Below are 576716 nucleotides of genomic sequence, written 5' to 3'. Positions count from 1 at the left end.
GGTTTCGTCTCACGAAGCCTAGTCAGACGTGCAGGGTGGTTTGCGGACATAGAGACGCACGGAAGCGACCATATCCCCACGTACATCAAGATCAGAGGATTGACCGCTTCCAAAATACGGGATACGATAAAAAGAGCGGACTGGCCTAAATTTCAGTCTATTATGGAAGAACACTGCGACACCAATCCATCTTTCGACTTAGAAGAGGCAATCAAGAGCGTGGTGCAAGGCACTATGCGTACTCTAACATGCTCCTCGAAACTTAATGATTTTGATGTGGAACTAGAACGACTTCGAGCAATCCGACGACGTGCTGAACGAAGATACCAACGTACGAAAACAATGGACGATCTACGGACCGCCAGGCGCACGCAAAAGAAGATACAGCGCCGGTTAGACAAGCTCGAATAGCAACGTTGGGCTGCCTTCTGTGAGTCGCTAGATCCACGCAAGCCTTTATCGCAACTATGGAGAACGGTGCGCGGACTGCGGACACTTCCCGTACAGCGATTCTCATTCACGGCTCTTGCCCTCTCTCAAGAGAGATCGGAGATTGACGTGGCAGAGGATTTCTGCGCCAGATTATCCGGCCAACTCACAGCTACCAACATTCCATCGCCTTCGAGCAGCTGTCCGCCACCACGTGATCACCGGTTGGATCTACCATCCTCGATCCACGAACTTAAGGCAGAATTAGCTTTGTGTAGCCGCACATCAGCGCCAGGACCTGACGGAATTTCCTACCGAGCTCTGTGTCACCTGGGGGAGCGAGCGAGAGGAGTTCTTCTTGAGGTGTACAATTAATCTTGGAGAAATGGCACGCTACCAACAACCTGGAAGACAAGTCGCCTTGTTCCACTGCTGAAGCCTGGCAAGTCGCCGTTGGAGCTCTCATCATATCGCCCGATCGCTTTGGCGAGCTGTGTGGGCAAAGTAATGGAGAGGATGGTCCTAGGACGCCTGGAGTTGTATTTGGAGTATCACAACACCTACCCAGATGCCATGGCGGGCTTCCGACGCGGTCGATCATCGATCGATAACGTCGTCGACCTGGTGACCTACATTCAACATGAGAAATGCCGTAAGCGTCTCTGCGCATCCTTATTCCTCGACGTTAAAGGGGCGTATGACAACGTTAAGCATGAAGCCATCGTCTCTGCTCTCGCAGAGGTAGGAGTGGGTGGTCGGATGTTTCAATGGATACGGAGCTATCTATCCATGTGATCCTTCTTTGTAAGCACCGAGGAAGGCCATACTTCTCTACATTCTAGCTACCGCGGCGTCCCCCAGGGCGGTGTACTTAGCCCCGTGTTATTTAATCTAACACTAATTGCTCTCCTTGAGCATGTGCCAACCACAGTCAGGCTATCAATGTACGCGGATGACATCTGCATATGGACATCTGCAGTAACACGCCAACAGGTGCGAGCGAGAATTCAGAGAGCCGCCACACAAACTGCTATCTACCTCCGTAATCGAGGCCTGGAAATTTCCTCCGAGAAATGCGCACTAGTGCCATTTACGCGCAAACCCATGGCAAACTACAGTGTAATGATAAATGGCCAAATAATACGACGGGTCCGATCGTACAAGTTTCTAGGTGTCATAATCGACAGGGACTTGTCATGGAGCCCACACATATCATACGTGAAAAAACGGTTGACAGGCATCTGCCACCTGTTCAAGTTTTTCGCTGGCAAGACCTGGGGAATGTCGCCTAGTGCCATGTTACAACTGTACAGGGTGCTTTTTCTAGGATTTCTGCGATACAGCTTGCCAGCAATAAACAACACAGGCAAAATGAATCTACGCACAATACAAAGTCTTCAGGGTCAAGTGCTCCGGATCTGTCTAGGCCTGCCTCAGAGTGCTTCAACAGTGGCTACGATAGCAATCGCTAGAGACCACCTTGTCAAGACCTACATTGAAATTGAAGTACTCAGGACCCATATAAGGCATCTAGCCAGGACTCCTCGTCACCATTTAGCCTCTCTACCAGCGGACAGGCCACACACATCTTTCAGCCAAACGATAACTGCATATGATGAATCATTGCCAGCTTGTTTCACTCCGGCTGCGAGACCTTCGATCCCTCCATGGTGCCTCGCTCAGCCAAAAATCAACCTCGCAATACCTGGTATCTCGAAAAAAGCTGATCTGTCATCACCAGTCCTTAGACAGCTCACGCTACCATATTTGTACGAGAACTACCGTGACTCTACGCATATTTATACTGATGGATCTGTCCTTCCAAGCAGCTCCGCGGCGGCAATCGTCATACCAGCGAAAGCTACAACAATCAAATTTAAGACGACCCACGCGACAACATCGACGGCAGCAGAGCTCGCAGCGCTCTTTACTGCCCTTCATCACATTGGTGATGAACCGCCACACAAATGGACTGCGATTCGAAGGCGGCACTGCAGTCTCTGCTGTCACCTTTACGACGCGGACCCCACGAACAACTAATATTCCATATTACAGAGACGTTACATCATATAAGTGATGCAGGCCATGAAATAACCTTCCAGTGGCTTCCAAGTCACTGCGGCATTATCGGCAATGAACGGGCGGATCACGCTGCCCGCTCAGCCCATACTGAGGAGCGCCACGTCCCAATTCCTGTTTCTAGAACTGACGCGGCACGGAAGCTCCGCCTACTTGCTCGGCAGTGCACCGCGTCGCAATGGAATGAGCCACATTTAAGAAATACGCGACTGTACTCACTTGATCCAACATTAAGTCTTCGAGCGCCATCACAGCTTCGCCGTAGAGACGCCACGCTTTTATATCGACTTTGGTTGGGCGTTGCCTTTACTAAAGCCTATGCCTTCCGCATAGGGATGACCGACACCCCAACCTGTGATCACTGCGGCCATGAAGAATCAATTGGCCATATTTTGTGCGCCTACCCGCAGTACAGTCCACAGAGGGCATGCCTTAGCCACGAACTTGACCAACTGGACGACGAACCGCTATCCGAAAAAAGAATTCTACATCGAAAGGACCTACCTTCACAGAAGAAGGCCGTGCAAGCGCTTTTGCGCTTCTTGCGATCTACCGGCCTGCGTGAACGACTTTAACTGGAACGCCTTTTGTCTGTGTGTCTCCATGTGTGCGCGTTCCTTCTTTTATTTTTTTTGTTTATTTTTTTCGTTTTCCTCTTTGTCATCTTTCTAACCCCTATACCCCATCCACAGTGTAGGGTAGCAAACCGGAGACTCATATCTGGTTAACCTCCCTGCCTTTCCTCTTCATTCTCTCTCTCTCTCTCTCTGCGGCACGTTTCTAAGGCAACACCGCATTCACTAGAGGCGCTTTTGTCTCGCTTTCAACCATCGAACTCATGGCGGAGTCTCCCTCTCACACTCTGGAGACCCTGGTTCGATTCCCACCCCGCCCATCTTGCAAGTTGTTTTTATTTATGAATTGCCTCACGGCCAACGCCACCGACGACACCGGCTTTTCTGCGATACGAACTCCTTAACGCTATCGCGTTAATAACAAATATAGTCGCTAGAGTCGAGGAAGAACTTGACAAATGGCCAAGTAAAGAGTGGGATATAGTGAACTTCTACGTGTAATAACGACAGAAATACGGAAAGAGAAACAACATGTTCGTTGGAACGTAAAAAAGAAACCGAAAAGTTGGTGGAACAGGGAGATACGAGAAGCGATCGCCGATCGACGGAAAGCATCCCAAGAGCACAGGCATGGAAGGAAGGCACAGTTACCACAGGAGGAAGTAGCAAGTAAAAGGGAAATATACCGTGAGAAAAAGTGTATGGTTCAAATACTGGTACAAGCAAAGAGAAAAGGTGAAAGTGAATGATGGTTGTCTGGAATACGTGATCGATCTGGTCGGTCTGGAGCAGCCGCCGAAATCCTCGAGCGAGCGCTCGGGTTGCACAAATCCGAATCGGCCAGCGGAGCGCAAAAACTTTCCGCGGAGGATCCCATAGGAAGTCTGCGTACGCGTGATACATACCGCTTCCGGAAACCATGCCCGACTTTCGCTCTGCACGTTTCCACGGCAACTGAAGTCGCCGCGCTCGGGCGTAATTTGACCGCGGCAGGGCCCCGAACACACTCAAGTTCAACAAATGGTCACAGAGGGCGAAAAAATCGACCGCGTGACGCTGCTAAAAAACTGCCATAGTACACCAATTAAAAAGGTTCCCCCGTGAGCGCATTATCTCCCGCTAGAGGCGCCGCAGTAAGCGCAATTTCTGAGCATGCGCTTGCTGCGGTAAATCTAGGGAAACTATGGAGCATGTTTTATTAGAATGTAAGACCGTCTACCCAGCGGTCGATTTAGGCACCACTGGCCTCCTTGAAGCCCTTGGGTTCAGCGAGAGCAGTGGAAAAGTAAACATGTCCGCAATAGGCATTAGTGGGAGGAGCTTGGAGGATCGGTGGAATACAAGTAGGGAAACGACAAAAAAAAAAAAACACGGAAGCGCACAAAAGCACAGTTCGCAATAGGGGATCAGAAAATTTGGTTGTAGGAGTGCAGTGTTTTTTTTTATTATTGTTTAACCTAGGTAGGACATAAAGCAGTATAATAGCAAGCTTGCTGACGCAACCCACCGCCCCGTTCCAAAGGGGACGCTCATAACATCCATCCATTTTAACCTAGAAATTTTCTTCAACAATAAACGAAACGTTTTTATTACATGACAAAGAGTACAAAAATATCATTGCTAATTTTACATTGTGCTCTTTATTACCAACTTTGTAGTTTTTTGCCATTTTAAACGCAAAATAGCGTTCAGCATCATCGACCTCCCACGTGACCTCTGGCCTGGATTTAAAATTTTGACCGGTATGTGCGCGTGACCGGCAGTTACGGATTCTTTGGTTCGTACATCGGTTGGTTAACTTGTGATAAAACCACTTTATTGCATTTCGATATCTCGCGTTATTTAACTTGGGGTGTAAGCCCAAAACCTAGGTTTCAGTCAACAGCCACGTGGAACACGTCTGCATCGAAATTGGAGCCGGATCCTGCTGTGACTAGGGATGGCAATACCGGTGAGTCGTTTAACATAGCTGCTTTAATAGCTATGTAATATATTCGTCTCGTTAACTTACAGGCGGAGGCAAGTTAACGAACTAGATGCTACATTACATATGGACAGTCAGGAACCTCCGTTGCTGTTTCCGAAATAAACTTTTAGTTGCGAGGCCATCATTATACACGCATTCACAAAAGAAAAAGCGATGTTGGAATGCGCGTCACATTTTTCATGTCGTTGTAGCCTTAGCCATGGGTGTTTGAGAAGCCTTATCAATATTTTTTTCCGAGTCCGCCGGCAACTTCTTTCGTCCCCAGAACCGAATAACACTTTAATAAACTGAAGCTAAAGTGCTGAATTTAATGTATTAAACAGTTGCACGCATGATAATTCATCCATATTCCGTACCTGTTGGTTCCAAATGTTCTTGCTGTCCACTTTGGTTTACCTCAGGACATTTATTTTTGCAGTATTGAAGTAGAGCAGTAGATTCGCAAGGCTCTACACCACGAAGAAGCCATTCCAGGATTACTTGGACGAAAGATCAAATTTAGAGAGAGAGAGCGAGAGAGAGAGAGAGTAAAACATCTTTATTAATAATATTTCAATGACGTGTGGGAGGAACCCTCAGTCCAGGGTCCCTAAGATGATTCCGGCGATGTGTCGAGCCCGTTGTATCACAGCTCGGAGGACCTCGGGAGGTCCGTTGCGGAGGGCATCGTCCCACAGCTCTTTGTTGCGTAGGGGGTAAAGGAGAGTTGGCAAGGGAGGAAAGAGGTTTGCAGTGCACTCAATCGTGACGTGGAAGATTGTAGGCGAGCTGCCACAGCCAGGGCAACAATCTGCATAACAGTGTAGGTAGAATTTATTGAGAGAGACAAGATTTGGAAAAGTTGCGGTTTGTAACTGGTGTAATGACACTGCTTCCTCCCGCGAGAAGGGTGCGACGAATGCGTGTATAATGACGGAGTATGTCTTTGTAACGGAGCAAGGGATCCCCCCACTCTGAACTAGTCGCCTCACCACGCCGAGTCGCCCGAAGGCAAATTTCTCGGGCAACCGCATGTGCGCGTTCGTTACCCGGCAGCGAGGTATGACCAGGGGTCCATAGTAAGTGGATGCGGGGAGATGTGGTTGGTGTATATTGCGGGATCTGTTTGAGAATTTGGTGCGCTGCTCTCGGGATGCCATGTCCTGATAGGAACGCCCGGCATGCCTGTTGCGAGTCCGTCAATATATACACTTCCTCAGGGACACGGATGGCGTATCGAGTTGCAACAGCAACACCGAGAATTTCTCCGTAAGCGGAATTTGTTCCGCGCATTGCAGCAGAGTCTCTCAGGGACTCGGTGCTATCCAAAACTACCGAGGTATAGCCCTCTTTAGTGCGTGATGTGTCCGTGTATAAACTATGTGTTTCCGGGATGTTTGAAAGCATGCGGCGAATGTATCGTACACGGGCTTTGCGCCGCCCTTTGTCATGCTCGGGGTGCATATTATGTGGCAATGGATGAATACTTAGTGCTTGGCGTATCGCTGACAAGATCGTTGGATGGGTTTCAGACTCAAGGGGTGGGACAGAGTACCCTAGCCGTGTGAGAAGACGGCGGCCAGTAAGAGTGAGTAGGAGGCGCTGGCGATGGCTGACCCAATGTGCCTCTCGCAGCTCGCCTAGTGTGTTATGTGTCCCTAAGTTAAGGAGACGGCGTGTGGAAGTATAATTCGGGAGGTCATGGGCCAGCTTCGTCGCTTTGCGAATTATTGCGTCTATGCGAAGTTGTTGCATTAGGGTCAACCGCTGAAATGAGAGATGGTATGTAAGGCGGCTGATCACGCACGCCTCCACCAAGCGCAGCAGGTCCTCTTCTCGAAGGCCCGAGCGCCTGTTGGAGACCCTCCGGATCATGGCCAGAATTTACTCAATCTGGTCTGGATAGAAGGGAAACAGTGTAGTTTGACCTGCAATCCGCTTGGACGTGTAGGCCCAGGATACGAGCACGATTAACCTGTGGTATCGGTGTGCCATCCACGTGCACAGTGATAGGGGGAGTAGAGGAACGGCTCCGGGGGCGAATGATTATGAGCTCCGACTTTTCCTGAGCACATCTTAAGCCGCATTTTCTCGCGTACTCGGAAACTGTATCGACTGCTTGCTGCGGTCGGTCCTGGATGGCTCCGTCGGAACCCCGTGTCGACCAGACAGTCATGTCGTCCGCATATATAGCGTGGGCGACATCAGGGATCTGGTCGAGTAGCCGGGGGAGCCCTGCGAGCGCGATATTGAATAGAGTAGGGGAAAGAACTGAGCCCTGGGGTGTCCCACGTCCTACAAGGCGAATCGTACCGGATCGATGCGGTCCCATTCCTACAGTGGCTGTGCGATCTCGAAGAAATGCGCAGATATAGTTCTACATACGAATTCCACAGTGTGAATGTGCAACATAGCGAAGGACGAGGTCATGTTCAGCATTATCGAATGCCCCTTTTAGTTCTAAGGCGGTGAGTGCTCTCGTTTGAGAGGACGACAGAGGTCCTATGACTTCCTCCCGCAACTCTAAAAGCACATCTTAGGGAGACAGATGAGCCCGATATCCGAATTGAGAGTTACAAAAGAATGATTTTTCTTCGAGGAAGGGCTGCAGACGCGGAAAGAGTACATGCTTCATGAGCTTACCAATGCAGGATGTTAGGAAGATGGGTCGTAAGTTTTCAACCTTAACGAGCTTGCCCGGGTTGGGGATCAGTGTGATGTCGGCGTGTCGCCATGCTTGGGTAAGCATGCCCTTGCGCGAGCAATCATTGAAGATATGGGGGAGGTGGTTGATATCCGCGTCACTGAGGTTACGAAGGGTGGCGAATCGGATGTGGTCGGCTCCCGGTGCCGTGTTGCGGCGTAGGTCTTGTAGGATCACCCGCGCCGTACAAAAAAATTATTGAGAAGACATTGAAATATTGTTGGTCAATGTTGAGTTTTTTATTGAGCAATTATTGAGAGTTTGTTGGAGAATTGTTGGGGTGAGTGTTGACGACTCTTGAATATTGGCCACTGAAATTTAATTGAAACACCATTGGGTGCCTCAATGTTGAATAATCGTTAAGTTACCATTGAAAGTCCATTGTGCTTAGACGGCCCGTTGTGTTCGTTTTGTTGAATGGTTGTTGAATTACCATTGATTCTGCGTTGAACGGACGTTGTGGTAGTTCTGTTGACCTGTTGTTGAGTTATTATTGCCACAGCATTGAAAAAGCACATTGTGGCACAGTTGAGATGCCATTGAGATTTCAGAAGTCGCCATTGAAATATGATTGGCGTTTCGTTGGGCTAATGTATTTTTATTCATATATTGAAATTGCTTTGCTGTTCACACTTGCATGCCCCGGTGCCTGCTCATAATTTTCCCAAACACAAACAAAATCAAGGGAGAAACCGATCAACTTAAAGTACCTTTATTTACACTAAAGATGCGTGCACGTGAAACATTATTACAGTACATAAGGCACCACTACATCGAACCTGGAGACATAGGCTAGTACCTACAGAACTCTAGCAGTGTAAATACATCTGAAAAAAGAACCATACATATGAATCCAATCAAAACGATCATTGTGCTCTTCACTTTCGACTTAAGTTTATGACTAGAAGGCAAAGCGACTAAAAAGGCAGCGCTTAAGCATACCCTTGTAACAACCAACTTTGAACACATGAACACTTGAAGCTGCTTGCATGTGAATACACAAGACATCTGAATATGTTACATTAAAATGTTGCGCACACTAACACATCACAGGAAGAGCTACGGATGACTGTGAGACGGCAAAATAAAAAACTTGAAACAAATGACTTCGCGTAAATATATACAAGCTTTAGCACACGTCTTTCACCGCGATTAAAATTTAATGAAGTGCCAAAGTAGACTTGCCTGAGCTTTCGAGATATATATTTTCATGTTGCCCAATTATTTTATAAAATAACATCACTCAACTTGGCTATTATTTGACGAGACATCATTTAGAAAGTTGTCGGGCATGGTGAACACCTTAATCATGTTTCTGACAAGCCCCCCCCCCCCCAGGATTGCTTTCTTCAGAAATAAACTTGTAAAGCTTTTGTGTAATGAAAGCAGCTTATCTCCTTGGCACAAGTCAAGAACCAACAGTACACCATTTGATTATGTTAATTTGGGGTACAGAAGAGTTTGTTGGTGTCATTTCCTCAGTTTAGTGAGCTCATTTTCAGGCAATTTTTCTGGATTGCACAAAGCTAATTAAAGCACTTTTTGGGGCCTTTTTCCCTATACCCAGCAACTAAGTGGTACCCCAGTCAATAAAGAGATAAGGAAAGGCTAATACCTTGAACGATAAGAGAAAAAATAAGTATTTAGCACAGAAAATTGGTAGTAACACACAGCTAACACAATTCCAAACAGCCAAATAAATGGTCACCTGCACTTTCAGTATCAAGCACCGCAGAAATAGTCAAAGAATGAGAAAAGGTTCCAATGACTCGACAGGCAGATTGGTGAGACAGTGAAAAACGCAAATAAATGCATATAAGAAACACCAATTACCTCAATTTCGCAGGTTATTAAAATAGCACCAGAATTTTGCTGCATAAAATACATAAAGGTTGCATAAAAATTGGTACAAAGCAGTAACTGAAAGATGGAGGGAGCTACAGCACCCATGTTGAAAAAAATTACAAGGAAGATGATATATATGCATATTTAAGCTCACAATTTTTGCTCCAACATATAGAAAAAGAACGCATGCACTTAGAGCATAAAAATGTTCATGTGCCTGGAGAATGCAGCGCAGTACAAAGAAGCGTCATGAGAACCGAAAAGTAGATCTTACTACGAATTTGCCACCTACAATCAGGCGTGTGCCATGTCATGCCTTGAATGGATGAAATTCATAAATCTTACACACAAAGGAAGTTATCATCACTCTTATTGGCTTCTTCAGGGGACTCCTTGAAGTTGAACTAGAAAAATGTACTCAGTGCCAAAACAAAGAGAAGATAAGAACCTATAGCGTTCTTCCTGAAATAAACAGCGCAAATAACTTCATATATCAATTCTATGGGCACTTCGCCAATCCGGTATACATTTATATTTGACAACCACCCAGAGACGAGAAGGATGAATTAAGGTAGAAACACACATGAACGCTGACTCAACTAGAAGTTTATTCGTGAAGACGTAGATTTTAAACACACTGGCCAACTTCACAAAGAAAAAGCCATGGATGCGCAGCAGAAACAGCCCGGCACAACAAAAAAGGACCGAAATACGTCCTGTAGAATAAACATGTGCGTCAAAAACTAACAAAAACATGAAAACTGAAAAGTTTGTCCTGTAAGTGATATTAACGAGAAGTACTGCAGCAACTCTTTCCCACTAAGGGTCACAGAAATCTTGCTTATGAATATTTTTTCATGATCAATAAATAATGCTTCCATAAGTCCTCTTGTGTTCTGCTCTTTGTGATGAAACAATCGTTCTTTCTGCTCTATACCGCAACACCAGAGGAGTTCCAGAAAAAATATTTATTGATCACAAACGAAACAAATGCATAACCAAGTTATCTGTTGCCCTTAGTGGGAAAAAGTTGCAGTTCTCAAAAGAGTATTTCTCGTTGGGTAGTATCACTTATCGGAAAAACCTTTCGCTTTTTCGAAAGATTTGTCCGATAGTTCTCGTTTTTCACGCACGTATATTCTACATGACATGGCTTTTTGATATTTCTTTTCTTGTCGCACGTGGCTGGTTCTACAACGCATGGACGGATTTTTACCTTTGCCAAGTTGACCAGTGTGTTTAATACCTTTGTCATCAAAAGCAACCTTTTAGTAGAGCTTGCGCTCGTGTGTGCTCCTACCTATTTCGTCGTCCGTCATCCGCCTCTGTTCGTGCTGCTGTTTACAGTACGCACGTATCACTTGGTTAGGCTGGTAAACATTCTCACAAACAAAAGTAAATGCCTCCCCTCAAAAAGTAGCCCATCCTTTACTACTAAACGCCAGAGCAAATCGAAAGTAAGCCTTAACAGCGTCCATGCGGCAGCTAGTACACCGCAGTGCAGCACTAAAAATAGTTGAAAATTCCACTTGATGGAGAGTGGCAACAGAGATGCGAGCTTGCTAGTGAATCAGCCACATATAAACGGGTGTCTCTTGCACGACGCCAAGGTGCTTTTGGCGTAGAACACTTCAGCACCTGGGAATTTGCTGCATACGTAACCTGTTAGAAGGGAATGCGGACAGAAAATGAGATTACGCGGACTAAGAATCTGCCACACACTGCAAATAACTACGCACGAAATAGAAGTACACACTATACTGGCAAGTAAAAATTTGCGACTCTTTACGAGTGCCGTCGAGAAAAGGAAGAAATGGGTTGCTACGGTAAATGTTAGCTAAAACACGCACAGCGATGTTTCACAGTGAGGAAAATATTTCCGGCTCTCTTGCAGAACCAAAGACCACGCGACAGTGCATAGCCGATACCAGGGGTGCGATCTTGTACGCGTTCCAACATAGAACGGACCGCCTCCGTTCTAAACGTCACGAAATAGGCGGTCCGCAGTGTACGCGAGTACGAGAAGAAGCAAACAGCCAATGAGCGAAGTGGAAGCCTGCGTCACGTTTTTGACGTCTGCTTGGGGACCGTATAATATATCGAGAAGCGTTTGCAACATGTTGAGAAATATTTTGCTATTATGAGTGAGTAGCAAAATGTGTTGGTGTTGCTTTTCAAAGATTCAATTTGGAATACAAAACGACTGAAACAAAATATTGCGGTTAATGTCTTCAAATGGCGCTAGGTGGTGTCGCAGTTTTGCGAAACGTTTAGTGATGGCGCTAGCGATCACCCCGTTTCAAGCACACGGCGCGAATTTGGAAGCGGTTGGTTCAGTCGTTCAGTTGAAGCCATGGCGCTAAACGTGGAAGCACCTGTGAAGGGGCCGCGCGTGTCGGAGGCACAGAAGGAGACGGTGGTCGCCTTCATGCAACAGCATCCCCAGCTGGCTATAAGATCCAGCGAGCTGGGGCCGCGCTTCACTGCTGGCGACCGCCGACGGCTTTGTCAGCAGCTGGCCGACGCTCTGAACACGCAAGGCCCCGTCGCGAAAACCACTGAGCAGTGGCAATAGTGGTGGCGAAAGCAAGTGTTTGAGGCCCGCCGCAACGCTGCTGCAATTGCCGAAGAACAAAGGTGAGTGACCGTCCAATGGTCTGGGCGATTTGTCCTTCGACATTGGCGTGTATTTTCAGAAGCACAGGAAGGGGGCGGCTACATGGTTTTCATGGCAGAGTCCTGCAGCTGACCTGGACGGTCCGCCTCCCACGGCGTGACCGACCTACCCTACCAAGAGGTAAGCACATTGCCCCCGTAATATCATGGGTTCCTGAACGGTGCCGGTTTAGAGTTTGCCATTATCTGTAAGTGGTACCTTTAGCGGAACGCGACACCGTTGGTGAACAGGAAAATAGCGTAGGAGAGAATGGAAAAGCAAGTAGGTTAATCAACCAGAATCTCAGTTGGCTGCGCTTTCGGGAAAAGGGGGGTTAAGTGATTCACACAGAATTAAAATGCCTTCACGGAAGTGCACGAGGACGGTAACACATGGGATCATTAAGCACTCAATAATTGCACAATATTTTCGCAAATTAGTACGAAAACTTGTAACATAGGCATTGTGACGAATAGCCACGCTTATGACACTTTCCAGCAGGCTGACGTCCCCACCTCCGCCATGGAAGTAGTTGTCCAAGGTACAGACGAGGCTGCGGGCGTGAGAAGCACGGCGACACGTAAGCATCAGAGGAATGAGTGTTTTAATTGTCGCCAAGTGTGTGTGCAGTTCGTAAACTTTTAATGTGTTTACTCTACAGCGGCAGAGGATCAACCGCGCGGCGCGTCGCCTACCGAAAGGGTGGCCGCTGCACCTGGTGAGTTATTGATCCTCAAGCTGCTAAATAAGATGAGCTCTTGTATTTTATTGAACTGGCCCAATAAGCCATAACATGGCCATAGCCACTTTTATTCGTACCATAAAATGCAGTGCAACTGCAGAAAATGCTGTATGCTTTCAGTGTTGCAGCGCCCTGTTCGGCCACCACGTCGACAGCGACCGCGAGGGGTGGATACCTTGACGACGATGTCGTCGCAGTGCGCCCGCAGCCTGGAACAGGGCGACGAGATGCTGCAGGTTGGTAGGTCCTTTGATGTCATTTCACATGAAGGACATAAATATTCTTTATGCTTTGTTATAAGTAAATCATGAATCTGAAAAACAAATCAGCTTGGGATGTAAACAAGAAGTATGCGTTGTATAGAGGGCTCGGTAACGTGTCTTGCCAACGATCAGCCGCCGGACGAAAGGTTGGTTAGCCCTGAAAAGGGCTGTTTGGTGGTGAGAGATGCATTAGAGTAGATGACGGAAGAGCAGTTCCAGCAGGTCTTTGTCTGTCCAAACGAAGAGGGTATAGCTTGTACGCGACGCTTGACTGCCAAAGGATGCCATGAGGCCAGTGGCTCTTCAGCAGAGAGGGAATCGTTGTGCACGTTGCAATTCTTCACAACAGCAGCTTCCAGCCGTGAGCTGGTTGCGAGTAATCAGCAACTGATGCGAACAGTTCCACCATGATTATTCATCCCAGGTGCTGCGCAGAAACGAGGCCTGCACCACCCGCCTCGCTGTCGCGGCAGAGCGGACGGCAGCAGCTCAGGAGGGGATCCTGGAGCAGGTGCGCGCCATAGTGCAAGACATCGCTGCGCACCTGCAGCAAGAGAGAAATTAACTTATTTTATTTATTTGTTTCACCAGTTCCATTTGTTTTGTTTATTTATTGTTTGAGTTTCCTCTGCGTAATAGAGGAGGATTTTTTGGTTGAGAGGTGCAATGCGTGCACCCATTTTTGTTCTGTGGTATTTGCCTCTTTCAATTTATGCTTATCCAGCTGCAATGCCAGCGTGTTTTTTTTATTTACACATTTCGAAGGCGCCTAGTCATTCACACTGGAATCGTTACAAATAGTTGTCGATTTCTGTGTATGGGTTTTGTACTGCAATATATATATTGCTTCACTGTGTTGTACCTTACTGCACTCATTATGAAGCGTTACCGCATAGTGTTTGCACTGTGATATTTTCATTTCGGTACAGTGAGGCTAAGGTGCAACGACTACAATGTCGTCTTTTTTTCAGAGCACCAAACTAGTCACTCTTTAAGTTGCATAGATTCACAAATGAAAATGATCATCATCATTGCACCACACCAGTGATTGGTTTCCTCTGGTCTTCGTTCCAAGGGAGTCATTGCAAGAATAACTTTCACGCGTGACACTTTCTGGGTGCTGTGAGATTGTAGAGCCAATTATTCATGTTTTATGTAACATGTTTCATCACAGCTGGCAAGTGCACTCACCTTTTTACAATTATGATTCACCTGTTGTTTAGCATCGCACTACAATTCCTGCTGAGAAATGAATGCTTCTAGTCACTGACTCATAACACTGACAAGGGAACGGACATACCTGGGATAGTCATACTTTCTTGCAAGGTCACGTAAATGTAACTGCAAGTTTTACGTGCCGTGGAGAAAACGAATTGTGTGATGCTGATGTTGCAATGTTGTCACATGCTTTGCTACCTGAAGCATGTTGTAATACAAGGTTTGTGATGTACTTATCATAGAGTGTGATAAAGTTGACCTATCTATTTTTTCGCTTTTACGTTAATTTACATCTACCCATTTGGACATGACGTGAAGAGTGTAATGCTGTCACTACACTCGGCGTTACATTTTGTTTGTGTTTGAATCCGCATTCATTACGCTTTACTTGCTTGCCTCGCCTGCGTATTCATGCTTGCACAGAAGTTTTGATACACCTAGCACAAGAGATGGCTAGCAAGCATATTGCCTCGCTCCTACCAATGTACACTGAGCGTCCGAATGCACAGGATGCAGCGGTTGCGTTCATTCTGGAGTGTTTTATGAAAATTTTTCGCACCTTTTGCTGATGGTGACCATGAGTACAGAGTGCCAATCTTATGTATTGCTTCCATCAAGTCTGTCATGACTATGACGGGTCAAGGAATGTTTTTATTTCATATTTCATGTGATATTTAAAGGAAGACTGCACTTTCATGTTGCTACTGCGTTTCATGTTCCACTAGGAAAGAAGTACTTTGTGCCAATTTCCCATTACTGTAACCACCAACCATGGCAAAACAAACACATGTTTGGACATGAGTAGAAAGTAAGAACTGCTGCATCTACAGAATGCGCACAACACATACAAGCTGTTGTAGCGTCGTATTTCTAATGTTACACGAGGAAAGAAGCACTTTGTGATGTGCATATTGCATAAAACAATGCTAGCTTAGGAGCAGCAGCGAATGCAGTTCTTCACAGATGAAGGGGCATGAAGCATTGCCTTGCGACTGCTTCACGAGTACTACTGTTAAGTGGCAGCCTTGGAGACTCTTGCATAGTGACGAGGGTACAATTGTTTCCGCGGCTGTGGCATTCTATTTAAAGGATTCTTTGTATAAGTGTACTTCATCATCATCATCATCATCTTGGTTACGCCCACTACAGGGCAAAGGCCTCTCCCATACTTCTCTAACTACCCCGGTCATGTAGTCCCTGCAAACATCTTAATCTCATCCGCCCACCTAACTTTCTGCCGCCCCCTGCTACGCTTCCCTCCCCTTGGAATCCATTCCGTAATTCTTAATGACCATCGGTTATCTTCCCTCCTCATTACGTGTCCTGTCCATGCCCATTTGTTTTTCTTGATTTCAACTAAGATATCATTAACTCGCGTTTGTTCCCTCACCCAATCTTCTCTTATCCCTTAACGTTACACCCATCATTCTTCTTTCAATAGCTCGTTGCGTCGTCCTCAATTTAAGTAGAACCCTTTTCGTAAGCCTCCAGGTTTCTGCCCCGTACGTGAGTACTGGTAAGACACAGCTGTTATACACTTTTCTCTTAAGGGATAATGGCAACCTGCTGTTCATGATCAGAGAATGCCTGCCAAACGCGCCCCAGCCCATTCTAATTCTTCTGATTATTTCAGTCTCGTGATCCGGATCCGCAGTCACTACCTGTCCTAAGTAGATGTATTCCCTTACCACTTCCAGTGCCTCACTACCCATCGTAAACTGCTGTTCTCTGCAGAGACTGTTAAACATTACTTTAGTTTTCTGCAGCTCAATTTTAAGACCCACCCTTCTGCTTTGCCTCTCCAGGTCAGTGAGCATGCATTGCAGTTGGTCCCCTGAGTTACTACGCAAGGCAATATCATCAGCGAATCGCAAGTTACTAAGGTATTCTCCATTAACTCTTATCCCCAATTCTTCCCAATCCAGGTCTCTGAATACCTCTTGTAAACATGCTGTGAATAGCATTGGAGAGATCGTATCTCCCTGCCTGACGCCTTTCTTTATTGAGATTTTGTTGCTTTCTTTATGGAGGACTACGGTGGCTGTGGAGCCGCTATAGATATCTTTCAGTATTTTTACATACGGCTCGTCTACACCCTGATTCCGTAATGCCTCCATGACTGCTGAAGTTTCGACTGAATCAAACGCTTTCTCGTAATCAATGAAAGCTATATATAAAGGTTGGTTCAATTCCGCACATTTTTCTATCACCTGATTGATAGTGTGAATATGGTCTATTGTTGAGTAGCCTTTACGGAATCCTGCCTGGTCCTTTGGTTGACGGAACTCTAAGGTGTTCCTGATTCTATTTGCAATTACCTTAGTAAATACTTTGTAGGCAACGGACATAAAGCTGATCGGTCTATAATTTTTCAAGTCATTGGCGAAACGAAGTGTACTTCGTTTGTGTTTAAATTATCATAATCTGTCGGATGTGTGGATTTGGAACATTGACCATCCGTATGGAGGTGCACTTGTTGTGTATACAAATTTTTTCATGTATTTTCCGCTGTACAAACACAGCCCTGTAATAGCCTAACGGCACTGGACTTTGTATAAATAAATTATGTATTATGAACACTCACCATTCCTGTGTCCTTCAGAAAAGTTTGACAACGGCGCTGCGCTGCTGCCTTCCTCTGAGGAACGCGTCGTGTGGTGCCAGCACCTGGATGTCTCCTGGCTCCTCTGGCTCCTCAGCTGGTGGCACTTCCCCACCATAATCGTCCAATGTCCAGTCGCCCGCGTCCAAGGCAATGTTATGGAGAGCAACGCATGCATAAATGATTCGCGCTGCTCTATCGGGGCTGTATAGGAGTGTCCGAAAGCGCTGCAAGCAGCGGAACTTTCTTTTCAACACCCCGATACACCTCTCCACAACATTGCGCATGGATGCGTGCTCCTGGTTGTAGTGGCCTTCAGAGGTGGTGCCGGCATGGCTGCCAGGTACTGGAACAAGCAGCCATGGCTCGAGAGGATATCCTGAGTCTCCTATTACAGAAAGTGACAGCTGAGTGCTCTGCCCTAGTTAGGGGTGCGCATTACAAATACTAACCAAGCAGATACTCGCCAGGCTGCAGTTGTGCGGCTAGGCGTGCACGCAGTGGGTTATGCTGCCACACCCAAGAGTCGTGCCACGAACCAGGGAACCGGGGGTCCACAACAAGAATGCGAAGTTCCGCGTTGCACACCTGCAATGGGGAGCAATACAAAATAGCGCCGCAGATATGCTCGAAAACCGTTTTGCCATTCATATGCACAAAATAATACACGTACGCTGGTACAAGTAGCAGACTGTTTCAGCCAGAGGCGTGCACATGGTCTTGCAACTGGGGGGGGGGGGGGCAATGCGCCACCCGCCCCCTTGTGTGGACGCCTATGGTTCGCACTAATTGATAGCTAAATGAAAACGCGAGGCCCGATATTGCGCAAGAACCCCCATACGAGCCAAAGCCAGCCCATGCAATGGTTGTAAGTACTTCCGTGTTCAAAATGCTTCCATCGTGTCTTCCCTACAATGTATCCATTTCTGCTACGACTGCTGCCCATTTAAAACATAATTTTGGAACGGCAGACTGATTATGCACAACACATGGCACTCATAATTACTTCCGACATGTCAGATTTCAACGAGCTCGTAGACATCTCCACGCATGTCCTCTTTTAATCATTACATTACTTGTTATGCTAGCTTGGGCATTAAACTGAACAATTGCAACTATGGGCGAGTAAAAATGGCAACCACAGTTTGAAGTAAAACATTCCAACGGTACTTACGACCATGACGTTTAGGGCGTAATAACCCTTTCTCGACATGAAGCTCGCCGTGTCAGCCGGGCTGAGTCCCTCTGACATCATAATGGCGATCAATGTCCCTTCGACGCACGCTAGCACGCCTGGAATGGCGCCGCGTCGCGCAAACGCCGCCTTTGCCTCATCCTTGGCAGCCGGTGTTAATGGAAACTCCACCAACTTTCTCCGGGCAGACACGGAAATGATGGCCTCCGTCACCTCGTGAATCGTGCTGCTCACGGCCGACTGTGCCATCCCTACGTGTTCCTCGCGACCAACGCTCCTCTGGAAGGTTCCGGTGCCGAAGAATCGCAGCGCGCACAACACCTTCCTTTCTGTGGAAAGGGCACTGGCTCGCCGGCATCCAATGATAGGGTCAAGCTCGTCGCACAAGCTATGCACTGTTCGTTTGGACAGACAAAAATACTGCCGGAACTCTTCTTCCGTCAACTCTTCAAATGCATCATCTACCTCGGGTCGTCGTCTCTGCGCGACTGCAGCAGCCGCACAGGCGACACCAAAAGGCACGGCAGAGAAAAACGCCATGTTCTCCAACTGTTGGGAGCGCGGAATCGGATTGAACCGGATACGAAAGATGCTAATTGTCCCAAGCACTTACGTTCTAACCCAATCCAAGCCGTCTGGTAGCCGTTCTAATCCGTTCTATCGCTCCGGACGGACTCTCCGTTCTTTCCGTGGCGTTCGTCCGTTAGCAGACGACACGGAATGATTATGAGCAGCAAGACGTCACGGCTCACGTGACAATTGACGTCATGGCATTCGTCGCGGTTCAAATTGACCAATCGTGTGCGGCTCGATGGAACGGACCGCCTCCGTTCTATTTTGGAACGCGTACAAGATCGCACCCCAGCAGATATTGAATCTTTGGGTAGAAGTCCAGTAGAAGGAATGACCTAAACATACGCCGAGAGCGATGTGAGCGTGAGCGTGCCTGTACGAGTAAGAACATGTACCGCTTCTTTGAAGCTAGCCGCTCCGGCGTGGCTCCGAGCATCCCGCGCGATTTGTGTGCGGAACGTCGCGTACACGCCCTTGCGCGTTTTGCGCGGTAGCGTCCGCGCAGTGAGCTAGCTTCATGCACGCGTCATTCTTCATTCACCGCGCAAACGGTGCTCGAGTGCGACGCCTAGCTCGAGGCGACGACGCGCCGATTCGCGCTCCTTTCGCTTCTGAAAACAACGCACATTCGGATCGGTCCAACTCAAAGAGGCAGCAGAGAACGGTGGAATGTTTCGGTTATCGCTTATTAAAATTGTACAGTACGCCTTCAACGGCAACCCGCCGCGCTAGATAAAGATGCTTACTGCGGTAGTTTTGGCGGTGATAGGCGATAAGGTGAGCCCGTCGGCGGCTCTGTTCTTTGCCCACGTAGTCACCACACCTCTGTTCATTTGCTCTGTGTATCCGTGTACAGTCACCGCGCGGAAGCTGTGACTAATCGGTTGGCCGTTCTCCGCAAATCCCAGAGAGGCGAAATATATTTCGCGATGCGCCGCATCATTAGCCGCAACCTAAATCAAGGTGCGCTTAACGGCTACGGCACAAAAGGTGATCACACTAACCGTATGGTATACGATGAGGCACTACGGAAAAAAAATAACTCTGATGTTCCACGTGCCCAACCAACGATCTGATTATGAGGCACGTCGTAGTTGGGGACTCCGTATTAATTTTGACTTCCTGGCAATTTTTACGTGCATACAATGCACAATGCACGAGCGTTTTTGCATTCCGCTCCTTTGGAATGCGGCCGCTGCAGGGATCGTATCCACGACCTCGAGCCCCAAATTGCCACGGAGGCCGCCATAGTTACGAAATTCGTAAGCGTGAAGTGCAACACTGCCTTCCGGTACGAGTGTGGTACAAGCGTAGCAGACCTGCACAACTGCTGCACAATTATTTGTCGCGGTTCTCCTAAGCTCCGTAGTGCCTGCCTAAATACCTTGAAAGGCAGCGCGCCTCTCACGTATCGGAACGCGATAACAAGCGCTTAGACGGCATACGTGAGCCCCCATGAAAGATGACGTGGCCACTGTACAAAACTATCACTGCGCAGAGAAGCCAATCCTGATGTTCCAATTGTGTTCTCTCATACAAATGAAGGAAACGTTATTAGACAGGAACAAATGGAGCAATGCAATTTTACGCACATGGCCGCCGCTGCCTCTTCGCTAACCATTGTTGCAAACGAAGTGACGGCGGCAGCGAGAGTTAGTATCGCGCGCATTTGCTCCGGGGCATGCGGTTTGCTTGAAGGAAGTTAACGGTGTGCTTAACATGTCACGCTCGTCAATGTCAAAATAGAAAAGAAGGCTACATGCTCAAGAAAACGAGATTACTTACCTATATTCAGAAGTGCGGCTGCGACAGATTCGGGGTGCCTTCTCTCCAACAGGCATCATGGCCTTTGCCGCGCAACTCATCAAAACCGTCAGGCTCGCACATCAGTAGAAGACTAGTAGCTGGGTGAGCCAACCACTTCAACGGATAAACGTCCCACTTATCGTCCTTAAAGCATTTCACTAAAATGTGCGTCATGATGTCCGAAAAGAAAATACTTTCATCAAAAAGCACGAGGCGTGAACCACCGCACAACTGCAACCGAATAACTGAGTCCGAAAGCCGTTCACAGCTTCACTATCATATTGAGTTATAAAAACCTTTCAAACACAAAATAACGGCACTTAAGAACCGCTAATTAATTAGCAATAATTTTTCATCAACTAAATTTCATAAATTTTTAAGAACTACCTAATTTGTAGCGTAAACAATAAAAACTACGACCGAAAAATGCGACTACGAAACTAGCGGTAACCGTGTGTACTGTTGCAAAAGTGTGCGCAAAACGAAACTCGGTTGCACCCGCTTGCGCGCACACATACACACCCGAACGCTACCGTAACGTTTGTGGCGCCACCTAGAAATAAAGATTACTACTAGTTTTGCTATATTTACAAAAAATAAAGCTTCTAAAATAGTTTGTAGCACCTTTGCAGATGACGAGGTGACAAGTAAGGTACGATAGGAGTCCGTTACCTGTATTTCTTTCATTTCCCTTTGGTGTTCTTAACTGAACATACGAGACCTGCAGGCTTGGGACATGAGAGGACGACAGTTCGGCGAGGCTCAAATAAATCGCGTGCTTCTGGCAAGGCGAGAAACGGGAGCAGCCGCAGATACAGCGATTACCTGTGATACTGTGGCGGCTGTTGCTGAATGCGAAGCTCTTTGAAGTCAATGGTTATAGGGGCTGCGCGCTGCGATCTCAAAGCGCGTTCATTCTTTGATCTCTAGTACCACGGACATTGGATGAAAAACTATATTTGCTTTACGGACAGAGGATACGTCGCAGGAAATTCGAAGACCTCACCCGTGTATGTTTGTAGCGTGTGCGCGCTTGCATCCTACGGTTCCCACAGTGCGTCCGATGCTCGAAGGTAGCGTCGTCGCCTGTCGGCACCTGTCTTATCGCCGGCCGCGCTGCCGCCGTGTCTCCTTTTGGGGAACTCCACATGCGCGTAGTCACCGTGTTTGCAAGGGAATGTCGCATTCTTCTGCTGCCAGAAACGTGCTCATTTCGGACCGTACCAATGGTTATGTCATCTAGTGTATGTTAAAACGACGATGGCATTTGTACACCGGCGAAGAAATATATCGTTATGAACTTGGGCGATCATGAATCTAGTCTAACGTTGCAGTTTTTACGTAGCGAAATTGGCTACGAAAGTGAGGCGGTCCCGGAATTAGGCGCTTCAAAGCGCCAGCACCAGGGAGTGGCACGCGGCGCACACGCCAAGCATTTCAGAGCTTACTGGCTTTCGAATGAGAGGAGTATGCGCGCGCTCGTGGCCTATTGGTTAGAGTACCGGGCTCGACGGCCGACGTTCGATTCCACCCCATCGGTCACACATAATTTTCTTTTCATTAAAGCGAGGCGAAAGAAGAACCTACCTGCAACATAGTGACAGGAATGAGGTTGGAACGCATCGCAAAATATGTTTGGAATGTCTTCATATGCGAGTCCTAATTATTGTATACTGGACTCATCTGCTACACAACAGAAAAAAACTAGAAAAATCAACACAAATTACCCAATAAATTGTTTATTGAGAACACTCAACGGTAATATTGTTGTGCAAAGGTTGAGTGAACTCAATTGCTCTTGAAAATTTGTTGAAGTCCGTTGTTTCAACAATTGCCCAACAATATATCAATGGTTAATCAACAGTCATTTTTTACGGGGCATATATGCGCACCTCGTCAGATGTGATGTCTGCATCGAGCAATTCGTTCGCCTCGCCTACATAAGGATAGTCAGGGTACTGCGGCGGCGGGCCTGTGTGTATGAAATGCTTCTCTAGCTCTCTGAGGAGTGTCGAGACATCGTCCCTGTACTCGTGCATTAGGATGTGCAGCTGTTGAAATGTTTTTCCCTTTGTTGTGGTGGGATCTGTGAGTGAGCGAAGAATCGACCACGTTTTTGCTGTGCTCAATGTGCCTGAGAGGCGATCGAAAAATCCTCACCAGTTATTCCTCGTAAGGATCTCTGCATACTCCTGAGATTCCCGTGTAATTTGATCTATACGTTTCCTAAGTTTGCGGTTGAGGCGTTGTCGTTTCCATCGTCGTGTCAACCCTCTGCGGGCGTTACAAAGGTGAAGTAAATGTAGGTCTATGTCTGGTGTCTCGGTTGTCGTGCGCAGTGTACTCGTGGTGGCCTCTAGATCTTGCGCGAAAGTGTCAAGCCAGCGCCCGTACCCTTGGCGCTCAAGTGGGTCCTGGCGACGTTCCCTGAATTTCGCCCAATCCGTTATACCCACATTTCGCTCGGGCCTACGCGCACCCCGTAGTGACAAGGTGGTCGCTACAATGTAGTGGTCACTACCAAGGTGCTCCTCTAAAGGCCCGTGCCTCAACCACTGGACCAGTATTGCGCACGAAGGTAAGCTCAGGGCAGGTGTCACGAGATACGCTGTTGCCTATCCGAGTGGGGTGCTCTGGGTCGGTAAGCAGTGTGTATCTCATGTTACAGATGGCATTCCCTAAGCGGGTCTCTTTAGCCTGCGATTTAACGTAACCCCATGCAGTATGCGGAGCGTTAAAGTCGCCGGCCACCACACAAACCCGTCCAAACCTACTAAATTCTGTTAGCAGGTGCTGAAAACAGTGCGTTCGCGAACGAGGGGAACTGTATACATTGAGTATAAACAGACTCTCGCTGCGTTTACCTTGCGTAATTATTTCCAATATTTGGTGAGGAATGTCAATGTTAGCGGTATGCATGCGACATGTAACATGTTTCGAAACTAAGGCTCCCACAAGAGGAGAGACATCCGAGAGCGTGCTGTAGCCGGATAAAGAAGGGGTGCAATTGACTTTGTAAGAGGATGACATCGGGAGGGTTCGTGGATGTGGCGATATACTGCTGTAGGGAACCTCGTTTTCGGCGGAATCCCCTACAATTCCACTGCCACACCACTAGTTGCTCCGCGTTACGCGGCGCCATCATCATCGCGAGAGGAAGCAGGCGGTCGTGTATAGGGATGCGGGCGCCGGGTGCCCACATTTGAAGGTTGCGGCCGAGAGCCTTGGCCGGAAAGCGCGCTTTCGTTGTTACCGCTAAGCTCAGGAACTTGCATGCGTGCGAAAGTGCACTCTATACATGATTTCACTTGCTCCGTCATCCCTATTTGAAGGGCCTCCATTTGGAGTTGTATACCGTCCAGAGCCGCCTGCATACTAGTGCTCATGTCTGCCACCAGCGCGTCCATTTGTTTTTGCAGGCGCTCACAGCGCGCCTCCATGCCACGACGTAGGCGGGCTATTTCTATTAGAAGATCGGGATTTGATAACGAATTGGTAATAGGGGAAGGGGTAGGGAAAGATTTACGGGGCGGAGCGAGCTGTGCGGGACCCTCCGCCCGACCTACCTCCCGAGGCGCCCCCATTGCTGTTTTCTTCTCCGGGGTCCGCTGCACCCCTGAAGGGATCAGGGTCACCTTGGCTGGGGCTTTGGTCTGCAGGGCCTTCTTGTAGGGTTGTTGGGAAGGTGGGCAAGGAGGGCGCTTCTCTGGGAGGCGCACCGATGCCTCGCGGGATCGGGACCGAGACTTGGAGCGGGTCCGGAACTTGCGACGGGATCTCGAACGGGTCTCCGACCGGTCTTGTCTGGTCTCCTTCGTTGGGGCGCGCGACGTTCGGGTCTGCGCCGTATCTGTGGTAGTGGTCGGGTCGCTGGAGGGTTGGAGTTCATGCTGCTCTTAGCTTTCTGCACCCAAGCTTTGTTCAGTGCCTGCCTAGCACGCCGCGGGCAGTTTGGATCCGCTGTAGGGTGGGTCACGTCACAGGATCTGCAGTGTGGGGTGCACGGATGTGACCGGGTGGGGTTGTCAGTCCCGCACGTCGCGCAAATGACCACGTGCGGCGTAGGACAGTAATCAGCCCAATGGCCGAGCTTGTAACATACCTTGCAGACCAGTTGGCGGGGTCGATGGGGGTAGCAGCGGAGTTCTGCACCATAGAAACGCACGTAGCGAGGCACTTTAAGTCCTTCAAATGTTACCGACGCAACGTTGGTTTGACTCATCATTCGTGCTGGAAGTATTTGAGTTCCAGGAGCCAAAAGCTCATCCACTAGCTTGGAAGACGGTGTACCGGGCAAAAGACCAGGAACAATTCCCTTGCATGAGTTGTCTGGGGCCGCAAAATATGTTGTGATGGGATAGACCCGCTGACCAAGGTTCAGCTCCCTCACTTTGTACAATGCGTCGGCTACGTGTGACTGGGGTGTGCTGATGATTGCCAAGTTCTGCTGAGGTCGCAGTTGGAATATGATGTCCTGACGATCGTCGGTGGTCAAGCCGGCTGCACTCCATAAAGCACTGGCGAGTTCTGGGCGCGTCCACTTATCGAGGCAAAGTCCTCCGTGAGGCCGCAGAATAATCTTTTCATCGTGCAAAGGAAGTTGAGGCAGGTTCTGATTCCTACTGCGCTTGCGTACGGTAGGCTGGGAGGCGTCCGGAATGCCCAAGATGTCCTCGGAGTGTTGCGTCTTAGCGTGCGTTTGACGGATGCGTCGCTTATGTATGACTGTCTTCCAACAGCCACCGGTGTCGTCATTAGTTTTGTCGTCGTAAGTGTTCGGGGTAGCATCCTCCTCCATCCTTTCCCCGGAGTGTCTACCTCTCGTTGTTGGGAGGGAAAATTGGCGACGATGGGGATCGGCGGCCACTCCCGCGGTATCCACCTCGGGCGTCTTCGTTGTTGTCGAGGAACGCGCGGCGGCGTTCTCCGTCGCCGATTGCGTCTTCTGCTCGTTGGAAAATGACGTTGCGTTTGATAAATGATCCATCGAAACAGAGCGGTGAATTGGCCGAAGGCCGTTTGCACGCCCGTTTACAACATGGGCCTCGGAAGAACTGGTGGCTTGGCGCTCTTGGTTCATGGTGTAGAAAACACGCCAAGGCAGCTATGGCCCCAACAGGGGTAGCCGCGTTGGAACTGGTTCAGAGCTGTAGAGGCGCGAGTAGCGACAAAAAATCCCGGGAAGAAAAGGCGGTCGGTGGGAAACGGTGAGAAAGCCGCTTCCCATATGACTCCCGGCGAAAGTGGCCCGGGCAAGGACGGTCAAGGGCGGTCGGTGAAGGTCGCGTGGTCTCGGTGGTTGCGGAGCACGCCAACACGTCCGTTCACTTCGGCCGACTGATTGGAATTCAGTGCCAAAGTACTGCAGTCAGCGCCTGTCGACGGCCGCACCTGTGAACTTTGCACCGTGGCTCTCGAGGCACGCTTCGCCGTAAATGCCTCAAATTTAGAACTGAGGTTAAACAGCGCGAAAAATACGAGGACACAACTACCAACTAGCCCTCATGAAGATCTTACTAATGCAGAGATCAAGGCTACGGACGGCTGTGTCAAGAGTGAAAAGAGCCTCCACCATCATTCCACCAGCGCGGATATTGGCCGAGTCATAGGTACCTCAACAACGAAAATTTTGTGTCTTCAGATGTACCTGCAACCACTGAACAAGCCACAAATGACGCTGGCCAAGAGTGTTCCGTCAGCTTACCCTTCCTTAGTGAGCTTCCTGGCCTTGTCAATTCGTGTCATGTATCATTTTGTTTCAATGAATGCAAGCTTTTTCATTCCACATTTTTGTTAGAGATCATTCCTCTTCCTTATCCAAACATTAAAGGTCAACCGATTCCTTGCTCATATTTAATACCAATCACTGTCTAGATGCAAACATATCTGTATCAGTATTTTCTAGTGTACGTTGCCATGTGCAATTCCTCTCTTAAAAAAGCTTATGCGGCATTGGCCTGTGTCTTGCATTACCCTTTACACTGTGTCATATGTAGCATTTAACTTTTCTTGATGTTTCTGGCTTTCAGTGCTTGCAAGGTAGAGTGGCTTCTTTCTTGAATGCAAGCTTTCTCATTCTCATATTTAATTCCTAGTCTCATTCACGATTGCTATTATTGCTCGACAGCACGTGTTTTTGCGCAAGCTACATTGAAGTGATTGATTGCAGAATCTGGTTTCCCTGCTGTCCGACTTGGTACTTGTCACCGTGTTACGTTTCTCGTATGTGGGAGCCTGGTCAGTTGCGTTGGGAAACAGTCTCTCAAGGCAAGCACCTGCTCCTACAGCCCGCACAGTGACATATACTGCGAATTTACACGCACCGTAGTTGCTGCTCCCCATTGCGTCCTTTCCTGCTGCTGCCGTGCGCAAATTTTGCTTGTGGCCTTTGTCTGCCATGATTTGGCGTCAACGGAGACTCTCATGCATTATCAAGTGGTTCTAAGTGTATGAAGTTGATATCTACATGTGTGGAAAGGCCTGCAAAAGTGGTTGCAAAATGGCGATGCCCACAAAACCCACCCTGCCCATATTTAGAGAATGTGGGGCACCAAGTGTGAGTTACGCATTAGTGGCATGCGAAAGAACAAAAAGAAATCTGCAGGTTGGAAAGGAGGTGAGGCTAAAATGCCGGGCACTCCATGTCGCCGTGTTCGCTGCGGCAGCAGATGCTTGCGTCACCCGATTGCTTCGCAATGCAAGTTGCTCATCTTCAACGGCGACTGTCGGCGCAAACACGTGGGACACACTGTCCAATCTGCTTGCGCTGCTGGTTGTTGGTTGTTACCACTACCATGTGTGACGAATGCAAGCACTATGCCTACAGTCGGACGGTTGACTGTGCCGCAAGCGACCCGTGTGCGTGTATGCTCACTGTTGTAATGTGAATCGTAGCCAATGTATAGTGTATAGTGCCAATGTATAAATTGAGCGTTATGTTAGGTTAATGCTGAAGTGATTTGGTTGCAGAGCATTGTTTCAATGCTGCCCCACTTGGTCATGGTTGCCGTGTTACATTTCTCGGATGTGGCGGCCTGGTCAGTTGCAATGGGCAACGGCCTCTCGTGGTAAGCACCTGCTCCTCCAGTCCGCACAGCGACACACTCCCTGTTTACATGTACTATGATTGGTGCTCCCTGTTTGTCCTTTCTTGCTGCAGCCGTGGGTAAAGTGTGCTTATGACCTTCTTTGGCCGCGATTTGGCGTGAAGGGAGACTATCATACTTGATTACATGGTTTGAAGTGTATGAAGTTGATATCCACATGGGTAGAAAGGCCTACAAAAGTGGCTGCAAAATGGCGATTCCCACAAAACAGACCATGTCCATAGTGAGAGCAGGTAGGGCACCAAATGTGAGCGAAACATAAGCGGGCACCGAAAGAACAAAAAAAATTACCGACGATTACGTTACTTCCTAATGCGAAATGTGAGCGCAGCAAATAAGCTGTTTCACCTTTTGGATAGATTGAGGCAAAGAAATCGAGCAACACATGTATGCGCTATCACATAATTTTTTTTTTATTTTTCACACGTATTCCTTTAACAAAGACTCCACTAACAGTTCTTGACAGTCATGAAGGAAGCTTTGTGGTCGGAGAAATAGACTGATATATGTTCGACTTGGTACACCAATGCTTGATTCTCAAAGACGAGATCTATACAAGTGCCTCGCGAGGTTGTCACAGCCGTGGGGGAAGCAGAGGCTAAGCGCCGCCGCCGAGAAGACCCTGCCGTTCGCGCCGCCGAAGCGGAGGCTCATCGCCGCCGTCGAGAGCAACCAGCAGTAAGCGAGGCTGAAGCAGAAGCTCATCGCCGCCGCCGAGAAGACCCTGCAGTTCGCGCCGCCGAAGCGGAGGCTCATCGCCGCCGTCGAGAGCAACCAGCAGTAAGCGGAAGCGGAGGGGGGCGGCGTGTACACCCAGCGGCAAACGATGGGGGCAGAAGCGCGCGCAGCAAGCGGACAACACGATAAAGGGAGGAGGGAAGAGATAGCAGCGACTGACTGATGCCGCTGACGGCGATAGTGAGTCAACCCCAGCTATCCGCCACACAAGAACAGGGGGGGGGACCCTTTCCTCCTCTTTCTGCATGGCGGCGACGGTGTTCTATGCAGTCACGTTATCTTGACTCTCTAGCGGCGTCAGCGGCATCCAGCGGTATCAGTCGGTCGCTGCTAGCGCTGGGGGGAAGAGGGGGGCGGAGCTGGTTACGAGGCCTACGCCGACGACGACGCCGACGACGACGCGAAACCCAGGAACGGACGCCAAAGAGCTGCGCTCTAAAAGAAACGTGCAGGTAGGAAAGGAGGTAACGCTGAAATGCCGGGCACTCCACGTCGCTGTGTTGGCTATTGGAGCAGGTACCTGCGTCACCCGATTGATTCGCAGTGCAAGTTACGGCGACTGTTAATGCAAACAGGTGGGGCACTGTCCAATCTGATTGCGCTGCTGTTTGTCACTCGTTACTAGACTGCCATGTGCGACGTAGGCAAGTACTGTGCCTGAAGTCGGATAGCTGAATGTGCTGTAAGCGACCTGTAGTGCGTGAAATGCACACAGTTGTCATGTGTGTCTTAACCAATGTAGTGTATTGTCTGAACCTTATGCGGTGATTGAATGCCGAGTCTGATTTGATAATTTGAAGTAGTAACTTAGCGCGACTACAAACACGGGGACAAGAAAGACGGACAAGGACAAGCGCTTCTCCTTGTCCGTCTTCCTTCTCTCCGTGTTTTTAGTCGCTAAGTTACTGCTTCAAATATGGACGACCAACTAGCCCAACAATCAACTCTTCTAGAGTTCATACCTCATTTGATAATGGTCGCTGTGTTGTGTTTCTTGGATTTAGCGACCTAGTCAGCTGCATCGGCAACAGTCTCTCGAGGTAACCATCTGTTCCTGCAGTCCACACAGCGACAAAGACTCCCAATTTACATGCACCGTAATTGGTGATCTCCCCGTTCGACCTTTCCTGCTGCAGCCGTGGGCAAATTATGCTTGTGGGCCTTCACCGGCCGCGATGTGGCGTGAACGGAAACCAGCACACGTGATTACATGGTGATTACATGACGCTGATAGCCACATGGGTGGAAAGGCCTACAAAAGTGGCTGCAAAATGGTGATGCCCATATTGAGACTGTGGGGCACCAAGTATAAGTTACACATTAGCAACCCCCGAAAGAACAAACAGAAACGTGCAGGTTGAAAAGGAGGTAACGCTAAAATGCCGGGTAGTCCATGTCGCTGCAAGGCTGTGGCAGCAGATGCCTTGCGTCACCCGATTGCTTCGCAATGCAAGTTACGGCAACTGTCGATGCAAACAGGTGGGGCACTGCCAATTTGCTTGCGCTGCAGATTGTCGCTCTTTACCAGACCACCATGTGCGACGACGAAAGTGAGCAGTTTACGAGCTCGCGTTAATGGTTTCAGCCCATCTCGACATGCAAATTTTATTTCTGCTGTTGTACGAGAAGGTGCACTGCTTTTCTTCTGCCAATAAAGTCTCACGTCCTGTTCACTCACTTGTGGCTTGTTTGTATGAGTGCCAGTAGAGGCTCTTTAGTCTCCTGCAATTAAAACGCGGCAGCTGAGGCATGCCGCAAAGCCAGCAAGGCGAGCACGGAGCTGTGTACCCTGTGTACACCACCGGTAAAAAGCGGCCATATTAGATATTGCACTAAACAAATGCACTTCACCTGGATCGGATTGGATTAAATTTAGTGGCCTCGCCCTTTGTAACGGGTGGGCATCGCCGTGAAAAAGTAGTGATGCCCTGGCCTTGGTAGGTAACACTCAGGTACATGCACACATAAGTACAGTCACACATGCATTCACACACACTATCAATGTTAATCAATATCAATGTTTGGCCGTAAATGTGCGCGAGCTATGGCCCACTAGATCCGCTTGGTCCGCTTTCTGTTTAAGTAGCGCCATCCCACGAAACACAGAACCTTTTAAAAACTTCTTGAAACGGCTACAAACGGCTATAGACGTCTTGGTCTATGATAAGACTGAAAATAGAAGTTCTTCTAAACATAACCTCAGCACTTGGAATATGCTAGTATATATTCTATCTGCGGGAAAAACCACTACTGGTGTCACTAGAGTCTGTTTTGGTAAACGCATTCAGAATGTCTAACTCAAGAACTTTTCTAGATCTTTTTGTCTAAAAGTGCATAAAATGCCAAACGACGTGTTAAATGTGCGGTTACCGTCAGCCGTCGGCGTTAGCGAATAAAAGACGCCACAGACAAATCGAACTCGTTGGAAGCAACATAAGTCCCCAATTGGCTTTAATATTAAATAATTTCACACCAGAACTTCAACAATCAAGGGCGTGTTATTGTTTTCCACACGGGGCGCGCACACGACGCCTGGAAACCATTCTCTGCTCGCGCAGCAGGTATTTACAGCAGCAGGAGCGAAACGCCGGTTTTGCACAGCGGTTTCGCAGAGCCACCGCGCTGCGATAACTTCGGCGGCACAATCCAAATTTGTCGGACATCTCATTCTGTGCTGGAAACACTGGGAGGCAAGCAGTTTGAAAAAACGGCCACTGCTGCCCGCTATGTCTCGGTCGTGGGTTCGTTATCCAGTTGTGCGTCATTCTAATCCTTTCTGTACATTTATACTGGATATTAACTGGAGTCATTTAGCTGTGCTGATGCTGTGTGCCGTGTGTTTTGCATCAGTGCTTCGTGACATCGGCTGTATTGCGTGTTTTCGTCGATGGCTTACTACCACAATGGCGGGATCTGCATTCGCCGCCTTCGTGTCTCGGTGCGTCTTTGTACGTCGCACGTTCGGATAACACTTTTTCCGGTAAGTGAAATACATTACGCTTCGTTTTTCGTCAACAATGTGAATATATTTAGGTGTTGCCCGCGACAATTCTTGATACATGGGCTCTTCTGCCCTGCGAGTTTTCGTCATTACTTTTATGCGAGGGTTCTGCTTGTGTTCAGCCGTTCAGCACTACCGCGCTCCACGACTTCCGCAACAACAGTCAGAACTTTGCCCTGCTTGTTAGCCTGTGGTTAACGTAGCACGAGCCAACCGAAAGGAGTGCATTCGAAGACGACGCGCTGGCTGTAATGCTGAACCAGACTGAACTCGCCTTATTTTGTGTCCTTTTGTTCTTACGTGTGCGCGCGTGTGTGTCAGTGACTATGCAGTTTGTAGCGTTCCCACTTTATAGCAAAACAAAACATATAACTGCAATGTTTACTTCATCTATACAATTCCAAATTAAATCGTCTGCTGATGTACAAATTTCACTTGTTTTGTTCTAAATAAGCAGCAAAACCTTTAACCTAGTAGGTGCTTCATCTGGGAGTGAAATCACGACAGCTTGGCATTTATTAATGAATGACTGTGACTGGGTCACCTTATTTGTAATTGCAAGTCTGCCTTTCAACTGACTTGATGCTATCTTATTTTGTCCCTTTCACTCTATAGACGGCTGGACATCCTTCTTGTACCTTGGCGCTAGCTGGATGACGGGACCTCATCATGATCAGTGTAAGCCAATGTACTGTACCCTCTCTGGTCCTCCCAGTGCTTTTTATATGGGTTAAGGCCAGGGAGCGCTTCGTGGTAAAATAGCTAGTTGGTGTCTCACAAACGGCCATTTTTTTGCACTGGTCCATTATAAGCTGCCACTTTTATAACCAATTTCTCAGTGCCAGTGTGCATGCACAGTTCTACTAATAATTAGTTTCCCTAAGCCTTACAAAATTTACCTGTAGGTAGTCATTGCTACGTAAGAACTCACAAATTAACTCTGCTATGTCATATAAGTATTCCATACATGAGTAAAAATTTTCTGCAACAGTGTACATTACACCTTGCTTCCCTAATGCACAAATGTATTCAAGCCAGTTTTTGATTAGTTTGCTATTCTAAATGTTTTCTGTGTGATTTAGTCTCGTTACTGGAACTTAATGTACAGCATCAGCAAGCAGTCTAATTTAAGATTTATGTGTGCTGTAAAAGGTGTGCTTTGCCGCTAGAATTAATAAAACATGGGCCAAGGCTTCCATACCAGGACAAACTTCAATTTCGCTGTACCACCATCAGCACTTGGCTGGCGCTTGCAAAATGAATCACATCAAGTAGCTTGTGCCAGACTGTTTAACCTTATTGTGAGGAGATCACAAAGTGATCCGTGGATGCGCCTGCGTCTGAGATATAGATTGCGCTGCAACATACGTGCGTGCAGAACAGGCATGATGCTGAGGGTTCCAGCAGTTTGCAGAGGTGCTTTTAAAATTTTGTCATAACTGCAATTTTACCTGTGCTGTTTTTATCACCTATTTCAATAATATCATTGGAGGTGTTATCAGAATTTATCCATCTATTTGCCCTGGCCCATTAGCCTGCCACATTTGCCTTTTCACTAGGTGGGCAATTATTCTGCATGGACCATTACTTGAATACACCTTTTTGTGTGCAGTGACTTCTCAGCTGCAAGTCAGCATAGATGCTCAGAATTACCTGAGGCTATAGATACACTGATGAATTTGCCACCTATACGAATCACTTTGCACTTTCTCACGCAAACAGCATGTTAACACTTCCAAGTCAGTGGGCAATTTTATCGTTTGATCACATCAGGAGATACTTTCAACTTTGTATGACGCATCATCCAAGGTGTTGCGTCATTTGTGTGACGTATTGCCCGAAGCCAATTAGGGTCACATGAAAATATATCAACAAAAGTGATTGATCCAGCTAGGAGTGTTGCTTTGGAACACTACTTTATCACCAGTCCTCCTTTGCATGCTACCTGCTTACTCTGTACTGTGTCATGTTTAAGTTTGAAAGAAAGGCAACAGCTAGGCAGCGCAAAATGCCAAACTTGCTTTTAGTTCAACAATATAAAACGCTATTTAACTTTTTAATTAAATTAGTACATCATTTACCTGCAGAGTGAATTACTGTTTTAAACTGATTATATTTTGCAGGAAGCTTCTCCGACTTGTTTGACAGGTTGATAAATGGATTTTTAGCCACAAAACACCATACAATAAATTAAAGGCTGACTTTCACTCTGCTATGCAACCTGATGACTATATGCCAGGAACAAGGTCTCTGAATTGTGGCACTGGCTAACACTCACAGCGTTCTACTAGGACACATAAATACCCAAGAAAGTGGATGGGAAAACGACGCCGCTGTAGCTCAATTGGTAGAGCATAGCACGCGAAATGCGAAGGTTGTGGGTTCAGTTCCCACCTGCGGCAAGGTGTTTTTTCATCCACTTTAATTTCCCTTAATTTATCGTTTCTTTATTTCATTTATTAAGCACAAGTAATTTCCCCTATGTTGTCCTTGGTGTCCGTGTTTCTTGGCGTCTTATGATAGGAAATATACTAGTCATTTTAAGCATCATCGCATACATACCTTAAGATACCCGTAATTTAAGAGAAAGTAGTGCTTAAATTTATTTTTAATGTGAGCCAAACTTCTTACTTAGCACATATTGCTAATTGAAGTTCCAATTTCAACATTCCCATTTCCTGCCTTGCCCTTTTTTTCCTGTTCTGTGCCGGTATTGCTTTCCTATGTCTACAAGAACCATCACGCGTGGCCTGTGACAGCAAGCTTTTGTGGGCAGCCAGTGCTTTCCTACGAAGGCTGGCCTACTCTGGCAGCGGCGGCAACCATCTTCAAGATTTATCGATGATCACCTTTGCTGCTATTTGTCACTCTTGTTAATTACACTTTCTGCATCTTTTCTAATTTATTAGGTAATAAAGTATGAGTATGTGACATGATGTGAAGTTGATGCCTTGCTGCATTTTCGCTTGCAATCACCTTTTATGCATGAAAAGCTCATCATACAGTTTATGAAAAAAATAACAGCATATTATGATTTATCTTTCAGTTCTTGTAACATGCAACATACAAGGAATTCACTAATGGATGGTATGCCGAAAAACTCACCATTATTTCTGCGTGATGCTGTGCAAGCATGTGGCGTTACCTTACAAAAGGCACCCAGAAAGTAAGTTACAATTTACTTTTAAATGAAGCATGGACATCAGAAAAAATATATTTATATTGCTAGTTAGAGTGGTTCGCAGAGTGTTTTTCCAGATGTGTACTATCCTTTATTTATTAACTCATTGCAGCACAGTGTTCTGTTTCGTATACTGGTGTAAGGCTATTGTGCCCCCTGTAGCTGAAACCAGGATGTAATTTTTGCCTGAACTGAACTGCAGCATCACTGACAAAATTTTTCTTTGCTAGAAACTATCTCAATTTGGTGGAGACCCAGCAGGGCGAAGTTTTGTCAATAATGACGTGTTTCACGCAGAGATGTTCTTGTTTAGGTCAATGAGTGAACATTGGAATTATATCAGCATACAATACAAATCTTGTTTTATTTGCAAAATAATTCTGACAGGTGGCATTCAATTGATTGGTCTAATTAAAAAGCACAAATTGACCAATGAGGCTGTGCTACACTATTCCCATGGTTCACATCTAGAAAAACTACCTCTGCAACACTCTATCCGACAATATAAACTTTTTTTTTCGGATGTCCATGCCTCGTTTAAAATAAATGTAACTGTGGGCAAATGTCATGTTACTGTAACAGCTGCCGCAAAAATTTGAGGGAATGTCTAATAAAAGTCTTCAGTTGTTCTTGTCAAGCTGTCCATTAGCCAACTTTTAGCGTAACGTTAGTAGGGCTTACTGAAGTACTTCTAGACGTCCATGGCTAGAAAATGTCTTGATCAAGACAGTTACTAGGCTTTTGAATTAGCCGTTCAAGACATCTTTTAGACATCAAATAGCTGCTTGCGTGTTTCGTTGGATCTGTCGGGTTCCGCGCTAAGTTCCATGCGCTGCCGCTTCTTATTTTCGTACCACTGTCGAAGGTATAGTTTCCCTTCTCTAAAGTTGGTTCTTTATTCTATGGCGACAGTCGCAGAGTCTGTCATTGCCATGTCACGCCCGCAAGGATTGCGCATGGACAACGTGCATAGAAGGCTTCGTACAGCATCTTCGTCACCTGGTAATCGCTGTCGTCCAAGCTCTCATCGCTAAACGCGAGATCTGCAGCAGCATCGAACGCGGCCATTTTGCGAAGCAACACAAGTTAGTGCGTACCAACTGGGTGCCGATTTCGCTTGAAGACGGAAGTGACGCGAGCTATTTCCGCCCGAATCCGCGCCTCGGTGACGGAGCAAGAGAGAGCGATACGGCGTGGAACGGCTTGATCCGAAACGACGAGCGGAAAGCACGAACCCGCTCCAGATCGACCAGTGAAATCCGGATTCGTTGCCACGGAGCAAGAAATCCTGCCCCGAATGAACAGTAAAAACGCCTTAATTTTCTTCGAGTGACACAACTGCTCTGTGTTTGTCTTGGTGCATGATAGTTTGGGAACACTGTATAATTCACTAAGTAGCCGAATTGATGCTAAGCTGCATTCACTCGAAATCAGAATCAATAGCAGTCATGGGCAGGAGCGCTTATACGTGGACTCATAGAAAAAGAAAAAAAGAAAGACAGAGAGGCTGCAGTTCCGCCAGAAAACCGAAGCGGTACTGATAGCCAAGTATGTGACAATTACACGAAGAAAGATTACACCACCGAGAGGACTCAGGCTGTGAAATTGAACTGTCTCCTACTATGAGGTCTTGTATATACTGATATAGCACCGTCACTTCAGCGTTCAATTTTCCGAGGTTACACAAGGCTTCTTCAAATGCAACAAATTATATATATTGTCGCAGCACTGCGCGACTGAGGCAGAGGGAGAAGAAGTAGAGTGTGCGCGCGCGATCTCGAGGTACTCTGCGCCGGCTGTGCCTGGCCTGTAGCTTCCATCTCGGACCTCGTTTCACCCTGTAAATAAACATCATTCGTAACATCTTTGGTGGAGGTGTTGGGTAAATCTTGGACGATCCTGGACGACCCAGCTCTACCAACTGTCCGACGGAGTAGGCGCTTGGCCGGTTTACGACCACAAGCAGCGGACATGGCCGATTCCGGAGAAGGCAATGATGACCCCACCTGCGGCAGACCAGACACCAATCACGCAGGTCAGGCTGGCTACTGGACACCGCTGCGAGAGCCACCCACCTTTTCAGGGAAGGCGAACGAAGGCATCGACGACTGGCTTAAACACTACAACAGCGTGAGTTGCCACAACCACTGGAGCACTACAAAGCAGCTCGATAACGTGTTTTTTTTCTCGCTGGAACCTCTGGTTAGAAAACCACGAAAACGTTCTCACAAACTGGGATAATTTTGTAGAAGAATTCACCAAGTGCTTCGGGGACCCGATCTCTAAGAAAAAGAAGGCTGCGCAGACGCTTTCCAGACGAGCTCAATTACCTGGCGAAACGTGTACAACGTACATAGAGGCTGTTCTGAAATTATGCGGAATCGTCAGCGCTACCATGACCGACGAAGACAAAGTAGGACATCTGCTTAAAGGAATCGCTGAAGATGTTTATAATTTTCTTATAACGAAGGAAGATCTTAGTACTCCGTCTGATCTGAAGAAACACTGCTGGGCGTTTGAAGCGCTGAAAATGAGAAGGATTGGGCCAAAGTTTGGACGCTTGGACAATGTTGCTACTATTGCAAGTGTGTCCGTCCCAACCCACGACGACATCTCATCGGTGATTCGGCAAGTGGTTAAAGAAAAGCTTGAACGCCTTAAAGTTGTTGACGACGCTCATGTGTGCCATCGGTGTGCATTTGATCATCGCTCTCGTCTACCACCGGCCACCTGGGCACCTCAGAGTTACCGAGAACCTCGCAGGATCTATGCTAATCGTACGGAGAGCAACAACTTGCCACCGCAACCGACAAGTCTGGGACGCCGACAAGATGCACCACAACGATTTGTTCCGCGGGCTCTTCCCTCCTACAACCAGCCTCAGAGTACGTTTCCACCCATAACACCCATGTCACCGGTGTCATCCGCGACAAGCCGCGACTCCCGCATTTGCTACAGCTGCGGTGTGCCTGGACACACTGCTAGGTATTGCCACCGCCGCCAGCAGCGCGCTCCGCAGTTTAATTCCTACACATCCCGCGTGCCAGCTGACGAGCCCTGGCCGTATCCCAGTTCCTTCCAGCGGCTGCAGTGGCTGCAGGACCGAAGTGACTCCCCGGTTTCTGATCGCAGCCTCACACCACCACCGACACGACAACGACGCTCTACATCACCTTGTCGTCGCTCGTTATCACCGCCACCACTGGGAAACTATCTGGTCCGACCGACGGGGGTGAGGCCGCACTATGTTCATCTTCATCAAGACCCCCTTGTGTAAAATTGTTTAAAAACAAAGTGTGTGATTTAGTTGACAATGTGAGTGCTTTTGATTTAGTTGACACCGGGGCGGCAGTTTCTGTTATGAGCCTGTCCTTCAAAAATCGTCTTGGACAAAAAGTTATGTTTTCTTGGGTTCGGAACGTTACCTTTCGTGAAGTTGGCGGGGAAATGTTACGCCCACTTGTGGTCTGTTCTGTTTCAGCTACGATAGGGGATGACATTTCGAAGTGAATTTACTGTGCTTGCACGTGCAACGCATGCCATTATTTTAGGAATTGATTTCTTGCGTGAGCGGGGGGCAACTTTGGATTGTGGAAGTGGCGCCATTTCTCTTCGCCGCGATGCGCGAACTTCAATGACAGATAGCACCTGTGATGCCGCCGACGTTCTCTTCGTGTCACAAGATGTGTGTTTGCCCCCTCAGACTGCAATGTTTGTACCTGTCAATACTTCTCGCCCTCGTACAGGTTCTTGTTGTGGTTTAGCCGAGCCCGATTATAACAACGCGCTCAAGAAAAGTGTGATAGTCCCTCGCTCCCTCATTGTCACCACTGATGGTTGTAATCGTTTGTGGACAGCGAACGTTTTAACCCAATTCATAACATTGCCGCGAGAAATTAAACTGGCAAGTTTTGATGAACAAGCGATTGTCAGCGTCAGAACGGTCGAAATGTCAACTGCCGGAAAGAAATCCAACCCCGATTCCAACCATGATAATTCTGCTGACTTCAAGCGCATGATTAACAAGTTGCTGTCTTCCAGTGAGCAGTGTCTGCTGGAAGCTGTGCTCGCTCGCTACGCCACAGTGTTTGATCTTGCTCAAGGCCAACGAGCGTTCCATACACCACCGGCGTCTCGTATGCAACACCGCATCCATACAGGGCAAGCAACGCCAATTCGTAAGAAGCTCTACCGCGTTTCAGCTTCAGAGACAAAAATCATCGCCGAGCAGGTCGAAGAAATGTTACAGAAAGGAGTAATCCAGGAATCATGTAGCCCTTGGGCTGCTCCTGTGATCAGTTTTCTTGACTGATCCTGTGATTAGTCAAGAAAAAAGACAACTCATGGAGATTCTGTGTGGACTATCGCCGCCTAAACACCGTCACAAAGAAAGACGTGTACCCCCTACCACGAATAGATGACGCTGTCGACTGCCTCCTCTCCGCGTCGTATTTCTCTTCTGTTGATTTACGGTCAGGATATTGGCAAATTTCCATGCACCCCTCAGACAAGGAGAATACAGCCTTCGTGGCACCTAACGGTCTCTTTGAGCTCAACGTTATGCCCTTTGGCTTATGCAACGCTCCAGCGATATTCGAGTGATTTGTGGATACCGTGCTCCGCGGACTCAAATGGGAAATTTTCATGTGCTATCTAGACGACGTCATTATCTACGGCCGGACATTTCACGAGCACAATCAGCGCCTGTCGATCGTTCTTGACTGTATCCAGCAAGCTGGCCTTATTTTAAACTCGAAGAAATGTCATTTCGGTCAGCGTCAAGCCCTCCTACTAGGCTTTCTGGTCGACAAAGACGGCATACGACCAGACCCTGAAAAGATAGCAGTGGTTCGCGACTTCCAACAGCCACAAACGGTGAAAGATCTGCGAAACTTACGCGGCCTTTGCTCATATTTCCGGTGCTTTATCAAGAATTTCGCACAGCTTGCCTGTACCCTCACGTCTCTCCTTCACAAAGACACCCCATACTTGTGGACTGCTGTCTGCGAGTCGGCGTTTCAACAGCTGAAATTTTTGTTGGCTTCTGGACCGGTACTGCGGCATTTTGATCCGGAGGCGTCAACTGAGCTGCATACTGACGCCAGCGGTGCGGGTGTTGGCGCTGTGCTTGTTCAGCTCTGCAGTGGCCGTGAGCATGTCATTGCCTACGCTAGTCGGACACTTACAAATGCGGAGCCAAACTACCCCGTCACTGAACTCGAGTGCCTAACAGTCTTCTTCGCCATTCAGAAGTTCCGTCCGTATCTACATGGCCGCGCATTCACGATAGTGACTGACCATCATTCATTCTGTTGGCTGGTTGGGCTGCGTGACCCGTCTGTCCGGTTGGCCCGCTGGGCTTTGCGCCTTCAAGAGTACAGCTTTTCCGTTAACTGCAAGGGCGGGCGCTGTCACACGGTTGCTGATTGCCTATCCCGTCTCCCTTCGCCTCACACTAAAGCTGAGGATGATGACTTCGATGACTACCTAGTTTCCATCTCTTCCGACTTTCCAGACCTGCGTACCTTCGAGAGCGAGCAACGTTGCGACCCTACCTTGAAATCTCTACGGGCAGCTGCACGTGAGCCAGCAGGGACAACACAGTTTACTTTTCGTATTGGTTTGCTGTACAAAAAAATTACTCGGCTGATGGCCCCCCATTGCTTCTAGTTGTGCCCGAAAACCTGCGCCCTGCTGCCCTTCGTTCCATGCATGACGATATCACGTCCGGGCACTACACCGACTTAGATTTTTCTGGCCCAAGCTCTAGAAAACAACGAAACAGTATGTCCCCAGCTGTACTGTTTGCCAGCGCCACAAGCAAACGACGACGGCCCCAGCTGGCTATTTACAACCAGTTAGGCCACCGACGTTACCTTTCGAAAAAGTCAGCATCGACTTGCTTGGCCCGCTCCCAAAGACGTCTGCTGGCTACCGCTGGATTATAGTCTGCGTTGATTACCTTACTCGCTACACGGAAACGGCGGCACTTCCATCCGCCACTGCAGCAGATGTATCTTCATTTTTGTTGCATCACGTCATACTCCGTCACGGCGCTCCCCGTGTTGTCATCAATGACCGTGGACGGCAATTCACAGCCGGCGTCGTTGAAGAACTTTTACGGCTTTGTGGTTTTGCATATCGTCATTCCACTCCTTACCACCCGCAAACCAATGGCCTCACGGAGCGGCCGAATCGAACCCTTACCAGCATGTTATCAATGTATGTCGCTGCTGACCACAAGAATTGGGTCGCTGTCTTACCTTTTGTAACGTACGCGTACAATAGTGCCAAGCACGAAGTTACTGGATACGCGCCGTTCTTTTTGCTGCACGCACGCGCTCCCCAGAGCTTTCTGGACACTATTCTACCTTTATCGTGCCAGGAAGATCCTTGCAAGATCCTTGAAGACCTGTGCGGATGTGGAATTTTCGGCTCCCGCTTCCGTACACGTTTTCGGACTGATTTATGTGATTCCTAGCAACGAAATGTGCACTATTCGACGCACTTTCTTCTAAGGAACACGCCGATGTCCGATTTTTCTTCCGGTCAGTGAACTCTTTTCAATTTCCGAGACTTTTTAGTTCAGACCACGCTGCGGCTCAGCTAGCCCTACCCGACTAGGCCTATCGCCGGGGGCGAGGAGCGAGCAGGCCCAGGCCTCGCTCGTACGCGTGCGCGGCAGGATGCCCGCTATGGAGACCGTCGTGGAGGGAGAGGACATCTCCCAAGAAGAAGTGAATCGCCCAGGCTGGACGACGGCTATGGGCGAAACAAGAAGGCCAAACCGGGACCGACCATTCCCGACCGAGGCAACGAGGGACGAGCAGAGACGAAGGGCGGCCGCCGCACGGCTGGCCCGCAGAGCGCGATCAAGCGCCTCGCCGCCGCATCGAGGCTCCCCCGGCTACCGAGGGACCACATTCGCATCATAGTGAGGCCGAGGGACGGCCTCGACGTGAAAAAAGTGAGTCAGATTCGCCTGGCGCAAGCGCTAGCAATGGCGGCCTCACTCCCGCCGAATCAGACCGAGGAAGACATCGTTTGTCCGAACGCAACCCAGAACATTCTCGTCGTGTCCACGCCGACTGAGAAGAACGCCAACGCATACGCCGGAATTCACAAGCTTCACCTAAGAGAAGGCGCATACAATGTGGCCGCATACATTGCGGCGCCGGACAACACGTGCAAGGGGGTCATCAGAGGACTGGACCCCGAAATCAACGAGGCCCAGCTTCAGGCCATGATCGTGAACCAAAGAAATCCCAAGGCCTTGGAAGCCAAGCGGATCAAAAGCACCTCGACGGTGGTAGTGCTCTTCGACGGCATGAAAGTGCCGAACTATATCATGTGTGGCGTAAGCCTAAAAAAAATTGGAGGACGCTTAAGCTTCGCCTTCAAGAGTGGAACGCGACAGCGTTCCCATCGACCCGCCAAGGGGTGTAAGACAATGCGCTAGGGCGCAGGGATCACTTACGAGGCGCCCCGCATCGGACTTTGCGGCCACCTATCACAGGGAGAGCGTCGAGCAACGCAGCGTTCGGCGCGGCAACGAAACGTGCGCCGGAGCAAACGGAACGAACCAAAGAACTCGGTGTCTCGGAGGGGGAAACGATCTACGCCAGCCAAACGTCGTGATCGGCACGGGCAGAGAGATAGATAGATAGTGATCTAAAGAAAGGAACGGCGCTTGATTCTGCAACCCGCGTGGGAGCACGGCGAAGCGTCGTCAGGGGAGAGGGAGTCGGAGCCGCGACGCGCCTGGCACCGGTCCGCGCACAGCCCCAATGCTAAAGCCCCTGAATCTCCCAAAGTAGCGCCATTCGCTTCCCTCCTCCTCCGCTCGGCGCGGCCTCGACGGTGGCGCCGCCGGTGGTGGGCCTGCCGTAGCAGACGACGGCTAACACGCTACGGGAGGAAATCCGCAGAAAAGTTCGTTCGAGCCCTGAGGAGCAGTTTTTTCAATCGAGATCTTTCTTCGTCAGTCGGTAACTGGCCTTTAGAATTTCGTGTTGGAATTGCGGAAGAAATAGAGAAAAGGACCATTATTCAAGGCGTATTTAAGACGTAAAGCGCGCGACGTTGAGAGTTCGTGTTGCTGAAACACGACGCAAGCTCGCTGTGTACTCAAACACGCGCGTAATTACCAAAGTTTCAGGTGTTGACAGCGTGAAAGTATGTGTACGTGGTTTCGTAGGTTCATTTACGCACCTGCGGGATACTTTTGCTCGGCCGGTGCGTGAGAGATTGCTGACCGCACACAGCCGGAATGGCTGTGTGCGGCTGTGTGAACAAGTACTGCTCCAGGAGGACACATGTAATGGCTAACGGAGGCCTCTGAAGAGCACGTGACATTACAATAATGCAGGCGTCGCAGGGAGTGTTCACATGCAAAATTGGCTGTCCGCGATCTTATACCCCCTTGGCATGCACAGGCTACGGCGAGCCCCAGCCAGCCCTGCTTCTAGCTTTGGTGTTCCCGTTGCCGCTTTTGTGTCCTGGAGGCGCCATCAGTAATACGAAGGAATGACAAGGTGTTGGCTGTCCGCGATCTTATACCCCCTTGGCATGCACAGGCTACGGCGAGCCCCATCCAGCCCTGCTTCTAGCTTTGGTGTTCCCGTTGCCGCTTTGGTGCCCTGGAGGCGCCGTCAATAATACGAAAGAATGGCAAGGTGTTACAACTAGTAAATAAAATTTATTGAAGAAATACAATCGCGCCGAGGCACCAACTTCTAAAGCAGCGCTAGCGCGCCCGCGCGAGTATTATGAAACGCCATCGAGGAATTTATCGACCCACGTACGACTCTACGATCAAAGTGCACGTTAAACATCCCCAGGCGAGCTAGATAAAGTTATCCGGAGCCATCCACTACGACCTGCATCCTAGCTTTAGTCGCTTCGGAACGTTAAAAACGTTAATCACCACAAACCAAATCAATACATGCGGGCGTACATTTGAAGCTAAAAGACTGCATCGTAAGTCATACTGAGCCTTGCAAAAGCGTCGAGAATGTGCTAACTTCTGGTGGAGCTCAAAACACACCTTCAATAAAGTCGCTTTTATGTCACAGGCCAGCTGCAGATGCGTGCATTTCACCGCAAGACGAAACTACATGAAGCAAAGAGAGCACATTCGAAAAAAAAAGTCAGACAACGCGCTAAAAACCACGCAGAGCATGAACACACACTTTTTCGAAATCGAAGGCGTGATCTAGGCTCGAAATAAGAGGTTGTGAGTAGCCGTGGCCCTTACTTCACTAAGCCGTGCGTTCTTTGCCACTTCCTCGAAGTCAGCCCACCTGATCCTGCGAATCCACACTTCTTTTTGCGTTGCGCCCACCGGACGGCAAAGCAAAAAGCTTTTTGCCCTCGCTGTGTCTGTTGCGGCAACCGAAGGCGCAGCAGCATGGCATCGCAATTAAGTTCTCGGCCCTACACATTATATTACGCTAACGCACTCCGTCAGTCCGCCTGCCGTACTTTCGTTGCGCAGGCCCAACAATGGAGGTCGGCGCGCGCTGGAAAGTAAAAAATATACAAAAGCGCGGCGCCTGCTCCGCGCTGGAAAGAAAAAATATACAAAAGCGCGGCGCCTGCTTCCACGTGACACAGATTGGCCAATGGGGGAGCGGAGGAGGCCGGGGCGACAGGAAGCGTGGAGGAGGACGCGCCAGGGTGAGCGGGGTGGCGGAAAGATCTAAGAATGGCGCTACTTTTGAAAAATTGAGGGGCTTTACCCAATGCGCGCATGGCGCGCCACCTGTCGGGGCAGCGCCGTACATTGAGAGGAGGGGGTCTTCTGTGTTTGCCGGAAGATGGCTCTGCGTGTGCGGTAAACGCAGAAGAAATGTAGCGGAAACTTACTTCGCTACTCGTGTAAATGCGACTTCTGTAAGTTACATGCTCATAATTACCGATATACACCGCAGTATAACTTTCTACGGCACGTTTTTAAGGCAACACCGCGTTCACTAGAAGCGCGTTTGTACCGCTTTCAAGCGTCGAACTCGATTCGTGGGTTCGATTGCCACCCAGCCCATCTTGGAAGTTGCTTTTTATTTATGAAGTGCCTGCCGTGATTTATCGCTCACGGCCAATGCCGCGGACGCCGACACCGACGCCGACGACACCGGCTTTTCTGCGACACGAGCTCCTTAACGCTATCGCGTTAATACGCTGCACGCTATACAAGCGGCAAAACGACGTGTGCTACGGGTGCGGTGACTTGGGCCACAGAGTCGACGTGTGTCCAAATCCTCACAAGAAGAGGTGCCGCGGCTGCAGAGTCAACGACCCGGCTGAAGACCACCAGTGCTCGCCCAAGTGCGCCCTCTGCGGGGGCCAACACCCGACGGCGGACAACAAGTGCAAGCAACGATACCAAATCCCTTACGTCGTGCGGCGCAGGAGGCGCCGACGCAGAAATGCCAAGAAATCGCGGCTGCAAAGCCAGCCGCAACAGGTGGAAGGTAGATCACGCGATTCCAGCGTGGCAAGCGCCCCCAGACGGGGACGTTCGACAACGCCGACACTACGACAGCGCAGCCGATCGAGAGGCCGTTCCCTCTCCAGGGGGCGCTCCCGCTCCCAAGTGCGCATTCAAGAGGAGCCGACCTGGGCGGACCGGGCCAGGCCAAAGCCGCAACCGAAATCACAAGCAAAGGTAACGCAGGTAGCATTGCCAAAGCATAACAAGGAAGACCCTAGAATAGCTCAGCTAGCGGAAGAAAATGTGCGCCTCAAAGAGGAGAATAAGAAAATGAGGGCGGATTTCGAATCGTTTCGGAAACAATTAAGGTTCCACTTCTCAGCTAGCCGAACAACAGCAGCAGCAGGTGGCGCAAAGTACACCTACCCCGCAAGGGGAGCAGTCGGTTCGCTCGGTCAAACGCAGGGCCCCTCCCCTGACGGAGGAAGGCAACCTGGCGGAACACGAGTCCAGCAGCATCCTATTGGGAATTAAGCAGTCGATTAGCTCTTTGCAGCTAATGGTCCAGCAACTAGCGGAAAGCATAGTAGCGCTAGCGGCAAGAGTGACGCGCATCGAAGCACACATGGCGCCTGCAGGTGCTAAACAAATCCAAGGTATCAATCATGGCGAACAACCCAACTAGAGAGCTGGTCGTGTGGCAGTGGAATTGCGCTACCATCAAAAAGCGCAAGGCTCCGCTGCTACAGTTCGTTGCCTCACACGCGGACAAACCGCACGTCATAATCTTACAAGAAACTTTGGGTAGCGAGGCGACCTTGCCCGGCTACCGGGTCGCCTCGTCGAAATTCGAACAGGGTAAGCGCGGAGTGGCAACGCTCGTCGCGAACAAATGCCCTTTCCAGGAACGAGATTTCAAATTAGGCAACGCGAAAGCGGAGGTAACCGCGATCGAAATCATACCAAACAGTTGGCTGAAAAACAGCGTATTCGTAGTGAACGTGTACAGCCCGCCGTCTGACCGCAGACAATCGTTCACGTCGATAATAACGAAGGCGGCCTCAATGGCCAGGCGGGCCCCGCTAATAGTGGCAGGAGATTTTAACGCGCCCCACGGAGCCTGGGGTTATGCAAGGTCAATGCCTAAGGGAGAACGGCTATTGGAGGCAGTCACTATGTGCTCGCTAGAGCTGGTGACCGACCCCCGCCATCCGACTCGACTAGGCACGTCGGTGGCGCGGGACACGACGCCCGACCTGACCTTCGTCAAGAACGTGCGAGGGGCCGCGTGGCGCAACCTGCACGAGAACCTCGGCAGCGACCACTGCATACTGGCGGTGACGATCCCCGTCAAGGCGACACCACCGAGAGAATTTAAGGTCACCGACTGGGACGCCTTCCGCAAAATAAGGAAGGAAGACAAAAGCGAATATGCGGACCTAGACAGCCTTTTTAGAAGGCTCAAAGAGGACGTTAGCACCGCGACGAGGGTTGTCCAAACTGAACTGAACGTGGAGAGGATGGACGCGAGATTGGCACACCTATTAGAGGCAAAGAATTCCATCACGGCCAGGTGGAAAACGCAAAGACTAAATCGCAGACTGCGAAAGAAAGTAGCGGCACTAAACCGGGAAATCGAAGCGCACTCGATCGAGCTTTCCAAGCAACAGTGGAACGTGGTGTGCGCGTCGGTAGACGGACAAATGAGAACCGGGCGCAAATGGAACCTCCTAAAGAAACTGTTAGACGACACGCAATCCAAAGGCAATCAGAGATTGGCAATTGATAGGATTTTACACAAACAAAAGGAGCAGGGCAAAACGGAGAGCGAGGTCCTAAAGGAGCTGGCGGAGACGTATCTGCCACTGGGCCCGTCAGGCGATGGCGACTATCCACAATACGCCGGCACAGAGGTCGAAGAACTCGACGCGCCCTTCACGAAATCGGAAATTTGGGATGCCTTACAAGGCCTCAACGGACGCTCCGCGACGGGCCCTGACGGGGTCTCGAATAAACTGTTAAGAAACCTAGACGCAAAGTCGGTCGAGAAGCTCACCGAAGAAATCAACAGAGTGTGGGAAACGGGACAAGTACCAGAGGTCTGGAAAGAGGCCTCGGTCATACTAATACAGAAACCCGGTAAACCACTGCGGCGGAGAACATGCGGCCAATATCGCTGACCTCGTGCGCAGGCAAGACGGCGGAACATGCCATACATAACCGAGTATCGCGGTACATAGAGAGAGAGGGCCTCTTCCCACATAACATGGTGGGCTTCAGACCGGGCCTCTCCACACAGGACGTAATGTTACAACTCAAAAAGCACATAATCGACGGCATAACCAGAGACACCAGGGGCATACTGGCCTTGGACCTAACGAAAGCGTTCGACACGGTGAAACACAGATTTCTAAAGGAAACGATCTCGGTGATGGGGCTCGGCCGGAAATTCCACTCTTACATAGGCTCCTTCCTCAGATACAGGAAAGCGACGATCAAAATAGGCCAGGCCACGTCCGATTGGTACACGCTGGGTGCGAGGGGCACCCCACAAGGGGCGGTGCTCTCCCCGCTATTATTCAATCTAGCATTGAAAGGGCTCTCGGACTGGCTGACGAGAGTGACCAACGTCAATCACGCCCTGTACGCAGACGACATTACGGTGTGGTGCCCGGGAGGGTCCGACGCAGAAGTCGAGCGGGCTCTTCAAGAGGCGCTGGACTCAACGGAAGAGTACCTGAAGGAAACGGGACTCCGTCTGTCACCCAGCAAATCGGAACTGTTGCTCTACAGGCCCTCGAAACAAGGCATGAGGAATTTGACGCCGATCGATCAAATACCAATCACATTACACACGAGTGACGGCCAGCCGATCCCCAGAGTGGACACTATAAGAATTCTGGGGCTGCTAATTGAGGCTAAAGGCGGTAACACGCAAACGGTCATGAGACTCACGTCCAAAACGGAGAACATGCTCCGGCTGATCCTCAGGGTGACCAACCGCAGGGGAGGGCTCAGCGAGAGCAATCTCATCAGACTTTACCACGCCTTCCTCATGAGTCTCGTAAATTACGTAGCCTCGGCGCTAAAATGGACCAAGAGAGACGCGGCCAAGATAGACAGACTGATGCGCAAGAGCATCAAGAGGGTGCTGGGTCTTCCGATCAGCACAAGCACGGAGCGGCTCGATCGGCTAGGGGTCCACAATTCGCTAGCAGAAATCATCGAAGCACAGACCAAGGCACAGGTCGTGCGGCTGTCGACCACCAGGGCCGGCAAACGCATCCTAGAAGAAGCAGGGATAAATGCAAAGGCAGAGTGCAACGCACGCAGCGTCGCGCTCAGCGCGGCGGTCAGGGGCACTTTCAAGGTAGAACCGCTTCCGAGAAACGTCCACCCGCAATTCAACGAGGGGCGCCGAAAGGCGAGGGCCCGAGCACTGCTGAAATCGACCGCCAGCTGTCCAGGACTGGCGGCATTTGTAGACGCGGCCCAGTACGGGCGCAGCGACCGGTACGCGGCCGTCTCGATACGCTGGGATGGTACGATCATTAACGCAGAATCGGTCAAGGGGGTAACGTCCGAGGTGGCCGAACAGGTGGCAATAGCCATGGCAATGAGGGACCCCGAACGTCCTTACGTATACACAGATTCGCGATCGGCGGCCAGAGCATTCGCCTCGGGCTCGATATCGCGGAAAGCGGCGGCCGTCCTCGGCACTGAGGGAGCCGCGGGTCATCACATCCTCAAATGGTTTCCAGCCCACATGGGGGCCGACGTGCACCCCGACTTTCCCAACGCCAACGAGCTGGCACACGGACACGCGCGAGGACTCACGCACCGAGGCGATCGTGGCGAGCGAAGTGACGGGGAGGGAGGGGAGCACCGAGACCCGCTGCTCACCTTCAACGAAATAACAACGCATTATCAGCTGTCGAGGAGGACCTTCCCGCTCCCCCACGCTAAACTTACTAGACCACAGTCATCTATATTCAGAATGCTGCAAACAAGGTCGTTCCCCTCGAGAGGCAGAATGAGCCTTTATTCACCGGACGTAGAGCCGCAATGTCCGGATTGCGGCGAATCGTACTGCTCGCTATTGCACATGCTTTGGCAATGCTCCTCATTAAGCGGCACCGTGTTCAGCAAAGAAGAAGACTGGATGGACGCCATGCGAAGCGACGACCACCAGACCCAGCTCCGGGCCGTCCAGAGGGCTCACGAAAGGGCGGACGCTCACGGGCTTCCCCTCCCAACGTGGGTGCGGCCCGCGACCCCTGCCGACCACTAAACCAAGAGTGGGTGGGAAGGGGTTCCTCAGGACCCAATAAAGTTCTTTCCTCCTCCTCCCCCTCACGTTGGGGGGGGGGACGATGCAGTTGCGGTAACGGCAGCGAAAGATGGCTCCTTCCCCCACTCTAAATAATTCCTCATCACCAACATTGCATCAAAAGCTGAAGAAGGATTAGCAGACGCTATCCACAAATTATCGAGGTAAGCAGACGCAGCCGGAAAGCGCTCGTACTCTGTCTATGGCCTGCTTTCTTCTCGCGTGCCCGGGCCGTTGCCTTTCCTCCCTTTCGAAAGACGTCTTGTTTCCTGTTGTCCCACGAGCCGGCCGAGTGGCTTCTGAAACTCTTCGCTGTGTCGAAGCATGCGAACATAGCCCTTGCAATGCTAGTCATTAGTATTTACAGCGCTAGGGCGCCAGAATACCGATGCCATAAATAGCTGAGATTTCCGGTCTGTGCGGCCCGCGGAAGAAGCGCAGATGGCAGCGCTGCCGGACATGGAGTCACGTGATATAATGCGGATTGTCTCACGCAGCAATTGTGCAGAATTATGTCTGATTCCTACGTCTACGTGCGTATGTGCTTCTAGCTCACTTGGTGTGGGATGGGCTGTGAGAGAAACTTGAGAAGGATACTATTTATATCATCTAGTACAGGTCGATGCCCGTATGATGCACTTAGCACTTATGTGCGTCCCACAATTACCATATTACACAGAAGCCATCCTCGTTTCATCTGCTCCCATTGCCTACGCAACTCATTCATGAACAATTCAACATGCGAACACATGAAGAAACGCAAGCAGTATTTGGATAGTACTACTTGCGTGTCACTGTATTCTCTGCAGATAAAAAGAGGAGTAAAAGAACGCATTATGATAGAACTGATAAGCGTGATATAATGAAATAATGAATATACATGTGTGCGTACATAAAAGATCTGTATTATATGGGTTTGTTCAAACGTTGTCCACTTTGTTAAATTGATGTCCACTTATCTCATTGTTTACCCAAATATACTGTAGTCGATTACTCGAAAAAGAAAGTGAGCAATGTGGGGGTTCGATCAGTTTGCGAGTGCGATGATTACGCGGGTAAATACAATATATCTCTGTACACGAGAAGACCACCTACTGGAAATTACGTGTTTCAAAACTTCACTGGGCGTCGAAACACGTGGCATTCGGTTTGTTACGCATGGCTTGAAATGCTGCAGGTCACGCAGCCATCCGCACTTTAGGCTGCAGTTCGGGAAATAAAGGCTCGCTCGTTCTTTGCTGCTAATCCTAATGTTCAACCGGCGCCACGTAGAATGGAGCAAACAGTACTTTGCGAAACACATCGCACCTCACCGCATGGGGAAAGCAAGTTTCCAGACATCGCCGTGCTAGCCTGGGAACTACCAGGAGGTGACGGCAAGTTCTGTGTGCCCTTTAAAAACGCTTCCACGGTGACCCGTGAACGACAGTGAGAACCCAGGCATTTCCTGGCATCTTACTTTATGTGCAGTTCCCCTGTTCACAATAGCGCAATAGCTGAACCTGCTGACTAGCTGGCATGGAGTCATTGTGTACCCTGCACGGCGCGTTCTTTCTCACTTTCTTTCTTTCAACCGTTTTCTTTTTGCCAGCGAAGCTGTTAGGACCACGTTGAATGCCTGGTTGCAGCTATATGTGCTTGAGGGAATGTGGGGTAGACGCATAGACCGATAAATATTGTTGACTTGCGTTGAAAAGAAAGATATTCATTCATAAACCTTTATTGTTTAGCCCAAATTTATTAGGGCCCATATAAAGTTCTCTTTGCTTTAAATGCAATATCTCTTCGCAGAAACCTTGTATAACATTTCATTTAAAGGCACAGCAAACTTCATTTCCTTATGTTGAAGAGTTTGGCCGGAAACGCCTTTCAACGAAGGCTAGTACAGCTAGAACACCGTTTCTTGCTCTCACTGTTTTGATTGCCGTCAGGTAACCCTTCATGCTAGCCGATGATATCAGGTGTCATTAGAAAGCGCAGAAAGTGAGCTTTCTAGTACATTATAATTCACGTCCGTCCAAGCAGTGCAGAAATTACAGTGCGTCTGCAAACAATGGCTAAAATGCGAAGCGCGTGCCAACGGAGTGGGACTGCAACCTCAGTCTGCGTATGAGATACGCTGATGCAACCTGAAATATAGGACTAGCGCTCTTTTTCCGGGACAAATCTAGTGCTTATTAGCAGACCTCGGCCCCTTCTTGTTTCCACGTTGAACTTGGCATCCTGCAGTGCTTCCAGCGTCGAGATTATCTGCTCGTAGCTCCTTCCTGCTGCTCGCACTGCCTCGTAGTGAGCACTCCACCTCGTCTGGCTGAGATTTTTTACTGTCAGTACCACGCCAGCATCCTTCAGTAGTTTTCACCGTCGAGGCGAGCTCAAAAAAAACTTGTACATAGCTTCCGAAGTTTTCAATGACGCTTTAAAATGAATGCACGCCGCAAAGGTTCAGGGAATGATTCGCGCAGGGCCCAAATAGCGCCTTTGAATTTACTTGTTTGATCCTGGCCTGCACGCGATCGTGAACCCCGGCCATCACTGCTGCGTTGTCGTACCCTTGACTGCGACAAAAGCTTATGTCCAATCCGTCATCTTCGAGTTGTTTCAGAATACTTTTTGTAATCCCAGCAGCAGTTTTTCCTTCTATTGGAAGAAAAGCCTAACAATGATTCTTTTACTGCAACTTCGCCGTCATTAATGCACACGTACCTTATTACCTGACACATTTGGTCCACATGCGGAACGTCTGGTGTGTTATCGAACAGAATGCCAAAATATTTAGCCTCGTTGATTTTTTTACAATTTCACTCCTCACGTGTCTGCCCAAGAGTTTGATAAACTCATTCTGCGTCTGAGGCGACAGGTATGAGGTCCCCCGTCCACCGGAAGGGATGGCAGCCTTAACTTTTGCGAAATGTTCCTTCAAAATCGTGTCGTAATTCGAAAGAAATTCCACCAGTTCAAGAAAATTGCCTCTGTTGTCCGACTCCATGTATTATCTGTGCCCGCGGAGAGGAAGGTTAATTTTCGCCAGAAATAAGACTACGTCCAGAAGGCGTTGCAGTATGTCTCTCCAACGTCTTCTCTCCGCCTCCTTCTCTCGTTGAAAGGCCGCGTCCAGTGTTCGGTCATGCTTGAGACTGACGTCCATTGTCCTCCATCGCTCGTAGCAGGACATGTGCGACTCCGACGACTCGTGTTCCGCTACCCTAGGGTTCAACTTCCACCAGCAGTTGAATCCGAAGACGAAGCAGGCATCTGCAGCTTTTCCTGCACCGAAGAGTTTGCAGCAGAAATTGTAAATTGAATTTGTTGACTTTGAGTACACCATCCAGGTTCTCAGAACTCGGCTGCCATCTGCGGATGTTTTGTAGAACCAAGACTTCGTTAAACGCCTGCTGAACGTTTTACTGCGCCCTAATTCTCTCGTTACACCGGGGAATGGGCAGTCTTTGTTCTGTTCCGGCTCACTTCCCTACGCACTAAACTTACTCTGACGTCGTCTGGGATGGGTATGGGCCACGTACCTATGTCAGAGTACATGTCATCTTTAAGTACGTCTGTCGTATTTCTGTAGTTCGATAGTGCGTGAGCTTTAGTGACTTTAGATGACCTCACAGGGTCCCGCCTTCTTGTAGTGAGCTGGGCTGCACGTATTGTGGCTCTTGTCTGACCATCTTTACTTGGCTATCATCGAGAATGCGGGTTTCAGAAGCATCGACTGATGTACTGGATCCACCCGTGTGCATAAATGTACTGGCTTCGAAATTTTGAGATGCGCCCTCAAGCTGCTGTGTTCCTGCACCTCTGCATGCGTCTGAGTCCAACGAATCAACCGGTCTGTCCACAAACAGCTAGTGCGCGTCAGGAGACATAGATGTACTGGGTTGCAAGCAATCTTCGTTTTGTTGCTCCCCTTCTTCGCATGGGCATATTCTCGCACTAACCTCTTCGGCGTGATTCGTGGGCAGACGCAACGAAGTCCTCACATATTTGTGAATTGACCCAGCCATTGATTGAAGAGTCCTGTCTCGTTCCATTTTGGTTTTCCTTTGATGAGCCCCGCTGGGTCGGCGCTTTTCCGTTTTTATCCTAAAGAACAAAGGAAGAACATTTATACCTCATCTGTGACAGCCGTGCGACAAACTCCCTGAAAAACACGCTTAAATAAAGAGGCAGGTCGAACATGCTTAAAGCGCAGTATTAAGCCCAGAAGAGCTAGTAGTTCGCAATACTAACAAGGCGGATTCACAAGCGATTAAACAGGTTACAACAAGCGATTAAATTAGGTTACAACAAAACTAAACACAACGATCAAGTATATACAAAATTGCGCTCTGCTAGCAAAGCTTATGACAATAAAGTTATCTGTAACCAACTAACCAGTTCACATAGGTCAAGCGTATATTCGCCGGGCACCGGAGGAAGTCCGTCGTCACCAAGGTTGTAGTCTTCTGCGAATCCGGAGATGTTCTTCGTTGACCGACGCCGTTAATTTGCGCTGTGAAAAACACAAGCCCTTGGGGTCTAGACTTGACGACGAGCCTAAAACTTTAACGTGCTCTCCTAGATGCGCAATGCGATGGAGATTCCACTCTTCACGGAGACCGAAGAGTCGCGAGATGGGCAGCGTGACCAACGGAATAAATGTCTCAAACTAGCACGAAAGCAGCGGGCGGGCGTGTCACGGAATCACGCTGTGCTTGCGCGATTACCGCAGTGAATTGCATCATGCGCCTGCTGCGGCGAAGCGGTCGGTGAACAAGAAAAAAAACTTTTCTGAAACTTTCGAGGGTAGCAAGGAAAGCGCGAAACATAACGGCAGGTTTCGCAGCGGCTTCTCGGAGCGAGTGGGAGAGGGGAAGTAAAAGCGAGCCGAACATCGCGGCGCCCGCGACTACAGCCTGTCGAGTCATACGCCGCCATACTCTTCGGCTGCACCGAGTCTGAAGACGATCCAGAGAATCCCATTCGCGACTTTTGACGGCCGCACTTATGCAACGTCGCTCTCAACGAACGCTTCGCCGTAAACGCGAGCGCCGGGTGCGCTCGATGAACGCCCTCTTGCAGCTGTCTTTGTTCGTCTTCGCTGCGCGTTCTTAACCGAAGAGGCACCCAAGAGCCTAACGCCTTACAACGGCTGACTGTATGTCTAGCGACGCCTGCTCCCAGCACACCTCATCACACCTCATCAAACGTTCCGCTAAGGCGAATAGTTTAGCTACGATCTTGCGAATTGAATTTTTTAGCCCGCACATTCGTGCAATTATTTCGTAGGGTGTTGATAGAGCTGCAGCCGACAATTCTGCGGCGCAACGCATCGGGTACATCAGCTCAGGCTACTGGATACCGGAGCATTGTTCGCCATTTGCGCCCAGTCAAGCCGGCGGAAAGAGGGGTGTCTTCAGACGTATATGACAACCCCCCCCCTCTGTCCCCTTGCACCCGAGGCCCACGACCCCCCCCCCCCTCCGCCGTTGCTACGCCGCTGTACATGAGCTCTCTTCAATGTTAGCTTATTATTTGGCAGTCAGGCACTGTACAGACAGAGTTCTTGTCGCAACAAAATTTATGAATTGATTATTAGTTAATTCCAAAGTATTCCTTAAACGTGTAAGGCTTTGAAGGGGCTTAGAAAACTATCCTTATTTTCAGGCTCACCACAGCAGCCTGCTGAAAGCTACATATTATGTTTGCAGTTGAATACTCAAAATTCATTTCCCTGCAGGGTGAAGGGTCAGAAACATGCCAAAAGCGGAAACAGGATACTGATAAAAGATGTTTGTGGTAGCTTACATAACTGCAGTGGTGGATGAAGAAGATACAGTGTCCACGAGGTAAGGCTTGAAAGACGACTGAAAATTACGTAATCAAGCAAGTGTACTTACTATATACACACATTGTCAGCGTCGAGAACTTCTTTTCTCTTTTTTGTGCTAGCCAACTATAGTGAACAGTCACTTCCTGGGTCATGAACGCTTCAAGAATGCGCTGTGTAGACAAACTAACATTTCTCGCTTGTAACGCAGTGGGTTCCCACATCTGTAGTTTACAAGGTTTTTATCATTAAATGGAATTCCAACAGTTCAGATTACACTAAGCAATTTTCATAGCTAGTGAATTTTCAAGCGACCCACTGACTAAAGGTGACTTTCAGGATGCAGTGTAAGGTTAAGTAAAACATGATTGAAGATTTTAAAGAAGCATAACAAATCATAAACAAGATCCGCATTTTGTACCCAACAGCATGCAACAAGTTTCTAGCGTCGTACCATGCTTTTCACAGACGCTTTATAGCCCAGATATCAGTGCTTAATATTTCACAAAGAAGTGTAATGCAATTGCAAATCACAGGCAAAGTAGTTTTGTTTTATTTCATTCATCCACTTAAGCCCCATAATAGTGCTGTAACAAACCTTAACGTCCTTGCTATACCCCCCTCAGACCCACTTTCCATAACCGTGGACAACTTTCATCCTTCTCATAATTAAACAGGAAGAGATAGACTAATATTTGAGGATAACGGAAAGCTGAGTGCAGGTGGCAGCATGTCTCAAGTGTATAATACCTTTCTTGCATCCATTATTCCAAAAGATTGATACTTCGTACATGATGTACTGCTGCACCATCAACGACAAAAATTATTACTGGGCAGTGCATTTTCAGTGCTGCTACGCGAAGTGAAACCCATGATGAAAACAAACACAGGATGCTTTAATCTCAACAAACTCTACAAATGGGCTCATTGTCCACGCACATAGAGGTGCTGATATGAGTAATTTCCACACCATCTGTTCAGGACGTAACCCTTTCTATGTTTGTAAGAGACCGATTGACACAAATACTGACTTTGAAAGGTATTGTGTCGTTAGTATTTTGTTGGGTATTAGGAATATAAAAGTACACTGTTCACGCAGACTCATGCATTTCCTTGAACTCAACAATATACTTGATCCCTATCAGTGTGGCTTCAGAGAAGGCCGGTCAACAACAGATCATCTTGTACGTATTGAAGGATATATCCGCGATGCATTTGTACATAAACAGTTTTTCTTATCAATATTCCTCGATATGGAAAAGGCGTATGACACAACATGGCGTTACGGGATCTTGCCAGACTTGTCGGGAATGGCCATCTGTGAGAATGTGCTGAAAATAATTGAAAGCTATTTGTTGAATCGTATCTTCCGCGTGAATTGCCGCGCTCTTTTACACAACAAACAGGTGTACTCCAGGGAGGCGTGCTTAGTTGTACGCTCTTTATCGTGAAGATGAACACGCTTCGTGCTTCATTACCGCCTGCCATTTTTTATTCTGTCTACGTGGACGACATTCAAATCGGCTTCAAATCCTGTAACCTCGCAGTATGCGAGAGACAGACACAGCAGGGCTTGAACTAGGTGTCCAAGTGGGCAGATAAAAACGGATATAAAATCAACCCCCACAACAGTTCTTGTGTTCTTTTTACTAGAAAAAGAGGCCTGGTTCCATATTCTTGTGTTCAACTGTGTGGACATCAAATACCTATCAACAAAGAACATGAATTTCTAGGTATTATACTTGACTCCAAGCTTACTTTCATTCCGCACATTAAATATCTTAAAGAAAAATGTCTAAGGACAATGAACTTACTTAACATTCTATCCCACGCAACATGGGGTAGCGACACGAAGTGTCTGATGAATATTAATAAGAGCCTAATTCGGTCACGTTTGGACTATGATGCTGTCGTATATAACTCTGCCACTCCGAGCACACTAAAGATTCTAGATCCTGTCCACCATCTAGGTAACCGCGTAGCCACTGGCGCTTTCAGGACAAGCCCCGTTGAAAGCTTATACGCGGAATCAAATGAATGGTCGTTCCATTTGCAGAGCACTTAATCAGACCCACATATTTCCTGAAAATACACACCAATCATCAACATCCGTGTTTTAACACTGTTAACGATATGACGTGTGCTGCACTTTTTCCCTAATCATCCCTCTGTAAGACAGCCTTTCTCGCTGCGTGTGAGGGAGCTTAGAAATGAAATGCATGTCCCACTCCTCGAGCTTCGCTTAATGCATCCAAACAAGCTGTTACCACCTTGGGAGTAGCAGGTGGTAGAATGTGAAATATCCTTTCTAGAAGTAACAAAACACGCCCCCAGAGATCGAAATCCGAATGCATTTCCTAAAACTCCAGCACAAGCACTCCTGCGCAGAGTTCTACAGAGACCCTTCGAAGTCAAATTCCGCGGTGTCCTATGCAGCCGTCGGCCCATCCTTCTCGGAGTCCGATGTACTCCATCCGGAAACAAGTATCTTTACGGCCGAGCCTACGCATTGCTGTCTGCTGTGAAGCATATAAGAAAAGCAAAAGTTCAAAAAGCAGCGATATACACAAACTCCCTAAGCGTCGTGAAGGCCTTGATTTCACTCGATCTATTGTTACGAACGGCCTGCAAGGGTACCGACCTACAAGATATTCCCAGCCAGCCGCAGCGATGGGGGTGGCAATATTCTTTGAACCAGACCTTGGAACGCGCCCGGCCCGCTGCGATGACTCGTTCTAGAAAACAACAATACGCTGCGTCCCCAAGCCAGCGCCGTCGCTATGACTAAACGTCGGTCGTCGGCGTTCGTGGATTCGCCGTGGCCGCCACTGGTTAGAAGCGGTGGAAATCCGGGGAGCTCCTGGAAGATATTTTGCGCTGCCGTCTCACGCAACTTAGAAGTCATGGAAAGACGCGGCGGCCATTGTCTGCTGGGTCAACATTGGGATGGAGAGGCGCCTGCTCGGGGCAAGCACCGTGTCTCCGAGAACCCACTCATCTCGGCGTGGTCAGTGAAACCTTTGCGGAAGTGTGTGTAATCATCCCCGTGAAGGAGGGTCGGCTACGATGACTTTGAACGCTCTGAGTTTGTAGCAGCTTGAACGGCCGTTTTTCCCTCTCCTAGGGATCTAGGGAGGACAGAGTGTTTATAAGCAGCTGTTCTGCGGCTGCTGAGGGTGCATTCCTCTTGCAGTCATGTTAGACTGATGAACTGTAACGTTCTCATGTAAATACCGTAAATAAACCCATATTCCTCGCTCTCGATAACAAGTCTCTCCCTTCAACAACATCCTCAGCGTGGATGGGTTGGACAACGGCATGGGCCAGCTACCATCTATTTCATGCCCGACTCCAAACATTACACTATAGACACAAAAATCCAGTATTTAATTAACTCTATTCCGTCTTTTGTAAAGCGTACATATCTAACCAGCATATCATATGCTGGGTGCCTGGCCATAGGAGCATCGAGGGTAACGTTCTGGCGGACGAAATGGCCACGTCAATCGCATCGCAAGCTGTTAACCCTACCGCTGATGTGTGTGTCACAGACCTGAGGCCTTCCTTACGAAAGAAACTGCAAAACCACTGGCGGTGCATGTGGGACGCGGAAACAAATAATAAGCCCCACGCCAGTTGGGATTCTGGCCCTCTACAACAAAATCGCGCCGAAGAGATGTCCTATTCTGTCGTATCAGAATAGGGCACACATTTGGCACCCATAACTTTCTAATCACCGGAAATGACCCTCCAACCTGTGGTAGATGCGGGGAGAGGCTGACCGTCCTCCACGTCCTCCAATAGTGTTGGGAAGCAGAATCTGAGAGTTGGAGACATTTTTTCTTAGCATACCGGCAGCACACTCTTCTTCATCCTGTAATGTTTCTCGGTCCAGAACCGCTTTTTATTACAAACACAGTCCTAGGTTTCCTCAGAAATCTTGTCTTACATGTTATTAGTCCCATACATTCGTAGCGCTTCCTCTCTTCAGAGGATGCCGCTGTGATAGTCGTACTGCATAGCACCTGCCTCTAGGCTCTTGTGTTTCAAGGGCTCTGGTGAGACAGTTGTGCTGTAGCAAATTTTTGCATCGTACATGTTCTGTATATCATATCATTCTTCCGCAATGCAGTGTAAGGCTCATAGTACTCGTCATTAGTCATCGCCATAATCTTATTGCACGTAGATGTTACGCACTTTACAGCGACTATTTTTAGGCCCCTTTACAGCCACGTCACATGAACTTCACAGAATTCATCATTCCACCGCGAAATCACTAACGCTGTCTTGGCGTTCTTTGGACATACCTGGCCCTTGCGCCACTAAACGACATTCATTCATTCATTCATTGATTCATTCATTGATTCATTCATTCATTCATTCATTCATTCATTCATTCAATTTTTGTTGATGCTGTGGTCTCCAAACACTTGCTCGCAACTGTACATTTCGCTGATTTAGTGGTGGTCAACACTTTCGTTTCTTCGTAGAACTATGAACTGAAGTGCACATAAAACCTGCTCATATGTACTTCAAGCATCGATACTTGCTTATTTCGTGCGCAGAAAGCTGGAATTGTTTAGCGTGAGATATTTCAGTCAGCTTCACGCTTATCAAATTTGCGCATAACTGTTTCTATAGAGACAAAAACCTATCAGTACTCCACGAAAATTCTCACCAACTTTGACTTCATCGCAGCCTTTCCTGAGACGTCTTGATCAAACAGCTCGAAATTAGTGATGTCGTAGAATGGTTTTTCTGACAAATCTGCTTCAGGCTGAAGTTGTAAGTCGCAAAGCTTCGCTTTTATAAAGTCTAGTAGGCTGTCCAGGTGGTCGACATTTAAGATTACTGTTTCTAGAGGCCTGGTGATGTGCTTGATGCCTGAAATTCATGAAGAAAATGTTTGAGGATACCCTGGCATAACAGTTAATATTCGTGCAGTTAGGTTTAGTTTGGCTTGTATAATGTGATGCACTCTTTTATTCACAAACAATAACTAGATTCTCAGAGACAGTGTCAAAATCGGAGTTGAATGAAATGGAACTTAGCACAGTACAACCACCCATCCTTCATCCTTGCAAAGCCCACAAGAGTGGGTGTTTTGCTATTACGTGAGTTTTACTGATACAATTGAATTTATGAAGCTTCTCTATAGTTCCTTCGTTATGTTGAGTTCATTTGCTGAGCACTGGGAACCCAGAAACATTGCTCTTCCAAGCAGTATGTCCACTTTTAGCCAAATCCCGCACAGTGGTGGCACCACATCTACAAACTATATGAACACACCAGTGTGAATAGGTAGAACAGGTAAGGTCTTTTCATAAGGAAATCCGATTAAGTTATCGAAACCATTTTCCTTACTGAAACGCACCAAATCTTTGAATCAGCAATTGCCACAAAATGGAGGGTACTTAAGCTTCGCCTTCAAGAGTAGAACGCGATAGCGTTCCCGTCGACCCGCCAAGGGGCGTATAAGACAATGCGCTATGGCGCAGCGATCACTTATGAGGTGCCCTGCATCGGACTTTGCGCCGCCCCCCAATCACGCAGTGAGCGCCGAGCAACGCAGCGTTCGGCGCGGCAACGAAACGTGCGCCTGAGCAAGCGGAACGAACCAAAGAACTCGGTGTCTCGGAGGGAGAAATTATCTACGCGAGCCAAACGTCGTGATCGACACGGAAAGCCGAGCCGCGACGCGCCATGAAGGCCGACGCCATCATGGGGCTGGCGCCTTGATGGGATCGTCCTCTATTTCGCTTGGGAGCACCACGCAGACGCATGACTCCTTGGAAGCAGCTCGGCACACATCGCAAGGGACGCTTTCCCACCAGACGCGCTACGGCGCAGCGATCACGTCAGAGGCGTCCCGCATCGGACGCTGCACCTAGGAATCGCGCTGTGAGAGAGAGAGAGCGGAAAGCGGAGCCACGTCGCCAAAACACGAGGGTGCGAGTGACGAGTGAAGTTGGAAGGCGAGAGAGCGAGAAAACTTATTAAGCGCATGGGTAGTGGGGCATCCTCGCACCGGTCCCCGCACGGCCCGAAGGGGACAAGCGGGTGAGTGGCACGCCACGTGTCGGAGCAGCGCCGCACATTGCGAGGAGGGGGTCTTCTGTGTTTGCCGCAAGATAGCTCTGCGTGTGTGCAGAGCGCAGAAGAAATGTAGCGGAAACGTACTTCGCTATCGTGTAACTGCGACTTCTGTAAGTTACATGCTCATAATTACTTATATACACCGCAGTATAACTTTCTACGGCACGTTTCTAAGGCAACACCGCATTCATTAGAGGCGCTTTTGTGCCTCTTTGAAGCATCGAACTCGTAGCTGAGTGGTAGCGTCTCCGTCTCACACTCCGGAGACCGTGGTTCGATTCCCACCCAGCCCATCTTGCAAGTTGTTTTTTATTCATTAAGTGCCTCCCGGGATTTATCGCTCACGGCCAACGCCACTGACGCCGACGGCACCGTCTTTTCTGCGACACGAGCTCCTTAACGCTGTCACGTTAATGCTAAATATAATGGCAACATGTTACGTAAAAAGAGCTGGTACTGTATTCTTGAAATGGCAGTGCCATTCATGTTCTGTGTTTACATCATGAAGAACAGAAGAGAGGCTCTAATCTTACAACGGTGTCACAGGGACACTTCTGATCATGCGTGAGCCCGATCCTGATAGAAATTATTAATCACAATTGGCCCCCTCCCGCAAGATTGCAGAAAGGAGCCAATCATTACCGATAATTTTGGTCTCAATTAGGCTTGATCACGATTGAAAGTGGGCCGTGTAATGCTATTAGTGCACAGAATACGGTACAAAATAGCTGTGATTATTGCAGAGCTCCTCTGGCCAAAGTGAACCAAAAGGGAACAAACTTAAGTTTGAGCATCGGGTGCACATTGCGAGTTTATCGCATCAAACGAAAAGATATTGACCTTCATACGCTCGTCAAGAAGCAGCAGTCAACAAGTTAACAGAGTACCAAAATGGTACTCTAGCTCGGAGAAACATTATTCTGAGCCCCAAAGAGCAAATGGCTACATTGAGCGGAAGCTTTAGCTTGGGGGGGCTCTTATCCAAACACATGGATAAACACATGGAGAAATCATTTTTCTCGGCAACCACTGTGCCAAGTTTGATTAGGTTAGCTCCAATCGAAAGAAAGAACATATCATCTAGTGACAGTTGCTTCGAAATTTTTTATTTATGTCGTCAATTCTTAAAATAAAAAATGGCAAAAATCGCAAATTCTCAGAAGGCGAAACTATCATGTTTACAACTGTGTAACTCAGCAATAAAAATATCAGTTCTATCAATTGCACCTAATAGTCTATGTAACACAGACAATATTGATATATTACACATGGCTCTCACAAAAAATGATTAATATGCAAGTGGAGCTTTTGAAAAATCTTTGTAAACAACGAACGAATGCACGCAAGATATAAATTGACTTGTCAAATTTTCTGCGTCAGATAATTCAACGCATGCAGTTTACAGGACTCTGATATCTGTCCTTGGTGCAGAGCAACAAATTTGTAAACATCGTGCTTCTATTTCTAACGCTTACAAATTTTAAAAAAAATTGTTTTAAATGTATCGATCCCTAAATCGAAATTCTGCTTCTAATAGTCAATATAATTTTACTTTCCCTCTATTACGCAACAAATTTCATTAAAGTCAGTTTAGGGGTTATTTCAGAAAAGCATTTATACGTTTCACAGGTATATGAACAGGCCGCATTGGAATTCGGCCTAAACCAAAGCTTCACTTGCCCATAAATAACAACTTCCACTGCACTTTTAGCAGGATGCTACAGCAAAATATTAAGTCAAGTTAGATGTCACTATTAGGCTTCTATAAAAAAGAAATTTATAATTTGTAGCGAGAAAATTAAATAATGAAAATAAATAATGACAATTACAATCACGCCAATAGTTGCGGACTAATGCACCTATCATGCAACGTCAGCACTGGCCGACTTGTCGAGAGCAGACTAGGTTATGCAAAGGATAATGTGTGTCAACTCGTCCATTTTGACGCAAGTAAATCAAATTGAAAAAGAGCCGCAGGAAATAGGGCAGCAATTTTCTACACAAGGCGATATAGTGAAATATAAAAAACAATGATCGAACATCTCCAGAAATAATACATTGATGAAACTCAATACGTCCCTTAGCGTTTGTGCAAGGCCTTTCTAGAGGTTTTATCTTGACTACTCTTGACACACAGCACAAAAACAAAAAAATATGGATACAGACTGTAGACCAGAACGTGAGAGGTGCTATCCACAACCCCGTGACACGAAGGAACCTCAACACAAATACAATATAGAGATGCTATGCGTTCAGGAGACACACCTAAAACGAATACAAAGAAACTTCCCCAGGCAATACACTATATTCCGGACAGACCACGACGCCACACTCGCTTCGTCGGGCGGAGTAGCATTCATACAGGAAAAAGGTGTTGCTTGTAAGCAGTTACTTCTCCAAACTCCTGTTGCGGTAGTTGCAGTCTGAGCGGTGCTCTTTCAGATGTTGGTCGTCGTGTGTTCACTATACAGCCTCTTTAATTGTCAAATTTCCCAAACAGATTTTGTAAGCTTCATCGCTAAACTACCTGAACCATACATTATTGTTGGAGATCGAAATCCACATCGAGCATATAGCACACTGTCGTTACCTTGTCACAATATTTGCTCAAACTTCACTCTAATCATGAGCATCCGTGTTCTAATACTGTTAAGGATATGACATATGCTACACTTTTTCATAATCACCCCTCTGTAAGATAGCCTTTCTCAGTGCGTGTGAGGGAGCTTAGCGATAAAATTGGTGTCCCACTCCTTCAACATCCCTTAATACCCTCAAACAAGCTGTTATCACCTTGGCAGTAGCAGGTGGTAGATTGCAATATATTGTCACGTGGTAGTGACGGTGAAGAAAGCAGCAATACGGTGGAATACAAAACTACCTTTTATTGGGCGAACCTGTGCCCACAAAACAAGCTACACTTATAGCACAACGAAAGCGGCGAACACAGTCGGCGATCGTCGAAAATCTGATCTGCGGGTCAAGCGCGTCGGCTTTTATAGAGCAGTCGTCGAATGTTCCTGACTAATCGTTCGCACCCGCGTGCCTTCCACAAAGTTCTACACCATTCGCGTCAGGTGATGAAATCAGATAACATAAGTCTCGGCGACAACAGACAGCGGATAGAAGCATCGATAACTTTCCAGAACCTTCGGATATATGCAGGCGCGTCCCACGCTGTGCGATTACATTTGTTAGGCGGCGAAACGTGGTTTCCCGATAAAGATAAGTACACGTGTCAATGCCCCCCTCATAAAAAGCATCGTCCCGATGCTACAAATATAAGAGAGCGAAACACAACAGGACACTTATTAAACATAAGCAACAAAACAACGAAAAGAAACAAAGTCCAAAGGTCAGTTACGCGAAGCCCCAAAGTTCATTAACGCAGGTAGTACGGCTTGAGTCGCACAACGTGGACTATTTCAGGTCGTGAGCGGCGCCGCTGTGATAGCGAAATGCCGTCTAGCACGACCTCATAGTCCAGTGCGCCAATACGTCGCATGGTCTTGTACGGTCCGAAATAGCGACGCAAAAGCTTCTCACTCAGTCCTCGTCGGCGTATAGGGGTCCAAACCCAAACACGGTCACCGGGCTGGTACTCGACGAAGCGTCGTCGGAGGTTGTAGTGTCGGCTGTCGGTCCTCTACTGGTTTTTGATTCGCAGGCGGGCGAGCTGTCGGGCTTCTTCGGCGCGCTGGAGATAGGTAGCGACGTCAAGATTTTCCTCGTCAGTGACGTGCGGCAGCATGGCGTCCGAGCGTCGTCGTCGGGTTCCTGCCGTAAACCAGCTTAAATGGCGTGATCTGTGTTGTTTCTTGCACCGCCGTGTTGTAAGCGAATGTTACGTACGGCAGGACCGCATCCCACGTCTTGTGCTCGACGTCGACGTACATTGCTAGCATGTCGGCGAGGGTCTTGTTCAGGCGCTCCGTGAGACCATCCGTCTGCGGATGGTAGGCAGTTGTCCTCTTGTGACTTGTCTGGCTGTATTGCAGAATGGCGTGCGTGAGCTCTGCTGTAAAAGCCGTTCCTCTGTCGGTGATCAGGACTTCTGGAGCACCATGTCGCAGCAGGATGTTCTCGACGAAAAATTTCGGTCACTTCGGCTGCGCTGCCTTTCGGTAGAGCTTTAGTTTCAGCGAAGCGGGTGAGATAGTCCGTCGCCACGACAATCCACTTATTTCCGTATGTTGATGTCGGAAATGGTCCTAACAAGTCCATCCCGATCTGCTGAAAAGGTCGGTAAGGAGGCTGGATCGGCTGTAGTAAGCCCGCTGGCCTTGTCGGTGGTGTCTTGCGTCGCTGACAGTCTCGGCATGTCTTGATGTAACGGGCGACATTGACGGTTAGGTGCGGCCAGTAATACCTTTCTTGTATCCTCGATAGCGTCCGGGAGAAACCGAGGTGCCCAGCGGTCGGATCGTCATGTAGGGCGTGCAGTACTTCTGGACGCAGCGCCGACGGAACAACAAGAAGGTAGTTGGCGCGGACTGGTGAAAAGTTCTTCTTCACGAGTAGGTTGTTTTGAAGCGTGAACGAAGATAATCCACGCTTAAATGCCCTAGGGACAACGTCGGTGTGCCCTTCCGAAGACTCGACTAGGGCTTTTAGCTCCGGGTCCCCTCGTTGTTGTTCGGCGAAGTCTTCCGCGCTTATTATGCCAAGGAAGGCGTCGTCATCCTCATCATCTTGCGGCGGCGGGTCAATGGGGGCGCGTGATAGGCAATCGGCATCTGAGTGTTTTCGTCCTGACTTGTATGTTACAGTGATGTCGTTCTTGTAGTCTGAAGCTCCACCGTGCCAGCCGTCCTGAAGGGTCCTTTAATTTAGCTAGCCAACACAACGCGTGATGGTCGTTGACCACTTTGAATGGCCTGCCATAGAGGTAAGGCCGAAATTTTGCTGTAGCTCAGACGATGGCGAGGCATTCCTTTTCGGTTGTAGAATAATTGCCTTTCGCTTTTGACAACGACCGGCTAGCGTAAGCTATCACGTGTTCATGTCCACCTTTTCTCTGGACTAGGACGGCACCGAGGCCTAGGCTACTGGCGTCAGTGTGTATTTCGGTATGGGCGTGCTCGTCGAAGTGCGCAAGTACGGGCGGCGACTGCATGCGTCGTTTGAGTTCTTGAAATGCGTCGGCCTGCGGCGTTTCCCACTTGAACTCGAGGTCACATTTAGTTAGCTGTGTCAGCGGCTCAGTAATGCGTGAAAAGTCCTTGACAAAATGCCTGTAGTAGGCACACATGCCAAGGTATCTACGCATTTCCTTCTTGTCGACGGGCTGCGGGAACATTGCAATGGCAGCTGTCTTCTGCGGGTCGGGGCGGACTCCAGACTTGCTGATGACGTGGCCTAGGAACAGAAGCTCATCGTAAGCGAAGCGGCACTTTTCTGGCTTCAGGTTAAGCCCTGATTATTTGATGGCCTCTAGTACTGTTGCAAGCCGCCTAAGGTGATCGTCGAAATTTCCGGCGAATACAACGACGTCATCCAAGTAAACGAGACAGGTCTGCCACTTCAATCCTGTTAAAACCATGTCCATCACACGCTGGAACGTTGCAGGCGCCGAGCACAGTCCAAATGGCATAACCTTGAACTCGTAGAGGCCGTCTGGGGTGATGAAGGCGGTCTTTTCGCGATCTCTTTCGTCGACTTCTATTTGCCAATAGCCAGACTTGAGGTCCATCGACGAGAAGTATTTAGTGTTGCAGAGCCGATCCAATGCGTTGTCTATCCGTGGGAGGGGGTATACGTCCTTCTTCGTGATCTTGTTCAGACGACGATAATCGACGCAGAAACGTAGGGTTGCGTCCTTTTTCTTCACCAGGACAACAGGGGATGCTCAGGGGCTTTTCGACGGCTGGACGACGTCGTCACGCAGCATTTCGTCGACTTGTTCTCTTATAGCTTCACGTTCTCGCGGCGAAACTCGGTAAGGGCTCTGGCGGAGTGGTCGAGTGCACTCCTCGCGATTATGCGATGCTTGGCGACTGGGGTTTGTTGAATCCTCGATGACGTCAAAAAGCAGCCTTTGTATTGTCGGAGCAGACTTCTGAGCTGCTGCCGCTTAATCCCGGGGAGACTTGGATTAATGTCGTAGTCTGTTTCGCGAACCATGGTCGTCGGGGCAGATGCGGCGGAATCCGAGAGCACAAACGCGTTACTGGTTTCCAGAATTTCCTCGATGTACGCGATCGTCGTGCCCTTGTTGATGTGCTTGAACTCCCGGCTGAAGTTTGTCAGCAACACATCAACGCGTGCCTTCCACAAAGTTCTACACTATTCGCGTCAGGTGATGAAATCAGATAACATAAGGTTCGACGACAACAGACAGCGGATAGAAGCATCGATAACTTTCCAGAAAGTTCGGATACATGCAGGCGCGTCCCACGCTGTGCGATTACATTTGTTAGGCGGCGAAACGTGGTTGCCCAATAAAGATAAGTACACGTGTCAATATCTTTTCTACAAGTTAGAAAGAACGCTCCAGAGCTCGGAATCCAAATGCAATTCATAGAACAAAAGTCCAAACACTCTTACACAGAGTTGTGCACAGATGCTTCAAAGTCACATGCTTGGCTATCTATGGAACCGTCGGTTCATCCTCCAATTTTCAATTTATTTCAATGAGAATGGCGTAAGGCCCGAACAAAAAGTGGAAATTTTTCGACTTGACTGAGATTCGGGCCCCTGTTGAAGGCATACAGCAAGAAAAAGAATCAGTCAAACACAATACTCTTTCAAAGAAAACGAGAAAGAAGTGAATCTAGCACATGCACCTTTTTTTGTACTGTGCATACTTTAAAAGCTACACAAGTAGCAAACGAGAAAAATATACCACAAAAACACTTTATATATATATATATATATATATATATATATATATATATATATATATATATATATATATATATATATATTATAAAGGAGATTTATTGGGGTTCTTAGCGACCACCGTTTCTAGCATGCACCGAGCAGTTCCCGAGCACGAGCCTCTGCCGCGCGCTTGATGATGCCGATGCTGCTGACTCTGTCCGCACGTTGGTTATCTTCCTTTGAATGGCCCCGCGGAAATAAAGGAGCCATGCTGGCGACTTAGTTTTCTGGAAGGACGGTAGAATGGTGATACGGCTTGAGACGCTGAACGTGAACGACTTCGCGGTTACGACGTCGCATGTCGGACGGCGGCGTTAGCGGCTCAACCAGGTAATTAACGGGTGATGTTCTCCCGAGAACGCGGTATGGCCCGTCGCACTTCGGAAGGAGTTTTGAAGCGAACCCATGCGTGCGGTGTGGCACTAACAACCAGACGAGAGCGCCCGGAAGAAAAGTGGGACTAGAGTTCTGGGCATCGTGAACGGCTTTTTGGAGGTTCTGGTCGTCCGAGGTGAATCGGCGGGCAAGCTGGCGACATTCCTCTGCTTGTCTGGCGGCTTCCGCGATCGGCAAGCATTCGGATGGGTCCGGCCGGTAGGGCATAATGGTGTCAATTGTGTGCGAAGGATGACGGCCGTAAAGAATGTAAAAGGGTGAGAATCCGGTAATGGCGTGAGTCGCGGTGTTGTAGGCGTAGGTGACAAACGGAAGAACTAGGTCCCAATTAGAGTGATGAGGTGAGACGTACATGGCGAGCATGTCACCAAGAGTTCGATTAAAGCGTTCCGTGGTACCGTTAGTCTGTGGGTGATAAGCAGTGCATTTACGGTGAACAATAGCGCATTCAGCAAGCAGTTGTTCGATGACTTCAGATAAGAAGGCGCGGCCCCTGTCGCTTAAAAGTTCACGTGGACCTCCATGACGAAGGAAAAAACGGCGAAGTATGAAACTGGCGACCTCCTGCGCTGTAGCATTTGGTAGAGCAGCAGTCTCCGCGTAACGGGTTAAGTGGTCTACCGCAACGATTATCCACCTGTTGCCGGTAGGAGTCAACGGAAGTGGCCCGTAGAGGTCTATGCCCACGCGATCAAAGGGTCGGGATGGGCATTGTAAAGGCTGGAGTTCACCGGCGGAGTTTTGCGGTGGCGCTTTGCGGCGTTGGCACTCATGACAAGAGCGGACGAACTTTCGAACGAAATTGTACATTTCCCGCCAGTAATAGCGGTGTCGAAGTATTTCGTAGGTCTTGAAGACTTCCGCGTGGCCACACTGAGGTTCGACGTGGAACGAGGAGCAGAGCTCTGATTGCAAGATTCTCGGAATGACGAGTAACCAGGTGCGTCCCTCTGGGGCATAGTTGCGTCGATATAGTAGCTGGTCTCGAATCGGAAAATGAGGAACTTGGCACCGAAGCCTACGTGACGCCGGAGCTTTCGACGTATCCGAGAGAAGGTCGAGCAGAGATGCAGTCCAGGGATCATTACGCTGTGAAGCAGCGATAGCGTCAACGTCCAGAGAGGATGATGTGCACTCGCAGGGGGAGTCGTGACTGGCCGTCGGGGGAAGCGGTGACCGGGATAGCGCGTCAGCGTCGGCGTGCTTTCGCCCGGAACGGTACACCATGCGGATGTCATATTCTTGGATTCGCAATGCCCAGCGGGCAAGGTGGCCCGATGGATCTTTGAGCGTCGACAGCCAAAATAGTGCGTGGTGGTCGGTCACTACGTCAAACGATCGGCCGTATAAATATGGGCGAAACTTGCCAAGCGCCCACACAATGGCCAAACACTCATTTTCTGTAACGCTGTAATTGGTCTCCGCCTTGGTTAACGTGCGACTCGCGTATGCGATGACGTATTCTGTGTGGCCAGCTTGACACTGTGCAGACACAGGGCCAAGGCCTACACCGCTTGCATCGGTATGGATTTCGGTTAGCGCTTGAGGCTCAAAATGCCGAAGGATGGGTGGCGTCGTGAGAAGACGGCGCAAGGTTGTGAATGCGTCGTCACACGCTGGAGACCACGATAATGATCTCTAGCGCCACCAAGGAGCTGCGTGAGAGGCGATATAATTGACGCAAAGTTTCGAACGAATCGCCGTAAGTAAGAGCAGAGGTCGATAATACTACGTAGCTCTTTCATAGTGGTAGGTTTTGGGAACGCAGTAACAGCACGTAGCTTCTCGGGATCCGGGCGAATGCCCTCCTTTGACACGACATGGCCTAAAATTGCGAGCTGACGAACAGCAAATCGACACTTCTTCAGGTTAAGTTGCAACCCGGCGTTGGTCAAGCAAGTGAGTACGTGCTGGAGGCGGAGTAGGTGCGTTGCAAAATCACGGGCGAGCACCACAGTGTCGTCAAGATATCAAAGACAAATTTTCCATTTGAGGCCACGCGGAACATTATCCATCATTCTTTCGAACGTAGCAGGTGCATTGCAAAGTCCGAAAGGCATGACGGTGAATTCATACAAGCCGTCTCGTGTAACGAAGGCAGTTTTGGGGCGATCGGCCTCTGCTATCGGTACCTGCCAGTAGCCTCACCGCAAATCGAGCGAAGAAAAGAACTCGGCTCCTTGCAAACAATCCAGGGCATCATCGATGCGTGGTAATGGGTAGACGTCCTTCAGCGCGATCTTGTTCAACCGTCGAAAATCAACACAGAAGTGGACGGAACCGTCTTTCTTTGTGACAAGGACCACGGGAGAGGCCCATGGGCTCTGTGAAAGTTGAATGATGCCTCGACGGAGCATGTCATCGACCTGGTCTGCAATGACGCGACGTTCCGTAGCGGACACGCGATATGGTGTTTGTCGCAGGAGTGAGTGAGTGCCAGTGTCGATGTAATGCTCGACTGGCGATGCACGGCCAAGAGATCTTTGCGCAACGTGGAAAGAAAGGCGGAAGTGCTGAAGGATTGCGACAAGTTGAGATCGCTGCGAAGGCGTCAGATCTTCGGCGATTAATGAGCTGAACACACCAGTCCATGCTGAATTGGGTACGGAGAGGGCACTCAGTTCAGACGGCAGTAGAAGGCAATTCGTCGAGGAAGGAGACAATTCGTGTTGAATCGACCGACTCGACGTAACCAAGGCATTCGCGGCAGAGCAGTGATAGCGGCGATGAAAGATGATTGCAAATGGGCATCGTGCTCACACCGGCGGCAAGGTCAAGAGCTGCAAAGGGCAAAGGAAGCGCTTTTCGGGTAACAAAGTGATGAGAGGGCATGAAGAAGACCGTCCCATCGGATATGGTACTACAGAAGACTGGTACGAATGCTGAAGAGCACGGGGGGATACATGTGTCTTCTTTCACGACAATTTTAGTTGTAGGATGAGCATTGATTGGTTCGAGGTCACCAAGTTGGAAAAGTTCATTCTCAGCCCGAGCGCAATTGATGGTGGCATTGTGGCGTGAGAGAAAATCCCATCCTAGAATAACGGCGTGGGAGCACGATGAAAGAACTATGAATTCAATCGTGTACAAAACGTCCTGTATGGTCACACGGGCAGTACAAGCAGCGGTAGGGCAAATGGGTTGAGCACTCGCCGTTCGGAGCGACAATCCAGACAGAGACGTGGTCACTTTACGAAGCGAACGGCAAAACCTGGCATCCATAACTGAAATAGCAGCACCGGTATCGACGAGGGCGATTGCAGCGAGATTTTCGATAAACACATCAATGACATTGGCAGGTAAAAAACGAGAAGAAGGGTGTTAACCGAGGGGCCCGATTTTTATGAGTTATATCATGAGAGGCCAACAAACACTGACACCAAGGACAACATAGGGGAAATTACTTGTGCTTAATAAGTGGAATGAAGAAACGATAAATTAGTGGAAATTAAAATGGATGGAAAAACAACTTGCCGCAGGTGGGAACCGAACCCACAACCTTCGCATTTCGCGTTGTGTGTTCGGTTCCCACCTGCGGCAAGTTGTTTCTCCATCCACTTTAATTTCCACTAATTTATCGTTTCTTCATTCCATTTATTAAACACAAGTAATTTCCCCTATGTTGTCCTTGCTGTCAGTGTTTGTTGGCCTGTCGTGAGATTGGCAGGTAAAGGAGGAGGACTTCGGCTGTCGACACTTGCGCAGTTCTTGCCTCAGGAACTGCGACGATATATATATATATATATATATATATATATATATATATATATATATATATATATATATATATATATATATATATATATATATATATATGTGTGTGTGTGTGTGTGTGTGTACAGCCAACCTTATACTGAAACAAAGAGAAAAAAGAAGAATACACTTAATAACGGTGAACATAACATAATGTCACGATGAATTGTTCTCATTGCACCAATGCAGATCAGTTGTACAAACCGGACTTTGAGAGCTTACTAATATCAATGTCATGTCAACAAAAAGTTTAGCAAAACTGGAAGCGTATCTCGAACGCTCTGCTCAGCATATTCTACCAAAAGGCGCTTCCCGACAACAAGTGTTACACGTGGCGTGCACCGGTGTCCAGGTTTCTAATTCTGCCAGAAAAAGTAGTATCTAATTATTATTCTGTAAGCTTTGTTTTCAGATTAGCCAGAAGTTTTCAAGTTTACTAGACGTTTGCAATTTAGTTAGTGGTTTCCAGATTTGCTAGAGGTTTGCTGATTCGCTAGAGGCTTGCAGATTCGCTAGAGGTTTTCAGATTCGCTGCAGGTTTTCAGATTCGCTAGATATTTTCAGATTCGCTAGAGGTTTTCAGATTCGCTAGAGCTTTGCAGGTTTGCTAGAGGTTTTCAGATTTGCTAGAGCTTTGCAGATTCGCTTGAGGCTTGTAGATTTCCTAGTGGTTTTCAAAGTTGCTTGATGTTTTCAGACTCGCTTGAAATTTTCAGACTCGCTTGAAATTTTCAGACTCGCTTGAAGTTTTCAGACTCGAATGAAGTTTTTAGACTCGCATGAAGTTTTCAGACTCGCATGAGATTTTTAGCCTCGCTTGATGTTTTCAGACTCGCTTGATGTTTTCACATTAGCTTGAAGTTTTCACACTAGCTTGAAGTTTTCATACTAACTGGACGTTTTCAAACTCGCTGGACGTTTACTGACTGCAATTCGCAATTCGTAGAACTGCAGTCCAAGCACTCTTGCACAGAGTTGTACACAGACGCTTTAAAGCCACATGCTTGGCTATCTATGGAACCGTCGGTTCATCCTTCAATTTTCAATTTATTTCAATGAGAATGGAGGAAGTCCCGAACACGAAGTGGAAATGTTTCTACTTGACTGATATTCGGGCCCCTGTAGAAAGGATACAGCAAGCAAAAAAAAATAGCCAAACATAATATTCTTTCAAAGAAAATGAGAAAAAGAGAATCTAGCACATGCACCTTTTTGTACTGCACATACTTTAAAAGCTACACAAGTAGCAAACGAGAAAAATATACCACAAAAACACTTTATATATATATATATATATATATATATATATATATATATATATATATATACAACCTTATACTGAAGCAAAGAGAAAGGAGAATACACTTAATAACGGTGAACGTAACATAATGTCATGAGGAATTCTTCTCATTCTACCGATGCAGACCAGTTGTACAAATCAGACTTTGAGAGATTACTAATATCAATGCCTTGCCGACAAAAAAAAGTTTAGCAAAACTGGAAGCGTATGGCGAACGCTCTGCTCAGCATATTCTACCAAAAGGCGCTTCCCGACAACAAGTGTTACGCGTGGCATGCACAGGTGTCCAGATTTATATTTCTGCCAGAAAAAGTAGTATCTCCTTATTATCTCGTAAGCTTTGTTTTGAGATTTTCTATAAGGTTTCAAGTTTACTAGAAGTTCGCGGATTTGCTAGTGGTTTGCAGATTTGCTAGTGGTTTGCAGATTTGCCAGAGGTTTGCAGATTTTATAGAGGTTTGCAGATTCGCTAGAGGTTTTCAGATTCGCTAGAGCTTTGCAGATTCGCTAGAGCGTTGCAGATTTGCTAGAGGTTGGCAGATTCGCTAGATGTTTTCAGATTCGCTGGAGGGTTGCACATTGGCAAGAGGTTTGCAGATTTGCTAGAGGTTTGCAGATTTTCCCGAGGTTTTCAGATTTTCTAGAAGCTTGCAGATTTTTGGAGGTTTTCAGATTTGCTTGCGGACTGCAGATTCGCTTGAGGATTGCACATTCGCTTGGGGATTGCAGATTCGCTTGAGGATGGCGGATTCGCTTGAGGCTTGCAGATTTCCAAGAAGTTTTCAAAGTTGCTTGAAGTTTGTAGATTCGCTAGGAGTATGCAGATTCGCTAGGAGTATGCAGATGCGCTAGAAGTTTGTAGATTGCCTGGAAGTTTGTAGATTCGCTAGAAGTTTTCAGGCTCGCAGGCAGTTTTCAGGCTCCCTGCAACTTTTCAGACTCGCTGGAAGTTTTCAGACTGCAATTCGCCATTCTTAGAACTACAGTCCAAGCACTCTTGCACAGAGTTGTACACAGGCGCTTCAAAGTCACATGCTTTGGTATCTATGCAGCCGTCAGTTCATCCTTCAATTTTCACTTTATTTCCATGAGAATTCAGCAAGGCCCGAACAAAAAGTAGAAGTGTTTCCACTTGATAGAGAATCGGGCCCCTGTAAAAGGCATAGAGCAAGTAAAAGAATTAGTCAAACATAATAGTCTTTCAACGAAAATTCGAAAACGGTGAATCTAGCACATGCACCTTTTTGTACCGTGCATACTTTAAAAGCTGCACAAGCAACAAACGAGAAAAATAGCACAAAACACACTTCATATATATATATATATATATATATATATATATATATATACGCAGACAACCTTATACTGAAACATAGAGAAAGAAGAAGAATACACTTAATAACGGTGAACATAACATAATGTCATGATGAATTGTTCTCATTGTACCAATGCAGATCAGTTGTACAAATCGCACTTTGAGAGATTACTGATATCAATGTCATTTCGACAAAAAAGTTTAGCAAAACAGGAAGCGTATCTCTAATGCTCTGCTCAGCATATTCTACCAAAATGCGCTTGCCGAAAACAACTGTTACGCGTGGCACGCACCGGTGTCCAGGTTTATAATTCTTCCAGAAAAAGTAGTATCTACTTATTATTCTGTAAGCTTTGTTTTGAGATTCGCTCTAAGTTTTCAAGTTTACTAGAAGTTTGCAGATTAGCTAGTGGTTTGCAGATTTGCTAGAGGTTTGCAGATTCGCTAGAGGTTTGCAGATTCGCTAGGGGTTTTCAGATTCGCTGGAGGTTTTCAGATTCGCTAGAGGTTTTCAGATTCGCTGGAGCTTTGCAGATTTGCGAGAGGTTTGCAGATTTGCTAGAGGTTTGAAAATTCGCTAGAGGTTTGCGGTTTCGCTAGAGGTTTTCAGATTCGCTAGAGGTTTGCACATTTGCTAGAGGTTTGCCGATTTGCTTTTGCAGATTTGCTAGAGGTTTGTAGATTCGCTTGAGGATTGCAGATTTGCTAGCGATTTGCAGATTCGCTTTCCCGCAGGGGCGTCTGCGTCAGCAGGCGTTTGGTGTGTTGCGACACCATGTGCCCGAGCACACGATGGGTGGACCCTCCCATGTGTAGCCGTGCGTGGCTTAGCCGTGTTCGGGGGGGTAAGGGTGATCCTTGGGGTTGAGCCGATGCTCGGTGTTCGAACCTTTAAGGCCCCCGGCGGAGGCAACTCTTTCCTCTCTGCTTCACGTAGACAGCACTCCCGGACTGACCCACCCGGGGGAAGTCGGCAGTCGCCTTTTCCTGTCCCCCTCCTCAGTCTACTTCTTTCCTATCTTCTTTCTTTTACTGTCCTATCATCTCTTCCGTCACATTCTTATTTTTCTAGGCGGCTTGGGTTAACCTTGTGTACGTGCCATCCCTTGGGTACAATACGTTAGGTTATAGTGGCAATTTACGGTTGGCGCCTGCATCCTTACGTGTTAGGTACTGTCGTGTCCCCAAGTTGGGCTCCGTGGTGAGTGGCCGCCATTGCTGTCGAAAAGAAACCGAAGTACTATGGGAACAGCCGCATTTCCCCGCATACTTGATCGTCACACTCAAAAGAGGGGACGCACCGATGAGCTAAGCACATGCTTCAACGGAACCAAACAGACCTATCCGAAATAACTTGTGCACAGTGAGAACTCTGAAAAACAGGCCAGATCCATCTCACCATTCGTAGTTACAAAATCATTTACCGAAGCCTTAGGGTCAGGTTATAAATTGACGAAAGTGGCTAGCGGAAACCTTCTTCTCGAGATCCCTCAGAAACATCAGTACGAGAAGCTAGGCTGTCTTGTGACATTTGGTAACATAATAGTTTCTGTTACACCACATCGATCAATGAATAGCTCACGTGGAGTCGTGTCAGAGGCAGATCTCCAGGCATTGACAGAAGCTGAACTCCTGGAGGGGTGGAAAGATCAAAATGTAACCAATGTAAAGCGTACTATCCTTAGACGCGACAACAAAGAAATTCCCGCAAAACACCTTGTCTTAATTTTTGCATCTAGCGTTCTGCCGGAAACCATTGAAACAAGAATCATTAGGCTAACTTTCCGACCATATATTCCAAGCCCTCGACGGTGTTTCCAATTCCAAAGGTTCGGCCATGGCTCGCAGAGCTGTCGTGGTAAATAACCTTCGCAAAGTGTGGAGTCCAGGGCCACGCCTCCGACAACTGTAGTAGCACTCTCACTGTGTAAACTGCAGTGGTCACCATCCAGCCTACTCACGCTCCTGTCCGAGCTGGAAGAAAGAAAAAGACAATCACCCTCAAAGTCACAGAAAATATTTCGCTTAGCGAAGTGTGACGAAGAAGATCAGCAGGCTAAAGCCCCGTTGCCATCGCGTGGCTCATACCCAGTTCGCTGTCTGGCTGCGCCCTACCTGTTGTTGCCGCGTTGGTCACTGCTTCTCTACGACCCGAATAAATCTCCTTTACAATTGGTGGAGGTGCCAGGTACAACAGGAATTATGGAACTTCGCAACCGGACACTGCAGCCTGTCTTCATTATGCCGGAAGAAGGACCACCGCAACCACAACCCGCTGTCCCGGTGACTACCGTGGTCTGCTCCGGCCCGTTGCGTCAACGCGACCCACCCATCTTCAGCGGTACCGAAAACCATGACGTTGAAGACTGGCTCGCTGACTACGACCGGGTGAGCATACACAGCTGGGACGACACCAAAAAACTTAATTACGTGTCGCTTTATTTGAGCGGTGTCGCCAGCGCGTGGCACCGCAACCATGAACGTGATCTCACGACGTGGACGGCCTTTAAAACTAACGTGACGGAGGTATTCGGGCGCCCCACCGTTCGCAAGCTTCGCGCCGAGCAACGTTTGCGTGGTCGTGCGCAAGAGTGTGTGGACACATTTCCCAGTTACGTAGAAGAGGCCGACCTCTGTAACCGCGTTCACGTCACAATGGCTGATTCTGAGAAGATCCGCCATATCTTAAAAGGCATTGAAGACGACGCTTTCGAGATGCTGTTGGTGAAAAATCCGGCGACAGTCTCTGAACTCGTCAGTCTCTGTCAAAGCTTCGACGAACTCCGCAAACAACGCATAGCCACCCGCCAATCTCCTCCTCAGGTGACTTCAATGTCGAGCTTGGCTGTTGCCCCGGATAATACGCCGCTGCTGCTACAGATCAAGGAGTTCGTCCTTGAAGAGGTGGCTCGTCAGCTTTATTTCATTCCACTTACACACGGCCAGTCGAGTTCTCCGTTGGCGCCCACTCTTCAATCTGTCATCAAGGAGCAGGTAGCCGACCACATTTCGCCTTCTCTCCAGCAGGCTCTGATTGCCGCTCCCCTGACCTACGCCGAAGTCGCTACGAGGCCTGCACCACAGACCTGCGGTCCCCTTCGCCCGCCTTTGCGCCCGCCCGTATCCGCTCCACTCCGGCCACTGGTGCAGTATGCAGGACCTCAAGACCATTAGCGCACGGAAGACAATCGTCCGATTTGTTTTTATTGTGGCCGTGCTGGACACGTAGCACGTCACTGTCGCCTGCTTGCACCGAACGTTCCCAGCAATTTGCGTCAATATACGCCACGTTTCCAACAACGCCGCAACTATTCGGACACCTTTGAATCTCTTCCTGCCGTCGAGACTGCTTTCTTCACTCGCCGTTCACCTTCTCCTCGCCGCCGCTCCCTTTCCCCCATGCACCGCCCTGCACCAGGAAAACTAAAAATCGCAGTTCCGGAGGCGAGGACTGCGGTGTCTGCGAAATGTATGAGGCCTCACACTGCCCGAAAAACGTTATTGAAGTCGTAATAGAAGGAACATTGACGTTAGCGCTTGTCGACACCGGCGCTGCACTTTCAGCGATAGATGCCCGTATTTGCCGCAAGATAGGAAAAATGACGACGCCGCTTTCTGGAATGTCCCTTCGGACTGCCAACGCGCAGCATGTCGAGCCATCCGGCGCCTGCACCGCTCGTGTCGTCATTCAGCGGGTCTTCTATATCATAGAATTCATCGTGTTGCCATCATGCTCACACGACGTCATATGAGGTTGGGACTTTCTATCCACACGTTATGCGATCATTGACTGCATCCGCGCCGAAATCGAGCTGTTTCAGTTTTGGGGCGATATTATCACTGACCGCAGGGACCCTTGTCGCAAAATCGCCGTTTCTGAAGATATTGTTATACCTGCTTGGTCTTCCGCTCTTGTCAGTATCTCTTATGACTCTGGATGACGGCGCAGTACTCTTCGCTCCGTCTGAGCTCTTAGTTCACCGCCGTTCACTACCACTACCGTTCGCCGTCCTCGAGTTCAAAACTGGCGCCTCTCTCATGTGCGTGACAAACCCATCGGCCGAACCAATTACTTTACGGCGCCGTGAAAGCCTTGGCAGAGGAGAGCCATGGCCTCATCTTCATATTTGACACGACGGACGACTCCACTTATGTTGCCGCTTTCGAGGCGTCGCCTCCTCAGTCACTGCCGCGTTCTTTGACGCCAGCTATTGCCAGTGACCTTACGACGACGCAGCACGATGAACTTCTTCACTTGCTTGAAGGCTTCTCTTCTTCTTTTGACTGCCAAGCAACATCACTCGGCCGCACAACGACTGTCTCGCACACTATCGACATTGAGAGCCATGCACTCATTCGGCAGCGTCCCTACCGAGTATCGGCGACCGAAAGACGTGTTATCAATGACCAGGTGAACAATATGCTGAAACGCGGTGTCATTCAGCCTTCTAGTAGTCCCTGGGCATCACCAGTCGTCCTAGTTTAAAACGACGGCACCATACGATTTTGCTTTGATTATCGAAGGCTTAACAAGAATACCCGAAAGGATATCCGTTGCCACGTATCGACGACGCCCTTGACTGTTTGCAAGGAGCGGAGTTTTTTTCCTCCGTAGATCTTCGCTGTGGCTACTGGCAGGTGCCCATGGCTGACGCTGACTGTTCTAAAACCGCGTTTGTAACACCAGATGGCTTGTATGAATTCACTGTTTTGCCATTCGGTCTGTGCAACGCGCCCGCCACCTTTGAACGCATGATGGGAGGCATCCTGCGCGGCCTGTAGTGGCATACTTGTCGCTGCCACCTCGACGACGTTGTCGTCTTTTCCCCTGATTTTCCGACCCATCTTCGCCATTTACATCAAGTTTTGACCTGTCACCGGAATGCTGGTCTCCAGCTTAACTTAAAGAAGTGCCTATTTGCAGCTGGAAAACTGACTATATTAGGCCATGTTGTATCCAAACACAGCATTCTTCCTAATCCTCCTAAACTTGGCGCCGTATCCGAATTCCCGATGCCGACTAACTTAAAAGCACTACGCAGCTTCATTGGCCTATGCTCCTATTTTCGACGTTTCGTTCGCAATTTGGCTACTGTGATAGCACCACTAAACCAACTCCTACAAGGCGACAATTAACTTTCTACTTGGTCAAAAGCCTCCGATGATGCCTTTACGACTCTTCGCCGCCTACTCACGTCTCCGCCGATCTTGCGCCATTTTGATCCACCGACGCCAGTGGTGTCGGCCATGGTGCCGTGCTCGCACAACGTAAGGAGACTAATAAGGAGCCCTCGCAAAACCTGAAGCCAATTACTCAGTAACAGAAAAAGAGTGCCTGGCTATCATATGGGCTTTTCGAAAATTTCGCCCATATCTCTACGGTCTACCCTTTGACGTGGTGACGGATCATCACGCTCTCTGCTGGTTCTTTAACTTCAAAGACCCATCGGGCCTCCTCGCTCGGTGGGCCCTCCGAATCCAGGAATATGATGTTGATGTCCTTGTCGTCTATCACTCTGGACGCAGACACTCTGACGCCGATGCCCTCTCGCGCTTCCCAGTTACTTCAGACAGCAGTACTTCTACCTACAGACATGATATCTCACCACTTGACAACCTGGACATGGCCTCGGAGCAACGAAAATACCCCTGGGTCGTCATGATATTACACTTTTTGTCAAATCCTCCAGCAGCTTCGGCACCTCAAGCGTTACGCTGACAGGCACTGCATTTCACCATCCGCGACGGACTTATAGGGCCCGTACATGGTCAGTCCGCCCGTCCGTTCCGCCCTCGTCCGCCCGCGTGCGGACGCCCAAAAGGCGGAGGGTGTCGCAAAATTCGATGCACGCTCAATCCGCACGAGCGGAACGCACGCGCACTCCTATTGGGCGACGCGGCCTGTTGACAGCTGGCAACCGTTCGGCGGAGCAAAAGTGTTCAAGGTTGGCAACGACCTTTGACAGCAGACGACACTGGCATATTTTTGTGGATGCAAGTTCAAGTTTGACGTAATAGTTCTGGGTAATTTTCCCCCTTATTAAGTTCAAGTTAGAGAACGAAATACGAATAGCCGTGGCTGAGACATCAATGCGTGTCTTCTGCTACGAATCCGAACATACACTGCCTAGCTGCACCGAGCATTTGCGCTACAATCCAATGGAACGCGCAACTATGAGGCAGAATCCTGATTTAATCGTGCATAATTAACATCGACCACAAAGCTTTTCCAAGCATGTGTATCTAGGAACGAAATAGCTTTTTTCGAAACAGTAGCAAAGCTTCTCCGCAGTCAGGGAACGCCACAGCCTCAAATCGAAAGGTGCTGCGACTATTTCTCCATACGGCTGCCACATTAATCGCTTGCATAGCGCTGCTTGGTTGTTCGCATATTGCGGGCTCCGAAAAATTTATCGGTCTGCTGTAGGCAGGCTTTGAGCCTGCCCAACAAATTACGAATTATGTACACTTGCGTAAGTAGCGAAGTTTCTGAAAGGCGCCGATTACGAATACCAAATATTTTTTCATTTCGAAACACATAAATACAAAGTTAAAATCATATGTTTTGGTGTTAAGAAGCCAGTAATTATTTGCAGATACTAAATACTCGTGCTTGCAGTACCAATCACAACTGAAGAGCATTAGAATAAGAAATTAGAGCGTTTTGCATTTAGTCATTTCTATTTATTTATTTATTTCATGAAAGGTCCCTTGTTGAGACATTACATGAGGTAGTGGGTGTTTACTGGCAAACAAAAATAATACGTTACGATGGGATGTTTTCGAGAAGCCGCTTGAACTCACCTTACGTTCCGTGTAAATGACAGTAGAATGAAACAAGGCACAGCATGTCACCACATACAATTAGGAGGAGCCAACAAGTGTTGTATTGCACCACTAAAATATTGCTTTGATTGTGATGCAGACAGAGTGATCACTCGTAAAATAACTTCCTTTGCTAATTGTGACAACACACTTGCACAACACAACCAAACCCAGGATATTCAGAACCACCACAGCTACTGTGCATGACTTGTGTTTAGGTGGGGCCTATAGTGCATTTAAGAGCTCTGTTCTTCTCTGTATGCTAATAAAACATCCCAAGTACTTTGGACATCAGGCCTTTCTGGATTTTGCATTGCAGGAGGTATTGCACTACATATTTGAGCTCGCCTAATGCACATGACATGCATACCTTTGCAGTGGTAACATGTGTGAACTTTATTCAGTACGCTACAAAGAACTGCTATTGCACTATTACTTCAAAATGCAGTGTTAAGGCCCATTTATAAATTGCTTTCTTGTGGTATGGGTGCACTGAACAGACATGTTTATGAAACAAAAAGAAAATGCAGACTAAACCACCAATGTACCAATATACTTCCTGTCAGACACAATAATTTCTTGCTCACAAATAATGAGTGCTCCAAGAAAAAGATGAAATTATGGGGTTTTATGTGCGAAAACCAGGATATGAATATGAGGTACACCATAGTGGGGGACTGAAAATTGGGGCCACCTGGGGTTTAGCATGCCCCTAAATGTAAGTACGCGGGTGTTTTCGCATTTTGCCCCCATCAAAATGCAGCCGCTGTGGCTGGCAGTCGATCCCGTAGCCTCATGCTTAGCAGCCCAACACCACAACCACCAAGCAATCACGGCGGGTAACTGCTCCTCAGGTTGTGCAATCTGTGTGGCTGTATCAAAGCACCGATGTAACACATGTGTTTCAGTGGGGTCTAACTACCGCACAGAAGTTGTGGTGCAGCACTTCCTAATGGCAACATGTGTTGCAGCTGGGATACAAAGAGTTGAGCCTTTGTATGCGATGAGCATATGGTAAGTGGAAACTTTGTTTCCACTTGTAAAAATTTTTGAGTATGTTCTAAATGACATGAGCCAATGTTGTAATGCTATTTTAATTTTTAAAATAGCTGTACACGTTTGTGTACATCAAGTACACCATGATATAACAGTCATCGGGGTATGTTTGAAAGGCACCTTCAGCATCTGCACTTCAAACCGCAGCCATGTCGTAGCCATTGTAGGTGAAACAGCAGTAGTCAACGCGAAATTGACTGCCACTTTAGCAGTTTGCATGCAAACACACATTCATGTGGTGGCATTGCTTATTTTGGTTACCTGGCCGAGGCAAGTAATGCGAATAGGAGAACAATTATCAAACATCATTAGCTTAGTTAGGCCCAAAATACTCAGTCGGGTAACTATTAATAGCAGTAGTCGAGGGCACGCTTGAAAGGCACCATTAGCAGTCTGCACGTCAAAACGCAGTCAATTCATCGCCACTGTTGGTAAAACGGCAGCAATCAACGCGAAAATGACAGCCACTGTTGGCAGCTTGCATGCAAACACGCATTCATGTGGTAGCATCGTTTATTTTGGTTACCTGGCCCAGGCAAGTAATGCGAATAAGAGAACAATCATCAAACATCATTAGCTTAGTTAGGCCCAAAAAACCTCATTCGGGTAGGTATTCATAGTAGTAGTCGAGGGCACCCTTGAAAGGCACCATTAGCAGTCTGCACGTCAAAGCGCAGTCAAGTCGTCGCCACTGTTGGTGAAACGGCAGCACTCAATGCGAAAATGACAGCCACTGTTGGCAGCTTGCATGCAAACACACATTCATGTGGTCGCATTGTTTATTTTGGTTACCTGGCCGAGGCAAGTAATGCGAATAGGAGAACAATTATCAAACATCGTTAGCTTAGTTAGGCCCAAAATACTCAGTCGGGTAACTATTAATAGCAGTAGTCGAGGGCACGCTTGAAAGGCACCATTAGCAGTCTGCACGTCAAAGCGCAGTCAAGTCGTCGCCACTGTTGGTAAAACGGCAGCAATCAACGCAAAAATGACAGCCACCGTTGGCAGCTTGCATGCAAACACGCATTCATGTGGTAGCATCGTTTATTTTGGTTACCTGGCCCAGGCAAGTAATGCGAATAAGAGAACAATTATCAAACATCGTTAGCTTAGTTAGGCCCAAAAAACCTCATTCGGGTAGGTATTCGTAGTAGTAGTCGAGGGCACCCTTGAAAGGCACCATTAGCAGTCTGCACGTCAAAGCGCAGTCAAGTCGTCGCCACTGTTGGTGAAACGGCAGCACTCAATGCGAAAATGACAGCCACTGTTGGCAGCTTGCATGCAAACACACATTCATGTGGTCGCATTGTTTATTTTGGTTACCTGGCCGAGGCAAGTAATGCGAATAGGAGAACAATTATCAAACATCGTTAGCTTAGTTAGGCCCAAAATACTCAGTCGGGTAACTATTAATAGCAGTAGTCGAGGGCACGCTTGAAAGGCACCATTAGCAGTCTGCACGTCAAAGCGCAGTCAATTCATCGCCACTGTTGGTAAAACGGCAGCAATCAACGCGAAAATGACAGCCACTGTTGGCAGCTTGCATGCAAACACGCATTCATGTGGTAGCATCGTTTATTTTGGTTACCTGGCCCAGGCAAGTAATGCGAATAAGAGAACAATTATCAAACATCGTTAGCTTAGTTAGGCCCAAAAAACCTCATTCGGGTAGGTATTCATAGCAGTAGTCGAGGACACCCTTGAAAGGCACCATTAGCAGTCTGCACGTCAAAGCGCAGTCAAGTCGTCGCCACTGTTGGTGAAACGGCAGCAGTCAACGCGAGAATGACAGCCACTGTTGGCAGCTTGCATGCAAACACGCATTCATGTGGTGGCATTGTTTATTTTGGTTACCTGGCCGAGGCAAGTAATGCGAATAAGAGAACAATTATCAAACATCATTAGCTTAGTTAGGCCCAAAAAACCTCATTCGGGTAGGTATTCGTAGTAGTAGTCGAGGGCACCCTTGAAAGGCACCATTAGCAGTCTGCACGTCAAAGCGCAGTCAAGTCGTCGCCACTGTTGGTGAAACGGCAGCACTCAATGCGAAAATGACAGCCACTGTTGGCAGCTTGCATGCAAACACACATTCATGTGGTCGCATTGTTTATTTTGGTTACCTGGCCGAGGCAAGTAATGCGAATAGGAGAACAATTATCAAACATCGTTAGCTTAGTTAGGCCCAAAATACTCAGTCGGGTAACTATTAATAGCAGTAGTCGAGGGCACGCTTGAAAGGCACCATTAGCAGTCTGCACGTCAAAGCGCAGTCAATTCATCGCCACTGTTGGTAAAACGGCAGCAATCAACGCGAAAATGACAGCCACTGTTGGCAGCTTGCATGCAAACACGCATTCATGTGGTAGCATCGTTTATTTTGGTTACCTGGCCCAGGCAAGTAATGCGAATAAGAGAACAATTATCAAACATCGTTAGCTTAGTTAGGCCCAAAAAACCTCATTCGGGTAGGTATTCATAGCAGTAGTCGAGGACACCCTTGAAAGGCACCATTAGCAGTCTGCACGTCAAAGCGCAGTCAAGTCGTCGCCACTGTTGGTGAAACGGCAGCAGTCAACGCGAAAATGACAGCCACCGTTGGCAGCTTGCATGCAAACACGCATTCATGTGGTAGCATCGTTTATTTTGGTTACCTGGCCGAGGCAAGTAATGCGAATAGGAGAACAATTATCAAACATCGTTAGCTTAGTTAGGCCCAAAATACTCAGTCGGGTAACTATTAATAGCAGTAGTCGAGGGCACGCTTGAAAGGCACCATTAGCAGTCTGCACGTCAAAGCGCAGTCAATTCATCGCCACTGTTGGTAAAACGGCAGCAATCAACGCGAAAATGACAGCCACTGTTGGCAGCTTGCATGCAAACACGCATTCATGTGGTAGCATCGTTTATTTTGGTTACCTGGCCCAGGCAAGTAATGCGAATAAGAGAACAATTATCAAACATCGTTAGCTTAGTTAGGCCCAAAAAACCTCATTCGGGTAGGTATTCATAGCAGTAGTCGAGGACACCCTTGAAAGGCACCATTAGCAGTCTGCACGTCAAAGCGCAGTCAAGTCGTCGCCACTGTTGGTGAAACGGCAGCAGTCAACGCGAAAATGACAGCCACTGTTGGCAGCTTGCATGCAAACACGCATTCATGTGGTGGCATTGTTTATTTTGGTTACCTGGCCGAGGCAAGTAATGCGAATAAGAGAACAATCATCAAACATCATTAGCTTAGTTAGGCCCAAAAAACCTCATTCGGGTAGGTATTCATAGTAGTAGTCGAGGGCACCCTTGAAAGGCACCATTAGCAGTCTGCACGTCAAAGCGCAGTCAAGTCGTCGCCACTGTTGGTGAAACGGCAGCACTCAATGCGAAAATGACAGCCACTGTTGGCAGCTTGCATGCAAACACACATTCATGTGGTCGCATTGTTTATTTTGGTTACCTGGCCGAGGCAAGTAATGCGAATAGGAGAACAATTATCAAACATCGTTAGCTTAGTTAGGCCCAAAATACTCAGTCGGGTAACTATTAATAGCAGTAGTCGAGGGCACGCTTGAAAGGCACCATTAGCAGTCTGCACGTCAAAGCGCAGTCAATTCATCGCCACTGTTGGTAAAACGGCAGCAATCAACGCGAAAATGACAGCCACTGTTGGCAGCTTGCATGCAAACACGCATTCATGTGGTAGCATCGTTTATTTTGGTTACCTGGCCCAGGCAAGTAATGCGAATAAGAGAACAATTATCAAAAATCGTTAGCTTAGTTAGGCCCAAAAAACCTCATTCGGGTAGGTATTCGTAGTAGTAGTCGAGGGCACCCTTGAAAGGCACCATTAGCAGTCTGCACGTCAAAGCGCAGTCAAGTCGTCGCCACTGTTGGTGAAACGGCAGCACTCAATGCGAAAATGACAGCCACTGTTGGCAGCTTGCATGCAAACACACATTCATGTGGTCGCATTGTTTATTTTGGTTACCTGGCCGAGGCAAGTAATGCGAATAGGAGAACAATTATCAAACATCGTTAGCTTAGTTAGGCCCAAAATACTCAGTCGGGTAACTATTAATAGCAGTAGTCGAGGGCACGCTTGAAAGGCACCATTAGCAGTCTGCACGTCAAAGCGCAGTCAAGTCGTCGCCACTGTTGGTAAAACGGCAGCAATCAACGCAAAAATGACAGCCACCGTTGGCAGCTTGCATGCAAACACGCATTCATGTGGTAGCATCGTTTATTTTGGTTACCTGGCCCAGGCAAGTAATGCGAATAAGAGAACAATTATCAAACATCGTTAGCTTAGTTACGCCCAAAAAACCTCATTCGGGTAGGTATTCGTAGTAGTAGTCGAGGGCACCCTTGAAAGGCACCATTAGCAGTCTGCACGTCAAAGCGCAGTCAAGTCGTCGCCACTGTTGGTGAAACGGCAGCACTCAATGCGAAAATGACAGCCACTGTTGGCAGCTTGCATGCAAACACACATTCATGTGGTCGCATTGTTTATTTTGGTTACCTGGCCGAGGCAAGTAATGCGAATAGGAGAACAATTATCAAACATCGTTAGCTTAGTTAGGCCCAAAATACTCAGTCGGGTAACTATTAATAGCAGTAGTCGAGGGCACGCTTGAAAGGCACCATTAGCAGTCTGCACGTCAAAGCGCAGTCAATTCATCGCCACTGTTGGTAAAACGGCAGCAATCAACGCGAAAATGACAGCCACTGTTGGCAGCTTGCATGCAAACACGCATTCATGTGGTAGCATCGTTTATTTTGGTTACCTGGCCCAGGCAAGTAATGCGAATAAGAGAACAATTATCAAACATCGTTAGCTTAGTTAGGCCCAAAAAACCTCATTCGGGTAGGTATTCGTAGTAGTAGTCGAGGGCACCCTTGAAAGGCACCATTAGCAGTCTGCACGTCAAAGCGCAGTCAAGTCGTCGCCACTGTTGGTGAAACGGCAGCACTCAATGCGAAAATGACAGCCACTGTTGGCAGCTTGCATGCAAACACACATTCATGTGGTCGCATTGTTTATTTTGGTTACCTGGCCGAGGCAAGTAATGCGAATAGGAGAACAATTATCAAACATCGTTAGCTTAGTTAGGCCCAAAATACTCAGTCGGGTAACTATTAATAGCAGTAGCCGAGGGCACGCTTGAAAGGCACCATTAGCAGTCTGCACGTCAAAGCGCAGTCAATTCATCGCCACTGTTGGTAAAACGGCAGCAATCAACGCGAAAATGACAGCCACTGTTGGCAGCTTGCATGCAAACACGCATTCATGTGGTAGCATCGTTTATTTTGGTTACCTGGCCCAGGCAAGTAATGCGAATAAGAGAACAATTATCAAACATCGTTAGCTTAGTTAGGCCCAAAAAACCTCATTCGGGTAGGTATTCATAGCAGTAGTCGAGGACACCCTTGAAAGGCACCATTAGCAGTCTGCACGTCAAAGCGCAGTCAAGTCGTCGCCACTGTTGGTGAAACGGCAGCAGTCAACGCGAAAATGACAGCCACTGTTGGCAGCTTGCATGCAAACACGCATTCATGTGGTGGCATTGTTTATTTTGGTTACCTGGCCGAGGCAAGTAATGCGAATAAGAGAACAATTATCAAACATCATTAGCTTAGTTAGGCCCAAAAAACCTCATTCGGGTAGGTATTCATAGTAGTAGTCGAGGGCACCCTTGAAAGGCACCATTAGCAGTCTGCACGTCCCAAAAAACCTCATTCGGGTAGGTATTCATAGTAGTAGTCGAGGGCACCCTTGAAAGGCACCATTAGCAGTCTGCACGTCAAAGCGCAGTCAAGTCGTCGCCACTGTTGGTGAAACGGCAGCACTCAATGCGAAAATGACAGCCACTGTTGGCAGCTTGCATGCAAACACACATTCATGTGGTCGCATTGTTTATTTTGGTTACCTGGCCGAGGCAAGTAATGCGAATAAGAGAACAATTATCAAACATCATTAGCTTAGTTAGGCCCAAAAAACCTCATTCGGGTAGGTATTCATAGTAGTAGTCGAGGGCACCCTTGAAAGGCACCATTAGCAGTCTGCACGTCAAAGCGCAGTCAAGTCGTCGCCACTGTTGGTAAAACGGCAGCAATCAACGCGAAAATGACAGCCACTGTTGGCAGCTTGCATGCAAACACGCATTCATGTGGTAGCATCGTTTATTTTGGTTACCTGGCCCAGGCAAGTAATGCGAATAAGAGAACAATTATCAAACATCATTAGCTTAGTTAGGCCCAAAAAACCTCATTCGGGTAGGTATTCATAGTAGTAGTCGAGGGCACCCTTGAAAGGCACCATTAGCAGTCTGCACGTCAAAGCGCAGTCAATTCATCGCCACTGTTGGTAAAACGGCAGCAATCAACGCGAAAATGACAGCCACTGTTGGCAGCTTGCATGCAAACACGCATTCATGTGGTAGCATCGTTTATTTTGGTTACCTGGCCCAGGCAAGTAATGCGAATAAGAGAACAATTATCAAACATCATTAGCTTAGTTAGGCCCAAAAAACCTCATTCGGGTAGGTATTCATAGCAGTAGTCGAGGACACCCTTGAAAGGCACCATTAGCAGTCTGCACGTCAAAGCGCAGTCAAGTCGTCGCCACTGTTGGTGAAACGGCAGCAGTCAACGCGAAAATGACAGCCACTGTTGGCAGCTTGCATGCAAACACACATTCATGTGGTGGCATTGTTTATTTTGGTTACCTGGCCGAGGCAAGTAATGCGAATAGCTGAACAATTATCAAACATCATTAGCTTAGTTAGGCCCAAAATACTCAGTCGGGTAACTATTAATAGCAGTAGTCGAGGGCACGCTTGAAAGGCACCATTAGCAGTCTGCACGTCAAAGCGCAGTCAATTCATCGCCACTGTTGGTAAAACGGCAGCAATCAACGCGAAAATGACAGCCACTGTTGGCAGCTTGCATGCAAACACGCATTCATGTGGTGGCATCGTTTATTTTGGTTACCTGGCCGAGGCAAGTGATGCGAATAAGAGAACAATTATCAAACATCATTAGCTTAGTTAGGCCCAAAAAACCTCATTCGGGTAGGTATTCATAGCAGTAGTCGAGGACACCCTTGAAAGGCACCATTAGCAGTCTGCACGTCAAAGCGCAGTCAATTCATCGCCACTGTTGGTAAAACGGCAGCAATCAACGCGAAAATGACAGCCACTGTTGGCAGCTTGCATGCAAACACGCATTCATGTGGTAGCATCGTTTATTTTGGTTACCTGGCCCAGGCAAGTAATGCGAATAAGAGAACAATTATCAAACATCATTAGCTTAGTTAGGCCCAAAAAACCTCATTCGGGTAGGTATTCATAGCAGTAGTCGAGGACACCCTTGAAAGGCACCATTAGCAGTCTGCACGTCAAAGCGCAGTCAAGTCGTCGCCACTGTTGGTGAAACGGCAGCAGTCAACGCGAAAATGACAGCCACTGTTGGCAGCTTGCATGCAAACACACATTCATGTGGTGGCATTGTTTATTTTGGTTACCTGGCCGAGGCAAGTAATGCGAATAGCTGAACAATTATCAAACATCATTAGCTTAGTTAGGCCCAAAATACTCAGTCGGGTAACTATTAATAGCAGTAGTCGAGGGCACGCTTGAAAGGCACCATTAGCAGTCTGCACGTCAAAGCGCAGTCAATTCATCGCCACTGTTGGTAAAACGGCAGCAATCAACGCGAAAATGACAGCCACTGTTGGCAGCTTGCATGCAAACACGCATTCATGTGGTGGCATCGTTTATTTTGGTTACCTGGCCGAGGCAAGTGATGCGAATAAGAGAACAATTATCAAACATCATTAGCTTAGTTAGGCCCAAAAAACCTCATTCGGGTAGGTATTCATAGCAGTAGTCGAGGACACCCTTGAAAGGCACCATTAGCAGTCTGCACGTCAAAGCGCAGTCAAGTCGTCGCCACTGTTGGTGAAACGGCAGCAGTCAACGCGAAAATGACAGCCACTGTTGGCAGCTTGCATGCAAACACACATTCATGTGGTGGCATTGTTTATTTTGGTTACCTGGCCGAGGCAAGTAATGCGAATAGCTGAACAATTATCAAACATCATTAGCTTAGTTAGGCCCAAAATACTCAGTTGGGTAACTATTAATAGCAGTAGTCGAGGGCACGCTTGAAAGGCACCATTAGCAGTCTGCACGTCAAATCACAGTCATGTCGCAGCCATTGTTGTATTTGTTTATCTGACGGCAAGCAACACCAATGTAAGCACAATTATTCACCCTGAATAGCTTTGCCAGCATTGTTTGTACTAAAATATGCTGAGTGAAGTTGAATGCGTTTTATTGAGGCAATTATTTAATTCACAAGCCATCGGCATAGCGATCGACGGCCAGGTTCAGACAATGACATTTGTGAAGTAATAAATGGTGAAAGTTGCAAAAGCTATCAGTGCACTGCTTTGCTGGGCTCCATTTACTGAAAAATGTCTTTGCAACGACGAAAGCATCAGACAGGAAATGACACCCCACTGCACAATGTTATTCGTGTTGAAATTTTTTGCCATCATATGTGATGGGCAGCGAAACCATCCGTTTACTAAGACTGATTGCATGAAAAATGCAACAGAATAGCAAGGTGTAGTTCCACAATATGGCACCCTTTCATACGCACTTCTGGCTAGCTGCCACATGCACTGACGCATAAACATGAACAGAGGTATGAGGCTAAGTTGCTGTGCAACCCCCCATGACGCTTTTAAGAAAATTTATCTCTAAACCTTTCTGTTTTCATAGGTGATCAAAATCTGTTTTGAGCAAGTTGGTTAATCACATTGCAGCAACAACACAAGAAGCAAGGACAGAAAACACAGCGAGTAGGCAGATTGAGAAGACGAGGTAGACCAGTGAGAAAGGTTTTAATGAGATGGAAGAGGCCAGCCCTGCCGTGTACATGAGTTAGTGCTTTGAATGAGATTGGTTAATGAAAATGTGCAGTGACTTTGCTGAAAGAAAACTAGCAAAAGCAAATGCTAATATAATATAAAAGGACAGAAATAATGGTAAGCGCAAACACGCATGGAAGCAGGCACATATTCACACACAAACGCGAGAACTAAGAAAAACTCCAATAAAAAGAAATGTGGGAAATAGAAAAAGAATTGACAAATGCAAGAAAACATACATTTACAAACAGACGCGGGTAGAGGTATTATAGGAGCCGGTTCACAAGCTGCTGTACCTACCTTCTCATATGTTTTCTTTTTTAACCGTTCTCTTAACACTGTCTTGGGAATTTTTAATTGCATTCATGACATTAGTGCTCTCAGGCGCGTCCACATTTCACGACAGCGCTGAACGTCTTGACGTATGCAATTATAACGTTGTTCCTTAATTTCCCCCCACCGATAGAAGCATCTTTAACCGTGCAGTAACAACTTTTGAAACAAACGATAGATGTACGAAGCAGAAAGGGCCGGTGTGATAGGGCTTCTCTATCGCGCTACTACATAAGAAAACGCAATCGGCAACACTTATGCTCAGCTCACTTCTGAGCACACGAACATTGCGTAGTACGACCACTTCTACACCCAGTAACGCTGCAACACATCGCACATATATATCACGATTTGTAGCTTGCAAACGCACTTCATAACAGCAAGAGCACAGCTCGAACGTCGCGGTCACCACGGCGCATCGCAGCCGCCAAAACGGCTCACACGCAGTATTGGCCTCGAGCTCCACCACTGGAAAAGCTGGCGCCACCGTCGGCGTGACGTACTAGGAGGGATCACGTGGACATAGCGGCCGCGTCGGCTGCTTCGGGCGCGCCGAAGCCACGGAGGCCGAAGCGAGCTGAAAACGAGTTTAAATTCACTCGTACGCTACGGTTTTCATTTAGTGGCGAAATTTTCCCGCTTCGAATGTCTCCTTTACAACGCTTGAAAGCACTACAATAGGTAGTGGCTGCCTTTGAAGGCGCGCGGCATGGTAGGCTACTGCTCGGTGCCGCAGGGCCGGACGCACGTAACGGAGGCCGGTGTCAGCCTTATTCACACGTAGCCACAGGACAAGAAGCTGTGTGAAGCTTGGCTCGCGAAACATAAAACCGGGAAACAGTCATCGGCTACAACTCGGGTATGCAGCAAGCACAGACGCGAGGAAGATTTCTGCTACGGCGCCCGGTCTGCGATGTTCTGAAAACGCGCACTGAAACGCACGCCCGAGTCCGCTGCCCGACTAATGTCATGACGGTTTGGTCTATGAACTTGTCGATACTATAGATACTGGCAAGTTCAATGTAGTGGAAAGGCAGCGGTAAGAAGCACATTTAAAGAAAGCATGGCATATGGTCATGTTTATGTTATGAATTAATGCACTCGATTACAAAAAAGGAGCAGCGGGATATTACACGCTGAGAACGCCGATAAACATACTGTGCGACGCAACCCGAGAAATAGTATCGAAAGGTCAAAGAATTTAGAGGAAAAAAAGATTGAATCGTCGCGACGGCACATCGAAGGCGTCGAAGTCTCTACAATGAGATTATTTTTGAACAGCTCTCATAGCGCCAACGCAACAATGGTTGCTTGTATACTGTCAAATGCTCATATTCTGCGGCCTAAAGCTCATGGCACGGTGCGAAAACGCGCGCGCGGAGAAAGCGAAACAGTGCGCGGACAAGCATGCAGATGCGCAGTCGGTCGCTGCGAATCTGCGCGATCGCTGCATTGAGGCTTCATTCTATTACGCTCCATTTAATTATACAAACACTATAAGAACATATTTCACATAGTTTTATCTCAGCGTTTACCTACCTTTCACGCAAGAAGCCGGTTCGGGAGACTCCATCGCGGCGACCGTGCGCAGTGGCGTTCACTGTACGTATTCGGTAAAGAGATAGCGGCTGTAAACGATTGTGTGCTTTCAGTTTGCCCAAGATTATTATTTAGACAGCAAGAAACTTCTCTCGTTTCGAAAGTACTTACAGAAATGTCCGGGAGAGCTCGCGCGTGGCGTTTTCAGGGAGCGCTGACAGCAAAACCTATGAGGAGCGCGCCACGTGATCCCTCATACTACGCCAGCGAGGCGCTTCCGATAGAGGGCGACTCCGTAACTCCTCGCCGCCAATAGCACACGCAGAACGGCAGCGATAACGAGGCGATAAAAACTTATCGCTACTAATCGTATCATTACTTCTGAAAGTTGCAAAGGGCTGGCGTTCACCACTCCGCGGCAACGATCCGCATACACAGAGCAGAAACCAAACGTGTACGCTGGGTGCGCCAACGGACGCTACTTATTTCGCCGCCACGCCTTGAACGTGTGTGCTGTTCAGAATGCACGTGTATGTGATGGAGTTCTCGTCTGCGACGCACACGCGAAGAATGGCACAAGAAATCACGAAGTCGACGGCTTCAAATATTTCGTCCGACGCTCTCGTAAACACAACACACACATCCTGCACTGCGTCTGTTTCTGTTGGCGATCGCACGCACTGATGAGGTCTGGAAGGGTACACCGGCTTGCTGTTTTCGATGACTATCTCCGTGGGTGCCAGATAACTCTAGTAAAAATCACAAAAAGGAGAAAAGAATAGACTGTTTCTGACGCGGCTGTAGCTTAGGCCTTGCGTCCCCGCTTCGCTTCGCTTCGAGCACGCGCCATGTTTGCTGTGACGACAGCCGAACCATCCGGCTCGGACCAGCCAATGAGAGACGAGCCGGCGTGCGGAGGGGAAAGTTGCGTCCGCTCCTCGCTCACCAGTAGAGAGCAATCCGCACGCGGCCGGACGAGGGCGGAACGGACGGGCGGATCGACCATGTACGGGCCCTTAGGGCCCGTACATGGTCACATGCAACACATACAACACATACGGCTGCAGAACAGAATGTGGCAGCCTAGAGTCGCATTTTCACCGGAACGCGCAAACTTGAAATCACATCTGCAAAAATATGCCAGTGCCGTCTGCTGTCAAAGGTCGTTGCCAACCTTGAACACCTTTGCTCCGCCGAACGGTTGCCAGCTGTCAACAGGCCGCGTCGCCCAATAGGAGTGCGCGTGCGATCCGCTCGTGCGGATTGAGCGTGCATCGAATTTTGCGACACCCTCCGCCTTTTGGGCGTCCGCACGCGGGCGGACGAGGGCGGAACGGACGGGCGGACTGACCATGTACGGGCCCTTATACCGCCGAAACTACCGCAACGACGACCGCACATGGCTCTTAGTAGTGCCCCGCTACCTTCGTCAAGATTTACGCTCCGCTTTTCACTCTGACTCGCAGTGTGGTCACGGCGGAGGGTCGAAAACCTACACACGGCTTCGCCTACGTTATTATTGGCGAGAGATGTACAACTTCGTCCACAAATACGTACGCTCCTGCATCGCCTGTTGCATCATCGGGCGGTGTTGCCATCGTAATTCATAAAAGCATAGCGTGTCAACGTTTACAGCTACAAACGCCCCTTGAACAGTGGCGGTTCAAGTTGTTTTCCCAAACACTCATCACTATTTGCTCGCTTTATTTACCCCCACATTACCAATTAAACAAACATGAATTTCCGTCCTTTATAGATGAACTGTCAGAACCTTATGTTGTTCTTGGCGATTTCAATACACACAGCTGCCTGTGGGGCGACTCTCGTATAGATGCGCGAAGTCGTCTTGTTTAACAGTTCCTTTTTTCTTCTGGTGCGTGTCTGCTGAATAAGAAGGAACCCACGTATTACTGCCTTGCAAACAGAACCTTTTCTTCAATTGATCTGAGCATACGTCCCCGGTCTATACTGCCTGAACTTGAATGGGAAGTTACCAGCAATCCTTAGGGAGCGACCACTTCCCCATAGTGCTAAGAACATCTAAAGAAAACGAATATCCACCACAGGCTCCTAGGTGGAAAGTTGATACAGCCGATTGGGAGAAATTCCGTACTATTACGAGCATCTCATGGGCTGACATATCAGTAAAGTTTCGTTCGTTCTCTGTTGTCCTCGCTTCTCCGTTGGAACTTGAAGCTTCTCGGACGATGATCGGCAGTTGTTGATCAAATGCAGATAGGAAGCGATGGAGATCAGATGTACAAGAAATATTTATAGTTCAACTTTTCTATATACATGGCAGGTAAAACAAATACATTAAAAACTTGAACAATTGAGAAACAGAGTCTCACTCTTCGACTGTCTCAATGACTGTTAGAGCCCAGACCCGTCTTAACGTACATAGTACGGAGGCTCACTGATCTATCAGCAATTCTGATTTCAGCCAAGTCTAACGTACATGGTACGGAGCCTCACTGATCTGTAAATCAGTAATCCTGATTTCAGCCAAGTCTGAGGGACAGTATGTCATCCCGATTTTTATAGCACAAATATGCGAAGAAAACAAGGCGGTAGGGCCGTTGGCCCGTCCCACAAGTTCAGTTGCCAGTCAGAGTAAACCGTTTGTTAAGACACAACTCAAGGGGATGGGCTTACTCTTAAAAATAAACATATTGGAAAACAAAGCTCTTTTCCTTCCCTAAAACACCGTTGCCCGCTCATTTCTACGTAGTCAGTGACGGCCTCAGAAAAAGACGCCAGGTTCGTACAAGTTATTGCTAGGCCGCCTCAAAGCCCGACGGCGTCTCTAGGCCGCAAACGTCTCGGAAGTAGGGGCATCGACACCTCGTACTGCAGCTGCACTCAAGGTTTGTCCGCGTGGGAGACTGATGACTGTCCTTGTCCTTCAAACTTATTGTCTACAAGACAAAGTTCTCCGAGTGCGTGTTTACAAGACGCCGCCGTCCGAATACACTCCACACGTGCGCACCGCATCTCTACAGCGTACACTGTAAGCTGGCCTTCGACACCACACAGGCAATCGCACCCAACATCCAAGGCTGCCGATTGCCTTCCGTACGCGTAGAAGAATAGATCCCTGCTCCGTATATGTGGCACGTGGTCAAGGTTCCTAAGCCCTTCTTAACCTCGGCGGCGCCTCCAATTAGTCAGGTACTCGGGAGCCAGAACCACAATACCGCGTACAGCGGTCCCCTTGAAGGCTGGTTTGTGTGGACTCGTGTGACCGTCGGCGGACTGCCAACACCGTGCGCACAATACCGACTTCCCGGTATCGGCACTCGCCCTCCTGGCTCCTGCCGCGACGCGTCACCCAACACCGCGCGGTCCCTGTGACCCCTCATAACACGGAAACGGTTGCCCCGCTGACATGGGGGGGAACTGAACCCCCTCTCTATGCACAACGCACGTGGGCGATTCGCGACATTTAAGAACACGAACAATCAGAGCGACCTTACAATATCTTTGCTAGGAATTGATGCTGCTGTTGAGTATTTTAGTCTTCATAATAGATGCCGTATCTAAATGGATACCTGAAGGAAGTGGTTTGGCATGCAAACGACGTGTATCGTGGTGAAACGACGAATGTAGGATCGCTCGTAGGAAACAGAACAAAGCGTGGGGTTTGTTACGCGTTTCTGCCGCTGCAGAGAATCTTATTAACTTTAAGAAAGTAGTCTCAAGGCAGGAGAACGCGCCGACAGGCCAGAAGAGAGAGTTGGCAGAATTTTTTATCGTGTATCAACTCGTATGCAGATGAGGCCAAAGTCTAGCACAGGGTTAATAGGATAAGAGGGCGACAAACATATTCACTCTCTTTGGTAAACATACAGGGACGTACTCTGCAAGATCAGGCAGACTCACTTGGGGAGCACTTTGAGAGCGCGTCAAGTTCAACACATTATTCACATTCCTTTCTCAAATACAAATAAATAGAAGAATGTAAACCATTCATCAGAAAATGTCGACAGAATGAACCGTACAACCGTCTTTTTAGTATTGCTGCGTTGAGAGCTGCCTTGAGCGCATGCAAGAGAAATCAGACTGAATCATGTACGAAATGATCAAAAACTTACACAATGACACGTAAGTTATACTACTCGCACTTTTCAACACTATTTGGCTGTAGGATACCTTCCAACCGCATGGAAAGAAGCCATTGTGGTCGCTATTTTGAAACAAGGCAAAGACCCTTCCTCTGTGGCAAGTTATCGCCCGATAGCCCTCACAACTTGCCTTTGTAAGGTATTTGAAAAAAAAATGATTAATCGGCGACTCATCCATTTCCTTGAAGTGAGCAAAATGCTTGATCCCTATCACTGCGGCTTCACAGAAGGGCGCTCCACAACCAATCACCTTGTGCGTATTGAAGGAAATATCCGTGACGCATTTGTACATAAACAGTCTCGATAGACTCGATAGAAGAATATAGATAGAAGAATATATAGAATTCCTCGATAGAAGAATATAGATAAAAAAGGCGTACGACACAGCGTGGCGCTAAGGAATCTTGAGAGACTTTTTAGAAATGGGCATTCATGGTAATATGCTAAACCTAATAGAAAGCTATTTGTCCAATCGTACCTTCCTGGTAAAAGTCGGCAATGTACTGTCACGTCCTTTTCCACAAGAAACTGGTGTACCCCAGGGAGGCGTGCTCAGCTGCACACTCTTTATTGTTAGGATGACAACACTTCCTGCTACATTACCCCAGGCCATTTTTTTTTGTTCCATCGACGTGGACGACATTCAAATGGGTTTCAAATCCTGTAACCTCGCAGAGTGCGAGAGACAGGTACAGCATGGCTTGAACAAACTGTCAAAGTGCGCTGAGAAAAATGGATTTAAAATGAATCCTCACAAAAATCATTGTGTACTTTTTACAAGAAAGAGAGGCCTTGTCCCGCATCCTTGCTTAGAGCAGTGTGGACAACAAATACCTGTTAACAAAGAGCACAAATTTAGTGGTATTATACTTGAGTATAGGCTCACTTTCACTCCACATATTAAATACCTTTAAGGAAACGTCTAAGGGCAATGAAATTATTGAAACTTCGATGCCAGACTACATGGGGTAGTGACAGAAATTGCTTAATGAATCTTTACAAGAGCCTGATTTGGTCCCGATTGTATTATGGTGCGGTAGTATATAACTCTGCCGCCCCGAGCACGCTAACGATGCTAGATCCTGTCCACCATCTAAGTATCAGCTTAGCCACTGACGCCTTCAGAACAAGCCCGACTGATAGCTTATATGCCGAATCAAATGAGTGGTCACCCCACTTACAGAGAACATATATCAGTCTCACATATTTTCTAAGAATGCACTCTGATCATCAGCATCCATGTTTTAATACTGTTAACGATGCAACATATGCTACGCTCTTTCGTAATCGTCCCTCTTTAAGACAGACATTTTTCACTGAGCGCGAGGGAGCTTAGCATTGAAATGGATGTCCCACTCCTCGAGGATCGCTAATGCATCCAACCAAGCTGTTACCCCCTTGGGAGTGCCAGGTTGTCGAATGTGACGTATCCTTTCTAAAAGTTACAAAGCACGCTCCAGAGGTCGAAATCCGAATGCATTTCCTAGAACTTCAGTATAAGCACTCGCTCACAGAGTTCTACACAGACGCGTCCAAGTCACATGCCGGGGTATCCTACTCAGCCGTCAGTCCATCCTTCTCGGAATCCGATGTACTGCATCCGGAAACAAGTATCGTTACGGCCAAAGCCTACGCAAAACTGTCGGCTGTGATGTGTATAAGGAAATCAAAACTCCAAAAAGCAGTTTGTATATATATATACAGACTCCCTAAGCGTCGTGAAGGCTTTGATGTCACTCTATAAGCACAAAAATCCAGTCCTTACCGAACTCTATTCCTACCTGTGCAAAGCTTAAATTAAATTATGGTGTTTTACGTGCCAAAACCACTTTCTGATTATGAGGCACGCCGTAGTGGAGGATTCCGAAAATTTCGACCACCTGGGGTTCTTCAACGTGCACCTAAATCTAAGTACTCGGGTGTTTTCGCATTTCGCCCCGATCTAAATGTGGCCGCCGTGGCCGGGATACCTCTGCAAAGCTTATCTAATCAGTATATCATTATATGCTGGGTGCCTGGCCATAGGGGCATCGAGGGCAACGTTCTGGCGGATGAGATGGCCACGTCGATTGCATCGCATGCTGTCAATTCTACCGCTGATCTCCCTGTCACAGATCTGAAGCCTTTCATGCGAAAGAAACTTCGAAACCAATGGCAACGCATGTGGTACGCAGAGACAAATATTAAGCTGCGCGTGATAAAGCCACAGTTAGGTTTTTCTTTAAATTATGGAGTTTTACGTGCCAAAACCACTTTCTGATTATGAGGCACGCTGTAGTGGAGGGCTTCGGAAATTTTGACCACCTGGGGTTCTTTAACGTGCACCTAAATCTAAGTGCAGGGGTGTTTTTGCATTTCGCCCCCATCGAAATGCGGCCGCCGCGGCCGGGATTTGATCCCGCGACCTCGTGCTCAGCAGCCCAACACCAAGTTAGGTTTTTGGCCTCCCTCAACAAAATCACGGCGAACAGATGCCATATATATCTGAGAATAGGACACACATTTGGCACTCAATTTTCTACTCACTGGAAATGAACCTCCGACCTGTAATAGATGTGGTAAAAGCCTGACCGTCCTAGACGTTCTGTTGGAGTGTCGGGAGTCCGAATCTGAAAGAAAGAAACATTTCCCACTGGCATACCGCTATTCTGTCTTGCTTCACTCCATTATGTTTCTTGGCGGCCGCCCATAGTGGACTCACAGGGAACGAGGTCGCAACGAGGTCGCCCGAGGACATCGGGCCCCAGCGCAGACAGACTGTCCAAAAAGCGAGACCTAACCACAGACAGAGAAATTGTAGAACACTATAGAATGGGCAGGAGAAGCCTCCCTCAACCCCCCCCCCCCCCCATAGATCTCTGACAAAGAAGGAAGAAGTAATCTGGCGAAAACTGCAGACGGGTACCTTCCCAAACCCGTATATCCTACACAAATAGCATCCTCAGGTGCACTCTCCCAAATGCAAAAACTGTGAAGGCATAGTGACCATAATCATATGCTCTGGGCTTGCCCAGCGCTAGACGGTCTACATGGGAACAAAGAGTCATGGGAATCCTCCCTCCGTAGCCAGGAAGAATGAGCCCAAAAACAAGTCATCGGTCAAGCCCAGGCCGCCGCCGGAAGCCAACTAATTCCGGCCGACGTCTGTAGACCGTGATAGGGGGAGCTGCGTCTTACCCCGATCACCCATACTCTGACGGGTGCAAATAAAGTGCTTTCTCTCTCTCTGGCCAAGAACCGCTCTTTACCACTAGAGCAGTCCTCGGTTTTTTGAATGATGTTATCCTGCATGTTATAAGCCCATTACATTCGTAACGCATCCTCCTTGCAGAGGATGCAACTGTGATAATATTTTAAACAGCACATGCCTCCATGCAGTAGTGCTCTAGACAATTTAAGCATCTGACATAGTTTGTACATTGTAACATTCTTTCGCAATGGATTTCAATGATCATAGTACACGTCATTTGTTATCGACATAATCTCTTAATACAGATAGATCTTACGCACTTTAAAGCGACTATTTTTAAGGCCCCTTTGCAGCCACGTCACATCAACTTCATAGAACTCATTACTACACTGCGAACTCATCACCACGAACCTGGCGCTCTTTGGCCATACCTGGCCCTTGCGCCAAAAAACACCATAGATTCATTCATTGCAGATTCGCTTGAGGATGGCGGATTCACTTGAGGCTTGCAGATTGTTAGATACGGGCCCTTTTCCTGGCATCCTTCGAGTTCACCAGACCACATCGAGTCGCCGTCGCACGTAATTAAGGTGCGCAGAACCTCATCTACCACGTTCCCGAGGCGCAGCACCTTTTCCTAGCATCGTTCGAGTTCACCAGCCACATCGAATAGCCGTCACACATAATTAAGGTGCGCAGAAGCGCATATACCACGTTGCCGAGGCGCAGCACGTCCCGACAAGTTGGTGACCCCCACCGACCTCGTGCGCCGCACGTGGAGCCATTGTCCCACTGCTTGACTCTTCCCGAAAGTGCAACGGGAGCCTGGCACGGTTCCAGGTAACCTGGGTCCCGAGCAAAGCTGCTTTGCAGCTCGGAAAGGTTGCTCAAAAACAACCCGTCTCCCCCTGCTGAGCGCTTGCAAAGGCGGAGGGAACGCCGGCTGTAATGTTGAATTCCAATGGCGGAGTCGGAGCAGCCGACGGACTCCGCGAGCGAGCACTCGACTCTGGCGCAGAGCAACGCCTCCAGATCCGCGAGTGGAACACAACCTGCGCCGCCGGAGCAAGGCGGAAGCGGAAGTTCTATCACAGTTACCCATGATACCTTGCGTGTTGTCATTTCCTTCCGCTGTTTGCTCCCAGCACCGCCCATCGCTACTAGCACCGCCGCACCGGTCACTTGCCTCTTCAGCGCCGTTCACCTGATGTTCTTTTAAAAGTGCGGAATGTATGTCTCGCCAAGAGCGCAGCAGCTTTTGCTTCCTCGCGAGTCGTGACCGGTGGCGCCTCTCATCAGACAAACGTGGTAAAGGAAATACGCCACGCAGAGTTCCGGTCCACTCCGCCGATTTTGGCGGAGCATCTTTTTCTGCTCCACGGAGTGACTCCCGCTCTGAATCCCCTCCGACTCTCTCATTGGAACACCTTACTCCCGCCCTCACTCTGCCATTGGAACAAACTTGCTCTGAAAGGAGCAGAAAAACTTGCTCTGACTCCGCCATTGGAATTCAACATAAGTCACCGTGAAGCCCTCGGAGCCGCTCCATCTGCCGATTGTGACGGCAGTTGCAGCCTTGGAGGCAATACCGGTGGCAAGTAATCCCTCGGACAGAGAAGCCTATGGAGCGAACCCCCTGAGGCGAATGTGACTGCACTTCCACGGGCGACTACCATTTGCCGAAAATGACATCTGAACGAGCTCGACGATTGGCCGAAAATGACGACACCTGAGCGGGCTCGACGATTGGCCAAACATAACGTGACCCCGAGACACCGAAGGGGTTAAAAGCCAGAGAGAGGGAGCAGAGAGAAGCATTCCTTCATCTCTTTCGGGCTTCTTGCCACGGGCCGCAGCGTCCGACTTGCTGCCGGCCATCAATGACTTTATTGCTGTTAATGACTTCATGTTTTTTACTGTAAATAAACCTCTAGTTTTCATCTCAAATTCCTCCACAACGTCGGCCAACTCCCCCACTCAACAGGAAGATCCAATAACTGGGGGATGGCGGTGAGAGTGTTCTCCAGATCCAACAACTGGAGGACAGCGGTGGAATTGTCCTCCAGATCCACAAGATTCGCTTGAGGCTTGCAGATTTGCTAGAGGTTTTCAGAGTTGCTTGAAGTTTCCAGATTCGCTGGGAGTACTCAGATTCGCTGGGAGTATGCAGACTCGCTGAAAGTTTTTAGATTCGCTCGAGATTTTCAGATTCGCTTGAAGTTTTCAGACTCGCTTGAAGTTTTCAGACTAGCTGGACGTTTTCAGACTAGATGGACGTTTTCAGACTAGATGGACGTTTTCAGACTAGATGGACGTTTTCAGACTAGATGGACGTTTTCAGACTCGCTTGACGTTTCCAGACTGCAATTCGCAGAACTACAATCCAAGCACCCTTGCAGAGAGTTGTACACAGACGCTTCAAACTCACACGCTTGGGTATCTATTGAGCCATCGGTTTATCCTTCAATATAAAATTTATTTCCATGAGAATGGAGGAAGGCCCGAAAAAAAGTCGAAATGCTTCGACTTGACAGAGATTCGGGATCCTGTATAAGACATACAGCAAGGAAAAGAATTAGTCAAACATGTCACGATCCACCCCGGGTCGTGAACAAGGGAGGGCTTGTGGCACCCTCCGATAGACAGACGCTCCGCAGCGTGGTGGTGCTGAACGATGACTGACCGGCGAGCAGCCGTGCTCGTCGGTGTTTATTGTGATGCTGTGACCAATGTTGCCTGCCGAGCTTTAGCAGGCCACCGAGCTTGGCGGGCGAACCAAGATTATGCCCGAGGGGGCGTCACATACTTGCTACACCCCCTTACCCCAGTTTGTTTGTTAAATGAAAAACAAACGTCTATGTTCACAATATGACGCTCTGCCTCCACCCTAGCTGGGTCGACGGTGCCTGCTATCCAGGCAAGTAACGGTCCGGTGGCCTCCACCGTCGAGTACTCCGCCTGGGCGCCGATGTTGACGGGTCGGGGGTGGCAACGCCGGGTGCTGCCTGGGCCAGCCTTGCTCCATCCGGAGGGTTCGTAGTAGTCGGCCTTGCGAGTGGTGCCGGGCTCGACACCGATCCAACGGGTGCCGCACCACTGGCAACGGTTGCCGCCTCCGAGGTGGGTGGTACTCTGCTAGGAGCAACTGGTGCTGCCGCTAGTCCTCCTGCGGGCTGGAACTCAGAAGTGGCAGTCGAGGGTGCTGGCCAGGTCCCGAGGCGAGGCCTGACATGGTCGGCGTGTCTGTGCCACATGGCCCCGTCAGGCATGCGCACGAGCAGCGATGAGGCGCTGGCAGGAGACACCACCTGTCCGGCAGACCAGGGTGGGCCAGGACGGAAGTTCCTGGCGAAAACTGGAGCTCCCGACTCTGGCAAAGGTCCGGGACGGCACCCTTGGTCAACAGCCAGCTTCTGCTTCAGCGTGTCTGATTGGGCCTCGCGCAGCTTGCGCTTGCTGAGGGAGACCTCGCTCTTGAGCTGCCTGTTGCGGCTCTGCAGGCTCATTATAATGTGCCGCATCTCCCGGTTGATTGGCTGAGCCTGCTCGCTGGACACCGACGACGCCTCGAACTCAATGCGTAGATTCTCGTACTCTCGACGAATCTGCGCGATGTTGTCCTCGAGGCGGATAACCTGCGAGCGAAGCTTCTTCTGGACAACCTGCTCCTCGCTTTCCATCTGCTCAATGTGGCGAAGGTGTGAGTTTTTGGCTGTCGACAGCAAGGAGCGACACTCGTCCAGCTGAGTCTTGAGTTGCATGCTCTCGTTGTACAGCACGGAGAACTGGCTCTGTAGGCACTTGTACTCGGCCTTCCTCACCACCAGGCTCTCGGGCAGCGACCGCAGCTCTAGCCGCAGCCGCTCCACCGTCTTCAGGGCCTCCTTGTGGTCATGTTGAAGTTGCTCCAGCAGCCGTGCCGATGCCAGCTCCCGCTGTTCCTCGAGCTGGCTCTGCAGGTCCTCCAAGCGCAGGGAGGCTGCTCCGCCACCACCGCCAGAGCCCCCAAAATCCACATGTAGGCGGGACCAGGGTCTCTGTGGGAATGGCCAGGGGGTGCTTTCCACATTACGCGAGGCTCGCTGATGCTCCTGGCAGATTTGGCAGCTCTGCACCACATGCAGGCTGGCTTACGGGTACTCTGGCAGACGAATGCCCAGTGCATGAATTCAGTTTCGGCCCAGCAGCGTCGGCGACGACCCCTTCGTTAAGTAAAGGGGAAGGGTTGCCTCCCTGTCGCCAAAGCGAACGCTGACCTGTGCCTGACCCTGGACCTGGGAGACTTGCCCGGAGGAGCGCGCAGCATCACGCCCGAAGCCTCGACTGACACGCCGGGGAAAGCACGCTTGAAGAGCTTCCCGGCCATTACAGACACGCTGGCCCCTGTGTCCAGCTCCATGGAAATGGGGTGCCCGCAGATTTCGATGGTCAGCATGTATGGCGGCACAGACGACGGTACAAAGCCTGTGTGCCACATGTCGAAAATCAGCGGGTCCTCGGTCGCGACGTGGAGCCTGGCCGCGGAAGAACTTGAGCCTGCTGCCACACGCCTCCGCCGTATACGCTTGCGACGGCTACCCTGGCCGTGGGCTTGTCTGGTACCTGGGCTTGAATCAGGCTGCTGCTGCTGCTGTTCGTCCTCCCCCTCGGCAAACACGTTCCAGGTGCCCAGTTTTCCCGCACGTAAAGCATTGTGCTCGAGAAAACTGGCACTGTGAGGGGGAGCTCTTTCTCGCGAACTCGTTGACCGCCGCTTCCGCCGACGGTGAGCCAGTCGCACGGAAAAGCTCGCCGGCGTCCTTGGCGGCAGCTTCCATTGCCAGAGCTGCCTTCACGGCGTCGTCCAGCGACGGGTCGGGAAGCTCCAGGAGTCACGTCTGCATGGCAGGGTTGTTAATTCCGCAGACGAAATGGTCCGGGAGCAGCGAGTCCAGTTGGTCCCCGAAAGCGCAGGCACTCGCTAACACTCGTAGCGCAGCAACGAATTGTCCGAGGGTCTCTCCTTCCCGGCGGCTCCGGTTGTTGAAGCGGAAGCGCTCCATAAGTGTGGACGGTGCTGGGTTAAAATGCGAGCGCAGCATGGCAAGCAGCTCACCCAGCGTCTTAACGTGCGGCGTGGCTGGCTTGAGAAGGTCGAGCAAGAGGCTGAAGACGCGGGTCCCGCAGCTGGCCAAGAAAATGTCCCGCTGTTTGGCCTTGGGTGTGTCGTTTGCCCTGAAGAACACGTGGGGTTGCTCCTCGTAAATTTGCCAGGCGGACCCACCTCCCTTGAACGGCTCGAGCCTTCCGTATAGCGGCATGGCGACAGCAACGGGGGGCGGTGTTTCGGCGCTCGCGGCGGCGTGGAACGCTCCGTGGGTACTCGTCGCCATCCTCGACAGTGTCACGAGGGTCCCATCTTCGTCGCCGGTGTCACGATCCACCGAGGGTCGTGAACAAGGGCGGGCTTGTGGCACCCTCCGATAGACAGACGCTCAGCAGCGTGGTGGTGCTGAACGATGACTGACCGGCGAGCAGCCGTGCTCGTCGGTGTTTATTGTGATGTGGTGACCAATGTTGGCTGCCGAGCTTTAGCAGGCCACCGAGCTTGGCGGGCGAACCAACATTATGCCCGAGGGGGCGTCACATACTTGCTACAAAACATAATACTCTTTCAAAGAAAGTGCGAAAAAGGTGAATCCATCACATGCACTGTTTTTGTACCATGCATACTTTAAAAGCTACACAAGTAGCAAACGAAAAACAATTGCACAAGAACACACTTTATATATATATATATATATATATATATATATATATATATATATATATATATATATATAAACGAGAAGAAAGAGGGTTAACCGAGGGGCCCGATTTTATTAGTTATATCATAAGAAGCCAACAAACACTGACACCAAGGACAACATAGGGGAAATTACTCGTGCTTAATATAGGAAATAATGAAACGATAAATTAATGGAAGTTAAAGTGGATAAAAAAACAACTTGCCGCAGGTGGGAACCGAACCCACAACCTTCGCATTTCGCGTGCGATGCTCTACCAATTGAGCTACCGCGGCGCTGTTTCCCCATCCACTTTCTTGGGTATTATTGTGTCCTAGTAGAACCCTGGGAGTGTTAGCAAGCGCCACCACTCACAGACCTTGGCGGCGGACGTATGAGCATGTTAACCAAAGCCACTACTGGGGCCCTACCATCATGCCTGCCAATGTCATCTTTCACCTGGATGGGACACCGCGTGTCTGGTTTCACACCCATGAGGTCGAGCTCTCCAGCTGGGAAATCTTCAGAGAGAGGCTTCAAGACCGATTCGGCAACCCGTCAGGTCGCCAACAGGCTCCGCGAAAAAAGCTTGCCACCCGTGTCCAGTCGTCGACCGAATCGTATGTCTCCTACATACAGGATGTGTTCGCGCTTTGCCGCAATTTCGACGAGTACATGACCCAGGTTGACAAGGTTCGCCGTGACATTGAAGCGGCGAGTCCGGCCCCCCTTCATCCACGACCCCTTGACGGTACCTTTAACCAAGCGGCTCCCACTATTTCCGTGATTCAAGCACTTGTACGGCAAGAAATTGCAAACCTTGGCATCCCTACCACCTGCTCTGTCTCCCGACCTGATTCGGCACCCATCCCCATGTCCACAACCTGTAATGACCAAGATTTCGCTCCAAGACCACGCAATCCTGCTGAATGGCGAACCCCAAACGACAAACCGATCTGCTTCCGCTGCCACCGCGTTGGTCAGGTATCCCGCCGCTGCCACACCACCTGGATGCCGCCGTACTGGAGCTCATTCCCTGCTCCTCGCCCATATACCGACGCTCGCCGTTATTCACCTCGCCGTCTGTACCCTACTTCTGATGCCCCTGACAGCCGCTCCTCCGTGCGATCGCCGTCGCCTCAACGCCGTCGCTACCCATCACCCCAACCTCGCCGCTTTTCCTCGCCAGACCAACGGACAGAAAATTAGGCCATGCAGCTCTTGGAGGTAGTGCTGCATCACGTTCGTCCTGTCCAAATCCTCCGTTGGCGTTCCTCACCAACACGAACCTAATTGAAGTAGACGTCGATGGTGTTCCGTTGAGGGCATTAATTGGGACCGGAGACCAGAGAAGTTCTTACGCCTGCCATCACTCGAGCCGTACGCGTCGCCAGTGCCGCCACTGTTGCCGTCAGGGGTGTGTACACTGCTCGCATAGGAATTCCTGGCCGCCAAGTTCCAGTCCTGTTCACCGTGCTGACCAGTTGCCCTAATGACCTATTCTTCGGGCTCGACTTTCTGACGACGCATTCTGCCCTCGTCGACTGTTCCACCGGTACGCTGTGTCTCGAGCGTCCTCTTCTTTCAGACACTCGCCCCGAACAACCTAACACCCTCTACACTAATGCGTTTGTTCGCTTACCTTCAAAAGCCTTAACCTTCGTCGAATTGGCCTCAACGGCAACCGTGCCTGATAGCGACTATGTCGTCGCACCCATTCGTGATGTCCTCCTGGCGCGCGAGATCTCTGTGCCACACTCCGTCGTAACCCTTGCCGCTAATCGGATGTGTCTCCGCATTATTAATTTTGGCTTGACGAAGCTAGTGTTGCCTGTAGGCATAGCGGTGGCCACGGTCCGGTCAGTGACAGACGACCACGTTACTGCTTTTGGAGCCGACGCGTCTCCAGATCCTCCTGATTACCGGCAGGATACCTTGAACCTCGACGGCACATTACGTCCCATGGTTGCTACGGACCTCGCACCTGGCCAAGCAGCCGCCCTATCGTCTTTTGCTTTCCCACCGCGACATATTTGACACTACCAATCGACCACTTAGTCAGACGTTCCTTGTTAGGCATCCGGTCAACACTGGTGATGCTGTTCCAATTTACCGCCGACTGTATCGCGCGTCCACGGAAGAGCGGCAAGTTATTCAACAGGAAGTAAACAAGATTCTCGCCAGAGGCATTGTTCTGCCCTCGTCGAGTCCTTGGCCGTCGCCGGTCATGCTCGTCAAAAAGACAGATGGCACTGGCGTTTCTGCGTTGATTACCGCCAGCTAAACCGTGTTACTAAAAAGGAAGTTCACCCTTTACCACAAATCGACGATGCTCTTGATTGTCTTCACGGTGCCAAATACTTCTCGTCCATCGACCTTCGATCTGGTTATTGGCAGATTTCCGTCGATGAGCAAGACCAAGAAAAGACCGCTTTCATCACTCCAGATGGCCTCTACCAATTAAGGTTATACCGTTCGGTTTATGCAATGACCCCGCCACGTTCGAATCTATGATGGACTCTCTGCTTCAAGGTTTCAAATGGACAATTGGCATTTGTTACCTCGACGACGTCCTTGCGTTTCTCCTACATTTGAGACGCACCTTGAGCTAGTCGCAGCTATCCTTGACGTCTTCCGCAGGGCTGGGCTCTAATTAAGCTCATCGAAATGCCACTTCGGGCGCCGAAAAATTACAATGCTAGGCCGTCTCGTAGATGCTTCCGGAGTACAACCCGACCCGTAGATGGTTTGAGCAGTAACGGCAATTCCTGTACCTCAGTCTGTCAAAGACGTCCGGAGTGTTGTGGGGCTCTGTTCTTATTGCAGACGGTTCGTGAAAGATTTCGCAGCAATCGCTCGACCACTCATTGAACTTCTGAAGAAAGACGTGCCTTTTACGTGGGGTTCCCGTCAGGCTGCTGCATTTTCACGACTTATCACGATTCTCACCAATCCACCGGTCTTGGCCTACTTTGACCCGTCCGCACCTACAAAGGTTCTAACCGATGCCAGTGGTTATGGGATCGGAGCCGTCTTATCGCAACGCCAACACGGACACGATCGCGTTATAGCCTACGCTAGCCGGCTCCTGACAACTGCAGAGCGCAACTATTCGATTACCGAGCGCGAATGTCTTGCTCCAGTCTCGGCTATTTCAAAGTTCCACCCATACCTATATGACAAGCCCTTCTCAGTAATCACAGACCCTCATGCGCTCTGTTGGCTTTCGTCACTCAAGGATCCCACTGGCCGGCCCGGTCGTTGGGCCCTCTGACTACAAGAATATTCCTACACAGTGACTTACAAGTCGGGACGTCAGCACCATGATGCAGATTGCCTATCTCGCTACCCATTCGAAGACGCGACCTCTACGTCTGATACTGAAACCGACGCCTGTGTTCTCTCTGTTTTTCCACTGCTCCGTGTCGCCGACGATCAGCGCCTTGACCCGTCCTTGCGTATCATCATTGAAAGCCTGGAATCGTCTCTTGCCGACAGCTCCCTTCGCTTATTCACACAAACCGGTTAAGCTAAACTGGCTAACCTCTCTACCTTTCCTTCTCCACTTTTCCCTCCTCCTCCCTCAAGATGGTGTACTCTACCGCCACAACGTTCACCCCGACGGTCCTACATTACCTCTTGTGATCCCTACACACCTTCGCTCGGCTGTTCTCCACGAACTTCACGACCTCCTCACTGCCGGTCACCTGGTTGTGTCACGTACCACGACCGGATCCGCCGACGCTTCTTTTGGCCAGGGCTTGCACGTTCCGTTTGAAGATGCGTAGCGGCGTGTGAGAAATGTCAGCGACGCAAGACACCATCGACGCTCCCTGCTGGTACGGTACGATCAACCACTCGACATTCTCGCGGAGCCATTCTTTTGGGTTGGTTTGGACTTTCTTGGCCCTTTTCCTCGTTTTACCTCTGGGAACAGGTGGATCGCTGTGGCCACGGATTGCCGTGGCCACAGTCATGGCCACGGCAAGAGGACCGTGGTTCGAATCCCGGTGCCGCGCAATTTTCCACCGGATTAAAAAAAATCCGCGTGTTGATAAAATTGCACAAACAGGCCTGGAGTGCGGCCTGATACCGGTGAGCAGAACCGGTAACGCACTCCCGCACCAGAGAAGGATTGGCCACCCTGGTGCAGTACTTGGCCACAACCTCCTTTATGAATACAACAACCAAACCCCGGCCCTCAGTCCCCAGCAGCTGCCAAGCAACTGGCCACGGCGGCGGTCAGACCTGTGACGCAGAAGATGGTGCTAAGAATCCCTGGATCCGGACAGGCCGCCGTGGGAACCTGAACGTGGCAAGGCTTAACGCAAGAACGTTATCTAGTGAGGCGAGTCTAGCAGTACTATTGGAGGAATTAGAGGGCAGCAAATGGAATATAATAGGGCTCAGAGAAGTTAGGAGGCCAAATGAAGCATATACAGTGCTAAAAAGCGGGCACGTCTTGTGCTACCGGGGCTTAGCGGAGAGACGGGAACTGGGAGTCGGATTCCTGATTAACAAGAATATAGCAGGTAAAATACAGGAACTCTATAGCATTAACGAGAGGATGACAGGTCTTGTGAAACTTAATAAGAGGTACCAATTAAAGGTTGCACAGGTCTACGCCCCTACGTCCAGTCAAGATGACCAGGAAGTCGAAAGCTTCTATGAAGACGTGGAATCGGCGACGGGTAAAGTCAAAACAAAATACACTATGCTGATGGGCGACTTCAATGCCAAGGTAGGCAAGACGCAGGCTGGAGAAAAGTCAGCGGGGGAATATGGTATAGGCACTAGAAATAGCAGTGGAGAGTTATTAGTAGAGTTTGCAGAACAGAATAATATGCGGATAATGAATACCTTCTTCCGCAAGCGGGATAGCAGAAAGTGGACGTGGAGGAGCCCGAATGACGAGACTAGAAATGAAATAGACCTTATACACTGCGCTAACACTGGCATCATACAAGCTGTGGACGTGCTCGGCAAGGTGCGCTGCTGTAACCATAGGAAGGTAAGGTATCGAATTAGCTTAGACTTGAGGAGGCAACGGAAGAAACTGGTTCATAAGAAGCCGATCAATGAGTTAGCGGCAAGAGGGAAAATAGAGGAATTCCGGAGAAAGCTACAGAACAGGCATTCGGCTTTAACTCAGGAAGAGGACCTTATTATTGAAACAATGAACGACAATCTTACGGGCATCATGGCGGAGTGTGCAATAGAAGTCGGTGGTAACCAGTAAGCTATCGCAGGAGACAAAAGATCTCATAAAGAAACGCCAATATATGAAAGCTTCTAACCCTACAGCTAGAATAGAACTGGCAGAACCTTTGAAGTCGATCAACAAGAGTAAGACAGCTGACATCGGGAAGTATAATATGGATAGAATTGAACATGCTCTCAGGAACGGAGGAAGCTTAAAAGCAGTGAATAAGAAACTAGGAATTGGCAAGAATCAGATGTATGCGTTAAGAGACAAAGCCGGCAATATCATTACTAATATGGATGAGATAGTTCATGAGGCTGAGGAGTTCTGTAGAGATTTATACAGTACCAGTGGCACCCACGACTATTATGGAAGAGAGAATAGTCAAGAGGAATTTGAAATCCCACAACTAACGCCGGAAGAAGTAAAGAAAGCCTTGGGAGCCATAAAAAGGGGGAAGGCAGCAGGGGAGGATCAGGTAACAGCAGATTTGTTGAAGGGTAGTGGGCAGATTGTTCTAGAAAGACTGGCCAACCTGTATACACAATGCCTCGTGACCTCGAGCGTACCGGAATCTTGGAAGAACGCTAACATAACCTTAATCCATAAGAAAGGGGACGCCAAAGACTTGAAAAATAATAGACCGATCAGCTTACTGTCCGTTGCCTACAAACTATTTACTAATGTAATCGCAAATAGAATCAGGAACACCTTAAGGCTTCCGTCAACCAAAGGAACAGGCAGGATTTCGTAAAGGCTACTCAACAATAGACCATATTCACACTATCAATCAGGTGATAGAGAAATGTGCGGAATATAACCAACCGCTATATATAGCTTTCATTGATTACGAGAAAGCGTTTGATTCAGTCGAAACCTCAGCAGTCATGGAGGCATTACGATATCAGGGTGTAGACGAGCCGTACGTAAAAATACTGAAAAATATCTATAGCCGCTCCACAGCCACCGTAGTCCTCTATAAAGAAAGCAACAAAATCCCAATAAAGAATGGAGTCATGCAGGGAGATACGATCTCTCCAATGTTATTCACAGTGTGTTTACAGGAGGTATTCAGAGACCTGGATTGGAAAGAATTGAGGATAAGAGTTAATGGAGAATACCTTAGTAACTTGCGATTCGCTGATGATATTGCCTTGCTTAGTAACTCAGGGGACCAACTGCAATGCATGCTCACTGATCTGGAGAGGCAAAGCAGGAAGGTGGGTCTAAAAATGAATCTACTGAAAACTAAAGTAATGTTTAGCAGTCTCGGTAGAGAACAGCAGTTTACGATAGGTAGAAAAAGTAGTAAAAAGTAGTATTGATTAATTTTTCTGTAAGCTTTGTTTTGAGATTTGCTATACGTTTTCAAGTTTACTAGAAGTTCGTATACTTGCTAGAAGTTTGCAGACTTGCTAGACGTTTGCAGACTTGCCAGAGGCTTGCATACTTGCTAGAGGTTTGCAGATTTGCTAGAGGTTTGCAGATTTGCTAGAGGATTGCAGATTCGCTTGAGGATTGCAGATTTGCTAGAGGACTGCAGATTCGCTTGAGGATTGCAGATTCGCTTGAGGACTGCAGACCCGCTTGAAGATTGCAGATTCGTTGAGGATGGCGGATTCGCATTAGGCTTGCAGATTTCCAAAAGGTTTTCAGAGTTGTTTGAAGTTTGTAGATTGGCTGGGAGTATGCAGAGTCGGTGGACGTTTTCAGGCTTGCTGAAAGTTTTCAGACTCACTTGAAGTTTTCAGAGTCGCTGGATGTTTTCAGACTTGCTTTAAGTTGTCAGACTCGCTTGAAGTTATCAAACTAGCAAAAGTTTTCAGACTCCGCTTAGCCCCAAGCAGGCTAACGCAGCAACAAACACGGTCTGCCTGAGCGGAGTGGGCTGCGCAGCACGTTGGCTAGCGTTGGTGTCAGAAAGGATCGGATGCAGAAAGCAAGCTCGCTGGCCATCACGTGGCGTTCCCCAAGGCTGTGCTTTATTTTCGCGTTGGATAAAATGGACTGGTAACGCATTACAAGCGCACGTCTAGATGCTTCATGAAAAAATAAGTTTATATATATATATATATATATATATATATATATATATATATATATATATATATATATATATACGTTTTACATTACAGAAGTGATCAATGGGTGTTTTATTTTCGTTCATAACCCTGAATTTAACCAGAGGGCGCTGAAACTACGTATGGTCAAGCAGCCGGCTGCTGCTTCGAGCTTGTTTGTTTTTCATTTGCTGATTTTCTTCGCCTTTAAATAATAGTTGGGTAGTTTTCTTCTTTCTTTTAGTCTGTCTTTTTTCGTGTGCGCGGGTGCGTTTAGTGTACATTTGGTTTTGCAGGATAGTAAGAGCCTCCTTTCGCGCCACGTGCAACCGGGTGGGACGTTGAGTCTTTATAGCCTTTGAATAGTAGCTTGGAGGTGGTAAGACTAATAGCGATTAGTGGTTTTACTGTGTGTGTTTTCGTAGGAAAATGAGAGCGTGGCCGCATGGTTGAGCGCGTGCACGAGTGTGTCATACCTTGGGTCTCCGCTGCGTTGATTCCTTTTGAAACAGTGGTCAGAGTTGCTTTGCGACATTTTGAGGAGCTGGATCCTATGCGTATCAGTTTTTGCTAAAAAGGCACGTGCTCTGCATTATTGTAGTATTATAGTATTTGCATCAAAAAAGCCATGCAATACATGGCAAGAAAGTCGGGAAAGCGGGCAAGGTGCGGGGGTGCGGGATCCCTCAATGCAGATGAGGGGATGGGTGAGAATGGAGAGGGAATCGAGTCAATCGGCACACACAGTGATGCCGATAACAGGCTGCAAAACATGGAGGCTTTCCAGGAAGAGCTTGTCAAACAGGCTGAAGAGCTCGAAAATGAGCAATAGCAATGAGCAATAGCGTGATGCGCGGAAGGTAGCGGAAAAAATACTTGAAGTAGCCGAGGAAAAGCTGATTGTGAATGAGAATGGACCTCACAACGGAACGGAGTCCCCCGACGTGACAGACGAGGGAGTTCCAGCAAAGTACGTGGAATGCGTGCAACATGGTGAGGGGGTTATCTGGAAAGAGCAGCACCTAACTTGAGGCCGCCACGCGAAAAAAGCAGGAGCGCATGGGTCAATGCCCCTTGTCAAGTCCGAATCACGCGGAAAAGGACAAAGGGAAGCAGGGAGAGTAGGAGAGGGTGAAATGGTGATTATCGCCGGCGACTCAAACCTGGGTAGGTGCTCAGAAGGAATTGTGGAGAGGGTGCAAGGTGATAAAAGAGTCGCGGTAGGGACATTCCCAGGGCGGACACTGGGTTCTGTCATGGAGGGACCAAAAGGAAAGATCGTGGTGTGCACGGTGCCGGAGGTGCCTGTACCTGACAATCACGTACAAAGAACCGTAGTGGCTGCTAATGAGGCGATATGGAAAATGAGCCGAGAGAAAGGCTTCGAGTTTGCCGAAGTAAACAGGGAAGTGAGAACGTATGGTGGTTTTCAACGAGACAGGATCCAGTTCAATTACAGGCTTGCCCGAGTAGCGGGCTGACGAATTACTGGTCGCGCTGTTGCTTTTTTAGGGGGCCCACTGGCGCTCGGGAGGCCAGAGTTGGTAGTAATGAAGAAGGTCCCCTTGGGGAACCTCAGCATAGCATCGCCGTCAATAACAGGGAAAGTAGGAAAGCAAGAAAGAAGCTCGCCATGCAATAGGCTACACAAACATGGAGGGCGGCAGAAGAAAGGAAAAGTGGGCAGAAATTGAGGAGCACTTGAATACAGACCAAATAGGGGTGTATGCCGTTACAGAAACGCAGTTTAAAGACTCGGAAGAGCCACCAGTGATTGAGAATTATATTTGGGAAGGGTGCAACAGAACTAAGTCAGAAAGAAAGGGAGGGGGACTAGGAATACTCATCCATCAGGGAGCTAAATGGAAAAGAGTAAATTCAAAATGTCAAGAGCATCTTTGGTTATCAGGTACACTGAGTGGGAAAAAAACTTGGCTGCACGTTACGAATTTGTGGACCGGAAATAATTGCACAGAGGAGAATAAAGAGTTAGTGGAATGCATGCATAAGTGCGGATATTAAGGGTTTCGGGAATGATGATAAATTTATCCTAATAGGAGACATGAATGCGAACATACAGGATGGCTATACCGACAACAACGGGAAGTCAATGCTAGACGTTTGTGAGCAGCATAACCTCGTTATCGTGAATACAGGGCCTAAGTGTGAAGGGCATATCACGTAGGAAGTGGGAAACCGGCAATTAACCATTGATTACTGTCTGATGACAGAAGGAATTCATGATAAGTTGAGAGAAATGGTCACTGATGAGGCAGGGTATAGCAGCATAGGGAGTGTCCATAAATGCATAATTTTGAAAATTGGATATGTAGTTGGGACAGAGAGCAAGGAGTGCAAAATGATCAGACCAAATTTGAACGCTGAACAAATAACAAATAAAGCCACTAGAGTCGAGGAATAACTTGGCAAATGGCCAAGAGTGGGAATAGAGTGAGCTTCTAAGTGTAATAACGACATAAATACGGAAAGAGAAACAACATGTTCGTTGTAAAGGAAGAAAAAAACCGAAAAGCTGGTGGAACAGGGAGATACGAGCAGCGATCGCCGAACGACAGAAAGCATCTCGAGAGCACAGGCAGGAAAAGAAGGCGCAGTTGCCGCAGGATGAAGTAACCAGAAATGGGAAATATACCGGGAGAAAAAGTCTATGGTTCAAATACTGGTGCAAGCAAAATTAAAAGGTGAAAGTGAACGTTGGTTGTCAGAAATACGTGAGAAGAAGGCCGCACCTAGAATATTTTGGAATCACATAAAATTATTAGGCAGGAAGTCAACAATAAATTACACCCGAAAAATAACAGCCGAATCTTTTCAAGGCAATGACGAGGTTGTATTTGAAGAAATGTAGAGCATAAAGAGACCCAGGTGAAAAATGGGCTGGTTGCTGAGAAATTTCAACTGGAAGAAAGCCGAAGAGAAAATTCCTAAGCGCACAGCCACAGGGCTAGACGAGGTTCCCGTTAGACTGATTAATGAACTAGGACCAAAAAGTAAGGGAGCTCTGGTGAAAACAGTGGGAAAAACTAAAATATAGACGAATACCAGACAGTTGGTGACAAAGTAGAATGAATCCGCCTCTTTCACAGCGCGACAGCGCATGCGCCCTGTCCTAGCGGATTAGTCGCGAAACGTGTTGGAAGGGACGCGCGGCCAGATATCAGGGGAAAGTTTTACCCCGGAAAAAAAGAAAAGCTCTTGGACGCACGCTGTTGCAAACGCTCGTGTCATGTACCGCGTTGAAACTCTACTGGTAGCTCGACGTCGGTGCGGTGCCGAAAACGTGTGTAATACTGCAACTCCACTTTGAAACAGAAAAGGGCCAGGGCTTCATCCGGACTGAACTGTGAACCACGTAGTTGCCGCCTTGCATTGGCGGCTGTCAAATTTATCGATAAACCCCTGCGTTACACTTGGGCGACACTTAAAAAATACGTTGCTGACGCAGACTTCTTGCAGTGTCGGCCCACTGTTGCTGGGGGTGGCAGCGCGTGCCTGACTTCATGTACTCTTTTCAGGCGTGGTAACAATTCGTCTATAGACCCTTTTTATGCTTACAAACGGGCTTCCCAGAAGACTTCCGGCTAAGCCCTCTGTAACAACACAAGTTACACAATAGCCTATCAATTTACAGAACCCTTCAGCTGGCATCAGTTTTTCTGTGAAGTTGGAATGTTTTACAAGTTCATATTACTGTTCATTTCAACCAAAGAATAGCACCGACAAAATCAGCGTGACGTCCGTGATAGCTTGACCGAACTCTACTTGATCATCCGTCAAACCCTCAACGCGATAGCGGCAGCTCATTCACTTGTAAATATAATTATTCGCGCTCAAAATGCGTCGACGAGCTTCATGCCTCTCAAGCCGTGAACATGAAGTTTGAGTCAATGTTGATCCTGTTTATATAGAGAAGTTTGGATTAGGCCTGACCCCGTCGAGTTCGCGCACCCGCTACCGATGGAGCTGGACTTAAACAATAAGCAGTCAGGACGAAGGAAACCGCTCTTATAGTTAGGTTGCGGCCCTATAACGATTTGATAACTACTCTTCACTTCGCACGGCACGTACACAATAAGCGGCAAGCGGCGACACAGCGCTGTGCCAACATCTTGTAGTTTGGTCACCGTACCCGAACGCTGCCGGTCGCATTTCCGTAGACGGTGGGTCTGTGTGTGTTGTTATGCTGACATTTGTTAATTCCAAAGAGGCATTGTTTACCTCTGCGTCAAACAGGAAAGGAGAGACAATGCATTCGATACAGCAGCATAAACTCGCTCAGTCGCCAATGGTGTCAGCGATGGCATCCGCCTTTTTGCGAGAGAACTACACGACATATAAGAGAGGACTTATGCCTAGCACAGTTGTCTCTAATAATACTTTACGGCACGTGCAAACTGTAAGTATGATGAAGTTAAACAAAAGCGAGAATCAGTAGTAACAACCCGTAGTATATATGTGTCTGGATTACAGTTGCAGTTGTGTAAGGGACTCGGCCGCTCATACAGACTCGATTGCATGTTTTGCTACGTGTTGACATTATTTCACATCAGCGATGCACCGCTTCTACAATAACCGAAGCTTACGGCGATCTGAAGCTGTAGAGGTAAACAAATGCACCGCTTTGGCAAATCCCACGTGGAAGGCTGCGGTCGAAGGCTTCTTGAATATGTGAAATGTTTCGTGGATGTGCAAAAGGAATATAAAAAGCGATGTGCAATCGCAGACATCAGCGACAACGAACTCGAGGCAGCCGCGTCGGCAGACGGAACTCAGCGTGCCTTTATCGGCCATGCTGTTAGTACAACAGCGCACTCGGGCCTGTTCACCCACTATACTCGATAGGTGAATGACATGCTGCCCCGGAGAAACCATTAATAATTAATCGCGATCCACGAACCGCACAACCGACGCACACTCAACATGGGCGCAGCTACACAAGTCAACCGGCGAAATCCTCGACACCCTTCCAAAACGTTTCCAGCGGCGTGCGTCAGAGGGCAGCACAGGAACATGAAAGAGGCGGATTTAATTTATAAAGATAAGGGGAAGAAGGATAGAATTCACTTGTAGAGACCGTTGACCATTACATCGGTAACATATCGGCTAGCAATGCAGGCAATCAAATTAAAGCTTCAAACATGGACAGAGAATAACGGCATCTTGGGAGAACTTCAGAATGGCTTTAGAATAGGTGTGCGTTTGGAAGACAACTTATTTATTCTTACTCGGTGTATTGAAGGTGCAGCGGTGGCGTAGAGGTAGAGTATCCGCCTCGCGTGCAAGAGGACCGTGGTTCGAACCCCGGTGCCGCGCAATTTTCCACCGGATAAAAAAAAAATCCGCGTGTTGATAAAATTGCATAAACAGGCCTGGAGTGCGGCCCGATCGCTGTGACCAGAACCGGTAACGCACTCCCTCACCAGAACAGGATTGGCCACAACCTCTTATTTGAATAGAACAATCAAACCACTGCCCTCATTCCCCAGCGGCTGCGAAGCAACTGACCACGGCGGCGGTCAGACCTGTGACGCAGCAGAGGGTGCTAAGAATACCTGGGTCCGAACAGGCCGCCATTGGAATCTGAACCTAGCAACGTATAACGCTAGAACGTTCTCGAGTGAGGCAAGTCTAGCAGTACTACTGGCAGTGGCGTAGCTAGTTCGTCTGGCACCCGGGGCCCATAGGTCCTCTGTCACCCCCCCCCCCCCCGGCTGTAGTCGAGGAAGGCGAGGATATCGACAATTTCCGGGTATAAACACCAGTACAGCCGCCTTGGATACCCCGCACGTCCCCCGGGTCCCCCTCTCCTTCGCTTTTTTTCCCAGAGATCGCGGATGCAGCAGGTATTGGCGGCGAGGAGTTAGGGAGTCGCCATCTATCGGAAGCTCCTCGCTGGCGTAGTATGAGGGATCACGCGGCGCGCTCCTCATACGTTTTTCTATCAGCGCTCACTGAAAACACTACGCGGGAGCTCTCCCGAACATTTCTGTAAGTACTTTCGAAACGAAAGAAGGTGTTTACTGTCTAAATTATAATTTTGGGCAAACTGAAAGCACAGAATCGTTTACAGACGCTGTCTCTTTACCGGATACGTACAGTGAACGCCACTGTGCGCGGTCGCCGCGATGGAGTCTCCCGAACCGGCTTCTTGCGTGAAAGGTAGGTAAACGCTGAGAGCGAACTATGTGAAATATGTTCTTATAGTTCTTGTGTAACTAAATGGAGCGTAATAGAGTGAAGCCTCAATGCAGCGATCGCACAGCTTCGCAGCGATCGACTGCGCGTCTGCATGCTGTTTCGCGCACTGTTTCGCTTTCGCCGCGTGCGCGTTTTCGCACCGTGCCATGAGCTTTAGGCCGCAGAATATGAGCATTTGACAGTATACAAGCAACCATTGTTGCGTGGACGCTATCAGAGCTGTTCAAAAATAATTTAATTGTAGAGACTTCGACGCCTACGGGGACTGTGATGCGCCGTCGCGGCGATTCAATCTTTTATTTTTTTTTTCTAAATTATTGGACGTTTCAATATTATTTCTCGAGTTGCGTCGCACTATATGTTTATCGGTGTTCTCAGCGTGCGATTTCCCGCTGCTTCTTTTTTTGTAATCCAGTGCATTATTTCATAACACAAACATGACCATATGCCATGCTTGTTTTTTAATGTGCTTCTTACCACTCCATTTCCACTCGAGTAAACATGCCAGTATCTATAGCATCGAGAAGCTCATAGACCAAACCGTCATGACATTAGTCGGGCAGCGGACTCGGGCGAGCGTCTCAGTGCGCGTTTTTCGAACATCGCAGACACGGCGCCGTAGTAGAAATCTTCCTCGCGTCTGTGCACGCTTGCTGCATACCCGAGTTCTAGCCGATGACTGTTTGCCGGTTTTATGTTTCGCGTGCCAAGCTTCACGGAGCTTCTTGTCCTGCGGCTACGTATGAATAAGGCTGACACCGGGCTCCGTTGCGTACGTCCGGCACTGCGGCACCGAGCAGTAGCCTACCATGTTGCGCGCCTTCAAAGGCAGCCACTACCTATTGTAGTGCTTTCAAGCGTTGTAAAGGAGACACTCGAATCGGGAAAATCTCGCCACTAAATGAGGACCGCAGCGTACGAGGGAATTTAAACTCTTGTTTTCAGCTCGCTTCGGCGCCAGCTTTTCCAGTGGTGGAGCTCGAGGCCTATACACGCAGTTTTTTCTGCGCCACAGGCTGCTGTACTGATAACTTGTGACAAGCGCATGTGCACATCTTCTGTCAGACTGTGAGGTTTGGCAACCAATACGAATACGGCATCGTGGCAAAAACGGCTCACGTCACAAGTAAAAAAAAAATTATGAAGTTTTAATTACCACTTTTAGCGGCAACATTGCATTTGCAAAATTGCAGGCCGGCATTCATATCTTGCCCAACAACAACTTCACAAAAATCGTCGTAGGTAATATGGCCCGCAGTATTTTGGCTGTGGACAGTCCTGAACGAAAACGACAATTAAATTGTGTCTCAGTGACGCTGATCTCCCCACCATATTAGAACCAACGGAAAACGCCACCTGCTTCCCTGCTGCGCGGGCGCCAATGCTATATGACACTTACGAGTTCTCTTTATTCCAATCAATAAAGCCTTGTTTTTATTTGCTGCTATACGGACAAACGTGATTATCCGAGCTGCGGTACCACCAAAAGATTGGGAACAGAATAGAGCACGCTTCGCGTCGATTCTTGGTGTCACCATAAAAAAAAAAAAAAAGACCGCGATGAAGCCCGTGCCAGCGAAACCTGTTGGTCTGCACTCGCAAAGGAGAGGGTTGAGGGATGAACGTCACTGGTCCTCTATTTCATATTTATTTCGCTGCTGCCATACTAGGCACCGCTCGCAGTGCCAAAGTACTGTAGGTTGTAGCACCCAAAATGATCTTGTTTAAGAAGTTTTTGTTGAGTTAATAATATGACTTTGAGTCCTCAATTCTTGGAATTGAAGTGCTTCCTCTATAAGTACTAACTAAAGAATTATTAAGGATATGGTTATTACTTATCTGTCATATTTTCACGCTACTGAGTTCCTAGTAATCACAAAGACACATAACTTCATAGAATATCGGGAAATATCCTTACAAAATTCACGTTTTTTTTTTTTTTAAGTAAGATTCTGTGCAGCTGACACAGACACTGTACTTGTGACATGAAGTCCCACAACAACAACAGCTTTCTGAAAATTTCGAGGGTAGGAAGGAAAGCGTGAAACATAATGGCAGGTTTCGCAGCGGCTTCATCGGAGCGAGCGGGAGAGGGGAAGTAAAAACGAGCTGAACACCGCGGCGCCCGCGACTATATACAGCCTTTCGAGTCATACGCCGCCAAACTCTTCGGCCGCACCGAGCCTGAAGACGATCCAGAGAAGCCCAGTCGCTCTTAACGAACACTTCGCCGTAAACGCGAGCGCCGGGCGCGCTAGTTGAACGCCCTCTTGCTGCTGTCTTTGTTCGCTGCGCGTTCTGAACGGAAGAGGGACCCAAGAGCCTCAACGCCTTACAACGCCTGACTGTATGTTTAGCGACGCCTGCTCCCAGCATGAACACACGACACGAGCGCAACCCACATGAAACGTTCCGCTAAGGCGAGTAGTTTAGCGACCATTTTGCGAATTAAATTTTTTAACCCGCACATTCGTGCAGTTATTTCGTAGGGTGTTGATAGAGCTGCAGCCGACAATTCTGCGGCGCAACACATCGGGTACATGAGCTCGGGCTACTCGATACTGGAGCATTCTTTGCCATTTGCGCCCAGTCAAGCCGACGGAAAGAGGGCTGTCTTCAGGCGTATGACACCCCCCCCCCCCCACTGGCCCCTTGCACCCGGGGCCCACGGCCCCCCGGCCCCCCCTGTTGCAACGCCACTGGCTACTGGAGGAATTAGAGGGCAGTAAATGGGATACAGTAGGGCTCAGTGAAGTTAGGAGGACGAAAGAAGCATATACAGCGCTAAAATGCGGGCACGTCCTGTGCTACCGGGGCTTAGCGGAGAGACGAGAACAAGGAGTCGGATTCCTGATTAATGACGATATAGCTGGTAACATACAGGAACTCTATAGCATTAACGAGAGGGTGGCAGGTGTTGTTGTGAAACCTAATAAGACGTACAAATTGAAGGTCGTACAGGTCTACGCCCCTACATCCAGTCATGATGACCAGGAAGTCGAAAGCTTCTATGAACACGTGGAATCGGCGATGGGTAAAGTCAAAACAAAAACTATACTGATGGGCGACTTCAATGCCAGGGTAGGAAAGAAGCAGGCTGGAGACAAGTCAGTGGGGGAATATGGCATAGGCTCTAGGAATAGCAGGGAAGAGTTATTAGTAGAGTTTGCAGAACGGAATATTATGCGGATAACGAATACCTTCTTCCGCAAGCGGGATAGCCAAACGTGGACGTGGAGGAGCCCGAATGGAGAGACTAGAAATGAAATAGACCACATACTCTGCGCTATCCCTGACATCATACAAGATGTGGACGTGCTCGGTAAGGTGCGCTGCAGTGACCATAGGATGGTAAGAAATCGATTAGCCTAGACTTGAGGAGGAAACCAAAGAAACTAGTACATAAGAAGCTGATGAATGAGTTAGCGGCAAGAGGGAAAATAGAGAAATTCCTGTCAAGCTACAGAAAGGTATTCGGCTTTAACTCAGGAAGAGGACCTTAGTGTTGAAGCAATGAACGACAATCTTATGGGCATCATTAAGGAGTGTGCACTAGAAATCCGTGGTAACTTCGTTAGACAGGATACCAGTAAGCCCTGCAGTGGGCGTAACCAGGCTGATGATGATGATGAGTGTATTGAAATATCAAAAGTAGAAAGCAGACCGTTATATGCGGCCTTTTTAGACATTATAGGAGCCCATGGCAACGCAGACCGCAACATTCTGTGGGATATTCTGGAAGGGGAATGCCTAGGTGACGATTGTCTACAGCTTTCGGGAGATTTACCTAGAAAATACCGTCTGCGTTGAATGGGAAGGGATGAGGAGCGAGAAGATAGTTGATATCAATAAGGGATTGAAGCAGGGGTGCTCTTTATCCCCACTGCTGTTTATGATGTACATGGTGAGGATGGAGAGGGCGGTGGAAGGAAGTAATTTCGGGTTCAATCTATCATACCAACAGGCGGGTACAGTAGTAGAGCAGCAGCTTCCAGGTTTATTTTATGTGGACGAAATTGTGTTACTAGCGAACAAGCAAAGTAATTTGCAACGTGTGGCGAATATCTGTGGACAGGAAGGCAACGATTTAGGTTTGAAATATAGTGTTAGAAAATCAGGTGTTATGGTATTCAATGAAAACAGTGAACAGACAGTGGCAATACAGGGACAGGAAATACCTCGGGTAAGAGAATATAAATACCTTGGTATATGGATAAACGAAGGCAATAGATATATGGAAACACAGGAAAAAACAATAACAGTGAAGCGGAAGAGAAATGCAGCCATATGAAGCACAGGGCGCTATGGGAATACAATAGGTATGAGGTGCTCCTGGGTATGTGGAAAAGTGTAATGGTTCCAGGACTTTTGGAAATGCGGTTGTTTGCTTTAAATCCGGGGTACGATCGGGACTCGATGGGAACCAAAGGTCAGTGGGACGCCTCGCATTGGGCGCTCACAAGAAGACTACAAATGAAGCTGTGTAGGGTGATATGGGCTGGACCAGTTTTGAAGTGAAGGAAGCTCGCAGTAAAATTGATTATGAAGAACGACTGAGGAATATGGAAGGTAAATTGGCTGCAGGGAGAGTGTTGAGGTATCTGTACAGGAAAAACATTGATTCACAGTGGAGGAAAATAACTAGGAAACTTACCAGCAAGTATACGGCCTGTAGGGTGGGCAACACAGCAACAAAGAACGTCAAACGGAAAATCAGAGAGGCTGAAATAATCTCATGGGTGGTGGCAATGGAAAAGAAACCTGCTATGAGTAACTACTTAAGAGGGAAAAAAACGAAATGAGGAAAGAATCAATTTGTGATAACTCAAAGTGAAGATCTTTACTTTTCGAAACAGGATCGGGATGCCTTAGAACACGCACCAATGAAGCGAGATATAAGAAGGAAGAAGCAGCATGTGCTTGCTGCGGTAAAGCTAGGGAAACCATGGAGCATGTTTTCTTAGAATGTGAAGACATCTGCCCAGTGCTCGATTTAGGCAGCACTGGCCTCCTTGAAGCCCTTGGGTTCAGCGAGAGCAGAGAAAAAGTAAACGTTTTCGCAGTAGAGATTAGTAAGAGGCGATTGGATGTTTGGTGGAAGAAAAGTAAGGAAACGACAAAAAAACGGAGACGTACAAAAGCAAAGTGCGTAATAGGGGATTAGGAAATTTGGTTATGGCAGTTCGTACTGTTTTGTTTTTTTTTTTTTTTTTTCTCTTTTAACCTAGGTGGGGCATTACGCAGTATAATAGCAAGAGCTTGGTGGTGCAACCCACCGCCCAGTTCCAAAGGGGATTCGTCCATTCATCCATCCGTAAGGCGCGACATGAAGGCTCCCTAGAAAGGTCCGCGCCGCTACGCTAAGCGTATAGGTTAGGTTAGGTTAGGTTAGACCTGCCCCTCCACTGTGGCTTAGCGGGGCGACTCGGAGCGGAGCGTACCGTTCAACTAAAACACTCTAGTGTCGCCTCAACCGTCTGCGGCAATCGGATCACACAGCATTCACTGGGAAGGAACTGGCTAGATGCGGTCGCGTAGATGGTGGCTGTTTGGGGGACCTTTTTGCGCGAAGAAGCGTTCAGTATGGCTGCTTGATTGGCGCAGCTTCGCAAGGTTTCTATGGTGCTGGGCTACTGGTTCGCGAGAAATTGATATTTCCTGCCTGTGGATTTTCATCCCCTACGGCACTCCACATTTACGCCTAAGTCGCACAGATTATTTACGCTATTAGAGCCTATTCTTTGTAGCGTTGTGGGAGGAGAGCACGTACGGCCGCGTTTCTTTGTTTCGAGAGCTCGTCTGCGCTTTTCGATATATGTTGAAATCGGCATGTTAATGTTAATAGCATGGGCTAAATTCGATGCCTTGTGGTCTTTGTAGCTCCCTTTATAGTGCAAGTGTTTGCATGCCAAAGCTTGTGCAAGCGAATTGAGAGGCTGTCGGTGCATCACGATATGCATGGAACACCGATGTGTGAATGCAGTGTCGGTAGCGTACAATACAGGGTGCCCCAGCTAATTTTAGTTGGAGTTTAAAAATATGCAGATGTCACGTAGCTGGACAGAACTAAGGTAATGTGGTTTGCCGTCGCTTGGAGCTAAACTATTTTTTTTCATTCCACCTCATTGCATAACTATAGTCCTATCTGATTTATCAACTTCTCAAATATTATAGTTAGGTGAAAAAAATCAATGAGAAAATTGTAAAGCGTCATGAAAAACTCCCGATACAGCTTTCTGTTCCTCAATACGTGCTATGTAATAATGTTTTTTTCCGAACGCGAAAGAAGCCCGCGAATACACGCAAAAGTGGCGCGAGCGGCCAGTCGCGCGGTAATATTGCGTACATTTGCAGGCTTCTTTCACGCTCGAAAAAAAAAAACACTATTATGTAGCGCGTATTGAGGAACAGAAAGCTGTATCGGGAGTTTTTCATGACGCTTTACAATTTTCTCATTGACACTTTTCACCTAACTATAATATTTGAGAAGTTGATATGAAAGAGTAGTTTGAGTATTTCCAAGCGACGGTAAAGAAGATTACCTTCGTCCTGTCCAGCTATGTGGCATTTGCATATTTTTAAAATGGCTAAAGTTATCTGGACACCCTGTATATGCCACGCGCACGATGTAAGTACGTTGCGGTCGTTGTGACAGGCGACAGATAATTGGAAGAAAGGCGAATTCCGCCCCGCTGGCGCAAGATTTTTGCGACGGTTATTTCGAGGCTAAATAACGCGAGCCTGCGTTTGCATGTGCGCTGCATATTTAGTGTTTGTCATGAAAAATTGTGGATTTGTCAGAACCTGTTCCTAAGTACATTACTTAAGAGTTATTGAAAGGTCACAAAGCACCTGGTCCAATATTCAGCACTCAAACAATAGTCATACAGGTCCAATTTCTGGAACCTGCATAGTACACGCCTTTATTTCAGATAACAGAGCGGGACCACAGCAGAATCAGTGAATTTCACAGTTCTATAGTGAATGGACCCATGCAATTCAAGGAAAGACATCTTCAAGTACCCATAGAAGACCGTCATTGATTAATTCACATTTTGTGGCACAACCACTAATGTGCTTTTACAGCATTTGACAACGAAGTATTCCAATTTCTGTTGTGTCTGCACTAAATAGGTCAATAAAATTCTACCAAAAATGAACTGCAGTGATAATTTGTCTACAAAGGCTTCTGTAGCACGCTTCAAGACGCAAAGTGTACATGTAATAAACGGCGAATTATACAGGGTATTTTTTATGTAACATTTTTTTTATTCCTGTTGCAGATATCAGCATTCCGCTTCTTCATCTGGGTTACATTTAACAGGTAAGCTTTTTAAATGAGTAGTAGTGCATAAGCTGCTAATTGGACAAAATCGTGCCAACTATGTTTTTAATTAATAACTTTAGTGCACATGTTGCAATGGTGGAAATGACTCAGTTAACATGCATGCAGGGCCTATTCAGTTGGAACCAACCAGCTTCAAGATACACATCAAAGTATACGGCAAAAAAGGCCTTGGTGTCATAGCTACTTTCTTGTTGCACTGCGAATATATGCAATGCTCGTGAGAGGTAATCAGGACACAAACTCATTTTGCTGACTGACTTCGTATATATCTAAATTGGTGCTAGTTACAAAATTGGTTCCGATTGAATAAGTCCTGCACGTTTACCGCCTTTAATTCCTTAAAGCAATTATTTAAAAATATAGCTAGCGCAATTTTTTTCAATTAGGTGCTTCTGACTTATTCAGAATGTAATGTCCGACACTTAAGAGGAAGCTTTAGCTCGGGCCCAACTCCGACGCGGCCTATTCAAATACATGTAAAACGCAAAAACGTTTTTATGAGATAACCCCTGGACCGATTTTGATGAAATTTGTCGCATTTGAAAGAGAAAGTTAAATTCTAGTGACTGTTGGAAGCGGAATTTCGATTTAAGGCTTGAATTTTCTTAAAACGATTTTCAAATATTTGACCGTTTGGAAAAAATAGAAGCATGAAGTTTATAAATTCATAGCTCTGCATCAAGAACCGATATCGCGGTTCTGTAAACGGCATCCATTAGATCATTCAAAGCGGACAAATTCAATATGTCATTTTACATCTTACGTGAATTTGTTGCGTTGGTTACAATGGTTTTGCAAAAGTTGTATTTCTCTATTATTAAATTTTTTTATATTCATGTGTAACATATCAATTTTGTCCGCTTTAGATGTACTATTAGATGCAATTCACAGAATTGTATTATCATTTTTAGTGGTTAAGTTACAGAGTTGTAAACTTGATAGTATCGTTTTTTGAAAATTTTCGATTTTTGCCAATATTTAACAAAAAATTGACAATCTAACTCAAAAATACGAAACCAACAGTCACTAGATTTTAAGTTTGTCTTTTAAATGCAACAAACCTCGTCAAATTTGGCACAGTGGTTGCCGAGAAAAACGAATTCTCCTTTTACATTTATTTAGATAGGAGCACTTGAGCTAAAGCTTCCTCTTAAGGTAACCCTGTTTAACAAGCGGAACACGCTGGTATCTGCGACAAAAGGCCTTTAAAAAATCGACATACGAAAAAGCACTCCGTATACCTGACTTAAAGAAAAAGAAGAAAACCTAAAAATGGATGCCGGCAAAAGAACGCTTGCCTCGGACAAGCCATGCTGTTGCCGTCGTGGGGAAGTCGCCGGCCCTTGTGTGGGCCAAACACGGTGACGATGATTTAACCGGTGGTCGACGCCGGCGCGGTGTCGTCTGCCGACCTCCTGCCGGCGGTCGGGAAACAGGCTGGCCGCGTGCAACAACCAAAACTGGCCCGACCCAGATGGCCGAGATCGGGCCGTGCACACTTTAACTGGCCATGGGCGTGGCCCAATCTTCTGCCAAGCTCTCTTTTTTTTTTTTTTTTTTTGGTTGGGAAGACAGCAAGACAATTTCTGAACCGCTCATACGAGACTTTCGCACTCTTTGGAAATTAAGAAGCCGGCGTATCCACACTGAACAGCGGCGCATGTTATCCAGTGGTGAGTTTCTGACATGCGAAAAGAACGGGGTGTTCCAACTCGCGCTCTCCCTTTTCGCATAGTACGAAGTCCATGCCTCACTCGCTCGCATCGCCACAAATTCCCTCGTGTAATCCGCAGTGGCGTAGCAACAGGGGGGGCCGGGGGGCCGTGGGCCCCGGGTGCAATGGGCCAGTGAGGGGGGGGGGGTGTCAGATACGTCTGAAGACACCCCTCTTTCCGCCGGCTACTTCCGGGGAGGGGGATGACAGAAGACCTATGGGCCCCGGGTGCCAGACGACCTAGCTACGCCACTGGTAATCCGGCGATCTTAGCACGGGCTGACTCGTCCGTACGCTCTTCAGGGCGTTGAAAGAGGAGTCCTTAAGGAACGAGTCGTTTATCCTTTAGGGACCAATGGTTGTGGCGTCGACGTTACTCCCCAAAGGGATGAAATCCTCTACCCTTTTTAGTCCCATTTGGCTTAGAGTGTGTGGCTCAGTTTTTCGAAGAGCATCAATTAGAGCACTAGCTAGTTCAGAATACCCAGCGATGTGCCGCTCATATTACCGGTGACCGCCAAGAAAAATCGGGATATCGGTCTTTGTGCGAGGCTGCAGGAAATCTCGTATCGCAGAGAGACGGCGACGGCCCTGACCGATAACGTGACTGAGATAGATCACTTCCGTTTGCACCATTTGACATTTCGGTGCCTTGACGGTTAAGCCTGCTGAAATGCAGAATATATCACGATATCATTTAAGTAAGGCGAGGCGAACTCTTCCTGTCCTCGCAACATTGTGGCTTGAAAAACAGTACGGCGCATTTTTCAAACCAAAGCTCGGGACCTTAAGACTGAATGTTCCCAACAAAGATATGAAGGCGAAATATATGATCGCCCGCTCTCTGAGCGGAACACGCCACTAGCCTCAAACTAAGTCCAGGGTAGAAATGAATCGGGCGCTGCTAGCTTTCTTGGTGTGCTCTTCAATGTTTCGTAAAGGATAAATCTGATCTTTAGTGATTGCGTTTAACCTGCGGTAATCTACGCAAGGTCAATTTTTTACACTGTTGTCGCGGCGACGCTAGATAAGCCTTTGAATGTGCCGGCTCCGAAGTGAGCTCGATGTCGTACGAACCAATGTCCTTCCTGGCTTATCTACGTATAAATCCTGAAATTCTTGCAGGACTTAAAATTCCTACAACTTCGTCATTTGTTCAGGCTAGCTGCGCATTAGAGACTAGTTCCCTAATTATTCGTTCCTTAGCCTCTCCGTTAATGATTGACACGAGCCCCGCAAGCTATACCGGAATCTCTTCGGGAATGTTTACCATCATGCAAAGAACTGCTTCCTGTTTCCTGCAAGGCTTGAGCAGATTGAAGTGATACACCAGCTCTATCTTTCGCTTTCCAGGCAGGCTTAGGGCTTAGTGCGTGTCAGACAGTTCGTGCCCGATACACTTGCTGTATCTTCCACTTTCAAGGCAAGCTTAGAACGTAGTTCGTGTCAGACAGATTCTGAACCACGTTTGCGGGACCTTCCCACTGCACGTCGAGCTTTTCCCTGCGATGGTCGCAGAATCGTTACATTATTGTCGGCTTGAAATCGATGGGCCCTGGCTGTCCTGTCGTAATACACCTTGGAATTATGGTGGGCTTTAGACATGGCCTCTTCCAAGAACTTCTGCGCCTTCCTTAAGGGTTTTAGTAGCTTAATTAGTGCTTATAAAGCACGTACTCGACCAAAAGTGCGTTTTCTCCGCGTCCTTCCGATTATTCGCGGGGCATGCGCAGTGGCGATCGCAGCAAGTAGCCGTGCACGAACTCTGCTAGCGAAAAACCAGTCGCTTCATACGGCGCAGTCCTCAATGCAAACACGGGCAAGCACTGCTCCCAGTCTGTCTTCCTTTCTACGCATAACACCCTTTACGCGCGCTTCACAATAGAGTGTAGCTTCTCTAGCTACGGCATTGGACTGTGGGTGGTACACTGAGCTATGAATGAGCCTTACCCCACATCGTCAGAGAAAGGTTGCGGCTAGGGCACCAGTAAACACGGTGCGTTGATCGGACTGTGCTTCAGCGGGGAAACCAACTTACGCGAATATCGAGAGGAGCGCATTATAACTATTTTTACTGAACTAAGTTCTTTATATATGGGACCGCTTCGGGGAACTTAGTAGTGGGTCAAATCGCCGTCAGAATATGACAGTATCCCGAGGCTGTTACGAGAACTGGGCCTACTGTGTGTCGACTACGAGCTGGCGAAAGGGCTTCGATGATCGGCACTACAGCTTCATCGGCGCTCTCACCTTTTCACTCGCCTTCCCCACACGATGGCTTTTGTAGCAAGTCCTTAATTGCTCTGCATCACAGAAACAATCTGGCCAATAATACTTAGGTTTTCTTGGCACCTATAAGTGACCAGCCCAAGAGCTTCCGTGTGGCAAGTGCAAAAGATCCTGTCGATAAGGCTGATCAAATGTGACACCCCTGCGATTACATACTTCGGTACAGTAGGTCACCTCTCATAAAAATTCACGTTTTTCTGTGCCACACTTATAGGTTGCTTCGGATGTTCCGCAGGCTGGGGTCCTTGTTTTGCTCGGATGTCAAGGCTGAATTGTCTAAACCACTGAAGGCCTTCCGACGTACGTAGGCACTACAAACGGATCCGGCGACTGCTCTTCCAATAACTCAGCTGTTGCCAATATACCGGGACCTCTGCCTGTGCGGATCCAAACTCCTGTGGTTCCAACATGGTGGCATTCTTGACCTCCGCTTTCCGAGGTTTCAAACAGCCATCCACCTCAGTTAGTGTCTTTTCCGCGACTGCTTTTGCAGTTAACTAATGTGCTTTCGCTCCCGTTAGTGCCATCACGTTAGCCTCCCTGCACTAATTATTTCTGAGCCCTTTCTCGCTCAGAATTAGATCCGACCTACTTGAGAACGGGTAAGGGTATTGCGGAGGAAGCGTAGGCGACACAGCAGCTTCCGTTGCAAGTGTGCCGAAAATACCTTCAAATTAAGATATCTTTGCGACTGGAAGACATGCACTGTGAGCTTCTACAGCTTGCTTAATCCAGGCGCATTCACCCGTGAGCATCTCCGGTTCCACATAGGAGCTGTGAATCACGTCCATAGTAACCGCGGAGTCGCGCAGTACGCGACATGGTTTCCCGTTTACCTCAATATCTCGCATGTACGGGTACGGTTTGAGCAGATTCATGTTCTCGTCATTGCACCCGACCAATAAAAACATTACCTTTGTCTTGTTACATTGCGCAGCAATATGCCCTGGTTTGTGACAGTTGTAGCAAAGAAAGGGCTCCTCGCTTCCAATTTCTTTTACTGCTCTGCCTTCACTTCAGGGGTACCTTCTGACCGGGAAGTATTACATTTTGAGGTGCCCTCAATCATATATGCTCTCCATTTCCTTTTTCGGGCCCTATCTTTGGCCTCCGAGCCTGAAATTGGGACCGCCTTTTCGACCGTCGCAGACTTCGCGAGCCCGATGCGTCACAAATTCCTGCTAGCTCAGCGGCTCTGGCTGTTGTGCTCATTTCTAGCCTATCTTGAACCTAGTACCTCACGTTCTCAGGTAACCAGTTATAAAATTGTTCAAGTGCAAAGCACTGAACAACCTTAGTGCGATCACCATAGGCTTCTTGTTCTTTGGGCCACTCATAAGCTTACATGCAATCTCTATATAGAACTCATTCCTAGCCTTTTCCATTTCACGGAACTTCCGCCCGAATGCTTCTGGTGACAACCTGTACTTGCTAAGCAACCTGGGCTTTACCTTAGAATTCTCAGCTTCCTCTCTGATTAAACGAGCGATTATGTCCGTTGCCTCGCTCGGTAACAGCGTGAGCAGATGCAATGGCCACGATTCGCGGGAGAACCCTTGCTTCTCGCACGTCCGCTCGAAGGTCACCTAGAAGAAACCAATGTCTTTTCCGAGCTTAAAGGGCCGCATTAGCTGTCATCTTTATAACGATACTTGTTCTTCTGTGCCGTTTCCTTCACTCCTCTGACCCGACTGGTTACATCCCTGCCTTCCTTATATCCCCCGTCTCTCTCTCTCTCTGCCCTGATGCTTGAGCGCATTCCGTTTCAAGCCTGAGTCAAGAGCATGTTCCCTTTCCTCGCGCTCTTTCTGTTCTTTATGTTCTCGTTGTTGACACTCTTCCGCCAGACATTTTTCCAGCCTCCCTCTATCTAATTATCTCAAGGCATTCCATAAGCTCATCATCCTCAGCCTTCACAGCAAGAATAGCCTTGATCAACTCTGGTTTTTGGAGTGTGTCAGTGACATCCAGGTGCAACTCCCTTCGCTGGCTCCAACAACTCCCAACTGACTTCAAATTCAGGGCTCTTCTCTTTGCTGTAGACAACTATCTTGCCACAACCTATTTAGGAGATAACAATAGCTCAAATTACCTTCAGTGCAGATATTTGGGCTTCTTAGTGTGACATTTTGAAGTTTTTCTGGTAGCACAAGAAACACGAGAATGCAGAAGAGAAAACAGACACACACAGGCGCCTGTGTGTGTCTGTTTTCTCTTCTGTGTCCTCGTGTTTATTGTGCTACAAAAAAAAAAAGTTCTAATTACCTGTTATCTTCTAACCCTTCAAAAAAACCTGGCAAAACTCACCAGAGAATGTCCCACGCTCACCAACTTGCAATCAAGAATCCGGCTAAGATCATCACAAATGCTGCATTCAGTTGCGACTTGGTAGACAAGGCTCGTAGATCCATATACCTCCACTGTTCAGCAGTTATTATGGAGATGGGGTTTTGCCACCTTCAACAGTGTTTGCTTGGAGCTCGATACAGATTGGCCATTGGAGGGTGTTTGGCAGGGAAGACGAGGTGATGTAAAAACATTATGGGTGAGCAGCAAGCTCCAAGACAAAAAATACAGAAACGTTCAGTATGCGTTCACCTGCACGCAAGGGCAGAGATGATGTGTTTCCACGTGGCTGCTCGCTGGCCTTCTTATACCCTCCACCATCCAGGCAACCTCATTCTCTCTTGCTCCCTGGCAGGACACGTCAGGTCCACCCACATAGAGGAACACGAAGGGAAACCACTCCTTGGCATAGAGGGGGTGAACGTAGCTCACGCCGGGTCAGCCCACACATAGGAATTCAGAGAGAAACCACTCCTGGTTGAACATAGGACAAAGGAGAGTAGGATTTGCACATTCCGTGCATAATATCGTCGCACACGTCTGACGAACAAGTATATTCATGTTGATGAGCGTGACGATTAGGCATTGTGTTTCAGGCGCTTGGCATCCGTTCCATTTAGTACCGCACAAAGTAAACCGTAACATCGCTGGAAGCCTTTCTGCGGTGAAGATCCACGACATCCATAGATATCTGCGAAGGATGTCTGTCAACCGAAGACACACTACATGTCCCGTGATGCCCAGATCCAGAACGAAGCGCAACGTATTAGTTTGTGGTTCCCTTCATGGGTAGACTTTCATGCAATGCCGGACTTTGGCCGGACCTTTCATGCCGGACCTTTGCTGTTTGGCTGGCATACGCAATCTTCTGGTGACATGCTAGATCCTAGCAAAGGGTTTTCGAACAGTGTGGCATAGAAATTCGACCGCCACCTTTGTAGCATGAACAAATAACATGCAAAATTTAATGAGCTGACACAGTCATGGCAGTAAGAGCTTTGCTAGGGAATTTGGAAGAGGACCTAAAAGCGGGGCGCCTATTTCGTCACTTAGCACGCAGTAAGAAGGGCTTCTTTGCTATGGGTCAGTTATGAAACAGTGTGGTGCAGGTCACATCATTTACAGTAGCACAACACGGATGGTCAGTGTCCGAATATACTTTCAGAAAATATAGTAAAGCTAGAATGTGACCTTTGCAAGTAACCATTCATTCCATTTCGCATAGAGGCTTTGTACAGTGCTTGCCCTGAACGCACTTGTGGCCAAGCGGATGCCTAAATTATGAACCGGATCCAGCACCTTCTAACTATCTTGTACAGGTTGACACTAGAGCACAAGACTATGCAATTTGGATTCATCAACCAATTTTGTCCACCTTTCTGCCATGCTCCATAACCACCAAAAGCGTGTTAGGCGGTCGGCAGTACGCATTAAATGTAGACAACAGTGCTTTGATTAGAGTTAGGGTAATTTCTTGCGATTGAAACCAACCCTTTAAATTCAACAAATTAATGTTATACTCTTCTCGCACAAGTTCTTATTTGACGAGATGTGGAGAACTTTTTTAAAATTTGCAATGGAAACATGCACGAAACATCAGCAGAACCTTTGGCTACACAATTTCTGATTTCACAATTTCTTTGTGCTTTCTGAGCAGCAGCTTGCATCATGCAGGACCGTTTAAAGCTCCTCATCGATCACTTATACACTTACCTATTGCCATATGTTACGCTAATGCCACATTCAGCGGCATACATTAACGCACCACAGCAACCACTTAATTTCTTGAGAATAGCATAAAACGTCATTTGCAACATATTCAAAGCACTAGGCGGCAACCAAATCTATATGGTTTGTGGCCAATGGAGTGTGTGACCCAAAAACAATGCAATGACCATAAGCAAACAGTATTACAACGCAGACATGCAAGCCGAAGACCAAATGCTGCAGTTCATTATCAAAAAAGGGCTGGTGCACCATTCTGAGTGTGCCACCACCACGGAACAGCCTTGACGAGACAGCCATGCCATACACACACCTGGGGTGGTATTCTGTAAGAGTCCACCTAGTGGACGGTTCATTTCGGCCGCTGCTGATTGGATGCAACTGTATGAGCGAGGAGGAGACGAGCGACCCTAGCCAATCAGCAGCGGCCGAAATGGGCAGACCACTAGGCGGACTCCTACGGATTACCACCCCTGTACACAATGATGGCTAGCAGACACGATGAGAAATCACACGAGATTTCACAGGGGTAGTTCTCGAATATTCCGTGCACACCGTACTACAAACCAGCAGACACATTACAAAAACTCGAGCAGGGCTAATTGACCGACTGCTTCAAGTAGCCTAAACATAGTAAGCAAGCAAGCAAGCAAGCATGAAGCTAATGCGATGCAATGGTCGAGTCCCCCCAAGTGGCATCACACACGAGAGGGTGCCATACTACTTGCATACCTTCTGCAGCTCTGCTTTCTAAGTATGAAAGAGCCATACACAGTAACTCTTATGTATGAAACAGAATTAATACAGAAATTCTTCAAAGCAGCTAGACCGTGCATGACAACGTGGGACAAAGCAGCGCTTATCCATCGCCTAGTTAACGGGACACTCTTCTCGAACGCACTGCAGAAAGGCCTCCCAATGCAGAGGTGGGCATCGACCTGCTGGATACAGACACTGAGACTTTGCATTCGGTTTCAGTGTGAACTCTTGTAGTATCTTTTATTCACACATGCACACACACGAAACAAGCGCAACAAAAGCGTAGTTCTCGCAATGTTCTCTATACAATCACACAAAGCACTATAAATAACAATGGTAATGGGCTTGGCTTTGGCCACGAGTGAAAAAAAGAAATGCAAGGAAATAGAGGTTGGAAAGGACAACACACTTAGATCACACCAGTCAAGACAGCACTTTGCATTCAAAAGAAAAGGAAAAAGCAGATAAACGAAATGAACATGTGGACTGCATGCAGTCTGCCTGACATAGTTGTAAAATTAATCATGATATTATCCATTAATAGCCTTATTAAAACACTTTCCAAACCACCTGCTTCTTGGCCAATCCCCTGTGGTCAGTAAGCGAGCACCATCCCTTAGAGACAAGTCTGCCCAGGATGCGAAAGAAATTCCGCGAAGTGGCAATCATGGAGACATATAAGTGAGCTATGACTCAGTGATGGAGTTCAAGGTTCCAGGAAGTGAGGGACACATTAAGTTGGCCACACTGGGTTTGTTATTACCCACCAACATCTCTGAACATTTTTGTTCCATGCCAATCGAAATACAGCCAACCCACAGTGCACAGACATTTGAAATACCCTTAGTAGGGCTGATACTAAAACCAGCAACCAGATGGAAGGAATCTCAATAATGGTGGACAACACCAAGTCGAGGATGAAGCCTAAATGTTCTCTCACGTGGCTATTCCTTGACAAAAGCAATAGAGATCGTCTGATCTCACTGCAACAACAGATCAGAACACAACTGCAATGATGACAGAAATGACTGCTGATCTGCTATAAAAGCAGCACTTTGCTTTATCAAAACGGTTAATGGCTGCAATGAAATCCAAAAGCTGACCAAGCACTCGCATTTCCTGCACAATGAAAATGTACACTTCCCAATTTTCGGCCACAAAATCGGGTACACATTTTCTCACACTTCAAACAGAATGGAGGGAACATTGCAAGTTCCAATGCAGAATTTGTGTATACGCCATGGCCAAGTAATTTTAAAGATAGATTGTCACATACAAAAAAGAGCATTCTCACTGCTACATTAGCAGTACATTGAAGCCATTTTTCTTGTTCTCCCAACCATTTCATTCCATCTTGTTCGTTGCCTCACTACAATGTCCAATGTCCTAAATAAGAGTCTGTAGTTTCCTAGTGGAGAAACTTGTGGCATCAAAAGCCACAAGTTTTTCAAGAGTTTCCATGCTTCACAACACTATATGTTGATAAAGTACATGTATAGGTAGCATCAATTAACAGCTTCCTAAACTTGTCCTGAAATCTATGTTGGTGAGGTACAAGCTGTCTTTCCTCTTGTACTCTTCTCCAGCAATTATAGGCTTCATATATGTAATAGTTTGCAGATGGTACATGAAAAAGATGATCAGATGAGCAGCAAAACGAATTGGAAAGTTGTGTGGAGCAACTCCCTTGTGAACTGTCACTACAGAGAACATTGGAGGATAAAAGCACATGCCAGTAAGTGCACGACTCTCCTGTAGGCACCATGAAAAGACAGGCGACAGTGCCAAAAGAACGGTTCTGGCTGAACCGAGCACATAGACACACATGCATGCACAACATTTGTACATTCTCCAAGTAACAGTCACGTCACACAACAGCATGTTACGAAACATATTTTTTCTTAAGAAGACCCTGCACATCATACTGTACATTGAAAGGAAAGCTGATTCTTCATTAATGCAGGCACATGTAATTCATACCTTAGCAATGACTAGAGTCTGCATGCTTTCTTCTTTATGAAAGGGCACGTTTCTCATGTTCCAAAACATGGGAAACCAGCTCACAAACACGTGCTTCTTGTGAACAAGTTACATATTCATGGAAAGAGACACCAAAAACAAGGCCTTACAAATGTGGTAAACATGGTCCACATGGTGCAATAGTGATGTCAGTGTACCTGTGCCCATCAGGTAGTCATAATTGTACCTGCACCAACATTTCCATTCAAGACACTTCAGGCACGCATTTCTCTAACTTTAATTGCACAAATATTTAGTCTGCTCAATTCCCAGTCAATGAAGCATCAAAAGTACTGCTAAAATAACACTGCCATTACGGAGAAATATTCATGGGCTAAATTCATGCAAGATGCATCTGAATTACATCATTGTGTTGGCTCACGATTCTGCTGTTGGCACTCCTACATCGAGTCAATGCTTGGTGGCTGCCTTACAGTAGGTTGTGCGTTGTGCCCTGCCCGTAAAGACCAAAGCTTCCTACATAAAAAGCCCAAAGCTTACAGTTTTGGCACAATGATGGTGGTTTGATGCTGCCATTATAAAAAGCATGCGGCAATGAAGAAAATATTTTGATAAGCTTGGCAAGCTCAAAACAATGCAAAATAGTAGAGGCGTGTCGCACTTCCATCTGTCAATTTCACGTAGCCAGCCCCTTAACCTCAACGTTCGTTGGTGGCTAGTTATTTGTTTGCTTATAACAAAACAAGAAATAAATTGAATTCGAAAGTTTGCCAAGATATAAAATAATTCCTGGCTATTCCTACCATTCCTGGCTAAAAACAGTAAAGGCACACGAGTTTGAGCCCCAAATTGAAGAAGACCAGTTGGAGCTTGATTTTCTCCGACAACAAATCAAATGTTCTTCTGTCGTGAAAATGTCAGTCACAAATTTCTACATCAAAACTCAGCCAGCTACCCCGACATTTCATTTTATTTTTTCAAACTAGTGTACTGCGGCCGATTTCGCCCCATTACACAGCACCAATTACATCAGCTGTATGCAGCAGTGTGGCCCAATGGCTCATAGATCTCCCAGTTTGAAGTTGTTTGTCTGCCTGTTTTTGAACCTCGTGGATCTCTCAACTGGAACAGTATACTGACTCTTTCGCATAGTGCTGTAGCAGTTTTGCATAAATGATTTGTGGTTACACATACCATATTTACCTGAATCTAACGGGCGCCTTTTTTTCCCAAAAATGTGAGTCCGAGAATTACCAGCAAGTTACAATTGGATACGAAAACTAAACATTCGCAGCGTCACCACCATCAGAAAATGGCAACAGAGCATGCTCAACTACGATATGGAGCGGCATTTTTGGCAAATAACTTATGGAGATACTATTACTTTCGCAAGATTTCGTACATCTGGGCACCGAATGCGTTGGCGTAACCCCCTAAGCATTTCTGGCACTATGCCGCGCTTGCTGTCTGCACAATGCCAGAATCGCTGTCGGACACATACGTTGACAAGTCAGATGCAGAGTTTTGCTAAAGTGATGGCAGCAACTCTAGATATTATAGCTTGAGAATACCGCCCCCGTGTGCTTGATATCTGTAGCCGATAAAGCGCACATGGCAACGACAACGCTTTGTTTTCATTATGAAAGCACATTAAAAAAAATATTCCCGCCTGACAGGGTATGTACTGAACCTCTCCCTTTTTTCAGATTGCAAACGTGGGGGGCGCAGTATATATTTTTTTATGAATTGGTGGCAGGTAACATTCAGATGCCCTTTTTTTTTCCCTTTAATCCCAAGAAAATTTGGTGCGCATTAGATTTGGGGGTGCCTTGGAATCGGGTACACCTGAAATACACCAGTGCATGCTATCCCTGACATCGCAGAAACTTGGGCATCCCTTAAAACGTAGTGTCCCAAGCAATGCAATAGGGTTCGTCCTGTGATGGCTTCAAAGAAACTGTCATGCAAACACAGTCGAACTACGACGTAACAAAAATGGATACGATTTATTAGATACAACAAATTATTCGGTATAATGAACCTTGGATATGTTGATGGCATATTATATATGGGATGCAACTTTGAGATCGCATGACAAAAGATAAAGGTTTCCTCTAACCCATTATCCTCTTACGTGCCTCACTTTTGGTGTCCCTTTCTCATGAAGCAGGTGCGATGTGACGATGGAAACATTAGCATGCTTAGACACGTAGGTGAGAGTTGGGTGATTACGCTACATGATGTGCTGATGAAGTTGCCGGCACATACCTTGGCCCAATCCACACGTGCTTAAGGGCATTTGCACCCCACTGCACGCCATGAGGAAATCATGTTCTGATCCAGTGACTGTACAGAATATGTGCAAATAAGCGCGACGCGTGCACTTAAGGCATCAATAATCTTTCCACACTTGCTCACTCTCAGTGTGACAGCAATCCATGTTTGTGGCAGCACTAACTAGGACTGCACCTGTCGTTACGTGCGACGAGCATTCAAAGACAGAAACCATGTCACGAAAAAAATTCACTCCGTGCCATCACTAACATGCAAACTAAAGCATTTAAAAGGTCCTCTGGTCGGGCAACACTGTCTCGTTTTTGCACAGCTGTGGTGTCCCTCTTGTTCAACGCACAACAATGAAAGTACAAGGAAGATGTGGTAGCTAAAGAAATGTAACACATTAATTAAAACTTCTGGCTTAGTGTTAATGCTCTGCACTTAGAACAACACAGCCACATTAGTATTAAAAACTAGTATGTCTACAACTCCATGAAAAGAAAAAAACAATACCTAAGTTATAAGTAGCAGGAGCTTTGTGTGTGTGCTTGAGACCTGAACATTAAGACTGCCTGGTTAGAAATGAAGACTAATATTTACCAATGTTATATATTCGGTGTTTCAGACAAATTTGCCACCAGCATTAGATCTTGGATAACTTTCAGGAAAGAAAGGCCTTGAATCTGTTAGGGCGAAAAACAATGCATACAGCAGGCTGCATATAATAAATCGCATGACCTTTCAGCTTTTTCTTAAAACAAGCAACAAAATGCAGTGCTCATAAGCACAGCTTTCAAAAAGTAATCTGCTATTTGTCTGTGCAATCCAGGAACACTAGGCCACTTTTAGAAGAGTTTGTGGTGGTGATCATACGTAACATTGCACCCAGGCTAATCACAGATGTGGACTTGTCTGCCCTAAAAAATGTCCGCCATAGTTCACAGGCGCCCAGAATTTTCCGCTATCTCAACATGCACTTTCATCACCAAAACCTAGCAGTGTTAGACTGCTAAGAAGCCGGTGCGACTTACACACCCTAAGTTGGTCCCTAAGTAGGTACGGCAGAAAGTGTGGAATATCCTAGAGAAACTCCACCTGCTCTGACAAGAGCACCTGTGGCGGTGATCAGAGCATGGCTCAGCCATCACATGTGCTCCAATTTACCAGACGATGGTCAGCAAGTGAGACCATCCCACTCAAAAAGTAGGTACTGTTACTGTTCATTACGAGTTGCAGCACGCAAGCTGTGCCCGAGGCCTTCTTTGGGGGCAAGCGCTAAAGTGCCCCTAAGCAGAAAACATAGGAAATTTTGCTTATACAATGAAAGTTGTGGGGCGCGGCCTAACGAGCGTACGTTACAGCAGGAATAATTCAAATTGATTCATTATTAGAGAAGTTGGTAGAAATTGAAATGCACTGCCGTGCTACCAGAAGGCAAGCTTCCTTGTCAGCATAGACGCTCTCTCCGTTTGCCTTGACTAGCATCTGCAAGTCAGATTCCTTCCCTGCATTCTCTCATACCAGAGACCACACCTTGTCAGCGTCTGTCTGCACCACGTCTCTTCCATTTTCACTGCACTCCGAGCGGCAGTTTTGCACATTCAACTTTGGGTGATTTAGTGAAGTCGACGTGCCATAATTGGCAACGTTACAGGTGGCGTGTGTGATGTAGAGACACTTGTGTGTGTGACCTTGACTCTCTAGTGAGGTGCCATGGACAAAAAAGTTGACGGTTTGGCTGTACCAGCCAGGTGCATAAACCCTACTGCTTTCAGTTGCTTGCTATCTTCAGATACAGTCTGCCTAGTTGTGAAGTGATAAATGCACTGCAGAGCAGCAGCGCATTGTTGAACTTCTGTTTAGGTTAATGTGCCCTGCATTAACATGTGTTAGTACTATCCATAGAGCTTGTTACACTATTACCTACAGGGAAAACTGGTGCTGCGACGCTCTTGCTATATTCATGAGAATGCTGGGACGTGGTGGCTTAAGACATTGTTCTTGGAGAGCCAGAACACAATGAAGGTGTTCTTGGCTAGGACCATACTGTCAGTCACAATGGTTAGTTTTCTAGCAAAGCAGCGTGTAAAAAAGCTGTTTGAGCTTTAACACTACACAAAAAAACGTTTTATTTGATTGTGAGGACTTGTGCTTGAATGTACAATTATATGAAACTTAACTCTTTCCATACCACGTCAACTGAGCATTGCTAGCCCACTAACGATGCTTTGAAACTCCGTTTTCGAAACCTTCCGTGCCGCTCACGGACACACTGCACTACCGGACGTGATGGAGGAGAACTACATTTTTGTTTTCCAAGCAATTCACATTTACCCCCCAGGCGGTGGTTTCTAAACATGCCCCAAAGTTTTCACAATGTTCAAAGTAGAAAGCAAAATGGCCACCTGCTATCGATGCTTTGAAACACTGCTTCTGAGACTTTCCGCGTGACTTATGGACACTCTGCACCATAGGACATGAAGGAGAACTATACTTTTGGTTTCTCGGAAGTTTGCTTTTTCCCCGTCAGGCGTTAATTTTGGACACTCAGAAGTTTTGCGATCGTCAAAGTAGAATGCAATAACAGCTGCCTCTGAGAGCGGCACACACGCTTCGAAAGCTCGCAGATCTCGTAATTCCACTGCGTTTGCGGGTGGCTTTATCAATGGATCAAGCAGCAGCTAATCTGAAGATGCTGCCTTTTTGTCGGACTTTGACTTTGAGAACGACGACAATGCAAGCCATCCTGGAGCATCGGTGGCCACAGCCTGGCACGCCAAACTGTAGTGCTTGCACTTAAATTTTTGCAGTGGAATACCCGTTCAATTAAAAGTTGATTTCTTTTTGGAAATAATTGCTATTGGACGGCAATACATTTTGTGTATCTCATAATTTTTGTTACATTTTTTTTAGCGAAGCTGTTAAAGGCTGCTTTTCCCACTATCGTATCCACCTGTAGGAAAAAATCTCGAAGATAGTTCCATGCTGGGCCAACCCATGGCGGAGGTGCAGTTCGCCATTAAAGGACCCACATACACAGCTTTGCTGGTCATCTTTCTTCATGGAGTGGAAGGGCAGGGAGTTTTTTCCTTAGCAGATACGAGTGTGTCTTCGCGAACTTTGTTCAATTTTACCCCACAATCTTGATTCTTGCCATTCATATCCTTTTTATGACATATATCTTGTTCATAAAACATTTATTTTTGGAATGTGCATTCATTCTACTTATTGTTTGTGTTACATAAAATATTGAGTGCAGTAGTTCCTTCAGAAAAAAAAACCTCTTTTCCGCATGGTAGGGAAAGAGTTAAACAGGATTGGTGGGCTGCTAACGCTGGAGTACAAAGGACAAGGTCTGCACTCACTTTGTGACAGTTTGTAGTCTGTTCTTTCTTTTCTTCATTTGATTATGCACTGCAGGTAAGTAAACTTTATTGAAAGTGTAATACGGGCAAATGAAAACCTTTTATGAAGATATTATTCAAAGAAAGCTTTATCTGTGCAGCCATATCCACGTTTTAAGCCTAGCCTCAGTCAACAAACGCCTTGCACACGCATACAATGCCATTCTCATGACGGCACAGGGTCCATTAGGAACCTCGCATAGACAGCGGCGTCAGATTTCCCTCACGGCAACATTGTGAGAAACTCTATGGCGGCACTAGCTTGACTAGGGGAGTCCACTTCAGTCCCAGCTAGCATGCTGCAACTCATGCTGAACACAATGGCACATTTCTACATCTGTGCTTCTAGCTTTCCTGTGCCCTTGACACATCTCTAATTAGCAGTTCCTTGCTTCAGAGTAGCAGGCATTCTACTGTTCTTGGTAAAGAATTTCTGCCCCACTGCCATTAGGTTCAGCAGAACGTGCAAAGTAAGTAAAAAACCTGGAAAAGCGTGGACCACCCTTTCCTTCAACTAGGGAGGACATTCTTACGCACCCAATGAAACTAGATGAATTCATCTATTTTGCAATGCAAATGCATAACACCATGCTGGTCTTCAGTCAAAACACAGAAACACTGATGTAAGCTAAAGAGCTGTTGTCTCTTGAAAGAGCCATCTTTCATGTGAAGTTCATAGGAACTGCCTCAGCTCAAATTCAATTTTTTTGCTGTTTTGAATTGTACCCATTTGCCTTTAACTTTTCTATGACTGCATGGTGCCAATATTTTTTTACACATTTCTGTCAATACATTACCATGGTCAACCAAAGACAAAGCAATAGACAATTTCAAATAAATGACCGTGCACAGGCAATCCTTGTTATGTGCAAATATCGAAGGCACACAACGCCCGAAACCACTTCACTTGGTTCAACATTCAATTAAATCTAGCAATTATAAAGGTTGACTCCATGTTAAAAAACAATAATAATAACAATAAAAGAACAAATGGTTGGCAACCCTAATCTTTGACTTAGGTGTCTTTTAGTGGCACTAGAACCTCGGCATCGGTGTTCTTTAGGTTAATTTTGGGTGAACACAATACACGAACCAAATTCCGAGGCAAACATTTTACATTAGTTAGCCGGTTAAATATCATGCCACCTTCTTGTGCGTGATGACATTAGTGACATCACTGCTTTCGTTTTCTACTTCCGGATTTCCAGAAATTTCGCCATAGTCGTGCTCATGTGACGAGTCTCTAAAGCCTACAATTCTGTGCTTTGGTATGCAGTAATCAGTGAATTTTAATTAATTCTAATTATTCTATACACTTCATACTCAACTTATAACTGAACTTTTGCTCTGATATCATATCTATAATGAAACCCATGAATATTGTAGTGTACTACTGTGTTTCTGTTTTTGCTTATTTATTTCGAATTTCTTTCCCGGTCGTCTCAGGAGGTGAACCAGAAGTTCTACACAAGAAAAAAGAGTGTCACTTGATGCTCGTGCCACAAATAAAAAAGTTTTAACGACACGACACCAAAAAAGACCTTCCACTTTCAAGCTGCACCATGTGATGAAAGAAATATGGCAACTGTCAGGTGGCAAATAAATGCAAAAGTAAATTTAAAGATAGTACTATAAATGGCACTGCGTTAAAAACTGGGCACAATGAAGTACTCGAGCTTTTCAATATAGCACATTATATTAGGTAGTATCGCATTCAATACGAGCCGAGAAGCCCGAGCCATGGTTGCAGTAACGCTTCTGAGAAAACAGTGGAGAGGGTTTCGCCGTTCCAGCAATGCACTTAGCCCCTCGCTTTCAGACTGCTTTGATCACTCCATGAAGCAGACGATGGAAGGCAGGGGGCTATGCATATAGCTAGGATACAGTAATCCTCCCTACTCCTATCTCGAGAGCATAGCTATGGCCACGGCTTGTGCTTTGCAGATTATATTAAACGAGATAGTACATCTCACATAGTCAAGGCCACAGGCTCTCATCTACACTTTTGCTACTCAATGTGAGCAAAGTAAAAAAAATGTACTCCTTAATTAGAAGCAGGGCACGACTAGGATGCAACCAACATCTCTGCAGAAGGCCTGCTCTGCTATTGCAGAGACATTCAAGGTCACGAATAACACTGCCACAATTACTGTGTTTGAGTGTTGGTGACTATAACAACTGGACCAACAACAATCTTGTCGGAGCCCACTTATACTCAGCAGAAGTGATGCACTTCATAAAAAAACAATAACACTGAAACAAGCATTCCTTACATCTACCAGTGGGCTTATCCGCGTTCGCAGCCGACCGCATGGCTAAGAAAAATCAAGTATTTGTGACTACTACTTCAAACCAGCAAGCGTGGGTAACAGCAACTTCAGTTCAAAGTGCAGCTACTGTGCCTCCAAAGTACACTATCCTACTTTCCATTTCAGTATTTACAAATGCCGCGCTCGTTGGTACGTCATACGAAACAAATCAAGATGCACATTTCCTCAAGATCCATATCAAAATCATCCAGTTGGAAGAGCCCCAGCAATAGGTCACAGCTCTGTCCGCCTACCTAAGTTCTCAAACTACGCTCTGGAGTTGATGGAAACAATGCTTTCAGAGGTCTCTTCATTATAAATCCAAGGGAGTGCGTAGAAGAGTCGTCAAACATGCTCGGCACATTTCCAGCACTGTGCAAAGCCAGGGTGCGAGACAAAGGCCACAAGAACTGGCTGTGGATATGAATAGATGGACACACGTGTCAGGTCTACATTCTGTCACAAGAGAGGCACGTTTCTTGTCACACGAGCTTGCAGCAGTCAAACAGCAATAACTACTTGCACAATGCTCCCTCGGGGTCCATAGAGCAACTACAAATCTGGGCTTGTGGGAATTCATTTGTCTTGGAGCAAGAAGCCCGAAAAACAGCAGTGCGAAATCAAGGAGACAATATGCATGGCACCTGGTCCTGTCGGGTCCTTGCTTTTATTTCGGACTGCCTGCCTGATAGCAAGAAAGTTTGACCTGTGCGTTTGCTGACTGTACAAACTGAAACTTGAGGGAAGCAATGGCCAATGTCCAGCTCTCTGGCGACTTTGTCCCAGCCAAAAGATTTGCCTTTCATTTTTGTCCAGCTCGTTATGAAAGCTTCACCTGTGAGGCATTCAACATATCACTCAACTTTGTGCAATAACACCACATCTCTCCACGGTAGCTGGCATGTAATGCCACACGTCTTTAGGACACTTTGCTTTTGACAACAGAATTGGTCAGGCCTGCAGAGTACCTCTGCCAACATTGTGTGCAGGCGCTTTCTTGCCTTAGCTTTCAGTTCCCTAAACTGAATGAGACAGGTCAAAGTACATAATGACCAGCAAGTGCCGACTGCTAGCATGCAACCGGCTTCTCCTATGAAGTACGATGATGATGCAACACTACCGCATCAATTCATCGCTACCTTTCAATAATAAAACCGAGTCTCTTTTTCTTTCACCAGTAAGAAAGTAAGGATGTGAAGCATCACACAGGTGACAAGGCCTGCTTCGTCTCCTATTCCACCGTCTCTTGTTCCAAGGATGTGGAGCTGGCAAGAGCAAAAGCACTGAAGGCCTTGTCTTCTCCAACCAGATTCAGTTGGTCCTTTCACTCGCGCAACAGGACTGGCACTGACTAGACGCTCTTCAGCTTCTTGACCAGAGTGCTTTCACTTTCTGCCGTCGGCGCCTGGCTCACAATAGTGGCTGGCCAGCCATTGGCGAGGACCATGCTGTACCCTGCCGAGGTTGGACGTGTGGAGCAGTTGCTCGTTGAGGACGAGGACGGTGAAGAGCCGTTTTCAACGACTACGTCGGGGCTCAGGGCGTCGCAGGGTGCTGCCTTGGCTCCCAAGCCCAGGAACTGCAGTATCAGGGAACAGAAACAAATCTGTGCTCAGAACAAATGTGTCCTCATAAGCTACTGCTTGAAGTTTACATCATTCTCAAAAGCCAGCTGATTGAGCTGAATTTTGTAACCATTTTTTTCATTTGATTCTGTACTTTTTCACTAGGGGTGTGCGAATACCAAGTAAAATCAAACTTCGATATTTCGAGCACATTCTATATCACCTGGAAAAATGCATGCATCATTAATTTTTATTTTGAGCGGAGTCGGACGTAAAATGTATAGTATATCGAACTCCGCCTCCCCAGATCATGCATACTCTGTTGACAGGTGGTGAGCTTTCCCGCAACACCCTCGAAGATAAAGGTGACGCGATGGGCATTCCCGACTGCTGCGATCTTACTGCGATCGCGGCAAGGGCGCCATTTACACGTAGTGGCGTACGCATGCGGCGGCTTGGCTAGTTTGACAACGTCAACGACGCATTGCATTTGTCGCACCTACTCCTCCTCGGTGCCGCACTCTGCGCCTGCCTCACCTCACAAGGACTGGTGGTTTGCACTTGCATCCACAAAGACCCGCAACAGCGGGCACTCACTGGGCTTGCTCATAGATGCCCTTGGCAGATGCCACTCAATACTTTGTTATTGACAGTGTTTCAAAATGCTTCGACTGACAGATTTGGTGATCACAGTAGAAGTAGCGGCCAAACAAAGACACTGCCGAGGTTGATCCAGCAAGCATTGATGTTGCCTGATGTTGATGTTGCCGCCCCGACTTCATGCAGCGGACGAAGTCGGCGCGGCCTAGGCCAATTGCGCGCGGCGCAACAGAATGCGCGCTTTGAACAACGATCCCCAATCGTGCCCTTGGTTCATTGATTGATTTGCATAAGTTTTTTACGAGTTTTTTACGTGATTTTACATATCGAATTCTCGCTATATCAAACTATTTCGCAATCACCGTGCTGTTCGATATATCGAGGTTCGACTGTAGTAGATTACGAACAGAATACCAAATCAAATCAAGAAAGGAAAGCTTAATACCGAATTGACAATGAGAAATGTCTTGACCATCCGCATCCGGTAGAGGCATCCGCATCCGATGGAGGAATCCGTATCCGGTGGAGGCAGAGCCTCGTATTTAAAACATAGACGTTTGTTCTTTCTTTAACAAACGAACTGGGGGTAAGGGGGTGTAGCAAGCATGTGATGCCCCCCAGGCATAATGTTCGTTCGCCGCCAGGCTCGGTGGCCTCCTAAAGCTCGGCAAGCAACATTGGTCACCGCACCACAATAAACACCGACGAGCACAGCTGCTCGCCGGTTAGTCATCGTTCAGCACCACCACGCTACGGAGCGTCCGTCTAACGGAGGGTGCCACAAGCCCTCCCTTGTTCACGACCCGGGGTGGATCGTGACAAGAAAATTGATCGCTAAGGTTAGTACTTAGAAATATTGGGAAGGACAACACTGTGCTGCACATGCTCGGGAGCCTCCTAGCATTGCATAATAAGAATGCAGGAAACTGTCAGTAACTTAGGTACACAGAAATCAATATACACAGTACAGTCTACTCTCATTAAATGGAACTCCAAATTGGTACGCCCGCACTAATTACAGCGCAGTTCTAGTATGTGAGAGCCTGGAAAATGTCATTTGTTATATATAAGACGAATGTCTGTTCAATAGAATCAAGTGCTTTTTTCTTTCTGAAGCTGAAGCATTAGTGACATGGTGTTCTAATGAATAACAAATGATGTTCTCAGATTAATAGTGGACGCGTGTCTTATGGCAATTTTTGATTGCAGAGAAAGTACTGCTTTCTAGTTTTCCTCCAAAGTACAGAAGAGCTTTACCATCTTTACAGCAGCTGGGTTATCATAAGGTCAACCTACGCGACAGACAAAAGCATGGAATGCACATCACGTGACTCAATCGTCATCCCCCGTGTACCCATCATTGGTGCTGTGAAGGTCGACTGCAAAGATTTGCCAACTGTTAAACATTTTGAAAGCGGTAGGGCCATAGCAAGTTTGCGCGATGCTATACCAGCATCCATGGATGCAGCCAGGCATGCCAAGCACTGGTCGCAGGACACCTTCACATCCGCCATGTGAAAGCTGCTCTTGTGACTAGCTGCTTGAAACTACATACAAAACTACGAATAACGTCGGGAATGACAGGCCACCGTGTGGCAAGTCGCAAGGATGCTGGCCGTGAACAAGTTTGTTGCCAACCCATGCACTCGCCTTAATTTGCTAGCCAGTTTCTTAGCTTTATGAATGACGCAAAGCTGCGGCAAACAGACCTGTGCTAATTCGGCACCAAACTGCAACTTTAGTCAGCGACGTCTGGTGAAGTAGTGCCAATTAGGTTTAATGGCCTAAGTAGTGCAGCCGTGACGAAGATTTCCCGCTGGTTGATGTGGCAATGAACAGTAAGCCATAGCAGAATGCTGGTTGCTTAAGCCCAACCTCATGTGAATAACTGCGCGCGATGGCTTTGAGTGAAGGCTTCGAGCGCTGGCTTTCAGCAATGAAACGTGCCATCGCACGAAACACAGTTTTTTGAGTTTGCTTTTATCAAATCTAAGAATATGCATGACCTTGTGCTGAATTTTGTAATAATTTCGTGCTTCTTGGCAAAATTTTGTCTCTGAAGCGCACTCAGTCGATAAACGTTTAAGCTTTGCGGGAGTGACACTTGGTCAGCAGCAAGGGGCACGGGTTTGCAGACATTGAGGATGCACTCTTTTGCAGAGCCACCTCCAGTTCTCAGGACATATACTGGCCAACCGCAAATGCAATGAGTGTGGCTGGCACAGGGTTAAATGACTCCCGAGTTTACAGGCAGCTGATGCAGTGTAATAAGGCACATGTTTGCGAGTACAGACAGCTAGCGGGAATTACTCAATTTTCCACATTGACATGAGAAAACTACACAATCTTTTAGTAGAATGGCTTACTACAGTAAAACCTCGTTAAACCGTATGCGCTTAAACAGTAGTTTCGTTTTAAAAGTAGTAAAGTCAAATCCCTGACTCAGCGGCCATTGAACATAATGTGTTTCGTATCCACATAAAGCGTACCAGCTTATTGCGTACGCATCGGTTAAAACGTAGCGTTTCAACTTTTTGTCGCGCAAACACGGCGCTGCGCCGTTTCCATCGGGCGGCCCGGCAGAACAACACGCCTTGGAGATCGGAACAACGGCCTCCAAGCGCCCTATGCGCTTGCGCGTGAAGCCACATCAACATCATTGCAACATCAACATCATCGTGCAAGCGAGGACTCGCGTCGTTCCGAAGCTTGGATAAAAAAGACGCCGGGTGCTCAGCATAGAAGAAAAATTAGACATAGTTGCCAAAGTGTCGACTAGCGACAGTGACGAGGACGACACGGAAAGCGATAGCACGGGCGATTCAGGCCCGATAGTGGCATAAGCTGTGCGTTACGTCAGCCTCATGAATGCAATCGTCGCGATGACAATAGGAGCGCGATAACGTAACTCTATTCCAAATGAAAATTATTCCTAACTCCGGCACCCGGCAATGAAAAAGGCGCCCCCGGGACTTCTGCAGCACTACTGTGCAGGTGCACGGTGAATACATAACGCCAACGAGGAATCTGCCAAGCGAGTGTTTGCCGAGAAGAGGGGGCTGGCTGAAAAGCTGGCACGCAGCTTCAGTAAGTTTGAGGCCGCTGTCGTCGTCGTGCTAGGCCGCTGCGGCATCAAACGAAAATAACGCTTTTGTCGCGCGAAGTGAATAAATACTGCATGTTTTTCCCCTTTCATCGCACTCTCTCTGAGTTCCGTTTTCGACAGGTAAGTGAACGATCTCATGCTATTCGGTTAAACAGTACTACCGTTTAGTACGTACCTTTCCCGAGCTCCGGCCAACTACGGTTTAACGAGGTTTCACTGTAGTATAATTTCTTACAACTGACAATCTAATTGCGATGTTGCAACATGCTAAAGTAACCAAACTTGCGAATAAACATATGTGCATATTGTATTCCACTAGTATTTTGATACAGTCGCCGACTGATTTTTCGGACTCCGAAAATTCGGACTTGCTCGATTATTGGGGAGAATGGCGGTGCCGGGGAGAATGTATAATTGATTGTATAACAACTACTGAAAGTTCAGATACCTTGCTACCTCTCGTCTGATTTTTCGGACACTCCTTGAGCCAACTCGATCGAGAGCACCATGCACCGACTCTGACCGATGCATGCTTCGACTTGCTGAACGCCATTTTTGTTTTGAACATACTCCTTGCTGCCCCACGAAGTTGCGCTACTGGAAATCCCCGCTCATCATCATCGTTTCTGCCTGGTTCATGGCTACAGCAGTTCCGGTCACAGCTTAGTAAGCCATGTCAAGACAATCCAGCAGCTGATTTGTTTCTTTCTTCGTGCATGATGCTGCGAGTAGGCCACGTTTTTCATTTGTGCGACTGGTATCGGTGTGACGGTGTGGTGATGTTTCGTTGTGCGCTGTGTTGAGGTTGCGGCGATCCAACGCGGCATACGGAAACACCACGTCAAGTGTCTAATGGCGCTGACAGTACCCGCGCAAACAGTGCTGGGGAATGCCGGCAAGCGGGTGCCGGGAGGCCTAGTATTTGTCGCCTTCCGATGTGCTCCCTACTGACACCGAAAATGTTCTGCCAAGACCTGCACAGTGGTTGCATTGCGATTCTAGACACCGCCTCATTTGACAGTTTCACAGGTGCTGACACTGCTGTACTGACAAGCGCAGAGCTCGACAATGGCGAGATCATTCGTCAGGTTTCTGCTGTGCCGCCGGACGATGACTCCGAGTCGGAAGATGACGCCCCATGTGCTACGCTGCCGTCGCATTCGGAGCGTGTACAAGCAGTGGCCGTGCTTTCAGGCATCTATAGTGAGCGAACGACCCTCTCCGAAATTCAGGCTTATCTGACTGAGCGTAAACGGAACAGCGTGCAATGCCGCATTCACGATTTCTTCAAGCCCACTGCCGAGCCCGAATAAGTAGGTGGAAATAAAGGACTTCTTTTTTTTTTTTAATCTGCTTTTTTGAACATCTGTTTATTCGGACGTTTCCACAGTCCCCGTGATGTCCGAATAAACGGTCGGCGACTGTATACCATTTTCGCAAAGTTGGCACTCTACTATCTCCACAAACTAAAATTTTTTGCAGTACCTTCTTACCATGTACAGCGATCATCTGGAACCACCTTACCACACCAAATGTAATCAGTGAAGATGATGACCAATTTATGAATTGTTTGGCTAACATTGTATAATAAGAGACTTATGTATTGGTACTGTTTATAGCCCACTTCCCTGTGCAATGTCTTTTGACCCTGGGGTATAATGTAATAAATAAATAAATAAATAAATAAATGAATATTCATTTACATGCTACATTGCATTCATGGGCATTTTTATTCTTTTTTGCAACTAACAATATACAGTAGAACCCCGCTGTTACGTTCCTCACTGCTGTGTTTTCCCGGCTGCTACGTCGTTTTCATCCGGTCCCGGCATAGCTTCCATAGGATCCAATGTATAAGGAACCCCGCTGTTACGTCGTAGCTGTGAAAACGTTCCCGCATGATACGTCGCAACTTAGCCCCCCGAACCCGCCTGGGCTAAAGTAGGCAACGCGCTCCAACCGCCATTTTGGCTTTTGACGAGTTTTGGCCGGGCTTGGCTATGGAACTGGCTGCAAGAAGCCGCACGCCAGTTCGAGAGGCCGCCATCGAATTGGCGTGCGGCTTCTTGCAGCCAGCTCCATAGCCAAGCCCGGCCAAAACTCGCCAAAAGCCAAAATGGCGGTCACATACGACGACTACGTCGCCGTGGATGTTGTTGTCGGGACGTCAGAGTGTCAGAGCATCGCCGAGATCGTTGGGATCTCGGTCGCGAGTGAAGTCGCAGACTGCGATGCACGAGCCGCATGATGCCGGGGAGTTGCCAAATCGTAGCTTTCGAAAAGCCGTTGCGGCTCTGGACCTCCTCCGCAGGTACGTCGCACCTCGCAGCGACGCTGACAGCAATGCGGCCTTCCAGGCTATTGAGAAACGTGTGGTGATTTCTAGCGAGCGAAAGAAACGGCAAGCCACAATTCTGGACTTTTTTTTAGGTCCTAAGCGCACTCTGTGGAAATAAATTGTCTATAGTTGAAGCTGCACTTTTTTTCATTCATTTTCGGAGCTTTCCTCACTGTTGCGTTTTCCCGGCTGTTACGTTTTTTTTCCCCGGTCCGGTGAAAAACGTATGAACGGGGTTCCACTGTAAATGTAATCTGTAATGCGTACTCTGAACAGAGAAAAAAAAGCAGAAAACAGCATAACAGCCACCCACCTCTCCCATGACGGCAATGGGTGTTTTTCCCGTGGCCTTGGACACTCGGTGCTCCACCAGGTAGAACATGTACTCATCGTACAGGAGGCGGATGAGGTGGAACGACCCAAAACTGGCCGCACTACGCAACGTTAGGTCGCGGATCACCATCGAACTGCAGCAGAAGAGCACAGGCAGCACCAGTTGGTGCAGGCAGCCGACGCAATGCAGCAGAACCTCATTTCATATAAAACAAAATAGTACCTTTGTTATATCTGATGTTCATTATAAGCAGATCAAATCAAAGTTTATTTGTATTCAGAAAATACGAAATAAATGAAGGGGGCAACATGAAAATCCATGTGATAAATGACTTGAGTAGTTCTCAACCTCCTACAACAACATTGAAAAAAAAAATACACAGCAAGAAAACATAAAAATTGTATACAGAAACCAACTTATAAAATATCTACCGTGAGCCTGTTTATAATGAATTCCATTAGTTCCACGAAAAGTGGTCATTGTAGCAGTTGTTACATGTGAACTTGCACTTCAAAACTAGAAAAAATTTATGCAAATTCGACACCACGTTGATCTATAAATACAAGTTTCAGTAACTTTATTTTTGTTCCACATCTGGCTGCAAACTTATATGAAATGTCATCTAAAGAAATTAAATGCAACATTGTAGATCTTTCACAGCAGTGCCCCCAGCCAGTTCTGTGGAGCAGTTTATGTATGGGCAGCAGCATGTTGTAAAAGGTGCATTTTAATGTGACAGCGTTAAGGAGCTCGTGGCACAGAAAGGCCGGTGTCGTCGGTGTCGGCTGCGTTGGCAGTGAGCGAAAAATCCCGGAAGGCAATTCATAAATAAAAACAACTTGCAAGATGGGCGGGAATCGAACCAGGGTCTCCGGAGTGTGAGACGGAGACGCTACCACTCAGCCATGAGTTCGATAGTTCAAAGCGGGACAAAAGCGCCTCTAGTGAATGCGGTGTTGCCTTAGAAACGTGCTGCAGAAAGTTATACTGCGGTGTATATCGGTAATTATGAGCATGTAAATTATAGAAGTCGCAGCTAAACACGTAGTGAAGCACGTTTCTGCTACATTTCTTCTGCGCTTGCTGCACACGCAGAGCCCTCTTGCGGCAAACACAGAAGACCCCCTCCTCGCAATGTATGGCGCTGCCCCGACAGGTGGCGTGCCACTCGCCCGCTTCTCACGGCCGTGCGGGGACCAGTGCGAGGCGCGTCGCGGCCTGGCTGTCCGTGCCGATCACGACTTTTGGCTCGCGTAGATCATTTCTCCCTCTGAGACACCGAGTTCTTTGGTTTGTTCCGCTTGCTCAGGCGCATGTTTCGTTGCAGCGCCGAACGCTGCACTGCTTGGTGCTCACCGTGTGATTGGTGGGTGCAAAGACCGATGCGGGGCACCTCGTAAGTGATTGGTGTGCCGTAGCGCATAGCCTTGCACCTATCGCGTTCCACTCTTAAAGCGAAGCTTAAGCGTCCTCTAATTTTTTTATTCACGTCTCGTACATGTATTTATCATAAAGGTAAGATTGTGATCGAAGTTTTTTTCATCACCTCCATGACGACATGAAATTTCAACTCTTGCAAAAAAATTACATTGAAACTTTTTTTCCTGCGTAAGGAACCTTTCCCAAAAACTTGCATATATTTTTCAAAAAATAAATAAATCAATCAAGGGGGTTCATTACGCGAGTAGCAAGCCAGGCAATGGTTTTAGAACTTATTTCTAGAGTACTTGAGTACCACAAGGATGCTTCAATGGCAAAGTGGATTGAAAACCTGGTTTAAGAAGGACCAAGGAAAAAAACTTGGAACACCAAGGAACCCAGATATGTCCTCAACAACAAAACCTTCTCAAGAGGCTCCTTCCATGTGAGCACCGTGGAATGACTTTGATAAGCTCATCAACCAGCAGCAATTTTCACTGCCACAAGCACACAATGAAAATGCGCAGGATGAAATTTTGAGCTAAAATGTAGACCCGCGAGAGCAGTGCTGTGATCATTGTGCCAACAGTTGGCTCAGCTTGCGAAGAGATGCCTGCCAGTATGGACGCTAGTGTGTCCAGTCAGCAGCTATTTTCGGTGTCCGAAGGAATTGTGACATGGATGAATACGTCGCGTCTCTCCAAACATGTAGAGCAGCTATCCTTCCTTCATGACAATAAGTTACTGTAGTTATGATAAGGTCAAGCAAAGGTGTTGTATTAGAGAATTTTGTTGACCACAAAATACAATTTTCCTGTACGTTATTTGCTTTGCAATAAAACATTCTTTTTTTTCGTATGTCTAGTTGGTGAAAAAATTGTGTTCTTGCAATACCAATAGTACCGTATTTACTCGAATCTAATGCACATTTTTTCCGATAAACTGGGTCCGAAAACTGCATGCACTTAGAACCGAGTACGGCCCCAAATCTACATTACCATATTGCCATCAGCATTTCAAAATGGCTGCCTTGTATGCGCTTCGAGCCCAGCTGCCCCAGCTTCCTCCATGTGCTACAGTATGTGTGCTGAGGTTAGTCCATTGTCCGCCTTTCCGTTTTTGGCGTTTGCTCTATCAGCATGGAAGTGCCGACTGCAAAGACTGACCGAGTTCATCACGATGCGGCAATTAAAAGGAAAGCAATCACGTGTGCAGAAACGGATGGAAATCGCCCCCCCCCCCCCCCATCACAGGCGTTCGGAGTTCCCAAAACTTGTGTGTGGGACTGGCGCAAACAGGAGAGCCGTTCTACACCGGCGGCTGTTACGCACGGCGTGGCTGCACGGCCCCAATCTTGAAAGCGATCTGCGACGGAGATGTGCGTCTACACATCTAGGCGCACCGTGCTGTCTTCTTGTCACTTTGTTCGTGTTCAAGCGAGAGGCCGCACAGAGGTCAATTCGCTCGCTCCTACTACCGCACTTCCTCACTACAGCGTCTTGATGAAGAATTTCTGCCGTCATTGCGTGAGACGTGTTCATGTTTGCTTGAGCGCATGTGACATCCTGCTTGTAAATTTAGTTAATAAGCGAATGTTTAAAAGCTGATACGGCCGATAAAACTACTATTCTTACTTTTCATATAGCTGTCTACTAATTTGCTATCACAATTGATGCTTCGCCTTTCAGGCGAAACTGCAACTCTATTTATCACAACTTCAGTGCACTGGGAGTAAATCTTTGTTTTTTCCAAATGAGAGAGTTGTATTTCTGAATGAAAAAAACGAGGTCCGTGGTACTGTAAAGGGCTTTTCCTTTTTAAGATAATGATGGCAAATGGGTGCGTGTTAAAATCGAGGGCATGTTGGAATCGAGTAAATACGGCATTCATATTTGAACAATATTCAATTCGATAAGTACTTAATTTTCATAATTTGAATTTGCTTCGAAATTGAAAATTTGATATTTGCACACCCCTAGAATATACACACCTGTTGATTTGAAAAGTCGGGGGTGCATTCATTACGCGAGTGTGTTCATCATGAGAGTACAGAAGAACTTTGTTCATACGTTAAGGAAAAAACTATGAGAAAAAACGTACTAAGCGGGAAAACAAGTGATCCGAAGTAACTTTAGAAAATTGACAGATTCAACTACTGTTGACACCTTTGTAATGCGAAGTGTTGCGTGGATTGTTGTGGCACAAGACATCCACGCACTTCGAGCTGGTGGTGCTCTGGCGGCCAGAGACGCGTTTTGTTGTTTTCCTGTTGTGCAGTGTTTTGAGGGTAACAGGAAACCGAAACGAAATTGAGCTAGTGGCCGTTGCCGGATGGCAACGGAGCAAAACACGATGCCCACATCGCAGTGCCTGCAGATCGGAATGGCAACACATTTGAATTATCCCTTATTAAAAGCACACACTCGAGGTAGAGGTAGAACACCCGCCTCGCGTGCAAGAGGTCCGTGGTTCGAATCCCGGTGCCGCGCAATTTTCCACCGGATTAAAAAAAAAAAAAATCCGCATGTTGATAAAATAGCATAAACAGGTCTGGAGTGTGTCCTGATCCTGGTGACCAGAACCGGTAACGCACTCCCTCACCAGAGCAGGATTGGCCACCCTGGTGCAGTACTTGGCCACAACCTCCTATATGAACACAACAATCAAACCCCGGCCCTCAGTCTCCAGCAGCTGCGAAGCAACTGACCACGGCGGCGGTCAGACCTGCGACGCAGCAGAGGGTGCTAAGAATCTCTGGCTCCAGACAGGCCACCATTGGAACGTGAACCTGGCAACATTTAACGCTAGAACGTTATCTAGTGAGGCGAGTATAGCATTGCTATTGGAGGAATTAGAGGGCAGTAAATGGGATATAATAGGGCTCAGTGAAGTTAGGAGGCCAAAAGAAGCATATACAGTGCTAAAAAGCAGGCATGCCCTGCGCAACCGGGGCTTAGCGGAGAGGCGAGAACTAGGAGTCGGATTCCTGATTAATAAGAATATAGCTGGTAACATGCAGGAATTCTATAGCATTAACAAGAGGGTGGCAGGTCTTGTTGTGAAACTTAATAAGAGGTACAATATGAAGGTTGTACAGGTCTACGCCCCTACATGCAGTCATGATGACCAGGAAGTCGAAAACTTCTATGAAGACGTGGAATCGGCGATGGGTAAAGTCAAAAGAAAATACACTATGCTGATGGGCCACTTCAATGCCAAGGTAGGCAAGAAGCAGGCTGGAGACAAGGCAGCGGGGGAATATGGCATAGGCACTAGGAAAAGCAGGGGAGAGTTATTTGTAGAGTTTGCGGAACAGAATAATATGCGGACAATAAATACCTTCTTCTGCAAGCGGGATAGCCGCAAGTGGACGTGGAGGAGCCCGAATGGCGAGACTAGAAATGAAATAGACTGCATACTCTGCACTAACCCTGGCATCATACAAGATGTGGACGTGCTCAGCAAGGTGGCTACAGTGACCATAGGATGGTAAGAACTCGAATTAGCCTAGACCTGAGGAGGGAACGAAAAAAACTGGTACATAAGAAGCCGATCAATGAGTTAGCGGTAAGAGGGAAAATAGAGGAATTCCAGATCAAGCTACAGAACAGGTATACGGCTTTAACTCAGGAAGAGGACCTTAGTGTTGAAGCAATGAAAGACAATCTCATGGGCATCATTAAGGAGTGCGCAATAGAAGTCGGTGGTAACGCCGTTAGACAGGAAACCAGTAAGCTATCGCAGGAGACGAAAGATCTGATCAAGAAACGCCAATGTATGAAAGCCTCTAACCCTACAGCTAGAACTTTCTAAGTTAATCAACAAGCGTAAGACAGCGGACATCAGGAAGTATAATATGGATAGAATTGAACAGGCTCTCAGGAACGGAGGAAGCCTAAAAACAGCGAAGAAGAAACTAGGAATAGGCAAGAATCAGATGTGTGCGTTAAGAGACAAAGCCGGCAATATCGTTACTAATATGGATGAGATAGTTCAAGTGGCTGAGGAGTTCTATAGAGATTTATACAGTACCAGTGGCACCCACGACGATAGTGGAAGAGAGAATAGCCTAGAGGAATTCGAAATCCCACAGGTAACGCCAGAAGAAGTAAAGAAAGCCTTAGGAGCTATGCAAAGGGGGAAGGCAGCTGGGGAGGATCAGGTAACAGCAGATTTTTTGAAAGATAGTGGTCAGATTGTTCAAGAGAAACTGGCCACCCTGTATACGCAATGCCTCATGACTTCGAGGCTACCGGAATCTTGGAAAAACGCTAACATAATTCTAATCCATAAGAAAGGGGACGCCAAAGACTTGAAAATTATAGACCGATCAGGTTACTGTCCGTTGCCTACAAAGTATTTACTAAGGTAATTGCAAATAGAATCAGGAACACCTTAGGCTTCCGTCAACCAAAGGACCAGGCAGGATTCCGTAAAGGCTACTCAACAATAGACCATATTCACACTATCAACCAGGTGATAGAAAAATGTGCGGAATATATAACCAACCTTTATATATAGCTTTCATTGATTACGAGAAAGCGTTTGATTCAGTCGAAACCTCAGCAGTCATGGAGGCATTGCGGAATCAGGGTGTAGACGAGCGGTATGTAAAAATACTGAAAGATATCTAAAGCGGCTCGACAGCCACCGTAGTCCTCCATAAAGAATGCAACAAAATCCCAAAAAAGAAAGGCGTCAGGCAGGGAGATACAATCTCTCCAATGCTATTCACAGCGTGTTTACAGGAGGTATTCAGAGACCTGGATTGGCAAAAATTGGGGAGAAGAGTTAATGGAGAATACCTTAGTAACTTGCGATTTGCTGATGATATTGCCTTGCTTAGTAACTCAGGGGACCAGCTGCAATGCATGCTCACTGACTTGGAGAGGCAAAGCAGAAGGGTTGGTCTAAAAATCAATGTGCAGAAAACTAAAGTAATGTTTAACAGTCTTGGAAGAGAACAGCAGTTTACGATAGGTAGCGAGACACTGGAAGTCGTAAGGGAATACATCTCCTTAGGGCAGGTAGTGACCGCGGATCGGGATCATGAGACGGAAATAATCAGAAGAATAAGAATGGGCTGGGATGCGTTTGGCAAGCATTCTGAGATTATGAACAGCAGGTTGCCATTATCCCTAAAGAGTAAAGTGTATAATAGGTGTGTCTTACCAGTACTTACCTACGGGGCAGAAACCTGGAGGCTTACGAAAAGGGTTCTACTTAAATGGAGGACGACGCAACGAGCTATGGAAAGAAGAATGATAGGTGTAACGTTAAGGGATAAGAGAAGATTGGGTAAGGGAACAAATGCGAGTTAATGATATCTTAGTTGAAATCAAGAAAAACAAATGGGCATGGACAGGACACGTAATGAGGAGGGAAGATAACCGATGGTCATTAAGAGTTACGGAATGAATTCCAAAGGAAGGGAAGCGTAGCAGAGGGCGGCAGAAAGTTAGGTGGGCAGATGAGATGAAGAAGTTTGCAGGGACAACATGGCCACAATTAGTACAGTCGAACCCGGCTATATCGAACTCGCAAAAAAACGCCTATCAGTTCGATATAGAGCATAATTCGATATAAGCCTGCTAAATAATTCGATGTCATAAAAGCACATACCATTTATAAAATCACTTTATTGATTAAACTAGCTTAGTTTCGCACGAAATAGTCCTGCACTTTCTTCTGCTTTGGCAATTTCGCTGCCTGCGACGCACGCACTTTTCCACATTAAGGAGTCTGAGCAGCTGAGGCCGCAACTTTCCGCATTCGCGCAGAAGCACCGTTCTATTGCGAGCACACTAATCATTTCGGAGGATGTGGGACCGTCGTTGCTTTCCTCATTGTGCCCACTTTCACTTGTGCTCGGTACGATGTTGGCAATGTAGTCTTCGTTTTCGGGCTTTCCCGTGGTCGCGACACATCATTTGCGCTCACAAACTCATCCACCGTTGACTCATCAACAGCTTCCGGAAATTCTGACAGTTCGCTCCAAACTTCGGCAACACTGGCAACGGCTTCGTCGCATTCATCAAAATTTACAGTCATCACCGGGCACGCGGAAGTCGGCACGGCTGAAGCAATTTCAGATTAACCACTCGTACGCGGCCGTGCATACGGGTCGGGCGCCACGGGCACCGGGTCGCGAGTTTAGACGCTTGAGCCCTAATCTCCCCCTTATTCTTCAAGATCGTGCCGAGAGTGCTCCTCAGAATCTTGTGCTCTGCGGGGACATCCGACTTCTCACCGCGTTCGACACGATTTATGATTGCGAGCTTCACGACGAAAGGCAAATTCTGCCGCTTCATCACGGCAACACTGTGGGAGAAGGCCTACAAGGCGCACACAAAAACAGCGAGACAACTCGCACTTTCGCGATCTTGCACGATGAGGGCACAAGAGCATCTGATTGGCTGTCTGAGCAAGCGCTGTGGGCGGGCCAGGATCATTTTTTGCAGGGGGGGTGCCGACGGCTCGTCTGAGGCAGCGCGGTCGGGCGCGGTCACGGTAGGGAGAGCGGTTGGATGGAGCCGCGCAGCCGGGTTTTCTCCGCCACCGCTAGGGAAAGCCAACTTCCGGGGGCACTTTCCGCCGCTTGACGTTCGATATATCGGGTGTCGCTGCTATTTTGTTCGATGTAAGCGTAATTTTTGCGATATAAACTCATTGTAACTATATCATGTCCTGAAATTGTTCGATATATAGAATAATTCGATGTAAATGGGTTCGATATAGTCGGGTTCGACTGTACATGACCGGGGTAGTTGGAGAGGTATGGGAGAGGCCTTTGCCCTGCAGTGGGCGTAACCAGGCTGATGATGATGATGAAAAGCACACAGTACACTACCAATGGCACTATGCGCCACGCACTGTAAAAGAGATAGGTGAAAGTGCTTATCGCAATTGGTTTGGCGGTGATAGCTGTGAACGTGGCGTGTGACGGCTTGGGCGGAGATTTGTCAGTATTAAAATGAGAAACCGAGTGCATGCCAGCGTTTTCACACGAGATGGGCGGGCGAGTATTACGGGGAAGCTGCGGCAGCGGGCACCTATATACTGTATTTGATTGCGCATGCCTCACACATTTTCTTGTTTACATGGGGTCTAGCGGCCAGAAAACGTACCGTATTTACACGATTGTAAGTCGACCACTTTTTCTAAATTTGAAAGTCTGCAGTTGGAGGGTCGACTTACAATCGAAACCAAAACATGGCCCCGCCAAAAAAGCAAGACCAACGGGAGCTACAACGTAGTTACAATTTTATATTGACAGTGCTTCGTCGCCCCGTCGGCGCCGTGCTGATCGAGCAAAGTGCGACAGCAGCGCCACGAGATGCGAGGATCGGTGGTGTATCCACGCAGTCACGGGAGTTTGAAAACTGAACCTAGTCTAGTAACGTTGGGAACGGGAAAGCGCCAACCGGAAGTAAGTTTACGAACAGCGGTCGTTGGGCACGTTTTCTCAGTTGGTTACTGTATTTACACGATTGCAAGTCGGCCACTTCTTTTTAAATTTGAAAGTCTGAAGTTGGGGGGTCAACTTACAATCGAAACCAAAACATGGCCCCGCCAGAAAAGTGAGACCAACGGGAGCTACAACGTAGTTACAATATTGTGTTTGCTCTACGGCCCTACCTGTATCTTTTCGCTATCCCGCGCGTTTGTTCGCTTTTCGGAGGGGTTTTTCAACATTTTTGGGAGTTTTACAGTGCACTAAACACTTATGGCGGGGGTGGTGTCGATAGTTGATGGAAGTGCAGCTGTTCCCATTTGCGGCGGCACCCTCAGAATGGCGGCGCTTGTGGGGAGTATCGTTAGTTCATGGAAGAGCAGACACCGCTCGCGGATTTCTCTTTCCCTGTTGAAAGGCATTGGCATTGGTTTGACGCGTTCCACTTGACTGCCGGCTACGTGCTACTTCTATGCTTCCCCAGTCGTCATGAGTGCTCCAGGCCCACTAATCGTTCGGCACTCGTTCACAGCAGTGTTCAAGAGGGCTGCCATCCTTTGCACCGAAGAAACAAATCACTGCGCAGCGGGCCGCAATTTCGGCAAGTGAGAAATTTCCCACGTGCTGAAGTCTGGATGCTTTCTGGAGCTGTAGGCTAAGCTTGCGGCGTACGTCGCTGAAATGCGTGATCGGTCCCTGCCAGTGAAGTGCGACATGGCCATGAAACAAGCCCGGACCTTCGCCTTTTAAGGCCCTGCTCCGCCATGAGTGCGAGTGGCTGGCGGCAGAAGACCGCGAAATTACGCCAACCGGACTTGTCCAAAGAGCATTCCTGACAGCTGCGTGTGGTTGGGTGCATTCTGTGTGGGCTCCTGTTCCACAAGATGTCGTGCGCGGTCGTTTGCGAAATGTAAAATTTAGCTGGACGACGACGCGCTGTGGGACCGCAGCAACGATGACAGCACTAGTGAAGACGAGTAGTCCAGTGACCATGTCAGCTACCAATAAATTTTAGTTATCGAATGCGAACTCGGGTATGCTCCTTTTTTTTTTTTTTCTGTCACGTGATATGGAGGGGTCGACTTACATTCGAGTCGACTTACAATCGTGTAAATACGGTATCATATGATCGCAGTTCTGTGATGTACCGAACGTTGGTGCCCAAAGATTGTGTTTTCTGGGGCCTTATAAGCTGACAAAAAAGAAACCTAACTGTATTGGGTCATTTTTTGTATTCTTGGTCGTGAACGTTGGTGCCGGAAAATCTTATGCAACAGGATTGTATAACAAAGTGTTACTGTACTCATTAAGAGAAATGCACAAATAGGTCCTTGTCTATCCGGATGGGATATACACATGGTAACTTTTATTTTGTAATCATTGAACATTATGCTTCAGTGCAAATTTGGCACTCTGACACATAATGCATTGCATTTGCATGCGACATTGACCACGCCGCCACACGCCGCTCCATGAAAACCATTGCAGAACTCCACTTAACAGCTTCCCTGTAGAAGTTGCTCAAGATCGTGTGACCGCTTAGGATGTCGAGCAAGAAAAGCACTGCACTTGTAGAGTGCATGGCGTGTGAAGACGTATGCAGGCTTGCCAGCTTCGTCCCACCACCTTAGATGGTCTCACAAAAGAAAGGTGTGCACTTTGTTCCACAAACACAACACTGGCTGCAAGGGTCCAACGATGCTTCGAGTATTTATAGTGAGACTTTTTCTGGCAGAAATAATGGAAATAAAGTGAAATAAGGTAAACCGCTTCACACACTGGATGTCTCTCACCATGAAACACAGTGGACACGCACCTGTAGAAGGACCACTTGAGCAGGAACTGGCGGGCCGCCCGGGGAAACTCGGGCCGGCCGCGGAACGGCTCGAGCACCTGTCCAACGACACTGTCGAGCCAGGCGGCCCACTGCTCGAGCGAGGTCTGCTGCTGCAGCGTCAGCTTGAAGTCCTGCTCGAGCTGGCGCACCAGGCTGTCCTCGCACTGGCACACCCACGATGCCTGCTCCTGGAGGGCCAGCACAACAACGTGTAAACCCTGAAGGGCTCATCTTCAACACTGCAACCAATTAGCTCTTCTTGAAGTAAAGCCTTCACAGCAAGCCTTTCTAGACTTAGTGCACTGGGACTACTGCCATCTTGCCAAATAGCTCTCACGCAAGACAGCACAAACATATCAAAGCCTTGTCTGTACTACCTCTACAAATGCGCTGGTTATTGGCTCTCTGCTCTGCACAGTGAGATGGTACCTAAATATACTCACTGCAACATGCACTGTCAAGCGCATAATTCCTTTATTAAAGTGAAGTTTTCTATAGGCGTCTGCACGCCAAGTTTCATCTTAGACACCAGCGCTCGTTTCCCCCCTGGCGGAATGATTTCACCTCTCACGGGTGTACGTTTCCGCCGGTTCCCTTCAAGGTTGAGCTAGCGCTTAGCTCGCGCAGCGCACGAAACGTCTCTTTGGATGACTGGAAATTACTATTGTGTTGTTAAATACCACAACGGCAATGTAAACATGAAAGGGTTGATGCCACCAGTGAAATTCTGCCGATTCACAAGAAAATGGTACGAAAAAAGCAGACGACAGACATGGATTACTGCGGTGCACCGAACAAAGTAAGTAAGCAACTGGCAAACGAAGCGATCTTGTTCACTGACCACTCTTGAGTGTACGGCCATTTTTACATATAATTCACATGAATTTCATGATTACTGGGTATATAATAATTTTATTCAAATAAAAACTTTCAGTTGTTAGACCAGCACTTGTCCTGCCCACGAATGAAAATCACTTCTGTTGCATGCGCTAGCAGTGGCTGGAGTCCATGCGTACCGTGAAATTGAATATGTGCACGATGCATTGAACATCACCAGAGTTCATTCCTGCATCACCACTGCACCAATTTATCGAGTTACACGCCCTTGTCTTGATCGCACAAACATTGCTGAAGCAGAAATGATTACTAATGCTTTCAACTTGTCTCTTGACCACTGTTAAAAAATTGCCAAGCTATTTATGATGCTGCCTCTATTCTATATTGTAGGGGACTTACTAGTTAAATTTGTGTGCGCATGTTGTATTTGTGCTATGCGGCGATATATTTTGTATATTTCTGCAGCGCCGATGGAAGTCCGTTGTCGCCAACAGAGGCAATACGAATTTGTAGCAAACATTTTATGGGAAACTGCAGAAATGACTTTAGCTAACATGCATCGTATGTGGCAACGATTTTTCCGGCGGCACATGCGATGTCGTTTCCGATTACCTGCTCCGCATCACTTACAACTAAGCAGACGCTGCCCTTTTCACCGCATTGCGGCCATGAAAATCGTCAAGCACACTGATCTTCTTAGAGGCAAATAGAAGCACTACAGTCCTTCTAATAAAACGTCCACACACACACAAACACACAGTCGCGACGTGCTGCTGTTCTCTTCAGCAGGTGGCATTCGGCGTCGCCCATGAGCTTCATTTCGTTTCAGTTTCCAGTCGCCCTCTTAAAACATCACAAATCATCAAAACGCGTCACGGGCCGCCAAAGCACCACCAGCTCGACATGTGTTGGCATCTAATGGCCCAACAATCTGTGTGATGTTTCGAATTATGTAGATCTCAACAATAGTTGAGTCTGCCAATTTTTTTAAGTTCCTTCGGATCGTACGTTTTTCCGGTTAGTACGTTTTTTTCTTGTATTTTTTTTCCCAAAACGTATGAACGAGGTTCTACTGTATCACGTTCCCACTTGATACATCGCCATTTTGTAATGTTCCTGCATCTTATGGTGCAGAGGGAAATTCGCTCATGCACGTTGCAACAAGCGACATCGCGTAGGAACGAGAGACCAATACGCTGCAACAAGCGACACAGTCACACAAGCCAGGTACTGCAACAGCATTATTGAGAGAAAACATGCACAGACCACCCGAAGTGAAGCACCCTAAAAAGTTTGCATAGGTAAGGACCTACCTGGAGGCACACACACTGAGCCAAATCCACCGAGCACAGGGCTGTGGTAAGGGTCTTATATATGCGTCGCACAATTGCCGTCTTTTTTTTTTTTAGTCACCTTCGCCGCTATAGAGCTGTGTTATGCGGTGAAGCATTTTGAAAGCTGAAAGGGGCTTGCTGTCGTGGAACATCGTAATATGTGTGCCTTAATTATACATGCACGCATGCACCATCTCCAGTCACAGTACAAGCACTAAGGCATCCAATAAGAGGTCTTTCTGACATTGCTGTGGTGATTTGCAAGATTCCTCACTGTTCAGTACTTGGCTGTTACATTTCTTCCCTGCGATCCCCTGTAAAACGTATCAAAGGGGTTCTACCGTAAATTTTATTGACGAAGAGCTTGAATTTATAGTCGAAACCTGCACCGTACATAAGTGCATATGTACTGTATACAGTACCGCATACTGCATATAACAAAATCAAGTACGACACAAGAACATCTTCATTATTTCCAATATTCAATATTGAAGAAAAAGCAAATATCAAGACTGGACTCATTTGACAGAAACAAAAGTGTGATGCCTCTGAGAGGTGAGACAAGTTTCTGTCAATTTTGATGGCATGTCAGTGGCTTGATGTGCCAACATTGCCAAACTACTAACCGGTTTTGCAATGTCGTTGATACACAACCACGCGGTCAGTACAATTGCGGGGAGTGGGCATGTTGGCTCGCCGACTGTGACCCAGCAACCGAGGCCACTGGCCTAAATGCACAAGCATGGGCAGAATGTGACGCCTCATGTTGCTCTTGCAGAGTATTTGACATTCTGATTACCTGAACACAAATATTCGCTTTGTTGTAGGCGATACTGTTATGGGTTTAGCATTTTCGGTTTTGTTAAAGCAGCAGAATACTCTGCGAAATAAAGCATAGCTGACTAAATTGTATATTTCCTTTGTTATATGTCGTAATTTGTTCTACATGTGTCCAGATTATGAAGGCTCAACTGTATATGCCTTGTGTGCTGCAAATCCTTCGCAGGTGCACTAATCATGCCGCATTTTCTTTCAGTCTTGCTTTCCAAGATGCTTCACTAACCGCGATATTCGATGTCACAATGTTCACTAAGATAACTTTTCGTGTGCTTTTGTGCACAGGTATAGGTTTGTTGTTTGCTTAGCTTTTTCTTGATGAGTGCAGCACGTCAAACATACATGAATTACTCATAACTATGATCCAAATGTTTACGACAATGATAAAACCTAAAATAAGGTTCAGTGAAAACATGTTTACTTTATAATGTCTTGCACATACATTGTGGCCTTGCTTGTGTCCTTTAATCTTTTAAACATCCTTTAATTATGAGATTGACGTGCTGCCTACTTCGCTACTGAGACGGACAATTTAAACAGCCTCATACTGATTACATTTGAAAAACATTACTGTATTTTTGTGCATAAGCCATAGCAAAAATTAAAAAAACTTTAAGGGGGGTCATGGGTTTTAGAGACCAAAAAATCGTGATAGAAATCAATATATTGAAAACGGTATTTTTGGAATTTCCAACTATTATTCTAAAAATTCGCCAAATGGAGTGCATTCTAAATCAATATTTTAGCCACAATATAAATTTTTGCCGCCAGTGTTGGCCAAATATGAGCCAAAGTTTCTATAAAAAAGTCTTTTTCATGGCGTGTGACAGCACCCACAGTCATTCGGTCGAGCCGAACCATATATAGATTGAAAGAGCAGTTTCTCGTCTTCATTTTGCCGCCACCACCGGCTCCGTCCGCACATTGGCAGTGAAGAAATTCCACCTCAAAAAGAAGGTCCAATGCGTGCTGTAATTGGTTGACAAAGGCACGTGACCCTCAGCTAGCCACACCATTGGCTAGGCTAGCGTCGTCTGCATCCCTTTGCGGCCGCTCCGCACATGCCGTGCGTACCAATGGGATTTCCCACACTGACAGCGATGCTGACCTCGACTCCGAAGTTCGCTACAAAGTTCAAATTAAAAAAAAGAGAAGAGGAAGTCGGCGTACAACACTGAGAAACGACACTCCACCGTGCTGCTTCCTGATGACATCGATAAGGTACGTCTATAGTCCGATGTTATCGGCGCACGAGCGAGTGTCGCTCGACGTGGGGCACAACTTCAAATTGCTGTAAAATTGGCAATTCCTGCAATACAAAAAAGCTAGTACTACAGTTGTGTTGCTTACACTTTGTAGTATCCAGCCATATGTCTTTATAAACATTCTGGCTGATAATCTTCTTACAATTGTTGAGACAAACAATAGGTGATTAATTTTAGTTATATCTGGAACCACTCAGCCAACTTAAAAAGTAATTAGATTCTTGAAATTGGCATGAAAAACTCTGTCTGGGTGACAATATTAAATAAATTTACTCAAAAAAGAAAGAAAGTTTCTAAATCACTCTTCCCCCCCTTAACACAAGGTTGGGGCACAAGTTATACAGTCGACGACAAGTAATTCGGGCTACGCGGGGAATGTAAATAAGTCTGAACTATGCAATGTCCGGAAAAACGAATTTATAAAAAAAAGTTTATTTTATTAATGTTCAAAGGCCCCTGTGCATGGAGAAGTGGTCGATTTGTTGCGGCACGCACTTCAACTAACTAGCAACCAAGTCCACCCATATTTCTGCCAGTTTTGTGTTGTCTCTGAACACCGATGCAAGGACTGCTAAGGCTAGAGTCAGGTCCGCATGTGAAGGCTCCGAAGCACACGGCACATCATTATCGCCTGTGTTAAAGTCACAGCTTGACGATGGGAGAACCTGCTGAATTATTTCGTCATTGTTCAGTTCGGCACACGACAGCACCACGCTGTCGACATCTGCGAGGTCTTCAAATGTAACAGCGGCAGAAATCGGCACACTGCAGCCTGGAAGGCTATCAATGATGCCTGCATTTCAGCTCGTTGTGGTAGGCGGCAGTTCAGGCTCTTCAGTTGCGTTGCCGGGCTCATTTGGACTGCGACTCAAGACTCATTCAGAGTCTGACTGTGAGGACACTGTTGGTGCCATTTGATGCGGACTGTCGATAACTTCCCGAGAAAGACTTCTTGGAGCCAGCAGGGCGCTGTCTGGAACACATACTAAACAAACAAACATGCACAGAATGGCGAAATGCTGTCCAGAAGGCTGATTCAACAAATAAGAGCGAGTCATGCGCGGTGGTACCGGAATGCATGTGATGATCGCAATGTTGATGCGAACTCACAATTCAGGCAAAGCCTCCAAGATTGGCATTTGCAGTTGAATCTCTGAGGTGCAGTGCCACAACCAATGCAAGGCCTTGGGGATAGACAGACAGACAGAAAAACTTTATTCATAGCAAGTGAGCTTGGACTCCTCTGGGTCCCTGGACCACCGCACGGTCCTGCACTACGTCGAGACGTTCATGCTCCTTTTGTTCGTGATGTCGGCAGCCCGAGCCACCGCAGTAAGCTGCCATGTCGCGTCCGTAGACGAGAGCAGGACCTCTTAGTCCTCCCAGCTTGAGATGGCAAGCTGTCCCTGTGGGGGAGGATCAGCAGGGCAGCCAAAAAGGATGTGGGAGAGTGTAGCGTGAGGGTCTCCGCATAGGGAGCATGTAGGGGAGATGCCACAGTAGTGGGATAGCAGCTGAGGGGTTAGGAGAGAGCGGGTCTGGAGGCGTCTCCAGAGGATCTGTTGGGAGTGGGTCAGGGAGGGGTGGGGAGGAGGGTAAGTCCGACAGTCCAAACGGGGTACAGTAAAACCTCGTTAAACCGTACACGCTTAAACAGTAGTTTCGTTTTAAAAGTAGTAAACTCAAATCCCCGACTCAGTGGCCGAACATGATGTGTTTCGTATCCGCATAAACCGTACCAGCTTACTGCGTATGCATCGGTTAAAATGTAGCGTTTGAACTTTTCGTCGCGCAAACACGGCGCTGCGCCGTCTCCATAGGGCGGCCCGGCAGAACAACACGCCTCAGAGATCGGAACAACGGCCTCCAAGCGCCCTGTGCGTTTGCGCGTGAAGCCACATCAACATCAACATCATTTCGACGCGGTGCCAGAGAGCGTTATGGCATCGTGCAAGCGAGGACTCGCGTCTTTCCGAAGCTTGGATAAAAAAGACGCCGGGTGCTCAGCATAGAAGAAAAATTAGACATTGTCCGTGCTATTGAACGTGACACGAAGAAGTCGGCGCTGACACGCAACAGGGATCTGCTGTTGACTACAGTGTGTGGCATTTGGAATGCGAAGAAGTTGCTCGGCAGTGCTGCTGCGACCGCGAAGATATGTCGGCTACGAGGTTCGACTTTTTGCCATCGTTGCCTCTGTTGTTGCCGAAGTGTCGACTAGCGACAGTGACGAGGACGACACGGAAAGCGATAGCACGGGCGATTCAGGCCCGACAGTGGCATAAGCTGCGCATTGCGTAAGACTTATGAATGCAATCGTCGCGACGACAATAGGGGCGCGATAACGTAACTATATTCCAAATGAAAATTATTCCAAACTCCGGCACCCGTAATAAAAAAGGCGCCCCCGGGACTTCTGCAGCACTACTGCGCACGTGTACGGTGAATACGTAACGCCAACGAGGAATCTGCCATGCGAGTGTTTGCCGAAAAGAGGGGGCTGGCACGCAGCTTCAGTAAGTTTGAAGCCGCTGTCGTCGGCGTGCTAGGCCGCCGCGGCATCAAATGAAAATAACGCTTTTGTCGCGCGAAGTGAATAAATACTGCATGTTTTTTCTCCTTTCATCGCACTCTCTCTGAGTTCCGTTTTCGACAGGTAAGTGGGCGATCTCATGCTATTCGGTTAAACAGTACTACCGTTTAGTATGTACCTTTCCCGAGCTCCGGCCAACTACGGTTTAACGAGGTTTCACTGTACTTGCGTGAGCTCCGCAAAGCTGTGTGCCCGCTCCCTCGAGAAACCCGGATCGAGGCTGTCCTGAGCTCGGCAAATTAAACCTCGGGCCAATTTATCAGCAGCCTCACTTCTGGGATTCCCAGTGTGAGCCGGCACCCACCCGAGCTCTACCCTGCGTGGTCAATTCCGGGTGGGAATGTTCAACAAGTTCCAGGCAGGGTTGTGAATCCTGCCTCCGGCAAAGTTGGACAAAGCAGTCTTTGAATCGCTAAAGATGTATTCAGCATACGAAAGGGCAAGGGCTGAGGCGATGGCGGTCTCCTCTGCTTTCTCAGGTGTAGAGCCCGAGGGAAGATGGTGAGTTAGGGGTCGGGTAAGGTTGGGTTGTAAGCAACTGCTACAGCTTCATGCGTTGTACATGCAGCATCTACCTAGATGGCTTTCTCGACTTGTCCGTAATACTTGTGGAGGGCATTTGCGCGAACTACGTGGCGAGAGATGTGATACTGGGGATGGACGTTTCGAGGAAGGGGTTTCACTACAAGGGGTGTATGAATGTGTCGAGGAATGGCCATAAGGGTTGACTGATTAGCGGGTATGTTGATGCGAAGGGAGGCGAGGATATGGCGGCCAGTGGCACTCGCGGCAAGTCTTAAAGGGGTGGAGACATGAACATTTTCGTTCATGCGTTCTTCAATTCAAGCGTTGCATACATCTTCAGGAAGCACGATACACACCGTGGGATTCATGTATACCCGATAAATAATTTAATAGTAGCATTATTATACTGAGCGATTTCGGTTTCGGTTTCTGCGCTCCGGGTGATGCTATGACGTCATAGGAGAGGAACCGCAACACGGCTTCGTCACGTGGGTCACAAAAATAGTGATGTAAAATTATGTTGCGTCGTCCGCTCGCGCATACACGTGCTCTGCCAGCAGAGGTAAGCAACTGGCGATTCGAAGTGCATGTAGCGATTGTTATAATTATTGCAAAGAGCGACAACAACGGTAAGAAAATATTGCGGGTAATGAGAGTCGGTGATTCATTCCCAAGTGCCGTAAGCTTTAGCTTTGAAGTGAACCGGAAAAGGCCTAGTGACGACATCTATGGCGCCGAACGATCAGCAGTGGTGAGGCTGCCGTCGGTGCCAGAGTGACCACTCCTCGGTCGCTGATTGGCCGCTTCGCCGTACGGCTGCCGCACAAATGGGTCCCTGGCCCGTCCTCTCTACGGCAAGAAAATCTCGCCATTCGCGAGCAAAACCGCCGTCGCACGGGGGCCGGCAAACGGCATGTGGCGAGTTTCCGTGCTGGTAACGCGGACAGGCCTTTACACATTGAGAAACGCCAAGAGAACGAGAGACCGCTCCGAGCTACCGAACTATGCGACTGGCACATGCTACGTCAACTGCTCTCCGCGACAGCGCTGTGCATGTCTCAGTTAGCCAGGGGCCAGAGTTAGCTCGGTTACAGTGTTCTAGAAGCCTGTAGCATAGAGAAAGGATTTTTAGAATGACAGGAAGCTGAGCTAGTTGGTTAGGATTCATAATGCAAAGAAGGGGCAATTGCGTTCAGACATGGACACAAGAGGAGAGAAGCGGACAACACGAACGCCGCATATCTCCCTTTTGGAGTCGGCCGGCTAGTGTTACACTCAACGCGAAAGGCCCGTCCACATTACCGGCACGGAAACTCGCTGCATGCAGTTTGCCGTTCGAGGGCCAATGTGCGGCGTTGTCCACTTCGCTCCTGTGTCCGTGTCTGCAGGCCTTACCCCTTCTTTGCATTAAGAAAGGATTTCTATATGCTTGTAGCTCAGTCATAGTGGAGGCTATGCTCGGTCGCTCGGCTCAGCAGGCTCCGTAATCGGCACTTCATCGCTACTCATCATACGTCACGTTTTTGTGCTAGTGTGCTATGACGTCAATATTTTCATTCCTCCTCTGTGACGACATAACTGCCGCGCTAGCGGTGGGTCTCGACTAGGAGAAGGAGCTTTTGATGACTTTTTGGAGCTGAATTATGGTTATTTTGAAATGTTTGCCAATACATCGTTGTGAGTGTCCTCGCATACGGAAGCAGCCTACAACATACTTTTTATAGCCTCAAAATTTGGTGTCCCAACCCCTTTAAGTACTGCGTCTGAAGGTGCGCCTCAACTAGTTCAGGAAGTGTGTTATGCATGTCTAGTGCAAGGAGTTTGGCTGTGCTAGTACTGCGAGGTAGGTTGAGGGCTGCCTTAGTTGCAAGGTGGATCACGGCGTTCACGCGCTCAGTTTCCGTGCAGTTCAGCTTGAGATATGGAGTGGCGTAGAGAATGCGGCTAAGCGTAAAAGCATGTACAACTTTCATGTTGCCTGCTTCGTCTAAACCCTTATGCAGGGAAGATGCGCAGCGTAGAAGCTGCAACACTGATTGCGTGGAGGCCTTGAGTGTTTTAAAGGTATGGTGATTGCGTCCGGAATCCTGCAGGTAGAGGCCAAGGATGCGCAGGGTAGGAGTGATGGGGATAGGGGATCCTTGTAAAGTGATTTGGATGGGTGAGTTAGCGGCAGATTTTGGTCTAATTAGGAGGAGCGCGGACTTAGAGGGGGAACACTCGAGTCCAATAGAGAATACGTGAGCGGAGATCGTGTCGACTACTAATTGTAGAGTTTCCTTAATTTCCCTATCTGAGCCATGAGTGGTCCATGTGGTAAGTAATATCATCAGCGTACATAGTATGTTTTAGGTGTGGGATGAGATTGAGCTTCTGGGCTAAGGGGATGACAGCAATGTTAAATAGAAGGGGGGAGAGGACTGCGCCTTGCGGGATTCCAAATTCGCCGAGTGTATAAGAGGGTGTGCTGAGCTGATCAATGTGCAAGGAGGCAGTGCGGCCAGAGAGGAAGGCACGAACATAGTTATAGGTCTTAGGGCCTACCTGTAGTTCCTGCAGTTCCCATAAGATGGCAGCATGTTGAATCCTGTCAAATGCCTTAATGAGGTTAACTGCCAGGATGGCTTTAGTAAGATGGAGGATGGTATCATCAAGCACATCATGTGTAATTTGAAAGTAGGGCATCCTGCGCAGATAGATGCGCACGAAAGCCCACCATACTGTGGGGGAAAAGGTGATTTTCTTCCATGTACGTTGTCAGTCGGGCAAGGATTATGTGCTCAAAGCTCTTGTCGCGACAAGATGCAAGAGAAATGGGGCGGATGTTCATGAGGGTGATGGGCTTGTGGTGTTTTGGGATAAATATAGTTTTTCCATGCTTCCAGGACGCAGGGAGGGTACCTGCCTCCCAGCACTCGTTAAAGTAGGTAACTAGGTGAGATACGGAGACATCATCAAGATTTCGGATGGCAGCATTCGTAATTTGATCTTCCCTTGGTGTGGTATTGCGCAATTTCAATAGTGCTGTGCGAAATTCAGATTCTGTAATAGGAGCATCAAGGTGTGGTTGGGGTGAGCCCGTGTACTCGGGATGTTTGCAAGGAGGACCTGGGGTGGTATAGGTGCATTTCACCTGCACGAGGAAGGCGTCGGTGTCCTGCCGATGGTTATGAGTGAGGCGGCGAATGCTAAGACGCGTCTGAGTTTTAGATTGCGTGGGTTCGAGCTTGTGGCATAACAGGTGCCAAGCGCGGGTTGTGGAGAGATTGCCTCGGAGGCCGTCACAGACCTGAGCCCAGTTAGCTTTGCAAAGAGTGGCACTATGGTGTTCTATTTGGGATTGAAGCTGGGTGAGCTTGAGTTTTAGTTTCCTGTTGTGCTTTTCAGTTCTCCACCTTCGCGTTATGTTCTCTTGAACTTCAAGAAGGTGGTCGAGCTTACTGTCGATAACGGAGGTGTCTGGGGTTGTATAGAGCATTTGGGTATGTTGGCGAATGTCTTTCTGTAACTGAGTAGTCCAGGTGTCTAGGTTGAAGGGGGCCTATGCTGGCTGCGCTGGCCTAAATTTACGGAGCTGATCCCGATTAGTGTGCCTAGCGGTAAATTTGCGCCGAGGTCGGCGATAGTTCACTGCTATGTGAATTAGGTGGTGGCCGCTGCCTAGTGTGGCTTGCGTTCTTTCCCACTGTAGGTGAGCCAAGTTTCTACCAAGCATGAGGTCTGGGCTAGTATCGGCAGTAACACTGTTATCAACCCGCGTAGGTAGGCTAAAATCATTAAAGATGGTCAGGTGAAGTAATAGCGTATTATTGTATAAAACTGTGCCTCTGTGGTTGGTGCGTCGATAGCCCCAGTCCACGTGAGCACAGTTAAAGTCGTCAGCAACCAGTAGGGGGTTTGATCCGGCCATTTGGGTTACAGATTTGAGGAGTGGAGCGAGTAGGTGAATCAACTGTCGTGGAAGAAAATAGCAGTTAAGAATGAACAGGGGAGATTATGCAGGGGTGTGGGGTAAAATTTCGATGAAGGTGTGAGCAATAGGGGAGGTAACGTCGTGCTCCGCGTAATGCAAGGTGTTACAGATGTATGTAACCACCCGAGGAAGATCAGTGGAGTCAGAGGGGATAACAGCTATCCTGGCAGTTGCCTGCAAATATCGGCATCCTGGATTGTGATAATGTCTTGTGGAGACAAAGAATTGGCGATAATCTGCTGCAGAGGGTCGTGCTTTCGCTGAAAGCCCCTGCAATTCCATTGAATAATTTGTAAGGAATTATGGTGCCTCGGAGGAGTTATGTTGAAGGGTGGCGGGGCGAAGGAGAAGTGCAGAAGGTGCGACTGTAGGAGGAGAGGCCGCTGAGAGTCCAGGCATAAGGTTAGCTAAACGCTCCTCAACCTTGGCCACGATGCTAGATATGACCCTATCCATTAAACCGGTAGTGGTAGCTTCAATCATAGTCTGGCACTGTGCAGTGACCTGCGCAGTAATGCGCTCTGTGAACTTGGTTTCTAGGTTTTGGGCGAGGTGCTGAAATTTGGCTTCCAGGTCTACAGGTTGGACTGGGCTCTCATCAGGCCTCCTCTTTTTCTGAGGAGCTTGGTCGGATGAAGAAGATGGGGATGGTGGAATGGGGGGTAGAGCAGGGGAGGAGGTAGAGAGGGCTGCCTTGAACTGCCTTACCTCATCCCGCAGAGCCTTCACGTCTGAGTCCTGGGAGGTCATGATGTTCGTCTTGGCAGCCTTGGAAGCCCATGGAGAGGTAGACGGGAGGGTCGTGCTAAGTGGGGGAAAGTCCTTCTGGTAGGGCACTTTGTCTTCTGGGGTGGTGGGCTAAGTCGTTTGGTCGTGGCATTTCTTGCCTTGCACGAGTCGGTGCCCGTGAGGTGCTGCCCCCCACAGAGAACGAAGATCAGGATGCAGGAGGGAACATCTTGCGGCTCATGCTTGTCCCCGCACCGCGGGCAGAGACCACTCTTGGGGTGGGGGCACTCGTATCTGTGGCCCGGTCAACGACAGTTTGTGCACGCGTCTGGACTTCCCTTGTACGTCGTGCATCTATACACTACACTCATGTAGCGTATGGTGTGAGGGACTGGGCCATGTGCAAATGTGATCAATATGGAAAGGGTCCTATCCATTCTGCAGGCTGCGATGATATCAGCTTCCGGGTTGCGAGTCTGGAGGTCCTGTAGCATCTCTTCCGATGTTTCCACCCAGTAGGCTTGCGAGATGACTCCGCGCGCCGCAGCGGGCGGCGGTGCGATGTAGGCGGCGACGGGGTAACTGGTTTCTTGAAGGAACACTTCCTTGAGTTGGACGAAGTGAAGGGCTGTTGACTCGTAAGGTGTAGCGACCGTGAAGGTGTTATTCGTTGGGAAAATCCGGAGGTGAAACTTTCCTAGGTCCCAGTCTGCGGCGGTGACTCGCAGAGCTTTCATGAGTGTCTGCGCCATGGCTCTGTTCAAAGCGAGGTCTCCTCTTGGTCGGAAGACTACCCTTATAGTGCCGGGAGGGAGTGAAGCAAGTTGCTTACTTCGCAACGCGATTGCATGCGTCACACGCAGCTGTTGTTGTTGAGCACGGTATGTCGGCTTGAAGGTCGCAGGGGCAGTGTCGGCCGGAGCACCGACGGCGGGTGCAGAAGGCTTATCTCGAACAGGGGCTGCATGAGGAGGCACAACCAGCGTTTCCGGGCTTGGTTTGCCTCCCTTGTACGCGCGGAGTATCGTGGTCCACTCACAGGGTCTGAACATTGTCGGGTCGAGGTCTTCGCCCTGCGATTGCACCTCCATGGCTGTTGGGGGTGGGTGCGCTACGAGTGATAGCCTAGCCTCTAGCGAGGCAAGACCCAGCGCAGCGGCTGGCCAGAAGTGGACTTTCCGACATCAATACGGTCCCAAAAAGGTTCGGATGTAGGTTTAGAGGTCGGCAGCGGTGGAAACGGAGGGGATTCGTGCGTATTCCATGGTGACTGGCACACACAGCACACGGCACCTCGGGAGGCCCGGGCGACGGGCAAAGCTTGTGCCTCGGGAGGCCCGGGCAGGGGGCGACGGGCACAGCTCGCGTCGGATCGGTTTGGAGTGCACGCCGACGGCAAGTGCATTCTCTTCGGGCAGATTTCGGGGTCCAGAGAGCGCCGATGGCACATCCATTCACTTTGGGTCGCTGTGGTCGAGTCGGCCTTGGGGATTACTGTCTAGCGAGTAATCACTGAGGCCACGCTTGACGTCTCCCATCTTTGAGGCCATACTTGATGTCTCGTCGAGGTTGCCAGAGGAGATAATGGCATCAGAGTCGGCGTACACTACAGCCATGGATGGAGTCCGGATAATCGAATGTAGAGCTGGCATCTGCCCAAAATATCGGTCGTCCTTACACGTTAAGTCTGTGGGGCATTGGCGGTGCTACAAAGCTGTACAAATTACTGAGTATGTCTGGATTATTGGTGTCTAATTTGTTGGTTGGCAACTTGGTGTGTCTCCATGACAGCGTGGTGCACACTGCTGCAAAGCCACACCTCAAGGCAAGGTCTCCCATCATTCAATGTTCCATTATCTCCTAAAGAAGCACGGCCCCTCTCCCCACCCCTGCGTGTTGAAGCTTCCTTCTTCCCTTCTTCAAACTTGCCCATTCCTCTACTCTTTATGGGTCGCTATTTTGCATTTAGTAGTTACCGAGAATAGTGCACGCAGTGTCGGCAAACTCGCATGCCATCTGTTCCCGCGGAGCTCTCTCGGTCAGTGCAAAGTGCTTTGCGATACGGCAGAGAGTCAAATCACTCTTGGAATTTTAGCCCACGTTACGTTTGCTCTGTCCCTGTTGCCCATGTGAGAGCTGCTCCATCTGCGCTGTCATCCTTTGTCATGTGAACGCTAGCTGAAAAGTGATCCCATTCATTTCATGTGACTAAATCATTCAAAATCATGCCCACCATGTGAATCCAGCTTTATCAGCAGCGCCAAAGAGAGGGGGGAGGTACGTCGCATTGAGTCCCTGGCCAAAGATACAATGTGAGCGTGTTGTGCATCCGTGAATGGAGACTGTTCTTGGAATGAGTTGGGCTTTGCTATATGCAGTTATTTCCATGGGTTATACACATGGATATCTTTTCTTTTTTTCGGGTTGAGTTGGGCTTTGTTAAATGCAGTTATTTCTGCGGGTTATACACATGGATATCTTTCTTTCTTGCGGTTGTTGTAATTGGGGGTGCAGGTTACAAGTGAAAAAATATGGTAATTCTTGCCTTCTAACAGCACGTCGGAGCTACTGTCATTTGACGCATTGACTGATATCAATACTCTTAACCCTTTGAGGGTCGAATTATTTTGAAAAAAACTTTCCCAGGTGGTCAAATTACTTTATTGCGGATCTTGAATGTACAAAATGTATAAAGTCGGGAATAAATAGTAAAAAATAATTAGGAACAGTATTTTGGTGTCGGCATCTCAGAGCTGCAACATGTTCAATAGTATTCCCGAGTGTGGTACTCCTTGAAACATGGGTCTACGCACAGCGCCTTATCGCAGTCTGCACACCTAAAATGCGTGTCTGTTCTCTTGGAGCGAGGAGTTGTGTTGGCGCACACATGACATCTCTGCGTGCGGCTGCCTTGGGCAGAGGTCTCAGGCACCCTCTCACGTAAGCGCGTTGCCGCGGAAAGCGAGAATACCTCGTAAGCGGTGGTGATAAACAAGCTAAGAGCAGTGCCAATCAAGATAGAAATCAACTTCCGCCACCTCTGCGAGAGCGTGGCGACAACGAGAAAAACCACGTTTCGCGTGCCTCCGTTGCGATCACACGGCGGAACCGAAACCGCGAAAGCGCGTTGCCACTGAGAGCGAGAACACCTCGCGAACGGTGCTGATAAGCAAGCTAAGAGCAGCGCCAATCAAGATAGAAATCAACTTCCACCGCTTTGCAAGAGAGTGCCGACAAATAGAAAAATGACGTTTCGCGCGCCTCCGTTGGGAACACGCGGCGAAACCGAAACCACCAAAGGGGCGTTGCCGCAGTCTGAGCGACGCGCTGAAGCTAGCAATCAGCTCTGTTTATCTCCCCAAGAAGGTAGCACCAATTTCAAACGCATCTTGTAAGTGCTAAGAGGTGGAAGCACCTCCCGGTGAGCACGCATCGTCATTATGGTGCGAAATTTCAAACGGAGGGTCGGAACCGTACCCGTACGGCAAAGACCTTGCGGGACAGATAACCGCCGCCGTACATGTACGGCGAAAACCTTCAAAGGGTTAAAAACTAAACTTTTCAATGCAAGAGCAGTCTAAGCGGCTTTTAAGAACCTTACAAGTGTGCAATATTGAGTGAAATAATCCGACAAATTACGTGGCATTTTTTCCAACTATCTTGCACTGTTCCCTGGTATACCTGGACATTGTGGAAGTCGACCCGGTTGAGGTCGGAGAGCATCTGGTTGATCTGAGATGAATTCTGGAGCACTGCCCGTGCTGCTTGCGCCAGGTGGTTGAGCGAGGTGTACCGCCGCAGTGTTTGTGCAAAAGCGCTCACAGCGCCGATCTGTCGAGGAGAGGTCAGCACATGTGTGAGCAAGGCCAGCAGTCACAGTAAACAGTGGCACTAAGTAATACTAACTATAAGTCAAAACAAGCGAAAACGAAATCCTGAGGCAATGAAATTCTCACTGCAATGGAATATTCTGAGTCCTTGGTGAATGCAAATAGGAGTTGATGCATTTCATATCTTGTGACAACAAAACTTTTTTTTTGATAGCAATCCCGCATTTAGATAATTTTCAGCAAACGGCAGACCGCATATTATTTACTCAAGTAACACCAACAGCATCTAAAAACTGCTCAATTGCATCGCAGATCACTTTCAACATACAGCGCCCGCATGCGTGTGCACTTTGTCCACATCGCACAGAGCTTTTAAGAAACGGCGGCCACACCATAAGGAGCAGCCACCGGAGTAGAACCCCCTCTCTCTTGCCTACCCACCCCGTACCTTGCACGCAAAAGGAGACGGCATGCTTCCACCCCGCCTTCCTCCCTCACACGTGTGATATTGAGCCGCGATCATCAGCTGACCCTCGCAGGTCACCTGTCAGCTCGTGTTGACATGGCAAAAGTGTGTTTTATATGAACGATTCTGAAAAAAATTGCCGTTAATTTCATCCACTGTGGCCAAAAGTTACTTTCACGCTACTCTGGCCCTTACCGTGGTCTTGCGTAAAGTAACTGACGTCACGTACGAAATCGCCCCTCTTGAGCCAACCGTGGCTCAGCATCGCTCCGACGTGGTCCATGTCGCGCGTCTTAAGTTGTATTACTCGCCCAACTCCTAACCAGCACCGAGCCGGTGCTTCCGCCGCCGGGGGTCATGTGACACGCTGATGAAGATGTTGTCAGCTTGGTCGGAAGAAGGCAACGCTCTGGAATTTGTGCGCTGTCTACCATCTTGTCAGCCACTACGATTATTGTAAATATCCTGTAAATATACGTCTGACTGTTTTTAACCCCGTAACATTTTGTTACAGCGCGGTCCGTTAAAAGCGAACTTCATTGCATTAATAAAATAGGTAGCACTAACTAAGGCTGAAATATGGCATATCCAAAAGTCTGTTGTATGCGAGTCCGTTGTAACGAGCATAGACTGTATAATGACCACATTTAACAAAACTATTGCCATGATTATAAATGAACTCAACTGTACTGCCGAATGAAAAGTAGGCTGGGTAGTGTTGGTAAATGAGAGAGAGATAAATAAAACTTTATTATGTCCTTGAAGGGGTCCTGAGGTGGCGGGGGTTGGAAGGCTAACCTCCACTCTCCCCTTTCCACAGACGGCTCCTTGTTTTCTGGCGGCATCTTCGGCCATCTGGATGGCCCAGAGCTGCTCCTCTGGGTCCAAGTTGAGCAGCAGAGTCTCCCACTGCTCGGCTGCAGTCATGATGCATGTAGTGTTAGTGCGGTAGGTGTTGATGAGTGAGGCTTTGGGGCATTGCCACATAATGTGATCGAGGTCAGCGCAGGCCTCGCGCGCTTTGCAAAGTGGGGAGTATGCATTGGGGTAAATGCGGTTGTATAGCACGGGATTTGGGAAAGTCCACGTCCGAAGTAGTTGCCAAGTGGTGGATTGAGATTTATTCAGTGTTTTGTGCGCTGCGGGGTAGCGCAACCGCTCTCTGTGGAATTTCTACAACCAACCAGTGTTACCACAAGGGAATGACTGATAACGCGGCGGCAGAGAAGAGATGCAACAACAAAAGCCGCCTTGAAGTTGGCGCACGAGGTTGCTGTGGTGTCCGATTTTCGCTCTCCCCTCACACGTAGTTCAACTTTACTGGACTTAGCATATTTTGAGAACATTTACTACGCCACAAAACCAAATATGAAAAATCCTTGAAACCTATGATGTCACGCGATGTGAAACTTTCCTTTCTCTTGTAGTTCAATAGACCTCTTACCACTGAGTAAATGAAAAGAGTTTCAAAGAATGCTTCAATATAAGCTGACTGTGTTTTGCTTTGGCATCTCTTTAACGAGGGGACAAGCACATGACTGGCACTTGCCTTGATCTTGACCATGTCCTCGGGACAACCTTGCATGGCCGACGTCAGCCAGCCCTCGAGGCTCTTGGCGAAATTCCGGATGGCCTGTGTCAAGGAGCCTGCACACAAACAGGCAAGGGGGTCAGACACGTGGCGGTGAAGGGCACGTAACGCAACAGCACCATCGTTAGTCACAAATAATTAATTAGACGCAAGGCTACTATTACTCTTGCTCTGTGTAAACTGTGTCCACCCCATGACAGCAAAACTACTTCATTAGGACCAATGTGAGCATGCCTCGAAAACACATCTCCCTAATGCACAAATGCACAAAATCTATGAGACACCAGAAGAAGGTATGTGACCTGTCTATTTACAGGAAGAATGGAGCTCAAGAGTTTGCCTAAACCCTTTACAGCTTAGACTAGTTATAGCATAACCACTTACAATGCAGAACCGGCTATAACGCAGCCCTTTTCGACCCCTGTTTATCCTCCCATAGAACTCTTGTTTGTATGCATACTGCTTATACTACAGCCACGCTAAACAAATTAAACCAGTAATAGTGCGGCTTCTGCGGGAAATACCACACACAAGTGTGGTAACGAGCATACTCTTAGACCAAGTGCGCCAGCCGATGGGAGGGTAGAGTGATGAGTTCGATGTGGGGGAGGAACAATCATGAAATGAAAAAAAAAAAAAAGAAAAGAAAAGGAGAAAGAAAACCGGCTGCAGCACTTCTCCAGCGCACAGGGGTTGCCTAGGCAACAAAGAAGCCTTTGCTCGGCCACTTATCACAGTGCACCCTCGATGCTGAATGCGTGCCAGAAGTCGCTCTTTGGCACTTCCCTATGTGTGCGACCACCGCAATGCATGTCATCGTGAAGTGTTGATATTGCATGTGCAACCTTGACTGCTGTCAGTCAAGATTTCACATCAAAAATATTTTTATACTTTTGGGTAGATTTGGACAAAACTTGCTGAATGGATGTATTTCAATATGCTAATTTATGATACCTTGCTTGGAGGTGAGCTATGAGCTGAACTGTATATGGTGCAATAAAGGGTGACATACAAATATGATGTGGAACCAAGAAAGAGTAAAAAACAGCAAGAACAGCAGCAGGGTCCCCCCACCCCCCCATAAGCAAATTTATTTCGGAGCTTTTAGGTCTTATGCCCACATGCGAGTTTCTGCTGCTCTCACCAGAGCAAACACGCACACTTTGCAGGTGTTCGAAGTAGTAGCTGGCGCAGCTGATCACCCGAGAAGTCAAACTCCGCTTCACATGAACTGCTGCCAGTTCAGCCCATGCATGTGATTGCATGCCCAATCTTTGTGTAATCGTGTTCAGGTACCACCATATATTCCCGACACTGCTGGGGGCTAGGCCTAATCGGCATGCCTCGTCGGGTTTGGTGCAGTCAATGAAACGCATTGAAGTGGCTGTCCGGCACTTGGAAAACAAAACTGTCTCAGCAACAAAAGTGAGAGCACAGCTAGATCAGGCAACACTCAAATGGTGGTAACTTGGTTCGTGGTGGCCATGTTTTCGACATTGTGCACACGTGCATCATTCCAAGAAATCAAATGAGACACTGTACGGCGCATAAAATTTCAGTCACCATTCTACATTAGTTCTGAAGACCTCGTGGCATTTCCACAGGGAATTGTGAGCAATCAAGCAGGTCTGAAAATTTAGTTGGTGACTTAGTTTCCTCAACATTATTTTTTTCTTTGTTAATTTGTCTGCTACATGCAAAGATAGCAAATCCTCGGACATTAACTATTCAAAGTCCGTAAATTTGAACAGACTTAAGCATCCCGGTCACATGTTTCTATTCTCAGATACGCGTAGCTACTTTGTCTACAGCAGAGCCCGAATATATAGAACTCGTTTAGTACATCGAATTACCCTGTATATTGTCACGTGGTGGTGACAATATACGTGGTCACGTGGTGGTGGCGTCCTCGCTGTGCCATAACATTTGTTAGGTGGTGAGAAGTGGTCGCCCGATAAAGATAAAGAAGTACACGTGTCATTATTGAACAATTTCTGAACACCACAATGTTACAATGAGAATATACAGCAAAAAGTATGGTTAAGAGGAAACTTTAGCTCTAGCCCAACTCTGAAGCGGCCTATTCAAATACATGTAAAACACAAAAATGCTTTTCTGAGATAAGCCCTGGACCGATTTTAACAAAATTTGTTCTATTTGAGAGAGAAAGTTAAATTCTAGTGACTGTTGGAAACAGAATATCGATTTAGGGCCTGAATTTTGTTGAAAGAATTCTCAAAAATTCAAATGTTCGGAAAGAACAGAAGCACGAAACTTACAAATTCATTCTCCGCCAAGAATAGATATCATGGTACTGCAAACGGCATCTATTAGATCATTCAAAGCGGACAAATTTGATATGTCAATTTATATATTACGAGAATTTGTTATGTTGTGTATTTACACATTACTCATTTTTTTTAGATTCATGTGTAACATATCAATTTTGTTTGCTTTAGATCTACTATCAGATGCAATTAACAGGAGTCTGATATAATGTTTCACTGCCGAGTTACGGAATTGTAAACTTGATAGTTTCCTTTTCTGAAAGTTTGTGATTTTTGCCAATTTTTAGTAAAAGAATTGAACTAAATAAAAAAATTCAAAACCAAAAGTCACTAGATTTTAAGTTTTTCTTTTAAATGCAATAAACCTTGTCAAGTTTGGTGTAGTGGTTGCCAAGAAAAACGAATTCTCCTTTTATGTGTATTTAGACAGGAGCAGCCGGGCTAAAGGTTCGTCTTATCGAGCAAAAGTAGCAGCCGCTTTTAATATATCAAACTTCAAGCAGCACAAAACTGCCTCAAAAGTTGGCTTTCCCACAGGGCACCTGGGCCAGCTGTCGACAGTCCTCTCCCAGACAAAGTGGTTTAGCCCAACTGCGCTTGTGAGGCACTGCCCTCGCTCCCTCAGACAGCCGCCCCGCAGAAAAGGCGGTTCATCCCCCACTCCTCTTTTTGTCACAACCCCGTGTGCCTGCTTGGGATCACCTCAACTGCCTAAGTGTTCAACTGGTTCAGTTGCAAGATTGTGTGCATTGTCACGTCCTCAGAATGCAGTGCTTGTCTGCTCCCGTCAAAAATTTACGCCAGCAGCAAGTGGAATACACTTGGTTACTGCTATGTTAACTCTGTGTTTGTCTGCTTGAGCTCTGTGCCACCAGGTGGCTGCACCTGGCGCAGGTTTTCATATTTGCACCTCCGGTAAAACGCCCGGTCCATTTTCAATTATGTTTAGCCGAATACCAGACACGCTAAAACTCTATATTGTGGTAGTAATAATACTGCGGCATGAAGTGACTGCTGCAAACGCATGGATCCTGGCAACGATTGGATACCGACAGTACGATGCACTGCAGCCACTCCGCTCGTCTGCTGCCTTGTAGAGGGACGCGATGTCGCAGCTGGACATATCACCAATCGCTATGTTTGTAGCCCACAATGCAACAAGGGCAAACCACGGTGCTCGCGAAAAGGATGAGACCGGCACTGACCGCAAAGCTCTTGTCAACATGGTTCACGTTGTAACACAAGCAGACGACACTTGCTGTGTGCCGGAAGTGTTTGAGTGTAGTGATAAATTGTCATCGTGTATTCTCTTTCTGTTGCTTCGTTTTTATAGGAACAAGTTAACCGACATTCCTACTACTATGAACCTTTAAATTAAGCTGCTTGTGATTAATTTAACTGAGGTTTTACGTGCCACAACATTGACCTGACTGGTGATTTGCAGTGTTTAAAGGAACACTAAAGGCAAATATTAAGTAAAGCTAAAGTGATAGATTAGTGCTCGAGAATCTCTAAGGCGTCAATAATATTGCAAACAGAGCCTTAAGAATAGAGAAATTGAGGTAAATGCAGCACATGATTAGACTTCTCCGGCACATTGAGGTACTTGCCCAATGACTAAAGCATGATGATGAAATTCTGTCACGAGTACTCAACTTGCTGCAAAAAAAGAAAAAAAAAAACATCCTTATATTGTATTATAAGGCAAAATAAAATGCTACTTGTCCAGTTCTATTTTACTTTTAGGAAAAAGAACCAATTGAAATTGCCCTTGACAATGATGCAGGCTGTTGAACCTTTTCGTTTTCACTCGACTCTGCGCTCCCCACGCTTTCGTGTTTTAGTACATTCCTGATCGTGCAGAGCTGCACTGGTTTTGCTGGCTCGCAAAACTCACAAACTCCAATTAGCAGAGAATTCAACTTGCATGTGATGTCACGAAATGCCCAAACGGTTTACACCATTCGACCAAAAAGCAGCTGCAGAGGCGAATCCACCGCTCTGTCTTGACTCGGTACCGCCATCTGTTGGGCGCCGCTTTACTTACCGACGGCAGCAAACGGCGGTGATGGTGTATGCAACGTCACCACTTCCTTGGTTGGGTGGCGGGAGATTTGAATTTCAAAAAAGGTATTCAGACCCCTCAGATGCACTTTTCTCGTAAACTAAGTTTTTTCTTGGCACAAAACAGGCATTGTGAGGTTTCTGGAATGGTATTTAAACAGTCCACGTCAACTTAGTACTTGCCTTTAGTGACCCTTTAATGGCGCAAGGGCCAGATATTACCAAAGAGCACCATGACACAAGATGCTGTGTTGTCAATGAATAACATTGACCTGACTATGAGGCACGCCATAGTCAGGATCTCCGGATCACCATGTTTACTTCAACCTAACACCCACTTTTCTTCCGATAAAATGGGTCCAAAAATTGCATGCGCGTTAGAATAGAGTACAACTCTAAATCTGCATTACCATATCGACATCGGCATTTCAAAATGGCCACCTCGTAAGTGCTTCAAGCCTAGCTGCCGTAGCTTTCTCGATGTGCTTAGGCAATGAGTCCTTTGGCTTAGGTTAGTGCACCGTCCGTCTTCCTGTTTTCTGCGTTTGCTAAATCAGCATTGAAGTTTGCTCAATCAGCATCAGCACCGACTGCAAAAACAGGCCGAGTTCATCACGATGCTGAAATGAAAAGGAAAGCGATCACGGGTGCGGAGGCGGATGGAAATCAGGCCGCATCACGGGCATCCCGAGTTCCTGAAACTTGCATGCGGGACTGGCGCAAACAGGAGAGGCATTCTTCACCCGTGGCTGCTATGTATGGCGTGGCCACGTGGCCCCTATCTTGAAAGCAATCTGCGGCAGAGACAAGAGTCTATGAATCAAGGCGGACCACGCTGTGTTCTCATCGCTTAGTTTGTGTCAAAGCAAAAGGCTGCACAAAGGTAAATCCCCTCGCTCCTGATACCACACTTCCTCACTCCAGTGTTTAAAGTGTTTCTGCAGTCACTGAGTGAGACATGTTCATGCTTGTGTGCGTGTGACGCCATGCTTGTTAATTTAGTTAGTAAGCGAATGTTTAAGAGTTTATATGGCTGATAAAACTACTATCCTTACTTTTCATATAGCTGTCTACTAATTTGCTATTGTAATCTATGCTTCGCCTTTTGCGCGAAACTGCGACTTTATTTATTTATTTCAACTTCAGTGCATTGGGAGTAAATCTATCGCTTTTTCCGAATGAGAGAAAGTTGTATTTCTGAACAAAATAATGAGGTGCGTGGTACTGCAAAGGACTTTTCTTTCTTTAGGTCAAGGCAAACGAGTGCATGTTACAATTGACGGCATTTTTTCCCCCTTTTTATTGATCACAAAAAAACGGGTGCGCGTTACAACCGAGGGCACGTTAGAATCGAGTAAACGTGGTATTTTGACCACCCAGGGTTCTGTAATGTGCACTTTAATTTACCATTTAAGGTTCGATGAACAGCGCAAGGATACCAGAGAGGACAGAAGAGAGAACAGAGCGCTGCAACAGAAGCAACAGCACTCTGTTCCCTCTTCTGTCTCCTCTGGTGTCCTTGCGCTGTTAATCGACTTTAAGCATCTCACTAACAATCCGAATCTTACACCATTCTTAATTTTTACCATATTTACCTGATTCTAAAGCGCCCCCAAATATAATGTGGACCCAATTTTTATAGACATAAAGCAAGAAAATAAAGTGCACCTGAATGTACAATGAAAATGGCGTGGCAGTAGCAGTTGTGCTTCATTGGCTAAAAATACCAAGCACACACGGTTGGTACTCTCGAGTGAACACTTTTAGAGATATAGTATCACTTTCGTGAGACTCTCCATCGGACTCTACTATGAAGTATGCGTCCACAGCTTTCCTGGCACTGTGTACAGAAGCGAATGTAGCACAGCACCAGAAACGCTGGCGGCTGATTACGCCAACGTATTTGATAATGAGTTGCGCGAAATCTTCCAAGTGATAGCATCTGCAAAAGTTATTGGCCAAGGATGCAACTCTAGATCACAGTCAAGCTAACCAATAGCAACCTTCACAAAAACATGCCCTGTCGCCATTTTGTGGTGGCGGTGATACCATGTCTGACCTCTCTGCCAATGCTGCGAACACGGTTTTAGTTTCATATTAAACTGTAACGGGCAGGCAATTTTTGGACCCATTTCCTTGGAAAAAAGGTGCGTGTTAGATTCAGGTAAGCATGAGCATTTTTGCAATTACGACCCCATCAAAATGCAGCCACCGCAACCGAAATTTCATCCCACGCCCTTGTTAGACATGGCTAATCATGGTAAATACATGAGCTTTTTTGCACTTAAACTCCATCAAGATGTGGCCGCTGCAGCCAGAATTTGATCCCACGCTCTTGTTAGGCTTGGGTAAACATGGTAAATACATGAGCGCTTTTGTATGTGAACTCCATCGAAATGCAGCCGCCACAGCTGGAATTGATCCCGCGCCCTTGTTAGACTTGGGTAAAAATCATAAGTACATGAGCGTTTTTGCATTTAAACCCCATCAAAATGCAGTCGCAGTCTGAATTTGATCCCGCGCTCGTTACATTTGAGTAAACATGGTAAATACATGAGCGTTTTTGCACATTAACTCCATCGAAATGCAGCCGCTGCAGCTGGAATTGATCCCGCGCACTTGTTAGACTTGGCTAAACATGGTAAATACATGGGCGTTTTTGCATTTAAACCCCATCAAAATGTAGCCGCAGCCTGAATTTGATCCCGCGCTCTTGTTGCACTTGGGTAGACATGGTAAGTACATGAGCATTCTCGCACTTAAAGCCCCATCAAAATGCAGCCGCCGCAGCCAGAATTTGATCCTGCGCCCTTATTAGACTTGGGTAAACATGGTAAGTACTTGAGCGTTTTTTGCACTTTAACCCCACCAAATGCAGCTGCCGCAACTGGAATTTGATCCCACGCCCTAGTTAGGCTTGGCTAAACATGGTAAATACATGAGCATTTTTGCACGTGAACTCCATCTAAATGCCGCCGCAGCCAGAATTTGATCCCATGCTCTGGTTAGACTTGGGTAAACATGGTAAGTACATGAGCGTTTTTGCATATAAGGGGGCAGCATGGCTTTCGTATCGTGAAAAATAGCCAAAAAGTTGAATTTTTTATACCGTATTTACTCGCATAATGATCGCACTTTTTTGTCAGAAAAATTGACGCAAAATCAGGGGTGCGATCATTACGCGCGTTAAATTTCCTGCAAAAATAAAAAAACATTTTTTCATCCCGCGTTTGTTGCGGGACACCAAAACAAAATGGTGGCCGGCGGAGCAAGCCGAATGCGGCGAACGTGATTTTTTTTTCTCCTCGTGAGTACATTACGTGCATTGAAATATAGTTTCTTCCGTATCAGTAATAATAATATTTTTAATATCGGTAAGTTTGCGGCAATAACGTAGCCATGTCTACTTTGAGGGGACAGAAACATATGGGCGCGCTTAGCTGCCAGTGACATGGAAACACATGGCCGGCATGCTGCGGAAACTGCGGCATCTGTCTTCACTGCTATGCTAATACGGCACGTTTCCGCTAAGGGTGGGTGAATAGCTTAGCTGTGTTACAAGCGTCAGCGTATGAATAGGGTACACTTCTAACGTATCATTGTAAACGTGGCTACTATCGTTGCCGCTCGTGATTTGTTTCGTGCCCACGAGTGCAGATGAGAAGAATCGAAAGGCGCCTTTTTTGTTGTTGTTGACCACAACCATTATAAAGCCTACACATAATAAAGGGAAGTTTGGTTGCAGCTTTTTTTTAGTCATGGAAGTGCGGAAAGTGATGAAATTAATGAAATGAGGCATCTACTTAATGTCTGGTGCGTGCAGACCGCTTGGTTTGTCTTGAAGAGTCGTTCGCGTAGCATTCGACAGATGGTAAGCGCGATCAGTATTAGCTAGACTTGGCACACGACATATCGCTGCGGCAAATTCTGGGTGCGATCATTACACGGGAAATAAAAAAATATCAAATTTTGGCAACAAAATTCAGGGGTGCGATCATTATGCGAGTAAATATGGTAATCACATTTTCAATTTCTGTTACTCTTTTTCTATCTGATTCCAAAATATCATCACTGTAAACCACATAGAAGCGCTCTAAAAAATTTGTTTTATCAGCCAAGGTGGTAAAAAATTTCGCGGAAATGAAGAAAAAACAGCATTTCTCAAGCCACAATATCTCCATAACGGCGCAACCGAGCGCAACCATCTTGGTCTCATTGGAAAGCGCATTTCTCCATCTTCAAATCTGACGCTTCAGCTACCGCTTCCACAGAAAGAAGCATACAAAAAGCAAATGATTGAAGGTCATGCTGGAGTCTGCAATTGACCACGCCCGCCAGATGACTCCAGCGCGGTTCACCATTGTAAGCAAATACAGCAAAAACTACAATTGTGGTGCATTTTGTGAGATGTGAACTGCTCCAAGAACTTTGAGATACATTTTCTCAAAAGTGTGTTTTGGGCATTCTGCATTGTCTGTGGAAAGGGTAGCATTGGAATTCCTGGACCAATTTTCATTCTGTTTGTGTTTATGTATTCCCTGAAGTGTGCTTGAGCATATGACAGTCTTCAATATCTTGCTGAAGGCTAAGTTTTTTTTCTGCATGCTAATTTGTGAATGACAAGTTCTGCTACAATTAGTAGAAGTGAACATGATCTGTGTAAAAAAAAATAAAGCAGTTAAAATATTTTTGGAACTGTTGTACCCTGTAGTGCTCTTTTGGGCAAAGATTAGAACTACAGGTAGCAGCTCCCTGGCATGTTTTGTTACAGTGCCAGGTTTTCCACAAGCGGAACACATGTAACATTTTGTAACTTGAAAACTAGTTAAGGTATTGTAATCAAACTTCATATTTCTTTATTTCAGACACTTCTGAGTGTGGGTGCCAAATTTCGTTGCTCTAGGTCAAAGAGTAAAAAAAGTTAGCTCTGATCACCCCTTCCCCCCTTAAACCCTATCAAAATGCAGCCACCGCAGCTGGAATTTGATCCCACGCTCTTTTTAGACTTGGGTAAACATGGTAAGTACATGAGCGTTTTTGCATTTAAACCCTATCAAAATGCAGCCGCCACAGCCAGAATTTGATCCTGCGCCCTTGGGCTTAGCATCGCCATAGGCACTATTTATTTACTCACATTACCTTACAGGCCCATTGAAGGGCATTGACTAAGGGGGACAACAGTATTTACATGAAAAAATAGCAAAGTGCAACATCATAATACAATATTAATACGCAACGAATTCTGATTATCACGGAATGTTTCACGATTGGAGATGGATGCAATGTGATCTGGGAGACTGTTCCAATGTGCAATAGCTCTTGGTAGTGGTGATGAGTAAAATGCCTGCATTTGACCAAGAATGCGCATGAAACTAAGTGCATTGTGAATCCGCAAGATGTGTACACAGGAGCATGAAGCAACAAACAGTGAAAGTTATTACAATAAATGTACCTGAGAAACAGACATAAAAAAAGCAATTATGCGTCGATCTTCTAATGACTGAAATGCAAGGTCTTCTTTTATTCGGGTAATGCTCGAATGATAGTCGTAGTTGTCAGAGATGAATCTGGCTGCCCTATTGTGAATGGCTTCCAACATATGAATTAGATAATCGTGATATGATGACCATGTGGATGAAGCATATTCTAGTTGTGGGCGAACATAAGTAAGATATGCTAGTTTTCGTACATTAGAAGGTGGGTGCGTTAAGCAAGTTTCTACGCAGGTAGCCGAGAGATTGAGGAGCTTTGGATGAAACAGTTGCTACATGCGTTGTGCAGGATAAGTCCGATGAAAGATAAGCGCCAAGATATTTGTACGATTTACGATTAGTATTAATCGAATAGTGGAACACTGAGTTAGTACGCTTTCGACTAAACGAGATTAACTTGCATTTAGAGGCGTTAAGGGGCATCTGCCAAGTTACGCACCATCTACTGCTTTGTTCAAGGTCATTTTGGAGAGTAAGATGATCACCGAAATATTTAATATTGCGGTATATGACGCAATCGTCAGTGAACAACCTAACTGAGGATGAAAGGTTAGCGGGCAAGTCGTTGATGTATATTAAAAAGAGTAATGAACCTAGCATACTGCCTTGGGGGACACCGGATGTGACGTTGCAAAAGTTAGACGAAATGTTGTTGACCACCGTTAATTGCTGACGTAAAGACAAGAATACATAGCCAAGAGAGTGTTAATGAATCAATGCAAAGGGCAGACAATTTGTAAATTAAACGGCAATGAGGTACAGTATCGAACGCCTTCGCGAAATCAAGAAGGAGGCAATCGGTTTGATCGTTAGAGTTCATGTTAAAATGAAGGTCAGTCGTGAATTCAAATAACTGAGTGTCACATAAAAAGCCCTTTCTGAAGCCATGCTGACTAGAGAAAGAATCATTATTTGATTCAAGGTGACCGTAGGTCATCATCATCATCATCAGCCTGGTTACGCCCACTGCAGGGCAAAGGCCTCTCCCATATTTCTCCAACAGCCCCGGTCATGTACTAATTGTAGGTATGAGAAGCTATAATATGTTCCAAGTAATTTGCAGCATATGCATGTTAGTGAAATGGGTCGGTAATTACAGGGTGAGTGCTTGTCACTGGATTTAAATAGGGGAACTACCTTACTAATCTTCCAGTCCTTAGGCAGCTCACCTGATAATACAGACTGGTTGAAGAGGAGACACAGAAAGCGACTGTAAATATCAGTAGTATTCTTCAGTATTTTAGAGTTGATGTGATTAATGCCAGATGAAGAAGAAACTTTAAGATTCGTGATAAGGTTCGCAACACCTTCGGCAGTGATGGCGATTGGAGCCACAAAAGGGAAGGGTTGTTCAGGAACAAATGGCACATTGGAACAATCTTCTTGGGTAAAAACAGACTCGAAATATGCATTGAAAGCAACTGCAAAATCTTCATCAGAAAGCGGAGATTGTTTTGAATCATGTATTGTAATGTGATTAGCAGACTTATGTGGAGAAATTATTTGCCAGAATTTTTTAGGATTATTTCTAATAAGTGAGGGCAAGTCCCGCGAATAATATTTCTTTGTGGCCGCGCCTAATGCTTCACAGTAAACTTGTAAGCAATCCTTGTACTTATCCTAGTAGTAGGCAGCATTCTTACGTTTTGAAGTATTGTAGAAACATTTCTTTTTATTTCATAATGTTCTAAGTTTAGTAAACCAAGGGTTAGTTTCATTTATTTATTCACATTACCTTACAGGCCGATTGAAGGGCACTGAGTTTACACTGGCACTACACAACCAAGGTGGGTTCCAGACATCATAACACATCATGAAGCCTTTATGTTAAAGCCAGCAGTCACCTCTGAAAATGAATGAATGAATGAATGAAATATACACCTCCTATTTGCTGAAGCCGAAACTGGTTCAAAGAAGTGTCGCAGTTAATTATTTAGGATGGTATGATGGTTGCCAGTATGTTTTCTTGGATATAGTGGATTCTGACTTGATTTCACAAAGGAGAGACAGACACACAGAGAGAGAAGAAAAGAAAAGGAAACCGCTGGCACTCTTTGGGACGCATGCTGCCACAACTCACTGGGGATGGGCCGCAGCACGTCGGGGATGAGGACATCCACCAGGTTCTGGTAGAACTGGTAGTCGGCACGCTGCACAAACTTCTGCACAGCCTCACACTTGCACAGCAGGTGTAGCTTCGACTGGCTCAGCCCTTTTTCCTGCTCCCTGCAAGGGGGGCACACAGTTGAGCTGGCGCCACACTCCACATTTTCATTGTCTCAATCCCCTTACAATAATGCCCGACTGAGCGATGTAGATTACTACATCAATAAAAAAACATACACGTAAATAAATAAATAAATATAAATAGCAGGCAATGCTATGAAGGCTAAAGAGACCACTGACTGCTCGCATGCAAAACAAAAAATGTAATTGAGCATCACATACGACAGGAAGGTAGAGAGGTATGTGCCATGCAATTCCACACAACATTTCAAGTAAAAAAATCTGACACCGTTATTACACGGAAGGCTCTGCAGATGCCGCCAAATGTGCAATGTGGCACGTTTCCGCTACCAACAGCAGCAGCAGTGCACTCTTTGCACTCACGATCAAAACAAAGTACATCACATATTCGGAGCACAAATGTGCAAAAATACACGGTTTGATATAACCCTTCGTCAGTGCAGGTGTCATTACATAGAAAGCATCACAGATCAAGAACAACTGCAGTGTGAGACGCACAAAGAAAGACTTCTAGAACACACTACTTGCAGAGCATCGGCAGCATTGCCTGCAAAGTACAAAGCAGAGTATTGTCACATTGTAGTGAGGGTGAAGAAAGATGCTGTGTTTAAACTGAGTTACGAATTCAACTCTTTACTGGGCAAACCTGTGCACAGCAGAACAAGTAACACTCAGCACAATGATAGCGGCGAGCACATTCGTCGATTCTTGAAAATCTGAATCGGCGGGTCAAGTGCATCGGCTATTTATACATGGCTCATCGAAGGTTTTAGTGTAATCACCGGTGCCCACGTGCCTTCCAGAAAGTGCACTATTCACGTGGCACATACAATCTCACCACACAAGGTGTGGCAACAACGCAGGCAACAGGTAGAAGCAACAATAACATTCGAGAAAGTTCCGATTCAGCCTTGTCCTAAGCCATAACTTAAGCTGTTAATATGTGAAATGCGGTTCCCAGAAGAATGATGAACAAATAATAAGCAATGTACGCACGTCAGTGTAATGCCTACGAGAGCTGCAAGCAGGGTGTGGTTCAGCCAGCATGGAAACAGTACATGGATTTGCCTGAACTTTGTCCTTCTGATTTTGAATGGCATTGTGACTTGGCAACTTTACCACTTTAAGCAAAATATTTCAGTATAAATTAGGGGTGAGCAAATACTGAGTAGCTGGATTTGGAAAGAAATAAGAAAGTTAGTCACATTTTACTTCGTGAATGCAGGTTACGTGCAGGCATATGTATTCTGCAAACATGCACAGCGAGCACCGCAGCATTGAAGCACAAACACGATCGTGAACCCTACATTGATCTTGATGGTGCGACACCTGGCGCGCCACAGGGAAATCGCTTATTGCTGCACTTGCATTCCCATGGGCCCAAAGTTTAGTTATTTCAATACTGAAAATGGCCTATGCCGGATAAGCCCACAGGAAAGACTTCTGTACTTCGTGCTCTGCTTCTGGGCTGTCGCACATTGTTGTTAGCGTATGTGCCACTCAGATTCATCTCCTGTCCTCTGTAAATACTGCGAGGATTCTGCACGCTGTAAAAGACCTTTGTATGCTCGATGTGTTCGGTGTCACAGCTATACAATGTGGTCATAATGTTTTCATATAAACAACTTGTAACCATCTGCCTCAGATTGTCTTTTTTTAAAGGCCCCCTCACCAGGTCTGGCCATTTTGAGTTGACAAGCACAGTGCATACAATGCATGGTAATGATCATGTCTGCTAAGTATTACATCTCTGTGCACCATGGAAAAGCTTACATTTCAAACCAAACGCCATTTGCCCTTCTCCTTGCGGGTGCCACGCTCCCACCCAGAGTCAATGTACAGTAAAAGCTTGTTAAACTGCACTCGCTTAAACAGTAGTTTCGTTTGAAAAGTAGTAAAGTTAAATCCTCGACTCAGCGGGCATTGAACATAATGCGTTTTGTATCCGCATAAACCGTACCAGTTTATTGCGTACATATCGGTTAACACTTAGCGTTTACACTTTTCGCTGCGAAATCACAGCTGCATGGCGGCCTGGTGGAACGAGCCTCAGAGATCAGAACGGCCTCCAAGCGCAAATGCAGAGCACGCTTGGAAGGGTGAAGCCACATCAACATCAACATCATTTCAACGCAGTGCCAGAGTCGGAGAGCGTTGAGGCGTCATGCAAGCTAGGACAGAAACCAGGTGCTCAGCATAGAAGAAAAAATCGAATGTGGCATGAAGAGGTTGGTGCTGGCATGTGAAAGGGATCTACCGTTAACTACGGTATGTGGCATTTGGAATGCAAAGTTGCCTGGCACTGCTGCTGTGACCGCTAAAATATGTTGGCTACAAAATTAGACTTTTTGAGGTTAGACTTTTTGCCATCGTTGCCTCTGTTATTGCCCAAGTGTCGCCTAATGAAAGTGATGAGAGAGAGAGAAATTATGGATAGAAAGGCAGGGAGGTTAACCAGAGGTAGTTTTGGTTGGCTACCCTGCACAGGGAAAGGGTTAAGGGGGATAAAAAGAGAAAGAGAGTGGTAGGGGGAGACAGAGAGAAAGAGAGATGAGCACAAACCAACTGCATACACTAGGGAGCAGTAGGGGGCAGCGTTCTTAAAGTCCATCGTGAAGCCTTGTAAATCGCAGGAACCTTAGTAACGCTAGTGAGACCTTCAGTGCAGATGCCCTTGGGAGCAGCACTGACCTAAAGCTTTTATTTCTGATAGTGGACGATTGTCCAATTGGTCCAGCAATCTGCACGTCCCTTGTCTCTGGGCACTATATCGCAGGCAAACACAGATAATGTGTGCGAGCGTCTCATCGCTGCTGCATGTGTCGTACATGGGGCTATTGGCCATTTCAATAAGGAAAGCATGTGAGTTTGTAAATGCAATGCCTAGCCACAGACGGTACAACATGGTTCGTTCATGTTGTGTTAACCCATGCGGTAGATGCATCCGTATATCCGGAGACAACAAACGCAAACAGCACATGGTGAAGGCGTCCGAATCCCACAGGTGCATAGTACATTCACGGGACATCAATTACAGCCCAGCCACAGCGTCTGTTTGCGAAAGTGGAACCAAGACAACTTGACGGTTTTCATGTGCAGATAGGGCAGCTTCGTCTGCGTGGTCATTTCCACTGATGTTGCAATGTCCTGGGAGCCACTGAAAGATTATGTTGTGTCCCTTATCATGGCTGCAATGGTATGTACGAGGACGACCCGGAAAGTGAAAGTGCAGGCAATTCAGGCCTGACACTCATGCAGCCACGACACTCGTGACACGGCAGCCTCATGCGGGTTTTTCCGAGAAGAGGGAGCTGGCAGAAAAGCTGGCTCATAGCTTAAGTGAGTTTGAGGCCACCTCCGCCGTCGCTGCTAGCCCGCGACGGCATCAAACGAAAATAAGACTATTGTCGTGCGAAGTAAATAAATACTGCATGTTTTCTGGCCTTTAATCGCACTCTTTTGTAGTTGCGTTTTTGACAAGTAAGTGGGTGATTTGACGCTATTTCAGTTAAGCAGTACTACTGTTTAGTGCATACTTTTTCCGAGCTCTGGCCAACTACGGTTTAACGAGGTTTCACTGTACATAGCGCAAGTGCACCTATGTACATGACAATGCTGTGACATGGCTCATAGTAGCACGTGACTGAGAATTATTCAGGGCAACAGCAGCTATTTGTTTGATCTGTTGCTTCAATAGACCAGCTAAAGTTTAGAGAAACAGTTAGACCTATAAACCAAATGTCTGTGTGTCTTTCTTTTATTTCGCACCACAGCAAGCAGAATTGTGCACTGTGTGAAATGACACAAACGCAACAGCTCACAGGAAAGACCGTCAGTGGCAAAAAAAAAGTAGGAGGGGCCCGTGACGCATGCATCACGCGGTCCCCCAGCTCCAGTACAGGAGAACGCAGGGAAGGCATTTTGCTTGTGGAGGCTAGATGGGGCAAGTGGAGAGCACGTTACATTGGCGGTGATGCTCACCTCCTGAAATCTTGGGTTTGCGGCACTGAAATATTTACACCTCAGTTATTAATGAACGAATTTGAAACATTCTCACAGTTTAACGCTCCCTAGAGGGGACGTAACAACTTTCAGCATATGACCAAAATTTGCTATGTGGCATGGTGAGGGGCACTCTAACTAAGCTTAAAAACCTGCAATGAAACGCCTACTTTTTTAGGGCTTAAAAATTTGGCCAATGTACTGACGAGCAATTTACTAGTAGCTCAATTGCAATTAAATTTTCGACCAGCTCTTCTGTTAAATTGCACAAAAGATTCCCTTGGCATTTCAAACTGCTTATGTGCACCTGAGGATATCTTACGAGGCAAGTCGTCTTCCTCAGGAGTGAGCTAGACGTCCAGGAAGGCGATGATTGCTGTTCATAAGTAGCATACTGCAGAACATTGCGATAAACATTGCATGGCTGTGCTCACAGAGAACAGGAGAAAAAAATCGGGCGCTTTTTCAAACGCGTAGCTGCGTTACATTTGTAAGTCTCATTTTATTTAAATAGGCTTGTACTCCAACTTACACGAGTTGTCTTTTCAGGCAACTAAAAAAAAAAAGTAAAAATGGTCGAAGATAAAAGAGCAATACATTGAGGTGATCTGGCAAACGTCCCCATTTTTTATAGAGGGCCCTTTGTTTTGCTGGTGTATCTTGCCGACATTCGTGCAATGTATTTAAGTTTCTGCAGCGTAGTAGCATACACCGACTGGTGAAGCATAGTAAAAGATAAAAAAGCACAACACACGAAATAGCATAGCACAGGATAGAGAGCAAGACGAAGGAACCCGAGCCCTCTCTGCAAGAATTCATTGAAAGACCATCATTGTGGCAACAACATGGCAGCAAAACAAACGGACCTTTATAGAAGATGTTGATGTTTCCCAGATCACCTCAATGTATAAATATCTGCTTGGTGGAGATAAAATGACTGTGAACAAGCACTAAAAGCTGCATGCTACCTCGAAATCTGAACAAGCTGAACAATCGAGTTATCCACGCAGACTTAATGGTAGAAATGAAGTTCTAATCCTGAAATTATTATTTTGCTACGTTTCTGGAAGTTACGCCATAAAGTGAATGCAACTCTCTGAAATAAGCAATTGTATAAGGAAAAGGACATTTATTAATTAGTATAAAGGTTTTAGTCACCGCCCAGTATTGTTACCCATGTTTACAAATTTACTTTCATGAATATTCATTATATTTATTATTGTCTGGTCTGATGCACCACCACTGGTCACCAATTCATCCCTCTAGGCAAGATGTTTGGGGATCCCAGGGCAAGATAGCCATCAACACCCGGCGACACAGCTCCAATTATGCCTAACGGGCTAGGCAGTGTGTTTGTGACAAAAATTAACCCTCGGCCAACGTGATAATGAACCGCAAGCCATCGTGGAAAGTGTGTCACTGATTTGTTCTTACAGGCAGCTGACGGTCGCTCGATCAAGCGCAGAGGTTATGCTGATGGCTGCTGAAGCGCTGTTTGGGCCCGCGGTCAACCAGCCAGCAACTACCGTGAGCCCTGTGTTAAGTTCATCCGTGTGCTTAAGCTAACATGTGGACAGAAAGCTCCGAACTGCACGAATCTGCGTGCACAAACTCTGAACATGCGTTTCCAATACGCTGTTTGTGCTTTCCAGCGGCTAATCAGCCCTATCTTTGCACATGCTTTCGTGCTTTTTATACGTGCTGTTTTTGTTGTCCCCTCTGTCCGCCTTGCATTAATCGTTCCAATTGGTCTCGTCGACCTGGGCGACCCTTGTACCGATAAGAGATTGCGAGCGCACATCAAGGCTCTGACCACAACGGTCTTTTTCATAGAATATATTGAATATTCGAACGCTCACTATTCGATCTTAAATCAAATATCTGAGTATATGCACAACCCTTATTATGAAAAACAACAATTCGCAACAGTTATGCAGCTGAGCAGAGACCGCTGCCTTGCTGTGCTTAGAAAACTATGAGTGCTTGGAAATTTAGAAAGCTAGGGTTATTGATAAGCAGTAGTGATAAGCAGTATTGATAAGCAGCATGAACAAGAACGTGGGTGCACATCCTGCTTGGTCCACATATCGCGCACCCCAACTTGCGTCGTGGGTGATCGTGAAGTGCAGATAGTGTGTATGCAGTTTTGACTTTTGTGACACTGTCAGTTTACGCTGCACTGTGGAAATTCAGTTTGCGGCTTCATTGGCTTCATGCCCACATGCGAGCTTATGCCGTTTTGTCCAGCATGTGCACTGCCCGCAACGGCGCTATGCATGTGGACGTCAGTCCAGCCCATGTGCACCATGTCATGCCCAATCGCCAATGTGGTCAACTGGTAAAACATTTCAAGAGTGAACTTCCCGCAATGGCTTGCCACCCATTGGCTAGGCCTAACTAGCGCCGCTTTGCCAGAACCAGTGACCAAAGTTGCAGTGTCTTCATTTGATGGCGCGTGCAGGATATGGTGATGATAATGCAATCATCCATAGGACAACTAGCGACATCTAGTACCAGCCTGCAGAAATTAACCAGCACTTGGGTGTGCACGTAATGCTTGGTGTACTATTTTACATGAGGGTCTAACATGAGGGTAAGCTGCACATGAGTAAGTACGGTATTTCGTAAACTGTGACTTATACTTGTTTCTACAAATTTATGCGTCATTGTACAGGGATCACATGCCTGAATTCAGGGATTCTCTTGTAGAACAAACTCGTTCACATATTCTTTTGATCTTATGCCTACAGAAGAGTGTAACTGACTGCCTAAAGAAGTTGTATCTATATTATGTCCAGTGAGCTATTTGCGTCATCACTGTAATGTTACTCAAGTGTTTTTCAGCTATTTGTTGCAATGCTTCGATTGCTTGTCCTACATGCGTTGATCAGTCATGTCGTCCCCTATTCACTGGAATGGGGCTTTTGTCTCTTTATAGCATTGCTGGTAAAGAGTAAAATAAATACATAAATAAATAAAGTGCACGTGCCCCAAGGCAAAAGGCGTGCTCAACGTACCCACAGTCGTTGCCGGCACCTCCCCACAGGCCTTGCCATAGGGACTCAACCGTTGAAAAGTGCAGGTTCATCACAGCCTCCAAGAAGGCCTGCACACAGCCATGAAATCTTGTGAGAAGTCTATCCATCACAAGGATCCTCTTGACAGCCCAGTGCAAGTCACTAGCATTAACTACTAAGGAGATGCACTAATCAGTTTAGGCTGGAAAAGCAGGTGCTTTTACGTCCCTTTTAGATCATTTGGCACGGTTAAATTGATTATCTCAAGAGAAAATGAAGGTAAATGTTGGAAAGTGTCTATTTTCCCGCTGCAAACCCAATAATGCTATTGTTAAAAGTGTTGCTAGAGGTTGGATTGCGCAACATTTGGACGAGACACATAGAAGAGAAACACACACCACAGAGCACCTGTGGTGTGTGTTTCTCTTCTGTGCGTCTCGTCAAAATGTTGCGCAATCCAACCTCTAATATGCTATACCAACACGCCCAGTCGTCAACCTTGGCAAGTTTTAAAAGTGTTGATTATCTTTAAAAAGCTTTTGTCCCTTTTGCATTTTGGTGCAATCTGCATTGTATATCTTTGCCACGTGTCCATCATAAATCTTCAGTTGAAAGATTGTGCTTGTGTTCGTTTTTTCTTTTCCAACTGCGTCTTTCTGTTGTGTCGACACATCAAAAGCTGAGACAGCACCACGAGGGTGCCAAAGACGGCCAACTTGCATCGCAGTGGTCCTGGTACAGGCGCCGGAATGCCTCGATATCCTTCTTGGCTAGCCCTTCTGGGAAGGGGCCGCCACCGAAGTCCACCTCGGCCAGCACGGGAACGGCCGCAGACGCATCGCCCAAGAACTGCAGGTGCTGCTGAGCTGACGAGGGCTGCTGTGCTGCGACGGGTGGCGCCGCACTGGTGGCAGCCCCTGGCGCGTCGGCCGCCTGCCCTTGGCTCGGAACGGCTGCACCCCCTCCTCCTCCTCCTCCTCCTGCCCCGGTGCCGGACTCTGGTGTGTCGGACAGGCCGGACTTGGTTCCGCTCAGCCGGAATCTGGACGGGGCAGTACACACCGCCGTCATCCTTACGGCTGAGCACAGACCCTTAAGGGGAAGCTTTAACTCAGGGTCTCCTACTAAAATACACAGGAGTACACACAAGTAGTTTTTCTTGGCAACTCCTGTACCAACTTATGATTTCTGCTGCATCTAAAAGAAAGAGCTAAAATCTAGAGACTGCATGAAGCAGATTTTGTATTCAGGCAATCAATCTTTAAGTAAAAATTGTTGAAGATTGCAAGATTTCAAGAAATGAATTCATCATGTTTACAACTTCAGCTGAGCAAATGAAAAACAGTATTACCGTATTTACTTGCATAATGATCGCACTCGTGTAATGATCCCACCTCTGAATTTTGTCGTCAAAATTCAATGCATAATGATTGCACCCCAAACTTGCCGCAGCAATATGTCCTGCGTCAAGTCCACGGAGTAAGACATTTAGGAGGTGAAACTCCCGTCAACGCGTGTGAGCGCAGGCGACCAGATAAGGTCACAATTGTTGTATGCGCCGACGGGACCGTATACAGTGGCGGCGCCCTGCGGCGCGTTCCAGGCCACCAGCACGATAGCGGCTCCTCGGGCATGTGACTTCTTCTGGTCGCCGCAAACAGCGGAGTTTCCACTCCTAAATGTTTCTTGCTCCGTGGTCAAGTCTAGCTAATGATGATCGCGTTTACCATCTGTCGAATACTACGCGGACGACTTTTCAAGACATACCAAGTGGTCTACATGCACCAAACAGATTCTTAAGCAGATGTACCATTTCATTCCTTTCATCACTTTTCCCACTTCCATGAAAAAAAAAAAAAAAGCTACAACCAAACTTGCCTTCGCTTTAGTATTTGTAGGCTTTATAAGGGTTGTGATCAACAACAAAAAGGTGCCCTTTGATTCCTCTCATCTGCATTCGTGGGCACAAATCGCGAGCGGCAACGATAGTAGTCACATTTACACAGATACGTTAGAAGTGTACCCTATTCATACGCCGGCGCTCGTAACACAGCTAAGATATTCGGCCAGCCTTAGCAGAAATGTGCCGTATCAGGACAGTAGTGAAGACAAATGCTGCAGTTTTCGCAGCATGTCCGCCATGTGTTTGTGTCATTGGCAGCTAAGCGCGCCCATCTCTGTTTCTGTCCCCTCAAAGTGGACATGGCTATGTTATTGCCGCATACTTGCCACGTGCCAATTGGCTAGACTGGCGTCGTCTGCATCACTCCGCGGCCGCTGCGCACATGCCGTGCATGCCAACAGCTTTTCCCACGCTGACAGCGACGTCGACCTCGACTGCAAAGTTCGCTACGAAGTACGAATTAGGAAAAAACGAAAGAGGAAGTCGGTTTACAACTTCGAGAAACGATGCTCTGCCGCACCGCTTCCCGATGACATCAATAACAGCCTGCTCCCGCAGTCGAGCGACATTGGAGATCCCGATGGCATGTTAGGCCTAGTCCCCTAAAGCGCTCCTGAAGATGGCCGCATTTCATCGACGTTTTGGCACGACGCTACTATACTGCAGCTAGAATTTTTGTGGCGTATTGCCAATGAAGCTCAAGGAAAGCTTCAAGCATTAGCATCAATTCCTGCTACTGACCAAAAGTCAGAACTAGTAGATCGCATTGATGACACTGCTTGCTGGGACAAACAAGCTGGCTACGTCTGCTGAGCATGCGTCTGCTGAAAACTTGCAGCGGGTGCTCAGAAGGCATCACCGTATTGACACTAGCCAGACAGACTACATTCCTGGAGGCTACTAATGCAATAGCACTTGTATATATTCAACTATTTTGTGGTCCTCTGTTATAAAAAAAAGCTCATTTTGTTTTTTCAAGTTTTCTCAGAATCTTGTTTTTGGTGTTTTTTAAACTTGGCGAAGCACTATGTCGGTCTTCAGGGCACATAGAACCATAATTTTAACAGCAGTGTGTACTTACATGTGTCTACTACCCAATGCTAGGAGCAGATTTCTAAATTTCATTTTTGTAGATTTTAAAATCTGGCTACTAATTCAACCACACGATTGCCATGTCTGGAGATCAAACTTCATATTGCTGTAAAATTGGCAATACCTGCAATATAAAAAAAGTAGTCCTACAGTTGTGTTGCTTACACTTTGTAGTATCCAGCCATATGTCTCTATATAAACATTTTGGCTGACACTCTTTTTGCAGTTGTTCCGACAAACCATAGGCGATGAATTTTAATTATATCTGGAACCACTCAGTCAACTTAGAAAGTAACTATATTTTTGAAATCAGCACGAAAAGCTCTGCCTGGGTGACAACTTTTACTAAATTTAGTAAAAAAATCAAAAGCAGTTTCTAAACATCTCTTCCCCCCTTAAAGGGAAGCTGAAACGGTTTTCAATTTCCATGAATTGCTGGGGTTGGGAAGAACAGACCTATTAATTTACGGTTCTGAAATTTTTTCTTTGTATCGTCAATATAAGAGGCATGAATTGCTTTCTAAATCCCCCCCGCAGACATGCCCCCGTCGCTTCCCAGAGCACCGGGTGAGGAGGCAGCCGGAGGAGAGAAGCGGCGAGAGTGACGTCATTCCCGGGGACCGTAATGTCGGACCAGCGTGTTGGCATGCGCTGGCATGTTTCTTTCCATCCTGCGCTTTACTAAACGACGCTACGAGAGATCTGCCACCGCTCACGTTTGTTTTCTTTTGCAATTTTCATGAACTGTGCTTCCTTTCTGTGCTGCGTGAGTACCTACAGCCAAGGGCGCCCAACATGGCCTCGTTTTAGGCAGCATTCGGCTGTGCGAACACAGGCGGGCGAGACGATGTGGTGTTTCACATGTTCCCGAAGGACAAGAAACTTGCAGCGCAGTGGGTGCGTGCGGTGAGGAGAGATAATTTCTTGCCGACGAAATCAACTGTGCTGTGTTCGGACCATTTCCACGACAGTGATTATCATCGGAGCTTGACAATGATGCGGGCAATCGGTATTCCAAATAAATCGGCGCGACTGAAGGCCGGTGTTGTTCCGTCTATATTCTCCCACAAGAGAAACACCTCGCCACTTCCAAGAGCGGCCTTCGCCAAGAGGAGAAAGGGTGAGGTAAGGGTATTAATGTGCACATGGGCAATTTTTTGAACGGATGGTCACCTGAGTGCAGAACAAACGGCCTTACAGCGGCCTATGACGAAGCGAGGTGAAGGCACAGCCGGGAATATGCACATGCATGTAAAGTGCTTGCTGTTTTCATCCTGTTTTTCCGCTCCGCTTTGTCACGGAACACTGTACTACGGCTAGTTATTCGGTGCTTTTTTGGTACGGTGAAATAACTGGCCGGGAGTATGCTTGCGCATTCAGTGATATTTGCTATTCGTCCTACCACGCGGTGCTCGCAGGTTTAGCTGTTCAGCATTCGTGTTCAAATCGCACGACATAAGGCGTTACGGTAATATTTTCATGCTTGCGTTAGAGTAGTTGAACTCGTCGTGTAAAAACTTAGTTCCGTAGATTTCGCACTCGCAGTTTGCTACCAGCAGCGAAATGCCGCAAAAACGAGCGTCGGCACAGCTGCGCCCGTGGCAAGGCAAACGGGCTCAAATAATGAAGTAACGCTCTGAGGTATTGAACTTGTCAGCGTTCGACGTGGCCTAGCCCAATACAGGCATCGCTGCTGGAGAAAAAATGTTTTCTTGTCTATAACTAGCTATGTATCATGCATGGCAAAATTATTATTTGAAAGTAAATATAGTACATCACTCATTACTTCCTTATTACGCTCGTTGATTTGAATTACATCACCAATTACCGCTTTCAAGAAAGTAATGGCATTACTTTACGATTGCTTCCAAAAAGTTTTCATGCACACAAGAAGCAAAAAGCAAAAGTATAAGGAGACGCCAACCTTTCTTCAAGGTAACACAACACTTGCCAACATTTCATGCACTCCCCCCCATGTGTCTCCACGACACCTCACGACACTACCAAGGTTCTGGCGCCGTACACAGCTTACTGGTGCATATTTAACGCAATTAATAAATTACTTTAGCCATGAAATTACAGACATCAAATAATTCACATTACTAAATCACTAGACAACTAATCCATCACATAAATTACTGAAAAAGTATTTCAATTACTGTAAGTAATCCAACTGTTGTCATGTTTGCTGATATGCATTATATGCTGAAATTCATGACATCCATGCCTTGCACTCTTTCAGGTTCTAGCAGAGCACCTTGAGAACCGAGCCCCTGATGAACCTGTTCCACTACCATCACCAATCGAAGAGTTTGTAGCAGCCAGTGTGACACAGGCAGATAATGTTGAAGAGTTTGAAGTAGCCAAATGCGGCACTTATCTTCGTGATCGTGTATCAACACGCAAAAAATCACGAAACTTTAGACAAGCAGCGGCAAGGTGCATGACATCGCGGAATTGCACCCGTGTTTACAATCTAATGAGATGTTAGTGCTTCAACATTCTTCCAGCAGCAAGTTCCCAGTGACACTTTAGCGTGTTTTTTCTCCCGTCATTGGAACGTGCAGCTACATGAAAAGACTTATCTACCAGCTAAGATTTCCAACGCGTGAGAAGATGCACACATCGCTCTCGCTGTTGGCACACTCAACATCGTCGTTGCCCCCGTTGCCGCCATTGTTTTCTGTATCGGCTGTCGGTTCAAACATGTACGGCGAAAATACAAGCTCTCCTAGAAAGCGAGAACGTTCCATAATGCTTACAACTCAGCTGTGAAGCCAGAACAGAACAGCGTGCTATGTTCGAAATGGCGGCGCCGATCGGCGATCCCCGTGAATGACGTCAAAGCGGTCCTGACCAATCACAAGCAACAGCGGCGTTCGCATGATGCCCTGAGGCACTGGTGCGCATTTTCTTGCAAAAAACAGCTGCTTGCGTTTGTTTCCGCCCTTTCTAAACGAGATATTTGTGTACTCAACACTGTAGAATGCCGCAGGGAACAAATTTTTTTTTTTTCGAAAAGTGTTTCAGCTTCCCTTTAAGCCCACGAAAATTGGGCACAGGTTAGGTTCGAGGGGGGGCATGTTAGAATCGTGCAAATACAGTACAGTGAAATCTCGTTAATTCGAATTTTACGGGACTGAAAAAAAAAATTTCTGACTTTACCGAACGTTGAATTATCAAGGGTATCAAGAAAACAGCAAACATATGATTACTACATCAACACGCTTTTATTTACTGAATGAATCAGCAAATCCTGTTTCTATTTTGCACAAAAACAGTGCGGAAGGTGCAATTCTCATCATCTCGTGACTGATTAGCACTCGTAGCGGCGAAGCCCTCATGACTTCTTGGCATCTTCATCCGTGACATGCCTTTCACTACTGCGTGCACATCTGGATTATTTTTTCACCAGTGAGCTCCTCGTCAACAGATCGTCCATCGATCGCTGTATGTCACTGGTGCTCTTCATCCTTGACAGATCCCCATCGAGTCATAACAAAACTACTGTTTGCTGCAACCGCGGCCGCTACTGACGCGATCATGGATGGCGACTACACATTTCTGAAGGCACGCGATCAATGCGGTGTTATGCATGGCGGTAAACACAAACAAAGTCTTTAAATACACAAATAGGGATGAAGTGTTCCGGCCTTGCTGGCATTCACATACGATTTTCGCTGATGACTATGGCGATGCGGACTCTGCTGATTCGTTTCGAATGCACGTTAGTGCAGCTATTGCTCTTGTGTGGTACACACTGGAGGTGCTCCGCGCTTGCGAAGCTCCGAAGGTTGTCTGAATTTACCGACATGTGGCCAAATACGTCCGAATTAACAAGCATTCGATTGTGTTAAATAATGCATATGCCTGCGGACACCAGGGGAGGAGCCTGAATTGTCTGATTCTCCAAATTAACAACAGTCGAATTAACGAGGTTCTGCTGTAATAAGCTTTGTCTTTCATTGCCTTCACTTGCAGTTCACCTTTACGTTGTGGTTCACACACTAGGGTATGCACAGTCCTGACTTCAGTACAGCCATGCGCAGTGTCTCATCTCGCAGGGACTGCTCCGGCATTTCTTCTTCTGACTCTTTTCTGATGCATTCCTTCTTTTGACGAAATACGTTTTGGGGAGAGCAATTGATAGCCATGAATTCTGCTATACATTTTCCTAGATCTCTTACTGCCACGATTAATTTGTGTGTATACTGTTGGTGCAAGCAAAGCATTGTTGGGACAACACCGCTTGCAATAAATTTCTGCAGTATTCCAGAGTTTTTCAATCATTTTCTACTACTGGAAGCTGCAATAAAAGAAATTGGCGTTGGCGTTTTTTGCGAAAAACATCCGACAGCACCTAAGCAGATGACGCATGCACCTGGTGGTTGTTGCTATGACACAAGGGCCAGCCCACCCTCTTTGATATTTTTCAGCGTGCCGTGGGCAGCCATGGGAGCAGCCTTATCTTGGAGGTGACGCCAAGGAGACATGCATTCCAGGTCATGCGTACACTCTGGCAAGTGGTAATAGCAGTGCTTTACTTAGTTTTGGTATCAAAACAGCTGTTCTTGCAAGCTTCTCGTGATGCTTTCACTTGTATTTGAAAAGTCAAACTCTACACTGCCTTAAACTAGGTTTCTTATGCAATCCAAAATTCTTTTGCAGCTGGTGTTCAAGCGCGTCTACATTCAAACAAGTCCCGACATGCAAGACTTCGGGTGTACCTCTTGGCCTGTGTCGCCGACTGCTGCCGCAGAGCAGTGGTGGTCACTTCCTCCGAGATCTGGTTGAGCGGCGAGTTAGGCTTCACCCGAATGCCGTAGTAGTGGTACTTGGAGTTGCCCCTGCACGGGAAAGATCGCAAGCTCAGTGAGCTCGCACAAAGTGCACCAATATGCAAATAACCGTTGTGTACAGTAGAACCTCGTTGATATGATCCCGCTTTGTATGATTTCGCCGGGCCAACATTCAGGAATGAGAATACCAAGAGTTACTAAATACAGTAACACTTTTTTTTTTATCAGTTAATATGTTCTCAGAGAACAGAATCTTTTGGCACCAACGTTAAGTATATCGCCAAATGGCAGTCATACCGCTAGATCCCATGCAAACAAGAAAACCGGTCTAACGAAAACCTTGGATGTTCTCCTGCCGCGTGAAACGCTGAAACTGAGAAAGACGAAACGCTAGTTTCGTCTTTCTCAGTTTGACTGCTTTCTTCACAGTCACTGCCACGTGACAATATTTTCAGAAATCTAACGCGCACGTTCTTTCCAAAAAGATGGGTCCGATAAGTGCCTGCATGTTACAACTGAGTACGAAACCAAAAGCATGTTTGCATCTACCGTGGTTGCTCAGTGGCTATGGTGTTGGGCTGCTGAGCACGAGGTCACGGGATCGAATCCCGACAATAGTGGCCGCATTTCGATGGGGGCGAAATGCGAAAAGACCCATGTACTTAGATTTAGGTGAACGTTACAGAATCCCAGGTGGTCAAAATTTCCGGAGTCCTCCACTACGGTGCACCTCATAATCAGAAAGTGGTTTTGGCACCTAAAACCCTATAATTTAAAGAAGCACGCTTGTGGCATGAATTAAATTATAAGCTTTTACATGCCTAAACCCTGACCTGACTATGAGGCACGCCATAGTGGAGGACTCCAGGTTGATTTTGACCATCTAGAGTTCTTTAACAGGCATCTAAATCTAAGTACAGTGAAACCTCGTAAAACCGTAGTTGGCCGGAGCTCGGGAAAGGTACGTACTAAACGGTAGTACTGTTTAACCGAATAGCATGAGATCGCCCACTTACCTGTCGAAAACGGAACTCAGAGAGAGTGCGATGAAAGGGGAAAAAACATGCAGTATTTATACACTTCGCGCGACAAAAGCGTTATTTTCGTTTGATGCCGCGGCGGCCTAGCACGACGACGACGACAGCGGCCTCAAACTTACTGAAGCTGCGTGCCAGCTTTTCAGCCAGCCCCCTCTTCTCGGCAAACACTCGCATGGCAGATTCCTCGTTGGCGTTACGTATTCACCGTGCACGTGCGCAGTAGTGCTGCAGAAGTCCCGGGGGCGCCTTTTTCACTGCCGGGTGCCGGAGTTTGGAATAATTTTCATTTGGAATAGAGTTACGTTATCGCGCCCCTACTGTCGTCGCGACGATTGCATTCATGAGGCTGACGTAATGTGCAGCTTATGCCACTGTCGGGCCTGAATCGCCCGTGCTATCGCTTTCCATGTCGTCCTCGTCACTGTCGCTAGTCGACACTTTGGCAACGATGTCTAATTTTTCTTCTATGCTGAGCACCCGGCGTCTTTTTTATCCAAGCTTCGGAACGACGCGAGTCCTTGCTTGCACGATGCCATAACGCTCTCTGGCACAGCGGCGAAATGATGTTGATGTTGATGTGGCTTCACGCGCAAACGCACAGGGCGCTTGGAGGCCGTTGTTCCGATCTCTGATGCGTGTTGTTCTGCCGGGCCGCCCGATGGAAACGGCGCAGCACCGTGTTTGCGCGACGAAAAGTTGAAACGCTACGTTTTAACCGATGTGTACACAATAAGCTGGTACGGTTTATGCGGATACAAAACACATTATGTTCAATGGCCGCTGAGTCGGGGATTTGACTTTACTACTTTTAAAACGAAACTACTGTTTAAGTGGATACGGTTTAACGAGGTTTTACTGTACACGGGTGGTTTTTGCATTTTGCCCCCATCGAAATGCAAATCCCGCTGTGGCCGGGATTTGATCCCGCGACCTTGTGCTTAGCAGCGCAACACCATAGCCAATAAGCAATCACGGCAGGTACGCCTTTGCAGCATTGGCAACAGTTTACCATCAGAGCCATCAGATGCAGCGTCCTAGCCACCACGAAAGGCGTCAGAGCACGTTTTATTCAAGGTTGCTGCAGGTTCATTTTGAGGTCAACTATGATCCCGTTCGGAGATACTATCACTTTCGCAAGATTTCGCATAACTGGGCACTCGAAGCATTGGCTTATGTGGCAACCGGCATTCCTGGCATTCTGCCAAGCTTGCTATATGCGCAGAGTGCCAGAACATTCTTGGCTGCATATTTCAACAAGTCCGATGCCAAGTAAAATCTTACGAAAGTGATAGTTGTAGAGCCGAACCTCGATATAACGCACCTCAATTTAACGACGTCCTCGAACTAACGCACTTTTTATTTTTCCCCGTCTCTGCCCCATTGAAAACCATGTATTTTTTTTTTTCGCGATTAAACGAGGTCACTTTATACTGTACTTCCGATTTAACGAATTCCTCGCACATCACACGCACGTACCAGGAGCCTCCTTGACAGGCAGACGAAAACTTTAGCCGGACATACAGCGATTTGCATGCACCCTTTAATGCTCAAATTTTCCCGGCGCGCTTCAATACGTTGAGCAGAACGTGCCGCTGCGCCATCTATCGTGTACGTATGAAACCTGCAGTGGACGTGCTCCTGTAGAGCTAGCCGGAGAGCTTCAGTAGTTCCGGAACGCGTCACGCTATGACGTCACCAGCCTGTTGGAACGGGCAACGTTACTAGACTAGGTTCAGTTGTCAAACTCTCCGTAGGCGCCGCACATCGTGAGTGCCCCCGTTTCTTGGTTTGCCGCCAGAGGGCGGGAGCACCGCAAGTAGCTCTATGCGGGCGTAGTTCTGCGTTTGCGAAGGGGCTTGGGTCCTCAGACTTCGCAACTTACGTACTCGGCAAGTGTTTTCACCGATGCGTCTTTAAATGTTTGTATAGTCTCGCGTTTAGGAGATTGATTAAAAAATTTTACGTAGCTGTGAAAATGCTGCTGCGCTGCCCTAGAATGTGCTGTGGAGTCCTTAGTCGAGGGCCGAAGCAGCTCCGGCCGTCCACTGCGCTCTATTAATCAGCTGTTGCTGATGAGTAGCTGTAAGTAGCTGATTAGTACTAATTAATTATTAATGCGAACACATGGTATGATTATGAGGTGATGTTAGCGCGACCACACGATGGTCCAAAAAAGTCACGGGAGCCCAAGCGAACCAATCGAGGCAGTTCACGATGCCAGTTAAGGCAGCGTGTATTAAGGCAGAGTGAATTAGGCGAAGTTAATTAAGGCCCAGTTTGTAAGATATAGTTAAGGCACTCGAACGGCACGCGCGTTATCGGCATAGAACAGTTTACACCCTTTGGAGTGCCTCTTCTGATAACGCGCGTGCCGTTCGTTACTGGAAAGTTCCGGGCTCACAGCGTTAAAGAAAGGAAACGCATCAAGGCAGATGACGATTATCGTTGTGTGGCAGAAGGGGCACGCCAAAGGGTGTAAACTGTTCTTAGAGTGTCGACCTTTGGTGGTGGCAATGAATTACCTAACTAGGTGAATTAATCATTTAATGATTAAATTAGGTAATTCACTAACAATCAATTGAATAATTATATATATATATATATATATATATATATATATATATATATATATATATTAATCATGAATTATTTATGCATTACCTAACTAGGCGGCTTTAAAATAATTTGAATATCTCCAAGCTACGGCAAACAACATTACCTTGGTTGTGACCAGCTACGCGGCATTCATACATTTAAAAACTCTGGTTGAAGTTTGCTGGGACACGCGGTATATATACACACTCTCAGCACTTCATTTCGGGATGAAAAAAAAAATGAAGCTAACACTTTCTTTCATCAGAGCACCGCATTCACAAGTGCAATGTTGAAACCTATGTGAGCTTTGCTCCCTTGCGAGCAGACTTGCACATTCAAAGTAGGTTATCGCTGCAGGGACGGAGCATAAATATGCATTCGCGTCACCAAATAAAATTGGATGATACGACCCGTAAACTCTTCAAAACGTGCACGGCATTTAAAACGCACAAGAGTGTCGCAAAAATGTACCGAGACTGCAGCAAAACATGCATGTATACAACGTGCCAAAACAGATAAACAACGGACAGTGCTTCGTCGCCCCGTCGGCGCCGTGCTGATCGAGCAAAGTGCGACAGCAGCGCCACGAGATGCGAGGATCGGTGGTGTATCCATGCAGTCACGGGAGTTTGAAAACTGAACCTAGTCTAGTAACGTTGGGAACGGGAAAGCGCCAACCGGAAATAAGTTTACGAACAGCGGTCGTTGGGCACGTTTTCTCAGTTGGTTACTGTATTTACACGATTGCAAGTCGGCCACTTCTTTTTAAATTTGAAAGTCTGAAGTTGGGGGGTCAACTTACAATCGAAACCAAAACATGGCCCCGCCAAAAAAGTGAGACCAACGGGAGCTACAACGTAGTTACAATATTGTGTTTGCTCTACGGCCCTACCTGTATCTTTTCGCTATCCCGCGCGTTTGTTCGCTTTTCGGAAGGGTTTTTCAACATTTTTGAGGGTTTTAAAGTGCATGCAACACTGATGGGGGGTGTCAATTGTTGATGGAAGCACCGCTGTTCCCATTTGCGGAGGCAACCTCAGAACAACGGCGCTTGCGGGGAGTATCGATAGTTCATGGAAGAGCAGACACCGCTCGCAGGTGCGTGATCGGTCCCTGCCAGTGAAGTGCGACATGGTCATGAAACAAGCCCGGACCTTTGCCTTAATATTGACACGTGTACTTATCTTTATTGGGCGACCACGTTTCACTGCCTAACAAATGTTATCGCACAGCGCGCGACGCGCCTGCATGTATCCGAAGTTTCTGGAAAGTTATCGATGCTTCTATCCGCTGTCTGTTGTCACCGAACCTTGTGCTATCTGATTTCATCGCCTGAGGCGAATGGTGTAGAACTCTGTGGAAGGCACACGGGTCCCAACGATTAGTCTGGAACATTCGACGACTGCTCTATAAAAGCCGACGCGCTTGACCCGCTGATCAGATTTTCGCCGATCGCCGACCGTGTTTGCCGCTATCGTTGTGCTATAAGTGTAGCCTGTTTTGTGGGCACAGGTTCGCCCAATAAAAGTTAGTTTTGTCGTTCACAGTATTGCTACTGTGTTATTCAACGTCACCACCACGTGACAATTAAGGCCCTGCTCCGCCGTGAGTACAATGACGGTGACGAAAGTATGGCGTACACAACAGATGTCGACTCGTGGCAGCTGCTCTGCGATCAGGAAGGTGCTCCAAGCGACGTGACACTCAAGGACTTTGTCTTCAGTAATGCTCGCGCTGTGACAACTGAAGAGCTGGACGATGACGCAATAATCCAGAGCGTCACAGATACAGAAATGCAGGACGACGACTCGGACGAAGAACTCCAGGCGGCAAGCAACATAGCTACACCGAAGCAAGTCATGGATGCACTGGATCTCGATCTCTTACGCACGTATGCGGGCGCGCACTCGCAAGAGCAAGCCTTAGCAGCCCTGTAAACCTACGAGTGCCTTATAACCGCGACACTTACTAAAAAGCGGCAGATGAAGCTGACAGAGTTCTTCGCTTCCACCTGAGTTGCATAGAATTGCTCTGCGGGAAGTTAAATAAAATATTCCTGCGTTTATGAATCAACGTCGTCATTGCTTTACTGAGTGCGGTATCATCAGATGGCTATATGGTTAAGCACTCTAATGGTAAGTGGTGGCCTCGTGGATCCACCAAGTTAATACCACTTCCAATTTTCTTCGAAAGAATATTCAAGTTGATAGCTCTGATATGTGCACGATTTTTTTTAGTGATGACAAATCATGATGATGGCATTGATGGCCACATCTAGTGGCAGCTATGAGCACTAGGCGCGGCGTTCGCTGCAGACCTGCTCTTCACCGTACGCGTAATGGAGAAAAATGAGTTCGTACCCACTGGCTATCGGGCATCACGCTATCGGTTGTGTTATTAGTTCCGGGGTTTATTGGTTATCTTTGTAATTTTGCTATCTACAAGGTGCCATACGCCAGGAGTGTTCCAAGAACTTGCATCTTTATTTGGACTGCTGAACCATGCGAACCTCGACTTAACGAAACTCGCAATTTAACGAAAATTTCGGCTGCAAATTGGACTTCGTTATATCAAGGTTCGACTGTATCTCTAAAGAGATCACTTGAGAAAATACTGCCTTGTTTGCTTGGTATGTGTGGCCAAGTGCGAATGGTGACAATGATGCAACACTTTCATTATGAAAGCTATTTAACAAAAAAAACAACTCGGTGCCCTTTTTCTCTGCAAAGAAGGATGACCTGTGAAGCTGTGTATGTGGGCCCTTTAATGGCAAACTGCACCTCCGCCGTGGGTCGGCCCGGCATTGCCCTATCTTCTGTATCGGTCCACGTATGAGGAGTGCTTAAAGGGCAACGCCTGCAATTTTTCGATGTCAACAGCTGTCAATGAAACTTGCCGAGTACATTCTTCTGCACACTCCCGTCATGTTCTCAAAAAATCTGGTTTGAAAGTTGCACAGATTTTTTACAAATTAATTTAATAAGTTGCCTCAAACACCCTACCTTACCTGCTACTCAGTTACAGGCAACATTGTGTATGACGTCGAGGGAGTCCCAGTCAGAGCATGCCGGGATCATGCAGATGACAGTGACGAGAGTGCGGAGGAGTCGACGATCATGAGCTAGTGCTTGGCGTGGGAAGCTGCTGTCACAAGAATTTGTGGTTCCTGTGGATGGGCAAGTGATGGGAGGGGGGCAAGTGGTGTTGCATTGTTGGCTATATGAACTTCAGCCCTCACCATCGGCACAGACAGTTTGAGCCAATACCGATCGCGTTCAGCCAAGGTTAAGGTCACAGTTGCGTAGTTCATGCATCTGCTGCTGGCGGACCTGAGAGACTGACCTGAAGCTAATTAAGCCATGAGGATGAAGAACACTACTACTGTGGTTCAGTTTTGCCCACACAGATTTGAAATAAACCATTCCTCATTTCGTACAGTGCACACACAAAAAGCGAGAAGCGATGACACAGAGCAGTATTGACACCGGTACGTTGCCATTTTTGACAGAAAGCCGTCCACAGCACTCACCGGCACTTCCCTAAATTAAATGTGACAACGAAGATGGGTGTATTTTTACGTATTGTCATGCCGACTTATTATTTAGCTTCCGAGATGCACTGCTTGCCTTGTATCCCAAATGGGCAGTGAGCATAGGCCCCTTCGATACAGCAGCATAAACAACCGCCTCGTTCAGCTGCCAACGGTGTCTATACTGGCATTGGCGTTTCCGCGAGAAAAGGTGTTCTCTAAACGAACAATCACACAAGCACAGTCCTCATCTATGTCCACTTTATAGAACATATTGTGTGCGTGAAGAGAATACGAAGAATGATAAGTAGGCAGCATAACACTCTTGTACTACAGTCTCCCGCTCGCTGTTTTCAAAGGTGCGTGGTCGCTCATACCAGCGCAATTCAGAGTGACCCAACGATGCTTACATGCACAAAATCTGCCTGTTTTGATATGTCCTAACATTATTTGATTTCAACGATGAGTGGCTAGTATTATATTTCAAGCGAACGATGAGTGGTCACTGCCCCTGCCGATCGATGTAAACAAATGCACCATTCGGAGCTTTGGACTTCCAGCGGCGTTTTTCCTGAGATACAAACGCGGAAAGTTGCGTTCCACATCTTAAAGTGAGCATGTGAAGCGTTTCTCTGAGAAGCGGTATAACACCTAAAATAGCAAGCAGCACGTATAAAATCCGTGGTTTGGGCTACCCTTGTTCTTCATGTTGCAGCACGATATGTAGCTCACGGGCTCTGGCTCTCATGATGGTGGGTCGAATGCGAACAGCGATTTGTGGCTATCTAATTCGTCAGAATCATACCTGTCAATATTTAACAGATCTGAAAAGCTGGTGCAACTGACATTGCCACCCCACGATCCGGCGCAGTCACGATTCAGCCAAGCGTCTGCTCTTCGCTACCAGCGGGCAAGACCAGCAAGCCTTGCGCGCCTTCGCCAGTGGAGACGCCCATGACGTCACACGAAGAGGTTCGCTCGGCTGCTTAGTCAGGTTTCGTTCTCGTTTTTACTTATTTGCAATTATTTACGAATTTGCGAAACAATTCTATCACATGCGTGACGGGGGGTCTGGGGAACCTACATATTCTATTACCTTAATATGGTCAAAACATTGCCGGAGTTGCATTTAACGCCTGCTTCACCTCTACCGCGTGTTGGCCCAGTGTTGCACTATCTTTGGGATTGGCCCACGTATGGGGAGTGTTTAACGGCTGCTTCACCTCTGCCATGGGTCATCCTGGAATTGCACTATCTTCGGGATCAGCCCACATATGAGAATTGCTTAACCCTTTAGTTACCACGCCTATTGAAATCGATCACCAGTGAACGATGCTTTAGATCGCCAATTTTGGCTTATTAGCCATTTCTTATTGAACCCGGCTTCTGCAACTAGTTTTCATGAGTTTGGGTAACGCTTCTCGTAAAATCCCTGCAAGGGGTGCTGGTGGTGTCATTGTGCAGTTATCAAAAGTCGCTCCAATGGCGTCGTCCAGCGTGGCTGCGTTGTGAGAAAAGCATCTAGCTCAAAACTGTGCTGCACCCGCATTTGAATTTAGTGATGAGGACTTGAGCTACGATTCTGAAGATGACAGGCAGATTTAAGCTATGATGGTGACAATGTTTTGAGTCAGCTTGGGACATCCGCAGATGTTCAGCGACAAGTTTCCTTTACAGCCTTGAGCAATCTCCTTCCTTGTGCGCGCTTGTCTGCCGATCTTTTTTGCATGACCTGAGAGCTCCACTCATTATCTTCAGGGTGCATACTTCGCTTGGTTATGGTGTGCCACCATCGGCCGCAAAGAAACTTCTGTTCACGCCAAGAAGGCCGCCTGTAGCACAACTCGGCCCAGCACTACGAATCAGCGCAAGACAGTTTACAACGGGATGGGATTTCTTTCTACTATTCTCCTCTGCAGAGGTGATAAAGACTATGCGCAAAAATGCAAACAGATATGCTTGTATGCACAATCTTGTAGTTTCCCAGCTACGCTGAAAGCAATCAGTTCTGGAAGAGGTGCATAACTTTAGATGAACTGGTGAAGTACGTCCCTTGGACTTTTTATCGGACCATCCTCAGAAGATGCCGAAAAGGCGGAACTGCAAAATGTGTTACGAGGCCCACAAAGTTGAACAAAAATATCTGTTTTGTGGGAAAATTAAAGAGTGCACCTATGCTTCACAAAATCCAGGAACTGCTTCACCGCATGGCATGAGCGATGAAGTGGTCTTAGTTTATTTTTGTACTCAAAGAACGGCGGTGTACTGAGCATTTATTTTTTCAGACAATATTCCTGGGTTATTTATCTTTGAAATGCATATTCAAAATTTTCTTTGATATTAATATTTTTGTAAATATCATGTTTATTGTTGTTTTTATCAACTGGCAACAAAAACGGCACTTTCTAATATTTTTGTTTTACCTAATAATTTATTTTACTTGGCAACTTAAGTTTTTGGAGAGAGTATTTCATTACCCTCAATATGCTACGCTGTAATGTGTGTTGGAATATTATTTGTAGTTGTAAAGAATTTTTTTCAGAGCCCCAGAAAAAAAAAAAAAACGCTCATTTTCTCGCAGTAACAAAAGAGTTAATGCCTGCTTCACCTCCGCCGCGGGTCGTCCCGGTATTGCACTAACTTTGGGATTTTTCCCTGCATGTGGACACGATAGTGGGGAATGTAGCCCATAACAGCTTCACTGTAAAAAGGTTTCCCTTCTGTGAAAATTTTTTTTGTCTCATTTTTTTCTGATCCGAACGTAGGGACTGACTGTTTTTCATATAGTGTTTTAGCGCAGAAACTTATTGACACAGATACAGGAAGGGACACACACAAGCGCTTGTGTATGACCCTTCCTGTTTCCGTTTGAGAATTTTTCCACGCTAAAACACTATTTCAGAGATGCCACACAAACAAAGCCAGAAGTTAATCCTTGCTAAGTAGGGACACACTATATTTTTAAAGCGAAGCTTTCTTGCCGAGTTTCACTAACTTTTTCGTACACATCTGGCCTCTAACACCGAATGCATTTAACGGGACGGGATCATCTCGGAACGGTGCAGCCAAGACGTAGTTTACCGTTTCAAGCGTAGAATTTCCTGCAATAATTACTAGAGGAAACTGTGGCACTACCGTCTACGGGAGCTGCAAACAAGATGATTCAGCTAGCATGAGGTTCATGGCTAGTACATGGACTTGCCTAAACTTATTCAGGCATGTAGAAATGATGAGGTTAATGCAGCACTGGCGATTTTCCATATTGTCAACTTTTCCAGATAGCACAGCGAGTGTTTAATTTAGACCAGTCACCGTCCACTGAGTGTAGTCGAGTTTAGAAGAAAACTCAAGTTTAGCTAAGCAGTCTTCAATATTTTTTGTAGCAGTACCATTTTCTTCCACTTCCTTTTGAACTGATGACATTTTTTTCAGGTGCTGTCGAAATGTTTTTGATGCATTCCCCAATGGGACAACCCCATAGCTGCCAATATATTATTCGTGGCTGTTTGGCATTTGCCAGTCGACAACACAGCGTGCACGGTGAGTACGTTCACTTGAAAATGATTACACTTTTCGGGTCCTCAATTCTCCTAGAGCCCGGACGCATCGCAGTTCTCATAAACCACAGTCAGTGTTTTCGCAAGACTGTAATCCTGATCGCTCCCCACTAGCTTTGCAGAAGCACCACATGTACTGCACGAGAGAACACCAAGAGTGATAACTGCTGCAAGTTTGATGGAGCAGTGGAATCTGCGACAGAGGCTGTCCCACTATTGGCAGTCGGATCTTCAACGAAACGCCGAATCTATCGCTTCGTGGCAGGCTAGCTGTAATCTTGTCGAGTGTAGCTCGCTCATACGCTTTTATCTGATCCACTTCCTCTCCAGTTATGACAGCCACATCAATTCTTACGTGCCCAAAGCTGGCACATGGAGATGCGTGATCCAAGAGAACAGTCAAAGCATCAATGTTTGGCGGCAATACGGTGTCGGAAGCAACCTGCTGGGTATCCTCTGCCGACTGTGACAACAAAATCATTTTTGAAAGTTTCTTGCATCTTGTGTTTCCAGCCGTGATGACGCATGGAACGAAACTTGGTCAAACCACCAGGCATATCCAGTGTCACACTTGAAGACTAAGACAAAATGGTGGCCGTTTTCATGGTATCGCTCATGGTCCTTGAAGCCCATCATAACTCACTATCTTGGTCATGTGCTCGAACTGACCAATAATGGCATGCACGGTGTGTCTTTTCTTCTTTTTGCAGTTTCCTTGTTCAGGACTGCAGAATCTTGCCCACTGACAAATGAAAGAGGCCAGAAACTTGAGCTTTTGAATGATACCAAAGTGGCGCTGTCACAGTGCGTATTTATCGAGTTATGCAGAATGGAAATCGGGCATGTATTGGCCCCAATATAAAGGGCAACACTCGCAGACTTGCATCTCTACGCCATGTAGTACCTTTAAATATGTGCAGTATTTCGTAACCAAATTTCGGATATAGCTGAAGAAATATGTCAGGAACGTGGTAATTACAAAAACGGACATTTGATTTTTGGGCCTTAAGGGCAGACCCAGAAAGCCGGGTCACCCCTCATGGGGTTAATAGAAAGCAATGATGAGGACTTAAAAAAATGGCTGCCGTGGTGCTCGTGCAATGACTGCCTATATGAGGCCAGTGTTGGCTGTTCCCATTGTGCGGTCTCTCGTTTTCAAATTTATTGGGATGCTGTCAACTTCCATATGCATTATAATTGGCATTTGTCTGCTTTGACAAGCCAAGTCCAAGCGAGTATTCACTACTGAATCATCTACTTTCACTGCGATCTACTGCTCAGCTCTACTGAGGCACAGATATACCGACATTCAGAAGTGCCATTTTGACTGAGCGGACAGATTTGCCAGTGCAAATGTGTGGCAGTATATACGTAGTTGCATACGTACATGATGTGTATCGCGTGTGCTGTATTTGTGTGTGCACGGGTATTTTGTACGCGTAGGTACAGTCACAGACTGATTTTTTCCAACTCCAAAAATTCGGACTTGATGGATATTCCAGACTTCAGAAATGCCCTGTCAGGGTTTTCATAGAGCTAATGCATTTGCACGAAGAATTTTCAGATGAATTTAGGCCTCAAAGTTCGGTTTTCTGGACTAAATCACTCGTTCCAAGGCACACCGGCCGACCTTGGAAGCTGCCATATTGGATTTTCTGCTGGCTTGGCTTCCAAAGCGTTGTATAGCCTCCAAGATGGGGAGGCGCAGGCTATCAACTGAGAGCGTGCTATCCTCCAGTTAGGGAGACTATGCCCGCTCTCCCTTGGCTGACAAAACGCTCCAGGGGATGCCATTCTTTTCTTCTTATTTCCTTTCTGGTTAGCACTATTGTCATAATCACTTGTTGCGGGATCCTTTCTTTTATTTTTTATTTTTTTGAGAGCACGTGGTGTATCCCTAGAGCAAGTGTGTTTCGGAGAGGTTGTCCCATTTTTTAGTGTGTTCATGTGCTCGGCACCATCTCCTGTGCCTTTGCGGGAGCCAAGTGGTGCAAAGAAACATGGCTTGTTTCTCTCGTTGGCGATCTCCGTTGGTGGAGATCGCCAACACGGTGATGCTCTTGTTGGCAGTATACGGAGATGACATCACTGAATGTCCGAAATTTTGGATGCAAAAGCGCTACATTGTCCAATTTTCTGGACTTTTTGCCATGACTGAAGATCCGAAATGGCATTATATGAAGCCACCACCGCCGCCACTTTGATTATCCTTCCGCCTCAAACAGGCACTCTCGCAAGCAGATGCTCTGCCAACCGTAGCCACCACCACGGCAACACCAGCCCTACCTGCTTCGACATTCGCTACCACCCTTCTTGCTGTTCGGTCCCATGTTTTTCATTGAAAGAATTCATCACTGTCAGCAATAGAACTGACTCCACCTTTGTAATCCTCACCAATGGCTTCAAAGCTTGGAAGGCAGGCCGCATTCATGCCAGTTCCCGAGAGCCAGCTTCGCCTCAATACAACAATGCTAAGGGGTGAAGCACACCAAGAGTAGGAAGCAGCAACTGTCGAGGGTCATGGTATGTATTCCTTAATTATACAGGCGTGCACCTGCTGCTTCCTGTCACAGTATGAGAACCGATACGCTTAATAATAAGGCAGGCCTTTAGAGCTATTTAAGATGTGCCCGTGGCGATTGAGCCCTTGGGGGTGGTGAAAAGCATGCACTCCTTTTTTTTTTCACACAGCCTGATTTTTCAGATGTTTTTGCGACCCCTAAGGAATCTGAAAGATCAGATGTTGACTGTAATACAGTGGAACCCGATTGATACATTTCTTGCTGTTGCATTTTCACGGTCTCAACTTAAAGCCCACTGACTCCTATGGATTATGTTCCCATTTCACATGTCACCATTCTGTAATGTTCACACAACTTATGTTACGTTTCAATGTGGCGGTCATGTAAATTTAGCAGTCCAGAGGCAAAATTTTCCTGTACATTGCCATGAAGTCTCACAGCACCAGACGTCAAAGGGCAACGGCAATCCTGGCACTGTGATAAGACTGTGCTTGACACTGTTTGGCACTGTTACAAGAAAGGCTTCACTCGTAGATGCCGATGTGCCTAGTGCTAGTCACGCAAAATCTTGCAAAAAATCAGGTATACCTGAAAGTGACACCTTTTTCAGCCACTTATGGAATAAGTTGCTCCTTCTCTGCTGAATCTGATATTTTGGACTTTAGGGGGGCTCCGTCAAGCCCACATTATCAGGTGGAGACTATAAATCCTTTGGAGGCAGAGCCACATAGCGTTTTTGTTTTAACAGTTAACAGCATGTTAGAATGATCGTAACAGCATTTTTGCGTGATATGCTTCCTGGGTATTAAGTTTTCGTTTTCTGACAGTCCTGTGGAAAACGTATTGGAGGGTTTCCACTGTAACTTTAGTCCCATATTATGCCTTGTGGCAATATAGATGATTAAAAAATTATGCAGATCCCTCATGCTGTGGAAATCGATGTTATGCGAAGCATTCTTCAAGGAGTTAAATCGCTGCATTGGCAGTGTAGTAGGGTGGGGAGGCCTCACCGGGTGCCGAGACGTCGTGTGCGCAGGCCGAGGAAAACGGAGCGGATGAGCTTTCCAAAGGAAGCGGCATTGACGGGTTCCAGCTTGTGTTCCCCGCAGTGCCGCAGGTAGTGGTTGTACAGCGTGCTCCGCGGCAGCGACACGCCCTCCGCCGTCTCGTAGTTGTCGATCAACCACTGCACCTGCACGGGCCAGCAGTCTCAGCAGAATGCTTGGACCAAGTAGTGGCTCATGTTGCAGTACAGTCATACACATTTATAACAAGGCGAGGAGGGACCAGAAATATCCCTCGTCAAACAGATCACTTCAGTAGGTCCCTTAAGAACTAAATAAGCCAAAAATAAGAGTGTCAAAGAAAATCACACTTTCTTCTAACCATGAGCAGATGTTTACTTTTGTATGTGTGTGACATGCACTTCATATCCATTTATTTATGTGATGCATTCTGTATTGCTCAAGCGAAGAAGAGTGTCTACCTGTTCTGCTGGCTGTGCTTGGTAACAGCATTGTTGCTTTGTTACTGCAAGTGCCAAAAATGGGACAATACGTTGGTTTGCACGAGTTCGTTCATCTCAACAGTTTTTCATAAAAAAGTGCTAAGGATGAAGACAAAAAGGCACACATATGACAGGACGGGTGCTGAACTTCTAGCTGGCATTTATTTCAAACAATCATCTATTTAAGCCCTGCGCATCAAGTACATCATGCACACATCATCATACAAAAATTGTATAAGTCATACAGTTCATACATACTACTGTACGGTCAATCAGTTTAGATGATTGTTTGAAATAAATGCCAGTTGGAAGTTCAGCGCCCGTCCTGTCGTATGTGTGTCTTTTTTGTCTTTGTCTTTAGTGCTTTTTTATGAAAACTGTCAAAAATATGACCTCCACAAATATGTAACGGCTTTTCACTTTGGTCTCTCTCACAATATGCAACTATTTATTTATTTGAACATACTGCTGCCTAGGAAGGGCCATTGAAGGAGTGGGTACAAGTCCAAAGTACAAGTTTCAAAAGCGTAAGCTATTAGCAACCAATTAGAAAACACAAAAATAGAGAAAATACTATTAGGCTGTACTGCTAGCGAGTGCAGCAAAAAATTTCTTTGATGGGCGGAAACGGATATTGTCAGGTAAATAATTGTATAAGTGACTAGTTCGTGGGATAAACCATACTTAAATGTGTTAGTGCGAGCGAAAATGGTTTGAGGTTAAGTTCATGATAACTGTGGGTCAAAGACCGTTTAGCAACATATGAGTATTCGCTATATGAAAGCCAACATGAACAGTTAATGATACTGCACATAAACTTCAGTGAATAAATTTCACTGTAAACAGAAAGTGGTTATAAGTTTAATGAAGGGAGAGCACAGGTCTGGGAGAGGTCTTACCTGCGGCATATAAAGCACACACCTTTTTGTTTTGTACTACACCAAGTTCTTTTGGATTAGAGATGGCGCAGGAACCAGAAAACTGAGGTATATTCAAGTATGGGCCAGATTAGCGAATTATATAATAGAAGCTTAGACTCTTTTGGGGAAGGTGGAAGATATTGTGAAGAACAAGCAAATTAATGAAGATCAATAATTTTTTTTTCTGCATACTCTGCTCCACAGAATAACTGATTATTACCAATGTGATGCTGTTGATGGAGACAGTGTGCTCAGCTTAAAATCCTGGCAGTGACACATGGAACAGCCGCAGGGAGTCAAATGTAGCTTTTACAGTGTTGCACTTCAAGGTAAAAGTGCAATGATGCCCATTTCCTAGTTCTGTTATTGAGGAACAGGCTGGATTTCGATGCTAACACAAGCTTGCACCAAAGTCCAACAATGACAGCAAAATTGCAACGAAGTGAGGTGCTAAAGCACGATTTTGTTCTAAAACAGCAAAATATCACCAGAGGTGCATAGCTGAATTCGTTAAATAGGCAAATTTGTCATAGTGGTGCTGACAATACATGCACAAGATAGAATGTCGCAGTGCCATAGCAAGAAGGGGGGCAGCCATATTCAATGCCTTCTGCAATGTCCCTGCTTTCGGCAGTGGCAAAAAATTACGCCTGCTGCTTTGCATAATGAGTGTGTAAATGCCATTAGGATATTTAAGGTTTTCGTGGATTCCTGGCATCATGTGATTGAGAAACAGAATGGGCACACTTTGGTAAATTTTGACCAATGGCAGAGGGCTAATGGTGGCAGAAGGCATAAAGAAGTTATAGCATCACTACAAGATAGCACCTACGTCCTCATGTTGCCTTTGCTATATGGTTCATTTCATAGCATAAATGTTCATTGTAAAAATGTTCAAAAGTATATGGCTGCTGTAGCATCAACCCTAGCGAAAAGGCTACTTTTGGGCAGACTAGACTTTTCGCTTTATTGCTGGCAGCTACTCTACATGCCAGGTTTGCCCCTACTGCTACCAGTATGTTTCACCATGATACACAAGAGGCTTCACTGCATGGTAAGCTTGCCATTTTTGAATGCATACAAAATAATGTGGCAGGAGAAGCATGGCTGAAGGAAATAGATAGTGAAGCACCCCCTGGCTGCAGCGCTGTTGAAAGTTCGAAACAGGGATGCTACAAAAAGTACAATAACTGGGCAAGCAAAACCTTACAACTGTTTCTTCTTACTACTGCATCTTAGGTTCAGTGCTTCTTGACAGTACACCCACAGACCCGTACACTACCACACAAGTGTGATAGGTTGGTTACGACAAAAATCACGGTGCCCATTTCATTCCACTATAGAATCAAGCAAACAAACAAAAACAATTCCTGGCTCAGCCAAGGAACGAAGAGGCTTCTCCGCAGTGACACACATACGTGGATGATGTCCATGTCGCGTATGTTCTGGTGTTGCCCACTGCTGCCACCAGATGACGGCGAGTGCTGGGAGGAGCTGCCAACCGATGCAGTGGCCGTAACCACGGTGGCTGCAGTGGCAGGAGTTGTAGCCGCAGCTGCGGCCAGAGGCATGGGCGATGCCTCCTGGAGTGTTTGCACCACACACTGGTCTCCGGGGTAGGCCGACATCATCTCAACCACTTTGCGCTGGTCATCCTGCGGCCATAGTCACCGCCCATGCCACTGACGGTGTGCGTGGCACCCTCACACACAAACACACACACCGCACACTTCGCATACAACTGCACAACAGAAATAGCTGGGTGCAGGTGTTACACAGTTTGCAGCAACTTTCGTAGAAAAAAAGTGACAGGATTTTTATGTGTCAAGATCTTTACTAAAGACATTATGCTGGGCAACTTGAAAACAAAACACTCTCTACAACAACAGGCAATTTTGTTTTGTATTGAGCATGCGCATACACAGACACAAATGACTTGGCAAGCACAGCTCCACAAAGGTGCAAGCAGGATAGGACAGGCTTGATTTTTGGATTGCATTAACATTGTAGGGCCAGAAGTCCAAACAAAATGCTCATAAGCATAGCCAAAAACAAAAATTTAAGCGGAAGCTTTAGCTCGGGCCCAACTCCGACGCGGCCTATTCAAATACATGTAAAACGCAAAAACGTTTTTATGAGATAACCCCTGGACCGATTATAATGAAATTTGTTGCATTTGAAAGAGAAAGTTAAATTCTAGTGACTGTTGGAAGCGGAATTTCTATTTAGGGCTTTAATTTTCTTAAAACAATTTTCAAATATTTGACAGTTTGAAAAAAATAGAAGCACTAAGTTTACAAATTCAAGATCTGCATCAAGAACTGATATTGCGGTTCTGTAAAGGGCATCCATTAGATCATTCAAAGCAGACAAATTGAATGTCATTTTACATTTTACATTAATTTGTTACGTTGGTTACAAGAATTTTGCTAAAGTTTTATTTCCCTATTATTAAATTTTTTTATATTCACGTGTAACATATAATTTTTGTTCGCTTTAGATGTTCTGTTAGATGCAATTCACAGAATTGTATTATCATTTTTCGTTGTTGAGCTACAGAGTTGTAAACTTGATAGTTTCGTTTTTGAAAATTTTCTATTTTTGCCAATCTTTAATAAAAAATTGACAACCTAACTCAAAAATTCGAAACGAACAGTCACTAGATTTTAAGTTTTTCTTTCAAATGCAACAAACCTCGTCAAAGCTGGTGCAGTGGTTGCCGAGAAAAACGAATTCTGCTTTTACATGTATTTGGATAGCAGCACCCGAGCTAAAGCTTCCTCTTAAAGGGAAGCTGAAAGGTTTTCCAGAAAAAATGAGTGAAGAGCAGTACATCTTGGTTTTCAACCCTCTGAATTCGGATATCGCATCGAAATTGAGCAAAAGAAAGCGCAAACATATTTTATTTCGACGAAAAGTGTAGCAGCAGACACGCCCAGCTCGCGCGCCTCGTTTCCGCCTGTGATTGGTCGGGCGCCTCGTGACGTCAACAATGGTGTTCGTCCGGACAGACTGCTGCCGCTACACACGAAGCACGGTGCAAGGTAGTTTGGTGGTTTTTTGCTAAGACAGTCATGGAAAATTTCGAGAGCTTGCATTTCTCTGAGGAGTTTGGCGTTAAGTCCAAACTCCACGAGAGCGATTTTGCGCGCGACGGTTACGGGCGACGGCTTCGAGCGACAAAACGGGCCATCGCTTGAACAGATCACTCGGTGTTGTCGCTCGATCGCCCGTTTCTAGAAATCTAGAACTCGTCGCTCGTCACCCGGAAATGCTATGAGCGACTAGCCAATAGTGCGAAGCCGAAACTGGATGTACATAACTCAAATACTACTGTTTGTCGCACGGAACGCACAAACTATTGAATTTTACACGTGCAAGTATACAAACCTAGTGCAAGACCTTCAGAAATATTTTATGCTCCTTCTTCAGTAAAATACATCAACTTAAATTGATAAAGCATGCGTCACGCTAGTTTTGGCGCGTATATTACTGCCCTCATACCGGGAAGTCGTCCCTCAAAGCTGTTGCTTGCGTGGAGTTCGGCTTGCAGGCGATGAGTGAACGCGACAGCCATCGCCTCGCTTGTCGCACTGTCGCTGTCGCGTGCAAGATCACTTGTAAGGGGTTTATAGTTTACTCCTTACATGTACGAGCCGACTGCGAAGAGCCAGCCTCTTCAAGAAGCAAAAAATGCTGGTGCAAGCACTGCTTTCTGTGCGAATGAAGGCGAAGTGTTAGCATCTCCTTGTGTTGGAAATGTTCTTTGGCGAGTATGTTTTTTGCTAAGCTACATTCAGCATTCCAGTGAGTACGTTTCCGGGCAAACAACTGTAGTGTTATGTTCCTGCATGCCTCCTCGTAGAACGCAAGCAGTGATGCGATCTTCGGCATTTGTGCGCTGCCCCAAAGCTGTCGGCAATCTACACAGACGGTTTAAATGTGGGAAATGTTTACAGGCTGTTGTAGCACATGTAGTATAGAACCTTCATCAGCGTGCCATCCGCACGCTACTCGTAACCGGCGAATTCCGTCGGCTACGTGAGATGGTAGGTTTCTCTATGTGTGCGAGAGAAGGGGGAGCGCAGCGTCCTGGCGTGAGCAGGTTTTCCAACACATGCAAACTTTACGCTTGCACTGAGTTATGGTAGCTGCATGCAGGCTGTTTCACAACACACGTGCGAATAGAAAATTCGTGGCGCTTGGTGATGAAACCTGCGTCAAGGGTGGGAGATAAACATGCACCTTCTGTTCAGCGTGCTATTTTTTTTTTTTAGGAAAACCCAAAGCAAGCATTATTGATAAACTCCGATATGGTAATCGTCACGGAAGTGGTTAGAGCACAACACTGTTGTTGTTGAGCGCTTGAAGTTGTTTCGCTTTACAGCAGCCTCCCACTTAGCTGAAAGCTTCTTGTCTCGCAGGAACTAATGGAACATTGGAACATCGTCGCGGCCGCTGGTGTTCGTGCAAGCGTAGGCTGCACAGAATGCCATGATCGGCCTACAAGTTCAATTGATGCTGCGCACGTCAACTACCACTCCTATATACACACAAACAAAGGAATGTAGGGTCGAGCGAAGCAGATTAGGACGGTACGCACGCAGAAATAAGCCCGGTCAGGCACGGTCGCAGAGACTGCGAAGGAGCGGAGCACGAGTGCTGACGTCACTACGCCGCGGTTTCCAGTCTCCGCTCGCATCGTCAGTGTCAGCAGCAGCGCGGCGCTCGATGGGGGGCAGAGCTACAGCGCAATTTTAACTGACGATTGCGTCGCTCCTAAGTGAAAAATCCCCCCCAAAATTTCACCTTCATGGCTTATAAGGTTCCCGCATCTGTATATGAGCATCTTATTGAATTCGACAGACTCTTCAGCTTCCTTTTAAGGATTTTATCAAAGCCAAAAATGTCTTCAAGATGTTGAAAAACGTTTTCATGTCCAGAAGTACTTGGAACACAATTGTAAGGTAAAGACGCACAGACTTCAGAGGTACAGGAAATTATTTATTACAGTAACGCAGCATTTTGGGTGTGTTGGTATTACATAAAGAGTCTTACAACACACGAATGGACGAGGACACAGAAAGACATGGTTGCCTACATATGTGGTTCTCTTACTCGAAATAAACACTGTCGTAAGTCAGCGCTTGTGCATACTACATCTTTCTGTGTCCTCATCCTTCCACGCACTATAAGCCACATTATTTATTATAGGTCGCCGTACTAGCAGCTGAGCACAAATGTGTTAAGCAACTTGGCACTTGCCTGACTGACGTACGACTGGACTCGTGTCTCCGAGACATTCTACAGTGATTTGCGACAGTGCTTTCACTTCAATGCTGAGATTCACATGCAAAAATAACAATCTGCTTAAACTTGTTAACATTAATGGCATAAGTTGGAAATAGCAGTAGTATCAAAATGGAGGATGGATAGGTGGGCTAGTTGGTGATGCCTTATAATAAAAACTTAGGGTGCTAAAAAACACAAAGGACATAGAAAAATTCGTAAACTCAATTTACGAAGTGTAGCTGGTGGACCCGCAAGGTACATCCACATTAAATGGCTCGTAGCAATATTTAAGCTGACTTGCATAATTTGAACTCCTGCAGACTTCTTTGTCCAAGTTCAGCAGGTCTAGCACTGTGGTAAGAAATGATGCCACTGTTCTTTCCACTGAAGAAATCAACTTTTCTTTTTTTCTTTTTCTTTTTGAGCCACTAAAGATGGCGGACACCTCCGATATATTCTCGACGAAATTGGGAAATACTGCACCGACTCAGGATTTATGAAAGAAAACACTGCAACTTGCCTCATTTGTGCAGAACTCGTCCAAAATGAGCTACCAATTTAACTGGAAAAGCCCTTTAAAATCGACTCACTAACAAGTGGAATGTTTGGCTAGGCTGTATGGATGAAAGCTTAGCTTGTGCATCTGCTATAAACTCAAAGACCACTGTTTGATAAGTGACATATAAAGGCTACTAGTAATTTGAAGCATCAAGGAAGATGATCTTTAGGTTTCCCTTTGGACTGTACATAGTACACTTCTTAAAGTGCACAAAATTTCATACTGATGCTCAGAATCTCAGACAGCTTTAGCCGAGTGTCACTTATGGTCCACATCGCTCAGATTACACATGCTCAGGCATTCAACTTTTCAGAATAGTGTTTGCTTGAGTTTGTTTGTTGCACATAGCACAAATGGTTTCCAGCCGAAAGCACTGAGACGGACAAAAAGGGACGACGACACATGCTGATGTGTCGTCGTCCCTTTGTGTCCATGTTGGTACGTTCTGCTGGAAACCCCTTGTGCTTTGTTCAATTCTTTCCATTCATGAACCTTCCCTCACCTTGCGGAATTCCACAGAACTGATCTGCCATCACAGACAACTGTTTTCATTTTACATTATCTATTAGTTCATCTCCAAGAGGCACAGGTGACGTGCAGTCAGTTTGGCTGTAAAATGCCAACAAAGCAAAGTGGATGCACCACGACAATCTGCTCAATTTGATGTGTAGAGAGGGCAGTGTTCTGCCTTATGCTGCCACCATGAGTTCCGTGTGCACGCGTAATAGTGTTCCTGTTGAGCAGTTGTATGCAATTTGTTAGTACATACCAATATGACCAATGCAGACCAATTTGATGACGATTTGCAGTGGACTGCAAACACGCAGCTCAAGTTTCCTATCAAGTGCGGCTACACGAACAAGGTGAGATCCATTTATTAAGTGTTGAGTGTTCCTTTCCGGCCTTCTAGGCGAGAAACGCACATCTAGAGTTAGGTTTTAGACTTTCTTCACTAGGTTCTGAGCCACGGTGTGCAAAAACCCTGTAAGCAAATGATGACCGCAGGTGCACGCACAGTAAATCAACAGGAAAAACTGTGAGAGAAGCAATGCTGCGATGACAGCAGGGGCTTCCAGAAACCACAAAGGCTTTGAAATGTCCAATAACTAGATTGTCGTTCACATGCTTTTGTGCACATGCCTGGCCGGGCTGAATACTATGTCAAGAGCATGTTCTTAAACAGTGTTCTTAAAGATACAGGCAGAGTTACTAGTCAATAACAGCGGTCGAACAAGGAACATCGCTGGAGCCAACGCTAGAGCTGTTTTGACAAGGAGACTTTGCCGCTTGTCAAAATGTTGGCTGCAGCGACATTCTTTGTTTGACCGCTGCCATTCATTTCAAGCCTCTGTCTTCCTGTGATCTTTTGTCTTGTTTGGACTACAGCGTCCCTCTCGTCACTGTCATCTTGTCACTGACACATGTCACTCATCGAAGGTGTCCGGCTTCACCCAAAGATACTCTGCATGTTAAAGCCAAACGCCTGAAGCTTACTTTCCTCCAGGAATATCTAGAGCCCATGGCTCAAAAATGCAACCATGATGGCTACAATGTGAACCAACTAAAAAACAACAATAATGTTGGTACAGCTTGGTTGCTTGATCTGGCTTTGTCTAGCACTAGGATGCAACAACAAATTAAACAAGCCTGTTGTCAATGTTTTTGCACATGCCAGACCAACTGCTTAAAGACACTCTCAAAAGAGAATATATATAATTTTTCCTGTTAACAATGTCCATGGCATAGAGCTGATCCGGAGTTTGTTACTTTGAATTGCTACTTTGAATACTCAGTTGTCGTCCCAAACTGCAGTTTTCAAGGAATTCAAGGAGCGCTTTATAAACAAGGAGCTATAAGGGCCTTTGAACCTCTATTTCTAAATTCAAGGGTTTTCAAAGATTTCAAGTAGGTGTACGGAACCTGGGTCACTCGACCATCTTAAATAACCAGGAGGTTGGAGAGAGACGCTGAATTAGACGACAACTCAAGTGAGTGCAGGGACACTAGATATGGCAAATCAATTCTGAAAACATTCGCACATTCAGTGCCACAGCACTACTTCAAGGCAGCAATTAGTGCAAGCTCTCTCTCTGCAATCGGCTAGCCTCTCGGTTATCAGATGGTAGAGTGACCGCACCCGGGTGCACTGATCCCGAATTTGAACCCCGGACGAGGACAAATTTTTTTTCATCGGTGAAGCTTTCTTTCTGAGAAACCCGTAGGAGTTTCCTTCACAGCTTCGTGCTGCTGCCGGGTGGATGACAATCTTCCCTTTCAAGAACGCTCCTCCACCTAGTGGATTTCAGCAGAGCTGACTCATCAATAACTGCACTTGAGAAGAGCCAAAGGAACATGTAACAATTGATGGTACTGAAAATAAGCCTCTGAAACTTTTGGATAACTGGTCACCTCAATACTACCAGCTGGAGTCAGTAAGCACCAGGCAAGGCCCCCTTAATTACATGTACTCAGTTTCATACAGGTGCAATGCTGTGGAGGCTAGCAAGACTTTTTGTGATGGCTGCATGAGCACTAAAAAGCAACACGGCATTTTTGCCAGCAAGAAGGTGAAACTATTCTTTACTTGGCTCATGAATAAATAACAAAAAAATGTATTCATTTTTAACAATGAACAAACTGCTTTCTATGGCTATTCGTAGATTATTTTAGATCATTTTGCTTTTCATTGCTTCCCACTGAGGGTTTTCTGTTTTCGGCCCACCACGGCGGCAGCCTCACGTGCATTGCTCAAGCAAGCATTTGTGCATGCACATTTTGTGCAAAAGGGGAGCCCTAAAAAAGGCACAGAAAAGCATCAGAGAAATTCATCAAGAAAGAGTTGCTTTTAAATTACTATAGTGTGCCAAAACCACAATCTGATTATGAGGCATGCAGTAGTGGGGGACTCCGGAATCATTTTGACCACCTGGGGTTTTCTAACAAGCAGCGAAGACTTAACATTAATTCCGTATTTGCAAAAGGTACACAAGAATTTTTAAATCCACAACCTATGTATCATATCTCAGCACACCGCCACTACTTTCTGCCAACTGTCATGAACAGTGAATCACCTACGGAGCACAATTAACAGCGTTAATGTAGATCTAGTTACCATAATCCGCAAGTTTTAGGTCTATTAGGCACTGAAAACAAGTGAATAAACAAACACAGCAGAATTTCCATGGCATGAATCTCTTGCGACAGTGCAAAAAATTTGTATTACCTGAATTTCGTATCCGCCAAAGATGTAAAAGAGCATTAGGAAATTGAGGGGGGACATGGCAATGAAATTGCTGACTGGCTAAAAATTTCAGATTTCTAAATTAATTTTTTCCCCCTAATCCTAAAATCTCCCTTTATTTCATGACAAAATATTTGCAAGAAATATGCAGCAGAATTTAGAGAAATTGTATTTCTTTAGTGCGTTGTCTTCGAAATTGGGAAGAAAATTGGGTTCAGAGAGGTGCTATCAGACCGCTGATTGTGCAAGCTCAGCTTCCCGTTAACGCAGAGCTGCCATATTGGCATCACCCTAAGCATGAGAGATCTGAGATGCAGATAGTTGTGGAACTGTATTTCTCCATGTACAAATAAAAGCAACAAAAGCGAGCACAAAAAGAGAAAACGAGCAGTCGCAATTTATTACTGCAATCACGTGGCATGGAGTGATGGTGTGCTCCTATTGGCTGACACAAATTTGAATCACTGGCGTGCTTGTTTCTCGCACATTTTAGCAGCAGTAACCTGCGCACTTCACGTGTTCCAAGGCCAACATTTTATGATGTGCATCGTTATCTCAAGTTTCTTTTGTTGCTACATCCTAGCTGCTGCCTGACGGAAATAAGGACATGATTTGCGCAAAATAACAGAGAATTTGTTTACATTTTTTTTTCGGCAGTGAAGCTGCTTTGTATCAAGCAATCTGATGGGTGTGGAATGGTAGAAAAGTTTCAAACTGTCATCGAATGCCAAAACCGACAGAGAGCGTGGAACACAAGAGGCCAGGCTACCCACGGAAGCAAGTGCTGCCGATCTTGCAGGCGCGGCAAAACTGGGTCACGTGCGATTGCCAGCTTCTGATAAAGTTGCAAGGCGTTTAAGAATTGCCAACAAGCTGCATGATATTGCACAAAGAAAGTTCTCCTGCTTTCTTCTGGGGGGGGGGGGATGAATAGGGGTTGTGTCAAGGCAGAGTGACGTACATTGCTCTGGCAGCAGAATTGTGACCGGCGTGCCAAGGCCTCCTCGCCAGCTCTGCCAGGAATCGCACAGTGGCTCTACTGTTCGTATCATTCACCATGGTGAGAAAAGCAGTTCGCAACCTTTGAAATTTACCACCTCGTAAACTAAAAGACTTGGACTGCATCAGGCGTGATCATATGACCAAGATTAAATTGTACGAACTTATGAATTGAGTTAAAATAAATTTAAATGCTAAAATGCTGTCGCGTTCTCATAGTGAACAGAGACGAATTCTGGAACATTCTTTTTCTTTATGCTGCTGTCTGATAGTTACTCAATGGCAAAAATTATTTCCAAAGAGAAACGTTGCATCATGACTCACAGTTATTTAGCTATAGAAGTGTATGTTGTGCGTTCTTGTTGTTGTTGCAGCACATCATGTGATAGGGTGAATAGACAGTGGAAAAACAAGACAGTGGCTAAATGACATGGGACACACTGCTGACTGCCAACTAATGTTTATTGCAGTCACAGGATATACGTAACAGTCAACGCGCAAGAAAAAACAGTGACAAAGCAAATAGACAAAACAAAGATCACCTCTGAGGGTGCATATCTGCTATTATCTCTAAGATATGAAAACATTTTTTTTTAGAACAACTTGGGACACATTTGTACGTAACGACTCCTTTTTGTTAATCTCAAATACCTCTAGATTCTACCACGATTGCTTAACACACAGTGAACAAATGTTCGAAAATTATCTTACAATTAGCCAATTACCAATTTACTAACTTATAGATTAGTCAATTAATAAACAGGAAGTAGTCATTATGCCCAGCATCTTAAAAAAAAAAAAGATTTTGTATTTTAGAGTTGGAGATCAGCAACAGATACGTGCACTCATGGAGAGTTTTTGTCTTCATACTTTTCATTGCGCGCTGACTAGTACATACCGTATTTACTCGAATCAAATGTGTACCTTTTCTCCGATAAAACGGGTCCAAAAATTGCATGCGCGTTAGAATCGAGTATGACCCTAAATCCGCGTTACCATATCGCCATCGGCATTCGAAAAATGGCCGCCTCGTACGCAATTCTAGCCTAGTTGCCGTAGCTTCCTCCATGTGCATACCTCCATGTTGCATGTGTAACCAGGCGCTGGTGTAACGTGGTCTACTGCCTGTCTTGCCGTTTTCTGCGTTTATTCAATCAGCATGGAAGCGCCGACTGCAAAGGCACACAGAGTCCACCATGAAGGCCGCATTTAAAATGAAAGTTATGTGCGCAGAGACGGATGGAAATCGGGTCGTATCACGGGCATTCGGAGTTCTCAAAACTTGCATGCGGGACTGGCGCAAACAGAAGGAGAATATTTTCAACAGCAAAGCAACAAATAAGGGTTTCAGTGGACCGAAGCTGGGCCGCGTCACTGGAATAAAAGAGCTGCTCGCAGAATACGTGCAAGACCAGCGAGCGGCACAGCGGCCTGTGACGACCGATCTGCTCAAAGTACGGGCGATGCAGTTAGCCCTACAGAAGGGGCTAATGTGGGGGGCGACTTCAAAGCGAGCAGGTGCTGCCTACCATATTATGAAAAGAAAAGGCTTTTGTCTTCAAAGGCGGACAGGGATATGCCAAAATTTGTCCTAAGAATATGAAGAGAAATTGCACAGTTTTCAGCGGCAGGTTTTGAAGTTGCACCATAGAAACGGCTACCACTTCAGACATTAGAAATGCCGATTAAATGCCACTCTACTTTGACGTGCCTGCCACCACAACCGTTGAAAAGAAAGGGGCGAAGCAAGTTCACATTTTGTCTTCCGGCCACAAAAAAACTAGAGTCACTGCAATGCACTGTTGCACTGTAGATGGGCACAAGCTGCCCCCGTATCTCCAGACAGAATATGCTCCCGAAAGGAATCATGCTTCTGAGTGGCACGACTGTGCGCGCAAATGAGGAAGGTTGGATGACCACGGACTTGGTCGCTGACAGGATTGATAACGTTTGGCAGAAGAGACCCGGCGGCAGTTTGGGTCTGCGTGGGATGGTTGTGCTTGACGCGTTCAGCTGCCACCTTGACCAGCGCATCAAGGACAAGCTGGTTGCATGCAACACCGACCTTGTTATGATACCCAGCCGCTCAATGTTTGTTTGAACAAGCCAGTGAAAGATAGAATTTGGGCGCTCTACAATAAATGGCTTGTTAGTGGTTGCCACGAATCCACGCTCGCCAATAAAATGAAGCGTGCCTCGCTGCATGACTTTCACTGCAGGTGTAAGATGCATGGTGCACGATCCCGCCTGCCATGGACGGCACCAAGGATGAAATGCTTTGGTCTGTTGATAGCGGTAAGGAGTTGTCTGATAGCGGCGACGAGTGATATCTGCTGCACCACAGGACTCATATCAGTGCAGTGAAAATCTTGGCAGCAAGGTACGCTGCTTCCATTTGTGTTTTTATTCATCGCAACTTTAGTGTATTGGGAATAAATCTGTTTTTTCCAAATGAGAGAAAATAGTATTTCTATATGAAAGCACGAGGTGCGCGGTGTATTGTACTTTTTTTTTTGGTCATGGAAAACGGGTGCGCATTACAATCGAGGTTTTCGTTTTTAAAATTTTTTGGTCAAGAAAATCGGATGCGCATTACAATCGAGTAAATACGGTATATGACGGTCACCGCAATAAATGTCAGTTGGCAGCAAGTAGCACGTCCTATGTCCTTTAGCTGCTAATCCAATTTTTTTGTGCTCTTCCTTCACCACATTAGGTCACCAACCAGCCCACATATTCACACTGTTTCATGTGGCAGCCCATTATGTAACCAACGTGCAGGAAAGCAAACACGTGCCCCCCACTCACTATGAGCAACTGGCAGTCATGCAAGGCAAGTGAAGCCTCATGCATGCAAGCCAAAATGTGCTGGTCACCCCAAGCGAGCGACAACAATCAGTGCATGAGGTGCGATTGGTCAAGAAGCAATACAACAAACTGGTTAGTAAATGGCTTACGGTTTTCGAGCTTAGAAAGGAAACTTCCGCCACTTCCAGAGCCTGCGCGCAGCGCAAGTTTTGAGGGGAGAGGGCAAATGGGGGAGAACGAGAGAGAGAAAGAGAAAAAAGCCTGTGTTAGTACCCAGTCACAGGGGAGGGAGGAGGAACGGCACTAGCGGCAAGTCAACACTGTCACCACATGGTAATCACATACACATATCAACAATCAAAACAGGCGATAACAACCTGACCTTACCCCGAGCTGTTTTATGTAGCCAATACTGTGGCCAGAGCAAGCAGCATACCACTCCAACGGCTTGACAAATCCTGCTCTCAAAGGATTGGAAGCGGAAGAATGTTGCACATTACAGGCTCTATGAAGCATTGGGTTCGATGAAAGTTCAAGACTTTTCACGCCAGCCTCTGTAACCTCAAACAAAATATGCTGGCCAGCAATATCTGTATTAAGTTTGTAATAAGAGCACAGGCTTTACATTAACAGGAATTGCAAAGGCCCTTTATTTGCACATAGTAGCTGAAAGTGGAGTCACTAAAAAAAAGAAGTACCATGATTTTGGGCTGACCTATTTAAAGTCAGTGTCAACACTGACATTGGTTATCGTTTTCGCATCGCTAGCCTTGTCACTACTGTCAATAGTGGTGTCGACCTTAACCTTGAAACCATAAGCGTGATAGGGGAGTGCTGTTCCATGCACGTGTTTGGTTGTGCTGCACGCGATTGGCCTAGGTCGTGCCGACTTCGCGTGGCGGACCGGCCTAGTCCAATCGCGTGCAGTACAACCAAACCTGCGCTCCGAACAACGATCACCAATTTCGCCCCAGCTATGTAGCTTCCATATCGCCCTAGAGCAAAGCGACGCAAAGGCCAACAATGTTGGCATTAGCTGTCCACGTGAAACTAAAAAACTTCACCAAATCACTGACACCTCGCCACTTGTACTATGAATTGGATTGGATTGTGGTTGCACGCACCGAGAGCGTGCTCAGCTGCCATGCACTATAATTACTACCAGCCAGAATAAGCAGATGACAGTCACTGCAGCAATTTTCTAGGTTGCGATGATCAATCGAGGAAAGAAGAAAGCCCAATTTGTCACGGCCAATGTGGGAGGTGTGAGCATTAAGCGAGTGCAAATATTATACAGGTAGATCATCATCATCATCATCAGCCTAGTGACGCCCACTGCAGGGCAAAGGCCTCTCCCATACTTCTCCAACTACCCCGGTCATGTACTAATTGTGGCCATGTTGTCCCTGCAAACGTCTTAATGTCATCCGCCCACCTAACTTTCTGCCGCCCCCTGCTACGCATCCCTTCCCTTGGAATCCAGTCCGTAACCCTTAGTGACCATCGGTTATCTTCCCTCCTCATTACATGTCCGGCCCATGCCCATTTCTTTTTCTTGATTTCAACTAAGATGTCGTTTACCCGCGTTTGTTGCCTCACCCAATCTGCTCTTTTCTTATCCCTTAATGTCACACCCATCATTCTTCTTTCCATAGCTCGTTGCGTCGTCCTCAATTTCAGCAGAACCCTTTTCGTAAGTCTCCAGGTTTCTGCCCCATATGTGAGTACTGGTAACACACAGCTGTTATACACTTTCCTTTTGAGGGATAGTGGCATCCTGCTGTTCATGATTTGAGAATGCCTGCCAAACGCACCCCAGCCCATTCTTATTCTTCTGGTTATTTCAGTCTCATGATCCGGATCCGTGGTCACTACCTGCCCTAAGTAGATGTAGTCCCTTACCCCTTCCAGTGCTTCGCTACCTATCGTAAACTGCTGTTCTCTTCCGAGCCTGTTAAACATTACTTTAGTTTTCTGCAGATTAATTTTCAGACCCACCCTTCTGCTTTGCCTCTCCAGGTCAGTGAGCATGCATTGCAATTGGTCTCCTGAGTTACTAAGCAAGGCAATATCATCAGCGAATCGCAAGTTGCTAAGGTATTCTCCATCAACTTTTATCCCCAATTCTTCCCACTCCAGGCCTCTGAATACCTCCTGTAAACATGCTGTGAATAGCATTGGAGATATCGTATCTCCCTGTCTGACGCCTTTCTTTATAGGGATTTTGTTGCTTTCTTTGTGGAGGACTACGGTGGCTGTGGAGCCGCTATAGATATCTTCCAGTATCTTTACATATGGCTCATCTACACCCTGATTCCGTAATGCCTCCATGACTGCTGAGGTTTCGACTGAATCAAACGCTTTCTCGTAATCAATGAAAGCTATATATAACGGTTGGTTATATTCTGCACATTTCTCTATCACTTGATTGATAGTGTGAATATGGTCTATTGTTGAGTAGCCTTTACGGAATCCTGCCTGGTCCTTTGGTTGACAGAAGTCTAAGGTGTTCCTGATTCTATTTGCGATTACCTTAGTAAATACTTTGTAGGCAACGGAGAGTAAGCTGATCGGTCTATAATTTTTCAAGTCTTTGGCGTCCCCTTTCTTATGGATTAGGATTATGTTAGCATTCTTCCAAGATTCCGGTACGCTCGAGGTTATGAGGCATTGCGTATACAGGGTGGCCAGTTTCTCTAGAACAATCTGACCACCATCCTTCAACAAATCTGCTGTTACCTGATCCTCCCCAGCTGCCTTCCCCCTTTGCATAGCTCCTAAGGCTTTCTTTACTTCTTCTGGCGTTACCTGTGGGATTTCGAATTCCTCTAGGCTATTTTCTCATCCACTATCGTCGTGGGTACCACTGGTACTATATAAATCTCTATAGAACTCCTCAGCCACTTGAACTATCTCATCCATATTAGTAACGATATTGCCGGCTTTGTCTCTTAACGCACACATCTGATTCTTGCCTATTCCTAGTTTCTTCTTCACTGTTTTTAGGCTTCCTCCGTTCCTGAGAGCCTGTTCAATTCTATCCATATTATAGTTCCTGATGTCCGCTGTCTTACGCTTGTTGATTAACTTAGAAAGTTCCGCCAGTTCTATTCTAGCTGTAGGGTTAGAGGCTTTCATACATTGGCGTTTCTTGATCAGATCTTTCGTCTCCTGCGATAGCTTACTGGTTTCCTGTCTAACGGAGTTACCACCGACTTCTATTGCGCACTCCTTAATGGTTCCCATGAGATAGTCGTTCATTGCTTCAACACTAAGGTCCTCTTCCTGAGTTAAAGCCGAATACCTGTTCTGTAGCTTGATCCGGAATTCCTCTAGTTTCCCTCTTACCGCTAACTCATTGATTGGCTTCTTGTGTACCAGTTTCTTCCGTTCCCTCCTCAAGTCTAGGCTAATTCGAGTTCTTACCATCCTATGGTCACTGCAGCGTACCTTGCCGAGTACGTCTACATCTTGTATGATGCCAGGGTTCGCGCAGAGTATGAAGTCGATTTCATTTCTAGTCTCACCATTCGGGCTCCTCCACGTCCACTTTCGACTAACCCGCTTGCGGAAAAAGGTGTTCATTATCCGCATATTATTCTGTTCTGCAAACTCTACTAATAATTCTCCTCTGCTATTCCTAGAGCCTATGCCATATTCCCCCACTGACTTGTCTCCAGCCTGCTTCTTGCCTACCCTGGCATTGAAGTCGCCCATCAGTATAGTGTATTTTGTTTTGACTTTACCCATCGCCGATTCCACGTCTTCATAAAAGCTTTCGACTTCCTGGTCATCATGACTGCATGTAGGGGCATAGACTTGTACCACCTTCAATTTGTACCTCTTATTAAGTTTCACAACAAGACCTGCCACCCTCTCGTTAATGCTATAGAATTCCTGTATGTTCCCAGCTATTTCCTTATTAATCAGGAATCCGACTCCTAGTTCTCGTCTCTCCGCTAAGCCCCTGTAACACAGTACATGCCCGCTTTTTAGCACTGTATATGCTTCTTTTGTCCTCCTAACCTCACTGAGCCCTATTATATCCCATTTACTACCCTCTAATTCATCCAATAACACTGCTAGACTCGCCTCACTAGATAGCGTTCTAACGTTAAACGTTGCCAGGTTCAGATTCCAATGGCGGCCTGTCCGGATATGGTAGATATGTAGATAGGTAGATATGGCATGTAAAATGTGATATGTTAAATTTCATTGCTTTTTTTATACATATGTTCACTCATTCTTTTTTTTATTTTAAAGTGAAAATATTATGTGTATGCATGTGATGTATTTATTTCTGTTATGTTTATGCTGCAACTATACTGTATTATGTTAGTACCACCATTTGCCTAAATGTTCCTCTTCCAACTAGACTTTGGCTATGGGCCCAACCAGTTTTGGAAACCTTGTTTTTTTATGTTTGTTAAATTCACTTGAATATGACTCTTACCTGGTTGATTCCTGCTCAAACTTCGCTTAGAGGTAGCATTTTTCAGCAATTTTTGTTTCGTACCACATTCCTGACTTTTACTTGCACGAGTTTTGTCCACAATAAATAAAAAAGTGGGTGTCATCTGTGGCAAAGCCAGTCAAAATGTGTTGATTTCACTGGAATGTAGCACTAGTGCCATCTGCCACAGCTACAATGAACACTGCGCTTTTGCTGTGGCACTGACATATGGTGACCGCATTCTGTTGCAGCAGAACCGAAAATTTTTGAGTAGTATCAAACATACATCACCCCCTCCAGTTTCATTGTGGAAGAAACTGGTCATTAAATGTGGTAATAAACTAAACTCACTGCAAACTGCTACTTGTGTAAGAAATTTGAAGAATAAAAATTTTATGAGCAGAATGAAGCTGTTGGTTTAGCAAACGGTGTCATGCATACCCGGCACTCATATTTATGCAAGTCAGCACATATTGGAGTAGTTGGAATGCCATAGAATGCCAATTTGTTGGACATCAGCAGCATAGTGCCTGAATGTATAATTTGTTCTCTCATATGAATTCCGGCGTTTCTACTGTACCCTACTGAGCAGCCTTCAACAAACTCATGTCCTGTAACAAGTGCTACAAAGTGAGTTCTCATTAATTATGATGTAGGCCTCCGCAATTAAGCTTTGAAAAGTTCTGAATGCAGCTGGATCAGTTTATCTGCTGTCATTTAAAGAATACATGCAGCATGACACCTATCTCTGAAGCTCCTTTGTGCATACTTCATGCTCAGATAAATTGCTACTTGAGTGACCAGGGCAACTGTTAGTTAGAGCACCAACCTCCTGGCTACCTGTGGCTACAGCCCGAGCACGATCACCTTACGATAAACACATAACACACATTAAATTTCAATGGCTTTCCTTGGGATGTGGTAGATTTCTCTTTGGATTCACCGTGGCTTTTGATAGATGGTAGATTCTCCCTCTGAAACCATGCACAATAAGGTGGTTCCTCTTCATTTGACTATTACGTGCTTGTTAATCTTATGGAATTTTCTCACTCCCCTCTATAATACTGTATGTCCAAGAGTATTATAAATAAGTATACCTAAATAAAGGTGCATTTCATGCCTACAACTGAAAGGCAAAAAAAAAAATAATAATAAAACAAGAAAAAACGTTTTGGCCAATGGCCTAGGAGTGCATTGTTCACAAGTAGTAGAAGACTGTAATCAAAGCACCCATGCAGGAGCTGAAATTCCCTTCATCGTTTTTTAAACTTATAGCTTAGACTTTTAGACTTAGAAATTTAGGCTTTTAGCTTTCAGCTCATTATTCTTTTAAATATTGTTTAGTTTTTACCATGATCAGTGTCATTTCTTTTTGCACTAGTACACATTGTACAGCACATAAAGGTTGGGAGGAAAACAAAGCAGTTGATAAAAATTAACACAGTGGAAATCGATCGTGATTAACATGCCGTGCAAATCACCAATCAGGACAAAGAGTACACATGCACATGTCCCCTGATGACCCAAGTGACAAAATGATGAAGTAAAAAAAAAAAAGATACATATCACCAACAATGCTTTAGACAACGCCGTGGGGCATGAACATTATACAACTTTGTCACTAATCTTCAGAACCAGTGAGCCAAATCTCGTAACAATGAAGTCACATGTGACACGAAAATACCTTCATTACATGCATTATTCCTTATAAGCATACATCCATTATACACTGATACTGGCAAGAAAACATTTTAGATTTACTTCCCTATAACCAATAATTTGTTATATCCATGGTTATATCGAGGTTAGACTGTACTACGTTACCAATTGCAAATGCTAACTTACCAGCCAAACTCAAGCAAGAGTAAAAAAGTGAGAAAGCAACAGAATGTGAGAAAAACCACATTCTAACAACACCCATGTGCATGCTTCAACACCACGAATCACAACAGCTTGCAAGTTCCATCACTTGTACACAGCGAAGAACAATAGTGTATTTAGCTCAGAGGAGATGAGCAACTATAATTGCTAGGTAGACTTTTATTTCCAAAATTATTCTTACGGCTCTGCACTTTCCTGCATAGCAGTGATGCATTTCGCTCATGGTCAAACTGTACGCACACGTTTCATTACTGCAGTCAAGGGTGTGACGAAAAAATGTCTCGTGAGGGAATAAAATGTACATTTGCCAATTCAAATAAAACATATAATAACCTTTCAGTGCCAAGTTGATAAGACAGTAAAACCTCATTAATTCGAACTCAGTTAATTCGTAATCCTAGATAATTCAAAGGTTTTCTTCGGTCTCGTACCTTCTAATGTAAATTTGACCGGATAATTCGAACCGGCGGCCTAGGCCAATCCGGTTAATTTGAAGATTTGGGGTGCTATGCGGCAATTCCCGATCCCCATTTTACCGTAAACCTGATGAAACGATGGCCATCTGGAGCTGGGAGGCAAGACCACATAGCAATTGCGATTATTTATACACGAAGCGCCCGTCCCGTAGTACTGCTAGCACAAAAATCAGTCCACGGTATGCCCCACGCACCGCTGCAATGCACACCTGCAGAGAAGACGTGCAACGCAGCGGGCATACCAGTTTTTGTCACATGCTCTCGTCCCCCCCTCTGCACACTCCTCGCAGTCGCAGCATCACCGCGTGTTCTGTGCCGCTGCCACTGGCTGTCGTTCGCCCATTCTCTCTCTGCACCTGTGGCGATGTTTGTGCGTGCAACGCCGGTCTATGCCGTTTCTTTGTGTGCGGTGGTGTGGTGTTCTTTTTTTCTTTTTCTGAACTGTGCAGTGAGCGAAGGTACCAAAGTGTAAGACTTTAATGCTGCAGCAGAAATTCTGCTTGATCCAAGAAGCGGGTAAAGACACATATTCCAAGACCGAGTTAGCTGAAAGCAACAGTGTGCCCCTCTCGACGTTGTCCACAATATCGAAGAACAAGTCAAAGGTACTGGAGGCCTACAGCAAGACATATTCTTCGAAGCGGTCGCGAGTACGGGCTCCCACATACCAAGATGTGGAATCGGCTTTACTTCGCTGGCTGCAGAAAGCAAACGCAGCCCACCTTCCCATAAGTGGAACGATACTGCGGGAGAAGGCCAACGATTTGGTTCTACAACTTGGGCACGAAGAGTTCCAAGTGTAGCAATGGATGGTTCAGCTGTTTTAAAGAGCGAAATAATTTGACCTTCGTCAGCAGCGCAAATGAGAGCGTCGTCGACGATTGGAAGAAACACACGTTGGCTCCGTTGCTTAGCAAGTACGGCGCAGACAATGTGTACAACCTTGACGTGGCAGCTCTTTTTTTACAAGATGCTGCCCACAAAAACGTTCGCAGCAAAGGACACCGCAATCAAGCATTGAAAGCAGGGCAAGGAAAGAATTACCGTTTTGTTCGGCGAGAACATGTGTGGCAAACACAAGCTGCCGCCACTAGTACCGTCGAACTCGACTATATCGAACCCGTTTACATCGAATTATTCTATATATCGAACAATTTCTGGACACGGTATAGTTACAATGGGTATATATAGCAAAAATTAAGCTTACATCGAACAAAAAAGCAGCGACTCCTGATATATCGAACGTCAAGCGGCAGAAAGTGCCCCCGGAAGTTGGCTTTCCCTCCCGGTGACGGGAAAACCCGGCAGCACGGCTCCATCCAACCGCTCTCCCTACCATGACCTCCCTGTCTCGGACGAGCCGTCGACACCCCCCAGCAAAAAATGATCCTGGCCTGCCCGCAGGGCTTGCTCAGACAGCCAATCAGAGGCTCTTGTGCCCTCGTCGTGCAGGATGGCGGTAATGCGAGTTGTCTCGCTGCTTTTCTGGTTCATTGTGTGTGTGCCTTGTAGGCCGGTCCTTGGCCCACATCCTCCGAAGTGATTGGTGCGCTCGCGCTAGTCGGTGCTTCTGCGCGAATGCGGAAGGTTGCAGCCTCAGCTGCTTCGACGGTGACCATGTGGAAAAGTGTGTGCGTCGCAGGCAGCAAAATTGCCCAAGCAGAAGAAAATGCAGGACTACTTCGTGCGAAACTAAGCTAGTTTCACCAATAAAATGATTTTATAAATGGTATGTGCTTTTATGACATCCAATTATTTAGCAGGCTTATATAGAATTATGCTCTATATCGAACTGATAGGTGTTTTTTTGCGAGTTCGATATAGCCGGGTTTGACTGTAGTCGGAAAGAGTGGGAAGCCTCGCTGCTTTAAAAAAGCACGACTGCCACCAAGGGATGAGCTTATCTACTGGCACAACAAGAAAGCCTGGCTGAAAGGCGCAATATTTAAGGATTGCGTTCGGCAGCTTGACCGTAAGTTTGTGGCCACAGGCAGGAATGTACTCTTCGTTGTTGATAATTGCCCGGCGCATGGCGACATCCCACACCCGAAAGCTATCAAGATGGTATTTCTTCTTCCGAACACCACGTCGATCTCGCAGCGTGGACCAAGGTGTCATTCAACACACGAGGAAGGTTTACCGCCAGCACCTGCTCAAGCGCATGCTCCTTTGCTACAACAACGGCAAGGAGTACTCCATCGACCTCCTCGGGGCCATATGTCTTATTGTGTATGCATGGAAGCAAGTCACTTTGATCATGCGGTGTATTGAACACGCTGGCTTCTTGAAGGAGAGCTCCGTCGATGCTGATGCTGACTATTCAAGTGCACTTGATGAAGAAGGAGCCAAGTAGTGTGACCGCATCGATGCACTCTGCACAGAGGATAGTGAATCCGGTGCAGTTGGCTCCGCCGAGTATCTGAACTTTGAAAATGATCAACAAACGTGCTACTCAGACTTGGAGAGTGAAGCTACCGCTGATGCGACCATGCACGATCACAGCGACGACGACGATGCTAACGAGCCCTCCTGAACACCCACTCTTGGGGAAGTTATCGGATCGCTGAACGCTATCCACAGTTTTGTTGAGTGCCACGGTGGAAATTCTCAAATGCTGCACGTAGTTGGCCAACTAGAAAACATGACCCTTGGAGCCTCGTACTACAGGACGCAGCAAAGCAACACCTATGATTACTTTAAGTGATCCAAAGATCGTCAAATAAAGGTAGCGCATTCCTGCAGTGAAATTTTTTGCCTAGGTTGCATTTTCTTGTGTGTGCGGTTAATTCAAAAACCCACTTAATTCAAAGATCCTTTGCGGTCCCGATGACTTCGAATTAACAAGGTCTTACTGTATACGTTTTATTTGAATTGACAAGTGTACATTTTCTTCTACAACACTCTGTTACTGTACTTTGCTCCATACATGGAAAGCAATGCTATCAAGGCTAAAGAAACTTCTTGCACTGCTTTGCATCTGTGACCAAAAAACAGTGCATCACGTGTGAGAGACAGGTACACACCATGTAATTCAATGTAACCTTATGTTTAATAATTTTACACTGTAAAATTACCGTCAGTGTAAGGCATCACATATCTGAATAAGCAGAGCAACACGTCCTTGCGATCAGTGGCCACAGTGCTTCACTAGTGCTCGTGAACAAACTGCAGTACCGTATTTACCCAAACCTAGCACGCACCTATTTTTCCAAGGAAATAGGTCCGAAAATTGCCTGCACGATACCAGCGGAGACAAAACTAAAACTGCATTCACAACACTGGCAATAGCCTGCCATCAGAGCCTTCAGGTGCAGCATCATCGGCATCGCAAAATGGTGACGGAGCATGATTTTGTGAAGATTACTGTACGTTAATTCTGTGCTTGACTATGATCTAGAGCAGTATTCTTGGCCCCGAACTTTCGGACATACAATAACTTTTGCGAGATTTCGAGTGGCTCAGCACCGGAAGCATCGGCATAATCAGATACCAGTGTTTCTGCCACTGTGTTAAGCTTGCTATCTGCACACAGTGCCAGGAATGTTGTTGGACACATATTTTAACAAGCCCAATGTAGAATCTCGTGAAAGTGATAGCCATATTTCTAAATGCGATTGCTCAAGAATACCACTCCTGTGTGTTCGGTATCTGTGGCCGAAAAAGCACAAATAGTGACAAGAACGTGGCACTTTCATTATGTAAGCTCATTAACAAAAATCTCTTCTGTGAAAATAAATTCTGCATGTCTCATTTTTTTTCTGATCACGAAGGGCATGCTATAGTTTTCTTTTATGAATTGGCAGCATGTTACCTCTAAGTCCACATTTATTTCTTACTATAAGCCCACAAAAATTGGGTGCTCATTAGATTCTGAGGCACGTTAGAATTCGGTAAATATGGTATATCACATAACTTGAAATTCACACATGTAGAATGAGATTTGATGGACAGTTATGTTGCAAGCACTTGTAAAATATGAAGCATTTATTCCATACAATGTGTCTCACATCAAAAACTGCAGTGCAAAACGCTTGCAGGCAGACTGCTATTACGCCAGTGCCTGCACAGCTTCCGCAGCGCTACCTGCTAAGCGTGAAACAAACTATAGAGGCTGCAAATACAGAAGGCCACTGATGCACAATGCTAACCTCACACTGCCGTCTGTTTTTCTCGAGAGCGTTTTTAGGTAAACCATAACACTGGACTCAGTCACAGAGACTGAGCGAGAATTCCCAATGTTACATTCGTAACAGCAACATATAGCTATAGAAAGTAAACAATAATAAATAAACAATGCACAAGAGGTTGTCACTAGATGTGCAACCAAGGCACACGACATGCCCAATCGGCTGTTCTTAAAGTGAGAATCATACAGGGATGGCCACCCCACTATAACACATGACTGAAACAAGTAACTTAGCGCAATAAAAACCGCAGACACGAGAAAGGTCGCCAAAGACAAGCGCAACAAGTTACTTGTTTCAGTTATAGAAAACCAACTAGCCCAACAATCAACTATTCTAGAACACAACACAGTTCACTCATTTTCATTGACAGCCATTTGGCCTCTGTTCTTGAGGACAGGCATGATAATGCGAAAAGGCAAACGCATGAAGCAATCACTCCCAGCAATTGACTACACTGAAAAACAGTAAGGAAGTAGCAAAAGTAGGCTGCGAATTCACTGCAACCAGTGTGGAATTTTCAAGGGGCTTTAAAAGCCAGGCATTATGATCAGCAGGCTTTAGCGAGCTCTAGGCCAGACCACACGTATGTTTGCAGGCACACGCAAGCTCATGTCTACGCACCTCGTGCCTGCCATGCATCACGAGGGATGGCAGTTTGCAGGTATACAAATACACGCGCTCACACGTAGGCATTGTTTCGTACCGGGTCATTGACAGTGCTTCAAAACACTCTAAATGTTTATAATCGTTAGTGCTTTATCTTTAGCGTTGTTAAATAAGCAAAATAGGAAAGAAAAAGCAATTTTTTGCATGCCACAAATCAGCCTCACTGAGAATTGATTGTACCATGCCGCAGGTGCATAACCAGGCGGGTCACAACGTGAGGAAGCCGGAGTGCACCCCGAGCACCAATATTTGTCTGGAACAGGTCTCCACGCTCGTGTCACGTTTAGACACGCACGAGCTGTCCCGCCTCGTCTGCGCATGCATAGGCACGCAGACCCCCGCGTGCTGCCAAGAGTGCATGTGGTTTGACCTTTAGAAAAAAACTGAAGCACTTCAAGTGGACCATGCACTTCATAGGCAGTTTGTACGTGTTCAAGAAGAGTCAAAAGGAGTTAAACACCCAGACAGCCAGCCAAGAACAATCCAGACACAATCATTATGACACAATCAATTATGACACAATCAATTATGACACAATCAATTATGACACAATCAATTAGACACAACCTAATGGGCTCCACACTTTCAGCTCTCATTTTCCAATTGCAGAACTTTTAGTATCCCCATTCAGAGAAATGGCTGGCAGTCAGAAGCAGTGCGGGCTTCCTAAGCGGTGGCTTCGCATGCAGTGAGTGTTGTTTCCGAGCAGGCTGTATTTTACGTGACTGCCCTGCATTGGCTCTCATTTGTGTGTGCGTGTAGCCTCCCTGAACGTGTGAGTGTTGACTGGCCACTTCGCACTTTGATTGGCCAGGCATAACACACAGAAAGTAAGCTGAACAACATGATTTCGTAGTGCCAAAAATACTGGAAAGGAGACATTAACAGTTGTTAATGTTTCCAGCATTTTCGCGCTATGAAATTGTGTTGTTCGGCAAGCAAGAACTCGCCCAAGAAATAGTTATTGTGCAGAAAGTACACCAGTGGTGATGTGAATGGCTTGCAACCATTTACGACTGTACCACTACTAAAGCCCAGTGGGGTGATATGGACAAATGAGTTCCTTGAAACATTGTAACTGCAGTGTGAACATAGCATAAGTGAGTTTTTATTTACCCCGTTGGAGAAGTGGTGCTGAGCCCTTCCAGAGAGAATATTAGTATACATTGCTAGCATAGGGCCTCGAGCATCAGAGTGATAAGTGCCATAGCGTGACATACAATAGCCAATTGTGCTATGGCATCTAGGCTGCATTTCAGGTTATTCTCCGCAAATGCACGAGGGGTGAAGCACAAATATAATTACCTTTCCTGAAAACAGTAGGCCTACTTTGAAAAAGTAAAGTCTGAATAAAAATTCAGAAACAAAGCAAGGAATAAGCAATGCAAACATAACACAATTTGGTGGCCCTAGTATACAGGATCGTGACAGCCAATCATAAGATATTGCGAGCGTATGTGCAAGGGCAAACACACACTAAGAAACAATCAATGGAACGATGAATGAACAACAACCCAACTTGGAGTTGATGTGCTTAGTGTAGTGATGCAGGTGACCTTGTGCATGTTCATAAAATTTAGTTCAATAAATTTTAAAGCGTCCATACAGCAGGAAAAAATGAAAATGAAATCGTTTTGCTACCGCTCAAATTTTTGTCTCAGCTTCGGTGGTCAACAAGTGACATTTGTGGGATGGATTTCGAAGTCAGCTGTGCAGTCTAAAACAACATAAGAAGATGACCACAAAACAATGTAATCATCCCATGGTTTTTCAGCATAACGGTTGCATCCACGTGACGAAAGTTGAAACTACGAGAAATAGTATGATTGTATGAGGAGTTAACATGTTAATAAATAACGATAACCAACTGTATGTTGTTAGCAACTTTCTAAAGAAAGCTTCGGTACGATATACAGTCGAAGCCACTTATAACGATATTCAAGTGCCACGAAAATTCCATTGTTATAACCGATAATTGTTATAACCAGGTTGCAATAAACAATCACAATATGGGGATGGCAGAGCTCATGTGAGAAAACCATAATGGTGCGGAGGCCAATGCCCCTCCCCTCCACATTCCTCCATCCGGCTGCTGATTGTGTTCACTCGTTTAACTGATTCCTGGGCACTCCGATCACGTGTAACAAGGCGTGGCTGTCGGCATTAAAGAATGGCACTGTTATAACAACTGCAAAGAGGTGTCACGGGCGGGAAGCGATATGCGAGCAAGCGATGGCTCTGGTGGCCCCGAAAAGGGCCTTTTAATTAAAAATTGCGAGAAGATTGCTGCAGCAGCCTGTCAGCTTGAGAAAGCCAGAAGAAACGCTGAACAGAGATTGCCATAGGCATCTCGCCACATACTTCTCACTGGCTAGCATAAGAAAAGCCTTGACCGTCAGCCACACATGCTTTACGTGAAGCTTACCGACATCCTCCTCCAAGGCATTCAACTGTTCCACGTTGTGCAGCGGAAGGTTCCTTGCGAAAACGAAGCCCTGGAGGGACTGAATCATCAACTGGGCCTCCTAAAACGTTGAGGCAGCCTGCCTTTCTGGGTCAGCGCTGCAGTCATCATCATCGCTATCTGATGCAAGCATGTTCGCAACGATTGCCTCATCGGTTAGAAGCATTTAGCTTCCAAATCTACACCCATGCGCTTTCTTTTCACCGGCAATGTCGGGCATTGCTGATGATCAGCGGGTGGATCAGCCATCTTCCGCTTCGACGCCGAGTCACACGAGGCTAAGAAACCACGTGGGCAGGAATGATTTCGACGCAACCAACAAAGACGAACGTGCACGATTAAGCTGTCTGCAGAACTGCGCCGAATGAGGAGCCAACGAGCAACACATGAGCAATTTGCAAGCGGCGCAGTTGGGGCGGTCCATTCATGTACGGAGGGGTGGAAGGGCTACGGAGGAGAGGCACGCGGAGATGGCTGGAAAATGAGCGCGTGGTGGCTGTTGAAGCAGCGGCCCATTGTGCAGTAGCTCGAATTTCTTTTCTTTTTTTCTTGTCAAGGATTTCGCATTTCACTACCTTTCTTCACGGACACCTAGCAGCCAGACTTCATCGTTACAGTCGAACCCGGCTATATCGAACTCGCAAAAAAACGCCTATCAGTTCGATGTAGAGCATAATTCGATATAAGCCTGCTAAATAATTGGATGCCATAAAAGCACATACCATTTATGAAATCACTTTATTGATGAAACTAGCTTCGTTTCGCATGAAATAGTCCTGCATTTTCTTCTGCTTGGGCAATTTCGCTGCGTGCGAGGCACGCACTTCCCCACGTTGTCTAAGGAGTCGGAGCAGCTGAGGCCGCAACATTCCGCATTCGCGCAGAAGCACCGGACTAGTGCGAGCGTACCAATCACTTCGGAGGATGTAGGCCAAAGACGGTCGTTGTTTTCCTCGTTGTGCCCATTTTCACATGTGCTCGGCACGATGTCGGCAATGTAGTCTTCGTTTCCGGGCTCTCCCGTGGTCGCGCACATCATTTGCGCTCACAAACGCGTCCACCGTTGATTCGTCAACAGCTTCCGGAAATTCTGACAGCTCGCTCCAAACTTTGGCAACAACGACAACGGCTTCATCGCATTAATCAGAATTTACAGTCATCACCGAGCACGCGGAAGTCGGTACAGCTGAAGCTATTTTGGATGAACCACTCGTACACGGCCGTGCATATGCGTCGGGCGCCACGAGCACTACGGGCACCGGGTCGCAAGTTAGGCCGCTTTAGCCCTAATTTCCCCCTTCAAGATCGAGCCGAGAGTGCACCTCGCAATCTTGTATGTTGCGGGGACATCCGACTTGTCACCGCGTTCGACCCAGTTTATGATTTCGAGCTTCACGACGAAAGGCGAATTCTGCCGCTTCATCACGGCAACACTGCGGGAGAAGGCGCACACAATGAATCAGATAAGCAGCGAGACAACTCGCACTTTTGCCATCTTGCACGACGAAGGCACAAGAGCCTCTGATTGGCTGTCTGAGCAAGCGCTGCGGGCGGGCGGGCCAGGATCATTACTTGTAGGGGGGTGTCGGCGGCTAGGGAGACGTAGGGAGAGCGGTTGAATGGAGCCGCGCCGCCGGGTTTTCCCTTTACCGCGAGGGAAAGCCAACTTCCGGGGGCACTTTCCGCCGCTTGACGTTCGATATATCGGGAGTCGCTACTAGTTTTGTTCGATGTACGCGTAATTTTTGCCATATATACTCATTGTAACTATACCGTGTCCAGAAATTGTTCGATATATGGAATAATTCGATGTAAACGGGTTCGATATAGTCGGGTTCGACTGTATAACCGATAATGTGGCATCGGTGCATTGCAGTAAGTGGGTTATTTCACCATGGAAAACATACAAAAGTTGACATTGCAGCAGCTTCTCATTGTTATAATCGATATATTGTTAAAACCAGTATCGTAATAAGTGGGTTCGACTGTACTGCATTTTGATTAAAAGAGTAACTACGATGATCATTTAGGAAAATTATTCACTTCATGACTACAATTGTCAACGCCAGGTTTGTAGAACGCATATAGAAGAGCATCCCTTTCAGTTTGCAACATGCTACCACATTGTGCAGTTCTTCTTTCCTTGCTTAAAATAACGCCTATAAAATCATGACAACGCCACAGGGACCTGCCACTTCTTCGTGCCCTAAAAAAAGGCTACACAACCAGTAATGCATTGAAAACAAATGTACTGCACAAGCTCTCCGCTAACAATGTGGCCATAAAGATAATAATGAAGAATCTTCTTAATTAATCTGCACTAATCTCGCTATTGATAAAAACAAAAAAAATATTAGTGGCTTTTTCTGGACGTTGCAAAGAAAAAAAAAACAATTGGCTTCATTAACAAAGAGGGCTTTTCTTTTTCTTTCAAACATGGTCCATGATAGCTGGGCTACGCTATATATAATATTCTACCGATTCAAAAAAACACTTCCAATGATTTTCTTTATTATTTTTTGCTTCAGGCTAATCTTTTACACGCAACACAATTGCAGTCGTGAGGTCAGGTAAGCCAAAGACTTGGCTTAGCTGGCTCACGTAAACCAAGCCACGAATGTGATGTAAGAAATCAGTCACACGATGAACGCCATTGCTGAACATGCACAAAAACATAATAACAAGATTGACTAGGACAATGCCACTGTTGTCGTCAAGGAAAAGAACATGTCATGCCGGCGGCTGCTAGAATCGCTAATCATTCAGTCGACGCCGACTACAATGAACTGGACAGCAGGGACTATACCTGCCATTTACACACGCTCGTTACGTCACATGCTGGCTATGCAAGTTATGACAATTTCCTGTCCAACTCACTGAAGAAGGAACAGGTACGCAGTTACGAAACATTGGATATTGCATCAGACTTGATCAGTGACCGTGATTCTCCTTAAACCTATCACACTGGTCGACTATAGATGCTCTAACAGATGCAGTCTACAGAGCTGCAACACTCGAGTCTCGTTACAACTAAACAGGATAAAACGAAATGACGTTTACAAAGAAGTACAGTTGAACCTAGAAATAACGAAATCAGTGGCGAACGCGAAAAAATTGGCTTTCATGACAATTTCGTTGTTGCGAAAAGAAACAGCTCAGGTAGGTAATGCATCGCAGAACAAAACTTTACTGCCAGAATTCCGTTAGCCTACTTTGCAAGCTTTCCTTGAGAAAATAGAACTGCATTGCCGACAGTACAAAGTGCGCTGCACGCAACAACCAGCAGTGGCAGCACTGCCGTAGTGCAGTATTCGCGGTCAACTGCTTTCGGAGATGCAATCACTTCTGCGAGATTTTGCGTAACTTAGCACAAGACGCAGAGCAACAGCATGTGCAGCAGCACTTCTCCAGCGCAAGTTGTTGCACGTAGGCACAAACGTTTCTGGTGCCGAGTGCGAAAGTGATCGTATCTCGTGTACCCGAAGGTAAACGATCGAGATAACGGCCTTTTCACGCAAATCTACGGCAGGCGCCGAATCCACACGCGATGCCTGTCGGATGGCACCAAAACCAGCGTCCTTGAAGCAAGGGACGCATATTCCCGGACGTTCGCTTAATCATGGCCTGATGCGTGACACTCCATATGCTGCAACCGCCATCTCAAGCACCACAAACAATTCCATGTTGGTGGGACGTGGATTTCTTTGCTTTTGCTGCATTTTTCTCACCGAGGCGCATATTACGCAGTGCACTGCCACGATCGGCGATTGGTCATCGAAACGCACGTTCAGTTTGCATTCAGTATCACCTCACACGATTGGCCTAGGCCTGGCCGAATCGTCAGCTGCGGGGAACGCAAACTGAATGCGTGTCTCCAACAACAATCTACGAGACCTCACCAATAGTGGGCGTGCAAAAACTGTCGTCACACGTCGGTGGCAACACACGTGCTGCTTCAAACGGGCGATCAACAAACAAGATGGAGGCCATGATGTGTTTCCAGCGCACCAACCGCTTCCAGCACTTGGTTGTTTTTGTGAACAAAATGGCGGCAGCCACACACGTGTAATGTAGTGGTATTTTACGCAATGTTAGTGCAAAACAATTGCATTTGGGCATATTTTGGAGCCTGCTAGGCTTAAGCGAGTAGGTAATACAGTCGCCGACCGATTTTCCGGACTCCAAAAATTCGGACATGCCCGATTATTCGGTCAGCTTCGCGGCACCGCCATTCTCCCCATAGACCATAATGTATAACAACTGCCGAAAGTTCGGACACCTTGCAACCTCTCGTCTGATTTTTCGGACACTCCTTTAGCTAACTCGGTCGAGAGCACCATGCACCGACTCTGACCGGTGCATGGTCAGACTTGCTGAACGCCATTTTTATTTTGAACGGAGCTTCCTTGCTGCCCCACGAAGTGGCGCTACTAGAAATCCCCGCTCATCATCATCGTTTCTGCCTGGTTAGATAGAGCGGCTCTGCAGCAGTTCCGGTTTCAGCTTAGTAAGCCATGTCAAGACAATCCAGCAGCTGATTTGTTTCCTCGCGCAAGACGCTGCGAGCAAGCTGCGTTTTTCGTTTTTGCGACTGGTGTCGGCGCGGTGGTGTTTGCTTTGTGTGCTGTGTCGAGGTTTCGGTGATCCAACGCGGCATACGTAAACATCGCGTCAAGGGTCTAATGGCGGCGACAGTGCCCGCGCAGACTGCGCTGGGGAATGCCGGCAAGCGGGTGCCGGGAGGCCTAAGATTTGTCGCCTTCCGATGTGCTCCCTACTGACGCGGAAAATGTTCTGCCGAGACCTGCGCAGTGGTGGCATTGCGATTCCGGACACCGTCTCATTTGACAGTTTCATAGGTGCTGACACTGCTGTATTGACATGCGCAGAACTCGACGACGGCAAGATCATTCGTTAGGTTTCTGCTGCACCGCCGGACGATGACTCCGAGTCAGAAGATGACGCACCATGTGCTACGCTGCCGTCGCATGCGGAGCGTGCACAAGCAGTGACTGTGCTTTCAGCCGCCAATAGTGACCGTACGACCCTCTCCGAGATTCAGGCTTATCTGATTGCGCGTAAACGGAACAGCGTGCAACGGCGCATTCACGATTTCTTCCAAGGCTACTGCCGAGCCCGAATAAGTGCGTGGAAATAAAGGATCTCATTTTTTTTTTAATCTGCTTTTTCGGACACCTGTTTATTCGGACATTTTCGCAGTCCCCGTGAGGTCCGAATAAACGGTCGGCGACTGTATGCGGAGTTACATTTCGGCAAATTTCATTGATGCGAGATTGCAGTACAGCGGCATTTCGTTGCTGAGAAGTACGAACTGCATTGAATCCTATGGCCATTCGCTGGGGATATGAAAATGTTTTGCTGTCGCGAGAATTTCGTTGTTGCGGGATTTCGTTATCGCGGGTTTCGACTGTAAATGAAATTCCCTTTGGAGTCCCCATAGAGATCCATGCATTTAAAACCCTGTTTTAATGCAGTAAAATTGTCCTGCGAATGTATATATAATGAATTAGATTCGAAAAAATGTTACTGACAAATTGCGCACAAAATATGTTACTTTCCGTGGAGTTCGGCACCCTTTAGGCAGGCCAGTTCAAAAATCCCAGGTCGAATACGACATCGAGCAACACTGGTGTTTTCCCTGCAAGTGGCCGCTCTCTTTCTCTCTTAATGCATAGCCAAGTGCGGTCAGCCGCACCAGCCTGCATAACCAGCCTGGTTATGTGTGCCCAGATTTTGTGACGTCCCAGGTTTTACGACGGATTAGTGCAGTCCTAGCAAACTCCTCATAGGGAAAACGCATTAAATGCCTCTATTATACCACACAAGATAGCGCAATGGCAGATGCGCAAGAAGCGCCCCAAATCTCTGGCAGCTCCCTTGCGGCACCGTCCCCTCCACATGCTGAATGTCCCTTGCATTTACTTCCCTCTCACTGCTTGTTTTCCTTCCTCCTTGTTGAGTCGCACAACCGCCGGCCACCTTTGCTGCTGTCTTCTTTCTATCTTTAGGCGTTTTAAAGCAAGCAACTTTCGTTCTCTCTTTTGCCCTCGTGGCTGACGGCGATCGATGGTGGTCATAGGCTGATGGTCGCTGGTTGGACTTGCAGCAAGGGAAGGCTTTGGAAAAAAGGGCTCGTGTTCTCGGGTAACCGAGGTGGAGGGAGGGGCGAGGGCAGGACGTTCAGGCTATTCGCTTACACCGACCAATCGTTGTTGCTTCCTGTACCATTTTTCTTTTCAAATTTACTTTTCTGCCAGTTTTGGTTTTAGGGTCCTGCAGAGTGTTAGCCTATAGCTTAAACTGAAGCTCCTCACAACTCTTGTCACATGAAATCGTGTCTTATAGATATAATTTTATGCTGCCAATATACAATAATTCTATCAGTTGATGTCGCTGCCACACTTAGCAGGTCCATATAATCAATGGGTACAAAAGATTCGGCCATAAAAAAAGATTACATTCACCCTAAACCATTTGCAAATGAAAAAAGATCACAAAATATTTGTGACAGTACAATGATCGTAAACAAGCACTAGAATAAGGCAGTACAATAAAATCACAAAAGTTGGCAGGTAGCGACTGGGAGAGCGATGATGCTGAAAGGGAGTCACCTGCGAATAGGTGACCGCAGTACCGCTGGCGGTGCTGTAGTAGGCAGCATTGCCAGGGGTGTACATCGCCCCTGCATCTGTGACGCTGTACACAGGATAACCCGTCCTGCAAACAACAAACAGGACATACGGATCACCTATAAGGTCTCACCACTCATCACGGGGACGCAAGCAAGAAACAGATAATCACTGTCATCATAATTTTTATTTTCAGCAGACTGTCAATATAAAGCCTGCTAAAGATGTACGAACGAGCTAAAGGCTGAAAACATCTTTCGAAGGTGTCGGGCCCTTTACGTTGGCAAGCGACAATAAGATACAAACAAACCACTGAAACAACAAACAAACAAACAAAAATAGGCCATTTTGATTCCGCGAGAATTTCGTTGTTGCGAAATGAGACCACATAGATCGGTAATGCGTCACAGAATGAAACGTTACTGTCAAAATTCCGTTAGCCTACTTTGGAAAGCTTTGCTCGAGGATGTGGAACCGCACTGCCAGCACTGCCGTGGGGCAGCATGCTCGGTCAACTGCTTTCGGAGATGTGAGCGCTTCTGCGAGGTTTTGCCTAACTCGGCACCGGATGCAGAGCAACAGCACTCCACGCATGCAGCAGAATTTCTCCAGCACGCGCTGTTGCCCATAGATGCGGACGCATCCGGTGCCGAGCACAAAAGTGATCGTATCTCGTATACCGGAAGGCATCAATCCAGATTACGGTCCCTTCGTGCAAATCTACGTCCAGCGCAGAATCCACACGTGATGTATGTCGGGTGGCACGGAAACCAGCGTTCTTGAAGCAAGGGACACGTATTCCTGGGCGATCGCTCAATCGCGGCACAATGCATGGCACCCCACGCTGCAACCGCCATAAACCTCAAGCTCAATCTCAAGCTCAAATCTCAAGCGCCGTAAACAATTCTACATCAGTGAGACGGGGATTTCCTTGTTTTTGCTGCATTTTTTTCACCGAAGCGCACATTACGCACTGCACTAGGTGTGCAAAAACCGTCATCCCATGTCAGTAGCAACATGCGGCAATTTAAAACGGGCAATCAACAAACGAGGTGGTAACCATGATGTATTTCCGGCGCAATAGCTTCTGGTACTTGATTGCTTTTGTAAACAAAAATGGCGGCGCCCACACAAGTGTAATGTCATGGTATCTTACACAATTTTAGTGCAAAGCAATTGCATTTGAGCACATTTTAGAACCTGCTAGCCTCAGGCGAGTAGGTAATATGCGAGGCTACGTTCAGGCGAATTTCACTGATGCAGATTTGTACTACAACATTTCGTTTTCGAGATGTACGAAATGAATTGAATCCCATGAGCATTTGCCGGGGATACGAAATTACTTCGTTGTGAGAATTTCATAGCTGCGGGATTTTGTTACTGCAGGTTTCGACTGTATTTCTTTTAATATATGAACCCTATTTTAGCGTATTTAACCAGGTAACTTTCACAAAACACCGACCTGCCAAACTCAATATCTCAGGAGCAGAGCGCATGGGAAAATATATACAGTGGAACCGCGTTCATGTTTTTCACCGGACTTTTCACTTACGTTTTCACCAGGAAAAAAAAAACGTTAACAGCCGGGAAAACACAACAGCGAGGAAAGCTCCGAAAATGAATGAAAAAAGTGCAGTTTCAACTATAGACAATTTATTTTCACAGAGTGCGCTTAGGACTTAAAGAAATCTAGAATGGTGGCTTGCCGTTTCTTTCGCTCGCTAGAAATCACCACACATTTCTCAATAGACTGGAAGGCCGCATTGCTGTCAGCGTCGCTGTGAGGTGCGACGTACCTGCGGAGGAGGTCTAGAGCCGCAACGGCTTCTCCAAAGCTGGATTTGGCAACTCCCCGGCATCATACGGCTCGTGCTCCTCGTCGTCACCGTGCCATGGCAATGGCAATGGACGAAAAAATATCCGCGGGAAATTTTGCCCTCTTTGGCGTAATCATGCTAACGTGCTAACGATTGTTTAGTATTGCTGCGGAGCGCGTGTGTTCGAGCAGCCCGGTTGCGCGCGACGTGGCATGGTTTCGGGAGAAATGTAAGCAAGAGAGGAGAGCTGGCCCGATAGGCGGAGCAACGCCATGAGCAACACCAACTTCCGGCTTCACTTTCCTTCCTCCGTGAGTCGACCCGTCCGAATACCATGCGGTGACCGTAATCACAGTGATGATAGTGAGAGCATTTTTCACGAATGGCCACTTAGTGGCAGTCTCTCGAACTGGCTTGCGGCTTCTTGCAGCCAGTTCTATAGCCAAGCCCAGCCAAGCCCGGCCAAAACTCGTCAAAAGCGAAAATGACAGTTGGAGCGTGTTGCCTACTTTAGCCCAGGCGGGTTCGGGGTGCTAAGTTGCGACGTATCATGTGGGAATGTTTTCATAGCTACTACGTAACAGGAGGGTTCCTTATACATTGGATCCTATGGAAGCTACGCCGGGACCGGATGAAAACGACGTAGCAGCCTGGAAAACGCAGCAGTGAGGAACGTAACAGTGGGGTTCTACTGTATCATGTACAGCAGAACTGCACTCGCAGTTATCAAATGGAAAATTTTTATTCACCCTACTGTAGCAAGAAGCTTCAAAGGAACTCCGTACGGCTTTCTCAGAAAGAAAGCTTCGCTGTTGAAGAAAAATTCATCCTCATTTGGGCGTTAGTTTTCTACTTTGAACACACAGAATGCGGACACCCATTTGATTAAGAGGTGTGTTACAATAGGGCAAATACTGCCAAAGAATTAACAGTATGTTTTGGCATTTTTTCTGTATCTTGTTTAATTTTGACTTGCCAGATAATTTGATCATTTTCGTTGGTCCTGTCTGGGTCGACGCGGACGACGCTATCGGCCACTGGGGCTTTGCTTAATTCGTACCATCAACGTGAAGATATTGTCGACGTGGCATGAAACCTTATCATTCATTGCCAACTCACGAATTTTTCAAAGTGAATTGTTTTCTGAATTCCAATTTGCTTTTTTCGGTGGCCTCATGATTCCGAAAATTTTTCGGACCCTTTCCCTGCAAGAAAAATCGATCAGCGACTGTATTTATTAGCATAAAAGGTCAAATTTCAATACAATTAAACTTTGATATACCGAAGCAAAGTGCCAATTTTACTAACTTTATTATAATGAGGTTTAACTGTAATCAGTGATGCACATCTGCACAAATTTGTCTTGCAGCGTGAATCAATAAACATCGCTCAAAGCTTGCAAACTAGTTCCAATCCAGCATCTACATTCTTCCAGCAAGAGAAGTACTAGTGTGCAGCTATGTCCAGCGCTGGTGCTACTCGAGTTGCACTAGGCTGAGGGGTGGGAGGGGGCATCTTATCGCTGACGTCAGAATCCTAGCCACCGAATGGCAGGAGGGTCCTCAGATGCAGCTGGTTGAGGGCACGTAGTCTGAATGATCTCCGCATCAATTATGACGCCGCATGTCTCTACACCGCTGTCCACCTACATCGCTGTCCTCAGCAGACACCCACATGAGGCTGATGTAACACACAGCTTCTGCCACTGTCAGGCATGAATCACCCGTGCTGTCACTTTCAGTGTCGTCCTCATCACTGTCGTTAGGCGACACTTTGGCATTAACAGAGGCAACGATGGCAAAAAGCCGAACCATGAAAAGTCGAACCTCGTAGCCGACATATTTTCACGGTCGCAGAAGCATTGCCGACCAACTTCTCCTTCGCATTCCAAATGCCACACACCGTAGTGAACGGTAGATCCCTCTCGCGTGCCAGCACCAACTTCTTCGTGCCACGTTCGACAGCGCGAACGATGTCACATTTTTCTTCTATGCTGAGCACCCGGTGTTCTTTATCTAAGCTTCGGCATGACGTGAGTCCTTGCTTGCATGACGCTACAACGCTCACTGGCACGGTGCCGAAATGATGTTGATGTTCATGTGGCCTTAAGGCACAAACACACAGGGCACTTGGAGGCCGCTGTTCCGATCTACAAGGCTTGTTGTTCTGCCGGCCCACCCAATGGGGACGACACACCGCCGTGATAGCATGATAAAAAATGGAAACACTATTTGTTAACTGATACGTACGCAATAAGCTTGTATAGTTCATGCGGATACAAAACACATTATGTTCAATGGCCACTGAGTCGGGGATATGACTTTACTACTTTTAAAATGAAACTACAGTTTAACCTTTTGAAAGTCGATTTTTTTCACCATATGCGACCGCACAGGGTCGATTTTTTTATTGCAGATTCCAATTCTTCTGAGGGACTTATTTCGAAAAAAATTTACCGCAATTTTTCTAGGGTGACCGTAAAGTGAAAAAAATATATATTTTGCGTTGGTATATACGTACTTTTCATTCATGAATAAGAACAATAAAAAAGTAAATAAGCTTATAAAAATTTGATGCATTTTTATACATATAGTTCAAGGCCTTGAATGTGCGCACACGAGAATATTTCGCAAGGCTCAAGTTTTCCTGCTCTCACACTAATATCTAATATGTACATCCATAGCGTAATCGAACTGCGTAGCTGCGCGCACTCAATAAAACTGTGTGGTTGTGCACCCGTCAAAAAAGCACAACGTGCGACAGACCCGCTAATCTTCATCTTATCGCCAACCAGAGGCATTTAGTTTTAGTGAGTGTCAAAAAAAAAAAAGCAACGGAAACGCATGAACGGCGGCATCCATCCTATGCGCACAACTGTGAGCACTAAACGAGCGAGAAAGAGGCGGTTGCCCTTTGAGCGATTAGTAATGAGATAGCCATCAGTTTTGCAAGCGCAAGAAGCCGAAACCGCCTGCGGAACAAAATCCGAACCGCCGCCCACCTGCCCGCGCGGTAGTATATAGATGGGGAGGAGCAAACTAGCGCTAAAACAAACCATGCAATAACGGAGGGAGGCGTGCGAAAAAAATGCTTTTTATGAGGGAACTGCGGTTATTTTTGGGTCTCCCCTCATACATGTGTGTTCTGGCACGGTGCAGAAACAGCGACTGTGCCATTTGAGAGAGGCTGAAATTTCCGCCACGGTTAACTTTTTTTGCTTCGCATGCAGCATTGAGGGGTCTCTCCTAAGCTTTTCCTCTGTGGTGGGGTCAGAGTAATGCTGGTGCCTCCTGCCACATGATGTGTGCTGCTGAGAGCATTGTCAGCGTGCGATACGTTCGACTTAACCGTCGCAAATGCTTGTGCGTTCGAATTACCCTATTGGAATACACATAACTTTGACGGGACCACAGTGTCAGTTCGAATAAACTGGAAGTTCAAATTCGGCGTGTTAATTAATGAGATTCGACTGATCAAGTTCTTTTTGTTGTTTCTATCAAATGGCCACAAAAATGGAGCTTTCTAGAATTTTTATGCATTTCCTAATAATTTATTTTGTTTTGCAATGTAACTTCTTGGAAAGAGCATTCCATTATGTACAATTCGCTATGCTGCAATGTGTGCTGGAACATTATTTGTAGTGGCAAAAATTTTTTTCTGAAACCTATAAAACGTGACCATTTTCTCGTGGTAACGATAATGTTATCCGGCAAACGCCAATTTTAGGATCGAAACAACAAAAGTTGGGGCCTATAGAAATGCATGGGGGCCGAATTAACCGTAGATTAGAACTAACCAGAATTGAATAAACAGAAGTCTACTGTAGTGGCGTATATTCTAAAGCATACATGAGCACCAGCGATTACGCTGGAATGCACAACGTATCTTGCATAATTTGACTATGTGCTTGACCTGTGGATGAGATTTCGGCAACAGACAGACTGTTCACGCCCCTATCATTGCGCTTCGAGTGTTACTTGTTTTCTAGGCACAAGTTCACCAAATATTTACATTTATGACCCACAGTTTACTACAACATGACAATACAGAAATGAACCTACGAACAAGTGTTTGCTGGACACTTTCAGTGGCTCCGATGTCACACATCATTCCCACCCATCAGACTTACATCTGTCCGTTAGTGGTGGTGTAAAGGCTGGGATCTCCAGTGCTATCAACATACTGGACGTATGTCGGGTGCACTGCAGAAGTCGGCTGAAGGGTCACAGTGCCAGGCGTCTGTCCATCGGCATCGGCCACTGCCAGATGATGGGGAAAAAAAAAGAAGACATTCTAACAGAGAAAAAAGCCCTCTCGAAGGTTTAGTATGAAGGAGCTCCTTGCTATTAAAAAGCCAGTCATTTGAATTAATAGTTTACGTGAAAGGCAACAACACACACACATGCCCATAAAATGCTAAGAAAAGTGGATGCAGGGTCAGAGGACAGTGCAGCTCAACCAATAGAGCACCGCATGCGTCATGCAAAGGTTGTGGGCTTGAATCCCATCACTGGAAATGTTTGTCTTTTCTTCCATTTTCATTTCTATATTTTTTAAATTATGAACATGAAATGTTGGAAATGTCACCCTCATTAATAATTAGTTCAGAATATAAAATATACTTTAGTTTCTTTTGAGCAATTTATTCTAATGAAGCCAAATTTTCTGTTGGCTTTATACATTTGTAGCTTGGCAAAAGTTCAGGCTCCTCTCTGCCGCTTATTCCTAATGCTTCATCTTAAGCTTCTTGACATCTAGAGTGAAATACAGGCACTGTAAAAATTTCTGGAGAAGCCACTGTGTGCATTATCGCACCAGTCATTCAGCCACGTACAGATGAATTCTCATATAACAAACCCAGATACAGCAAATCATCAAACACAGTCACATTTCAATATAGTGAATACTGATATAAGGAAGTAAATCTAAAATTTTTCTAGCTGATACCAAGATGTAACGAATACTGTATCTGCACATAAATAATGGGACGACTAATGTAATACAAGGGGCACCATTTTATCTCTCAGAGAAATAAAAAAGATATATATTATTATAATGCAAAGTGATGCCGCATAAGGAAAGAATGCATAAAAGTGGATCCCCACAGGGCGGTTTGTCCATCATTGCTGCGAACAGTCATTCTGGAATAAAGTGAAAGGACAAATGCATGCACAATTTACTTGTTAACACTGCTGACGTCATTCTCGGCGAGAACTGCTTTGCTCCATGCCACCAAGTCCAGCAGAACTTCAGAAGCACCAAAATTTCAAATGCTGGAGCCCTTCACTGTCCCATTTTCAGAATTCTTGAGGTGACCACAGGTTTAAAAAATTGGAGGACGCTTAAGCTTCGCCTTCAAGAGTGGAACGCGACAGCGTTCCCGTCGACCCGCCAAGGGGTGTAAGACAATGGGCTACGGCGCAGCGACTACGCGCCCCGCATCGGACGCGGTGAGCGTCAAGCAACGCAGCGTTCGGCGCGACAACGAAATGTGCACCTGAGCAAGCGACGCACGCCTGAGCCTTAGAAACAGCTAGTTTCTAAGGCAACACCGCGTTCATTAGAGGCGCTTTTGTACCGCTTTAAAGCATCGAACTCGTGGCTCAGTGGTAACGTCTCCGTCTCACACTCCGGAGACCCTGGTTCGATTCCCACCCAGCCCATCTTGGAAGTTGCTTTTTATTTATGAAGTGCCTGCCGTGATTTATCGCTCACGGCCAACGCCGCGGACGCCGACACCGACGCCGACAACACCGGCTTTTCTGCGACACGAGCTCCTTAACGCTATCGCGTTAAAAGGCGTTAACTGAAGCCACCACTGCTGCCGTTTTGATTATCTCGCAGACTTAAACCACCAATCCTGCACACCGATCTGCTGGCAGGCGTAGTAGTCATTTCGTGCTGCTGTTAGCCTAGCTACTGCAACGCTTGCTACGAAGCTTGCTGAATATAGGGACCAAACGGGGCCCCAAATGGTGCTGCATTTGGTCTCATTAGAAGGATGTTCATTTCAACGATTCACTGCTTTCCGCAATGGCACCAACTCTGCCTCCATCATCCTTGCCGATGGTGTCAAAGCACGGAAAGCACATAAATGATCTAAAACTTTGCATAATGCCAGTTTCCAAATAACAGCTTCACTGCATTATAGCTACATTATGCGGTAAAGCATACACAATGCATTGCAGTGAAGCCTACCAAGAGTGCAAGTGGGCTACTGCCCACTTGCACTCTTGGTAGGCTTCACTGCAGATTCTCTTGGCGGCAGCAGCAGATTCTGCAGGTGCACGGGAGTCGCCTAGGCAACGAAGATGTCTTCGCTATTGTCAAGCAATGCGTGCTCCACACTGAACACATGAGCACGGCTGTTCTTTGGCTCTTCAGTTTGCGCGCTGAATGTAAATACAGCTCTTTACAACTCCAACATCGTGGAAAAATTCAACTCCATAATTTTGCTGCATGCTGTGCTTTCAAGAAATTACATCAATAAGAAATTCAGTACGGTCGATCATGACGGGTCCGTTTCAGAAATTTCATGACCGGTCCGTTCCACATTCATTACGCATTGTGAGGCGGAGATATCACGTGTGCGACCTTGGCTCCACTGTCGGTTTAAGCTGTGTTCCACAAATTTAGTTTGGAGCTTTCAGGCTTTATGTCCACATGCGAACTTTTGTTGTTCTCACCAGCATGGGCACGTACAAACTTGGTAGACCTTCACAGTAGCTGCCACAGCCGATCGCTCACGAAGCCAAACTCTGCCTGCCCTTAGTTCAGCCTGCGAGTGTGATCTCGTGGCTGATCCCCATGTCTAGGGGCACAAACATATCGCGGGCAAGCTACTCGCGACAGCATGCCGCTCGTCATCCCCAGTGTCTAGGCCTAATCAGTGCTGCCTCATCAGAAGTCATCAACCAAAGTTGCATTCTGGCGCCAAGTCAACGAAACCCTTCAATGGCTGCACACCAATGGCACTTCGAAAGCTGAGGAACCACCTCAGTAACATAGGGCACTGGTGGCAAGTGAAAAAGCTGAATGGCGGCAACTTGGTTTGATGTTTTTGGCACTGCGCATGCAAATCAGTCCAAAAATGCAAACGAGGCACTGTACAGTGTGCACAATGTTGGCTGCCGCTCTCCCATGGTTGTATGGAGTTGGTGGTGGCGCTCCGGGGAACTCCAAATAATCGAGCAAGACTGAAAAAATTCGGTGTGTGGAAGACAAAATTTTTTCCCTTTGTTTCTATCTGTCTGCTGCACAAGAAAACTGCGGCTCCCCAAACATTATTCTTTCAATGTTCATAAATTTGAATGGATGCACACATCTCGGTGTATATTTCAATTCTCAGATACGTGTGACTGCTTGGTCTATGCGTTTTGCACATGTGCAGCCTTTGAAAAATGATGTTTTCGTTATAGTGTGGTGGCGCTTATAGCGCAGATATTCGCAACTCCAGTGAATTGCACTATAAGAGGATAGCACTGTACTCAGGTCAAACTATACTAAGGCCAGTGCGGCACCCTCACTGCTCTAAAGGGCTGGAGACTAACAGAGACAGCACAACTGAATGCCAGCTGTGCCACGAAATATCTGCAATGGGGCTGAGTCGAATCTGTTCACATGCAGAGAGGCATTGGAACATTTGACTAACATTTAAAGTGAGCACACCTGCCAGCCTGTGAACTTCAAGATTAGTTTAAAAAAAAACACACACACACAGATAGGACAAACCGCGAGGGGGGGGGTCGCATATATTTTTTAAAAGTTCGCCTTGAGCACAAACTTTTTGTGGAATACATTTAGACAGAACACTGAAGAAGCAACAAACTTAGCATGGCAGAGACTGTAAAGCAGCTTGTACACTGTTCTCCGACCACATCAATTTTTCAAACTTTGCTATTGCCAATTGCACATGTTTCAGGAGCTTTTTGGAATATACTTGTATGAAGCAAGTATCCCTGTGGTATCCCTGCGTCTTGCAAGTATCCCTGCATCTTGCGATGCCACGGAGTGGCAGCAAGGTGCCATCACAATGTCTTTCTTGTATGCATTATTTATGCAACATTACACTGCCACATCCTATGGCACCTTTAAAGCCATTTTTTCCATGAGCAGTTTTATGAAAAGTAAACCTTTTCATAAAACTGACAGCAACATTCGTAAAATCGTAGAACAAGGCAAAATTCATGAACTTTACAACAAATTCCCAAGAGATTGCAGGTATGATTGAGTTATTAAAAGTGTGTGGCAGGCAGGCTTGGCTCAGTACAAACGGCTCACCAGCAAAGCAAAGTGGGCTGCATGAAAGCAAGCACGAGAATTTTTCTCATTCCTATTGCTCTGCCAAGGCAAGGTAAAAGCCTAATAGAAAGATGCTACCACCACGTGATGCCTTAGACCTCATCATCTTATCAGCTAATCAAGGTAGGTAATACAAGAACAAAAATAAAAGAAAACAGCAACCCATCAGTCCTCCATAAAAATCCAAGGACACCTAAGCACTTCTAATGAGTTCTGAATGCAAAACCATTAATGTCCAATGAATGCCGCTGAGTGGTCTTACAAGGTATGAAATCTTCGCGGGCAAGCGAGCACGTTGAGATGTTTGGCACACTTTGAGTTGGCCTTACCGAGGCACAGTTAGACCGCAGGCTAGAGCTTATGCAGACAAGAACGTGCAGATAACACAGGCTTCCGAGAGCGAGAGTGAGAATGACGTGGAGTCACGGGGATTCCCTCTCCCCTCACGCAACACCTGGCTCGCTACTGGGGCAGCGGGTGTTCCCTCTCACCCGTTCTGCTCCGTCGAGGCGCGCTCGTGACATGACATCGCAGCCAAGGGAAATTCACCTGCCGTTTCGCTGTTACAGGCACTGGCCTTTTGACTCAATGGGCCATCTGACGCTTTTGCATTAAAACACATTCAAGCAACGGAAGACTAAAGAGAAAAATAATTTTGGTTATGCTAGGTCCTTTTCTGACACCAAGAAACCACTCTAGATGTGAGAAGAGGCGTGTCAAGCCAGAAAAAAGACAAAAACAGAAAACAAGTGGTGACGCTCAATTATGCTTCCTGCACCAGCTCGCCACATCATCACAGATTTTGATGATATCTGCACCAGTCTAGACCATCTTTTTTTATTATTATTGGCAAGGATGGACGACATTGTATTTTGAAAGAGCTAAAGACTAACATTGGAAATGGGAAGTGTCTCGTGTGCGCTGCAGCCCATACTGATTGATCTGGTCTTTCCCTTCTTATGATCTGCATCCATTGTCACCGACAGGCCTATGCAAGCACACCGCCAGCGGCTTCAAGAACTGCCATTAAATTTGGAGGGGGGCACAACACGATTTGGAGGATTCGGGTAAGAGAAGACACAGCTCGCACCCTGCACGATTTTGACATTCGAGTGATTGTCCACTTGGCAGCCATTTATGCAGCAATCAACAAATTCTACATTCTTTTCTTTTCACCAGAGGATGAAAATGTTCGTGCAGGTTACCAGTCTCTCACCTGCAACAGCGATGAAGTGCGGCGTGCCATTGGTCGTCGATACCTGGACCACTGTCGCCTGTGGACTCGTCTGTGGTGGGGATGTCGATGGGACCACCTGCTGAGCAGTTGCCGTGGCAACAACCTACAACAAACCGGCACACATCAGTTTTTCAGAGCACTAATGTTTACTGCTAGTCTTATGCATGACAATTCGCACACTGTCACTTGCATTGCAAACAAGTTCAGATTAACCACATCTTAAGTTTCTTCACCAATATGTGTTGTAAAGTTAAATCCCCATATAATGAGGTCGGTAAAATGCAACCTTTACTTTGCCTTATCAAAATTTCATTATACTGAAATTCAATCTTTTATGTCAATAAGTACAGTCGCCGCCGAATTTTTTTGCATGGCAGAGACCGCAAAATTTAGGCAATAAAAAAAAACATGTATTTAGAAAAAGAATCCTTTTGCTGAATTTGAGAGCAGGCAACCAAAAATATGGTTTCATGCTGTGTCATGCTTCACATCAGCTGTATGAAGCAAAGCCTGCAATGCTTTTGCATCCACTCCGCTCCTACAGCTGATAAAGTTGTTTGCTGTGGGGTGATGCTACTGCAGTGGAATCTCGATAAATGGAAGTCACTTAAAAGGAGCTGCTGCTGAAACAGAACACCATTGTCATGGCTGGTTGGTTTTGTATTCATGAAATGTCTCTGGAATGTCTCTCAGTAAATGGAACTCCTGATCAACAGAACCAGTTTCCCTGGTCCCTTGAGGCTCCATTTAGAGAGAGTCCACCGTATGTTGTAAAAAGCACATGGAAAGGGGAGTGGATGCTTTGTCCGCCTTTTGCTTCAATGCATCTCCAAAACTCAACATCGTGCGGCCTCATTTGACAGCACACATAAAGCTGCAGCCATCTAGCACTGCGCAGCCACTGGACCTGCCACAGATATAGTGCACAGGCGATGTACGCACTCAGCCGCGCTGAAAACCGTGCGCAGCCATGGCTAGGCTACAAGAGCAGGAGAGGTGTGCTTGCCTCCCTCACTCCTTTTTCCTTTGCTAACGCGGGGTCGAGCCCTTTACGTCAAGTCGCCATCCTTCTTGGCTCACCCTTGCATGCTTTGCGTCACACCCACAGCATCCGGTGCACAGGGCGCAATTGCATCCTACTGCACTTGGACTTTATACAGAACATGACAGCGAGAAGTTCATACTGCCCTGCTTCTACTACCGCTTTCTGTCATGCGGGGCAGAATTTGAGAGGTGCCGAAAGTAGTTTAACGATTTGGCAATCTACACCTGCGGCACTGAAAGTTCATAAAATTAAGAATATGTATAAAGACACTTCGTTACGTTGTTCTATGGAGAAGTTACAAAAAGTTAAGCACTTCGGTATATTGAAAATTTCCTTACATTTCAACTTCTTTAAATCGAGGTTTAGCTGTGTTTGCATAATTTCGGCTTACATCCTCAGCCCCCACAGCCCAACATATGAAGTTGACTAAAGTTGCACATTGGGCTTGTTGGTATATCATAATGGAGGCAAAAGGTGTAGCGCATCAGTGTAGCACATCAGCGCACCGGCGTAGCACATTTTTTAGTGTGAAGACCCATAAAGTAGATGTCCCGATCAGGGTAATTATATTCAAAAGTGACACATAGTAAAAACGTATCACCGCGTTCCTGCTGGAAAAACTGAATAATTTGGACATTAAGGATCCATTCCTTGTTAAAGACTCTGAGCAGGTTTTAGAATATATGAACTTGCACGCTAACAAATGACTAAAAGCTCTTTCCATCGACATCAAAAACCTATACTATCGTTACCGTGGACTGCACTTACACAACTTCCGTAGAACCCGAGATTGATGACTTTGGTGGTGTGAGGTTCCAAAACGAAGCAGGAACTTCTGTGACTTACTTTTTAGAACTTTGAGGTTTTTATTTTTCTCTACCTTTGTGAGTTGGAATGGTGTTCCGCACTTGCAAAAAAATGGAGTATGCATGGGTTCCTACCTTGCCCCAGTCTTCCATATCTAGGCATATTAGACAGATGGCTATAGACGAATGGTTGAAAGATTGATGACAATTTCCTGCTCGTCCTTGATTATAAGCACCAATATCTTGAGCAGGAATGTGGCAGTGCACTACGAGTTGTACGAGTGTCTTAGGCCGCGCGAGAATACCTTTGAGTTACCTAGTGACGGTGCCACACGGTTTTTAGACCTAAAGATTGTTGTAAATCACCTTCTAACATGCTGGTGTTATCATCCACATGCTGAAAAACCATTGCTCTCATTTTGTCCTTCACACTCGAAACGTGTCAACAGAGGCATCGTAAAGATGTGCTTATTCAATGCTCTAAGTAAACCATGCCAGCATCTAATAAACGTAAGCTCCACACAACAAGTGAAACGCCTTTGTGAATCTAGATACTCTAACTACATCATCGTATTGGTAGCTGAAGAATTACTGAAGCAACTTCAATCGAAAGTATCCTTGCCTGTGTGCTCCAATATTGCGGGCGAGCTCCACTATTGAAAAAGCTGGCGCCACCGTCGGTGTGACGTGACATGAGGGATCACGTGGACACAGCAGCCGCGTCGGCTGCTTCGGAAGCGCCGAAGCGAGCTGAAAACTAAAGTTTAATATCCCACCAGCGCTGCGGTTCTGATTAAGTGGTGAGGCTTTCCTGCCTTGGGTGTCTGCTTGACAATATTTGAAAGCACTATAATAGGTAGCGGCGGCCTTTGGAAGCGTGCAGCATTGTAGGCCACTGTTCAATGCCGCAGTGCCGCACATACGCAACAGAGCCCGGTGTCAGCCTTATTCTCACGTAGCCGCAGGACAAGAGGTCGCGTGAAGCTTGGCTTGCGAAACACAAACAGCCATTGGCTACAACTCGGATATGCAGCAAGCACAGACACGAGGAACATTTCTGTTATGGTGCCGCGACTGCCATGTTCAGTGAGTAGCAGAAGACGCACAGTGAGGCGCATGCCCGTGCACGCTGCCCGGCTAATGTCATAACAGTTTGGTAGATGAACTTGTTGATGCTAGATACTGGCAAGTTCACTGGAATGGAAAGGGAGCGGTAAGAAGCACATTAAAAGAAGTATGACATATGGTCATGTTTGTGTTATAAATTAACACACTGAATTATAATACAGAAGCTGCAGGATACCGGTAAACATTCAGTGTGACGCAACTTGAGAAATAATATTAAAACATCCAAGACTTTAGAACAAATAATAAAGATTGAATCGTTACGACTGCACGTCACAATCGCCGTAGGCGTCGAAGTCTCTATTACGAAATAATTTTTGAACAGCTCTGATAGCGTCCATGCAACAATGGTCGCTCGTGTACTGTCAAATGCTCACATTCTGCGGCCTAAAGCTCACGGCACGGTGCGACAACGCACTAGCAGCGAAAGCGAAACATTGTGCGTGGACATGCATGCAGACGCCCAGTCGGTCGCTGCGAACCCATGCAATCACTGCATTGAGGCTTAATTCTGTTATGCTCCATTTGGTTATACAGACAGCCCACTATAAGAACATATTTCACATAGTTTGCTCTCACCGTTTGTCTACCTTTCACCTAAGAAGCCGGTTCGAGAGACTCCATCACGACGATCATGCGCAGTGGCGTTTACAGTACATATTCGGTAAACAGATAGGGTCTGTAAACGATCCTGTGCTTTCAGTTTGCCCAAGATTATTATTTCAACAGTAAGAAACTTCCCCCATTTTGAGATTACTTGCAGAAATGTGCAGGAGGGCTGCCGCCTGGCGTTTTTACTGAGCGCCATAAGCCAAACCTATGAGGAGTGCCCACCGCGTGATCCCTCATACTACGCAAGGACAGATGGCGACTTCGTAAGACCTTGCCCCCAATAGAGAAGAACAGGGTAACAGTCATAACGTACATGCATGGACTGTCACATCGACTCAAGAAAATAGCACAACGCAATAACATTCCTGTGGCATTTTCAGCGCCTAACAAATTAAGCAGTTTATAGAAAGACCACAACAGTAGGTACAAAGAAGGCGACCTGCGAAAAGAATCCCTAGAATAAGCTTGTAGGGTGTATATAACAGGTGTCGTCTACCAAATACCTACAACCTGCGGAGCTTGCTACATTGGCCAGACTGGACAATGCCTTAAAGGACTCCTCACCAGGCATAGCCATTTCGAGATAGCAAGCACAGGGCATACATTGCACGATAACGATTGTGTCTGCAAAGTATTACATCGCTACGCGCCGCGGAAAGATCTGAAATTTCAAACCAAACACTCTTTTTCCTTCTCCTTGAAGCCGCTGCGCTACAAGCCAGACGGTGACCTAGTTGTGCCCCTGTGCCTACGTCGTCGTGTCCGCAGTGTGACATCGCTCGTGGTGACACGTGACTTCAAGAATTATTCAAGACAACATCTGCTAACTGTGCAATCTGTTGCTTGAATTGACGAATTGAAGTTTAGAGAACTCATCAAACACACAAATGGAATATCTGCGTGTTTTTTGTTTTACTTCGCACCGAAGCAAGAGGAATGTACTTCCGCTTCGTCTGCTTGCTTCCAGGGTTGTGCAGTCACGTGCGCAGGTACCGGAACTATGCCATTTTCTACCATGTTCCAACGTGTGATCATGCTCTGCGATCTGCTTGTTCTGCCTCAGTATTCGTGTAGCAATGGATTATACTGCTAGTCATGTTTTGTTGTGCACAGCGAGCAAAATCATGCGCTGCGCGAACAAGACAACAGCCTGCTCATGACACCGTTGGCGGAAGTGTGTAGCACCAAAAAAAAAAAAAAAAAAAAAGTGAGGAGCAAGAATAAAAAATAAAAATGAAGGCACGGCCTGTGACATATGCGTAATGCGATCCTCGAGGTCCTGTATGGGAGAACGCAGGGAAGGAATTTCGCTTGCGTAGGCTAGACGGGGCGAGTGGAGAGAGCGTCTTGCTTGGCAGTGGAGCCCGCCTGCTGAAATTATGGGTTCGCGGTGCTGAAATATTTTGATCTCGGCTATTAACGAGCTGATTTAAAGAATTTTTATGGCAGGATGCTCCCTAGAGAACACGTAACAACTTCCAGCGTATAACCAAAATTTGATATGGGGCCTGGTGAGGGGACCTTTAATGACAGGCTTAGTGAGCACAATAGCAATCTAAACAAAGAGCAGGTCGATGGTTTCCTTGTACAGCTCTGCAAAAGAGGCCTCTGCCGGCCCCTCTTTAAGGATACTGTGATTCTAGGAAAAAGCCTTAACGAAATGACCAGGCTCATCATTGAAGCAGATCACATCGCCACCTTCAGTGGGTCTTGTATCAGCAAACCATCCATCTCATAATCACGAAAAGAGGTGGAATTTGTGTGTTTGGCATGATTCCTTAACACAGATTTCCCATTCTGGGATGAGAGACGCTATCAGGTTGCTCGGAGAATATGTTCTATTGCATGCGAGAGAAGGCTATATACGTATGCTGTGATCTTGCAATAAATACTCATTGTTGAAAGTTAGTGCCAAGCAAGAATGTCTGTGTTCTTTTTTGGCACTGTTTCTGACACGCTATGCCTTTTGCCTCCATCCTAACATATGTCTAATGTGTCGAGTTTGGTACCTCAAAATGCTGATTTGTGTGCGAGAAACAACACAGAATCCCCTGAAGCATTGTTGACACGCTGCAGCAAATCTTCAATTGTGGATAATGCAGTAGACCAACTACCAATTAAATACTTAACATAGTGATCAATTCATAACTCAATAAACATTTCTTCGTAGTTTTTTAGTACATATGTACTCTTCATGGCCATAAAGGTGATCAAAATGTAATTTTCCCTAATGTTGGATGGTGTTCAGGTTTTCTGGCATTATTCTGAGTCCTATAGTACCATTCTTGACGACCAGATAATTCACAGTGCAAGATCATGCTCTCTAGTAATTATTTGGGACAGCTATTCCACTTTGTAATTTCTTCGTGACCCGTTTGTAAATGACTGTGCTGTGAGACATTGAAGACAAACAGAATGCGGAATGTCAGAGATGCGTTTAGTCGTTGGCACTTTAACTAACCCTCTAGTTGGCACAACCTAGAAAGGGGCCTGTTTTTTATAAGAAAGTGCCATTTTTTGCAAGGGGCTAATCATAGATGCCAGCGTTAAGAAATGATCCCAGGATCATTGGATCGTTGAAGTTCCGCGCCTGTCCTGTGTGTTCCTTCTTTGTCCCTTGTTTTTGTGCGGTTACATGATGCATCCCAGGATGTAGATTTATAAGCGCCTAGCTGGACACAACGCATGAGTAGTAACACATTTTTATTCTCACCAAAGCCTGTTTCAAGTTTCATGCAAAGTTCAAAGCACGGGAGTCAACGAAAACTGCTCAAGTTTGGAACCACTCTCGAAAGAAAAAAACAATTGCTAAGAAGACTTCAGATTTATCATCATCATCATCATCATCATCATCATCATCATCTTTTATGTCCACTGCAGGATGAAGGCCTCTCCCTGCGATCTCCAATTATTACCCCTGTCCTGTGCCAACCGATTCCAACTAGCACACGCAAATTTCCTAATTTTGTCGCACCACCTAGTCTTCTGCCGTCGTCTACAGCACTTCCCTTCTCTTGGTACCCATTCTGTCACCCTAATGGTCCAACGGTTATCTAGTCTGCGCATTACGTGACCTGCCCAGCGCCATTTTTTCCCCTTTATGTCTATTAGAATATCGTCTATACCCATTTCCTCTCTGATTCATACCGCTCTCTTTCTGTCTCTCAAAGTTGTACCTAGAATTCTTCGCTCCATCACTCTTTGCGTGGTCCTTAACTTCTTCTCAAGCTTCTTTGTCAGTCTCCAAGTCTGCCCCATATGCCAGCACCGGTAAAATGCGCTGATTGTATACCTTCCTTTTCAAAAATAATGGTAAGCTTCCAGTCAAAAGCTCACAATGTCTGCCGTATGTGATCCAACCCATTTTTATTCTGTGAATTTTCTTTTCATGGTCAGGGTTCCCTGTGATTATTTGACCTAGGTAAACATACTCCTTCACAGACTCTAGAGACTGACTTGCGGTCTTGAACTCTGGTTCCCTTGCCCGGTTATTTATCATTATCTTTGTCTTCTGCAAGTTAATCTTCAACCCCGCTCTTACACTCTCCCTGTTAAGGTCCTCAATCATTTGTTGTAACTCGCCCGCTGTGTGACTGAATAGAACAATGTCATCGGCAAACCGAAGGTTGCTGAGGTATTCGCCATCAATCCTTACTCCTAAACCTTCCCAGTTTAGTAGCTTGAATACTTCTTCCAAGCACACAGTGAATAGCATTGTAGAGATTGCGTCTCCTTGTCTCACCTCTTTCTTTATAGGTATCTTCCTACTTTTCTTGCGTAGAATTAAGGTGGCTGTGGAATCTCTGTAGATATTTCCAAGGTATTTACGTAAGCGGTCTGTACTCCTTGATTAAGCAATGCCTCTATGACTCCTTGTATCTCTACTGAATCAAATGCTTTTTGTAATTCTAACTGACATCAAAGAAAAAAATGGAGCCGGGCAGGTCATGTAATGCGCAGGTTAGATAACCGTTGGACCATTAGGGTGACAGAATGGGTGCCATGAGAAGGGAAACACAATCGAGGATGGCAGACTACTAGATGGAGCGATGAAATTAGGAAGTTCGCAGGTGCTAGTTGGAGCTGGTTGGCGCAGGATGGGTAATTGGAGATCGCCTTCGTCCTGCAGTGGACATAAAATAGGCTGATGACGATGCTATAAGAGCTCTTTAATGAATCCCAGAGAGGTTTTTCTGGCTATAAGTGTAGCATGCTGCACCAGATGGGTGTGATTAAAAGTGAGAGTATGCTCACCGTGCACAACACAGATTAACAACTTGCATAAAGCAAACCCAAACACTCAACAAATTAAAGTACCGATTGATATCAGTATCTCTAAAGAAGTTTAAAAGTGCCCTCATTACATGAGATGCGCACGCACCCTTAGTCCATGGGCTAAGGATGTAACAGCACAAGGGACGGATTGAAAGGAAAGAACAGATAAAATGGGCTTACCATCAACCAAATTTTATTGTGCCCAAGGCCATTAATTTCATTTGTCCTACAGAGGAAGGAAAGAATAAGGAGGGGGCATTGCGCAGCACGACTGAAGCCAAACGTATCGGCCCAACACAGAATCGTGACGTCAGAGAGTGCAGCAGGGTTTTACTGCAGGTGTTCTGCAGAGTTACGACAGGGCAGGTGAACAAGTGCACATTGATTAAAAATGACCATGGACCAACCATTCCCGGCCGATATGCTGGGCCTCAGAGGTAACATATTGGGCCAATACTGCAAGGTAAAAAGCAAACGAAATGGCATCACGGAGAGTTCGCTTGCCAAAGCTGGCTGCATGCCCATACCACTCTCGCCTCGTCTTTATTACCTTCCTCCATGGTTACTCCTGGCCTGAGTGCAGCAAACCCTCTTAGCTATAAAATGTACCGGCCAGTCCAAACGCGCGCTGCTTTGCAGCCACGTGTCCCAGCACTCTTGTCTATGCGAGATGCCAAGAGCACACAAAGGAGGAAGCTGCACGCACCACTGCCTGGGTCTGCTGCGAGGCCGCCGTGGTGGCTGCTTGCATGGTGGTCGCTGGCTGGGACACGACTGCCTGGGCCTGCGGGGGCGAGTTCTGTGGCTGCTGGACGTGACTCGAGCTCAGCGGCTGCATCTCCGTGATGAAACCCTGAGCTTCCATCAAGCCGCCTCGGGCCACCACTCCCTCCCGTCTGCAGAGGGTGAGAGAAGGCTATCAGTTCTCCTTCTGCGCACAAGGTGGCAAAAAAGGTTCACGAAAAGAAAATTAACATCCACCCGACCTGTACCTTGAAACTATAAAGCAAATCCTTGCGGGTTCCTCGGAAAGAAAGTTTCACAGTTGAAAAAACTGTCTTGGTTCGGGGATCGAACCCAGGAGCAAGGAATTTGTGGCATGATCATTGCACCCTCTGAGCTAACCAGGAGGCTAGCAGACTGCAAAGCAATGGTGAATTTATCTACAAGTACAGGGACAATGAATGCAGCAAATCAGTTCTGCGGAAGCCCACAAGGTGGAGGAATGTTCATGAACGGGAAAATTTGTCACCGACTCAATCACTACAAAGCTATAATGGAAACCCGTACAGGTCTGTCCTGAATGATGAGGCACCACACAAACCATTAGAGAGATATCATCGGCAACACACCTAAAGTCATGTTTGCATATATGTGAAAGTGGCACATCCAACCACATTTTGACAGCTTGTGAAGTTTATGCAAATGTGGATAATGCCCCAGAATTGTGCATGATGGGTCTATTTCAATTCCGGGCACCAATCACGCCAGTCTACTGTAATAGCAACGAAGGCACCTTCAAGCTCAAGTATTAAAACACGCTTGTAATACATTTCTGCAACCTGATTCCACCTGTTTACAAAAAACTAGGGGGTGTACATTTAGTATCTTTCGAGACTAAATTCAATGTGAATCTAATAGTAGTGCCAGAAGCAAATAAAACTGAATACAGAATATTGTTTAAATCGTTTACAAATAATTGACAGCCTTCTCATTGTAGGCTCATTGGAGCATACACAGTCATGGATATCAAGTACAAAAGACAGTGGGGCGAGTTCGTTCATTTCTTTGTTCGTGTTTTTCTGTGGCACCATTATAAAGTTTTAAAAAGCAGACCTGTGGGCCAACTAACATCTCTGTATGCCTATCAGCATTGATGGCAGAGCGAAAAAAAAAAAAAATCATTTGCTTCTAGGTTGTGGCAGATAGTTCCACTACTGTAGCAAGAATGTTGCAATGGAATGTATTCAAAGTTAATCTAATGAAAGGACAGAGGTGCCGTTTCTATAAATAGTACCAAAAGTTCCCACTGCCAAATGTCATGTCTCAAAATTTTATTGAGTTTGAGCACAATGTTTTCCCGCAAAAGTCTGGCTCTCTGGGTGATACAGCATGCCCTAGTGTGTTATGTCCATTGTGTACAGGATGAAAGTTATTGAATATTTAGATTTTTTCAATGTCAATTTACTCTATTTACCAGAAAATTTTGGCTGGCTAACCAAGCTAAATTCTGTATAATGAGCTTGACAGGGGCCCAGGTAAGCCCCCACAAGGTATACACAGTGAAAGGGAATGTGAGATAGAAAATTTATTGGGACAAGAACAAAGCAAAAAGGGCAGTGTGCACATCTTCAAAAATACAAAAATTACATGACCAGTCTACAAAAACTTGGAAAAACTTGGACGTGGCAATGTGTGCATTCATTATATATGACTTAACATTGTATAAAACTTGACAAAAACGATAAAATCAAAAAAAGAATAAGAACTACTTTATGTTGAATAAAACATGAAGCATTCGAAAAGTATCAGAAAAAACTCACACTTTTGCCTGAAAGGCAAAGCTTCGATTGCAACAGCAAATTAGTGGACAGCTAGCTATACGATCTATGTAAGGATAATAGTTTTATTAGCTGTAGAAACTTGCAAACATTCACTTACTAACTAAATGATCAAGCCCGGTGTCACATGTGCACAAGCAAACATGAACACATCTCACACAATGACCGCAGAAATTCGCTGTCAAAACGCTGGAGTGAGGAAGTGTCGGCAGCAGCAGCAAGCGAATTGACCTTCGTGCTTCAATTCTGCGAAAAGCTGCAGAAACACAGTGCACGGTGGACTCTGTTTTTGTAGCAGATGGCTTTCAAGATACAGAGGCCCGGGTGGGTGCAGCTGCTCGGGCCGCCTGGAGTAGAATGTGCACCCCCCCTCCCTACCCTCCTCTGAACTCACTCATACGTACAGCACACGGCGACGACTTTATCACCCTTGGACCCTATGCAGGACCTCATGGTGATGCCGACAGCAGAAATGCGCCTGGAGTCTTCGTATAATTGCTACCGCAATAAAATAGTCCAATTTTCTAGTACTGATTATTCCTCTCAAGAATCGAATCGAAGGACAATATTGTACTCGTATCTGAAAGTTTCGAATATTCACCCACCCCTACACAAAGTAAGAAGAAATAAAGTCCCCTGCTATATTTAGACCCTTTATGTGCGTGATGACTTCAAAAGAACAAAACATGGCTTACTCAAAATGCAAAGGAAAGCATGACTAAGCTTTCTTGTGCACAAGCACAGTTCCTGCAACAACACAACGACACCAGACAGAATGAGTGCTAACTCCTCTACTGAGGTTTATTGTGAAAATGCTGTGATCTGTACAGGTTATATAGCAGTACAGGTAGAAGGCCACCTAAAGAAAATACCGCAATGATTTCTTTTTGCACTATCATTTCTAGCTTTACTTACATTTTTATTAAAGGCAGGCGAATATCCATGTTCAAATACAAATCAAATACATATAGTAAGCATCAAATACTGAATCAAATATCAAATAGTCAAATGCGGACATATGTATTTATAACAGGAATACTTATTTTGGTGTAAACAGCTACTACGTCTGTCCTGGATAGTATAAAATAGACAGCTATCAAGAACAAAGGATCAGTTCTGAACACAAGATCATGAATTGCCATATATTTAAAGAACACTGCACCAGTACCCTCTCCACAACTTTAGAGCCTGGTTGCCAACAAGCTTTCCAAGAAAGAATGGCTGCTGTATGACTAGCTTTCCAGAAACACTAAATAAATAGTTCTCGAGAAAAAAGGTATGAAGTTGTGGAAAAAGCAAAAAAAAAGCTGCCAAGGTGCTTGTCTGCCACAGACACATGTAGACAGTCACTTCCAAGGAAAATATCACAAGTTGTAGGGCAATAGATAAACCTGTTACATGACTAGACTGGGGTTACATTTTCTTCAAACTTAAGTTGGGATAAACACATAGAAGACGTTTGTAGAAAACTAGCCGCAGTGACGGGAATCTTATCTCGTTGCCGACATCTTCTTCCAACACAGGCCAAAATCCAAATTTATTATACACTGTTTGCTTCACATACTAACTACTGTGGTCTAGTATGGGCTACAACGACAAAAAGAAATGTTGCAAAGATAGGTGTACTTCAAAGGAGGCTCATGCGACATATTGCTAACCTTGATTACCAGTCTCCCATGCGAAGTGCTTTTATAAGCTACAATATAATTAGTGTGGAATATATCTATCTGTATCGCCTGCTCCGCTCTGTTTACTTTTACACTGTAGCTTTCCAAGATTTTTTTATTGAATCTAGCATCTCTAAGAAGAAGACATGTCACACTATCCACTCATAACGATGATGTTTGGCTTCGCCCGAAATGTCGAAATAATTATAAAGTTCAGTCATTACAGCATAATCTGCCATTTATTCTAAATGAGCATAAATGTGTGATCAGTTACGGCGTAAAAGAACTGAGAATGTATTTTCGATCCAAAGAATGAATGGCTATGTATGTTTGCCTTTTGTTTTGCAAGTACTGTTTAACATGAACATGTATGTATTCTATTTTTCTTTATATTCTGGTGTCTTATCTTTTGTTTGTATTTAGAAATTTTGAAATGATATGCTGTAGATTTATTAATTAATTGCCCTTATGCTACTGTATAATTCATTGTTCTTCACATTTCTTGATGTCATGGACACTACCTGTTGCTGTACACCAATACTGCCTTGTAGAGGGGGTCATGGGCCTAGTCAAGCTGTCGAGATAGCTATTAGCTCTTGACCCTTTCCAGGACCCATTATTTCTGGAAAAATAAAAATTGACTTGAACTGAAATACGGTAAATGACAGACTACAAGCAAAAATCACAGCTTGCAGTAGACTACTGTCATGAAACCAAAAACAAAGTTTGCCTCAGTTATTTTCTTCCTGCATTACTTTGAAAACCTTTTTTCTGTCTAACTTCCGATAATTTGGGATGCTTTGGTTAACAGACAGGGAACTGTAACTTGACTTTAACATTCGGTTGTTGCGAAATATTTCGTTAGTTTTGAACATTCGAAAATACTAAATAGTTCCTTTTTGAATACAAATATCAATGGTTAGTGCGTAGTACCTGATACATATTCGAAACTGAAGACATCTGCCTGCTACTGATCTTATTTTCTCAAAAATATTTTGTTTAGGTTTTGCAGATTCGAGCACTCCTTTTATTTACCTGGCCTTCTTGCCATAATACTTTCTGGTAACCTGTAGAACATTTTCCTGCAGAACATTTTCACAACATACCTGCAGAACATTTTCACAATAAATTTCAACTGAAAAGTTAGCACTCATTTCTTTCTGGTGTTGTCCAGTTGTCAGTACTTTGCAATATGCCTCCTTGCAACAAGCATAACGACCTGAGCCAATTTTTCGCAGTTTTATTCCTCCTGCCTTTATGGAAAGACTCACATCTTCACAGCCACACAGGAGGGACAACTGTCATAACTCATGCCATTATGAATGTTTTAGGGGGTGGCTTCTCTTATGATTAGCAGAATTTTTAACGATTACCCATACCAATTAGCAAAATTAAACTTCCTGTACTAGATTACCTTTAGAGCTGGACATCATCTGCACAAGAAATCTAAATAACGCATTCGACTAGTTAACAAAGTTTTGCTTATTAGGCTCGAAACTAATTTCTTTTCATCACATATTGTCATTTAAGAATTCTAGCCGGTGACTTCAAAAATAATATCCCCTTGAAACAAATTTTGAGGATGACACCAGTTTCAAGAAACACTTTCCCAAGGTTTGTGACGAATACATAGGTGTTACAGTAATGTTTGAGCTTCAATGCATGGACAGTTGTTTTGTTAATAAGTATGTGGAACAACGGTACAATTTTACCACAATTTTGACAGCAATGACACCAAAACTGGTGCTAGTTTCAAAATTCGTTCCAAATGAATGTGCCTTGTGATATCACTGGCTGAAACTCACATATTGCAATATGTGCACCAAATAATTCATTGAAATGTTGATTAGTGAAACTTGTTAATTTTCAGTTATGAGTTTTGATTTCCAGCATAGATTACCTATGCAGGAAATCAAAATGCATAACGGTTTCTTCGTGTCATCATCATCACCAGCTTATTTTTATGTCCACTGCAGCATGAAGGCCTCTCTCTGTGATCTCCCATTACCCTGTCCTGCACCAGCTAATTCCAACTTGTGCCTGCGAATTTCCAAATTTCATCACCCCACCTAGTTTTCTGTCGTCCTCGACTGTGCTACGTACAGAAGATGGTCCGGCTACTGACCACTACACATGCTGAGGCGTTCCCCAAGGCGGTGTTCTAAGCTCTGTTCTTTACAACCTCACATTTCTTGGGCTGGCCGAATCCCTACCGGAAACAGTGAGTATCTCAATCTACGACGATGACATCTGCATCTGGACATCAGCGGTCACTTGCTAGCAGGTTTACGCTAGGCTACAGAAAGCAGCAACACAGGCATCTGACTATCTTCACACACAAGGCCTTACCATCTCAACAAAAAATGTGCGTTAGTCGCTTTTATTTGAAAAGTGATGTCTCATTAGCCAGTATGCACCAATGGCTAGCCTATCTCCTACAAGAGAAATCATCGGTTTTTGGGTGTCATTGCTGACTGGGACCTCTATTGGAGCCCTCAGGTTGGCCACTCGAAGAAGAAGCTCATATCTATTGTTCACGTCTTCAAGTTCATCGCCGGCAAAACATCGGTATTGTCAGTGGGCTCCATGCTACAGTTAAAGCACTTTTTATTGAAATTCTACGCTACAGCTCTCTCGCGCTTGCTAAAACATGCAAGTCAAATCTTCGAGAACTTCAGAGCATGCAAGCACAGGCACTAAGCGTTTGCGTAGGGCTTTCACGGAGCGCTTCAACAGCAGGAACCATTACAATGGCTCAAGGCCATCCGATCACGACTTACATTAGCACCGACACGCCTAGGGCCCATGTTCGCCATGTTTCACGGATGCAATCAAGCTCTTTTGCCTGTCTGCCAGAACGACGACCACAGGCGTCCTTCGCCAACGAAGTCAGCATCCATCGTGACTCCTTACCATAGGGCTTCACGCCCTCAGCCCGTTCAACCTCAGCACTGCGGTATTTAAAACAACCTCAAGTGCGTCTTACTGTTCCAGGGATAAGAAAGAAGACCGACCTGCCTACCTTGGCCTTGAAGCAAGCAGCTCTGGATTGTTTGCACACTTTCTACTTTGACCCAGTCCACATATATACGGATGGCTCTTCCACTCAGACCAGCTCCACCGGCGCAGTGGTTCTGTGCCTTTATACCATCACGATCACTAAGCATCCGATACAAGATTTCTCACTTGACAACATCAACTGGTTCGGAGCTTGTTGCCCTGTTAGGTGCCGTTGATTACATTAACAACCACCCAGCTAATCGGTGGGCAATATTTTGCGATTCAAAGGCGACCTTACAATGTCTTCTGTCATCTCTTCGTCGCGGGTCCTGTGAACAACTTGTGTTGGAGATATGAGAAATGCACCATCATACGATCGCGAAAGGGCATGACGTCGTGTTTCAGTGGCTGCCTGGCCATTGCGGTATCTCCGGCAACGACCTCGCTGACGAAGCTGCTCAGAAAGCTGACGAAGCTGCTAGGAGCAACCCTTGTTTCTGTACCTTTATCGCAGACTGACGCAGCCCAAAATTTAAGCAAGCTAGCGCACTGTACGACACTGGACAAGTGGCACACACTTAAATTCACCCAACATCGATTGCATCCCTCGATACATCTATGCATAAAGAGGAAACAATGCTGTGTCACTTATGCTTGGGCATCGCATTCACCAAGCTAATGTGTAAGAGCACTGTCATTCACTTTCGAGCTGCCTGTTGTAGTTTTTCCAGCTTTTAGACATCGCAGTTTTTAGACCTTTACCTAAAGCTTTAACCTTGCCATATTGTCGCATTCACCAATGCACATACGTTTTTGATTGGAATGGCTGATAGCGCCGAGTGCAATGCCTGCGGTGTCGAGGAAACTATAGAACGTCTACTGTGCTACCGCCCATCTTTTGAAAATGAAAGACATGATCTCTGTACAGCTCTCAATCAGTTAGATAGAAAACCTTTCACCTTGAACAAGATCTTGGGACCATGGCCTCACATATCGCAGCTACAAAAGGACACAAAAGAGCTGCTGCGATATTTGAAAGCTACCAGATTGAGTCAGCGTCTGTGATACGGACAGATAGACTAAACGATACCCCCAGTTGACTTTTTCTTCTTTTAATCTTTCCATCCCCTTTTCCCTTTCCCCAGTGTAGGGTAGCCAACCCTCAGTCCTGGTTAACCTCCCTACCTTTCATTTATCGTTTGCTCTCTCTCAACTGCGCTTCCCTTCTCTTGGCACCCATTTTGTAACCCTAGTGGTCCACCGGTTATCTAACCTATGCATTACATGACCTGCCCAGCTCCATTTGTTTCTCTTAAAGGGACCCTGAAACAATTTTGACTATTTTGTACAAACGTACCAAGTCATTAGAGTAGGTCCTTCTGATCATTAATTGACACATCTAAGTGCTCTGCATAAAGCGTGTAATTTATTATAAGGTTTTAAAAATGTGCATCGCTGCCGATCGCAGCCCATCGCTCGGCTGAATTTTAAGGCACCCTATCCATTTGACGTTGTTTACCTATATGAAGTTAGTAGGGCAAGCTATCCGATTGGCTGCCCAGGGCATGTCATCAATAATTTTTCCAACTTTATGGTGAACAAATGTTGTTTGTATTAGTTGGAATGTTAGTTAATTTGTTTCTATAAAAAGAAAGTAACAGAAAGAGAATGCACAAGAACAATTTCTCACTACACGTAAGCACTTCTGGCACACAGAAAGCGTCGCCTGCTTGTGTTACAACGTGCTCCATTTTGACGAGAGCTCCATGGTCAGAGAAGGTCTCAGTCTTTTCGCGAGAACCATGATTTGCTTTTGTTGCTTTGTGGGCTGCAAACGTACCAACTGGAAATATGTCAAGCTGCGACATCGTGTCCCTCGGCAAGGCAGCAGACGAGCGGAATGGCTGCAGCGAATCGGACGGCCGCTATCCAATCGGTGCCAGGATTTGCGCGTTTGAGGCCATCACTTAACACCGGAAGATTACTACCGCAATAGCGTTTTGCGAGTCCGGTATTCGGGTAAATGCAAGTGCAAGGGGACAGGGCCTGGCCGTTTGGCCGTGCCGTTTTATGGGATAAGTAGAAGCGCAAATGTGAGTGGTCTGCACGGTGCAACCACCTGGTGGCACAGAGCTCAACCACACAAAGTAGCAGTAATTAAATATATTCTTCTTTGCTGCTGGTGTAAATTTTTCGCAGGAGTGTAATCATCAACACATTGTTTTTGTAAATGTTTAAAATGTTTTACACTTGGTTAGATTAATATGAGCGCTTTGTTTGGCTGGTTAAGCTCTGCACCAACAGGTGGCTGGACCGTGCAGACCATAGAGTTTCAAAATAAACACCCTAGAGGGAAATGTAGCGCTAGTGTCTACGGGGGTTCTCATGAGTGTTGCCTCAACCTACATGGGAATGATGGGAAGTACAGGCTTCGGATTGACTTCGATCTTTAGACTAGTGGCATTTGCTTGCGGTACAGTAAACTAAGCTATACTCAAATATTATCACGTAAAATCTAATTTTATTTCTGCAGTGTCTTATATAATGCGCAACACGTTACATAAACTTTGTATGACTGAGATTGAAGCACAGTTTACTACGGTTTATCAACAGGGCACACCAGGGCATGCATTCTTGTGCGATTCTGTTCCCGATTTAATGCCAGAGAATAATTATTTATTTATTTTTACAACAGCAATAAGAACCGTGCATGTACTTATATAAAAGTACTCATCAAGTATTTATGGAAATAAAATTGTTGGGTTGTGAGAAAGTGTTGCGCCCTTGAGAGGAATGCTACAAGTGTCGTCTGCTACGACGGCTGCTCGCTACAAACACTAGACTTTTCTCACAGAAGAAAGGCACTTGCGAAGTCTCTCGCTCTTTCGAAAGGTTGCATCGGCTGTCACGATTGTTGAACGTCTTCAAGTACTTTTAAGCACATCTGCTGCAGCACTAGCTAGGATGCTTGTGGCCTCCTACGAGCACACTTTATTATATTTTATATTGACATGCTGCTTCCGAAGCATTATGACGTGGCTTTGCACTTACCCATTTTGCGACACTAGACTACAGCCATGAAGCCGCAATTTTTCCTACCACAAGTAAGTTTGTGTTCTCAAAGTCCTAAAACGTGTATTTCAATGAGCACGTAAACAAGCAATGCATAATGAAGCCCTCAATAAAATTTGATTGTCAAGCCACTAGAAGTACCACTGTCTATGTCTAGCATCAGTAGTACCTTCTTTTTCCTATTGTGAAGTTTAATAAAGCATGTAACGTTACAGCGCCAACCTAACACATTAACAAACCAAGGTCCAAACGGTCAAAACATGTTCTTTCAATGTTTACGATGCCGTCACTTTGTCGCCAGGGCTTCGACACCGCACCGTGACACAAACATAGTCCCAGCTGCTGGCCCAGCACGCTATCGCCACTTTGAGCAACAGAATAAAGGCAGAGAGCTTTGCATTGCACTGTACCACTGCAGGTCATAGCAATTGCGCTTGGAGTGAAACCAAAACTGCCAAAAACTACTTCTAGACTAGTTTCCCAGTCAACAGAATGCCAATCCGTAGCCTGTACTTCCCACATTCCCATGATGGTTGAACAATCGCAGCGCCAGATTTCCCTCTAGTTATACTAATATGAAACTCTATGGTGCAGACCAATCAGGCCGCTCATGTACGTCTATGCTAAAGTTCCTTCATCAGCTTAAGTTTATGCTTCCAGCCATCCATCAAAATGCTCATCTCGCCTGTGGTTACCGGAATACCAGACACATTCAGCGCTGCAACAGAATGCTCTCAATGCACACTGCTTCGACAGCTCTCGCTTGGGGTCGACTGCCAAGCAGCTGGCGGAGAGTTTGGAGAGGCTTCACATGCATGCTCCTAGAGAACCGGAAGTCAACGACACAATGTGCCATCATGACGCAGAGACAGTGAAGGCGGAGCTTAGCCCCGATCACTAGGTGAACGAGTTGAGGAGAAAATGCATGACTATGGAGGAGGGTAACTTGTAATTGTCCGTAGCTCTCTTAATATGAGACGCTTCACACAAATTGTGGTGTGAATGATTAACTTTAGCTGTACCCTACGCATTTACAAAACTTGTCCGAACCGTTTCAGGGGCCCTTTAGTGTCAATTAGAATATCGTTATCCCTGTTTGCTCTCTGATCCACACCGGTACCTTCCTGTCTCTTAACATTACGCTTAACATTTTTCATTCCATCGCTCTTTGCACGGTCCTTAACTCGTTCTTGAGCTTCTCTGTCAACCTCCAGGCTTCCGCCCTGATGTTAACAACAGTAGAATGCATTGATTGTACACCTTTCCTTTTAGTGATTATTTATTGATAATATTTTACTGACCACACATGTACTTACAGATATCTAAGAGTTTATATGCAACCATCAATTTCATGGGTGAAAATATTCAAACAATTCGCTGTGAAGCTTCACGCACACTAGGGTATTTGCGATGCAACTTAAAATCCACATCATCCAAAATAGAAAACCTAGCATATTTAACAAATGCACGACACAAATTTGAGTGCGCATCATCCATCTGGCATCCCTCACAAGCTTATCTCACCGATGACTTAGAAGCCATACAAAAACACTGCTTGCTTCATTACATCACAATATTCAAGACATATCAGTGTAACCACCTTAAAACAAACTTTGTCTCTCCCATTGCTTGCTCTACGGCACGTAGCTTTTTGCCTTTGCCTTGTACAAGTTTTCTTTTACTTCACCAAGTCAGGACATGCCCTCTTAAAAACGCCCATTCAGAACATCGGACGACGGGGATGAGCAGCTCATTCTACCCCCCTGCCCTAACACTTTGGAATGCACTCCCGGATAATATTGTTTGTGCAGTGACCGCAAAACATTTCACGAGAAACTAAACGATTTTGATGATGCTAATGTAACCACCTAAATACCACACTTGTCTTATTAATATTTATTTATCGCCTCGTTGGTAGCTTATGTTCCTTTTTTCTTTTTTTGTAATTTTTTTACCTATTACTATCAATGTGCACTTTATGTTACTTTCTTATGAAGCTGTGAAACTGATGTGTAATGTAACGTAATGCCCTTATGTAATGCCTTCGGGACCTTAAGGTTGAATAAATGAAATAAATGAAATAATGGTAAGCGCCCAGTCAGAATCTGACAATGCCTGCTGTATAACACTCCAACCCACTTTTATTATTCTATAAACTTCTTTCTCATGATCAGAGCAACTGAAGTAATTGACCTAAACATACTCTTTCAGACTGTAGAGGCTGACTAGCAATCTTGAACTTTTGTTCCCTCGCTAGGCTACTGATCATTATCTTTGTCTTCTGCATACTAATCTTCAACTCCACTCTTACACTTTGTCAAGGTCCTCAATCAATTGTTGTAATTCGTCCCCAGTGTTGCTGAAAACGACAATGTCATCTGCAAATCTAAGGTTGCTGAGATATTCGCCATTGATCCTCACTCCTAAGCCTTCCCAGTTTAATAGCTTGAATACTTTTTCCAAGCATGCAGCGAAAAGCATTGGAGAGATTGTGTCTCGTTGTCTGACCCCTTTCTTTATGTATATCTTCCTACTATTCTTGTGGAGAACCAAGGTAGCTGTGGAATCTTTGTAGGTATTTCTCAAGACATCCACATACCCCCTCCTGTACTCCTTGATTACATAATGTCTCTAGGACTGCAGGTATCTGTACTGAATCAAATGCCTTTTCATAATCTATGAAAGCCATATAGAGCAATTGATTGTACTCTGCAGATTTCTTGATTACTCGATTACCTGATTGATGACATGGATGAATGTGATCCCTTCCTGAAACCTGCCTGTTCCCTTGGTTGACTGAAGTCTAGTGTCACCCTTATTCTATTAGTTATTATCTTGGTGAATATTTTATACAATAGTGTAAGTAAGCTAATGGGCCTACTACTTCTCAATCCTATAACATCTCCCTTTTTTGTGGATTAGTGTAATGTTGGCATTCTTTCGTTTTTCTGGAACACTTGAAGTAGTGCGACATTGTGTATAAAGGGCTGCAAGCTTGTTGGGAGCTCGGTTTAGCAGAAGAAAGTAATACACGTTTTGACAGGTCAAGAATGGTAAGTCAACTGGCTTTATTCTAAAGTGCAAGCAGGTTTTTTGAGTGGCTGTGATGGCACCCCAGTCGGGCAGCCACCTCGATTTCAAGTAAGAGCAGGGGGCAATGACCCCATGGCGAGGTAAACTGGATTTCCGAGAAGCGGGGTCAACATATAGTGACGGACGCCCAGTCTTTACAAGCTTTTCAAGCGTATCTTCTCCATATTTCATTAAATTGACTGTTATTCCATCTTCTCCTGTTGCTTTTCCCCGGTTCATGTCTTGCAAGGCCCTTCTAACTTCATCATCAGTTATAGAAGGAGCCTGCGTAACCTGTTCTTTACTGCTTCTAATGGAGGTATCCCGACTCCTCTGGGTACTGTACAGGTCCAGTATAGATTCTTCCGCTGCTTTTACAATACCTTCGAGATTGCTGATGATGTTACCCTGCTTATCTTTCAGTGCATACATCTTGGTTTGTCCTATGCCAAGTTACCTTCTCACTGATTTCAGGCTGCATGCATTTTTTACAGCTTCTTCAGCCTTTCTCACGTTACAGTTTCGAATATCACTTATTTTTGCCTTGTTGATCAGTTTTGACAGTTCTGTGAATTCTATCTTACCTCTTGAGTTGGACACTTTCATTATTTGTTGTTTATTTATTAGGTCCTTTGTTACTTGGGAGAGCTTGCCTACTGGTTGCCTTGCTGCTTTGCCTTCCACTTCAGTTGCTGCCTTTGAAGCCAGTCTAGTTATGGTTTCACTTATTACCTATATGTCATCTTCATCTCGCTGGTCTAATGCTGCATATTTGTTTGCAAGCACCAGCCTGAATTGGTCTGCTTTTATTCTTACTGCATCTAGGTTGGCCTGTTTCTTCTCGACTAATTTTACTTTTTCTCTGTTCTATTGAGGGAAATCCTACACCTCACTAACCTACGATCACTGCACTTTACCCTACCTAGCATTTATACATTCTGCACTACACTTGTTTCACCATTAGGGCTTTTCCAGGTTCTTAACATTACAGTGCAAACGCCCAAGATGAACCACAAAAAGAAAGACAGGACACACAATGGCGCTGGAGCGCCAATGTGTGTCGTGTCTTTCTTTTTGTGGTTCGCCTTAGGTGTTTGCGCTGTAATGTTAAGTTCAGAAATATGTATCAACTAGGCCCAAATGAAGTTTTACTGAATTTCCCAGGTCCACTTTTTGTTCCAGCGCTTCCTGAAGAAGGTAATCATTATTTCAAGCTTATTCCATTCTGCGAATTCTGCCAACATCTCTCGTCTAGTGTTCCTAGAATTGATGCTCTAGTTGCCAATTGCTTGTTCACCAGCCTGCTTTTTCCCCACTTTTGCACTGAAGTTGCCCATTACTACACTATACCGAGTTTGCACTTTTCTCGCCGCTAATTCAACACCTACATAAAACTGTTCTATTTCTTCATCATCGTGACTGGAGTGTAGGCTTGTACTATGTTTATTCTATACCTCTTATTTGACTTTATTATGACTACTGCTACCCTCCGACTAATGCTGAAGAATTTGTCGATGTTGCCCACTGTCTTTATGGATTAGGAATCTTACCCCATATTGTCTATTATCTGGAAGCCCTCTGTAGCAGAGGATGTGGTAGTGAGTCAACACTGTATAAGCCTTCCCAGTTCTTCTAACCTCACTAAGGCAAATATCCCATGCAATGCCTGATAGTTCCTCAAAGAGTCCTGCTAAGCTAGCTTCACTCGCGGGGGTTCGTGTGTTGAACGTCACCAGGTTCAGTATCCAGTGGCGGGCTGTCCGGGTCCAGAGATTCTTAGCACCTTGTGCCACATTGCAGGTCTGACCTCTACCTTGGTCAGGTGCTCCGCAGCCGCTGGGCGACTGAGGGCCATAGGTCAATTGTGGGAGTAATGAGGGAGGTATGGTCGAATACAGCACCAGGGAGGCCAATTCCTGTTCTGGTGAAGGAGTGTCTTTGTTCAAGCTCAGTGGGCCTTCCTCATTTAGTTGCACCTGGACTAGTATAGCCCCACTGGCTCTCAGCACTTTTTTGCCGGTATCAGGCGTCACTCCAAGCCTGAGGATGTAGTGTAATGGAGGAGAATTCAAACTTACAACCTTCAGGTTAGAGGCCCGATGCTCTACCTCTGCTCCACACCACCACCTCAGTCACATAGCTACATATGGAGCACTCTTCATGTAATCCAGCTCAATGAGTATATTTGTGATATAAGCCATAGCAGACTTCCTTAAATTCTGTTCGCGCTAAAGAAAAAAAAAAACAGTACTTTGAAAAGACGAAGTGTTGGGTTATCATGTTAGTCCATCATGTTGACTGGGAAACTTTGTGCATGAAAATTTGCACATGGCCACAGGGAACAGAAAAGGACAAATGCTACTGCCAACTGGTTATTTCTTGGCACAAACAACCAATTTATAAGCTCTTTCAAGCGCAGGCATCATGTCGCTTGTTCATATTGCATGAAGGTATATCAACAAAAACTACAGCACAGCAGCAAGACTCGACTGGCTCTGCAAACTTTTTATTAACGAGCTTTCTGTTATCTGTATAAGCGAGGCATCAACTTGCCGCCCAAGGTCTAGCCTAAAGCATTTTTAATACTTATATAATATACACAGTATAACACATGCAGTAGTCCTTGCTGATATGCCTTCACTCTTTCATACGAAGAAGTGGTGTTAAGCATGTACTTGAACAGGCTTATAAATTGGTGGTTTGTGTAGAGAAATAAAAGTTGGTAGTGGCATTTGTCCATGCCTGTTGTGCCTGTGTCTGAATGTTGTGCTAAGTTTTCCAGTGAACACATTCCATGTAAGTTGGAAGGTCCAAATGCCTTACTGTGACCATCCGCTCTTTTATTGTGAAACAAGTGGCAATCTATAACACCCACTATGGCACCACCAATGAAGGGTCTTCCCACAAGGAACAGTAATTATTTTTCATGAGAGGAAAACAAGAGTGGCCGCCCCTTCACAAACACGCCATACAGCATTTCAGTTTTCTAACATGTGATGCTTCGTATAACACGTAAGTATTGATCTTTTTGTTATGTATGCTGAATTCAAAAATGCAATCCTATGCCAGGTCAAAAGCACAAGTGGGCATAATGCTGGTGAGCACTATGAAATAAAACACTGACGAGGAGAAAATTTCGTGCTGCACCAGAAAGGAAACCATTCAAAAGTCTATCTGGGTTATTGTTTAATTCCCACTGGTAACATCATTAGGAACCACCAATGACTGGGCAGGAATCAGACTAAACACTACTTTTACTGATCAGTTATTCTTAGGAGTGTGTGCATAGTGATTTTTTAGACTAAATCAAATATGAATCGAATAGTGCCCGAAGCAAATCGAATATAGAATAGTTTTCGGATAATGAACAGCCTTTATCGCAATTAATATAAAACAATGTTCACGTCCTAGTATTGCTAAAGTTAGAAGTTTCTGTCATTACATAGTACGTTATGAAGTTGTTTATTAAAGTGCAAATGGAGCATTAGGAGCAAATAAGCAGTTTTTTTTATGCACAGGACTATTCGGAGTATGACTACTTAAGCAACATAGCCTCTTGCTCTGAAGTTCTCGTGTTTTATTTCTATACTATGCACGTGGGGGTGAAAGTTGACCATACATTTGCTCCAATTTTCTGTTTAATTGGGCACAGTTTAGGTTTTGAAACATTCCAAAGGTATTAGAAAAACGTTCACATTTACGAATAGTGACTATTTGATTTGAAGACCGAATCAAATAGGAGACTATTCGATTCGAATATTCGCACACCTCTAGTTATTTTTACGCGGGACATGGCCCATCCGACACCATTTCAGCAGACTGAAAGGTTGCTAATAATCCGGAAAGCACAATGTATCATTTAGGATTTATGCGTGGGTGACTTAACGCCAGGCCCATTGCAATGTGTTTGATACACTGGAGGGAAGTTTCTGTTGTGAGCGTTTCAGAAAGACTATTTGTTGGCTTCTTATGATATTGCTAATTAGTCACTTAATCTTTTATCTTTTATCACTTTTATCTCAAATAATATTTCACTGTTATTTTTTAGTACGACTGCATACTGTCCGTGGGCCTAAATTAAAGGTGAACATGTTTTATTTTGCTTGATGTTGAACGGCCTCTGTGGGATTTCTAAAACCAGTTTTCTGTCGTTCCAGAGTATAAGCGGTTCGAGTGCAGCTGCAGCAGCGCAACAGTATACGTCGGGTTGCTCTACATCGAGGCGAGATGAAAGTTCGGCAACACTCGAGTGTCCGCGCAGTGGTGATCGGAAGTTCACTGGAACAGCGCGCCACCAACCTCCCAGCTGCGCACCACGCGCTAGTGAGGGCCTCCAATATGACTATGCGGCGGCTTGCGGCGGTCACTTCGCGCACGTCATTCGATGACTGCAACAACCGTTGTCTTACCGGCAAGGCGGGCGCCGACCTCTGGAGAACGCGTCGCGCTGCTACGCAGACAACGGGGCCAAGGTTGGGCCGAATGGTTTGGACGGGGTATTGCCCGATTATTACGAAACGCCGCTTACGGGATCGGGCGCAGAGGCGCGCATCCAATCGCTAACTGGGGCGACGTAACGCGATCGGGTTGGATGGCTGCCGTGGCGTACCGGGGCCAGAATGCGAAAGGTAGACGACGCGTATTCCTTCCATATTCGGCGCAGCTCGGGTCGTCGCACAAGCGGTACTGCTGCTCGGCGCTTGGACGGCTCGTCATGCATCGTTGACTTCCCCCTGGTCTAACGGTTTCGCCCTCGCTCACGGGCAAGCGAACCGTTATCGGCTGACCGGCGAAAGTTGCGGCTGCCTGGAAGCGGTGACTAAGCCTTCGGTAAACACTGGCACCCGCCGTACCTACCACGCAATAGGCGGAACACGCGTTACAACCCGGAGAAACAAATCGCCGAACGAGTCGGGGCCCCCATCGACGCCGATCACCTCAGCTGCTCGCCACTCGTCTGCTCGCATCTTGCGCTGGCAGGGCGAATAGCGGCTGAGCGTGTGCGAGCCAGTTTCCGAAGGGCTCCGTCGCTCGGCTCACGTTGTCAGCGTAGAGTGGTCGTCGCGAATCGTCGCTCTACCAGCAAAATCGAAGCACGCAGGCTATGAAAGAGAAAGATGCGCGCAGGCGGCGGTGTGTTTGTCGCGAAGGCGGGTGCAGTGGGGAAGAAGGGGGCCGGGTTGAGCACGCCTCTAGCAAATCTCGCCATTTTTTGCGGCGCCACGGGCCCGCGTCAACGGTTCGAGCTGCGAGAGTGCCGCCCGATTGGGTTAGCAACCGAAACGAACGCGAATGTCGGCGGTGACGACCACGATACAGCATGCCTAAGCAAATTCACCTTTTTGTTGACAGGTTACTAGGTCCTCCCAGCTTCCGTAGTTATGGCGTTTGACTCCAAGGGCAACAGTTGCCAACTGCCGTAACACAGCATAAACGACATGTCACTCCGCGCGCTCGTTGCATAGTAACGGTACACAAAACATTAGAAGAAAATATTGTGCGCACGTATCACAAAAAATATATTTATATTTGCAAAATTAATGCTTCCTTAATATAGTTAACAAACTAATACCTTATGTAGACGCTACCAGGCATCAGGAATGTTGCACTCTATTTTCTAGCGTGCACCTGTTTGGTTGTAATTAGGCACTCGTTGGAGACGAGGAAGCTAGGGACGCTTTCGTCGCCATGTTGCTAGGCAAAGAAATTTGCGAACTGCGAAAAAATGTGGGACGGAAATTAGATCCTACATGTTAGAGCAGAGTGTAAGAGTGAAAAATGGGCAATGCTAATTTCATCCATCGAAGGCAACGTTGGAGCTAGAATTAATATTGCATGAACTGAGGCGTTCGTGTGACCTTGATTACGCGTTGCTAGGACGCTGCCGGAGCAGACGACGTGCAGTCGTGTTCACGGAGTTCGCGATGGAAGATTTCGGCGGTCTTTTCGAGTACCATGGCATGGACCTTTTACAGGAAGTGCGCCTTTAAAGATGAACTAGACTCGCTATGGTCCACGATACGCAAACTGTTAAAGGGGACCCTTTCTTGCAGGCCAGCTTCGAACGACAAAACAAGGCAAAAGCGGCATATCTGTTCAGCTACGTCGACAGTCCTCCTGCCTACCTTCCGCTGAAAAGAGACTCGCTTCCTGTTGATGGCACCATCAAAATCTGTAAGCAATACACTATGATCTTACCATTATGCATTGTGATTCATAATGGTAACATCGGTTTAGCGTGAGTTTCGTTTTTGGTAATCGTGCGTTGTGATCGATGTGTTTTGGTGTGTTTCAAAAATATCTAAACCAGCCACGAATATCCTTAAGCCGCGAATATAGATAAAGATGTACTACGGCAAAACAATATGTATTTCGCAAGAAAAGTAATATTGGATTATTCATCAAGTCGGCAACATATCTAGCTGAACGACGTACGCAAGCCATCTGAATAATGTACACATCTCTCTACATTCTTGGATAACGTGGCTTCATTATTGTTGGACTGAAGATCACTCCTTTTCTTCTGGTATGGTCCGGGGATATGCACTTTCGCTTTTACGTTCCTTTGCAACTTCTATGAACCTTCATCACACACACACACAAAAAAAATCGTAGATACTGTTTTCACCATCTTATGTTCAACATTTTCGACCTGAACTGTTTGCATTAAAGAAAGGTTGGGGACCTGTATACCTTTCTAGGGTTTCGAGGTCCCCCAACCCTTGTTCATTAGCAATATTATAAGCCCCTGAGCGCCTTATATAAATGACTATATAAGGTTTCCGTAAAACAGTTTCGTTTACGCTTTTCAGGAGCGTATTGGCTTCGCCCCCTAGTGGCCGTGCCGAGAAACAGCCGAGAAACGGCGAAAGGGGGCCTGCTTTCACGGTGTCCGCTCAATGCATCGTAGTTCTGTAATCATTGTGGTGCCGCCGCGCCCAAACCCGGAAACTAAAGAAAGAAAGAAAAAAAAGAAGCGGATGCCGGAATACTTGTTGTGTATAGTTGTGCGTGTCATCGTGGTGGAAACGACAGCACTATGTGATTTCACCTTTCGCGAAAGAAGTCGACGACGCGCATCATAGAGCGACTCGGATGAGAAATTTCGCATAAGGAAACGGTGACAGCTGATACTATACCGCTTCGTTCGAAACACTTCACAAGGGACTTCTTTCTTCCCGGATAGCAGAACATTGCTTTAGATATCTTGTTGGCGTTTCAAGTCGCCGAGTGTGCTTTGTTTAGGCAGGTGCGCGCTTTAATAAATCATAGTTTCAGCTTCAATTGGTTTTGTTCGTTTCTAGCTCACTGCCCCAGCATTAGTGTTAGAAACGCTTTAAGCAACATTAATATTCTTGCTGACGTACTTTTGTCTGCAGGCACGGTAGCAGGAATTATAACTACCTCGGAAAGTCTGAGGCTGATCACGACTCATATTCTTATGTCGCGAGCTAGACGACATATCGTTAGCATATCATGCTTTAGTTTAGCGGTACAAGCTGCAGATGCTGTTGTCTGATTCAACGCATTGTGTTGTCAGTTTATGAGCTCTCAAGAAATTTAGAAGCAGCAGCGAAGAGCGCTCGTTGCAGCTTTGGAGCGTTCGACCTGCGCACAGCGCCGCTTTTCCGACATGGTGCACACACGTGAATTCCATTATAACTGGTGCAGTTCGTCTGCAAGTCATGCAATTACACTAATACAAATAACTTTGCCCAAAAGAAAACCTTCGCTATGTTTCGGAAACCCCATGGAAGAACTTCTTGATTTATCGATTGGTTTCGACTCTGCCTTTGCTATGAACGTGTGACTCTGCTACGATTATCTAACACCGGTATATGCTGACATTTTAATCACTGGGCTTACTTAAATATAGATGTGAGATCTCTTGAAAGATAGAAGGTACTTGCGGTCTTTGGAATTTATTGGTGTTTCCTTGACGGTCGGTTGCGATAAGAGTGCTCTTTATAAATTAGAGCCCCATTCTGTCGTATAAACAGTTGGTAGTCCAGCCACTTTCCTGTCTTCTTGTATGTTTTTTGAGTGCACAGGAACATAAAGGGCGCAGAATGTTCAAAATGCGGGCAAGATAGATGACGGTTATCGTTGTGTGGCAAATATACAGCCCAAAGGGCGTAAACTTTTTCTTACACTCTTAAAACGGTTGCACCCTTCGGGGTGTGTATTTGTCCCACAACAATAATCATCTGCCTTGCTGGCGTTTCCTTTCTTGAAAACTCGGCTCTGGCTACTTTCCTGTCGAGAATGCTGCGTCACACTGATAACGCGCATGCCGTTCGTGACTTGGAAGTACCGGGCTCGCAGCGTTAAAGAAAGGAAACGCGGGCAAGACAGATGACGATTATTGTTGTGGGACATGGTACGCCCCAAAGGGTGTAAATGTTTCTAAGAGTGTAGAGTGCATGCACTCTTAAACAAATGTACACCCTTTGGGTAGTATCTTTCCACACAACGATAATCGCCATCTGCCTTGCTTGCGTTTCCTTTCTTGAAAACGCTGCGCTCGCTACTTTCCGGTCGGGAATGATATGTCCTGCTTATAACGCGCTTGTCGTTCGTGACTTGGAAGTACCGGGCAATGTAAATATACCTGGTAGCGAAGCTTTCATAGGAACCCATACGTTCGAAACATGGCGGTCCATCGGCGATGATGATGATGATGTTGTGGCCAACCCTTCGTATCGGGTGGACGTGGCAACCACGCCCAAGCCAGAATGACGCTCTGTTGTCTACCTACCGAACAAAGCAGGCACAGGTAGGAAAAGGAAAGAACACCAAAAGAAAGAAGAGAAGAGGGGAGAATGCGCTACACTGATAAGCACTCACTGGGGTCCATCCGCAAGTGCCGCTCGCCATCATTCAAGGCGCTTCTTTGTCTCTGCGACTACGGCTCTGTCTATACCGCATGCACCGTCCTCTCTACTAGTCTGATCGAAACCAAGGGCAGCCTCCAGAGATAAACCCTGCGCGGCAGATGGCCCAACGCCCTCACGCCGTAGCACCACATGTTCAATGTTTTCGTCCGCTTTCCCGCACGCCCGACACCGCACATCACTGTTTATGCTTCGAAGGCGCACGAGTGTACGGAGCGCACCAGCTCTTGCTTCAAAGAGCAACCTACTCCCGAGGGAATTGTCTTACAGGTGCACCATGCCAATAGAGTTCTTATGACATCGGCACACAGCCAACGTCGACTTCGCTGCCATATTTCGCATCCAACGTGTTTCTTCTTCATCTTGTACTCGTTGCCGCGCCTGTTTTATCCAATCCGCCGGTGAGTTTGCACTGATAGGGGAGCGAAACAGGCCATACTTACTTTCTATGCGGTATAAGCGCCTCACCCACGGCGTGCGCATGCATGTCGCTGACAAGTAATCGAATACACGCCACGCCCACCGCTCCCGAGGCATGACGAGCAGGCGGCCACGGTATGCGATTTTGCTGACCGCCTCCCGAGCCTCAAAGCTCGACCAGCCTAGGTCGCCCTGAATAGCCTTGTTGGCCACCGCACCATGGCAGCCGAGATCTCTCCGACCACCTTCTCGCTGGCGTCGCTCCAGCCACTCCCGCGTGGGTGCCGAGAGGCAGAGCACGGCATTTGCGAACGTTAGCGCCGGTACATGGACGATTTTCCACAGGTCGCGGACCATCACAAACCGGTTGCAGCCCCACAGACATCGGCGACGAAGGATGCACTGCGCCCGAAGTGCTTTCTGGCGGAGGATGTTCTCTTGGTGGCCTCAGAGCTCCAGTTCACTTGATATTAGGACTCCCAAGTATCTGTATGTCGAGCACACCATCAGAACCCCGTCTCCCAGCCTTATATCGCCGTCATCCATGCCTGGGCCCGCGAGGGGGACTATTGCAGATTTTTTGCAGTTAAAGCAGAACCCAAGGCGATTTATCTCTGCCTGGCAGATGAGCGCCTGCAGGTCCTGAGGGCACTCTGCCATCAATACAAGATCGTCAGCAAAGGCGAGACCAGCAGGTAGTCTACACCTCTCATCCATGCTGGAGCGGTTCACAAGGTGCCTCGATGCGCGCGCCCCCCTCTGCCACCGTGCGGGCGCGCGCATCGAGGCACCCTAGCGGTTCATGGGTTTAGCGCCATCTGTATGTGGTGGGAACACTTCTGGCGGAAGAAAAAATAGTGTGACGCCCTGTCCGTTAAAAACAGAAGTGATGTCATTTTGTTTTTGAAGGCGCGAAATTTGTTTTGTTGACCTGCCTTTGGAGCTATGTATTCAAATGCCCCGCCATTCGATTTGATGGGCGTTTGGGGCTTTTAGCGCGGAAAGCGATGCAGGAAAAGGACAGCCGTACGGTTGTCGAAATCGCACCCCTGCACAGAACATATGTGCTTTCCTTGGGGGCCGACGAAAGCTTTAGGTGTCGAGTGCTAATCCCATCGTCGGATGCCATGGCCGTCGGCCAGCGCAGTCGCACGAAAACAATACACAATTAGCTGGCGGTCGTAACTCACTATATTTGACTGAACAGATTAAGAAGCGACGAAGCTACCCGCGTCGCCAAGTTCAGACAAACTTCGACAAGCAAAAAAGCACAACGCGTGAGGGGGGCGTATTTCAACAGGTCAACTTTACGAGCGCGCCTTTTTGCTCATTTCAAGACGTGCATTGCATTGCGAGTGATAGTGGCGTCAACGCCTCCTGTAACGATGGGCGCTGAAAAGAAATGCATTTATTAATAATAATGAAATTAAATAAACTTGTATTTTCTGAACTCGTCACGAATACATAAAGTTGACCAGGAATTTTATTTTCGTTGACTGAATGTAACTATGTCTCGCTCGAACTTAAAAAAAAAAATGCTTTTTTCTTTCCTAATGTTTCTTCCCTACAAACCTAGCAGCTCTTCAATCGCTGCTCCCATAACACCCCTTGCTGGTGTCGGTGACAATTTCTACTGAACCGCTTTACGCCCGAAGCTTCGCGACCTATTTGGATCGACCTTGTACCGGGTTCGCAGCGTTAAAGAACGGAAATGTGGACAAGACAGATGACGATTATTGTCATTTGGCAAGATACGACCCAAAGAGTGTAAATTCTTTTAAAGACTGTACTCCGCCGATTGCTCCAGCGGGAGGTAGATTTTCAAACCAGAATCTAGTGGTTCTCGGCGTACATGAAAGAAGTATGGGATACACATCGCGTACACATGGCGTAGCCAGAAATGTCGTACGGGGGGGGGGGGGGGGGGCTCACAATGCAGCTCGGCCTCCTCCTAAGAGGAAACGAAACATTAGGTCTGATGATCCTATTGTCACGTGGTGGTGACGTTGAATAACACAGTAGCAATACTGTGAACGAGAAAACTAACTTTTATTGGGCGAACCTGTGCCCACAAAACAGGCTACACTTATAGCACAACGATAGCGGCGAACACGCTCGGCGATCGTCGAAAATCTGATCTGCGGGTCAAGCGCGTCGGCTTTTATAGAGCAGTCGTCGAACGTTCCAGACTAATCGTTCGGACCCGCGTGCCTTCCACAAAGTTCTACACCATTCGCGTTACGTGATGAAATCAGATAACACAAGGTTCGGCGACAACAGACAGCCGGGTAGAAGCATCGATAACTTTCCAGAAACGTCGGATACGTGCAGGCGCTTCCCGCGCTGTGCGATTACATTTGTTAAGCGGCGAAACGTGGTCGCCCGAAAAAGATAAGTACACGTGTCAATACCCCCCTCTTAAAAAGCATCGTCCCGATGCTATAAATATAAGAGAGCGAAACACAAAAGGGCACTAAGTAACATAAGTAACAAAACAACAAAAAGAAACAAAGTCCAAAGGTCAGTTACGCGAAGCCCCAAAGTTCATTAACGCTGGTAGTACGGCTTGAGTCGCACAACGTGGACTATTTCAGGTCGTGAGCGGCGCCGCTGTGATAGCGAAATGCCGTCTGGCACGACCTCATAGTCCAGTGCGCCAATACGTCGGATGATCTTGTACGGTCAGAAATAGCGACGCAAAAGCTTCTCGCTCAGTCCTCGTCGGCGTATAGGGGTCCAAACCCAAACACGGTCACCGGGCTGGTACTCGACGAAGCGTCGTCGGAGGTTGTAGTGTCGGCTGTCGGTCCTCTGCTGGTTCTTGATTCGCAGGCGGGCGAGCTGTCGGGCTTCTTTGGCGCGCTGGAGATAGGTAGCGACGTCAAGATTTTCCTCGTCAGTGACGTGCGGCAGCATGGCGTCGAGCGTCGTCGTCGGGTTCCTGCCGTAAACCAGCTTAAACGGCGTGATCTGTGTTGTTTCTTGCACCGCCGTGTTGTATGCAAAGGTCACGTACGGCAGGACCGCGTCCCACGTCTTGTGCTCGACGTCGACGTACATTGCTAGCATGTCGGCGAGGGTATTGTTGAGGCGCTCTGTGAGACCATTCGTCTGCGGGTGGTAGGCAGTTGTCCTCCTGTGGCTTGTCTGGCTGTATTGCAGAATGGCTTGGGTGAGCTCTGCTGTAAAAGCCGTTCCTCTGTCGGTGATGAGGACTTCTGGAGCACCATGTCGCAGCAGGATGTTCTCGACGAAAAATTTAGCCACTTCGGCTGCGCTGCCTTTCGGTAGAGCTTTAGTTTCAGCGAAGCGGGTGAGATAGTCCGTCGCCACGACAATCCACTTATTTCCGGAAGCTGATGTCGGAAACGGTCCCAACAAGTCCATCCCGATCTGCTGAAAAGGTCGGTAAGGAGGTTGGATCGGCTGTAGTAATCCCGCTGGTCTTGTCGGTGGTGTCTTGCGTCGCTGACAGTCGCGGCATGTCTTGACGTAACGGGCGACATCGGCGGTTAGGCGCGGCCAGTAATACCTTTCTTGTATCCTCGATAGCGTCCGGGAGAAACCGAGGTGCCCAGCGGTCGGATCGTCATGTAGGGCGTGCAGTACTTCTGGACGTAGCGCCGACGGAACAGCAAGAAGGTAGTTGGCGCGGACTGGTGAGAAGTTCTTCTTCACGAGTAGGTTGTTTTGAAGCGTGAACGAAGATAATCCACGCTTAAATGCCCTTGGGACAACGTCGGTGTGCCCTTCCAAATACTCGACTAGGGCTTTTAGCTCCGAGTCTCCTCGTTGCTGTTCGGCGAAGTCTTCCGCGCTTATTCCAAGGAAGGCGTCGTCATCCTCGTCACCTTGCGGCGGCGGGTCAATGGGGGCGCGGGATAGGCAATCGGCATCTGAGTGTTTTCGTCCGGACTTGTAGGTTACAGTGATGTCGTATTCTTGTAGCCTGAGGCTCCACCGTGCCAGCCGTCCTGAAGGGTCTTTTAGGTTAGCTAGCCAACACAACGCGTGATGATCGCTGACCACCTTGAATGGCCTGCCATATAGGTAAGGGCGAAATTTCGCTGTGGCCCAAACGATGGCGAGGCATTCCTTTTCGGTCGTAGAATAATTGTCTTCTGCTTTTGACAATGATCGGCTAGCGTAAGCTATCACGTGTTCATGTCCATCTTTTCTCTGGACTAGGACGGCACCGAGGCCTAGGCTACTGGCGTCAGTGTGTATTTCGGTATCGGCGTGCTCGTCGAAGTGCGCAAGTACGGGCGGCGACTGCATGCGTCGTTTGAGATCTTGAAATGCATCAGCCCTGTGGCGTTTCCCACTTGAACTCGTCGTCACATTTAGTTAGCTGTGTCAGCGGCTCAGCGATGCTTGAAAAGTCCTTGACAAATCGCCTGTAGTAGGCACACATGCCAAGAAATCTACGCACTGCCTTTTTGTCGGTGGGCTGCGGGAACTTTGCGATGGCAGCTGTTTTTTGCGGGTCGGGGCGTACTCCGGATTTGCTGATGACGTGGCCTAGGAATAGAAGCTCATCATAAGCGAAGCGGCACTTTTCTGGCTTCAGTGTGAGCCCTGATGACTTGATTGCTTCTAACACTGTCGCAAGCCGCCTAAGGTGATCGTCGAAATTTCCGGCGAAGACAACGACGTCATCCAGGTAAACAAGGCACGTCTGCCACTTCAGTCCGGCTAACACCGTGTCCATGACGCGCTGAAACGTTGCAGGTGCCGAGCACAGTTCGAATGGCATGACCTTGAACTCGTAGATGCCGTCTGGGGTGATGAAGGCGGCCTTTCACGATCTTTTTCGTCGACTTCTATTTGCCAATAGCCAGACTTGAGGTCCATCGAGGAGAAGTATTTAGCGTTGCAGAGCCGATCCAATGCGTCGTCTATCCGTGGGAGAGGGTATACGTCCTTCTTCGTGATCTTGTTCAGACGACGATAATCGACGCAGAAACGAAGGGTTCCGTCCTTTTTCTTCACCAGGACAACAGGGGATGCCCACGGGCTTTTCGACGGCTGGATGATGTCGTCGCGCAGCATTTCGTCGACTTGTTCTCTTATAGCTTCACGTTCTCGCGGCGAAACTCGGTAAGGGCTCTGACGGAGTGGTCGAGCGCATTCCTCGGTGATTATGCGATGCTTGGCGACTGGTGTTTGTCGAATCCTCGATGACGTCGAAAAGCAGCCTTTGTATCGTCGGAGCAGACTTCTGAGCTGCTGTTGCTTAATCATAGGGAGATTTGGATTAATGTCGTAGTCTGGTTCGGGAACCATGGTCGTCGGGGTAGATGCGGCGGAATCCGAGATGACAAACGCATTACTTGTTTCCAGAATTTCTTCGATGTACGCGATCGTCGTGCCCTTGTTGATGTGCTTGAACTCCTGGCTGAAGTTTGTCAGCAACACTTTCGTGCTTCCTCCGTGCAGTCGAGCGATCCCTCTTGCGACGCAACTTTCACGGTCTAGCAGTAGACGTTGGTCGCCTTCGATGACACCTTCTACGTCAGCGGGTGTTTCGGTGCCGACCGAAATAATGCTGGAGCGAGGTGGGATGCTCACTTGATCTTCGAGCACACTCGAGGCGTGGTGACTACGAGGGTTCTCCGACGGTATCGCATGGTCTTCCGACAGAGTTATTGACTTCGACTTCAGGTCGATGACTGCGCCGTGTTGGTTGAGGAAGTCCATGCCGAGAATGACGTCTCGTGAACACTGTTGGAGGATAACGAAGGTGACAGGGTAAGTCCGGTCGTGAATGGTAATTCTTGCCGTGCACATTCCAGTCGGCGTTATGAGGTGTCCTCCGGCGGTACGAATTTGGGGGCCTTCCCACGTAGTCTTAACTTTCTTCAACTGGGCGGCGATGTGTCCACTCATGACGGAGTAATCAGCCCCTGTGTCGACTAAGGCGGTGACTGCGTGGCCGTTGAGAAGCACGTCGAGGTCGGTGGCTCTTTGTCTTGCATTACAGTTCGGTCTTGGCGTCGGATCACGACTGCGTCGCGTTGACCTGTGGCTGGTATGTGACGTCGTCAGGTAGTCTTTCGTCGTCGCAGTCTTTTCTTCCAGACTTCGTCGGGACGGCGGCGTGTCGTTATGTCGTCGAGGTAGTTTCTTCGGCGTCTTCGTGGGCGGCGGAGGATCTTCGACAGTTCGACGGACAGCAACCGCACCTCCATCGGTTGCTGCTTTTAGTTTTCCGGATATGGGCTCGCTGACCGGCCCCGGGCTGGGCCAGTGTATGGTCGGCGCTGCGGCGACAGGTAGCGGCCTGGTGATGGTGAACGCGACGGTCGTCGAGAGCTCCACTGAGTAGCCGCCAGGTAGTCAGCGATATCGCGAGGGCGTTCACCTTGCTGCGGGCGCGGAGCGTTGACGGCGAAACCTCGCAGTCCCATTTCCCGGTATGGACATCGTCGGTAGACGTGACCCGCTTCTCCGCAGTGGTAGCAGAGCGGGCGGTGGTCAGGAGCGCGCCAAACGTCGGTCTTCCTCGGGTAGCTCCGCTGGGCGACGGGTGGGCGCGCTGTCGGCGGCGGCGGCGGTGGTCGACGGAATTGCGGCGTTACAGGGCCCTGGCGCGGTCGCGGAGGAGGGCCTTGACGGCGTACGACGGCGGCGTAGGTCATCGCTTCGGGTTGGGGTTGCGGTAATTGAGGTTGCACCTCCGGAACTCCAAGCGACCGCTGAACCTCATCTTTGACGATGTCAGCGATCGAGGCCACTTGAAGCTGCGACGACGGGAAGATCTTCTGAAGCTCCTCTCGTACGACTGCCCTGATAGCCTCGCGCAGGTCGTCGGAGGCCAGTGATTGAACTCCGGCATAGTTTGTAGAGTTGGCGCGGTGGTCGAATTGCCGGTTTCGCATCTCGAGTGTCTTCTCGATGCTAGTGGCCTCGCGAAGAAACTCGTCGACGGTCTTCGGTGGGTTTCGTACCATACCGGCGAAAAGTTCCTCCTTAACACCACGCATTAGTAGCCGGACTTTCTTTTCTTCGGACATTTCCGGGTCGGCGTGGCGAAATAGGCGGCTCATTTCTTCTGTAAAAATCGCGGTGGTCTCGTTGGGCAGCTGCACTCGGGTTTCCAGTAGTGCTTGGGCTCGTTCTCGGCGTACGACGCTTGTGAATGTCTGTAGGAAGCCGCTTCGGAAAAGGTCCCAGGTCGTTAACGTGGCTTCTCTGTTCTCGAACCACGTCCTGGCAGAGTCTTCCAATGCGAAGAAGACATGTCGCAGTTTGTCGTCGCCATTCCAGCTGTTAAATGCAGCGACCCTCTCGTACGTCTCGAGCCAGGTTTCCGGGTCCTCGAATGTTGAACCGCGGAACGTCGGAGGCTCCCTGGGCTGCTGCAGCACGACGGGTGACGCTGGTGCTGCCATTGGGGTGGACTTGGTGGCCATCCTCCTAGTCGTCTCGGGCAAAAGTCCGTGCTCCGGGGGCAGTCCTTGCAGCCTGCGGCTACCTCGCTGGTTCTTGTCGACGTTGGTGTCTTCCGAATGAGGGCTTGGGTCACGGCTTTGTGGGGGCGTCCGGTGCATGAACGCAAAGCACCTCCACCAGATGTCACGTGGTGGTGACGTTGAATAACACAGTAGCAATACTGTGAACGAGAAAACTAACTTTTATTGGGCGAACCTGTGCCCACAAAACAGGCTACACTTATAGCACAACGATAGCGGCGAACACGCTCGGCGATCGTCGAAAATCTGATCTGCGGGTCAAGCGCGTCGGCTTTTATAGAGCAGTCGTCGAATGTTCCAGACTAATCGTTCGGACCCGCGTGCCTTCCACAAAGTTCTACACCATTCGCGTTACGTGATGAAATCAGATAACACAAGGTTCGGCGACAACAGACAGCCGGGTAGAAGCATCGATAACTTTCCAGAAACGTCGGATACGTGCAGGCGCTTCCCGCGCTGTGCGATTACATTTGTTAAGCGGCGAAACGTGGTCGCCCGATAAAGATAAGTACACGTGTCACTATCTAAATACATGTAGAAGGAGAATTCGTTTTTCTCGGCAACCACTTCACCAAATTTGATGAGGTTTGTTGCATTTAAGAGAAAAACTTCCATTCTAGCGACTGTTCGTTTCGAATTTTCGATTTAAGTCGTTAATATCTTATTGAAAAGTGTCAAAAATCAAAAATTTTCAGAAAACGAAACAATGAGGTTTACAACTCTGCAAATCAGCAATGAAAATTGATGTCACAATTCTGTGAATTGCACATAATAGTAAATCTACAGTAGACAAAATTGATGTTACACATGTATCTCAAGAAATTAAGTATTATGGAAATACGGCTTATGCAGAACCTTTGTCATAACATAACCAATTCACATAAGATACATATAGACATATCGAATTTGTCCGCTTTAAATCTTGCAATGGATGCCGTTTACAGAACCGGGATGTCTGTACTTGATGCCGAGCTATTAATTTGTAAACTTCGTGCTTCTATTTCTTTTTTTTTTAATGTTTCGAATTTTTCAAAATATTTTAAACAAAGTTCAGGCCCTAAATCGAAATTCCGCTTCCAACAGACACTAGAATTTAACTTACTCTCTCAAATGCAAAAATTTCATTAACATCGATTCAGGAGTTATCTCAGAAAAGCGTTTCTGCGTTTTACATGTTTCTGAATAGGCCGCACCGGAGTTGGGCCCGAACTAAAGCTTCCTCATAAACAATTTGCCTAGGGATCAAATACATGAATAATAACTGCATTGAGCATTTAAACATTTGCCCCATTGAGTAACGAGTCGCGCGATTCCCGTCTCATAAAATTCCTTGGGTTGCTGCTTTATAAAGTCTCCAACGGCCTCTTTCACGTCATCGTGTGGCACGAATCTGGTTCCCTTGAGCTGTTTCTTCAGGTGCCCCAACATGTGGGAGTCACAAGGCGACAGGTCTGAAGTGTATAGCGGATGTTGCAGCGTTTCCCGCTTAAACTTTGCCAGTTTTGTATTAACCACCTCAGCGACGTGGGGACGGGCATTGTCGTGGAACAAGATGGCCCCATTCGTCAATTTTTCACGTAGTTTGTTTTTGATTGCGACACGCAGCCGATCCGGCGTTTCAGAATAACGGAAACAATTGATAGTCTCTCAAGATTTAGCAAATTCTATCAGTAATGGCCCCTGAAGATCGAAAAATAAAAGTGAAGAACACCTTTCCGGCGGAAATGACGGCCTTTGCTTTCTTTGGGGGTGGTGAATTAAAATGTTTCCATTGTAAGCTTTGCCGTCGTGTTTCAGGCTCGTAGTAGTGATATGATTGTTCGTCTCCGATCAGAATTGCAGACAAGAAATTGTCACCCTTATTGTGATACCGGATGAGATGAGTTAAGGCAGCGCCGAATTTCTCCGTATTCTGGCGGTGATTCGAAATCTTGGGCATCCATTGCGCACATAAGAGCCGGTAAACGAGATGTTCATGAATTATGGTGTGAACGGTAACGGTGAACAGAACCGTGACTGTTGTTCACACGCTCTGGCAGTTCATCGATGCTCATCGTCCGTTCCTGTGTCATCAGCTCATCAACCTTTGCAATTTTGTTAGGGGTGATTACGCGATGGCTTTGGTCCGGTCTGGGATCGTCTTTACAAATTTCACGTCCTTCTTTGAACCGTTTGTTCTAACGCTTCACAGTGTCCAATGAAATGAAATGTTCAATGTACACGGCAGCCATACGGTGACTAATTTCTTTTTGGGTAGCACCTTCAGCTGTCAAAAATCTCACGGCATCACGCTGCTCAACTTCTGGAGCGTCCATTACGTCACGCAACCATGTTCGACCCAGTGTATGAGCGCATTAAAGAACATTTATCCTCACACCTGCGTGTCACTTTTGTAAATGAGAGATGCCTGTGTGCTACGCGCATGCCTTGCAGATAATGAAGAGAACCATAATTGCGCAGGGTGGGTAGGCTCAATTTTATTTGACTCGCCCTCGTACATTAGAAATGCGAAGATGCAATGGAATATACAAATGCGAAGATACAGCTTGATAAAGGGCAAAAAAATGCCACGGGAAACAAAGTTCATTGCACGTATGCACAAAACCTCGCAACAAGATATCTAAACATACGTATAAGTCTCCAATAAATCTACGTATCTAAGAAAAAGTCATGGTATATAATGGGTCAAACAAGGCAAATAAACATGTTGCGCAACCACAGATTCACAGATCACCGCCCCCTCCTCCCTCCAATCCCCCGATGTATCGCGCGCGACGGAAGGCGGCGCGCTTGCTCCTCACTTTTCTCCCTTGCGCACACAAGACTGAGCCACCATCGTCGGCCCACCCACGCCATCCCCCACCTACGCTTCCACTCGCACATACAGCTTGCGGCGCGCGGTCATGATGTTATCGCCCTTGGACTTTATGCGGAACATGAAAGCGATGGCGACGGCAGGAATGCGCCTAGAGTGTCAATATAATTGCTATCGCAATAATATAATAAGAGTATCCAGCAGCTGAAGCGCCCCATGGCTCATTACTTTCCGCAATAGAAGTAACAAAATAGAACTTTCAACATGCGACAATTCGCTGCGCCGCAACAACGTTCTTTTTTCTTTTGTGGGGCGGGGGCACCGTAAGAAAAAAAAGAAACTGAAAGGAAAGTATGTTGGTCACAATCGAATGCCTACTTTGGGCAACTAATGTGGCTATTAAAGGAACATCGAAGAAAACTCGAGGCGCTTGGTCCACCAAGAACCATGCGCATATTGCTCCGTATCCTACACCGGCGAGACAAGACTTTCTGGAGAAGTTGCGCTCAAGCGAACGCGGTGCAATCCGTCGAGTCCCCACAGTGATGGCGGCGAGCGACCATTGTTTATTTTTCTCGTCTGCTGGCTAGTAAGCGGCCAAGACTCTGCCAGGCGAAAATGCACTCGGCCAGCGAAAACCGAACGCGCACCCAAGTGCGCCGCGCGGTGGTCGGGGAAACACGAGAAAAACGCATGCGCATTCCCTACCCGCTGGCTCTGGCAGCCCGCGGGTAGGGGAGCGAGAACAAAAAAATTGAAGAGGCTCAATGTGTCCTCGCGATTAAAAGTCAAAGTAGAAAAAATAAATAAGAACGTAGTTGCCTTGGCTGGCTGTAGTGTAGTCACTGGATGCTTTGCGCTGTTTGGATCCCACCGATGGCATCGGTTGTTGGGAACTCGGCGCTGACGCCCGTGGTTGTACCTGGGTCGCAAGCCCCAAGGGTAGCGTTGGCCTGGCGGCCTGGGGTGCAACTGGAAGCATCCGAAGGTCCCGGCAAAGCATGAGTCGACTGGTAACAACAAAACAACTTGTTTATTTTAACATTGCAAAGAGTTGGCGGTCAGGTTGACCGAAGTAGAGAGACGGGAGAGCACTTTACTCAACAGAAGAAATCGGAGCCCTCCTTTTGGCGTCCGGGGGCAGCTGTTTTTATACTCTCGCAGTTGAGGGCAAGAAGGAACCCCTCAATAGACGAGCACGTGAATGTACAATGGGCTAATGGTGACGCACACTGTCGTAGCGCTGCCGGTCGGGCACAATGACTGGAATGAGAGGGTGATCCCTGCTTTCGCATCGCCTGGTTCGGGCACAATGACTGGAATGAGAGGGTGATCCCTGCTTTCGCATCGCCTGGTTCGGGCACAATGACTGGAATGAGAGGGTGATCCCTGCTTTCGCATCGCCTGGTTCGGTCACAATGGCACATACACTCACACACGCACATGAAGACACGTGGCATCGGAATATGCCTGGAAACGCCTGGAAACACCTGGCGGGGAGCGTTGCGGCGACGACGAACGGGCCAAAATGTCTGCCGCCCCGCCGCAGTCGCGCCGGCAAAACCGCGTGTCGCAGGCGAAACGCAACAGACCGCCCCGCCGGGGGAAGGAGATCCCGATGGACAGGGGACTGCATCCGCTGTCCGGAGGGATGTCGCTCGATGATGCTCATAACCGAAGTCGGGCGTCCCTCGACGTTTCTTGAGCGCAGCGCACAGAGAAGGCCTCGTTCTCTCGTTCAGGTTCGCACGGGACACTGCAAAGTGACTTCGGGAGAGTTCACATTTTTGTTCTCGTTCCCGGCAAGCGTTAGAACTACGCTGAAACTCAACCGCTCAGTCAGCAAGCACGGCACAACCCTCACTAAGCCCTGCCAGGCTCTTTCCCCTTTTTATACCACTGCCTAGTTCCTTACAGTAGTCTAGCATCACTCAGAACGCGTCCACAAATTGGAAAATTGCACTAGAAAGCATATCATCACTTTGAAACACTAAACAAAAGCAATATGTTAAAAAAAATCCTGCCTCAGGAAGAAAAACATCAGTAACCAACAATTTTGAGGCTGATTCCTACGTTAGGGGCTTCGACTTAAGCCATCGGCGTTACCGTTGAGACTCCCCTTTTTGTAACGCACCTCAAAGGAATATTGTTGTAAAGCGAGGCTCCAGCGCAGGAGGCGGCCATTTTTGGGAGAGATGGTCTGCAGCCATTGGAGAGGGCAGTGATCCGTCTCAATGATAAACCTCGAGCCGGCTAGATAGCATGACAATTTCTGAACGGCCCACACGAGACATGCACACTCTTTCTCGGTGGCGCTATACGCCTGCTCACGACTGGTCAGCTTACGACTAGCATACAGGACGGGGTGTTCTACTTCTCCCTTTTCCCGTTGGCACAGTACCACGCCCATGCCTCGCTCACTAGCATCGCACTGAACAATGAACCCTTTTGTATAGTCTGGCGATCGTAGCACAGGCTGGTTTGTTAGGGCACTCTTTAGGGCGCTAAAAGCTCTTTCCTTTGTCTCGTCCCAGACGACTGTTTGAGGCTCTGTCTTTCTTAGAGCATCCTTCAGGGGAGCCGCGATATCAGAGTACCTAGGGATGTACCTCTGATAGTAGCCGGCGACACCCAAGAACGACCGAATATCGGTCTTGGTGCGCGGTTGCGGAATGTCTCGCACAGCGGCCACTTTTATTTCAGAGGGGCGGCGACGACCCTGACCAATCACGTGACCGAGGTAGACAACCTCGGCCTGTGCTAACTGGCACTTAGGAGCCTTGACTGTCAAGCCCGCTTCGCGCAGGCGGGTTAGCACTGCCCGCAAGTGTGCCATATGCTCAGACCAGGATGCGGAGAATATCGCTACGTCGTCTAGATACGGTAAAGCGAATTCTTGCTGTCCCCGCAACACTTTATCCATGAGGCTTGAAAAACAGTATGGCGCGTTCTTCAAACCAAAACTCAACACTTTAGGACGGAATGTTCCCATTGGTGAAATGAACGCCGCATACCTACTAGCCTCTTCTGTAAGTGGAACCTGCCAATAACCCCTGACAAGATCTAGGGTGGAAATAAACTGAGCGCTACTAACTTTCTCAAGGCGCTCCTCGATGTTAGGGATCGGATAAATTTGATCCTTAGTGATGGAATTAAGCCTGCGGTAGTCGACGCAAGGACGAGGTTCCTTGCCCGGTACCTCAACTAAAATCAAAGGGGAGGTATAATCACTCTCACCTGCCTCAATAACACCGAGCTGTAGCATTTTCTTTACCTCAGCCTCCATAATATCGCTCTGGCGGGGTGACACCCGATACGCCTTGGATCGTACTGGCTCTGGGGAGGTAAGTTCTATATCATGAGTAAGTACAGAAGTCCTACCAGGCCTCTCAGAGAACAGACCTTGAAACTCTTGTAATAGCCGGTGTAGTTCGGTTTTCTGCTCGGGCGACAGCGGTGCTTTACTGATAAGGTCACTAATGACTTGACCGGTGTCTTCCCTGTTCGTCACTGAGCCTAGTCCCGGAAGCTCGACCGGAAGCTCTTCAGGAACGTTTACCATCATGCACACCACTGCTTCCCTTTGTCTATAAGGTTTGAGCAGATTACAGTGGTAAACTTGCTGTGCTTTCCGCTTTCCTGGCAGACTTACCACGTAGTTAACGTCCGACAGTTTCTGAACAATTCGTGCTGGGCCCTCCCACTGCACGTTTAGTTTGTTGTTTAGCGATGTGCGCAATATCATGACCTCATCGCCCACCTCAAAACGACGGGCCCTGGCTGTCCGATCATAATAAACCTTGGCACTCTGCTGGGCCTTTGTCATTGCTTCACCTGACAACTCCTGTGCCCTTCTTAAGCGTTCGAGGAGCTTAAGTACGTACTCCACCACGACTGGGTCGTCGCCCCTACCTTCCCACGATTCTCGAAGCATGCGAAGCGGAGATCGAAGCGAGCGACCGTACACCAGTTCAGCTGGCGAAAACCCCGTAGCCGCATGCGGCGCGGTCCTTAAAGCAAACATCACCCCAGGCAGACACAGCTCCCAGTCAGTTCGATGTTCAAAACACAACGCTCTCAACACGCGCTTCATGACGGAGTGGAGCTTCTCAACGGAATTCGACTGTGGGTGGTTCACTGAGCTGTGTAGCAGCTTTACCCCACACCTTTCGAGAAAAGTTGTCGTCAAAGCGCTAGTAAACACTGTGCCCTGATCTGATTGAATTTCTGCAGGGAAACCAACTCGCGCAAATATGGACAGTAGTGCATTAACTATCTCAACTGAGCTGAGTTCTTTAAGCGGCACTGCTTCAGGGAACTTTGTCGCTGGGCAGATCACAGTCAAAATGTGTCTGTACCCCGTGGCTGTTACCGGCAGAGGTCCCACTGTACCAATAACGAGCCGTCTAAAAGGCTCCGTTATGATAGGTACCAATTTCAACGGCGCCCTTGATTTGTCCCCTGGTTTGCCCACCCGCTGACAAGTGTCACATGTCCTCACGAAATGGTCTGCGTCCCGAAAACACCCTGGCCAATAGTACTCTTGCAAGAGACGGTCCTTAGTTTTCTTAACTCCTAGGTGTCCGGACCACGAACCCCCGTGTGACAAGCGCAACAGATCCTGACGATAGCATTGAGGCACGATCAGCTGATCGAACTCCACTCCTCGGCGGTCTAGATACTTCCGGTACAGGACTCCACCTCTTTCCACAAAACGCGCAGTTTTCCTGGCGATACCTTCTTTGACATTGCAGCGCACGTTTTCCAGGCTGCCCTCTTTCTTTTGCTCGGCTATCAAAGCCGACCGGCTGACTTTTAGCAACCTATCAAGTCCGTCTGACGTAGGCGCGATGAGCAAATCAGTAGATAGCTCTTCTAACTTTCCCGCATCGGGATTTTCCTCTCCGGTATCTGGTGCCTTTAACGTTACAGACTCAAGTTTATTCAGTTCGGGCGTGCTCTGAATATCAGCTTGCTGCGCCTCTGACCCTTTTTCGTTGTTTGATAACGTCGGCCCCGCAACTACCGCCTTTGCAGCGAGCTCCCGAACCTTCGATCTGGTTAAGGCCTGAACACTAGCTTCACCAAACAAAAGCCCCTTCTCGCGCAGGAGGTGATCGGACCTGTTTGAAAATAGGTACGGGTACTGGGGTGGCAGCATAGATGACACTGCCGCCTCCGTCTCAAGCGCTCCGAAAGGTCCTTCAATAAGCACCTTTGCTACTGGCAGACACGCTATGAGCTTCCACGGCTTGCTTGATCCACGCGCACTCGCCCGTGAACATATGGGGTTCTACGTAAGACGGGTGAACTACATCCATCGTAGCTGCGGAATCGCGAAGCACTCGGCACTCTTTCCCGTTCACGAGGAGGTCTCGCATGTAAGGCTCGAGAAGCTTCATGTTCTCGTCAGTGCTGCCTATTGAAAAAAACACAACTTTTGGTGTTGTTTCCGGACACTGCGCCGAAAAGTGACCCGGCTTCTGGCACGTATAACAAACGCGCGCTTGCCTCATCTCGAACCGCTTTCTGCGTTCGGCTTCGGCTGCCGCCGTCTCCTTAGGTTCGGTCGCACTGCTTCCACTCGCATCCGCACTACGCGTGTTCCCCTTTGCTCTCATGGGTGTGAACTTCGGCCTCTCAAACTTCAAGCCAAATTCACCCTTTTGACCGTCCTTAGCTCCGCGAGCCCGACGCGTCACAAACTCCTCGGCTAGCTCAGCGGCTTTAGCCACCGTACAAACGTCTGGCCTATCCAAGACCCAGTATCGCACGTTCTCCGGTAACCGACTATAAAACTGTTCTAGCCCGAAGCACTGCAGAACTTTATCGTGGTCACCAAACGCTTTCTCTTCTTTGAGCCACTCCTGCATGTTCGACATAAGCCTATACGCAAACTCTGTATATGACTCACTTTTGCCTTTCTCATTTTCCCGAAACTTCCGACGGAACGCCTCCGCAGACAGCCGGTACTTTTTTAGAAGACTCGATTTCACTGTGTCGAAATCCTCTGCCTCCTCTCTATCCAAGCGAGCGACTACGTCGGCCGCCTCGCCGGGTAACAAAGTGAGCAAGCGCTGTGGCCACGTTTCCCGAGAGAACCCCTGCTTCTCGCACGTTCGCTCAAAGTTAACCAGGAACAAACCAATGTCCTCTCCAAGCTTAAACGGCCGCATCAGGTCAGTCATTTTGAACAATACGCGTTCTCCTGCACCGTGTGCCTGACTTCCATTACGAGCGCGTTCCATCTCTATCTCGAGACGCTTCATTTCCAACGCGTGTTGACGGTCCCGCTCTTCTTTTTCTTTCTGCTCTTTAAGTTCGCGCTCCTGTTTCTCTTTTTGCTCTTTAAGTTCGCGCTCCTGTTTCTCTTTTTGCTCTTTAAGTTCGCGCTCCTGTTTCTCTTTTTGCTCTTTAAGTTCGCGCTCCTGTCTTTTTGACCTCTCCTCAATAGTCTCAAGGCATTCCGACAGCTCGTCATCCTCAGCCTCTAACTCAAGAATAGCCTTTAGCAGTTCTGGTTTTCTGAGTTTGTCTGAGACATCCAGACCCAACTCTCTTGCAAGCTCCAACAATTTCGGTTTGCGCAACGACTTCAAATCCATGGCTGCTCTGAATGCTGCTTTCTCTACTGCTTACTATTGTCTTGCCGCAAACTAACCCGGCAGCAACGACAACCACAATTACCAGCTCTGTTTCTGACACTAACAAAAGCCTGGCAAAGCTCAGAAGAAGAAAGTCCCGCACTCACCAAACCTCGCAGCCAAGAGTCCAGCGCAGTCGTTCCGCTGCAGGCAACCAGTCATCACACAGGGCTCGTTGCACTGCTCCCGGATCGTCGTTGAGCTGCTCAGCATACAGTCAACTGCATATCTTCGCTGCTGGCCTCCGTTGTCGCGATCTCACCGCTGGCAGACAGTTATTTGGAGTCGGAGGCGATCCCACCGCTGCCAACCAGATGTTTGGATCGCACCGCTGGCGCGATCGGTTGGGAACTCGGCGCTGACGCCCGTGGTTGTACCTGGGTCGCAAGCCCCAAGGGTAGCGTTGGCCTGGCGGCCTGGGGTGCAACTGGAAGCATCCGAAGGTCCCGGCAAAGCATGAGTCGACTGGTAACAACAAAACAACTTGTTTATTTTAACATTGCAAAGAGTTGGCGGTCAGGTTGACCGAAGTAGAGAGACGGGAGAGCACTTTACTCAACAGAAGAAATCGGAGCCCTCCTTTTGGCGTCCGGGGGCAGCTGTTTTTATACTCTCGCAGTTGAGGGCAAGAAGGAACCCCTCAATAGACGAGCACGTGAATGTACAATGGGCTAATGGTGACGCACACTGTCGTAGCGCTGCCGGTCGGGCACAATGACTGGAATGAGAGGGTGATCCCTGCTTTCGCATCGCCTGGTTCGGGCACAATGACTGGAATGAGAGGGTGATCCCTGCTTTCGCATCGCCTGGTTCGGGCACAATGGCACATACACTCACACACGCACATGAAGACACGTGGCATCGGAACATGCCTGGAAACGCCTGGAAACACCTGGCGGGGAGCGTTGCGGCGACGACGAACGGGCCAAAATGTCTGCCGCCCCGCCGCAGTCGCGCCGGCAAAACCGCGTGTCGCAGGCGAAACGCAACAGCGCAGGTGAAAAAAAATGTTGATATTTTTTATGTGACATGATGGCACGAATGAACCACCACAACGCTCCGTCTCATCGGGCCTCGCTGCGGGCTTTGTCAACTTGTCTTATAGTGTGTTGACTTGGCTTGTGTCGTTGTATGGCCCGATGTACGACTTTGGAAAAGTTAATGAACCTTTGGCGTCAAATATTTATGGGAACATTAAACTTAAAAAGCTCCGCAATTGAAAATCTAAAGCACACGTTTGGAAATGTCAATGCGCCTTTCACATCAAAAGTTTGAGAACTTTATACCCATAAAGTTTCGGAATTGACATCCACGCGCTCTGTACATTCCATAATAGAGTGTAGATTCCGCGGCCTCCGCGAGATGCCGCGGCGAGCCCGTTCGCCATAAGTTCGCCATCAAAACGTCCTTGAAACTTTGTGCTCGGGTGGGGCTGCTTGCGTGATGTGACTCCCGGTGCATGGGCGTTGCCGCGAAATCCAGCCCGAGTTCGCAAATTTTGCGGTGAAATGGCTTTTCGAGCATGAAAAAGTCATTCTAGACAAAATCCAGAATGATTTCCGGCGCCGGGGGTTGCTTTGGTTGGCGGTGCACGGACAGCACAAAAAAATTTTGGGGGGGGGGGCTGAAGCCCCATAAGCCCCCCCCCCTGGCTACGCCCCTGATCGCAAACGAAACAAAACCGCACACGCCAAGGCGCGCGAGCTCGCGAACCGCGCCGGCTATCGTCGTCCATGGGACAGCACCAAAGGCTGCTTGAACAGCTACAACTAAATTACCAAAGCCCTCTGCCTGGCCCGCCGCACCTTCACTTCACCCAGCGACAAGCTGTACAGGGCGCAGGGGGTGGCCCACAGACAACTGCAGACGCTCACGTACCCTAACCCGGTCCAATACCACAGGCTCTACCCCGGCACATACCCGACAAATATATTGTTACGTGTAGCTGAATCCCAATGCTATATACAATTTATTTACATAGACGCTAACGGAAGGCCAAAGTGGCGACGCTATATCAAGCGGGCCCACGTCGTCTTCTTCCTCCTCAGTGCAGTCACACTGTGGCGGCTGTTCCGTAGCATCACCCCCGGCAGTAGAAGCACCGTCCCGGTGCTTAATCTACACATCCGCGGTGAAAGGTGTCTGGTATGGCTTTAGTCTCGCCACGTGAACGATGTCACTTGCAGCCGACGATGACGCTGAGAGGTCGGCGGGGATGACTTCATACGTGACATCGATCACTTGTCGCACCACACGGTATGGGCCAGTGTAGCGCGACAGCAGCTTTTCGGAAAGGCCCACACATCGAATGGGTGACCAGAGAAGCACCAGAGAACCCGGAGTAGAGTGCACGTCGCGATGGTGGCAATCATAGAGGCGTCTCTGATGCTCCTGTGAGGCCTCGAGACGGGTGCGGGCGAGCTGGCGCGCGTGCATGGTCGGCCTGTGCGATCGCGTCGCGGGCGTATTCAGTTGGCCGAGGGCTGAACGTGTGGCCGAGGGCAACAAAGCGTCTAAGGGCAACACGGGTTCTCGGCCATATAGGAGATAGAATGGTAAATAACTGGCGGTGTCGTGACGCGATGAATTATACGCGAACGTCACATATGGTAAGTGAACATCCAAGTCGTAGTGGTCCGTCGCGGCGTACTTCGAAAGCATGTCGGTGATGGTCCGGTTGAGGCGCTCCGTGAGGCCGTTGGTCTGTGGGTGGTAGGAAGTGCTGAACTTGTGCTTTGTCGAGCACGAGCGGAGGATGTCCTCGACGACTGCCGACAGAAAGCTGCGGCCACGGTCAGTGAGTAATTGGCGCGGAGCACCATGCACTAAAATGATGTCATAGAGCAGAAAGTCAGCAACGTCAGTAGCACAACTTGTCGGGAGGGCTCTGGTGATTGCGTACCGCGTAGCATAATCAGTAGCGACGGCGACCCATTTATTTACGGAGCCCGAGAGAGGAAACGGTACAAGAAGGTCTAGACCAACACGGAAAAAGGGTTCCGGTGGGATGTCGATCGGCTGGAGACATCCAGCTGGAGGTGTAGAGGGCTTCTTCCGGCGCTGACAGGGTTCACAAGCGGCAACGGAGCGGGCGAGACCTGGCCAAAAGAATCGACGTCGTACACGGTCGTATGTGCGCGAGACGCCCAAGTGTCCAGCCAAGCGAGCATCGTGAAGTTGTTGGAGGACAGTCGAAAGTAGGTGCGATGGAATTACGAGCAGAAGGTCAAGGCCGTGTGGATCGAGATTGCGGCGGTGTAATGCCCCCTCCTTAAGGAGAAACATCCGGAGAGAGGCGGCGCCAGGCGTTGACCCCAGATGGTCGATGAGGGCTCGTAATGAAGGATCGCGGCGTTGCTCGTTGCCAATTTCAAGCAACTGGGACACAGAGAAAACGCAAGCGATGGCGTCCGCATCAGCCATTTCGTCGACGGGGTAGCGGGACAAACAATCGGCATCCTGGTGCAAGCGTCCCGTCTTGTATACCACGGAGAAGGTATATTCTTGCAGGCGTAACACCCAGCGAGCGAGTCGTCCCGTGGGGTCCTTAAGCGAGGATAGCCAGCAGACTGCGTGGTGATCAGTGATGACACAGAAGGGGCGTCCGTACAAGTATGGACGAAACTTCGCAACAGCCCACACAAGAGCGAGGCACTCGCGCTCTGTGATTGAATAATTGCGCTCGGCGGGTGATAGAAGTCGGCTGGCGTAGGCTATAACACGATCATGTCCATGCTGGCGTTGTGCTAACACTGCTCCTATGCCGTGACCACTTGCATCAGTTCGAACTTCCGTTGAGGCAGACGGGTCAAAGTGGGCCAGAATTGGAGGTGTCGTAAGGAGAGTAGTGAGCTGCGAAAAACATGCCGCATGGTCAGGTCCCCAAGAAAATGGGGCGTCTTTCTTCAAGAGGTCGGTAAGGGGACGTGCGGTGGTCGCAAAATCCTTCACAAAGCGTCGGAAATAAGAGCACAGCCCTACGAAAACACGAACGTCCTTGGTAGACTTCGGAACAGGAACGTTCATAACGGCGCAAATTTTGTCCGGATCAGATCTCACGGCTCTGGCGTCACAAGATGTCCAAGGACGGTGATCTGGCGACGAGCGAAGTGACATTTTCACGAGTTCAATTGGAGACCGGCGCGGCGAAAGACGTCAAGAATCGCTGAAAGACGGTCTAGATGCCTGTCAAATGTGGGCGAATAAACGATGACGTCGTCCAGATAGCACAAGCAGGTGGACCACTTGAACCCCTGAAGCAAAGAGTCCATCATTCGTTCGAAGGTGGCGGGCACGTTACAGAGACCGAAAGGCATCACCTTGAACTCATAAAACCGTCAGGGGTAACAAATGCAGTCTTCTCTCGGTTCATGTCGTCGACGGATATCTGCCATTAGCTGAACCGTAAGTCGATAGAAGAAGAATAGGTGGCACCGTACAGGCAGTCTAGGGCGTCATCAATAAGTGGCAAAGGGTACACGTCCTTTTTTTGTGTTTTGTTCAGGTGGCGATAATCTACACAAAAACGCCACGTTCCATCCTTCTTTTTGACAAGTACGACGGGAGAAGCCAAGGGACTACATGAAGGCTCGATAATGTCCTTTGCAAGCATCTTTTTGACTTCCTGTTGGATAACAGCTCGTTCAGACGCAGAAACACGATATGGACGTCGGTGAATAGGGTTCGCATCGCCAGTGTTTATGCGATGGGTCACGACGGACATTTGACCTGAGGGTCGATTGTTCAAGTCAAAAATATCGCGATAGCCTTCAAGAACGCGGCAAAGAGCTTCAGCTTGAGCAGGTGTAAGGTCAGAGGAAACCATCTTCTCAATGTCGACGACAGTACCGTGCGATGACGTCACGGTATGGGCTGAGCTGTGACGATCTTCCACTGTGAATGGATCGATCTCATCATCCTGCAAAGCGCTAATTATAGCCCAATGAAATCCCCTGAGGCAGAACTGGCGCGGTTAGCGCGAAATTGACAAGGGGAAGGCAGGTGCGGTTGCCAGTAATTGTCAGCGCAGTGTGCGGCACGGTAACACTATGTTTAAGTATAACTGGCGGAATTTGTGTGACCACGTAGTTACCGTCAGGTACAGCTGGTGAGGACAACAAGTCGACGTGTGTCACAGAGTGAGGTGGTAGGCGAATAAAATCCATGCAGCTCAAACGGCTTGGAGGCGGGTCCACAGGGTCGGCGAGAAGAGGCAAGTCAAGGCGAAGTGAGCCGCCCAAACAGTCAATGAGGGCAGAATGATTGGCAAGGAAATCCAGACCGAGAATGAGTTCGTGAGGGCAATGCTCGATGACGGTGAAGAGAACAACGATGTGTCTCTCAGCAATGGTGAGTCGGGCAGAGCACATGCCAACAATATCGACAGTCCCTCCGTCGGGCGACTTGTACAACTCGGTTCGGGGCGGCCGTCAGAACTTTCTTGAGCCGACGGCGAAGAGCAGCACTCATAATGGACACATGCGCCCCGGTATCAATCAACACGCACACAGGAACATTGTCGACGACAACGTCTAAAAGATTCTTGTTCGTGGTTAATATGAAGCTAGGATTTCGTGCCAATGTCGTCATTGCAGCTTCACCTCCAGAAGCTGCACTGTCTAGTTTTCCGGTCGGGGTGCAGCGAGTAGGTCGGAGAAGGAGCACGGTGTGACGGGGGCGAACGAGATTGACGACGGGAGGGAGAAGGCGAGCGGTAGTAGCGGGGTCGTGTCAAAGGTGCCGCAGGGTCAGATGATGGAGCGGGCATAGAAGGGGCGAAGGATAAGGATGCGCTAGAGGGGCGAGGATGGCAATCAGGAGAATAGCGTGTCGGGGAAGTCCAGCGGCTGCGGCAGTGGCGAGCGACATGTCTAATGCGTCGGCAGTTAAAACAGATCGGCTTTTCGTCCACGGTTCGCCATTCTGAGGGGTTGCGCGGTCCATAAGAGTGCGTGGAGAGAGAGGTTCCGAGCATACGGAACGAATTGAGTGCAGGCCGACGTTGGACAACTCTTGACGGACGACGGCCTGGATCAAGGAGATTGTCACCGGAGAATGTTCAGGTGACGGAAATGAAGGGGCCGCCGGCTGTGCCGCTTCGACCTCACGACGAATGATGCGGGTCAAGTTGTCACATCGCGACGGCTGGTGGAAGAGGTCGTCACAGGATGACGTAGCAGCTGTGTTGGGAAGTCGCGTGATGTGGTGGGATACCCGGCGGCTTTTAGCATGCTCGAGACGGCGGCACTCCTTGAGGATCGTATCGATGCTGGTGACGTTCGTAAACACCAGTAAATTGAGGGCGTCGTCAGCAATGCCTTTGAGGACGTGATTAACCTTATTGTCCTCAGACATGGTCGGGTCAGCCTTGGCACAAAGGGCCAAGACGTCGAGAATGTACGACTCGTAGGACTTGGTCGACGTCTGTACACGTGTGGCAAGGGCTTTCTTAGCATTGACTTGGCGACCGAACGGATTGCCAAAAAGGTCGCGGAGCTTCTCTTTTAAGAGATCCCAGCTCGAGATCTCCTCTTCGGGAGGCTGGAACCATGCAAGTGGAGCTCCGTCGAGGTAGTAAAGAACGTTCGCAAGCATAATAGTCGGATCCCACCTGTGACTGGTGCTGACACGTTCGTATAAGCGGAGCCAGTCGTCAAGATCAGGACTGCCGACTCCGTTGAAAACATCAGGATGCCGAGGGGGGGGGGGGGGAACGGCGACGTAGGTCGGGGCTGTAGGCGGAGACGGTTGTGCAGATGAAGTGCCGCCAGCAGGAGCCGAAGTTGCGCTCTCGCCGTTGCGACCACTGCGAAGCTCCATGACGGGTACGGGGAACGTCCACCTTCACCAAATTATTGTTACGTGTAGCTGAATCCTAATGCTATATACAATTTATTTACGGAGATGCTAACGGAAGGCCAAAATTGTTGTTGTTGTTGTTGTTGTCCTGAGTGGCCGTGGCACATACCCACAGTGGGGGATTGGCCAAGAATCGGGCGGTTTAATTAGGTGCCTAAATAATAATGATAACAAGGGAGTTAACAATTTGGGCGTGTGAGTTTAAAAGTGAACGTTTTGTGTTTGGAGAAAAAGGAAATAATCAGATGAAAACCGGGTATAAGATAATAATAATATTAACAATAATAGTTAATAAAAGATAAGAAATAAAAGAAAGCTATGGTTGGGAGGGAGAACGATCAATCTAACATGGAAATCGCTTGGTTTCAATTAGGTAATTTTGGATCGCCAAGCAAACATTTCTGTTGCTGAACCCAACAATGGAGGCTCCAAAAGATAGGATCACTGGCACTGATAAAGTTAGACCAATAGAGCGAAGCGGGATTTCGAGTAGTCGTTTTCTTATAATAGAAAAACGTCTGCAAGACAACAAGAAATGGTCGATTGTCTCCGCCTCGCCGCAGAATGAGCATAATGGTGAGGGGACCAGACCAGACCTGTGGAGGTAGAAGTTCAATGCAGGTATACGGCAGCGCAGCTTTGTTAAGGACACTTCAATTTTCCGTGTTCGGCAAAAATCTCTGTTCCAAGGGTGCAGCAGATGTCCGTAATCCACAGAGTTAGTAATTGTGGAGCCTGATACTGACTGTATAATGATACTCCTGCGAAATCTAGCTGCAGTAACATAAGCAGTCAAAGGGCAGCAAGGAAGAATCGGGCCACTTATTGATGCCTTGGCTAGAGAGTCTGCAATTTCATTAATGATTAGTCCTTTATGGCCAGGCACCCAAATCAAACGCACGCTTCTCAAGTAACCAGGTACCAATGATTGAAATGTCCTCATTACGCGAGAATCATTAGAAGCAGTAAGGGAAGAGCACAATGATAAAGAATCAGTGACTATCACGGCTGACGTAATTGATGGTCCTAATTTGCGTAATGCCAGCACCACGGCCATGAATTCGGCTAAAAAAATCGGTATGAAATCTGGCAGCCGAAGAGAAAATGTCCAATCGAGAATCGGGGAAAATATTCCTACACCTGACTTTTCTTCACATTGTGAAGCATCTGTAGCAATTACAACGTTTGTTTGAAGGTTTTTCAGGTGATCTTGTAATATACCGTCTAGAATACGGTGTGGAAGTAATTTTGCATTATTAGGAAAGATATCATCAAATTGAATATCCGTGGCAACAGCTCTGTCGGTAATAGGAAGAACATCGCATATGCGCACGCCCAAACAGTCAAGTAATTTTTGCACGAATATAATTTGCGGATTATGTAGTCGCGGCCAGATGACACCGAAAAACAACGCAGGTTGTGAAATAAAGATTATCTGGGGATGACGCAGTGGTGATTCGTAAATCCTTAAGAACGTCTGCACCGTCAAAAGCCGGAACCTGCACGAAAGTGGCGGGACACGGGATTCTAGATAAAGAATAGAATTTGCAACAAATTTAGGAAGACCTAAACACAGACGTAATGCCTCTCTTTCTAAGAGGATTAGAGGACGGGACATGTAGGCTGGAGCTCCAGAGAAGAGCACGCAACCAAATTCTAATACAGGGCGAACGTACATACGATATATCATTAGGAGTGTATCTCTTCGCATTCCTATTCGACGACTGCTCAGCCTACGCAATATGCCAATTGCACGGGTACCTTTCCCAGTCAAATGATCTATATGTGAGCGCCAGTTGAGAGAGGCGTTATAAATAATTCCGAGGTATTTAACAGATTCCACCTGTGGTATGTCTTGAAGGTGGTAAGACAATGAAATGTGCACTATGTCGCGTATCGGAAATACGAGAACAGCACATTTGCTGGCATTGAGTGTGAAGTGACTAGCATCTAACCACCTCTCCAGATCATAAAGGTAAGTTTGCAGTCGTTGGTATAGCGTGTGGATGTCGTTGGCAGATGCAAAAAACGCAATATCGTCTGCATAAACATAAGTGGTTATTTCTGGGTGACAAGGTAGTGTGCTCATGAGAATATTAAAAAGTACCGGGGAAAGAACTGAGCCTTGCGGTACGCCTCTCGTTTGTTTGTGTCTAGAAGAAGAAACGCCCCTTTCGTAGCAATAGAATTCTCTTTCACCTAAAAATGACCGAATCCACGCTACTATATAACCAGGAACACCACAGGAAGTTAACCGATTGATCAATATACTGTGCTCCACAGTGTCGTATGCTTTAGCGATATCGAGCGTCACTAAGGCAGCGTATTGCTTATGACGTCGAGCGAGTTGTATTCGGCTTTCTAAGTCGACGTGGGCATGCCAGATGGAGCAGCCAGCCCTGAAACCAATCTGACAGGGACTAAGAATGGAATTATCATTAATAAATTTCATGATGCGACGGTGAAGAAGCCTCTCAATGAATTTTACTACGTTTGATGTAAGCGCAATGGGCCTAATGTTCTCCAATACATACCTTCCTTCTTGTTTCTTAAGCATCAATATTACTTTCGCAAGCTTCCAGTGTAACGGAATCCATGCATATTTAATTGAATAATTCACCAGGTCCAAAAGAACGTTAGGCGATTCCTGTAACAATATTTTTAACATTGCATTTGTGACGCCATCAGGGCCAGGGGCTGAATTCGGTAAACATAGTGCAGTCTCATTTAGTTCAGCTAAGGAAATTGGAGTAAAGCCATCCCAATGACCTAATGTAGAATGAATAGCCGGAAGCCTGGCCGTAAATCGATTTTCTAAGCCTTCGGCAATCTCTTCTAGGGAGGCGCTCAGTTCCTGCGGGCTCAAAACAATTGAATCTAATGTTAAGGGTGTTGGTAGCACCTTCCTAGCACGAAGGAATGAAAATAAAGCACGCTTATTTTTTGAATTAGATAGATAATCGTAATGTCTAATATCGTATTCCTCTTTGGCTCGATTAACAGTACGCTTAAATACACCAGCATGAAACTGATAATTTTTCCAATTGGTCGGGCACTGATTATGCAGAAGCATTTTCCAAGCGGCCTTTCTTTTTCTATAGTCCCGCGTACACTCATCATTCCACCAACGACAAGCGGTGCCTTTAGCCGAAGGGATGACAAATTCAGCTTGCTTCCGGGAATCCTCTAGTATTGAGCAAATGGTTGAAGCGATTTCCTTATCATTGGCATTGGCAAGTTTCGAAACGGCAGAACGCAAGAAAGTCTTAAATTTCGTATGGTCCATAAATGTGCATGCCTTGTATTCTAAAGATGTTATTTGACAATTGATTTCAAATGACACAGGGAGATGATCACTGTTGGTTGCTGATTCAACCGCTACCCACGACAAAACCTTGATGCCAGCGCTACAAAATGTCAAATCTAACACTGAACGGAAGGGTCCTCTAACAAATGTTACTTGCCCTGTGTTCTGGCATGAAAGGTGACTATCAATAGTCCACTCCCAAAGTCTCTTACCACACAAATCTGTTTTTTGCCCCCACGACACGTGATGCGAATTAAAATCCCCTACAAACAAAATTTCTTTTCTACATGCAGCCACAGCCCTATCAAGTTGACGCGTACTTTGCACACCGCTGGGGAAATAAGCATTTATAATTGAAAATGGATGGTATCCTGGGAGACATAAATCTATGGCCAAAATTTCACAGTCGCAGTCCATGATTTGAAAAGAAATTTTTGCCTTGTGACAAATTTTACTGGAAACAAGTATCATTAATCCTCCACCTCGCGAGTCTCTATCTAATCGGAAGGACCGAAAACCTTTTAAATGAAAATTTTTCTCTGGTGAAAGCCACGTTTCTTGAAGAAGTAAGATATCTGGATTGAATTGAATAGATAGGCAAGATAAATCTGTTGAAGCTGAAAATATAGAACGACAGTTCCACTGCAGCACTTTCAACTGTCCAATGGTGTTGAACGCACAGCAGCGGCAACTGCCGCCTTTAGAATACTTTCTGTAAGCACAGGCGTTGGTTGACTCTTTTTTGATTTTGGTTTCATAGTTGTTGAAATTGGGGACCCCATACGTTTGGGAGCTCGAGTGTCAAGTTCCATGTCTGTGACAATAGCAGTGTCTGAATAAGAGGGCTCATCCTCGCGTGTTTGGACTAGCGAAGTAGTGTGTGTGGAATATTCTGCAACTGTGGAAGGCGTCTCGACCTCGTTGCTAGGCGTTCGAGGTCTGGCGTTAGGTACTGGGCACTGCATTGGTGTCCTAGTGGGCTGCATTATTTGCATCATGTGACTGGAAATGATTTGCGCTAAGCAATCAGAGAGACTGGATATCAATTTATCCATAGCTTTAGCCATTGCTTTTTCCACAGCAGAGTCAATTGCTTCTGAGAGGTTAAGATCCATGCTTGGAGTGTTGCGCGCTGCAACACTAGAGTATCCGAAGGCCCTGTCTTTGATAACTGAAATTGCATCTCTTCGGGAGCAACGACGGCGGTCGATTATTTCAAGAATTTGTACTTCTTGAGCGCGAGCTGAGCAGTTCGAATAGTCTGCTGGGTGTTCTCCCGCACAGAGGCAGCACTTTTGAGATTGAGTAGAGCATGCACTTGAAGAATGACCATCCCCACAGGTGCGGCAACGCAAGCTAGACTTACATCCTCCTGCGCTGTGCCCGAATCTCCAACAATTCTTACACTGGATTGGACGTGACGCAAGCGGCTCTACACGGAACACAAGAGGCCACACCTTTATTTCAGATGGACATGATGTGCCCACAAACGTTGCAATAACAGATTCTGTCGGAACCCTCTCGTTATTGGCCAGTCGATTGCAACGCTATATCAAGCGGGCCCACGTCGTCTTCTTCCTCCTCAGTGCAGCCACACTGTGGCGGCTGTTCCGTAGCAATATGGAAGGTCTGCCACACCGATATAGCCACTTTAGCTCACATGCTCTGGGACTTTAACAAAAACCCGCACGGTGCTAGCTCCGGAACCCTTCCGCCGCGGTGGGCCGCTGCCTTGCGCAGCCTCAGCTTCCGTGACCAACTCTGGGCCGTCCAGCAGGCCCGCGAGGCGGCGTCGAGGCAACACCTCGACGTCCCCACGTGGGAGACCTAAGGCCCCGTCGGCGAAAGTTCTGCAGGGCTCTAAATAAAGTTGTTACCAACCAATTGTACTCTGCGAGCCCGGTACTTCCAAGTCACGAACGGCAAGCGCGTTATCAGCATGACAGGCATTCTCGACAGGAAAGTAGCGAGAGCAGCGTTTTCAAGAAAGGAAACGCAAGCGAGACAGATGACGACTATCGTTGTGTGGCAAGATACGACCCAAAGGGTAGCGAGCGCAAATTTTGGCCGGACAAAGGGTCAAATGAATATTATTGTTTGGGAAGAAAATACGCCCCAAAGGGTGTAAACGCCTCTAATGGTGTTCAGGATTCTTATAAAAATTTCGTTGACATTCCAGTTTGTCCGTATTTGTCTAACCTTTTCACGGCAACTTGAGTCACTGGGTATGTGCCCGAACAGAGAAGTTAGAAAGCGCTCAAACTTCTATCGAGAGGAACATGCTCAAACTTATGAGGAGAAGAAAAGCGCAAACCTATGGCGAGAAGAAAACCATGAGCAATTCCACTCTGAAAGGGGTTGACCGGCGAAGCTGTTTAGCACACGACACGGAGGTGACACCACAAAAATTTGAAGAAAGGTACGAACTTATTTATTGTCTTGCCTGTTGTCTTTATTGTCTTATTTATTGTCATGGTGACGAAAAGTACGCACACTCATTCATTGTCTTGATCGGCGGTCATTATTTCACTTGGACTGCAATCACATTCGTCGATAATGTCAAATCGTTGGCACATACGCCGCTGTGTGGTCGGTTGGGCCGGATCGGTGTGGCATCGCAAGCAGTGGCGTAGCCAGAAATTTCGGTCGGGGGGGGGTCACGTTGCAGCTTGGCTTCTTCCTTAAGAGGAAGCTTTATCTCGTATTCTCCTATACAAATGCATGCAGAAGGTGAATTAGCTTTTCTCGGCAACCATTGCAAAAAATTTGATGAAGTTTGTTGTATTTAAAAGAAAAACTTAAATTATACTGTCTTCTGGTTTCGAATCGTTCATTTAAGTTGTCAATTTTTAATAAAAAATTGGCACAAATCTCAAATTTTCAGAAAACGAAGCTATCGCGTTTAAAACTCTGTAACTCAACAATGAAAAATAATATCACAATTCTGTGAATCGCATCTAATAGTACATCTACAGCGGACAAAATTGATATGTTACAAATGAATCAAACAATTTAGCATTATCGAAATACGGCTTTTGCAGAACACTTATGCACCACATAACTAATTCACGTAAGATACAAATGGACATACCGAATTTGTCCGCTTAGATTCTCAAATAGATGCTGTTTGAAGAACCGCGATATCTGTTTTTGATGAACAGCTTTTAGTTTGCAAACGTCGTGCTTCTATTTTTTTCGCACTTTCAAATTTTTCAAAATATTTTAAACAAAACTCAGGCCCTAAATCGAACTTGCGCTTCCACCAGATACTAGAAGTAAACTTTCTCAAATTCAACAAATTCCATTAAAAGTGATCCAGGGGTTCTCGAAAAAAAGCGTTTCTGCGTTTTACATTTATTTGAATAGGCCGCGTCGGAGTTGAGCCCGAGCTAAAGCTTCCTCTTAAACAATTTGTCGAGAGATCAAACACATGAATAACTCCATTGCCATTGCCAAAGATGCTGCAAACGAATTCTTGAACGCTACGCACTATCAAAACAAGTAATATATGTATTTTTTAATGAGAAGATATAGTCGTACGTGCCAGAAATTGTGCTCAAAATAACTGATATCAATGCTTCCATGTTTTTGTCTATTTAATAAGTAAAGAAAATATCACACGATCCTTAGTACCATATCAGTTCGAAACCAGCAAAGCAGTGCACGTCGCTGATATGATACATCTAGAGGCCGGCAAATGAATCAGTTGAGGACAAAGATCTCGATGAAACTTTGTCATTCAAGAACCTTGTTTACATTTTTGTACATATGCAACGGCCACTGAAAAATCTCAATGCCGCTGTCATTTATTCCAGTGTATTACGCAGGAGCAGCTGTCACCGGTCGTGTATCGTGAGTAATTGCACCGAAATTATTGTCCCAACAGACAGCAACCTATATAAAGCCGTTCTGGAAAATATACGAGGGCGAGTCAAATGAAAGTGAGCCAATGCAAATATATGACAAACGGGGTACTTAATTTAAAAGTAGTCTCCATGAGCATTTACACATTTATCGAATTGACTAACCACTCGGGTGATTCCCGTCTCATAAAACTCCTTAGGTTGCTGATTCAAGAAATCTGCAACTGACTCTTTCATGTCATCGTCCGACACGAATCTGTTTCCCTTAAGCTGTTTTTTTTCATTTGCCGCAAAATGTGGAAGTCGATCGGTCGACAGGTCTTAGCTGTATGGCGGATGTTGCAGCGTTTCCCACTTGAACTTTGCCAGTTTTGTATAAAGCACATCAGCGACGTGGGGACGGGCATTAGAGAAAAATTAAAAATTAAATTATAGGGTTTTACGTGTCAAAACCACTTTCTGATTATGAGGCACGCCGTAGTGGAGGACTCCGAAAATTTCGACCACCTGGGGTTCTTTAACGTGCACCTAAATCTAAGTACACGGGTGTTTTCGCATTTCGACCCCATCGAAATGCGGCCGCCATGGCCGGGATTCGATTCCGCGACCTCGTGCTCAGCAGCCCAACACCATAGCCAGGTCGTGGAACAAGATGACCCCATTCGTCAATTTTCCACGTCGTTTGTTCTTGATTGCGACACGCAGCCGATCCGGCGTTTCACAATATCGGAAACGATTGATAGTCTCTCCGGCTTTAGAAAATTGCATCAGTAATGGCCTCTGACGATCGAAAAAAATAGTAAACAACACCTTTCTGGCGGAAATGACGGCCTTTGCTTTCTTTGGGAGCGGTGGATTCGAATGTTTCCACTGTAAGCATTGCCGTCGTGTTTCAGGCTCGTAGTAGTGGCACCATGGTTCGTCCCCGATCACAACTGCAGACAAGAAGTCGTCACCCTCATTGTGATACCAGATCAGAAGAGCCAAGGCAGCGCAGAACCTTCTTGTGGCGGTGGTTCACAATCTTGGGCATCCCGTGCGCACACAAGAGCCGATGATCGAGATGTTCATTAATTATGGTGTGAACCAAACAGCGACTGATGCTCACACGCTCTGCCAGTTCATCGATGTTTATCCTCCGTTCTTGTCTCATCAGCTCATCAACTTTTGAACTTGTGTTGGGGGTGATTGCACGATGGCTTTGGCCCGGTCTTGGATCGTCTTTGCAAATTTCACGTCTTTTTACAACCGTTTGCTCCAATGCTTCACAGTGGCCAATGGAATGCAATGTTCAACGTACACGGCAGCCATACGACGAATAATTTTCTTTTGGGAAATACCTTCAGCCGTCAAAACATTCACGGCACCCCGCTGCTCAACTTCTGAAGTGTCCATTACGTTACGCAACCATGTTCAATCCAGTGTATGAGAGCATTAAAGAACATTTACCCTTACATCTGCGTGTCACTTTTGTAAATGAAAGATGCCTGTGTACTACGCGCATGCCTCGCATATAATGAACCGAACCATTATTGCGCGGGATGGGTAGGCTCACTTTAATTTAACTCGCCCTCGTTCATTAGAAATGCGAAGGTGCCATGAAATATACAAATGCTTGATAAAGAGCAAGAAAGTGTCACTGGAAAGAAAGTTCACTGCACGTACACACAACCTCGCAACAAGATATTTAGGTATACGTATAAGTCTCCAATAAATATACGTATCTAAGAAAAAGTCACTGTATATAATGTGTCAAACAAGGCAAATAAACATGCTGTGAAATCACAGATTCACAGAATCCTAGATCCCGGCCCCATTCCATCCACTCCATACGATGTATCGCGTGCGACGGAAGGCGGCGCGCTTGCTCCCTGCTTTTCTCCTTTGCGCACGCAAGACTGAGCCACCGTCGTCGGCTCACCCATTCCTGCGTGCATGCATGCAACCTGCATGCGGCGCGCGGTCACAGCTTTATTGTCCTGAGACTTCTTACGAAACACCAGGGCGACGGCGACAGCAGGAATGCGCCTGGAGTATTCATATAATTGCTATCACAATAATATAATAATAGTATCCCGCAACCGAAGCGTGCCGTGGCCGATTACTTTCCGCAAAAGAAGTAGCAAACTGTCACCATGCGACAATTCGCTGCGCAGCAACAATGCATCTTTTTTTTCCTTTTGTGGGGTGGGGGCACCGAAATGAAAAAAAAAAGAAACGCAAAGGAGAGTATGTTGGCGACAATCCAATGCCTACTTTGGGCACCTAATGTGGCTACCGAATGAATATCGAAGAAAACGTGAGACCCTTGGTCCACCGAGAACCATACCCATAGTGCTCGGTATTTTACACCGGCTAGACAAGACTTTCCGGAGAGGTTGCGCTCAAGCGAACACGGTGTAACCCGTCAAGTCTTCACAGCGATTGCGGTGAGCGACCATTGTTTCTTTTTTTTCTCTGCTAGCCAGAAGGCGTCCAAAACTCTGCCAGGCGAAAATTCACTCGGCCAGAGAAAACAACACGCGCACCGAAGTACGCCGCGCCGTGGTTTCAGGGCAACATAAGAAAAACGCATGCGCTCTGGCTGGCTCTCCCAGCCCGCGGGTAGGGTAGCGAGAATAAGAAAATTTAAGAGGCTCAATGTGTCCTCACGAATAAAAGTCAAAGTAGAAAAAACAAACAAGAACGTAGTTACCCTGGCTGGGTTTAGTGTCTTGACATGGATGCATTGGCGTAGGTGAAAAAAATTATGATATTTTTTTATGCTACATGACAGCACAAATGAACCACCACAACGCTTCGTCTCATCGTATCTCGTTGCGTGTTTTGTCAAGTTGTCTGAAAGTGTGTTGATTTGGCTTGTCTCGTTGTATGTTCCGATCTAAGACTTTAGAATAGTCAGTGCACCTTTGGCGTCAAATGTTTAAGCCCACAAAGTTCCGGAATTGAAAACCTAAAGCACGACTTTCGATACATCAATGCACCTTTCACATCAAAAGTTTACTAGAACTTTATACCCATAAAGTGTCAGAATTGAAATCCAAGCGCTCCCGATTCCGCGGCCTCAGCGAGATGCCGCGACGAGCCCGGCCGCAAGATTGTGCTCAGATGGAGCTCCTTGCGTTACGATATGTGACCCCCGGTGCATGGGCGTTGCCACGAAATCCAGCCCGATTTCGCCATGTTCGCGCTAAAATGTTTTTTCGAGCGTGAAAAGGACATTCTAGACAAAAATTGAGCATGATTTCCAGCGCCGGGGGTTGTTTTGGCTGGCGGCGCATGGACAGCACGAAAAAAATTTGGGGGGGGGGGCTGGAGCCCCATAAGCCCCCCCCCCTCTTGGCTACACCCCTGATGCAAGAGATACGTCTGCAACACGGAACGCATAAACCGCTCTTTTTTCGGGACCGTCACATTCACATTGAAATCAACGACAACAGAGGTAGTGACATCGCAGCTAATTCACGCAAAATGAGTAGCCATGAACCTTACGGGACTATGAGTCATTGCATTTTTTTCTTGCTTACGGGGGTATGAACCATTGCTCACGGGGGTATGAGCCATTGATGATGACAGTTTTCGACATGCTGTTCTGTGTGTTGTATGCGTGATTGGAAAGAATGTAAGCACTGTTCGCTTCACTTTGCTGAGTTCTTGTAGCCTCCGCCTTACGGGGCTATGAGCAATCGCATTCCTTGCTTGCTTACGGGAGCATGAACGCTTATGGGGGATGAGCCATTGCTTATAGTTTCTGTTCACGGAGAACAGAAATGTACGGAACCCTAGCCATATACAGCTTGGCTTTAGAAAGACAACTTGCACCATTAAGCATGTGCCATTGCATGGGTTACGTGCCTAAACACACAGCTTGGGACACTGACCATGTGCAACTGGGCATGTCACACTAGATCACCACTCTACTCAACACCCCACCTACAGACTCGCGAAAGCGGATGGCAGCGGGTCGTTCGAGAGAAGTGGTCACTGCGCTGCATTGACACAACACTGCAATTCTTCACTATCATACGCGTCTGCTTGAGTCGAAGGACGGTGCTTTCCTCAACTCGGCGGAGTGGAGGAAGAACTTTGAGTCTAAGAAGGTCTCAGAATACGGGCTATAGGTAGGGCGAACATTATTGGCCAGTCCTCCAGAGTGGTTATACATGTGCCTGGATGGACAGGCAGAATCAAAGGCAACAGAAAATTGAAGAAGTAGGCTTCAGAGAATCAAATAGGTTGGCAGCAAAAGTGGCCGCGCACGGAGAAAGGAGTAAAGTGAACGAAAGGGCATTTGAGCGTTGAGCTACACAGATATGAAGATGAGGGTTATAGAATATCAAAACAGTCGGATACAAACAAGAAGCTAGCAACACGGTGTATCGCTAAACCCAGTCTCTAAAGAAAGATTCGTCTGTAAAAACGCAGGTGTTCGGATTCATCCTAATTACATGCACATTAAAGCTGAATGAGGACTTGCCGGCGGCTCAGGCCCATGCACTGTGTAATCTCAAAACATACTGCTTGTGGTTATGACGGTTCCTTCAGCAATTGATCAATCTTCGTCGTCGTTTCTTCCGCAGCTGGCTCCAATGGCGCTCATCATGCCAGCGTTCCCAAACTGCCCCTTGCGCTCGTGCCAATGCTCGCGCCTTCGTCATCGTTTTCTTCCACAGCTGGCTCCGATGCCGCTCATCATGCAAGCAGCCCCTAATGCCCCTCGCCCTCGCGCCACTGCTCACGCCTTCGTCGTTGTTTCCTTCAAAAGCTGGTTCTGATGCCGCTCATTATGCCAGCGTTCCCATACTGGCCCTCGCGTTTGTGCCACTTTTCGAATCTTCGTCATCGTTTGCTTTCACAGCTAGTTCCGATGCCGCTCATCACGCCAGCAGTCCCTACTGCCCCTCGCGCTCGTGCCACTGCTAGCGCCTTCGTCGTTTTTTCCTTCAAAAGCTGACTCCGATGCCGCTGATCATGCCAGCGTTCCCATACTGCCCCTCGCGGTCGTGCCACTGCTCGCGCCTTCATCATCGTTTTGTTCCACAGCTGGTTCCGTGCCGCACATCATGCCAACAGTCGTTGTTGTTGTTGTTGTCCTGAGTGGCCGTGGCACATACCCACAGTGGGGGATTGGCCAAGAATCGGGCGGTTTAATTAGGTGTCTAAATAATAATGATAACAAGGGAGTTAACAATTTGGGCGTGTGAGTTTAAAAGTAAACGTTTTGTGTTTGGAGAAAAAGGAAATAATCAGATGAAAACCGGGTATAAGATAATAATAACATTAACAATAATAGTTAATAAAAGATAAGAAACTATACTGCCCCTCGCGCTCGTGCCACTGTTCGCGCCTTCGTCCTTTTTCTTAAACAGCTGCCTCCGATGCCGCTGATCATGCCAGCGTTCCCATAGTGTCCCTCGCGCTCGTGCCACTGCTCGCGCCTTCGTCATTGTTTTCTTCTACAGCTGGCTCCTATGCCGCTTATCATGCCAGCGTTCCCATACTGCCCCTCGCGTTCGTGCCACTGCTCGAATATTCGTCATCGTTTTCTTCCACAGCTATTTCCGATGCCGCTCATCACGCCAGCAGTCCCTACTGTCCCTCGAGCTCGTGCCACTGCTCGTGCCTTCGTCGTCGTTTTCTTCCACAGCTTGTAACGATGCCGCTCATCATGCCAGCGTTCCCTACTGATCCTCACGCTCGTGCCACAGCTCGCACCATTGTCGTTGTTTCCATCAAAAGCTGGCTCCGATGCCGCTGATCATGACAGCGTTCCCATACTGGCCCTCGCGTTTGTGCCACTTTTCGAATCTTCGTCATCGTTTGCTTTCACAGCTAGTTCCGATGCCGCTCATCACGCCAGCAGTCTCTAGTGCCCCTCGCGCTCGTGCCTTCGTCGTCGTTTTCTTCCACAGCTTGTTCCGATGCCGCTCATCATGCCAGCGTTCCCTACTGATCCTCACGCTCGTGCCACAGCTCGCACCATTGTCGTTGTTTCCATCAAAAGCTGGCTCCGATGCCGCTGATCATGACAGCGTTCCCATACTGGCCCTCGCGTTTGTGCCACTTTTCGAATCTTCGTCATCGTTTGCTTTCACAGCTAGTTCCGATGCCGCTCATCACGCCAGCAGTCTCTAGTGCCCCTCGCGCTCGTGCCTTCGTCGTCGTTTTCTTCCACAGCTTGTTCCGATGCCGCTCATCATGCCAGCGTTCCCTACTGATCCTCACGCTCGTGCCACAGCTCGCACCATTGTCGTTGTTTCCATCAAAAGCTGGCTCCGATGCCGCTGATCATGACAGCGTTCCCATACTGGCCCTCGCGTTTGTGCCACTTTTCGAATCTTCGTCATCGTTTGCTTTCACAGCTAGTTCCGATGCCGCTCATCACGCCAGCAGTCTCTAGTGCCCCTCGCGCTCGTGCCTTCGTCGTCGTTTTCTTCCACAGCTTGTTCCGATGCCGCTCATCATGCCAGCGTTCCCTACTGATCCTCACGCTCGTGCCACAGCTCGCACCATTGTCGTTGTTTCCATCAAAAGCTGGCTCCGATGCCGCTGATCATGACAGCGTTCCCATACTGGCCCTCGCGTTTGTGCCACTTTTCGAATCTTCGTCATCGTTTGCTTTCACAGCTAGTTCCGATGCCGCTCATCACGCCAGCAGTCTCTAGTGCCCCTCGCGCTCGTGCCTTCGTCGTCGTTTTCTTCCACAGCTTGTTCCCATGCCGCTCATCATGCCAGCGTTCCCTACTGATCCTCACGCTCGTGCCACAGCTCGCACCATTGTCGTTGTTTCCATCAAAAGCTGGCTCCGATGCCGCTGATCATGACAGCGTTCCCATACTGGCCCTCGCGTTTGTGCCACTTTTCGAATCTTCGTCATCGTTTGCTTTCACAGCTAGTTCCGATGCCGCTCATCACGCCAGCAGTCTCTAGTGCCCCTCGCGCTCGTGCCTTCGTCGTCGTTTTCTTCCACAGCTTGTTCCCATGCCGCTCATCATGCCAGCGTTCCCTACTGATCCTCACGCTCGTGCCACAGCTCGCACCATTGTCGTTGTTTCCATCAAAAGCTGGCTCCGATGCCGCTGATCATGACAGCGTTTACATACTGGCCCTCCCCCCCCCTCCTTTGCTACACCACTGCTCGTGCCACTGCTCGAATCTTCGTCATCGTTTTCTTCCACTGCTAGTAGTGGGCCTAGAACAGAGGCCTGGGGATTGTCTGAACGCACGGGTACCTCAGGGGAATCGGTATTATTAGTAAAAACAAGCTCCGTGCTGTTAGAAAGAAATTATTCTCCATTTACTGGAGCAACAGCGAGTCAATACGTATGCGGTGTAGTTTTCTGAGAAGCAGCTGATAGATAACCTTATCGAATGTTTTCGCAAAGTATAGGAAGATGCAGTCGATTGCCAGAAACGTGTCAAGGGCAACATGGAAATTTTTAGTAAATAGAAGTAGTTGCGTTTCGCATGAAAAGAACTTACGAAAGCCATGTTGGGAGCTGTGGAATAAGTTTTTTGAGTCCAAGAAATTAAAAAGACGTGTATAAATAATATTCTTCATTCGTTTACGAGGAACTGACGTAAGAGAAATAGGGCAATTGCAGTGGCGTAGTCAGAAATTTCGTTCGGGGGGGGGGGGGGGGGGGCGGGGGCTCACGTTGTAGCTCGTCCTGCTCCTTACAGAATTTGCCGAGGGAAAGAATATACGTATAATAACTGAATTGCCATTGAAAAATATGCTGAAAACGAATTCTTGGGCGCTAAGCCCTGTCAAGAGAAGTAAAATACGTATTTTTTTCATAACAATGTATTCATGTGTCCCAAAAATTGTGCCATTAATTGATATCAATGCTTCCACGTTTTCTTATCTATTTAATAAGTAAAAATATCACACGAACTTTAGAACTATGTCAGTTCGAAACCAGCAAAGCAGTGCATGTCGCTGATATGATAAATTTAGAGGCCGGGAAATGAACGAGTTGAGGACAAAGATTTCGATGAAAGTTTGTCATTCAAGAACCTTCTTTACATTTTTGTACATATGCAACGGCCAGTGAAAAATCTCAATGACGCTGTCCTTCGTTCTAATGTATTGCGGAGGAGCAGCTGTCGCCGTTCGTGTATTGTAATTGAACCGAAACTATAGTCGCAACAGAGGTCACATGTAAAAAGCAGGAGTTCTGCAAAATATACATTAGAAATGCGAAGATAGAATGGAATATACATATTCGAAGATAAAGCTTGATAAAGAGCAAAAAGTGTCACTGGAAACAAACTTCACTGCATGTATCTACAAAACCTCCGCAACAATATATTTAAATATATGTATAAGTCTCCAATAAATCTACGTATGTATTCGAAAATCTCTGTATACACGGTGCCTCAGCTAATTTTAGCCAGGTTTTAAAAATATGCTGATGCATTCTAAGACGACGCGACCAAATGCATGTTGCTCACTTTTGTATGTAGTGTGCCACGTTTATTTTTGTATTTTGCTTTAGATTTTTAGTCGAGAACAATTAACCAACTTCTGAAGTAACGAAGCTAGGAAAAAATTCCAATTAGGAAGCTGCAGAGCGGTTTGCAAAACGTCAGAATTAACAGTGTCTGTCTTTCTATCTATTAAGCATTAGCGTATTTCAGCTTACTGATGATACCCGCGAAATACAAAGCACCACGTAATCTGCCCGCTTGCACGTCGTGACTGCACTGCTCCCAAACGTTTCGCGCAAGCCATAGGCGCCCTGCCGCTCAAAAGGCGACAGGGCATGCGTTGTCTGTGCCATTTACGCCAGCGATATGCTCCCCTCGCGACAGTTCGTTACAGCGATAAGCAGACGCAGCGGTTACCGCTTGTGCTGCCGGAAGCAACAAGTCCGTCATTTCGCGATAGCTGTAAGCAAGTCGAACTTCACTAAATAAAAAGAAAACTCAGTTTTCAGAAGGCTGAGACTGGTAGAGTAAGAGTATCCTAAATGGCCAGAAGCCGTCTTTCACTGAATTTACGTTTATTTTTCATGCGCTTTCACAGAAAGTGCTCGAAGAGGCCACCTTCTGCAGCGATACAACACTGGCATCTTTTGAGAAGGCTTGCTGTTGCTTCCTTGAGCACCGTGGGTGAAATGCTGTGGCAAACTTCAATTATCTTCTCCTGTAAGGCTTCTGGAGTCGTCGTTTCCGTCGTGTATACGTGATCTTTAATATAGCCCCACAAGAAAAAGTCAAGAGGGTTGAGGTCAGGTGACCTTGCCGGCCACAGGACAGGCCCGTTTCTCCCTATCGATTGTCCTGGGAAAGTAACATCAAGCCATGGTCGTGCTTGACTGCAGCTGTGGGCTGGGGCTCCACATTGCGTCAAGCCGGGCTAGTGGCATGTTGCAGCAGAAGTCCTCAACCGGCCCTTTGAGGAACTTGCTTACGTACCTCTTGCCGGTCAGAGGGTTGTTAAAAAACACTTGGCCAATGACTGTGCTGTCATATATTCCGCACCAAACGTTAAAAGACCACTGATATTCGTGGCGGGACCGTCCTACCCAGTGGGGATTTTGATCACTCCAATAGTGTGCGTTTTGTATGTTTACTTGGGAATTTCGAGAAAAGTTCGCCATGTCAGTCTAGAGTACCTTGGTGAGAAAGTAAGAATCCTGCTCCTCCTGAATCAAAATGCAATTCGCAAAGTCGAGTCTCTTTTGGAGATCCCTTGACTCCAGGCATTGCTGCAACTGTATATGATAGGGGTACAGTACAGCTGTTTTCTTAATCCACCGAGCACTTGAGTTAGACACACCAAGCTGTGCGCTCACACTTGGTGTGCGGCTAATCCACACGCTAGCACGCGTGTGGATTAGCCACCATGAAAGACAAAACGTTGGAGTGAACCTTCTAATTTATGACTGAAGCACTCTGCCTCTTTCTTGTGAAGCTTCTGGTTTGATTCAACAAATCGTAGGTGTTGAATATTGTCATCGGGCTCGGTCGCGTACCGGGGTGCCAGCTTCGAAATATTCTTGCAGCCTACCGTCTCTGTCCGCCTGCAGCTCCTAGGGCAACGATCATGTTTGCTTTTTCCTCGTTGGAAAAGGGCATCACGAAATTGCTTGCACTTTAACAGCCGATGCACGATAGTCTGTTTGTTGCTATCTGGAACTACCACCTACCACCACCACCACGTCCGTCAGTCGCTTTACGCAGCGCAAGCGATAACGGTTAATTGTTAGCTTAAATCGAACAGCCAACGCTTGCGTCAATGCCCTGTCGCTTTTCCAGCGGCAGCGCACCTATGGCTGTTTGTGCGCAGAACGCTTGGAAGCAATGCAATCACGACGCGCAAGCGGGCATGACAGGTTGTGTTTTTTTTTATTTCGCGGGCCATCCGTAGTAAGCTGAAAAACACTACTACTTAATAGATAGAAAAACAAGCTGTTTATTCGGCCGTTTTGAAAACCGCTCTGCAACTTTTCAATTGAAATTTTTTCCTAGTTCGTTGCTACAAAAGTTGGTTAATTAATATTGACTAATTATCTGATTAAACAAAATACAAAATACAGCATGACACACTGCATAGAAAAGTGAGCAACATGCATTTGGTCGCGTCGTCTTAGAGTGCATCGCCACATTTTTAAACTCTGGCTAAAGTTCGATGAAACACCCTATATAGTGCGTCAAACAAGGCAAATAAACATGTTGCGCAATCATAGATTCATAAATCACAGAATCCTAAGGCCAGCCCCTCCCTCCACTCGTTACGTTGCCTCGCGCCCGACGGAAGGCGGCGCGCTTCCTCCACGCTTTTCTCCGTCGCGCACCAGACTGGCCCACCATCGTGGGCTCACCCCCTCACTATAACGCTTTCACTCTCACATAAGGCATGCGGCGCACCTCGACGATATTATCGCCCTTGGACTTCATACGGAACATGACCGCGAAGAAAGGAATGCGTTTTGAGCGTCCACATAATTGCTATAGCAATAATATGATAAGAGTATCCGGGAACTGAAGAGATCCGTGGTCGACTACTTTCCGCAAACGAATAAAATCGAACTTTCACCATGCGACAATTCTCTGCGCTGCAACGACCTCTTTTCTTTTTCTTTTGTGGGGCTAGGTCACGGAAATGAAAAAAAAAGAAAACACGCAAGGGAAAGCATGTTGGCCACAATCGAATGTCTACTTTGGGCACCTCATGTGGCTACCGAAGGAATATCGAATAAAAACGTGAGACCCTTGGTCCACAGAGAACCATCTGCATGTTACTCGTTATCCTACTTTGGCGAGACAAAATACTTTTTGGAGAGGTTGCGATAACATTGAAATGAAGGTGACGCCCTTAAGCGAACGCGTTTCAATCCGTCGAGTCCCCAGAGTAGTGGTAGCGGCGAGTGACCATTGCTTCTTTTTCTCGTCTGATAGCCAGAGAGCGTCCAAAGCTTTGCGAGGCGAAAATACACTCGGCCAGAGAAAAACGAACGTGCACCGATGTGCGCCGCGCGGTTGTCAGGGCAGCACGTGAAAAACGCATGCCCTCTGGCTGGCTCTGACAGCCCGCGGGCAGTGAGAACAAGAAAATTGAAGAGGCTCAATATGTGCTCGCGAATAAATATCAAAGTAGAAAATGTAAATAAGAACGTAGTTACCTTTGCTGGCTTTAGGGTCCTGACATGGATGCTTTGGCGCAGGTGAAAAAAAATGTTGATATTCTTTTGTGTGACATGACGGCACAAATGAACCATCGCAACACTTCGTCTCATCGGACCTCGCTGCGTGCTTTGTAAACTTGTCTGATACTGTGTTGATTTAGTTTGTCTCGTTCTATGGTTCGATGTACGACTTTAGAAAAGTCAATGCACCTTTGGCGTCGCATGTTTATAAGAAAAATAAACCCACAAAAATCTGGAATTGAAAATCTAAAGCGCGACTTTGGAAATGTCAATGAACCTTTCGCATCAAAAGATTATGTGATCTTTATACCCATAAAATTTCGGAATTGAAATCCATGCGCTCCCTAGATTGCACGGCAGCCGCGAGATGCCGCGATAAGTCCGCTCACGATCAAAACGCCCTTGAAACTTTGTGCTCTGGTGGGGCTCTTTGGGCGTTATGTGACTCCAGGTGCATGGGCGTTGCCACGAAATCCAGCCCGATTTCAGAATCTTCGCGCCGAAATGCCTTTTCGAGCGTGAAAAATACATGCTAGACAAAATCCGGAATGATTTGCGGCGCCGGGACTGTTTTGGTCGGCGATGCATGACAGCACTAAAAAATTTCGGGGAGGGGTTAAGTCCCATAAGCCCCTCCCCCCGCACCCCCCTGGCTACGCCCCTCGGCAATAGTTACGGGGCATGTCGCCATACTTATGAAGATGAATTACATTTGCTATTTTCCAGTCTTCTGGCATATAGCTATCCTGAATCCCCCCCCCCCCCCCCCCCCCAATGTAGTAAAAATACAACCTAATATGATATAACTATATATTATTTTGTATTGTGAAAGAACTTACAGTTAATTGTGTCAGTACCACACGAGGTCGACGGATTCAATTTATTAATGATGGCCGCTGTACCGGCCGTCTCAGAAGTAATGAGATCCATAGGAAAATGGGTAAAATCGTGTTTGTACGTATAATGAATAAGGCTAGAGTCAGAGAAAAAAGTGAGCAACCGTTTCGTTAAGGAAGGAGGTGCTTCGGCTCTGGACCACCAGGCTCGTCAACGAGACGTATGGCTGTTGCATTTTTTGGCTTTACTGCGCTCCTAAACTGCTTCGGATTGGTTCTTAACATAGATAGAAGCGTAGCGTGAAAGAAATTGAATTCATCAACGTTTAGGGCGTTAGCATACAATGTAGCAGCTATATTATAGGCAGCTCAGCGCTTCGTGATGCCTAAGGGCAAGCTTCCGAAAAAGAAACATATACGAGGCTCCGGAAGGGGCGCCGAGCAGCTGATCAGGGGCGCATGCGCAGCTCCTTGGCTCTTTGTGTTTTCCCCCTTTCTCTACTTTGCTATCACTTTATCTCCCCCTCCCCTCTCTCCCAAGCGTAGGGTAGCAAACAGGATCTTGCCGTCTGGTTAACCTCCCTGCCTTTCCCCTTTCTTCTATCTCTGTCTCTCTCTGCCTTTCTTTTCCCCTTACGCCCATTTTACACCATTTCAAGTTAATTGGAGGGAAAACGTGGGGTACGTCAGTACGCGCGATGCTACAGCTGCACGGTATTCTCGGGTATCTGAGGTACAGCTTACCTGTGTTGAACAATACCTGCAAAAGTAACATCCGCACAATCGAGAGTGCACAGCTGCAGGCACTCAGGGTTTGCCTTGGATTGTGGCGCTGCACGTCGACACCGGAGATAACTACCTTAGCTCAAGATTACCCAGTCACAACTGATATGACGTTGGAAGTGCTCAGAGCACACACAACGCGCGTTGCCCGAAATTCTACGAACTTAATCTCGGCAGGGTATATATCGGCCATACAGGCCGTCGCATCGACAATAGGGCAAGGGAATACGAGTTGTTTGTCGAGAATAATATTATTGTACATTTACATATGCACTGCGATTCCCGCACGTGTGAGCCACATCTTTTCTATGTCGCATTCTTGGTAAACGCAAAGATTCCTTTGCACGGAAATTAATGGCGACCTATTTCATCAACATGAAACGCGACGTCTGCATCAGCGATACGTCTATGACTTTACGCAGCTCAGAACGACAGTTCCTGCGCTGTATGATTGGACAACGATGCAAACTTTCTCTGAGTATTGTGCGCAAACGTTCATGCGCACTTGGCCACTTTCTCCTTTAAATGTGAGCCCGTCCGCTTTCAGTAAGCTGGTTGCAAGTGATGCTCTTTCAATTCCTAAAGCTTTCTCCCGCCCTTGATTGCCCCCTAACTTTGCGGAATACTATCCCTACTACGTATAGGTGTCCACTAAGTTGCTATAGCGACCGATGCTCCGCCTGTCGGGCGAAACTGCGTCTTTTTTGTTTACCATGACCCATAGTACCTCAAATGCGCATACGCAGTTCCTCCCGACAACGAGTTCTTGCGGGGAGCTGCCCAGTTCGCGGCCGAATTCCTCGCCGACTGGCCATGTCCCGAGGAGTTCTCGAGGCCACCCGTAGTGGCCAACAGGTGAGCTCTGCAGGGGAAGCGCGATTCCGTGACGTCTCAACCAGTACAAAGAAAGGCAAGCGAACAAATACGCACACTAGAACAATGACAAGGACTTATGTCCGTGTTTCGCACGTCTGCGTCTCTACACAATGTATCCCTACTGGAAGGCTGAGCTTTATGTTGTTCTGACACTGCACTGGTGTTTCTCAAATTGTGGCACACGAATTCTAGGGACGAGCCATTAACAAGCACCGTTCACTAAAACATCTAGTGAGACACAGCGAAACGCTTAGAGCGGTCTCTGCGAGGCCGCGGTATTTACTTTGACGCAGGCAAAATGAACATTGGTCGTATTTTGCTAGTGCGTCGCAGTGTCCATTCGGATGCAAATGACGTCGTAGTAACCCGGCTCGAGGGATTGGAATTTAAACGTAGAACAGGGAAGCTGCGCACATGGAATCTGTGGCAGAACTAACGGATTTTTTTCATGATCAAGGGTTCGCTAACGGGAGGCGAAGGTTCTGAAGACAGAAAATATGCGCAGAACACAGATAAAAGTGATGAACTTGGTGGAGTAATATCCGCCCATCCGTATTGTGACTTTTGTTTAAACACACACGCACGCGCGCGCACGCACGCACGCACGCACGCACGCACGCACGCACGCACGCACGCACGCACGCACGCACGCACGCACGCACACACGCACGCAGACATGAGTCAAATTCTAAGTACGTTTGTGTTTGAATGAGTCAAAGAATGGGCTTTTATTTACGTGCCTGTGAGTCCGTAAATTTTGAAGACAAGGTTTCTTTAACTGACTTCACATGGGTTTGGCGTATGTGGATGGATGGATGGATGGAAAACTTTATTTGGTCCTGCAAGTAGTGATAATCAACCCCTAAGCGGGCCGCTCCCACGTCGGGACCGGAAGGCCAAGCCTCACGGCCACGTCGTGAACCTGCTGGACAGCTCAGAATTGTTCATCTAAGTCCGGGCTGCGAAGTGCAGCCTCCCACCTGGACGCATCTTTGATCGCGGAGTCTTCAATTCTTTCGCAAGACCAGAGCATGTTCGAGCGTGGCTAAAGCACCACAATCTTGGCAATAAGGCTCTGTATACGTCTCTGGATAAAACATGTTCAGCCACCGTGGGCAAGGGTAAGTACCAGTCTGTAGTAAGCGTGATCTAAGTGCCTGAGCCCTGTTTAGTTTAGGATGCGGCAAACCGTAAACCCTGCGATTAAGAAGGTAATACTTCGTGATTTCATTGTATGTGGAAGGGGAGTCTCTGTTCTCGGGGAGTACCGCCACGCCGGAGGGTGTGGCGGTACTCCCCGAGAACAGAGACCGAGGCGGAGGGTGTGGCGGAGGGAGTACCACCACGCCGGAGAGCGGAGGGTAAGATCTCGCGCTGCCTCATGAGCGGACTCATTGAGATTCGGAAGGGCTCTCTCAATCATGCCAAGGTGAGCAGGGAACCAACATAAGTAGTGTTGAGAGATCTCACTTGTCTGCATAATTTTAAAAGCAACCTTAGCCACCGAGCCCTTCTCAAAGGCCCTAACGGCCGACTTTGAATCGCTATATACAAAAGGCCTGCGCCTGTCAACCGCGGCGAGCCCAATAGCCGCTTGCTCCGCGACTTCTGGCCCATCAGTTCGAACGGTAGCAGCGTTAACGACACTGCCCTCATTGTCCACAATAACTATGGTAAACACCTTCCTCTCCTTGTTAAAAGAAGCATCGACGAAGCCAACCTTCTGATTCTCATCACTAATGAGTCTCAGCAGGCAAGCCCCCCCCCCCCCCCCCCCTGGCCTTTCTTCTAGCCACATTTCGCTCCGGATGCATGTTCCTGAGAACCGGTAATCGGTATCACGTCAAGCCTGTTCCTGAGAACAGGCTTGACGTGATACCGATTACGGACCTTCAAGGGAATACCGACATGAAGCTGCAAAATTTTCTCCTGAGGAACACCTAACTCTCTCAGAATCTACCGACCCGTGCTAGTTGTAGAGTGACGCACCATCTGCGTCCTCTCCTGAGCCTCAGCTATCTCATCCAAGATATTATGAATTCCCAGCTGGAGAAGTCGGTCGGTGCTGGTGCACATTGGCACTCCCAACACTTTCTTCGTGATCTTCCTAATATGCGTGTCAAGCTTCTCCTTCTCCGATGGTTTCCACTTGTGCATGGCCGCCACATAAGTAAAGTGACACAATGCAAATGCGTGCATAAGTCTAATCAGACTATCCTCCTTGAACCCCGTCTGCCTGTTGGCCACCCTCTTCACTAGGCGCACCGCATTTTCTGTCTTGGCAATGAGCTTCTGGATAGTCAGCGTGTTGGCGCCATTCGACTCAATCATCATACCTAGAACCCTGATCTTATCTACCCTAGGTAGGAGATCGCCATTTCTTGTACAAAACTGAATGCTCAGCTGGTCCACGGGGATCCATCCCCTTGGCTTGCGTCCCTTTCTAGTGGGACTGTACAGCAAGAGCTCCGACTTTGAGGGGGAGCACGTTAACCCTGTCGGGTCCAAATAATTCTCAATTACATCTACTGCTTCCTGCAGAACACTTTCGATATAGCCCTCACTACAACCAGGACACCATATGGTCACGTCATCTGCATGCATGGTGTGCTTAATCCCTCAATCTCCAAGAGCTTCTTGGTCAATCCAACCATGGTCAGATTGAACAATGTGGGCGAGATGATGGCCCCCCTGAGGAGTGCCCCTGTCACGAAGATTTAACGTCTTTGACTCCACCACCGCAACCCTCAAGGTAGCCTTCCTGCCTGACAGGAATGACCTGACATAATCATGAAAGCGCGCTCCGAGGCCAAGATCCGAAATGGACTTAAGAATATAAGAGTGCCGAACATTGACAAAAGCCTTCTCCAGGTCCAGCCCTAGGATGGCCTTAACGCCCCTTCCATCTCCATGAATGACCTGATGCTTGATGAGCTTCATTGCGTCTTGAGTCGACAGCCCGGCCCGAAAACCATCATAGTGTGGGGGTAGACCTGGTTCTCCTCAAGTTACCTTGTAAGCCGATTAAGCACAGCATGCTCGGCTACCTTGCCCACAAACGAAGTGAGCGAAATAGGCCTTAAGTTATCAATGCTCTGGGCTTTGCCAGCCTTGGGAATCAGCGCCGTGAGAGCTGTCTTCCACTGCTCCGGAACCACCCCATCTCTCCACATAGCGTTAACCTCCCCGGTAAGGTACTTGATTGACCTATCGTCCTGATTCTTCAAAAGCTTGTTCGAAATCACGTCTGGTCCGGAAGCCGACTTGCTGTTCAGGTTATGCAGAACCGTGCGTACGTCTTCCACAGAAAAGTCCTCATCTAGGCCGCGTTTTTTACAAAGCAGAGGTCAGGAGTCGTATCCGTACACGTCGATGTCCCTATACGTGTCGGAAAGGTAGGGTCAGTGACCAGCGTAAGGTCAAACTCCGCAGCGTTCTGCCAAAGGTCTCTCCCTTTAACTGTGTCATGCTTGTAACCCCACACGTGATACGGAGCATTAAAATCCCCAGCCACGACCAGCAGATGATCCTCGGCAAGCTTAGAAGCCTTCTGCAGAAGCAGCTTGAATATCTGCACCCTGTCCCTCGGCGCACTATACACGTTCAGAATAAACACGATTTTCTTGTTCACCCGGTTAGGAATCACCTCAATCATGACATATTCCAGGGAACTTAAAGGTATATTAAGATCATGGACCACCTGCGTCCGTTTGCTATCCAACAGAATGCAGGTCCGCCGAGCTTTGGATCCGCCGAAGACGGTTCAGTAGCCCGTCAGAGAAACTTCTTCCGTCATTGTCACCTGCAGTAGAATAGCCTGCGGCCTACCCTTACACGCGCGAATATACTGCTGTAGAGGCGCCCCTTTACGACCATACTCCCTACAGTTCCGTTGCCACACACAAAAAGCCTCATTTTGTCACGCCATGTTGAAGCAGTTGCTGCGAGCCATCTTGCTGAACTTGACACTTCCCTGTCGAGGAACCAGCCGACTGAGATCTCCACCTAAGAAGGGTAGAGGCACTCCGACTGGATTTGTTTTCGAACTCCTCTATTTTACATTGCTGCTCCTTGAACCTTGCATCGATCGAGCCGAGCGACTCTGTGAGATGCGTATTCAGCTGCGCCAGACCATCGTTGACCTGCTTAACACTATCTACAAAACTCGACAGCATCTCCTTCACCTCAGGTCTCAGCTTCCTCGACGCAGGCTCCGCCTCATGAGTCATCGCCTTCCTCTTTGAGGGGCGCGACCCACTAGCCTCACCTACATCAGCAAAATCCATGCTCTCTGTGGGCTCAGACATTGCCCTCTCGGCCGGTGCAGGTCCTGCCACACCCTTAAGAGCCGAGATTTCTGCCCTAAGCAACCTCACCATTTCTCTCAACTCTGCGTTCTCGCCTCATTCTTGCTCTGGCCTTACCAAACTAGGCATCTCCGTTCGAGCACTTGTGTGCTCCGCCAAGGTACCACTGGCCGCTAAACCGGGGCCCTTGCCTTGTAGACCCTGCAACACGCCACTCTTGCGCACACCCTGTCCCGCAGTCCCATTGGTGCCACGCGCAGCCTCAGTTTCCAACTGTCTGTCCAGTCCGAAGCGCACCTTAGACGCCGATCTGCTCTCAGACCGGCCACCGGAGCGGCTGCGAGATGCTCTGCCTGGTCTCCTTGATCGTGATCTTGAACGTCGACACCCACGATCTTGTCCTTGCCCGGTCTCCAGCGTCTTCCCCAACGTCGGGAACTGGCTTTCGTCGTACCTGAAGCCTCCCTTCTCTTCATCCTCCGTCTTGATGTCCGCCATAGCCCGCTCAAAACGACGGCGCCGGACCACATATGGGGTACGGAACCGCTGCTGGCACTCCTTGGCAGCCGTGATATGCTCTCCCCCACACAGTTCACACTTGGGCGTACACCGGTGGGCCTCACCGGGATTGGTTGAACCACAGCCTCTGCAAACCACTTGTTCCGGCGAGGCGCAGACGTCAGGGCGATGCCCCGGCTTTCCACAAGCATAACAAACATCAATCTGCTTGCGGTAAAGCGTGCACCGCGGTGAAGCGGTAAAGCCGCCGGGGCCAGGGGATTACGCGGGTTAACAATATTGCGACTTAGCGCTTCGGGTCCCTCGCTGAGAGGAACATTTCTTATGATTCCCTAGCACGTTGCATGTGTAGTCTCGGTGTATTTCCAGCACAAAAATAAAAATGAAACAACGTCTCTTTCGCGCCTTAAAATCTTTTAGCCAATCACAAGAGGTATGAAAATTTACGTCTCAAGGAGGAAGGAAGAGCGAATTAGTCGCACGCTAGGTAAACTAAACAGTGCAAGCATAATTAGCGCAAGTATAGTGAAACATTACTCACATTGCACTACACCCCTGTAAAGGCTGCACCGCCGTAGATATAGACACGTTGAGGCAAAGTCGACCTACGGCACACTTTTCGGAAATGGAGCGAGTACGCTGGAATAAACAGGGCTCGCGAGGAGTAATGTTGTCTGGAAGGCGGCTTTGAGGTCACCCACACGAAGCGAGAATTAGTGGCAGAGAATCTAAAACCAGAGTCCTTCCATGTTTTTTCTGGTCACGAAACTGCCGCCTCAGTTTCATATAGCGCCAGCGACCGCCGCTAGAGGCGCAACCGTGCATGAGAGGGCATGCGAACGCCGCTGCCGCTGTGGTTGTGTGTGGGGCAGCCTCGGTATTCTAGCTTTCTCAACTTCCTCAACCATCGCTTTAGTTTCACGTAACTATTTTTAACATTGAATATAATTAAATTACTGCCTGGGCGTGTCTTCTGCGATGATATGAGCGCACGGGACGAAAAAAAAAAAAAGCCGCTCATAACATGGAGCTTGCGGTGGTCTCAGACCGAAAAAAAAGAAAGATCTGGAATTTTCAGAGCCAGAACCGCGATACGATTATGAGGCACGCCGTAGTGGGGGACTCGGGATTAGTTTTGATCACCTGGGATCCTTTAAAATGCGCCTAAATTTAAATAAACGGGTGTTTTGCATTTCGCCCCCGTCGAAGTGCGTCCGCTGTACACGGCCGGGCGGTCTCGGTCCGGATTTCTTCATCATCGCCGTTCGCCTCAACGCTTCGGTGGGCTCCGCTTTTTAATATTTGCCTTAAATTAAACACCGCGCATTCGCAACAAAACGCCAGTGGTCCCACTTATCACCAGATGAGTAAGCGCCAATTCTCCGTTGCGCATAGCGCCAGATTGTTCGCCGAGCACAGCTGTTCAGTTTCTGTTAAACTGTGGCAGAGAAGGACTCTGTGGGCAGTATCTTATAACGAGATCAAAAGAATGAAATTGCTATTGCAAAGGGCTGCTACCGTAGAATACTTCATGACAAAGAAAAGCGAACTGAGCTGCTCCATGCGCTTAAGATTTCTTGCAAAGCGATGCCATTTCTGAATAAGATAATGCAAGACGAACTTCGCTACTAAATGTCTTCGGTGCGGCTTTTAACAACGGATTAAGGCGAACCTGAAGTGTTAGGTTCAGTTGAAACTAGCTGTAATTAGGCAATTGCCTTAGCAAGCAGTCGTTTAGAAGCGTCAGTAAGCCCAGCACTTATTCACGCTGCTCGTGGTTTCGACGCAGGAACGACGAGACTAGGTATTTTGGTTCTTAATTCGCAACTATTTACAATGTGTTAAAATGTTGCAATCACCGGTCCTGACATTCTTATCATGGTCGAAAAATGAAAAAAAAAACTTTATAATTCGATTAAGAAAAGAAATAAAACGTGTTGGTGCAAAAACAAAATACAAGCACGATCATTTATTTATCATGTAAAACAAGCGGAGCGAAATACAGATAGTACAGAGGCGTCCGGTCATAAATGGTCCACCATTCACAATGCAAGAAGTTTGTTAAAAGCATCTTTGAAACGGCGTTAGTCTTCAGCGTCGGCTTCTCACGCTCCAGGGACACGTCGTCGCCGTTGATGTTGAAATTGTACGCAGTGACGATGTCCGAGGCGTCAAAGTGTTTCGCGCACACACGCGTATACTTCGATTCGAAATTAAAACCGCCACTTTCCTACCGCGGTATGGCCCGCTTCCATTTCTCGCGCTGCTCCTTGTTATTAGGTAAACAGAACAACGACACCTTTCGGTCGTGCCCTTGTAGCCGGAACGGCACCCAGGCACGCAACACGTGTTCGGCATCGTTGTCCCACCCCGCCACTTCAACCAAACAGCCCAGCACTCGAAAAATAGCGCAGCACATGCACATAACGCACCCGATCACTCAGCTTGCCTCGCACTGCGCGCGCGTTTCGGTACGCGAACGATGCCCTCTGTGGCACAGTGGCGCCGCGTCGCGGCACCTTTGGGCAGCATATGAACCTCTCCCATAGCGTGACGGCGGTGGTGGTGGTGATAACTTTATTGCACACAGGGGAGTTGCGGACACGCAGGTCCTTGGGCCCCCGCACGGCCCCACTGCACTCAAACGTTCATGTCCCGGAGGCTCATGACGCTGGCAGCCCGGCCTGTGGCGATGGCTTGCTTGGCCGGGTCCTCGGAGCGCAGTAGGGTCTCCCAAGCCTCCCAAGTAGTAAGGTGCTCCAGGCCCCGCGGGGGAGGATCCGCCGGGCAGAGGAAAAGAATGTGATCGAGAGTGGCTTTGGGGTGGTGGCAGAGGGTACAGGAGGGGTCGGTGTGGACGTGGTGATAGCGCGAGCGTATATAAGGGGAGGGTAAGGTGCGTGTTTGGAGCCGCCTCCAAAGTGTCTGGTGATAATTGTCAAGGGAGGGATGGGGTGGGGGGTAGAGCCGACGCTCAGTTTTGGAGGCTTGCGTCAATTCAGTGAATGAATGCATGCGCTCCCGTGAGAACCCTGGATCGGAGGCCGCCGCTGCCCGGTTGAGAGAACCTCGGGCTAAAGCGTTGACAGCCTCGTTTCCAGGATTCCCAGAGTGGGCAGGCACCCATATGAGCTCCATGTGGCGGGGCGGGTATGCAGCGAGAGAGTTCAGTATGCGAAATGCAGGGACGTGAACTCTCCCGCGAGCAAAATTTAGTATCGCAGTTTTAGAGTCTGATAATATATACCGGGCCTCCGTGCGCATAATAGCTAGGGCAATGGCAGCCTCTTCAGCCTCCTCCGAAGTGGCAGTTGGGGATATGTGAAGGGTGGTAATCGGTTGTAGGGAGGGGTTCGTGATGGCAACAACCGCGTCCTCACCTGTGCATGCGGCATCCACCCACACAGCATCCGGTTCCATGCCATAGTGTTTGTGGAGCGCCCGTGCGCGAGCTCTGCGGCGGGGTTCATGGTAGGTGGGGTGCATGTTTTTAGGGAGAGGTTTAATGAGAAGTTCGCGGTGAATGTGGTGGGGCACCTGGAGCTGTGTGGGATCCGTGGCTGGTATCCTGATACCGAGGGTGTGTAGTATGTGTCTGCCGGTGGTGGTTCTCGCGAGACGTATGTATTGTGTCTGTCTGTGGGCCTCAATAAGCTCACCTATCGTGTTATGTAGGCCTATCTGGAGGAGTTTCTCGGTGGAGGTATTTAGGGGTAGGTGTAGTGCTGTCTTAAATGCTGTTCGGATCATGGCATCCAGGGTGGAGATTTCTCTGCTCTGGAGTTTAAGGTAGGGGAGCGTGAAGAGAAAGCGGCTGAGGACGAAGGCATGAATGAGACGACATAAGTCATGCTCCCTCATACCCCGGTGGCGTGCAGAAACTCGGCGGATTAGGTGGGATATCGACACCACCGTCCGCTTGAGTTTGTGGATGGTGAGAGTGTTTTTCCCGTCATTTTGGATGTGGAGGCCCAGTACCCGGAGAGTGTGTACCTCAGGGATGTACCGGTTTTCCAGTGTGACGGTTATAGGGGTGGTGGGGCAGTTTCGGGTTGTGGGGCGAAGTATGAGGAGTTCCGACTTCTCCGGAGAGCATGAGAGTCCGATACTCCGTGCATGTGTTTGGGTGAGGGTAGCTGCCGACTGCAGAGTGTTCTCTATGTCTCCATCACTGCCATGGGTAGTCCATAGAGTGATATCATCAGCATAGAGTGTGTGCCGAAGGTGAGGGATGTTTTGTAGTTTGCGGGCAAGGGGAATGAGAGTGACATTGAAGAGAAAAGGTGAGAGGACAGATCCCTGGGGGGTGCCAATCCCACTAAGGGTGTATGGGCGGGATGTGTGGGGACCGAAGTGAATTTCGGCTGTGCGGTTAGTAAGAAATGCTTGAACATAGGTGTACATACGTTCACCTATGTTCAAGGGGGACAGCGCCGCCATTATCGCTCGATGGTCTAGGCGATCAAAGGCCTTGGAGAGATCCAAAGCGAGGACGGCTTTTGTGTGGCCCGGTATGAGGGGGTCGAAAATATCCTGTGTGAACTGGAGCATGGCGTCCTGTGCCGACAGGTGGGGACGGAAGCCCACCATGCTGTGCGGGTAGAGGTCGTGCTCCGCCATGTGTTGTGTGAGTCGGGCGAGTGCGACATGCTCCAAAAGCTTGCCCAGGCATGAGGTTAGGGAGATGGGGCGAAGATTTGCAGGTGTAAGGGGTTTGTGGGGCTTGGGTATGAATAAGATTTTGGCGTGACGCCAGGATTGCGGAAGGGTGCCCTCCTGCCAGCATGTGTTGAAGTACTCCGTGAGCTGGGAAATCGACCGATCGTCCAAATTGCGGAGCATGCTATTGGAGATACGGTCAACTCCTGGAGTGGAATTAGAGCGGAGAGTTAGGAGGGCCGCTCTGACTTCTGCTTCCGTAATCTCCGCGTCGAGATTGGCATTCGGCGTGCCTGCATAGGGGGGCAGGGGGTTTGAGGTACCGGGAGTTGTGTGTGTGTTCCTAAGTATGTCGATGAGTGCGTCGGGAGAAAGGTTGGTCTTGTGTATAAGGCGTGTGACGTGATGTTGTGTGGCTGTTTTAGATTGCGTGGGGTCAATTAAGTGACGGAGGAGTTGCCAACTGCGCTTGGAGGACAGATTGCCAGCCATACTATCGCAAATCTGTCCCCAGTTGGATCGGCAGAGCTCCTCAGAGTGTTCAGTAATTTTTGTTTGCAGTGCAGCTAGCCGCTTTTTAAGGGTCCGGTTGAGCTTTTGCCCTTTCCAGCGCTCTAGGATGCTATGATGGGCCTCCCATAGGTGCGCCAGGTGAGTGTCGAGGGTGGGCGTATCTGGTGTGGTGTCAAGGGTTCGAGTGTGTGCGGAGACATCGTTCATGAGTGATGCCACCCACTGGTCGATGTTTGTAATGGGAGCGTCAGGAAGGGCCGCCCGTGCGGCGCGGACTGCATCCCAGTTGGTGAGTTTGTGTGTTAGGTGAGGGGTCGTTCTTTGTTTGTAGGGTACTGTAACGTAGAGGATGTAATGATCGCTCCCTAATGTGTGATATGTTGCGTTCCACGTAATACCCGCAACGTTGCGGCTCAGTGTCAAGTCCGGGCTGGTGTCCGCGCTGACACTGTTGCCAATTCTCGTGGGGGTGTTAAAGTTGTTGTGTATTGTGAGGCGGAGCTCTTGCACCAAGGACCAGAGTCGTCGTCCTCGTGCCGTGGTGGTGCGGTAGCCCCAGTCAGTATGCTGACTGTTGAAGTCCCCTCCGATTATCAATGGATGCTTGCCTGCAATACGATGGAGATCTCGCAGTAGCGTTTCCAATGAAGCCATCGGATGAGACGGTGGGTGGTATATGTTTGCAATAAAAATAGATGGTGTGGAGTGTGTATGTTGTATGATTTCTGTGATCACGCAGGGCGTCTCGGAGGTGATCTGATGCGTTTGGTGTGTAATGGAGCGATGTATGAGTGTGGAAGCCCTGGGTGTATTCGTTGCGTCCGAGTGCGCGGATGTGTAACTGGGAAGTATGGCAGGGACATGTGTGTCCTGAAGGAGGAGGATGTGCGGCGTGGGAAGTGTGGGGAGGAGGAGTTGGAGGGGTGCGCGCTTGCCCCGGAAGCGGCGGCAGTTCCATTGCAGAATTGATAAAGAATTAGGTGGTAGCCCCGCCATACTGTAGCTTGGGTGGGGTGAGTATAGGTGGGTTGGGTAGGGAGTTTTGTGGGGTAGGTGGGCGGGATTGATAGGGGCGATTGGGCAGCTGCAGCGAGAGAAGGGCCTGCTCGATTGTTTGGAGGCGGGTGTCGTACCGTGCAAGGCCCATCTCAAGGGTGTGTACCATGCGCGTAAATGCCGCTTCAATTTGTTGTTCAAAGCGTTGAGATAGGTGGTCGGTGAGCTGAGTGAATTTTGCCTCTAGACGCGCATCCATTTCGGCGAGTTTAGCGTCCATGCGGGCCTCTAGAGATTGAAGGTCGGTCTGGGTGACGGGTGGGTGCTCTGTTGTGCGTTTTTTCTTGGGTGGGGGTGAGGTGGCGGTTTGGGAGTCAGATTGTTCCATGTTTTCACTGGGTGTTTGGGGTAGCGGTGTGGGTTGGGTGGGAGGTACGATTGACGGAAGCGGTAGAGGGGTACAGGTGGGAGTCTTGATGAGAGAGCTAAGACGACTCACCTCCTCTCGCAGGGCCTGGAGCTCCCGGTCACGGGGGTCCTCCTGTGTGGGCGGGGGGATTGAAGCCTTGCTGGGAACGTTCAGTCTTTTGTCTGCTACTCTGTCCGCCCAGGAAAGCTGTGGAGGCTGTTGGTCCTGGCGGCGACGAGACGATGAGCGAGACGTGCTGGAGCGACGGACGCTGGAGTGGTCCGCGTCTCGTTCCGGTGTGCGGGAGATGTGCTGTTGTCGTGACGCGGGCGGTGAGCGGCGTCCCCTCGCTTTGCAGCCTTTAGTACCGGTCATGTGGGCGCCTCCACAGAGTATGCAGGCTGGGGTGCATGTCGGGGTGTCCTCTCGGGGGTGCGGGATACCGCATCTTGAACAGTTGTGCGTACGCTGAAGGGTACACACATCCGCGCGATGCCCTGGTTTTCTACAGTTTGTGCAAGCGTCCAGGTGTCCTCTGTACAGACTGCAGCTGTGGAGCCCGCCTCCGTAGGAGATGGTTCGGGGCACCGGACCCGTCCGGAAGGTGATAAGGATCGAACGGGTCTGTCCCATGCGGCGTGCATCAATGATGGGGATGCTAGGGTTGCCCGTGATGAGGTCGTCCAGAATCTGTGCTGGGGTTTCTTCCCAGTAGGCGTTAGTAATTACTCCTCTTGCTGCACCATCTGGGGGTGCGATGTAGGCGGTGACGGCGTAGACTTGGGTTCGGATGGAGAGTTGTTGGATGGCGACCAGGCGTAGCGCGTCGGCCTTATGCGGGGTACTCATCGTGCAGGTATTGTTGAGGGGGTGGATAATCAAGCTGGTGGCGTCTGGTGCTTGGAGGTCCTTGGCTGCAGTTAGCAGGGCCAGGCGAAGCTGGCGCGGTTGAAGGTCGGTTAAGGCAAGTCCCCCGGTTGAACGAAACACTGTCTTGTAGGTATCCTCAGGCAAACGCGGCTGGCGTTGCGACCTTTGCGCCGCGAGACGCGTCGCGCGCAGCTGGGACGCTTGGTGTACGGAATCCGCAGGTCGCGAGCCGGTGGCGGCGTTCGCCTGGTCCTGGATTTTCGGTGTTCCTTTCTGACGGGTGGGTAGGCTCAGGATATGATTCCAGTCCCTGGGATCATAGTCCTTTGGGTCGATGGTCTCTCCGATCACTTGGGCCTCCATACTTGACGAACGGTGTAGTGAAAAGATGGGCACTGCGTGGGTGGAAATCCGAACGAAATCGCCGTGTTTGTACAGAGCCGATGCGAAGCTCGTTCGCACTCGCTGGCCCCCTGGCGGCCTCCGTGACGGCGGAGTTTCGTGACCAGAAAAACATGGAAGGACTCTGGTAAAACTAACGGCACGAATTCAATTATCGCCAATAATAATAATAATAATAATAATAATAATAATAATAATAATAATAATAATAATAATAATAATAATAATAATAATAATAATAATAATAATAATAATAATAATAATAATAATAATCAGCCTGTTTTACGTCCACTCCAGGACGAAGGTCTCCCCCTGCAATCTCGAATTAGCCGTGTCCTGCGCCAACCGATCCTAACTAGCGCCGGCGAATTGCTAAATTTCATCGCTCCACCTACTCTTCTGTCGTCCTTGATTGCGTTTCCCTTCTCTTTGTACCCATTCTGTAACCCCAACGGTCCAACGGTTATCTAACCGGCGCATTAATGACCTGCCTAGATTCACTTTTTTCCCTTCATGTCAATTAGAATATCGTCTATAACCATTTGCTCTCTGATCCAAACCGCTTTCTTTCTGTCTCTTAACGTTATGCCTAGCAATCTTCGTTCCATCGCTCTGTGCGCGGTCCTTAACTTGTTCTCAAGTTTCTTTGTCAGTCTCCAAGTCTCTGCCCCATATGTCAGTACTGGTAAAATGCACTGATTGTGCACCTTCTTTTTCAATGACAATGGTAAGCTTCTAGTCAGGAGCTGGCAATGTCTGCCGTATGCGATCCAACCCATTTTTATCCTTCTGTGAATTTCCTTCTCATGATCAGGGTTCCCTGTGATTAATTGACTTCGGTAAACGTACTCGTTCACAGACTCTAGAGGCCGACTGGCGAGCCTGAACTCTTGTTCTCTTACCCGGTTATTCATAATTATCTTTGTCTTCTGCATATGAATCTTCAACCCCACTCTTACACTCTCTCTGTTAAGGCCTTCAATCATTCGTTGTAACTCGCCTGCATTGTTGCTGAATAGAGCAATGTCATCGGCAAACCGAAGGTTGCTGAGATATTCGCCGTCGATGCTTACTCCTAAGCCTTTCCAGTTTAATAGCTCGAACACTTCTTCCAAGCATTCAGTGAATAGCTTTGGAGAGAGTGTGTCTCTCTGTCTGACCCCTTTCTTTATAGGTTTCTTCCTACTTTTCTTGTGTAGAATTAAGGTAGCCGTGGAAACTCTGTAGATATTTTCCAAGGTATTTACGAAAGCGGTCTGTACTCCTTGATTACGTAATCCCTCTATGACTGCTGGTATCTCTACTGAATCAAATGCCTTTTCATAATCTATGAAATCCACATAGAGAGACTTATCGTACTCCGCGGATTTCTCGATAACATGATTAATGACATGGATGTGATCCATTGTACAGTATCCCTTCCTAAAGCTAGCCTGTTGCCTTGGTTGACTAAAGTCCCGTGTTACCCTTTTTCTATTGGAGATTATTTTGGAAAATATTTTATATAATACTGGGAGTAAGTTAATAGGCCTATAATTTTTTAATTCTTTAAAGTCTCCCTTTTTGTGGATTAGTATAATGTTTGCATTCTTCCAGTTTTCTTGGACCCTTGCAGTCGATTGACATTTCGTATAAACAGCCGTCAGTTTTTCATGCATTATGTCTCCTCCATCTTTGATTAAATTGACTGTTATTCCATCTTATCCTACCGCTGTTCCTCGTTTCATGTCTTCCAAGGCCATTCTGACCTCATCGCTAGTTATAGCAGGAGTTTCTGTATCCTGTTCATTATTATTGCTAATTGAGGTATCCTGACTCCTCTGGGTACAGTACAGGTCAGTATAGAATGTTTCCGTTGCTTTTACTCTATCTTCTAATTACCGCCAATATATAATCGAAAATTGGCCACAATGCACCGTAGGCTGCACTGTTTCTGGGATCAAACCATCTGGCCTTTTGATCCTCCGCAATAATACATTTTTATTGTTACTTATGAATGCTGCAAGCCCTGTAGAAGGCATTTACGGGAGTAGGGGACAAGCTTGCGTGCTTCAACGATACTGCACAAGGAATCATATAATCTCGAAATGTTAATTATGTTTTATCTAATTGTATAACAATGCAGGTTTAAATGGAAACAACAAAAAACCGGGAAAAACATTGAATGCAGCACTAAGATGCCAAAAAGAGAGAAAAACACTGACAGAAGTAACAAAACACCTTAAATAAAGAGAGAAGAACTGTGCGACAACCATCAAAGATGATTGTCAATGTAAGTGAACGATATGAGAAGAGGGGAACAAGCTAACTCGCAAGAAGATGAACGGGAAAGGATGAGCGCCACTGTGAGCTGATTTGTTCTACTCGCGGACAACTCTTTGCAGGAATGATGAGAAAGCTACGGGGACAGAGCTTTTGCACGTGTGTTTCTGCGCCAAGTATCATGCGGTGGAAATTCATGCGAAGGGAATTCATACAAGAATAAAAGTGAATTGGATCGCATGCGGCAGGCATTGTCAGCTCCTGACTGGACATTATCATTCAAAAGAAAGGTGTACAATCAATGCATTTTACCAGTGCTGACATATGGGGCAGAAACTTGGAGACTGACAAGGAGCTTGAGAAGTTAACGACCGCGCAAGGAGCGATGGAACGAAGATTGCTGGGCATAACGTTAAGAGACAAAAAGAGAGCGGTTTGAATCAGAGAGCAAACGGGTATAGACGGTATTGTAATTGACATCAAGAGAAATGAAGCTTGGTAGGTCGTGTAATAGGGAACCGTTGGACGATTAGGGTTACAGAATGGGTACCAAGAGATGGGAAACGCAGTCGAGGACCGCAGAAGACTAGGTGGAGCAATGAAATTAGGAAATTCACGAGCGCTAGTTGGAATCGGTTGGCGCAGATCAGGGGTAATTGGAGATCGCAGGTAGAGACCTTCGTCCTGCAGTGGACGTAAAACAGGCTAATGATGATGATGATGACCGTGTTTAGGTTTGGACCCTAATATGCCCACGAGGACTTAGCGAGAAGCTTTTAAGGCGCTATTTCGGACTATTAGATCTTGCCGTTTAGTGCGGGAGTTAGCCGACGTTGAGAAGAATTTTGAGAACTGAAGGTTTATTCACATTATTTACAGTAATAACACAAAGTAGTGAACAGTCATAAGGTCATGGACGGCCGGCGGCAAATCGGACGCTGCGGCCCGGGGCAAGAAGAACGAAAAACTCTTCTCCCTGGCTCTTACTTTTAACCCCTTCGGTCTCTCGGGGTCACGTGATTTTCGGTCAATCGTCAAGCCAGGTCAGGTGTCATCATTTTCCTCCAGTGGTAGGCGCCCGTGCATGTGCCGTCACATTCGGTCAATGGGGATGCTCCGAGGGCTCCATTGTCCGAGGTTTGACTTGCCTCCGGCGTCGCCTCCTCGCCTCGTAGCTCTCAGTTGGAGGGGACAGGTTGTTTTCGAACGACCTTCCAGAGCCGAAAAACAGCTTTGTTCGGGACCAAGATCAACTACCTGGAATCATGCCTGCCCCCGTTGCACTTTCGGGAAGAGTCAAGCAGGGGGCGGGGGAGGCAATAGCTCGACGTGCGGCGCATGAGGTGGGGGTCGCCAACCTGTCTTACGGGACCGGTGACGTGATAGACGCGCCCCGGCGCACCATAATTGGAATGCGACGGCTAATGGATGTGGTCGAAGAACTTGAGTGATGCCAGGAAAAGGGTCTGTATCCAACAGGACCCTACGAGATCATCAGACGCATTGGTGCACTCGACGATGATGAAGTAGTCCATGTTGTGCGACTTAAGCCGTTCTACCAGCGCTAACGCACTTTGGGAGTTTGCATAGCTGAACTCTGGATCTTCTTTTTATGGACTGTGTTACTCTGGAGGTTGTTTCTTTGTTCTTTTGTTACTTTTGTTTAATAAGTGCTCTTCTGGGTTTCGGTCTCTTATGTTTATAGCATCGGGACAAAGCTATTCAAGAGGGCGGTATTGACACGTGTAGTTGTTTAACTTTATCGGGTAGCCACGTTTTACCGCCCAACAAACGTTATCGCACAGTGCAGGATGTGCCTGCATGTATCGGAAGTTTCTCGAAAGTTATCGAGAGTTCTATTCGCTGTTTGTTGTCACCGAATCTGGCGTAATCTTATTTCATCGCGCGACGCGAATGGTGTAGAATTTTCGGGAAGATGCGCAGGCACCAGCGATCACTCTGGAACCTTCGAAGACTGATGTAGAAAAGCCGACGCGCTTGACTCGCAGATCAGATTTCGACAATCGCCGACTATTTCGCCGATATCGTTGTGCTTTAAGTGTAGCCTGTTTCTGTGCGTACAGATTCGCCCAATAAAAGTTAGTTTCGTCTTTCACAATATTGCTACTGTGTTCTTTACCGTCACTACCACGTGACAATATGTATTCATAGAAAATGTAAGTGTGGGGTTGGAGGTTAGTGTTGAAGACAAATACGGGGTGTTTCAGCAATCCCTTTCAAATTTTTTTAAAGATGGCCTGTGGCAGATGAACAATTCTAATTCATGAGCTGCTCTGCTGGAAGAGGCTGACATTACTTGCACAAAAAGCTGAAATGCATAATTGACTATTTAACAAAAATTCACTCATTAAGTTTTTAACGAATTACCTTATAGCCAATATTGTAATTTATAAACTTTAGCTGTGGAGTTCGCAAGGCATACCCATTTGGAAGGAATTTTCAGGACTACACCAATTTTGAGGTATTAAATCCCGAACTTTGCGGTGAAATGCATTGGTGTTCCATTTACTTTTCTAAAAAGGAAGTCGTTTTTTGCATTGAAGCGCAAAAGCACAAACGTGCCTCTGCCTTGCGAACACCACGGTTAGAATCTGTAAATTGCATCAGGGACCGTAGAATAATTAGTTAAACACTTATTTATTTGTTTTTGTTAATAATAAATTATGCATCTGAATTTTTTGTACAGGTTGTGTCCACCGCTTCGAGTAGACCACCTCATGAACTAGAATTGTGCTGTCTGCCACAGGCAACCTTTAAAAAATTTTTGAAAGTGTTCGCTGAATCAGCCTCTATAATATCCAGTAACTTGGATAGGGAACAAGAATTCAGGATCACCACTCAGTCTTTACAGTGTATACAGGAGTACGTTTATACAGGACAATTACTCACAGAGGAACCTGATCATAAAAAATTACAGAAAAATAAAACTGGGTTGGAGTGCATACGGCAGGCATTAACAAATCCTGACTCGGAGCTTACCGCTGTCATTGAAAATAAAGTGTACAATGATTTCATTCTACCGGTGCTAACATATGGGGCAGAAACTTGGAGAACAAGTTAAGGACAGAGCGCAGTGCGATGATACGAAAAAGTCGCAGTTTCGGCCGAAATGCGAATCATCGATGCGATAGTAAATTAGTGGACAGCTAGCTATACGAAGTAATAATAGTAGTTTTATTGGCCGTATAAACTCGTAAATGTAGGCATACTAAATAAATTAACAAGTATGGTGTCACGCGCGCATAGGCAAACACGAACACATCTCACTCGATGACCACTGAAACTCGCTGGATGACCACAAAACGCCGGAACGAGGAAGCGCGGCAGCAGCAGCAAGCGAATGGACCTTCGTGCTGCGTGTCGCACTAACGGCAATTAAGTCGCGAAAACACAGCAAGGGACCGAACTATGTCCCCGTCGCAGATGGCTTTCAAGATACAGCGACCAGGGCGAGCGCGCGCAGTCACCCGCGCCGCCCGGAGTAGAACGTGCACCCTTGTCCCTAGCCTGCCCCGTAAAGAGCGAGCGACGGAAGACGGCGCGCTTCCTCCCCGCTTCCCTCGCTTGCGTGCGCGAGATTGAGCCGCGATCGCTGGCTCACCCTCGCACATACAGTGCACGGCGCGCGATGACGATTTCATCGCCCTTGGACTTCATAACCAGCGTCACGGCGACGGCTAGGGCAGAAATGCGCCTATATGCAAATATATATATATATATATATATATATATATATATATATATATATGGCCCCTCGGGGTTAACCGAGGGGCCCAATTTTTATTAGTCATAACATAAGAAGCCAACAAACACTGACACCACGAACAACATAGGGGAAGTTACTTGTGCTTAATAAATCAAATAAAGAAACGATCAATTAATGGAAATTAAAGTGGATGAAAAAAAAACTTCCCGCAGGTGGGAACCGAACCCACAGCGAAGGAGCCGAGAGCGTTATTTAATCTAGACAATCAGAACAAGCGTTCAGTTTTAGCTTCTTCTCTAGCACGCTCGCTTGCACACACGAGGTCGTCGTCCTCGTCGTCAGCATGGTTGGGCACAGATGGCGTCGCGGCATTTGCCCCCCTTCAGAAGGAGCATCGTCCCGATGCTTGGCGGGTAGCACCCGGTGTCCAGCCCACCAGCAAGTGTCCATGTCATTCAGCAAAATAAGGTTTCATGCGCACCACGTGCACAGTCTCAGGCAGGTCCTGACGGCGCCTCGAGCAGGATTGGCTGTCAGGAATGACTTCATAGTTGACGTCGCTAAGGCGTCGTAGAACCTTGTACGGTCCGAAGTATCGGCGCAGAAGTTTCTCCGCGAGGCCTCGGCGGCGTACTGGAGCCCAAACCCAGACTCTTTGGCCGGGTTGGTAGACGACGCATCGATGGCGTTGATTGTAACGTCGCGCATCACGGTCTTGCTGGCTAGTTATGCGAACGCGTGCGAGCTGTCTTGCTTCTTCGGCGCGCTCTGTAAAATCTGCGGCGTCAGTCTCGGAATCGTTGGAATCATGAGGAAGCATAGCATCCAGCGTTGTAGTCACTTCTCGACCGTGGAGGAGACTGAATGGCGTCATTCTTGTTGTTTCTTGCCGAGCCGTATTGTAAGCAAACGTTACGTAAGGTAATATTTGGTCCCAGTTCTTGTGTTCCACATCGACATACATGCACAACATGTCTGCGAGAGTCTTGTTGAGGCGCTCCGTAAGACCATTGCTTTGCGGGTGATAAGCTGTCGTCCTTCTGTGTGCTTTGCCACTGAGCGTGAGTACAGTTCGCAAAAGTTCAGCCGTGAACGCGGTTCCCCTGTCGGTTACGATGACCGCTGGAGCACCGTGCCTAAGGACGACGTTGTCGATGAAGAACTGCGCGGCTTCGGCTGCTGTGCTGCTCGGAAGTGCTTTGGTTTCTGCATAACGCGTAAGGTAATCTGTCGCAACTATGATCCACTTATTTCCTGCAGTTGATATTGGGAATGGGCCCAATAGGTCCATCCCAATTTGTGCAAACGGTGTTTCCGGCACTTGAACGGGATGTAGTAGTCCGGCAGGTTTCGTAGGTGGCACTTTTCGTCGCTGACAGTCAATGCACGTTCGAACGTAGTGCTTCACCTGTGTTGCGAGCCGTGGCCAGTAGTATTTCTCTTTGATCCGTGCTAATGTTCTTGTGTAGCCTAGGTGGCCCGAGGTAGCTTCATCGTGACAGGCCTGCAAGATTTCACTGCGGAGAGCTTTAGGGATGACCAGTATATATATACATATATATATATATATATATATATATATATATATTGTAAACACTATTACCGTACTTCGTCGTTTTCATTTGTACGTAGCCATCATCATCTTCCCTGTTCTTTGACTTCTTCGCGCATGAGCTGAGGCGTTGCCTTTTTGGGAATAAACAGCACTGGACAACTTGATCCGTCTCGGTATTATAAACGGTGCAGGTGCGTCAAGACCCCGACGTCATCTCGCGATCCCGTCCTCCCTGGAACTCCGTTCCGGTCGCCGCCTGCGCCAAGCTACCCCTACAACGATGGACAATTCCAACCCCGGCCCTTCCGGCACCTGTAACCCTACCACACAGACGACACCGCCAACGGCGCCCTCTTGGACTGTGACGAGCCCGCAGCGCGATCCCCCTGTCTTTGCAGGACTCCGCGGTGATGACGTCGACGATTGGATCGACCACTACGACCGCGTAAGTTCTTCCAACAAGTGGAACGACACACAGAAATTGAGGCACGTCATATTCTACTTGACCGGTGTTGCCAAGACGTGGTATTTCAACCACGAATCCGACATCGCGGATCGGTCCATGTTTACGTCCAAGCTGCGGCAAATCTTCGCTTCTTCGTCTGGCCGTGCAAAAGTCGCCAAACAGAAGCTGGGAACGCGCCTCCAACTTCCACAAGAGTCTTACACCTCATACATAGAGGTTGTCTTGGCTCTGTGCCGCCGTGCGAATCCTAGCATGAGGGAAGCCGAACGCGTTCGCCACATCTTAAAAGGCATTGGGTCTGTCGCGTTCAATGCCTTAATCGTGCAAAATCCGGCTTCTGTCCTAGACATCACTTCCACGTGTCAACGCCTAGACGAGCTGCAGTCTATTCGTCTTCCATATGACAGTAACGATCCTCAGGTTCCCCATTCTCCAGATCTACGTGCTCTTATCCGCACCATCATCCGCGAAGAGCTTCAACTACAAGACCTAAGGCGTCCACCCGCTGCCTGCGCCCCAACCCCCACCTTCGACTTGCGCGAGGTCGTAAAGCAAGAGTTGACAGCAATGACTACACCTACGACACATCTTGCTCCGGTAGCAACGCCCCACACCTACCTACGCGGATGTTGCTTCGCTACCTACACCTACCGTGACCTCCGTGCCTACTGACGTCCGTGCCTATGGCCATTTGGCTTCGATTGGAACCAGAGCACTTGCTGCGCCATCCTACCCTCAGTGGCGTCCACCTCGTCCTGTTTGTTTTTACTGTGGTATACGCGGCCATATATCTCGCTTCTGCCGCCGTCGCCAGCAGGATGAAAGACGAGGCTATGCAGAGCACGAGAGAGACCGTACTCGCCGACCAGACGCCTACTATTCCGCATCGTACTCGTCCCCTCAACACCGTTCTCCGTCTCCTCCAGCTTCTCCCTATCTGCCTCATAGTTCCCGTTCGGCCAGACGTCGTTCTCCATCGCCTTGCCGGCGCTCTACATCACCGCGTCGCCCAACTTCCCATCTTGTCGATCAGCACTCGGGAGACTAACTGTCGCAGTTTTTGGAGGAGAAACTGCTTCTTATCGGTCTTCAAGAATTCCTCCTGTTTGCCCGGCTAACATGCTTTCTGTAACTGTCGAAGGTGTTCCCGCGTCAGCTCTCACCGATACCGGTGCCGCCGTTTCTGTTCTTCGTAGCGATCTGTGTTCCCGGCTCAGGAAAGTGAAAACGCCTTATCTTGGACCTATTTTGTGTGGTGCTAATAATGCATTCATTCACTCCTGCTCGTGTTCTCATCGACGGCATACGCCACCATATTGAGTTTCTCATCCTTCCAACATGTATCCATGCACTTATACTGGGTTGGGACTTCCTAAATTCTGCTTCCATCGCCATTTAATGTAGAGAGGAAGTTGTCCATATCTCGGATACAGCGCTTGCACCTGTTACGGACTCTTCACTTTCATGCGTGAACTTGGCCATTGCGGCAGACTACGTCCTGCGTCCTAGTCACGAAGACGTTGTAGCCGTAACATCCAGTCGGATCGCCGACGGAGACGCGCTAGTCGCCCCTTCTTCCCGCTATAGTTCTCGCGGAATTCTCATTGCCACCTGTCTCGTCCGGTTTTCACGTGGCCGCGCCCTTCTGTCTGTTTGCAACACGACCCCAGATCCAGTGATGCTGCACAAAGGGATGACTGTGGCAACCCTCGCTGACACTCAACCTATCTCTATAGTTACGTTTTGCGCTTCCTCATCGCCAGCACCAACCTCAGGTATGAATTCTTCGTTCTCTCCTCCAGCCGTTCTTGTTTTTGACCTAACAGCCGTGCAGACCGAAGCCTTAATGGTGGTCCTGGCAAAGCACAAAGCCTGCTTCGATAGGTGTTCCCCTGTGTTGAGCGAAACTTCTGCGGCTACTCACCGCATCGAAACAGATGGTTCCGCTATAATACGATGACGCCCCTATCGTGTATTGCCGTCCGAACGCAAGATAATTGAACAACAGGTTGCTGACATGCTTGCGCGGAAGATAACACGACTTTCATCTAGCCCATGGGCTTCTCCCGTGGTTCTGGTAAAGAAAAAAGATGGCTCCGTTCGCCTTTCCGTCGATTATCGAGCGCTCAATAAGATCATACGCAAGGACGTATATCCAATACCTCGAATTGACGACGCTTTGGACACACTACAAGGGGCGGAGTATTTCTCCATTGATCTTCGATCAGGATATTGGCAAATTCCGATGAACGAGACTGACAAAGAAAGGACCGCATTCGCTACACCAGACGGACTTTATGAATTGGATTGGATTGGATTGGAGAAACTTTATTTATGCCTGCAGTTGGGCGCTCGCGCGCCCCGACGAGGGCCTACGTCATCCTCGAAGGTGCCGTTACTCGGCGCGGGTCTCCGCTCGCCGTTGCCGGCTCGCTGGGTCCGTGCCTTTCGAGCGCCTCGAGGACCTGCTGGACGGCCCAGAGCTGATCGTCTCGGTCGTAGCTCTTCGCGGCTGCCTCGAGCCGCGGTGGGAGTGTTCTTGAGTTAGCGTCTTCTGGATATTTAATGCAGTCCCACAAGATGTGCGTATAGTCTGCGGTCTCCCTCCGGCAGACTCTGCACATATCTGTCGGATATGTCTCGGGGTACATGCGATTCAACAGTTTCGGGCTCGGTAGCGATCCGGTCTGGAGCTGTCTCAGTACTACCGCCTCCGCTCGACTCAGTCTCGGGTGCGGGGGTGGAAGAGTCCTGCGAGCCAAGCGGTAGGCCTTCGTGATTTCATTGTAATCCGTCATGCGGTCCTTGGTTCCGAACCACGTCGGACGGTCTGTCGCCGGGGCGCGGTTGGTTAGCGCTCGCGCCGCGGCGTGTGCCGTCTCGTTATGGTTCTCATTGCGTTCCGACGCGTCGCCCGCGTGCGCCGGGAACCACTTGAGTCGTACTTTTCGTTCGTCTAGTTTTACCGCTCGCAGTACGCGCTCAGCCTCCCTGCAGATTCGCCCTTTGGCGAAGTTTCGCACCGCCTGTCTTGAGTCACTCAGTACCGTGTGGCAGTCTGCGTCGGCGATGGCCAGGGCGATGGCTACCTCCTCCGCTTGCTCCGCTTCGGTGCTTCTCACGCTCGCTGCCGTCCTCGTGGCGCCGGTTGACGCCTCTATGACGACCGCTGCGAAGGCGTTCCGTTGGTATTCGGCCGCGTCCACGTACCGCGCGTGTTCGTCGTTGGCATGCTGGTCGATGAGAGCCTTGGCCCTCGCCGCTCTTCTTCCCTTGTTGAACTCGGGATTCATGTTCCTCGGTATGGGGTCGATTCTGGTCTGGCGTCGGACCTCTTCGGGGACGGGGAGCTTCATCTCCACCTCGTTCGAGCGTCTTATTCCCAGATCGTCCAGTATCTTCCTCCCGGCTTTGGTCATGGACAGCCGCTCCAGTTGAGAGGTCCGTTGCGCTTCGGCTATTTCTTCGAGCGTATTGTGTAGCCCGAGTTGTAACAAGCGGGTCGTGCTTGTGGACTCGAACAGGCCCAGCGCTGTCTTGTACGCTCTTCTGATGAGCACTTCTGATGATGAGTGTCCGGCGGCTTCCCCGGCTTGGGGATCAGGATGGTCTTGGCTGTCTTCCACAGCTTTGGCAGCGCTCCCGCTCTCCAGCACTTGTTGTAGTATTGTGCCAGCTTTTCAATCGAGCCGTCATCGAGGTTCTTGAGCGCCTTGTTCGTGACGAGGTCCGGGCCGGCTGCCGACCGGCTGTTCAGGTCGTGCAGGGCCGCGCGTACCTCCTCGACGGCGATGTCACGATCGAGGTTCGCGTTAGGCAGGCCGCTGTACGGCGCGTGTTGTTCGGTAGGTGTAGTCGGCAGGTATTTGTCGTTAATGCGCCTGGTGACTTCGTCGACGCCGTGTGCTGAGACCGCCCGATGTATGAGCTTGGCGAGTCTGTCCCTTTGGTGCGACTTGGTCGTCGTTTCGTCGAGCAGGTGCCGCAGTAGGTTCCACGTCTTCCCGCTATGCATCTGCCCGTCTGCCGCGTTGCAGATCTCGTTCCACTGTTGCATGCAGAGAGCGCGGCAGTGATCCTCGATCGCTCGGTTCAGCTCCGCCACCTTCTTTCTCAGTCTGCGGTTAAGCCGTTGTTTCTTCCAGCGATTTAGTATCGACTGTTTGGCCTCAAATGTGGCCTCCTGCCACATTTGAGCGAATGATAGACAACGTACTTCATAGTCTAAAATGGAAGACCTGCCTTTGTTATCTGGACGATATTGTCATCTTTTCGTCTGACTTCAACCAACACCTTCATAGATTAGACGAAGTTCTCACGTGCCTTGCGAATGCTGGTCTCCAGATCAATACAAAAAAATGCAGATTTGCAAGCAAGAGCATAAAAGTGTTCGGCCACGTCGTCTCAAAAGATGGCATCGAGCCAGACCCCGAAAAGATTAGTGCTGTTCTTCACCTTTCTCGTCCCCAGCAACAGAAAGATCTACGCAGTTTCCTCGGCTTGGCGTCATATTTTCGTCAATTTATACGCAACTTCGCTGCAATACCAGCTCCTCTACACAAGCTACTGGTTACCGGTGCCTCTTTTACATGGACTAGCGACTGTCAGTCGGCTTTTCAAGCTCTTAAGCGACATCTTACTTCCGGAACAGTGCTTCGCCACTTCGATAATCGAGCCTCCACCATACTCCATACTGACGCAAGCGCACAAGGTATTGGCGCAGTACTTCTGCAACGTAATGCAGCCTCTAATGAGCAAGTCATAGCATATGCCAGCCGAACACTTTCTCCAGCTGAGCGGAACTACACCAATACAGAGCAAGAGTACCTTGCTATCGTTTGGTCGATTCAGAAATTTCGCCCATACCTATACGGCCGCGACTTCACCATCGTCACCGACCATCATGCTCTGTGTTGGCTGTCATCAATGAAAAACATGTCAGGATGCTTAGGACGCTGGAAACTCCGCTTGCAGAAATATGACTTCACAATAACGTACAAGTCTGGAAAAAGTCATCATGATGCAGATGCATTCTCTCACTGCCCACTCTCGCTCTCTCCCGGTAACGCGCAGTCGTCTCCCGCACCACGTCGTTCCGATGCTACGCCTGCCTCACACCAACTCTCAATAACGCCCCTGGACCAAGTTACGCTTTCATCACGGTATGATTTCGTGTGGCTTCAGCGGGCTGACTCCTACTGTCGAGCTCTCATGGATCGCCTTAGTGGGTTCGCCGAACCACCCAACAGCCGCTTGCGACGCCAACTTTGACAATTCCGCCTTCAAGATGGTGTGTTACATCGCTACGTTTACCACCCAACAGGTCACAGGTGGGTCCCAGTTCTGCCTCGCTGCCTTCGCTTGCGAGTATTAGAGTCACTTCACGACGACGTATCGGCTGGCCACTTAGGCTTCCACAAGACTTACGACCACATCAAGACCCGCTGCTTCTGGCCTGGCCTATCCACAACGGTGGCGAAACACATTGCCTCTTGTGCGTCATGTCAGCACCGCAAACGCTTGACATCCCCTCCTGCCTGTTTATTACAACCTCTCCCTTGCCCGGTCGCAACTTTTGAATTTTTTGGTATTAATTTGTATGGTTCCTTGCCGTTGACACCCTCCGGTCGCCGTTGGATTGTGACCTCGGTTGACCATTTAACAAGATATGCCGAGACTGCCCCTCTGCGATCTGGTACCGCTTCTGAGGTCGCCGACTTTTTCTTGCGCTCCATCGTCTTGCGCCACGGGGCTCCTCGCGTTCTTCTCAGTGACCGTGGCAAGGCGTTCATTTCACAAGTTCTCGAGGAAGCTCTTCGGGCCGCTAATACCGTCCACAAATCTACTTCTACCTATCATCCGCAAACCAACGGCCTTGCTGAGCGCTTCCACCGTAGGCTGTCTGACATGATTTCCATGTACATCCGTCCTGACCACACTGACTGGGATAAAATTCTTCCTTTTGTGACATTCGCATATAATACTGCTATTCAACGGACTACCGGCTACAGCCCTTTCTTCCTTGTATATGGACGATCTCCTTCCACCATATTCGACTGAGAATTCTTTTTAGCACCTTCTTCGCCTAACGCGTCGCTTCCAGAAGATTTTGCTGCCCGAATTGCACATTGCCGTCAAATCGACCGGGAAAGCACAGAAACTACCCAAGCTGAGCGCAAACGTCACTGCGACAACAAACGCCGTGACGTACGTTTTCACCCTAGAGACCATGTCCTGCTTTGGACTCCAGTCCGCAGTCCAGGCCTCTGTGAGAAGTTCCTTCAACGCTACATTGGCCCATACACCGTTGTGCAGCAAACATCTGTAGTGAACTATCTCGTCCGTCCAGTACACTCCGTCACTGACCGGCGCCGCCGGAATGCCGAAATCGTTCACGTCTCGCGGATGAAGCCCTTCACTCCCCGTTTAGATAACCGCTAATCTGCAGCCAAGCTGGCCGCTTCCATGACGGGGAGAAGTTAGTGTAAGCACTCCTAACGTACTTCGTCGTTTTCATTTGTATATAGCCATCATCATCTTCCCTGTTCATCGACTTCGCGCATGAGCTGGGGCGTTGCCTATTTGGGAATAAACAGTGCTGGACAGCTTGATCGGTCTCGGTATTATAATATATATATATATATATATATATATATATATATATATATATATATATATATATATATTCACAGGGAACAGAAAAACTAAAAAAAATGTCTGAACAACTTTAAGAGGAAGCTTTAGCTCGGGTGCTGCTGTCTAAATACATGTAAAAGGAGATTGGATTGTAAAACTTTATTTGTGCAACTGATGTAGGGAAGGCTTTAAGCCTTCCCACCTAGACGATGGCCAGGAGTCCTTGGACCCTAGCGGCGGTTTCGGCCGGTCGGACGGTCTTCTGTTGAATCTCCGGATCGGAGCTGAGTAATAAGGTCTCCCATTGTTCTAAATATTTTATTCTTCCCTCAGAGGGAGCCTGTGGGCATTCCCACAGAATGTGACTAAGATTAGCCCTGGCTTTACATAGCTTACACTGGCTGGAGTACTGACTCGGGTAGTAGAGGCTGCATGACACCGGGCTTGGAAACGAGTTGGTTTGCAGGCGACGCCAAGTGGAGGCCTGGCTCTTGTTTAAGGGTATATCAGCCGGAGGATATTTAACCCGCCATAGTCTGTAGTGTTGTGTGATCTCTCTATAACACACTAAGCGGTCCCGCCCTGTGAAGCCTTCGGCCAGCCCACCAGCTCGGAATGTAAGTCCTCGAGCTAATTCGTGGGCCGCCTCGTTCCGAGCAAGGGAGGCGTGCACAGGTGCCCAGATTACTTCAATTTTCCTGCTATTTCTGCAGGTATGCAGGATTCTGTTCGCCTTGGGAGAAATTCTGCCTCTGGCAAAGTTCATCACCGCAACCTTAGAGTCGCTGACTACAATTTTGGCTAAAGTACTTGCAATTGCAAGTGCTATGGCAGATTTTTCTCCAATCTGAGAGCAATCCATTAGAACTGTGCCACTGGCTATCAACCTAGTTTCAGCGCTCGCTACAGCTAGGGCCATGCGGCCGTTGCCATAGTCTGCAGCATCAACGTAGAGCACGTCCTTCGAGTTTTTGAAACGCTTCTCAAGAGCCTCGGCTCGTTTCTCTCTGCGTTCCTTGTGATGGATTGGGTGCATGTCTTGAGGTAGTGGTGGGATTATTAGTCGGTTCCGCACGCTTCGAGGCAGGTCGACTTTGATGCCTGCCTGTCCCTCATAGTTTATGCCTAGCCTAGCTAGGCGTTTTCTGCCCGTAGGGCTTCCCGCATGTCTCTCATACTGCGAGATTCTCACTGCTTCAATAATCTCTTCAAGAATGTTGTGGAGCCCTAGAGCTAAAAGCTTTTCATTTGCAGTGCGGATGGGAGGCCCCAGCGCCTATTTTATACTTTTACGTATGGTGCCCTCAATGTTCTTCTCGAATGACCTAAACCTGAGGAAGGGAGCAACATAAGCTATTCTACCTATAACAAAGGCCTGGACTAGCCTTCTCTCATCCCGGACCGCCTGTTGGCAATCCTGCGGATCAGCCTCATGGTCTGCAGTGCGCAGCCGTCTAGTTTCCTTATTGTTTCGCCATTAAAGCTGTTGGCCTGAATCGAAAGTCCCAGAACTCTGATTTTGTCCAGTTTTGGAATGGGGATCCCCCCAGCTGTGAGGGAGATTTGCGGTTTCTCCTTACTGGCCCTGCCTTTCGGCTGGTATAGAAGCAGTTCCGATTTTTGCGGTGAACATTTAGGTCCCCTAGGTCCGACGTAACCTTCAACTGCCTGGGTAGCCCTTTGGAGGGTTTCCTCTATTTGGGCATCGCTGCCCCTAGCTATCCACAACGTGATGTCATCAGCGTACATGCTGTGGTTTAGTCCTTCAATAGCCTCCAGTCTTTCAGGGAGTTTGATCATGGCCACATTGAAAAGAAAGGGCGAGAGCACAGAGCCCTGTGGGGTCCCTTTGCTGCCTAATTTAATGTCATCCGATTGGCATTCTCCAATCTGGATTTTTGCTTCTCGGTCTGACAAGAAGTCCCTAATGTAATTGTAGGTTCGTTCGCTTACTCCGAAGTCCTGAAGGCCTTCGCTAGGTCAAGCCCTAGGATTGCCTTGGCATCCCCCGTTTCTGCATCGATGATTTGGTGTTTTAGTTGCAGCATCACGTCCTGGCTGGAGAGCCTGGGCCTAAAGCCCACCATCGTATGCGGATAGACGTCATTATCCTCCATGTAGTTATTGAGCCGCGTTTGAATAACGTGCTCCAAAAGCTTGCCTGCACAAGAGGTTGGAGAGATAGGTCTTAAGTTCTTTATCTGGAGTTTCTTGCCTTGTTTTGGGATCATCACCATCTTATCGGTTTTCCACTGATTTGGTAGTTTACCCTCTTCCCAGCACTTCTGCATAAAGTTAGTTAATGCAGTTATAGAGTTATCGTCTAGATTGCGAAGCATTTTATTGCTAACGCCATCCGGGCCTGAAGCTGATTTGATTTTGAGCTTGGCAATCTCCGCCCGGACCTCCGCCTCGCTGATGGGTTCGTCTAGCCTGGAGTTGCCTACGCCTTCATAGTTAGGTAGGGGTTCCTCGCTAGTGTTCCCTATGTATCTCTCCTGTATGTCCTTCATTAGATCTACCTCCGTACCTTCGTACAAGTGAAGAATTTTTCGAAGGTTCTGTTGCTGCGCTGTTTTGCGGCCCTGTGGATCCAGCAGGTAGCGGAGTAGATTCCATGTCCTAGCTAGGCCTATATTTCCGTCCATCCCATCGCACGTGAACTCCCAGTTCTGCCTGGTTAGTTTGAGCGCGTAATCTTCTATATTTTTATTGAGCCTAGCGATCCGTCTCCTGAGATTGCTGTTCCACCTTTGCCTCCTGAGCCATTTTTCCATGCTGAGCTTAGCTTCCCACATATGGAGGAGGTGGCTGTCCGCTATCTCCAGTGCAGAGTCCTCGATTATCTCCTTGGTTGCGTTTTTAACGTCCTGGCCCAGTCTCTTTGCCCATTCATCAGTATCCCTTATCTCATTCAGTGCCGTCTCGCTTCTTATTTCGCGAAAGGCATCCCATTCAACAATTAGCTGGTTTCTGCCTTTTCTCCTGGCAGGGCCTAAGCTCACCACTGTTTCGAGTTTAAAGTTATCGCTACCTAGGTTTTCCTGGGTCTTAACCCAGGTTGCATCTCCCACGTTTTTGACGAATGTGAGGTCGGGTGAAATGTCTACGCTGACACTATTCCCCGTTCTAGTGGGGGTTTGGGGGTCGGTCATTAAGGTGAGCCCCTCTTGCTGTGCATCCAGCCAGAGTTCCATTTCCTTAACTCCTTTTCTGTACCCCCAGGCAGCGTGTTGGGCGTTAAAGTCTCCCACCACTACCAAAGCTTGCCTGTTGGCAATACGCAGAGTTTTTTGGAGAAGAGGTCGAAATCGGGCCTTCCTCTGTTTCAGGCTGCTATAAATATTGAGAACAAAAAGACTGCCTTCTTTCTTTTTTGCTGGAATGAGTTCAACAAGGACGTGGTCTACGTTGATAACCTCCGTGTCGTGTTTAACGACTGCCAAGTTTCTCCTGACCAGGGTGGTTACCCAGGATCTTCCATCATCTGTACTAAATGATATGTAGCCCGATAATTTTGCCATCCCCGCAGTTTCTTGTAAAGCGATTACGTCCGGATTGTCTTTGCCAAGAAGGAGCTGCTGTAGGACCACCCTTTTGCGACGGTACCCGCGGCAATTCCACTGCCAAATCGTGTGTTTATTGTGACTGGCTATGATTGAATTGTGGATTATCACCCAGTGGTATCAGGGTCGCAGCCGTCTGAGAACCACCATGTACCTTCTGCTCTCTTTCCCTCTGCCAGTTATTAATGCTCACCAACGCGGCCCTGTGTTTCTGGCTTTCTTCCGATAGCGCCTGGATGGCTTGGATGACTGATGCGAACTTTGCCTCCCAGCTCGCCTGGAAGTCGTCCATTTTCTTGCATAGATCTGCCATTGTGGGCTCTTGCGGCGCGTTCGCGCCTGGTTTCCTTTTCAGAGGTGGGTAGCGGGTGTCATCTACCTGCATCGCCACAGTGCTTTCAACGGTTGGGTGGGTTCTAATCGTGTTAGCTGTTTTGACTGCGTTAGCTACGTTCTTCTCCCTTTTTAGCATAGCGTTTTCCTTTTCGAGGTCATCTACTCTTTTAATGAGTTTCTCTACCGTGATTCTCATCTTGGCGAGTTCCTCGGATTCCGTATTTTTTGGGGAGACCTTATCTACCCAGCTCACCTCCCTTTGCTTGTTGGCTTCATTCCTCGGCCTTGACGACGATCTTGCCTTGGAGCCGGAGTAGACCCCGGAGCCAGAACGATCCCTGGAGCTGGAGCGGCCCCTGGAGCTGGAGCGGCCCCTGGAGCTGGAACGGCCCGGGGGATCGAGGCGAGGGAAGGAGTCGGAGCGGCTCCGGAAGCCCTCCCAGCTCCTTGAGCGGCTTTTCCGCCCAGACTGGGATGTTTTCTTCCCCTCCTCTTCTTGGAGCTTCCGCTCCCACTGGCGTTTCCTGACGATGTACGGAGCTCGGTAGATCTCGCGACACTTCTTGTTTCCCAGTTCACGTCCCTTTCCACAAAGAGCACATTTGGGATCGCACACGTGTCCATCCGGTGGCTTCACGGTACCGCAGCCGCGGCACTTGACGTCGTCCGGGTCCGGACACACATCAGAGTGGTGCCCAAGATGTCCGCATGCGTTGCACACCTCAAACTTCTTTTTGTAGAGGAAGCACTTGAGGAGCCCGCCTCCATAATAAATCCAAAACTGCACATTATCGTTTACGAAGAGTATTAGAACTGAGGTCGATGTCTTCCCTATTCTTCTGACCACTCTGATTTTGGGGTTCCTTGAACAATCCAGGTTGTCCAGAATCTGTGCTTCCGTGTGTTCCACCGAGATCCCATGAATAACTCCTTTGCCAGTAACCTCGGGGGCTGACAGGTAGGCGTTTACTTCATAATTTGCCTGATCAACCTGAAGTATTTTTATCTTCAGGTACCGATGCATTCTTTGTTCAATCATGGTGCCCACCAAAATGGTGTTTTGCTTGGTGTTAAGTTGAATAATGTTTCCTTAGCCTCCTTCAAATTTACGCCCGCAGCGGCTCGAACAATCTCATATATCTTCACGTCTCCACCCAAAGATAGAGCTTTCAATCCTCCGCTCGGTCGGATTATCACCTTATGCAGGCCAGTAGGTAGGCGTGGTTGCTGTGACGCCACGGAGCGCAGCGCCAATTTCCTCCCCGCCATCTTGATTGATTTGGTGCTCACGTGGCCGCCATCTTGTCTCCTTGCTCGATCCGAGCCGACACCTTGGCTTCCTCCTTCGCGGCCGCTATCTTGGCTGCCGCGTTGCTGGTTTGTGTAGATTGTGAACCAACCGACCTTTTCGGAAAATTATTCAGGAGAAATATCCTCCCCTTGAACAACAACCTCCATTTTCGCCGAAAATATCCAGCCGTGCTAAGCCCCAGGGGTCGGCGGCGAGGCGCACCGACGCTTGGCCGGCGGGCAGTGGTCGGAGTCGACGCTAGGTCGAACGCAGCCGCCGGGACGGCGCGTCAAAGTCGAAAAATAGCCGAAAATTGGGTCCACTTGCCGCAATTTCGGTATCCAGGTGACTTCCGCTGATGATTCCAATCGAAGTTGGCTTGAGCACAACCATAAATCCGCCAGGAACATCGAAAAACCTGGGAGCGCACGCAAGACACGTCCGGGGTTTGTTGCATTTGAAAGAAAACTTCCAAGTCCAGTGACTGTTAGTTTTGAATTTTCAATTTAGGACGTCAAACTTTTATTAAAGATTGGCATAAATCGCAAATTTTCAGAAAGCGAAACTTTCAAGTTTAGAACTCCGCAACTCAGCAAGAAAAGAAAACGATATCGCAATTCTGTGAATTGTATGTGATATCACTTCTAAAGCGAACAAATTTGACATTTTACACATGAATCTAAAAAAAATTTATTAATATGTAATTGCAACTTTTGCAGAACCCTTGTAAACAACATAAAAAATTCATGTAAGATGTAAAATTACACAAGAAATTTGTCCGCTTTGAATGATTTAATGGACGCCGTTTACAGAACTGCGATAAATGTTCTTGATGCAGAGCTATTAATTTGTAAATTTCGTGCTTCTATATTTTTCAAACTTCAGAGTTTTTGAAAATTTTTAAACAATATTCAAGCCCCAAATCAAAATTCCGCTTCCAACAGTCACTAGAATTTAACTTTTTCTCTCAAATGCAACAAATTTTATTAAAATCAGTCAAGGGGTTATCTCAGAAAAATGTTTTTGCGTTTTTACATGTATTTGAATAGGCCGTGTCGGAGTTGGGCCCGAGCTAAAGCTTCCTCTTAAACTCTTAAGGATATGCGTAGCATGTATTAACTTTCAGCACAGGCTTGTAATGCGTCACTGCACGTCTCCTGCACTTCTAGTTTCTGTCTGTTTGTGTCATGTGAGCGCTCCACAAATCACAAGATGAATGCCTTCCAAGTTGCTCAATTTTCAGTTTTGTAAGGCACTGACTAAACCGTTGTAATAGCCAAGACATGACGCACCAGACAAGGGCGACAAAAACGTTGCGCCGGCTCTCCCTGTGTTCCGTCGTGGCTAATAGTTCAACCTTGTTTTACCCATCGTCAGCGCTTCACAACACGCACAGACATCGAGTCACCCAATAAACGCGCTGCTCTCGTGTTGTTTGTCCCCTTTGCACATTGTGGGCCACCGGGAACGTGCTAATGTGACGCCTTCTACTTCCGCAGCCTTTGCTTCCGAGAGGACCACGAACAGCCGCCCTGGCGCGAAGGTGCCTTCCGGGTCGGCGAACTCTGCGACGACGACGACGTCGCTGGCACTGACCTGCGGAAAGAACAACACGACCTCATCGACGGTAACGTATAGTGCACGTCATCGGTCTACCCGCTTTCGCCCTTTTACGGTATAGCGAGGTCACTTCTCTCCTTGACTGACGTTGCCCGTAACTGTCAGAGGTTTGATTTCTGACGCACCGTTTAGAACTTGAAGCCTTTGGAAAGGCTCGAAGCTCTCGCGTCCACGAACAGTCGTATTTCCCACTTGGCTTTCCTGTCTAATGACGTTTTGCTTCCCCGCACGACGCATGCGGGGAGGAATTGCCCTCGCGTCAAGTTTTCCTTGCCGTCAGCGGGCGCTCGCATCGGAGCAATCGCGGGCGAGGCTAGGCGACTCACCGCCCCTTTTCAGGGGGCATGCCAATATGAATTATCATCATCGCGCCATTTATCATCATCATTATCATCATTATCATTATTATCATCATCGCGCCATTTCTAGGCTTGATTACAAAGATGGCGCCGAATAAAACAACGCACGAAGAAGGGGTACACGAGACAGCACGTAGGCCCCCTTCTTCGTGTGTTGTTTTATTCGGCGCCGTCTTTGTAATCATGCTTAACCAACTAGCCCACCAACACATGCTCAGTTATTTCTAGGCGCTGCTGATGCATCGTGCCCCACCACGATGCACACGCCAATGTGGGCGCGTTCGTTGCGCCCTCACGCAGCTGCGACCAGGGATTGTGATTGCTCAGATAATAGTGATTATCTCTAATGGCATTTCCTTTGAAATAGGGCGGTGACAAAAAATTCGCAAGGCAGGTTTGATTGTAAACGCTGGCACTCTTTCAAACGTCCAATATTTACAACTACATATGAGCCGTAAGGGCCAAGAAACCCCCAAGACAATGCAGCTTACACGCCGCATACCGCGCTGCATCGGAACAACGGCCCCCTCTCTCCTCTACGCCCTCTGTACCCTTTAAGCGCTGTGGCTAGAAGTACACTGTGGCTGGTTAGCCGTAGCGCAATGCACTGATGGTTTCGCTTCCTTGAATTCAAACAAACTGTGGATGCTACGATTGCTTGACATTTCGTGTTTCACATTCAATTTTTTGCGATTATTGTCATTTTACTTTTTTTGAAATTTTGCGGCTCCCGTCGTAAGCAATGTCTTCTCCTTTTATTTTACGATCTCAAACCTGCCTGATTACGCGGTGTGGTTCCGTCCGCAGCTAGTATTGTATGAGTGGGCATATCACTGGATCTTCACTGGCGTGTGAGTGGTCGCTTGCGGCACTTTGCATGTATTCGCGGGCTTGTGTCCCGCTCGGAAAAACACCTTTATGTAGCACACATTGGGCAACAGAAAGCTGTATCGGGAATCTGATGTGTTGATCTACAATTGTTTCATTGACACTTTAAATGTAATTATAACATTTCCGATGTTCATTAGATAATTGCCAGTAATTATGTAATTAGGCGGAATGAACAAAATAATATGAGTATCTACAAGTGACGGCAAACAACATTACCTTCGTTCTGTACAGCTACGTGGCATTTCCATATTTAAATATCTTTGTGCATGATAGTTGAGGCAGCCTGTATAACGTTGCAAATGACGGTGGTCTGCATGCTTATGACCACCGTTGGTTGGAGGAGATAATTAATTATGGGGTGTTAGGGGCCAAAACAACGATCTGATTATGAGTAACGCAGTGGTGGGGGACACTGGATTAATTTTGACCACCAGGGGATCTTCTACGTGCCCCCAATGCACGGGACACTGGCGTTTTTGCATTTTCCCTGCTGCCGGAATTTGATCCCGCGATCTCCAGCTTAGCAGGCCAACACCCTATTGCCGCTAAGCCACCGTGGCGAGAGCTACTGCCATTTGCACTTCGCTCCTCAAAGAGTGCCTGCGTGGTTGTCTCGTGTCTACTTCCTTCGTCCGTCGTTTTATTTGGCGCCTTCGTTGTAATCATGTATAACCAACTCGCCCACCAGCACGTGCTCAGTGTCCTCAAAGAGGTAGGACGTTTGTCGGATGATCTCCCAAACAACAGTATGCAATGGAGGTGCACGCGGTTCAAATCATGGATCCGGGACTGCAAAGAAGTCCGACGGAGTGCTAACGCGTTTCTCTCGCATTTACCGCTATACCGGCACTGATATTTTCAGTCGGGAGGTCCCAAGTGTGGAATACCTACTGGTGTGGAATACGAAGCACGGAATACCTACTATACCTGCCGCGAAGTGCCTGGAATGAGACAAACAGCGCTCGTCGTTGAAAGAAAGCGCGCAGGACATTTCGCCTCTGTTCAGAAGCACGCACGCCACGTGACTGACGCAGGGCTGGCGGCGGGCGGCGACGCGCTCGTGCGGGAGCCCCCGCTCTTCTGGCGCGCCCGGCGTCCCGACGACGTGGACGCGCCGAAGATGCTGGCGCAGTGCCTGGCCAAGTGCGAGGTCGAGTGCCTCGGCGAGTTCCTCACGGCGGACGACCGCCCGCTGGACGACGCCGAGCTGATCAGGTGCGCGCATGCCTCGTTTCTCGCGCCCCATGGTCCCTCACTCGCTCCCATTCACCAACGGGCTGACGCGCGCATGCATTCGCAAGCGCACATGCACAGTGCCTCAGGGAACGCTAAAGAGAAACAGTAAATTAGTTTAGAATGAGAAAGTATTAGTTCAAACATTTTGCTTTAATCTCACTCTAATAGCTTGTAGATTTGAAGTTAAAATGAAGTTAAAAGTTGTTTTTTTTTTAAGTTCGCAAGCCGGCGTCGACACCGACGCCGGATTTTTTTCCGTCACGGGGACCTCAACCCTATCGCTTTAAACGTTTTCGCCTGTTAATCTCATATGAGCTATCTGTTTGTTGTAACGTGTGTAATGATATTTAATTACAAAGGTGACAATAAGCCTAGCGGCAGCCTAGTAGCAGCGCACAGCACGAGCTCTCTCGCAGTGACCGCACGGGTCGCCGTCTTCCGGCTGCCACCGAAAACGCGAGGCGCGTCTGCTTCATTACATTGGCCATGTTAAACTCGTTTTGGCGACTCGGGGAGCAGACAAGACGAGGGGGTCATAATGTCGCTTTATTTAGGCGGCTGACATGCACGGTCTCGCGACCAGTACAACGAAGGTTCGGCGATGGTGTGATGGCTCGACGGTGTAGTTCACAAGTGAGGTGGCGTCGATGGTTCGGTACGGACCGTGGTTCTGACAAGAAGACACGACCCCTATCGCCGAGCAGTTTTCGAGGAGAGTCGTGGCGAAGGACGAAGTTACGAAGAATGAACTTCGCAGCGTCGCTGCGGCAAGGGCCGTGGTAACGGTGTATATAGAGCGTCAGCTGATCGACGCCAAGAATCCAGCGATTTCCGCAGCCGCTGTATGGAAGGAGGCCACCGAGGTCGATGCTGACGCGGCCGAGCAGGGCACGTCTGTAGTGCGCCAAGAGGGCACTGTGGAGTGGTCTTTGATGGGCGGTGCCAGATCGTACCTGCTGCGGGACAAAGCGGTCCACTCCACACCAGAAATATCGCTGACGCAGCCTTGTGAAGGTTTTGCATTGTAAGCTGTTGTGGGCTCATTACAACCGGCGTTTCGGAGGCGGTGGTGACTGCCGCCGCCGGTGTGCGGAGTCCATAGCAGCTATCGCCGGGAATGAAAAAAAAAGAAAGAGGAATCACAGCGCCTTCTGCAGTCCGTAAAGATGGTCGAACAGCGAAGCTGTGTTAGTCACACCGAGTGTTACACAGTCAAACTTCGCAAGCAGTCTGTATTGTAAATATTTTGTTTCACCATTCGATCACCTCATTTTCGCTTCTGCGTGCTTCGCGTGGTGAGCATGCTTTAGGACTGCTGCTTCTAAACTCGGCATCTCCGGCGCGCAGCTCGGGGTCGGCCCTACGACGATGAGCCCGTTCACGGGCCAACTCTCGCTGACGCTCGCCGTAGGCAGCTTTTTCCTCAGGAGTACGCACTACTCGTGGTTTTCCCATAGTTGAAGTTGGGATGGAATGTGCGGAACCACTAATCCGAAGCTCCGTATATTGGGCGAAAGGCCCCCCTTTCAGGGATTCCCAACGTGGTAGTGATTCCCAAAGTGATTCCCAAAAAGCATCCTCATTTGCACAATAATCACAATCGTTCAGGAAAGAATCGGTCGTGGGCGAGGTGCAAAGACATAGTTCTTGGAGGTGGGTAATTGTGTAGGCAACTTCAATGAGCTCTTCTTGCGCGGAAACACACCATGTGGCGTTGGCGCAATACATGCAAAGGTACACTTCTTGTTGTGGAGCAAGAAGAACTCACTTCGGCCGGAGAGAATAAAGATTTGAGAACCCAATAGATGTATCCGGATTGGCTTCCTTAAAGAGACCATATGTCTCCCGTACCGAGCGGGTCATGAATCTCGTGGCAGCATACGGTTTGTTTCCATCAATCGAAACAGATACTACGTCCTTTTTAGTTGGGACTCTGCCGAGCACATCCAAGCTCGTCTTTGGTATAATATTGCACAGTGGTCTAAACGTCTGTTGGGTTCAACCGTGTTCACTCAGTTGCGTCTGGTGTTGACCATATTCCACGTTTCTCGCGCCAAGATCGGGATTTGTATGTCATGTAGGCTGACAAATCTCGAATGAGAGCTTGAACTTTTCGGCGCTCCAGCTGGCTTCGCAGTAGAGTCAACAAGCGCATTCGCTTTTGGTATGAAGAGCACCATGTCATAGGTTTCTATAAATTTGGCGAACCATTCGGTGCACATGCCGTATTTGGTACCTGAGGGGTCCAAATGGCGCTTGCACTATACGAAGTAAGATTTGGACCTTGCAGTGCCACCGAGTTGAATTTGCTTTAGCACCGGGCAAAAGTTCCTTCGTCGCGAATCCGACTTCTGCTGATGAACGTGAGGCAAAGTTTCAAGTGGATGTAGGTACTGCTTTCTACCTCCCAGTTCGTCTTCTTCCGGTAAGAATTCATCGCCTCCCGTGGATTCACTTCCCATTCTTCTATACTCTATCAACTCGATCAAAAGAGACGATTTTTACAGCAGCTGCATCTGAAAGCGTGAAATAAATATGGGCGCCAATGATGGCCGAGGAGAGGCATGACTCCACGAATTTATGTCGGAAATTCAGACATTTTAGAATGGCGTGGTCGAAATAATTATAGTTTACCAAAACTGCCTTTACGTCGCCATTACGGTCAAGTTTAGGCAAGTCAGAGCCTTATGCACGCTGTTTTTACCCTGATGTCCCTTTTTCTTAGCACCTTGGTGCATTGTGGCAAAGCTCTCATTTCTACCACCTGTACTGTGATTACAAACAAAATAATGCAACATGTTTTTTAATATTATTTTTCACGTGCCTGTGAATAGTTGTTTACGAGATTTTGAGAAAAATTTCCGATGGGGTTTTTTTATTTTCATTTTTAAATAGCGTTCATTTTTGTCAAAACTTCAAATTTGAGGCGAAGTGTAGAAATGGTAATTTGTGATACAGCAAGAATATTCAGCACAATTGTTGAATAGGTTGAGGTCTCGCAGTCCAGCAAATTTCAAAAGGCTACATGTATTGGTTAAGTTGATAAAAAATCGTAAATATAGCAACTTTTGAAGATTGTAGCAAATTAAGCAATATTTTAAAAACACCTCCGTTTTGCACGGAAGCGTGAAACAGTGCTAGCTGGCCCTTCTTTACGTCTAGATTTTACACACAAGAATGTATTCTTTGTAGCCGTAACATATTGTATTTCACATCCTTGTGAATTTGTGAAAATGCCTTCTGCATTAAATAGGCACCTCCACACTGAAGAATCTCGTAATTTTTTTCCTCCTAAAATATTCATTTGGCAAATAAGCCACGTTCACTTTAGTGCTACCTGGTGATATGCGCATAAATTATAAAATATTCAATGAAATCTAAAATATGAAATTTTTGACCCGTGTTGATCTCTCGTGGAATCACCCAGAAGAAGACGCACTGCGCCTGGTACAGGCATTCGTTGTGTCACGCGTAACGTACTCCGCCCCGTACCTCCAGGTTACGAAGGTTAACCGCGAGACGCTGAACACGACGATAAGGAAGGCAGTCAAGCTCGCCATGTGCGTCCCAGTCTACTCGTCAACACAGTATCTGCTGGACATGGGTGCCCACAACATGGTGGATGAGCTGGTGGAAGCACACCTATCCCACCAGACAGTAAGGCTGAGCCGGACAGAACACGGCCGGGCCGTCCTATGCAAGATAGGATGGCGAATTGAACAGCAACCGACAACGGAGCTGCTCCCCACAACGTGGAGAGAGATTATTAAGACCAAGCCTCTCCCCCAGAACAGGCAGCCGGGGAGGAACGACGAGAGACGCTCTGCGCGGGCCAAGGCACTGGATCGACAGCTGGAAGAGGGCTCCGAGGTTCTCTACGCGGATGCCTCGCTTCCCAAGCACGGCACCAGAGCAACGGCAGTGGTCACCACCAGGCGCGTCGATACGGACGATGAATACAGCCGAAGCAGAAGTGGCCGTGGACCTCGCACTCGCACAACCGGGAGTGAGGACCGTGGTCACAGACTCCGAGACCGCCTACGCAAGCTACGTTCATCTCTCCCGCTGCACTAGCGATCCTCACCAAACGCAAATCACCGGGACGGGCCGTTGAGCTCGTGTGGGCCCCGGCTCACTTGCAAGTGGAAGGCAACGTACTCGCCGACCACTATGCCCGAGAACTGTCAATCCTGATCGAGGACGAGCCAGAGCTACCAAACCCCGTGCCAAATTACGAAGACATCACCCAAATGTACAGAAGCGGCAGATGTAGGCTTCCCCGTCTGCATCCGCAACTCAGCCGAAGGCAGCAAACTATCGTGCGACGCACGCAAGCGGGGTTTCTAGCGCGTCCCGTGCTCTTGCACAAGATGTTCCTAACAGAGCATTACACTTCATGCCCATTTTGCAGACGATCAGAAGGCACTCTAGCGCACACCCTTGCAGAGTGCACTAGGCTCAAAAACCCCCCACCATCCCTAACTCCACCCTCCCCAGCCCCAATCCCCCCGAGCGATGGGAGACCGTGTTGTCCAGCCTCCACCTACCGACCCAGCTCGCGCTGGCGGCTAGGGGCTAGGAACTGCTGGACGCATATGGGACCTGAGAAGAAGGTTCCACCCCGTCTGGTGCCAGCGCGCACCAACCTTTACTAAGGGCGCAATAAAAGTTGATTCTCTCTCTCTTGGAAACTAGACGACTGCGCGAAGCTTGTCGGGTTCGGGAAGGATCCCGTCCTTCGAGGCAACATGACCCAAGAAAGTTGATTTTAGGGCAACGAAACGGCAATTCTTCAGGTTGAAGTGTAGGCCAGCTGAAGTGAAACAAGTTAGGACGTCAGGAAGACGGACGAGATGGGTCGGAAAATCCTTTGAGAAATCAACTATGTCGTCCAGGTAACATAAACAAGTCCTCGACTTGTGGTCGTGAAGGATGGTATCAATCATGCGCTCGAAGGCAGCAGGAGCATTGCAGAGCCTGAACGGCATAACGTTCAACTCATGCAAGCCATATTGCGTGACGAAAGCTGTCTCTCGGCGTTCAGCCTCAGCCATAGCAAATTGCCAATAGCCAGAACAGAGATTTAAAGTATTCTGCACCTTGCAGACAATGCAGAACGCCGTCGATCTGAGGCAGTAGGTAAACGTCTTTTCTTGTAATCCTATTTATGCGGCGGTAATCGATACAGAATTGAATGGAGCCATCTTTCTTTTCGCGAGGCGACGACCAAGGACTTTGAAAAGGCTAAATGACGTCGCGCTGCAGCATGTCTTCCGCTTATTCCGTGATAACTCGGCGCTCTTCTACAGAAACGGGATACACACGCTGTCGCTAGCGTGCATGTGAACCCGTGTCAGTGGTATGATAGACACTAGTAGTGCGCCGTTAGGATGGTTGGTTGCAATTGAACGAACAAAGGTTAAGTTTGTTCTTAACGAACTCGTTAAGGAGCGTAAAAAGTTGGGTGCTATGAGATGGCGAAAGGTTAGCGGCGATGGCACAGTCGAAAGTGGCTGAAGGCGATGTTGATGAGAAAGAGGTTATGGCGTAAAGATGTTAATGGGTGGCGAAATCGTGAACGTCAAGATCTTCAGTACACGTGACAGCTTGCACATATCCTAACGTCTCAGTCACCACGCAGTAGGGTCACTGGGTACCGGTGCGAGTTGCATATGGGTATGAAAGTGGATTCGATCAGACCTAACAGCGCGGACGGCGAATGGCAGAAATAACTCCTTGCGGTGAGCAAGCATGTCAGATGGCGTCAGCGGAGTCTGGCAGCGCGGCACACGACAGGCTTATAATCATGTACCTCCCCGGAGGTAAATCAGTATCAGCACCAACGAAGACTTTGCAAACACCGAGGTCGTGGTCGACCGATGGTGAGTCACATAACGGCGAAAGGTCCACTTGCGCGCGAGTATAATCGATGATTGCACTGTGACAGGAAGTCCCACCTGAGGACGAGATCACGAGAACAGGATGGCAACACGAAAAACTCGATGATGTACAAAACATCTTGGCTGACCACCAGGACTGCATACATCGGTAGGATCAATTCACTGCGCGCCAGCATTGCTGAGTGCCATGCTAGAGAGAGGGAGGTTGTGACATTTTTCAGCTGACGGCGAAGTTTTTCATGGATGACGGGAATGGTGGCCCCGGTATTGACAAGCGCTTCTGCAACTGCTCCCTCAACGTGAACGCCAGTGACATACTGCGGTAAAAATTTAGGTCTCAGGCTGGCAGTTCCTACCTCTGTACCTGTGCTAATCAGTTTCCTTCGGCAGTAGGTGGTCGACGATGCATAGGCTACAGCGACTGTCCACGTGGAGAAGTCTGAACGGCAGTCCAGCTCACAGGGTCTCGGCGGCGAGTAAGCGGCATCTCAACCACGAATCTCTGCAGCATGTTGTCGCGCGTAGCGAAACTGGTCGAAGGCGCCGTGGTTAGATAGAGGACATGTTACAACAAGAGAAGCGCACAACGTGACCGGCAATGCCACAGGCGAAGCAAATAGGCCTGTTGTCTGGCGTGCGCCACGTGTCGGCTCGACGAAGAAGCTGGGGGGACTGCCGTGGAACGGGAGCAGGGGGAACCCGGTGCGTTGGTGGTGGGACGGAATATGACGGTGGCCGTGTGACAGCGGCAGCATAGTTGAGCGGCGGAGGTGTGACCCGCGATGGGTAGTCGGCATAAGAGAGCCGTGTCTTCGGAGATACGAATAGCGGCGGGTATTCGGTATTGGAGAGCGGTGCCGTCACAGGAGTTAGTGGGCAAATTGGCGGAAGCGCGTCAGATATCTGGGCACGGATTGCTTGTTGTAGAGCCGGAGTCAGTGCTGGGGTAGGTTCCTGGCCATAAGGGAGAAGCGACAGCTGGCGGGTCGCTTCCTCGCGAATGAAATCCTTCAGCTGAAATACGAGAGCAGAAGGATCGGCATGGCCAGCAGCAACTGCGATGGTGGAGACGGCGTCGGCCTGTGGGACATTCTGGCAGGCGGTCTTACGTTGGCGGTGCAATTCGTCGAAACTATGGCGCAGGTTGAAGAGAACGGCGGGACTGATTGGACTCTTGGCAAGCAGCATTTGAAGACCGGTCACCCTCAATGCCTTTCAGAATACGTTTGATCTTCTCATCCCCCGTCATGATTTGATTAACACCACTGCAGAGGCTCAATACATCCTCAGTATAGCTGGGAAAAGTCGCCCGGCTGCTGTGCTCGCTGGCACAGACGCTGTCAGGCGCGTAGCTGGCGAACAGCGGGGCGGCCAAACACTTCGGGGGAGTGTGTGCTCAATGTGGACCAACTGGAGACGCCAGACTTGTGATTCTTAAAACTACAGACTTGCGACGTCAGCAAGGTAAAATATTACCAAACATTTTTTAGCTGCGCGAACAAAGGACCAGAAAGAGACGAAACAAGGACAGGTGCTCTGCCTTTCTGCTCCCTCTGATCTATCTGTGATCGTTTGATCGCGCAGTTAAAAAAACGTTTGCTAGTATGCACCAACTCGCCCAACAACAAGTTCTTCTAAACTACGTAAGATATCACGCTGTTAAGATTCGTCTGGTCATCCCACATATTGTGAGAGCTTACACGTTCATAGGAAGACAGCCAGTCCTCGACGTCATGCTCTCCGGTCCAGACGGAGAACGCCATTGCAGGTGTGTGGGGCAGCCATGGGTTCATTCGGTGCATTAGTCGCCTCAGTCATGGTGTTGGTGGGCAACGTACGAGTGCGGAACTACAAGGCTACTTGAGGGATTCTACCGACATCCAGCAAATGCAGTGATATTTAATTACAAAGATGACAATAAGTGTGGCGGTAGCGAACAGCACGAGCTCTCTCGCAATCACCGCACGAGTTGTTGTCGTCGTCGTCTTTTAGCTGCCACCGAAAACACGAGGCGCGTCTGCTTCATTACACGTGCCTCATATACCGCCATTCTGTGATTGTTACACATGAACAATATTTCGAGAGCTTTAGTGTCGCTGCTAGAAGTCTTCACAAGAAAACTAGGGAAGATTACCTAAAGAAGTTTTGAAAAGCAATTATTATCGAAGATAACATGTGAAGGGCTACCGAGGGCGCACGGAAAAGGCAGGTGAGTTCGTTCTATGTACTGCATTTGCGCAATATTATTAAACGTAAAGAGGAAAGTAACCTTAAAGTAATCGATTACCTATTAGTTTTTGCTAAATTACATTGGTGGGACAGTTTCTTTTTGTAATCGCAATCTATTACTTTCTTGAATAAAGTAATTGTAATCGGTTACTTTTTTCTGTAACGGGTACAAGTCTGACCAAGCCTCTTCATGGTAAAGTCGCGTTTATCGTCCGACGATTTCCATGCGTGGTCGAGTCATGCTAGGCCGTTTGCGCTGCTCACCATCGCCTCTGTACTTCGACGTGCACACCGTCGGCAAGGTGCATCGAAATAGGTCGCCAAACTTGGAACCGAAAGCACGCCAAAACCTATTGCCAGAGATATGAGTTAGTGGTGCGCGATTGAAGCGCGACTAGGTGAGAAGGGGTGGGGGGAGCACACACACTGAAACTAGAAAACCTATGTGTAAAAAAAAAAAAACTGTTCAAGAATTTTTAATCAGAATACGGTCACACGAGTCAATATTCCGTGTCAAATATGTTTACTTTAGTAAAGGAAGAAATGCGATTTTTTTTATTTCACAATTTATTAGTTTGTTCTTGGTGACCCCCCACCTACCCGTGATTCTGGTGCAAGACTTAGCAAGACTGTGCAAACCAGCTATTATGTCGTGCGGAATGGCATTGCTCACTTGAACGCGGCGGTTTCATCCGAATTTCTTTTTTTTATTTGTGTTGCGTTTTTGTTCAAAGGCTGGCATGTGCTTCACTTCAAATTTTGCATGACCTGGGGCACGGCATTCATTGGCGAAAGCTGTGAGTGGAGGTAAGATCTTGATGAGGGCTAGTTGGTTCATACTTAGAACTGAGGTGAAACAGCGCGAAAAAGACGAGGATTTGTTTCCTTGTGTCCTCGTCTTTTTCGCGCTGTTTCACCTCAGTTCTATGTGAGTGGAGGCTTTTTGTTATCGTGCATGTTCACGGTGCGGCATCCGACGCGCTGTGTCTCTTCGCGACGATAAATGTGAAACGCTCCGGGAAGAAACGTCGCGCTATGTTCGTTCACTGTCCGTAACACAGGCTCTGAGTGGCCGACGGGCAGCAAAATTAGTGTTTATTTATTTATTTATTTATTTAAACATACCTTAGTGGCCCCTAGAGGCATTGCGTAAGGTGGGAAAGTACACTCAAAAATTATACAATAATTAGAAGACATATATGAATGCATATACAAAAATACAATGCATGAAATGCACTAACAAACAATAATATGGCGTTAAATTTGTGCAAAAGACAAACCGAATGCTTTTGAACGCGAGAGGTCAGTGAACAAGAAGCTTTCACAAAGTAAAACCAATAGAAATACAAAGCCAGCGGGATAATATTTGGCTAAAACAAAGCAGTATTTAAGGGGTAGTAGCACAATACTAACGCTATACTCAAGAAAAAGTAACACGTTAGGTTATGTATAGTTTGGAAAATGCGCTGTTAGAAGATGCCGGAATTTTTTGTTGGTCACTCTTACACGCAATGGTGTTAGGAATATTGTTTCAAAGGCGAATGACTCGTGGAAAAGCGGAGTAGTTAAATGAATTAGTCTTTTCGTAGATGCGCATGAAATTGAACTGATTGTACAGCCGGTGTGACCTGTAATGAGGAGTTTCAAGAGGCAGAACTGATGGTGCTGTATTATGTACATATTTATGAAATAATGACAGCAGGGCTATACCACAACGATCATGCAAGGGCTGTAGTGAGAGGTCAAGTTTAATTTGTCTTATGCTTTTGGTATAGTCATAACACCGTGAAATAAAACGCTCAGCCCTATTGTGAATAGATTCGAGCTGTTCGATCAAGTATTTCTGATGGGGAGACCAGACGGAGGCGGCGTATTCAAGCTGAGGTCGAACAAATGTTATATAAGCTAGTTTACGAATGTCTTTAGTAGAATTATGCAACTTACGTGTTTTGTACCCTAATGATCTCGAAGCATTGGCGCATACGTATGCAATGTGCGTTGACCACAAAAGAGGCCAACTTAGGTTAACACCAAGATTTTTATATTGAGTATCATGCAAATTAGTTATGTTATTTATGTGATAAGAAAACGTAGATTTAGTGGTTAAAAGAGATAATTTTACATTTAGAAACGTTAAGCTCCATTAGCCAAGCGTTACACCAAAGAGAAATAAGTTCTAGATCTTTTTGAAGGATTGTGTAATCATCGGCTCATTTGATGGAACGATAAAGAATGTAGTCGTCTGCAATAATGCGCACGTATGAGGAAATGTTATTGGGTAAGTCATTAATGTATATTAGAAACAGCAATGGCTCATGAACACTGCCTTGTGCTACACCTGAATTAACGAAGTCGAATGTTTCCTAGATGATAACGTGGGACAATATTGTCTTCTCTCACAACAGTTGGATATAAATACATGGTGTCGCGCGAAAGTGGGAATGATTCTGTGAAAAGGTTTCGTATATCTTGCTATACATTACGACTGTCTGCTGGCCATAGAACTTTTCATGCATTGAAACATGTTTTGTTTGGTCACTTAAATTGGTTGCACTATTGTAGACGAATAAAAGTCAACTAGCTTTTGAAACGTCGTTGGCACTCTCATTTATTTCCATCCTATTCATTCACCTTCCCAAGAGATATACTGGAGCAATTGCCGTCAGTAACAGTCTAATTATGTTCACATTAAGACGTACGCCACTCCTATAATTTAATGACACGCTGGCGCTTCATCTGAGGCTCGCCGCAGCGTCAAAAGAAAACCGCTAGCGTAGCGGTCGAACTGCCGGACGCCAAAGAAATTCAAACATTCGCGCAAAGCAGCATAAGACCTTGACGTCACTGCCATTTCCAGTTGTTACGTAACTTCCATTATTTTTCGCTTGCTACTAGTTTTCCCCCCAATACGTATATAACGACGGTTGCAATGGGCAATTTTCTTGACATGTGGGCTTCTATGGAAGCTCCGCTACCAGGGGCCCTATAGCGTAAAACTATTCCAATATGTTTCTGTTCCAATCTCCTGACGTCAAATTTGCGTAACCACCGACGCAAGCACCGGGCGGTCACCCGCAGGGTTGTATGAACACACCAATAAAACGCTCTCCTCGTTCATAGGAGGTAACTTTTTTTTTTGCTTGAAAAACGAATAACATTGCCTACACTGAGCGGCTTGTCGTATCCAATTGGCTGACAAGGGGCGACGAAAACGCTCAAGTGGAGAGGGATTCGATGGGGCAGAGCCAGTGCACTGAAAATCGATAACCGGATGAAGAGGGTGATGCCGGCGTCTGCGATTGGTCTGCTTTCCCTTACTTAGCTTGCGGTGGCTGGTCAAAAATCACGGCGGCATGCAACGGAAGCTTAAGAATGACGCTGAAACTGATCCTCAGCAAAGAAGAGATAGCAGTATGAAGTGGTAAACGTGCCGAAAGTGCTCGAAAACGTTACACGGCCACGCAAGAATTTTTATTATGCGCAAATACACCCATGCTCTCTAGCAGGTGCGAATAGCCAGCGCCTGAGCGATCGGTGGCAGCCATCTTTTATTCCTTTCTGAAAGGGGCAGACTGCGGCTATGCAGAAGAAAATTCAGTTTTTTTCGGCATATTAATGCATCTTTAATGTGTACATGTCACTTTGACGCGGTGAGTTTTCGCGGTTTTGTGACGTCGCGCGACAGGCAGGTGAAGTGGTTGCTGCCCGAAAACTTTTGACCAATAGCCGGGGGCTAATGGCGAAAAGGCGTCGAATCAGAAATAACTGTTTTTCTTTTTTCTGTCAAATCATGCATAATCAGTGTGTACACATCATATCAGATGGGGAGGTATCGCGGTTTTCGTGATGTCGCATGACAGACAGGTGAAGTGGGGGTGGTCGAAAAAAGTTTTTGACCAATCGTGGAGGGCTGATAGCAGAATTGGAATAGAAAACTTTGGAATAGTTTTACGTTATAGCGCCCCAGTTCACATATACCTTGCCATTGGCTGCTCTCTTCGGAGCATGCGCAGAACAATCCCCAACCAGCGCGCCGCCTTGAACGGCTGTCTGCGACCGTCGTGGTAAGGAGCATGTGTCCGTCGGCGTCGGACGTCGCTTCGACAAAAAGATTTTCGTACCACCCATTCCAAGGCCCTCCATACGCAGGGAATTTACTGAGCTAATTGAATTTCTCAAGCTAAAATACATACAAAAATCGCAAACTACGACCTAAACACAACCTACTAACACGATAGCTCTCGGATTGTAATTTGGCTATACGACAAAACAAAATTCTGTTACGTGAAAACTCAAAGAAACCCCTTCACACACACAAAGCGGCCGCGGCGTTCACAGACCGGCCGCGGCGTCCGCCATTCGCGCGCGCCGGTGCGGTGGGTGTCTTGGAGGCCACAGAGCGGCGCGCCCGGTTCCTTGCAATACCTCCAGCTGGCGGTCGCATCCGCCGCATCGCGGCCCACGCAAGAGGCCGTGTTTCTACCACAGAGTTCGCCTTCGTGCATAGCGTTTGCGGCCAGCGTTTCCCGGTAAACATGATGGTTACATACGTTCCAGTAGCCGGGAAGCGTGAGAAGCAGTCAGGGATATTTCAATGATATCGCGTTCCGCTCTTGAAGGCGAAACTTAAGCGTCCTCCAATTTTTTTTTCTTCGCACAATGCATTGTGGGCCGGCGCAGTCGGCGGAACCAACGCGCGGATGGAGCAAGAGCCATGCCGACGTCGGGGCGCGTTGGCTGCGTCCGGTTACGTTGGCTGCGCCAGTGCGTCGAACATAGACGCTGCTGGTATTGCCAACGTGACCTTGAGCGACTTGAGGTGTCTTAGCAGGGCAATTTACTAATACAGGAGATATTGTTACGCGAACGAGGGGTGAAACACTGAAGACTATTTAGAATTTATATTTACAAAACAGCTGCAACACTGGCCAGTTCAGTTGACAGCTCGAGACCCTGGAGCAGTATGTATTCACAGGCGGGGTGCCCCCCGCGCATCGTTCAAAAGCAACAACGTAATATGCATGTAGCATTATCCCTAGCGGCAGATGCATCGTACCAGTGCGTCTAAAGATCGGTGTCAACAGGAGCGTGATAAGGCTTGGGATCTGTGGCATGCACAACGTCAGTGGAATGCGGGACAGATGAGGCACTGGCATTGGCTGGGGCAATTTCATACTTAACTAGAATCACGGCGCGTAGCACTCGGCATGGGCCTGTGTACTGAAAGACGAGCTCTCCCGACAGCCCAGTGTGACAGGACCACAGCAGTACCAGAGATCCTGGTGAAAAGTGCATATCTCTGCGTTGGCGAACGTACAAAGGCCATTAGTTCTCTTAGGAGGTCAACTGGAGAGCGTGGGTGATTTCGCGTGTTTGAGCTGCCGTGGTGGTGCCGTCAAGTGCATATTCGCTGGCCTCTTCTTCGACGGATGGAAGGAATGTATCTAGTGTTAATGTTGGTTCTCCGCCGAACAGCAGAAAGAAGGGGAATAACCGGCAGGGTCATGGCGCGCAGAATTATATGCAAATGTTACACAGGATAGAACAAGGTCTAAGTCCCTATGGTCGGACGAGACATACTTGGCAAGCAGGTCTGTCAGGGTTCGATTCAGACGCCCCCTGATACCATTAGTTTGCGGATGATAAGACGCAGTCACATTCTGCTTGGTAGAGCAGGATTGCAGGATGTTCGCGATGAATTTTAAAAGGAACGTTCGGCAACGGTCAATGAGCAGTTGGCGACGAGCTCCATGTTGCCAAATTACGTGGTGGTGGTGGTGGTAACAACTTTATTGAGATTCTGCTCAGTTATCTGGCAGGCCCGAGTCCTAGGATGGCCCCTCACGAGGAGCGACCCTTTCGGCCCAGGCAACGAGGGCTTTTTGTAGTTTTTCATCCGGCGTTCTGAGCAGCTCCTCCCACATCTGTTGTGAGGGAGCTGGCAGGAACGACCTGGGAGGGGGTAAGCCCTCGCACCCCCAAAGAATGTGATTTTGGGTAGCCATTGTTTGATTTGTGCAATTTTGACACATTGGGGGCTTCCATTGCCCGTTGGTAATTATGGCCAGCCAATGTGGGCTGAGGAACGACTTAGTTTGGATTCGACACAGGATTGAGGCTTGCGCTCGCGTGAGGCTTGCGTTTGGAGGCGGGTAGATTCGCCTTTTTTGCTTGTAGTAGTTTGTTATCTCGTGGTATGTCGTCTGTGCCTCATCCATGGGATCCGAGTCTTAGGGGCACACCTCCCGGTTGATTAGACCTCGGGCTACCCAGTGCGCCTCCTCATTCCCTTGATTCCCCGAATGGGCAGGGACCCATACGAGTTCTACAGTATTTTCATTTGTAAAGTCCCGTAGGACTCGCGCTGCACAGACGCCTATGCTGCCTCTGTAAAAGTTGACTAGTGCCCTTGTTGAGTCGCTTATGATAGTTTTCACGGAGGGATTCATGATGGCCAAAGCAATTGCAGTCTCTTCCGCTTACACGGTGGACACTGTTTTTATGGTTGCGGCGTTGAGGATACTTCCTCCGGGTCATCGCGGTGAACGTTGTGGCGGTACAATACACCATCCTGGAGGGCAAACAAGTGAAGGGACGAATCGGGCGGCGAAGATTACAAGCGATCAATGATGGTCCGCAAGGTGGCATGATAGCGTTGCTCGTTAAAAAGATTAAATTATGGGGTTTTACGTGCCAAAACCACTTTCTGATTATGAGGCGCGCCGTAGTGGAGGACTGCGGAAATTTCGACCACCTGGGGTTCTTTAACGTGCACATAAATCTAAGTACACGGGGGTTTTCGCATTTCGCCCCCATCGAAATGCGGCCGCCATGGCCGGGATTCGATCCCGCGACCTCGTGCTCAGCAGCCCGACACCATAGCCACTGAGCAACCACGGCGGGTCGGCGTTGCTCGTTGGTGACGAGGAGCAGTTGAGGTAGGGAGAAAGCGCAAGCGTAGGTGCCAGTGTCAGTAATGGAGGGTAGTTCGTCCACTGGCTAACGTGACAAACAGTCTGCGTCTTCATGTAGGCGTCCCGACTTGTACACTACTGTATAGGAATAATCTTGTAGCCGTGGAGCCCAACTAGCCGACCGGTAGGATCCTTGAGTTACGAAAGCCAGCAGAGCGCGTGATGGTCCGTGATTACCAAGTGCGTGCAGACAAGCACCGGCGGAATGTAGAAACCGCCCATACGAGAGCCAGGCATTTGTGCTCCTGTAGTAGTTGTGCTCCGCTGCAGTGAGGAGGCGGCTAGCGTTGGCGATAACACGATTTTGTCCCCGTTGGCGTTGGGCTAAGACGGCTCCGATTCCGTGACTACTGGCATCTGTGCGGATTGCTGGAATAAAGGACGCGTAAATGTATGCGTGTATAGGTGGAGTGGTGAGAGTAGTGGTGAGGGGGGCACAAGCGCCAGCTTGAGCGGGACGCCACGTAAACAGCACATCCTTCTTCATAAGATCAGTAAGTGGTCAGGAAACCACTGCCGAATCTTTCACCACCCGTCGGAAGCAGGAGCATCATCCTACAAAACTTCGGACGTCTTTCACAGACTGATGTATAGGAATCAAAACACGTGACAGCACGAATTTTCTCTGTGTCTGGTTGAATACCGGAAGCGTCGACGAGGTGGCCCAGCACTGTGATCTGCCGGCGACCGAAGTGACACTCCTATGAATTCATTTGGAGCCCAGCCTTGCAGAAGACTTGAAGAATAGCTGGTAAGCACTCCAGGTGTGTCTCAAAGGTAGGGGAAAATACGAGAACGTTGGCTATGTAGCAAAGGCATGCTGAGCATTTGAACCCTTGAAGCAAAGAGTCCATCATACGTTCGAACGTTGCTGGGGCGTTGCGTAGAGCGAAGGGCATTACATTTTATTGATATAGTCCATCAGGGATGACGAACGCAGTCTTCTCTTGGCTCTCACTATCCAAATGATGATCCAAATCACAGAAATCTGCCAAGAACCATTCCGAAGGTATATTGATGAAAAGTAATTGGTGCAGTGGAGACAATCAAGGGCGTCGTCAATGCGAGGCAAGGGGTAGACGTCCTTTCTAGTAATTTGGTTTAGATGGCAATAACCTAAGGACCTATCTTACGCGTGGATATCATTCTAAAAAAAACTGAAAGAACATACTTGTAAAACTGACGCTTAAGAATTCTTTCCTGGGACAGTCAGCCAGTGGAACACGCTTCCTGCTGATACTGTGGCATACCCGACTGTCGAGGGATCTTTATCAAAATTGAGACCACGTCTTTAATAGGCTTGCGTGTGTTGTTTAGCGTTTTTCGTCCGTGTGGTATGCTTTTATTCTCATCGTTATTCCACATACTTCTTTTATGCTTGTTTCTTTTGTATTTCTTTATCGGATGAGGAATGACCGATTTTTAGTATTTCAATCAAATTGAACCGCCCATTTTAATCTGTTCACGTGTGATGCTCTTATGGTGCTCATTATTTTAGTGCATTTGGTTTTATATACATGTGCTCTTTTATTTTACTTTTCTTCACTTTTCGTCACCATTACTATAAGAACAGTGTACCGATGTGCAGGTCATTCGACCCCCTTTTTTCGCCACAGGCTAGCTCCAAGCGGGCTGATCATGTCTGATTTTTTTATATTGAAGTCTTTTTAGACTGGTTCTTTTTGTTCTTCTATTTTGAATTCTTATACTTTATGCACGTATTGTTAAGCCGGTTCTTTTACCCGTTATGCATTTTTGCTCTTTTGCTATGTACGTCTCACTCCTGCCTAAGGTCTTTTGTGAAGGCTGGTAGTCATTCTAATTGTGAAATAATAATTAAAAAGACGCCACGTGCCATCTTTCTCTTTAACACGCACAACGAACGACTCTCAGGGGCTCGACGAGGGTTCAACAGTGCCTTTGGCAAGCATCTTGTTCACTTCATCTTGAATAACTACAAGCTCTCACGCAGAAACTCGATATGGTCGGTGATGAATGGAACTAGCATCACCAGCATTACTGTAATGTTTAACAAGTGAAGTCGGTCCCAGTTATCGATTGTTGAAGTCGAAGATGTCATAGTAGGAACCTAAAATGTGACATAGAGTTGCTGCTTGCTCAGGCTATAGGTCTACAACAGTCACTGGTCTAAAGTTGCATCGAGGCGAATTGCATCCTGTGGAAATGTTGAAGAATCGAAGGAGACGTCTACTGAAAAAGTCACAGGCCTGCGCGGCACACGCAGCACAGTCACAGCGTTAGCTGGAGGGGCGGCTCCACAGGACCTACATTTTCGGCACCACGCACTACAGGGTCTTCGTGGTGACGTATCTTCGCGTCGTTTTCACGAGAACGATCCGAACTGTCCGCCCGGCGTCGACGGTGAGCTGCACCTTGTCCTGCTCTCTGCACAGCGGTCTGCTGAGCCCGATGTTGCGTGGTTGCAGCCGCGTGCGTAGATCTACGAATCGATCCTTCAGGTTCGTCCCTTGCAAGGAGGTGCCATAACGTGTACCGAAGAGTAAACACAGGTATCCAGACTACGTGGCGCACATGCCACATGCCTTGGCCCGTGGCATGGTACGTTGCTGTTGATCATGCTGATTGTAATCATGGCATTCCCTTCGACACGGTATGGTTACAGAAAGCCACTTAGCCGGCTACACCCAGGGCCAACTACGTGATGCATACAAGTGCTCTATGCAACTGTTACATGTCGGGACACCTTGTGAAATATAACGGAACTGCAATGCAATGTTTGTGGCTGTCGACGCTGCGCGGCGAGGTTGCCAACCTGCACAATACGATGGCAATGATGATGATGCAGCTTGGATGGCATTCCATTTGAAACGGGACGGTGAAAAAGAGTCACCTAGTTGCTCATGATGATGATGATTTATTGGCATCCCCTTTGAAACGCGGCACTGACAAAGTCATCTAGCCTGCTTGCTTTAATCAGATACACAATGTATATTTTTTCTAGCATTCTCGTATACATTTCCTTAAACGTCTTCCTCAAACATTCTGTAACTGCCTCGTACCGCTACATGTGCATATGCTACATGTCGTTCTGCCTGGCGTAAAAATATGCAAGTGGAATGCAAAACGTGCACGTATCGACGCTATGCAGCGCGCAATTCGCATCGCCCGTCTCCTCAAGCGCTAGGATGCGTTTACAGGGCATTTTGCAGTGGCATGCTAGCAAGCGCTGGCACGGCTCAGCAGGATGTCCGAAAGAAAGCGAGCATCATGGCAGTCAAGAAAAATATGTTCTACAGTTTCTTCCTTGTTATATATAAAGCAGTTGTCTGACCATGGGACAACAAACCCTTACTTCTTATCCATGGCTTAACAGGCAGTGTGCCGGTATGCAGCTCCCGATCACTGCGTTCGAAATAAGGGTTTTTCTATGTGCTGAACCTCACAGTGTGCCGGTACACACGTTGATGCTACTGTGTATGCAAAGCGTGTGGCGAACTCGGATGGCTGCTCGCAATGCTGATGTTCATGGGAGGTCAGCAATGCATTATTTTGTTCAGAATGTTATTTATGCAAGCGAATTGATCAAGCTGCTAAGTGATCCACCAAATTGGCTTTCAGTGTTGGACAGTTTGGCTTCGATGAAACCATTTTAACATGACACATCAGTCTTACTAACGACTAGACGTTCTTACACTCGTTTTTTATTTGACAATATCTGTATGTACTTGCTAAGTCGGTAATAAAGAAAAAACAAGCTGGCACGGCTCAGTGGTACAGTAGCTGACTCCCACGCTGAGGCCTCAGGCTCGATCCTGGCCGGAATTGGGTCTTTCTTTTTCGAATTGTCGGCGATAGTTTCTGCGGAGACGGCGCCAAACACCATCGCGACCCGAAACGGTTGTCGGAATGAGCCCATAACAGCTTACGCTATAAAAGTCGTGACGCGGTGATCTCCTATAGCACCAGCGTGGCAACTTATATGCCTTGGGGTAGAACTTGCTTTGACAGGCCAAAATTGACGACGGGGGGGGGGGGCACGTCCTGTTATCGGCAACGGTTAGGAAGAAGTGGGACACAGGGATATCGCGCATCTAAAGGACACCAGGAAAAGGTGCGAGATGACGTAATCACCATCGGGCGCAGCGAAAGATAATAATATTTGGGGTTTTACGTGCCAAAACCACTTTCTGATTATGAGGCACGCCGTAGTGGAGGACTCCGGAAATTTCGACCACCTGGGGTTCTTTAACGTGCACCTAAATCTAAGCACACGGGTGTTTTCGCATTTCGCCCCCATCGAAATGCGGCCGCCGTGGCCGGGATTCGATCCCGCGACCTCGTGCTCAGCAGCCCAACACCATAGCCACTGAGCAACCACGGCGGGTACAGCGAAAGATGACAGTAAGTTGACGAAAGTCAAAGCTTTAGGCGGCAGGCAGACGAAGGCGATAATACTAAAACTGCTCGGGATTTAGGCACGAATATGCGAGGGAAGAGAAAGTTCAAGGCAAGGGGTACTAGCAGAACTGTCGATCACATCTGAATGTGCCGTAAGCAAGTCTAGTCCGAGGATAAGGTCATGGGGACAATGGGTCAGCATAGTAAAAAGAACTGGAACGTGGTGGCCGGCGATACTTATGCGGGCAGCACACATTTCAGTGACGCCGATAGTGCTGCCATCGGCGACGCGTACGGCTCGTGTAATAGCAGGCGCGAGAACCATCTTCAGTTCACGACCGAGGTTAGCAGTCATTATCTGCACCTGGGCTTCAGTTTCAATTCACGCCGGCTAGGGACACCGTCGACGTGAACATCAAGTTCTGGTTTATTGGGAGCGTAAATGGAGGATTTCGGCATGATAAAAATAATTCAGCGCTAGCTCCACACGGCCTAGTTTTCCGCACGGGAGGGTCCATAATTGGTCGGCGACGAATAGCGGCGTGGCTGGGCGATGGGAACCAACGGCGCTGAGGTGACGGTAAGTGAGTGGGGCGAGTGTCGTCTACAGGAAAGTCAGAAGTAGGAGATACACGGCGAGGTGAACAGCGGCGAGGATCGTCATATGGGCGTTGAGAGGGGGAAAAGTAGCTCTAATACGGGACGTGCAGAAAGTGCACCAGTGGCGAGCTACGTGGCCAATTGGTTGGCGATGGAAGCAGATTGGCTTGTCGTCCGGAGTTCTCCACTCAGTAGGGTTGCGGAATATGGGAGGAGAATACAGGTTGCTGCGAGGCACAGCTGGCGGCACCGGTCTGGCGTCAGGTTGGGAGAGAGAGAAGGCATCTGGAAATCCGAGGTTGACAAATTCCTGGCGCACATCTTCCTGAATGAGGGAGAGCGCTGACTGGTAAGTGCGCGTGCAACGAACGGGGTTGGATTTGCAGCCTCGAGCTTGCTGCCAGCGATACGCGTCACATTCCCACTGAAGGGGGGCGCAGTGGTAGTAAAGTCGACGCAGGATGACGTTGGAACCGTGTTAAAGAGACGGGAGAGCTGTGGAAGGATGCGACGGCTTTTGGCCAGCTCGAGGTGACTGTACTCCTTGACAATGATGTCTATTGTGGAAACGTTGTACAACAGCAAGTTGAATTTTTTCGTACGAGATCTCTTTGAAGACTACTTTGTCAACCTCGGCCATTTTCTCGTCGACTTTGCGACAAAGAGCGAGCACTTCTTTCATGTACGATACATACGATTCAGTGGAAGACTGCACTCTGACAGCGAGCTCTTTTCTTGCAGCCAGTTAGCCACCTGTCAGGTTTCCAATGAAATCGTGGAGCGTCTCCAGCTTTAGCTAGATAAGGGTATCTGCTTGGGGTATTCATTTATTTTGGCATTGGTCTGTTTTGCCACGTCGAGTGTTCAGTCACTAAGTACGTTTGTAGGTTTGTCGTAGCTATAACTAAGTTCGCGGATGGTGTTGTGCACCCCCAGTCGTAGTAGGAGCTGCGTAGAAGCACGCTGGGCTAGTCCCAGCGCTGCCTTTAGTGCCGTAAGGAGGAGGGTGTCCATCTGGTGCATCTCAGTCTGAGTCAAATTATGATAGGGGAGGTGATAGGTTAATCGGCTAATTATGAGGGCTTGCACAATTCGGAGTATGTATTTTTCTTGGAGTCCTTGTCGGCGGTTTGTAATGCGCTTTATCATGCGCATTACTTGGGTAAGTTGTTGGCGGAGCACGTGTAGTGTATGTGTGGCCTTCCCGTTGTGTTGTATGTGAAGGCCTAGTACACGTAGTCTGTCTACCCTTGGAATAACGTTGCCACTGAGATGCAATGTGATGGCTGGTGGAATATCGGCCTCATTGTGTTTTTTGAATACAAGCTGGAGCTCCGACTGCTCAGCTGCGCATGTGAGTCCTCCGGCTGTTGCATACTCTTGAACTATATTTACGGCTTCCTGTAGTGCGTCTTGAATGGCGCCGTCTGACCCTGTGGTCACCCAGATTGTAACATCATCGGCGTACAGGACATGCTGCACGTTTGGAAGTTTTTCGAGGAGCGGTGGTAGCTTTGCCATCGCCACGTTGAACAGGGTTGGTAAGAGAGCCGAACCCTGGGGAGTCGGAAAGTTTTATGATATCCGACCGAATATCACCTAGGCTGATAGTGGCTGTGCGGTCAGATAAAAAGGTTCGGACGTAATCATAGATGCGTTTTCCGCATCGGGAGAATGCTAGACTGTTTAGAATGAGGTCATGTGCAGACGTTATCGAAGGCTCCTTTGAGGTCCAACGCCAGAATGGCTCTTGTTTGAGCTTTACTTGGACTATCCACAACATCCTCCTTAAGTTGAAGGAGTATGTCCTGCGCAGACGGACCTAGTCGATAGCCGAATAAGGTATTGGGGAAGAATTGGTTCGCTTCGAGGTGAGGCTGGAGGTGATTTAGAACTACGTGCTCGAAGAGTTTGCCAATACACGAAGTCAGGGAAATGGGTCTGAGATTTTGGAGGGACAGCGGTTTCCCGGGTTTAGGATTAAGGTGATATCGGCGTGTCACCATTCCTGTGGAAGCGTTCCGTTTTTCCAATTGTCGTTGTAGTATGCAGTGAGTTGCCGTATGGCCTGGTCGTCGAGGTTGCGTAGCAGTGCATAGTGAATGCCGTCTGCTCCGGGCGCCGTGTTTCGTCTTATGCCGTGTAGGGCTGCCCTCGCTTCTGTCTCTGTAACATCGCCGTCCAGTTGGGTTTCTTCCTCGTGTGGATAGTCTTTGTACTCTGGCCGGTGACCTATAGCAATGTATCTCTGCTGCAGTGTTTGGAGAAGCGCGTCATCACCCATTTGTGCTTTGTGGATGATAGTGCGGACGGTGTTCGTTGTGTGCGTTTTTGCGTGCGTTGGATTGAGTAGTGCTCTGAGGAGGGAGCACGTTTTGGAACTACGTGTGCCATTAAGGCGGTCGCAGAGGTTGTGCCAATTGCTATTAGTGAGGCTGGTGGCGTATTCTTCAGCTTCTGCTGTGATCCGGGCGATTTTTTGTTTCAGCCTACGGTTGTGCCGCGGCCTCTTCCATCATTTGGTCAGGCCTCCTCGAGCATCCCAGAGATGGAGGAGATGTCTGTCCACATCCGGTGTCTCTGTTGTTGCAGTCAGTTGCTTAGTGGCTGCTTTAAAATCTGCTTGTAGCTGTTGTGTCCACTCGTGTAGAGATGGCGCGTCTTGTTGAGATTTGGTTCTTTTGCGCCGGAAAGTGTCCCAGTTCGTTATTTTAATTGGGCGTTGTGGGGTGCGTATGGCCACCAGTTGGACTTCTGTGGCTAGAATGCTGTGGTCACTGCCCAGATTCTAGGAATACTAGAGGAGAAATGCTGGTAGAACAAATAGACTACTTTAATAAGTACCTTCTTCAGGAAGTGCAGTGACAGGAACGGGACATGGAAAAGGCCTAATAGAGAAACAAGAAGGGAAATAGGAGGAGGAAGAATAGATTTTATAAAGAGAAAAGAGGAGAGGTCGGCCTGGAGAGCGTCTCTAGCCTGCTGCTCCTCACTGGGGAAAGGGGAAGTGGGAAATACAGGAGAAGGTAGGTGGTGGGTGATTATGTTATGGTACAATGAGCTACTGTATACACGTTGTCCAATATGCGAATGCGCACTGTAGACGCAATACACCCAAAAGTAATCTTGTACACGCAAAAAGTAATCTCGTCACAAAAAGTTTTTGCGCAACCACATTTCACACTGACTGCTCGTCTCACAGGTTCTGGAGGCGATCGTCTAGACCAGTCTCGCTTAGAAAGTCCAAAAGATATTTTATGGCACGTTGGGCACAGACAACACTCCTCCACGCACTCAATTGCTTTTCTTCCGAAAATGGGCGGGACTCCAAGCAGTCAACAGTAGACTTGAGTTTTCTTCGTTCGGCCGCATATTGAGGGCACACGCAAAGTACGTGCGCTATTGTCTCGGGAGTGTGACAGACGCTACAGTCAGGGTCCCGTGCTTGTTCAGTCTTGTGAAGGTATCGCTGGGTGTATGCCACACCCAGCCGTAATCGATGCATGAGTGTTTCCGGGCCTCTCCGCAACCGAAGTGGAAGCCGAAATTGTAAACCAGCGTCAAGTCTATGGAGGCGCTCTTGCCGATGTTCAGGGTTGTCCCAATGTCGCGCCATAGAAGTTTTGATGGAGTTATGGAGCAAGGCGTTAATGTCATACCGGGGAAAATAAACTTTTATAATGTTTCCATCAGTGTGCGCCTTTTTTGCTTCCGGGTCAGCCTATTCATTTCCAGCTATTCCGCAATGGCCAGGAATCCACTGCAGCACGGTGGAATGCCTGGAATGAGACGTCTCAGCAAGCAGAGATATGATGTCATAAACCAGAGGACTATATGCGGTTCTGTCATTCATATAATTGCTGATGATTTGCAGTGCTGGTTTTGAGTCACAGAGCACTGTCCACTTTTCGGGGCTTTGTTGCAGTATGTAATGAATTGCTTCTCCAACTCCGGTTAACTCAGCTTCTGTAGACGACGTCCGGTGTCCTATCTTGAATCGTTGTGCGATCCCCATTCCTGGCACCGTGTAGGACGCCGCGGGAGAGGTCTGTGTCACAGAACCATCTGTAAAAGCACGTTTGGAATATTCATACATGTAAGCAATGTATGATAACGCGAAATGCTTGAAATGCCCAGCAAGCGGCATTTTCGACGTCTTCGTTATTGCAGGGTTGGGAGTGTCACCGTTGGCTTTGCTATCGTCCAGAGTGGAACTTCGGGTATGTCATACGGTTCGAAGTCCGACGGCAATAAGTCTTGCTGCGACAACGCGACTTCTGAGTAGGCGGAGACAGGCCGTATGCTTGTGGCGTTCGTGAGTGGGTGACTCCTGTGTCTAGTCAGTAGACTTAGATGCACTCGCAATTGCTCATGTTGCAGATAAACTCGAGCTGGGCACGCACGTGCCGCTGCAATAGTTCCCCATGTAGACGCACATCGTGGTAGTCCTAGGCAAATTCTCAGTGTGCGTACAGATTTGTACTAAACCGAGAAAGTACAGGCGCACTGTAGCGGAAGTAGCCAACAAAAAGTGCCCGGTAGAGCTGCAGAAGAGATGATTTGGATGGCCCCCATGATTTTCCAGACATATGTCGAATGATCTGAGTAAAGCTGTCCAGCTTTTTTCTTAATTCAGAGAGTTGCTTCGACCAAGATAAGTCACGGTCGATGATGACTCCGAGAAAATTGTAGTGGGTTACCGAAGGTATAATCTGCCCATCAATCAAAACGGGGTAGAAGGCCATTGAGTTCCGTGTGAATGCCATGGTTACACTTTTTGCCGGTGAGAGCTGCAGTCCGCGACTCTTAAGGTATGTCGACGTTATTGACATCGCGCGCTGCAGCTTCGTTTGCACTTGCAAGCGCGTTAATCTCGTGGTCCATATACAGATGTCATATGCGTACACAGAGACCGAGACTGTGCCAGCGTGTTCTTTGACCAGTCCAAAGAGAACGACAATAAAGTTGGGCTCAACACACCTCCTTGAGGCACTCCACGATAGACAGGGTGGTTCTTTGTTTCACTGTCTGGAGTTGTCATGAATATCGTTCTCTCTTGAAGATAGCTGGCTAACCACTGATGCATGCGTCCACCGATGCCACGTTCTTCTAGGTCATTTAACATTGCATCATGTAGAACCTTGTCAAAAGCACCCTTGTTATCAAGAAAACAGCAGCCGTTAATTGAACTCGACGTTTCTGATGTTCAACAGTTGTTACTAGGTCAATGACACTGTCGATTGACGACCTAACCTTTCGGAAACCTCTCATTGCGTCTGGATACAAAAAGCGAGATAGATTTTATAGTCTCTGCGGATCCCAGCATGATGCAGGATGTAGAAGTGTTAGGGAAGAAAACTGCCAGTGATCATAAGTTAGTGATGTCTCAATTTGAAGAAACAGTAAAATTAGTCAAGAAGAAACAGGCAAACCTAGACGCAGTAAGGGTAAAAGCAGACGAATTCGGACTGGTTCTCGCGAATATGCTGCTTTAGGACAGGAATATGAAGATAGCATAGAGGTAATTAATGAAACCGCAACTAGGCTGATTACAAAGGCAACAATTGAAGTGGGAGGTAAAGCACCAAAAGAACCAGTAGGTAACCTATTTCAAGTAACAACCAATAATCAAGGATTTAATAAAGAAACGGCAAAGTGTGAAAGTGTATAACTTAAGAGGTGAGAGAGAATTTTCTGAACTATCATAGCTGATAAACAGGAAAAAAGTAAGTGATAATCTGAATTATAAGGTCGGAAAGATTAAAAATTGAGTAAAAAATGGCTGCAGCTTGAAATCAGTGTGACGAAAACGGCAGAGGACAGGGCAGGATGTATGTGTGATGCCCAAATATGGACAACGGTTCGTGTACTCAAACGTTTTAACGGTTCTCCTAGGCGGAGCCTCCGACAACCCAACTGAGGACAAAGCCGTTGGTTTGAACACACGCACAAACTTTTAATGGAACAAAAAAGGCTTAAAATAAATAGAAGAAAATAGAAAACATAAAAGAAACACTCAAATAGACATAATCACAGAAAGAAACACACTTGGGGCTAGAATGGAGCTAACTAGTGCGCGAGTCCGGGCTTGCCACGACGGCAGGGACACACAACAGTCTCGACGCGGCGACGCGGCGACAAGCTGACGAAAGGAGTGGCGCCGGTCTCACCTGAGGTGGTGGTGTAAGTTGGTTGACCGGTCGACCGGAGCTGGCCAGCTCTGGCTTGGAGAGGTAAAGCAGGCGGCTTGGGTGGCATGAGTAGACGGCGGCGGCGTTCTGGCCGGGCTGCTGGGTGTAGAGCTCGGGCCCGTAGCCCGACTGTTCTTGTCCTGCCCACGGGCACAGAAGCTCGAACGCCGGCCTCGGGCAGCAGGCGGCACGACAGACGGGGGCGGCGTTCTGGCTGGTTAGCTGGCGTAGAACTCGGGCCCGCAGCCCGACTGTTCTCGTCGTACCCACGAGCACAGAAGCTCACCGGCCTTGAGGAGCTGGCGGCACGCTCGGGTAGACGGGCGACGCACAGGAACAGGTTGACAGGAGGTCCCGGTCGGGTGAAGTCCTGGTGGCTCGGGTCCCGAACCCGACGGCCCGTCTTCAACGCCCGCTCCGGTGGTTGACCTCCTCCTGGCGTCGCTTCCTGGAACTCTCCTGGCGCCTCCCCTGCGTCTCTCCTGCGTCTCCCCTGCGCACCACGCTTTTTCTTCTCTCTGGCCCATTAGGCATTCTCCGATTGGCTGCCTGACGCCCCGTGGTCTTTCCTAGTTGGTTTGATTTTCTTCTTTTAGTTGTTTTTCTTGCGCCGCGCGTTCACGTTCCGGACGCTCTTCGACGTTGTCGTTTTTCACCTTCCAGCACGGAATTTGCCTCGGCGCGCGCACTCCTTGTCGTCTGCTCCTGACCGTCCCGATCACCGCACCGTGTCGCGCACCACACATCACATAAGCCCCCTTTTTAACAAAATTTTCTGAAGAAAAACTGCCGCTCAGTGCGCGACATAGTTCACAACACTACAGTCATGGTCTGTCCACGAGAGTGCGCTGTAAGGCTTCATGCACAGTTCACACAGTTGCACAGTTCACTGAGCATACAGATCAAGGTCATTAACGGAAGACACTAATTCAAAAACACCACAGCAACTCTAAAGAATAAGAACTGTAGTATCAAAGGCTATCACAACACACTATAAACCATCAAGTTGAAGGTTACCAAGCCCGAGGTCAAAATGCGTGAAAAGCCATAAGCGAAGCATCGGCTCATTTAGGTGACCCTTTCCCATATCAAGCGCACTAGACCTTTATCTTCTCGGTCAGAGTGCACTGGCCAGTTCGTGACCATATCGTTCCAGGCATTAATGTCTTTGCATGGCGTCGACCAAGTCACTGCCTGCGTTCTAAGGTAGTGAACATTGTAACGCGTGGTGGCCGCATCAGTGCCAGTGATCGAACCACACACGAGTGCATGAAAACACAAAGGATGTTTTGGATCCTTAAAGCCATAAGTTGATGGGGTACACATGCCTGAGCCCTCCCAAGTGCACATAGGGTCACAAGTTGCCTTTGTTGAATTCAAGGAACGCAGTAAGGACAACTCAATACTTTTTATAGAAAACAAACCTGGTTGCTCAGGAGCCCTGATATCTTCAGGTCCATCTTGACCCTGGCGCAAACACTCCGACGTATTATATTTAGCCTGCAGGAGGTTCTCAGTTCTTTCTCAACCAGGCCCATGCACGGCGACTCGGAACCATGTACGAGCCAGTCATCGCCTGCACTGAGGTCGTGCAGCACAGGTTGAGATACGGAAGCGATATGCTCCCTGCTTCGTGAGCAAACATTATCTATGCCTACAATGGCATCATTACAAGGTGTCTCTCCTTGAGACACTTTTCTCTTGCCAAGGCCTCACGTCATGTTGGAGAGAACCCTCGGGTCGCCCCTGCACTGCTGCGCTGCATCCTCAACAATGGACCACGTCCCTACGGAGTCAGCATCCGCGAGTGCCTTGATGCGAACGCGCACCCTGCGGAGCTCTTCCTCCAGGCGTTCCCTCTCAGCTGCCTGTTCTGCCACTCGCCTGTCGCACTCCCTCCGAGCTTTCCCTCCTATTAACAACCATATGTCTTGCACCCACGTGTACAAGTCTGCCCCATGCAAACCCAATCGCTGGGCCACGGTGACTAAGTCAAACAAACTAGTTTCTGGCTGTTTCTTGCCCAAATATGCGCCCTCAGCCTCTGCGACCTTTACCGCAATTGTAAATTCTTCTCCTCCAATGCAAGTTCCTCCCTCCTAGCATTGCGCTCCACTGCCCGCTCTTCTCGTGCACGCGCTTCCTGCTCGTTCAACCATGCCCTCAACTCCGCACCTTCTAGCCCCATGCGTTCGGCTAGGGTTAACAGATCTCGTGTGCTAGCAGCCATAGTTCCTAGCCTTTAGAAAAAAAATACAAACGAACGGCTTTGTCCTGTCGCGGACGCCAATTTGTGATGCCCAAATATGGACAACGGTTCGTGTACTCAAATGTTTTAACGGTTCTCTTAGGCGGAGCCTCCGAGAACCCAATTGAGGACAAAGCCGTTGGTTTGAACACACACACAAACATTTAATGGAACAAAGAAAGGCTTAAAATAAATAGAAGAAAATAGAAAACATAGAAGAAACACTCAAATATACATAATCGCAGAAAGAAACACACTTGGGGCTAGTATGGAGCTAACTAGTGCGCGAGTCAGGGCTTGCCACGACGGCAGGGACACACAACAGTCTCGACGCGGCGACGCGGCGACAAGCTGACGAAAGGAGTGGCGCCGGTCTCACCAAAGGTGGTGGTGTAAGTTGCTTGACCGGTCGACCGGAGCTGGCCAGCTCTGGCTTGGAGAGGTAAAGCAGGCGGCGTGGTGGCACGAGTAGACGGCGGCGGCGTTCTGGCCGGGCAGCTGGGTGTAGAGCTCGGGCCCATAGCCCGACTGCTCTTGTCCTGCCCACGGGCACAGAAGCTCGAACGCCGGCCTCGGGCAGCAGGCGGCACGACAGACGGGGGCGGCGTTCTGGCCGGGCAGCTGGCGTAGAAGTCGGGCCCGTAGCCCGACTGTTCTCGTCGTACCCACGAGCACAGAAGCTCACCGGCCTTGAGGAGCTGGCGGCACGCTCGAGTAGACGGGCGACGCACAGAAACAGGTTGGCAGGAGGCCCCGGTCGGGTGAAGTCCTGGTGGCTGGCGTCCGGAACCCAACGGCCCGTCTTCAACGCCCACTCCGTTGGTTGACCTACTCCTGGCGTCGCTTCCTGGAACTCTCCTGGCGTCTCCCCTGCGTCTCGCCTGCGCACCACGCTTTTCTCTGGCCGATTAGACATTCTACGATTGGCTGCCTGACGCCCCGTGGTCTTTCCTAATTGGTTTGCTTTTCTTCTTTTAGTTGCTTTTCTTGCGCCGCGCGTCACGTGCCGGACGCTCTTCGGCGTTGTCGTTTTTCACCTTCCAGCACGGAATTTGCCTCGGCGCGCGCACTCCTTGTCGTCTGCTCCTGACCGTCCCGATCACCGCACCATGTCGCGCACCACACATCACAGTATGCAATAAACAGGGCAATGCGATCAGAAATAATGATGATATGGTAAAAGCACCAATAGACGTCTATACTAACCTGTACATGACCCAGAGCAGCCCCGAAAATTTCATTAGTAGCGATGAACTGGATACAAAGGCTCCTTCTGTAATTAGCGATGATGTTAGTAGGGGCTTGCAAAAATGTCCCAGGGAAAAGTGGCAGGACAAGCTGGAATAACAGTCAATTTAATAACAGATGGAGGAGGCATTATGCTAACGATAGCTTGCGGCCCATTATACACGATGTCTCTCGACAAGTGTACGAGAAAGCTTTAAGAATGACAACGTGACAATCTATGACAATCTATGATGACAACATGACAATCTATGATAAGAGAAACGTTACAGAATTGAGGAAATATAGGCCAATTAACTTGCTTTCAGTATAGCATAATGTATTCACCAAGACAGTTTCCAATAGCGGCAGGCCAACACTTCAGTTAACCAAGAGAACAGGCTGGCTTCGGAGAGGGATACTCTGCAATGGATCACGCCCGTGTCATCATTCAGGTATTTGAAAAATCTTTGAACTACAATCGACCTCTTTATATGGCTTTCACAGGTTATGAAAAGGCCTTTAACGCAGTAGAGGTACTAGCAGTCATGGATGGATGGATGAATAACTTTCCTGAGGTCCGTCAGTGCGCGCGATTTGTGCGCAGCGGGCCGCTCCCCCGTCGGGACAGAAAGGCCATGCCCCTGCGCCGCGTCGCGGGCCCGATGGACAGCCGGGAGCTGTGATTCAAGGTACGAGCTGTGTAGAGCATTCATGGAGGCATTGCGTAATGAAGGAGTACAGAAGGCATACGTGAATATCTTCGGAAATGTCCAAAAATATATCACAGCTACCTTGTTTCTTCAAAATACACGTAGAGAATTTTCTATCAAGAAAGGGGTCAGGCAAGGAGACGCAATCTCTCGAATGCTATTCACTGCATGTTTAGAAGAAGTATTAAGCTATTAGACTGGGAGGGGCTTAGGAGTGAGAATAAACGGTGAATATCTCAACAACCTTTGGTATGCACAAGACATTGTCTCGTTTAGCAACACTGGAAATGAACTGCAACAAATGATTAAGGATCACAACAGAGAAAATGCCAGAGTAAATTTGAAGATTAATATGCAGATGACAATAGCCTGGCAAGTGAATACGAATTCATGATCGCCAGTCAGCCTCTAGAGCCTGTGCAGGACTAGGCTTGTCTTGGTCAGTTATTCACAGGAGATCATCAGTAGGAAAGTTACACAAAAATAACCCCACAGGGGCGTCTGCGTCAGCAGGCGTTTGGTGTTGCGACACCACGTACCCGATCACACGAGGGTTGGAACCTTCCGCGTGTAGCCGTGCGCGGCATAGCCGTGTCTGGGGAAAAGGGGATCCAGGGGGTTGAGCCGATGCTGGGTGTTTGGACCTTTAAGGCCCCTCGGTGGAGGCAACACACCCCTTTGGCCTCTGCTTTACATAGACGGCACCTCCAGGCTGACCCACCTGGGGGAAATCGGTAGTCGCCTTTTCCTTTCTCTCTCTTCGCGCACCTTCGTCTTTCCTTTTCACTTTTAGTCTTTCCTGTCTTCTTTTTCTTCTGATAACTTCCAACATACCTGGCGGCGAGGGTTAACCTGGTGTGCTATGACCTACCTTGGTTATAACATATGTGGTTATAGTGACGACGTACAGTTGGCATGGTAGGGCTTGTTTCACCACATACCCTGCCTTGTCCCCTTGTTGGGCTCGGTGGTGGGTGACTGGCATCGTCGCTGAATACTGAACATATTTCATGGGAACCTCCAACCCTTTCTCAACCGATCGTCCCTCTAAAAGGGGGCGCACCGATGCTACATTTCAGTTTTTCCTAAAAGGCACTGAGACTTTCTCGAAATTTCACGTTGTCCACAGTGATAAACCTGACAAGAAAGCAAGAACGATTTCACCATTTGTCGTTGCGAAGTATCTCACAGAGACCATTGGAGGCGGCTATAAAATCACCAAGCTAGCCAGTGGGGACCTATTACTCGAACTCAAAGACAAAGCACAACATGGCAAGCATAAAACCTTGTACAACTTGGAGACATCCCTGTCAGTGTAACAGCTCACCGATCCATGAATACGGCCAAAGGCGTAATCTCTTACATTGACTTGATGGATTTGACCGAAGAAGAACTCCTGGAATGATGGAAGGACGAAAACGTAATAAGTGTACAAAGAATAAAGATCAGATGTGACAAAAAGGAACTGCCAACTAAGCACCTGATAGTTACCTTTGGCTCTAGCACATTACCAGTGACATTAGAAACTGGATATACCAAAATCAGAGTACGACCGTACATCCCAAGCCCGCGACGTTGTTTTAAATGTCAGAGGTTTGGTCACGCTTCCCAGAGCAGCCGAGGGCGGCTAACATGTGCGAAATGTGGCATCAATGATCACTCTGCAAATGACTGTAAGGCTGAGTCGCGTTGTAGCAATTGTAATGGTGGCCACCCTGCATATTCTCGATCATGCGCAGTCTGGAACAAAGAAAAAGAAATAATTACAATAAAGGTAAAGGAAAACATAACTTTCAGAGAAGCAAGGCAACGCATCTCACAAACATTTGCACAGACCGCATCTTTCGCCGAAGCGGTACGTCGGGGGGCAGTACCACAACGGCACTTGGCGGACGCCAGCACCACGCATAGCGAGCGTGCGGCAACGCCACCCGCCCCCACGATGGGATCAACGAAGGCTGCTCTACCTCTCCCGAATTTGACCACAGTGGAGGCCTCTGCTAGTGCTGGCACCAGTCACCCCAGCTCAGAGGTCAAGAAAAACCCACCAACCACCAGGACGGTGGGCTCCAAGGCCTTGTCTTCCGAGACAAGGCTCTCACGGAAAGCACACCGCTCGCAAGAGCGTGTGCCCAGTGCCTCTCAAGAGGCCATGGACACAACACCCAGTCAGAAGGCGCAGTTGACGCCTAAGGAGCGGTGCGATTTTTCTGACCGCTCCAGAAAAGGCAAAACTCCAATTACAGGGCCCCAAAAGGGCACTGTAAGCTAATCCAAGTTCATTCTCTTTGACACATAACACAACATTTATTTTAATATGGATACACTGATTATTCAGTGGAATATCAGAAGCCTGCTTTGAAACGTCGATGATGTACTCCTTAATGAACTAACTCCAAAAGTGCTGTGTGTCCAAGAGACTCCATTTGAAATCTAATCATAAATACTTCCTACGTCAATATGTTATTTTTCGGAAGGATCGCGATGATGCCCTCGCATCATCCGGCGGCGTAGCCATCATAGCTGACAAATCTATAGCCTGTCAATACTTACAGCTACAAACACTCCTTGAGGCAGTGGCTGTTCGAGCTGTACATTTAAATAAACTGATAACCACCTGCTCTTTATATATACCGCCGCATTTTCAGCTTCACAAACAAGAATTCCAAACATTAATAAATCAGTTACCTGAACCATATCTTGTGCTTGGAGATTTAAATGCACACAGCAACCTATGGGGCGACCCGCGCTGCAATGCGAGAGGTCGCTTGATTGAACAGTTCCTTTTTTCTTCAGGTGCATGTCTCTTGAATGGGAAAGAGCCCACATATTATAATCTGGCAAACAAAACATACTCCTTAATAGATCTTAGCATTGCATCTCCTACTCTTTTACCATACTTTAAATGGAAAGTTAATAAAAACCCATACGGGAGTGACCATTTCCCTGTAGTTCTAAGCACACCAATGTGTAATGAATGCCTTCCGCAATTACCTCGCTGGAAAACTGACTCAGCTGACTGGGAAAAGTTCAAAAACCTTGCTTATTTATCCTGGGACGACATGTGTGCTTTAAGCATAGACGCTGCAGTTAAATATTTTAAGGTCTTTCTCATTGACACCTCCTCGAAATGTATCCCTGTAACAAGTGGATTGTCCACAAAACGCCGTCTTCCGTGGTGGAACGATGAGTGTCGAATAGCGCGTAAGAAGCAGAACAAGGCATGGGGTTTACTTCGGGATTCTCCGACAGCAGAAAATCTAGTCAATTTCAAGCAGGTCAAATCCCAGGGTCGGAGAACGCGGCGACAAGCTAGAAGAGATAGTTGGAGAAAGTATATATCGGGCATTACCTCTTACACTGATGAAACAAAGGTTTGGAATAGAGCGAATAGATTAAAGGGTCGACAGCCTTACTCGCTGCCTTTGGTGAATACTCAAGGCGACAGCAGGAAGATCAGGCGAACTTTCCTGGCACACATTTCGAACAGATATCCAGCTCGTCACACTACTCTGAAACATTCCAAAGGTACAAAAGGCAAATAGAAGGAAAACCACTAGACCGGAAAAGCACCAAATGCGAGGCATACAATAGACCTTGTTGCATGGCAGAGCTTCAGGCAGCCCTAAACAGCTGCAACAAATCTGCCCCCGGTTCTGACCGCATCCTATATGAAATGCTAAAACACCTGGCGTCTCAAACACAAAAAACCCTTCTTTGTCTTTACAATTCTATATGGTCATCTGGCCACATTCCCTCTGCTTGGAAAGAGGCCATCATAATTCCTATTTTGAAACCGGGTAAGGACCCTTCTTTGGCAAATAGTTATAGGCCTATAGCATTGACGAGCTGCTTATGCAAAGTTTTTGAGAAAATGGTAAACAGTCGCCTGGTACATTATCTAGAAATAAACAAGAAATTAGATCCATATCAATGTGGCTTCAGAGAAGGCAGATCGACGACAGATCAGCTTGTACGCATGGAAATGTACATCAGGGATGCGTTTGTCCACAAACAGCTTGTGTTATCAGTGTTTCTTGACATGGAGAAGGCGTATGATACTACGCGGCGCTTCGGGATCCTTCGGGATCTTTCTGCAATGGGCATTCGCGGCAACCTGCTGAGAATAATTGAAAGTTATCTCTCTGACAGGACATTTCGTGTTAGAGTTGGCAACGTACAGTTTCGACCATTCATAAAGGAGACAGGTGTTCCGCAGGGTAGAGCACTGAGCGGTACGTTATTTATTGTTAAGATGAACTCCCTCCACACCGTATTGCCTCACACACTCTTCTACTCCGTCTATGTGGACGATGTACAAATAGAGTTCAGGTCATGCAATCTTAGCATTTGCGAGAAGCAGCTACAGCTTGGCTTGAATCGATTCTCAAGGTGGGCGGACGAGAATGGTTTCAAATTGAACCCCCAAAAGAGCACATGTGTCCTATTTTCAAACAGGAGAGGTGTACTACCACAACCAAATATTAACCTTAATGGAGAAAGACTAACTGTCGACCTTGAACACAAATTCTTAGGTGTTATCCTGGACACAAAACTTAACTTCATTCCTCCCCTAAAATATCTTAAAGAAAAGTGCCTGAAGACCATGAACCTCCTCAAGCTGCTCTCTCGAACAACCTGGGGCAGAGACAGGAAGTGTGTGCCTAGCCTGTATAAGAGTCTCGCACAATCACGCCTCGACTACGGAGCCGTAGTGTACCACTCCGCAACAGGGGGTGCGCTAAAGATTCTCGACCCAATCCACAACCTCGGTATACGACAGCTAACAGGCGTCTTTAGAACGAGCCCTGTTGAATGTCTCTACGTTGAGTCCAACGAATGTTCCTTACATCTACGAAGAATATTCTTAAGTATATCATACTATACTAAGGTAAAATTAGACACCGAACATTCATGCCATTCCATCGTTAGCGACCTGCGCGCTACCAGACTTTACAGTAACCGCCCACGTATTAGAACTCCTTTGAGCCTACGCTTGGAAGCAATGGCAGAAGAAACAGACATCTATCTCCCAGAAAATATCCTAATGCCTCCCACTCGCCTTCCACCGTCTTGAGAATGGCAGACCATGGAGTGCGATATCTGGTTTGTCGAAATAACAAAACATGCACCTGAGGCATGGATCGTATGTGTATACGATCACACTTCCTCAAACTCCAAGCGAAGTACTGCTGTGCCAAATATTATACAGATGCTTCCAGATCATCTGCTGGTGTCGCGTATGCAGCTCTTGGGCCATTTTTTCCACCTCGGATTCTCTAAATCTTAACACAAGTATTTTCAGGGCTGAGACGTACGCGATACTCTCAGCTGTAAAACATATCAGACAAAGAAATCTCAATTCATTAAGCGTAGTAAGGGTCTTAATGAGTTTTCGAAAACATAAGAACCCTGTTTTTAATAAACTATACACAGAACTATCCTTAGCCTTACCATACAACCAAAACATAGCCCTATGTTGGGTACCTGGCCATAGGTGCATAAAAGGTAATGTAGCTGCTGCGAAAGTGCAACGTCAGTCGTCTTTAATGAAACGGATGTGAATAAACCCATAGCAGCAACAAAACTTAAGCCATTCTTACGCCACAAACTGAGGAAGCACTGGCAGGACCAATGAGATAATATTAGAGTATAAGCTACACTTTATCAAACCGAAATTAGAGAACTGTATATCTGAAAGAACAGGAAGGCATAAGGAAGTGCTTCTTTGTAGATTAAGAATAGGACATACTTACGCCACTCACTGCTACCTTTTGACGGGAAGCGAACCTCCGACATGTACCAAATGTGGCAAGAGGCTTACAGTTATTCATGTTCTTATCCAATGCGCTGAAATAGAGGCAGAAAGAAAAAAGTACTTTCCCTCCTCTTATATCCAACACATACCGTTACATCCAGCATTCTTTCTTAGCAATGAACCCCTTTTTACTTTTCAATCAGTATTAAACTTTTTATTTGAAACTGACACCCTAAATGTGATTTGGCCAGACTACTTGTAGCACGGCCTCCACCTGGAGGTCGTAGATGCAATGAAAACATTTTCTAGAGCATCTGCCTCCCAGCCCTTGCTTTCAAGGCCTTGCTGAGGCACCAGTGCTACAGATTCTACATATTTTACTGATCATCCCTATCTCGTGAAACACCTATTGCGATCGCAGAAACGATCAGTCAGTGTCATTTTTGTATTATGTATATACTTGTGTTTTACGCACTTTACAGCAAATAAATTGTAGGTCTTTTTACAGCCATATTGCACCACATGTGTATATTGCACTTTTTAGCGATTATTTGAGGCCACTATACAGCCGTGTTTCAATACTCCACGCAATTAAAACCCACATATCATTCAGAAGTACAAATCATCGACTTGGCGCTCTTTGGCCACATCTGGCCCTTGCGCCTATAAACTCTACAAATCAATCAATCAATACACAAAAATAAAAACGGTTTTCAATGCATAAAGCATGCATTACCCAATACAAGCTCAGAGCTTCCTACTGTCGGTGCAAAGAAAATTGTACAATCCTTGTATTCTACATGTGCTAAGATATGGGAGAGAAACTTGGAGGTTAACAAAGAAGCTCGAGAAGAAGTTAAACACCGCGCAAAGAGTTAGGAAATGAAACATGTGAGGCCTAATTTTAAGAGACCAGAAGGGAGTGGTGTGGATCAGACAGGAGACGGGGTAGCCGATGCTCTGATCGACATTAACAGAAATAAACGGAGCTGGGCCGGCCATGTAATGTGGAGGACAGATAAGCAGTGCACAATAAAGGTTAGAGAATGGGGGCGAAGAGAAGCGAAGCGCAGTCGAGAACGGCAGAAGACTAGGCGGAGAATGAAATTAAGAAATTCGCAGGCGCAAGTTGCAATCATGTAATGCAAGTCAGTACCTGGTTAATTGGAGAATAACCATTTCACCAGGTATTGGCTTTCGTCCCGCCGTGGACATAAAGATAGGTTGATGATGATGATATTTCATAAGTACAACTGACAAATTTTGTTTCAGAGAATAGGTTTTGTATTGGAGTCGAAAAGGTTAGATAGGCTTGCCCACGAAAATGTGCCTGGGCTTGCAGAAGAATGCTTGGAATGAATATCTGTTATAGGCTGCGGCCAACACACAAATGGCGCACTCATCCACAGATACGTACGCAGACTCAGCCTTTTCTTAAAGTGTCATTAAAGCCCGTCTTTCCTAAAACTGTTAGAGGAGCTTTAGTTATCTGCAGTGCGCCAGTGGTACGTCTCCAAAGGCTACGAGTTTCCTGAGACCTTAAGCTAGGGCCATGGTAGAAATGCATCGCAGCGTTTAGAGATGGCGCCCATTGCCGATGCGTAAAACGTGCGGTGCCCTTACAACTTACACTGTGCACTCTACATCTCAGTTTGGACCTATTGAAGGGTCATTTAAAGGGATGCTAGAGAAAAAAAATTTAGTACTACAAGAATTGTAATTTTCTTGTGAAAAAATTGGACAAACCTCTGTGCAGGCCAGGTATACGAGTACATAAAACAATCTCACTTTTCTATGAAACACTTGGTTGCAAATTTATGAGCAAAAATTGTCGCGTATCATGTATGATATACCATGAAGGTACTCGAATATTTGTGAGTACACAAAAAGACATTTGAATTAAAATAATCTTCCAAAAATATCAATACCATTGAAAATACTTGACACATTACTTTAAGAGGTGGAGCTTATTCTTCACAGCTCTAGCTATTACAAGAATCATTAAACTTGAATGACGTCATCTTTGGTTGACGAATACTTTAAATGTCGAGTACTGATCATTTATGAATTATGCTTTATGTTAATCAGTGCTTTGCATAGTGCTTGTGAATCTGGAGCAAGTCGAAACAAAGCCTTCTTTTTGTTCTACCGATAGTTATTTGTTGCTTCTAGTGTTGGGGGGTGCTCCTAGATCCTGGCAGGCCCCATGCTATCATCCCCCTAAACACCGCTGGGATTTTCTTTTACCTATTCTGCACCGATAATTCTTATAAAAATTATAGCTCTTGCAAAAAAATAAATTTTGCCGCCAAATTTATTCTTTCGCGAGAAAACACATTTCCAATATTGTCACGTGGTGGTGACGGCGAAGAAGCCAGCAAAATTGTAGTCAGCGAAACTAGCCTTTTATTGGGCGAACGCGTGCCCTTAAAGGAAGGCTGCACTCCAAGAACAACGATAGCGGCGAAAACACTCGGCTATCGGCGAAAATCTGATCAGATGGTCAAGCGCGTCAGATTTCATACATCAGTCTTCGATTGTTCCAGAGTAATCGCTGGGACCCGCGTGTCTTTCACAAAGTTCTACATGATTCGCCTGGCGCATACATGCAATCAGATTACACAAGGTTCGGTCACAGACAGCGGATGGAACCATCGATAACATTCCAGAAACTTCCGATACATGCAGGCGCCTCCTGCGCTGTGCGATAACATTTGTTAGGCGGTGAAACATGGCCGCCCGATAATGATAAAGAAGTAGACGTGTCAATATTCTTCAGAAAGCAACCCATACCTGCTTAACCGGAAAATATTTCTCCATCGAAACATCAAAATAAGCTAATAAAGAGTAAAGCATTCTGACCATTTTTGCGCGCTGATTTAAAGTGTGTAAATTGTCGAAATAACCTGTTTATTTAGGAACTTGTTGCACTTTGTGTGAGTAGCCGCCAGCAGACATTTAAAGGAGAGATAAGTGAAACTTTATTCCCAGTGCTATCGTGTTTTATTTCCTGCGCTTTATTACCCGCGCTCATATTGTATACTGCCTTTTGTCTTTCATCCGGGTGGCGCTGCCCACCCCTAGGAACATGTTCAATCACCAACTCGCCCAGCTTGCCGTGGTATTCCAGTGCTAATGTCGCTTCCATTGCAACAGGGGGAACAGATTGCCGAGGAATATGTAGAACTTTCTTTTTTGTCGATTCTATCAGGCTAGAAGTAGTCCTTGTAAGTGTAGCATATATGATACAGCATGAGGTAAGGGGTGTGGTAGAAATATCACGCAGCCTTTAGAGATGATGAACAGCTGCAGTCGCATAAAATTTCCGGTGCTTTACAACTTCAGTTGCACAACCTGGACTTCCGTAGGAACCAGTGTCTCTGAAGTGAAAGTAAGAGAGTTTATCTGAAATATTGAATTGCTCTTTTACCATACCGAGAAGGTCATGCTTACCGGCTTGGTAAGCGAGAATAGATTCGCAAAGAAAAGACTGTTGGTGACGCCGTCTTCAAGTTCCCTGATCAGCCCGCCTTGACGTCACGGATTTTGAGGATGTGTGTGCTCGGAGTGTAGTTAACTTGATATCAAAGAAGATGGAATGACTCATATTTCAAAAGAGCAGCGATAGACTCAACTGAAACAAAAGTTTTACTGCACCAGAATGCCCAAACACGAGAAATTAGCTTGAAATCATTGACTTCACAATGACACACCGGTGTGGGGTGTCGGCGCGAAAAAAAAATAATGCTGACTTTAAGGTTTAAACCCTAATGATAATAGGGTTTAAAGTTTACTTTGTTTCTTTAAAATCGTTGAAGTCTTTTCATTTAGTGTCTCCTTAAAGAGACCCACGAAGTCAAAGTCAATCTGCAGACCCCCGCTACGGTGCTCCGCATTGCCCGTCTGCTGCTTTGGGAAGTTAAACAGCGTAATTTGCTTTTTGAATGCGAATAGAAGAGGCATACTTTTGTCGTCTCATTGTCTCCAAACTTTCCTTTCAGGAAGAACGTCTTCGTCGCAGTGGATGAGAACATTGGAACGGGAGCCACATTCGGAGAAGACCCATCGCTGCCCTGGCTCGGCGAGGACGAACTGTGCGAGTCCGACGCCACGTTGGAGGAACAGGTAGGTACATGCACCTGCTAGTGCGCGAAACGGCATCATAACCGGCCGAGGAATGGTACAGGAAAGTAGCAAGCAAAGTATGCACAATTAACGGATATTAACGGGATATCAATTTTTTTAGTGAATGAGAGAGTGAAGTGCATGCATTCTCGTGACTATATGCGGAAACGGACCGGAATGGAAAGCCAAGACACCTGACGTGGTAGTGTTTGAGGCCCGACAACTGGCGCAGCAAACGGCAGCACAGCACGAGTGCACGAACATTCATAAAAACAAAAGCAAGAGAGAATAATTTCTGTGCCCGACATACAATTGAGGTCACAATTAGTATCTTCAATATTGATTAACAGACCTAGAAGGGCTATTTGGTTACTGGCTTGATAGAACATGGATATAACGGCGCGTTTTGAGGACAGGACACCGAAAGAATGCACAGGACAGACGCCGACAATGGACGTCACACAGGATATACGGCGTCTGTCCTCTGTGCGTTCTTTCTGTGCCTTGTCATCAAAGCGCGCCGTTATAAACATGTTCCATTAAGTATTGACATAACCAGTAAACTATAAGGAGACAGCTTATAGAGGTAAGGAGACTATTTGACTATTTCGGCGCTAAATGAGGCCAGATTGTTGGTGCAAAAGAGAACAAAAGAAATGACTACCTATCTAGAAAGACTACTACTAAGGAAATATGGTATACGAAGTCACACTGCATAGCACTAGTTTTACTAGTAGACTATGAAGAAACTGAATTAGAAATTGAAGTAATGTGCTTTCGGGGCGAAGTAAGATTATTTCAATTATTTTAGACAAAATAATTTTGACGGTGGATCGTTTATCCGAATTCAACGTTAATAACGCATGTGGTACTGAGCTTCGAAAGTAATAGAAATAATCTTCTGTTCATATGGAAATAATATGTCGCGTATAGACTTTAAATACGGGCAAATATATATGTTTACCACATCACATGGAAGACTTAGCATGATGGTTCAGTAGATATGACCTCATTTCATATGTTGAATAGAGCTCTAGAACGAGAAGGGACAGTGAAGATTGTACGGGAGAAACGCCCGTGTTTTGTCCCCTCATTAGTCTATGCTGTCGCGCTGGCCTCGCACAGCATTCATGCCGTAACAAGCGCACACCACTTACCCCAAACTTTATCTTTATTCAACAGCATGGCACAAACCTCCCAACCATGCCTAGTCCCTCTCACCATAGCGCTCAAACTATCCCAAACTTTATCTTTATTCGACATCATTGCCCAAACCTTCCAACCACACTTAGTCCTTCCCACCAGAGCGCACCAATTTTTCCAAATTAAATCTTTGTTCAACATCATCACCCAACATCATTGCCCAAATCCTCCAGCCGCAACTAGTCCTTCCCACAGTAACACACCAACTATCCTAAACTTTATCTTTAGTCAACATCATTACTGAAATCTTCAACCACGCCTAGTCCTTCCAACCATAGTGCACCAATTATACCAAATTTTATCTTTATTCAACATCATTGCCCAAGCCTCACAACCACGCCTCATCCCCACCACATTTCGATGGGGGCGAAATGCGAAAACACCCGTGTGCTTAGATTTAGGTGCACGTTAAAGAACCCCAGGTGGTCAAAATTTCCGGAGTCCTCCACTACGGCGTGCCTCATAATCAGAAAGTGGTTTTGGCACGTAAAACCCCAAATATTATTATTATTATCATCCCCACCAATTATTCCAAACTTTATGTTTATTCAACATCATTACCCAAGCATTCCAACCACACCTAGTCCTTCCCACCATAGCGTAGCTACTATTCCAAACTTTATCTTTATTCAGCATCATTGCCCAAACCTTCCAACTACGCCTAATGCCTCCCACCATAGCACACCAACTAACCCAACCTTTGTCTCTATTGAACATCATTGCCCAAACCTTCAACCACGCCCAATTCATCACACCATAGCGCACAAACTATCCCAATCTTTATCTCTTTTCAACGTTATTGCCCAAGCCTTGAACCACGCCTAATTCATCCCACCATGGAGCACCTACTATGCGAAACTTTATATTTCTTCAACCCCTTTGACCAAACATTCCAACCACGCTTAATACCTCCTACCAAAGTGCACAAACTATCCCAGATTTTTATCTTTATTCAACATCATTGCCCAAACCTTCAACCACGCCTAATTCCCCCCACCAAAGCAACCAACTATCCCAAATTTCAACGTCGTTGCCGAAGTCCTGAACGACGCCTAGTTCCTCCCACCATAGCGCAGCTACTATGCGAAACATTATATTTATTCAACGTCATTGAAAAAACCTTCCAACCACGCTTAATATCTCCCACCACAGTGCACCAACTATGCCAAACTATTATCTCTATTCAACATCATTGCCCAAACCTTCAATCACGCCTAGTCCCTCCCACCATAGCGCATCAACTATCCCAAGCTTTATCTCTCTTCAACGTCATTGCCCGAGCCTTGAACCACGCCCAATTCCTCCAACCATAGCAAAGCTACTATGTCAAACTTTATATTTTTTCAACGTCATTGGCGAAACCTTCCAACCACGCTTAATATCTCCCACCATTGCACCAACTATCTCAAAAATTTATCTTTATTCAACATTATTGCCCAAGCCTTCAGTCACGCCCAGTCCCTCCAACCATAGCGCACCAACTATCCCAAACTTTATTTTTATTCAACGTCATTGCCCAAACCTCCCAACTACGCTTGATGCCTCCCACCATAGCACACCAACTATCCCAAACATTATCTTTATTCAACATCATTGCCCAAGCCTTGAACCATGCCTAATGCCTCACACCATAGCAAACCAACTATCCAAAACTTTATCTTTATTCAGCATCATTGCCCAAACCTTTAACCACGCCTAATTCCCCCAACCATAGCGCAACAACTATCCCAAGCTTTATCTCTTTTCAACATCATTGCCCAAGCCTTAAACCACGCCTAATTCCTCCCACCATAGCGCAGCTACTATGCCAAACTTTATATTTATTCAACATCATTGAACAAACCTTCAAACCACACCTAATATCTCCCACCATAGTGACCAGCTATCCAAACATTTATCTATATTCAACATCATTGCCCAAACCTTGAATCATGTCTAGTCTCTCTCGCCATGGCGTACCAACTATACCAAACTTTATCTTTATTCAACATCATTGCGCAAACCTTCCAACTATGCCTCATGCATCCCACCATATCACACCAACTATCCCAAACTTTATCTTTATTCAACAGCATTGCCGAAACCTTCAACCGCTCCTAATTCCTCCCACCATAGCGCACCAACTGTCCCAAACTTTCTCTTTTCAATGTCATTGCCCAAGCCTTGAACCATGCATAATTCCTCCCACCATAACGCAGCTGCTATGTGAAACTTTATATTTATTCAACGTCATTGAGCAAACCTTCCAACCACACTTAATATCTCCCAAGATAGTGCACCAGCTATCCCAAACTATTATCTCTATTCAACATCATTGCCCAAGCCTTCAATCGCGCTTAGTCCCTCCCACCATAGCGCACCAACTATCCCAAACTTTATCTTTATTCAACATCATTGACCACAGCTTTCAACCACGCCTAATTCCCCTCAATATAGCGCACAAACTATCCCAAACTTTACCTCTTTTCAACGTCAATGCCCAAGCTTAGAACCACGCCGAATTCCTCCCACTATAGCGCAGCTACTATGCCAAACATTATATTTATTCAACGTCGTTGACCAAACCTTCCAACCCCGCTTAAGATCTCCCACTATAGTGCACCAACTATCCCAAACTTTATCTTTATTCAACGTCATTGACCAAACCCAACCACGCCTAATTCCTCCCACCATAGCGCACAAGTTATCCCAAACTTTATCTGTTTTCAACGTCATCGCGCAAGCCTTGAACCACGCCTAATTCCTCCCACCATAGCGCACCAACTATCCCAAACTTCATCTCTTTTCAACGTCATTGGGCAAGAGTTGTACCACGCCTAATTGCTCCCGCCGTAGCTCAGATACTATGCCAAACGTTATATTTATTCAACGTCATTGACCAATCCTCCCAACCATGCTTAGTATCTCCCAACATAGCGCACCACCTATCCTAAAATTTTATACTTATACAACATCATTGCCCAATCTTTCAACCACACCTAACCCTTCCCACCATAGCGCAAGAACTATCCCAAACATTATTCAACATCATTGCCCAAACCTTCCAACTACGCCTAATGCCTCCCACCATAGCACACCAACTATCCCAAACTTTATTTTTATTCAACATCATTGCCCAAACCTCCAACCACGCCTAATTCATCCCACCACAGTGCACAACCTATCCCAAACTTTATCTCTTTTTAACGTCATTGTCCAAGCCTTGAACCATGCTTAATTCCTCCCACTATAGCGCACCGACTACGCCAAACTTTATATTTATTCAACGTCATTGACCAAACCTTCCAACCTAGCTTAATATCCCTCACCATAGTGCACCAACTATCCACACATCTCTTTATTCAACATTATTGCCCAAACCTTCAATCACGCCTAGTCCCTCCCACCATAGCGTACCGACTATACCAAACTTTATCTTTGTTAAGCGTCATTGACCAAACCTTCCAACCGCGCCTAATTCCTCCCACCATAGCGCACAGGCTGCCCCAAACTTTGTCTCTTTTCAACGTCATCGCGCAAGCCTTGAACCACGCATAATTCCTCCCACCATAGCGCAGCTACTATGCGAAACATTATTTTTATTCAATATCATTGACCAAACCTCCCAACCACCCTTAATATCCGCCACCATAGCGCACCAACTATTCCAAACTTTTATCTTTATTCAACATCATTGCCCGAACCTTCAACCCCACCCAACCCTTCCCACCATGGCGCACCACCAACTATCCCAAACTTTATTCAACATTATTGCCCAAACCTTTCAACTATGCCTAATGTCTCCCACCATAGCACACCAACTATCCCAAACTTTTTTTATTCAACATCATTGCCCAAATCTTCAACCACGCCTAATGCATTCCACCATAGCGCACAAATTATGCCAAACTTTATCTCTTTCCAACGTCATTGCGCAAGCCTTGAACCACGCCTAATTCCTCCCACCATAGCGCACCGACTATGCCAAACGTTATATTTATTCAACGTCATTGACCAAACCTTCCAACCACACCTAATATCTCCCACCATAGTGACCAACTATCCAAACATTTATCTATATTCAACATCATTGCCCAAACCTTGAATCAAGCCTAGTCTCTCTCGCCATGGCTTACCAACTATACCAAACTTTATCTTTATTCAACATCAGTGCACAAACCTTCCAACTACGCCTAATGCATCCCATCATATCACACCAACTATCCCAAACTTTATCTTTATTCAACATCATTGCCCAAACCTTCAACCGCTCCTAATTTCTCCCACCATAGCGCACCAACTGTCCCAAACTTTCTCTTTTTAGTGTCATTGCCCAAGCCATGAACCACGCATAATTCCTCATACCATGGCGCATCTGCTATGTGAAACTTTATATTTATATGACGAAACCTTCCAACCACGCCTAATATCTCCCACCATAATGCACCAACTATCCCATACTATTACCTATATTCAACATCATTGCCCAAGCCTTCAATCACGCTTAGTCCCTCCCACCATAGCGCACCAACTATCTCAAACTTTATCTTTATTCAACATCATTGCCCAAACCTTTCAACTACGCCTAATGCCTCCCACCATAGCACACCAACTATCCCAAACTTTATATTTATTCAACATCATTGCCCAAACCTTCAAGCACGCGTAATTCATCCCACCATAGCGCACAAACTATTCCAAACTTTATCCCCTTTCAACGTCGTTCCCCAAGCCTTTCAACCACGCCTATTTCCTCCCACCATAGCGCACCAACTATCTCAAACTTTATCTCTTTTCAACGTCATCGCCCAAGTGTTGAACCACGCCTCATACCTCCCAACATAGCGCAGCTACTATGCCAAACTTTATATTTATTCAACGTCATTGACCAAACCTTCCAACCACGCCTAATATTGACACGTGTACTTGTTTGTCTTTATCGGGTGATATGTTTCACTGCCTAACAAATGTTATCACACAGCGCAGGACGCGCCTGCATGTATCGGAAGTTTCTGAAATGTTATCGATGCTTCCATCAGCTGTCTGTGACCGAACCTTGTGTAATCTGATCGCGTGTGTGCTGGACGCGAGTAATGTAAATCTTTTTGGAAGGCACACGGGTCGCAGCGATTACTCTGGAGCATTCGGCGACTGTTGTATAAAAGCCAACGCGCTTGACCCGCTTATCAGATTTTAGAGGATCGCCGACCGTGTACGCCGCTATCGTTGTGCTATAAGTGCAGCCTGTTTTTTCGGCACAGGTTCGCCAAATAAAAGTTAGTTTTTCTCTTTCACACTATTGCTGCTGTGTTCTTCAACGTCACCACCACGTGACAATATCTCCCTACATAGTGCACCAACTATCCCAAACATTTATCTTTATTCAACATCATTGCCCGAACTTTGAACCATGCCTAATTCCTCCCACCATAGCGCAGCTACTATGCCAAACTTTATATTTATTCAACGTCATTGACGAAACCTTCCAACCACGCCTGATATTTTCCACCATAGTGCACCAACTATCCCAAAGTTTATTTTTATTTAACATCATTGCCCAAACCTTCCAACTACGCCTAATGCTTCTCAATATAGGACACCAACTATCCCAAACTTTTTCATTTACTATCATTGCCCAAACTTTCCAACCTCACCTAGTGCTTCCCACCACAGCGCGTTCACTCCCCATATTCACTCCCCATAAAACTTTTCACGACCTAGTATGTTAGAAATATTTGTAACAGGAAGTAGCACAGAAAGACAATCCCATGAATAGTTACGGAGAACATGCGCTAATGTAATCACTTTATTAACGATGACTCAAAGCACTTTCGTTGAAGTGTCCACTCGGAAGGACTGTCCTCTTTAAGTGAAGTACTCCAACTAAGTAATTAACGTAGCTCTTGTTCTTCGTACCTTTCCGTTTTATTGCGTCTTTCTTTTGCCCCCCGCTACTCTCTTTTACAATTTCTCTCGCTGCTTGGTCCTGCCTTATGCCTGGCTCTTCGGCGGTTGCTCGGAAGCAGCTGTGTATCGGAACTTTGCATGTGGTTCGAAACGTAGCAGTGACGGCGAAGGAGGCAGCAAAATTGTCAATGACGAAACTAGAGCTTTATTAGTTGAACGTGCGTCCTCAAAAGCAGGCTACGCTAGTGGTGAACACTGCCGGCAATTGTCGAAAATCCGATCTGCCGGTGAAGCCCGTCAAGCGCGTCGGCTTTTATACACGAGCCATCGAACCTTCCAGAGTAATCGCTGGTGCCCGCGTGTCCTCCAGAAAGTTTTACACCATTCGTGTCGCGCATACATGCCATCGGATTACGCAAGGTTAGGTGACAACAGACAGCGGTTAGAACCATCGATAACATTCCAGAAACTTCGATACATGCAGTCGCGTCCCGCGCTGAGCGATAACATTTGTTAGACGATAAAAACGCTCACCCGAAAAAGATAAAGAAGCCCACGTGCCAATATTTATTTATTTCTTACATGATACGCGCTCAGTGGAAGATCAAGTGGTCTACAGTGGTCGAACGAGATATGTTTCGGGAGCCAAAGTTTTGGCAGGAAGACTAGAATTATCAGATGTAGCTCAGTTTACTGCAACCTAATACAGAGGAGAGTCACAAGGCACGTAGAATAGCATGAGGGAAGTACAAAAATTCAGGACGGGGTTGTGTAATTCTGACGACGTGGAAACGGGCAGGTAGAGCCGATTCTTTCAAGTAGTCGTCGCAATGCACAGGAAAACCAGTCAACGTTGTGCCTAGCTTAATGTCTATGGACTATTCTGCCTCAAAAGCTGCGCATCGGAGCTGTGTGTGTGTTCCGAAATATTCCTCGGTTCTTGTTGTGAACAGCATAAGACATGGATGGGCAGAAGATACTCCAGAACTCAGGAAAACGAGGAGGGCGAGGACACCCAGAAGAATCTTGGGGCGGTGTGCTTTCCAGAGTTTGTAGGGGGTGCCCACAAGCAGCACCCTTCCCACAAAAATACATTGAGTCCTCCATTTACGTCGGCTGCCTTAGCTGTGTGCTTATCTGTGAGCATATCTTTGACGTTTCAATTTACGGATAATGATGGACTTCAGCGTTACGCTGTTATTAGTATAGTTCTTGTTTTCTTTCTATCCGAGATTTCGTTCTCGAGAAATGTTTCTTGGGTTCAAAGTCGCAATGATTTCTGCTAGTCGGCATTACATTTCTAAAAGGATGGTTATAGCACGGGTACATTGGTAGAAAAAATAGTCAACACAGAGCACTCTGTCTTGACTATTTATTCTTATCCACAAAGTACATTTTTTGTGATCGTTCTCACATTAATCCTTATGTTCAGAATTTCTATGTAGATGTCACTGTCATCTCTAACTCAGTTTCTCAATGTGCTCTTCAGGGTCTGCACTGCCCTCTTTACAAGGTTACCAAACTTGGGGTGTAGGGGACGATGTTATCAGCAAGAATTCATTAAACTCGTGACGTGAAGCTTCGGCAGTTACCCGATTCGATAATTCCGAGGAAGCCATGCGTTGCAGACCACTGCTTAACTGTCGCGATTACTTCTAAAGGTGTGCTGTTTCGCAGTTTAGTAATACGAAGGTATCCTGAGCAGCTGTTTACGCATATCACATGAGCCTTCCTTTAGGTCACGCAGGTTTACTGCCACTCGCTCCCAAAGAAGAACAGAAACTTTCTTTGGCAAAAGAGGTTCTTTCATTGGTCGCTTACAGTGTGATGCTTCGCAACTTGAGCACGTCGTTGGATAGCTCATGAATATATTTGTATATATGGAAACATTATTCATGGGGAACAGAATTAAGAAGTCTCGGCGACAAAGGAGGGGTGGCCTTTCATCGAGGGCTCCACTGGCCTGGGCTGACCACCAGACTTGATTAATTAATTATTTTCTAGAGTAGGACGAGCAATCGTCCTGTCAGTTAGCGCGTATTCATGCTACTTCGCATTCGTATTTTCCTGTTCAGTTCATGGATACGAAAAGCTGAGCACGAAGAAGCACGAAAAATAGCTAGCTGACAGGACGAGTGCTCGTCCAACTCTATTAAGTAATTAGTTAACGAATAATCAGGTAATTATTAAATACATTAAAATTTAAATAATCAAATATTCAATTAAATTAATTATTTACACTGCCAGCCTGTAGGCCGATACAGGGCGGAACAACGCATATAACCTTAGTTTTGACGCTGAGCTAACAACATTGGGATAAGAATTAATATGACAGCAGGTTTTGTGTGCTAGGAAAATTTAGCAACAGACTAATAGACATGGTAATAGTCACAGAAAAACTTTGTCACAAGAACAATGTGGCATTTACCATCCAAATCAAGGAATGGCATGCTCTCCCCTTCCGCCCCCTCACACTCCCTAAAGAAACCTTTATAACCAGGGCTTATTGGCAAGGATGAAAGAAGGGAGCGTCTCGGAAAAAAAAGTGAAAGACAGGACATTCGTGACCGTAAGGTGTTTGGTGTACCTCAGTCCATACGCGACTCGTGAATTCCCGGTAAGCGCTGAATGTTTTTCTTTCATTTTATTTTTTTTCGCGCTACATTTAAGTGCTGTTCAAATTCGCCGGAAATATATCATGTATCTAACCGCGTTCACGGCCGCATGCGTACGGGAGGCTCCGAAACCACGATCTTAGAACCATTAAGAAATACTATGTAGTGTACCTCTTGCGATCAGGAAAAGCCCTATATTGCGGATAATTTAAGCATTTTTTCAGGCACGTAGGATCCTCTGGGCTGAAATTCGCATACATAAGGTGACCTGACAGCCCACAGGGTTATCTGACTAAGCCAGCTTAGATGCTCGGTTACCACAGTCAGAAGTTCGAATCCTCGCGTTTCTTTTAAGGGGGGAACTCAAATTCACGCCCCTGAGTACACTACATCTCCAGGCTTGGAGTGCAGCCTGACACGGGCAGAAACGACGGGAGCAATTGGGCTACCCTAATCCAGCTACAACCAAACTATGAAGACCAGCTAAGCTTCAACAAGGCACTCCCTCACCAGAACAGGAATTGGCCTCCCTGGTGCAGTATTCGGCCACGCCCTCCGAAATGACACATTCGATTAACCAATGGCTCTCAGCCCCCAGCAACTGCTGAGCACCCGACCAAGGTGGCTGTCAGACCTGTAACGCAGCAGAGGGCGCTAAGAATCTCTGGACCCGGACAGGTCGCCCATGAAACTGACCTTTGCAACGTTTGACACCCGAACTCTATCGAATGAAGCTAGCCGAGAAGGACTGTTTGAGGAACTATCAGGCATTTTTTGCGATATAATTGGCCTTAGCGAGGTTAGAAGAACTGGGGAGCCTTATACAGTGCTCAATAATGGCCACGTCCTCTGCTATAGAGGACTTCCAGGTAAGAAGCAGTTAGGAGTAGGATTCCTAATCCATAAGGACATAGCGGGCACAATTGACGAATTTTTTTTACAGCAATAATTAGAGGGTAGCAGTAGCCGCATTAAAGCTGAATAGGAGGTATAGAATAAAGGTAGTACAAACCTACGTTCCAACCTCCAGTCACGATGATGAAGAAAAAGAACAGTTTTATGAAGAGGTTGAATGAACGATGCGAAAAGTGCAATATTACTATACTGTTGTCATCGGCGACTTCAATGCAAAAGTGGGGAAAAGGCAGGCTGGTTAACAAGCAGTTGGCAACTACGACGTGGAATTTAGGAACACTCGAGCAGAGATGTTGGTAGAATTCGCGGAAAGGAATAAGCTGCGAATAATGAGCACCCTCTTGAGGAAGCATTGGACCAAAAAGTGGACCTGGAAAAGCCCTAATGTTGAAACAAGTAATGAAATCGATTTCATACTTTCTGCGGATCCCAGCATAGTGCAGGATGTATAATTGTTAGGTAGCGTAAAGTGCAGTGATCATAGGTTAGTGAGGGCTAGGATTCACCTCAATTTGAAGAGAGAGAGAGAGAGTAAAATTGATTAAAAAAACAGGCCCACCTAGACGCAGTAATGGCAAAAGCAGACCAATTCACGTTGGCACTTGCAAACGGATATGCAGTCTCAGAACAGAAAGACGAAGATTACATAGAGGGGGTAATGAATGAAACCTAACTAGCCGGGTTTCAGAAACAGCAATTGGATTTGGAGGTAAGGCACCAAGGCAAGCTCTAGGTGAGCTCTCTCAATTAACGAAGGACCTAATAAAGAAACGACAAAGAATGAACACGTCCGTGTCAAGGGATCAGACAGAATTCGCGGAACTGTCAAAACTGATCGACAAGGAGAACATAAGGAGTATTAAGAATTATAGCGTCAGAAAGACTGAGGAAGTAGTAAAATTGGACGCAGCTTGAAATAAGTGAGAAGGAAATTTGGCATCAGACAAATCAAGGTTTATGCACTGAAAGATAAGCCGGATAATATCATCAGAAATCTTGAAGATACAGTAAAAGCAGCGGAAGAATTCTATGCTGACCTGTACAGTACCCAAAGCAGCCACGATATCTCCATTTGAAGTAGTAATGAGCAGGTCACAGAGGCTCCTTCTAGATTTAGCGACGAAGTTGGAAGGGCCTTGCAAGACATGAAACGGGGAAAAGCGACGGGAGACTACCAGTCGACTTAACCAAAGATGGAGGAGAGATAAAGCTTGAAAAACTAAGGGCACTTTATACAAACTATCTATCGACTTTAAAATGGATGGATGGATGAAATAACCTTAATGAAAGGTCCTGCGAGCTTTAAGGGTCCCAGAGAATCCGAAGAATGCCAATATTATTCTAAAACACAAAAAGGAGACGTTAAAGAATTGAAAAATTATAGGCCCATTAGCTTACTTCCAGTATTATAAAAAAATGTTCACCAATATTATCTCTAATAGAATAAGGGCAACACTGGACTAAGAGAACAGGCAGGTTTCAGGCAGGGATACTCTATAATAGATCACATCCATGTCATCAATCAGGTAATCGAGAAATCCGCAGAGTGCAATCAGCCTCTCTAATGGTTTTCAGAGACTACGAAAAGGCATTTCATTCAGTAGAGATACCAGCGATAGAGGCATCATGTAATCAAGGAGTACATACCGCTAACGTAAATACCTTGGGAAATATTTAAAGAGATCCTACAGCTACCGTAATCCTCCGCAAATAAAGTTGGAAGATACCTATAACGAAAGGGTCAGACAAGGAGACGAAATCTCTTCAATCCTATTCAGTGCTTGCTTGGAAGAAATATTCAAGCTATTAAACTGAGGACGCTTAGGAGTAATGATTAAGGACGAATATCCCAGCAACCTTCGATTTGCAGATGACGTTGTCCTGTTCAGCAACACTGGGGACGAATTACAACAAATTATTGAGAAGCCAACAAACACTGACACCAAGGAGAACATAGGGGAAATTACTTGTATTTAATAAATGAAATAAACGATAAATAAATGGAAAGGAAAGTGGAAGAAAAAACAACTTGCCGCAGATGTGGAACGATCCCACAACCTTCGTATTTCGCGTGCGATGCTCTACCAATTGAGCTACCTCGGCGCCTTTTCCCCATCCACTTTCTTGGGTATTTATGTTTCCTAGTAAAACCCTGGGAGTGTAAGCCGGCGCCATCGCTCACAGACCTTGGCGCGGACCATTTACGGCAAGTTGTTTTTTTCATGGGTTTCATTTCCATTAATTTATCGTTTGTTTGTTTCATTTATTAAGCACAAGTAATTTCCCCTACGTTGACCTTGGTGTTATTGTTTTTTGGCTTCTTATGATATCACTAATTAAAATCGGGACCCTCAGTTAACCCCCTTTCTTCTCGTTTTTTACCAAATGATTGAGGAGCTTAACAAAGAGAGTGTAAGAGTGGAGTTGAAGATTATTATGCAAAAAAGAAAGGTAACGACGAATAGTCGAGCAAGGGAACAAGAGTTCAAGATCGCCAGTCAGCCTCTAGAGTCTATGAAGGAATACGTTCACCTAGGTCAGTTACTCGCAGGGGACCCTGATCATGAGAAGGAAATTTACAGAAGAATAAAAGGGGTTGAAGCGCTTTCGGCACACGTCGTGAGATCCTGACTGGAAACTTACCATTATCACTAAATAGAAGGGTGCACAACCAATGCATTCTACCGGTGCTGACATATGGGGCAGAAACTTGGAGAACGACCAAGAAGCTCGAAAACAAGTAAGGGACTACGCAAAGAGCGATGGAACGAAGAATGTTGGGCGTAACGTTAAGCGACGGAAAGAGGGCGGTGTGAATCAGAGAGCAAAGGGGGATAGGCGATATTGCAATTGACATTAAGAGAAAGAAATGGAGCTGGACAGGTCATGTAATGCGTAGGTTAGATAACCGGTTAACCATTAGGGTTACAGAATGGGTGCCAACAGAAGGGAAGTGCAGTCGAGGACGGCAGAAGACTAGGTGGTGTTATGAAATTAAGAAATTCGCAGGTGCTAGCTGCAATCGGTTGGCGCAGGACAGGGTTTATTGCAGACCACAGGGAGAGGCCTTCGTCCTGCAGTGGACATAAAATAGGCTGATGATGAAGATGACATATGCACACTTCCTAAAACAGAATACTCTTGTTAAGTTTCAGTGGCAGCATCGTGGGCCAGTCCAGATTTTTCATGTCACTGTAGAGAATAGGTATTTACATCACACGGCAACCTATTGCACTTTTTAATTATTTTCGAAAGCCGAGAATACTTGACTGCATCTGCCCTTGCCGGCATAGGCACCAAGTGATCAATGTTACTTGACCTAATGAAAGGCAAGATTCTTTTGTTTATTTTTCCAGGGGAGCGGGAAATACGTGATAACTCTCTGGACAAGTGCTTTCGCCAGCGGTTGATAGGCGCTGACGCAAACGACCATGAGGATTTACAGAAACGAAAAAAAAGAAATGAGAAAGAAATATGTGTTTCACAACACAAAGGGGTTATTGTTATTGGTTATAGTGTATTGTTATTGGTTGAAGGTACTTTAAAGTGCTTTGCTCTTTGAGGCCCGAGAGGGCTGCCTGGGCACATAAATATACCTCAGCTACTATGTGCATGAGGGTGAGGCATGTGTGTGCTGCAGGAAAGTCACGGAAACGACTCTACACATCGTGATAGAACTTGAAGATACGGATTGACCCAGCGATGCCCATAGGGAGTGTCCATCTTCCAGAAACATTGCGTTTCAGTAAATATGGAAAGATTAACTAGTCGGCTGTCGGGATAGGTAAGAGACGATTAGATTGTTGGCGGAAGAAGGGAAGGGATTGATAGAACCGCAGTCAGTGCAAGTGTAGGTAATGGGGCAGCATTGCGGTACCGCTTTTAAATAGTAAACTTAAGATCGAGTTTAGATAAGCAAAAGGCTATCTATAGCGAGAGATGTAGTAAAATATACTTAAATCAAGCAAGCTAGAGAATAATTTGTCTCCTCTACCGTTTCAAAGGGGATACCAATAAACATATTCATCAGCGCAGCGTTGCCAACCGCTTGCATCCCCATAAGCAAATAATTACCGCATTTTTCCCCTTTAAGTCAAGGCAAGTGACTCTGGGAAGTGTTACATTGGTGAACACGAACCATTAAATCCGTCTTTGCGGAATGTGAACAGGAAAAGGGTAGTGGTAAACGCAATTTTTTAAGTATAATTTGACGCTGTATATGCACGTTCCTGTACATATTAGCCCTTCCATGGAACCTGGCAGCGCGGCATCTTGTTCTACTGTTGTGTGCAGTTCTCTAAACGGCATCTTCTTAGACTTTCCCAAATTAGCAAGCAGTTCTAGCTTTCCGCTGCAAGTGTTTTCACTTCGACGTGTTCTACAGTCCCTGCTGAGAAAGACCGCAAGGAGCAACACATTCGTTTTGTAGCAAGTAGTATTCTGGATGCATACAGAGGAGCCTATGCTGTCTGAAATAATTTGTTTTAGAGGTGGGCGAATATTCACTTTTTCGAATACGATTAGAATGGACTATAAGTATGGAACACGGAATCGAATCAAATGCAGACGCATATAGTTACAGCAGGAATATTTGTTTCGCCGTAATTAGGTAGCACGCTTCTACTATGTAGCGTCAAAAACAGAGGCAACTATATGATTCAAATGATGAGTTTTATACACATCACCAATTTCTGAAAAGAAAAGGATCAAATAAGCTCTGAAACAATTCAGAATCCAGTTGCAATCAAGTTTTGCAAGAAGCAGCAGCTGCTATAGGACTATAGCTTTTCGAATACATGCAGTAAACGAATGGTTGCTGAAGAAAGGGTCGGAAGTTATGGAAAAAATAGGCTACTTAAGGGACTTGTGAGCCGCGAACATGTGTAAAAGTGTCGTTTTAATGAAAAACATTACTGGCTGTAGCGAAAAAAAGATAATACAGCTACATGTCTAGTGTTTTTCCTAGGCTTCGTTTGATTGCTTGTCGAGATTTGCACTTTTGTCCAAAGCCATCCCACGTCTTTCTTCATGAATGGGCGTCATGGCGCGTGCTTCAATGCCCAGATGAGAATGGGATTATGGTGATACTTCGCGGTTAAATGCAAAGTGCGGAATATATTTTTGAGCCTTGCTGAGGTTTACAGCAAATGGGCTATTGTCTCTTGTTCCGAGTATTGCAACATTTTCCTTGACTGTCGTTGCTACTTCGTGTCATAGAGATCTGCAATTCATTCTTGTTTCTGGTGCATGCGTATGTTCACTGTCGATCGCGCTCACAGACAGGCATTTGTCAATCCTAGAAAACCAGGAAAACATCCGGAGCATGCGCACAACATAAAATTTGGCTTAACCACTTGCTTAGGAAAGGACCTGACGGATGGGTCGCATGTGCCAAGCTCAGTTTGCGCATTACTCTTTGCACATGACGTTCTAGTCTACAAGATATACCCCCTGTTTGTTTTATTAAACAGTTGATAGATGCGCTTTGTATGTGCTGTTTTCGTCCCTGTGGTTCAGCTTTGTAGCACTGCTTTTAACACACAATTATGACATTGCAATGAGGCCCAACGCAAGCTTTAATCACATTCCTTGCCTCTTTGGTTCTCACGTTAACAGGTCTCGAAAGCACTCGACGCCGTCATCGAAGAGAGCAAGATGATTTCGTCTCAAGAGAAGCCGCGCGAGCCACAAAGTGCGAACGCCTTTGCAGACCCTGCGACCCGTCAACCGTCTGTCGTCGAACAGATACAGTCTCAGACGCTATTGACCTTTGCAGAACGTGTTGGTGAGCCAGGGGACCGCGACGACGACAAGTGTCCTGACCTTGGGCACCCTGCGAAAGTGGTGACACAGAGAAACGGGCAACTCTGCCAAAACCAAGGGAACGCAGCGAGTAGTTCCGAGTTCACCCATCGCGAAAAAGATACGCTGTCCACGCCGTCGACGTTCGGCACGACGGCGGAGCACTGCAGTGTCGTGTCAAACGCAGGGCTCAATGCCAGCGGGACCATTCTCTCTGAGCGCGAAATCGACGCGGCGATTGAAGGCGCTCGCTTGGTAAATTCTGCGAAGGCTCTCCGTAAACTTGCGGGAAGCGAGAAGGGGTCAGAGAATCTGAGCCAGCCAGCGGAAAGCGTTGCCGAATGCGAGAAGCTCGGTGGTGACTGCACAGAGGACACTGAACCTACCGGGATACCTTGTCCGGCCACCAAAGTCAAAGAAAACGTTAACGAATCAGGGTTCTCTGACGAAGTGTTAAACATTACAGAGAGGTCGATCGAGGCTCTAAGTGAACGGGAACACTCGTCACATGCACAGCGTTTGTCGATGATGACTTGCGTGGACAAGAGGGATAACGTTGCCATAGTTGCTCCGCGCACGGTTAACCAGATACACTTGGATGTGCCGTTTGCAACAAAAAACCCAGGACACGTTGGGATGGAACCGGAAGGGGTAGAATTCAGTGGCATCTTTGAATGTGACTGGGATGATGCTTTACCGGAGTCATCAGAGCCTGATATAACATTCGGCACCTCGACCGCCGTCGAGTTTGAACCATCGCCTTCCATTGTCGACAATTCCGCCAGCGATGCTAAGTCGGTGCAACCAATCGGCTGCAATCAGGAGAAACAAGAGCGTCACACAGAAGGCACTCCAATACGTTATAGTATTGCTTCTCATTCGAAGCGATCAGTGGTGCCATTCGAACGGGGTGTATCATCAACGCCGTTATCAAGAGGCATTGACAAAGCAACTCACGTTGACAAGGAGCTGGTACATTGCTCAAGAGCATACAGCATTGAACGAGGCGTCAAGACGTCCTTTGTTCCCAGTAATTCTCCCCAAATACACACTCGGGTGACGTCGTTTGGCTCCAGCGCCGTCTTTCCAGCTGCAAGAACTCCTTCCTTGGAAGAAGAGAACGAAAAAGCGGGTACAAAGCCCCGAGCCAAAAGGTGCTGCGAACCGGAGCAGGACGCCCTTGCAGAAGGTTGGAGTACTGAAATTTTTGAAGGTATGCCTGACGAAGTTACTTCCACCGAATCGACCGCAGATAGGTGGGATACAACGGGCTACAGTGCCTTCGGTTCGCCGGTGCCGGATTGTCCAATAATCGATGAAGAACGGATTACGCTGCAACCATTCGCGGATGACGAGACAGTGGATAGTTCATTGACTTCAAATACTGGCCACAAGGTGAGACTAAGCGAACAAACAGAATCACCCAGCAAGTGCTTCTCCGCAAAAAACTCCGGGTATATCTACACCAAAGTTCCGGAAGACCTTTTGGAAGAGGTGTCACCACGCCGTAAAGTTAGACTAGAAAGGCTCAAGAAAAACATGAGCACCACAAAAGTAGGAGCTCGCGGAAAGATAAGCGACTGGTATAAACCACTGAGCGGCAACACCAAGCAGCGAAGTGGCATAGAAACAAACGGGAGAAGCAGAGAATTCGCTAGAGGGAAACAACAGGGGAACACTCGCATGCTCGACTCGTCGGGGATATTCCGAAACAAACGCAAGAGGAAGCCGCTGTGCGATCAGTCCAATCGCATCACGCGGTACTTCCCCGCCAGAAAGTGCGCCGCGACAGTGCCGCTAGCGCTATGTGGGGACAAGACGTTGAACGCAGGCGCTTACCACCTGCCCGACCTGACAAAGTTTAGGTACAATCGCATGGATGCTCGTTCCAGGACACCTGTCAATGGAAGTACCTCTGCGTATAGTACGCTGAACGGGGCAGAAGATCATTATGATTGTAACGCCGACTTACCGCTCCACAAAATTTCTTTTGGGCACAATTTGTCAGAAAGCCCTGACATGTCCGATTCAGCAGACGCTGGCACTGCATATGTGTGGGCAGCTCGCAAAAATAGCGCATCTGGGTCCTTGGTTGCCACAAGCGATATGCAATACGCAGGCTGGCAAAACAAGCCGTCCCTACTCGGCGTCATCAAGCATCCAGCACACTGGGAAAATGACCCTCGGAAAGTGCCTGTTATGCTGGGGGTTGGTCAACTCACAGCCGATACCGATGGTGGTGTAATGAAAAACCTCAGTGGTTTCAACGACGTCAAAGACGACTGTCCTGAAATCCGTGCTGGAATCGCTGCCAACTGCTCCGAAACGTCCCCTGGCAGTCAAATGCCACACGTCAGGACAAGTGATGTTTCACGCTCGCGAATGCCTGGAGCAAAGCGTAATATGGTTGAAGATGTTCGGGATGTTTCGCACAATCTTGAAGTAGCTTTGGACGCTCAATGTTCTCGCGAATGGGAACTCGACCCTTCTAACGAGAAACGAGGCAATGATCATATTTTAGGATTTCCACGCGGCTTCACAGGTTCGCGGTCCACGGACAATGCAGAATTCTGCTTTGAGCAGAGACCCCAAGAACATACTAGCAGAGAAATACCATGCACAAATGCCGAAACAGGTTATCGCTGCAGTGTTTGTCATGCCAACGGGGAAGTCAGTGACTCCGGTGTTCCGCCCTGTGAATCATCAAACGGCTTTTACGAAGCTGTTACATTCAACGGCATTGGCATGCTCGCAGCAGCGGAACAGCGAAACGTGCAAACACAGGCGTTTGAAGACTCACAAGACCACGCTTATCGTGATGTCATCGAGAACCAACGTGGCATCTCCACGCCAGGAGAACGGGAACATGATTTGTTTAAAGGGAGAGATGTTTTTCACGACGCCTCGCGGCTTCATGGCAGGGAACATCAGAATAGACCCTGTGAAGATGACGCAGTCGTCAGCTGTTCCAACGAGCAATTCTCCTTTGACAGAGTTGGCGAATACGACCCGGACGGGCGGGTGGCATACGCCGAAGCAGGAATAGCAACGCGCCGCGACGACTCTTGGGACAGGCGTGACGGTGCGACAGTGCAAGCTACCCAGGAAGATGAGCGGCGCGTGCTGCAAATAATTCAAGATACACTGCGAGGACCGGTCCTTCAGACACTAGGAAGATCATCTGCTTCGCAGAAAGCGCACGTCGCCCTCAATCCTAAGAGCACGGCAACTCCTCTGAGCGTTCCCGCGAGGCAGCATGCGGCAGTGGCGGAGGCATCCAGCTCGACGAATATTGGCGCCCAACACGCACGGCGGTTGCAAGGCGCCGCCACTGTGGCGCCGATCACCGTGGAAGACCCCACCAGAAACGCTGAGAATGGAGAGTCCCGCAAACCTGCACTCCGTTGGCCGGGCCACCTCAACGTTCGCAACCTCGCCGCGAAACTCGTGATGCCGCAGCAAGAGCGGAAACAGGTGGACAGGACAGCGATTGAGCAACTGCTTAAGCCACCAAAGAGCAACAACCCGCTAGCCAACAGTTTCATGACCATCAGGGGCGTGAAGCTCCAAGGTCCGAATGATGTCGCGAAATCCACTAAGTGACGCTACTCTAGTCATCACGCGCTCACGGGAGAATGCTGTTCTGTGACAGAGTGAATGCCCGCTTCCGCAGGTGCAATCCTGATCTGTACTGCGTGTCCGTGTACACAGCTAGGTGTGGTGTTCCAGATACTGCCACCCGGGCACGTTTGAGAGTGCCACATTCCGGAAACTCTTAACACATTTGTGCCCGTCATAGAAGCGAAGCGAACAAGACCGTATTGTGCACTTCCGGGGCGGTGAAATATCCGAAAAGACTACGCTCGTCTGCAAGGACATGCTCTGCGTTTTGTTTTCAGTCGTTGTAGGCAGACAGCTTGCGAGCAATGTCGCGATGACGGTGCAGTGACCGCATTTCTGATTTCTTGAAGAGCGCAGACACCTTCGTTTGCTACCCTGTGTTCGTTTGTGTTCACTGTTGACGCGCTTAAGCCAAGAGCGAAGACCATAAATATCTGTACAAGATATTTGTAGTGCCGCAGGTAAGCTAGCTTGCGCGGACACAAATATTTCATTTTTTGCTACACACCGTGTCGCAGCTAATGCGGGCTAAGCTGATTAAAAGAAATAGCGCTGCAATATACGACGACGGTGCCAAAAGTGCTCTGTCAGCGGTCGCTTTGCTCCCGCTGGTGAATTTTTCTGTTAGTATTGATTACCTAATGAGTCAAAATTAAAGGCCAAGTTAAAGTTGCTTGCAGGATTGCGTAAGCTCGTATGTGAAATGGTGCATCGCACATGAAAACACCATATTCAACAGCTTCCAAATCACTACGTTTTCCCCAGTTATATTTCTCGCGGCTAAAAGTCGTGGCGCAAAATACGGACGAGAATGCGAAGTGAAGGCGAGCAAATGAATGAGCACGCTTCCGATGGCTGACTTGGTGACAACGAAAAAGTGATGAGGTGGTGGCGTAGCTGTTGGCTGCTTCTACGAGCAAGCAGCCGGGTGTTTGCTGGAGCACTGCGCACTGGCTTAGGGCGGCGATACAACTAAAACAGTGCAAAAAATAAAAGAAAAATAAAAGCAAGCCAGACATGGTTGCGAGCTAGAAAGCACTATGTCACCGTGTAGTTTTCTTGCGGTCACAAAGTCAGACGTGGAGTCTTTGAAACCCCTTGCGAGAGCGTCGTTCTCTCGCGCGCGACCCGCGCGGGCCCTCCGTCACTTCGCGTTCCATTTCGCGTTTAGCGCCGCAACATCGAAGCGCGGAAAGAATAACTGGGCCAAATGTAGCGATTTCGAAACATTTGAGCACACGTTTTCCAATGCGACGCACCGTTTGACACTCGAGCTAATGCAAATACGCGAGTGATGATTAATTTAGGCGAATAGATTTGAGTAATTACCCTATGAACAATAACAGGAAAATTTGCCAGCGTGCGCAATACGACTGCTAACAAAACACCATTGGTCTCATCGCTGTTTCTCTTAGCCCCGTTTTTATCTAAAAAAAAAAACAGCCTCGTCCACGTTAGCTGGGACACTCGGTATATCCTTGTTATTCAGCGCGCGTGCTATGTTACATCTTGACAGGTTCTGCTACGGTCTATTACATTTATGCTTACTTTCAATGCAGCTAGGCGTTGCTGTCATCTTCACAAAAATAAACATTACAAGGTTGTTTTTCTTTTATTTTGCTTGCGGTGCCTTGCACTATTGCTTGAAAGTTCGTGTTCCTTTCTAGCTTTTTCTTCAAGAAAGTTCGGCGTCAGATAAAGACTACGTGTATCAATTCACAGACGTTGAGGGGAAATATGTTGCGTTTGCTGGGAGTTAGTCAGTGTTGGTAATAATCAACGGGGTCACACAAAGATGGAATGAACTGATGATAAGGGGGCGTACAAAGAAGCTGACCTAAAGCCAACGTTCGAGAGGAGCGCCATCATCCGTGTATGGCTTGGTGAAGAGAACTCCCTTTGTAAAAACCGATCGGATACCACAAGTAAAGGCTGACTTCTAACTAGTTGAACAATGAACACAAGAGAGTGCATATCCTAAAGAAAAAAAAATAACTGGCAACGCCATCTGAGGATGTCTGTCGACGTTAATGCAATTTCCATTGAAACGATGTAGCGATCAACACTCCAGCTTGCCACCGCTGAAGCAGGCCATGCATGAGGCAGATAAGGCAGCCCGGCTCCTCTGTCACGCTTCCCTCTGGACACCGAGAGCCATCTGGTGGCGCGGCTGCACTTTTCTCGCGTGTCGGGTGCTGGCTCGTGCCTAAACATACATTCAGACGAGATTGGCCGCTTGTTTATCGCGCTTACTCGACTGCGCCCAGCAACGGAGAAATCGGTCAAAGGGTTATCTCATAAAAGAATTCGTGCGTTTTACGTCTATTTCAATAGGCGGCGTTGGAGTTGGCCCCGAGCTAAAGTTTGCTTTAAAGGGCCCCTCACAAGGCCCCATAGCAAATATTGGTTATACGCGGGAAGTTGTTACGTGCCATCAAGGGAGTTCTCTACCGCAAGCATTTTTTGAATCGCTTTATTAATGGTAGAGATAGAAGTGCCACGAACCCATCTATTCAGGAGGCAAGCTTCAGTGACAACATAGAATGTCTGTCCACGTGACCCGTATAGCCTCCGCAAGCAAAATTCCTCGTCTGCGTTCTCCCATACCGGAGCCGGAAAATCGTGTCACACATACGTCATGGGCACCGTCGTTTTTTTTTTCTAGCTTATCTGTATATGGCTAGGTTCTGGAAAAAAATGTGTGTGTCTATACAGTCGTGTAGATCGAGAATTTCTCCCCATAAATGAGCCGATCCCAAAGATTGTGCAATGCCGGTCCGACCCACGGCGGAGGTGAAGCACGCTTTAAGCACTCCGTCAAATTGCAAAAATAAGTTTAATATCTTAGGTCCAAGTACAACCCGTAAATGATATGTAATGAAGAAGAAGAGCACAGGAACAAGGCCAGCCAGATCGTCTCTTCCATGCCTGCTGTGCAACCAGTGGGCCAGCCGGATCGCCAGTGCTTGGCACGAGTGTGAGCCGTTCGAGCTAACAGCTGTTCCTGCTCTGCGTCACCTGCCTCCTCGGTTACGAAGAGACGTTACCATCGGAACTGTTCAGTGCACCCATTACAATTGGTGGAGGTGCGGGGTACTCAAGAACATCTACACCCTGGAACTCCGGTCTCGGACTCTGCCTCCCGTCATGCCTGACTCTCGCCAGCCGACGCCGCCGCCACCCCCCGTTGCCTGCTCTGGCGCTGTCCCGCAACGCCATCCAGTGGTTTTCAGCGGTACGGACGAACAGGACGTCAATGACTGGTTGGCTACGTACGAACGGGTGAGCTTGCACAATCGATGGGATGATACCACCAAGTTAAATGCCGTCATATTCTACCTAGCGGGAGTGGCTCACCTGTGGTTTAAGAATCACGAAGCCGACTTTTAGTCCTGGTCCGCGTTCAAGACCAGTTTCGCTGCAGTTTTCGGTCGCCCTGCCGTCCACAAGTTGCGCGCCGAGCGCGGTTACGCGAGCGAGCGCAACAACCCGGTGAAACATTCACCTGTTACATCGAAGAGGTTCTCGACCTGTGCAAGCGTGTGGATGCTTCTATGCCCGAAAATGAGAAATTAAAGCACATATTGAAGGACATCGCCGATGACATTTTTGAAATGTTGATCGCCAAGAGTCCGCGCACCGTAGCAGAGCTCATAAACTTGTGCCAAAGCTACGACGAGTTGAGAAGGCAACGCGCTTTGACCAGGCGCCCCTCAGTGGCTGACGAAGCCCTCTCTTCCATGACCGTCCTCCCTGATCGCTCCCCCCTGCTCACACAAATCCAAGCTTTCGTGCGGGAGGAAATTGCACGTCAGCTCTCTCTAATGCCCTTTGCTGAGCTACCCCAACAGCAGCCGCTGCCTTCACAGCCTCCTACACAGCTCGCCCCTACGCTCCGGCGGGTTATTGAAGAGCAAGTTGCTGAGGCCCTACCTATGCAGCATCAGCAGTACCCTGTCGCCGCGCCACTTACCTACGCAACCGTCGCCGCGCAGCCTCAAGTTGCTGAGGCTCTACCAATGCAGCATCAGCTGTACCCTGGCGCCGCGCCACCTACTTACGCATCCGTCGCCGCGCAGCCTCCTCGTCAACCACTCGTTGCGCTACATCCACGGCCGCTACCACCCGTTCGTCATCCCGTTCATCGACCTGCTCCTGCGTTTGCTAATCCTTGGCGCACACAAGACAACAGGCCCATATGTTATGCCTGCGGTATTCCCGGCCATGTTGCACGACTCTGCCGCCGCCGCATGCTGCACTCTGATGGGTTGGTGCAGTCGCCTCCCTACGCCGACGTGCAACCTTTTCAAGACACTTATCTTAGTCGGCAGTCGAACAGGCCACCAGCCGAGCGCCCGGTCCTTCCACGTCGTTCGCCTTCCCCGCGTCGCCGCTCGTTATCCCCCTTGCGTCGGCGCCCTTCACCCACGCAAGAGGAAAACTAAGCGCCGCAGTTCAGGAGGCAAGAACTGCGTCGCCATCGATCTGTACAAGTCCTCCATTGTCGCCTTCGAACGTTGTCGATCTAACTGTGGACGGCCTCCCTACCATTGCGCTAATTGATACTGGAGCAGCCGTGTCTGTCCTAAACGAACGCCTCTCTGCGCCTTACGAAAAGTTACGACGCCACTTTCTGGGTTTTCTCTTCGCACAGCAAGCGCCCAGCCAGTGCAGCCTTCAGCAGCTTGCACAGCTAGAGTTGTTATTTAGGGCGTTCTCTATATTGTGGAGTTTGTGGTTCTTCAGTCCTCCTCTCACGACGTGATACTTGGGTGGGACTTTCTTTCGCGAAATTACGCCGTCATCAATTGTGCACGTGCTGAAGTCGAATTATCGCCTCTGTGTGACGTACCCCTCGTCGGCGCCACATCTCTTCCCGCTAAGCTAGTCCTTCGGGAAGACATCACCATACCGCCGTACTCGTCTGCCGTTGTTCCCGTCTTCTGTGGCGCTGTCTCTGGAGGCACTTTCCTCTTCACTCTTTCCGAACTCTTCATAACCCGCAAAGATGTTCCCTTCCCTTTTGCCACGCTTGACATTTCAGCCGGACTCAGCGCCATCGTTGTCTGCAATCCGCTTCCTACAGCCCTGACGGCTCTTTGCGGTGAAGCACTTGGCCATGTTCAGCCTCTTGATGACATGTTTATAACCGACGTGCCGGACGCTTCGTATACAGAGCTCACTGACTTCTGTGCACTTTCCACTTCTGCTCCGCCATCAGGTGACTTATTCACACCTTTCATTGCCGATGACCTTACTTCCGAGCAGCGCTCCCAGCTTCTTCACCTGCTTGCCCAGTTCCGTTCTTCTTTTGATGTCGCTCAGCCTACTCTGAGTCGCACGTCAACCGTCAGCCACCACATCGACACTGGCTCCAACGCGCCATTGCGGCAGCGCCCGTACCGCGTATCCGCCAAGGAGCGTCAGGTGATCAGGGAGCACGTGGACGACATGTTTCAGCGCGGCGTCATTCGACCTTCCAATAGCCCGTGGGCATCACTGGTGGTTCTTGCCACAAAGAAAGATGGTTCCATTCGGTTCTGCGTCGATTATCGCCGTCTCAATAAGATAACGCGCAAAGACGTATACCCTCTACCGCGCATTGACGACGCTCTGGACAGCTTGCAAGGCGCTAAATTCTTCTCTTCGTTGGATTTACGCTCGGGCTACTGGCAGGTCCCGATGTCAGCAGTTCATCGCCCTAAAACTGCATTAATTACGCCAGATGGTTTATACGAATTTAATGTGATGCCATTTGGCCTATGCAATGCACCTGCTACCTTTGAACGAATGATGGACACTATCTTGCGCGGCCTAAAATGGAGCACGTGTTTGTGCTATCTCGACGACATCGTTGTGTTCGCCCCTGATTTCAGCACGCATCTTCTTCGCCTTAGGCAAGTGTTGACGTCCTTGACCAACGCAGGCCTGCAACTGAACCTGAAAAAGTGCCGGTTCGCCGCGCGCAAGCTCATGATTCTGGGTCACGTCGTATCACGAGACGGCATTTGCCCCGACCCATCAAAACTTCGCGCCGTGGCAGAGTTTCCGAAACCAAAGACACTCAAAGACCTCCGCGCCTTCATCGGCCTCTGTTCTTACTTCAGGCGCTTTGTTCGCAATTTTGCCTCGATAATATCACCTCTGACACAACTCTTAAGTGGCGCCAACGACCTATCCTCCTGGTCTCCTGCATGCGACACCGCGTTCGTGACCTTACGCCTTCTCCTGACGTCTCCGCCTATACTGCGACACTTCGACCCCACCGCCCCAACTGAAGTGCATACCGATGCCAGTGGTATTGGCCTTGGCGCTGTCCTTGCGCAGCGCAAGTCTGGCTACTCCGAGTACGTCGTTGCTTACGCCAGTCGTGCGCTGACCAAAGCGGAACGCAATTACAGCGTCACAGAAAAAGAATGCCTGGCCATCGTTTGGGCACTCGGGAAGTTTCGCCCCTATGTATACGGCAGGCCTTTCAATGTGGTTACTGACCATCACGCCCTTTGTTGGTTATCCTCTTTAAAAGACCCGTCTGGACGCCTTGCCCGCTGGGCTCTGCGCATTCAAGAATACGACATACACGTCATATACCGCTCCGGTCGCAAGCACACTGACGCTGACGCTCTGTCCCGCTCTCCGCTGCCGGCCGACGCGGCCTCCCTCTCCACCATTGAGGCGGTATCCTCGGTCGACATCGACACGTTCGCATCAGAACAGCGCAAGGATCCTTGGGTGGCCTCTCTTTTGGATCTCCTTTCTGGCTCGCCTGCATCTCCCATCTCCCGCTCCCTGCGTCGCCAGGCTGTCCATTTTGCTGTCCGGGATAAACTCTTGTATCGACGGAACTACCAGCCCGATGGTCGCCAGTGGCTCCTGGTTATCCCTAAGACTTTGCGTTCCGACATGTGCGCGTCTTTCCATACTGACCCACAATGTGCACACGCAGGCGTATTGAAGACGTATGAGCGCCTGCGGCAACGTTACTACTGGCGCGGAATGTTTACTTTTGTCCAAAAGTTTGTCCGCTCGTGCCCGCAATGCCAACGCCGCAAATCTCCGCCTCATCCAGCCCACGGATTATTGCAGCCGCTTCCGTGCCCTGCTCGTGCCTTCGACCGTGTGGGAATTGACCTGTACGGGCCGCTACCACTAACACCCGCTGGAAAACGATGGACTATTGTCGCAGTTGACCACCTTACACGCTATGCCGAAACCGCTGCTCTACCTGCAGCGACCGCCAGTGACGTTGCATCCTTTCTGCTCCATCGTTGCATTCTTCGTCATGGCCCACCTCGGGAGCTGCTGAGTGATAGAGGCCGTGTGTTTCTGTCGCAGGTGGTTGAAGCTCTGCCTGCTCAATGCCGCATAGTTCACCGGACCACCACGGCGTACCATCCTCAAACTAACGGACTTACAGAGCGTTTCAATCGCACCCTTGGTGATATGCTCGCCATGTACGTTTCATCGGAGCATACAAACTGGGACATCATCCTCCCATTTGTCACGTACGCATATAATACGGCTACACAAAGTACCACAGGATTTTCTCCATACTTTCTTCTCTACGGTCGCGATCCTTCCCATACCATCGATACGGTTTTGCCTTATACACCAGACGCGTCAGAATGTGCTCCCGTTTCAGCCGTCGCCCGATACGCCGAAGAATGCCGTTAATTAGCCCGAAAGTTAACCTCCGCTGACCAACAACGACAAAAAGCCAATCGTGATGGCGACGCTACGAATCCGAACTTCGCTCCCGGCACCCTTGTCTTGTTGTCCGTGCCTTCTACTATGCCTGGACTTTCGACAAAACTTCTCTCGCAGTATGATGGACCATACCGCATCGTCGAACGGACCTCTCCCGTCAACTATGTCATAGAGCCGCCTACATCGACATCCGACAAGCGCCGCCGTGGACGGGATGTTGTTCACGTGCGCCGCCTGAAACAATTCTATGACCCGCTCGTCTCCACGTCGTAAGTCGCCAGGATGGCTCCGCTTTTGCACCGGGGGTAATTGTAATGAAGAAGAAGAGCACAGGAACAAGGCCAGCCAGATCGTCTCTTCCTTGCCTGCTGTGCAACCAGTGGGCCAGCCGAATCGCCAGTGCTTGGCACGAGTGTGAGCCGTTCGAGCTACCAGCTGTTCCTGCTCTGCGTCACCTGCCTCCTCGGTTACGAAGAGACGTTACCATCGGAACTGTTCAGTGCACCCATTACAGATATTAAGTTGATAAGAACAGATACTACACTTTGACCCGCGATGGCCATGTGTACGTTCACACTCTTTCTCAGCTTTCCAAGTGCTTGCGTATCTCCTTTCCATTCCTTACACTTTCCCATGGTGGCGGTCCCGTAAGCGTGCTGCTTGCCAGGACCTCGAGGCGGAAAGAAATGCGAACCGACCACATGGCCTGATCCCGCAAACATGGAACGTCGCTCCGGCGCAACGGCTAGGTTTCATAGGTAGTTTGTGGGGAACTAATTTGGTGTGGCCTGTGTTGTGCGGGACCGCATGTGATTTTCGAGTGACCTCACAACCACTGCTGCATTTCGGGACGTCGATCAACGCACGGTTGCCTTGGATACGCTAAAGAAGTGTGTGCCTTTGGAGCACGCTGATGTGCGTGCCTATTCTACGTGCCGGTATTCGTTTGTAAAAGGTGTCGTGCCGCGTTTCGCAGTAATACACGGGTACGCATACAGGCCGGTGCCTCTTCATCTTCCGAGGCTCAACATCATGGAGGAGCGACTAGTCGCATCTCGCCATCCATTTACATGCATACGGTGTTTGGTACATGGCAATGAACAGTTCGACATTAAGGGGCCCTCATATGCAGCTTTGCTGGTCAACCAACTCCACAGAGTGGAATGGCACTGAATTTTTGTTTATTGCGATAGCAATTACAGACACTCCAGGCGCATTTCCAGCGTTTTCGTCGTCTTCATCGCACTGATGTTTCGTATAAAGCCCGAGTGCAATAACATCGCGGCCGCGCACCCTATGCTGTGGGTGCGAGTGAAACGATGCAAGGGTGAGCCGACAAAGATGATAGCTCAGCGTAGTGCGCGAAAGGGAAGAAGGCGGGGAGGATGCGCGCCGTGTTCCATCGCGCACAGGGCAGCAGTGGGCGTTCTACTCCGGCAGAGGCTGCGTATGGCGCAGCTGCGCGCGGCGGCGGCGCGTGCCCTCTCTTGCAAGCGAGCTTCGGGGAATAGAAAATATAGACGCGCTGAGTGCTTGTACCTTGCTGTGAGCTTTATTCCCGCCGCTTAGTTCGCGCTGAAGCAAGCGATAGCACGAATTCACTGGCTGCTGCTGTCGCTCTTCCTCACCTCAGCGTTCTGTTAGCAAATATCCGTGGTCATCGAGGGAGATGTGTTCATGCTTGCCTGTGTGCGCGCGACGCCATACTTTTTTTGTTAGTAATCGAATGTTTAGACGTTTATAGAGCGGATAAGACTACGATTGTTGCTTCACACAGCTGTGTAATAGTTTGTTATCGCAATCTATGCTTCGCATTCTGGGTGACCTGCAACGTTTTAAAAGCGAAGCTTTCCTTTACGAACGCCGCCGAGTTTCGTGACCGCGGCTGTGGAGTGGCTGATCTCTTGCCGAATAGGCCAACCAATCAGCAGAGCACGCACGCCGCTACGTTCCTTGCACCCCCATCGGATGGCGCTTGCCCACGCGAACCCAGAAAAAAAAAGAACTTGGGCAAATCCGTATTATTACACGATGGCAAGTGCCTGCCTATTTGAGGCTCGAGCTGAGTGACTAAAGACAAAGACATACCGGACCAAATATTCGCAGTTAGATGAGGAATGTGCATGCTGTAGCAAAAAATCCGGAGATCACTCTGCACATCCCAGTGTAATGCGAACGGATTCACCCAGTGAGAACCGGAGGTATCGTTGACGTTCCTGCAGTGCTTGGCTTTAAAAGTGGACGGACGCGTCGACCGGTCAGCAGTCGAGGTAAGCAAGAGACGCTCAGGGTAGTTGTTGTTGTTGTAGCCTGTGATGTGTGTGGCTCCTACCCACGATGGCGGATTGGTCAGAAAATGGGTGGATTATTCAAAATTATTATGGAGCTTAAATTTCCTAATAGCGATTGAAATAGCATTGAATAGCGCAGAATTACCTGTTAAATAAGATCAGGAAGGTCATATTGAATGAGTAATAATTAATTTAAATGTAAAAACAAAAAGAAAGTAATTTAGCAGGGCATTCGTTTAGATTCCGTAAGGAATGTTCGGACAGCGAAGCATGCATCCGCGTGGCTGAATCCCAAAGTAGACGCTCCGAACGAAAGAATTGCAGGTTCTGTCAAGTCCAGGCAAATTCTTCGAAAAGGTATTTCCAACCATCTTTTTCTCACTGCAGTAAAGCGGTGACAAGGTAGAAGAAAGTGGTGTATCGTCTCTTCCTCATTACAAAAAGAACAGAGAGGGGAGGGAACCAAACCCGACCTGTGTAAATAGAAATTCAGCGAGGGTATGCGGCAGCGTAATTTAGTGAGGCAGACCTCAAGCATCTTTGTGTCACAGGATTCGCTATACCAGGGAAATGTCAGGTGCTTACACTCAGGAGAAGTAGTCAAATGTGGGTTTGATAAGGCTAATCTTATTGATCGCATCCGAAATCTTGCTGCCGTGATCTGTGCTGTCACTGGTAGAATAGGAAGAACAGGGCCGGATAGGGATACATTTGCCAGTGAATCAGCGGTTTCGTTAAAAACAAACCTTTATGCCCTGGCATACAAATCATACGAACACATTGCACATGGGCCGGAACTAGTAAGTGGAAGAGTTTTTGCATGGGTGACTCATTAGTAGCGGTAAGGCAGGAGCATACAGAAAGGGAGTCAGTCAGAGTGGCAGCCGTTGTAATCATTGGGTCTAATTTACGTAAAGCTAGGACTACTGCTAACAACTCGGCCAGAAAAATAGGCACAAAATCAGGGAACCTTAAAGAAAAAGACCAGTCAAGTGCAGGACAAAATATTCCAATTCCAGCTTTTTCCTCGCACTGTGAGGCATCTGTTGCAATGATAACGTTTGTTTCTAGGGTGCCTAGGTGGTCTTGCAATATGGCGCTTAAGATGCCGTAAGGGAGTAGTTTCGCGTGGTTTGGGAAAATGTCATCGAACCTGATCTCTGGGTGATTTGAACGCGTATTATCATGAAGCACATCGCGAATTTGCACATTTAGTGGGTCAAGTAATGTTTACACAAATATAATTTGTGGTCTATGAAACCTGGGCCAATGAATAGGAAAAAGTAGTTCTGGATCAGAGAGGAAAATAATTTGAAGGCGGTTTAATGGCGACTCATACAGCCTTAAGAAAGTCTGAACGGTCAGAAGGTGAAATCGGCAAAATATGGGTGGGATTCTTGCCTCCAGATATAATACAGCATTCGAAACTTATTTTGGGAGGCCTAAGCACAGACGTAGCACCTCTCGTTCCAACAAAACTAGCGGCCGAAGCTTGTATGCTGGAACACCTGAGAATAAAACGCATCCAAATTCTAACACCGGACGAACATACATATTATATACCATCAAGAGGGATTTTCTTCGCATACCTGTTCTTCGGTTGCTCAACTTGCGCAAAATTCCCATTGAACGAGCTCTTTTCGTCGCGATATATTGAATATGCGGTCGCCAGTTAAGATTTCCGTTGTAGATAACTCCAAGGTATTTTAGTGACTCTACTTATGGGATATCTTCGAGATGGTAGTTAAGCGATATGTATACTGGGTCTTTAACAGGAAAAACAAGCATAGTACACTTATTAGCATTCAGGTTTAAGAGGAAGCTTTAGCTCGGGGCCAACTCCGACGCGGCCTATTCAAATACATGTAAAACGCAAAAACGTTTTTATGAGATAACCCCTGGACCGATTTTGATGACCTTTGTTGCATTTGAAAGAGAAATTTAAATTCTAGTGACTGTTGGAAGCGAAATTTCGATTTAGGACTTGCATTTTCTTAAAACGATTTTCAAATATTTGACCGTTTGAAAAAATTAGAAGCACGAAGTTTACAAATTCATAACTCTGCATCAAGAACTGATATCGCGGTTCTGTAAACGGCATCCATTAGATCATTCAAAGCGGACAAATTCAATATGTCATTTTACATCTTACGTGAATTTGTTACGTTGGTTACAATGGTTTTGCAAAAGTTGTATTTCCCTATGATTAAATTTTTTTTTATATTCATGTGTAACATATCAAGTTTGTCCGCTTTAAACGTACTATTAGATGCGATTCACAGAATTGTATTATCGTTTCTAGTGGTTGAGTTACAGAGTTGTAAACTTGATAGTTTCGTTTTTTGAAAATTTACGATTTTTGCCAATTTTTAATAAAAAATTGACAACCTAACTCAAAAATTCGAAACCAACAGTCACTAGATTTTAAGTTTGTCTTTTAAATACAACAAACCTCGTCAAATTTGATGCAGTGGTTGCCGAGAAAAAGGAATTCTCCTTTTACATGTATTTAGATATGAGCACTCGAGCTAAAGCTTCCTCTTAAGTGTAAGCTATCCAGCCAGCCTTCCAGTTCCCTTAGATACGACTGCAGTATTTCGTAAAGAGAGTATATGTCGCTAGCCATAACAAAAAAGGCACTGTCATCAGCATAAACGTATGTACTGGACAGCTGGGTGAACGGGGATTCCGCTCAGTAAAATATTAAATAATGCTGGTGAAAGTACCGATCCCTGAGGCACACCTCTTGTTTGCTTATATTTACTGGAAGAAGAGCCGCTTCGAAAACAGTAGAACTCCTTATCTTTTAAAAATTCATGCACCCATGCTACAATATAGCCTGGAAAACAATGGCTCTCTAACCGATTCCTTAAAATTGTATGTTCACTGCTGTCATAAACTTTACATATATCTAAGGTAACTAGAGCCGCGTATTGTTTTTTCTGTCTGGCTATGTTGCGACTTTGAAGGCATACGTGCGCGTGCCATATTGAATAGGCAGATCGAGATCCAATTTGACACGGACTCAACAATCGATTGTCGTCAATAAACTCTATTGTATGTCCGAGAAGCACTCTTTCAATAAGTTTCGCTATGTTTGATGTCAACGCAATTGGTCTGATGTTGTCGATAGTATACCCTGCCCCTTGTTTTTTAAGTGACGGAATAATTTTGGCGATCTTCCATTCTTGTGGAATCCATGCGTTACTAACAGGGTAGTTTAGAAACTTCAGACGGTCACGTGGAGCTTCTTGAAAGAAAATCTTTAACACTGCATTTGTTATGCCGTCCGGGCCAGGCGCTGTAGTTGGCAACTGTAACATAATCTTTGCTACTTCCGAATAGGATATCTATCTCCTTGTAGCCCGAGAATGCAGGAGAAAAAACAGAAGTTTGAAGGCGCTTTGCGAACCGACTATCCAGTCCTTTAGCCAGTAGTTCTAAGGACTCCTGCATTTCCTGTGAGGTATAGGCGATTGAGTACATTAATGCTCATTGGGAGTTTGTTTTTCAAACGAAGGTAATTAAATAAAGCCCGTTTGTTTTTGGATTTATATAGATAATCAAAATGGGTTCTATCGTACTCATCGTTTGCATGTTTCGTAGTATGTTTGAAGGTTGCCGAAATAAATTGATAATCTTTCTAATTTTGAAGGCACTGATTATGTAGAAGTTTTTTCCAAGCAGTTTTCCTTCTTCTATAAACTCGTGCGCACTCGCTGCTCCACCAAGGACTAGATGAGGAACGCTTAGCTGTTTGAATTACAAATTCAGACTTTTGTCGGGACGACTGTAACGCTGAACAAATATTCAAGCCAATTTCTTCGTCATTAATGTTAGTTAGTGACGCAAGGGTGGACCGCAAGCAGTCTTTAAATTTTTTTGCAATTCACAAATATTCTGCCTCGTCATTCAACTGATGTTAAAGGGCATGCAATTTCAAAGTATACCGGGAGATGATCATTGTTTGTACAGAACTCAATCGTTGTCCAAGGTGTCAAAGCGGCACTTGTGCTAGAAAACGTCGTATCTAACACTGAGCGAGATTGTCCGCTGACAAATTTATCCTCTGATATTAAGGCATGAAAGGTTTTTATCTATGGTCCAGTTCCACAGACGTGTCCCACCGGAATCTGTTTTGTAACCCCATGACACGTGATGCGAGTTGAAGTCATCAGCAAGAATGACTTCATTTTTGCAGCTGGCAAGCGCAATATCCAATTGGTACGTACTGTGCACGCCAGTAGGGAAATAAGCATTTATAATTGAAAATGTACGGTAGCCTGGGATGCTAAGGCGCAGTGCCAAAATTTCACATTCCGGAGACATTAACTTGAAAGCTATTTTCGCCTTATGACAGAATTTAGATGACAACAAAATCATTAAGCCACCTCCTTGTGAAAGGCGATCTAATCGAAAAGATCGAAAATCTTTAAAATGAAAATTTTTCTCAGGAGTAAGCCAGGCTTCGTGTAAGATTATGACGTCAGGATTAAGATGAGTTGTTAAGCAATATAAGTCTGTTGAAGCAGAAAATATGGAACGACAGTTCCACTGTAGCACTTTTAAAGAAGCTATGGTGATGATCTAATTGATATAGTTACCTCAGCGATTACCGTCGCAATGTACTTTCTTGGATGCCAGAATGAGAAATTGTATTACACTTTTTGTTTTTGGTATATGGACAAGAAGCAGTTACTGGAGACCCAGTTCGCTTTTGCGGCCTGGTATGACCTGTTTCCATGTCGACCTGCGAGTCCGACTGACGCGAAGAACAAGGATCGGATCCAAGAAATGTTGGGTCCGATGTGGTACTCGGTACTAGGACTGAACTGGCTACCTGTTCTGCAGCACAAGCAATCGATTTGGTGAAGGGTGCTGGAGCTGTTTGCAATAGCTGTGTCATCTGCGCAGTAAACACTTGGGAAAGACAGTCGGTAACTCTTGTGACAATATGTTGCATAGTCTTTGTCATTGCTTTTTCTACGGCCAATTCAATGAGTTTCGACAAGTTGTCTTCCTGTAAAGTAGATTGCCTCGCAGTGACGCCAGCGTATTCAAAGGCTCTTTCCTTGACGACTGCAATAGCTTATCGCCGAGAACATCGTCGCCTGTCAATTACCTCGAGTACCTGTATTTTATTAGCTCTAGCCGAGCAGTTTCCATAGTCAGCCGCATGGTTTCTTCCACATGGGCAGCAAGTTTCGGCTTCAGCTGTGCACTCATTGGGAGAATGATCGTCGCCACAGGCGCGACAGCGTCCATTTGATTTGCACTATGGCCAAAACTCCAACAGTTCCGACACTGAGGTGGACGGGAAGTGAGAGGTTCCACTCTAAAAATAAGTGGCCCCACTTTCAGCTCAGAAGGGCAGGACAGGCCAGCAAACGTAGCAATAACTGATTCTGTGGCAACTTTTTCTCCGTTTACCAATCGGTTACAGCGGTTTACAGCTATGACGCCAGCATCAGACAGTTTCTCCAGAGTCTCAGTTGGGCTCAATCGAGAGTCTACGCCCCGGAAAATGCCTTTAGTGCATGGTAGTTGAGGAGGAATAAATGCACTCGCCGGGACAGATGCGAAAGTCTTACACTTTAGGAGGTCTGCGACACAGGTCGAATCTGATGACCTACAGACTATCCCACCTCTTCCAAATTGTCGGACATCGCTTATCAATTGAAAATGACGCGTCATGACCTGGAACTCGACCTGAACAGCTTGTGGGTTGTTCAGCCGGATGAATCCACCGTTCGAGGGCACCAGAGCGACAGGGATGCTGCTAACACCGTTGCGGAAGAAAGATTGCAAAGGCAAATTATCAGGATAAGGGGAGGCTGACCAAGGGCTGGGCCCTTGCCCAGGAAAGTTTTTAGACATCAGAGTTGTTTCAATCACGGATAAGTCATACAAAAATAAGTAAGATAACTAAGTCAAATCCACCCTAAACTCAGCCAAACCACCAAGTAAGTTCCACCTTGGGCACACCGGGGCGGAGATCGAACGCCGCGTTTCTTATGATCACTGAAGTGCGGCAGTGGTGAAAAAACAAACAAGCATGTAAGACATTGAGACAACCGGATTTATTAAAATCATAGCTAGCTGTACAAGGTAGATTTTGAAGGGAAACAAATTAAGAAGATGTATGCGAAAATGCTAGATAAAAAACATGTACAGCATACCTGATTAAATGAAGCAGGCTAGGTGAATATTTGTCACCGTGCCGATTAAAAGGGATGCCATCAAATCATCATCATAATCACCATCACCACGGAGGCGGCCAGGCGGGATAAGGAAAATAAAAAGGGCCAAAAAGATAGCGATTGCGCATCCGCGGCTGCACGGTAACGAGGAAGTGAGCGTTCCTTGCGGAGGGAATGGATTCCAATTGCGCTACTCGAGTACGCGCATGCTGTCTCTGAAAACATGACGCGTGCAAGGCGTCTGTCGTACTCGCTTGTAGTCAGCAACTCCGTTTGGTAGTTTCGTTTTCGAAAACGTTGCGGTTTTCAACAATTTTTATAAAGAAACTACCGTCGTAAATAAAACATTTGCTGCCACCAGTCGCTTGACTATATTTTTCTTTCAAATGCAACAATCCTCGTCAAATTTGATGCAGAGGTAGAAAAAAAAAGCAATTCTTCCGTTCCCATGAGAAGAAAGAAGAAGCCGACAGGAACAGAATTTTCCTAGTGTTTTGTTTTTCGAAACTTCCTTTATCCATTTCCTGCTAAACGCCCAATTCTTAGTCGATCCCCCGCGGTGGATATGTGCCACTTGAGCAGAGGAACAGCAGCAACAACGAAATTTCGCTATGTGGGCTCCCATTTCAGTAGTAAAGTTCTGGAGATTTTCGCTTTCCAAACCACACAGAATCTGGATCATTCGGCTCAGCTCGAAAAGCGGCATCGAGAGAGATCACATGCAAGTGCACTAGTGCATTTTTTCACTGACTTATTCATCCCAAAAATTATAAGCGGCAGCCACCCAGCTAAGCTAGTCAGTAAGTAGTACAGCCGACCGGAAGAAGCCCGGGTCGGGCCTCCTGGCCACAATCACGAGCGTGCCGCCAGAATTTCCAGGCAACGAGTGCCTGAGGTGAGCTGCGCGGCAAAGCTTCCAAAACAACAGACCATGCCGACTACCGCAAACACGCCAACAACAACCAACATATTACGCAAAAATCACAACGGCAAGCGCAGCAGCAAATACAGCTACAAATCCAACAATCGTAGCAACAGATGAAACATCAACAAGCCTTAATACTGCAGCTCACAGCAGAAACCAGAGATCTTCGAGGAGATTTCGCGAAGGGTTAGTCGCCCCGGGCACAGGCGCAACCGATAATGACACCTACCAAAGTCGCGACCCAAAATGCGATGCAAGCGATGGCAGCGTAAGCTCCTAAGGCTCGCCAAGCTAACCAGCGACGCAGTGCATTAGGACGCAGCTACACTTTCCAACGTGAAGTAACGGAAACATTCCAAGACTAGTCTGAAAATATGCAAGAATTACTAAATAGAATTGGCAATGCCAAGCGCCACAAGGAACCGAAAACTCGTCTATCGTGGATAAATCGAGGAAGTCTTTAGGCAAGTAAGGTTTACGAACATGGCTCAGACTGACAATACTAACGTATCTTGCGCTGAATTTATAGTGAGAACCCAAAGAAACAACCTAAAGTGGACAAATTCCTAGCATCTGTTTTAGTATTCATGCATATACATGCCGATATGGCGTTGGTTTCTAAAAAAAGTGGAGGAGATTTCCCCTGCGCAAGCCTACCTACGTATGACTTTGCTAATACCTATCTTGCAAACATGTTCGGGGAACTTAATGTTTATTAGATTTTAACACTGTACACTTAATAACATAATAAATGTACAAGAATTTATCCGCAGCAACTTCTGCAGCGTGCCGCTGAAGGGCACTTGCTTAGAGGCTCCCATTTCGTAATCGAAGTGAGCGCATCGTGCCCATTATTTTCGAACGTGCGTAGCATTAAGCATAACCCGCCTATCGTGGATAAATGCAGGGAGTTTTTAGGCATTGTTTAGGAGTTTAGGAGTTTAGGCATTGTGGCATCACTCGAGTTCACCAGACCACATCCAATCGACGTCGCACCCAATTAAGGTGCGCAGAAGCGCGTCTAACACGTTCCCGGGCCTGTCAGACAAGTTGGCGACCCCCACCTCGTGCACCGAACATCGAGCTATTGTCCCCCTGCTTGACCCTTCCCGAAAGTGCAACGGGAGCCTGGCACAGTTCCAGGTAATCTTGGTCCCGAGCGAAGCTGTTTTGCAGCTCTGAAAGGTCGCTCGAGTCTCCTCCAGCTGAGCGCTTCCAAACAAGGAGGCAACGCTGTGGCAAGTCATCCCACGGACAGTGGAGCCCTTGGAGCGACTTTATGAGCCGAATGGGACGGCACTTGCACAGGCGCCTACCATTGGAGTAAAATGACGACAACCGAGTGGGGTCGACGATTGGCCGAAGATGACGTGACCCCGAGAGACCGAAGGGGTTAAAAGCGAGAGACAGGGGGCAGAAAAAAGCATTTCCTCGTTCATTCATTTTTTTTGTTCTTCTTGTCACGGGCCGCAGCGTCCGATTTGATGCCGGCCGTCAATTACTTTATGATGGTTAATTATCTTGCGTTATTACTGTAAATAATTCAAATAAACCTTCCGTTTCATCTCGAAATCCTCCTCAACGTCGGCCAACTCCCGCACTCAACGGCAAGATCCAACAGCATGTAGAATCCTCTGGGATGTGCTTCTCAGCCATATTCACGCCTCGCCGCCTGCAGGGTTATCTCACTGAAATATCTATGTTGCTCAGTTGCCGCAGTCAGACGTTGAAATCGTCTGTTTCTTTTTTTTATCTGATGGTGGTAACCTTGAACTAAACTCCAGTACGCGTCATCTCTGGGCTTGGAGTAGCGCCTGACACCGGCAACAAATGCCGAGAGCCAGTGCGGCTATACGATTCAGCTACAACCAAACTAGGAAGGCCCACTAAGCTTCAACGAAAAAGACTCACTCGCCAAGACGGGAATTGGCTTCCTTAGTGCAGTATTCGACCACTACCTACCTTATGACTCTTCCAATCAACCAATGGCCGTCAGTCCACAGCAGCTGCGGAGTACCTGACCAAGGCGGCGGTCAGACCTGCGATGCTGCAGAGGGTGCTAAGGACCTCTGGACCCCGATAGGCCGCCTGTAGTGGCTGCACGTCTACCGATAACCTACACGTGCGCTACTGCGACACGCCCCTTTCATAAGAGCTTATATACCGCGACGCCGAGCGTAACCGGCGCACTTCTTCCCAGCTTATCACAGCCGGCGGCCCAGCTGTGCTGGCGCTCGCCAGTCACCTTGTCAATGGAATAAAGCAATTCCCTTTGCGTACCTTCCCTGCAACCGCCTGGTTCCTGCCTGCCTGCCTGGAAGAACACCACATAATGGCGACGAGGATCAACGCGTCGACAGCGGGAGCCTGCAGCAAAGTTGGCAGTCTCTTCTTCGGAACCGACAATACTGCGAAATGGCCTCGCAGCTGGGACAGATGGAATTTTTTGACGACTCGACCAGTGACTAGACGTCGTACGACGAGCGACTCTCATCGTACCTGAGGGCAAACAAGGTTGCAGCCGACCTTAAAGTCGACGTTTTCGTGAGTCTCATCGGTCCGAAAACCTACCAACTGTTAAAGTCTGACTGCTCCCGATACGCCTACATCGAAGTCGTTAAGCGAGTTAAGGGAAGTTTTGAACAAACACCTGTCGCCGAAGCCATCCGTTATTGCCGAGAGAGCCAAGTTTTATCGCCCCGTGCAGGGCGAAACGCAGACGATAGCTCAGTTTGTAGAAGAGATACGCAGGCTAGCTCAAACCTGCGATTTCGGTTCTTTTCTCGACGATGCGCTTCGCGACAAGTTTGTGTGTGGGATGCGGCGAATAGACATCCAGAGACAGCTGTTCGTTGAGGACAAGCACTTAACTTTCCAGAAGGCAGTTGACCATGCTCTGGCGTCCGAGGCTGCAATGAACATGCAGTGAAAGCCTATGATTTATCAGATAGCGGTGGCCTAGTTCACCGAATGCAGAGCGGAAAGCAGAAGAATAAGTACGCAAGTAAACGTGCCAAATCACAGCAGTGTTATCGCTGTGGTTCTGTTAAGCACGATGCGCAAGCGTGTCCGCACGTACGAGCTACTTGCTTCGAATGTAACCGGCAGGGGCACATACGCAGAATGTGCAGAGCAAGAGCGGAACCAAAAAACCAGAAGCAGTGTATGTGCACGCTTGAGTGCAAGACCCAGCTCGACTTCACTAAGCTCAACAGTGTCGACGTGTCACGAACGGCACCCATAATGGTAGTCGTAAATGTAGAAGGAACTACCGTAAACATGGAGCTCGACACTGGAGCAGGAGTATCAGTCATGTCGCACCATCAGGCTAAAGTGTACTTTCCTGGTGTTCGTTTGCAACCAACAAAGATGCAACTGAAGACGTACACAGGGGAAACCGTAAAGCCTGTAGGAATAATGGATGTGCTGGTCGGCTACAATAACCAAGAGGCACGATTGCCGCTTTACATTGTTCCGCAAGGCGGCCTACCACTCTTAGGTCGCAACTGGCTACAGCATATCGGGCTAGACTGGGGTGCCATTCGAGGTCTTTGCAAGGTGTCCGCTGCGTCAGGCAGTCCACCTGCAGCACTAGAAACGCTGCTACGAAAAAACGAAGACCTGTTTAAGGATGAATTAGGGACCATACAAGGAGAGCAGACAAGCCGCAAGTTTAAGGATGACCAAGTGCCTCGTTTTCTAAAAGCACGGGGTTTGCCTTTCGCTCTTGCGAAAAGGGTAGAGGCTGAATTGGAGAAGCTGGAGAAGTTGAGAATCATCTCTCGTGTCGCCAGTAGCAAGTATGCTACGCCAATTGTTCCCGTAGTAAAGAGCGACGGGTCGATTAGAATCTGTGGAGATTACAAACTCACGCTGAACCCAATCCTAGATGTCGAGACGTACCCGCTTCCAAAGCTGGATGAGCTTCTGGCAGCATTAGCGGGCGGTCAGAAATTCTCCAAAATTGATTTAAGTAGGGCTTATCAGCAAGTCGAGATGGACGAGGAATCCAAAGCCTACCTGACCTTGAACACGCCCAGGGGCTTATTTGTTAACCGCTTTCCTTTTGGCATCGCCTCCGCGCCGGCGATCTTTCAGAAGATCATGGATAATATTGTGAAGGGCCTTGACGGAGTTACTGGTTACATCGATGACATCATGGTCACCGGAAAGACTGAACAGGAGCACCTGAAAAATCTTGAGGCGGTATTGAGACGGTTATCAGACAGAGGCATCAGGGTAAAGAAAGAAAAATGCGAATTTTTCAAAGACAAGTTGCAGTACTTGGGACATGTCATTAGCGCGCACGGAATTGAACCGGCAACTGACAAGCTAGAAGCCATGCATCACAAAGGCTCCGAGTCCCACGGACAAGCAGCAATTACGTTCACTGTTGGGCTTGATAAACTACTATGGCAAGTTTGTTCCTAACCTGTCAAACGTCGTTTTACCCCTAAACAGATTGCTGCGGCTCGATGTTCCCTGGGCCTGGAGTGACGAGTGCGAAGCAGCCTTCTCGCATATCAAGCAGCTGCTGTCGCAGCCACCGGTTCTCGCTCACTACGACCGTAGTGCGCCCCTGCAACTGTCGTGTGATGCATCGGCATATGGTATAGGAGCTGTCATCTCTCATGTGGAGCCAAATGGTCACTGCCATCCGGTTGCGTACGCATCACGTACCTTATCTTCAGCGGAGGTCAATTATAGCCAGCTGGAAAAAGAGGCGCTCGCTGTAGTTTTCGGCGTGAAACGTTTCCACTACTATCTTTTCGGGTGTTCATTTTTCTCGCTACTGACCACAAACCCTTGCAGACAATTTTCGGTCCCAAGACGGGAATACAAACTGTTGCCGCAGCTAGACTGCAACGCTGGGCTTTAGTTCTGTCTGCTTACAATTTTACTTTGAAGTATAAGCCATCGAGTCAAAACACTGAAGCAGATTGCTTATATGGATTGCCTCTGCCAAGTGAAAGTGAAGAATGCTCAGATGACCAGTTTTATCTCCTACGCATGCAGTCCTTGCCAATTAACTGTCGCGATGTGGCACGCGAAACGGCCCGAGATCCGATTCTAAAGATAGTCATGCAGCACGTAATGATCGGTTGGCCTGAGAACGTCGTGAGTGAAGAAATGAAGCCGTTTTTTCACAGACGCTGTGAACTTTCTGCACAGCTAGGGTGTCTTCTTCTTGGAATGCGTGTCGTTATTCCTCGGAAACACCAGTCGCAGATGCTCGAAGAATTGCACCAGGGACATCCTGGAATTGTTCGGATGAAAGAACTAGCACGCAGTTACGTGTGGTGGCCAGGCATCGATAGCGACATTGAGCCCCAAGTGCGTTCTTGCAACCCCTGTTTAACTCAACGCGCGATGCCTTGTCCGGCTCCTTTGCACCCGTGGGCATGGCCAACCAGACCATGGGAACGTCTGCATATCGATTTTGCAGGACCTTTCAAGGGTGCCATGTTCCTGGTTGTGGTCGACGCTCACTCCAAGTGGCCGGAGGTGTGCCAAATGCGAGACACGTCCGCGGAAAACACAGTAAACCGTCTCCACAATATCTTCTGCGGGTTTGATTACCCCGAAGTTGTGGTATCTGACAATGGACCGCAATTCGTCTCAGCTGTGTTTTCAAACTACCTTAAGAGCATTGGCACGCGCCATTTAAGGACGTCAGCCTACCATCCGAGCAGTAATGGACAAGCTGAACGATTTGTCCAAACTTTGAAAGCAGCACTGCGGAAAAGTACTGCCGCGAGCTTAAGCACCACGTCGGGAGAGTTTTTGTTGTCTTACAGGAACACTCCACATGCCACCACGGGCGAGGCACCGGCCACTCTCCTGCTACAGCGTAGACTCCGCACCTGTCTAGATGCCGTCAAGCCCTCGCTGCAGCAGAAGGTTTCGACGAGGCAGTTCGTCCAGACAGTGCGTCGCAAGCAGCGCGCACGTGAATTCGCTGTGGGTGAAAGTGTTCTTGTGCGAAATTTAAGACGCGGTGCAAAGTGGTTGCCTGGGATTGTGTTAGGGCGGACTGGACCTGTCTCATACAGAGTTCGTGTGGAAACCGGTCGAAGTGAATTTGCCTGGAAGCGCCACCAGAACCACATAATTCAAGCCAGGGATATGCACTTTCCCTAGATCCCTGAACAGCGAGACGACTCCGAGCAGCCGCGACCCGACAGCCGCGACCCGGTGCAGCCAGCTTCGTCTTCTCTTCCAGCCACGGCAGAGCGGCGTTATCCTGCAAGGCAGCGGCGTCCTCCAGACCTCTATGTGCCATGAACTATTTGTTTCAGTGCATGCGCCCGAACTACAATAAGAACGGGGGAGTGTAGTGGCTGCACGTCTACCGATAACCTACACGTGCGCTACTGCGACACGCCCCTTTGATAAGAGCTTATATACCGCGACGCCGAGCGTAGCCGGCGCGCTTCTTCCCAGCTTATCACAGCCGGCGGCCCAACTGTGCTGGCGCTCGCCAGTCACCTTGCCAATGGAATAAAGCAATTCCCTTTGCGTACCTTCCCTGCAACCGCCTGGTTCCTTCCTGCCTGGAAGAACACCACACCGCCAACGGAAACTGACGCTTGGAACGTTTAACACCCGAACCCCCTCGAGCGAAGCTAGCTTAGCAGAACTCTTTCAGGAACTATGAGGCACCGTTTGTGATATCACTGGCCTTAGTGAAGTTAGAAGAACTGGTGAGGCTTATAGAGTGCTCACTAACGGTCACGTCCTCTGCTATAGAGGACTCCCAAATAAGAAGCAATATGGTGTAGGATTTCTAATCCATAACAACATAGTAGGAAACATTGACGATGTCTAAAGCATTAATTTGAGGGTAGCAGTAATCGTAATAAAACTAATTAGGAGGTAGTGAATATAAGTAGTAGAAGCCTACGCGCCAATTTTGGAGAATGTTGGTAGAATTCGCGGAAAGAAATAAGCTGCAAATGATGAACACTTTTTCCAAGGAATCGTAGCAACGGAAAGTGAACCGGGAAAGGTGCTAATGGTGAAACAAAAAATCAAATTTATTTCATAATTTACACCGATCGCAGCATAGTGCAGGATGTAGAAGTGTTACGTAGTATAAATTGCAGTGATAATAGGTTAGTAAAGGCTAGGGTTCGCCTCAATTTGAAAAGCTAAAGAGTAAAATTGGTCAAAAAGAAACAGGCCAACCTAGACGCATTAAGGGAAAAAGAAGACCGATTTAGGCTTGTGCTCGAAAACAAATATTCCGCTTTAGGACAGAGGGATGAAGACAACATAGGGGTAATGAACGAAACCGTAACTAAATTGGCTTCGAAGAAGCAATTGAAGTAGGAGGCAAGGCACCAAGGCAACTAGTAGGCAAGCTCTCCCAAGTAACAAAGGACCTAATGAAGAAACGACAAAGAATGAAAGTGTCCAACTGAAGATATCAGATAGAATTCGCGGAACTGTCCAAACTGTTCACCAAGGAGAAAGTAAGGGATATTGAAAAATATAACTTAAGAAAGGCTGATGAAGCAGTAAAACATGGACGCACTATGAAATCAGTGATAAGAAAATTTGGCATAGGACAAGCCAAGATGTATGGGCTGAAGGATAAACAGGGTAATTTCATCAAAAATTTCGAAGATATAGTAAAATCAGCAGAATAATTCTATACGGACCTGTACAGCACCCAGGGCAGCCAAGATACCTCCATTCGAAGTAACGGCAAGGGCGCGGAGCGCCGCATAAGTAAAGACGACTGCCTTCTATGTGGACAACACAAAAGCTTTACCACAGACAGAGAAATTCAACAAGGGTGCGCATTCTTGTTCCGCGTTGTGGCACCAGGTAAGCAGTTCTTGTACGAAGCTCCACCGGATGGCATCAGCAGAAGAAGCTAAATTACAAGCATGCGTGACTTCGGTATTTAGACCTTACAGGAATACTGTGTAAAGAGGCGACACGTAAGAAAGAGCTGAATGCGCGGCATTACACAAAAAAAAGAAGCATTTCGCTTTTACATACACGGCATGGAAAATACCCGACTCATTTCGAACAACACCATACACAAAACATGACGAAAACAACCGATTTACAAGCATTGTCCCATTCCCGGGCCTTATTCCCTGCACTTCAAGAGCGTAAATGCAAGGGCGAACGCTCGTTTTCAAAATAATGGGTTCAGCCGGTGCGATGGTAGGTAATGTATACAAAGGTGGTCACAACACCGGCTCTCAGTCACATCATGCTAGACTCTCGCAGAATGCCGTCTACTCGCACTCAATACAAGTGTGTGGGTGCAAAGCCTGTTTTCAGTCGTTGAGAAGACAATATTTTAAGTCACAAGCATATCCAGCTTTTCTGGACACGTGCCAACTAGCGCTCTCAGCGGCCTCGACACGAAGCTTGCGCGTCTTCAATGGGACGAGCGGGTTTTTCGCGAATAGCAAAAGCTGCAGGTCAATTATTGAAAAAGGCAGGTGACAGACATGTTCCGGAAGACAATCAACACGAGCCAAATGCTGTGATCGCACTGTGGCAAGCAAGAATTTTGTTCCCAGAACGGTTAAATATTCATCAATGGAAGCCTATGAAAAAGACGAGAATTCGTAGTCGATTTTCGAGACAAAAACGCTAGTTGTGATAAAATTACGTCTATCGTAATAGCCGCTCCATCGTGTGTTGTCCGGAGATTCCTCTTTCGATTGATGCATATCTCGACTCTTTACACATGGCGTAAGACTGTTCCCAAAAACTATTTTTGAAACACAGTCGCGCAAGTTCACGTGGTCTCTTTAAAAACCTGAGCACACCACTTGCGGAAACGTTGGAAGTCGTGACCGAGCTGTTCATTCACTCGCACCTATCGTTCCACCTCATGCTGACAGCGGTTCGATGCCGTGCTGCGTGACGCCCTTTTTTCGTAACGCCACGTAGGACTGAGTTCGTCTCCCACCAGGTGGCCGAAACACAAAACACAAGATTTGGTTTGAGTTCAGGTTTCTTCAGGAGGGCTCATCTATTTTTTATTTTTACTTCTTAATACGTAGCAATGGGTTGCTTACTTGTTAAGTCATCGCTTTTATTATGAAATTTTAGTCCTTGGACAACATAACAAGCATGCGCAAGTCTGTTTTACGTAAAAAAATAGTATCGCGCCTTCTAGTATGGACATACTCAGGAATTATGGACATTGCCCATTCACCGTCCTGTGGAACTTCGCGGCATTGCACATGCGTAACTGAATGGGCAAAACTTAAAAAATTCTTATTTCTATATAATAGCCGAGTATCAACAAAGTTTCGACAACATAAGCATTTATGGCACCCGCCGTGATTGCTCAGTGGCCATGGTGTTAGGCTCTTCAAGGGGAGTAAGGTAGCGCGATTCAAAGACGGGACAAGAGAAGACACAAAGGGACACACACAGCGCTAACTTCCAACACTGTTTATTGTCGAAAACCAGGTCGTACTTATACACTCAGGCCACATGAGTCACAGGCTCGTGAACTGATTAACAATCAGAGCGATACATTTTGTGATATGCTAAGCCATGCGCAAAAATGTCAGTTGTTTTTCAGAGAGAGCCAATGATGGTTTGCTGATACATGAATCCCCTAGGGCATCAATCTGCTCGGCTTCTATTATAAGTCTAGTGAGTTCGCACTTGTTTCTACTGGTAATGATTGTTGATTCGAAGAGAGGGGAGCACTTATGTTGCTTACAATGAAGGGAGAGAAACCCATCTGATACAAATGAAACCCCTCTCTTCGAATCAACAATCATTACCGGTAGAAACAAGTGCGAGCTCACTAGACTTATAATAGAAGCGGAGCAGATTGATGCCCTAGGGGATTCATGTATCAGCAAACCATCATTGGCTCTCTCTGAAAAAGAACTGACATTTTTGCGCATGGCTTAGCATATCACAAAATGTATCGCTCTGATTGTTTATCTGTTCACGTGCCTGTGACCCATGTGGTCTGAGTGTATAAGTACGACCTGGTTTTCGACAATAACAGTGTTGGAAGTTAGCGCTGTGTGTGTCCCTTTGTGTCTTCTCTTGTCCCGTCTTTGAATCGCGCTACCATACTCCCCTTGAAGATGCATTACCAACAAGCCCACATTGCAACCCTCGTGGTGTTAGGCTGCTGAGCACGAGGTCACGGGATCAAATCCCGGCCAGGGCGGCCGCATTTCGATGGGGGTGAAATGCAAGAACACCCATGTACTTAGATTTATGTGCACGTTGATGAACCCCAGGGGGTCAAAATTTTTGGAGTCCTCCAGAACGACGTGCCTCAGAAGCAGAAAGTGGTGTTGGCACGTAAAACCCCATAATTTAGTATGTATTTATGGCATTTAGTCGGAACTTTGATGGTGCGTTAAAGCAGCGTATTGGTCGGGGATGGGCGGTTATATCACACGACAGGAGCAATTGGTTTTACACCCTCTCAGCGGAGGGCACATTGACTTGATGAAGCGGGAAATTTAAAGTGATTTATTACAGCTGGACTTTTGAACGGTAATTGCGGAGATACTGTCTTTCACTTGGTTTGCACGCGCATGCTTTTGTGAGGCAAAAGGGAAGGAGAGGGAGCGTACATGGCTGTGCACACCTTGACCCAGCGTGCATGTGTACTTGTATTTGCGTGAGCGCGCGTGTTTGTGTCTCCGTATTTGATCATGCGTTCGCACGAGTGCGTGTACGCGAGTGTTTGTATACGAGCATGCGAGTGTTTGCGTGCGCGTGCAGTTCCATGCACGTGCGTGCGCTCATCACTATGCGTGTGTGCATGCGTGGGCGCGTGTAAATGTGAATGCGGGCGAGCATTCGTCGTATCTGTGTGTGCGTTTGTGCGAGTGTGTGTGGACGTGCGTGCGGCTGTGTGTGTTTATGAGCGAGCTAGCGAGCATTGCCCCACTTACACCTACTCTAGAGGATGAATGGGATATAGAGTTTATCTAAACCCATTTTAAATCCACGAGACAAGGACGAATGACATTGCATTTATAGCATTCTCTCTTTCAAAAAGCGAAATCAATGCAAAAAAGAAAACGCACTTCCCTTCCACTCTATCAAGTATGACCAGCGAAGCTGTGCAAGTGGGCCCCTTAATGGCGAAATGCGCCTCACCCGCGGGTCGGCCCGGCAATCTACTATGACCGGGATTTCGTTTTACACGCGGACACGATACTGGGTAAAGCAGCCCTTGAGAGGAAGCTTTAGCTCGGGTGCTCTATTTCGTTTCTCTCGGCAACCACTGCACCAAAATTGACGAGGCTTGTTGCATATAAAAGAAACAAATTTAAAATCTAGTGACTGTAGGTTTCGAATTTTTGATTTAGGTCTTCATTTGTGTAGTAAAAATTTGCGAAAATCCGGAATTTTCAGTAAACGAAACTATGAAGTTTACAACTCTGTCTTTCGGAAATGAAAAATTATATCGTAATTCTGTGCATTGTATTTAGCAATACTACTAAAGCGGGCAAAATTTATTTACTACACATGAATCTCAGAAAATTTCGTAATATGAAATACAGCTTACTCAGAACCCTTGTACGCAACGTAACGAATTCACGTAAGATATAAATTGAAATATCGAATTTGTTCGCTTTGAATGCTCTAATGAATGCCGTTCACAAAACCGCAATATCTGTTCTTGATGGAGAGCTATTAATCTGTAAACTTCGTGCTTATACTTTTTCCTCACCTTCTAATTTTTGAAAATTCTTTTAACGAAATTCTGCTTTAAATAGAAATTCCGCTTCGAACAGTCACTAGAATTTACCCCTCTCTCTCTCTCTCTCTCTCTCTCTCAAATGCAACACATTTCATTAAAATTGGTCCAGGGGCTATCTCAGAAAAGCGTTTCTGCGTTTTGCATCTATTTGAATAGGCCGCGTCGGAGTTAGGCCCGAGCTAAAGCTTCCTCTTAAGTGGAAGTTACCACGACTAGAGCCGTAAAACATTGCTCCTTTACTTTTCGGCCTCGCCCGTTACAGCCAGCCGCCGCCGGCAACGACCGCACCTGACGTTCCTCCACTAACCTGTTATAACCTGTTATAAACTGTTGTAACTAACCTGCTGAGGATGGCGAGGCTGTCTTTTAAGAAGATAGGTCCTCCTACTCCAACGTTGTCCAGCCTTTCTGAGGCACCTCAACCATGTTTATAACCTTTAAACGCCCCATAAACAATAAAACTTACCACCTCACGACGCTTCCCAAAGGGCTGGTCAGTTTATTACGAAAGCTTTCTTTTTACGAACAACTGAGCATCACCATAGTTAGACTATTCCATGAAGGCCACTGGTTATCTACACAGGAAACTCGCGCTAACAGAATCGAGCATACTTTCACTGCAGCCTAACATCGACAAAAATTCAGAGCCATTCCACTCTGTGAAGATGGACGACCCACGCTGTATTTAACTATAAATCAGATGAAATAAAACAAAACAATGTAACATAAATATGCTCGTTATCATGTTTACTTGTGTTCACACTTGTCTCGTAAAGCGTACGGCTTTATGGTCGCTGTGACAGACGTCTTGTCTCGCTTGGGCATACGCGTGGCGTTTGCCGCACGAGCTTCGTCGGCATTTCGTGCCGCCCACCGTCGCCGCGCAAATTCCCGTATTCTGTTCCCGCCGTTGCTCTTCGTACGCGCCAGTTCTTCCGCAGTCCGGACGAGACGTGGCGTACCCACTGTAAGGGTGGAACGAAACTGACATAGGCGAACTGTGTCGTTCACCTATAGAGTCATGACGTCAATTGCCGTCTATACATACATTGGCTATTCGGGTCTTCCTTTTGCTATTATCAAGAGACGACTAGGGAGCCTACGTGCAATACCACCACCTAGATTGAGAAGGCCTGCTCACGTCCCCCTCTCAACACGCCCTACGTGACGCTAGTTGTCCCAGTCTAGGTGGTGTTGTATTCTCCGGCGATCGGGTGTCACGCCTGCGTATTCCTTTCACTGAACGACGGGGCAAGTCAGTACAGGCTTTTCACGCGTCTCTTCCTGCTTCCTCGGCTGAGGTTTGGTCAGTCTGGTGCTGCATCACACTGCGCTGAGAGTCTTTGCCCATGCCCGATCGTCTTACTTTATAGTGTTTCCTTTTGTGCACGAGTGTTATTTGTGTCTACCTGTGCAGAAAATTGAAATGTCAGTTACGTGAACGTTGCCTGATATGAGGATGTGCCGTTGAGAAAGAAAAAGCAAACCCCTCACTTGGTGCAACATGGGACAGCGTTGTGTGCCCAGTTGCCACGGCAATTATGACAGTGGTCCCATAGTACGTGTTTTCGCGTTCCCCAGGGATGAAATCCGGAGGAAGTGGTGGATAAGAGCCATTTGACGGAAGTATTTCACACCCAGCATACACTCCAAGGTGAGGAACTGGAATTTGTGCTCATATGGGCTATATTATATGACTCGCGTTCTCGCTTAGTAACTGTTCAAACGATAGTTTATGGTTCAATGGTTGGTAGTTTTATTGCGCTTCAGGCAGGACAGTCTGCTAACATTGAGCAGAAGTATTCAAGACGGCGTCCAACTGCGCATATAACACGTGTTTTGTGGAATAGTGTGTGCGTCTACCGAAGATAATACACGCGTTTTATGCTTGGTGCAGGTCTGTGAACTTAATTTCCAAGAAGGTGACCTGATCACAAAGCTGTCACACTTCGATGCAGCGTCAGAAAAGACGGTGACAGTGCGTCTACCGAAGATAATACACTCGTTTTATGCTTGGTGCAGGTCTGTGAACTTAATTTCCAAGAAGGTGACCTGATCACAAAGCTGTCACACTTCGATGCAGCGTCAGAAAAGACGGTGACAATTGACAGCGAGAGGGTACACTTCGTGCCAGAAGCCACGCCATCGATTTTTCTGAACTGTCCGTTTTACCTTAGCACGTGCCACGCTCGTCGTGAATTTCCCTTCTAGAAACGAGCTCGAATGGAAAGCGAGGCATTGAGAAAAGTCATTAAGAGCTCCATGGAGAGAAAAAGAGGCGAAGAGGAGAAAAATGCAGTCTCATCATTAGCAGACTTAGGCAAAGTTTGCCTCACTGCTGTCTGCAGCAGTGAATTCTGGCCCGTCACTGCCAACGATCACTGCGCAATGTTTCTTCGCATCGAGGATAGTCCTTCACCGCATGTTAGGATTTCCGCCAAAGTGTTCGCTGACACTGTGGCGGAAATCATACCTACTGAAACTTGTAGTGTCAGTAGGTATGATGAAGCTGACCTCATTGCCCTGTGGAATCGCAGTTCCAGGCGCAGTGCGCGACACCCGGACGTGGTCCTCATTGCTTAAGCAGCTAGAAAACCAGGTGACAGACTCCAAAAGCTACAAGTGCATCGAAAACAACGAAAGTGTTGCAGCAGATCAGCTCCCTTCTGAATGAACTTCCCCGGGACAGTGACACAACACAAGAACATAGTGCCTTTTTTCGACCGCTAAATGAGCGAATTTCTCTCGCACACGCTGCCCCCATTCTTTGCTACAGTGCTGAAACTTTAGTGTTTTCTAGTAACCTACAATCCATTTCTCCTCACGCTTATAAGTTCGCAAGGTCAGTGTCGAAGTTGACGTTACCCCATCCGTCAAATCTGCGCCGCGTTTGTTCACTGTATGGCGGAGATCCAATACAAGAGCAAAACGAAGCCAACTTTCTTTACTACATTAGAGAAATGGTTAAGTGCATTCAGTCGCACGGAAAGACGGTAGCGCTAATGGTTGGCGAAATCCACATCAAGCCGTACTTCGATTACAAAGGAGGTAGCATAGCAAGATCTGCAGCCAAGTCTCAAGAAGCAGCCACAACTGCCCACGTTTTTATGGTTCAGTCACTCCTATAATCCAACAAAGATATTCACATTCTTCCTGCGTGTAAAATGACCTCCCAAATCCTACATGAGTATTTCAAGAAGATAATTTTGGAAGTAGAATCTGTGAGCCTGAAACTCAGGTGTGGTCAGTGACAACTCACTCAACGGGAAAATGATGCTTTTCGCGGAGAATCCTGAAGTCAGCATTGTGTATCCCCACCCCCCAGCCGAAAAAAACCCGTCCTCTTTTTTTATGTCGCCGACCCTGGGCACGTACTCAAATGCGCAGGAATAATTGGATAAATCAGAACCCGGTGACACGCTTCGACTTTCCTGAAATGAGCCTGCCAGGAGTTGTGCCAGATGGGCCTCCAAGAATGAAAGCTGTATCATTTGAAGCCGTACGGCAGCTATATTCATTGGAGAAGGCATCGCTTCTAAAGCTCGACCACAACCTGAATTCCAAAGCGGTCAATCCGACACCAATGGAGAGACAAAATGTAAAGTTGGCGTTAAATTTCATCAATTCGTCCGTCTCGAATGCACCTGAGATGCGTGGCGAAGCCCTCAAAAGCATGCCTTCAAGCCCTCAAAAATCTCCAACGTAAAGAGCTCTTCCAAATGTCGCCGACGGAATGACTCCTTGCAGAATTCAGTGGCTTCCGAGAGGATCAGCAGCTGATTTTGCTGAGTGGTACGGTAGGCTGGCTGGGCGCTTGGCGCAATATCAACAAGGATAGTGGCTGCATGATGAAGGAAACCCATTCTGCTTTGAGACTAACTTGCTGTTCTCTTGGTGAGTTGTGTTGCTGCTTAGAAGAGCTCAAGCTCAAGTATATTCTCCTATGCGAATTTCAAACAGGTACTCTTAAAGATCGCTTTGGTCTCCACCGTCATCTTGCTGGTGCACAGTATCACGTTACTGTGCGGTAGCTTTTTGTATCAGAAAATAAAATTCGGCTGCAAATGTTCCTGATGCTTCCAAAGAAAGACAGCAAGAGCGACAGTGACACGAAAGAAATTCCACAACAGAAATTCTCTGTGACCATATCCAATGAAGATATTTCCAGCCCAAAGCACGATATGGAAGTCGTTGCCTACATCCCTCGATACTGCGCCCACTCAGCTCTCTGAAAACTGTCCTGCGCATTTTGCAGCAGCACACTCGTTCTTGAAAACAGGAATATAGAAGTTGAACCCGTAAGAATGATTGCCCACCTGTCAAGAGGAGCATTAAAGTTTCCGCAACCGTCCGGTGTGGTCATGGTGCTAGTTGGCACGCTTGTTGTAGAAAAACTCGCAGCGTGAGGAAATGCCAAGTAGTTCCTCGCATCCAATAACTAACGCGGCACTGTAAGCTCCACTGCCACATCCTTCCTGGGAGCTGTTGATTTGGAAACTTGCGAGAATGGTCACACATCAGAGACTTTTTTGCGACATGTAGTGCGTGCTGCAACGAACGTCGCTTGGAATAACTTATGTAGATTACGTAATGCTATGATTCAAAGCACTGAGCAAACGAAGGCTGCAGTCAGAAAGATGAAAACACTAAGCAAGCAGTGAAATCGATTGGGTTTAGTCCTGTCTCCCAACAAAACCATTTGTACAAACGCATTTCTGACTCCGTTTTATATGTCTTAAACTCTAAAAGCAGCCTCAGATATTCGCGCTGCATGCCTTGAAGCGGCTGAAAACTATTTTGTGGTTATTGCACTTGAGTGCACTGATACGGGCCGTCCAATAATTTCCTAATGCAGAGCCTGCAAACAAAAAAAAAACGCGCCGGTTTTTATTTTATGAACAAGCACCGATAACGCGAACAATTGGCGACCGAAAGGAGCCCTGGCTGCCGCCGGGCAACTAGCGTGACGTCACACACTCCGTGGAGGGGCCTTGTAGTTTAGGCGGTGTTGCATGCAAGCGCTGTTTTTGCATGTATGCTCTCTAGACACGACGGCATGAATGCGCCGCCTACGGGAGCTTTATGAGAAAAAACACGTGGCGAGGAGGCAAGAAAGCCACCATCATTTTTGCCTACTCACATTGCGAAACGCTAGAAACTAGTCAAATGCAGCTCCACTATAATAAAAAATCTTGCTGCCAAGATGACCTTTTAGATACTGCTCTTAGGAGATACCGCAATGGGTTTCGAAATACCCATTTATCGCTAAAGAATCCACGGAATTTTCCTAGGTACCGAACAATTAGAAAGTGTAGCGAAATTGTCCCGATCGTTAAATCAGGGGGCGCGACAAATCCACGACATCAAAGGTCAATTTCACTAAGCAGCACATATTGCAATATCCTCAAACACACTATGCTAGAATACATCATAACCTATGCTGAATATCCAACCTGCTCAATGAAAACCAACGACGTTTCAGAAAAAGGACTGTCTACGGTAACGTAATTTTAGAATCTGCGCATTATATCGCTTTAGCACTTAATTTTTGTCGCGCAAAAGGACGTAGAACTGAAATGAATGATGCGGAGACAGATTCTTTCAGCCATTTGCCCTTTTGTGCACTAAAGAACTACAGATTACCAACCTGCCCAAGCATATGCTCTTCAAGGATATTATACTTCTTTATCTATCGAATGCCTTCGACTGGGTATCGTAAACTACTGAACAATCTACAATAGGTTTTCGGATCTGGCAGTATATTAAATTGCATGAATATCTACTTTTCATGCGGGCCAAAATTTTCTTTAGGTGCCAACACCTGGGTTGGGTAGAAGCGTCATTCGGAGTACCACAATGGATAGTCTTAGCAGAAATTCTTTCTTGTTATACATCAATCATACGACAGATAACGGAAAACTAAAGTGTGCAAGTTTGCAAATCATTACATTATATATAAAGAAATTATAGCCACTATAATCAAGTAACACTAAATAACCACCTTGAGCACATGGCAAATTAATGTGAGGCATGATAAATAAATAATTTAGAGAAGAATATTTTTATGCGAGTATGCCGAAAAAAAGCCTAGAAGTTTCAAAGAAAATCAATACAGTTACTTTGTAATGACTACAATCGTAATGTTTCTCCCACAGAATATTCAGCCAAACTCCATGCCTTCCCGACAATTTACAAGCGTACTTGCAATTTTGCACTTTATGTTTCTAGTTCATCTCATTATTAGGTTTTAGTTCATCTCATTATTAGGTAATTAGACAGCCTTCAGCTAACTGCGAAGCACTACGACTAAACACATATGAGGTTAACGCAGGAACATTTCGGTGCTCATACTTTTCACAAACAATGAGTTATTGGGATTCATTGGAGCGAAATATTGTGCGTTGTTCACCTGACCACTGCCTTTCTACGCTGATAAGTATGTCTTTCAGTATGTCTTGTGATGCATCATAACATCAAATATCACTGCCTCTGCCGCGACCAAAGTTTCGTAATATTTTTTTTTAAGCGATGAGTTCTTTGTTGCCCAGAACAAAAAAAAAATAGGCATATGCTAGGTCAAGCGCGTGGTGCCCTGGTGTATGCCGTGTAAAAAAACTGTGCTTTATTATGCTATTCATTACATTGTGCTAGCGACAATTGGACAGACAATTTCAACAAAAAGATCAGAGCTTGGCGAGACTTCTCTTACGACGTGTATTGGCTGCGGCTGCACGCACATAACGCAAAATACATTCTGCACTGCAGGCTAAAAGCACGGTGGGAAATACTTAAGAAGCTTCGTTTAAATAAGCTTGATGACAATTGTTACGAAATAATAATTGGCTAACTGAAGTCGCCATGAAAGCACACCGCCCACTGTAGCAACCCTAGGATCAACGTGGCCAACATGAACCTGAAAAGACATGTGAACGGGCGCCATGCTTCTTTTCATTATTTTTTTCCCTCAAGAAAACGCCATCCGGCCGGACTTATGAAGACGTGTGGATAGATGAACACATCAAGATGAGGAAGATCGCCGGCGGGTGACTGGTATGCTGGCGACGTCTGGCAGCGGCAGTACGAGTGACCCCGCGATGGGACCCGGCAGTTGGCAGGCTCTGTAGAAGGAGCGGTCACCCGAGTCTGCCGTGGACGCTGCCAGCACTTCCAGAGGAGCCCGCTCTAAGGAGGTAGAGAGGCCGCCTAGAACGTACAGGGTGTCCTCTGCAAATGTAGGAAGCACTGTCAGGGAATCTTGACCCTTTTGTCTCTGTTTACTATAACAGAAAAAGCCTGGTAAGTGGCTAGCGTTAAATTAACGCATGTCGAAATCAGACAGAGCAGCTCGACATTTTCATTACCATTTAGCGGAGCTGATTCAACGAAACTCTGCTCAACTGAATTCAACTGAATATTGTGCCAGTGAAAAATTTTTCGGGATTATCATTTCTAGGTGCTTAATGAATCCATTGTTACAATGATGCTTACCTTCCGCTATGACTTGTGAAAAAAGTATATTTCAATGTTTTGGTGTTTCTTAAATGTTTTGCTTTTGGTTGAAGCATACAAGATAATGCCCTTATAAACAAGGATGGAGCAATCCACAACCATAGAGTACATCCATGAAACGTGAGCACTGGTGAACTAGGTACGCTAAGCTGAACACCCCATAAAGAGAACTCACCATTGGCGCAGACGGCAGCGCTCATGCCATGCCTAGGTTCGGGGAGCGGGCACAGCGACTTCCAGCGGCCGTCGGCCGAAGACGGGTCCCAGAAGAGCACGTCCGAGCGGCTCCTGAAGGCGCGGGCGTCCACCGCGGCGTCTTGCTGCTCAATCGCGGCCCCGTGCGTGGCGCCGCCCGGCACTGTGGCGCCACCGGCCGACGCTGCTTGGCAGAGCGAGAGGCCGCCCACGTGCACCAGCACACCCGAACCGGTGGACACCAACGCGCCGAGGCAGACGGGCCACGGGAGCCGAGGGCCGCGAAACCACCTGAGGGAGGCAAGAAAAACAAAACAACGACGGCCGTTTATGTTCTTAGCCCTTGTGCTAAAGTGTCTGCCACCGCTCATGCGACAGCGGTGCTCTGCTCCTGCAATACCTAACTTGCTATATTTCGAATCAAATACTGTACATGTTGTGGAATTATGAGTGGGCTACTTGGCTGGCCTTTACTGTTGTGAAGGCAGCCCACTTGTAGACACATGTGCTAACACCAAAAGGAAACAAGCATAGACAACGGGAGGAGATAAAGATAAAACACGTTTCTCGTTTTTTAATGTCTGTGCGTGTGTCCACAAGTGCGCTGCCTTCGCAACAATGCCCTCAATTGATTGCGAGGGAGAGTGCAGAAACTCAGTGTAGCCGGCGCATGCGCTGTGGCGGTGCCACAAGGTCCACACCAACCTTCGTGCCTGCACGTCGTAACAGTCGACGTCTGCGAGCAACCACAGGCGGCCGTCGTCCGTGCGTGACACACCACCAGCCACGCAGACCATCTTGCCCGACGCAGACACGGCAGCGCCCATCCGCCCGTGCCTCAGCGGCTCGGCCGTCACTCGCCACCGGTCAGAATGGGGCTCCCAGAACTCCATGCTGTTCAGTAGCCTAGCAGTGCAGGAAGCCGGTCGATTGAGTCTTACAGTTGGTTCAATATGTTATTAGTGAAAAATGTTTGATCTGCTGCTCGAAAACTATCCTGAGACTTGGAGTACCCAGAAGGCTGCCCATATCACTGATTAAAACAGTACAAAGCACAAATAGGAAGCACAAACGCGCATGCTTAAGTGGATATGGTAGAGTAAACCTCCCCAAATATCGAATTTGCAATTTTGGCAGAGAAAAATTGACTGCACTATGAGGGCCAAACCTGCGGAAGCGCGACCTCGAGCACCCGATCAAAGCAGTTCAAATGTAGCGCCGGAATGTGCCGTGCGCCCTGGCATTTAAAAATAGCAGGCGAAGGCCGGTTTGTTGATCGTGGTCGTTCGCGGTTTTCATGGTTATGCGTGGGTTCTTTTTTTTTTGCTTGTTTGCTTGTGCGTGTTAAGTAAATGATTTGTACTAAAAGATCATATATTATTTAAAGGAAAATGACACATCCACGCAATCGTAGCATTTGCTACAAAGGAATCGAAAGAAAAGCGTCACAGTTGATGAAAAATTCATCCTCATCCGGGGCTCGAACCCGGCACCACCGCCTTCCTGGGGCAGCCACTCTACCATCTGAGCTAACCAGGCAGTTAGCAGGGCGAAGTCGAATTTGTTAACAACTGGAAGCAAGAGTTTGACGGAATATAGCCCTTTGTAGAAACGAACTATTACGTCAAACTCTTACTTTTGATACGTGGTCGTGGTCGCCTCTGTTTCGAGTTTCAAACGTATTACTTGCCCTTTTATAATTACTTTTTTTTTTCTTTTTTTTCCAAAGTAGTCCTATTAGGGTTATTATAACTACACGAAGGTATTTCGCCCTCGTCAGCAGCAGTCCTTGAGATAGTTATTCTGGCGGCTAGCTTCCCACGCTATACGTGCCGCCCTCGCACCTGTTTCAGCTTTTCCTAGACGCTAGAGTTATACTTTGTCCGCGCAACCTAGAGCGATCGGAAAGCACGTTTTCCCCCTCTTGGCCGGCGGAGAAGGGAGGCTTTGTTTCCGGCAGACGTAAGGTGCCTGGTGCTGGTCTCGCGCAGACGATGCCCTCTCGGTGAGCGCATATTTCCCCCCTCATCTTTTAAGAGGTTCAATACTTACAAGCATTTGTCTCGCAAACCATATTTCAAGGAAATTTTCCACGTCTCAATAATTTCTCTCGTCGTATTCGAGTGCTGATTGCCATGTTGTAGTTTGTTAACGAAGCTTTCCCCTCAAGTCTAAATATTTTAAGGCAGTTTGTCGTGTGCGTATCATGGCCACGCACGCTTATATCGCCTTCCGTTTCTCTACAACGGTTGCGCTTTAAAACCACGGCGCTGCAATTTTGCTTTCCTTTCCTTCCTTCTCCGCCCTTAAACTGGCTCTCTTAACGACTACACGCAGAGACAAAACAACAACGCGCGCATTAGATCCCATAGATGAGATTAATATTTACCATTATTATTAGGGTTATAATTATATTCGAGTGCTGATTGCCGTGCTATAGTTTGTTAACGAAGCTTTCCCCTCAATTCTAAATATTTTAAGGCAGTTTTCCTAGTCTCTAAAGCCGCCCGAGTTCGCTCTTCTCCTCGGGCGGCCATTTTTTTCCAAGAAAGTATGCCTTCCAACCACACGGTTGGAAAGCGACTATCGCGGACATCACTCCCTTTCCACGTAAGTATGAGGCTCGGAGCAGGAGCTATGGCGCTTGAAGGTAACCTGGGGCCTGACGAACCAACCGACTGAGCTATCTTTCCGGGCAACACCCAAGGGTCACGAGTTCAAATCACCTGTTATGTTCCTTTTTTTTCTCCCCTTTTTCTTTCTTTCTTTTTAATGTCTTTTCCTTTATTTTATCACTGTACGGGAACCCTCCTAAAGAAAAAAATTTATATATATCCTCAATTATGTATGGCCACACATGTGCAGGTCATAAATACCAGGTTCTCTAGCCGAGTGCAATCCGTGCGGTATAACCGAGCTCAGATTGGCACACCTTGACTGATCAAATAAGGCACCACTGTAGGTTAAATGAGGCGTAAAACTCCTGCGGGACCCGCCGTGGTTGCTCAGTGGCTATGGTGTTAGACTGCTGAGCACGAGGTCGCGGGATCGGATCCCGGCCACGGCGGCCGCATTTCGATGTGGGCGAAATGCGAAAACACCAGTGTACTTAGAATTAGGTGCACGTTAAAGAACTCCAGGTGGTCGAAATTTCCGGAGTCCTCCACTACGGCATGCCTCATAATCAGAAAGTGGTTTTGTCACGTAAAACCCCATAATATAATTTTTTTTATTTAACTCCTGCGGGGACGGTAGAGTATCCGTCTCCCGTGCAAGAGGACCGTGGTTCAAATCCCGGTGCCGCGCAATTCTGCACCGGAAAATACAAAAAAAACCGTGTGTTGAGAAAATTGCACGAACAGGCCTGGAGTGCGGCCTGACCCCGGTGACCAGAACCGGTAACGTACTCTCTCACCAGAGCAGGATTGGCCACCCTGGTGCAGTACTTGGCCACAACCTCCTATATGAATAGAACAATCGAACTCCGGCCCTCAGTCCCCAGCAGCCGCGAAGCAACTGACCACGGCGGCGGTCAGATCTGTGACGCTGCAGAGGGTGCTAAGAATACCTGGCTCCGGACAGGCCGCCATTGGAATCTGAACCTGGCAACGTTTAACGTTAGAACGCTATCTAGCGAGGCGAGTCTAGCAGTGTTATTGGAGGAATTAGAGGGTAGTAAATGGGATATAATAGGGCTCAGTGAGGTTAGGAGGACAAAAGAAGCATATACAGTGCTAAAAAGCGGGCATGTACTGTGTTACCGGGGCTTAGCAGAGAGACGAGAACTAGGAGTCGGATTCCTGATTAATAAGGAAATAGCTGGCAACATACAGGAATTCTATAGCATTAACGAGAGGGTGGCAGGTCTTGTTGTGAAGCTTAATAAGAGGTACAAATTGAAGGTGGTACAAGTCTATGCCCCTACATGCAGTCATGATGACCAGGAAGTCGAAAGCTTTTATGAAGACGTGGAATCGGCGATGGGTTAAGTCAAAACAAAATACACTATACTGATGGGTCACTTCAATGCCAGGGTAGGCAAGAAGCAGGCTGGAGACAAGTCCGTAGGGGAATATGGCATAGGCTCTAGGAATAGCAGAGGAGAGTTATTAGTAGAGTTTGCAGAACAGAATAATATGCGGATAATGCATACCTTTTTCCGCAAGCGGGTTAGACGAAAGTGGACGTGGATGAGCCCGAATGGTGAGACTAGAAATGAAATCGACTTCATACTCTGCGCGAACCCTGGCATCATACAAGATGTAGACGTGCTCGGCAAGGTACGCTGCAGTGACCATAGGATGGTAAGAACTCGAATTAGGCTAGACTTGAGGAGGGAACGGAAGAAACTGGTACACAAGAAGCCAATCAATGAGTTAGCGGTAAGAGGGAAACTAGAGGAATTCCGGATCAAGCTACAGAACAGGTATTCGGCTTTAACTCAGGAAGAGGACGTTAGTGTTGAAGCAATGAACGACAATCTCATGGGCATCATTAAGGAGTGCGCAATAGAAGTCGGTGGTAACGCCGTTATACAGGAAACCAGTAAGCTATCGCAGGAGACGAAAGATCTGATCAAGAAACGCCAATCTATGAAAGCCTCTAACCCTACAGCTAGAATAGAACTGGCAGAACTTTCTAAGTTAATCAACAAGCGTAAGACAGCGGACATCAGGAACTATAATATGGATAGAATTGAACAGGATCTCAGGAACGGAGAAAGCCTAAAAACAGTGAAGAAGAAACTAGGAATAGGCAAGAATCAGATGTGTGCGTTAAGAGACAGAGCCGGCAATATCGTTACTAATATGGATGAGATAGTTCAAGTGGCTGAAGACTTCTATAGAGATTTATACAGTACCAGTGGCACCCACGACGATAGTAGAAGAGAGAATAGCCTAGAGGAATTCGAAATCCCACAGGTAACGCCAGAAGAAGTAATGAAAGCCTTAGGAGCTATGCAAAGGGGGAAGGCAGCTGGGGAGGATCAGGTAACAGCAGATTTGTTGAAGGATGGTGGTCAGATTGTTCTAGAGAAACTGGCCACCCTGTATACGCAATGCCTCATAACCTCGAGCGTACCGGAATCTTGGAAGAACGCTAACATAATCCTAATCCATAAGAAAGGGAAGCCAAAGACTTGAAAAATTATAGACCGATCAGCTTACTGTCCGTTGCCTACAAAGTATTTACTAAGGTAATCGCAAATAGAATCAAGAACACCTTAGACTTCTGTCAACCAAAGGACCAGGCAGGATTCCGTAAAGGCTACTCAACAATAAACCATATTCACACTACCAATCAAGTGATAGAGAAATGTGCAGAATATAACCAACCCTTATATACAGCTTTCATTGATTACGAGAAATCGTTTGATTCAGTCAAAACCTTAGCAGTCATGGAGACATTACGGAATCAGGGTGTAGATGAGCCATATGTAAAAATACTGGAAGATATATATAGCGGCTCCACAGCCACCGTAGTCCTCCACAAAGAAAGCAACAAAATCCCAATAAAGAAAGGCGTCAGACAGGGAGATACGATCTCTCCAATGCTATTCACAGCATGTTTACAGGAGGTATTCAGAGACCTGGAGGGGGAAGAATTGGGGATAAAAGTTGATGGAGAATACCTTAGCAACTTGCGATTCGCTGATGATATTGCCTTGCTTAGTAACTCAGGAGACCAATTGCAATGCATGCTCACTGACCTGGAGAGGCAAAGCAGAAGGGTGGGTCTGAAAATTAATCTGCAGAAAACTAAAGTAATGTTTAACAGTCTCGGAAGAGAACAGCAGTTTACGATAGGTAGCGAGGCATTGGAAGTGGTAAGGGAATACATCTACTTAGGGCAGGTAGTGACCACGGATCCGGATCATGAGACTGAAATAACCAGAAGAATAAGAATGGGTTGGGGGGCGTTTGGCAGGCATTCTCAAATCATGAACAGCAGGTTGCCACTATCCCTCAAAAAGAAAGTGTATAACAGCTGTGTGTTACCAGTACTCACATATGGTGCAGAAACCTGGAGGCTTACGAAAAGGGTTCTGCTGAAATTCAGGACGACGCAACGAGCTATGGAAAGAAGAATGATGGGTGTAACGTTAAGGGATAACAAAAGAGCAGATTGAGTGAGGGAACAAACGCGGGTAAATGACATCTTAGTTGAAATCAAGAAAAAGAAATGGGAATGGGCCGGACATGTAATGAGTAGGGAAGATAACCGATGGTCATTAAGGGTTACGGACTGGATTCCAAGGGAAGGGAAGCGTAGCAGGGGGCGGCAGAAAGTTAGGTGGGCGGATGACATTAAGACGTTTGCAGGGACAACATGGCCACAATTAGTACATGACCGGGGTTGTTGGAGAAGTATGGGAGAGGCCTTTGCCCTGCAGTGGGCGTAACTAGGCTGATGATGATGACTTGCCCAGAAGATGGCACGATCGTCCCGCAAACGGAGCAGAGAGAGAACTTTCAAAGGTAATGGTTCCTCTGAGCAAATGTATTCATGGACAAATACAGAACACAAATGAGTCGCTCAACCAGCTATCTGGTGCCACTGCCCTAAGAAAACTTTGTCAGTGCTTACACATTGAAGACAAAATAATGATGCTGCAGCCTACTACAATGACGGTAATTCTGCACGAGAAGCTGTTATGGAGGCCCTTGGTCCGTTCCATGTCTCTTGTGATATTGCAATCGACAGTATGAACGAAGGGCGTGTTGACAGGGCAGAATTCTATGACTCTGCCGAGAGCGAGGAAGGACGACGGATAGAACGGAACAATAAGAAGGGTTTTGGAGACATCTGCAAGAAAGGCAGCAGTGAAATTATTCTCCTGGGGCATTCTGAGCATCCACAAGCAGTATTCGTACATAAAACTTCTTTTTTCTCAAATTGCATTTTTTTTATAAATTTTTCAAATTCAATATACCTTTTCTTAAAAAATGTTCATTCCATTCCATTGAAACAACCACGTCTAAATATTCTGAACTAAAAGAATATCTGATGATATGAATGATAACACTGGAAAATTTACACTGCAAGAAACCCCCCTTGTGGCTTTGTGCAAACATATATTTTTTTGGGTGCGAACTCCAAAGTGGGTATCATATCTCTTTAGTTCAGATATAGCCTTTGGGTATTTAGAATAACACTGTGTAATATCACCACATTCCTCTGCTTGGTTGCAGAGAAAAGGTACATAAAAAAAACTAAACACAACTGGAATTTTGGGAGTGGACCACAGGAAAGGCACACCATCTAGACACAAAGTGTTTCGCGTTGTACCCAAGAGCATCTTTTGTAAGCGTGTGAAATTTGATGCAAATATCTGTAGCCGTTTCTAACATATTACGTTAAAACTAACATGTACAATTTATCCTACCATGACTCCTTAACGCTTTTACAAATGTTTTTCTTCCGCATAGAGCGGAAATGCAGGCGCCAGAACACAGACACGAGAAGAACGCCAAGGAAGGCACCTAAATTAACTGCAAATGCTCGAGGGTAGGCAGCGCCAACCCGTCAACATAAACACGCGGGGGCGGTGTTGAGCACAATCATTTCTTTTTTTACGCATAATAACCAGGTCAGAGCGCTTACGCAGATGCTGCCACTAGTAAAATTATTCCATGCCTCAGGCATCAGGCGCGCTTTCTTGTTCTCATGCCTGAACAGAAGTGTGTACACCAGAATATTTTACTCTCGCACCTTCCTTTGCAGCAAACGCAATTAATCTCGAACCCCGTCGCCATCTTTCGGCGCGGCCCACACCGGGGCTGCGGGTTTTATTACGGAGTTGCTGGTGACAATGACCATTACGAAAAAACACTAGCGTGAACAATGCGACCATAACAGGCTGAGTGCTAGCATCACCAGTTTACGCAAGTGCCTGCAAATTCTGGCTCCCACATGGAAAGGCCAAATTTCGGAGTACACTCCCAGTCACGACATTGCAACGAATGGCTGGACGGTGTTCCACCGCGATAAAAAATCGCTCATGCTCAATTAATCTACGAATCAGGCAACAACCTGTCTGGCCCCCAAAAATGGCGGAAGCAAACAGGATCTTCATAAACTACGCCCATAATGCATTCTGCAAACCTGTGGGTATACTTTACATAATGCCTCTGAATTTTTTTGTTGTCGTTCAACTGCTATTTCTTTCACTACACGGTGACGCATACCTCTTCTAACTTATTTGCCAGCCGCAAAAACATTTACTTCACATCTACTTCCTACATCCTTAAGTCGCTGCAGCAGAGGGGGAACGTAAGGTATACCTACGATGAGACTTCTTTACAGGTTGGTTAGGTCTTCTAAACTTCTTTCTTAGGTGCCCTGACCCCCCCCTTGCTATGCTATCACTGCAACGTGTTGTCAGCACATGTTATGTTTTTAAAGTATTTAGATCAGTTGACCTTAAAATTTTGTTTCTTAGAACACGAGTGCCTGTTGCGTTCATAGTATGCTATAGATTTGATTTTAACCAATGTGCAAAAGCACTGTCATTCACTTTCGAGCTGCCTGTTGCAGTTTTTCTAGCTTTTACTCATCGCAGTTATTAGAGCTTTACCTAAAACTTTAACCTCGCCATATTGTCGCATTCACCAATGCATATACGTTTTTGATTGGAATGGCTGATAGCGCCAAGTGCAATGCCTGCGGTGTCGAGGAAACTATAAAACGTCTACTCTTCTTTTGAAAATGAACGACATGACCTCTGTACAGCTCTCAATCAGTTAGATAGAAAACCGTTCACCTTGAACAAGATCTTGGGACCATGCCTCACATATCGCAGCTACGGATGGCCACAAAAGCGCTGCTGCGATATTTGAAAGCTACCGGATTGAGTCAGCGTCTGTGATTCGGACTGAGTGACCGATCCATATTCCGAGTGGACTTTCTCGTCTTCTTTTAATCTTTCCGTCCCCTTCTCCCTTACCCCAGTGTAGGGTAGCCAACCGGGCTCAGTCCTGGTTAACCTCCCTGCCATTAATTTATCATTTGCTCGCTCTCTCTCTCTCGGTTTTGTATATACTCAGCACGCTACAACTCGGCCCACTGGAAGTTTGTGAAACGTGGTATTACTTCTTCTTGCATGGAGATGGCGCCGCGGAAGTCACGTACTCAAAAGATACAACGAGGGAGTTTTTATCTAGCATTCGCCCGTCCTCTAAAATACCCAAAAGAGTCTAAGAACTGCTGTGGAATCCGGATTCGAAATGTGTCTTTGCCTAGGTACTACGGAGGACGACGCGTTTTGCTCCCCACTCCCCCATTTAACGGCCGCCTAAAGGTCCGTCCAAACGGGATCACAGCAGCCGATTCCAAGTCGGTAATGCGAAGCGCAATTAATTTAATGCGTTAGCATTTGTGGGGATTCCACTCTGCGTGCGACTAGGGCTGAAGGCGAGCTTCGGATCTAGCCCCACACAGTCGCTCCGTGGTACTCCCCAACCCGTAGCGCCGGAACCGCGGCTACGTAGGGTTCGAACGAATAAGGCAACCAGCGGCGTCAACTGTAACACCGGCATAGGGGCGTCCTCTTTGTAATAAGTAATAATAGGCTGGCCTCGTTGCCCGGGATAGTCAGGCAAACGAGGTCACTCACGGGTCGCGGCAGGTACTCCAGTCCCGCAGATTAGCGGTCCGGAGTCAGAGAGCGAGGGACTCCCCCGGTTACGCTGTTTTGTATCTTTTTACCTTGACGAGGGGAATGTCCTCCTCGCCCGTCAGCTACCTTACCGCGAGTCGGTGAGGAAGGGTGCGCGCGCATCGCGAGAGCGAGAGAGAAGCGGGAGAAGGCTTAGGGCGCCTCTCCTCTCCCGTGTCTATGCAGGCTCTCGACGCGACCGCGACGACGTTGGGGAAGATGGGCGCGCGTGCTCCCCACACATTAGAAGTGGCAAAATGAAAAAAAAGAAAGGTCGTGAGCTATTCTACTCTGTGAAGGTGGTTGACCAACAAAGCTGTTGGTACACGACACGGAGGTGACACATAATTCTCAACCAAGGTGCGAACTCATTTATTGTCCTGATGGGTGGTCTTCGTGAAGAAAGGTACGCACACTGATTTGTTGTCTTCATCAGTACTCATTATTTCACTCGCAACTGCAATTACATTCTCTGATAATGCCAAATCGATGCACATACGCCTCTGGGTGGTTGGTTGGGCGGATCGGTGTGGCAATGCAAGCGGTATGTCAGCAACACGGAACGCGTAAAGCGCTCCCTTTTCCGTACCGACACGTCCACATTGAAATCAGCGAAAACGACAACAGGGGTAGTGTCATCGCAGCTAATTCACACAAAGTGAGTAGCCATGAACCTTATGGGACTATGAGTCATTGCATTTTTTTTGCTTACGAGAGTGTGAGCCGTTGCTCACGGAGGTATGAGCCATTGATGATGACAGTTTACGACATGCTGTTCCGTATGTTGTATGCGTGATTAGAAAAAAAGTTTAAGCATTGTTCATTTCACTTTGCTGAGGGGGCTATGAGCCATCGTATAATTTGCTTGCTTATGGGAGTATCAATGCTTACGGGGGTATGAGCCATTATTGATGATAGTTTTCACGGAGAACAAAAATACATGGAACCCTAGCCACATACAGCTTCGCTGCAAAAGAAACGTTTACATGTGGGAGATGTGTGGATCCTATCCCGTGGTATAAGCATTTACATACTGCAACCGACGGCGGTCTATATACAGGGTGTTTAAGCGAACACTCAAAATTTTTTAAATGTTGCCTATGGCAGATTGCTCAATCCTACTTTTTGAGCCGCTCTACTCGAAGTCGCGGACACTACTTGCACAAAAAATTGAAATGCAAAATCTACTAATTAACAAGAATTCACTAATTAACTTTCTGTGTGCTTCACTTGTGGGCTTAACTTGTGTGCTTCATTAACATGTCTGCTTCAGTGCACGAAACGACATTTTGGTAACAATTTAACTGGAACGCTAATGCATTTCTCCGCAAAGTTCGGGAATTGATATCTCGAAACTGGTGTAAGCTTGAAAGTGACTTCCAAGGGGATCAGCCTTGCGAACTCCACGTCTATACTTTGTAAATTGCACTATGGGCCATAATGTAATCAGTTAAAAAGTTAATTCGTGAATTCTTGTTAATTAGTTTCTTTAGCATCTCAATTTCTTTCTGCAAGTATTGTCCGCCGCATCGAGTATACCAGCTCATGAACTGGAATTGTGAGATCTGCCACAGGCAACTTTTAAAGATTTTTGAAAGGGTTCGCTGAAACACCCTGTATACTCAAGAGCGCAGTCAGTTGCAATTAGCTCTTCGAAAAGGCGGGATGTGTGTCGAGTGAGCACCTGAACAACACTTAGGAATGTGTTAAACGTGATTTCATTCATGAATCCGGGATCTCAAAAACGTGCGACGTAATGCTACCGCATTTCTCTCGCATTTACACTAAATCGACACCAGATATTAGAGCGCAGCTTTTCGGCGCCCGTTTCTGCGTTGCGCGACGCCGTCGTCCCTCGCCGTAACCAAGGTTATCATCCGCGCGCTACTCTAGCTGCGTGCGCTCCTGCTGCCATCTCTCGCGCGCGGTGCGAGTCTCGCGATTCCCTTGTCCACCAAAGCCGGATGACGTCTTCTCGCCTATACCCCCGCTCCCTTGCTCCGTGCAGCACCGTTGCGGCGACTCTCGCTGCTACCGTCCACTTCGCCCTCGCCGTCCTTTCTCCCGCTGTCGCGGCACTGCCGCAGTGCCGGCGGGGGGCGCTGCTTGCTGCGTCGCGCGTGATCTACGGCTTTCCGCTCCGTCTCCGCGTCGCGTGACTGTACGGTTCTCAGCCGTGTCTCTCGCTTCCCCGTTTGCGGGGCGCGTTCCTCAGTGGTATTTATCGCCTCTGGTAGTGCTTGCACATGGCTGTTCTTATCCCGCCTCCACTGTTGCGCTTTACCTCCCCTTACCCGGCGCAGTGCCGTTGCGGTGACCCGAAATGCACTTGTAGCGTTTCGTCCGTTTACTTCTCCTCCCCAACCCAACCTTGTGCGTCCACACTAAAGCATGTCTGTGGGTGAATGATTGTGTGACTTCTACTCGATACCCCTGTTATCCGCCGGTTTCCTCATCCCACTTCAGACGAAACATTAAATATAGATTGCTAATCCACCCCCCGTCTCTCTCTGCAGTGGTGACCCACTATAAGATGACGCGATGACGCATCGCCGGAGCACCGGCTCTATAGCGCCAGGTCGCGGTGTGTGCCGCCCAGTCCGAAACGCACAACCGCCTCCCTTCGGCACTGCGTGTGCGGTTGCCTGTTGTTGAAATAAGGCAGCAGCTGCGCTCAAAGATCGCATTACCAAGAAGCGTAATCGTCGGTCAATTTAGTTTTGCCTATCCATTCTTGCGAAGCGCTCATAAAAACGAACCACGAGAAATACAGTACAAGCACTGGTCTAACAATACTTTGTTAGAGCAGCATTTTTCCTGTATTCTTATTCTTGCTCGCGCTACGTTTCTTACATGCACTGCCCGAGATCGGATAGGTTCCCACTTGCCCGCTTTTCAATCCTTCTTTATTTATCGTTTTGTTCAATTAAACTTAGAAACAACTTACAACCGCACTCATGGCCCATGTAAACAATAAATCGCAAGTCACAAGATTCACCAGCTCAGAGTGGATGCCCGTATAGCTCCGGTGAAACTACTGTGATGATCTTGAGAACTCGAGATGGCAGGGTTTCGGATTGTGCTTTAACATGACAAAGGTGCTCCTGATGCCCTTGGCTACTGGTGCGCAGACTATAGAACATTTATGTAGAGTAGTCTGGGGTCCACGCACCAGGGGCCACCTCGGCAAGGCACGCCGTATAGACCTCCTTCTGAATGTGGAGCAAGCAAACATTAGCCGCAGTCCGCCGCTCCAGTAACGTTTGGCCGCGAAGCCAGGGATCGTTTAGAAATATTTAGAAAGTGGAAGAGCAGATGGAAGACGTGCTCTATCTTGAGTTAACTGCAAGAAGTGCGACAGAGCTGAAGGTGTGGAATGAGACTCTGTGCGAGCTTCATCCGCGTCACTTGCACAAGGAGGGCCCTTGTTTACGACCGTTCGTCATGCGCTGCCTTCAGCAAGGTGAACGTAGCAGGCCTATACACCAGCGCTGGATAGTCAACTGCCGGCAATAACAGGCAACTGGTTACTGGCAATGCCTTCCAGTCTAACATCACCTGCAGCAACAATAAACGGTTATCTCTACCACAGGCACGACATATCACTAAATGGTGAATTTCGATGAACGTACAAGTCAGCGCTGTGTCCTCGTGGCGCCTTCGAATTGCTACTGAAATACTCGAGTAGCATCACGTTTAATAGCAGTGAAGTCAAGCGACGATTATCAGGTGGAAACAGCGAGTTTTTCTTTCCGCGCCAGGAATCAAACAGCACGCGAGTGATCACACTGCCACTTGCAGCATCTTTATCCTCGCGTACGGGATTACATCAAAAGCACTGTAAGTAAACAAGAAATATTCCCAATTTATCTGATCAGCGCTGGCAAAAGGATTACGTGGTTGGAACTAGCACCATGATCAGATGAGGTCGCAAGCAGGCAATTTCTGCGCGTCCACACACGCCTATTTGTTAATGACGTTGTTAACACAACAGACGCACGGCCACAACAGCCTTGCACGTCTACCGCCGAGAAGACTAGACTATGAAGGGTAATATACTACACTAGGTTGCTACATTCGTCACCTGAAATGAAAGGTAGGCCTACACTGTGTCTGCAGCTTTGGCTAAAGTATAAGTCTACCCCATAACTGCTCCCCGTGGTCGGTGAAATAGTGGCCGTCTCAACCATGCCTGAGGCCGCTACCGTCATTGTACATAGACGAGGATCAGGAGACGCTCGTTGGCGGGTGTTGTGACGTGATCAAATGTGGCGGCGCTCATGAGTCGTCTCGTCATTCCGATTCAGCGACTCAAACACTGCTTAATCATCATCATCATCATCATCAGCCTGGTTACGCCCACTGCAGGGCAAAGGCATCTCCCATACTTCAACAACCACGGTCATGTACTAATTGTGGCCATGCCATACCTGCAAACTTCTTAATCTCATCCGCCCACCTAACTTTCTACCGCCCCCTGCTACGCTTCCCTCCTTCCTTCCCTCCTTACTTCCCTCCTTACTAATTGTTAAAAACACCATATAAACGAATCGGCTACTTGTAATTGAGGTGTGTTGCTGGAAGAAAAAAAAGAAAAGTTGAAAATTGGCCGTACGCGATAAACTGACGAAAGAAATAAGATGCATTTCGAGCGCCATCATTTTCTGTACGTAATGTTTTCTCGCACTGCCAAGTGTTTGGATCGGACTGCTGGTACGATCTGTTGGGAACTCGGCGCTGACGCCCGTGGTTGTACCTGGGTCGCAAGCCCCAAGGGTAGCGTTGGCCTGGCGGCCTGGGGTACAACTGGAAGCATCCGAAGGTCCCGGCAAAGCATGAGTCGACTGGTAACAACGAAACAACTTGTTTATTTTAACATCGCAAAGAGTTGGCGGTCAGGTTGACCGAAGTAGAGAGACGGGAGAGCACTTCACTCAACAGAAGAAATCGGAGCCCTCCTTTTTTTGCGTCCGGGGGCAGCTGTTTTTATACTCTCGCAGTTGAGGGCAAGAAGGAACCCCTCAAAAGACGAGCACGTGAATGTACAATGGGCTAATGGTGACGCACACTGTCGTAGCGATGCCGTAGCACCATGACGAGCACGATCTCGTAGCACCCTGTCGAGCACGATCTCGTAGCACCCTGTTGTAGCGCTGCCGGTCGGGCACAATGACTGTAATGAGAGGATGGTCCCTGCTTTGGCATCGCCTGTTTCGGGCACAATGACTGGAATGAGAGGATGGTCCCTGCTTTGGCATCGCCTGTTTCGGGCACAATGACTGGAATGAGAGGATGGTCCCTGCTTTGGCATCGCCTGTTTCGGGCACAATGACTGGAATGAGAGGGTGATCTTTTGCGGTCGCATCGCCGCAGTCGCGCCTGGAAACACCTGCCGATGAGTGTTGCGGCGACGACGATCGGGCCAAAATGTCTGCCGCCCCGCCGCAGTCGCGCCGGCAAAACCACGTGTCGCAGGCGAAACGCAACAGACCGCCCCGCCGGGGGAAGGAGATCCCGATGGACAGGGGACTGCATCCGCTGTCCGGAGGGATGTCGCTCGATGATGCTCATAACCGAAGTCGGGCGTCCCTCGACGTTTCTTGAGCGCAGCGCACAGAGAAGGCCTCGTTCTCTTGTTCAGGTTCGCACGGGACACTGCAAAGTGACTTCGGGAGAGTTCACATTTTTGTTCTCGTTCCCGGTAAGCGTTAGAACTACGCTGAAACTCAACCGCTCAGTCAACAAGCACGGCACAACCCTCACTAAGCCCTGCCAGGCTCTTTCCCCTTTTTATACCACTGCCTAGTTCCTTACAGTAGTCTAGCATCACTCAGAACGCGTCCACAAATTGAAAACTTGCACTAGAAAGCATATCATCACTTTGAAACACTAAACAAAAGCAATATGTTAAAAAAAATCCTGCCTCAGGAAAAAAAACATCAGTAACAAACAATTTTGAGGCTGATTCCTACGTTAGGGGCTTCGACTTAAGCCATCGGCGTTACCGTTGAGACTCCCCTTTTTGTAACGCACCTCAAAGGAATATTGTTGTAAAGCGAGGCTCCAGCGCAGGAGGCGGCCATTTTTGGGAGAGATGGTCTGCAGCCATTGGAGAGGGCAGTGATCCGTCTCAATGATAAACCTCGAGCCGGCTAGATAGCATGACAATTTCTGAACGGCCCACACGAGACACGCACACTCTTTCTCGGTGGCGCTATACGCCTGCTCACGACTGGTCAGCTTACGACTAGCATACAGGACGGGGTGTTCTACTTCTCCATTTTCCCGTTGGCACAGTACAACGCCCATGCCTCGCTCACTAGCATCGCACTGAACAATGAACCCTTTTGTATAGTCTGGCGATCGTAGCACAGGCTGGCCTGTTAGGGCACTCTTTAGGGCGCTAAAAGCTCTTTCCTTTGTCTCGTCCCAGACGACTGTTTGAGGCTCTGTCTTTCTTAGAGCATCCGTCAGGGGAGCCGCGATATCAGAGTACCTAGGGATGTACCTCTGATAGTAGCCGGCGACACCTAAGAACGACCGAATATCGGTCTTTGTGCGCGGTTGCGGAAAGTCTCGCACAGCGGCCACTTTTATTTCAGAGGGGCGGCGACGACCCTGACCAATCACGTGACCGAGGTAGACAACCTCGGCCTGTGTTAACTGGCACTTAGGAGCCTTTACTGTCAAGCCTGCTTCGCGCAGGCGGGTTAGCACTGCCCGCAAGTGTGTCATATGCTCAGACCAGGATGCGGAGAATATCGCTACGTCGTCTAGATACGGTAAAGCGAATTCTTGCTGTCCCCGCAACACTTTATCCATGAGACTTGAAAAACAGTATGGCGCGTTCTTCAAACCAAAACTCAACACTTTAGGACGGAATGTTCCCATTGGTGAAATGAACGCCGCATACCTACTAGCCTCTTCTGTAAGTGGAACCTGCCAATAACCCCTGACAAGATCTAGGGTGGAAATAAACTGAGCGCTACTAACTTTCTCAAGGCGCTCCTCGATGTTAGGGATCGGATAAATTTGATCCTTAGTGATGGAATTAAGCCTGCGGTAGTCGACGCAAGGACGAGGTTCCTTGCCCGGTACCTCAACTAAAATCAAAGGGGAGGTATAATCACTCTCACCTGCCTCAATAACACCGAGCTGTAGCATTTTCTTTACCTCAGCCTCCATAATATCGCTCTGGCGGGGTGACACCCGATACGCCTTGGATCGTACTGGCTCTGGGGAGGTAAGTTCTATATCATGAGTAAGTACCGAAGTCCTACCAGGCCTCTCAGAGAACAGACCTTGAAACTCTTGTAATAGCTGGTGTAGTTCGGTTTTCTGCTCAGGCGACAGCGGCGCTTTACTGATAAGGTCACTAATGACTTGACCGGTGTCTTCCCTGTTCGTCACTGAGCCTAGTCCCGGAAGCTCGACCGGAAGCTCTTCAGGAACGTTTACCATCATGCACACCACTGCTTCCCTTTGTCTATAAGGTTTGAGCAGATTACAGTGGTAAACTTGCTGTGCTTTCCGCTTTCCTGGCAGACTTACCACGTAGTTAACGTCCGACAGTTTCTGAACAATTCGCGCTGGGCCCTCCCACTGCACGTCTAGTTTGTTGTTTAGCGATGTGCGCAATATCATGACCTCATCGCCAACCTCAAAACGACGGGCCCTGGCTGTCCGATCATAATAAACCTTGGCCCTCTGCTGGGCCTTTGTCATTGCTTCACCTGACAACTCCTGTGCCCTTCTTAAGCGTTCGAGGAGCTTAAGCACGTACTCCACCACGACTGGGTCGTCGCCCCTACCTTCACACGATTCTCGAAGCATGCGAAGCGGAGATCGAAGCGAGCGACCGTACACCAGTTCAGCTGGCGAAAACCCCGTAGCCGCATGCGGCGCGGTCCTTAAAGCAAACATCACCCCAGGCAGACACAGCTCCCAGTCAGTTCGATGTTCAAAACACAACGCTCTCAACACGCGCTTCATGACGGAGTGGAGCTTCTCAACGGAATTCGACTGTGGGTGGTACACTGAGCTGTGTAGCAGCTTTACCCCACACCTTTCGAGAAAAGTTGTCGTCAAAGCGCTAGTAAACACTGTGCCCTGATCTGATTGGATTTCCGCAGTAAAACCAACTCGCGCAAATATGGACAGTAGTGCATTAACTATCTCAACTGAGCTGAGTTCTTTAAGCGGCACTGCTTCAGGGAACTTTGTCGCTGGGCAGATCACAGTCAAAATGTGTCTGTACCCCGTGGCTGTTACCGGCAGAGGTCCCACAGTATCAATAACGAGCCGTCTAAAAGGCTCCGTAATGATAGGTACCAATTTCAACGGCGCCCTCGATTTGTCCCCTGGTTTGCCCACCCGCTGACAAGTGTCACATGTCCTCACGAAATGGTCTGCGTCCCGAAAACACCCTGGCCAATAGTACTCTTGCAAGAGACGGTCCTTAGTTTTCTTAACTCCTAGGTGTCCGGACCACGAACCCCCATGCGACAAGCGCAACAGATCCTGACGATAGCATTGAGGCACGATCAGCTGATCGAACTCCACTCCTCTTCGGTCTAGATACTTCCGGTACAGGACTCCACCTCTTTCCACAAAACGCGCAGTTTTCCTGGCGATACCTTCTTTGACATTGCAGCGCACGTTTTCCAGGCTGCCATCCTTTTTTTGCTCGGCTATCAAAGCCGACCGGCTGACTTTTAGCAACCTATCAAGTCCGTCTGACGTAGGCGCGATGAGCAAATCAGTAGATAGCTCTTCTAACTTTCCCGAATCGGGATTTTCCTCTCCAGTATCTGGCGCCTTCAACGCTACAGACTCAATTTTATTCAGTTCGGGCGTGCTCTGAATATCAGCTTGCTGCGCCTCTGACCCTTTTTCGTTGTTTGATAACGTCGGCCCCGCAACTACCGCCTTTGCAGCGAGCTCCCGAACCTTCGATCTGGTTAAGGCCTGAACACTAGCTTCACCAAACAAAAGCCCCTTCTCGCGCAGGAGGTGATCGGACCTGTTTGAAAATAGGTACGGGTACTGGGGTGGCAGCATAGATGACACTGCCGCCTCCGTCTCAAGCGCTCCGAAAGGTCCTTCAATAAGCACTTTTGCTACCGGCAGACACACGCTATGAGCTTCCACGGCTTGCTTGATCCACGCGCACTCGCCCGTGAACATATGGGGTTCTACGTAAGACGGGTGAACTACATCCATCGTTGCTGCGGAATCGCGAAGCACTCGGCACTCTTTCCCGTTCACGAGGAGGTCTCGCATGTAAGGCTCGAGAAGCTTCATGTTCTCGTCAGTGCTGCCTATTGAAAAAAAAACAACTTTTGGTGTTGTTTCCGGACACTGCGCCGAAAAGTGACCCGGCTTCTGGCACGTATAACAAACGCGCGCTTGCCTCATCTCGAACCGCTTTCTGCGTTCGGCTTCGGCTGCCGCCGTCTCCTTAGGTTCGGTCGCACTGCTTCCACTCGCATCCGCACTACGCGTGTTCCCCTTTGCTCTCATGGGTGTGAACTTCGGCCTCTCAAACTTCGAGCCAAATTCACCCTTTTGACCGTCCTTAGCTCCGCGAGCCCGACGCGTCACAAACTCCTCGGCTAGCTCAGCGGCTTTAGCCACCGTACAAACGTCTGGCCTATCCAAGACCCAGTATCGCACGTTCTCCGGTAACCGACTATAAAACTGTTCTAGCCCGAAACACTGCAGAACTTTATCGTGGTCACCAAACGCTTTCTCTTCTTTGAGCCACTCCTGCATGTTCGACATAAGCCTATACGCAAACTCTGTATATGACTCACTTTTTCCTTTCTCATTTTCCCGAAACTTCCGACGGAACGCCTCCGCAGACAGCCGGTACTTTTTTAGCAGACTCGATTTCACTGTGTCGAAATCCTCTGCCTCCTCTCTATCCAAGCGAGCGACTACGTCGGCCGCCTCGCCGGGTAACAAAGTGAGCAAGCGCTGTGGCCACGTTTCTCGAGAGAACCCCTGCTTCTCGCACGTTCGCTCAAAGTTAACCAGGAACAAACCAATGTCCTCTCCAAGCTTAAACGGCCGCATCAGGTCAGTCATTTTGAACAATACTCGTTCTCCTGCACCGTGTGCCTGACTTCCATTACGAGCGCGTTCCATCTCTATCTCGAGACGCTTCATTTCCAAAGCGTGTTGACGGTCACGCTCTTCTTTTTTCTCTTGTTGCTCTCGCTCTTTCTGTTCTTTACGTTCGCGCTCTTCTTTTTCTTTTTGCTCTTTAAGTTCGCGCTCCTGTCTTTTTGCAGTCTCTCTCTCTTCAATGGTCTCAAGGCATTCCGACAGCTCGTCATCCTCAGCCTCTAACTCAAGAATAGCCTTTATCAGTTCTGGTTTTCTTAGTTTGTCTGAGACATCCAGACCCAACTCTCTTGCAAGCTCCAACAATTTCGGTTTGCGCAACGACTTCAAATCCATGGCTGCTCTGAATGCTGCTTTCTCTACTGCTTACTATTGTCTTGCCGCAAACTAACCCGGCAGCAACGACAACCACAATTACCAGCTCTGTTTCTGACACTAACAAAAGCCTGGCAAAGCTCAGAAGAAGAAAGTCCCGCACTCACCAAACCTCGCAGCCAAGAGTCCAGCGCAGTCGTTCCGCTGCAGGCAACCAGTCATCACACAGGGCTCGTTGCACTGCTCCCGGATCGTCATTGAGCTGCTCAGCATACAGTCAACTGCATCTCTTCGCTGCTGGCCTCCGTTGTCGCGATCCCACCGCTGGCAGACAGTTGTTTGAAGTCGTAGGCGATCCCACCGCTGCCACCAGATGTTTGGATCGGACTGCTGGTACGATCTGTTGGGAACTCGGCGCTGACGCCCGTGGTTGTACCTGGGTCGCAAGCCCCAAGGGTAGCGTTGGCCTGGCGGCCTGGGGTACAACTGGAAGCATCCGAAGGTCCCGGCAAAGCATGAGTCGACTGGTAACAATGAAACAACTTGTTTATTTTAACATCGCAAAGAGTTGGCGGTCAGGTTGACCGAAGTAGAGAGACGGGAGAGCACTTCACTCAACAGAAGAAATCGGAGCCCTCCTTTTTTTGCGTCCGGGGGCAGCTGTTTTTATACTCTCGCAGTTGAGGGCAAGAAGGAACCCCTCAAAAGACGAGCACGTGAATGTACAATGGGCTAATGGTGACGCACACTGTCGTAGCGATGCCGTAGCACCATGACGAGCACGATCTCGTAGCACCCTGTCGAGCACGATCTCGTAGCACCCTGTTGTAGCGCTGCCGGTCGGGCACAATGACTGTAATGAGAGGATGGTCCCTGCTTTGGCATCGCCTGTTTCGGGCACAATGACTGGAATGAGAGGATGGTCCCTGCTTTGGCATCGCCTGTTTCGGGCACAATGACTGGAATGAGAGGATGGTCCCTGCTTTGGCATCGCCTGTTTCGGGCACAATGACTGGAATGAGAGGGTGATCTTTTGCGGTCGCATCGCCGCAGTCGCGCCTGGAAACACCTGCCGATGAGTGTTGCGGCGACGACGATCGGGCCAAAATGTCTGCCGCCCCGCCGCAGTCGCGCCGGCAAAACCACGTGTCGCAGGCGAAACGCAACACAAGTCATTTACGCAGCGTTACTGGTGCTTTCACGCGAATATTCGTGCTATGATCCTCTGTGCCAAACTATGTTCAAAGCGACAAGAAAACAAAAATGCACTAAATTCAATCATATGTGCACGCACTTTCGTATAGTGAACGTTTCAAACAATGCGGTAAGCGCTTGTAATGGTGGGCTTACACATTTATTTGCATTGAATGCGATTTGTGTATATGGACTACAACATATACGAAGTACACATTTATTTCTCGCTTGAGCACGCAGAAATATGGGCTCTAACTGATGATAACGCTGATTCAATTTAGTCCAATTCAATTTCTTTATTTGAAATAAAATTCATGATGCTAGGCGCGAAGAGAAAAGGCCAGAAATTATGCGGCTTGACAGGTGTCTGCAAACCCAGACTCGGCTTGTAAATTTTAGTAGCCATTGAAATATACTAAGAAATGCAAAAAAAGAACGGACAGAAAGACAATTAATTGCGCGCATAAAAATTGTTTCGAAGGTACTCCGTTTTGAAAGGTATTGCTCCAGCTTATCAGGTTTTACATCTATTGCCACCTAGGATACCTTATCTCCAGTTTACACTACTTCTCTTCGCGAAAACTTGTACATCTCTATTGCAAAAGAGCAGAGGGTGTTCAAGTGAAAGACGGACTTTATTTTTCAGGATTATGAAACATGTTTAGACGCATGGAAGTAACATCACTTCTCAGCGTAATCCTGACTAGAAACCGTCGCACTTATCTCAGCGTTTCAGCAGCTCATGGATGCCAGCAGCATAAAAAAATTCCGAAGCCATGAACGAGCAGGCTTCTTGACGTCGTCGTCACTGCTGAAGTGTTGGCCTCCCAGGAACACATTAATGGTCAAAGCAAATGATAATCACTTCGAGCGAAGTCAGAACTGCTTGGTGGACGCGGCAGTACCTCCCAACCGAGATCCTGAAAAGTTGACATTGTGCAGTGCGTTGTTTGCGGTTGAGCATTGCCATGGTTGAACATAACGCCTGTGGTAAACAAGCTAGGTCGTTTCTTCCTGGGTACAATATGCACATGTTGTAAACTATCACAGCAATATTTGCATTTCATGGCCTTGCCACTGTAGATTAAATCAACATAAATGATGGCGCATTCATATGGAAAATTCGTCGCCGTGAGCTTCTCCGCCGATGAAATGCCCGGTCCAGAATTGTCTTCAACAGATATCCGGCCGTCTCGAAACCATTTGCAACACAAACGTTGCGCTGCGGCTTAGCATCACGCCGCCATGCTGATTCTTAACGGCGCCCTGGAAGACCCCTCTAGCTTGCGAAACAACATAGTAAGCGGATGGCATACGATGCTGTGAACATCGTATAGTGAACTTTTCAAAGAATGCGGTAAGCGCTTGTGATGGTGGGCTTACACATTTATTTGCATTGAATGCGATTTGTGAATATGCACTACAACATATATGAAGTACACATTTATTTCTCGCTTGCCAAGTCTTGCAGTAAAGCGCGGCGCTTGGAGCCCGCATGGGGAGCTCGCAAGTGTAGCGCGGAGTCACCGCTTCTCCTACGCTGTTTTCAACGCAAGCCTCCTCCTCGCTCTCTTATGGGCGTGCACAAGATTTGCACAAAATCATGCACACTGTCGGACGGACAGTGTGCATGATTTTGTGCAAATCCAGAGCAGTTTCACATTCCAAGTTGCATGCGAGCTCCATCGCAAACAGCTCACTGCAAAATTGATCCAGTTGGTGGTGTTAACTAGGCTGCACTTTTTCACATTGAACGAAGACAATGTTCTTCAAAGGGAACGCCAGAAATACTTGAACGAGAGCTAAGTAGAGCCTACTGCTGAGCCCTGTCTGATGTGTGCATGTGGATTACTGTGCTATGTAATAATGTGTTTACTCTCGTCTTCTGGACTTGTACCACCAAAGCAGTGATGGAAAATATTTAGCGCATGTTGAGGTTAACCAACCAAAATGCCCACATATGTACCCATTTTTTTTTTACAAAAATAAACCTTCTTAAAATGAAAGTTGCTGGCGCATGTGGACGCGGATAGTGAGCTGAACGACGCGGTGATGTTACCCCCCGGTTTATTGCGCATAGACTCAGCGTTGTTTTGTCTGTTTGCGTGTATGATTTTCTCAGCGCCCACTGCTACATTTGCGACAGATGACCGAATGACAAAAATTGAGTGTGGGCGTTTCAGATCGTTGGTGTTCATGAGCGAAAGTGCACATCGACATCACCATGCAAGACTTTTAGTAAATACCAATTCGTCCAGAGTCACCTTCAAATGTGAGCTTCTTCCTTTTTTAACTCGCATGGCTAAACATCTGCTGCCCGTTCCGGTGTTGCAAATAACGCATCTTTTCTTTATCTGCTCTCCGAAGAAGTGTCACTCTTCTTAATTATGCATCTATGAGCTGCAAACACTTCGTAATGTTGGCAACGCGCCATTATATCAAAAATTGTGGGAATTTGGGAATTCGACGCACCATTGCGCGAGCGCATTCACCTCTTCTGCAGTTCCTACGCCTCACCCCCTTCGAACTCCGAACCGTTTGCAAGCGGTGGCGCTCCATTCGCGATGGTTCGTGGTGAGGGCGGGGGCGCTGACGTCCGTAAATGCCCCACAAAATTCAAAAGCAACACCAAGTGAACGCGACGCTCGTTATAGCTGCCGTGTGCCGCCCCATTCAAAAGCCGCGAAAGCCGCACACCTGCTGCGAGTAGCGCCATCTATAACTTTCATCGCTACTCTGTGCAGCCAGCCGGCTCCCGCCCGTCACACTGCCCCCTTTTAGCCACCGTAACCTTGGCGCTGCCGCTCTCGTGCGAGCTCCCGCTTCCGCTCGCGCCAAGCGGAATGCAGGGAGTGAAAGGGCCCGCGGCGGCGAAATACCTGCTCCTATGTCCCTCTCCTTCTCCCTCCCCCAAAGCGCGCTATGCGCTCGGCTCCCCTGCGTGCCACTGGACAACGAACATCGAAGGCTGCACTTACTATAGCTCCGTTGGAAATATGGGGGATTCACGTCGACTTTCGCAGGGTCGTTTTAATCAATTCAATTCTTTATTCAACATCATCATCATGAGGATGTTGGGAGCGTCGACAAAAAGCAAGACGAAAGGTTTGACAGAGGTCGACGCACCCTACAATGACTTGGCAACAGTATCACAGTATATCATATAGCATGTGTAAAGCATTCGCAATAGTAACATTGGCACAAATGAAACGGTATTTGAACATTACAGACAAAAAAAAAGCACAAAGCACTATGACAAAAGTTTCAGTGGTACATAAATATGCATCAATTCACAGCGCGTTATTTAACGTCTGTGGAAGAATGTATCTAAGCCTTTCGCGACCATAATTCGTTCGCGTTTTAGGCACAAGCCACGTGAAGCCAGTGCGGGTAGCATACTTAAGTTCCTTGCATTTCAAGACTGCCAGGTCTAACATAAATGTATTTTTCTGTCTTATACTTGTTTTATACCGCCTTAATAGTAAATTTTCATACAGTTGGGGAAGGGGGGATGTCAAGTGACGCAAAGATCGGTGCGGTATGTTCAAATCTCGAAGCATTAACAATATTTCGAGCAATTCTCTTCTGAAGCATGTGCAGCCATCTGATATTAGTAAATGACGTGGTGCCCCAGACCAAAATACCGTAATTAACGACTAAGAAAACAGTGCATTGTACAGCATTTGCTTAACAGGCTTCGGTAGGAAATATCGCAGTCGGGACACGATACCAACAACTTTTGACAACTTGCCCATGACCATTTTAACGTGCTCGTCCCACGATAAATGTTTATTAAACAAAACAGCCAGGCTTTTGACGACGGGAACTATTTGAATGGACGACGAACCCATCTTTAAGCATATCTGTGGAGTAGAAGCAATTTTGTTACGAGGCCTAAATAATACAGCTTTACTTTTTTTCGTGTTTATGATTAGTGAGTTCGATTCAGACCATTCATGAAGTAGGCGCAGGCAATCTGTAGCTTGCTGTTCAAGATCTCGTACATGTGCTGCTCGGAAGAACAGAGTGGTATCATCTGCGTAGATCACAAATGTTGGGATCTTACTTAAGCAGACTATGTCGTTGACATAAAGGAGGAAAAGCAGAGGTCACAGAACACTTCCCTGCGGAACGCTAGAAAAAATATGTTTAACATCTGATAGTTCGTTGTTTACTGCTACTTGTTGGACGCGAGAACTGAGGTAGGGTCTAATTATGTCAAGACATTTTCCGCGAAAACTGTAGTGTTCGAGTTTGGCTAGCATTGTTTGGTGATTGATGTGGTTAAACGCTTTCGAGAAATTCGAGATTAGTTATTTTTGGGTTAGAAGTGCAGCCTCTGTCGAAAAGTTCTTCCTAAAACCATGCTGGCTTGGCGTTAGTATATTACATTTCCCACAGATACTAGACATACGCGTATAGAGTATCTTTTGCAAACACTGAGAAAATTGGAAGAATAGAAATTGGGCGATAATTTGATAGGTCGTTTTTGTCTCCACCCTTATGAACAACGGTTACTTTAGCAAACTGCATTCGTTTAGGGAACACTGCATGTTCGATGCAACAAATAAAAATATGTTCTAGGACTGGGCTTATTATATGGCTACATATTTTACTGGCTGAATCTTAAGGTCATCTCTGTCCCGTGAGCTACTGTTGCGGAGGGTCAAGAGGCAAGCTTCGATTTCGCTGGTGTCTGTTGGCATCAAGAATGCAGTGGAAGGAACTCGCGAGTCAAGGCATTTGACAATTCGGGGGGGCACATAGCTATCTGCCCGAGACCCGAAAAAATCATTAAATTTTACGGCTAATAAATTTTCCACCGAGTGGTATCTTGTCAACTAAGACATCAAGCGTGCCGCTGGCATGTGCACCTCGATTCAAAAATTTCATTTATTGTTTTCCATACAAGGACACTCCTTTTTAACACGTCTGGGTTGCATAACTTTTCCATATACTCTTGTTTTGCTCGGCAAAGAAAAGACGTGGCTTTGTTTCGATACGTCTTAAAACACGCCAAGTCATCCTGTGATCTGCTTTTGATGAAGCGGTTATAAATATCGTTTTTTTTATTTGAGGACATTCGGCGCTTATCCAGGGATTGCGAGCCTTACGAGGTTTTTTAAGCGTCTCAAGTGAAAACTTTGCTCATAAACAGACTTAAATGTGATAAAGCAGGCACATAAGCGTCCTCTGGATCACTTTCATGGAGCACAGTACTCCAGTTCACACCTGCAAGTGCTGACCGAAAAGAATTCATTGTGTTTTGGTTTATGCGCCTATATAGTACCGCAGGAAGCATGCATGCGTTGTTTTTGAGCAGTTAAAGAATCTACAAACAAGAATATGGGCAGATGATCACTTATTTGGACATTAATGACTCCTGAGTGAAGACAGTCAACTCGACAGTTACTAATGAAGACGTCAATTGCCGTCGCTGTCTCTAGCCGTGTCGGTATATTTATGACATTAGTGAATCCGTTGCTGTGTAATATGCAGTCGACTTCAGATTTACGCGCAGAGGATAAGAAATCAATATTAATATAACCACCCAAAACTAGATTAAGGTTGTTTTCTGTGTTCTACTGCAGATATCCCTCAAGAAAGCGAACAAAATTCGAAACGCTACCTCTGGGTAGTCTGTATATAACAGAAAAGACGTTTCTTCTGCTTTGTAATGACAGAATTTCGTAGTCCTCGTGGGTTATAGTGAAGTCGACAAGAATGTCGCATTTGAAAGTATTTTCTGTTGCTATCATGACGCCACCACCTCTTTTATCAGTACGATTCTGCACATATGTATTGTAGCCGGGTAGGTGCATAACATCGCTACTGCTTTGATACCAAGCTTCAGTAATCATTATTACGTTGAAACGGAAGCTCAGTGTACAGAAAGTGCTTCTAGCTCATCACCTTTATTGCGCCAGGATTGCGCATTAACATAAAAAAGGACAGAGTTTTGTTTTTCTGAGAAAACGTAGCACAAAGGTCAGAAGGCGACACGATTGAGGACATGTTAAAGCGCAATTTGTCATTTAGTTGTTAGGAAAAAGAACTACATTGTATCTACGCTATCTTATCTAGGTCTTGTACGCAACTGATGCGCACAATCGCCGACGACTCAGTTTTCCTAGCCAGAATGTGCCCAGTTTGCGTCCACACAAATTTCCACTTCTGCTCCTTTTTTCGTGCCACCGACATTCCCAGTAATTTTTTGAGGAGTGGACACAAGTGTTCGTTCACATACACAGAATCTGAACCGCTATATCCAAGGCTTTGTGCTACGAGATTGGTCTTCATCGCTTTCGCTAGCACAGTGTCACGTTTTGCTCGAGGTTTTAACTGGACAATTACATTTGTATTTCTCTTGTTCTTCGTCTGAACCCGGTGGCAAACTCTACAGCACTTTCCAGTATCGGCTCATCGATCATTTCGCCCATTTTTTGCAACATGTTCAGAAGGCTTTCATTTCCCTTTGCTGGAAGTCCTTTAGTTTCAATCTTGTTATTCCGGGAATACTGTTCCACACCTGTCAATCTTTGTTCAAGGTCAGAACGTCGCGTCTTCAGTTGCTCACACTAGGATGACATTGCAGCGTTCTCAGATTTTAGTGCCTTATTTTCTTCTTGTAAGGAATAAACCTTAGCAAGCAAGTCATCAAACTGTTCGCTGCAGTGCTCAACACTATTAGTTCTCTCTAGTCGTTGCGTAAGTCGCGTTCTAGTGAGTTGCGCATAGCTGCAATCTCCTTTCGAAATTCTTTCCTCAGCTCGTCTCGAACTTTTTCAAACTTATTAGGTATAGTAAAAATACACTAGATAACTGGTTCAAGCAGCAAATGTCATCAAAGCAGAGACCGCAGTGTCAAAGTCAAATTGACAGCAGCGGCAGCAATAAAACGTAACAAGTCGGACGGAACAAGAGTACTGTATACTAACCTGTAAATAGGCAAAGGACGTTGCAAGCGACTGCTCGAATCGCCGCCATTGCTGCCAAGATGAGGTACCGAGCAGGGGCGTGCCTTTTATACAGCCAAGAAGCCGGTCAGGGCGCTGGTGTAGGAGACCAAGGCGCAGACGCAGATAACAGGCAGAGACGGTGACTGGTGCAGACTGCTTTGTCAGCAGAGGGGCTCCGAGGCAGCTGCACAGGCTTCGGTAGAAATGCTCGGATGAGGCAGAAATGCTGTGAATAGGCAAAGTACGTTGTAAGCGACTGTACGAATCGCTGCCACTGCTGCCAAGAAGAGGGACCGAGCAGGGGCGCGCCTTTTATACGGCCAAGAAGCCGGTCAGGGCGCTGGTGTAGGAGACCAAGGCGCAGACGCAGATAACAGGCAGAGACGGTGACTGGTGCAGACTGCTTTGTCAGCAGAGGGGCTCCGAGGCAGCTGCACAGGCTTCGGTAGAAATGCTCGGATGAGGAAGAAATGCTGTAAATAGGCAAAGTACGTTGTAAGCGACTGTACGAATCGCTGCCACTGCTTCCAAGAAGAGGGACCGAGCAGGGGCGCGCTTTTTATACTGCCAAGAAGCCGGTCAGGGCGCTGGTGTAGGAGGCGAAGGCGCAGACGCAGATAACAGGCAGAGACGGTGACTGGTGCAGACTGCTTTGTCAGCAGAAGGGCTCCGAGGCAGCTGCACATGCTTCGGTAGAAATGCTCGGATGAGGCAGAAATGCTGTAAATAGGCAAAGTACGTTGTAAGCGACTGTACGAATCGCTGCCACTGCTGCCAAGAAGAGGGACCGAGCAGGGGCGCACCTTTTATACAGCCAAGAAGCCGGTCAGGGCGCTGGTGTAGGAGACCAATAATAATATTTGGGGTTTTACGTGCGAAAACCACTTTCTGATTATGAGGCACGCCGTAGTGGAGAACTCCGGAAATTTTGACCACCTGGGGTTCTTTAACGTGCACCTAAATCTAAGCACACGGGTGTTTTCGCATTTCGCCCCCATCGAAATGCGGCCGCCGTGGCCGGGATTCGATCCCGCGACCTCATGCTCAGCAGCCCAACACCATAGCCACTGAGCAACCACGGCGGGTAAGGAGACCAAGGCGCAGGCGCAGATAACAGGCAGAGACGGTGACTGGTGCAGACTGCTTTGCCAGCAGAGGGGCTCCGAGGCAGCTGCACAGCCTTCGGTAGAAATGCTTGGATGAGGCAGAAGTGCTGCAAATAGGCAAAGTACGTTGTAAGCAACTGTTCGAATCGCCGCCACTGCTGTAAAGAAGTTAAATTAATTGTTCTTGTGAAGAAAATTTGGTCCATTTGGGTGCGAATCGAGCCCGCGCCTCCTGGTTGCGAGACGAGCGCGCTTCCCCTACGTGACGGTGGCTCCACGGTTCAGGAGTGGCCCAGTGCTTGCGTCATTGGGCACGTGATGGCGTGGCCAACGGGGAAGAGTTGATTGTGTAAAATCAGCGTGTTCATGATGTTCCGAGGTCTACAAATGGTATAATGCTTTCGCATTCCCACACGTGAGCAGTCCTAAGTGTCTTTGCCGAAACTTTTTTTTTCGCGAATACTGTAAATGTATCGTGCTTATCTCGAACGCTGACCAAACAGCACTCCCACCAGCTTCGAAACGCAGAGCTTCAGAAAGGTTGACATTCCCAATGATTCTTGTAGGCTGAATATCTCGTCATTCCATTACAAAGGGCTGATCATCTCCGAATTTTTCATGCAGAAGACACGCGCCTCAGCCTGCTGCGAATACTTGTTATTGTACGTTTTCACCCTCAGGTATGGCCAGGTCGGGCCTCAACTAGCCTTTGCGTTACTATGTAAAGTTTCATTTCTCGCTCACCTTCCTCGCTTGTCGCGCCCCCCTACGGCGAACAGGGTACCCTGTACAGCAGCACATCCGTGGTATGCCCTCGGCACCTGAAGGTCCGGCAGTTGAGTCCACTGATGCTCTCCCAGTTGGTAACAGAGGCACGACGCCAGAGGGCGGGGTCGGCCAGTCAGAGTGCGACGGCTATTAAGTCCACCTACAGAACGAAGTGCGATGCGCTAGGTCGGTTGGCGTACTTGAAAGGGATCGAACAAGGCGGGACAAGTGTGCTGCGCATGTGGTTCACATTCTGTTCAGCCTTTTTGCACAGCTGGATCCCTTCTACAAACGAGTAAATTAACGTGCACTTTCTTTCAAGTTCAAATGGTTGAGCGAGTCGTGGTGTTCTGGTATAGTGTTTGTGAGCTCAGACCTGTAGAAATGAAGCGAAACGAAAAACTCCAGCCTAATAGCGAGCCCTGCGTGCTCGTTTTCCAACCCGACGTGAACAAAACGACATGTCGTTGGGCTAGCAAGACGGACAACCGTCTTCTCTGTGGAACACATTCCGTACGCAACACGCTTATTTTCAACGTAAACGCATTGCACGGCCATTAGCAGAGTTGCAATACAATGTGAGACACGCGAAGTTTATGGTTTCGCCAACACCTCTGGTACAGCGGCTTTAATGGCGAGCAATTTTGCAAAACAATAAGTAGTTTCACAAGAGCTACATTATATCGCATTGGAAGTGGGTTTCATAGCTTTCTTATGTTACGTCACTACTCGGGTTTTATTAGGTTTTATTGCGATAGCATTTATTATGGGCACTCCACGCGCATTTGTGCCCTTGGCGTCTGCGTGATCTTCCGTATCCAAGAGCGATATATATTCGTCGCCGCGTGCCACATGCTGTATGTGCGGGTGAAAACGCACAAAACTGAGGCGATGATGGCGGCTCAATCTCGCGCGCGCCAGGAAGGAAAGCGGGGAGGAAGCGCGCCGTCTTCCATCGCGCGCAAGGCATCGGGAGGAGAGTACGGAAGGCAGGTGGTTCTACTGCAGAGGCAGTAGCCGTATTACGTGGCCCCACGAACCCTCTTTTTAAGGCGATCTGCGATGAGGAGAGAGTGCACCGAGTGTTGGTAGCTTCGTGGTGTGCGCTGTGTTTTACTCGTTTCGTTCGTACTGAAGCGAGAGGTAGCACGAACGTCAATTCGGCCTCTGCTGTTGTCGCGCTTCCTCACTCCAGCGTTTTGACAGCGAGTTTCATCCGTCATCGAGTGAGATGTGTTTTTCCTTGTGCACAGGTGGCACCATGATTGCTAATTTAATTAGTAATCAAATGTTTACAAGTTTATATGGCCGATAAAACTACTACCCTTACATCGTATAGCTGTCTACTAATTTGCTATCGCAACCGATGCTTCGCATTTCGGGCGGAGCTGCAACTTCTTTTTTAATACGAAAGCATTATACACCCCGCGAAGGAGAAAATCCGGTGACGTTAACATTTCACGCTACCAAACACCACGTGACCAAGCAATCACATCACGTTCCTGGCGCCGGGCTTGCTGTCGCTCGCACTGCGAAATCGCACGGTGAACAGCTACGGCGTCGAGGAAGCGCCGAGGCCCACACTGAGTTCATCCACGTTCAGACAAACCTGGCCCACTCCCAAAATTTACTTTGCCCAATTGGAGCACATGAACAAGTGAAAAGTATCGCGAGGAAGAGTAAAAATGATTTCGCATTCAATGCACGTAAGGAGACTTAAGTGCCTCTATAACTTTCTTTTTGGAGTTATAGCTTTTCTTGCCTACTTCGCTATGTTCTAGAATCTGCCCCAATTCACTTCTAATCGAAAGGGCACGCTCGATGAAATGCCGTGAAAAAAGCAAGGCGCATGGGAGAGCTCGGATACATCACAAGTACTGACACCACAACCAGACTAAGTGGGAAGGATGTCCCGGATGTGCTTGCGCAAGCTCTGACGCCACTTTCGGCTAAGAAAGGAAGTGCATGACAATAAATAACGCTGTTTTCTTTTTGTCGTTTTGTCGCTTGGCTCATTCGGAAAATTTCCTGCTTATCTGTTTCCTTTCTTGTCTGTCGCGTTTTTTATTGCTATCTGGAAAATAAAACAATGTCAAAGTCTATAGTGCTTGCCCTGTCCAGTATATAGTCGTACATTTTTTTTTTACGTTAGCACAATGGTTAATCGCAACAAGAACTTCTACTCTTGGTCACGAGTGCCTTAAGACGCCGGTTCATAACGTTAACTAGAAGCATGAAAGTACGGATATTGACGCTTTTCTAGGAATATATATACGTCATCGGTAACAGGATGCTACTTGTTTAAATGCTTTAGAATTCTGTCTCCGCGTTGTTACTGTCACGTCGCCTGTTGGCTCTAAAATGCTCTCGAGAAACGCTTTCAGAGACTGCTGATATTTCAGTTTGCTGCAATGATGGAATACTTACCGATGACGTACACATTCTCACCCACAATGGCACCTGCGTGATGATGGCGTGGTTCGGGCAACATGGCCACTCGGTGCCAACGGTCATCCGCTTCCTCGTAGGCCAGCACGGCACAACCTGCGACGAGACGTTCTGAGTAGCAGCACTTTATTCTTTCTGTCGTTTTGGGTAAATTTATGCGTATCTCGATGTAGACGTTTTTCCACATGCAAATATAAACTTTCGATTTTCAGTGTGGAAATGAGATCTGAACAATGCGTATTCGTTGCGCGTACACAATATGGACGTCATTCAATCGCCTGACTACTTTAAACAACGTGATAAAGGAGGTAAAGATAGGTAGGTTTAAAATGTTTATATCAGCATAAATGCATAAAGTAAACAATGATAGCAGTCAAGTCCACATAACTAGCTGGCGTGTGTGCACAGATGGGCAGTCTCGGTTTAGATGCGCATAAGCGTACATCAACATATCTCACTCGGCGCCGGCGGCCGAACGTCGGTCAACGTTAGGCCATTGTGGGTCTCCCCAAGCTCAGGTTGGTCATGGCAGTGGACTTTGGACCAACTTAAGCACGTTCGACTAAAACAATAACCCCTGGCATGTGTTCCATTATGCATTTTTGTCGAATCGCGTTCGAGACCCGTTTTTCTGAGGAATAGGATGCACGTAGACAGGGCCATGGCTGTGAGTTTCTAACACATCTCTAGGCAACTACGACAGATTACTAAAAGAACTGTGACAGCTGCGTGAGCTTACATTTCATTTAATGTTTCAGATGCATTACAAGAAAGGGAAGACAAGGCTAAAAATAGAGAGCGTTATCTGACGTTGTCTCCAACACCCACGGCGCTGTTAAAGGGAAGCTGAAAGCTTTCCAGAAAAAAAATGAGTCTAGAGCAGTACGCCGTGGTTGTAACGTAAAATTGAACATTATAACAAATGGCACAACAGGGGATAATCAATATGCATGGTGATCTTGTAACACTGGAACGATTGCCACCTCCGCCATATTGCCAGAGTCGCAATCGTGAAGCACGTTGATGTAGCGCGGCTCGGCGATCATCGCCGCGCAGCTATTCCGGATATCAAAAGCAATCAGTCACCTTCATCGTTCAGGTATTAGTGAAGAGAGAAACTGTCACGATCCACCCCGGGTCGTGAACAAGGGAGGGCTTGTGGCACCCTCCGATAGACGAACGCTCCGCAGCGTGGTGGTGCTGAACGATGACTGACCAGCGAGCAGCCGTGCTCGTCGGTGTTTATTGTGATGCGTTGACCAATGTTGCCTGCCGAGCTTTAGGAGGCCACCGAGCTTGGCGGGCGAACCAAGATTATGCCCGAGGGGGCGTCACATACTTTCTACACCCCCTTACCCCCAGTTTGTTTGTTAAATGAAAAAATTACCGACGATTACGTTACTTCCTAATGCGAAATTTGAGCGCAGCAAATAAGCTGTTTCACCTTTTCGATAGATTGAGGCAAAGAAATCGAGCAACACATGTATGCGCTATCACAGAATTTTTTTTTTATATTTCCCGTACTCCTGGATCATCTCGACGGCGGCGACGGTAAGCTTCTGCTTCGGCGGCACGCACCTCTGGATTCTGACGGCGACGGCGCTGGGCCTCTGCTCTGGCAGCTCGTTTAGCAGCAGCAGCAGCAGCAGCAGCAGACGGAGGACTTCCATCGGTCGTCTCGCTCATGGCTCAGAAAGAACTGGCAGATAATTTCGCAGTGGCGAACGGCAGCGGAAATTTCGGCTCGGGCAGTGCACATATACAGATCCGCCGCCACCGATCTGGCTCTCTGATTGCCACCGCACAGGGCGAACGGCAGCGGCAATTTCGGCTCGGGCGGTGCACATATACAGATCCGCCGCCACCGATCTGGCTCTCTGATTGCCACCGCACAGGGGTTGCATTGGAGGAGGAGCGAAGAAAGGAATTAAGTTCGAGCCGGCGCTTTGACAACCGGAGACTCGCAGGAAGAGGGGGGAGGGGGGCGGCGTGTACACCCAGCGGCAAACGATGGGGGCAGAAGCGCGCGCAGCAAGCGGACAAAACGATAAAGGGAGGAGGGAAGAGATAGCAGCGACTGACTGATGCCGCTGACGCCGATAGTGAGTCAACCCCAGCTGCGGAGTTGGTTTCAGGGACAACGCCGCCGATGCCGACACAAACAATATGATACCCTCGCTTCCGCAGCGCTAAGAACCAGGTCTAGCCGTGGGAAGGTGGTCACGTATTCGTCGACGTGCCGGGGCCTACGTGAAATAACCGGCGCGTCGGCAACTGAAGAGCACCCTATCCGCCACACAAGAACAGGGGGGGAGGGGACCCTTTCCTCCTCTTTCTGCATGGCGGCGACGGTGTTCTATGCAGTCACGTTATCTTGACTCTCTAGCGGCGTCAGCGGCATCCAGCGGTATCAGTCGGTCGCTGCTAGCGCTGGGGGGATGAAAGGGGGGCGGAGCTGGTTACGAGGCCGACGACAACGCCGACGACGACGCGAAACCCAGGAACGGACGCCAAAGAGCTGCGCTCTAAAACAAACGTCCATGTTCACACTATGAGGCTCTGCCTTCACGCTAGCTGGGTCGACGGTGCCTGCTACCCTGGCGAGTAACGGTCTGGTGGCCTCCGCCGTCGAGTACTCCGCCTAGGCACCGGTGTTGACTGGTCGGGTGTGGCAACGCCGGGTGCAGCCTGAGCCAGCCTTACTCCATCCGGAGGGTTCGTAGTGGTCGGCTTTGCGAGTGGTGCTGGGCTCGACACCGGTCCAACTGGTGCCGCACCCCTGGCTACGGTTGCCGCCTCCGAGGTTGGTGGTACTCCGCTCGAAGTGACTGGTGCTGCCGCTAGTCCTCCTGCGGGCTGGAACTCAGTGGCAGTCGAGGATGCTGGCCAGGTCCCGAGGCGAGGCCTGACATGGTCGGCGTGTCTGTGCCACATGGCCCCATCTGGCATGCGGACGAGCAGCGATGAGGCGCTGGCAGGAAACACCACCTGTCCCGCAGACAAGGGTGGGCCAGGACGGAAGTTCCTGGCAAAAACTGGAGCTCCCGACTCTGGCAAAGGCCCGGGACGGCATCCTTGGTCAGCAGCCAGCTTCTGCTTCAGCTGCTTCAAAAGCACTGTGCATCGGAGGTCCGGATGCAAGACGTCCAAGGGTGTCTTGACCATCCGACCCAGCAGGAGCTCACAGGGGGCACGGCCAGTGACATCGTGAGGCGTGGTCCGGTACTGAAATAGTATCCGGGCAATCTGCGTCCGGAAATCCCCAGTCTGGCTCTTCTTGAGCTTTTCTTTGATGGTTTGCACCACACGCTCGGCTGCACCATTTGAAGCAGGGTGGTACGGTGGAACCATCATCCGGCGGATTCAGTTTTTCGTCAGCCAGGCCAGGTACTCTGCGCTTGCGAAAGCAGGACCATTGTCGGACACGATGACATCTGGCAGCCCTTGGGCGGCGAAGACCTGTCGTAGCGCTGCAATGGTCGCGCCTGCTGATGGAGTGGTGACAGGTATAACCTCCACCCACTTTGTAAAGGCGTCCACCAACACCAGGAAGTAATGGCCCAGCAGCGTCGGCGACGACCCCTTCGCTAAGTAAAGAGGAAGGGTTGCCTCCATGTCGCCAAAGCGAACGCTGACCTGTGCCTGACTCTGGACCTGAGAGAGTTGCCCGGAGTAGCTGCGCAGCATCACGCCCGAAGCTTCGACGGACACGCCGGGGAAAGTACGCTTGAAAAGCTTCCCTGCCATTATAGACACGCTGGCCCCTGTGTCCAGCTCCATGGAAATTGGGTGCCGCAGATTTCGACGGTCAGCATGTATGGCGGCACAGACGACGGTACAAAGCCTGTGTGCCACATGAAAATCGGCGGGTTCTCAGCCACGACGTGGAGCCTGGCCGCGGAAGAACTTAAGCTTGCTGCCGCACGCCTCCGCCACATACGCTTGCGACGGCTACCCTGGCCGCGGGCATGTCTGGTACCTGGGCTTGAATCAGGCTGCTGCTGCTGTTTGCTGTTCGTCCTCCCCCTTCGGCATACACGTGCCAGATGCCCAGTTTTTCCGCACGGGAAGCATTGTGCTTGAGAGAACTGGCACTGTGAAGGGGAGTGGGCACCGCCACAGCGACCGCAGGTAGTGGCCTTTGTCGCGAACTTGTTGACCGCCGCTTCCGCCGACGGTGAGCCAGTCGCACGGGCAATCTCGCCGGCGTCCTTGGCGGCAGCTTCCATTGCCAGCGCTGCCTTCACGGCGTCGTCCAGCGAGGGGTCGGGAAGCTCCAGGAGTCGCGTCTGCATGGCGGGTTTGTTGATTCCGCAGACGAAACTGTCCCGGAGCAGTGAGTCCAGCTGGTCCCCGAAGGCGCAGGCACTCACTAACCCTCGTAGCGCAGCAACGAATTGCCCGAGGGTCTCTCCTTCCCGGCGGCTCCGGTTGTTGAAGCGGAAACGCTCCGTTAGTGTGGACGGTGCTGGGTTAAAATGCGAGCGCAGTATGGCAAGCAGCTCACCCAGCGTCTTAACGTGCAGCGTGGCTGGCTTGAGAAGGTCGAGCAAGAGGCTGAAGACGCGGGTCCCGCAGCTGGCCAGGAAAATGTCCCGGTGTTTCGCCTCGGGTGGGTCGTTTGCGCGGAAGAACACGTGGACTTGCTCCTCGTAAATTTGCCAGGCGGACCCATCTCCCTCGAACGGCTCGAGTCTTCCGTACAGCGGCATGGCGACAGCAACGGGGGGCGGTGTTTCGGCGCTCGCGGTGGCGTGGAACGCTCCGTGGGTACTCGTTGCCATCCTCGTCGCCAGTGTCACGATCCACCCCGAGTCGTGAACAAGGGAGGGCTTGTGGCACCCTCGGATAGACCGACGCTCCGCAGCGTGGTGGTGCTGAACGATGACTGACCCATAAAATAAAGAAGAACTTTAGAGAAGGGAAACTGTACCTTCCGCGGTGGTTCGAAATTAAGCAGCGGCAGCGCATGGAACTTACCTAGGTGGTCGCCAGATGGCGCTGCTGAAACAGGAAGCGGAAATACTCATTTTTTAGAGCATCATCCAATATGGCTGTTTTTTGCCTATCGTGTACGCTTGCATCCGCTCGCACGCGCCGTACTCGCCCCGCCGGCTATGCGGCATGCCTCGGCTGCCCCGTAGCCGGTGCGTTCTAATTGCCAGGAGACCAAAGAGGCTCTACTGACGCCCATACAAACAAGCCACAAGTGAGTGAACAGTACGTGCGACTTTATTGGCAGACGACAAGCAGTGTACAATCGCCCAATTTTTTAACCTGAACGCGCGAGCATCGACCGGCCAGTCGATAAGCGCCGTATAACGGAGTACAGCGGCGAAGTGTGCGAGAATACGCGCGTGCGCGCAATGCACAGTCCAATGCAGCTTCCCTCTGCCAGGCTGTTCCGGCAACCGGACCCCACCCCACCTGCTTTTTTGTCCTTTATCGACTGGCCGGTCGATGCTCGCGCGTTCAGGTTAAAAAATTGGGCGATTGTACATTCTCGTGCGATAGCAGAAATAAAATTTGTATGTCGAGATATGCTGGAATCTTTGACGCGCGCTCGTAAACGGCTCACCGTCGTCGTAGCACATGGCGGTCTCGTAACAAGCGACAACCTGCGGCGCAAGTAGATTGGACATAGTGTCCCGCCTGTTTGCAACGGCAGTCGCTGTTAAAGATGTGCAACTTGCATAGCGAAGCAATCGGGTGAACCAGGCATCTGCTGCCACAGCCAACACAGCGACATAGACTACCCGGCATTTTAGCGTTAACTCCTTTCCAACCTGCACGTTACTTTCTTTTCGGGGGCCGCTAATGTGTGGCTGGCACTTGGTCTCCCACATTGTCCCAATATGGACAAGTCGCTTTCGTGGGCATCACCTTCATCAGCCACTTTTGCGGGCCTTTGCACCCAACTTCACACACGGCGGACCATGTAAGCACGCATGCCGGTCTCCGTTCGTGCTTAATCGCAGCCGGGAAAGGCCACAGACACAATTTGCCCATGGATGCAGCAGGAAAGGCTTAACGGGGAGCACGAATCACGGTGTGTAAATTGGGAGTCTATGTCGCTGTGCAGATTGCAGGAGCAAATGCTTACTTCGATAGACTGCTTTCCAATGCAACTCACCAGGCCGCCACATCCGATAAGCATATCACCGCGACCGTAACCAATTGAGATAACAGCAAAAATAAACGGCAATCATTCACCACATAGTGTTCAGGCAATACATTATACATTGGCTATGAACCATATGGCAACAGTGAGCATTCACATACACGGGTCTCTCAGGATACACTCAGCCGCCTACTTATAGGCATAATGCTTTTCTTCGTCGCATGTGGTGGTCTGGTAACGAGCAACAACCAGCAGCAGAAACAGATTGGACATTGTGTCCCACCTGTTTGCAGCGACAGTCGCCATTACAGATGAGCAACTTGCATTGCGAAGCAATCGGGTGATGCAGGCATCTGCTGCTGCAGCCTACACAGCGACATGGACTACCCGGCATTTTAGCATTGACTCCTTTCCAACCTGCACATTTCTTTCGGGGGCCGCTAATGTGTGGCTCACACTTAGTGTCCCACATTGTCTCAATATGGACAAGTCGCTTTCGCGGGCATCACCTTCATCAGCCACTTCTGCGGGCCTTTCCAGCCAAGTTCATATACGTCGGACAACGTAAGCACATGTGCTAGTCTCTGTTCGTGCTTAATCGCAGCCGGGAAAAGCCACAGGCACAATTTGTCCTTGCCTGCAGCAGGAAAGGCTAAACGAGGAGCACGAATCACGGTGTGTGTAAATTGGGAGCCACTGTCGCTGTGTAGACTGAAGGAGCAAATGCTTACTTCGAGAGACTGCTTCCGAATGCAACTGACCTGGCCGCAATATTCGAAAACATCACACGGCGACCGTAACCAAGTAAGATAACAGCGAAATTAAACAGCAATCAATCAATGCATGAAGTTCAAAGAATACATTACACATTGGCTACGAACCATACAGCAACAGTGAGCATTCACATACACGGGTCTCTTAGGACACACTCAACCGCCTACGTACAGACATAATGCTTGCCTTCGTCCCATGTGGTGGTCTGCTAACGAGCGACAACCAGCAGCACAAACAGATTGGACAGAGCGTCGCACCTGTTTGAACCGACAGTTGCCGTTGAAGATGAGCAACTTCCATTGCGAAGCAATCAGGTGACGGACGCATCTGCTGCCGCAACCAACACTGCGAAATGAACTATCCGGCATTTTAGGGTTAACTCCTTTCCAACCTGCACGTTTCTTTTCTGTCGAGGGCCACTAATGTGTGGCTCACATTTGGTGTCCCACTTTGTCTCAATATGGACAAGTCGCTTTCGTGAGCACCACTTTCGGCAGCCATTTTTGCGGCTAACAACTTCATACACTTCGAACCATGTAAGCACATATGCTGGTCTCCGTTCTAAGCAAACCATGGCCGAGGTAGGCCACAAGTACAATTTGCCCATGGCTGCAGCAGGAAAGAACGAACGGGAGCACCAGTTACGGTGCGTGTATACTGGGAGTCTATGTCGCTGTGCGGGCTGCAAGAGCGAATGCTTACCTCAAGAGACTGCTTACCAATGCAACTGACCAGGCCCTCACATCCGAGAAATGTAACACGGCGACCACAACCAAGTGTGGCAGCAAAACCAGATTCTGCAATCAGTTATTCAATGTAGCTTGCGCAAAGACCCAGGCTATCGAGGAAGAAGAGCAATCATCAAGGAGACTAGGAATATGGAAAATGAGAAAGCTTGCATTCAAGAGAGAAACCACTCTGCTCTGCAAGCAGTGAAAGCCAAAAACATCAAGAAAAGTAAAATCGTGCATAGCAAACGGTGCGTAGGTTAATGCAAGACACATGTCAATGTTGCATCAGCTATTTCAGTAGAGGAATTGTGCATGACAACATACACTAAAATGTACTGCTACAGATAAGTTATGCTACTAGACAGTGACTGGTATTAGGTATCAGCGAAGAATCGGTTGACCTTCATGTTTGGATGAGGATGAATGATCTCTAACGAGAATGGGCAATGAAAGGGCTTGCGTTTATAGAAAAAAAGTTGCACTTGGCACAAATGGGATTAACATGGCCAGGATTAAGGGCAAACTGACGGAACTCTTTTGACCAGCGTTGTCCATGCTTGGTCAGACGTTGCAGGTGCATCTGAAGACGAAGAATTTCTAGAAAGTCATTTTTGAGTTACCTGGATGACTCAGCCAAATGTCCGTGCTGGTGGAATGGCGGCTGAAGCTCTTTTCAGTCTTGACACAGTGCTCTGTAGACTTGATATTTCATGCAAATTCTTCTTTGTTCTTGGTGTAAAAGCCTTGCAAATTCGGCTCCCGCCCCTTTCTGTTGGTATGGATAGGACTCCTGTGATGACCAAGATATGCTTGGCATGGACTCTGTTGGGGCAGAACGGTGACACATGAGATACTGTACAAATTAGCCAAACTCATGTGTGTTTTCTTTTATGTTCGAACCAATTATACTGAAACATAAATATGAACAAACATTCATTTCTGCTGCAAACAAATGACATGTATCTCAAGACTAGCAAGCCAATACAGCATATGTCACGCATATTTATTTCTGAACCGCATGTTTACATTGTAGTAGCAGCCAACGTCCACACAATGGACGTGTTGTAGCAGGCAGCAGCTTCTGTTTAGTGTGTGGAGTGTGTTGCTTTATACTGGTGCCATCCTCATTACTGCATGTCTGGAACAGAAATTTTGACTGAATCAGAAATTGAAAAAGCGCAATTTCGCAATATAAGATGCACTAAGGTGTGACATATATATTGTAACGCTTTGCGAATACAGAACACATGCAAATGTACCCTGTCTGTTGTAGGGTGCTGAAGCAGCACGTTAAATAAATATTGCTATTGTCCATAAATTTATGTCTGCCTAACTATACAATGCATGTAAACAGCAAGTATTATTAAGATCACAAATGAGAACATTTGCGCGTTCATTTATACACCGGAAGAGGTCACATTGCTGGTTCCACAAGCAAATGCATAAAGTCATGAAGCTATTAGAACTGATGCGTTATTTTTCTGCACGAACGTGATGCACTGCTTCACTACTGCAAAAATAAATGCCCTACAGTAAACCAAACTGAACAAGCAAGAACATTTGGAACCCACAAATACGAAATATGAGTGAATTATCACGCTTGAAACTGTTTAATACATTAAATTCTGTACTTTCACATCATTTTACAAAAGCATTATTCGGTTTTGTGGACAAAAAAAGTTGCCGGATGACTCGAAAAAAAGTTTTATATGTATATTGTTAAGGCTACCCAGTCACCCATGGCCACGGCTACAATGGAATAAAAAATGCGACGCGCGCTCCGATATCGCTCTCTCTTTCCTGATTGTGTGTGTATAACGACAGCCTAGCAAGTAACGGTTTATTTAGGAAACAGCAACGGAGGATCTCGACTGCCATATGTTGTGCAGGATCTAGTTCGTTAACTTGTCTCCGCCTGTAAGTTAATGAGACGGATATTATATAACGATTCAAGCAGCGGTGTTAAACGACTCACCGTTATTGCCGTTGTCAGCCGCACCAGAATCCAGCTCCCGTTTCGATTCAGACGTGTTCCGAATGGCTCACCACCTATACCCAACTTTCGGGCTTACATGTCCGCTTGCAAACACGTCACTTCACCCCAGGTTAAATAATGCGGGACATCGAAGCGCAATAAACTAGCTTTAGCAAAAAAGAAGCAACCAGTCCGAGTGCACGAACGAATGAATCCGTGCCGCCATGCACTCGAAAATACCGGTAAAAATTTGAAATCCAGGCCAGAGGTCACGTGAGAGATCGATGATGCTGAACGCTATTTGCGTTTATAGTGACAAAGAAACAATAAACTTACTTACAAAGGGTACAATATCTAATTAGCAATGATAACTTCGCCCTCTTTTTTATGTAATAAAAATGTTTCGGTAATTGTAAGGGAAAGTTTGTAAAATAAAATTGCGTTTATTACGGCTCCTCTAGCGGAAAATGTTCAAACTAACGTAAGCATCCCGAAGTGATTCTACTATGCTGATTTTCTTAGCAGCAGCACGCGGTCGATTTTTTCGCCCTCTGTGGCCATTTGTTGAACTTGAGAGTGTGCGGGGTCTGACTGACCGGCGAGTAGCCGTGCTCGTCGGTGTTTATTGTGATGCGGTGACCAATGTTGCCTGCCAAGCTTTAGCAGGCCACCGAGCTTGGCGGTCGAACCAAGATTATGCCCGAGGGGGCGTCACATACTTGCTACAGAAACTCACATATGCCCCGCGAATCAACGAAGCCGCGCCCACTGGTATTTGCACCCTTGGAAATGTGTCTGAACGGCATTCTCGAAAGACACGCACACTTCTCCTAGAGGATGCACTTTAGCTCCGGGGCTTCTATCTAAACACACGAGATAGGATGAATTGTTTTTCTCGGCGACCACTGCAACAAGTTTGATGAGGTTTGTTGCATTTAAAAGAAAAAGTTAAAGTCCAGTGACTGTTGCAAGCTGATTTGGTTTAAGCCGCCGAAGCTTTAAGAAGCATTTTTGAAGATTGCTAATTTGGAAATGTTTAAAAGAAGTGCAAACAAAGTGTTCTATATTCTATTCCTTTTTCCTGCAGTCTTCAATAGATAGAACAAACTGGACGATGCTCTAATATAAGGGTAGAGAACATCACACTTATCTGAAAGGCTTTGCGCATTCGCACCTTTCCGGGTATTGTCGTGCGCTAACCGAGCACATGGCATCCCTCTTCCTTTCACTTCATGATGCTTGCGATACCATTCCTTTGGAGCGTATGGTGGTTCCGTTCTGTTCACCCGTCGAATTATGGGCTGTTGTTGCGTGCCTAAGTGGACGTTTGCTTATTGTACATTTTACGCTTCAGGATTTCTATTGTCGGACAATCTGTTTACACGTACCTAATGTTGAAGCTGACTGAAATAATTTTTCAAACAATTCGTGTCTGTTCAGTCACCGCGAAAAGCTGTGGCGTAAAATATTGGCGGCTTACCATATTAGAAGGAGGGGCTCAGATTGGGTTAGTCAGCCATGAGTATAACTTATCTTTAGGTTTGGTACAGAAGACGACAAACGACGCTGTGTGTTATCTAGTGTGCCTTCTATGTCTGTGTCGACGCACCTGCGCTACAATTAGAATATGCCTTATCAGCAAGCCCATGCAGGCGTGTACTGCTTTCATTAGCTTCATTGATGACAAGTCGCTCACACAAATGCGTTCATAGCCTCGCTGAAAAGGGTACGTAGTATTATAGGGAGAAGTAGTACGTCATAATGTTGTAAATGACATACTGAAAACTGAAGCAGACGCGACGCCCTGCGGGAATGGAGGTTATGCGAAACATTTGCTGGTAACTGATTACGCAACAACATATGGAATTACGCGAAGCGTTACCAGATGAACAAACCTGTTCGTGTAAGACGAACAGCTATGTGTCGACGCGAGTGTGTGTGACGGCAAACGCACGGATAATATTTAGGACGACCGTGTGACACCGACGGCATGACTTCTAAGCCAACCGTTCGACACGTGCTTGCGACATGCCGATTGCGGGGGTCTACGCAGTGGCGTAGCGACAGGGTGGGCTGGGGGGCCGTGGGCCCCGGATGCAAGGGGCCAGTGGGGGGGGGGGGGGTGTCATATACGTCTGAAGACACCCGGAAATTTTCGATATCCTCGCCTTCCTCGACTACAACCGGGGGGGGGGGGTGACAAAAGACCTATGGGCCCCGGGTGCCAGACGACCTAGCTACGCCACTGGGTCTACGTAGGTACTGGACAAGCGGTGAACACAGATTATGACGTCGCCAGCGACTACGTGTTAAGCAATCGCATGTAGTTAGGGCTATGTCGTGTGATGTTTGTAAAAAATCAATCGCGCCTTCCAGTCCGTGACCATGGCCGAACAGTGAAACTGTGTTAGTTGCACCGAGTGTTACACCATGCAAGTCAAACTTCGCAAGCAGTCTATATCGCAAATATTTTCATTCACCATTCTTTCACCTCATTTCCGCGCTTTTGCGGTAGGCAGATTTTTCCTCGAGAGTACGCACTACTGGTGGTCTTCCCATAGTTGTAGGTGGGATGGAATGTGCGGAACCACTAATCCAAAGCTCTGTATATCGGGCGCCCACCACTGGAGGTACGGGCACTGCAATCATTTCGTCGATTGGTTTGACGTGGCTGCCGGCAGTTCTTGCTCCATCAAGAAGTTCCGGCAGCCACGCGTTCCCAGTATCGCGCTTCAATCGCTGGGCACTGTTCGTTGGCCTCAAATCGCCAGCTTAACATTCGATGAGCAAAACGAGAACAAGGTGAAAGCCGGAGCCAGCGTTTCGATAAGTGGACTTGTCTTCTTCAAGGTGACATATACTTTCCTCGCCACAGTATATATAGGTGGGGTTCCTCTAGAGGGGAGAGGGCGTATGGCGGGTGGGTGCGGCAACGAGTGAAGATACGTTAGTGGCGAGGGTGTAGACTTGAGAATAAAGGAGTGCTGTGCACAAGGCCAGTGACAGGGCAGCCTGTCAATCACGTTTCAACGGCTGTGTGTCAGCCCGGCGTTTGAACGGCGTGCGCAGCAGCCCTCTATTACCTGTTTCGCTGGTAGTCATGGCTAATCGTGTCTCTGAACGAGACAGTAGAAGGAGCGGTAGAAACCGGTGCTCGGAAAGACAAACATAATTAAAGGAAAATACTGAAATGGAATAAATAAATAAATAAATAAATAAATAAATAAATAAAAGAAACGGGGGCGGGGAAGACGCTAAGAAACTAAAACAAAGTGTTGTTTCCTATAGCTTGAAATTCGTATCTATTCGCTATGATAAATTTTAAGCTACTCACTTTCTGGCTTGGTCTCGTGGTTGGCGATCAAGTCTAATTCGTTGTCACGGAACAGGTGACTACGCTACTATCGTCGCCTTGTCTTTTCTAACCCTCGAGCATTAGCGTCGCAATACGAAGTGGTGCTGGCGTATAACTTCAGGTTCATGTTTCAGTGAGTAAATACCATAGAGCATGATGTCCCCCGCTCAGATCTGACCGAAGCCTGGGGCTCACGTGGAGTGTGACTTATGTTCGAGTAGATGCAATTTACAGCCGCCCTGACGCTGCGCTTATCACAAGCGACACTTTTACACCTTCCCTGGAGAGACTTTTCTAAAAACGGCAACGCCTCCAAACGCCATTACCGCGGTCGCTTAGACGAATCGTGGCAACACAGACTACTACGGAGGCGGTTTCACCGCCTGCAGCGTATCCGACAATACAGTACTGACCCATGCTTTCATCGTCGAACACCTTGCACCCTGAGCACGCGCTGGTGGGTGAGTTGGTTATACATGTTTACGACGAAGGTGCCACGTGGTTGTCCCGTGTCATCTTCCTTCGTCCGTCGTTTTATTTGGCGCCTTCGTCGTAAACATTGCACCCACCGTTTTCGGAGGAAGCCCTTCCTCCCAATTTTCATCTGGCTGCTCTTTCTCATGACGGTCTCCTTCGGTTCTTTTTGCACTGACTGGCTGGCAGTACCAGAAGCAGTTGCAAGGTTCGCCGCACTGGAGGTAATAATCTCAGTCTTTGGCACAAAGTGCTCGGTGGCTTCTTGACAACCACGACGTCGGCCGCCTCATTGCCTGCAAACCCTGTGCGTCGGTGTCAATCATCTCTTGAGAACGATCGATGCAATCCTTGGCCATCTTTCGGCCTAGAGGAAGCTTCGGTTTCGGCGTCTCCGGTATTCGTCCAGGCGCTGATGCTTCCTCGTTTCCGCCATAAGCAGTTCGGACGAATCTTCGCTGCCCACCGAAGCGGCGACGCTGGCGTACGTGCGAGTGCACTGCCCTTCCTCGAGTCCGAAACGGCGGCAAGCGCCGCATCTAGGAACGCTACACTCGCGGCCAATGTGGCTTTTTCCTTATCGCCTGAGACAAAGGACCGGCTCGGTCATAAGGGTAACATAGTAAACCACAAGAGCGGACACTCGAGCCGCTTCGCGGCCGAGCTATGGAGCTTCGCCGATTCCGCTAGGTGGCAGAGCCTATCAAGAAAAATGCGGCTGCGGCTAGCAGCTTGAAAGGCGGCACGACCACTGTGCGCGACCCAACAAGTGCGAAACTTTGTCAGACCGCTCCGCCGGGCTCTTTCTGTAAAATGCACCTGAGCATGGTTGTTGGGTTCTTCTGCCAGCGTGTGCTTCTTCGCCGTTTCATGGTAAGGCCACAGCAAGTTCTTTTGCGCGTTGTTAACGACTTATTTTCTTCGCATTTCCTTATGTCACTGTTACCCGCATAAACGAGTGACGGCGGCCTTGCAGCCATGAACAGCTGCTGCCCATGTGCTACGCTGACTTTCATTTCGTATTCTTTTTTATGCGCAGCAATGAGCGGTGATGCTAGCGAAAATAGCGAAGCGGCAGCGTCCGAGCTGCGATGCACATCACAAGTTAGAAAATACAATACAATGCACAAGTTAGAAAATAAATAAAATGGTTTGTTAAGAAATGTGGCCTATGAACACATGCCGTTCGGGGCAGAGAGCTTTATGATACGCGCGGCGACTGCTGAAAAAGTATGGTGTTCTATTTCTGAAAAAGAAATGTAGTTATTTCTGAAGCGGTACACGTGCAATATTTGCAGTAGGGCAATAATGCGCTCGCTCCCAACTTCTGTAGCAGGCTATGTGCGCTCGAGCATTGTTAGCTGTTCTGCATTGGGCTGAAATTACGTGTTTTCATGTTTGAATTGTGTATGGAGTCGTTACCGTAGAAAGTTCCTTGTTTCTCAGCCTTTATAACCGCGATTCCATAGCAAAATAAAATAAAATACGCATTGCATGAACGAACGCAACATCTCCATTATAAAGCTTTGCAGGCTCCAATATTGCTTATACGAAGGAACGTAGCGTTTACATTCAACAGCTTTGAAGCCTCCAGTATTGCTTACCTTCTGTCTGTCTTTCTATGTATTGCAGGAATTTCCACCATTTCCTCAAAATACACTGCACACCCAAAGGACATCACGCATACTCAAGGGCGAAATTCGGATTATCAGAAGACGATTGCAATGTTTCGAAGACAGCAGGTGAAGACCCCCAACACAAAGTGCTTAACTGCAGCTCCTTAATGACGGACACACTGGCTTACACATTCGAGATGAAGATGTTGGTGCGTGCTCAAATATTTTTGCAGCCATTCTATTTCGGCACGCTACCATTCACATAATTTTGCTGCCCTAATTCACCCTCCTTCGCAGAAGTACAAGCAAAAACGTCATATTTTCTCCTTCTAAAACAATCCCATCTTAAGCAAAAAAATTGCTGTCGTGTATTTGCAGTTTTCTTTTTCATTATCTGGATAGTTGCAACACGTCTTTTATGTGTTTTGCTTGTGCAAAGTCATTGCCATCACGTCATTCGTTTCCGATTATTCTCCATTGTACCGATTTGACACGAGCACTTTCGATCGTGAACAAGTTCGATCCGGATTGAAATTCGCGACTTATATTGGCGCCATCGCGCAGCTTGCGCAAGAGAACCGATCGTGACCGAGAAATTCAAATCGGATTGGGCTTGATTGCGTTTAAAAGTGCACCGTGTGACACCCGTATTACTTGCATTTCGCTGTTTTTTTCCCGTTTTCATGCATCTGCCTCTTACAGTCTTGCTGCAATTAATTGTTGTCTGCTATTTTCGTGTTCTGGACTGTGCAGCAAGTTCCCTTATATTTAAGGAAGACGGCACATTTATTTACACTACACCTTCTGGCGTGAGTTACTAGACGTACAATATCATAAGCGATAAGGTTCTACTTCCTCAACAGTTGGCATGATTGTTGGGCTAAGTTACAGCTTGAAACTGGAAATAGGAATTTAAATGAAACTAACGAGTGAAACACCTTTGCGCGCTAGTTGTCACAACATATGAACAGCAGCACAAGCGCTTGCATCAAATCACGTGATTTAAGCAAAGGTATGGATCACAAAAATACAAAAAACGAAACTGAAATTGGAGCCTCCGATATTCGGTAGCGTGCGCGACCATCTTGGAGGCTAGTGCGTTTCGCCGATTCCACTAGGTGCGCTGAGAGCCAAAGTCGGCCGCAGGCGCCTATGGGAGTGTCCGCTCCTTACGTTTACTATGTTACTCTGTGGCTCGGTCCGCAGCGACCACCAGTGACACTAAGTTGACGTGGAAGGTGATCAAGATTTACACCAAATTTAACTTTTATCGTCACTATTCTTGCGGTACATTCTTTATCGCCCAATCCGTGCCCTCGCCAAAACTCCCGGGAAACATCCATTATGGGCACGTTGCAAGTCACGGAGGAAGGAAACTCAGGAGAGGCCCTGACGTCACTCTTTGTGAAGTGAAAGTGAAGCCGGAAGTTGGCGTTACTCATGACGTTGCTCCGCCTATCGGGCCAGCTCTTCTCTCTTGTTTACATTTCTCGCGAAACCACACCAAGGTCGATTCAAATAGGTCGCGAAGCTTCGGGCGAAAAGCGGTTCAGTACAGATTGTCACCGACATCAGCATGGGGGGTTATGGGAGCAGCGATTGAAGCACGACTATGTTTGGAGGGAACAAACATTGGGAAAGAAAAACGCGTTTTTTAATTCAAGCGAGACACAGTTAGGCTCATTCAACGAAAATTTGTTTCATTTGTTCATTTGTCATTTGTCTCGCAAACCAGATTTATTTCAAGGGAATTTTCCACGTCTCAATTATTTCTCTCGTCGTATTCGAGTGCTCATTGCCGTGTTATAGTTTGTTAACGAAGCTTCCCCTCAAGTCTAAATATTGTAAGGCAGTTTGTCGTGTGCGTATCATGGCCACGCATGCTTACATCGCCTTTCCGTTTCTCTACCACGGTTGCGCCTTAAAACCACGGCGCTGCAAGTTTGCTTTCTTTTCCTTCCCTCTTCTCCGCCCTTAAACTGGCTCTCTTAACTATACACGCAGAGGCAAGAAACAGCGCGCGCATGCGATCGCATAGATGAGATGAATATTTACAATTATTATTAGGGTTATAATTATATTCGAGTGCTGATTGCCGTGTTATAGTTTGTTAACGAAACTACCCCTCAATTCTAAATATTGTAAGGCAGTTTGTCGTGTGCGTATCATGGCCACGCATGCTTATATCGCCTTTCCGTTTCTCTACCACGGTTGCGCTTTAAAACCACGGCGCTGCAAGTTTGCTTTCCTTTCCTTCCCTCTTCCCCGCCCTTAAACTGGCTCTCTTAACTACTACACGCAGAGACAAAGAAACAGCACGCGCATGCGATCGCATAGATGAGATGAATACATATATATAGAAAAGCATCAGTCATAGCTCTCGAAGTATAATATAATATAATATGGAATAGCTCTCGAAGTTAGCTATTCCGGCGGCTAGCTTCACACGCTATGCGTGCCGTCCTCGCACCTGTTAAAGCTTTTCCTAGACGCTAGAGCTACACTATTCCTGCGCAACCTTGAGCGATCGGAAAGCGCGTTTTCCACGCTTGGCCGGCGGAGAGGGGAGGCTTCGTTCCGGCCGCGAAGCTCTCCACATCCCCGTAAGGAGCCTGGTGGTGGTCTCGTGCTGACGACGCCCTCTCGGTGAGCGCATATTTCCCCCCTCATCTTTTAAGAGATTCAATACATACAAGCATTTGTCTCGCAAACCAGATTTATTTCAAGGGAATTTTCCACGTCTCAATTATTTCTCTCGTCGTATTCGAGTGCTCATTGCCGTGTTATAGTTTGTTAACGAAGCTTCCCCTCAAGTCTAAATATTGTAAGGCAGTTTGTCGTGTGCGTATCATGGCCACGCATGCTTATATCGCCTTTCCGTTTCTCTACCACGGTTGCGCCTTAAAACCACGGCGCTGCAAGTTTGCTTTCTTTTCCTTCCCTCTTCTCCGCCCTTAAACTGGCTCTCTTAACTACTACACGCAGAGGCAAGAAACAGCGCGCGCTTTAGATCCTATTGATGAGATGAATATTTACAATTATTATTAGGGTTATAATTATATTCGAGTGCTGATTGCCGTGTTATAGTTTGTTAACGAAGCTTCCCCTCAAGTCTAAATATTTTAAGGCAGTTTGTCGTGTGCGTATCATGGCCACGCATGCTTATATCGCCTTTCCGTTTCTCTACCACGGTTGCGCCTTAAAACCACGGCGCTGCAAGTTTGCTTTCTTTTCCTTCCCTCTTCTCCGCCCTTAAACTGGCTCTCTTAACTACTACACGCAGAGGCAAGAAACAGCGCGCACATGCGATCGCATAGATGAGATGAATATTTACAATTATTATTAGGGTTATAATTATATTCGAGTGCTGATTGCCGTGTTATAGTTTGTTAACGAAACTACCCCTCAATTCTAAATATTGTAAGGCAGTTTGTCGTGTGCGTATCATGGCCACGCATGCTTATATCGCCTTTCCGTTTCTCTACCACGGTTGCGCTTTAAAACCACGGCGCTGCAAGTTTGCTTTCCTTTCCTTCCCTCTTCCCCGCCCTTAAACTGGCTCTCTTAACTACTACACGCAGAGACAAAGAAACAGCACGCGCATGCGATCGCATAGATGAGATGAATATATATATACAGAAAAGCATCAGTCATAGCTCTCGAAGTATAATATAATATAATATAGAATAGCTCTCGAAGATAGCTATTCCGGCGGCTAGCTTCCCACGCTATGCGTGCCGTCCTCGCACCTGTTAAAGCTTTTCCTAGACGCTAGAGCTACACTATTCCTGCGCAACCTTGAGCGATCGGAAAGCGCGTTTTCCACGCCTGGCCGGCGGAGAGGGGAGGCTTCGTTCCGGCCGCGAAGCTATCCACATCCCCGTAAGGAGCCTGGTGGTGGTCTCGTGCTGACGACGCCCTCTCGGTGAGCGCATATTTCCCCCCTCATCTTTTAAGAGATTCAATACATACAAGCATTTGTCTCGCAAACCAGATTTATTTCAAGGGAATTTTCCACGTCTCAATTATTTCTCTCGTCGTATTCGAGTGCTCATTGCCGTGTTATAGTTTGTTAACGAAGCTTCCCCTCAAGTCTAAATATTGTAAGGCAGTTTGTCGTGTGCGTATCATGGCCACGCATGCTTATATCGCCTTTCCGTTTCTCTACCACGGTTGCGCCTTAAAACCACGGCGCTGCAAGTTTGCTTTCTTTTCCTTCCCTCTTCTCCGCCCTTAAACTGGCTCTCTTAACTACTACACGCAGAGGCAAGAAACAGCGCGCGCTTTAGATCCTATAGATGAGATGAATATTTACAATTATTATTAGGGTTATAATTATATTCGAGTGCTGATTGCCGTGTTATAGTTTGTTAACGAAGCTTCCCCTCAAGTCTAAATATTTTAAGGCAGTTTGTCGTGTGCGTATCATGGCCACGCATGCTTATATCGCCTTTCCGTTTCTCTACCACGGTTGCGCCTTAAAACCACGGCGCTGCAAGTTTGCTTTCTTTTCCTTCCCTCTTCTCCGCCCTTAAACTGGCTCTCTTAACTACTACACGCAGAGGCAAGAAACAGCGCGCGCTTTAGATCCTATAGATGAGATGAATATTTACAATTATTATTAGGGTTATAATTATATTCGAGTGCTGATTGCCGTGTTATAGTTTGTTAACGAAGCTTCCCCTCAAGTCTAAATATTTTAAGGCAGTTTGTCGTGTGCGTATCATGGCCACGCATGCTTATATAGCCTTTCCGTTTCTCTACCACGGTTGCGCCTTAAAACCACGGCGCTGCAAGTTTGCTTTCTTTTCCTTCCCTCTTCTCCGCCCTTAAACTGGCTCTCTTAACTACTACACGCAGAGGCAAGAAACAGCGCGCGCTTTAGATCCTATAGATGAGATGAATATTTACAATTATTATTAGGGTTATAATTATATTCGAGTGCTGATTGCCGTGTTATAGTTTGTTAACGAAGCTTCCCCTCAAGTCTAAATATTTTAAGGCAGTTTGTCGTGTGCGTATCATGGCCACGCATGCTTATATCGCCTTTCCGTTTCTCTACCACGGTTGCGCCTTAAAACCACGGCGCTGCAAGTTTGCTTTCTTTTCCTTCCCTCTTCTCCGCCCTTAAACTGGCTCTCTTAACTACTACACGCAGAGGCAAGAAACAGCGCGCGCTTTAGATCCTATAGATGAGATGAATATTTACAATTATTATTAGGGTTATAATTATATTCGAGTGCTGATTGCCGTGTTATAGTTTGTTAACGAAGCTTCCCCTCAAGTCTAAATATTTTAAGGCAGTTTGTCGTGTGCGTATCATGGCCACGCATGCTTATATAGCCTTTCCGTTTCTCTACCACGGTTGCGCCTTAAAACCACGGCGCTGCAAGTTTGCTTTCTTCTCCGCCCTTAAACTGGCTCTCTTAACTACTACACGCAGAGGCAAGAAACAGCGCGCGCTTTAGATCCTATAGATGAGATGAATATTTACAATTATTATTAGGGTTATAATTATATTCGAGTGCTGATTGCCGTGTTATAGTGTGTTAACGAAGCTTCCCCTCAAGTCTAAATATTTTAAGGCAGTTTTCCTAGTCTCTAAAGCCGCTCGAGTTCACGCTGCTCCTCTGGCGGCCATTTTTCCAAGAAATTATGCCTTCCAACCACTCGGAACCACGCGGACAATACCAGCCCCTTTCCACATAAGTATGAGGCTCGGAGCAGGAGCTATGGCGCTTGAAAGTAACCGCTGGCTTGACGAACCAACCGACTGAGCTACCTTTCCGGGCAACATTGAAGGATCACGAGTTCAAACCACAAGTTATGTTCCTTTTTTTTCCCCTTTTTTTTTCTTTTTTTAATGTCTTTTCCTTCATTTTATCACTGTACGGAAACCCTCCTAAAAGAAAATTATATATTCTCAATTATGTGTGGCCACACATGTGCAGGTCATAAATACCAGGTTCTCTAGCCGAGTGCCATCCATGCGGTATAACCGAGCTCAGATTGGCCCACCTTGACTGATCAAATTGGGCACCACTGTAGGTTAAATGAGGCGTACAACTCCTGCGGGACCCGCCGTGGTTGCTCAGTGGGCGTGGTGTTAGACTGCTGAGCACGAGGTCGCGGGATCGGACCCCGGCCACGGCGGCCGCATTTCGATGGGGGCGAAATGCGAGAACACCCGTGTACTTAGAATTTGGTGCACGTTAAAGAACCCCAGGTGGTCGAAATTTTCGGAGTCCTCCACTAAGGCGTGCATAATCAGAAAGTGGTTGTGTCACGCAAAACCCCATTCTCCAATTTTTAATTTAACTCCTGCGGGGACGGTAGAGTATCCGTCTCCAGTGCAAAAGGACCGTGATTCAAATCCCGATGCAGCGCAATTCTCCACCGGAAAATACAAAAAAAAACGTGTGTTGAGAAAATTGCACAAACAGGCCTGGAGTGCGGCCTGATCCCGGTGACCAGAACCGGTAACGCACTCTCTCACCAGAGCAGGATTGGCCACCCTGGTGCAGTACTGGGCCACAACCTCCTATATGAATACAACAATCAAACCCCGGCCCTCAGTCCCCAGCAGCCGCGAAGCAACTGACCACGGCGGCGGTCAGATCTGTGACGCTGCAGAGGGTGCTAAGAATACCTGGCTCCGGACAGGCCGCCATTGGAATCTGAACCTGGCAACGTTTAACGTTAGAACGCTATCTAGCGAGGCGAGTCTAGCAGTGTTATTGGAGGAATTAGAGGGTAGTAAATGGGATATAATAGGGCTCAGTGAGGTTAGGAGGACAAAAGAAGCATATACAGTGCTAAAAAGCGGGCATGTACTGTGTTACCGGGGCTTAGCAGAGAGACGAGAACTAGGAGTCGGATTCCTGATTAATAAGGAAATAGCTGGCAACATACAGGAATTCTATAGCATTAACGAGAGGGTGGCAGGTCTTGTTGTGAAGCTTAATAAGAGGTACAAATTGAAGGTGGTACAAGTCTATGCCCCTACATGCAGTCATGATGACCAGGAAGTCGAAAGCTTTTATGAAGACGTGGAATCGGCGATGGGTAAAGTCAAAACAAAATACACTATACTGATGGGTCACTTCAATGCCAGGGTAGGCAAGAAGCAGGCTGGAGACAAGTCCGTAGGGGAATATGGCATAGGCTCTAGGAATAGCAGAGGAGAATTATTAGTAGAGTTTGCAGAACAGAATAATATGCGGATAATGCATACCTTTTTCCGCAAGCGGGTTAGACGTAAGTGGACGTGGATGAGCCCGAATGGTGAGACTAGAAATGAAATCGACTTCATACTCTGCGCGAACCCTGGCATCATACAATATGTAGACGTGCTCGGCAAGGTACGCTGCAGTGACCATAGAATGGTAAGAACTCGAATTAGCCTAGACTTGAGGAGGGAACGGAAGAAACTGGTACACAAGAAGCCAATCAATGAGTTAGCGGTAAGAGGGAAACTAGAGGAATTCCGGATCAAGCTACAGAACAGGTACTCGGCTTTAACTCAGGAAGAGGACCTTAGTGTTCCAGCAATGCACGACAATCTCATGGGCATCATTAAGGAGTGCGCAATAGAAGTCGGTGGTAACGCCGTTATACAGCAAACCAGTAAGCTATCGCAGGAGACGAAAGATCTGATCAAGAAACGCCAATGTATGAAAGCCTCTAACCCTACAGCTAGAATAGAACTGGCAGAACTTTCTAAGTTAATCAACAAGCGTAAGACAGCGGACATCAGAAACTATAATATGGATAGAATTGAACAGGCTCTCAGGAACGGAGGAAGCCTAAAAACAGTGAAGAAGAAACTAGGAATAGGCAAGAATCAGACGTGTGCGTTAAGAGACAAAGCCGGCAATATCGTTACCAATATGGATGAGATAGTTGAAGTGGCTGAGGAGTTCTATAGAGATTTATACAGTACCAGTGGTACCCACGACGATAGTGGAAGAGAGAATAGCCTAGAGGAATTCGAAATCCCACAGGTAACGCCAGACGAAGTAAAGAAAGCCTTAGGAGCTATGCAAAGGGGGAAGGCGGCTGGGGAGGATCAGGTAACAGCAGATTTGTTGAAGGATGGTGGTCAGATTGTTCTAGAGAAACTGGCCACCCTGTATACGCAATGCCTCATAACCTCGAGCGTACCGGAATCTTGGAAGAACGCTAACATAATCCTAATCCATAAGAAAGGGGACGCCAAAGACTTGAAAAATTATAGACCGATCAGCTTACTGTCCGTTGCCTACAAAGTATTTACTAAGGTAATCGCAAATAGAATCAGGAACACCTTAGACTTCTGTCAACCAAAGGACCAGGCAGGATTCCGTAAAGGCTACTCAACAATAGACCATATTCACACTGTCAATCAAGTGATAGAGAAATGTGCAGAATATAACCAACCCTTATATATAGCTTTCATTGATTACGAGAAAGCGTTCGATTCAGTCGAAACCTCAGCAGTCATGGAGGCATTACGGAATCAGGGTGTAGATGAGCCATATGTAAACATACTGGAAGATATCTATAGCGGCTCCACAGCCACCGTAGTCCTCCACAAAGAAAGTAACAAAATCCCTCTAAAGAAAGGCGTCAGACAGGGAGATACGATATCTCCAATGCTATTCACAGCATGTTTACAGGAGGTATTCAGAGGCCTGGAGTGGGAAGAATTGGGGATAAAAGTTGATGGAGAATACCTTAGCAACTTGCGATTCGCTGATGATATTGCCTTGCTTAGTAACTCAGGAGACCAATTACAATGCATGCTCACTGACCTGGAGAGGCAAAGCAGAAGGGTGGGTCTGAAAATTAATTTGCAGAAAACTAAAGTATTGTTTAACAGTCTCGGAAGAGAACAGCAGTTTACGATAGGTACCGAAGCACTGGAAGTGGTAAGGGAATACATCTACTTAGGGCAGGTAGTGACCACGGATCCGGATCATGAGACTGAAATAACCAGAAGAATAAGAATGGGCTGGGGTGCGTTTGGCAGGCATTCTCAAATCATGAACAGCAGGTTGCCACTATCCCTCAAAAGGAAAGTGTATAACAGCTGTGTGTTACCAGTACTCACATATGGGGCAGAAACCTGGAGGCTTACGAAAAGGGTTCTGCTGAAATTCAGGACGACGCAACGAGCTATGGAAAGAAGAATGATGGGTGTAACGTTAAGGGATAAGAAAAGAGCAGATTGGGTGAGGCAACAAACGCGGGTAAACGACATCTTAGTTGAAATCAAGAAAAAGAAATGGGCATGGGCAGGACATGTAATGAGGAGGGAAGATAACCGATGGTCATTAAGGGTTACGGACTGGATTCCAAGGGAAGGGAAGCGTAGCAGGGGGCGGCAGAAAGTTAGGTGGGCGGATGAAATTAAGATGTTTGCAGGGACAACATGGCCACAATTAGTACATGACCGGGGTAGTTGGAGAAGTATGGGCGAGGCCTTTGCCCTGCAGTGGGCGTAACTAGGCTGATGATGATGATGATGAACGAAAATAAATTCCTAGTCAATTTTATATACTCGTGACGAGTTAAGAAAATACAAGTTTATTTAATTTTATTATTATTAATAAATGCATTTCTTTTCAGCGCCCATCGCGACAGGGGGCGTTGACGTCATTATCACTAGCAATGCAATGCACGTCATTAAATGGGCAGAAAGGCGCACTCGTAAAGCTCACCTGCTGAAATACGCCCCCCTCACAGTTAGCGCTTTCTTGCTTGTCGAAGCTTGTCTGAATTTGGTGACACGGGTAGCTTCATCGCTTCTTAATCTGTTCAGTCAAAAGTAGCGAGTTACGACCGCCAGATAATTGTGTAGTTGTTTTCGTGCGGCTGCGCTGGCCGACGGGCTTGGCATCCGACAATAGGATCAGCACTCTACACCTAAAGCTTTCGTCGGCCTCTAAAGAAAGTATGTTCTGTGCAGGGATGCGATTTCGACAACCGTACAGCTGGCCTTTTCCTGCATCGCTTTTTACGCTGAAAGCTCGAAACGTCCATCAAGTTCCACCAAGTCGAATGACGGGGCATTTGAATATATAGCTCCAAAGGCAGGACAACAAAACAAATTTCGCGCCTTCGAAAACAAAATGACGTCACTTCTGCTTTTAACGGACATGGCGTCGCATTATTTTTTCTTCCGCCGGAAGTGTTCCCAGCACATACAGATGGTGTTAAGCCCCATGAACCGCCTATGGACCGCCATGTTTTGAACGTATGGGCGCCTATGGAAGCTTCGCTACCAGGTATATTTACCTTGACCACACCGCGCTGCGTGCAACCGTGCTGCTCGGACCCGCGCGCTCCGCAGCAATACTAAACAATCGTTAGCGCGTTAGCATGATTCCGCCAAAGAGGGCAAATTTCCCGCGGTTATTCCTTCGTCCGTTGCCATTGCCGTGGCGCGGTACATTGCGTACAGCGTTGCATGCGCGTTCATCTCACGAACTTTAGTCCCTCTAAAAGACATGTTTCTTGCCGCAATTGAACACTCACGAAAGGAAGACACATAAAGACAACACAGGCGGCTTTGTTTGACCGCTGGGTAACGTAGATCTGTGAACAGCCAGCGCATGCGTGTATGTATATATATATTCTTGTGTCACAGCCCAAAATAAATCAGTTGGAAGTGCCGCCTGTGTTGTCTTTATGTGTCTCCCTTTCGTGAGTGTTCAATTGCGGCAAAAAACATGTCTTTTAGCAAGCATCAACTAGGCCAACTAGCAGTTCTGTTGCAACATATCTTTAGTCCCTCGTGTCCCACCTGGCCACAGCAACATCCGGTAGAGCACGGTCCAGATAACGCAGCGCTACAAAACACGGAGACCAACGCAAACCTGCCCGCACGTCGCCCTTGCCGCGGTACGAAACCTACGGAGCAACACGTGTGAGCGCACAGAACAATAACAAAGCCGCCATTGTGGCCCGAAAGGCGGGGCCACTACAGCAAAGAAATAAAAAAACAGCAAAACGAAGGAGAACGTACTACGTCTTTTCCTCCACACTTTTCTCCTAGGGCGCGGAGGGGGTAGGGCCTCTCCCACTCCATGGTCTCTCCCGTGGCCTCTCCTCAGTTTCCTTCGTCCATGTTGCAAGTGCTAGGCGGCGCCCTGTCTTTCGGACCCCTAGCGCCATCTGACGAATAGTTTCTCAAATGCGGTAGGATTACTCACGGCGTCAGCAGCTAGCGCTGCGTGTTTGGCGCCCTGTCAAACGGCAGTGATGGCGCGAAACAGCGCGCCGATATTAATTTTAGCCGGGTTTCGGGAATTACAAGATCTTGACAGTTTTTTGTGGAAAGAATCTGGAGTAAGGAAGTCGTCTATTTGAAGCGGGGAACGTCTGCTACGTGAAGGAACTGCTCAACTCGCACGCATCGGAAGTGACTGCTAGGTGTATTCAGCAAACAAAATCACCGCACCAGCGAGATGCGTGTAGCTCAGCGTAAGTTACTTCGTTATATACGATGTGGACGCATGAAATTACAGGTGACATTGATTCTTGCAGATCGGCGACAGCAGACAAATCTTAGCAGGGAGCTGCGATTGCCGTACTGCCATTGCAGGGAAGTGCAAGCACGCCGCGGTAGTTGCCCTGTACACATAGGACAAGTGCGACTCCAAAACATCTCATCCAAGAACGTGGGGTGTACCAACGTCTCGTACGTAAGAGCTACCCGAGGTTTTCTAACGTTGCTAACGTTGCAAAAAAGTGAGGAGCTTACCAGTTTTGTTAGATTACGCTGGGAAAATATTTTCGCCCAAGTTACTGGAAGTTCGAGACTATGTTGTTGCGATTTTTCAGTGGGTGCAAGGAGGTTCCAATAAACAACGTCGTCAAATATTTTGGTGATTTTAATAGCCCCTTAGTTGATATGCTGGGCGCATAAGGGTATATGCCAGCTGAGCCAGCTGCAACCCCTCCTCGTAACTTTCGGCAAGCCCTGGCGCTGTTTGAATGGGATAGTATTGGGAAAGAGTTCCACAGCTTTACTTCGGTACATGTGGAAACAAACTACTTTGTTTGTTGCATATGCTGCTACGCAATACAGGTGTCCTGTTGCTGCCATCATTGCTGTAAAACCAACGAATTGAGCGTTAACGCACTCGGCATAACGCCAGAACATAAAACAGTCTGCCGTCGGATAAGCGCGATCCAACGTTGACGCCGTTCTACTTCATACGGTCTACTCTGAAACCTGTAAAACTGTGTTCCCCGTGAGTTGGTGTACGTGCTGTTGCAGCCCACTACGCAACAGCTAGGGTTGCACTTCAACATTGCTCAGCAAAGGCAACAGCTACGCGCGAAACAGTGCACAGACAGGCTTTCCGAACGCAAGCGGGCCGGTCGTATTCTGCCGAGTGCGCGCTCGCCGCCGCGAGAGGCGCCCTAGTAGGCGCGGCAACTACGTTCGCAACGTGCCTACGGCGCGAAGTCCAGTCGAACTTCCTCGTCAGGCACACAAGGGAGAAGCCAGTGCTGTTTGAATCGCACGTCCACATTCGTCAGATGGATGAGAAGATAGCGGTGGTCGTTCAACTGAAATTCACCTATGCCGGCGATTTCTGCAGCTTCAGCACACCGCAGTGTTTCACCCACACGTGGTTCGTGCATTACGCCCTCTGAGCGCTAATATCTGATAGTCGAGCCAGCACGTCGCGAAATCTTCTACCCTGTGCCGCCGGCCCGTGATAGAATTCGTGCGACCTTGTACTGCATATGACGTGAAACTGGTAAGTCCAGTGATCACTGTCAGCTACTGGTGGTTTGAAACAGCGGAAAAACCTTTTTAACTGGTACCTTTGGAAATTTGATAGTGCGTTTTTAGAGGATGACTCGTTCAGGGGTGTCGTCCGAAAAGAAATTGAGAGCATATTCGAGGCTGCATCAAGTAATTTGCTGGCCCAGTGGGAACAGCTTAAGCAACGAGTTAAGATCGAAGCAATATAAAAGGGAAGTAACATTCGGTACGAACAACAGCAGCAAGAAACACTTCGAAAGTAGCTTGAGTTTCTGGTGTGTCTGGAAATGAGTCCCGGTGTTTCTCAAAGGACATTAAATAAATTTAATCTATGATTGAAAATATCGATGCCTTCAGGTAGCGGGCGGCTATAGTTAGGACAAGAAGAAAGACAATTTGGGCAGGGGAAGTCCCAACGAAGCAGGCTTTACCGGGTAAAACCTTGCCGAGAATTAAACATAAAGTAGATAACGTTTTATAAAAAGATGCCTTGTGTTCATTGTAACGGTTGAATTATCAAGTTAAGATGCGTCTCGAACTGTATTGTTTTTTTTTTCTAGAAGTAGAAATTGCCAGTGATGATTTGTAGCCGTCCTGACCCTGTGAAAGTGGATGTCCGGCGATGTTGTTGAAAACCACCACTAAAATTGCTGAGAGTGGTATGCAACGCTTTAGTGCTGTAGAGTAATGGCAGTAATGATAATTTAGAGTAAAAGTAGCAAAGGGAGTAATGGTAATTTTAGCAGCACGCCGCCGCTGGTCATATTGCCGGCTCTTTTCCTCTTGCCACTTCTCGTTTTCACGCTGCTCCTTGGGAGTCCTGACAATGCGCTGACTACGCATAGCGGTGCAGCAACAACAATGAAATTAGTTGCTAGGCTGGTTCTCCTATATAGCGAAAGCTAGTGACGTCAATTCCCAAGTCGCGGGCTGCCGTCGCCGCGGAAGCTTGCGCAACCGTAATCGATCTTCACCGAAAAACGTATGCGGGGAGCGCGCCGTGCTTCGCATTGCTGTCAGGAGCGCCCTATCATCAATGATGTCGCTTGAATGCTTCGTTTCTGTTTGTTCTTTGTGGCAAAAAATGCTGTGCTGTATGTTTTATGCGTGATACCAAAGAACTTATCGCTTCTAGCGCTCGAGTTTTTTTTTTACAGCGAAGCTCTATATAGCTACTCTCCAGCGGTGGTCGATGTCCGTCCGTCTACGCGTCGTGTCGACACGAAAAAAACTTTTGCCCCCAGTTTCTCGCGAATGCTCTGTAGCTCTCAATTTAAGTAGGTATCTCGGAAAAAAATCTACTTAAATTGGCCGCTAAGACGACTCTATCATTACGCCGAGTTTCATTTACTTGTCATAATTAGTTAGTTCACAGTGAGGTTGTAAACATTAACCGAACTCCCGTCTGCTGTCAATGCACGGCCATCCACGGAGGGACTATGGCCACAGAAAACGGCCGTAATTCTTGCTTTGTCGAAACTATCCCGGCAAAAATTAAATGAGAATTAGCCGCTAAGACGACTAATATTAAGCCGAGTTTCATATACTTTTCCCAATTACGTAGTTAACAGCGAAGTTGTAAATATTGTGGAACTCCCGTCTGCCATGCGGCGGTATTTGCACGTCACTACTTCATTAAAAAATAAGAATGAATCACTTGACAGTCAAAAGATGTTTTCAATGTTTGTGTCCTTCAATAATAATAATAATAATAATAATAATAATAATAATAATAATAATAATAATATACATAGATGCGTCGATTGACACACCACAGCTTCGCTGCTTGTCGTCCTTCGCAGAGTGGAAGGGCTGATGAATGACTTGTCGAACAAACCTCCTTCTTCCAATTAAAAAAAGGTGACCTTGGACATGTCCATTTATATATAAGAGAAACTGCTTCACGTTTGTTTTTTGTCCGTGATGAAAAAGTTGGCTTTATATCTACATAAGTTCTAATGCACTTACGCAGATTGCTTCTAGGCCTATTAGTCGCCTCTTGCGAAGAGATATGTGGTGCTATAACTGGATATATGCACAAGGTGTCACTTTCATGTCATACATAGGAAGTCAGATTTTCTTTGGAATACTTGTGCAATACGTCAAATATACGACTTCACGAAGTTCTTGAGTTATGCTTCCTACGCCACTGTACCGTTTAACACATTCTGGAGGACCAGGAGAAAATGCACTTAAAAGGGTTAAGAGAAATGCCCATAGCTCTCGGTGTTAAATGTATTTTTTTTTAATCTACACTCAAACACATTACCTAAATAACGTTACTCCAGCAAAAAGCACTTTTGTTCCCCGGACGACTGACTCACTTCTATGTGAAACGCAGGAAACAACTGAACAAGTTTTTGTACGTTGCTGTTCAGCATTTAATAGGATGTGCTTCGGCGATCTATTTAAAAAATTGCCACTGGACGAGCATGGTGTCCGACTCTCGCCGGTTCATAACACAGACAGTGCTTTTCATTATTTTATAATTGTAACCCAACTTGTGGAAGACGCCCATGCGATTTCATCGTGCAGAATCAATAAGGGCTGTTCGGTACGAGACAATTTCATAGAGAATGCAGTTCGCGTTAGAGAGATGTTAAGGAATAAACGCATTCCGCCAGAGCGAATCACCCTGTCTGATGATTTGGTAGTGCTAAGGAAGTTTTAACACACGTCAACCACAATAGATCTGATGCATTTTAGCAGTGCGTAATTGTTCGTTAAGTAAAAAAAAACCGAAAAATAACATTGCTGTCTAGTGGTTAGAAAACTGAGCTACCGTGCTATGAGGCGGAAGTTCAATCGTTGGCCTTCACTTGCTCGCTGGCCGAGATTTATTTTCGTTCAAAAATTAGCTTAGCTTTTGTTTTGTTTTGCAAGTTCCTCCTGTTACGCCCCAGCACGGGCCCTCGAAGGTCGTGTCGCCTACCCGTCGAGACCTGGTGAGGCAGGCGCGGGTCGATGCCCCCGACGAGCAGGAGGCCCGGGCTGCCCCGGCGTATGCGCGAGTCCTCGGGCAGCGCCTTGGCCGCGTACTCGTCCCACTCGAGGACGCGCGTGCGCTCGGTCAGCGCGCGGCTGTGCAGCACCTCGTGCAGCAGCGGGTCCCCCAGCCACGCCTCGGCGGCCTCTTCGTCGCCCGAGGTCGGGATCTGAGCGCGCGAACGAATGAGGCTGACGGTCGTCGACCAGGTTTCCTCCTGGATTGTTCACCACGGTTAGACAACGCGTGCCGCCTCGCAAATGGCGCCACACGTTATGTAGAAGAAAAAAATTTCTGCTCTTTTCCAGAAAACAACCTGTGACTGCATGCTGCACGATATATAGTACAGTTTAATACTCGCTTCACGGTATATTACCTACCAAAACGTATTTTGCGATGAAAGCTTCACAGTAGGCAGATAAACAGTAAGGAAGCCTCCTGGCACTTGTGTGAGCTAATTTGTGATGCAGAAATTCTGAAAATAACCTGTTTACTTATTAACCTTTAGCACGTTGAGTGACCAGCTGCCGCCATATATATTTTTAAATAAAAATGAATAATCGAAGACATATTTTCAGTTCTAAAGTCGCTTTCATTTGAGTGATACCCCAGGTAGCACACAAAGTCTTCAAAACGTCGTATTAATAGATTCAACGTCTCAAACAGATTTTGACCAAACGCGACGCATTAAAAACGTCGCAAGCAGGATAGGTTAAAAACGAGGGGTGAATACGTTTTGAAAACGCTTTCATAAGTCTGGCTGTACCTTTTCAGGTAGCGTGCTGGGTTTTCGACGGCGCCGTTCTTGGTGGGAGAATTCTCCATTCATGAAGCGGCACTTGTTTCAATTGCTGCTGTATTCGCACCGCATGACCATGAGTTCGGCTTGGAAAAAGAAGCCTTTTGTGGCGTTTACCTCACGTCAGAAGAGACGAACGATTGCAAACGAAGTTGACACCGCAACAGGCCTCGAACGAATGGTGCGTGAGTGCAGTAACATTGAAGCCGCTCTTCGCGACGCGGACAACGGCTCCATATCGACTACGGAGGAGCGCTGCCAGTCAGTAGACCACGCGGTTGTTAGCGCTGTTCTGACAGCGAATCCTCTACTTAAATAGTTTTGTCATCAAACTTCAAACTTTATCATCATTCAATTCTTTCTGATGATTTCTCTCAGTGCCCTGCAGTAATGTCTTCGTCATGACCATTAATGCAAATGCCAAACGATCGATATGTCGCTCTCATCGTTTTGCAAATGTATTCACGCTGCGCACTATCGTAGAATGGAACAACTTACCATCGCACGTAGGCACTGCAGGATACGCAGCAAAATTCAAAGAGCTGCTACACACTGAGCGCAGTGCCAGACCTTATTTGTTTACTTTTTACGCGTTTTTTTTTCACAGTTTCTTACACAATGAGATGTATTTTACCGATGGCATGTTAGTCTTTCTCTTGTTCCATTTTGTAAGCATTTTCATGCGGTGTATTTATAAGGCTTATTACGGATGAATAAAGGGATCGAGATAAAGAGCGAACATCACTTTCGATGGCACTGAAGGAATGCAGCGGTACATCCGTTACTGTAGGAACGGTGCTTTGCAGAAAGTGTTGCAATGAATTATACTGTTAGCACAATGTATACAAAAACAATCTGCAGAAACCACCGTCGATTAATGTCAGTGCAAGCGAATTGCCCAAACGAGCGAGCAAACGAAAGAACGAGAGAGAGCGGGCGAAACATAATTGGCGAGAGAGCTAAAGAACGAACGAACGTGCTCCTTGCACATCAACAGTACTTACGACCGACCACTGACCTCTTAACAAGCATCAAAAAGCCGGAGACAGTAAGCTATTCGCTTTAATATTCACGGGACTCAACGGTATGGTCTCGACACGCTTGGGGGCGCATAGCTTGGTGTGAGCACGCACGGTCAGACGCGCCGATCGTCTGACCACAATGATGCGGCACTGACGGCGTCCGAAATGAAAGGCCTGCGAAATGCACTACAGGAACGGCCAGCTCACTGCTCCGGTTTGAGTCGGAGCGGCATATCGAGCACGCGAGCCAGCGCGCGAAAGAATAACGAAAGAGAGGGCGGCGTCTGGCTCTGTGCGACATGCACAATGCGCACGACATGCCGACTTATATAATAAAGAACCAAATTAGAGCAGGGAAACTGTTCCTTCCACAGGGGTTAGAAAATAAAAAGCCGCAGCGCATGGAACTTAGCAGGGACCCCGAAAGATGGCGCTACTCAAACAGGAAGCGGACAACTTGCGCAACAACGACCGACTCTGTGGTATGGTGTCTAGAAAGGGGAGGTGTGATGACCGGCGAAGAAAAACTGGCCACCGTTCGCGTGAATGCCGCAGGGCGGCGCTGTCGTCAGGGGCGCCGTCAGCTCGCGCGGCCGTCCTCTGTGTGTGCAGTGAGAATGCTGTAGTGGAAACGCATTTTGCTGATTTTTATAAATTTTAGCTGATACTGCAGTCCTTTAAACACCGCAAAGATTGTATTGGGTTACGGTTATCATGCTGTTTTCGAATACGGGGTAACACAACCAAGTTTTCTGCTGGCAGAAAGCGAGCAGGCATTTTTGAAATTCCATATTAAAGCCACTAAATCAGCGGGGAGCTTATCGTATAATGCTCTTTGCACGAGTTATATGCAATCGTATTTTTTCCCCGAGGTCAACGCGATAACTGCTAGGATCACCCGGGATGTTTAGTGTTGCCACAAGTTTTTTTTTTTAGTTGTGGGTGTTATTACGTACGAAAGCGTTTAAGTTGGTTTACACCTGCCAAATCAGCATTAAATCATGACATACCTTGTAGTGCAACGTCCTGGAGTCATTTCATTCTCACTGCAATTCAAAAACCAGATATACAAAAGCAACATGTTTCTGGACAAGCAAACTTTATTGCATAAAGCAGACTGTACTTCACCAATTCTGCTGCTTGCTTCGCATCACGCAAGGCTTTGTTCTTTTGCCTTTTTTCTCATTCATTTCCTGGTTGAGGCTCTTTAAAAGAAAGTGAATTCTGGTAAGGCAGAAAAACCTGACCCCTGATTTTGTAAGTTCCAGGCAATGTTCCCCACAACCAATTTGTGGCACATTTGTGCTCACTTTCTCGAGTATGCTGAAAGCAGCTTTAGAATGCAGACGCGTTTTGCTAAATTCATATGTCAGCCTCATTTCAAGCTTCAATCAGACGATACAGTGACTCCAACGGGTATAGAAGCCCACCCAAGTCCCACTCTCTGCAGGCATCAGCTGCGAGTTCTTTTGGGACACAGTCTCTCAGCACAAGGTAGGCATCCCTGCATGCTGCACAGCTAGTTGAGAGAACACGCTTCCTGGCCACGTAGCTGCAACGCGAGCATCGCTTCGTTTTTCAACATAGTCCGCATGGTCCACGGCCACTTCAACAGCCTCCATGGGGAATACATCATTCTGCTTCTCATTTTCCAGGAGTGCATCTTACTCGTACTTCAGCTGTAGAGCATTGTTTGTGTTTGTACCACGTGTTTTAAAAGCAGTAAGGTATAGCCGCCCAAATCTTTGACTAGGCTGCGTGAGTGGTAACTTGCTGTGCGCCAGCACCTAACAAATGACTACACTATCTTCACGAACTTTGTGAGCATGAGTTACCATCGACTGTTTCGCAAGTTCGTTCCGTCGTAGCGCGCTGGAAAGGAGAAAAAAAACAGCATTTAGATGAGCTAGCTAAAGATTTGGCCTGCTATACATACGTTAACATGGTAGAACCACATACCTTGCGCCAAAGTGCTTTGCGCAAGCAGCTGAATTTTCCTGCAGCGGCTTGTCGGCCCTTGTAATGGCACGCGCCCACTTCAACAAGTCTTGGCAAGTAGGCGCACGGAAAAGGGACACTTTTTCTGAACAAGATTTGTAACCAGAATCGCACCCTGGCACGAAGCAACACCTCTGAGTTTTTTTCTTTGAAGTTGAAGGCATCTTATTCAGCCCACAGCAGTCATAAATAAGCAGCACACGCAACAATCTGCAGCAAAACCGTGAAAATCCGGAGCCCAAGCGCTGTATAGCCGTACTCGTTGCCTTCTCTCCGCCGTCTCCGCGGAAATGCTGACGGCGCCCCGGGCGGCAGCGCTCTGTATTGCCCTAGCGGCGGTCACGCACAATGGGATCACCCTTCTCTATGGGAAGGGCGCCGCGGTCATCACACCTCCCCTTTCTAGCCACCATATCTGTGGTGTGCTAGCTGCGCACTAGTGGTGGACAACGTGGTTCATCGGCGCGCAAGGCGTAGCACACTCTCAAGTTCAACAAATGGCCACAGAGAGCGAAAAAATCGACCGCGCGCCGCTGCTAACAAAGCCAACGTAGAAGCATCACTTCGGGATGCTTACGTTAGTTCCAACATTTCCCGGTAGAGGCGTCGTAATAAGCGCAATTTTATTTTACACAGTTTCTCTTACAATTACCGAAACATTTTTGTTACATAAAAAACAGGGCAAAATTATCATTGCTCATTAGATATTGTACTCTTTGTTAGTAAGTTTATTGTTTCTTCGTCAATATAAACGCAAATAGCGCTCAGCATCATCGTTCTTTCACGTGACCACTGGCCTGGATTTAAAATTTTTACCGGTATTTTCGAGTGCATGGCGGCACGGATTCATTCGTTCGTGCACTCAGACTGGTTGCTTCTTTTTTGCTAAAGCTAGTTTATTGCGCTTCGATGTCCCGCATTATTTAACTTGGCGTGAAGTTACGTGTTTGCAAGCGGACATGTAAGCCCAGAAGTTGGGTTTCGGTCGTCAGCCATTCGGAACACGTCTGCATCGAAACGGGAGCTGGATTTTGCTGCGGCTGACAACGGCAATAACGGTGAGTCGTTTAACACCGCTGCTTGAATCGTTATATAACATCCGTCTCATTAACTTCCAGGTGGGCACAAGTTAATGCAGTTATCCTGCATTACATACGGGCAGTCACGATCTCCAGTTGCTGTTCCTAAATAAACCTTTACTTGCGAGGCTGTCGTTATACACACACAACCAGTTTTCATCTTATTGTAGCCGTGGTCGTAGGTGACTGAGTAGCCTTATCAATATACATATTAAACTATTTTTTCGAGTCCGCCGGCAACTTCTTTCGTCCACAAAACCGAATAATCCTTTGGTAAAATGAAGTGAAAGTACAGAACTTAATGTATTAAACAGTTGCAAGCATGATAATTCACCCATATTTCGTACTTGCTGGTTCCAAATGTTCTTGCTGTTCAGTTTGGTTTACCGTAGGGCATTTATTTTTGCAGTAGTAAAGCGGTGCATCACGTTCGTGCAGAAAAATAATGCATCAGTTCTAATAGCTTCATGACTTTCATGCATTTGCTTGTGGAACCAGCAGTGTGATCTTTTCCAGTGTATAAATGAACGCACAAGTGTTCTCATTTGTGATCTTAATAATACTTAAGCTGTTTACATGCATTGTATAGTTAGGCAGACGTAAATTTATGGTCAATAGCAATATTTATTTAACGTGCTGCTTAAGCACCCTAGCACAGACAGGGTACATTTGCATGTGTTCTGTAGTCGCAAACCATTACAATATATATGTCACACCTTCTTGCATTTCGTATTGCAGAATTGTGCTTTTTCAATTTCTGATTCAGTCAAAATTTCTATTCCAGCCATGCAGTAATGAGGATGGCACCAGTATAAAGCAATGCACTCCACACACTTAACAGAAGCTGCTGCCTGCTACAACAAGGCCATTGTGTGGACATTGGCTGCTACTACAAGGTGAACAGCATGTGGTTCAGAAATAAATATGCCTGACATATGCTGTATTGGCTTGCTAGTCTTGAGATACACGTCATTTGTTTACTGCAGAAATGAATGTTTGTTCATGTTTATGGTTCAGTATAATTGGTTCGAACATAAAAGAAAACACACATGAGTTTGGCTAATCTGTGCTGTATCTCATATGTCACCGTTCTGCCCCAACAGAGTCCATGCCAAGCATATCTTGGTCATCACAGGAGCTCCTATCCATACCAACAGAAAGGGGCTGGAGCCGAATTTGCAAGGCTTTTACACCACGAACAAAGCGCATGCAGAAGAATTTGCATCAGATATCAAGTCTGCAGAGCACTGTGTCAAGACAAAAGAGCTTCAGCCACCATTCCACCAGTACGGACAAATTGGCTGAGTCATCCTGGTAACTCAAAAAGGACTTTACAGAAATTCTTCGTCTTCAGATGCACCTGCAACTTCTGATCAAGCACGGACGACGCTGCCAAAAAGAGTTCCGTCAGTTTGCCCTTAAAGGGACACTAAAGTTAAAAATGATTTCTTCTGCATCAGTAAATTACCGTTCTACAACACCAAAACCACCACTCTTACAACGATAAGACGTGTGCTAAGCCAGAAAAAGTGCAAGAATGAAATACGGGTGGCGGCGCCTACTTAAGTTGCTGCGCCTGGGGGCTGTGACGTCCTGGATTTCGATGGCGTCTTCTAGGGCCTACTAATTATATATAGCGGTACAGATTGACTTCATTGTGTTCTAAAGGAACCAAATATTAATCATAGCAAGTTTCTGGAACCTTTATTCTGCCAACGCGGCCCAAATGCGAAAACATACTTTAGAATTCCTGACGTCACGCTGACGTAACGGCGCTGGAATTTCCGCGAAATTCAAGTACTGTTACTTGGACCTTCATTTTCTCATGTAATAATCCAACTATTTTTTTGAAATGACTGCCTGCTGGGTTCTCAAACAATGCGTCATTAGTCTAAACCGATTTATTGTTTCGCTTTAGTGTCCCTTTAATCAGCTTCCTGGCTATGTCAATTCAATTTGTGCCAAGTGCAATTTTTCTTCTATAAATGCAAGCTTTTTCATTGCCCATTCTCGTTAGAGATCATTCATCCTCATCCAAACATAAAGGTTAACCGATTCTTCGCTGATACTTAATGCCAGTCAGTGTCTAGTAGCATAACAAATCTCTAGCAGTACCTTTTAGCGTATGTTGTCATGCACAATTCCTCTACTGAAATAGCTGATGCAACATCGACATGTGTCATGCATTAACCTATGCACCGTTTGCTATGCACCATTTTACTTTTATTGATGTTTTTGGCCTTCATTGCTTGCAGAGCAGAGTGGCTTCTCTCTTGAATGCAAGCTTTCTCATTTTCCATATTCCTAGTCTCGTTGATGATTGCTGTTCTTCCTCGATAGCCAGGGTCTTTGCGCAAGCTACACTGAATGATTGATTGCAGAATCTGGTTTTGCTGCCCCACTTGGTTGTGGTCGCCGTGTTACATTTCTCGGATGTGGGGGCCTGGTCAGTTGCATTGGTAAGCAGTCTCTCGAGGTAAGCATTTGCTCCTGCAGTTCGCAGAGCGACATAGACTCCCAATTTACACACCATGATTCGTGCTCCCCGTTCAGCCTTTCCTGCTGCAGCCATAAGCAAATTGTACTTGTGGCCTACCTCGGCCATGATTTGCTCAGAACGGCGACAAGCATATGTGCTTACACGGTTCGAAGTGTATGAAGTTGTTAGCCGTATGGGTGGAAAGGTCCGCAAAAATTGCTGCCGAAAGTGGTGCTCACGAAAGCGGCTTGTCCATATTGAGACAAAGTGGGACCCCAAATGTGAGCCACATATTAGTGGCCCTCGACAGAAAAGAAACGTGCAGGTTGGAAAGGAGTTAACGCTAAAATGCCGGATAGTCCATTTCGCTGTGTTGGCTGCGGCAGCAGATGCCTGCGTCACCCGACTGCTTCGCAATGGAAGTTGCTCATCTTCAACGGCAACTGTCCGTTCAAACAGGTGCGATGCCCTGTCCAATTTGTTTGTACTGCTGGTTGTCGCTCGTTACCAGACCAGCACAAGCGACGAAGGCAAGCATTATGCCTGTAAGTAGGCGGCTGAATGTATCCTAAGAGACCCGTGTATGTGAATGCTCACTGTTGCCATATGGTTCGTAGCCAATGTATAATGTATTCTCTGAACCTCATGCATTGACTGACTGCCGTTTAATTTCGCTGTTATCTTATTTGGTTACGGTCCCCGTGTTATGTTTTTCGAATATGGCGGCCAGGTCAGTTGCATTGGGAAGCAGTCTCTCGAAGTAAGCATTTGCTCCTCCAGTCCACACAGCGACAGTGGCTCCCAATTTACACACACCGTGATTCGTGTTCCCCGTTCAGCCTTTCCTGCTGCAGCCATGGTGAAATTTTGCCTGTGGCCTTTCTTGGCCGCAATTAAGCACAAACCGGCATGCGTGCTTACATGGTCCGTAGTGTGTGAGGTTGGGTGCAAAGGCCCGCAAAAGTGGCTCATGAAGGCGATGCCCACGAAAGCGACTTGTCCATATTGAGACAATGTGGGACACTAAGTGTGAGCCACACGTTAGCGGCCCTCGACAGAAAAGAAACATGCAGGTTGGAAAGGAGTTAACGCTGAAATGCCGGATAGTCCATTTCGCTGTGTTGGTTGCGGCAGCAGATTCCTGCGTCACCCGACTGCTACGCAGTTGAACTTGCTCATCTTCAACGGCAAGTGTTGGTTCAAACAGGTGCGATGCCCTGTCCAATCTGTTTGTACTGCTGGTTGTTGCTCGTTACCAGACCGCCATGTGCGACGACGACGGTGAGCCGTTTACGAGCTCGCGTCAAAGATTCCAGCGTATCTCGACATACAAATTTTATTTCTGCTATTGCACGAGAATGTATACACTGCTTGTCTTCTGCCAATAAAGTCGCACGTTCTGTTCACTCACTTGTGGCGTGTTTGTATGGCCGTCAGTAGAGGCTCTTTAGTCTCCTGGCAATTAGAACGCATCGGCTACGCGGCAGCCGAGGCATCGAGGCATGCCTCATAGCCGGCGGGGCGAGTACGGCGCGTACGAGCGGATACAAGCGTACACGACCGGCAAAAAGCGGCCATATTAAATAATGCCCTAAAAAATGCGCATTTCCGCTTCCTGTTTTAGCCGCGTCATCTGGCGTCCACCTAGGTAAGTTCCATGCGCTGCCGCTGCTTACTTTCGAACCACTGCGGAAGGTACAGTTTCCCTTCTCTAAAGTCGTTCTTTATTCTATGTGCTCCCGTCGTTGGGTGGGTGATGTGTTCGGTATGCGAAGACTGGGTCAAGCTTGCGAGCACACCATTCGAGACTGTCGAGGAGGCGGGGACAGCGGCGTCGTTGATGTGCTACAAATGCGCGGCGCTTAGGATTTTGAGGGAAGAGTTCGCGTTGGGTTGATGAAGCGCGAAACGGAGAGTTTGCACCTAGCCTTGGAGAATGTAAATGCAGAATGTAAGGAAGAAATTGTCAAGGCTGCTACTGAAAGGCGGACACTGCTCACGGAGCTCACCGAAGAAAAAGACAAATGCTAGAGACTCAAATGGAAGGACTAAGACGGGTGTCCCTAGGCCGGCATACTATCAGACGGTGCGACCAAACACCGACCGACGAAGCCTCGGCAACGGGATCTGGGCAGAATGGAGTGCCGGGATCCTCCACGACGTTGGAGCAAATTGCCCACAACAGTGACATGAACGAGAGCCAGACCACCGACATCCCAGAAAAGAAAGAAAAGGAAGGACACGAGCCCGAAGATGACGAGGGGTGGAACGTACAATTAAACAACCAGAAACGAAAGCAGTCGCCCCAGAGGCTGCCTACTGCGTCGTCTCCCGAAAAGCTTGTTCCTTCCCAAGCGAACACCAACGACGTGGCTTGCCCGCAGGCAATGGAACCTCGACAGGCGTTAGTGCTCGGCGACGGAAACGCCTACCGAATGAAATATGCGGTTTTGCGGATTACAAAGAGGAGCAGGCTCGTGAAATTTCGTACAAACAGAGATGCTACATTACAGGAAGTTATCACTGAGGCGGATGCGTCGACTGACATTTGGAGCGCCCCAGAGGCGATTGTCATCATCCATGCTGGCCACCAAGACATGCACAGCAGCGTACGTGCATCAGTGGCGTAGCCAGAAATTTCGTTCGGAGGGTGGGGGGGGGGGGCTCACATTGCAGCTCGGTCTCCTCCTTAAGAGGAAGCTTTAGCTCGGGTCATCATCATCATCAACCTAGTTACGCCCACTGCAGGGCAAAGGCCTCTCCCATACTTCTCCAACTACCCCGGTCATGTACTAATTGTGGCCATGTTGTCCCTGCAAACGTCTTAATCTGATCCGCCCACCTAACTTTCTACCGCCCCCTGCTACGCTTCCCTTCCCTTGGAATCCAGTCCGTAACCCTTAATGACCATCGGTTATCTTCCCTCCTCATTACATGTCCGGTCCATGCCCATTTCTTTTTCTTGATTTCAAATAAGATGTCATTTACCCGCGTTTGCTGCCTCACCCAATCTCCTCTTTTCTTATCCCTTAACGTTACACCCATCATTCTTCTTTCCATAGCTCGTTGCGTCGTCCTCAATTTCAGCAGAACCCTTTTCGTAAGCCTCCAGGTTTCTGCACCATATGTGAGTACTGGTAACACACAGCTGTTATACACTTTCCTTTTGAGGGATAGTGGCAACCTGCTGTTCATGATTTGAGAATGCCTGCCAAACGCCCCCCAACCCATTCTTATTCTTCTGGTTATTTCAGTCTCATGATCCGGATCCGTGGCCACTACCTGCCCTAAGTAGATGTATTCCCTTACCACTTCCAGTGCCTCGCTACCTATCGTAAACTGCTGTTCTCTTCCGAGACTGTTAAACATTACTTTAGTTTTCTGCAGATTAATTTTCAGACCCACCCTTCTGCTTTGCCTCTCCAGGTCAGTGAGCATGCATTGCAATTGTTCTCCTGAGTTACTAAGCAAGGCAATATCATCAGCGAATCGCAAGTTGCTAAGGTATTCTCCATCAACTTTTATCCCCAATTCTTCCCACTCCAGGTCTCTGAATACCTCCTGTAAACATGCTGTGAATAGCATTGGAGAGATCGTATCTCCCTGTCTGACGCCTTTCTCTATTTGGGATTTTGTTGCTTGCTTTATGGAGTACTACGGTGGCTGTGGAGCCGCTATAGATATTTTCCAGTATTTTTACATATGGCTCATCTACACCCTGATTCCGTAATGCGTCCATGACTGCTGAGGTTTCGACTGAATCAAACGCTTTCTCGTAATCAATGAAAGCTATATATAAGGGTTGGTTATATTCTGCACATTTCTCTATCACTTGATTGATAGTGTGAATATGGTCTATTGTTGAGTAGCCTTTACGGAATCCTGCCTGGTCCTTTGGTTGACAGAAGTCTAAGGTGTTCCTGATTCTATTTGCGATTACCTTAGTAAATACTTTGTAGGCAACGGACAGTGAGCTGATCGGTCTATAATTTTTGAAGTCTTTGGCGTCCCCTTTCTTATGGATTAGGATTATGTTAGCGTTCTTCCAAGATTCCGGTACGCTCGAGGTTATGAGGCATTGCGTATACAGGGTGGCCAGTTTCTCTAGAACAATCTTACCACCATCCTTCAACAAATCTGCTGTTACCTGATCCTCCCCAACTGCCTTCCCCCTTTGCATAGCTCCTAAGGCTTTCTTTACTTCTTCTGGCGTTACCTGTGGGATTTCGAATTCCTCTAGGCTATTCTCTCTTCTACTATCGTCTAGCTAGCTCGGGTGCACGTATCTAAATACAAGTAGAAGGAGAATTCGTTTTTCTCGGCAACCAATGCACCAAATTTGACGAGGTTTCTTGCATTTAAAAGGAAAACTTAAATTCTAGTGACTGTTGGTTTCGAATATTTCATTTACGTTGTCAATTCTTTCTTAAATATTCACCAAGATCGCAAATTTTCAGAAATATAAAATATAAAGTTTAAAACTATATAACTAAGCAATGAAAAATGATATCAGAATTCTGTGAATGGCACCTAACAGTACACCTACAGCGGACAAAATTTCTCTGCTACACGCGAATCTCAAGAAATTTAGCATTATGGAAATACGGCTTTCGCGGAATCCTTGTACACAGCGTAAGCAATTCACGTAAGATACGAATTGACACACCAAGTTTGTCCGCTTTGACTGTTATAACAGATGCCGTTTACTGAACAGCGACATGTGTGCTTGATGCAGATCTATTTGTTTGTAAACGTCGTGCTTCTATTTTTGGCGAGGGGGGGGGGGGGGCACTTTCGAGTTTTTCAAAATATTTAAACGAAGTTCAGGCCCTAAATCGAAATTGCGCTTCCAACAGACAATAGAATTTAACTTTCTCTCTCAAATGCAACCAATTTCATTAAAAGCGATCCGGGGGTTATCACAGAATAGCGTTTCTGTGTTTTACATGTATTTGAATAAGCCGCGTCGGAGTTGGGTGCGAGCTAAAGCTTCCTCTTAAAAAATATGTCTGGGGATCAAATACATGAATAATAACTTCATTATCATTGCTAAAGATGCTGCAAACGAATTCTTGATCCCTACGCACTGTGAAAACAAGTAAAACACGTATTTTTTCATAAAAGAATATACTTGTATGTGTCAAAAATTGTGCCCAAAATAACCGATATCAATGCTTCCATGTTTTTTCTCTATTTAATAAGTAAATAAAATATCACATGAACTTTAGAACTATATCAGTTCGAAACCAGTTCGAGCAAGGCAGTGCATGCCGCTGATATGAAACATGTAAAGGCCATGAAATTAACAAGCTGAGGACAAATATGGTAATGAAACTTTGTCATTCAAGAACCTTGTTTAGATTCTTGTACATATGCAACGGCCAGTGAAAAATCTCAATGACGCTGTCATTTGTTCCAGTGTATTACGCAGGAGCAGCTGTCAGCGGTCGTGTATAGTGAGTAATTGCACCGAAATTATAGCCGCAACAGAGAGCAAGTATAAAAAGCACGAGTCCTGCAACATAAACGAGGGCAAGGCAAATGAAAGTCAGCCACTGCGAATATATGACAAACGGGGCACCTCATTTAAAGGTAGTCTCCATGATGATTCAGACATTTGTCCCGTTGTCTAACGAGTCGCGTGATTCCCGTCTCATTAAACTTCTTGGGTTGCTGCTTCAAAAAGTCTGCAACTGACTCTTTCACGTCATCATCCGACACGAATCTGGTTCGCTTGAGCGGTTTCTTTCCAAATGCTCCAAAAAGTGGAAGTCGCAAGGCGACAGGTCTGAGCTGTATGGCGGATGTTGCAGTGCTTCCCACGTGAACATTGCCAGTTTTGTATTAACCACATCAGCGACGTGTGGACGGCATTGTCGTGGATCAAGATGACCCCATTCGTCAATTTTCCACGTAGTTTGTTCTTGATTGTGACACGCAGCTGATCTGGCGTTTTATAATAACGAAACAAATTGATAGTCTCTCAAGATTTAGCAAATTCTATCAGTAATGGCTCATGACGATTGAAAAAAAAGCCAACACCTTCCCGGCGGAGATGACGGCCTTTCCTTTCTTGGGGGTGGTAAATTCGAATGTTTCCGCTGTAAGCTTTGCTGTCGTGTTTCAGGTTCGTACAAGTGGCACCATGGTTCGTCCCCGATCCCAATTGGCGACAAGAAGTCGTCACCCTTATTGTAATACAGGAGCAGATGAGTAAAGGCAGCACTTCTCCGTCTTCTGGCCGTAGTTCAAAATCTTAGGGATCCATTGCGCACACAAGAGCGGATAACCGAGATGTTCATTAATTATGGCGTGAACGTAACCGTGACTGATGTTCACACGCTATGCCTGTTCATCGATGCTTATCTTCCGTTCTTGCCTCATCAGCTCTACAACCTTCCCAATTTTGTTAAGGGTGATTGCACGATGGGTTTGGCCCGGTCTTGGATCGTCTTTGCAACTTTCACGTCCTTCTTTGAATCGTTTGCTCGAACGTTTCACAGTGGCCAATTAATGCAATGTTCAACGTACACGGCAGTCATACAGCGACTAATTTCTTTTTGGGAAATACCTTCAGGTGTCAAAAACCTCAGGACACCACGCTGCTCAACTTCTAGAGCGTCCATTATGTCGCGCAACCATGTTGAACCCAGCGCATGAGAGCATTAAACAACCTTGATACTCACACCTGCGTGTCACTTTTGTAATAGATGCCTCTGTGTCACGTGCGTGCCTCGCAGATAATGGACCGAACAATTACTGCGCTGGGTGAATTGGCTCACTTTCATTTTACTCGCCTTCGTACATTAGAAATGCGAATATACAATGGAATATACAAATGCGAAGATACAGCTTGATAAAAGGCAAAAAAGTGTCACTGGAAACAAAGTTCACTGCACGTATACACAAAACCCCGCAACAAGATATGTAAATATACGTGTAAGTCTCCAATATACGTATCTGAAAAAAGTCACAGTATACAATGCGTCAAACAAGGCAAATAAACATGTTACGCAATCAGAGATTCACAGAATCCTAGATCCCACCCCCATTCCATCCACTCCCCTCGATGTATCGCGCACGACGGAAGGCGGCGCGTTTGCTCCCCGCTTTTCCCTTTTGCGCACACAAGACTGAGCCAACATCGTCGTCTCACCCATTCCAGCCTACGCTTTCACTCGCACATAAAACATGCGGTGCGCGGTCACGATGTTGTCGCCCTTGGACAACATGAGGGCGACGGCAGGAATGCGCATGGAGTCTCCATATATTTGCTATCGCAATACTATATAATAAAACTATCCGGCAACTGAAGCGTTCCGTGGCCCATTACGGTCCGCAAAAGAAAAAGTAACAAAATCGAACTTTCACCAAACAACAATTCGCTGCGCCTTAACAACGTCTTTTTTTTTTCTTTTGTAAGGCCGCGGCACCGAAATGAAAAAGCGCAAAGTACGTTGGCCACAATCAAATGCTTACTTTGGGCACCTAATGTAGCTACCAAAAGAATATCGAAGAAGACGTGAGACGCTTGGTCCACCGAGAACCATACGCATACTGCTCGGTATCCTACACTGGCAAGACAAGACCTTCCGGAGAGGTTGCGCTCAAGCGAACGCGGTGCAATTCGCCGAGTCCCCACAGTGATGGCGGCGAGCGACGATAGTTTTTCTCGTCTGCTAGCCAGAAAGTGCCCAAAACTCTGCGAGGCGAAAATCCACTCGGCCAGAGAAAAGCGAACGCGCACCGAAGTGCGCCGCGCGGTGTTCAGGGTAACACCAGTTTGTTTAAGTGTTCTGTGGCAACACGAGAAAAACGCATGCGCTCTGGCTGCCTCTGGCAGCCCGCGGGTAGGGTAGCGAGGACAAAAAAATTGAAGGTGCTCAATGTGTCCTAGCGAATAAAAGTCGAAGTAGAAAAAATAAATAAGAACGTAGTTACCTTGGCTGACTTTAGTGTCCTGACATGGATGCTTTGGCGTAGGCGCAAAAGGAATGTTGATATTTTTTTTATGTGTCATGACGGCACAGGTGAATCGCCACAACGCTTCGTCTCATCCGACCTCGCTGTTGGCTTTTTCAACTTGTCTGATAGTGTGTTGATTTGGCTAGTCTCGTTGTATAGACCGATGTAGGACTTTAGAAAAGTCAATGTACCTTTGCCGTCCAATATTTACAGTAACATAAAACCCATAAAGTTCCGCAATTGGAAATCTAAAGCACAACTTTGGAAATGTCAATGTACCTTTCACATCAAAAGTTTATGAGAACCTTATAGCCATAAATTTCGGAATTGACATCCACGCGCTGCGTAGACTCCGCAGTCTCCACAAGATGCCGTGGCGAGCCCGTTCGCCATCAAAACGCCCTTGAAACTTTGTGCTCGTATGGGGCTGCTTGGCGTTATGTGACTCCCGGTGCATGGGCGCTGCCGCGAAATCCAAAATATTTAATTAACTTGTGGGGTTTTACGTGCCAAAACCATTTTCTGATTGTGACGCACGCCGTAGTGGAGGACTCCGGAAATTTCAGGTTTCTTTATCGTGCACCTAAATCTAAGTACACGGGTGTTTTCGCATTTCGCCCCCATCGAAATGCGGTCGCCGTGGCCAGGATTCGATCCCGCGACCTCTTGCTCAGCTGCCTAACACCATAGCCACTGAGAAACCACGGCGGGTCGCGAAATCCAGCCCGAGTTCGCAAGGTTCGCGCTGAAGTGTCTTTTCGAGCGTGAAAAAGTCAGAATGATTTTCGGCACCGGGGATTGCTTGGGTGGGCGGTGCATGGACAGCACGAAAAAATTTCTGGGGGGGGGCTGAAGACCCATAAGCCCCCCCCCCCCTGCTACGCCCCTGCTAGACTGTGCGCTTCTTTAGGCCTGCGTCCTACCCCCGCTGCAAAGCACCAACCGTGGATGAACACGTCCGAAGTAGCTCCATTTATGGCGGCCCTTGGACAGGTAATTCTCCAAATGGCAGGGCCAAAGTTGCAGATGAAACAAGTACGGCACCGGCACTACGCCAAGTAGTGGCCAGTACTATACGCCATGGCCGGTATCACCGCAAAAGGAGCTTCAGGGTCGGTTTCCTGAACATGAATGGCGCGCGCCGGGAACAGAAGCGGATAGAGCTATATAATGCGCTAAATGCAGAAGATATATCTCTCTGTGCAGTTACAGAAACCCACCTCCGCGATCTGGAGCACCCCCCTGTGCATCTTGGATGGCATTGGGCAGGCAAGAAACGAACTGGAGATGACCGGAAGGCTGGTGGCGTTGGGCTACTATGGCATCAGGATATGCAGTGGTAAAGTGTAGATGGTGACGGTGTGGATCATGTGTGGGCCCTGGGGGAGGTTCTGGGCAGGCCTACCGCTGTGTGTGTGGTGTATGTCAGTCGAAAGCAAACAGCACACGGCCAACGTTCAGCTGGTGGAGCGCATCCTCAGGGACGCAAGAAAGTTGGCGGCAGATAGACAGATCATCATTGTGGGTGACCTTAAAGGGCACATAAATGAACTGGATGTGTTCACAGATGGAAACGGACACCTCTTGCTTCGAATGTCCGAAGAAATGGAACTAGTTGTGGCCAATCTGGGACCACACTGTCGTGGCGAGGTAACCTGGTGTGCCCGCGGCAGCTCCACATCCATTGATTATGCACTGGTGTCAACAAGCCTTAACAACCTTCTTAGGCCGATGGACATTGACGAGGAGGATTTATACAGTCTGGGCAGCGACCACAATAGACTGCTACTTGAGTTCAGCTGCTCGAATAACTTGGTGCCTCATGCCTAGTATCCAAAGAAACGGGACAAGTACTTGCCCAGCCGAGCTGCTCCAGATGTCGTGGATGAGTTTGAGATGAGTGCACTGAGAACTAGGACTGAGACCTACGATGATTTTGTGGCAGCCTTGCACTCAGTCATGCAAGGGTATATGGTGTGGGAAAAGCGCGGTACACGTGTAGTGCGCAAACCTTGGTGGGATGCAGAAGTGAAAGCCGCATGGAAAGCTCGCCGGGAGGTCAACCGCCAACATCGATCCCTTGCCAAGAAGGGAGACAAAGAGGCATGCTTGGTTACCTGGGCTCACTACCTTGAACTCAAACACAAGCTGCAAACGCTGATACAGTCAAAGATCGCCAAATATAATGTTCACCTATTTTCCTCTCTAAAAGCGGAAGGCAAATCTGCAGGGCAGAAGTTCTGGCGATATGTCCAGTCCTTGGATTGGACTGATAGACCCCCAGTTCAGTTTCGAAATTCGGTCACCGGAGAACCAATTACAGAGCTTGAAAAACATCTCACCTCCCACTTGCGCCGCTTATATGGCCAAGAAGAGGGAAGCGAGGCCGCAGCTGGAGGAGAATCATCCCATGTTCCTGAACACGAGACTTTTCCAAGGGAGTTGCCAGACGAGGGTTCGGGTGTGCGGTGGCAAGTCAGCGAAGGTGAAGTTGATCGTGCATTGAAACATGTCAGTGCCCGTACAGCAGCTGGACTGGGTGGCCTGCCAGCAGGAGTACTAAAAGGTTTCGGTAAGGAGACCGGTAAGGACGGTAAGGTGCGCCGATTCCAAGGGACTGGCAGCTTGGCCGTGTGGTGTTTATGCCGAAGAAAGGAGGCCAAGTTGATCTTATTGAAGATTACCGCCCACTGACAGTTACTAGCGTGCTCTACAGGCTATTTGCGGGAATCTTAAGAGAGTGGATAAGTAGGTGGGCAGAGGCAAGGCATTTGCTTATGGAAATGCAGAATGGTTTTCGTACAGGTCGACGACTAGAGGACAATTTGTTTGTGCTTAGTGAGTGTGTGGCGATTGCCAAGAAAGAGCAGCGCTCCCTCCTGTGCTGCTTTCTAGATGTAGAAAAGGCATATGACAGTGTACCACACGCTGCACTTTTTGACTGCCTGTCTGCAATGGAAATCCCGGCAACATTACTATCTATAGTGCAGCGCCTGTACAGAAACAACACTGCCACTGCTCGCTTTGGGGATGCACTATCTGCACCTGTCAAGGTGACGAAGGCACTACGCCAGGGATGTCCTCTATCCCCACTGCTATATATCCTGTATGTGGCCGACCTAGAACGCAAACTTCTCAGCAGTGGTCTTAGTTTCCAGCTAAAACTTAATAAAATGGGCATGGATGAGAGGTGTAGACTACCTGGTCTCGCCTTTGCTGACGATCTTGTATTGATGGCAGAGTGCCCGCAGGACCTACAGGCGCTCATTAACTTCTGTCAAGCAGAGATAAATCGCCTTGGGCCCTGCTTTAACTGCAAAAAATCTACAATAGTCCACCTCGCGGGCCCAGGCATGGATGAGGGCGAAATTAGGCTGGGAGACGAGGTTCTGATGGTGTGCTCGACATACAGATACTTGGGAGTCCTAATATCAAGTGAACTGGAGCTCTGGGGCCACCAAGAGGACATCCTCCGCCAGAAAGCACTTCGGGCGCAGTGCATCCTTCGTCGCCGATGTCTGTGGGGCTGCAACCGGTTTGTGATGGTCCGCGACCTATGGAAAATCGTCCATGTACCGGCGCTAACCTTTGCGAATGCTGTGCTTTGCATCTCGGCGCCCACGCGGGAGTGGCTGGAGCGACGCCAGCGAGAGGTTGGCCGGATAGCTCTCGGCTGCCATGGTGCGGTGGCCAACGAGGCTATTCAGGGCGACCTAGGCTGGTCGAGCTTTGAGGCTTGGGAGGCGGTCAGCAAAATCGCATACCGTGGCCGCCTGCTCGACATGCCTCGGGAGCGGTGGACGTGGCGTGTATTCGATTACTTGTCAGCGACATGCATGCGCACGCCGTGGGTGAGGCGCCTATACCGCATAGAAAGTAAGTATGGCCTGTTTCGCTCCCCTATCAGTGCAAACTCACCGGCGGATTGGATAAAACAGGCGCGGCAACGAGTACAAGATGAAGAAGAAACACGTTGGATACGAAATATGGCAGCAAAGTCGACGTTGGCTGTGTGCCGATGTCATAAGAACTCTATTGGCATGGTGCACCTGTAAGACAATTCCCTCGGGAGTAGGTTGCTCTTTGAAGCAAGAGCTGGTGCGCTCCGTACACTTGTGCGCCTTCGAAGCATAAACAGTGATGTGCGGTGTCGGGCGTGCGGGAAAGCGGACGAAAACAATGAACATGTGGTGCTACGGTGTGAGGGCATCGGGCCATCTGCCGCGCAGGCTTTGTCTCTGGAGGCTGCCCTTGGTTTCGATCAGACTAGTAGAGAGGACGGTGCATGCGGTATAGACAGAGCCGTAGTCGCAGAGACAAAGAGGCGCCTTGAATGATGGCGAGCGGCACTTGAGGATGGACCCCAGTGAGTGCTTATTATCAGTGTAGCGCATTCTCCCCTCTTATCTTCTTTCTTTTGGTGTTGTTTCCTTTTCCTACCTGTGCCTGCTTTGCTCGATAGGTAGGCAATAGAGCGTCATTCTGGCTTGGGCGTGGTTGCCACGTCCACCCGATACAAAGGGTTGGCCACAATATCATCATCATCATCATCATCATCATCATCATCATCATCATCATCATCATCGGAAATGCTTTTTTTAGTGCAATAACCAATATGGCCGTTTTATGCCGGTTGCGTACGCTGGGTACGCGCCGTGCTCGCCTCGTTGGCTTTGCGGCATGCCTCAGCTGCTGCGTTTTAATCACCAGGAGACTACAGAGCCTCTACTGACGCCCATACAAACAAGCCACAAGTGAGTGAACAGGACGTGCGACTTTATTGGCAGAAGAAAAGCAGTGCACCTTCTCCTATAAGAGCAGAAATAAAATTAGTATTTCGAGATACGCTGAAGCCGTTAACGCGAGCTCGTAAACTGCTCATTTTCGTCGTCGCACATGGCGATCTGGTAACCAGCGACAATCAGTAGCGCAAGCAAATTGGGCAGTGCACCACCTGTTTGCATCGACAGTCGCCGTAACTTGCATTGCGAAGCAATCGGGTGACGCGAGGCATCTGCTGTTGCAACCAACACAGCGACATAGCCTAGTCGGCATTTCAGCGTTACCTCCTTTACAACCTGAACGCTTTTCTTGTTCTTTCGGGGGCCGCTAATGTGTAACTCATACTTGGTGCCCCACTTTCTCAATATGGGCCACCTCTTGCCGATGAAGGCCCACAAGCATAATTTGTCGCGGCTGCAGCAGGAAAGGTCGAATGGGGAGAGCACCAATTACGGTGCGTGTAAATTGGGAGTCCGTCGCTGTGTGGACTGCAGGAGCAGACGGTTACCTCGGGACACTGTTGCCCATGCAGCTGACCAGGTCGCCACATCGGAGAAACATAACACGGCGACCATTATCAAATTAGACTCTGCATTCAATCCCCGCATAAGGTTCAGACAATACAATGCGCATTGGCTAAGATCAACATGACAACAGTGGGCATTCACGCAATACAGGTCGCTTACAGTACATTCAGCTATCCTACTTCAGGCACAGTGCTTGCCTACGTCGCACATGGTATTGACATTGCCCCACCTGGTTGCATTGACAGTCATCGTAACTTGCACTGCGAATCAATCAGGTGACGGAGGCACCTGCTGCCATAGCCAACACAGCGACATGAACTACCCGGCATTTCAGCGTTACCTCCTTTCCTACCTGCACATTTCTTTTTGTTCTTTTGATGGCCGCTAATGTGTCGCTCACACTTGGTGCCCCACCTGCTCTCAATATGGACGTGGTTCGTTCTGTGGGAATCACCATTTTGCAGGCCTTTCCACCTATGTCGATGGATATCATACACTTCAAACCATGTAATCATGTATGATAGTCGCCATTCACGCCAAATCGCAGCCAAATAAGGCTACAAGTACAGTTTACCCACGGCTGCAGCAGGAAAGGACAAACAGGGAGCACAAATCGCAGCACATGTAAACAGGGAGTTTGTGTCGCTGTGCGGGCTGTAGGAGCAGGTGCTGACCTCGAGAGGTTGTTGGCTAATGCAACTGACCAGGCCGCCACATCCGAGAAATGTAACACGGCAACCATGACCAAGTGGGACAACATTGAAACAAGACTCTGCAATCTAATTACTTCAGCATACTCTTAACATAACGCTCAATCTATACATTGGCTACGATCCACGTGAAAACAGTGAGCATAGAGCCACAGGGGTGGCTTGCGGCACGTTCAACCGTCCGACTGTAGGCATAGTGCTTGCCTTCGTCGCACATGGTAGTCTGGTAACAAGCAACAACCAGCAGCGCAAGCAGATTGGACAGCGTGTCCCACGTGTTTGCACCGACAGTCGCCGTTGAAGATGAGCAACTTGCATTGCGAAGCAATCGGGTGACGCAAGCATCTGCTGCTGCAGCCAACACAGCGACATGGAGTGCCCGGCATTTTAGCGTTACCGCCTTTCCAACTTGCATGTTTCTTTTTGTTCTTTCGCATACCACTAATGTGTAACTCACACTTAAGTGTGAGAGACACATCAGTGGTGCCCCAATTGGTGCCCCACATTCTCTAAATACGGGCATGGTCGGTTGTGTGGACATCACCATTTTGCAGCCACTTTTGCAAGTCTTTCCATACATGTGGATATCAACTTCATACACTTAGAACCATGTAATCATGTATAAGGTCTCCGTTGACGCAAAATAATTGAAGGCCACAAGCAAACTTTGCACATGGCAGCAGCAGGAAAGGACGCAATGGGGAGCAGGAACTACGGTGCGTGTAAATTCGCAGTCTATGTCACTGTGCGGACTGTAGCAGCAGGTGCTTGCCTTGAGAGACTGTTTCGCATTGCAACTGAACAGGCTTCCACATATGAGAAACGTAACATGGTGACAAGTACCAAGTCGGAGAGCAGCGAAACCAGATTCTGCAATGAATCACTTCAATGTAGCTTGCACAAAAACACAGGCTGTCGAGCGAGGATAGCAATCCCGAATGAGAGTAGGAATTCAATATGGGAATGAGAAAGCTTGCATTCAAGAAAGAAGCCACTCTACCTTGCAAGCACTGAAAGCCAAAAACATCAAGAAAAGTTAAATGCTACATATCACACAGTGTAAAGGGTAATGCAAGACACAGGCCAATGCCGCATAAGCTATTTTAAGAGAGGAATTGCACATGGCAACGTACACTAGAAAATACTGATACAGATATGTTTGCTTCTAGACAGTGACTGGTATTAAATATGAGCAAAGAACCGGTTGACCTTTAATGCTTGGATAAGGAAGAGGAATGATCTCTAACAAAAATGTGGAATGAAAAAGCTTGCATTCATTGAAACAAAATTATACTTGACACGAATCGGCAAGGCCAGGAAGCTCACTAAGGAAGGGTAAGCTGACGGAACACTCTTGGCCAGCGTCATCTCTTCTTGTTCAGTGGTTGCAGGTACATCTGAAGACGCAAAATTTTTGTTGTTGAGGTATCTGGATGACTGGGCCAATATCCGTGCTGGTGGAATGATGGCGGAGGCTCTTTTCACTTTTGGAACAGTCGTCCATAGACTTGATATCTGATCCAAATACTTCTGGAGTGGCTTCTTTGTTCCTGGTCTTGCGAACTCGGCTCCAGCCCCTTCCTGCTGGTGTAGATGGGGGCTCCCGTGATGACCAAGACGTACTGGGCACAGACTCTGTTGGGGTAGAACAGTGGCACATGAGATACAGCAGAGATTATCCAAACTCATGTAGTGTATTCTTTTATGTTTGAACCAATTATTCTGAATTCTAAACATGAACAAACGTTCATATCATGTGCTAGAAACAAATGACATGTATCTCAAGACTAGCAAGCCAATACAGCATATATCAAGCATATTTATTTCTGAACTAGGCGTTGTTTACCTTGTAGTAGCTGCTAAAGTCCACACAATGACCTTGTTGTAGCAGGCAGCAGCTTCTGTTTAGTGCATAGAGTGTGCATTACTGCATGTCTGGAACAGAAATTTTGACTGCATCAGAAATTGAATAAGCACAATTTTGCAATATAAAATGCGAAAAGGTGCGACATATACATTGTAATGGTTTGTGACTACAGACCACATGCAAATGTTCACTGTTTGTTCTAGAGTGCTTAAGCAGCATGGTAGATAAATATTGTTACTCTCCGTAAAGTTGACGTCTGCATAACTACAATGCATGTCAACAGCTTAAGTGTAATTAAGATCAGAAATGAGAACATTTGTGCGCTCGTTTATACACTAGAAGAGATCACGCTGCTGGTTTCACAAGCAAATAGATGAAAGACATGAAGCTATTAGAAATGATGCATTCTTTTTGTGCATGAACGTGATGCACCGCTTCACTACTGCAAAAATGTCCTGAGGTAACCCAAACTGAACAGCAAGAACATTTGGAACCAACAGGTACAAAATCTGGATGAATTATCATGCCTGCAACTGTTTAATACATTAAATTCAGTACATTAGCATCCGTTTATCAAAGGGTTATTCGGTTCTGTGAGCGAAAGAAGTTGCTGGCAGACTCGAAAAAAAATATATATATATATCGATAATGCTACTCAGTAACCCATGGCTACGACTACGAGATGAAAAATGTGATGCGCGTTCCGATATTGCTTTCTCTTTCGTGAATGCGCTTATAATGATGGCCTTGCAATTGAAAGTTTATTTCGGAAACAGCAATGGAGGCTCCTGACAGCCATATGTAATGCAGAGTCTAGTTTGTAATTTGCCTTCGTCTGTAAGTTATTGAGACGAATAAGTTACATAGCGATTGAAGTAGCGATGTTAAACGACTCACCGGTATTGCTGTCCCCAGTCGCAGCAGGACCCGGCTCCCATTTCGATGCAGACATGTTGCACATGGCTCATGACTGAGACTGAAACCTACCTTTCGGGCTTACACCCCAAGTTATATAACGACAAATATCAAATCGCAATAAACTGGTTTTAGCACTAAATAAACAACCGATGTACGGACCAAAGAATCCGTACCTGCCATGAACGCGAACATACCGGTAAAAATTTTAAATCCAGGCCTGAGGTCACGCGGGTGGTCGATGATGCTGAGCGCTATCTTGCATTTAAAATAGCAAAAAGCATCATAGTTGCTAATAAAGAGTACAATATAAATTAGGAATGATAATTTTGTACTCCTTGTCATGTAATAAAAACGCTTCGGTTATTGTTAAAGAAAGTTTGTAGGTTAAAATTGCGCTTACTACGGCACCTCTAGCGGGAGACAATGCGCTCAATGGGGAACTGTTTTTAATTGACGTACTATGCCTCCTTCTTGAGCAGCGCCACGTGGTCGATTTTTTCGCCCTCTGTGGCTGTTTGTAGAACTGTAGTGTTCGGGGTCTGACGCCGACGTGCACACCAAGCACTCACACCGCGGCGCTTAACAGCCCGTGAACACAATCCAACCTTACGCAAGGTGGCAATATGATACTGTCATCTGCTGTCGTCACATCGGTCACATGACCAAGCATGTGGCGAAGGCTGCCGTGGCTGCCGCTGCGGCTGCAGTGTGGAAGCGGTCTTTGTATAGTTCTGCAATTGTGCTCGTTTGGGCAGTCGTGTGTTTCTCACTGTTTTCGGTTGCGTTGTCCGTTGTGAAGCAAATATTGTGCGTTGTTGTCTTACTTCGCACTGCGTGTGCAGCAATTTGTTTGTATGATTTTAATTTGGAGAGCAGCTGAGTTTTGCATTCGAGAGCGCCGAGTGGAGGGCACTAATTTGCTCTTCAAGCTCATTGTCATGTCGCTATAACTTTGTGAGGGCCTTTTCAGTGACGGTGTTATTAAGGCGTTAAGAGCAGCATTAAGATGAAAGTTAGAGACGAAATGTTGCTTTTGGATGCCTAGCATCGGGATCGGCCGTCATGCACAAAACTAGCAAGTCTTGCAGGATGCGAAGAAAGGCGGAAATGCCAATTCTGCGCACATTGCCAGTATCCTATATAGACAGCCATCACTGTGGTATTTCAGTCTTCCGTTTAGCAAGAATGTTACAGACAAGAGAACTGACAAACGGGCTCTTTGTCAATGTCCATAACGAGTGCGGTAGCGCAAGACATGAGGTGAAGTGCCCGTCGTATTTCCGTGGCCTGGCTTACAGCTCACTCGTAGAATATTGTGTGAACCACACCATGTTGTTATCGCTTGAGATTCAGCTTTGATTGTATTTTGGCCCCTTTTATCCCACGTGGCTGGTATTTCATCGTGTTAAAAGGAACTTTGTGTCCAATATGAGACTGCCGAATTCGATTTTCTTCGGCGCTTTGGAATGCTTGCAATATCTTTCGCTGCTTCTAAAGCTTTGTCCTCGCTATAGTTTCTAGTTCGTGATCGGATACTGTATATACTATGTATATAACTCACTAGGGGATACTACGGTCGTGAGTCGTGAATCACCTTGGCGTAAAATATCCTGTTACTCCAGGTAGTCACCATTTTTTGCTGTTTTCGACTGATACCGGTCTCTGCGCTGCGCGGCCTGGAACTCGGCAGACGCCGAGTTCGTGCGTGTGTCATGTGTACGCACGAAATTTCGGAAGCGCTCACTTGGTTTTTTTCGATTTGTGCGGTCTTCATGCACTTCTTGAAACAGGGCATCCGCTGTTCTTGGTCCTTGTGCAACAAATTTTCCAAGCGTGCGTCAAGCGGAGGAACCTCTTAGGCATTTAGGGATGTAGGTTCATTAAGTTGATTGGTAAAAATACATAGCACTTGCTGCTTAGAGTTCATGTAATATTGCCATGTAATGCCGCAGAGAGCTCTCCACATGCCAGTTACGAGCACTCTCGTTAGTGCGCTGGTTTCTGGCTTGGAGAGCGTGCTCTGCCTTCTCTCGCCGATCGGTGCTGGCATACGTGGCAAGCAGCTGTCTCAGAAATTCTTCCCATGAAGATAGCGCGGCTTCATGATTCACGTACCGTGTCCTCGCTGACTCTTCTAACGCGAAGCACCCGTTGCGAAGTTTCCTTGCCTTGTCCCAGCCGTTGAAATCGACGACTCGCTCGAAGTGTTCTCACCAGTCTTTTACATCTTCGAACGTATCGCCGTGGAAGGACTCGGACGCGCGTGGTGGGTACACGATGAGCTGAGACGATGCCACCGGGCAGGTCATGGTTGCACCGTCGCTGGTAACTGTTGCCTGCACTGCTGCAGCAACAGGCAGTACGAACTCGGGCGGGTCTTCTCAGAGGCAGCGGCTTGTGCGCTGGTGTACTGGAGTCAGTTCTCTGGATTCCAATCGCTTAGGGTTGGTGCTCCACTCTCTTACGAACTGGGGACTCAAAATCCTACCCCGCACCTCCACCAGAAATATAGCACTCTTCAATGAAGCGCACTAAACAAACTTGTTTGTTGTGGGCGAACTTATGCACGGAAACTCAAGCCTAAAGCCCTTTCACGCAATTTGCAAGCAGAGTTAACAGGAGCCTATCAACAGTGAAGCGCGTCTCCACTCAGAACACACTTTCACGCGCCCCGAAGACCAAGAGCCTTGCCATGACTTCTCATTGGACGGGGGGACTCGGGCGCTACCGTGTGCGCGTTCACGAGGGACACGCGCTGTCTCGCCATCCGCGAGCCGTTGCTGGCGCTCTTCTAATGGCGATGCGATGAGTAATGCCTAGGGGCTTTAGCGATGGGGCGCTTGGAAGGGTACCTCACGAGAGTGCTTGTAAGTGGCGTGTGGAGAGCTGTCTGCGGCATTGTGGGTTATTTGCACAGCAATTTTAACCTTGTATTGCGGAATGGATTTGTGCATGATTAATTGCACATGTTTGTCCCTACCTGGAGGTATAAGTTGAAAATGTAACTACAAGGCGACAGTGTGCCATTAAATGCAGCAATATAGGACTAACGCCTGGTCACTTAGCGTGGTGTCTTGAGTAGTAGTAAGCAGATGACGGGTGACGTAAAACTCACTGGCATCAACAGTGTCCCCCGGTGAAAGGACGGGAGAATGCGTGGATATACATCGCGGCATCATGCCTCATCTGCTTTTAAGGACGTCCTCCGAATCGTTTAAGAAATGCAAGCAATCAGATGGCTAGCACAGGAAGGGCGAGGGAACGCAATTCACATTGTCATTACACAGTTAAAATGCTTACTATAATTAATACGGAGTCTACGTATCTGCCCATTTCATTACAGCTTGTTGAAAACAATTTACACAATACATTTTTAAGTTAGCACTGGTTATGTTAATTTTTATGATCTGGATAGTGTTGTAGTTGCATATTTTGTGCTTATGCCACTTTCATGAGTCATCAATTTAGCGTATCTTTCACATTGTAGCTTAATTGTGTTGCTATGTGTGAGGCCTGCCCACTTATCTGGCAAGCACACCGAGTGGGAACACTTAAAATTCAGTGCTACCAAGCGAAGAGTGAGCGCATACATGTGTCAGAGGTGGTGTGGGGGCAAGTCGTCGTGGTGAAGCCACTGCATTTGCATTCAAAACATTTCAACTACCAGCGGAGTGCACAATGTCAGGTCCACTTCAGCGAAATGGCGCACAGGTGCAAGTATCTACACTCAAGACATTTCAAATACCAGCATGTACGGCAGTGCCATTGCCAGCGGAACTGTAGAGTACAAAGTGGTGTTCTCCCAATTTAGCTGTTCATCAGTGGGACTCTGCTGGACTCTCTGCCAAATATTTTTGGATGTGGAAGTGAGGGTGAACTGGTAAAGCATTGGCTCGGGTCTACATGTGCGCAAAGTTTGTCATTCAGAGTGCTTTGTAAAGCGAAGCTGTTAGCCCCTACATGGTCGGCATTTTTTGTGTCCGTGTCCGTTACCGAAAATGTGGCCGATCGCGGCGGTAGTGCAGGGCCAGAAGCGATGGCTCATACCCCCGTAAGGCAGAGGCTTCAGCAACGTAAAGCGCACAGTGCTAACATTCTTTGGAAGCACTGATGCAACATATGGAACAGCGTACCTTTCAATAAAAACAAGCGCAAAACAAACATCCGAGCGACATAATTGATAAGGTGCGCCTGGTAACAGCGAAGAACGTAGCGCTCCCGCATAAGTTTTCCGATAGCGATTACTGCTGCGCAAGCTGCCGCGGCGATGGCAGCTTGCGACGTGGGAAGTGACGTCCCTAGCAGTGTGTATACGGAATAACCACCCTAGCACCTGATTTCAGTGTTGTTGCAGCACCGCTAGGGGCGGCGGCGTGCTTTCAAGATTACCAGCACTCTAAAGCAGTAAAGCACTGCATACTCCCACAGCAGTTGTAGTGGTAGTATTAAACAGCTTCTATGGACATCCACTTTCGCAGCGCCGGGATGGCGAGACAATTTCGTTTATTTACTTTAGGAGTCTGGAAATGTGTGCAAGTGTACTAATGTGTTCATTTGTTTGGAAATGATTCGTTGCTACCTTGCGCCTATTTTAGCGAGTAGTACACATGTGCCTTTTGTACAATGCTGTTTATATAAACGGATTCATATTTATTATGACCATTGCTCCCTTGGTTAATGAAGCGCAGCTTCCTGTGCATTACCGTTAATTTCCAGATTCAAAACATTCAATTATGGGATTTTACGTGCCGAAACCACTATCTCATTATGAGGCACGCCGTAGTAGGGGACTCAGGAAATTCGCACCACCTGGGGTTCTTCACGTGCACCTAAATCTAAGTACATGGGTGTTTTCGCATTTAGGCACCATCGTAATGCGGCCGCCGCGGCCGGGAAATTTCCAGCTTTATACACTCTCAGGCAAAGTTACACCCTTTGGGGTGTATCTCTGCCTCACAACGATAATCGTCATCTTCCTTGCTTGCGTTTCCTTTCTTCAAAACGCCGCGCCCGCTGCTTTCTTGTCGGGAATGCTATGTCATGCTGATAACGCGCATGCCGTTCGTTACTGGAGAGTACCGGGCTCGCCACGTTAAAGAAAGGAAATGCGGACAAGACAGATGACGAATATTGTTGTGTAGCAAAAGGGTGTAATTTTGCTTAAGAGTGTACAATTTTGTAATAATAAGGCTTGCACATTCATTTCTAGTGTACTAGAGTACTATGATTATTTTAGTTATGTATAGCGTTACTCAGTCTCATCGTACTCTGCATTACAGTGCTGCTCACTTGTTACACAGATTTCCTTGTCTGGATATTCTTTATGATCATTCATGAGATTGTTTTTTAGTTATAAGGTTCTTTTATTTCTCTCACCATTACTATATTTGATGTACCGTAGAGGCAATATTTTGAAGCTTTACATGTTCCCGTTGTTTGGTTTTTATAACAGGATTGTTTTTTGATTGCATGTGTCGTTAATCCTTTTTGTGTTCTTTTCAAGCTCCTAGATAATTGGTAACAGCTTGTAGGCAGATACCATGCGATTAAATGTCACATTTTCATTCTGCTTCTTGCAGTTGCTGTGATATCAATTTCTAAATAACTCTAGTCTGTTCATTGATAGCATGTGCTCTTACTGTGCAAAATAAGAAACTTTAGCACACTTCGCGTTCTTGGTGTTCGTCATTGTATGCGTACTTACGGATTCCGTTTATGAACGTACTATCCATTGTTGATCAATTTCTAGTTCATCAAGAATTGTTTCTGGTAGCTTTAGTGATTCCTGATGTGCTTTTCATTCGATTTACCTTGCATTTGTCATATATTTTACACAAACCTTGCAGAAGTACTATTTTTGCAATAAAGTGTTGGCTTATGATATGCTCGTTTCATGTGCTCTTGGCACAAAAATCCTGGCCTGACCGATTGTCAGGATGCGCCCATTTCTTAGCGGGATGTCATTCCCATTTTGTTTATAAACATCGTTGCTGCATACCAAATACGGCCTTGCGAATTAATTTCCGTTGACATGTGCCTTTTCAGGTGACTTGGTCGAGGACGCGTCGGCCTCTGTAAGCAACAGTGCCTGGCCAGTAGCACTAGACATCGACGCTTTGACTCATTTGGAAACCGCGAAAACGAGCTTCAGATTATCGTAAACCTTTCGAGACTACTTCTAAACCAGCTTCTAGATAATGTCTTAAAAGCGTTTAGAAATCATATATGAAGAGCCCCAGCAAAGGGATTATTTGTCTTTCCCAACCCAATTTCAAGACCAGCTTTTCGAATGTGTTTTGAAGAGCTGTTCTAGATCGCCAGAAAAAAGTAATTAAGCCGGATATTAGCAGGCATATACGACGTTTTACCAAGGAAGTTGTCTTACTCGTCTTTAAGCCGTTTCCTTCGTCTCGGGTAAACAATATACAAACGTTATCTTGTCTAGAATGCTCAATCAAGGCCACACTCCACAAACTGCTCTGATGTAAAATTCAGGTATAGAAAAACTAGGAACTATGCGAGACCCCAAAAGGATGGCGCTATTTTAATACTGCAACGAAAAATTAGAGAGTCACAGAGTTACGTACATTCGACGAAGTGATCTACGCAAATTACAATTGTGCTCAGTGTAAGAAAATGTTTGTCGCGTGACCATTTAGTATTCCTGCCGCTTCTATGTATAGAGTAAGCAGTCCGTTTTTTTTATTATGATAGCAATTATATGGACCATTCAGGCAAATTTTTGTCATCGTCGTCGATATGAGACTCCGAACACATACAGGTATATGTATACTGTAAGCTATATGACTATGATGTCATCAACAGCCTATTTTTGTGTCCTCTTTAGGATGGCGGCCTCTGCGCGCGATCTACAATTACTACGCGTAGTCGCTATAGCTGATTCCAGCTTGCGCCCGCAATTTCATCACCCTTCCTAGTTCTGCGCCTGTTATGACATGCTGTCTATGCGGGTTATATTGCCACACTCTTCTATCACTAAATTGCTAATACCACGTTTTACATCGTTGACAAAATTATTTCCCAGAATTGTGGGGATGGCAACCACAAACAGATGTCATGAGACCTAACACTGACAATGCCTGCCTTTTCTCTTAAAATCTTCTCAGGCTATTAAATATTAAAAGTGTCAAGCAATAGCAAGGCTTGAACCTGCTGCACAGTCTTTGGGTTCGGCCCACGAAAAATGTTTGAAGGTTACCCAATACCGAAAAGATGTCGTCAAAGACATAGCCCAACAGCTCGATCGTTTAACCAACAGGCCCTGGGCGCATGTCACAGTAAACGCAATATATGATCTTTAAGTACTTCGCGTGTGTAAGCCAGCGCGATGAGAGGGTTGGCGCGTTTTATGAACACACAGCGGGATTTTTCACGGTAATCAATAATGAAACAAAAAACACTGATTCCTTTAGTTCAATAAAATGAAACGGGCAGAGATATAAGATTAAATGCGACAGTGTTTACTTTGCAGAATGGCCGGTACAAAGAGCATGACAGAACGTTAGGTTAGCCCTACTACGTCGTGTCTTGCGTCTTGTTGGCGATCGTCGTCTTTCTCTCTCTCCTGGCACCATGGTAATATGTTCTGTGGAACATTACTTACATTAACTGTATGATTTCCCTTTTCGTCAGACTTTTAACGCTAGGTGGCAAATTATGTCTAGGCATGTATTAACACCTGGAGTTCCATAACTTTGTTTGCTGGAACGAATTGTAAAATAGCCTGCGTAGACTACGCAAAACATGCGCACCCTGTCGGCTTGTGACATTGTTTTTTCCTGCTTGATAGCAAACGCACAGTGGCTAGAATAGTACCTGATGGTGCGTGGTGTCCGCATCAAAGCGCCGTTTGCCTCACATGGCGCAAATATGCCCCCGCATGTTGTCAGAATGCCGGTGTAGAAGCTCCCGGGAAATGCTAATCGCAATGAAGTAAGGCGGCCCGCATACCCGCAAAAACCACTGCATTAGTTCAGATGCAGAAACGATGTTCTATTGTGCGAACAACACCTGAGTTGCCCAGACGTGGCGCTGCGGGAAGGGGAGATTCAGGCTAAGCGACAACGTCGACAAAGCCCTGCAACTGAAATGCGCGAAGCGTATAAACACATCTTGGCCGCCGTGAGCACACCGCAGTGCGGGAATGTGAGGCCAAGATCCCAAAGTGGCAACGCCGACAAGAACCCTATAGTTCTAACGAATTCTGCTCGCGGCGTTCGAGTTTTCGCTTTTTGTGGGTCTACACACGTTCCGCCACGCGTGTTTACTTGGGTTACGTTTACTGCAATTCATATTGCTCTGAGACAACTGTCTGGATGCAGGGCTTCTCTTTATTGTAGCGAGTAAGCCACCAACTTACACGGCGCGAGTGGTGATGATTGGTATGTGCACATTGTAGTGTCCTTGCAACTGAAAGCGAGCGCCAAAAGCTGCAGCGTCACCTAGTCGCACTGCGGGTAGAAACGGAGGAGGGCCGGACCAGGGACGAGGACTGGGCTGCGCGGCTTATCCCGTATGGTGTCACCCGAAAAATCCCTGTGATTGGAATGCTCACTGCATTTCGTGACAAGCAAACATGTGTCCAGGCAACTGTGTAAGTAGTGAAAGGGCGACAAGCGTCGCTTCTCAGTTAAAAAACAGCAACAGCATTGGGTCTAATGAAAGTAGCCCGGACAGTCCCAGAAGAAACTACAGTGAACATACAAAAAATGTCCGAAGTTGTTCGGGAAACTCGGATGGCTGAGCTTTCAGGTGAAGTTGGAAATTCCCAGTGACGGGAAGCGGGTTGCTCGACAACATTGCAGAATTCCTTCTCACATGCGAGATGTAGTGGAGATCGAGCTGAGACGCCTAGAAGACCAGGACACCATAGAACTGGTAACTGGCCCTACCCCGTGGGCGTCGCCCATAGTAATTGTGCCAAGCGAAATGACAAGAGTGTGATAACATGCACTAACATGCGAGAAGCGAACAGAGCCAACACCCGAGAGCGGCATCTATTGCCTACTGTTGAAGATGTGATCAACATCCTAAATGATACAGCGTTCTTCTCCAAGTTGGATCTCGACGAGGGGTACCACCAGCTAGAGCTGGAAGAAGATTGAAGAATGATGACTTTTGCCACCAACTTTTGACTACGAAGACACAAGAGACTGCTGGGGGTTTGGAGTGAATGCTGCTGTGGAGATATTTCAGGATGTCATAAGGCAAGCGCTGCCTAACAAAGATAGCATCATAAACATCAGTGATGTCGTGCTTGTCTCAGGCCGCACAATTGAAGAGCATGATCGGAGACTGTGGCTGGTGCTCAGGCACTTAGAACATGCTAGG

General features: G+C 47.4%; 4 protein-coding genes across 8 annotated transcripts in view; 1 reads left to right on the top strand and 3 right to left on the bottom strand.

Moving 5' to 3' along the window:
- Window positions 1-76591: 76591 nt before the first annotated feature.
- On the bottom strand, window positions 76592-105357 carry LOC142559390 (E3 ubiquitin-protein ligase Bre1-like). Its single transcript, XM_075670992.1, has 3 exons — window positions 105279-105357; window positions 104396-104970; window positions 76592-76630 (listed from the first exon to the last, which is right to left on the bottom strand). The coding sequence occupies exons 1-3, from the start codon at window positions 105355-105357 to the stop codon at window positions 76592-76594; spliced, it is 693 nt and encodes a 230-aa protein (XP_075527107.1).
- A 31270-nt stretch (window positions 105358-136627) lies between these two features.
- LOC142560899 (DNA-binding protein RFX2-like) lies at window positions 136628-297279 on the bottom strand. Of its 5 annotated transcripts, none has more exons than XM_075673310.1 (17): window positions 297200-297279; window positions 279196-279385; window positions 270606-270729; window positions 265218-265347; window positions 259254-259359; window positions 238644-238685; window positions 227014-227250; window positions 224179-224360; window positions 209854-209973; window positions 202852-203173; window positions 202132-202220; window positions 194946-195091; window positions 182980-183077; window positions 180816-180965; window positions 165021-165229; window positions 154312-154465; window positions 136628-147968 (listed from the first exon to the last, which is right to left on the bottom strand). In XM_075673310.1, the coding sequence occupies exons 2-17, from the start codon at window positions 279352-279354 to the stop codon at window positions 147741-147743; spliced, it is 2496 nt and encodes an 831-aa protein (XP_075529425.1). In that variant the 5' UTR covers window positions 279355-279385; window positions 297200-297279; the 3' UTR covers window positions 136628-147740. The 5 variants fall into 5 exon arrangements, with proteins under 5 accessions (XP_075529425.1, XP_075529426.1, XP_075529429.1 ...); XM_075673311.1 differs by having other exon boundaries at window positions 279196-279420; window positions 297200-297269; XM_075673314.1 differs by lacking the exon at window positions 227014-227250.
- Window positions 297280-297617: 338 nt separating this feature from the next.
- Window positions 297618-439596, top strand: LOC142560898 (uncharacterized). The gene is made up of 5 exons (XM_075673309.1): window positions 297618-298035; window positions 346160-346268; window positions 380303-380430; window positions 423128-423251; window positions 439487-439596. Exons 1-5 carry the CDS (start codon window positions 297870-297872, stop codon window positions 439527-439529), a joined length of 570 nt encoding a protein of 189 aa, XP_075529424.1. The 5' UTR covers window positions 297618-297869; the 3' UTR covers window positions 439530-439596.
- Window positions 439597-478751: 39155 nt separating this feature from the next.
- LOC142559685 (kelch-like protein 33) overlaps window positions 478752-576716 on the bottom strand; it is a 178118-nt gene continuing 80153 nt past the window's right edge. The window contains exons 6-11 of the mRNA XM_075671250.1: window positions 543166-543388; window positions 512404-512520; window positions 509953-510136; window positions 480554-480754; window positions 479829-480139; window positions 478752-479368 (exon numbers count right to left, since the gene is read on the bottom strand). Of these exons, the coding sequence (XP_075527365.1) occupies window positions 479163-479368; window positions 479829-480139; window positions 480554-480754; window positions 509953-510136; window positions 512404-512520; window positions 543166-543388 (1242 nt within the window). The 3' untranslated portion in view covers window positions 478752-479162. The remainder of the gene's footprint in view (window positions 479369-479828; window positions 480140-480553; window positions 480755-509952; window positions 510137-512403; window positions 512521-543165; window positions 543389-576716) is intronic.

Source organism: Dermacentor variabilis, chromosome 10 (genome assembly GCF_050947875.1).
Source record: "Dermacentor variabilis isolate Ectoservices chromosome 10, ASM5094787v1, whole genome shotgun sequence".
NCBI lineage: Eukaryota > Metazoa > Arthropoda > Arachnida > Ixodida > Ixodidae > Dermacentor > Dermacentor variabilis.
Note: the sequence above shows the minus strand (reverse complement) of the source record. Positions and strands in the feature narration are given on the sequence as shown.

What these genes read in the sequence shown, in the direction of transcription:
- LOC142559390 (XM_075670992.1), bottom strand. Translation starts at nt 105,357, where the DNA reads ATGGCCGGGAAGCTCTTCAAGCGTGCTTTCCCCGGCGTGTCAGTCGAG. An exon ending in GATGCTGCGCGCTCCTCCGG is followed by an intron (nt 104,971 to 105,278) that starts GCAAGTCTCCCA and finishes GTGGCGGAGCAG; the next exon opens with CCTCCCTGCGCTTGGAGGAC. An exon ending in CGCTGAAGCAGAAGCTGGCT is followed by an intron (nt 76,631 to 104,395) that starts GTTGACCAAGGG and finishes CCACCCCTCCAG; the next exon opens with GAGTTCAGCTTCTGTCAATG.
- LOC142560899 (XM_075673310.1), bottom strand. Translation starts at nt 279,354, where the DNA reads ATGGAAGCTCAGGGTTTCATCACGGAGATGCAGCCGCTGAGCTCGAGT. An exon ending in GCACTTCATCGCTGTTGCAG is followed by an intron (nt 265,348 to 270,605) that starts GTGAGAGACTGG and finishes ATCATCTGGCAG; the next exon opens with TGGCCGATGCCGATGGACAG. An exon ending in CTCAAGTGGTCCTTCTACAG is followed by an intron (nt 154,466 to 165,020) that starts GTGCGTGTCCAC and finishes CTTCTGCTGCAG; the next exon opens with TTCGATGGTGATCCGCGACC.
- LOC142560898 (XM_075673309.1), top strand. Translation starts at nt 297,870, where the DNA reads ATGGTCCACGATACGCAAACTGTTAAAGGGGACCCTTTCTTGCAGGCC. An exon ending in CCACCCGTAGTGGCCAACAG is followed by an intron (nt 346,269 to 380,302) that starts GTGAGCTCTGCA and finishes CTACTTCCGCAG; the next exon opens with CCTTTGCTTCCGAGAGGACC. An exon ending in ACAACACGACCTCATCGACG is followed by an intron (nt 380,431 to 423,127) that starts GTAACGTATAGT and finishes CTTTCCTTTCAG; the next exon opens with GAAGAACGTCTTCGTCGCAG.